General features: G+C 48.7%; 169 protein-coding genes and 1 non-coding gene across 193 annotated transcripts; 89 read left to right on the plus strand and 81 right to left on the minus strand.

The window, feature by feature from the left end:
• The first annotated feature begins 31022 nt into the window (after positions 1-31022).
• BEM3_1 (Rho GTPase activating protein) lies at positions 31023-37189 on the plus strand. The gene is made up of 3 exons (XM_066117729.1): positions 31023-31680; positions 32080-32304; positions 32461-37189. Exons 1-3 carry the CDS (start codon positions 31421-31423, stop codon positions 36509-36511), a joined length of 4536 nt encoding a protein of 1511 aa, XP_065977520.1. The 5' UTR covers positions 31023-31420; the 3' UTR covers positions 36512-37189.
• Positions 37190-37618: 429 nt separating this feature from the next.
• On the plus strand, positions 37619-40347 carry J3458_003399 (uncharacterized protein; the record flags this gene model as incomplete). The annotated part of the gene is made up of 2 exons (XM_066117730.1): positions 37619-39290; positions 39356-40347. The coding sequence occupies 2 exons, from the start codon at positions 37619-37621 to the stop codon at positions 40345-40347; spliced, it is 2664 nt and encodes an 887-aa protein (XP_065977521.1).
• Positions 40348-41500: 1153 nt separating this feature from the next.
• Positions 41501-42121, minus strand: J3458_003400 (uncharacterized protein; the record flags this gene model as incomplete). Its single annotated transcript, XM_007812394.2, has 2 exons — positions 41501-41757; positions 41947-42121. The coding sequence occupies 2 exons, from the start codon at positions 42119-42121 to the stop codon at positions 41501-41503; spliced, it is 432 nt and encodes a 143-aa protein (XP_007810585.2).
• Positions 42122-47645: 5524 nt separating this feature from the next.
• On the minus strand, positions 47646-49088 carry J3458_003401 (uncharacterized protein; the record flags this gene model as incomplete). Its single annotated transcript, XM_007812393.2, has 2 exons — positions 47646-48904; positions 48956-49088. The coding sequence occupies 2 exons, from the start codon at positions 49086-49088 to the stop codon at positions 47646-47648; spliced, it is 1392 nt and encodes a 463-aa protein (XP_007810584.2).
• A 607-nt stretch (positions 49089-49695) lies between these two features.
• J3458_003402 (uncharacterized protein) lies at positions 49696-52157 on the minus strand (the record flags this gene model as incomplete). Its single annotated transcript, XM_007812392.2, has 2 exons — positions 49696-51203; positions 51266-52157. The coding sequence occupies 2 exons, from the start codon at positions 52155-52157 to the stop codon at positions 49696-49698; spliced, it is 2400 nt and encodes a 799-aa protein (XP_007810583.2).
• Positions 52158-52338: 181 nt separating this feature from the next.
• J3458_003403 (uncharacterized protein) lies at positions 52339-52653 on the minus strand (the record flags this gene model as incomplete). Its single annotated transcript, XM_066117731.1, has 1 exon — positions 52339-52653. The coding sequence occupies one exon, from the start codon at positions 52651-52653 to the stop codon at positions 52339-52341; it is 315 nt and encodes a 104-aa protein (XP_065977522.1).
• A 2237-nt stretch (positions 52654-54890) lies between these two features.
• On the plus strand, positions 54891-56436 carry cdc16 (the record flags this gene model as incomplete). The annotated part of the gene is made up of 4 exons (XM_007812391.2): positions 54891-55355; positions 55439-55757; positions 55839-56256; positions 56313-56436. The coding sequence occupies 4 exons, from the start codon at positions 54891-54893 to the stop codon at positions 56434-56436; spliced, it is 1326 nt and encodes a 441-aa protein (XP_007810582.1).
• Positions 56437-57216: 780 nt separating this feature from the next.
• Positions 57217-58901, minus strand: IZH3 (inc metabolism membrane protein; the record flags this gene model as incomplete). The annotated part of the gene is made up of 1 exon (XM_007812390.2): positions 57217-58901. The coding sequence occupies exon 1, from the start codon at positions 58762-58764 to the stop codon at positions 57217-57219; it is 1548 nt and encodes a 515-aa protein (XP_007810581.1). The 5' UTR covers positions 58765-58901.
• A 1666-nt stretch (positions 58902-60567) lies between these two features.
• J3458_003406 (uncharacterized protein) lies at positions 60568-61337 on the plus strand (the record flags this gene model as incomplete). Its single annotated transcript, XM_066117732.1, has 3 exons — positions 60568-60914; positions 60986-61229; positions 61296-61337. 3 exons carry the CDS (start codon positions 60568-60570, stop codon positions 61335-61337), a joined length of 633 nt encoding a protein of 210 aa, XP_065977523.1.
• A 2542-nt stretch (positions 61338-63879) lies between these two features.
• On the plus strand, positions 63880-64182 carry J3458_003407 (uncharacterized protein; the record flags this gene model as incomplete). The annotated part of the gene is made up of 1 exon (XM_066117733.1): positions 63880-64182. One exon carries the CDS (start codon positions 63880-63882, stop codon positions 64180-64182), a length of 303 nt encoding a protein of 100 aa, XP_065977524.1.
• A 1262-nt stretch (positions 64183-65444) lies between these two features.
• On the plus strand, positions 65445-65895 carry J3458_003408 (uncharacterized protein; the record flags this gene model as incomplete). Its single annotated transcript, XM_066117734.1, has 2 exons — positions 65445-65771; positions 65824-65895. The coding sequence occupies 2 exons, from the start codon at positions 65445-65447 to the stop codon at positions 65893-65895; spliced, it is 399 nt and encodes a 132-aa protein (XP_065977525.1).
• Positions 65896-65971: 76 nt separating this feature from the next.
• On the plus strand, positions 65972-66488 carry J3458_003409 (uncharacterized protein; the record flags this gene model as incomplete). Its single annotated transcript, XM_066117735.1, has 2 exons — positions 65972-66185; positions 66244-66488. 2 exons carry the CDS (start codon positions 65972-65974, stop codon positions 66486-66488), a joined length of 459 nt encoding a protein of 152 aa, XP_065977526.1.
• Positions 66489-66540: 52 nt separating this feature from the next.
• On the plus strand, positions 66541-67386 carry J3458_003410 (uncharacterized protein; the record flags this gene model as incomplete). The annotated part of the gene is made up of 1 exon (XM_066117736.1): positions 66541-67386. The coding sequence occupies one exon, from the start codon at positions 66541-66543 to the stop codon at positions 67384-67386; it is 846 nt and encodes a 281-aa protein (XP_065977527.1).
• An 848-nt stretch (positions 67387-68234) lies between these two features.
• On the plus strand, positions 68235-69697 carry J3458_003411 (uncharacterized protein). Of its 2 annotated transcripts, XM_066117737.1 has the most exons (3): positions 68235-69009; positions 69071-69196; positions 69274-69697. In XM_066117737.1, exons 1-3 carry the CDS (start codon positions 68475-68477, stop codon positions 69309-69311), a joined length of 699 nt encoding a protein of 232 aa, XP_065977528.1. In that variant the 5' UTR covers positions 68235-68474; the 3' UTR covers positions 69312-69697. The 2 variants fall into 2 exon arrangements, with proteins under 2 accessions (XP_065977528.1, XP_065977529.1); XM_066117738.1 differs by having other exon boundaries at positions 68235-69697.
• A 264-nt stretch (positions 69698-69961) lies between these two features.
• Positions 69962-72267, plus strand: FPR3 (peptidylprolyl isomerase fpr3). Its single transcript, XM_007812386.2, has 4 exons — positions 69962-70193; positions 70318-70845; positions 70906-71543; positions 71604-72267. The coding sequence occupies exons 1-3, from the start codon at positions 70107-70109 to the stop codon at positions 71539-71541; spliced, it is 1251 nt and encodes a 416-aa protein (XP_007810577.2). The 5' UTR covers positions 69962-70106; the 3' UTR covers positions 71542-71543; positions 71604-72267.
• A 404-nt stretch (positions 72268-72671) lies between these two features.
• Positions 72672-74769, plus strand: J3458_003413 (uncharacterized protein; the record flags this gene model as incomplete). The annotated part of the gene is made up of 4 exons (XM_066117739.1): positions 72672-72879; positions 72937-73898; positions 73959-74649; positions 74713-74769. The coding sequence occupies 3 exons, from the start codon at positions 72672-72674 to the stop codon at positions 73986-73988; spliced, it is 1200 nt and encodes a 399-aa protein (XP_065977530.1). The 3' UTR covers positions 73989-74649; positions 74713-74769.
• An 855-nt stretch (positions 74770-75624) lies between these two features.
• ISC1 (phospholipase C type enzyme) lies at positions 75625-77134 on the minus strand (the record flags this gene model as incomplete). The annotated part of the gene is made up of 2 exons (XM_007812384.1): positions 75625-76590; positions 76658-77134. 2 exons carry the CDS (start codon positions 77132-77134, stop codon positions 75625-75627), a joined length of 1443 nt encoding a protein of 480 aa, XP_007810575.1.
• A 683-nt stretch (positions 77135-77817) lies between these two features.
• J3458_003415 (uncharacterized protein) lies at positions 77818-78165 on the minus strand (the record flags this gene model as incomplete). The annotated part of the gene is made up of 1 exon (XM_066117740.1): positions 77818-78165. The coding sequence occupies one exon, from the start codon at positions 78163-78165 to the stop codon at positions 77818-77820; it is 348 nt and encodes a 115-aa protein (XP_065977531.1).
• Positions 78166-78536: 371 nt separating this feature from the next.
• Positions 78537-80343, plus strand: J3458_003416 (uncharacterized protein). 2 transcript variants are annotated; one of them, XM_066117741.1, is made up of 3 exons: positions 78537-79350; positions 79468-79520; positions 79591-80343. In XM_066117741.1, exons 1-3 carry the CDS (start codon positions 78765-78767, stop codon positions 79615-79617), a joined length of 666 nt encoding a protein of 221 aa, XP_065977532.1. In that variant the 5' UTR covers positions 78537-78764; the 3' UTR covers positions 79618-80343. The 2 variants fall into 2 exon arrangements, with proteins under 2 accessions (XP_065977532.1, XP_065977533.1); XM_066117742.1 differs by having other exon boundaries at positions 78537-79520.
• On the minus strand, positions 78537-82635 carry PBP2 (PAB1 binding protein). The gene is made up of 3 exons (XM_066117743.1): positions 81254-82635; positions 80327-81194; positions 78537-80265 (listed from the first exon to the last, which is right to left on the minus strand). Exons 1-3 carry the CDS (start codon positions 81749-81751, stop codon positions 80243-80245), a joined length of 1389 nt encoding a protein of 462 aa, XP_065977534.1. The 5' UTR covers positions 81752-82635; the 3' UTR covers positions 78537-80242.
• A 566-nt stretch (positions 82636-83201) lies between these two features.
• Positions 83202-84254, plus strand: J3458_003418 (uncharacterized protein; the record flags this gene model as incomplete). The annotated part of the gene is made up of 2 exons (XM_007812381.2): positions 83202-83312; positions 83379-84254. The coding sequence occupies 2 exons, from the start codon at positions 83202-83204 to the stop codon at positions 84252-84254; spliced, it is 987 nt and encodes a 328-aa protein (XP_007810572.2).
• A 48-nt stretch (positions 84255-84302) lies between these two features.
• On the minus strand, positions 84303-86017 carry J3458_003419 (uncharacterized protein). Its single transcript, XM_007812380.2, has one exon. It carries the CDS (start codon positions 85917-85919, stop codon positions 84486-84488), a length of 1434 nt encoding a protein of 477 aa, XP_007810571.2. The 5' UTR covers positions 85920-86017; the 3' UTR covers positions 84303-84485.
• Positions 86018-86518: 501 nt separating this feature from the next.
• On the minus strand, positions 86519-89303 carry BUD16 (putative pyridoxal kinase). Of its 2 annotated transcripts, XM_066117745.1 has the most exons (5): positions 88820-89303; positions 88749-88759; positions 88579-88658; positions 88194-88524; positions 86519-88132 (listed from the first exon to the last, which is right to left on the minus strand). In XM_066117745.1, exons 1-5 carry the CDS (start codon positions 88871-88873, stop codon positions 87553-87555), a joined length of 1056 nt encoding a protein of 351 aa, XP_065977536.1. In that variant the 5' UTR covers positions 88874-89303; the 3' UTR covers positions 86519-87552. The 2 variants fall into 2 exon arrangements, with proteins under 2 accessions (XP_065977536.1, XP_065977535.1); XM_066117744.1 differs by lacking the exon at positions 88820-89303 and having other exon boundaries at positions 88579-88815.
• A 279-nt stretch (positions 89304-89582) lies between these two features.
• Positions 89583-92750, minus strand: PPN1 (Endopolyphosphatase). The gene has a single exon (XM_007812378.2). It carries the CDS (start codon positions 91772-91774, stop codon positions 89723-89725), a length of 2052 nt encoding a protein of 683 aa, XP_007810569.1. The 5' UTR covers positions 91775-92750; the 3' UTR covers positions 89583-89722.
• A 1051-nt stretch (positions 92751-93801) lies between these two features.
• Positions 93802-94101, minus strand: J3458_003422 (uncharacterized protein; the record flags this gene model as incomplete). Its single annotated transcript, XM_066117746.1, has 1 exon — positions 93802-94101. One exon carries the CDS (start codon positions 94099-94101, stop codon positions 93802-93804), a length of 300 nt encoding a protein of 99 aa, XP_065977537.1.
• Positions 94102-94517: 416 nt separating this feature from the next.
• On the minus strand, positions 94518-96287 carry J3458_003423 (uncharacterized protein). Its single transcript, XM_007812377.2, has one exon. It carries the CDS (start codon positions 95773-95775, stop codon positions 95068-95070), a length of 708 nt encoding a protein of 235 aa, XP_007810568.1. The 5' UTR covers positions 95776-96287; the 3' UTR covers positions 94518-95067.
• Positions 96288-96543: 256 nt separating this feature from the next.
• J3458_003424 (uncharacterized protein) lies at positions 96544-97254 on the plus strand (the record flags this gene model as incomplete). The annotated part of the gene is made up of 1 exon (XM_007812376.2): positions 96544-97254. One exon carries the CDS (start codon positions 96544-96546, stop codon positions 97252-97254), a length of 711 nt encoding a protein of 236 aa, XP_007810567.2.
• A 322-nt stretch (positions 97255-97576) lies between these two features.
• On the minus strand, positions 97577-98730 carry J3458_003425 (uncharacterized protein; the record flags this gene model as incomplete). Its single annotated transcript, XM_007812375.2, has 3 exons — positions 97577-97668; positions 97730-97825; positions 97878-98730. 3 exons carry the CDS (start codon positions 98728-98730, stop codon positions 97577-97579), a joined length of 1041 nt encoding a protein of 346 aa, XP_007810566.1.
• Positions 98731-104761: 6031 nt separating this feature from the next.
• J3458_003426 (uncharacterized protein) lies at positions 104762-105172 on the plus strand (the record flags this gene model as incomplete). The annotated part of the gene is made up of 1 exon (XM_007812374.2): positions 104762-105172. One exon carries the CDS (start codon positions 104762-104764, stop codon positions 105170-105172), a length of 411 nt encoding a protein of 136 aa, XP_007810565.2.
• A 491-nt stretch (positions 105173-105663) lies between these two features.
• On the minus strand, positions 105664-106998 carry GCV1 (Aminomethyltransferase, mitochondrial; the record flags this gene model as incomplete). Its single annotated transcript, XM_007812373.2, has 1 exon — positions 105664-106998. The coding sequence occupies one exon, from the start codon at positions 106996-106998 to the stop codon at positions 105664-105666; it is 1335 nt and encodes a 444-aa protein (XP_007810564.1).
• A 659-nt stretch (positions 106999-107657) lies between these two features.
• On the minus strand, positions 107658-109259 carry VMA13 (H(+)-transporting V1 sector ATPase subunit H; the record flags this gene model as incomplete). Its single annotated transcript, XM_007812372.1, has 3 exons — positions 107658-108273; positions 108335-108860; positions 108962-109259. 3 exons carry the CDS (start codon positions 109257-109259, stop codon positions 107658-107660), a joined length of 1440 nt encoding a protein of 479 aa, XP_007810563.1.
• A 1134-nt stretch (positions 109260-110393) lies between these two features.
• On the minus strand, positions 110394-114013 carry RPL9B (60S ribosomal protein L9B). The gene is made up of 2 exons (XM_066117747.1): positions 112914-114013; positions 110394-112756 (listed from the first exon to the last, which is right to left on the minus strand). The coding sequence occupies exons 1-2, from the start codon at positions 113355-113357 to the stop codon at positions 112706-112708; spliced, it is 495 nt and encodes a 164-aa protein (XP_065977538.1). The 5' UTR covers positions 113358-114013; the 3' UTR covers positions 110394-112705.
• Positions 110405-112362, plus strand: J3458_003429 (uncharacterized protein). The gene is made up of 2 exons (XM_007812371.2): positions 110405-111809; positions 111872-112362. Exons 1-2 carry the CDS (start codon positions 110702-110704, stop codon positions 111985-111987), a joined length of 1224 nt encoding a protein of 407 aa, XP_007810562.2. The 5' UTR covers positions 110405-110701; the 3' UTR covers positions 111988-112362.
• Positions 114014-114076: 63 nt separating the features above from the next.
• PEP8 (vacuolar protein sorting-associated protein 26) lies at positions 114077-115689 on the plus strand. Its single transcript, XM_007812369.2, has 2 exons — positions 114077-115258; positions 115325-115689. The coding sequence occupies exons 1-2, from the start codon at positions 114427-114429 to the stop codon at positions 115474-115476; spliced, it is 984 nt and encodes a 327-aa protein (XP_007810560.1). The 5' UTR covers positions 114077-114426; the 3' UTR covers positions 115477-115689.
• On the minus strand, positions 115666-119477 carry J3458_003432 (uncharacterized protein). The gene is made up of 3 exons (XM_007812368.2): positions 118773-119477; positions 116690-118723; positions 115666-116636 (listed from the first exon to the last, which is right to left on the minus strand). Exons 1-3 carry the CDS (start codon positions 119404-119406, stop codon positions 115807-115809), a joined length of 3498 nt encoding a protein of 1165 aa, XP_007810559.2. The 5' UTR covers positions 119407-119477; the 3' UTR covers positions 115666-115806.
• A 531-nt stretch (positions 119478-120008) lies between these two features.
• rhp51 (RecA recombinase Rhp51) lies at positions 120009-121171 on the minus strand (the record flags this gene model as incomplete). The annotated part of the gene is made up of 3 exons (XM_007812367.1): positions 120009-120820; positions 120874-121021; positions 121085-121171. The coding sequence occupies 3 exons, from the start codon at positions 121169-121171 to the stop codon at positions 120009-120011; spliced, it is 1047 nt and encodes a 348-aa protein (XP_007810558.1).
• Positions 121172-121628: 457 nt separating this feature from the next.
• J3458_003434 (uncharacterized protein) lies at positions 121629-122297 on the minus strand (the record flags this gene model as incomplete). The annotated part of the gene is made up of 1 exon (XM_007812366.1): positions 121629-122297. The coding sequence occupies one exon, from the start codon at positions 122295-122297 to the stop codon at positions 121629-121631; it is 669 nt and encodes a 222-aa protein (XP_007810557.1).
• Positions 122298-123746: 1449 nt separating this feature from the next.
• Positions 123747-125757, minus strand: J3458_003435 (uncharacterized protein; the record flags this gene model as incomplete). Its single annotated transcript, XM_066117748.1, has 3 exons — positions 123747-124322; positions 124391-124986; positions 125046-125757. 3 exons carry the CDS (start codon positions 125755-125757, stop codon positions 123747-123749), a joined length of 1884 nt encoding a protein of 627 aa, XP_065977539.1.
• Positions 125758-130645: 4888 nt separating this feature from the next.
• On the minus strand, positions 130646-132172 carry PRE7 (Proteasome subunit beta type-6). Its single transcript, XM_007812364.2, has 2 exons — positions 131929-132172; positions 130646-131860 (listed from the first exon to the last, which is right to left on the minus strand). The coding sequence occupies exons 1-2, from the start codon at positions 132030-132032 to the stop codon at positions 131173-131175; spliced, it is 792 nt and encodes a 263-aa protein (XP_007810555.1). The 5' UTR covers positions 132033-132172; the 3' UTR covers positions 130646-131172.
• Positions 132173-132355: 183 nt separating this feature from the next.
• Positions 132356-136705, plus strand: STT4_1 (phosphatidylinositol-4- kinase; the record flags this gene model as incomplete). The annotated part of the gene is made up of 2 exons (XM_007812363.2): positions 132356-132645; positions 132704-136705. The coding sequence occupies exons 1-2, from the start codon at positions 132457-132459 to the stop codon at positions 136703-136705; spliced, it is 4191 nt and encodes a 1396-aa protein (XP_007810554.2). The 5' UTR covers positions 132356-132456.
• A 251-nt stretch (positions 136706-136956) lies between these two features.
• STT4_2 (phosphatidylinositol-4- kinase) lies at positions 136957-138408 on the plus strand (the record flags this gene model as incomplete). Its single annotated transcript, XM_066117749.1, has 1 exon — positions 136957-138408. One exon carries the CDS (start codon positions 136957-136959, stop codon positions 138406-138408), a length of 1452 nt encoding a protein of 483 aa, XP_065977540.1.
• Positions 138409-138880: 472 nt separating this feature from the next.
• Positions 138881-140980, minus strand: J3458_003439 (uncharacterized protein). 2 transcript variants are annotated; one of them, XM_066117751.1, is made up of 4 exons: positions 140300-140980; positions 139513-140229; positions 139135-139457; positions 138881-139082 (listed from the first exon to the last, which is right to left on the minus strand). In XM_066117751.1, the coding sequence occupies exons 1-3, from the start codon at positions 140680-140682 to the stop codon at positions 139205-139207; spliced, it is 1353 nt and encodes a 450-aa protein (XP_065977542.1). In that variant the 5' UTR covers positions 140683-140980; the 3' UTR covers positions 138881-139082; positions 139135-139204. The 2 variants fall into 2 exon arrangements, with proteins under 2 accessions (XP_065977542.1, XP_065977541.1); XM_066117750.1 differs by having other exon boundaries at positions 139135-139193; positions 139245-140229.
• Positions 140981-141456: 476 nt separating this feature from the next.
• On the minus strand, positions 141457-142430 carry J3458_003440 (uncharacterized protein). The gene has a single exon (XM_066117752.1). It carries the CDS (start codon positions 142333-142335, stop codon positions 141943-141945), a length of 393 nt encoding a protein of 130 aa, XP_065977543.1. The 5' UTR covers positions 142336-142430; the 3' UTR covers positions 141457-141942.
• A 617-nt stretch (positions 142431-143047) lies between these two features.
• J3458_003441 (uncharacterized protein) lies at positions 143048-143801 on the plus strand. Its single transcript, XM_066117753.1, has one exon. The coding sequence runs from the start codon at positions 143121-143123 to the stop codon at positions 143445-143447; it is 327 nt and encodes a 108-aa protein (XP_065977544.1). The 5' UTR covers positions 143048-143120; the 3' UTR covers positions 143448-143801.
• A 1098-nt stretch (positions 143802-144899) lies between these two features.
• J3458_003442 (uncharacterized protein) lies at positions 144900-151179 on the plus strand. Its single transcript, XM_007812361.2, has 3 exons — positions 144900-146654; positions 146910-147428; positions 147560-151179. The coding sequence occupies exons 2-3, from the start codon at positions 147187-147189 to the stop codon at positions 150141-150143; spliced, it is 2826 nt and encodes a 941-aa protein (XP_007810552.2). The 5' UTR covers positions 144900-146654; positions 146910-147186; the 3' UTR covers positions 150144-151179.
• On the minus strand, positions 150785-151480 carry RIB4 (lumazine synthase; the record flags this gene model as incomplete). The annotated part of the gene is made up of 2 exons (XM_007812360.2): positions 150785-151178; positions 151275-151480. 2 exons carry the CDS (start codon positions 151478-151480, stop codon positions 150785-150787), a joined length of 600 nt encoding a protein of 199 aa, XP_007810551.1.
• A 667-nt stretch (positions 151481-152147) lies between these two features.
• Positions 152148-154949, plus strand: J3458_003444 (uncharacterized protein; the record flags this gene model as incomplete). Its single annotated transcript, XM_007812359.2, has 1 exon — positions 152148-154949. The coding sequence occupies one exon, from the start codon at positions 152148-152150 to the stop codon at positions 154947-154949; it is 2802 nt and encodes a 933-aa protein (XP_007810550.2).
• Positions 154950-156868: 1919 nt separating this feature from the next.
• J3458_003445 (uncharacterized protein) lies at positions 156869-163950 on the plus strand. The gene is made up of 2 exons (XM_007812358.2): positions 156869-157956; positions 158038-163950. Exons 1-2 carry the CDS (start codon positions 157208-157210, stop codon positions 160934-160936), a joined length of 3648 nt encoding a protein of 1215 aa, XP_007810549.2. The 5' UTR covers positions 156869-157207; the 3' UTR covers positions 160937-163950.
• Positions 161471-163910, minus strand: J3458_003446 (uncharacterized protein). Its single transcript, XM_007812357.2, has one exon. The coding sequence runs from the start codon at positions 163743-163745 to the stop codon at positions 161550-161552; it is 2196 nt and encodes a 731-aa protein (XP_007810548.1). The 5' UTR covers positions 163746-163910; the 3' UTR covers positions 161471-161549.
• Positions 163951-164632: 682 nt separating the features above from the next.
• J3458_003447 (uncharacterized protein) lies at positions 164633-165379 on the plus strand (the record flags this gene model as incomplete). Its single annotated transcript, XM_066117754.1, has 2 exons — positions 164633-164897; positions 164961-165379. The coding sequence occupies 2 exons, from the start codon at positions 164633-164635 to the stop codon at positions 165377-165379; spliced, it is 684 nt and encodes a 227-aa protein (XP_065977545.1).
• A 367-nt stretch (positions 165380-165746) lies between these two features.
• On the plus strand, positions 165747-166322 carry J3458_003448 (uncharacterized protein; the record flags this gene model as incomplete). The annotated part of the gene is made up of 1 exon (XM_066117755.1): positions 165747-166322. The coding sequence occupies one exon, from the start codon at positions 165747-165749 to the stop codon at positions 166320-166322; it is 576 nt and encodes a 191-aa protein (XP_065977546.1).
• A 766-nt stretch (positions 166323-167088) lies between these two features.
• CYS3 (cystathionine gamma-lyase cys3) lies at positions 167089-169304 on the minus strand. The gene is made up of 2 exons (XM_007812355.2): positions 168743-169304; positions 167089-168616 (listed from the first exon to the last, which is right to left on the minus strand). Exon 2 carries the CDS (start codon positions 168594-168596, stop codon positions 167340-167342), a length of 1257 nt encoding a protein of 418 aa, XP_007810546.1. The 5' UTR covers positions 168597-168616; positions 168743-169304; the 3' UTR covers positions 167089-167339.
• A 2205-nt stretch (positions 169305-171509) lies between these two features.
• On the plus strand, positions 171510-173579 carry J3458_003450 (uncharacterized protein). Of its 2 annotated transcripts, none has more exons than XM_066117756.1 (2): positions 171510-171849; positions 171936-173579. In XM_066117756.1, the coding sequence occupies exon 2, from the start codon at positions 172018-172020 to the stop codon at positions 173341-173343; it is 1326 nt and encodes a 441-aa protein (XP_065977547.1). In that variant the 5' UTR covers positions 171510-171849; positions 171936-172017; the 3' UTR covers positions 173344-173579. The 2 variants fall into 2 exon arrangements, with proteins under 2 accessions (XP_065977547.1, XP_007810545.2); XM_007812354.2 differs by having other exon boundaries at positions 171970-173579.
• Positions 173580-173791: 212 nt separating this feature from the next.
• On the minus strand, positions 173792-174815 carry RPF2 (rRNA-binding ribosome biosynthesis protein rpf2; the record flags this gene model as incomplete). Its single annotated transcript, XM_007812353.1, has 2 exons — positions 173792-174731; positions 174802-174815. The coding sequence occupies 2 exons, from the start codon at positions 174813-174815 to the stop codon at positions 173792-173794; spliced, it is 954 nt and encodes a 317-aa protein (XP_007810544.1).
• Positions 174816-175109: 294 nt separating this feature from the next.
• PEX5 (Peroxisomal membrane signal receptor PTS1) lies at positions 175110-178664 on the plus strand. Its single transcript, XM_007812352.2, has 2 exons — positions 175110-175540; positions 175618-178664. The coding sequence occupies exons 1-2, from the start codon at positions 175370-175372 to the stop codon at positions 177397-177399; spliced, it is 1953 nt and encodes a 650-aa protein (XP_007810543.1). The 5' UTR covers positions 175110-175369; the 3' UTR covers positions 177400-178664.
• On the minus strand, positions 178585-178929 carry J3458_003453 (uncharacterized protein; the record flags this gene model as incomplete). The annotated part of the gene is made up of 1 exon (XM_066117757.1): positions 178585-178929. The coding sequence occupies one exon, from the start codon at positions 178927-178929 to the stop codon at positions 178585-178587; it is 345 nt and encodes a 114-aa protein (XP_065977548.1).
• Positions 178930-180181: 1252 nt separating this feature from the next.
• On the minus strand, positions 180182-180679 carry J3458_003454 (uncharacterized protein; the record flags this gene model as incomplete). The annotated part of the gene is made up of 3 exons (XM_066117758.1): positions 180182-180433; positions 180488-180533; positions 180657-180679. 3 exons carry the CDS (start codon positions 180677-180679, stop codon positions 180182-180184), a joined length of 321 nt encoding a protein of 106 aa, XP_065977549.1.
• Positions 180680-189707: 9028 nt separating this feature from the next.
• On the plus strand, positions 189708-193582 carry J3458_003455 (uncharacterized protein). The gene is made up of 3 exons (XM_007812351.2): positions 189708-190639; positions 190768-191757; positions 191817-193582. Exons 1-3 carry the CDS (start codon positions 190480-190482, stop codon positions 192170-192172), a joined length of 1506 nt encoding a protein of 501 aa, XP_007810542.1. The 5' UTR covers positions 189708-190479; the 3' UTR covers positions 192173-193582.
• A 314-nt stretch (positions 193583-193896) lies between these two features.
• J3458_003456 (uncharacterized protein) lies at positions 193897-198159 on the plus strand. Of its 2 annotated transcripts, XM_066117759.1 has the most exons (4): positions 193897-195551; positions 195624-195711; positions 195774-195969; positions 196022-198159. In XM_066117759.1, exons 1-4 carry the CDS (start codon positions 194196-194198, stop codon positions 196098-196100), a joined length of 1719 nt encoding a protein of 572 aa, XP_065977550.1. In that variant the 5' UTR covers positions 193897-194195; the 3' UTR covers positions 196101-198159. The 2 variants fall into 2 exon arrangements, with proteins under 2 accessions (XP_065977550.1, XP_065977551.1); XM_066117760.1 differs by lacking the exon at positions 196022-198159 and having other exon boundaries at positions 193897-195711; positions 195774-195830.
• Positions 196454-197636, minus strand: J3458_003457 (uncharacterized protein; the record flags this gene model as incomplete). The annotated part of the gene is made up of 2 exons (XM_066117761.1): positions 196454-196651; positions 196746-197636. 2 exons carry the CDS (start codon positions 197634-197636, stop codon positions 196454-196456), a joined length of 1089 nt encoding a protein of 362 aa, XP_065977552.1.
• Positions 198160-198571: 412 nt separating the features above from the next.
• Positions 198572-201981, minus strand: FAA2_2 (medium-chain fatty acid-CoA ligase faa2). Of its 2 annotated transcripts, XM_066117762.1 has the most exons (4): positions 201835-201981; positions 201104-201776; positions 199447-201034; positions 198572-199379 (listed from the first exon to the last, which is right to left on the minus strand). In XM_066117762.1, the coding sequence occupies exons 2-4, from the start codon at positions 201525-201527 to the stop codon at positions 199277-199279; spliced, it is 2115 nt and encodes a 704-aa protein (XP_065977553.1). In that variant the 5' UTR covers positions 201528-201776; positions 201835-201981; the 3' UTR covers positions 198572-199276. The 2 variants fall into 2 exon arrangements, with proteins under 2 accessions (XP_065977553.1, XP_007810539.2); XM_007812348.2 differs by having other exon boundaries at positions 198572-201034; positions 201104-201981.
• Positions 201982-205223: 3242 nt separating this feature from the next.
• On the minus strand, positions 205224-206164 carry J3458_003459 (uncharacterized protein; the record flags this gene model as incomplete). The annotated part of the gene is made up of 2 exons (XM_007812347.2): positions 205224-205540; positions 205621-206164. The coding sequence occupies 2 exons, from the start codon at positions 206162-206164 to the stop codon at positions 205224-205226; spliced, it is 861 nt and encodes a 286-aa protein (XP_007810538.2).
• Positions 206165-208053: 1889 nt separating this feature from the next.
• On the plus strand, positions 208054-209672 carry SIL1_1 (nucleotide exchange factor sil1). Its single transcript, XM_007812346.2, has one exon. It carries the CDS (start codon positions 208336-208338, stop codon positions 209593-209595), a length of 1260 nt encoding a protein of 419 aa, XP_007810537.2. The 5' UTR covers positions 208054-208335; the 3' UTR covers positions 209596-209672.
• A 278-nt stretch (positions 209673-209950) lies between these two features.
• J3458_003461 (uncharacterized protein) lies at positions 209951-211634 on the plus strand (the record flags this gene model as incomplete). Its single annotated transcript, XM_007812345.2, has 3 exons — positions 209951-210454; positions 210535-210724; positions 210787-211634. The coding sequence occupies 3 exons, from the start codon at positions 209951-209953 to the stop codon at positions 211632-211634; spliced, it is 1542 nt and encodes a 513-aa protein (XP_007810536.2).
• Positions 211635-214947: 3313 nt separating this feature from the next.
• On the plus strand, positions 214948-216593 carry J3458_003462 (uncharacterized protein). Its single transcript, XM_066117763.1, has 3 exons — positions 214948-215395; positions 215517-215593; positions 215684-216593. Exons 1-3 carry the CDS (start codon positions 215263-215265, stop codon positions 216077-216079), a joined length of 606 nt encoding a protein of 201 aa, XP_065977554.1. The 5' UTR covers positions 214948-215262; the 3' UTR covers positions 216080-216593.
• Positions 216594-217033: 440 nt separating this feature from the next.
• On the plus strand, positions 217034-219546 carry NUG1_1 (nuclear GTP-binding protein nug1). The gene is made up of 2 exons (XM_007812343.2): positions 217034-217110; positions 217179-219546. The coding sequence occupies exons 1-2, from the start codon at positions 217083-217085 to the stop codon at positions 218807-218809; spliced, it is 1659 nt and encodes a 552-aa protein (XP_007810534.2). The 5' UTR covers positions 217034-217082; the 3' UTR covers positions 218810-219546.
• DIS3_1 (exosome catalytic subunit dis3) lies at positions 217034-223642 on the minus strand. The gene is made up of 2 exons (XM_066117764.1): positions 221860-223642; positions 217034-221805 (listed from the first exon to the last, which is right to left on the minus strand). The coding sequence occupies exons 1-2, from the start codon at positions 222053-222055 to the stop codon at positions 219047-219049; spliced, it is 2955 nt and encodes a 984-aa protein (XP_065977555.1). The 5' UTR covers positions 222056-223642; the 3' UTR covers positions 217034-219046.
• A 10435-nt stretch (positions 223643-234077) lies between these two features.
• On the plus strand, positions 234078-235824 carry J3458_003465 (uncharacterized protein; the record flags this gene model as incomplete). The annotated part of the gene is made up of 2 exons (XM_007812341.2): positions 234078-235341; positions 235439-235824. 2 exons carry the CDS (start codon positions 234078-234080, stop codon positions 235822-235824), a joined length of 1650 nt encoding a protein of 549 aa, XP_007810532.2.
• Positions 235825-237423: 1599 nt separating this feature from the next.
• Positions 237424-238755, minus strand: J3458_003466 (uncharacterized protein; the record flags this gene model as incomplete). Its single annotated transcript, XM_007812340.2, has 4 exons — positions 238329-238755; positions 238110-238243; positions 237894-238012; positions 237424-237818 (listed from the first exon to the last, which is right to left on the minus strand). Exons 1-4 carry the CDS (start codon positions 238599-238601, stop codon positions 237424-237426), a joined length of 921 nt encoding a protein of 306 aa, XP_007810531.2. The 5' UTR covers positions 238602-238755.
• A 163-nt stretch (positions 238756-238918) lies between these two features.
• Positions 238919-241572, minus strand: J3458_003467 (uncharacterized protein). The gene is made up of 3 exons (XM_066117765.1): positions 241479-241572; positions 241320-241421; positions 238919-241197 (listed from the first exon to the last, which is right to left on the minus strand). Exon 3 carries the CDS (start codon positions 240833-240835, stop codon positions 240035-240037), a length of 801 nt encoding a protein of 266 aa, XP_065977556.1. The 5' UTR covers positions 240836-241197; positions 241320-241421; positions 241479-241572; the 3' UTR covers positions 238919-240034.
• Positions 241573-247940: 6368 nt separating this feature from the next.
• On the minus strand, positions 247941-248282 carry J3458_003468 (uncharacterized protein; the record flags this gene model as incomplete). Its single annotated transcript, XM_066117766.1, has 1 exon — positions 247941-248282. The coding sequence occupies one exon, from the start codon at positions 248280-248282 to the stop codon at positions 247941-247943; it is 342 nt and encodes a 113-aa protein (XP_065977557.1).
• Positions 248283-249753: 1471 nt separating this feature from the next.
• Positions 249754-251645, minus strand: J3458_003469 (uncharacterized protein). Its single transcript, XM_007812338.2, has 3 exons — positions 251314-251645; positions 250718-251210; positions 249754-250627 (listed from the first exon to the last, which is right to left on the minus strand). Exons 1-3 carry the CDS (start codon positions 251517-251519, stop codon positions 250013-250015), a joined length of 1314 nt encoding a protein of 437 aa, XP_007810529.2. The 5' UTR covers positions 251520-251645; the 3' UTR covers positions 249754-250012.
• Positions 251646-251806: 161 nt separating this feature from the next.
• Positions 251807-252966, plus strand: sap62 (CWF complex protein sap62). The gene has a single exon (XM_007812337.2). It carries the CDS (start codon positions 251935-251937, stop codon positions 252655-252657), a length of 723 nt encoding a protein of 240 aa, XP_007810528.1. The 5' UTR covers positions 251807-251934; the 3' UTR covers positions 252658-252966.
• CBK1_1 (Serine/threonine-protein kinase) lies at positions 251815-255628 on the minus strand. The gene is made up of 4 exons (XM_007812336.2): positions 254800-255628; positions 254173-254673; positions 253634-254107; positions 251815-253580 (listed from the first exon to the last, which is right to left on the minus strand). Exons 1-4 carry the CDS (start codon positions 255429-255431, stop codon positions 253280-253282), a joined length of 1908 nt encoding a protein of 635 aa, XP_007810527.2. The 5' UTR covers positions 255432-255628; the 3' UTR covers positions 251815-253279.
• Positions 255629-256835: 1207 nt separating this feature from the next.
• Positions 256836-257439, plus strand: J3458_003472 (uncharacterized protein). The gene has a single exon (XM_066117767.1). The coding sequence runs from the start codon at positions 256934-256936 to the stop codon at positions 257279-257281; it is 348 nt and encodes a 115-aa protein (XP_065977558.1). The 5' UTR covers positions 256836-256933; the 3' UTR covers positions 257282-257439.
• A 46-nt stretch (positions 257440-257485) lies between these two features.
• TIM54 (mitochondrial import inner membrane translocase subunit tim54) lies at positions 257486-259169 on the plus strand. The gene has a single exon (XM_007812335.2). It carries the CDS (start codon positions 257692-257694, stop codon positions 259057-259059), a length of 1368 nt encoding a protein of 455 aa, XP_007810526.2. The 5' UTR covers positions 257486-257691; the 3' UTR covers positions 259060-259169.
• J3458_003474 (uncharacterized protein) lies at positions 259167-260228 on the minus strand. Its single transcript, XM_007812334.2, has 2 exons — positions 259803-260228; positions 259167-259717 (listed from the first exon to the last, which is right to left on the minus strand). Exons 1-2 carry the CDS (start codon positions 260014-260016, stop codon positions 259281-259283), a joined length of 651 nt encoding a protein of 216 aa, XP_007810525.2. The 5' UTR covers positions 260017-260228; the 3' UTR covers positions 259167-259280.
• A 1841-nt stretch (positions 260229-262069) lies between these two features.
• Positions 262070-263068, minus strand: CLG1 (cyclin-like protein; the record flags this gene model as incomplete). The annotated part of the gene is made up of 1 exon (XM_007812333.1): positions 262070-263068. One exon carries the CDS (start codon positions 263066-263068, stop codon positions 262070-262072), a length of 999 nt encoding a protein of 332 aa, XP_007810524.1.
• A 6907-nt stretch (positions 263069-269975) lies between these two features.
• Positions 269976-270410, minus strand: J3458_003476 (uncharacterized protein; the record flags this gene model as incomplete). The annotated part of the gene is made up of 1 exon (XM_066117768.1): positions 269976-270410. One exon carries the CDS (start codon positions 270408-270410, stop codon positions 269976-269978), a length of 435 nt encoding a protein of 144 aa, XP_065977559.1.
• A 513-nt stretch (positions 270411-270923) lies between these two features.
• Positions 270924-271817, minus strand: J3458_003477 (uncharacterized protein; the record flags this gene model as incomplete). Its single annotated transcript, XM_007812332.2, has 2 exons — positions 270924-271690; positions 271745-271817. 2 exons carry the CDS (start codon positions 271815-271817, stop codon positions 270924-270926), a joined length of 840 nt encoding a protein of 279 aa, XP_007810523.2.
• Positions 271818-272921: 1104 nt separating this feature from the next.
• On the minus strand, positions 272922-274007 carry J3458_003478 (uncharacterized protein; the record flags this gene model as incomplete). Its single annotated transcript, XM_007812331.2, has 1 exon — positions 272922-274007. One exon carries the CDS (start codon positions 274005-274007, stop codon positions 272922-272924), a length of 1086 nt encoding a protein of 361 aa, XP_007810522.2.
• A 1022-nt stretch (positions 274008-275029) lies between these two features.
• On the minus strand, positions 275030-276942 carry NPL6 (chromatin structure-remodeling complex subunit RSC7; the record flags this gene model as incomplete). Its single annotated transcript, XM_007812330.2, has 3 exons — positions 275030-275504; positions 275559-276579; positions 276891-276942. 3 exons carry the CDS (start codon positions 276940-276942, stop codon positions 275030-275032), a joined length of 1548 nt encoding a protein of 515 aa, XP_007810521.2.
• A 362-nt stretch (positions 276943-277304) lies between these two features.
• On the minus strand, positions 277305-284515 carry UBR1_1 (E3 ubiquitin-protein ligase ubr1). Its single transcript, XM_066117769.1, has 2 exons — positions 277968-284515; positions 277305-277901 (listed from the first exon to the last, which is right to left on the minus strand). The coding sequence occupies exons 1-2, from the start codon at positions 284174-284176 to the stop codon at positions 277634-277636; spliced, it is 6477 nt and encodes a 2158-aa protein (XP_065977560.1). The 5' UTR covers positions 284177-284515; the 3' UTR covers positions 277305-277633.
• A 320-nt stretch (positions 284516-284835) lies between these two features.
• Positions 284836-285609, minus strand: UBR1_2 (E3 ubiquitin-protein ligase ubr1; the record flags this gene model as incomplete). Its single annotated transcript, XM_066117770.1, has 3 exons — positions 284836-285130; positions 285190-285238; positions 285302-285609. 3 exons carry the CDS (start codon positions 285607-285609, stop codon positions 285071-285073), a joined length of 417 nt encoding a protein of 138 aa, XP_065977561.1. The 3' UTR covers positions 284836-285070.
• Positions 285610-286339: 730 nt separating this feature from the next.
• J3458_003482 (uncharacterized protein) lies at positions 286340-286951 on the plus strand (the record flags this gene model as incomplete). Its single annotated transcript, XM_007812328.1, has 1 exon — positions 286340-286951. The coding sequence occupies one exon, from the start codon at positions 286340-286342 to the stop codon at positions 286949-286951; it is 612 nt and encodes a 203-aa protein (XP_007810519.1).
• A 673-nt stretch (positions 286952-287624) lies between these two features.
• On the plus strand, positions 287625-289517 carry RPT4 (26S proteasome subunit rpt4). The gene is made up of 3 exons (XM_066117771.1): positions 287625-288486; positions 288575-289031; positions 289093-289517. The coding sequence occupies exons 1-3, from the start codon at positions 287796-287798 to the stop codon at positions 289211-289213; spliced, it is 1269 nt and encodes a 422-aa protein (XP_065977562.1). The 5' UTR covers positions 287625-287795; the 3' UTR covers positions 289214-289517.
• A 2243-nt stretch (positions 289518-291760) lies between these two features.
• J3458_003484 (uncharacterized protein) lies at positions 291761-292703 on the minus strand (the record flags this gene model as incomplete). The annotated part of the gene is made up of 2 exons (XM_066117772.1): positions 291761-292237; positions 292266-292703. 2 exons carry the CDS (start codon positions 292701-292703, stop codon positions 291761-291763), a joined length of 915 nt encoding a protein of 304 aa, XP_065977563.1.
• Positions 292704-293256: 553 nt separating this feature from the next.
• Positions 293257-293589, minus strand: J3458_003485 (uncharacterized protein; the record flags this gene model as incomplete). Its single annotated transcript, XM_066117773.1, has 1 exon — positions 293257-293589. One exon carries the CDS (start codon positions 293587-293589, stop codon positions 293257-293259), a length of 333 nt encoding a protein of 110 aa, XP_065977564.1.
• A 994-nt stretch (positions 293590-294583) lies between these two features.
• On the plus strand, positions 294584-296530 carry J3458_003486 (uncharacterized protein; the record flags this gene model as incomplete). Its single annotated transcript, XM_066117774.1, has 2 exons — positions 294584-294647; positions 294750-296530. Exon 2 carries the CDS (start codon positions 296219-296221, stop codon positions 296528-296530), a length of 312 nt encoding a protein of 103 aa, XP_065977565.1. The 5' UTR covers positions 294584-294647; positions 294750-296218.
• A 2189-nt stretch (positions 296531-298719) lies between these two features.
• On the minus strand, positions 298720-300718 carry J3458_003487 (uncharacterized protein). Its single transcript, XM_066117775.1, has 2 exons — positions 300312-300718; positions 298720-300262 (listed from the first exon to the last, which is right to left on the minus strand). The coding sequence occupies exon 2, from the start codon at positions 299762-299764 to the stop codon at positions 299327-299329; it is 438 nt and encodes a 145-aa protein (XP_065977566.1). The 5' UTR covers positions 299765-300262; positions 300312-300718; the 3' UTR covers positions 298720-299326.
• A 120-nt stretch (positions 300719-300838) lies between these two features.
• On the plus strand, positions 300839-303128 carry J3458_003488 (uncharacterized protein). 2 transcript variants are annotated; one of them, XM_066117777.1, is made up of 3 exons: positions 300839-301011; positions 301088-302884; positions 302986-303128. In XM_066117777.1, the coding sequence occupies exons 2-3, from the start codon at positions 302018-302020 to the stop codon at positions 302989-302991; spliced, it is 873 nt and encodes a 290-aa protein (XP_065977568.1). In that variant the 5' UTR covers positions 300839-301011; positions 301088-302017; the 3' UTR covers positions 302992-303128. The 2 variants fall into 2 exon arrangements, with proteins under 2 accessions (XP_065977568.1, XP_065977567.1); XM_066117776.1 differs by having other exon boundaries at positions 301088-301587; positions 301659-303013.
• A 1336-nt stretch (positions 303129-304464) lies between these two features.
• Positions 304465-304938, plus strand: NMNAT2 (Nicotinamide/nicotinic acid mononucleotide adenylyltransferase 2; the record flags this gene model as incomplete). The annotated part of the gene is made up of 2 exons (XM_066117778.1): positions 304465-304588; positions 304754-304938. 2 exons carry the CDS (start codon positions 304465-304467, stop codon positions 304936-304938), a joined length of 309 nt encoding a protein of 102 aa, XP_065977569.1.
• A 342-nt stretch (positions 304939-305280) lies between these two features.
• On the plus strand, positions 305281-305620 carry NMA1_2 (Nicotinamide/nicotinic acid mononucleotide adenylyltransferase 1; the record flags this gene model as incomplete). Its single annotated transcript, XM_066117779.1, has 3 exons — positions 305281-305319; positions 305384-305454; positions 305506-305620. The coding sequence occupies 3 exons, from the start codon at positions 305281-305283 to the stop codon at positions 305618-305620; spliced, it is 225 nt and encodes a 74-aa protein (XP_065977570.1).
• A 2129-nt stretch (positions 305621-307749) lies between these two features.
• Positions 307750-308304, minus strand: J3458_003491 (uncharacterized protein; the record flags this gene model as incomplete). Its single annotated transcript, XM_007812322.2, has 1 exon — positions 307750-308304. One exon carries the CDS (start codon positions 308302-308304, stop codon positions 307750-307752), a length of 555 nt encoding a protein of 184 aa, XP_007810513.2.
• A 1700-nt stretch (positions 308305-310004) lies between these two features.
• On the plus strand, positions 310005-310479 carry J3458_003492 (uncharacterized protein; the record flags this gene model as incomplete). The annotated part of the gene is made up of 2 exons (XM_066117780.1): positions 310005-310262; positions 310330-310479. 2 exons carry the CDS (start codon positions 310005-310007, stop codon positions 310477-310479), a joined length of 408 nt encoding a protein of 135 aa, XP_065977571.1.
• Positions 310480-310655: 176 nt separating this feature from the next.
• Positions 310656-311417, plus strand: J3458_003493 (uncharacterized protein; the record flags this gene model as incomplete). Its single annotated transcript, XM_007812321.2, has 3 exons — positions 310656-310758; positions 310811-311118; positions 311187-311417. The coding sequence occupies 3 exons, from the start codon at positions 310656-310658 to the stop codon at positions 311415-311417; spliced, it is 642 nt and encodes a 213-aa protein (XP_007810512.2).
• Positions 311418-311529: 112 nt separating this feature from the next.
• J3458_003494 (uncharacterized protein) lies at positions 311530-311914 on the plus strand (the record flags this gene model as incomplete). The annotated part of the gene is made up of 2 exons (XM_066117781.1): positions 311530-311781; positions 311804-311914. The coding sequence occupies 2 exons, from the start codon at positions 311530-311532 to the stop codon at positions 311912-311914; spliced, it is 363 nt and encodes a 120-aa protein (XP_065977572.1).
• Positions 311543-313712, minus strand: J3458_003495 (uncharacterized protein). The gene is made up of 2 exons (XM_066117782.1): positions 313182-313712; positions 311543-312971 (listed from the first exon to the last, which is right to left on the minus strand). Exon 2 carries the CDS (start codon positions 312827-312829, stop codon positions 312452-312454), a length of 378 nt encoding a protein of 125 aa, XP_065977573.1. The 5' UTR covers positions 312830-312971; positions 313182-313712; the 3' UTR covers positions 311543-312451.
• A 419-nt stretch (positions 313713-314131) lies between these two features.
• On the plus strand, positions 314132-317704 carry GFA1 (glutamine--fructose-6-phosphate transaminase (isomerizing)). Its single transcript, XM_007812320.2, has 5 exons — positions 314132-314732; positions 314899-314969; positions 315050-315281; positions 315418-316997; positions 317085-317704. The coding sequence occupies exons 1-5, from the start codon at positions 314728-314730 to the stop codon at positions 317303-317305; spliced, it is 2109 nt and encodes a 702-aa protein (XP_007810511.1). The 5' UTR covers positions 314132-314727; the 3' UTR covers positions 317306-317704.
• Positions 317705-317713: 9 nt separating this feature from the next.
• On the minus strand, positions 317714-319094 carry PRE4 (Proteasome subunit beta type-7). The gene is made up of 3 exons (XM_007812319.2): positions 318894-319094; positions 318687-318834; positions 317714-318579 (listed from the first exon to the last, which is right to left on the minus strand). The coding sequence occupies exons 1-3, from the start codon at positions 318921-318923 to the stop codon at positions 317972-317974; spliced, it is 786 nt and encodes a 261-aa protein (XP_007810510.1). The 5' UTR covers positions 318924-319094; the 3' UTR covers positions 317714-317971.
• Positions 319095-319580: 486 nt separating this feature from the next.
• Positions 319581-320651, plus strand: J3458_003498 (uncharacterized protein; the record flags this gene model as incomplete). Its single annotated transcript, XM_007812318.2, has 2 exons — positions 319581-320084; positions 320208-320651. The coding sequence occupies 2 exons, from the start codon at positions 319581-319583 to the stop codon at positions 320649-320651; spliced, it is 948 nt and encodes a 315-aa protein (XP_007810509.2).
• Positions 320652-321076: 425 nt separating this feature from the next.
• J3458_003499 (uncharacterized protein) lies at positions 321077-322415 on the minus strand (the record flags this gene model as incomplete). The annotated part of the gene is made up of 2 exons (XM_066117783.1): positions 321077-321572; positions 321664-322415. The coding sequence occupies 2 exons, from the start codon at positions 322413-322415 to the stop codon at positions 321077-321079; spliced, it is 1248 nt and encodes a 415-aa protein (XP_065977574.1).
• A 655-nt stretch (positions 322416-323070) lies between these two features.
• J3458_003500 (uncharacterized protein) lies at positions 323071-323978 on the plus strand. 3 transcript variants are annotated; one of them, XM_066117786.1, is made up of 2 exons: positions 323071-323421; positions 323484-323978. In XM_066117786.1, the coding sequence occupies exons 1-2, from the start codon at positions 323170-323172 to the stop codon at positions 323580-323582; spliced, it is 351 nt and encodes a 116-aa protein (XP_065977577.1). In that variant the 5' UTR covers positions 323071-323169; the 3' UTR covers positions 323583-323978. The 3 variants fall into 3 exon arrangements, with proteins under 3 accessions (XP_065977577.1, XP_065977576.1, XP_065977575.1); XM_066117785.1 differs by having other exon boundaries at positions 323501-323978; XM_066117784.1 differs by having other exon boundaries at positions 323071-323978.
• Positions 323979-324245: 267 nt separating this feature from the next.
• ERG26 (erg26, C-3 sterol dehydrogenase) lies at positions 324246-325840 on the plus strand. The gene is made up of 2 exons (XM_007812315.2): positions 324246-324925; positions 324995-325840. Exons 1-2 carry the CDS (start codon positions 324455-324457, stop codon positions 325619-325621), a joined length of 1098 nt encoding a protein of 365 aa, XP_007810506.1. The 5' UTR covers positions 324246-324454; the 3' UTR covers positions 325622-325840.
• On the minus strand, positions 325801-331154 carry rga1 (Rho-type GTPase activating protein Rga1). The gene is made up of 4 exons (XM_066117787.1): positions 330198-331154; positions 329366-330065; positions 327308-329289; positions 325801-327228 (listed from the first exon to the last, which is right to left on the minus strand). The coding sequence occupies exons 1-4, from the start codon at positions 330549-330551 to the stop codon at positions 326791-326793; spliced, it is 3474 nt and encodes a 1157-aa protein (XP_065977578.1). The 5' UTR covers positions 330552-331154; the 3' UTR covers positions 325801-326790.
• Positions 331155-333446: 2292 nt separating this feature from the next.
• On the minus strand, positions 333447-336353 carry J3458_003504 (uncharacterized protein). The gene is made up of 2 exons (XM_066117789.1): positions 335691-336353; positions 333447-335595 (listed from the first exon to the last, which is right to left on the minus strand). The coding sequence occupies exons 1-2, from the start codon at positions 336111-336113 to the stop codon at positions 334717-334719; spliced, it is 1302 nt and encodes a 433-aa protein (XP_065977579.1). The 5' UTR covers positions 336114-336353; the 3' UTR covers positions 333447-334716.
• On the plus strand, positions 334188-334604 carry J3458_003503 (uncharacterized protein; the record flags this gene model as incomplete). Its single annotated transcript, XM_066117788.1, has 1 exon — positions 334188-334604. The coding sequence occupies one exon, from the start codon at positions 334188-334190 to the stop codon at positions 334602-334604; it is 417 nt and encodes a 138-aa protein (XP_065977580.1).
• A 359-nt stretch (positions 336354-336712) lies between the features above and the next one.
• On the minus strand, positions 336713-337057 carry J3458_003505 (uncharacterized protein; the record flags this gene model as incomplete). Its single annotated transcript, XM_066117790.1, has 1 exon — positions 336713-337057. The coding sequence occupies one exon, from the start codon at positions 337055-337057 to the stop codon at positions 336713-336715; it is 345 nt and encodes a 114-aa protein (XP_065977581.1).
• Positions 337058-337732: 675 nt separating this feature from the next.
• J3458_003506 (uncharacterized protein) lies at positions 337733-338612 on the plus strand (the record flags this gene model as incomplete). Its single annotated transcript, XM_066117791.1, has 3 exons — positions 337733-337870; positions 338000-338222; positions 338290-338612. The coding sequence occupies 3 exons, from the start codon at positions 337733-337735 to the stop codon at positions 338610-338612; spliced, it is 684 nt and encodes a 227-aa protein (XP_065977582.1).
• A 2112-nt stretch (positions 338613-340724) lies between these two features.
• On the minus strand, positions 340725-343506 carry LYS21_2 (homocitrate synthase lys21; the record flags this gene model as incomplete). The annotated part of the gene is made up of 21 exons (XM_066117792.1): positions 340725-340738; positions 340787-340827; positions 340880-340920; positions 340976-340993; positions 341053-341057; positions 341151-341178; positions 341344-341481; positions 341537-341562; positions 341626-341670; positions 341918-342031; positions 342091-342112; positions 342164-342205; positions 342517-342559; positions 342609-342723; positions 342787-342814; positions 342877-342896; positions 342953-343013; positions 343071-343134; positions 343193-343208; positions 343271-343325; positions 343381-343506. 21 exons carry the CDS (start codon positions 343504-343506, stop codon positions 340725-340727), a joined length of 1062 nt encoding a protein of 353 aa, XP_065977583.1.
• Positions 343507-344065: 559 nt separating this feature from the next.
• On the plus strand, positions 344066-345462 carry J3458_003508 (uncharacterized protein; the record flags this gene model as incomplete). The annotated part of the gene is made up of 1 exon (XM_007812311.2): positions 344066-345462. Exon 1 carries the CDS (start codon positions 344695-344697, stop codon positions 345460-345462), a length of 768 nt encoding a protein of 255 aa, XP_007810502.1. The 5' UTR covers positions 344066-344694.
• A 710-nt stretch (positions 345463-346172) lies between these two features.
• Positions 346173-347380, minus strand: J3458_003509 (uncharacterized protein; the record flags this gene model as incomplete). Its single annotated transcript, XM_066117793.1, has 3 exons — positions 346173-346985; positions 347047-347288; positions 347365-347380. The coding sequence occupies 3 exons, from the start codon at positions 347378-347380 to the stop codon at positions 346173-346175; spliced, it is 1071 nt and encodes a 356-aa protein (XP_065977584.1).
• Positions 347381-349101: 1721 nt separating this feature from the next.
• On the plus strand, positions 349102-352339 carry RFC2 (Subunit of heteropentameric Replication factor C (RF-C)). Of its 2 annotated transcripts, XM_066117794.1 has the most exons (4): positions 349102-349388; positions 349468-349546; positions 349618-350406; positions 350468-352339. In XM_066117794.1, the coding sequence occupies exons 1-4, from the start codon at positions 349273-349275 to the stop codon at positions 350630-350632; spliced, it is 1149 nt and encodes a 382-aa protein (XP_065977585.1). In that variant the 5' UTR covers positions 349102-349272; the 3' UTR covers positions 350633-352339. The 2 variants fall into 2 exon arrangements, with proteins under 2 accessions (XP_065977585.1, XP_007810500.1); XM_007812309.2 differs by having other exon boundaries at positions 349468-350406; positions 350468-351077.
• On the minus strand, positions 350782-352633 carry J3458_003511 (uncharacterized protein; the record flags this gene model as incomplete). Its single annotated transcript, XM_007812308.2, has 2 exons — positions 352388-352633; positions 350782-352321 (listed from the first exon to the last, which is right to left on the minus strand). Exon 2 carries the CDS (start codon positions 352318-352320, stop codon positions 350782-350784), a length of 1539 nt encoding a protein of 512 aa, XP_007810499.2. The 5' UTR covers position 352321; positions 352388-352633.
• Positions 352634-353131: 498 nt separating this feature from the next.
• Positions 353132-360438, plus strand: brr2 (Pre-mRNA splicing). The gene is made up of 2 exons (XM_007812307.2): positions 353132-359435; positions 359505-360438. The coding sequence occupies exons 1-2, from the start codon at positions 353350-353352 to the stop codon at positions 360037-360039; spliced, it is 6621 nt and encodes a 2206-aa protein (XP_007810498.2). The 5' UTR covers positions 353132-353349; the 3' UTR covers positions 360040-360438.
• A 614-nt stretch (positions 360439-361052) lies between these two features.
• J3458_003513 (uncharacterized protein) lies at positions 361053-363101 on the plus strand (the record flags this gene model as incomplete). The annotated part of the gene is made up of 6 exons (XM_066117795.1): positions 361053-361221; positions 361384-361840; positions 361913-362234; positions 362307-362537; positions 362602-363042; positions 363099-363101. The coding sequence occupies 6 exons, from the start codon at positions 361053-361055 to the stop codon at positions 363099-363101; spliced, it is 1623 nt and encodes a 540-aa protein (XP_065977586.1).
• Positions 363102-363130: 29 nt separating this feature from the next.
• On the plus strand, positions 363131-363532 carry J3458_003514 (uncharacterized protein; the record flags this gene model as incomplete). Its single annotated transcript, XM_066117796.1, has 1 exon — positions 363131-363532. The coding sequence occupies one exon, from the start codon at positions 363131-363133 to the stop codon at positions 363530-363532; it is 402 nt and encodes a 133-aa protein (XP_065977587.1).
• A 681-nt stretch (positions 363533-364213) lies between these two features.
• Positions 364214-366915, plus strand: ORC3 (Origin recognition complex subunit 3). The gene is made up of 7 exons (XM_066117797.1): positions 364214-364309; positions 364387-364608; positions 364708-364781; positions 364848-365082; positions 365156-365295; positions 365346-365619; positions 365699-366915. Exons 1-7 carry the CDS (start codon positions 364259-364261, stop codon positions 366827-366829), a joined length of 2127 nt encoding a protein of 708 aa, XP_065977588.1. The 5' UTR covers positions 364214-364258; the 3' UTR covers positions 366830-366915.
• A 5473-nt stretch (positions 366916-372388) lies between these two features.
• On the minus strand, positions 372389-373228 carry sec66 (translocation protein Sec66; the record flags this gene model as incomplete). Its single annotated transcript, XM_007812303.1, has 3 exons — positions 372389-372658; positions 372753-373054; positions 373123-373228. 3 exons carry the CDS (start codon positions 373226-373228, stop codon positions 372389-372391), a joined length of 678 nt encoding a protein of 225 aa, XP_007810494.1.
• A 453-nt stretch (positions 373229-373681) lies between these two features.
• On the plus strand, positions 373682-376607 carry NPL4 (nuclear protein localization protein 4). Of its 4 annotated transcripts, XM_066117798.1 has the most exons (5): positions 373682-374134; positions 374188-374312; positions 374397-375855; positions 375937-376048; positions 376185-376607. In XM_066117798.1, the coding sequence occupies exons 1-5, from the start codon at positions 374051-374053 to the stop codon at positions 376187-376189; spliced, it is 1785 nt and encodes a 594-aa protein (XP_065977589.1). In that variant the 5' UTR covers positions 373682-374050; the 3' UTR covers positions 376190-376607. The 4 variants fall into 4 exon arrangements, with proteins under 4 accessions (XP_065977589.1, XP_007810493.2, XP_065977590.1 ...); XM_007812302.2 differs by having other exon boundaries at positions 375937-376607; XM_066117800.1 differs by having other exon boundaries at positions 373903-374134; positions 374188-375855.
• A 903-nt stretch (positions 376608-377510) lies between these two features.
• On the minus strand, positions 377511-380326 carry CPA2_1 (carbamoyl-phosphate synthase (glutamine-hydrolyzing) cpa2; the record flags this gene model as incomplete). The annotated part of the gene is made up of 3 exons (XM_007812301.2): positions 377511-377618; positions 377682-379058; positions 379127-380326. 3 exons carry the CDS (start codon positions 380324-380326, stop codon positions 377511-377513), a joined length of 2685 nt encoding a protein of 894 aa, XP_007810492.2.
• A 238-nt stretch (positions 380327-380564) lies between these two features.
• CPA2_2 (carbamoyl-phosphate synthase (glutamine-hydrolyzing) cpa2) lies at positions 380565-381312 on the minus strand (the record flags this gene model as incomplete). The annotated part of the gene is made up of 2 exons (XM_066117801.1): positions 380565-380809; positions 380967-381312. The coding sequence occupies 2 exons, from the start codon at positions 381310-381312 to the stop codon at positions 380565-380567; spliced, it is 591 nt and encodes a 196-aa protein (XP_065977592.1).
• A 3874-nt stretch (positions 381313-385186) lies between these two features.
• On the plus strand, positions 385187-386044 carry J3458_003520 (uncharacterized protein; the record flags this gene model as incomplete). Its single annotated transcript, XM_007812300.2, has 1 exon — positions 385187-386044. Exon 1 carries the CDS (start codon positions 385340-385342, stop codon positions 386042-386044), a length of 705 nt encoding a protein of 234 aa, XP_007810491.2. The 5' UTR covers positions 385187-385339.
• A 674-nt stretch (positions 386045-386718) lies between these two features.
• J3458_003521 (uncharacterized protein) lies at positions 386719-387519 on the minus strand (the record flags this gene model as incomplete). Its single annotated transcript, XM_066117802.1, has 3 exons — positions 386719-387174; positions 387248-387331; positions 387487-387519. The coding sequence occupies 3 exons, from the start codon at positions 387517-387519 to the stop codon at positions 386719-386721; spliced, it is 573 nt and encodes a 190-aa protein (XP_065977593.1).
• A 59-nt stretch (positions 387520-387578) lies between these two features.
• Positions 387579-387896, plus strand: J3458_003522 (uncharacterized protein; the record flags this gene model as incomplete). The annotated part of the gene is made up of 1 exon (XM_066117803.1): positions 387579-387896. The coding sequence occupies one exon, from the start codon at positions 387579-387581 to the stop codon at positions 387894-387896; it is 318 nt and encodes a 105-aa protein (XP_065977594.1).
• A 1852-nt stretch (positions 387897-389748) lies between these two features.
• On the plus strand, positions 389749-390446 carry RPB7 (DNA-directed RNA polymerase II subunit; the record flags this gene model as incomplete). Its single annotated transcript, XM_007812298.2, has 4 exons — positions 389749-389997; positions 390051-390131; positions 390195-390364; positions 390431-390446. The coding sequence occupies 4 exons, from the start codon at positions 389749-389751 to the stop codon at positions 390444-390446; spliced, it is 516 nt and encodes a 171-aa protein (XP_007810489.2).
• A 472-nt stretch (positions 390447-390918) lies between these two features.
• Positions 390919-393056, plus strand: J3458_003524 (uncharacterized protein). 2 transcript variants are annotated; one of them, XM_007812297.2, is made up of 5 exons: positions 390919-391482; positions 391538-391630; positions 391696-391721; positions 391790-392057; positions 392258-393056. In XM_007812297.2, the coding sequence occupies exons 1-5, from the start codon at positions 391224-391226 to the stop codon at positions 392521-392523; spliced, it is 912 nt and encodes a 303-aa protein (XP_007810488.2). In that variant the 5' UTR covers positions 390919-391223; the 3' UTR covers positions 392524-393056. The 2 variants fall into 2 exon arrangements, with proteins under 2 accessions (XP_007810488.2, XP_065977595.1); XM_066117804.1 differs by having other exon boundaries at positions 391790-393056.
• On the minus strand, positions 392584-392968 carry J3458_003525 (uncharacterized protein; the record flags this gene model as incomplete). Its single annotated transcript, XM_007812296.1, has 2 exons — positions 392584-392709; positions 392774-392968. The coding sequence occupies 2 exons, from the start codon at positions 392966-392968 to the stop codon at positions 392584-392586; spliced, it is 321 nt and encodes a 106-aa protein (XP_007810487.1).
• Positions 393057-393394: 338 nt separating the features above from the next.
• On the plus strand, positions 393395-394506 carry J3458_003526 (uncharacterized protein; the record flags this gene model as incomplete). The annotated part of the gene is made up of 3 exons (XM_007812295.2): positions 393395-393506; positions 393584-394121; positions 394185-394506. The coding sequence occupies 3 exons, from the start codon at positions 393395-393397 to the stop codon at positions 394504-394506; spliced, it is 972 nt and encodes a 323-aa protein (XP_007810486.2).
• An 840-nt stretch (positions 394507-395346) lies between these two features.
• On the plus strand, positions 395347-395944 carry J3458_003527 (uncharacterized protein; the record flags this gene model as incomplete). Its single annotated transcript, XM_007812294.1, has 2 exons — positions 395347-395485; positions 395694-395944. 2 exons carry the CDS (start codon positions 395347-395349, stop codon positions 395942-395944), a joined length of 390 nt encoding a protein of 129 aa, XP_007810485.1.
• A 268-nt stretch (positions 395945-396212) lies between these two features.
• Positions 396213-397767, minus strand: J3458_003528 (uncharacterized protein). The gene is made up of 2 exons (XM_066117805.1): positions 397054-397767; positions 396213-396887 (listed from the first exon to the last, which is right to left on the minus strand). The coding sequence occupies exons 1-2, from the start codon at positions 397068-397070 to the stop codon at positions 396629-396631; spliced, it is 276 nt and encodes a 91-aa protein (XP_065977596.1). The 5' UTR covers positions 397071-397767; the 3' UTR covers positions 396213-396628.
• On the plus strand, positions 397741-399773 carry ATG22_1 (Autophagy protein 22; the record flags this gene model as incomplete). Its single annotated transcript, XM_007812293.1, has 2 exons — positions 397741-398032; positions 398164-399773. The coding sequence occupies 2 exons, from the start codon at positions 397741-397743 to the stop codon at positions 399771-399773; spliced, it is 1902 nt and encodes a 633-aa protein (XP_007810484.1).
• A 1230-nt stretch (positions 399774-401003) lies between these two features.
• On the plus strand, positions 401004-402562 carry J3458_003530 (uncharacterized protein; the record flags this gene model as incomplete). The annotated part of the gene is made up of 4 exons (XM_066117806.1): positions 401004-401304; positions 401421-401714; positions 401778-401908; positions 401969-402562. The coding sequence occupies 4 exons, from the start codon at positions 401004-401006 to the stop codon at positions 402560-402562; spliced, it is 1320 nt and encodes a 439-aa protein (XP_065977597.1).
• A 700-nt stretch (positions 402563-403262) lies between these two features.
• CAP2_1 (F-actin-capping protein subunit beta) lies at positions 403263-405147 on the plus strand. Its single transcript, XM_007812291.2, has 3 exons — positions 403263-403432; positions 403501-403928; positions 404067-405147. Exons 1-3 carry the CDS (start codon positions 403401-403403, stop codon positions 404456-404458), a joined length of 852 nt encoding a protein of 283 aa, XP_007810482.1. The 5' UTR covers positions 403263-403400; the 3' UTR covers positions 404459-405147.
• A 3942-nt stretch (positions 405148-409089) lies between these two features.
• Positions 409090-412111, plus strand: J3458_003532 (uncharacterized protein). Its single transcript, XM_007812290.2, has 4 exons — positions 409090-409248; positions 409647-410342; positions 410463-410763; positions 410853-412111. Exons 2-4 carry the CDS (start codon positions 410135-410137, stop codon positions 411472-411474), a joined length of 1131 nt encoding a protein of 376 aa, XP_007810481.1. The 5' UTR covers positions 409090-409248; positions 409647-410134; the 3' UTR covers positions 411475-412111.
• Positions 412112-432833: 20722 nt separating this feature from the next.
• On the plus strand, positions 432834-433675 carry J3458_003533 (uncharacterized protein; the record flags this gene model as incomplete). The annotated part of the gene is made up of 2 exons (XM_007808722.2): positions 432834-432887; positions 433169-433675. The coding sequence occupies 2 exons, from the start codon at positions 432834-432836 to the stop codon at positions 433673-433675; spliced, it is 561 nt and encodes a 186-aa protein (XP_007806913.2).
• A 551-nt stretch (positions 433676-434226) lies between these two features.
• On the minus strand, positions 434227-435995 carry ECM39_1 (alpha-1,6- mannosyltransferase; the record flags this gene model as incomplete). The annotated part of the gene is made up of 3 exons (XM_066117807.1): positions 434227-435407; positions 435470-435919; positions 435983-435995. The coding sequence occupies 3 exons, from the start codon at positions 435993-435995 to the stop codon at positions 434227-434229; spliced, it is 1644 nt and encodes a 547-aa protein (XP_065977598.1).
• A 260-nt stretch (positions 435996-436255) lies between these two features.
• On the plus strand, positions 436256-437504 carry J3458_003535 (uncharacterized protein). Its single transcript, XM_066117808.1, has 3 exons — positions 436256-436426; positions 436528-436635; positions 436719-437504. The coding sequence occupies exons 1-3, from the start codon at positions 436339-436341 to the stop codon at positions 436772-436774; spliced, it is 252 nt and encodes an 83-aa protein (XP_065977599.1). The 5' UTR covers positions 436256-436338; the 3' UTR covers positions 436775-437504.
• J3458_003536 (uncharacterized protein) lies at positions 436256-441236 on the minus strand. 3 transcript variants are annotated; one of them, XM_066117810.1, is made up of 5 exons: positions 439927-441236; positions 439607-439750; positions 439515-439528; positions 438891-439450; positions 436256-438833 (listed from the first exon to the last, which is right to left on the minus strand). In XM_066117810.1, the coding sequence occupies exons 1-5, from the start codon at positions 439963-439965 to the stop codon at positions 437377-437379; spliced, it is 2214 nt and encodes a 737-aa protein (XP_065977601.1). In that variant the 5' UTR covers positions 439966-441236; the 3' UTR covers positions 436256-437376. The 3 variants fall into 3 exon arrangements, with proteins under 3 accessions (XP_065977601.1, XP_065977602.1, XP_065977600.1); XM_066117811.1 differs by having other exon boundaries at positions 439607-441236; XM_066117809.1 differs by lacking the exons at positions 439607-439750; positions 439927-441236 and having other exon boundaries at positions 439515-439606.
• A 3493-nt stretch (positions 441237-444729) lies between these two features.
• On the minus strand, positions 444730-446668 carry PIC2_1 (Cu/Pi carrier). The gene is made up of 2 exons (XM_066117812.1): positions 446519-446668; positions 444730-446315 (listed from the first exon to the last, which is right to left on the minus strand). Exon 2 carries the CDS (start codon positions 445709-445711, stop codon positions 444788-444790), a length of 924 nt encoding a protein of 307 aa, XP_065977603.1. The 5' UTR covers positions 445712-446315; positions 446519-446668; the 3' UTR covers positions 444730-444787.
• An 836-nt stretch (positions 446669-447504) lies between these two features.
• J3458_003538 (uncharacterized protein) lies at positions 447505-448161 on the plus strand (the record flags this gene model as incomplete). The annotated part of the gene is made up of 2 exons (XM_066117813.1): positions 447505-447591; positions 447736-448161. 2 exons carry the CDS (start codon positions 447505-447507, stop codon positions 448159-448161), a joined length of 513 nt encoding a protein of 170 aa, XP_065977604.1.
• An 882-nt stretch (positions 448162-449043) lies between these two features.
• Positions 449044-457120, minus strand: J3458_003539 (uncharacterized protein). Of its 3 annotated transcripts, XM_007808717.2 has the most exons (4): positions 456564-457120; positions 455578-456352; positions 449918-455242; positions 449044-449858 (listed from the first exon to the last, which is right to left on the minus strand). In XM_007808717.2, exons 1-4 carry the CDS (start codon positions 456740-456742, stop codon positions 449631-449633), a joined length of 6507 nt encoding a protein of 2168 aa, XP_007806908.2. In that variant the 5' UTR covers positions 456743-457120; the 3' UTR covers positions 449044-449630. The 3 variants fall into 3 exon arrangements, with proteins under 3 accessions (XP_007806908.2, XP_065977606.1, XP_065977605.1); XM_066117815.1 differs by having other exon boundaries at positions 449044-455242; XM_066117814.1 differs by having other exon boundaries at positions 449918-456352.
• A 3369-nt stretch (positions 457121-460489) lies between these two features.
• MAL1 (maltose permease) lies at positions 460490-461710 on the plus strand (the record flags this gene model as incomplete). The annotated part of the gene is made up of 4 exons (XM_066117816.1): positions 460490-460690; positions 460787-461054; positions 461150-461552; positions 461644-461710. 4 exons carry the CDS (start codon positions 460490-460492, stop codon positions 461708-461710), a joined length of 939 nt encoding a protein of 312 aa, XP_065977607.1.
• A 27-nt stretch (positions 461711-461737) lies between these two features.
• Positions 461738-462579, plus strand: J3458_003541 (uncharacterized protein; the record flags this gene model as incomplete). The annotated part of the gene is made up of 2 exons (XM_066117817.1): positions 461738-461982; positions 462078-462579. 2 exons carry the CDS (start codon positions 461738-461740, stop codon positions 462577-462579), a joined length of 747 nt encoding a protein of 248 aa, XP_065977608.1.
• Positions 462580-462774: 195 nt separating this feature from the next.
• Positions 462775-463494, minus strand: J3458_003542 (uncharacterized protein; the record flags this gene model as incomplete). The annotated part of the gene is made up of 1 exon (XM_007808715.2): positions 462775-463494. The coding sequence occupies one exon, from the start codon at positions 463492-463494 to the stop codon at positions 462775-462777; it is 720 nt and encodes a 239-aa protein (XP_007806906.2).
• Positions 463495-463624: 130 nt separating this feature from the next.
• On the minus strand, positions 463625-464362 carry J3458_003543 (uncharacterized protein; the record flags this gene model as incomplete). Its single annotated transcript, XM_066117818.1, has 1 exon — positions 463625-464362. One exon carries the CDS (start codon positions 464360-464362, stop codon positions 463625-463627), a length of 738 nt encoding a protein of 245 aa, XP_065977609.1.
• A 508-nt stretch (positions 464363-464870) lies between these two features.
• J3458_003544 (uncharacterized protein) lies at positions 464871-466648 on the plus strand. 2 transcript variants are annotated; one of them, XM_066117819.1, is made up of 3 exons: positions 464871-465106; positions 465167-465226; positions 465281-466648. In XM_066117819.1, the coding sequence occupies exons 1-3, from the start codon at positions 465065-465067 to the stop codon at positions 466463-466465; spliced, it is 1287 nt and encodes a 428-aa protein (XP_065977610.1). In that variant the 5' UTR covers positions 464871-465064; the 3' UTR covers positions 466466-466648. The 2 variants fall into 2 exon arrangements, with proteins under 2 accessions (XP_065977610.1, XP_007806905.2); XM_007808714.2 differs by having other exon boundaries at positions 464871-466648.
• A 26-nt stretch (positions 466649-466674) lies between these two features.
• J3458_003545 (uncharacterized protein) lies at positions 466675-468690 on the plus strand. The gene is made up of 3 exons (XM_066117820.1): positions 466675-466743; positions 466935-467954; positions 468005-468690. The coding sequence occupies exon 2, from the start codon at positions 466956-466958 to the stop codon at positions 467247-467249; it is 294 nt and encodes a 97-aa protein (XP_065977611.1). The 5' UTR covers positions 466675-466743; positions 466935-466955; the 3' UTR covers positions 467250-467954; positions 468005-468690.
• A 79-nt stretch (positions 468691-468769) lies between these two features.
• J3458_003546 lies at positions 468770-468870 on the plus strand. Its single transcript has one exon. It is a non-coding gene; the product is annotated as a tRNA-Leu (tRNA).
• Positions 468871-469373: 503 nt separating this feature from the next.
• Positions 469374-471941, plus strand: J3458_003547 (uncharacterized protein). Its single transcript, XM_066117821.1, has 2 exons — positions 469374-469730; positions 469974-471941. The coding sequence occupies exon 2, from the start codon at positions 471035-471037 to the stop codon at positions 471878-471880; it is 846 nt and encodes a 281-aa protein (XP_065977612.1). The 5' UTR covers positions 469374-469730; positions 469974-471034; the 3' UTR covers positions 471881-471941.
• A 617-nt stretch (positions 471942-472558) lies between these two features.
• On the plus strand, positions 472559-472858 carry J3458_003548 (uncharacterized protein; the record flags this gene model as incomplete). Its single annotated transcript, XM_066117822.1, has 1 exon — positions 472559-472858. One exon carries the CDS (start codon positions 472559-472561, stop codon positions 472856-472858), a length of 300 nt encoding a protein of 99 aa, XP_065977613.1.
• A 26-nt stretch (positions 472859-472884) lies between these two features.
• J3458_003549 (uncharacterized protein) lies at positions 472885-474426 on the minus strand (the record flags this gene model as incomplete). Its single annotated transcript, XM_007808711.2, has 1 exon — positions 472885-474426. One exon carries the CDS (start codon positions 474424-474426, stop codon positions 472885-472887), a length of 1542 nt encoding a protein of 513 aa, XP_007806902.2.
• Positions 474427-474750: 324 nt separating this feature from the next.
• J3458_003550 (uncharacterized protein) lies at positions 474751-475124 on the minus strand (the record flags this gene model as incomplete). The annotated part of the gene is made up of 3 exons (XM_066117823.1): positions 474751-474874; positions 474945-474976; positions 475047-475124. The coding sequence occupies 3 exons, from the start codon at positions 475122-475124 to the stop codon at positions 474751-474753; spliced, it is 234 nt and encodes a 77-aa protein (XP_065977614.1).
• A 233-nt stretch (positions 475125-475357) lies between these two features.
• On the plus strand, positions 475358-477106 carry J3458_003551 (uncharacterized protein). Of its 2 annotated transcripts, XM_066117824.1 has the most exons (5): positions 475358-475672; positions 475779-476399; positions 476454-476554; positions 476613-476702; positions 476767-477106. In XM_066117824.1, exons 1-5 carry the CDS (start codon positions 475658-475660, stop codon positions 476807-476809), a joined length of 870 nt encoding a protein of 289 aa, XP_065977615.1. In that variant the 5' UTR covers positions 475358-475657; the 3' UTR covers positions 476810-477106. The 2 variants fall into 2 exon arrangements, with proteins under 2 accessions (XP_065977615.1, XP_007806901.2); XM_007808710.2 differs by having other exon boundaries at positions 476613-477106.
• Positions 477107-477761: 655 nt separating this feature from the next.
• Positions 477762-480046, plus strand: J3458_003552 (uncharacterized protein; the record flags this gene model as incomplete). Its single annotated transcript, XM_066117825.1, has 2 exons — positions 477762-478510; positions 478576-480046. 2 exons carry the CDS (start codon positions 477762-477764, stop codon positions 480044-480046), a joined length of 2220 nt encoding a protein of 739 aa, XP_065977616.1.
• A 48-nt stretch (positions 480047-480094) lies between these two features.
• On the plus strand, positions 480095-481845 carry DUS4 (tRNA dihydrouridine synthase; the record flags this gene model as incomplete). The annotated part of the gene is made up of 4 exons (XM_066117826.1): positions 480095-480634; positions 480696-480798; positions 480862-481186; positions 481254-481845. Exons 1-4 carry the CDS (start codon positions 480617-480619, stop codon positions 481843-481845), a joined length of 1038 nt encoding a protein of 345 aa, XP_065977617.1. The 5' UTR covers positions 480095-480616.
• A 124-nt stretch (positions 481846-481969) lies between these two features.
• Positions 481970-485084, minus strand: SEC10 (Exocyst complex component 5). The gene is made up of 2 exons (XM_066117827.1): positions 484549-485084; positions 481970-484476 (listed from the first exon to the last, which is right to left on the minus strand). The coding sequence occupies exons 1-2, from the start codon at positions 484742-484744 to the stop codon at positions 482129-482131; spliced, it is 2544 nt and encodes an 847-aa protein (XP_065977618.1). The 5' UTR covers positions 484745-485084; the 3' UTR covers positions 481970-482128.
• Positions 485085-485096: 12 nt separating this feature from the next.
• J3458_003555 (uncharacterized protein) lies at positions 485097-486858 on the plus strand. Its single transcript, XM_007808706.2, has 3 exons — positions 485097-485480; positions 485538-485946; positions 486018-486858. The coding sequence occupies exons 1-3, from the start codon at positions 485385-485387 to the stop codon at positions 486494-486496; spliced, it is 984 nt and encodes a 327-aa protein (XP_007806897.2). The 5' UTR covers positions 485097-485384; the 3' UTR covers positions 486497-486858.
• A 356-nt stretch (positions 486859-487214) lies between these two features.
• On the plus strand, positions 487215-487968 carry J3458_003556 (uncharacterized protein; the record flags this gene model as incomplete). Its single annotated transcript, XM_007808705.2, has 2 exons — positions 487215-487409; positions 487471-487968. 2 exons carry the CDS (start codon positions 487215-487217, stop codon positions 487966-487968), a joined length of 693 nt encoding a protein of 230 aa, XP_007806896.2.
• A 2187-nt stretch (positions 487969-490155) lies between these two features.
• On the minus strand, positions 490156-492858 carry J3458_003558 (uncharacterized protein). Its single transcript, XM_066117829.1, has 3 exons — positions 492659-492858; positions 492341-492603; positions 490156-492190 (listed from the first exon to the last, which is right to left on the minus strand). The coding sequence occupies exons 1-3, from the start codon at positions 492851-492853 to the stop codon at positions 491578-491580; spliced, it is 1071 nt and encodes a 356-aa protein (XP_065977619.1). The 5' UTR covers positions 492854-492858; the 3' UTR covers positions 490156-491577.
• On the plus strand, positions 490740-491204 carry J3458_003557 (uncharacterized protein; the record flags this gene model as incomplete). Its single annotated transcript, XM_066117828.1, has 1 exon — positions 490740-491204. One exon carries the CDS (start codon positions 490740-490742, stop codon positions 491202-491204), a length of 465 nt encoding a protein of 154 aa, XP_065977620.1.
• Positions 492859-492954: 96 nt separating the features above from the next.
• On the plus strand, positions 492955-496669 carry TRM5 (tRNA(m(1)G37)methyltransferase). 2 transcript variants are annotated; one of them, XM_066117830.1, is made up of 6 exons: positions 492955-493018; positions 493152-493428; positions 493516-493617; positions 493675-493752; positions 493809-494227; positions 494313-496669. In XM_066117830.1, exons 1-6 carry the CDS (start codon positions 493013-493015, stop codon positions 494832-494834), a joined length of 1404 nt encoding a protein of 467 aa, XP_065977621.1. In that variant the 5' UTR covers positions 492955-493012; the 3' UTR covers positions 494835-496669. The 2 variants fall into 2 exon arrangements, with proteins under 2 accessions (XP_065977621.1, XP_065977622.1); XM_066117831.1 differs by having other exon boundaries at positions 492986-493617; positions 494313-495388.
• On the minus strand, positions 495762-496115 carry J3458_003560 (uncharacterized protein; the record flags this gene model as incomplete). Its single annotated transcript, XM_066117832.1, has 1 exon — positions 495762-496115. One exon carries the CDS (start codon positions 496113-496115, stop codon positions 495762-495764), a length of 354 nt encoding a protein of 117 aa, XP_065977623.1.
• A 1757-nt stretch (positions 496670-498426) lies between the features above and the next one.
• On the minus strand, positions 498427-499262 carry J3458_003561 (uncharacterized protein). Its single transcript, XM_066117833.1, has one exon. The coding sequence runs from the start codon at positions 499093-499095 to the stop codon at positions 498679-498681; it is 417 nt and encodes a 138-aa protein (XP_065977624.1). The 5' UTR covers positions 499096-499262; the 3' UTR covers positions 498427-498678.
• An 826-nt stretch (positions 499263-500088) lies between these two features.
• On the minus strand, positions 500089-500406 carry J3458_003562 (uncharacterized protein; the record flags this gene model as incomplete). The annotated part of the gene is made up of 1 exon (XM_066117834.1): positions 500089-500406. The coding sequence occupies one exon, from the start codon at positions 500404-500406 to the stop codon at positions 500089-500091; it is 318 nt and encodes a 105-aa protein (XP_065977625.1).
• Positions 500407-502869: 2463 nt separating this feature from the next.
• REG1 (protein phosphatase regulator) lies at positions 502870-506540 on the plus strand. The gene is made up of 2 exons (XM_007808701.2): positions 502870-504283; positions 504350-506540. Exons 1-2 carry the CDS (start codon positions 503580-503582, stop codon positions 505401-505403), a joined length of 1758 nt encoding a protein of 585 aa, XP_007806892.2. The 5' UTR covers positions 502870-503579; the 3' UTR covers positions 505404-506540.
• A 1141-nt stretch (positions 506541-507681) lies between these two features.
• MSU1 (3'-5' RNA exonuclease complex component) lies at positions 507682-511521 on the minus strand. 2 transcript variants are annotated; one of them, XM_066117835.1, is made up of 3 exons: positions 511323-511521; positions 510882-511252; positions 507682-510821 (listed from the first exon to the last, which is right to left on the minus strand). In XM_066117835.1, the coding sequence occupies exons 1-3, from the start codon at positions 511446-511448 to the stop codon at positions 508145-508147; spliced, it is 3174 nt and encodes a 1057-aa protein (XP_065977626.1). In that variant the 5' UTR covers positions 511449-511521; the 3' UTR covers positions 507682-508144. The 2 variants fall into 2 exon arrangements, with proteins under 2 accessions (XP_065977626.1, XP_007806891.2); XM_007808700.2 differs by having other exon boundaries at positions 510882-511521.
• Positions 511522-511702: 181 nt separating this feature from the next.
• On the plus strand, positions 511703-512417 carry J3458_003565 (uncharacterized protein; the record flags this gene model as incomplete). Its single annotated transcript, XM_066117836.1, has 1 exon — positions 511703-512417. The coding sequence occupies exon 1, from the start codon at positions 512103-512105 to the stop codon at positions 512415-512417; it is 315 nt and encodes a 104-aa protein (XP_065977627.1). The 5' UTR covers positions 511703-512102.
• A 3481-nt stretch (positions 512418-515898) lies between these two features.
• J3458_003566 (uncharacterized protein) lies at positions 515899-517803 on the plus strand (the record flags this gene model as incomplete). Its single annotated transcript, XM_007808699.1, has 2 exons — positions 515899-516070; positions 516155-517803. 2 exons carry the CDS (start codon positions 515899-515901, stop codon positions 517801-517803), a joined length of 1821 nt encoding a protein of 606 aa, XP_007806890.1.
• Positions 517804-520957: 3154 nt separating this feature from the next.
• Positions 520958-525396, minus strand: J3458_003567 (uncharacterized protein). The gene is made up of 2 exons (XM_007808698.2): positions 523199-525396; positions 520958-523129 (listed from the first exon to the last, which is right to left on the minus strand). The coding sequence occupies exons 1-2, from the start codon at positions 524603-524605 to the stop codon at positions 521996-521998; spliced, it is 2541 nt and encodes an 846-aa protein (XP_007806889.2). The 5' UTR covers positions 524606-525396; the 3' UTR covers positions 520958-521995.
• Positions 525397-528630: the final 3234 nt, after the last annotated feature.

Genomic DNA, 528630 nt, shown 5'->3' on the forward strand with positions numbered 1-528630 from the left:
TAATAACTTATTTCTTAAGTAAAAAAATAAAGCTATTAAAGAAACTAAAAAAAACGAGATTTCTAGTTATTATAAGCTTAATTTAAAAGATAATAAGGTATTTTTAACTTTTATTATAATAACCTTAACTTTATAAGCTTAATTATATTAAAAAAAATACTAACTTTTAATAGAAAGATATATTTATTTAGTAGGCTAATTCTATTAAAGCTTTTCTAATTCTTTTAATAATAACACGAAAATATTTAGCTATTCCAGCTACTTTAAGAGCTATAAAAGGGAATTTTAACTAAGAAGGTAACGTGATTAGTAAGCGAAGAACCTCTTTAATACATTCTAATATTTAAAAAATTTTATTATTAAAAAACTAGGCTAAAAATAAGGAAAAATAAGTTAAAATAAATAAATATTATAATTTATTCTCTTATTTTAGCTTAAATTCAAAAAAATTAAATTAGATGAAAATTTAGCTTTTTCTGGTAGTAATAAAGCTATTTTTAAAGTTAAATTTATAAATAGTACTAAAAATAGAGAAGAAGAGAAATGTTACAAATAACACTGCACAAGACACGGGACGGGACCGTACCGGCTAGGATAGGCATGACCTATAGGCACAAGAAGAAGATAAGGGCACGTGACTAGCTACGTGACCTAAGAGACGATTAAAGAGGTTAATATTTAAATACATTAATTAAAGAGAATTAAACTAATTAAACCTTAAGCTAATTAATTAAGGTTTAAAGGGATTAATAGTTAAGCTAATTAATTTAGAATTATAATAGAGAGATAAATAAGTACTTAAGAAAAAGGTATTCCTATAATTAAATAATTTAAATCTTTATTAATTAATTTAAGTAATAGTTTTATTATTAAGAGTTATACTCTTAATAGCCTTATTATAATACTACTTAAAAGCTACTTTATAGCATTTAACCTAACTTACTTTCTAAGAAATAAACCTATTATACCTTAAAACCTAAGCTATTATTATATTTTAATTAATTCTATTTAATAAGTTACCTTAAAACTTTAAGTAGTAATAACTTTTAAGATATTTACTTTAAGCGAAAAGACTATTAACCCTAAAAAGATAATAAAGTACCTTTATAATAAGATTATTAAGCTTAAGGAGTAAAATTAATAGCTTTTTAATTAATAGAATAATCTTTACGAAAAACTTAAGGTATAAGAAGAGAAACTTATAGTAGTTTAAAATCTTATACTTATATTCTTTATTAATAATAATAATATATTAAAATTCCTTAAGCCTAAATTATATAATAGTTATAAGGGTAATATAAGAAACTTTCTTATATAAGCCTAAGCTTACCTATAAGTTAACGAAAAAATTTATATAATACTTAAGTTATAAATTCTTTATATTAATAACCTTTTAACTAAAAAAGTAATAGAATAGTAAAAGCTAACTCTTCGCGTATATCTTAAGTATAATATTAAAGTTAAAGTAAAAGTTATTTATATTTTCTTTAATTATAAAACCTTTAAAGAATAACTTCTCGCTATATTTAAAAACCCTAATAAGTATAAAGAAGCTATATAATAACTTACTTAACTTAAGTAAACTAGATTTATAGCTTATTATACTAGGGAATTTAAACGTATTATAGTAAAACTTAACTAGAATACTAAATTTAAAAAAGAAGTCTTTTATTAAAAACTTAAAGAAGAAGTAAAGAATAATATTTATTAAGAAGATTATTTTAAGTTATCTAATAACTTTATTAAAATAGTTATTAAGGTAAATAATCGTTTATATAAGTAATATTATAAAAAAAGTTATAAGAAATTTAAATTATATACTAGGTTTAATAAATCTAATAATAGTAAGCTACGCTAAATATTAATAATATATAGGTATTATACTCAGAGCATTGGAAGTAGTGTAGTTTTGTAGTTTTTAGTGAATTTTAGTGTAGTGTAGTGTAGTGTAGTTTTACTACACTACATTACATTTTAAAAATTAGTGTAATGTGTAGTGTTAATTAATTTATAAGCTATTATTAGCTAATATAATTAGTAAGCTAAAAAAGAGCTAAATTTGCTTACTAATATTAGTATTAGTAAGCAGGGATTAGCTAGCTTAGATAAGCTAAAAACAGGGATTAAAAAACTAATAAAAATATAAAAATAAGAGAAAGTATAAGGGAAATTTAAGGGATTTATATTAGGTAAGTAAATATTATTTTATATTATAATTATAATTATAATTTACTTAATTTAATAAAGGAAAAAAATCCTATTATTTATATATAAATATTTTTTAAAAAAAGAGATTTAACTTATTACCCTATAACTTAAATATAAAAATATTAAATATAAATTTAAATAACTCTTTATATAGTTAACTTTAAATATTACTTTTTAAACTTTTATAAAGCTAAAATTTCACTCTTTTATATAAAATAAAAAATAATAATAAAAAAACCCTTTTAATATTAAATTAAGTATCAGAATCATAAATATTTTCCTCCTCTTCTTCTTCTTCCATATCCTCACTAATATCTATATAATTAGACTTAGAAATATCCTTATTTTTATTAGAATTAGTTAAAACTTTATTCTGATCTTCTTCTTCCTCTTCTTCTTCTTTTTCTTTTGAATTTCCACTAGAATATAAAAATAAATTATAATATCTCTTATTTTCCACTCTTTTATTCTTATTTTTAACCCAGTTTTTTAATAATAAAATAATTCAAATATTTTCATGTAATAAAGCAGTTCTTCGCTTAGTAATAATATTAGTTCCCTGGTTAAAATTCCCTTTTATAGCTCCTAAAGTAGCTGGAATAGCTAAATATTTTCGAGCTATTATAGAAAGAATTGGGAAAGATTCAGTGGAATTAGCCCACCAAATAAATATATCTTGCTATTAAAAGTTAGCTTATAATTATAAATGTATAAATAATATTATAAAGATAAAAAATACCGTATCTTCTTTAAAATCAAGCTTTAAATAACTAGAAATCTCATTTTTTCTAGTTTTTTCAATAGCTTTAGTTTTTTGCTTTGGAAATAAGTTATTAAATAAGCTAGGCTTTTTTTAAAGCCTAATATCATTATAAGAAGCTGAATTAGCTGGTTATTGTAAATTAACTTCGATTCGAGTATTATTTGTATTTTTAGTTGATTTTTTAGAATTAGAAGAAATTTCTTCTAATTCTATATAAGGAATTACTTTATTTTTAGGGTCTTTTATATATTCGTAATAGGTTCTATTATATAATTAGTTATTAAGAAATTTAAAATTTATATTATATATAATAAATTATAACTTACTCTTTATATTCGGCTTTTAAGTCTTTTAATAGTTGATTAATAGTATTAGAATTAATACTTAATTGATTTTTAATTGATTGTAAATTAAGTCTAGGGTCTAATATAGCAGTAAATAAATAAGGCTTCTAAAAATTATAATTACTATTAATATCCTTAGGAAAATAGTAATTTAATTTATGTAAGCCTTTTTCTAAAGCTGAAATAAAGACCTTAGCTAATGGATTATAAGTATTTAACTATAAAATAATTAGTAATTTAAAATAAAATTATAAAATTATAGAACTTACATTTTTAAGCCAACTTTTTTAATCTTTTAATATATCTTGAAGTAAAGTATGAATTCTTATTAGAAAAAAACATACTAAACTTATAGTATTATAAGATTAGCTTTGTAATTGTGTTATAGGCTAATTAAAAATCTCTAAAATACTTGTTAAAGTATTTAAATTAGCCCATTCTTGCGTAGTTAAGCTAGCATCTTTAAAAGCTGCTAAATTCGTTTTTTTTTGTAATATTTTAATAGGTTCTGCTAATAAAATAGCTGTGTGAAGCATTTTATAGGTTGAATTCCATCTTGTTGCGTTTGCTAATATAAGTAAAGTTAGTTATTAATACTTATTATAACTTATTAATGTTAATAATAATATTTATAAGCTTTAAAAGCTTGAAATAATATTTATAAGCTTTTAAAGCTTTAAATAATATTTATAATATAGAATTAATAACTTACCTAATAGTATTTTTGTAAGATTACTATTTCTAGTAATAAATCCTTTATCTTTAGCTTCTTTTAAAGCTTCTAACCATTGTAAATAAAGTTGTTGGTTATTTTTAATAAGAATAGCTATTCTTTTAACTTTTCCAATAATTCCTATTTTATAATTAGCTTAAATTATATAAAATAACTTAAAATAAGTAATATAAGTTATAATAAATACCTGGAATTAAATTATTAAATTTTGTTCTTTTTTCAGCAGATAAATCGTTAAATTCTTCGGTAAAATAATGTAAAAATTCGCTATTTATATAATCTTTGATATTTTTGGTATTTGTTGTTTCGTTAATAAATATAGATATTATATCTTTAGCCACTATATTTAAAATATGGGCTGTACATCGAATATCTAAAGGCTTTTTATGCCTTTTAGAATATAAGTTTAAAAAAGAAGATAAAAAGGTGTTATTATTAGAACCGTTATCTCTAGTAAAGCTATAATTAAAAAGTTAGTAAATTAATATTATTTTATATATAATTATAAACTACTAACCTTGTAATTTTTTTAGGGTTTATATTATATTCAGTTAATAATTCATTGAAAATTGAATTAATTAAATGGCCGGTATAGCTAGTAGGTAAATATTTAAATCCTTAATATATAATTAGCTTTTAAATTATAATAATAATAATAATAATAATAATAATAATAATAATAATAATAATAATATAAATATAAGAATACTTACCAATTAAATAATATTCTAAGTTAAATTGGGGGTTTAACCAATTAGCTATAACCCCTAAATATGATTTAGAATTAATAGAAGTCCAAATATCAAGTTGAATAGATATAAAACCCATTTTATTAACTTGATTTTGAATTTTATTTATTATATTCTTTTTCATATTAGAATGTAATATTTTCATGTGAGATATAAGGCCTTTATAATGAAAAAAGCTAATATTATAACTAAAATAACTTAATATTAGTATAATATATTATATTTAAGTTATATATTAATGTAATAATATAAACTTACTTATAATAATAACTTAAAAGCTTTTTAAAGCTTTCACTAGTTATAGTAGCAAAAGATAGGTTATTTTAAAGCATAAATTCAAGAGCTAATATAAGAGCAGTATCCTTAGAAAATCCATTACTACTACTAGTAATAGTATTATTTCTAGGTCTTTTATTGCTTCTTAAAAAGCTAGAAAAGCTAGATTCGGTTAAAAAGTCGGAAATTAAAGGTAATTCTGTAGTAGCAGGGACTATTTATAAGTATATTAGTAAATTATAAATTTATAATATTATAAATATATAAATTAATAATATAATAAGATATAAAATAATAAAAGAAGTAACTTACTAGTTATTTTATCGTTTTCTTCGGCTTTTAATACTACAATAGTAGGATGTTTTTTCCTATAATGTGCTAAACCATTAGAGGACTGAAAACGGCTAGCTAGGCAGGTAAAAGTAAAGTTACAGCTTGGCTAGCTGCAAAAAAAGGTGATTTCTCGTGGTTTTTCTAAATTAACTGCTGAAACCTCATAAGAAAAAAGGTTATGTTGAATAATATATGATTTTGTGCGAAATTGATAGCTTTCATCATTTGTATAGTCTTTTTTAGTTGAAGTTTGCTGAGAAAAGCTTGAATTATCCGTAATAATAAGAGGTGTAATTCCAAGAGGATTTTAATCCATTGTAAAGGTAGGTTTTAAATACTAAAAAGTTTTTATAAGATAGCCTAAATTTAAGGCTATCTAATAATAAGAAAAGTTTAGATAAAAGTTAAGTATTCGTAGAGTTATAAGGGTAAGAAGATTGATGTAGAAAAGAAAGGTTCTAAACTTTAAAGCGGGAGAACACAGTCAATATATAGAATAAATTTACAATACAAACGGTTTTAGAAACCTTAGAATTTAGGCATTTTTTTGATGCCTAACTTACCTCTTAAACATGCATATTCGTGTGGAAAACAATAGAATAGTTTTACGAGAAAATGCAATTATAGTGAAACAGTTGAAAAGGCCGGTGTGCTTACAATGCATTAAAGGCGTTATATTGTGTGATAATATGCTGTTTTATCACTTAAAACATGCATATGCAGCTTACAGGAAATCTTTGTATCTTAAAACCTTAACCGAATATAACTCCTAGAATATTAAACTTATAATTATGCAATTAGTATTAAATTAAAGGGCTTTTTAAGGGCTATCGATTAGTTATAAGTTTGTAAATTTTAGTTAAGTATTCGTAGAGATTTTAGGAAATAGAAATTGTGGCGTTTTTTATTAAAGTGGGGTAAAACGCTATGGCGTTTTACCCTAGTTAACTTACCCCATTAAATACCACGGCTATTATCTTTATAATTAATGGGTGAAATTAAGTGGGGTTAATATTTTTGGATAGCTAAGATTATGAGCTTTAAAATGATACTACTCTTGTTTTAAAGTCCTTTTTTTCATAAAGTTATAATAGTTTTAATATATAGAATAAAAAAAACTTAAGAATAAAGTTTTTAATATTTATATTAATCTTTATATATATAGAATTAATTATATTAAATATATATTTAAGCTTATAAAATACTTTATAATATATAAATTAATAATATATATAATTTTACTTTAATATAAATAATATATATTAATTAAATTAAAAAACATATATAATTATATATAAAATAATTTATATAAATTTTATTAAATATATATTAGATAAAGTTATACGTTTTATATTAATAAGCTATTAAGATAACTTATATAAAATATAAAAATACTTATTACTTATTTTTATAGATTTATTTTAATTAAATAAAATATAAATAAAAACTAAAAATATTTTAAAATATTATTTACATATAATTAAGGTAAAAAAAAATATATTTTAAATTTCTATATTAATTACATATACTATATATATATAAATAACATTTAAAAAGCATTTATTTCTTATTAAATACTTAAAATAAATCAAGTTAATATCTTTATTTTTAGAATTGTTTAAACTTTAATATCTTACTTATTAACTAACTTATAAAGGATATTTTTATAGCATTATAATGAGCTAAAATTATAGTATTTTTTGGTTTTTTTTATAAGCTTATAAGTCTACTTTTAAAGCCCTTATAATTACACATTACACTATAAATGTAGTTGTAGTGTAGTTAAACTACACTAAAACTATAAAAACTACACTACACTAAAAACTACACTAAAAAACTACATGTAGTGTAGTTTTTTTGTCAATGCTCTGATTATACTAAACCTATAAAACTTAACGCTATAAATAAGAAAAGGGGAAAGACTTATTATAATTATAATAAGACTAAATACTTTATAAATAAATATAAAGCTTTAAAAAAGCTATAAAAGCTAATTCTTAAAGGTAAAAAGCTTTATATTATAAACTAAGAAAACTTACCTACGCGAAATCTTAGTATAATAAGTAATAAAGAAAGCCTTATATTAATAAATAATATTAATTTAAATAAAGATTAGGAATTTAAAACCTAATTAATACCTAATAACTTTTAGGAATACTAAATACCCTTATTAAAAAGCGAATCTTTACTAGAATAAATCTAAGAAAAAGAGAATTATTTAATTAAGAAAAATAAACCTAAAATTAAATATAAACTTTTTAATTAAACCTTTTATTATAATAATAATTACTATACGTATTTTAATAGTAAGTAAGGTAATAAATAGTTTTTATAAGAATAAAAGGGAAGAAGAATAACCCTTATAATATAATTAAAATTATAATAAACCGATTTAAAGATATTAAATAAAAAGTTATATTATACTAAGAATAACGCATATACTACCTAAGCTATAACCCTATAATATAAGGAGAAAGAGAACTATATAACTATAAGTAACTTACTTAGCTTAAGTTTAATTAATATAAATAGTAGATTAAGTAATTACTAAGAAAGCTTTAATAATACGTTAAAGAATAATTGCTAATAATAGCGCTTAAAGATACGCGTTAAATAATAAGAGAAAAGAATTAATAAATTAGAAAATAATAGCTGTTATTATAATTAAAACTAATTCCTTAACGGAGATCTAATAGGTCTTTATATACTATAAATATTAATAGTATAATATACCTTATAATTAATATAATTATAATAGAATAAAAGATTTAGGTAATAATTAATAGTAAAGTATAAGGAAATTTTATCTTACTAAATCTCGTTAATAAATTATAATTACCTTAAACACCTAAAGATAAGCCCTATTAACTTATAATTATAAAAGGAACTATAATAAAGTATAGCTAAGAAGTAGTTAATATAAAAGTAGTATAACTTCTTATTAATATATAAGGCACGAAATACTAGGTTACGTTAAATATTATAGTAATTTTAAAATATAATATTATATTACGAATACCTTAATTATAAGCGAGTAATTTATAAGTAAATTAAAGAACTAGCTAACTTTAATAGAATTTACTAGAATATAGTTATAAAGCTAAGAGTAGCCTATAAAGGGCACCTTATTTAAACTATAATAGGCCTTTAAGAATATATATAATTACTAGAGAGCTAAAAGCTAAGATAATAAAGATTTCTAAGGAATACTTAAAGTATAATAAGCTATTTAATAAAGAGCTAAAAATAGAATTATTAGAGTATTTATACTAGAATTACAAGATTAAACTTTAACCTAATATTAAATTAACGTTTAATAAGATTTATTCTTAGAACTTTAAGTAAAATAAGGCGCTTAAGAAGTATTTAAAGAATATATTATAAAAGGGATATATAAGACTATTAAAGTTCTTAGTAGAATACTTAATCTTATAGGTATTAAAGAAGAATAAAAAACTATAATTATATATTAATTACTAATACTTAAATAAGATTATAATTAAGAATTAATACCTATTACCACTTATAATAGAAATTAAAGATAAGGTTAAAAAAGCTAAATAGTTTACTACACTTAACCTAAAAGAAGCTTATAACCTTATATAAATAAAAGAAGACTATAAGTAAATAATAGTATTCTAAACTAATAGAGAATATTATAAATATTTAGTAATACCTTTTAGGCTTACTAACGTACTAATAACCTTTTAAAGAATAATTAATATAATCTTACGAAAATAACTAAAAGTATTTATAGTTATATACCTTAATAATATTCTTATTTACTTAAATACCCTTAAGAGATATAAATAATATATATATAAGGTACTATAAACTCTATAGAATAATAAACTCTTAGTTAAAGCCTTAAAATACTAGTTCTATTAGAATACTATATACTTTTTAAGGTATATACTTATATATAAAGAAATATAAATAAGCTTAAATAAGATTAAAACTATTAAGAAATAGCTTATATTAAAGAATTTAAAGAAAGTTAAAGGATTTATAGTATTTATAAACTTTTATTATAAGTTCTTAAGCGAATATAAAGATATTTTATAACCTCTTATAAACCTAATAAAGAAAGAAGTTAGCTTTTAATAGAATAAATTAAAAGCTATAGTATTTTAAAAGATAAAAGATTTAGTTATATTAGAACTTATATTAAAAGCACTTAATTAAAATAAACCTTATAAGCTTAAAATAAACGCCTTAAACTTTATATTAGGTAAATAGCTTAAATAATAAGATAATTAAGGAAGATTATATTTAATTATATTTTCCTTAAAGAAACTCTATAAACCTAAACTTAATTATAAGATTTATAATAAAGAACTTATAGCTATTATTAAGTGCTTTAAAGAATAAAGATACTATTTTATAAAAGTAAAGTATTAAATTAAAGTTTATATTAATTATAAGAATCTTATATTATTTTTAACTATAAAGAATTTAAATAAATAATAGATTAAATAGTATAAAACTCTTATGAATTATAACTTTAAAATTATATACTATAAAGAATTTAAAAATAAAAGAGTAAACGCGCTTAATTAAAGAGAGAATTTAAAATTAAATAAGTAAGTAAGTAATACACCTTTATTACGCGCTATTAAGAATAAAAACCTTATACTAGATATTTAAGAAATTAATATAACCTAATAAGTTAAGCTAAATAAAATATAAATATATTAGATTATATTATATATTAATAATAATAGCTATTTAAATAATTAAAAAATAAAAACGCATTTATTTAAGAAAGGTAAAACCTTCTTATATAATAAACGGTAATATATTCCTAGTATACTTTAAGAATAGCTTATTAAGAAAATATACGAGCACCTATTATACGAATATTAGGGTGTAAGAAAAACAATTAATAGGCTAAAAAGATTATATAACTTTTTAGAAAGTAAAAAAATAATATAAGAAGTTATTAAGAAATATAACACGTATAATAAAGTAAAATTAGCGTGACACGTATTATATAAAGAATTATAACTAATATTATTACCTAAAAGAGTATAATAAACTATTATAATAGACTTTATTGTTAAACTATTAAAGTTAAAAGAACCTATAATAGGAGTAACTTATAATAATATTCTAGTTATTATAAATAAACTTATAAAATACGTCTACTATATTTTATATAAGAAATTAAGTAATATTAAGGACTTAACGTATATATTCTTTAAAATAGTTATTATATAATATAAATTACTAATAAAGCTTATATTAAATTATAATAAATTATTTACCTTAAACTTTTAAAAATACCTTATAAAAACTATAAAGATTAAATAAAGCTTATTAATAGTATTCTACTTATAATTAAATAAATAAATAGAAATCTTAAACTAAATACTTAAATAATATCTATAAAGCTATATTAACTACTAATAGAATAATTAGATAAAATAGCTACTACTAGTATAATAGGCTTATAATAGCTCTAAGATTAATAATATAAAGATATTACTATTTAGGGTAAATTATAAATTTAACCTTATTATTAAGATATATATAATATAAAATATAAACGCGTTAATAGCTATAACGTATATAGTAACTATAATAGAAATATAAAAACACTTATAATAGGAATAAATATTTTTATAGAATTAAATAAAATACTACGCGAATAAAAAGAGATTACTAGCGTTAATCTTAAAGAAAAGATATAAAGTATACTTTATTTATAAAAATATTAAAATTAAGTAACTTAATAATAAACTTAACTAAAAGAAGATTAAACTATTTCTTATTAAATAAAAAATCTTAAATATTAACTATAAACTATTATTATTAAATAAAATAAGAATTTACCCTATATTTTTGTAACGGTGGCTTAGGTTCTAAGGCATAGTAGGTCTGTTTCTTAGAAAGTAAGTTAGGTTAAATGCTATAAAGTAGCTTTTAAGTAGTATTATAATAAGGCTATTAAGAGTGTAACTCTTAATAGTAAGACTATTACTTAAATTAATTAATAGAGATCTAAACTATTTAACTTATAGGAATACCTTCTCCTTAAGTATTCGTTTATCTCTTTATTATAGTTCTAAATTAAATAAATCCCATTTAATTCCCCGTGCTAGATTAGGTTAATCCCCTTTAATCTATTAAGTTAAATTAGATTAATCCCATTTAATCCCCTCATGTAACCTGTGATCCCGTTAGGCTCTATTCTTGTTTGTATACTAGCGGCCTATAATACCAGCTAATTACTTTAGGTACCCTTAGTTTATAATATAATACTTCTCCCTTATTAGTCTTATTCTTAAGGCTATTTCGTTTCGTTTAGTAAGTATTCTCTTTCTTTCTCTCTTTTCCCTTTTTTCTTTCTTTATTATTCTTTTTATAATATCTTTTAATCGTATTTTAAAATAGCGATCTTGCCTTAACTAAAAGATTAATCGCAAACGTCTTTTTAAGTTTATATCTACCTTTAACTTTATTATATCTTCCTATAATTCGTGTTAAAAAAACAATTAAGAGTATATTATTGCTAAAGGGAAAGACAAGTGTAGCGAATACGCTTTACGTGGTTATATTAGCTGTAATTTAAGCGAAACGTCTTTAAATGCTTATAATTATATTCTTCGTAAAAAGAATCGTCTTAATAAAGAACGTGCTTTAGCTAAGGAGAATTTAAAGCGGGTAATAGCTCGTTTATAAAGGATTTATTATTAGGAGAAATTTTTATAATAAAAGGCTACGAAAATAATTACTTATAGTATAAAGAGTTTAAACGAGTTAAAGGCCTAAGAGCGTTTAAAGTTAGAGTCTAATATACTTAATTAAACACTTAAGTTTTTAGTAGACTTAGGTTTCCTTATTTTTAATAAGTTTTTATTCTTTAATAGAACTATTTAAGTAACGTTAAGTAGTTCATAAAATTTTTAGCTGGTTTCTAGGTGTTTTTAAAGTTTAAATATCCCTTTTATTTAACGAGATAATAATAATTCTTTATATCTTCTTATACTTTAAGTATTCGTTTAACTTCGTATTTATTAGTATCTTCTATTATAATATTTATAGCGATTATAGATTTATCTAATACTTTCTCTAGTAGTAATATATAAAATATAGGATAGATTCTTATTTTATTTAATAATAATAGTTTGTAGTTAGTATTTAAGATTTTTCATTTAATAAGAAATAATCTAATCTTCTTCTAGTTAAGTTTATTGCTAGGTTACTTAATTTTAATGTTTTTATAAATAAAGTATACTTTATATCCCTTCTTTAGGATTAGTACTAGTAATCTCTTTTTATTCGCATAGTATTTTATTTAGTTCTATAAAAATATTTATTTCTATTATAAGTATTTCTATATTTCTATTATAGTTACTATATACGTTATAGCTACTAACGCGTTTACATTCTATATTATATATATTTTAATAATAGGGTTAAATTCGTAATTTACCCTAAATAATAATATCTTTATATTATTAATCTTAGAGCTATTATAAGCCTATTATACTAATAGTAGCTATTTTACTTAATTATTCTATTAGTAGTTAATATAGCTTCGTAAATATTATTTAAGTATTTAGTTTAAGATTTCTATTTACTTATTTAATTATAGGTGGAATGCTATTAATAAGCTTTATTTAATCTTTATAGTTTTCTTAAGGTATTTTTAAAAGTTTAAGGTAAATAATTTATTACGATTTAATATAAGCTTTATTAGTAATTTATATTATATAATAACTATTTTAAAGAATATATATACTAAGTTCTTAGTATTACTTAGTTCCTTATATAGAATGTAATAGGTGTACTTTATAAGTTTATTTATAATAACTAGAATACTATTATAAGCTACTCTTATTATAGGTTCTTTTAACTTTAATAGTTTAATAATAAAGTCTATTATAATAGTTTACTATGCTCTTTTAGGTGGTAATATTAGTTATAATTCTTCGTATAATACGTGTTACGTTAATTTTACTTTATTATACGTGTCGTATTTCTTAATAACTTCTTATATTATTTTTTTACTTTCTAAGAAGTTATATAATCTTCTTAGCCTATTAATTGTTTTCCTTATACTCTAATATTCGTATAATAGGTGCTTATATATTTCCTTAATAAGTTACTCTTAAAGTGTACTAGAAATATACTACTATTTATTATATAAGAAGGTCTTACCTTTCTTAAATAAATGCGTTTTTATTTTCTAATTATTTAAGTAACTATTATTCTTAATATATAATATAATCTAATGCATTTATATTTTATTTAGCTTAACTTATTATATTATATTAATTTCTTAGGTATCTAGTATAAGGTTTCTATTCTTAATAGCGCGTAGTAAGGGTATATTACTTACTTACTTATTTAATTTTAAATTCTCTTTTTAGCTAAGCGCGTTTACTCTTTTATTTTTAAATTCTTTATAATATATAATTTTAAAGTTATAATTTGTAAGGGTTTTATATTATTTAATCTATTATTTATTTAAATTCTTTATAGTTAAGAATAATATAAGATTCTTATAATTAATATAAACCTTAATTTAATACTTTACTTTTATAAGATAGTATTTTTATTCTTTAAAGCACTTAATAATAGCTATAAGTTCTTTATTATAGATCCTATAATTAAGTTTAGGTTTATAGAGTTTCTTTAAGAAGAATATAATTAAGTGTAATCTTCCTTAATTATCTTATTATTTAAGCTATTTACCTAATATAAAGTTTAAGGTATTCGTTTTAAGCTTATAAGGTTTATTTTAATTAAATACTTTTAATATAGGTTTTAACGTAATTAAATCTTTTATCTTTTAAAATACTATAACTTTTAGTTTATTTTATTAAAAGCTAACTTCTTTCTTTATTAGGTTTATAAGAGATTATAAAATGTCTTTATATTCGCTTAAAAACTTACGGTAAAAGTTTATAAATACTATAAATCCTTTAACTTCTTTTAGATTCTTTAATGTAAACTATTTCTTAATAGTTTTAATTTTATTTAAGCTTATTTATATTTCTTTATATATAAGTATATACCCTAAAAAGTATATAATATTCTAATAAAACTAGTATTTTAAGGCTTTAATTAAGAGTTTATTATCTTATAAAGTTTATAATACTTTATATACGTGTTATTTATATTTCTTAAGGGTATTTAAATAAATAAGAATATTATTAAGGTATATAACTATAAACACTTTTAGTTGTTTCTATAAGATTATATTAATTATTCTTTAAAAGGTTACTAGTACGTTAGTAAGCCTAAAAGGTATTACTAGATATTCGTAGTATTCTCTACTAGTTTAAAATACTATTATTTACTTATAGCCTTCTTTTATTCGTATAAGATTATAGGCTTCTTTTAAGTTAAGTATAATAAACCATTTAGCTTTTTTAACTTTATCTTTAATTTCCGTTATAAGCGGTAATAGGTATTAATTCTTAATTATAATCTTATTTAAGTATTAATAATTAATATATAGTTATAGTTTCCTATTCTTCTTTAATACCTATAGGATTAAGTATCCTATTAAAGACTCTAATAATCTTATATATCCCTTTTATAATATATCCTTTAAATACTTTTTAAGTGCCTTATTTTACTTAAAGTTCTAAGAATAAATCTTATTAAATATTAATTTAATACTAGGCTAAAGTTTAATCTTATAGTCCTAGTATAAATACTCTAATAGTCCTATTTTTAGCTCTTTATTAAATAGCTTACTATACTTTAAGTATTTCTTAGGAATCTCTATTATCTTAGCTTTAGGCTCTTTAGTAATCACGTATATTTCTAAAGGCCTATTATAGTCTAAATAAGGTGCTTTTCGTAGGCTGCTCTTTACTTTATAATTATATTCTAGTAAATTCTATTAAAGTTAACTAGTTCTCTAATTAACTCGTAAATTACTTGCTTATAACTAGGGTATCCCTAATATAATATTATGTTTTAAGATTACTATAATATTTAGTGTAACTTAGTATTTTATACCTTATATATTAACTAAAAGCTACGTAACTTTTATATTAACTACTCCTTAACTATACTTTACCGCAGTTCCTTCTATAATTATAAGTTAATAGAGCTTATTTTTAGGTGTTTAAAGCAATTATAATTTATTAACGAGATTTAGTAAGATAAAATTTCCTTATACTCTACTATTAATTATTACTTAAATCTTTCGTCCTATTATAGTTATATTAATTATAAGGTGTACTATACTATTAATATTTATAGTATATAAAGACCTATTAGATCTCCGTTAAGGAATTAGTCTTAATTATAATAATAGCTATTATTTCCTAATTTATTAATCCTATTCTTATATTATTCTTTAACGCGTTATTTTAAGCGCTATTATTAGCGGTTATCTTTTAATATATTATTAGAGCTTCCTTAATAATCGCTTAATCTACTATTTATATTAATTAAACTTAAGCTAAGTAAGTTACTTATAGTTATATAATTCTCTTTCTTCTTATATTATAAGGTTATAGCTTAAATAGTGTATACGTTATTCTTAGTATAATATAACTTCCCGTTTAATATCTTTAAATTAGTTTATTATAATTTTAGTTATATTATAAGGGTTATTCTTCTTCCCTTTTATTCTCGTAAAAACTATCTACTACCTTACTTACTATTAAGGTGCGTATAGCAATTATTATTATAATAAAAGGTTTAATTAAGAAGTTTATATTTAATTTTAGGTTTATCTTTCTTAATTAAATAATTCTCTTCTTCTTAGATCTATTCTAGTAAAGGTTTACTTTTTAGTGAGAGTATCTAGTATTCCTAAAAGTTATTAAATACTAGTTAGGTTTTAAATTCCTAATCTTTATTTAAACTAATATTATTTATTAATGTAAAGCTTTCTTTATTACTTACTATACTAAGATTTCGCGTAGGTAAGTCTTTTTAGTTTATAGTATAAAGCTTTTTACCTTTAGAAATTAACTTTTATAGCTTTTTTAGGGCTTTACATTTATTTGTAAAGTGTCTAGTCTTACTATAATTATAATAAGTCTTCCCCTTTTTCTTATTTATAACATTAAGTTCTATAGATCTAGCGTAGTACCTATATACTATTAATATTTAGTATAGCTTACTACTATTAGATTTATTAAACCTAGTATATAATTTAAATTTCCTATAACTTTTTTTATAATATTACTTATATAAACGATTATTTACCTTAATAACTATTTTAATAAAGTTATTAAATAACTTAGAATAATCTTCTTAATAAATATTATTCTTTACTTCTTCTTTAAGTCCTTAATAAAAGACTTTTATTTTAGGTTTAATATTTTAGTTAAGTTTTACTATAATACGTTTAAACTCCCTAGCATAATAAGCTATAGATTCGGTTTACTTAAGTTAAGTAAGTTATCGTGTAACTTTCTTATACTTATTAGGATTTTTAAATATAGTAAGAAGTTATTCTTTAAAGGTTTTATAATTAAAGAAGATATAAATAACTTTTACTTTAGCTTTAGCGCTATACTTAAGATATACGTAAAGGGTTAGCTTCTACTATTCTATTACTTTCCTAGTTAAAAGGTTACTAATATAAAGAATCTATAACTTAAGTATTATATAGATTTTTTCGTTAACTTATAAGTAAGCTTAAGCTTATATAAGAAAGTTTCTTATATTACCCTTATAATTATCGTATAATTTAAGCTTAAGAAATTTTAGTATATTATTATTATTAATAGAGAATATAAGTGTAAGATTTTAAATTACTATAAGTTCCTCTTCTTATACCTTAAGTTTTTCGTAGAGATTATTCTATTAGTTAAAAAGCTATTAATTCTACTTCTTAAGCTTAATAATCTTATTATAAAGGTACTTTATTATCTCCTTAAAGTTAATAGTCTTTTCGCTTAAAGTAAATATCTTAAAAGTTATTATTACTTAAAGTTTTAAGGTAACTTATTAAATAGAATTAATTAAAATATAATAGTAGCTTAGATTCTAAGGTATAGTAGGTTTATTTCTTAGAAAGTAAGTTAGGTTAAATGCTATAAAGTAGCTTTTAAGTAATATTATAATAAGGCTATTAAGAGTGTAACTCTTAATAATAAGACTATTACTTAAATTAATTAATAAAGATTTAAACTATTTAACTTATAGAAATACCTTCTCCTTAAGTATTCGTTTATCTCTCTATTATAGTTCTAGATTAGATAGATCCTATTTAATCCCCTGTGTTAGATTAGGTTAATCCCCTCTAATCTATTAAGTTAGATTAAACTAATCCTATCTGATCCCCTCACGTGACCTGCGATCCCGTTAGGCCCTATTCTTATCTGTATGCTAGCGGCCTATGATGCCGGCCAACTGCTTTAGGTACCCTTGGTTCGTAACAATTTTATATATTACTATTAGAGAAAGTACTAGATAAATCTATAATTACTATAAATATTATAACGAAAAATACTAACGAATATAAAGTTAAACGAATACTTAAAGTATAAGAAGATATAAAAAATTATTATTACCTTATTAAATAAAAAGAATATTTAAACTCTAAAAACACTTAAAAACTAGCTAAAAATCTTACGAATTACTTAACGTTACTTAAATAGTTTTATTTCTAAGAAACGCATTTTAATTAATCTTTTAAGTATTATTTAATAACTTAATATTAAATTTAGTATTTAAGAAATAAACTAAAATAGAATCTAAATTCTTAAAAGAAGTAAGAAGAACCCCTATAGTCTTTTAAAGCTATTTCGCTTTCTTACGTTTCACACGCTTTAACTCTTTAATATTATTAATACTACGCGTAATTATACGTATTATTTTCTTAAACTATAATTTCTTTTATTTTCGTAAATATAAGACCTTTTAATTCTTAGCTAGAGCACGCTTCTTAGCTTCTTTAAGCTCCCTTTTAAGCTTATAATATTAATTCGTAATACTATAAAGCTATTAAGGGGTTACCCTTATAATATTATAATTCCCTTACTTATCTACTATACACTTTATATAATAACTTAAATTAAAAACAAAGGCTTTACATTAAGAAAGTCCTATATAAGCGTAATAAGCGTAAGCCTTTATAAAGAATAAAGACGAATTATTAATTATTATAAAAAGAAGGTTATCTTAGTAAAGGGAAGAAGTAAATAAAGCTTTAAACCATTATTTTAAGATACGATTAATTAATATAATAGCATATAATAATAGAAGAAAGAAAACGTATAATACTTAAGCTAGCCTATTTTAATAGCTTTAAGAATAAAACTAATAAAAAAGGGGTATAATATTATAAATAATACTATATAAGATACAAGATAGAACTATACCAGCTAGGATAGGCATAACTTATAGGTATAAGAAGAAGGTAAGGGCACGTAATTAGCCACGTAACCTAAGAGGCGATTAAAGAGGTTAATATTTAAATATATTAATTAAAAAGAATTAAACTAATTAAACCTTAAGCTAATTAATTAAGGTTTAAAGGGATTAATAGTTAAGCTAATTAATCTAAGACTATAATAAAAAGATAAATAAGTACTTAAGAAGAAGGTATTCTTATAGTTAAATAGTCTAGATCTTTATTAATTAATTTAAGTAATAGTCTTACTATTAAGAGTTATACTCTTAATAGCTTTATTATAATACTACTTAAAAGCTACTTCGTAGCATTTAACCTAACTTACTTTCTAAGAAACAGACCTACTATGCCTTAGAACCTAAGCCACCGTTACAAGAAAGATAGTAATATGTATAATGTATAATAGCTTTATATTAGTATAAAATAAAGCTTTTAATATTTTTTTTGAATTTTATAATAATAAGAAGAACTTTAGCTTTATAAAGATATTTATATTAATATTATAAGTTATATATTTAAAAAGTTACTTGCATTTATATTTTTTTAAATTTAACATTTACTCTTAAGTCTTTTTATAGTATATTTATAAATATATTATTAAGAATTAATTATATAAAAAATAGTATTATATTAATATAATTTTAAGGTTCATAATAATATATTATTTACTATTATATTTTTAATAATTATTAAGATATTAAATAATAAAGCTTAAAAATTTAAGTTTAATACTATATAAATTAAGAAAAAAGGACTTAAAAATAATAATAATTAAGTAATATAATTAATTAACGCTTTAATAGCTTTAAAGTATTTAATTTTATAAAATTTATATATTTAAAGTTTAAACTTTATATTTTAAATTTTTAATAATATATTTTAAATAATAAAAATATAAATAACTCTCTTATTATATAACTTATAATAATATAAATTAATGCATTTTAAGGGACTAAAATAGCTCTATTTAACTATATAAAAATATTTCTTATAAGCCTTATAATTAGCCTTATATATATAAGTAAAAAATTTACTAGCGTTTTTCTCTAATAATACATTTATAGGTATTTTAAGAATGTAATGTATTGTATTTAAATATAATATACGAAAATACAATATAATACAAAATACAATACACAATACACTTGTATTTACTATATCTGTAAGAGCTCTAAGTATATTTAAGTATTTAAGCGCCTTTTATAGCTTATATAAGTGTTATTATTATATTATTATTAGAATATTAGTGTTTAAGAAGTAGTCTTTTAATAATAATAGCTATTAGCTACTCTTATAACTATAAATTAATATAGAAAAATAGTCTATTAATACTTTAATTAATAAATAGTATTAATTATAGTAGTTAATATTATAATAAATACTTTAAGAGCGCTTTAATAGTATAATACTTAGCTAAATAATAAGGTAATCTTAGGCTATTTTTAAGATATTTTAATATAAAAGTTACTTTAAGATTTATTATTAAAAGCTATAAATATCTTTTAATATATTCTAATATTCATAAAAAAAAGCCTAATAAATAATATAAGAATACTTAAGGTTTACTACTCTTATTTATAAAATATAATATTATTAATAAAATAAATTATTAAAAATAATTCGTAAAATAGCTATACCTTTTAAAAGCTAAAGTTAAAGACCTTAATAAATAACTTACTTATAATATATGATTATTAATAAGTTTTATTATAGCTTTAATAGTATATTTTTATATACTCTTACGTAAATACCTTTTAATAATATAACTTAATTATATTACTTAATTATCTAAGAAATAATAAGCTTAAATACGCTTAATAGTATTAATTTATATACTTAATATTAACTAGGGTAAGTAAAGCTATAATAGTATATATATCTTTATCTTTATATAAAAGAGTGCTATACTTATTAGCCTTTTTCTTTATATTATTAATTACTTATTATAAAATTATACGTAAGGCTTTAAATAAGCTAGAATTTTATATATTAGCTTAACTTTATATAGCCTTTTAAGTAATATTAAGATATTAATATATAAATTATATTATATTTTAAGAGTTTAAAAGTATTAAGCTATTATTATCAGACCTCTAAATGTATTGTATTTTTTGTAGTCTTTACTATACTGTATTGTATTGTATTATATTATAATATATTACAATACATTACAAGATAAGAATACCTATAAATGTATTATAAGGGTATAAAATATTTAATATTATAAATAAATGCTTATATAAGCATATTATATATTAAAATAAAGCTAAAAATCACGTGATTTTGAATTTTTAAAAAATAACCTTAAAATATGGATATTAAGCGAGATATTAAGCTTTAAAGTTATGTCTTAAAATAAAAAGTAAGTAAAGTGGGGTGAATTTTCAATTGCTTATAACTTTTTAATGTAGTACCTTATAATAGTAAAATGTGAGGCATTTTAAAGAGCTAATTTAGCTCTTTTTAATGATATAAAATTTTCCCTTATAACCCTTATAATTAGCCTTATAATTCTAAGTTAAAAAAACAAGGGTCTTTTTTACTTATAATACATTTATAAGTATTTTAGTAATGTAATGTAATGTATTTAAATACAATACACGAAAATACAATACAATACAAAATACAATACACAATACACTTGTATTTACTATATCCGTAAGAGCTCTGATTATTATAACTTATAAAATTTATAAGCTATAAAAAAATCACGTTAATATTAATAAGATAATTAACTTATTTTTAGTTTTTATTATTAAATTTACCCTCTTAAAAAGTTATATTAATATTAAGAAAAGCGTTAATTAATTAATAAAGCTTATAAGCTTATAATAATATTAAAGTAATTAAATTCTATTAAGTAATAACATTACGTATTAGCTCTAATAAAGCGCGCCTTAAGTATAAGTTACCTTATATATTTATAAAGGTTACTTATACCCAGAGCATTAACTGTAGTGTAGTTTTATAGTTTTATAGTTTTTATAGTTTTAAATATAAAAAATTATATTAAATCTAATAAAATACTTATAGAATTATAAGTTTTACGGATAACTAGTATAAATCCTATATTATAAGCTAATATTAAAAAAGTGGGTCCTTATATAGCATTATAAGCTTAAAACTTAGAAAACTACATTTTATAGTTTTTATAGTGTAGTGTAGTGTGTTTTTAGAAAATTACATAATCTAGTTTTTAAGCTTATAATAAGCTAGTAGGACCCACTTTTCTATATAAGCTAATTGGTTATAATATTAGCTATTTTATGTATTTATTATTATAATTCAAGTATTTTATTAGATTTATTATTAATTATATAAGCTTTTTTAAAAATTGAAAATGTAGTTTTCTTGTTAATGCTCTGCTTATACCTTATTACTTTAAGAAAAATATAAGGTAAGATTTTAAATCTATAAAAGTATTAGTAAAAATAATTAATAAAAATATTAGATTTATAATAGTAAGATATATAAGAGTATAAATAAATATCTTATACCTTAAAAATAGTAATTAATATTAAATTTATATGTGTTTTACCCGTGCTTTTAATAATATCTTAAAGATAACTCTTAAGGTTATTATTAAGCTTAATAATTTCCTTTATTTTAAGCTTATAAGTATTATTTTAATAATTTATACTCTTTTTAATTACTATTATCTTAATAGTATAAATAACCTTTTTAATAATTAGATTTAAAATATACGTAATATAGTAAATAAAGTAAATCTTAGGTTATTATTATTTAAAAGAAATATATTATAAAATAGCTTTATAAAGACGCTTTAGCTTAAGGTAAGAGCTATTATTATTAATAATAAATTTAACTTTCTTTAATAGGTAATATAATTATGAATTATTCTATTAAAGATAATAAATAATCTCTTAGTTTTACCTTTCTTTAAATGTATTCTTAAATATATTAATTAAACTAAAAGTAATTATTTAAAAATTCTACTTTATATTAATAAAGTAGTATAATATATTAAGTATTATTTAGGTTTAAATATTTCTAGTTTAATTATTAATTATTAATAATATTTATAATTCTTTTATAATATATTATAAAAGGGATTATTATATTAATATAGTATAATTATAAATATATTTTATTATTAATAAAGTATTAAAAATTATAATACTTAAGTAAAGAAATTTAAGGATATTATTAAAAGTAAGATTTATAATAATATTTATAATTAAGTGCGTTTAAGTAATAAAAACTAATAACTTCTTTTATATTTATTAGCGCTATTCTAGTATTTTAACTTATAAATTAATTAATAAAATTAATGCATATAAATAATATACTACTTACCTTAAATTCTTATTTTATATCTTTAAAAGGGTTTAATAAGTAGTTAGTTTTATAGAACCTAGCTTTAATAAGATATTTTAATATAATAAATATACTATTATTAGTTTAAGAAGTAAATAAATAGGTAAGTATAATATAATAATAATTATATATAACTTTTAATATATTATTTAACTATTACACGCCTTATATAAAGAACTCTTATATATAAGACTAATAAGAGAATTAAAATATTCTTCTTATAGTTAAGCTTAATAATAAACTTATTAAATAAGTAATTATTTATTATTAATAGAATTTAATTATTAATTATTAAGTTATAAAGTTTAACTATTAGGTAGAGTCTCTTATATTATATAAAAGATAATTAATATTTATAATTCTCTTTAAATTAATATCTAATAAATGAATTATTAGTAATAAAAAAGAGGAGAGTAAATACTTTTAAATATTATTATTAGAATTAAAATTTATAATAAAAAGAAATAATAAAAAAGATTTAACCTTAAAGCTTTAATAAAAAGATAATAAGTAAAAATAATATATAAAATTGTTATTAAGTAAAAATAAACGCGTAACTTATAATAAGATAATTAATAAATAGTTTTATATAAAATTTTCTTATTATAAGATTACGTGTTTTTATTTTTTATCTCTTTTTACTTTTAAGTTCTTATTTATTAAATGTAAAATAATAATCTTACTTATATAAGTATTAGCTAGCTTAAGTAATATATAAGTAAGTATTATATATTATATTTCTTATTCTTTTAATTATTTAAGATAAGTTTAATTATAAAGTAAAAGATTAAAATATATTATTATATAATAAAATTTAAGTTAATATTAAATTGTAAAACCTATTAATAGCACTTAAAAGGTAAGTAAAATATTACATATAAGTTTACCTTATATATTTATTTAATAAATAAATATTAATGTTTCTCTTTCTAATAAAACCTATAATAAATCTTCTTAAAAAGGCGTATTAAAAGACTAATATTATAATTAAGTTTATTTTAATATATTATTAGAAGAATTATATACTTAATTAATTCTATAATAAAGTTTTCTATAATAATAATATATATAATTTATAATATACTAGAATTATATAATATAGTAATTATTACTTATATAATTAAGTTAAATCTTTAATAATAGATAGCTTAAAAAGGGGAAAGAGTTATTTATATTACGTATAATATTTTATATTACCTATAAGTTATAGCCTTATAAGATAATATAAGCTAAAAGTTATTAAATTTATATTACTAGAAAGCTAAGCTAATAATTAATTATTAAAATTAATTAATAAAAATATACTTATAATTTATTTATTATTTTTAATATTTTTATTTTATAATATTATTAAGAATTTTTTAGATTTTTAGCTTTAAATTAATATTTAAAATAACTTTTTTATTTTATTTTTTAAGTATTTAATACTTTATATTCTTTAATTCTTTTAAGAGCTACTTAAAGCTTTTAATTACTCTAGTAATTTAATTATTAGATATAATAAATTAAAAATAAGCTAAACTAGGTAAATTCTCTTACTTTAAGAACGTAAAGAGCTAAGTTACGTTAAGGTTACGTATATAACCTTAACTATAAATATTATAAATTATATTAATTTTACTTAGCTATTAATATAAATAATATAAGCGGTTAACTTATACGTATTATTTAATTAAGAACTTTTAATAAATTTTATAATATTACTTAAAAATAATTAATAAAAATAATTACGATAATTAATTACTAAAAGTAAGTATTTTATTATACTTAATACTATTAACTTAACTTATATAGTATTTTTTTATAATATAAGCGAGTAATAAAGTATTAAACTAATAACTTTATTAGATTAAATACCTTTAAAGTATTAAGCTATAAGAGGCGCGTAAAACTAATAATATTAAATATTTATTATAGTATTTAATATAAAGAAAAACTCATGTAATATTAAACTATTTATACTTTAAAATAATAATCTCTCTCTTATAATTAAGCGAGTATATATAAAATTACTAAATTTTAAACTAAATTATCTCTAGTTTTTTAATAGTTATATTACGTATAAGCTTAAATATAATATAATTATTATTTTAAATTAATATTAATAATATAAATAAAATAATATAAATAAAACTTACCTTAATTTTTTTAATTTAAATATCTTAAAAGCTTATTTTTATCTCTTAAATATTTACTTTTAAAATATCTTTATTAGAATTTCTTATTATATTTACGTGATTTATAATATTATTATTAATATTCTTTTAATTTAAATTCTTATTATCTTTATCTTACGTTAATTTAATAAGTATTATATTATAGCTCTAATTTAAATATAATTACTTCTTTATATTAAATTAATTAATATAAATAATTAATATAATTACATATATATTATTATAGAAAATACTAGAATTAACTATAATTATAACGCTAAATTAATATAATATTACGTTAAAATAAAACCCTGAAAAAAAGGATTTATATAATTATAAGTATAGCTATTAAAAATAATTAATAAAATTTATATTTTATAATAAAAATAGCATAAAAAATATATTAAAAGTAATAAGATAATATATAAAAAGTTAAAATATATAAAATCTAATAGTAAGGTAAATGTAAGGGTAAAGTAAATTATATATTTAAAGACTTTACTTTTAATATAGCTTTTATTAGCTATTAAAATTATATATTTATAAGCTTTATTTTCAATATAGCTTTTATTAGCTATTAAAATTTCTTTACTACTCTCTTTTTTTTACTTTATTACTCTTTACTATTAATTTTTCCCGCTTATAGCTACTTTAATAAGTGTTTTTATTAGTTATTTTTATTAGTTATTTTTAATAATAATATTATAAAGTATTTTAAGTAAAAATATAATAGTTACACGTAATTAATTTAAAAAGATAATAGGTAAAAGATTATTTAATTAAGTAATTTTAATTAAAAAACTATATTACTTTAAATTTAATAATAAGTGTATATAATTATTATAAATAATTATTATAACTTTAACTTTAAATTAATTATAATACTTTAAAAAATTTAACGCTATTAAAGGGATACCTTACTTATTATTTTAAGGGTATTATTCTAGCGCCTAATAAAAGAGATTATTAATAATACGAGTACCTTTATTTCTCGCTAAAATCTTAACGTAATTTAAGCTTTATAAGAGTTAATTAAAATAATATTAATTTTAAATATTAATTAATATATAAATTATATATATATTTAATTACTTATTTACTTATTATACTTAACTATAAATATTTTAAGTTAATATATAAAGCGTATTATAATTATATTTAAGAACTTTTATACTTTATATAATATATTAAATATCTTTTAAAAGTAAAATATTACCTTTTTATAAGGTTATATAAAAGGTTTATATAATTATATTTATTTATAATAATTATTTATATTAATTATCTTATAAGTAATTATAATAGTTTATAATAAAGTAAAGAATTTAAAAATAAAGCTTATATAAAACGTTTATTAATAAATAAAGAATAAAGATATAAAGAAAAATTAAATAATATTAAAAGAGAAAAAATACTTAAACTTATACGTGTAAGAGAAGATAAAAAGATAATAGCTAAGCGTAAGAAATACTAAGAATAAGGGAAAGAGAGAAAAAAAAGAAAAGAGAGAAAAGAAAAGAAAGTAATAATTAATTTTATTAACTCTTTAATTAACTCTTTAAAACCTAATAATTAAAGTTATATTAAATATTAAGAGATAATACTTTAAACTTAAAACTTATTATAAATATAATTAAATATTAAAGAGTTAATATTAATTATTATAATTAATTATTATAATTAATTTAAGGAAATTAATTTATATTCTTATATTATATTATTATATATTTTATAAGTATTTATAGGGTATTTATCTTTTTCTTAGGTTACTCGTAGTTAGACCTCTAAATGTATTATATTTTTTGTAGTTTTTACTATACTATATTATATTATATTATATTGTAATATATTATAATACATTATAGGATATAAATACCTATAAATGTATTATAAGGCTATAAAATATCTAATATTATAAATAAATGCTTATATAAGCATATTATATATTAAAATAAAGCTAAAAATCACGTGATTTTAGATCTTTAAAAATTAACCTTAAAATGTGGATATTAAGCGAGATATTAAGCTTTAAAGTTATGTCTTAAAATAAAAAGTAAGTAAAGCGGGGCGAATTTTTAATTGCTTATAACTTTTTAAGATAATAACTTATAGTAATAAAAAGTGGGGCATTTTAAAGAGCTAATTTAGCTCTTTTTAATGATATAAAATTCTCCCTTATAACCCTTATAATTAGCCTTATAATCTTTAGTTTAAGAAAACAGGGGTTTTTTTTACTTATAATATATTTATAGGTATTTTAGTTATGTAATGTAATGTATTTAAATACAATACACGAAAATACAATACAATACAAAATACAATACACAATACACTTGTATTTACTATATTCGTAAGAGCTTTGCTCGAGTCGTAGTATACCTAAACCACTTACATGATAAAATAGGTAGCCCACGAATAACCCAAGAAAAACTTGGATACCCACGGGTGCCCACGGGTACCCGTTTTTACACTCTAGTTCGCTAATTAAGTTGAGAAAGAAGAGATGTGATTCTTAAGTGGCAGTTATTTTAATGCACAATTGGCGGACTTTAGGCACACGCCGCCAGACTGCCAGCATTGAAGAATAACTAAATGAGGCAGCTGGACCGCGAGTCGAAAGCATTGAGAGTAATTGGAATTCCTTCTTAAACTCGGCCCGTGAAACAGCACCTTCTTTGTCCGATGGGAGGGAATTTCTTTCTTATTTTATTTCGAAAAAAGTCTGAGCATATCCTGAGGATGCAATAGGGGAGTCTGATTAGCGAGCGAGTCATTCCGGGGTACTTTCAACGATATGCCCTGATATTCGACTCACTTCACCGAGCAGCCTTGTTTCATGGAGATGATGTTAAGGTTTCCAACATGGTCTATCAAGAAAGGCGCTGTAGTTGCCAATGGGACTTGTAGGTCGGCAAAAATTTTCCGGCATAATGGCGCGAGAGTTTGGGCACACCAGGCGAGGATCTCTGTGATTCAATTTCCCGGCGGAAGTGCAATGTGGTAGTATGCGATGAAACCCTTCTCCTGGTCACTCCAAGATGTTCAGTTCGTGCCACTGAAGACAGCTGTCAGATTTGCGTTGTATCGCATTATGTGCAGTGAATTTTTGCTAAGCCTCTTACATCACTTTGATTGTATCCGTGTATAGCCAGACTGGACTATGGTAGCTAGTATGCGGTTTGATCTATCCCAATTCAACAGTAATGACAAATGGACTTGTTGACGGAATGCTATGCTAGCTTAATGGCTAGCTTTGATGCTCTCCATAATATGTCGTATCAAACTCAGCGGCCAGTTGGGTCAGATCTGTGTCCTTGCTTCTGTCGAGCGAGCATCAAGGGGCTGTGGATGGGAGGACCAAGTCACAGCCCGGCCAGTTGTGTTCTATGAATCCAAATGTGGCTCAGGCGTCTCTAGATTGGCCCGGAATGGCTAGTTACAGAGTTTTTGGTGGTGCCTACAGGATGTTGGCACTAAATATTCTTATTGCTTGGACGGACGACGGAGTAGTGTACTACCAATCATTAGAGTTGGAATGAGATCAGATGCGAGCGGCACCTACGTGGTCGGTACTACTCACCTTGGAATTGCCCCCAGTTAGAAATTTGACTGCATGTTTCCTTTTCTTCTCTCTCTCAACCTCCCCCCCCCCCCACCTTCGCGTGTTAAGAGGGAGTTGGCAATATTCATGAATTCGATATATATCAGACCTGCTGTCCTTGCGCTGGCTATGGAAGCTGAGTGGACGAGTGAACACGAATGGTCAAGCCATAGGTAGGATTGCCATCGGCAACTTAAAGGCCGGCCGCCGAATAGGGTAAACACAAAGCCCCGTCACTGGGACCCATGATAGCGTCATTGGAGAGCCGAGAGTCCGACAGGCCTGACCCCGTGCACATCCTGTTTCTGGATGTCGAAACTCCGGCCCCTGGCCCTTCCAATGTTGCCAATTTCATTTCAAGGCCACCTGCGGGGCTCGCGAGGGAGCCCCGGGCCAGGAGAGTGGCGGTTCAGGGACTTGGGGACTTGAGAGACAACTGGTTCGTGGGTTCGTGAATCTGTGAAGGGTGCGACTGGCGACACTGCCGCCTCTTGTTCATTTGGTAGTGTTGCGCACAGACCGAAGAGCCTGAAGAACGGCAGCGAGCACGCCCTGGCGAGGTGCAGTAGTGTGAGGTTAGACCCAGAGGGCTACGTGCTGATGATGATTAATGATAGTAGTATTCGCAAAAAGGGCTTGCTTTTAATTACGACGCTGCGAGATTGCTTTTATTTGGATGGGCGTCTTGGGAGCCACCATCTGCGCACATGGACTACTAGTAAACTTTGGCAAGTTTTTTTTTTTTTTTTTTTGCAAGCATTGAAGGCGGCAGGTGCGATTCATGGTCCGATGTACGGAGTGAGGAAGGAGTATGTACGTAGGTGCCCAGGCTGATGGTGTTCCACCAGACAGACCATCTGATTCCGAAACTGACATTACAATTACAATACATACCTCCCTAGTAGGTAGAAGCAAGGGAAGAAAGAACACGAGGGAGGCGGCTGGGAAAACCAGGTGACTCTCTATTTTTAAATTTTATACTTGGTGTCAGGCGCCTGAGGCCCTGTTCCTGCTGAGGCGCCTTCTGACGTGTGACACATGGGAGCAAATCGAAGAGCCTCGATCATGTGGAGCAAGACCATTCCATCGACTTGAAGCCGAACGAGCTTATGGAGTCGCACGGAGCAGCGCTCCAAGTCATTTATTTCATCGCGCTCCGTACTCCGTACTCCATACCTACTTAAGTAGTGTCACTTTGGCGTCTGGCCAGGGCCTTGGGATTTCTGTGAACTACCTTTCTGACGGGCGAGAACTTGGAATAATGTGACGGCACTGTCTCGCCCAGTTGCCAAGAGGGGGGGACTCTTTGTTTGTTTATTTGTTTGTTTGTTTGTATTTGTGGTTAGAAATCTCTTTGCTTCTATGCTGATTGCAGGGTTCTATCAAGAAATTCTTGTTACTTGTGATATTGTACTCCGTACACGAGGCCGACTGGAGCAGAACCATGTCGATTCTGTCACACATATATCAAGCACAGCAATAATAGCCCCGGTGCGCGGCATGCAATGTGCCTGCAATTCCTGGCCTCTTCCGGGGTAAGGATATTAGCATACCGGATCAGGACGTGAAGAGTGTTGAAGGAAGAACGGCCGCCATGAGGAACGGCCATGTCATACATGGGCTAGACATGGGATCAATCCAGGGGACCCCTCACACTCACAAGAGAGACACAACTTGACAACCTCCCGTCACCAACTGAAGAAGCGTAGCCGTCGGCCACTTATTTAGCAGATGCCAGTTCAAGGTTCAGAGGGGTCCTCCGTTCACGCATACAATGTATAGTAACTACACATAAGTTTATGGATTGCATCATATTTGAGCAGCCTTGGAATCCACATCCACATCCACTGCCCACTGTGAGGACTGCTCAAGCGAATATTCCAAGCACCGAGTTGTACCCTGTCATCTCGTTGCCTGCAGCCACCTCCCTCATAACCATTCCCCCGTCCAGCCAGGCCAATGTCTGACTGGTTGACTGGCAAACTGGGTCCATGACGGATGCAATTGAACTTTCAAATTATCATCGAACGGGTGTTGCAAGCCGTCGGCTGATCAACTGCCTCCGGCCATCCGTGCAAGTCAACTGCCACCACCGACCGCCCCTTTTCCCCCCGTCCGTATTATATTTGGAGAGTATTGTATTGTATTGTATTGCATTGCATTGCATTGATTGGTACAGATGCCATTGCACAATACCGAACTCTACATGCGACGTGGATCAGGGCCAAGGCTGGCGTCTCAAGTGTTCGAAACCTCGCCAAGGTCCCTGTCCACACCACACTCTCTCTCTCTCTCTCTCTCACGCCTCCCACGCCTCTCACACACCTCACGCCTCGCGACGCCCCCCCAGGCAGGCCACTTTTGTGTTCAGAGCCAAGGCCACCGGCTCAAACATCCACACGCCCTCCTCCGTCATCATTGATTGACGCCGTCCGTCAACGCCCGCCTTCCTGGCCCTTCTGTCACGGCTGAGGTCGTCCGTCTGCTCTGCTCCGTCTGCTCCAGAGGCCAGACGCCCTCTCCACCCGACATTTGCGGAGAGGTTCTCGGTATTGCAGCACACTTTGCATAAACGGGACTATGTCGCAGCATGCGCCGCGGCGTGGCCTGGCCTCATCTTCGGAAGCATACTCGAACCCAGACATTGATGGTGCTCATGCTGATACTGGACCTGAAGCCGGACAATGCTGGGATTCGCACACGCCTCATGCCTCTCAAATATCGTCTTCTCCTCGATCACAAACCCCCTTTGACGACAATCCCACGAGTCCATCGACTGGACGCTTAATCAACGTGCCGTCACTGTCAGCTCTTGGTTCCCTACCACATCCAGGTCAAAGGTGAGTTCGCTTACGAGATTCATGTCTCTGGCAATGGATTCCTCTACCTCCCTCTACCGCTGTCTCCGTCGGTTGTCGCTGGTCGCAAGACCATTCGTCATATAGCCAAATCGCATATTCAAACAAAAACCAAAACATCTCTTTGCTGGAAGAACCTTGACCTACGACGCTGTCAGCCTTGGACGCCTCCCCTTTCGTTCACAGGCACAAGGCACAAAAGAATTGGTCCCGAGTTCTTTGTGCTTTGCGTGACGGCTGTTCAACAGCCGCTCTTTTTTGGTGTGGCCCCAGCTTTGGCCTTTTGTTCACATAGACCCAATGCACTGCTCGCGCGGGATAAATCTGTCACAATTGGAAAATTTGAATTGCTAACGCCATATTCTTTTCTGTGTTCTTCAGATCTCCTCGACCGCCCGTACCTAGCCCGCTATCTACGGCAAGCAACGTGGCGACGTCTCCGTCAAGCACGAATCCTCCAGAACCCGCTGTTTCTGCGACACAGCAGGGATTCCAGCCTATTGGCAGCAGGTCGGCCGTCAAGGCGACATCTAGGGCATCTGTTGGGCAGACGACCTTTTATAGCGATTCGTCAAGCCCGTCTAGCCCAGAGGACGAGATACCAAGGTCTGTCCTTCCGATCCTGTGCCGCCTTGACATATATTACCGGGGCGTTGTCTCTGGTGTTCTTGGGCTTTGTTGTTTCGTCCAATTTATTTTGGGCTCCCAGGATGCCATCTGCCGTCCTTCCGTCCATACTTGCTGACCCCCCATGTTCCGCAGAGTAAGCTTTTCAAACCTCCCGAATGACCATCGAGGCGTCTCCGACTCCGTGACATCGAAGCCTGCTCCAGGCCCTGCAAAGGCTGGCAGACCAGTCATGGCTGCTACAATGGCCTCGACTCCAAACGACGTAACCAAAGGATTACCCCGAAATTCCTCGATTGACAGCGCAATATCCGCGATATCATCGAAACAAGCCTCGTCCGGCAAGGGTGGTCTCCAGGATGCACCGAGCTCGCCCGATATTGCAAGCCTGATCAAAACGGCGGGCAGCCCAGAAGCTGTCATACAATATTTACTCAAGGAAAAAAGCTCTCAGTCACAACAAAACAGCCAGTTATGGAGGCTAGTCGACAAGCAGCGAGGCATGATTTTGGGCTTGAACAAAGATCTTGAGGCAGCCCTGAAAGAAAAAGAAAAGTATAGGAGGAAACTCAAAGAAATCATGGCCAACCCAGCAGTAATGCAGGCCGCATCTGGGCAACAGGTTGAATCGCCTGGCCTCGATAAATATCAGGGTTCGATTTCGCCTCGTAGTCCAAGGCCGTATTCCAGGGTACAAACAAACGGACCACCAGATTCTCCATCGCTTGATTCAGACAGCCAAAAGGACTCTCCCATTGATGTTCCCATGGCACCTTATCCGATTACCCCACCAGCCGACAAGCCGCATATCTCACCAACTGCAGTAAGCGAAACGCTTGACCCCAACCCCGCCATGCCAAAACCGCAAGAGTATGCGACGGGCAAGTTTGATCATGAAGCAGAATACAAACTCGCCGATGGAATCTGGAAAGAGAAGAACGAGGAGCAACTAAGAGAGATTCCGTACAATGCTTCCCTACCGCCGTCCCGAAGTTATCCGAGTGAACCACCCAAGGTTCCACCACCCAAGATACCAACAGCTGCTCCATCTGTGACCGTTGCTGAGCCTCCATCATCACCACAACCGGACCAGGGGCTTAGCCAATTTCCTTCCCCTCCACGGAAGCCACCGCCGGCACCTCTGCAGCTGAAGCAACAAGTCCGACGAAATCTGGCGCCGGCCGTGGAGGATGATAGCGACTCTGACTATGATGATATCCTTAAAGTTGATGAGATGGTTGCTGAAACCCGAGGGAGACGCAAAACCAGAGAAGATGACGAGAAAGAACGTCAAGCCATTGCGTTGGGACATACTCAAGAGTCAAGCGCCTCCAGGCCCTGTCCAGAAAGTCCCATCAAATCCCCAGTCCAACCCGCAAGCCCTACATCTCAATCCAAATCCCACGAGCAAGAGAAGTCCCACTCCCTAAATGCTTTGCTGCTTGCTGAGAAGGACATCGTGGTGCCACTTCAGAGTCCCGGGTTGCCAGCTACCCCTCGTCCATTTGGCAACATTCCACATTCGGCTTCTGCGCCTGTGTCTGCAAGGCTTGCTGGTGCGTTGGGTCCGCTGTCCTCTCGACCACCGCGACAAACCATTATTATGCCTCCGAACACACCGTTAATGTCCCCTCCACCTATAAGCTCGGCGGGCTCCTCGTCTACTACGCCGCTCAACGCAGCCAAGTGTAATGATGAAGCGAGCCAACCTTCACCCACAGAACGTACAAAGATCTATAAAGGTCTTGTTACGGAGGAGTACCCAAATCTTTTGTTGCCTCCTAACGCACTACCATCCATCAAGGTCAAGGTAGCGTCTTCACGGATGAAACCGTCAAGAGCCAGTCTTATGTCCTTGACACAGCTGGAAGAAGACCCTGTCTTTACACTTGCTGTTATTTCAAGGGCCGATGGTAGTGAGCTCTGGCGAGTCGAAAAGGACATCGCCTCGCTTAGCAAATTGGACTCGAGGCTCAAGCAGTGCTCAGCGTGTACCGCCAAGACTCCAGACCGCGCACTGTTCACCGGCCACGCTCCGGCCAAGTTGGACGCCCGGCGGGCTGCCTTGGAGGAATACATGGTCGAGGTTCTTGACACGCCATTCGACACGGCCACGGCTGCTGAGATGTGCAAGTATTTGTCGACAAACACACTTTCACCAAACGCTGATGAGACAGGGTCGTCTTTCCGTCCAACCCCTGAAAGTAGCGGACTCAAGATTGGTGCAGATGGTCGGCCACTTCGAAGCGGATATTTGACCAAAAAGGGCAAGAACTTCGGCGGCTGGAAAGCCAGGTTCTTTGTCCTGGAAGGGCCGGAGCCAGAGTTCAAGTACTACGAGACCCCCGGAGGAGCGCATCTTGGTACCATTAGGCTTCGGAATGCCCAAATTGGCAAGCAATCTCATACGCAGACCAACGAAAATCAGTCGCCGGCACAGCCAACGACGGGGGAAGACCTTGACAACCAATTCAGGCACGCATTTTTAATCATGGAACCCAAGAAGAGAGACTCAAGCGCCTATGTCAAACACATATTGTGCGCTGAGAGCGACAAAGAGCGAGATCTTTGGGTAGATGTTCTTTTGCAGTGGATAGATTACCAAGATGTAAATGATGACAAACAACCGCTACGCCAGGGTGCGAAGACTCCTCATGATCAGCAGTCTTCTGGACCTGACCATCCCAGCACCGGTAATTCAAAGAAGAGCGCCCCTAGCAAGTCGCAACACAAACACGCAAATTCCGACACGTTGATCGGAGTAAGGTACGATTTAACGCACGCGGGTGAAGCACCCCAAAAGGGATCCACTGGTCTTCCCGAGCAGCACAGCTCACATAACCTCGCCGGGGAGACTATGTCCTCCCAGGCCAACAAGTTGATATCTGCGCCCAAGGATCCTCACGTCATTTCAGATTCATCCGTCTGGGGCAACCGGGCAGGCCTTGCCGCTCCGACGCACGACGAAAAAAAGCAGCGAAAGCGAAGCTTTTTCGGATTCGGAACCAAGACTCGGACCTCTTCTGACGGGCAGGACTCATTGTTTGGAGGCAGCGACGCTGGGTCTGCTTCGGTTGTCCATCCGTCTTACGGCCACCAAGGGCCCGTCCGTCAAGTCTTTGGAGCACCGTTGGCCGAGGCTGTTCGCTGCAACCCGCCGGTTGACGTCAACGTGCCACTGCCGTCTGTTGTCTATCGATGCATACAATATCTTGATCACCATAATGCCGTTGACGAAGAGGGCATCTTCCGACTAAGTGGATCGAATGCGGTTATCAAACAGCTTCGCGAGCGATTCAATGCGAATGGTGATGTGAATCTTGTTGCTGACGAGCAGTATCATGACATTCATGCGGTCGCATCTTTATTGAAGCTCTATCTGCGAGAACTCCCAACTGCTATTCTCACAGCGGATCTCCACGTCCCCTTCTTGCACACCACTGAAATTCCGGATCTGGATGAAAAGGTTGCAAAAATGAACGAGCTGGGTCAAAGACTACCCCAGGCAAACGCAACCCTGTTGAAGTACTTGATTGCGTTCTTGATCAGAGTTATAAAGAACTTCAAGGTTAATAAGATGACTGTACGCAATGTGGGCATTGTGTTCTCACCTACGCTCAATATCCCTGCACAGGTGTTCGCCATGTTCTTGCAGAACTACGAAGGCATTTTTGGAATCGACCCCGAAGAGTATGAGCTGCCATCTTCAACCACAGAGTCGGAATCCAACGGACAAGCGGGCGCACCTCCCCAACGATTAGAGCCAACACGCCCCTCTACTTCATCTGGAGGTAGCGCCTCGCCGCATCCCCAGCCGCGAATGGACCGCAGAAGAGAGCATTCCAGGTCGACTCCGACGCCACCTCTGATGTCTCATGTCCAGGGTGCTCGATCCACGCCTACACCACCTCTGGTACTGCACGGAGGAGTTTCAAGACCGGCATATGAGAGCGGCTATGGCTTGCCTAATGGGTTCGATGGCCATGGCTATCACCCTGCGCCTAGAACTGCACCCGGGTATGACCGGCCGATCTATCCGTCATCAAGCGAAGAACACGGCGTCAATGATCCGCAACAAAGTACCAAATCAAGAAGGCGAGAGAGTTTGGTTTACATGGGAGGAGTTTCGGGTTTACAGCATCATGGGTCAAAGAGCCGCCTTCGTGAAGAAGGTGCACTCTTTTGAATGGAGCCTATTTTTGATAAATTATCCGGACTGACATGACATGGCTTTGCTTTGCCTTCTTTATATCATGAACATACGTTGGAAACAGACATCAAGGCACGAATTCTTGCATTGGTTTCCTGATTTTTGTCACCGAGGAATTCAGCAACCACAACAGAGCGAGTTCAACGACATAATCAAAGACTTAAGACCTTTTTTATTTACACCGGTGTGATGGGCAAATGAAACATGTCAGTTGGCTAGGCTGTTTTTGTTTCGGCGCAACGGTATGACGTTGTTAGAACGAACCTGGCATATATACATGCGTGTAAGATATTACGGATGAGGGTGTCGGTTTCTTTTTTTCGGCTGCGTCATTTGGCAGTAACGGGTACGTTGGGCCGCAAAGATGCATTTTTTTTATATAAATTCCCCCCCCTTCGTTTACGGCTTAAGACTCTGGATTTGTTCGTGGTACGCAGAGCGAGGCGTTTCAACCGCATCTTACTACATGGACGTCATTCTACTATTCATTTATCGCATTTGATAATTTGGGTTGGGCGGAAAGTGTGTTTTTGTTGATTGTTGCGATGAATGAATGGGGCTGTGCCTTATAAATGGATATTTGCGATTGAACGAGAATGATACCATCTTAATGCTATGTACTCTGAATACACACCGTCTATTTCTCACTTTTCCTTCATATTAGCCTATCGCGCAGGAGGATTTGAAGAATGCAATTTCGCGTTGAACTCTTGATCAGTGTGTGACGGGAGAAGACTGACCTCTTGCCTTGACTTTGCCAAATGGTGAAATATTTCCTCTCGGCGATCGCCTCAACCGGCAGAAAGGCCTCAATACTCCGGATGTATTACCTCTGCGGCCCTCATACACGCCCCAGCTGGTCTCCACTCTCGTCAGGAAAGGAAAGAGCGAAGTGGCTGAGCTTGGCGCTCCTCCTTTCTGCGTCTCCGCCCTTGGCTCCGTTCTACTTTAAGCGTCGGCGCTTCGGCGACAACAATTCCCGCTCTTCGCAGCTCCAAAACTGCCGACAGAACGAGGAAGCTCAGTTCAATAGGCCGACGACGGCCAAGACAAATGAAGCTTTGAAACCGCCCTCCGATCCCCATGGACTTGGATCCTCGACTGCGATTAGACCATGGCGGGCAGCGTTCACCTTTGCTCTCTGGCGCAGTATCCCGCGGCAAGTCCACATCAACACCGTCGCCCTCGAGCCAGGTTGAACCGGCATCAACAGTAGCACAGCATCGCCCTGCCTCTTACCACGTGACTGAAGCCTCCGATAGTCCGCCTGCGGGTCTTGGCACGCTTAACCAGCAACAGAGTCAGTATGGAGATGGCGCGGATCATGACGGAGGTGCTGCTGGTGGTGCGGTTGGCAGCGATGCCAAAAAGTCGAGGGCCTGCGAGGCTTGTCGCGGACTCAAAGTGCGATGCGAACCCGGCCCCGACGATGAAGGTGCTCCCTGCAGGCGCTGTAAGAAGGCTGGGAGAAGTTGTGTTGTGACGATGCCAACGAGGAAGAGGCAGAAGAAGACGGACAGCAGGGTTTCTGAGCTCGAGAAGAAGATTGATGCTCTGACGGCCAGCTTGCAGGCCCGCGCCGCAGTTTCGGGAATCGGTGCCGGCGATGCGGCCGCTGCTGGACAGGGAATTTCCATTGCAGGGATCGCGGCATCATCTGCGACGGCGCCGCGGAGACAGTCCTCTGAGGGCATGTCTGGGCTTTGGATCAACAGTAATGCCGCGAGGACTTGGGCCGGATCCGAGACCAGCGCGGCCGCCCAGGGAATGGCGGCAAGCCCAGTACAGCAGAGCCATACTCCCAGATCTTATCGACCATCCGTGTTTGATCCGCCGGACATGGTTGCTGGCCATAAACGGAAAGCTACGGAGCACCGGGACGGCTCGGGAGAAGGTTCCCCTGCAGCAAGCTCGTCACAATGGCCGATGGCTCGCCGCGGAAACAGGACCGACATCATTGATCGAGGACTTGTAAGCTTGGAAACGGCTGCCGAGCTGTTTCAAAGGTACAAGGAACACATGTTGAAGCATTTGCCTGCCGTGGTGTTTCCACCGGCCATGTCAGTCATGGAACTTCGCAGGTTGAAGCCGTACCTATTCCTGGCTGTCATGGCGGCTGCCTCGTCTGAGACACACGGGCTCCAGCGAGTCTTGCAACGGGAGCTGATGGAGCTCTTTGCCGAGAAGATTGTCATTGTTGGTGAGAAGAATCTTGAGTTGATACAAGCCCTCCATGTTGCTGTCATTTGGTACTGGCCGCCAGAGCACTTTGAGGAGCTCAAATTCTATCAGCTCGTCCACATGTCTGCAGTCATGGCCCTTGATATTGGGCTAGGCAAGAAGTCAGCACCTAAGCGCGGCATGACAGGCTTCAGTTGGCGAGAACACCCATTCAGACGACATCCACAACCCGACCCGACCAGTCTCGAATGCCGTCGAACGTGGCTGACGTGCCACTTCCTGGCAGCTAACACGGCCATGTCTCTACATCGGCCAAATCTCATCCGTTGGTCGCCGTTCATGACGGAGAGTCTGGATATCTTGAGGACATCACCGGATGCCTATCCTACGGACAAGTATTTATGCCATTTGATTTGGACGCATCGCATGGCAGAAGACATTGGCGTTCAGCTGTCCATGGACGATCCTGATACAGCCGTGAACATCATGGATGCAAGGACGCAGTACACGCTTAAGGGCTTAGAGAGGGATCTTGACAAGTATATTGCCGCGGTCCCAAAAGAGATGATGCAGCGTGAGTTTCTCCCCCCTCCTGGTACCCGAGAGACGCACGTGGCACTAATCAACAAGACTCTCTAGCAACTCTCAAGATGAGTTTCAGCATCCTGAACCTCTACATGCACGAACTAGCCCTCCACTCCGACAACACCGCCGACGCAATCCGGCCCCCCTTCGCCACGGATATGCTCCAAGACGGCATGGTCAGCAGCGAACCCCTGAGCGCTGCACACATCAATGCCCTGTCAGCCTGTCTGTCCGCCATCGACAACATCTTTCAAACCTTTCTCGCCATGGACGTCTTCTCCATCCGCTGCCTACCGGTATTCACCTTTGTACGGGTCGCCTACGCCGTCGTCATCCTGATGAAGATGTACTTTTCCGCGTCCAGTCCGTCCTCGGAGCTCGGCAAGGTCATCAACCAGGACAACATGCGCGTAGCGTACTACCTCGAGGCGCTGTTGGAGAAGTTCAGCGCCACCGCCGCCGACGACAAGTGCCGACCTGCCTCGAAATTCCTCCTCGTCCTCGTCATGCTGCGCACCTGGTTCCTGAAGCACGGCAAGGCCGACTCGAGGCAGGACGCGCAGAACCCACCGCCCGCCGCGGGCTCGTCGTCAAACACTCCCATCGACGAGGGCACGCCTTCGATGCAACCATCGCAGCCGCCGCCGCCGCCGCCGCCAGAGCACGCCGCCAATACGCCCCTCCAGGTCCTCTCCGAGGTCGCCATGGGCCGCGAGTCCAACACCCCGCGGCCGTTTTTCAACTCCATTTCCGGCGGCCAGGCGCCTCCCCAAAACGCATATTACGCAGAGGGCACCAACACACCCCCGCAGGTGCGCGATCCGTCTGCCTTCCCGCAGCCGTGGATGGCCCAGCCTCCTCAGCAGTCTGTCGACATGGACATGGCGGTAGGCCTGCCGGCCAACTTTGACTTTGAAAGTCTAGGCGTACCGCTAGATCAGTCGGGCGAGACGTATGGCGGGGGGGCAAAGATGGCAGCTCTCAATGATCCCCTATTTAGTGACATGTTCCAGGGGTTGCCGGATCCCAATTTCTTTTCATTGTGACGACCATTTACGCACTCATCTTTGGTTCTCGCAGCTGCATGAATTTGTTGGGTGGGCAGGTTTTTTTCTCTCATATCCTTTCTCTTGTCATCCATCATGGTCTGGCGTAGGGATACCGTTGCATGTGTACGGGTTAGCGTGGTGCTTTGTTTTGTACATTACTTACTACTGTTAATCATTAATGATGCCACGAACCGCACGTTTCAATCTTGTCTCTCATGCACGACATGTCACATGTGTTGTGCTTGGCGCAAGGCTGCAGGACATTCGTTCAATCTGACTACTTAAGCAGGTAAACGCTGAGCTCGAGACTGCTATTCCTAGCTGTCCTTGGAGCAGCAAATACAAATAAATATAAAACGAAGTACATGCAAGCGAGCCAAACACATGCCTGTCGCCAACTTCATTTCACTGATACGCCGCTGCGCTCACGCAAAGAAAAACACTCACTCGTCAACGCCATTTGCCTAGCAAAATCGTGACTTTCCCACCACAAAAGTGAATCCGATATCACATCCTGATATTCAGCTCCATCCATGTGTTACCAATGTCTCCATGTCGCGACTCTGTATGGTCCTACATCACACACAAGCAAGATAGTACATGAACGTGAAGCCATGCGCGCCGTTTTGTCCTGACGGGAACTCAAGGCCCCCCTTTCGCTCTGTCGTTATAGTCGCTCTCAAATACAAATAAATAGAAAATTAACAAGCACTATTTTGCAGCTTATTTTTGTTTTGCCGCGCAGCCAATGAACAAATCATTTGCCATGCTCTGAATGTTTTTGGACCCATTTCTGATCCGACGCTACATATCAGCGGTAGCGTTTTAATAGAACCACTCGCAGAAACGATGATGAAAACTTCCTATGCCTTCCGTGATGCCTGAAAAAAGAAAATGATAAAATTCTCATCGATACGCGGTACTAACACACGGGTTGCTCACAAAGACAGAGGAAGCCAAACCCATTCATTTAGAATGAGAATTGGCAAGTATCTGATTGGATATCAAACCATCGAAAAATTGGCCCTTCTCGGTGTTAACCTTGGAACAGCCATCACAGCTGTGTTCATCGCCGGCAAGACTTTTGGGCATGGTCCTCAACTAATCAAAGCACATAAGAGCGCTGCCGTATGAGGAAGTAGTGAGCTACTCAATCCATGTAAAAGTCGCCCTTGAGGATTCTCTCCTGAAAGGCGTCTGGCTTGCGTGGTTCTTGCTTGGGCTGCTGGGCAGGCGGCGGTGTCTGAACGGGCGGTTGCATCATGTCGGAGACGGATTTGGCCCGATCATGGTGGGACGCTCCTCTTGGAGGGGAGGAGGCTAGCGAAAACGAAGCTCGTGGGCCGGCGGAGACGGAGCTCTCAGCTCGAGACCTAAGCTGCTCGGACCAGTTGAAGCCCTGCTGGTCTGCACGAGAATTGGCATTGTCAGAAGAGGCTCTTGAAGGCATGGTGTTGCTTGCCTGTGCAACTGCGGAAGAAGGCTTCGCAGTACTGGCTCGGTGGTTCGCTGCAGATAGAGCAGCGCCGATTACAGAGCCTTGGTTCTGTGAGGCTCTTCGTCCGAGAGACGACGGGGGTGAGGCTGGGTTATTACCGTTGCCAGGACTGTTGCCACCAGGGCGGTACCCTCTCATGGCTGAAGCGCCGAAGCTCATACGGCGGACAAAAGGTGTGTTCGGGGCGGTTCTAGCGGAGCCGGGCACGTCCTCATCCTCGATGGCATTTTCGTCAATAGAGTCGGAGCTGGTGGACATGCTGCCGCGGCGCATGTTAAAGGTCGGCGGGTTGGTGGGTGACGTGCCAGAGAGGCCGATTGTAGTAACTGACAACCGTCGCCGTTGAGGGTCGAAGCTATTCATCTGGCCACTGCCGCCACTCGAATTGTTGGGTGGACCGCGTTGAAAGAGGTTTGAGAGGGCGGCTTGTGTGATTGAGCTACGGCGGTTACCCGCGCCGTTGGGGGGGCCCGTCAGAAGACATATTGGGCTCAACGACAGCCTTGTGTAGGTAGGTAGAAGCTCTTTCTATGATCCGGACTTATTCAACCAGCTTTACCCCGGGAAAGAGAGGGGAAGAAGAAAAGAAGTAAAGGGAAACAGGGCCACACACGAGGCAGAGATACTATTAATGTGCCCTGAGCGGCGAACGTAATGTCTGGAATGGATGGGAGCTGGCGTGGCGATGGTCGAGATGGTCGAGACTAGAGGCGTGCTGACGGATGGACAGAATCGTAAGGGGACAGAGGGAAACGAGTTATCTGTTGCGCAAGAAGCAGTTGGGAAAGGTGTCAATAGGCTGTGTGTATGATGTATGATCTGGAAGGAACGACGATTAGATAAACAAGCAGCCAGACCAGAAGGGTGCGCAACTTTTTTAGGTTGGGAAAGTGAAAACGACGATAGGAAAGAGCGAGGTAGAAGTAGTGGAAGGAACGGCAGAGAGAGTCAAGGTGCAAAGCGCGGGGTGGCGTGAAGCGTGAAGCGTGCAAGCTTTTGTGGTATTATGTCTGAGGCAGGGGGGTGGATGCAGAGAGAAGTTGCCAACGGACTGTGCGGTGCCGAGAAGGGACGATAGTTGACGCCAGCAGAGAGTGAGAGGGGACTTGGTCAGAAAAACGTACTCCGTACACGTGGGTGCAGTTCCGCGAGTCAACGGACATAAACCCGACGAGAGAGGGACGGGCAGAAGTCGGAGGGGTTGCGAATGGGGAGGGCGTGCGAGTGATGGGTTGATGGACCGATGGACTGATGGACTGATGAATGAGTGACGGCACCCATCACCTCCGTGAAGACCGAGAGCGGAGGGCCTAGAATAAGTGACGGACGTAGCGGAGCGTGTGGGGGACGGCTGATGGATCATGGATAATGGGCTCACTTCAGCCCAGGGCACAGGCGAGATCAGGTCAGACGAGAGCCTTGAGGGGGCCATATCATGGCACATTATGCCGAAAAGAACAGGACAATACCACTGTCCTGAGGCAAACTGGTTTCAACAGCTGGCAGATTTACCCTTGGTAGCTCCCCCGTCATGCAATGGCATCCTCGTCCACCTTGGTTGGGGGTCACCATTCACACACAGTGTGTGTGCTCTTTTATGTAGCCAGCAACACACTAAAAGGGTGGCACCGATCCAGATGATACCTCAAACCACCGTCGGCTGTCAAACACGGTGAAGAGAGGGGTGCGACACGATGCATCCTTTTGGAGTAGGCGATCGACGCAAGCTCCCGAGGGACTCTGCCCAAGAAGACAAACGCAAGCACGGGATTGGGCGGTGGAGAGCTCGTCTCAAAGGTCGAGAATAGGACAATAACAAGCTTCGTCCTCGTATGCACCTAACAGATCTCAACACCAAGTTGACGCCTTCAAAAGCAGCCGGTGACGTTGACAGGCCCGCTGGCCGCGATCGGTGGAACCGGGGGAAGAGCCCTATCCAATGCGACTCAGATCTCCTGGGCCCGCTACCATCTCTGTCCTGAAGGATTGTGGGGATGAAGGGACTCGTAGGCTTGCCAGCGCTGCCAGTTACTGCGTTGGTATGCGGAGTACTCCGTAGCTTGGCAAGATTGGACAACTGCCGATTGGTGTTTCGTGAGAGTCTGGCACGAGCAAGGAACGGCGACAATTCCGCCAGCCCCCTAGACGGAGCTGTGGTTGGCCGGGCCTCAAAGACGTCGGATTGAGCCAGTTGCCTGGCAGTCTTTGCAAAGACCTTTCGAGAGTCTACGGCTAGCCGTTGCATCGTCATTCATTCGTGGACTTGTCCTTTCACCCTTTTCACCTTGGGGAACCAGTCAAGTGGTCCGTCGAGCGATGGCTAGAGGGGCTGATAAGGGCTGGCACGAGGAGGATACTCATTCGACCAAACAGATTTCGGCGGGACAGTTCTATTTACCGGATGGCATCAGTCATGGCTCTGGTGTGTGCAGGTCAAGTGGAGGTGCATCTGGAAACCATGTTGTTCCACGGCAGCAACCCTACTTGCCAGTCGATGGTGGGTGGCGTTCTCCCACCTTGGTTTGCACAGCTCGAGAGTTCGAATCATGCCTTCCCACTAGCTACGGAGCAGCACCCAGGACTATCAACGCCGTGGCTCGTCATGGCCACTCGAAATCTGGCACAGCGACCGTACGACATGTACTGGGCAGGCCACTTGGCCACCCACCCATCTTCACCCCCCGAGTCTGGGACCAGTCTCGGTACCCGGTAGAGTCCATGCTTGAGCGCTGCTGCTGGGAGTGAGGGGAATTAATGACGCTTGTAGCTGATGATTGTGTACTTGCAGGTGTTGGTTTTCCAAATGCTCCTGCAAATGTTCCTGATTGTTAGGGTTAAGCCCAAAGACTATGTACAGGCATGGAGTACCTAACTTTGTTAAAACTACTCCGCACAATGCAGGAGGGACAATCAATCCATCGCCAGAGACTGCAAGCCCAACTCGGTCAGTACTAGTTCTCCGTACCTGCACACTTTGAGGCGGCTTGGGACAAGGAGCGACGTCACCCAATGGAAGCACTTTGCGGGGTAATATCCCTGCAAGCACGGCTCAGGGTACGGAGTACTCCGTAACGTATCCCTTTGAGTGTGCGCAGGTGCCTGTCATGTATCCCTTTGGCTGTGCTAAGGTGCCAGTCAGGTATCGAATTCTGGTTTTAGCCAATTAAAAACCCTACATTTAAAGATACTTAACCCCGCTAGGAAATAATAAGATGATAGAAGTATTAGCAATGCTGTGAGTTACAAAGAGCTACATCGCACATATTACAGCCGAACCTAGCGTATGGGGCCTTTTTGACGCTAAAAAGGTACCCGTTAGGTATCGCAGAAAAAATGGGGCCGATACCTGACTGGCACCTTAGCACAGCCAAAGGGATACACTCCACTTTTCTTGGATACTTGCCAAGTATAATTTCACAGTCAGGATAGCCACTTATATAATTGTAACTTTCCGTATATAAGGTACTTTTTTTTATTATATAAATTCTTCAGTGGATTAAGTATCTCTAAATTTAATATCTTTAATTGCTAACATCCTTGGTCGTTACCAAAATGGCACCTGCGCACACTCAACGGGATGCACTTGCGTGCTCCGTACGCCCTTCGGTACCCCGCAACAAACCCTGGGAAGGCAGCAAGGGTCTCCCCTTTTTTTGGTGCCAGCTCCTGCCAACCACTGCCAGACCAGATCTGCATCTGCCCATTGCTGTACATGAGAGCACATGGCAGATTTGCCACATCGTGTGGTTTATTTGTGCCTCAGGTATGGATCACGATGTGTTGCGCGGTGCACACGAGCTGTTGAATGCCGAATAACCCTAACCCCCATTGTGCCAATATTTGACGCAGACAGCACGACATCCTTGCCTACCTACAATCATATGCAAGTATTTGTACATCAAAACAATCTGCCCGACTGAAACACTGCGCGGTATCTTCAAATACGTTGGTTATTTGAGGTCTTTATATCCTCCCCGGTCCTCATGGCCCCGTAGCCACACGCATGCTCCGGCTACTCACCTGGTCGCTCCCCGTGCTGATCCAGAACCTTGACAAACAAGTCTGGCTTGCGAAGAGGGCAACTGTCCAAAGGCTCTTACTACCTGCCCGTGGACCCTCTTGCAACCCTGTGCTTCTCGATCTGATCAGTACGAACCCCCTGCGGACGCCGTTCGCACGGTACCAAGTAGAAGAACTGATACATCACCGTCCACGAGAAAACAAGGGCCCAAAATCCACATGAACTAGTCAGTCATCTTCTTTGCTGACCCCAGACTCCCCCTCATGTGTCCACACACACCCGGGATGCGGACCCGGATGTCTCTTTAAATACACGGACGCCCTGGGACCAGCTATCGGGTCCAGTATCTGTTGTAAAGATGCAAAACCAAAGGCAGCGGAACGAATGGCGGCTTGCAGCATGTCCGACGTACCTTGGCTTTGGATTCTTCAGAATCAACATTTGGAAGCAAACACTCTCAAAGCAAGGAAGCTAGTATTCCCCTCTGCTGGAACTCATCCCAATGTGATACGTCACGCATTGTTTCAAGGCTAATTATAGACTATGAGAGCATTTCTCCAATCATTTTCCTATCAACTGCCTTGATGCTTACGGCTTGCTCAACGTAAATGCCACATTCCCCCCACTCGATGCCACTCCAGCACATACCGCTGATAGGCTTCCACGAGGACACGCCGACCTCGCGGCATGGACACACCGAAGCCACTGCCGCTTAGAAATGACAATGGTGCCATCTGTACCGACGGCAGACATGCTGAACAACGCCGTCCGGGTCTGTCCTTCTGTTGTCGCTAGAGCGCCTCGACACGCGTGTATTGGTCCGGGTACGCCGCCACAGATGCTTGACTGGGCCTCATTCTCCTCGTGCGCGCCCATCTCCCTGATTAGAACAAGTTGTCAGCACGTCATCGCTCGCAATTGTGATGGACCTGGTTTGCGACGAACTGGCTTGCGTCTACGCAAGTTGTAGATACCACGGCGCCGATATCTGGCGCCGGGAGGGCCGAGCGAGTTCGAAGCACCTTCATCTGCTTCGCTTCGCTTGGCTGGGGATTCGGGGCATTAATGGCAGTTTGAGGACTTGTCCGGCGGGAGGTTTCTCGGCGGCCGCTAATACGGCTAGGCTGACAAGGTAGATTGTAAGAACTTCACGGCGTTGATGTGATGATTGTAAAGTACTGGCGATTTGGTGTATGCGTGTTTCCAAAGTGTACGGTGGTATCCGCGCACGTACAAGGCAATGCCAAATGAATCTAGACAATTAAACCGTCGGAAAAGGAAAAGAATGAAAATGAGAAGCAGGGGAATGACAAAGAAGGAAATACATTCTATTCCGTCAACCACCACTCGTCATCTAATGTCCAACTGGCACCGTACAAACAAGTCTCATCTCCCTCGTGCCCAACACGGATAGTCAAACCGGTCTGCGACCCAGGGGTGCCCGCTACTCAAATGACACGACTCAAGATCCCTCTCTGTCTCTGAAGGGGTATCGCCGTGTCTAATGCGGCTACTCCGTGGTTCCATATGTGCATGAAACGATGGTTGCTGAAATATGCATGTGAGATCAATCGTACGACTTGCATGCATCGGCGGACCTCATGGCCCCCAAGAAGCCAGGGTTCATTGAAAATGCCATTAGAGTTGACGAAAAAAGGAAAAAAGAAACTGGGATATAACCATGACTTGCGTGGATGCCTTGGTGGACATGGCCATATATAGTTATGTATATTAAGATTTATCACTCATTACCCATTACTTTGGTCGTACGACAGGTTACATTCGTCTCCGTCCACAGAGACCACAGACGCCGCAGTCGCCAGAGTTGACATATTTGCCGCTTGCACACGTTGTGCTGGTGCAGCGCCAGGAATTCGGCGTGTGGGTTGGGTCGAGAACATGAGCACACATACTGCATGTTACTGCCCATGAGGGATTGGTGAAGGAGCATATTGAGCATGTTGAAGTGCTTTGTACCGGTGCTTGCTGCCAAGAGCCGCTGGTTTTCTGTTTGGGAGGCCCTTTGGAGATTTGTGCGGCAGCGGGTGCAACCGGTATGTCGTGAAGCCGTGGAGCGTCATGAACGGGTTCTGTCTTTGCGCCCGTCGACCACGAGGATGAGGAAGCCTCCATTTCCGGTTCCGCCTTCACCCGTACTGTCTGCGAGCTTGTGCCTCCAGCACGATCCCTCCTTGCCCGCTTGAACACCTCTGCCAGCTGGCCTAGTTCATTTCGGGCATCAGGATCACTGCAGTCCTCGTCCTGACATACCCTGACCATCCCTCTGCCCGTGCCATCCCTCAACGTTGAACCGTCTACATCAACAGCGGCCTCGCCGTCACCATCACTAGCATCGTCGTCGTACTCGCCCTCACTCTCAGACCCCGTCTCTTCCTTGGCCGTCTTTTCCTCCTCCACCTTGTTCTGTTCAAACCTCGCCAGCGCGGCGGCAGCTCGTAGCTCCCGTCCCCGAGCACTGCTCGCCACTCTCGGTTTCGCCTGCACCCTCTTCCCTTTCTCCAGCTTCGTCTTTGCCTCCTCATCCGCCCCCAGCGCCGTCCCATTCTTCCCAAACCTCTTCAAGATCCTCCGCTCTTTGCGCTCCTTGTACGACAAGGCAGGTTTGGTCCTCCTCTTCCTCCGTCTGGAACGATATGTCCCCCCGCATAAATGCTCCGGGAGAGCCTCGTCTGCCTGTACTTGATTCCGCTCCCACTCCCCGGTCATCAGACTCGCACCACGGCCCCAGATTCCATCTCCTGTGTATCCTTCCTTCCAGAGCTCGTACATCTGCGCGGCGTACTGGTTTCTTACTGCCCAGAAAGCGCGGGAGTGGTTCATTTGCTTGCAATGCGCTAGTTCGTGCATCATGACCATTTGGACGTATTCAAATGGGAGCCAGCGGCCCGTTGAGGGGGACCGGAGAACAAGTTGGATCACTTCACCGGCATTGAAGTTGCGGCCTACAAACTCGCGATTTGGTTCGTATTCTTCGAGGGTCATGACTGATATGTGGTGTTTCCGCATGACAGGGACTTGATGGTGTTAGTAGTCGTAAGAACAGAGACTTGTGGCGTGAGGCTCACGGCATTGTGCGGCAATTCTCTCAAGGAATCCCTGGGCCGTCTTCTCATTCAGACCGGGCAGTGGCTTGATAAAGACGATGTTGGGGTTCGGTTGCGACTTCTTGGCATTGAGTCGCTGGATGCCAATGGGCATTGTAACTGACGAGAAGGCTGTGATGACCAGTGTCCCGGTCTCAGCACAATGAAGAGACTGAAACCAGAGATGAGGTTTAGGATCCTTTTTACACGCAGTTCACCCAGATGCTGACGAGAGGTTTCGAATTAGTCCACAACGTCGGAGAGTTCGACGAGAACAACTTGGCGGGGCGTGAATTGCGTGGCGAAACGGACGCGAAATCAGGTGACTGCTTGCACTTGTTTAACGGTTCCATCATCACAGCTGTAGTTCCCACATTATCCAAAGTTTGAACAAATATTTTTAATGGCTCAAGAGGACGTTAATTTATATAGTTATTGAATCGGAAACAAATCTAACAAAATGGCAAACTTCAATTATGTCCTTCACGGTCACTGACTACCCATGAGGGGCACCGAACGTCACCTCCGCAAATAGACATGCCTACAAAAAGATACTCACATATGCCATGGAGATGCAGGACAGATCATAAACCATATTCTACAATATTATGGCCTAAATACGTGTATTTAGTGTAACAAAATTCTCGCTGATGCCATCGCTAAATCTATCATGCCCAAAACTCCAATATGTTTTGCTAAAGAACAAAATATGCCAATATAGATCAAGATGACGGCAAAGAAGCAGCCCTAAACTCTTCTCTAGCCTCCACATTCGCAATCGCACTCTGGACCGCGCTGGTCAAGTCCACATGGAACAAAGGTCTATTCAGCCCGTGAACAACCGCCCCACGTCTTTTCTGTTTTGCTGCACCTTCTGCCTTCTCATCGCCCGGTTTAGGCAAGCCTTCTTCCGAATCAGAGCTCTGGCCCATCTCCTCGTCTAGTTGACTCATTCGCGACTGGCTTGCCTGCAACTCCCTTTCGTTGGCAGCGTCCTCTGCCAAAGCTGCAGCAGAGTCCTTTCCGCCGATCTCAGCCACGCTGAAGATGGATCTCCATCTGTGATGCAGGCCATCATGAGCCTTTGTGGGGATACCGAAACCTCCGGCCATGAGGGCACGCTTGGTCCAGCGATTATTGATGCATGCAACGTGCCAGTCTACCACACCGGGGGAAGCGTACATATCCAGCTGATTACGAACGTCAATGAGTCGCTGGACAGAGGTGATGTCAACGTTGTTGACAGAACTAAAGTCCAAAATGATGGCCTTGAGTGTAGGCCGTCTGTCGGCTCCTGGATCTTGACGAGATTTGGCGGATTTTCCAGGCCCCGGGTTGCTCCAAGGCCTGTCGCCCGCGCGCTCAAAACTCTCGGGACTGGACCGCTTCGTTTGTGAGAAAATAACGTCGGTGAGATAGTCCAGTGAGAAATTAGCATTGGGATAGTTGAACCCCTCGGAGAAGCGGTAAATGAAGATTCCAGGGTAAGGACTCTCTAGTTCTACCTCAGGATTGGAGCCGTCTCCATGATCCAGGGGAAGGAATATATTGCGTGCAGAGACCTCAGCCGCTCCGTCGAATGTACCGTATTCTCCGTATACCTTTTTATGATTCTCGCCAATAATGTGATCACCAAGGACAGAGTGGACTCGTACTTTGCCGAGGAACCGTCCTCGGGCCTTTAAGATGCGGTATATGAGAATGGCGGCAGAAATGGCGACGGTGGCATACAGGCCGTCCTCGATTTGAGCAAAGACACTGACGAAAACACCAACAAAGAAGACAAATACTTCGATGGGGGAAACGCGCCAGAACTGATAGACTGTATCCGGAGGCGTGATGAGGTCACCGACGGCGTGGATGATGACGGCTGCAAGTGTGGCACTCGGAATGTAGAAGAAGACTGCTGTCAGAAGGTATGTGGCCAAGAGAACGACAATCCCAGTGACAATACCGGCAGCCGGGGTGCGAACGCCGGCCTTTGATTGAATTGCCGTTCGGCTAAAAGAGCCCGTAGATGGATATGCGCCGAGAAAGGGCCCTAGAATGTTGGTCATGCCAATGGCAACCATTTCCTGTGAAGGATCGATGGAATAGTTGTTGACTCTGCCAAAAGATTTGGAAATGGCAATGTGCTCAACGAGCATGACAATGACGGTCGCGGGTAGGTGGGAGCCAAAATGTGAAACAACGCTGCTTGACAGTTCTGGGACAGCGGCATTGCGGAAACCTGCTATTTGGTTAGCCAAGAGCGGTTCTAATGTCTGGTGGTGAGGTTTTGTCTCGTCCTACCCTTTGGAACAGTTCCAAGAACGTGGAATAGTGGGTGTTCCCTACGATGCATGTTGACCAGCCAGCTGATCATGGTGTACAGAAGGATGACAAAGACGGTTCGCATAGTATTCATAAAAAAGATGACTCTTTTGTGGGTTGGAAAACGCTCCGCAGCCGACGTGAGAGTGAATCGAATGAGGTAGAGAAAGAATAGTGCCGTCAGTCCCATGGCCGCGTCAAGTTTCGTCTCGGGTAGGTGTTTCAAGGTGTTGATGATGACCATATACGCAGGATCTCTATTCGAGAAGCCAGTCAAACCCATCAGTGCTGGCAGCTGACTAGATGCAATTGTGATGGCAGATCCAGTCATGAAAGCAGACAGGGAGGTGATGGAAATTAAATCCACGATCCACCCGCATCTCAAAAGGCCGATTCCCAAAACAATACACCCAGCAATGATGGACAGAGCCGAGGCAATGACATGCGGCGGTATGTCTTTGGTATCTGGGGATGAGGCAACATCTTCAACAACGCTTCCCACAACTGTAGATAAGACAGCCACAGGGCCAATAGATATATCTTTTGATGTTCCGAATATCCAATAGGTTATGACACCCATAAAGGAGGAATAGAGGCCGAACTGAGGCTCAAGGTTGGCCAACAGGGCATAAGCCATACCCTGAGGCACGACAACGGCACCAATAGTAATTCCGGCGACGACGTCGCCAGCGAACCATTGGAGGTTGTAGTGCCCTATCCAGGACAGGCAGGGAAACAAGGACTTGGCATAGTTCACCGACTTCTTGCCGTGTCGGTACTTGATCGTGAAGCCATTCAGATGTAGTTGGGGGCCCCTCGACAAAGCTGTCACTGGTTTGAATGGGGAGAATTGACTCTCCTCGGGTGGCATTTTCTGTGGCGTCTTGGTTGGGATCCTCGAGTGTGATGCCAAGAATCTTGGCCAAGGCATGGCCTGTTTTGGTTGCGAAAGAGGACATGGTTGGGTAGCGGTCGAGTCCCAGTCAAGATTGATACCACTGCAGGGTTGAATGGAGAAGATGTATGGCGTATTAGGGCCTCTCGTTACGAAATCATGGTGTTGCGATGACGTATGTTGCAGGTATCAAGGACTGTATCCAAAGGACCGGGAGAGGATAGGTAGGTCTCGGGTTCGATAAACAGGCCAGATGGAGCTCGAGAGCCAAGGGCAAGTAAGGAAGAGGAGAGGCCTTCCAAGGCAACTGATGTAACAAAAAGAGGAAGAAACGTGGAGAAATGTCGTAGCCTGTGGACTGGAGGAGAGGCGGCGAGTATAAGAAATCGTAAGCACCTTCACCCAGGACGATGCTGCTTAAATCCGTGCGTGAACATGCCGATCTCCCGGTCTTGTCACGGAAGTCGTACATGTAATTATAGAACCATTACCACTTGGTAGGCCGACAAGCCGGGGGTGCCGCGCGACCAGCCTGACCTCTCCAGGGTGGGGCTTGTATTGTATCATGCCTCGTCTGCGAACATTGTGGTGAGGTGACGAGTTAGACGAATTCCAAATCGCTCGGTTCAAGACAACAACAGTAAATAAAAACGCAGCCAAGTGCCAAATACGTCATCTGAGATGGTGGGGTGTAGGGCTTTCGTCACTTGGCCGTCAACGCTGAGGGTGGGAATACATCTGCCGGAGGTGTAGTGAATGGATTCATTAGCAGAAAAATCTCTTTCCTCAGAATTTTGGCGGCGTGCGTATATGGCTTCTTCGACCTCGGACTGTTGAGACGGTCGACATCTAAATGCGCTTGCGCGATGAGGTGCTCGACTCGCCCCACAACTTGGAGATGTCGCAATCGCTTCATGGCCGTGAACAGCATAGTGCAGCGGAGATGGCTGCTTCACGCTTCGAATCGAGCTACTAGTACTAGCCATTGCGCGGTAGTACCAGACATGAACCAGACATGACATGTAATCATAAGCCTGTTGGGGGGAGAGCCGCATCGAGCTCCCTCAAACGGCACTGGAGAGGTACTCCGACTTTGTCAGCGGCACGTCTATGTACAACACAAATCTTCAATATCCCGTGTATGTCCAATATTCAAATTGTACTCATATAAATAACATGGCATGTACGGGGCATACTTAGCTGTGCAGGACCTGCAACCATCACTCAACCCCATCTCAAAATGCCCGAGTGTGTGCTTCCTTAACTTTCTCAGACGGCGTATGTCTATAACTCGTCGCGACCCGGCGGCCATAGTTCGTCGTGGCCATTTAAGTTGCTTCATCAAAGACTCTTTGCCTCCCGCTATAATACATCGCCAGTGACTAGGCGAGCTCCATGTCGGCGTGTCATTCGAGCTGTCGCTGGTCAAAGTCCTTTTGGAAACAATCCAAACAACCAGCTGAAACCTTCCACAAATAGAAATAACCTTGCCCGCCAATCCCAAATCATGAAGACAACCATCACTGACCACAACTGTAAATTTCCAAGGACGAGACTATTCCATGTTACTTTGGTCCATTGTGCATTCCGTATCATGGAGTGCCCTTGATCTGATATCCCCGTTCAGTCAGACAGTTCTCTGGTCCAACAGCGGTCTAGAATGTGGTGTCAAAGTGACCTCTGCATTCACGATGTCGCATCATACAACCACTGTCTTGAAGTTGCGGAGGGTACTTTCGTTTTTTTGCAAGTGATAAATGTGGCTCCTTTCTTTGTCTCCTAGATCCGCAAAAAGCGCAGGCGGCATATATTCCACTGCCACAAATAAGCTGTCGTCACAAAGACATGCAGTATTGGGGGGCGCGGCATGTGGTGTTGAGCTCAAGTTGGTTGCCAAGGCCGCAAAGTGCACGACAGTCAGTGTCGGCACTTTGCGTTTGGTGCAACTTCCGGCCTCGGTGTCAATATCACTCCTTGACAAATCCGTCGCCCCAAAACGAAAGGGTTCTTGCTTCTCGGGCAATTGATGCAGAGTCTGGGTGAGAAAACGCCTGAGCCAACAACAGGTAGTGTCAATACAATGAGGCAGGGCTTGCGCTGGGCCTAGCTCATCTGGTTTGTTCACAAGGGCATTTCTGCGCACGCAGCTTCCCAGCCTTTGGTTACCCATCACGCGTTAAGCTCAAACGGTGCCCTTGGCCACAGCATCATCGTGCATTGCAAGTGGCGCCAATTGGTCTGATCGAGTCAGTCGGCCCTCCATCGGTCACGATGTTTCTTCGCAAGACAACAAGGCATGCAGGGAGGCTTCCGAGCCAGGGTCTGGAAGAGGACAGTGCTCATACCGATTACAAGGTCAAAAGATGCCAGGTGAAATGTGAAAGTCGAATCCGAGGTGTTTTGCCAAAATCGACACAAGCCTCTGGAGGAGAATAGACACTGCCATTCGGGGAAGGAGCAACTCGCAGTATTGAAACCGGACTTGTGTGACATTACGACGCGATCCCAGTCTTCCCCGCCTTCTTCCTAGTACTATGTAACCCTAGTATGTAAGTCTGGTTGTGCCTAGCCCACCACGCCTCCACCGGTCCATGCACCATCGCGTCTCGCGTCTGGCATCTCTGCTGACAACTTCTCGAGTTGGCCGTCGTCGTCGTCGAATTGCCATGTATCGTCGTGCCACGGTGTACCGTTGATCCATCTACAGCCATGCCTAGTCCCTCACGAGAGGCGAACCCTCCACCTACCTCGCTCCCCGCCCCGGGACACATCGACCTCCAAGTCCCTCCATCTCCACGAACGCATCGAGCTCTGCGACGGCTACAATCTGCTCACACTCTCGGGGCTGCAAGGTCTTCCAACCAGCCGTCTCTTATTTCACAACAGCGTCGGGACTTGCAGCGGAATGCCTCACCGACCCGGGACTCAAGAGCTACTCGCTCACCTCAGCGGGCTCGCGCCAACAGTGATGCTACTTCGCCATTGATGCACCATATGGGTGCTGTGGCCGGGTTGAAACGCTCCGGCATGAAGAAGCCCGTTTTTTCACACGGGCACCTGTCACTCCAGCAAATATTCCGCGATGGGCCGAGCGATGGTGACTTCTTGGGTGCTCTGGAAAGTGCCCGGTGGAAGGTTGTTGATGAGGGTATCAAAAGCGCAGAGGATGGAATGGTAAGGTGCCCCTCGGTTTCCTTGGCTTTGTCATGATGCTTGTCACCTTATCAATGACAAATTGTTAACTAATGTACTTGTAGTCGCCGCTGAGGATATACGTTTGGCTAGTTCTTTTGGAAGCTCCCATCATGCCCACGGATGAATACCTTGGCTTGATACATCGCGGTGCTTCGCCGGCATATTCAAAAATTCGCAACGACACCTTCAGAACCCTCACCACCGACCCTCTGTTCCGACGAAGGGTGAGCGAGGCAAGCTTGATTCGGCTCCTAAATGCCATCGCATGGCGGTTACATGATGCGAAGGAGGAGGAGCGGCAGAGCAGTCGACCGAGTAGCAGCCATTCGACACATCTCAGACAGAGTCTTGGAGGAAGCATTTCCGGACATTCCCAGGCCAGTATGTAAAACTGTTTACTAGTTGAGTTCTGTGGGCTCAACCTGCTACTCGATGTGCTGTTCACCTACTAATCCTGAGCAGAGTCTGGCACCGGCCCGGAACCCGGCACCTACGTACAAGGCATGAATGTCCTGGCCGCTCCGTTTTTATACGCAGCCCGCAGTGAGGCCGAAGCCTTTGTTGCGTTCCACTCGCTGCTGACCAAGGAGTGTCCTGCGTATATCCGTGGAGCCATGGACGGTGTGCATCGCGGCCTGGCGCTCGTCGATAAAGTGCTTGCCATTGTAGACCCGAAGCTCAGCATGTACCTTACCGCGAAGGGACTCTCGGCTGAGATTTATGCGTTTCCTTCCGTCTTGACACTCTGTGCTTGTACGCCACCACTGCCAGAAGTATTGCGGCTTTGGGACTTTTTATTTGCATACGGCCCGCACTTGAACATCCTATGTATCGTGGCACAACTGACCATAATGAGGTCGCAGATTCTCCAGTCTCCCAGGTGAGTTGCTTTGTATTAAACTAGTCGTCCCATCGTATATACTAACGTGTGATCAGTCCAAACAAAGTCCTCAGGTCATTTCCAGCCTTGAACTCCGACTTGATCAAGAGCGTCACCATTGGGATCATCAAGAAGATCCCCGATGATGTATACTCAGAAATTGCCTCGCACGCAATGTGAACGGCACGACTTGTACCAATACATGTCCAGATTCGTATTGACTCTGCTGCCGAGCCGTACGACTTCTACCGATAATAATATCACTGTAGCTTTTTCCTTTTTCTTGTCGACAACTTCCAGCGCATCGAGGATGCAGTTGTCTGGTTATTAGCTAGGTTAACCCTAGCTATGATTGATGATTGATGATGGGGCAATATGGACGGGGATATGAATGAATGGGTTAAGAAAGCGGGGTGGGAATCCATGGAATATGTGCTTATTTAGGTTCTTTTGGCTGAATTGTTTGGAAATATTGGGATTACTGAGGTAGAAGAAGGATGACAGAACTATGTCGGTACTTGTACAATAAGATGGGTAGCGAGCGTGTATATTAATGAACCACTGCAATGGAGCACGTCCAATTGTTCCTGTCTTTCTCATGATATGGTGAAGTCTGGACTTGGTAGAAAACAACGCTTGCATGTACTCTAGTCCTTACTTTTACTAGTTATATACCCTTCTAGTTTTACACAAATGCTCCGTAAATGCCCGAAACGCCCAATGTAAATGCTCCATGTTCAAGAATCGCTGGCGAAAGTGCAGCCAAGACATGGTAATGGCCCCGTCTGAAGAAGTGAAAAAGTCTAAGTCTAAGTCCTTCTAATTCCCACCTCATACCTCACTACGTCGTGCGATAACGTGCTTGCCTCATCCAGTTGTCTTCCGTCTCTCATGTCGTTTGTGATTGCTGGTTCCCTGGTCCCTGAAAACCTAATCAAGCCCCTGTTCGTTAAAAATATCTCAGTATGCAGGACAGCCGCCTTCCGCACGGTGGAAAGCATTCGAGAAAAAGGTCTGCATGGCCGTGTAGTGGAACAGGATGCCCCCCAGGACAGCAGCGTGCCACAAATTGTGGCTGCCCCCAACATAATCGAACATGCCTGGCCACCAGCGCTCAGGAATCTTGCTCGCGTAGACAATAGCGCCGACAAAGTAGACCAAGATCGACTTCAAGATTGGCGAGTAAAAAGTGACGACGAAGTCGGGGCCGTGGGTCAGCGACAACTGCAGCATCGGCATGAATCCCGTCAAGGCGAGTCCAATGAAGAAAGCCACTCTGGCCCAGGCCATATCCGTGCCGTTAAATTTTGGGTGCCATGGGAGAATGACGCCCCCGATGCCCAAGACGGCTGTCAGAGACATGTATACCCATCTGCTCAAGGGGTCACAATAAAACGCGGTGTACTCGGTGGTCATGATGGATGCCGCGATCAGGAGTGAGATTCCGGTGTAGTCGACACAGGCAAAGATGGAGATTGCGTCGACGTCGGCAACGGCGTTCATGGTATGCCAAATGGTGGAGCAGACCAGGGTGAGGCAGGCCATGACGAAGAAGACAGCGGCAACGAAGACGTCGCTCTTTGAGCTCAGGGAGAAGTTGGCGCTGGCTGGGTAAAAGTAGAGTGCTACGGCGAGAACAAGGACAAGGCCGATGGCGTGAGACCAGATGTTGATGAATTCGTTGGATATGTTGAAGGCTGACTGGACACATTCAATCTTGGTTTCGGTGAAGCGATAGCCCTTGGTGATGTGAGGATTGTTGCGCCAGGGTATGGGCAGGTCGTTGTAGTGAAGCAGGCGTGTTTCTCTCGCCTTTGCAATGGCTTGTTGAATGTGTTCCTCCAGGGACAGCGCGGCTCGTCTTGCCCTTTCGAGACCTTCATCCATAACACCCCTTGCTCTTTCGATGCTTTCGTGAGCAACACGACGGCCTTCATCCATGAAGGCTTCCGCAGCGGTCGTGGCACCGGCCAGACCTTGCTCCCGCAGCTTGTACGCCCGTGCTTCAAACTCGGAAAGCATCTCCTCAAGGAGATCAACGCCGACACGAGCCTTCTCGTGCATCGACTCGGCAGCAGTCAAAGTCTCCTGGTAGCGCATCTCCAGCGTCTCCACCATGATTTGCAGGCGCCGCCTGCCGGCACCGATGACCTCTTCGGAAGCCTGGGAACATCTTGTCCTGACGGCCTGCAAAGTCGCAAATGCGCGAGAGAAACTGTAGTCCCTGCCGAGGTCGCCATAGTAGCTTTCAATAAAGTCCAAGCGGCGCTCCAGCTCGGAAAGAAACAAGTCCACCTTGAGCAGCAGGCCCTCCTCGCCTTCCATGATGGTTTCTACTATTGACTTTCTTCGCGGTAGGAAAAAGGAGTGGCGTCGTCGCTGGTTCGCGGGGTTGTCGGTATTCTGCATCTCGGATCCAGAGGCTCTAACGGCGCATGTCCCCAATTGTTCATCATCGCGCGGCTTATAGCCACAGGCCGACGTGATGGCAGTGGTCACGTCGCTCATGATGAAGAATTCGAATTCAAAAATCCCATGGCCGGATGGGCGGAATGGCGGGTTATATGTGTACTTGGGCACGGAGTCGTCCGTATAGGCCGGGTAAATGTTGCCTCGGGCTGGGCACAAGATGATTTTTGCGGGAGTGTCAAAGAGAGAGTGAGAGGGAGAGTTGGAGGGAGGCCAGCAGAGGACCAGACACCACGAGTGACAGCGGCCGAGGACAATTGGCTGGGGCACAACGGCCACAGCGGACTCAGCAGGAGAAGCGGGGCCTTTCGGAGGAGCGAAGGCGCTGTTGAGGGTCGCCCGGTCCCTTGGCCCCAACCAAGTGTGCAAGAAGCGTCAAGCACGAGGCGGAGAAGAGGGGCCTAGATCTTGGGTCAAGCGGAAATTATAAGACTTAATAGGCTGAGGCTTCTCAAGACTCAAGCCAACCAGACATTGAACGACGAGGGCCCAATAGGTTCCCTAGAGGTGCCCAAGGATTCCCGCTAATGCATGTCTACAATGCGCCGCTACCAAGTCACGGCGCATCATGGCGCGAGGGTATTGAACGGAAGCGCGTAGAGAGCACTGCCCGAAGCCCTCAAATCCCTCATGCCGAATTGGTGACGGAGCCTTTGCCGTGCTTCTTTTGCTGTCAGAGTCGTCGCTGCTTGCTGAACTGCAACATGTCAACACGAGGCGGCACCATGTCGAGACCAGACTTATTACGGAGTACTCCGTATGTACAGTCTAAGGTATCCACCTAGTCGGAAATGAAAATGACGCTGACGGCGTCTTTTTGCTCCCACATTCGACGCCGGCCGAGTCTGGCTGGGTGTTAAGCTTTGGTTGGACAGCTCAAGTTTACGTCAATGCTGTCTCTTGTCATCTCGTTAGCGGGTTGGCGAGCAAGCGCGCCCTTCGAGGTCGCGGCCATGGCCGTCTAGAAACAATGAACCGTCGACTGCTTTGAAACTCTCTTTCTCTCTCGAAGTTCCCATACCACCCATGGTTCTACCCTCCGTGCCGGTTATTAATAAATGGCATCTTCCGAATTGCATCTCGCGACATACGGGGAATTTAATCCGTAAACCAAAGGCTCATTTGAGTCTGTCAGTCCCTTCCTTGGCAGAGTAAGCGTCTGACACACCCTTGCCTCGCAATGCGCGATTGACTGCTTTCTGTCAGCACTCAGCCAGCCATGTGCCAAAAAGGCGGTCCGCATGACAGCGACCAAACGCGAAGGGAATATCAATACCTGACTCCTCCGTATACCAAAAGAGATAGCATTCAACAAGCTTCTTGGAATAGCCCAAAGACTGATGGCTGCTCTGTTTCGGACAGCATAAAGCTGGCATTGTCGAATGCGTTCTTGAGGCTGTTGTCATCATGGTACCCTGGGGTAGCAGTTCGATGAACTTCTCCATCGCCCGTCAGTGTCAAGTATGTGTTCCGCATCCAGAAGGAACTTGCACTGTTTTACTCCGCACAATAGCATACATTCAAAACTGTGAACACTGCAACTCGCGAAAGCACTAGGATTGAACAATGAATGCATTGTGAAGTCTCCCAGCTAATAATTGGCACCTTCTTGGGTGTGCCCCACCACGGAGCTTTACCGCCTACATGTGCCTACCCGGGACACCGGTGTTTTGGACACTGAAACACAACACCACTCCGTCCTTTGAGGTCTTTGCTTTCTCCACGACCGCCATCAATAATCGACGCCACTTCGACTTTGGTGAACATCATTCATACCTGGGTTAATAGGGAACAGATACCTCTCCATTCTCTTGCCTAAGCAAACTTTGCCACAGCGTCAGGATGGCTGTCGACACGATTGTTTCCGAGCCAAGACTGGTGGCCGTGTTGCAAATATCCGACCAAGCACGCGACCAGGCTCACACACTTCTCCGCCTGGTAGACGAGGCTAGTGACTCTCATATGTCAGCCGAGTCACAAGCGGAGATTGCCAAGCAGCAGAAGCATTTGTTTACTAGCATATCGCACCTTCGCGGTCTACATCGGAACGCTTGCATCTCCGCCCGCGAAACCAAAGCCCAGACTGCTGAAGCTCGTCAAGAGGTCGACCGTCTGCATCTTCAGCTGCAGAACCTTTACTATGAGCAGCGACATCTCCAAGGCGAGATATCGGCTTGCGAGTCATACGAGTATGTAGTGTCTTGTTACGTGACCTTGGTCTGCATAACATTCCGAGGCCCCAGCTAATTTTCCTGCTTAGCCACAAATACCAGCAACTTCCCCTTATTCCCGTCGATGAATTCCTGGCCCAACACCCCGAACATGCCGCTGATGACGAGGATGAGCTCATGGTAGCGAGAATTGACCATGAGCGCACAGAACGTGAGGCTCTAGAACAGCAACGTCAAGAGTTGCTGAAACGAAAGCAAAAACTCATTGCAGAGAATAAGAGGCGGAAGGACGACTTGGCCAACTTGGACCAAGACCTTGAAAAGTTTATTGATGTAAGTGATGTTGCTATTCTCGTTACACTAGATCGTCTTTGGAATATTGCCAACACTTCACACCAGGCCGCCAAACCAATTTTGGAGCTTTTCGAGAAGGCACCCTGAGGGGAAAAGGAACAAAAAGACACAATAGGGGCCGTGTACTATACAAGAGCTTGCCACCCGGGACTGTGTGCCTATTCGGTCTAAATTTGGCACGCCATCGCGTTACGAATATCCCAGAGTCCGATCTCTGGAGCAACTGATAGCGTATGACAAAGAAAGAGCACCGTCACGTGGTAAATAGTTACGGAATCATTCGAATGTAATTCCCGTACTCAAGGATACATTCTACCAGAGGATAAACATGCTCTTTCCAGCTCCGACAAGGGACGGTCTTGACGGATCAGTCATATCTCTGGATGAAGTAAAGGTCTCGAGGATCGACAAAGATTGCTGCCTTTCCAACCGCCCCCTTTCCAGAACATCCTTGTCTCTGCGGTTCCCCCCAACAGCTCAGCTGCTTCCAGTTATTTATATTAAACACCGAGGTCGAACGCCAATATCTACTTTCACGGTGCGATGTTGAGAAATGACGATGAGATATCAAGCCGATATTGTCAATATTTTTGAGTCACAAACGATCGGATCAACCTACATATATTTCTTGAGAGACTAAACCAAACTATCTATCCCTCGCCGCTGGAATAAAGCTGTTGACGAGAAGAGCCACTATACGCGGACCAATACAATCAAAATCAGACAGAAATCCGACGTCGATTGACCACAGTACAATACATGGAGCCATGTGACTACTTTAATGTGCCGTGAATGTATTAAATACATCGTAAGTACATGGCCTTCAAACGTATGCCCCCTATTGAGATGATGGTAAATGGGACGGCATTCCTACATCTTCAGGGCTAGAGTTTCAAGGGGTAAAAGCCTGATGCTCGAAGCTCTGGGCGAGTCGCTGCACACACGTGGTTGAACAACCCATGTTCTGTGATTCGGCCAAACTCGAGTACTATTCTGAAGTCGTCTCCGTTTTAAATGGTTCGTCATCCGTTACTCTTTTCACCGCCAAGTTTCGCCAAATCACGACTCAGGTTACGCCGAAAATCATTGCGATTGACTTGAATTGTTCTTAACACAAACTAGTCGCGATGGCACCTCACCCTGCAACTTTTCTGCGTTGGCTGTAGAGAAAGAAAAACGGTCGGGCCAATAGCGGCACCGCAAACCACCATGCGGCCATCAACCAACGTGGGTCTACTCACCACTGAGGAAGCCTCGTGGGTCAGACTTAAGTTGCGATTGACGACTACGACGGACGGATGGGGAGGAAACCTGCTCAGGTGCGCGGTGATGGCTACGCTTTCAGCCACTAAAGAATGAAGCCAGACAACGTTGGCAAACAGGGATCGAGCTGGCGAGAGATAACCCCAGTCCTGACCACCGGCAGCAATACTACGACAAACTGATAAAATAAGATGAAGATCAGATTATACAGTCTGTGGCAGAATATGTTTGCCCGTGAAGACGCATACACTACTATCCCGTCTACTGTAGTGTACTATACCATGGAGCGCGAGAGCCACGTACCTGGGCTGGTCGAATACTTTCTTGCCTCTGACTGTATGCTTCCTTAAAACTGTCAGCTGTCATCTCCCGTGCAGAATCAAGAAAATCGAAACAAAAAGGAATTTGCGCTGTGAGCGGTTTCGGCGCGACCAACACGAATGACCTCCTGAAGATGGTGTCATGTAAGATGCCCGTACGAATGTGTTCTGGCGACGGATCTTCATTGCGATGGGCCTCCACCCAGTGTTTCACGGGAATTCCCGACGGCACTTGCCCCTGGCTACCAATTTCGTACACACCAAGGACAGAGAGGCGACGGTCCTCTTGTCACTAAGCAACGAGAAGCGCAACGACCACAGTCGCTGAACTAAGCACAGGAGAACAGTACAATAATTTCTGTGAATGGGAGGCACGAAATAGCAGACCTTTCACATAATGCCGCAGCTTCCCTCAGATGTTGCCTTCGTTTGTTGACGAGGATCTTCACGGCTTCAAAATATTGTGTTGTCACGGCTTATATGGATACGCCTTGTCAGGTCACGCAGAGTGGCAGAGCAAAAGCAAGCGGTGCTATGGCATGAAAGTTATGAGGCCTCTGGCAGCAATTTCCTGGGGTTGATAGGGAGGCAGCCAATTCAACACACCTCGAACGAGAGGCCAAGTTCACTCGGCCGTGTTAGTCCTCACACAGAGAAGGGCTGTCCACCCAGGGCTCAATGTCCCGAGTACATCAATGGGCCTATCACAAACATGGAGGACAGTGCATGGGCAAACGATGTATCCCATACTTGATTTCGTCGTGGGTTTTAGACCTCCCAGACAGGCGTACCAGAGCCGCCTCCAAGCCTCTAATAGAACTGATCAACGCCTCCGCCCAACCGCCAAGCCTCCAATTGGGTAGTTGGCGATCTTGGCAACATTGGAGCCACTGGGCGACGATGGAAAAGGGCTCCAGCTGGCGTCAGCCACGTTCAGCAGAGCCAAAGCCTCGACGGTGGGAGTTTGAGTTGTGAAGCCCGCTGCGCCAGGCAGTGAGAGGAAATCCGTCCTTTGTTCGAATGTTGAGTGAGAAAAATGGATCAAAATGGGGATCTGGCATAGAAATTCGGCACCGCAAAATCATTTACGCACCGTTTACTTCATAAACTTGGTTTGCTTCAACACACTTGTGTCACCCCGGGTTCGGAGGCGAGGCTGGACGTCCAACTTTGACCACCACGACCCGGCCGTTCAGTTTGGGACAGGGTTTGCATCAGACTTGAAGCTTCGGTCGACGGCTAGTCGGCACTTCCAGTTGTCTGCACAATGCATGACGGACAGATATTATCAGACTTTGTCAACTGCAGATTCAAGCGATCATGGCATTTCTAACCTAGCATGGTGGTAGCATTCCTTAAATGACACTTCAACAGTACATGGAAAGCTGGTCTTTACCTTACACGTACATTTCTCACACACTACTTCTTACCAAGCTACGAACTTCATATAATTTATGACAACTTATAGATGCCAGGCAAAGACGCCCTGTTAGCTTCCACGGGCCCTCGCTCCTGACTGCATATTGTCCTGCCACTTAACTTCAATCGCAACGGCTCGCGCTTTCTTACAAAACTCTCTTGGCAAAGTCCTTCGTTGAGGTGGTCCACAGCCCGCCTAATAATACTCTAGTGTATTGCGTGTGCTGTTGCGGCTTAGTTATAGGTGGGCTTGGATCTGGCATCAAAGGGACTGATAACGGAGCTAGAGTGTCCAGGCACCGCTCATATCAAGGGTTATTGATCTACACATCACATCCTTAAACTATCACCGTTCAATACGGACACGGACCATGCATATTCCCCAGGCAAGTGCCAACCCTTCATTCCAACCCAGTCACGCACATGGACCTTGTACCGCCTGTACTTAGGCTTGTTGGCGGTTGAATGGTGACATGTGGAACAGCCTTGCCTAGCCAGCCTCTTGATGTGGGAATATCATCCGTGGTCCTATCTTGTTCCGTACAATTTCGTCATGTTTCCGCCCATCAGTTTCCGGACAGGCCCCTGTGATGATGGGTCATGCGTCGACAAACTTGCCTGAGAGGGGAGCCAAGAGATCTCTGGTCAGTTTATCTGCCCCAGGTACTCCAACCCTCTGAGTGTGGCTGGTCTTTTTTTTTTTCATTCATCATCAATTTTTTGCCCTCTGCAGTCGAGTCGAAGCCCTTTTGACTTTTTCTGATTACCTTCTTTGTACCTTCATGGGACAAGACGTCTCGGTGGCTCATTTCAATATATTGTAGCTTCGGTCCCGAAGAGCAGCTGCCATTGGCCTCGCCGGACTGTTAGTTGCTTCTGGTCTGGGGCACGCCCCGAAGCTTCTCAACCTCCGAAACTGACAATGTCCGTATTTACGTGGTGCTCGAGACGGGCTGGCGCCCTGAGCATGTTTGTTCTAATAGCTTTATGCTACTGGGTTGTCTCTCGCGAGGCACAAGAAGAATGGCAAAGCGACAAATTTAGCAGAGAAAACGGGCAAGCGGCCTTCAAACCGACTATTGCCTCTCAACACGGGACGGGAATCTGGACCGTGGTATTATCGTACTACTGTCTCTTTATTCATGTGCTCGTGTTCGTCTTCCCCGTCCGGGCATGCTGGTCGATCTGGACCATGACCCAATCGCTCAAGAAGGCGGCTCAGAGCAAGGCAATTGAGGACTACAAAAGGACCATGGTGCGCCGTCGTGTATCTTTGACATCTGTTAGCAGCTCTGCGACACTTACCTCGGAGTCTCTGGCTACAGAGAGCAATGCTTGTTCGTCAATGTTCAGTGGGACCAGCGACTGTGAGATTGAGAACTACACAGATGCCACTGAATACGTGGAAGATTCTGTCATTCACGCAATCATCATTCCTAATTACAAGGAGGAGATGGACACTCTCAAAGAGACACTGGACGTCTTGGCCTCGCATTCCCAGGCTCAAAATTGCTACGATGTAAGTACCCAAAAAAAAAAAAAAAAAAAAAAAAAAAAAAAAAAAAAAAAAGGACCGGCGCATGGAAAACCAGCGTCCCACTGTTGCTAGCACCATCGAGAATACTATTCCGGCACTTGATTAAGCGCAACAATTGGGGTGGCAGATCTTCCAGTCGAGAGATAGGATGAGGCTAATACTGGCACCAGGTCTACCTCGGAATGGAACAGCGCGAGGTCGATTCTGAATCAAAGGCTCTCAAGCTCGTCCATGAATTCGTCAACAAGTTTCGCTCCATCGACTTCTCTATACATCCTGCAGATATTCCAGGGGAGGCCGCTGGAAAGGGCAGCAATCTGGCTTGGGCTGCACGCAAACTCAGTGTCAAGTATTCGATGGGGATGAGGCAAAATGTCATTGTGACTGGAATCGATGGTGCGTCCAGGTCTATTTGTCCATTTTGACGCAAAAGAAGCTTACAAAGATTCTACAGCGGACAGCCATCTTTCATCTAGCTACTTCACCAGCATCACCAGCATGCACCGTGCCCACCCTGACACAGCATCGACTACACTGTATGCCGCGCCGATCATCTTTGATCGCAACGCCCATACTGTAGCGGCCATTGTCCGCGTGGCTGACACTTCTTTGGTGTGCAGCCGGAATCTCTGGTCTCTACAGTGGCTCAGTTATAGCTCCCCCTACTTCAGTCTACTCTCTGCCTCTGATCTTGGTTGACCGAGTCGGTGGCTGGGACTGCGACGCCGAGGCCATTGGTGAAGATTTACACATGTACATTAAATGCTTCTTTGCGCTGAATGGCAACTTGACTTGTCGAACTGTGCTTAGCCCTGTAAGCCAGAGCAATGTCACTGGCGGCGGGAAAGGGGGCATTCGAGGAGCCGCGAAGGACATCAAAGCACGTTATAAGCAGGCTCTCCGCCACATGTGGGGAGCATTGGATACTGGGTTCGCCTTGCGCAAGGCAGCTGAGATGTGGAAGGAGCGCAAACGAACGACGAGAACCTTCAGGCCTCTTCACAGCCAGGGCATCGAATCGAGCCTGTATATTCCCGACATCGAGTTCACGAGCACCGCCGATGTGTCGGCTGCGAACGGCATCTTCTCGGACCTGACCCAGGACACCATCAAGGAACCACACTTGGAGAATATATTCTATCTGTTCCACAGACTATTCGAGGCGCACTTTTTACCTGTCCATATGACCATTCTTGTCTTCGCTTCCGCACTGTACATCTGGTTTGCAGATGGTAATGGTGACCCCCACAATGTCGCTTGGGTCTTTACCGTATCCAACATTTTGCGGACCATGGGATTCATGGGCGTAGGCTGCTACCTGTGTCTCTATGAAAGCTTCCACCGAATTTGTGTAACCGCACGTGAGAAGGAAATGACCCGCACGAAGCTCGCAGACGGCATGTGCTTCTCGCACCGCTCGATCAAGAAGAACTTCATCGACTACATTCTCGTGCCGGTGGTGGCCCCTTTGTACGGCGCCATCCCCTGCGCCCAGGCCGAGATATGTCATCTTTGGACGGTGAACCTCGTGTACGCGGTCAGCAAGAAAGTCACACGGCAGAGAGCCAGGTCCAAGGCTGCGATGGACATGGCATGAAACCCCATCACTCTCCCCTTTTGTTCAATGGAAATGTTCACTAGTGGTCCGTTTTGCTACCACGACCCATCTACGAGACGCGAAGACGTGGAACCGGTGATTTCAGGATGCCAGGTTCAGCGACTCTTGGTTTCGCATATATTTATTTATTTTACACGGTGGTAATTTTATGGCATAGCGTGCTGTACATGACCTAATCCGCACATACTTGCACGAGCTACCCGCTTCATAGCGTGGAAGTCAGTGTCAAAGAAACGTGCTTCGAAGGAGTTTTTTGTTCTTTTTCTTCCGACTTCAGTGACCGGCGTTTCTTTCGGTGTTGGGCATATGCGAAGTGTGCCCGGTCACTGGCTGGTCTTGTCACATTCGCTAGACATTTTTGCATAGAGGAATCAATGGGTATGGGGATTCGGGTGGTTGTGCAATGAGGGCCCGAACTAGATGATTAATATTTAATGATTTTTTGATGTAGCCCTGGCTCCGGGGCGTGAGACTGGGTTTTTTGCAAATTGTCTCTGTTGGGCCGTCGTGTAAGTGATGGTGCCACGTGCCGTGATCAAGATTGAACTGCCAATGCAGGGAAAGCTGCGCTTGGATGAAACACAAATCTCGCAAGCACAGCCCCCTATCCTGAGTAGTACGAATAAATGCGTCATTTGTCCACGTCAACTTTCATGGCAACGCGGACACTGAGGTTTAATCGGTTTCCTCGGCGGCAAGACGGAGTGGATCCCACGAGTTCCATACCCCCCCGGCCGCCGTCTCAACTCCGAGCACGTCCGGATGTACGTCCGCTTTGCGTCCGCCATACGGCATCGCAAATCCGATGTGTCGCGGCTTTATGGCTGCGAAAAGAGTACAAGTAGCGTTGGTCTTGGATTATATAATTTGTACCTGTCGCACACTTTTCCCCATCTTGCTTGTGCACTGCTCTATTTTGCCTACTGAATTGTCGACAACTTGAATTTAGTGGGTGGCCCATTAGAATTGCGTTGCGCATTATTCAACATTGCATTTCAACTTCCCCTCTTACCTTTCGTATCATCCATCAACTATCCAGCGAGGAAGGGCAAAAAAAGCGACTCAAAATGTCGTCACACATCAAGATAGGAGTGTTCATCCCCAATGGCGCCCAATTCCTGGACGTCGCATGCGTTGATACCTTCGGCGTCATGTGCAAGAAGTACCTCGGCCTTCTTCCCTTCATCCCCTCGCACGTTTCTTCTCTCGCACCAGACGTGTCAATTTACTACGTTAGCAGCCCGGAGCAAGGGTCCGAGATTCCATTGACTTCGGGGGCTGTCCTCAAAGCAACCCATGTGTACACGGACGAGGAGGTGGCTCCAGGCAAACTGGACATGGTGGTTGTTCCTGGTCCCGATCCGACAGAGAAGTTTGCACAAGAGGGACTCAAGTGGCTACGAGGGCATGCCGAGACAGAGGGCGTGGATGTGCTGAGTATCTGTACGGGCTTGTTCATATGTGCGTCTGCAGGCATTGCGGATGGCAAGAGGGTCGGTGGGCCGAGAGGATTGCAGAATTGGTTGAAGGAGTCATTCCCAAAGTTGAATCTAGTTGGGGACAAGTACCGATGGGTGCAGGATGGCAACTTTTGGTCAAGCGGTACGTCGCAAATCCGTGTTTTCCCTGACGCAAGGCTAATTAATGATGCCGGTGTTTTGAGGCGGCGTTACGAATGGTAATGAGCTGGTTGCTGCATATGCACGGGCTAGCAACCGCTGGGCTCAGCCAGTTGTCGAGGCAGGTCTGATGATGACCGAGATTGGCGACCGAGGCCAGTTCTATCAAGGTAATCAGTCTAGATTCTATCTGCGCTTTGCGTGGCAAATTGTCAAGGCATGGTTTTTGAATCTGACACGACGGCAGGAGACGGCCAAGGCAAAGACGCCGTGAGCCAGTCGTGACAGAGCAGAGGACGAAATGAGAAGTTTTTTTATCCGGGGCAATTAACCAGACATGATGGCGTGTTTGTGAGGATGCTGAGGGAACGAGGGGTAGAAATGTACGATATATCGTCGTTCTGGGGCCGGCATGGATACTGGATGGTATCGATTCTCGAAGAGCGGAAACATCTCCTACTCTGGGCAAGGGCGCAAGGCAAGAGCCATAAATACCTACCTAGGTAGGTACGTAGCGTGAAAACAAGCGATGAAACACTTGACTTGAGTTCCTCATCTCAACAGGCATGAGCGTGGACGATGGAATAATTCGCAGGAGTGTGGTCAAGAAGATGCTGCTGTTGCCTGGTTGATTGAGAGGCAGTACTTCGTATCAGTACGAACATTCAGACTGCATGTGCAAATGTCAACTGTTTGAGGTGCTAAGTAATAACGTGTGGTGACTTATTTAGGTACCTACAGTGGGTGTAGGTAGTTACTTGGGCGCTTAGGTGGGGGCCGTTGCTGAGACAGCGCTCCAGTCCTGGTCCCACTTTGCGATAACGACTTATCGCACTTTCTAATTGGCTAGCAGTTCAAAGCGGAGTCTCGACAGCCAAGGAAAAGAAAAATTTCCAAAGCTCGTCGCTCGCCTAGAGCCTTGACTTTTCGATCTTCGATTCTCACACCTCGCCAGTGCCAGAGAAGTATCACGATTTGCAACTGACGACTTCTTCTCTTTCCACTTCCACCTCATAATCTACTCGGCGTCCTTTACACATCGCACTTCTTGCTTCTCAATTTACAATTAGTGTAGCCAAAATGTCCGCCGTTCCCGGTCCTGTGTATGGCCTCGAGGTCCCGCCTGGCGAGATTTTGATCCCGGCCTCCATGGACTTCCCTGCTTCTGTGAGTACCATTTCTAGCCTTTTTATGTTGTCATCATGTCTCAAGATGCAGCCATGAAATATTCCACTCGAATTGGCATTTCTCTGCCTTGAATTGGCGGCAAACCAACTAACCGACAAACCAGTTCCGCATCACCATGGCTGCCTTGGACCCTACCGAGGAGCCAGAGGCTGATGAAGAGGGCAACGTGCCTGCTGTTCCTCGCGCTACTCTGCGACTTGTTAAGCGGGCTTTCCCTGGCCTTGACGACGAGGACGACGACGGGGAGATCGATGACGAATATATGAAGGCTCTGCTCGCTGCCTCCGACGACGATGAGGATGAGGATGAGGATGACGAGGAAGCCAATGGTGGCCCTAGCGATCCCAAAAAGGCTAAGAAGCAGAAGCAGGCTGCTGCTATCAAGAAGCTCCTCGAGGCTACCAAGGAGGATGAGGATGAGGATGACGAGGACGAGGACATGGAGGATGCCAAGCCCAACGGTGTGAAGGCCAAGGACAAGAAGGGCAAAGCTAAGGGCAAGGCCAAGGCCACTGAAGAAGACGAGGAAGCTGACGAAGATGAAGAAGAAGAAGAGGATGACGAAGATGATGATAGCGATGATGGTGCTGACCTCGAGAACTTCGTTGTCTGCACGCTTGATACCGAGCGGGTAAGTCCATTGCCTTGACATTGTCAGTTAAATGGGCGTGGGACTAATGGTAGCATGCAGAACTATCAGCAGCCCCTCGATATCACTGTCAACCACGGCGAGAAGGTATTCTTTGTCGTCACTGGCACACACACCGTCTACCTCACTGGAAACTACATTATGGATGATGATGAGGACGACTATGACAGTGAGGATGACGAGGAGGACTATGGCTTTGACCCTGAGGAGCTGGATTACGCTATGGGAGAGGATGCCAGTGACGATGAGAGCGACGAGCTCGATGATGTCGAGGATCCCCGTGTCACCGAGGTCGACTCTGACGAGGAGGAAGCTCCTAAGCTGGTAGAGACCAAGAAGGGCAAGAATAAGCGCGCCGCCGAGGAAGCTGACGGTCTCGATGAGAATGATTGCCAAGGCTGCCGACTCCAAGAAGCAACAGAAGAAGCTCAAGAACAACAAGGGCGAGGCCGTAGCTGCCGAAGAGAGCAAGAAGGACAAGAAGGTCCAGTTTGCCAAGAACCTCGAGCAGGGGCCCACTGGCTCTGGCAAGCAGTCCGGCAAGGCCACTACTGGCGTAAAGGTTGTTCAGGGAGTTACCATCGACGACCGAACCATTGGCAAGGGTCGCACTGTCAAGAGCGGCGACACCGTGGGTGTCCGATATATTGGCAAGCTTGCCAACGGCCAGCAGTTTGATGGTATGCGAACTCGATGCTACTGCTTCTCATCTGTTCTATGATGCTAACTCGCGGAAATAGCCAACAAAAAGGGTAAACCCTTTTCCTTTAAAGTCGGTAAGGGTCAGGTTATCAAGGGGTGGGACATTGGTATTACCGGCATGGCCATTGGTGGTGAACGTCGTTTGACCATCCCTGCACATCTTGGATATGGCTCTCGTGGCATGCCTGGCATCCCTGCCAACAGCCAATTGACATTTGACGTCAAGCTGCTCGAGATCAAATAAGTCAAACAGGCTCCCGACTTGATGTACCCATTCTTCCTTTGTTCTTGATTTGACGTGTAAAAGAATATCCCAGGCGCCCAACTCTGAGTTGATACTGGCACGAGCTGGGTAGCGGCGTTTGTCACGTTCCAGGTTTGGAATTTCCATCGTAAGACCCACTGCGAAGCTGAATAGTCTTGGACCTGTCTCCTCTGTTAGGATTTTGTGTTTGATGAATACTGAACGCAATAAGGCAGTTGGGCATAGAAGGGGGGATGAGGCGATGATGCGCATTTGCATGATTGGTGTAGCACTGAGCAGTGCGCTGTCTGTAGCATAGACCGCCGCTGATGCATGTCTTAAGGGCCTGCTTCAAGGATTCTGGCGTACTTATGCAATAAAAGCTGTGTTTTTATGGAAGTTGCGTGACATGACCGAGACACATGGCGAAGATTTTTGCGACTGTATACTTTACCTTGACATAAAACTACCTAGGTATGTATTACTTGATGATTGTGGCCAGGGAGTTGAGGAAGCCGTGTTAACACATGTTCTGGGGAGGGCCGGGGAGGCAAGAGCCATCCCGAGGCATGCGTACATTCGGTCAACAAGCGGAAAGTAACAACGAAGTCTGAATTCACGTGTAGAGCAAGTTCCGTCTATATAGGCCTAGAAACTGCAACCTCGCCTCCTCGCCACCCGTGCCAGTCGTGCGACTAATTGATCAGTAGCATTCACTCCATTTGCCCGACCCGTGGGCTATGGAAGTCAACTCACCTGCCTACATGCCTATCGACGCATTTCAGGAATAAATATTATAGAGGTGGGTTCGGCAAAGACAGTCAGCTGTTAACATTGAAGTCGTCTTCAAGTCCCAGGCAATATGCTGCCGAAGCTGTTGAACAAGCGCAGTAGTTGCCCAGCACTGGACCCAGCAACTAGACAGATAGCAGGACCACAGCCAAACGCGGACAACAGAAAAGATGGGGAGCAAACCGAGTTGAACCCAACCAAGAATCGGCCTGGGAGTATCAAAGTATTGTCTGAGATACGCAGTGCCATCCGTGCCATCAGACAAACCACATACAATTGTATGCGCCCGTCCCCTTCTCTTGACATTATTGCTGACACTCGCCAACAATAACTAGGCTCGGACAACTCCAACATCCTTGAATGGAATCAAAGGCGCTCTTCATCCCCAAATGCAGACAGGAAATACGTGAGCCATGGCGTGGGCGGCATGACAACACCAATTCCTTTGCACAAAAGCAGGGGTTTGTCACCAAAGGCTCTCGCAAAGCGGCTCAGATTTGAGAACTTTGGAACTTCAACCAATGCAACAGTTGTCCTTCGAGGTTCTTCTTTGCGACGACGAACGTCTCTGCAAGCCATGCCAAGCTCTCCCTCCTTGCCTCTTGGTGATGCTGTTAGCTCGATTTCATCGCTGGCTACCGACAAATCGTCCGTCGTTGGGAACAACTCAACTCGTAAAACATCTGTGGATTCTAGGGTTTCGCAATCAACTTCCAACAAAGCAAGTCCGAAACGACGTCGGAGCCGTAGGCATCCGTGGTCCAGATCTAGTCCGGATGCTGGCACGTTACAAACCATCGACGAGGGGCTATATCAACCGCAGCCCACAATCCTCACTGTTGAGAAAGCAGCAGGCGCCAAGGTGTATCTTGAAACCTACTTCAATAATCTTCTAAACAAACCGAACGCTCGGGCTACTCGCCAACAATATCTGGAATCCCAGCTCTACTACAGTCCGCATTTGGATCTAGATGAAAAGGATGTCATTAGACGATCGTTTTACTACCAGGAGACGTGCCACTCCAGAGAGACACGAGTAATGAGAACCAAATCTCTACTTTCTCTCGATCGTCAAGACCTTTCATACGCGGAAAATTACGATTGCCTTAAAGTGCTTGGCCGAGGCAGCTTTGGGGTTGTCAAATTAGTACGTGAAAAAGCTAGTGAGGCGCATGCGTTCCCTCGGCAAGTTTTTGCAATGAAGATCATACGAAAGTCGGCAGATGCTTCGGAGCTGCCAAGAAGGACATTTAAGAGCAGAGAGGGATTTTCTTGTCGCCTCAGAAGGTTCCAACTGGTTAGTGTCTCGAATTCCCCGCGATTTCTGAGGCGCTTCCATGCTCACTAACCACGACAGGATTGTACCATTGGTAGCCAGTTTCGATGACCTGACAAGTCTTTACTTGGTCATGGAATACATGCCAGGTGGAGACTTTCTTGGTCTACTGATTCGAGAAAACATACTTCCCGAGTCAGTGGCAAGGTTCTATATTGCTGAAATGATCCTGGCTGTTGAGGAGGCGCATCGACTCAAGTTCATTCATCGTGACATTAAGCCTGACAACTTTCTGATATCGGCATCTGGACATTTAAAGATATCGGACTTCGGGCTCGCATTTGACGGACACTGGTCTCATGACCTTTCATATTACAACTGCCAGCGTTACTCTTTGTTGGGCAGACTGGGTATCCGTGTGGATGGTGATGCAGAGGACCGAAAGAAGTCTGCCAATATTAGTTCGCAGATCCCCTGGCTGCAAGCAATGAAGGACATTTTGGACCGCCACGAACGGAAAAGTGTAGGAAACGAAGACGATTTGCCTAGCCTTCTGGGCTAGAGAAACAGATGCGGCAACCGTGTCTCAGCGAATTCTGTCGTCGGAACGAGCCAATACATGGCACCAGAGGTGATCAGAGCTTGTAAAGGTTCTGAGTATGATGGAAGGTGCGATTGGTAGAGCATTGGCATCATTCTGTATGAGTGCCTTTATGGGCATACCCCTTTCTTTGCCGACGATGGTCGAAAACAGACGAAGAGCAACATCTTGGTAGGTTTCGTCCGAGTTCTCCGACGTTCAGGTACCAAAGATTTCTGATGATCGTACTCCTAGGATCACAAAAAGATCTTCTCGTTCCCACATCGACCTTTAATCAGCGATAAATGCAAGGACTTGGTATATCGGCTGATTCAGGACAAGGAGCTCCGGCTATGCTCGAGGCGGTACCAAATGAAAGATCGCTGCCAGGTTGACAATAGACGATATATGGATGTCTTTGAAAGACATGTCTTTCCAGATGATGCGGAAGATATCAAGTCTCACCGCTGGTTAAGAATTTTCCCTGGGACCGTGTTCATGCCATCAACCCGCCGTTTGTGCCACACATAACTAGTCTTGATGACACACATTATTTCGACGAGTCGGATCCTTTTACAGAGCCCATGGCTTCCTCTGAGAACGAGACAGTGGACCCGACACCTGATCATATTCGCTGGGTGCTGCGAGAATGCCGGCCTGTGGTTCAGAATTTGGCGATCGAGCTGATTGCAACCCCATACGATTCGGCAAGACTGCGTAGTGCTGATCGCAGGATTGACCGAACTTTCAATATCACTCCTGAAGAGCGCAAGACTCTCAAAACATTCATTCGTATGTATGGAAGAAAAGAACGAAAGCGACCCAGAGACATATTATTGCGAGATCAAAATACCAAAACATTGGCCTTGGACGTGAGAAGAAAGACGGCATTCATGGGGTATTCGTGGCGTCGGATGCGTCCGGGGGGATACATAACGCCAAATTTGGGAAAGTACGAGATGGCAGAGCTCTAAACTCAGCGAAGCGTTAACAGTTGAAGGGGGGAAGCGCGAGCAACGCTTAGACGAGTATGAGATCCGAGCATGAAGAATGAGAAAATGAATTACTGGTCGCTGGACCATAGTATTATTAGTATTATAGAACATTATTCTTTTTTTTTCCCTCCTCCAGCGTACAATAGAACTTGGTGAGTAGTGTGATTGCACTTTAAGATGACCCGCGTGAAACGGCAGCGGCCCTTGCATTTTGAATCTCCCATTCAAATTCTTTGAGACCACGAATCTCGCCGGAGAAGAACAACAGTGCCAGGAGACCGTCTATGACACCAGTGGCCAAGCCTAGACTGGCTAACAGCATGAGGAGGAAGGAAACGAAGTTGCGCGGACTGAACCACACAGCTACTAAGCAGGCAATCCAAACAAGAACAGATGCGTAAAAGTGAACACCACGCCAATATCGCTGCTGCCTTTCTCGAGAAGTGTACTTTTTCGTCATGGCGAGAATCTCGTCATAGTCGGAGAGGGTTAGCCTGCAAGTATGTTCTTCATTATAGCGAAGCTGTAGGTCGTGCTCGGTGGGCCTGTGAACAGCACCGTCAGAAAGAGTGTGCCGTTGAAGAGTAGTCCGGACGCCAAAATGATCGGACAGGGAGCAATTCAACTCTGGGTGGCGACCTGTAATTTCTACAGCAGCAGATTTAACTATCCAGCCTGTTCCACCGGAGACGTCGCCTGTTGATGCGAAGACATAGTCTATGCGTTTGCCCTGGGGGTCTTTTGTATCGGGATCCACGGAGCAGGGATCGTGCTTGAGCTTCTTTTGATCTCGTTTGCTCCATCTCCATGTGTTATAGACTGTGTCACTGGCTGCTCCGTTGACACGGATGTTGTGCTCGGCTGTAGGGACGGGGAGACCGCGAGCCTTTTCTTCGGCTTGGTCCGATGCCCCGATGGAACTGTCAGGGTGGAGGATACGCCATGTATCCCGAATGGGGGCGCCGGATGTGATGATGCGGTAGGCGAGGGAGAGGGGGATCATGTTGAAGTCACCGAGGGCGACGACCAAGTGCCCACGGTCAGTGGCACCGCGGACGAGTTTAGCGATGTCCCATGCCTGGGCGGTTCGGTGACAGAGATACGAGTCATTAGGTCCGCTTTCATAGGGAGCATGAGTCTTTCGTACTGAAGTTTTAGCTATGAAGAAGTTGAAAAAGCCTGTAGACGATGGTTTCGCCACTTACATGAGTGTTGAAGACTTCAATGATGTCCTTTCTACCTGGTCCGTATCTCACCTTGGCTGTGGCAACACCCTTCCCGACGTACCAATCACCTCTCCAAAAGGCGGTGGGCCGTCCGTTCAGTTTGTAGGGGAACATGGAACTCTCCTCGATAGGCCAACGACTTAAGATGGCTAAACCACCCCCAAACGCACCACTATGATAGAACTTTCCATGAGGTAGGATGGCCCGCGTAGCATCTCGGATGCCATGGTAATCGTCCTGAACCCAGCATTCCTGGAGACATACAATGTGAGGAGTCGGCTCGAGTGTAGCTATTTGTCTGCCTATTTCGGCGAGGCGAGGAGTGCGAAGGGCCGATACATGGAGGAGGCCCCAGCAGTTGAGGGTCAGGAGGGTAAGTTCTGAGGGAAGGGTCGGATCCACGCCATTTGCAGTGCTGTGCTGCGCTTGGCTGGTCTCAATATTAGCCAGGGCCATTGTGAGCCTGTTTTATTCAACTACTGCTTCCGTGGGTTTGGCTTTGATTTGTATCGAGTGTTGGGTGGAGGCACGTATGAGGCTCTCTAGGTTGATTGGGTGGTGAGAAATGGTTGTTGACACGTGATGAAGTAAAATGAGCTTTGAACGGCAGTCACGATGGGAGCAATTGCTTGAGCTCGACTAAGCGGGTAATTTCTTGTACTTCTTCGCTCTTTTCTTTCCTTTTTTTTTCTTTGACCATACACACTTTCTCGCATCTGCAGTACTTTTCCTCATCTTCTCAGCTGAAATTGCCTTGCAGGTTCCAATGGATGCTAGACTAATGAAGCTCGATATGCTAAAGCATGACACACGAAATAAACATGGAAATACTGTACATATTTATGTACATATGTGATCTCGGCATCATCGGTGAAGATTCGACACGAGGTCCTCATATGAATGACAGTGGCACGGAAAGACACGGTGACAAGGGTAGTTAGAACCGAGCTCTATACACCGCAATGAAAACCAGGCCTCCCCGTCCTTCTTGATGGGGGACCTAGGACCGATGCAAGCGACGAATTGAGAGATTGCCTGCCGAGCCTTGGCACTAGCATCCGCCAAAAACCGACCGATATGGGAACATAGCCATTCCTGCTCCACGTACGGAGCTCGGTGGATGTTTTAGAAATTCTGGATCACGAAGCGAAGGCCTGGGCGCAGCAGGCGTTCGTTCTGCGTCCACGCAAGCTCTCCTCCGTTGCCGGACTACCTCGCGCCGTACACCGGGCTTGGAGGAACCACGGAAAAGCAGATCGACAAATGCGATACAGATCTGGCGTGACGCTATTCGCTCTACCGTGCTTGTCAGCGGCTGCCTCGGTTCCGTCTTCCTCTCTGCCCTGCTCCTCGATCTCCTGACATCTAGCTTGGGAATCACGCCAGACCTTTGCTCTGCGTCCTTTGTCCCACCACCCAGTCTTGATGGCCGACATCCTGGATTCCGGCCCTGCAGTGGTAGGGGCTTTCCTTTGTTGTGTTGACATTATGGCCCACGGCCCACGCCTATGTTCGGTCGAAATTTTTATAAAATTTTCATGACACACGTTACATCTTGACAGTATGCCACGGTTCTAGGGCATTCGGAGAAAACTGGATCGGACATCCTTCTGCCTTCGGGAGCCGCCCTGGACGTGTCGACGCCACCCACGACAACATACTGTGGGTAGGAAAAAGGCTCAGCTGGTTGGTCCAGCCGATGTCAATGTCCATGCCCACCCCCGTTATCGCGCCGGTGCCTCCAGCGTAATATCCGGTCGTGTGCCCACCGGATGTTGCCGCCGTGTAATCATCATAAAGCTCTCTGCTGCCTGCCCATCTTTTCCTCCGCACTGTCCCTTATTACTCTTACGAGGCCCTGTCCATCAACTACGTTGTTTCCTCCTGGAATAAATTCAAGCAACCTGACTTCATTTTCCATCTCGATACAACAGACACTGATATCATTATTGTTGTTGTCGCCAAAGACGCTCCAAATCGCGTCCCTTCTACTTGCGAACCAACAGTCCCCACTGTCGACGACCAGCCTTGTATAAGTCCATATCCCGAATCTGCCTCGCCGTGGTTCGCCACTTCTTTCTTCAAAATGAATCATATTATAAAACAGGAAACGACCTCCTCGGAGCTCATTCAAGTCGCTACTTTAAAATTCAAACCGTCCCTTCAGCAGGGAGATGAGCTGCCTCTTTCGTTTCGCGACGTCTGCCGACAGCTCCAGGCGGTTCCCGGCGTGTCATCCACATATTTTGGCCAGCAAATCGAGCGTCCCGGAACTTGGACTTGGATTATTCGCTGGGCTTCTCTAGCAGCACACGACGCATTTCTTGCCTCGCCCAGTTTTACGAACTGGATTGCCTCGTTCCGCGCCGTAGTGGAGACGTACATCTTCTGGAAAGCCTTGGTTCGGGGGAGTCTTAGTGCAACATTAAATGCCCCCTGCACAGAGGTCTTCACGGCCTACGGCGCATCCGACACCTGGCTCGAGATGCGAATGAAGCCCTTTGTGGACAATGTCGATGCTGCCAATATTCCGGTCCACCATGGCTCATTTTACGGCCAGTATGACGTCCTCATGCATGATTCGCAAAACGTCCCCGAGGGGACTACAGTTAGCATGATGCTCGGCTGGGACAGCAAAGAGGCGCATCTAGCCGAGCGTGGCGAGGACAAAGGTGAGTTGCTTGATTTCCTGCAGCATGTGTAACAACGCTTACCCCGACCTCGCCCTCGCCCCTTGACTGTCCCGCATAATGTGCGACTTGAGAACAAAATGCTTACTGAATATCTAGTAATCGACAAAAACATCCATTATCTGAGAGAAGAGAGAAAATCAGTCGACATGGTACGTTATTCTCTTGTATCCAATCGCTACGAAGCCAAGATCCCACTTCGGCTAACTGGTGTTTCTCAAGTACCACGTCAAACTAAACAGGCTTTGATTGGCGGGCGGTTACGTCTTATGATTCTCATTCTTTTCTATTCTCACCATTACCCAACCGCGTCACTCTGTTGGACATTATCCTGGACTTTAGCGTTGAACTTGAACAATGGGCTAGGTTCTCTGCCAGCCTCATGCCCTGTCTATGACTATGTTTGAAGATACTTCTATTGGCGACCACGGCCGTCGCGTCAAAACATCATCACCCTACACAACAAATCCTGCGGAGCGCGTGGCAATGCAGCTGTAGAACTTTTTCCAGTGAATTTCAAACCTCCCATACGTTAACGCGATTAATTCAATAGATTCGACTGCGCTATTAAACAAGTACTTGGCGCAGTCCACACATTCACAGCCCATAAACTCCCACGTTTTGATCACCCGATCAACACGCTCTCCTCTCCGTCCTAGGACCTTGCTCGTAAAATGAATATGCCATTACACACTACCACATTTCATGCAGCACGACCGGCTAACTAAGCCGCACCCCTAGTCCGTCACAGGGCGCAAATAGACTAAGCTGGTACATGCTAACAAGTTCCTTGCCTATGTTGTTCCAATGAACGTCAAAGGTTGCTGTATGACTAGGAACCTCAAATCAGTTTGCCATCACTATGATATGATGATCAAACTCGATGCTTCTCCGATTCTAGAGTCAAAAGTTAGAAATACAGAACACGAAGTAAATTGACGGCAAGTGACAGCCATACCGAGTCTTGAGTAGAGCATGTACAAAGCCATACGATTGCACTCCTCCGTACCCGTGATGGTGACCAGTCGCTCGTTGCTGTTGTCTTGAGGCTCGTTGATTTTGATCACACTACCACTCATTTGTCGAATTTCATTGATCTTCTGGCCACCCTTGCCAATGATAGCGCCCACCATGTCATTGGGAATGTAGATTTGCTGCGTAAGAGGACCACCAGGCATGCCGTGCTGCATGGGTGGGCCCTGAGGGCCTCCATGGGGCTGGGGACCAACATGAGGAGGCATATGCTGCGTGGCATGTGGAGCACCTCCATAGGCTGCTTGTTGACCTCCATACTGCATGGGCATAGCGGGATTGGGAGGAGCGGCGTTATGCGGGTAGTGTGGAGGGTAAGCAGCCGGAGGCATGTGGTGAGCCCGTCGATCCTGGTGGCGGCCGTAGTTCTCTGGTCGTCCATAGTGACCGGAGGCCGGCTGAGGCGAGTAAGGGACAACTTGCATGCCACCGGGGATAGAGCCTGCCGGGGCACCGCTACGTGTGGCATATGCCGAAGCGGCTGGGCCACCGAAGCGTTCGTTGAGCTGCTCTAGCAGCGTGCTTCCAACGTAGTATGTGGCGATGTGGACAGCATCCGCAACGCCCATGACAACGAGGGATCGCTCGCTCGACATGGGTAGGCAGGAGTCGGAGGCATTGAGCCGGGCACCGGAAGCTTCCTGGATCTCACGAATTCTGGCACCACCCTTACCAATGATGGAGCCAATGAGAATGTGGGGGATCAGGAGACGTAGGGGATAGGTCTTGGAAGAAGCGGTAGAGGCTTCACCAAGCGGCTCGTTGTTCAGCGTGCGAATGATCAAGCCAAATGCCTGGGACAAAGTTAGCTCGTTGCCATTGAGACGAGAACAAGCAGCTCAAGTGGACTTGCCTTGGCAACAGCGTCTACTATTCCGCTGACTGTCAGGATCCGCTCAACAGCACCCTTCTGGTAGTCGCTGACGGTGCATTTGGCATTCGACATTTTCCTAATGTTAGAAACGTTTTCGCCACCTTTACCAATGATTGTGGCGGCTTCCGGACTCGAGATGACAGCTCGAATATGAATCCAAGATGTCTCGTCATGAGCAGCAGCAGAGTTTGCCGCAGTGTCGCTCGATGCCGCGGCATTGGATGCATCGGCGGCCTTCGTATCGCTGCCTCCGTCTGTTACAGGAACATCCGGCTGATCAGACTTGCTGCCATCTTCGTCTCCGTTCTTGTCGGCGACGTCAATTGTGGATTCGCTAGCTTCCCTCTCTTCATCATTCTTGATGACTTTATCCAGTGCTGGGCGCTTCGCGTCGGGCTGGTCCGTGGCACGAGATGGCGAGGAAGCCTCCTCCAGAGGACGCTTCGTCGAGGTTGGCTGGGGCGGCGAGGCAGACATTGGTTCTCCCTCTTTTAATCGGTTGACGTAATATATCACAAGCACCCAGGAATTCTAGGTGGGACTGTTCTCTTTGAAATAGGCAAATGATGAGAGAATTTTCAAGATCTCTCTGCTATATTTAACGTCTTTTATCTACACTCAGGGGTTTTCGGAAGGAAAACGTGCTGGTGTAGTGACGAGAATCGCTGGGGTCGGAAATTTTTCTGTAATGCTCGTGATGTGACTGGATACTTTGGCTAGTGTCGCGAGGACGAGGGCGAGGACGTGGACGAGAACTGAGGGCGCGGGCCAAAGAAGTGAAAAAAGACGGGCTCAGGATGTGGTAGAAGTGTGTCTGTCTTCCTGCTGGTAACTGATCTGCAAATGTATAAAAGAAGGGTGCCGAAACGCCAGGGCTTTCCTCGGTGAAATACTCCTAGGTGACTGTGGAGGAGAAGGAGGAGGGAGGTGCGATGATGGAAGTTGCTTTGGCTGGTAGAAAACGGAGTGAGGAGATGAAGCGATCGACTACTGGGATGAAGGTTTTCTCGCAAGTAGAACAAGGAAGAGGCAAGCGTTGAGCTCGAACCAAACCTTTGTTGGTCACACTCCAAAGTTGACAACCAACGGACTGATATCGCCTGGTGGGTGGTCGTTGTGCGGAGGACGCCGCAATACAGCGGAATATGACCAGATAGTCGCAAAAGAAGGGCGCGAGTTGAGTCAGCAGGCGAACATGGAATATACCAGTGCGCGGGGTGAGAATGGGTCGCAACGAAAAGCGAAGCTGGAGGAGTGCGGTCGAAGCCGTCAAGACGGTTCTCAGATATGGGACTTTGGCACCCCGAGATGGGAAGACTCTCTGCCGAGTGAGAATTGATGGTCGCTCTGTCTGGAGGCGTGTCGCGAGAAGTTGGGAGAGCGAAGAGTCAGCCAGGGTGGAGAAGAAAGAGAAACCACCTGTGTGAGGCGTGTCACGTGGCCGCTGACCTGGTGGTGGGTTACACGAGCGGCAAGGTTCACCGCGTGATTGGCGAACAACGGAAGCCTGGCTGTTGATGAATGGATGAACAAGAAGATACTATTTTGAGCCATTTCATCTTACTGGAGGATCTTGAAAAAAAACTGCCTTGACGCGACTTGGAATGGTGTTGGCATGAATACCGTGGTGTCTGTTACGCCTCATCTGTGGCTTCGCATAAGCCCACCCACATAAGTGATATATGTTACGTTCTCATTTGACCTGCTTGTCGTCAAACTCACATTCCGTCGGACATGTGCCGCATTAAATGATCCCCTCCCAGTCATCTCACACGCTGCCTTTTTTATAAATGACGCAAAAATCTATGACCTATATAAGATCATTCGCAACATAGCTGCCAGAGACCAACGCGTGTGCGAGACGCTCGCCCGCTCGCCCGCTCACTCACTCACTCGTCAACTTTCCACCTGCACATCACACACAACAATGGATGACGGCTCGCGAGCCACCGAGGCCGACGTCTACGCGGCAAACCTGAGCTTCACCCTGAAAGAGCTACAACGCAAAGTCCGCGAACACCAATCCGAGCTCGAAAAAGTGAGTTTCAGACGCGCTATTCGCCCTCGCACCACGATGCTCTCACTGACTCTCAAAAACCATCAGATCCGCGCCGCGCAAACAGAAGTCCCCCTGTCACCACAAGACCAAGCTACTGTCATAAAAACCGCCCTAACGACCATCAACACCACCTCGGAGCCCTTCCTCCCCTTCGCCGGCTCCGTGCTGCCCGCGCTCCTCGCCCTCCGCCGCGCGCACCAAACCATCACCGAATCAAGGACGTACCTGGAATCCCACGCCGCCGAGGCAGACCGTGAACGCAAGCAGCTCGAGTCTGACCGCACCAACCTCAAGGACCAGCACCTCCTCACGGATGCGCTCACGTCGAGAATCGCAGCCCTGCGGCAGGAGCTCGCGGCCAAGGCTGAGATGAGACCCGAGGACAGCGCCCGCGAAAAGATGGATGAGTTGCGTGCCAAGACGAAGGCTTATGACAAGGAGAGGAAACAGCTCATGAGGGCGTTGCTGGATTTTATTGACAATCAACTTGCTCCCATGCTGGCGGCTGAGGAGCTGGGCGGTCCCGTGGTGGGGGATATTATGGAGGTTGATCCCGACGACTTGGCGGCCGGGTTCAACGCCCAGGGGAAGCTGAAGAAGCCCAAGGGCGGCGAGGAGGATAAGCGGCAGAGAAGAATAGATGAGATTTGGGGAGCGGCGGCCGGGAGGACCAGCGGCGGTGGCGGAAGAGTGGATGGGGAGGAGGAGATCCAGGCAGCGGGGAGGGAGATGCGCGAGTTGACCGAGGAGTTGTCAAATAGGTTGGTTCAGGCAAAGGGGGATAATTCGGCGTCGTATGTGGTGCTGGAACGGGAGTCGGCTGCGGTGAGGTTCTTGGTCCGGAGCAAGGTTGCGCAGTTTCACCCCAAGGATGCGAACAGGCTGCGGCTGATTGACTTTGGAAGAGACTTGGAAAACTGATTAGACTGGTATTTCTACAGGTAAATATTCACAACACAAACGCTTCTATCGCCATTACCGGAGCGCGTGCGTGCCCAGATGAATGCGGATGACATCGCAACAACAAAAACGATCAAGCTTCTTGTGCCCCCAAGTGTACGACCATGTACCCCAAAAACACAATACATCAGCTACATCACCTGTTCCTCTGCTATACCCTCTTTCGTTTCGTCTACATGTGACATCAACCGTTCACCACAGATTAAATTCGGCAGTCTCTGGCTCCTTTGCGCCATTCCCTCCAACCTTTTTCTCCGCCCATTCCCGTGCCCGCTTACGCTCATCAGGGAAATCCTCCAGTCGAGAGAAGGCCAAATCCAATTTCCTGTCGCTGACGGTGAAATGTTCCGGCACATTACCCAAATTCTCGAGTTCGTAGTACACGTAACAGCTCTCCCACCAGGCGTCGCCTCGGATAAGATGTCTCAACTGACAGCCTGGGCAGATTTGCATAGTCAGAGCGCCGTTCGATTGGTCCTTCTTCTTGGACTTGGAGTATTTCTCTGCAGGCGGGTGATCTGAACCACCGTTCTTGGACCTGGAGGGTTTCTCGTTGAACGTAGCTTCCCTATCGGCCATTTTGAATTTGGACTGTTGCTCGTCGGCGACAGCTGCGTCTTCCTTGGCCTTCGTTGCCTTCTTGGACGGTTTTGACGAGTCAAATCCATTCTGTTTGGCTGTTTGATTTTGAACAAGGGGGTTCCACGACTCGTCCTCCACGGAGATCGGTGGCTCCGGTTCCCCGAACGTTGTGCTACCGGAAACGGAGGCCGGAGTGGGTGTGGCACCAGACAGGTCCTTAAGATAGGGCTTGTCATCCGGTATGCGCATCTTGTACTTGAATTCTTCGACGATGTCAAGCAGCGTGCCGAAGGCCCGTCCAGGGGCCCCATCAAACTTGCGAGACCACGAATCTACAAACGGTTTATCAATCGTCTGTAAAGACCTGATCAGGTCCTTGACCGCAGTAGCCTCGTCAAACGTTGACGCTTTGAGGCGATGCAGTTGGACGGCGGCCAAGGCAATAGCCTCGATAAATTCTTGCTTGTCATCCGTAGGCTGAGCTTTCAATTTGATGTCAAATTGTCGTTGAGCAATCGGCGCCATTTCTTCATCCGAGGGAGGGTGGATTCTCGATCTCAGACACAGGATCATATCTCGGGGCTCCTCTGCTCCATCTAATCTCAGGTACGCACGGTATCTCTCAGGAATGCTTCTGTAAATGATTCCGTACAGCTTTTGAAGATCGTCCTTGGCAGCCGTGTAACCAGCAAGGTCGCTTAGGTATTTAGCAGTGTCCATGCGGTACTGTTCATACAAGACATCGTATTCTCGTATAGAGAGAGTGTGGGCATGCCTCTCCTGCTCAACACGCAAATCGTACACCTTGTCCGTCTCGTATTGCTCTCTTGCCGGTAGCTCTTTTAACTTGGGCCGTTTCGGGATGGTAGGCTTGATGGGTTTGCTCAGATGGTGGTCTTTGCCGTCGGGATCGACATATTTCCAGATATTCAAGGCCCTTGAGATGGCGGTGACATCGTCAAACCAGGCTGGCCAGTCCATACGATCTCCGAGGAATGCGATGGACTCGAAGGGTCCCTCTGATATCGGAATTGTGAGGGCCATTGCAGCGGGTACGCAAATCAATCGCACTTGTCTACTCACAAGCGAAGGTTGATGTGCCTTGACAATTTGAAAATCTGTATCGTCAAGCTGGACTGGGCCTGTGGATAACTTGGGAGACTTTTTTTAAAAAAAAAACATTGGGAGGCAAAAGGCACTAGTACCAGGCAGTTCACCAGGTCAGGTACCTCACTATTGCGTTTGGTGCTTTAAAACACTACGGTATGTTAGTGTATACCTAGAACTTAATGGGCAAAATATTCTGCCAAACTCTACACCTTGACCAGGGATGTTTTAGGGGCAGCGGACTATGGACCCACTTACTATGCATCTGGTGCTGCACAAGACTGTGTTCCTGGGACCCAGTCACCAGTGCCCATTGATACTAGCCACCGCCCGCGCTTCCCAGTTACAGCGCCGGACCGTAGCGGCTAGTGCTATCATTGGCCAATTCCCCTCACTGAAGCTGGCTGGGTTGGGTTTCGTCTGCCGGTTCAATGTTGACTCTGTCTGGTCAATTTGACCTGTCAGCGGGGCCGGCACTCGATGTCGCGCGTCGTCCTAACAAAGTCGCGTCTCCCTCGCTTCCCAAACCCCACGCCCTTGACCAGAGAGCCCAGCCAACATGCGCGACACACCTGAAAAGCCCATCAAATACCGACCATCCTCCTTCTCTTAGATATTTCACCCTACCAAGGCCCATCCCCCAACATCCGACTTCATCTTCCCCTTTGCACCTCTTCCACCCACAATGTCTGCCGCCCCCGAATCCGTCTCCGCCACAACCACCTCGCCGCCGGCCAAGCGCGTCAAGACCGATCTCACCACCATGGAGGCCCCTCCCGCATTGCAAGTCAAGAAGCTCTCCGACAAGGCTCGCCTGCCTACTCGCGGCAGTGCCTTTGCCGCCGGCTACGACATCTACGCTTCCAAGGATGCCGTCGTCCCTGCGAGGGGCAAGGTCCTCGTCGATACAGACATTAGCATCGCCGTGCCCGCTGGAACTTGTAAGCCCACCATTCATTCTGGACAAAGTGGCCCCAAAACATCCTTGAAAGCTAATTTGATCCTGGTGACAGATGGCCGTATCGCCCCCCGTTCAGGACTGGCATCCAAGCACTTCATTGACACCGGCGCCGGCGTCATCGACGCCGACTACAGGGGCCAAGTCAAGGTGCTGCTGTTCAACCACGCCGAGACCGACTTTGAGATCAAGGAGGGTGATCGTATTGCCCAGCTGGTCATTGAGCGGATTTATACCCCGGAGGTTGTGGAGGTGCAGGAGTTGGAAGAGAGTGTTCGTGGAACCGGTGGTTTCGGCAGCACTGGTGGATTCGCCAATGGCACTGCTGCTTGAAAATGGAAGACTTTCGAGGAAGCGATCGATGGCGCGCAGGAGACGAGGCTGAAAGCTGAAATGAAGAAGTGCCTCTGGCAGCCCATCTACCATGATAATGTATGATGATTATTTTCCTTGGTGTTTAAAACTAAGCTCATAGAGAGCTTCAACTAGAGTCAAGAATCTGCAATAAAACACTGAATCCTGACGGGATGAATGTGTAAATTATATCATGGCTGGATGCATACGCGAATCTATGTCTCTCCTTCCCTCTCTCACTTGACTTTACACCCAACTCTAAATTTGCTGTGCTTTAAACTCTACTCCAGGACTCCTCAAACAATCCAAGTTCTGCACCAACTGCAACTCCGAAGCCTTGGACTTAATTTGCTGCTCGCCCTTTCTACTGACCCTTTCCTCCGCTGTCAACCGCGCTCTCGTCCTTTCAATTACACCCGGCATAGCATCTCTCGTCTTGGTCAACACTTCATGCATGCTGGCTAATACCTTTTCTGCGGCTCGCGCCAGCGGCAAATGTGCAGCAGACACAGTATCGTCACTTAGCCAGTTTGCGCGATTGATGAGCCCCGGAACGGATTCAACGGCCTCGCGCATCCGAGCCGTTACGAGAGCACCAAACATATCGCCCGTGCCGCAGAAGTAGCAATCAATCGAAGGGAAGGTAATTTTGAACAGGCGTGCCTTTCCGACTGATGTCATACTGGAGCCGATGACGGATAAGTGCGAGGGCGGTTGATCTGGTGGTGAGAAGTTGACGGATGTGATGATGACGTGGGGGATGCGGTACTTGTCATGGAGGGCTTGGATAGCTGTGTTGAGAGATTCCATATCAACAATTTTGACTTCTGAAAGAAGTCTACGAGCACCATGTTAGCAAAGCGTTGATCATAGTCAATGATTTTGAAGTTAAAGCATACTCAGCCTCAAACTGGTTCGGTAGAATCAAGTCCGCATGCTCGATCAGCTCCTTGTAGGCGGGAACAACATCCTCGGCGACGTAAATTTTGCCATTATCGCCCATTACCGGGTCAAGAACCCAGAAGAAGTTCCCTGGCGCTCCCTTGTTCTTGTTCTTGAGCTCCTTGGCGATGTTCCCCACCGAGGCTACGGCCTCCGCTCCGGGTATGTATCCCGACAACATCATGTCGAAGTCGTCTAGATAAGACTGGCGCAAACCATCGTACAAGTCTGTGATTTCTTGGGCAGACACTTTTGTGCCCGTCCACTTCCGATACCCCGTGTGGTTGCCTGCACGACATTAGCAAACCGATGATGAAACGACGGGCGTGAGATGGTATGTACTGAATTGAACGGTGTTTAGGGCGGCAACGTCGTAGCCGAGCGACTGAAGAGTGAAGACGGCGATTTTGTTTCCGACATAGCTAAACGAGAATATCAGCAGACTTTCTCTTCCATTGCCGCCGTTGGTGATGCACGCGGCAAGAAAGTCAGCCAACTCTGCCATCACCTACCCAGATACCACCTAGTGACTAGTGAGCAGGTCATTTCCAAGCCAAAGTAAGATTCAGGGACGAAAACATACATGGCTCGCAACGGCGAGAACCCGCGGGGCCGGCGCAGGTGCTGAGGCCGTCATACTCCCAGATCCAAGTGTGAATTTGCAACTGCGAACTGCTGAGGCCCTGAGACGCAGTGTCTGGTTGCTCCGATGACGGTTATACAAGAGCGGCAGAGGCTGCTTACGCTGAGCGACCCGCCGGTAACCTGAGGTGCCCCACCAAATGAAAGACGCGAGAGGGGTTGAATTGAAGTTGTTCAGGAACCACAACCGTTTTTTTGTCCCGGCTTCTGAAGTGTTTACTAGTGCCTCTCGAAGCAAAAGGCGCACATCCGACAATGGACTTGCCCCAGATCCATTTTGTCATGTGCTGAAAAGTGGGCACTAGGAAGGAGCGCGCTAGACATGGGAGCCGCCGCGGGCGTCTGCCGTTGCCTTTAACTTGGGTAACCATGCTCAACAACGTGGCGTTTGTACATGAATAGTTAAAGGGACAGCAAAGAGAGAAATGTGCGCATGTCGTAGGGTATCCACGTTCGAGCCTGAACCACACCTCGTGACGCCCCTCAAAATACCTACCTACCTACCTAGGTACTTAAGTAGGTACCTAGATAACTTAGTTAGGTAATTGTACCAGACCTACACACGGTACCTGTGCCTGCTAGAGTGCTATGTAACTCGTACGCCGTGAGATCGATTCTCTTGACAGCGGAATGCTATTGTTGAGCTGCACATGTTACTTACTTGCTCAGGCACCTTAACACTTCCTGATCAGTCAAATCGTAATCGCCATTATAAGTCATCTATCATAACACTCGTACATATATGCAATGCTCAAGTCCAAAATGTGTGGCCAGGCGGCCTCTCCGAGTAATGCTACAAACGCCATGCATGCCATGAAATAAGCAAAATCTCAACCAAATAGCCCTACATCTTCTCCAAATCGTCTTCTGAAACAGTTGAAACAAAGGCAAAGTTGAGCCAGTGCAGCCAAGTCTTGTTCTTCTCCTTGTTCCTGTTCCTGTTCTTGTTTTTCTTCTTTTTCTTCTTATCTGCGTCTACGTCACCACCACCACCACCACCACCACCTTCTGCAATCTCTTTGGTTTTGCTGCGCTGGCCCATGCGGTATGCCAGATGCAGATAACTTCGGACGGTCAAGTCCTTGAGTTTGAACTGTTGATCATCAAATGTGCTGTACTCGACCTCGAATTGGAAGTTGCGTGGTTGGGCTGGCTTGTGCTTTGGTTTCTTGTCACCGTGGTTGCCATCATGCCATTTAAATCTTTCGACGCCGTCCAAACCAGGTTGATCATTGTTGATGTGAGTGAGGTTGGCAAAGTATTGAGTGTATCCTGTCAAGGTAAACTGCTGTGGGTAATAGGCTGGCCCAGGTAGCGCTGCTTTTGGAGGATCGTCTGGGATGATCAAGTTTGGATCCTTGGGCTTTTGTTTCCCCTTCTTTCCTTTCTTCCCCTTCTTCCCCTTCTTTTTCTTTTCAATGCTAATGGATCGCAGCTCCAAATTTTCAGTTGATTGCACTTTCTCCATTGCATTCTTTTCTTTCCAAACAGTGGCATTTTCCAGCCCAGTCACATTGTATTCGAATACTCGCATGGATGGAAAGTAATTGGGTACCACACTTGGACTGATAAAGGAAAGCTGATATCGTTCGGCATACTTTCCTCCAATCTTCTTGAAGCCCTTCTTTTTCTTTTTCTTTTTCTTCTCAGCATCGACCTCGGAGGGGTCATCCTCTTCATTAAGCATCTCAATGGCAGAACCAGGAATGTCGCCCCAAATTTCCCGCAGCTCTTGGAGGTAGTCCTCTTTACCTCGGGCGGAAAATTCGGACTCGTTGATCGACTTTCGCATGACGCTGCGTGCGGCAGGACTCTGACCCGCTGCCACATCCAAGTCGATTTCCTTGGTGTCGCTCAAAAGGAAATGATCAATATTCATGTGGCCAAATAGCGAGGCGACAACCACGTCACGGTACTTTTGAAGCCATAGGGTATATCGCTGCCAGCAAGTTTCATCCCAATTCTTCTTGCTGTCGGTTCTTGCGGGTGGGACGTGACCCATAAGAATGGCCTTCGCGCCTGTCTGTCGCATGAGATCCAATTGCACCCGAAGCCATTCCATATGCTTGTACCCGGGCTCGGACGGTAGCGCGCAACCATCCACAGCAGCATTACGGTCAAAAAAGTACATTGTGTTGAGACTAAAAACTGTAAGTTTTCCAGGGATGACGTCGACATGGAACCAGCCGCCGAATTGGAAAGAATGGCGCTGTTCCTCTGGGATGAATCGATCCCAAATCTCCCCATAAGCCGCGAACCAGTGATTAGGGCCGGGATACATAATGTTGTGAGGAAGAAAATCATTGTTTCCAAATGTCGGTATTATGGGAACCTCAAGCTTCCCCTCGGGTGAGCTGAAAGTCTTGATGATTTTATCAGTAACGGCTTTATTGCTATCGAGGACAGTCTTATCGGTTCGCGGATGCGCTTCATCGCTGTCGTGTCGCGCCGAGTCGCCTGTCCATATTACAAAATCAATGTCGTCCTTGACATTCTCTTCTATCCATTTCAAGGTAGCGTCCACGAGGGAAAATGGCGAGTCGCAATCCGTTTTTTCTGCTCCATACGTCCCAGCCATGCCATTGCCGCGATGGCACGCGATACCGTCTTCGGTTGACGTGTGAGGCTTGTAAAACTCATCAGGGTGGAAATCTGAATGGTTTTCTTGTGAGTACATGCTGGTCGCCAGGAAAGGCAAAAGAGTGGGATGGGACGGGAGCGAACCTGTGATATGCAGGAACCGACCATGTAGCTTGCGTGATTGTAACTCTTGATGCAGCTGCGACTCATATTGCAGGGCCTTTTGGGGCAAGTCGCCCAAAATTGGCGACGAGATGACGCCACAGCTCAGTGCCAGAAATGTCTGAGCTTGCAGCCAAAAGGCTGGACAAGGCATGGTGGCGCCTAGGTACGGGGTATCAAAACGAGGCTTACGAGGAAGAAGAAGAAAAAAAAGAGCGTCCTGAGATCTAGAGCCTAGTACAGCGCATAAGAATTTATGGGAGCGGTTCGAGAAGACTGCTATCGACTGAATTTATAACATTGACGGTTGCGAATAGTTGACTGTCCGGTAGCAATGTTAAGATGGCGTAGAGTGGTCATGCGAATGAACCGGGGAATCTTGGTAGAGACGGTTCAGTGTGAGTCGCCTCGGCCCTCCAAAACCGAGCGCCTGATCCTGTGGTTCGACGAGAGCCAAGGGGCGGGTGGTCGCGTCGGTTGTGGACAGAAAATTCATCCAGCCGGACGAGTCCGCCTTCTGACGTTGTATTCGTTCGGGTGACGTAAAAATGGGCTGCAGGTCCCAAAGATCAGTGGGTGCCCCAGCAGAATGCGGTTGCACAAATGAAGGGCAAAAGTCTGAGGGAGTACAGTAGAATGGTGAAGTTAAAGGGAAGACGAGAGTTGCAAGGTGTAGAGCGCAAAGAAAACTATCCGGTGTGAGATGAAAGAAGAGAATTGACAGGTTCACTCGGACTCATGAGTCGTTAGCAAGCCAGCAAGAGGATCTGGGGCAAGTGCATCCGGTGCACTTTCCACTTCCACCTTCGCCCTAGTAAATTTCAAAACTCCAAAGCCCAAAGCACCAATCTATCCCAAACCTGATCCCGGCAACACGATCAAGCCATTGTTAGAGCTCCTCATGCTCCTCATGCTCCTCACTCTGACTGCAACTACACTCTTCTCAGGACCCAATCCAAACAGTGATTGGTATATTCGGTACTTCCGCACAAATGGCGAGTGTCTATTCAGCTAGTCCATGTCACCATCACGGGCCGCCCGCCGATCTGGATTGGGCCAATGTTCATGCATCGCCGCCAACACGTGCGCCAGTGACACGGCGTCGAGTTGTCAACCGGTGCAACTGCCACCAGACAATGCCCACACCGACCGCCTCGGCGACTGCGACAGCGCCACCGCGAATAAGAGGGCATGGAGGGGCACGCGACCTCGTTTATGGCCCTCGGGGCTCACCAGACGTTTCCACACCATCACCGCAGGCATGGCATCCGCCTCGGACTTCAACGGATTTCGACACCTTGATGGACTACAATGTGTCATCCTTGGCCCCCTCTGTGGCAGTGAAATGCCGGTGGGTTGGCGGCTCGCCTGATCATGCGCGTCTGCTCAAGTGGCAGATGACAACACTATAATACGGTGTGTTTAAGCATATGATTTACTTGGCCAAGTTTCTACTAGCGTGTTGACAGCATCTATTTTGCAACATCAACAAAGGTACAAAGATGGGCCGCAGTCTTACGTTTCCCGCGGTAAAAGCGCTTGCTTCGATTCGAGTTTCGGACCCGTATTTCGGCCATCCCATTTCACACTCCGACGTCTAGTGGGTAGCTGTCTACCGCTCCTACGCCCCGCCATGGACAAGGCTCGGCGTTGAATAGTTTCGTAACGATATCCAAGTCGCCGTGAGGCTCGGGGCTCTTCCCGATGTTCCCGTACTTGAAGACCTGGCCCCGCATATCTTATAACACCCTGTGGCATGTCATCACTCACTCTTTGGATTGTCCGCCTTGCTGCGATTAAGGGTTCGTATTGTCTGCGGAGAGTGCAGAAACGTGGGTATTAAATCGTCTTGATGGTTGAGTATCAGTCCTGTCGTTCACTCGCGAGAGGGATTATACATTTTGCAGCTTGTAAAGTCCCAACGTGCCCTCGCGATCCTCTTCCGGACCCCGGTGCTGATATTGGGACTATGGGGCGGTACGCCTCCAAGTAGTCTGCCCCAATATTATCACAGAGGAGCATCCAGTAGCCAACTCGTCTATTGGAACTAAGCATATGACATTGGTATTCGATTTCAGTGAATGGCGTCTTACATTCATTGTGAGGAAAGAAACAGCAAGCACCCAACACAACCGAACTGGTCTATCATAGGCATTTTGTCACCCAGTTCAAGATGGTCTGCTATGAAGTGTACATCTGGCGTAGAGACCAGTGATCCGAAGCCACTTGGAGCAGGAACCAAAACGGGCAAATGAAGCGAATAGCCTGGGCAGATTTATACCGGCTCCTAACCATGCGTCTCCCTCGCTCTTGTATAAGGACTTTGCTGAAAAACGATCTTTCAGTCCCTCCCTTCAGCCAGGTCAACAACGATCCTGCTTGTAGTGCCCCAGAAGCCCACCCCATGAGGCTCGACAGAAACTTCTCGAAATCCCCGCAGCAGCCCTGAATGAGCCCTGAATGCGAGGCATTCATATTCATAAATTTCAATATCTTATTTCTCCGAGACAGGAGGGTCCATTCTTAGATCTATGACGTAGCATTGTTCGGCATGCGTGCGACAGATATCAGTACCCGTTTGTCCCGGAAGCTCATCGAATATCCCGTTGACGAATATGATTATTCTTAAAGGCAACCAGCACATCTCCGGCGCAAAACCGGGGTAGGCGCTGGCGGAGACTGCCAGTCTCAGTGCTGCTCCAAAGCATATTCCAATATTCAATTAGTCTTGATGATCAGGAGGCTCAATCATAGGATGAGTCAAAACCCAAATGAGCCACAACGTGTGACGGATAAAAGCTAGATTTCAGTTGTGCTCATAAATATGTAAAGTTGGGCAATACATGTGATGAGACAGCAAGATGGCAGGAATGAATGGTGAAGATGACAACAGGATTCGCTTTCTCGTCCCAACGTATCAAATGAATCTAACGGCACGCTTCATCTAAATATAAATCCTAAACATAAAATATGAAAATGAACTACTATGAGTTGATTTCGTTCCGCAACCGAGCCATTGCTCGGTGCGAGAAATCGAGTGGGATCTGTCGCGTGGCCCCCTCCGTTGCAGTTCTCCCGCCTTCTTGGTCTTTTTGTTTTATTTCTAGTCAGTTCTACAACTCTCCCTCTATTGCCTTTCAAAAAATCACATTCATTCCAGGTTCGATACACAAGAGACAAAGCATGCTGGCAAGACCTCAACCCTTCCCTCGCACACGACAGCTTGCTCCCTATGCCACAACCTAGTTGACCACTGCAACAAAACTCATCATCATGACCACGCTAAGAGATATTCCCAATCTTTCGGATGCGAGCTATGACGTAATTTACATCGAGTGTATCAATGACCGTGAGGCCATTAGTCGCGATGAGGCGTTGGATGTTTGCGGTCGACGACTTTCCTCGAAGACGTGGTGAAGGACACCATGAGGGCCAAGGACTGGCAGCTCAGTGTCCAGCCATTGAGACATTCAAAATATACTCCTTCATATCCTCTGTTATCCGTACCTCAATTCCAGCTTCCTGCAGCCGTTTCATTCCATCATTGCAGCGAACAAATGTACTAGGCTGGCGAATGCCTACGTACACGGAACGTATAACGCCCTTGAGCTTCAAGATTCGCTCGACACACGTGGTATTCCCGCTCAACCTATGACTGCAAGGCTCCATAGTCGTGTAGAGCACAGTTCTTGCAGGCAGGACGTGGCGGATATGGTCCTCGGCATGGGCCGGTGGCAGGTTGTGTGCTAGGGCAACTTTGATGAAGCAGCATTGCTCGGCGTGCGTATTGCCCTGGTCGCCTACTGGGCTAGGAAGCTCCATGGAATAGCCCGCCGAGAGAATTCGATTTACCTGGGAATCAACCAGTACGGCGCCAACGCAAAACTCGGCATGGGCCGCTGGGGATAGCCGGGCCTGCTTCAGAGCGTATTCCATGAAGCTGTGGTGGTCGTTTCTCTCAATCACAGGATGGACTGTAGCTGTGTTTGATGTTTGGGCCATTACGTCTTTGTGGAAATAAAAAGTGACAGCCTCAGCCGCGTGGATGCGTCCAAGACGGTGATGGCCACTGAAGCCGTGGAGGTTGCGTTGCGTCCAGATCAAGAGGATGGTGAAACGAATAGCCAGGACATTTTGATCATCATACATGGACATTTTACAAATCCGCAATTTCTTGGGAAAATCCCCTTGGCCCTTGCGTACAACACAGACCGTCAACAACGTCGTGAACGTTTGCTTGTTTGCCAGGCCTGTTGGTTGACCGTGCTTGGCCTTGCAAATGTGCTCATCAATTCAGTTCACAGTGTCCGAATAAAAACGCAAACCCATTTAGATTGTCACAATATAAAGGCAAACATGTCTGTGGTGTACGAAGCAGCGCTTTGAAATATCACAGTTGGTCAAGCCCCTGAAGCCGGCGTTATCCGTGAAATGGCTTTCAAAGATCCAACGTGGCCATGGAATTTATTTGAAAGCTCTCTTACACAAAGACGAAATTGTACCGGCCATCATGGTCATCAGATGCTCAATTTCACATCAGCTCACATCGCCGCCAACACGGCCCACAAACCGACAACCGTCAGTCAACCACCAGGTCTACGAGCTTAAAGCTCCCAGGACAGAGTAACGCAATATCTCACCTACTTACATCACAATATTCCGTTTTGACTTGCGAGCTCCGGCACCATGCTTTTTGCATGTGGAGGAGGGAGGTGGTGTGGCCACCGCCACCACGCTACGATGCAACCAGACGCATCGAGACCATGCCAGCCGTCTTGAGATGACACGATGCATCACGCCACTGCCATATGTTACTGCGTACGTACAGTGCCCGACGGTATTAAAAAGCAAACGGGCTTCCGCACGAGAAAGTTCTACACACACCCGCCGCCAAAAGATTCGCAGCTCTCGCAAGACTTGACAATGGATCCCACCAAACAGCCAGCGTCTTATCAAGTTCCCGAACTTTTGTTTCACACCATCCTCACAGTAATTGACTATAGTCACGACGCATCCGGAGCCAGCCGTACCACATTTGTGCTTGGAACACACGGGACTCTGGAGGCGGCGAAAGCCTTTGCCGTACAGTCCCTCGAGACGCTCAACTTCAAGCCTGACGACTTCCAAAAGTACCATGTGCGGACTCTGGATGAAGAGACTCCCGGCAAGACTTGGATCCACGGTGATGGTGTCCTAGCCTTTGCCCGCTCCCTTGACGGCCAAGAGTTTCGCGTGAGCATCGACACCACGCCGAACAATGAGTCCCTCTATGCAGACACGGAAGGTGGGAACATGAGGCTTCCTGAAGGGGCACAGTTTTTACATTACGTGGTCCAGACCATGGTTGACTACAACGTCGATCGGAGCGGCAGCCTGCAGAGGACAGAGATCCAGGGGGTGTATGTTCATCGTGCGGATGCCTGGACGGCCGCGCACAAGTGTCTCGACCGGTCGGAGTACGCCGAGTATGACTGCCGGGGAGACGCCGAGTTTGTTGAGCAGTGGCCGTTTGGCGAGAATGTTGCCGTTCATGCCGTTTCGGAGACGGGTCAGAATTACCTTGTTGCGGTGAATACGCCGCCTCAGCATAAGCACGACATCAAGAGGCACGGTCGCAAGAAATCTGTGTCGTGATGAAATGACTTCTCTGGTAAGTCTAGGTGGTTGTTTCGGCTGGAAAACTGCTCAGAGACCAAGCGTTGACCATGTTGGGCTCAAGAATCGTCCTCATGAGTCTTGGTTGAATCCGTTGCCGAGGAGCGAAGACGACATTTTTGAAACATGCACACAGCTTAGGGACCGAGTTTGAATCTGGTATACGCCAATAATATGGATGCAGGCAGTGTTTCAATCTGAATATTTCTTTCATCCGACAAGACAAACTCTCCAAGAATATTTCGGTGAATAAACCATGTGAACGAACGACTGTGAGGTCCGGATGAAAGGAGAGGGGAAATCACTCCATATCGATCAACACTTTCAGAGACCCAGTCTGGTTTGCCTGGCCGAAAGCCTTGTATGCTTCTTCCATCTGATCAAACTTGAAGCCTACTTAAACGTTAGCACGCAAATGCGCTGGTACGTGTCCAGACTTTGGGGAGAGACGCACGATGTGTAACCAAGCGCGCCGCTTTGAGCTTCCCCGACTCTACCATATTCAGCAGCATAGGCGTCGATGCTGTGTCGACTAGTCTTGTTGTGATGGCTTGAAACGATTAGCAAGTTTTCGCATTCCCCCAATACTTGGCCAGACTCACTGATATTCTTGTCCCACAGACGGTCCAAGCAAAGATCGACTTTGCTTCCGTGGACACCGACATTGGCAAGCACTCCTCCAGGGGCGAGTAGTTCCTGACATAGCGCAAACGTCGCCGGTATTCCAACCGCCTCGATCACAGCATCACACCCCTTGCCGTCTGTCAGCTGCTTTACACGCGCAACTGCATCCTCAGCCTTGCTGTTAACAGCGGCGGTCGCACCAAGTTCCCTTGCCGTCTCCAGTCTCTTGTCATCTACATCAAGGACAATAATCTTGGATGGTGAGTACATCTGCGCCGCCATCAGCGCCGCCAAGCCCACAGGTCCTGCTCCCACCACGGCGACGGTCGAGCCAGGCTGGACTCTGCCGTTCTGGACACCACATTCGAGACCTGTGGGGAGAACGTCACTAAGCATCACCAAGGCCGCATCGTCCACCCCGGCAGGGATCTTGTAAAGGCTAGAGTCTGCGTGGGGAATTCGCGCATATTGCGCCTGCGTGCCGTCAATAGTGTTGCCTAGGATCCAGCCGCCGGATGTGCAATGGCTATACATGCCCCTACGACAGTATTCGCAGGCGGCACAGCTTGAGATGCATGAAATAAGCACGCGGTCACCTGGAGAAAAGCGGGATACAGACGGTCCCGTCAAGGAAACTACTCCAATTCCTTCGTGACCGAGAATTCGTCCAGTTTGGCACGTTGCAACATCGCCCTTTAGGATGTGTAGATCCGTACCACAGATGGTCGTTTTGGTGAGCTTAATGATGGCATCGCTAGGTGATAGAATTGTAGGGTCTGGCTTTTGCTGGATAGACACGGAGTTGGCGGCGCTATACACGAGGGCCTTCATAATGGTCGAGTTGGCTATGCAGGCTGAGGGTTTCGCCGTCGTTGTTGTCGTTATTGTTATTGTGAAGCTCACTTAGGACAGCCGGTACAATTCAAGAACTATTCTGGCGAGAGAACGAGTCCGATTGTGAGAGGAAATTGAAGCTTCCTTTCCATCTGTTTCCGGTTCCAGCTCTGCGGCTGATGCTGCATGGGAATGGCGTCAGCGTCATACGACGAGGGGTCCAATGGTTTGGCCCGTTGCGGCGTTGACGTTCGGTGGCGCCGTCCACAAAAGTCAAAGACCTGTGATGCCACGATGCCGGACGGAAGTCGTGGAGCTATAGGACGGCATTGCAGGTGGGCGGTGACCTGCCGAGAGCTTAAAGGGGACGACGAAGCAAGCGTATCGGCCGGCATGTGGAAGGCGAATTGTGTCCCCATCGTCCGACAACGCGCTCATCTATCCGGGGTGCCCTGTAGGTGGACAAAGTTATGCGGGGGTGGCTTTGCCGTCCTCAGCGGAAGAGGGATAGCACGATGCAGAGTCGTCTCAATCGAAGTTAGTTGGGAGATGTGCATGGAGCTCTTTTAACGAATTGCAGGTTGTATATTCCTTATGGACGCGGTTCCGGTCTGCCAGTAGGCAAAAGACACTGTTGCCTTGGGGGTCTTCCTTCTCACATCTTAAATCAAAGGCCAAGGGATGCCAAATAGGCCTTAGTCTTGCGTACCTGGGTACGTACCTATAATAGTGGGTACCTTGACTCTCCACATTAATTCTCCTCCTAAACCCCTCGCTTAGGCACTGTTCTTCATCTTACATTTCACGATTTGATTGTTGAAACGCTGCTTTGACATGGTTAACAGTGATATACCTGTGTTATCCTGGCTGCATTCTACCACCAGTATAAAACCTGAATCTCCTTCTACTCGTTCTTACACCCGATCCTCTATAAGCCCCTCGCTATTTACGAAATACCAATCGCACGAAAAGAAATCTGAATTATCCTCGCGGCAAAACTACTAACACCAAAAGTCATATAATATGGCTCAAGACGAAGGCGAAGCACGAGTCAAAAAATGAAAGCGTAGCGATATCAATACGATAGTTAATAGCAGTAATGCGGAAATAGAGTCATTATAATCTAACGAGGAGGAGCTTATTAATGGTGGCTTTGCTGCTAATGACGGCAGAAAAGGAAACGGCCCATCCACGCCAGCTTTAAAATTTTGGCTTGCCAACGCATGCGGATCGCCTGGATCAGCTTCATCGATACGTTCAGCACGCTCTCGCGCAACGACCAATCGAACAGAACCACGAACGCCAGATGACATGCTACGAGATCTACAAGATGGACCTGATGGTCTCATAATAAACAATATACAGAGGCTTAATAACCCGCCAAATCCACTTTAGGAGCTTCTGTCAAGTATCAAAATTATTATTAGAGGGAAGGGTGTTATCTTTAAAGATATGCAAGCTGCCATTAAATCAGCAATAGAACAACACCCAGGTTACGCATGGCCTTTTGCGACTAATGAAGACTCTTCTTCATCTGTTTTCGCAGATGAGTCTGAATTCACTGAAAATTCACTTAGCCCATCACAGATAATATCATCTGTAGATGAGTCTATAAACATGAGTCTAAGATTCGGATACGAGAGTAATTGGAATACGAGCGTGCATGCCCCCATATTAGAAGAGGTATTTAAGACAACATGGTTAAACTACGAGTCATGGACTCATGGTATGTTATTATTATATAATACTTTTATTAATCACACGTATTAATAAATATTTAGTACACTAGCCAAACTTGAATCTTCATATCTCACAGGTATAATAACTTCACCAAACGACACTGGCCTTCAAATCGATTTTTGTATAATGTTCGAATGCAGAAACGATTCCGAAGAGTTCAATTCAGTCCCTTGGTCTCGATTTTTTACCAAGATCCAAAAACATTTCCCTGGCAACGTTCTTGGTATAACGAGCTTTCTATCAAAGAGTAAAAGATTTCTCGCAGTACCTATTAAGACAAAAGGAAGCTTAGGGGGTGAAGCGGAAGCACGCGTACAACTCTGCATCTGGCAAAGGGCACATTGGTCATTCCTTGATCAACTACAGGAATTACTAGAAAAGCTACAAGAAGAAAAATAATCAAGTAAGCAAGAGGAACCAACATCAACAGCTATAAAAACCCCTGTCTTACAGCCGCAATATCTCCTTGGTTTAGCTATTTTTGGGCCTAAATGGTATCTTTGTGTTTTCACACGAGATGAAGGTAAGAAACTAACGTGTTGGTTGGGTTCTGAGATCGGAGATACGAATAGCCCTATGACGTACTATCAACTTATTGATAACCTTAAATTCATTCGTCGGAGCATAATGGAGTATTGGGCGTGGCTTAACAAACGTTGATCCAGATTTATGATCTGTTGGGGGGGAATTAATATTTCTATGTTTCCTTCTTAATCCTCTTCTTAGCTCTATCAATAGAGGGTTCAAGTGCAAAATGTATATATACTTTATGAGTGACTGAGGTCAAAAGATATTTAGTTCGGTTCAATGTCTCCCAAAGAAATCAAGAACATGAGTGTTATGGCACGAGCCGTTCCCTTTCCTCGAAGGAAGCTTTTCTAGTCACATGACACACACCCCTGCCCACACTTGGGGAGACACACGCGAAGATAACACCTTTTCCTCCCCATAATATTCATCATTGACTTCCTCAGAAGAAGATCAATCGTCATCATCGTCTTGAGAAGAAGAAGACCAGCTATGGCCCTCCTTATCCCTAGAAGCTAAGGACCATCTCATTACCTTCCCTTTCACTACGTGGCAAGAATACGGCGATGTCACCTTAACAACCCACCGGGACTTCTTTTCAGACTCTTCAGAAGACCCTCTGAGGACCTTGAACGGATAATAGCGCCCCAGAACACATTAGGCTCTGCTGCCGCAGGAAAAGCCCTTATCTAAGCTGGACCATCTAGACTCTCTGCTAATAACTCCCAGGTGGTTCTCGTAGTGCATAACCCTAACCCTCGGTCTCGGAAGCTCGGACCGGAAAGTGGGGTGGCGCCTCAAACTCAAGTGGTGCAGATTTTGTAATCCTCATCCATTCTTTTGTTTGCCTCCTTCATCGCAACAGCAACCTCTCAGCGTCGTTTCCAACAGCGCCAGGCCTTCTTCCTGAGTAGAATCGTCATCAAACGAGGAATTCATCGTTGCTAGACCAACACAGCCGCTCGTTTGAGGGTCGTCGTACGCAAATCCCGTGACGGCTTCCCATGGTAATCGTGGCGACATTATTGATGCGGTTGCGAGATCGACCCTTGCAAACCTGTGTCGGACGGACGGCTTCTTCAATGTGATTCAGTTCAGCTTGATTTATTCTTGATTGCTATTATTCCGGCTTATCTGTATTTTGTGGGTTTTGTTCGCACTCTCGTACAAGCTTTTACAGCTCCATCGGTTTGGCCAGCTTCATATTCAGCAACGAACCCATCCTTCCAGCTGTTGACCACGGCTGTAATCTCCAGCGGGCTTTCCCTTGTGGCCTTGGCTCCAAGAAGCTTATTAGATTGGCTCTTCATCAGTGTTTCCCTTTGATGTCGATGACGGTTGATACAAACAGTGGTTCGCCTTTCTCCATCTTTATCCCACTAAGGTTCCGAATTAAGGCCTTGAGCATACATTTAGACGCCACATATGTTCTAGATTTACTTTGAGAAGGTCTTGTGTCCATATTCAGAACTTGCCCGCTCATGGTCGGCCGAGCTTAAACTCAGATAGAGAACTCCATACAACGACCAAAGCTTTCTCCAGCAGGTCCAGCCTTTCCAATGATATCCTGATATCTTTCATCACTCTCGACAGCAAGTTTCACCAAGGCATCTCCTAGACATATGGGCCGTTATTAGTCCACCATTTAACACTACTACTTTCGCGAAGCACGTACGGGTTCCTGTAAATCAACTAGTATCAGTACACTGTTCAGTCATCACGCGGAATGAACTTACACAGATGCGACCTCCGCAAGTCGTTTCACAGCAGATGTGACCGGCGGGACACGGGTTCTGCGGACACGCGATGATGCACTCGCTAGATGGCTAGTTGCCTTGTCAGGCGTTATTGTTACTCATTGCATATTGTAAACTCACCCTTCTACACGCTGGAAATCGGCCTGCCAACCCGACTCCTGCGAGGACAGTCACGATAATAGTAAAGGGTTTCATGATGGCCAAGATTAGATGATGTGTGCGGGAACTACTCACGCAAGACTTGAGAGAGTATCTTTCGGGTTAAAGGCGTCCTTTTATTTATAGCCCCCAGCGTTCGGTGAGATTCAGCTGCTTCCACCTGGAATGCTTACCCGACTCCTTACAGCTAGGTCATTGAACATAAGTCGAGACTGCAAGTACTTATCCATTGACTGACAGATGGCGCAGTACATCTCGCCAACAGCCACAGGTCGTAGACCCGATGGCCCGAAACCTTGTTTGGGATGACGCGGCAAATCTGATGGCGATTGTTGCCAATAGTTCTCGCCAACAGTAAGCATCACTATTACGGAGTATTCAAGACTGCGACCAGCTTGCGCCGTATCTGTCGTATTCCCAGCCTCGCGTTATCTTTTGCTACGGAGAAAAAAAAAGCCCTGTGTTCTCTGTAGGTTCCCATAGCTGAAGAGCTTGAAAACACTCCATGTTGTTTAGGGTCCAGGGCCGCATTGTTCCGTCGTAGCTTGCCATATGAGAGCAGTAGTAGGCTTAGAGATCACCTTGCACTCCCTGCTCTGTCAACTTGCAGCAACGGTGACTTGTCCAGTAAGTCTGGCGCCCTTCTGTGACCCTACCATCCAGGCGGTCCCTCAACAAGGCTGCTAGCATCACCGCCCACCGCTTTATGTCTTTGAGGTGGCATTGTCTCCAAGCGCCGTTTATAAAATGTAGTGTGCGCTCACTGCCTCAGAATTCTGATTTCTCTGGTTTAGAATGTTCCAACCGCGTGAGGTGGCTGCCTCAAGAAGAGCCCATGGCCATATATTCTTCCTCTAAAGTCCATATACTAAGCACACATCAAAATAGGAGCTTGCCCACTCAATTTTCATAAAGAAAGTAAGCCCAAGACCAAGGACTCATTTACATACTACCAGAGCGACCCTAAACTAGGTCTGGTCCTTGTAATTCACCGGCATTCCAAACGGTGTCGACTTCAGGAGGGCTATTCAAGTCTGATTCAGGTCAAGGAAGAGATTGCCCATACTCGCTCTGTGCGAGACAACCGCCGATGCGGTCGACCGGGCACCGGCACAAACTAGAACGAACGATATCTTGGCCCGAAACAAAAGAGAAAAGAGGCCGTCGCCAGAGCCCATTGCCAGAGCCCGTCCTCTGGGAAGCCTCACACATGGCATGATTCACCTTTGGTAAATCAACCACAGAGAAGAAATCGCATCATTTCATCATCTACATGTCAAAATGGGTTGTCGTGATGGACACATAGATGAGCAATAGGATACTAAATACCAGTCACTTGCACCTCGCAACCACCGCCCTCAACAACCCATCCCCTCACCAAGCCTACTACTCGTAGAATTTTCTCCCCCCCCATAGGCAGATGACGTTCGCTCGTGCTGACGCCGCCCAAGCGACTATTTGGCAGCGGACACGTCCCCGTCAGCCCAGCTGACGCCCCAACTATCCCGCTTTTCAGAACTCAAAGAGTCAACACCAAAGCCATCATCACCACTCGTCCAATCTCAGCTTCACCCCTCCCACTCCAAAAGAGGAAAAGGCACGGCATCCCCAAGCCCGCCATCAGAGTATTCTGCCGCTTTGACAGCCAATTACATCCGCCAGACAGGCAACAGCACCTCATCCGCCTTACTCTCCGCGTGCGATTACATCACCGCCGTCAAACCCATAGCACCCACATCTAGCATTCACGACCATGCCGCCGGCATAGAAGCAGCCGCCTCCATCATTCTCCGAAAGATGTCCCCAGTGTCCCCGGGATCTTCATCACAGGTAATAACGCCGCCATGGTAGCGCCCGCCGCCGAAGCATTCGCGACGTCCCCCAGCATCACCGCCAAGGAACTCGACTCGGCGCGACGTCCCATTCTGGCGATTGCTACACACACACACATCATTGCCAATTTCAGCATCTTTGTCTTTTCGGAACCCGTCGTTTCATTGAGATATGTTTTCCGGACGTTGAAGGACGGTGGGTTAGCGGCAAGCCTGACACGGAAAAGGGTCTGGCTTGGGGCTACAATACGCAAGGCGCAGAGGGCGGTTCGTCCCGGTACCCGTCGTCCCGCCTCCAAGGTCGCAATTGTTTTGCAGGAAAGCCTAGCAGCCAAGGCAATGGAGGATACGGTATTTGTAAGAGCCAAGATGACGATTCTGGTGAAGGGGTTTGTGAGAGGGGGTATGCCTTGGCCCGGTTGAGAGGGTTTATTTATGGTCAGGGATTCTGGCAAGATGTCGACAGAGGGCTGGAGCGCTTTCGATAGGGAGAAGTGGGAGGCGGCTGTTGATGGAGCGCTGAAAGAAGAGATTGATGCCTTTGGGGAGGGTGAAGTTTGAGGCATGGATAGTGTTGGCGAGGAAGTAGTCGGAAGCGACCCGACGATATATAGCTAGGTCAAATACAGTGGGAGGCAAAAAGTATTAACCAGATCGGGCACCTTACTATCGCGCTCTATATTATAGCATACTGCAGTATACTAGTGTATACTTCTCAGTGAGCAAGTATATTCTGCCACAAACTGCAGCTAGGCATGGATATCGATTTAAATCCTCGGAATAAACACCTGTATCGAAATTGGGCCCATACTCCCTTGACTGTAATACGCCTATTGAAATGCAACCCTTTTTTTAAAAAAAAAGAAAGAAAGAAAGAAAAAAAAAGAAAAAACATAAAAAAAGCATGTCTCGCCCTACTCGGGCTTGTGGTAACGTGAAGGCACGAAAGGCATCTTGGTAACAATGCCTCTTCTCTTGCGTCCACGGACCACAACATCCAGCTCAGTACCAGCCTTTTGCAGACCATCCTTGACATATCCCATGGCAATATTCTTGCCCAGAGTAGGGCTGGGGACACCGCTGGTAATCTTGCCAACCGTCTCGCCATTCTTCTGAACCTCGGCGCCGTCGCGAGCAGGAGCGCCCTGGACGACAAACCCGACACGACGGCGCTCAACGCCAGCACCGCCCTTGCTCTTTGGGGTCAATTGGGGAATGATGACCTCGGCGCCATGGAAGCCGCCAGTGGCCCGACGGTCCTTGGGAATGACCCAGGCGAGACCAGCCTCGACAGGGGTTGTGGTGTCGTCGAGGTCGTTGCCGTACAGACACATGCCAGCCTCCAGACGGAGAGAGTCGCGAGCACCCAGACCAGCGAGTTGCAGACGTTCAGGCCCGGCAATCTTCAGCAGAGACTCAACGGCGGGGGTCGTCGACTCCAGGGCGGGATACAGCTTGCCATTGAAGGAGATTTCGAACCCATCCTCGCCTGTGTAGCCACCGCGGCTGATCAAGACGGGATGCGTCTTGCCGCCGTCAGACAGCTTGAGATCAGCATACACAGCGTTGCCAAAGTACAACTTGTCCAGGTTGACCTCGCTGGCCAGGGCTTCCTTGAGAATCTCGGCGGCCTGCGGACCCTGAAGAGCAACGAGGCCGGAGCCGTCCAGTCTAGTCCACTCAACGCCGGCACCAAACTTGCCCAGCTCCTCATCGAGGTACTTGCAGTCCTTTTCGAAGCATGCGCCATTAGTCACGACATAGTACTCGTCCTCGCCAATACGGGTAATAACAGAGTCGTCGACGATGCCACCGGTTCCAGGCCACAGGAACGTGGTCAGCTTGCTCTGCATAACACCCTGGTTGCGCCATCCAGAGGGGGTCAGCTTCTCCAGGAAAGCAGCAGCATTAGGGCCCTTGAAGATGTGCTGGACCATGTGGCTGACGTCAAAGAGCGACGCATGGTTGCGAGTAAAGTGATGAGATTCGGCGAGTGAGGCGTTGGCATACTGGACGGGCATGCTATGGCCGGCAAAGGGCACCATTTTGCCCCCCTGAGCAATATGCAAGTCGTACAAAGGAGTCTTCTTGAGATCCGCGTTGGCAGTGTCGGAGGCATGTCGGACGTCGCCGCTCTGCTGGTTCACCTTGAACGCGGCTGTCGCCGCAAATGAGGTGTTGAGTCGGCTCTTGGTGAGAGAGGCCTGGAGCCGGGGCACAGCCCGCACAGCGTTTCCAAATCCCCTCATTTCGGTCAATGCTGGTTATCTATAAGACAAAAAAAATGCAATTGAGACAAGGCAGCGACAGAAAAAGAAGGGAGGAGAGGGAGGGGGAGTGGGAGGGGAAAGAATTGGAGTCAAAATGCAAGAGAAACATCCATCGACACAAGCCAAGGTGATGTGGAATTGATGACTGATGAAATGCTCAATTGAGTAGGAGCTGTGGTGGGGCTCGGGTAACCACGGACTCTCCGATATCGAGCCGCGCTGGTCCCCGGACAAAATGAGAGAGATGAGGCACCGCGGGCCCCCTCTAAGCACTCACTCTAGCGCCGCCGTCCGATGTACTCGGTAGACTAACGAGTATTTCCATTACCTGATTCAAACCACATCACCCATTCCATAACGTTATTGTTTCCGTTGCGAACGAGAAATTACAGCTGGTCTCGATTTACTGCCCGTCTCCATGGCCTCCGACGCCCGGCAGACCCCCAAACGAGTCCCCAGCCTTTGTTATGCCAATTGGCTACACTGTCAGATATACGCGGATCGCCCCAGTCAGCTGTGCCCGTGATCTAACTTACGTATGTACTGAGTACATTGTAGGGCGTCTACTAATAAACAACCGGATGTCTGCTGCGCATACAATAACGAAAATCTACAATGCAGGCCATCCCACCTGAAACCTACTGGTGCTCAAAACTGTACTTGAGCCAGCCGCCCAACGCCCGCAAACTCTCCCATCGCACATTCTCATCGTCACTCTGCATCAGCTCCATGACCCTAGTCTTGAGGCCAACCTTTTCCAATTGATAGCGCTTCTCGGGGACTTCCTTGACCAGACAGCCAATGTCATTGCAGGCAATGGCGAGGACTTGCTTGTCGTTATCCCACGGCTTCTGCATGATTTCGGCAAGCTTCCGGGGGATCTCGCCGTTCTCAAACTCGAGAATTTTCCTGGCATTCTCCGCCCAGAATACTTGGCTTCGGTGAGGAGGCGACCAGCGGAGGTGACCAGAGTGTACCTCGGCAACGTATTCGTCAAAGGTTGTCTTGGTCTTGGTGTACTCGTCCAGCAACTCCTTCAGGCTCTGCAAATCTTCCAGCAGATCGGGGTCCGTCATGTGGCGACTGCCAAGGTTGTCCAGAAGAGCCGGTAGTCGGGCGAGGACGGCGGTGGGAAGAAGCGAGGTTTGGTTCCTTTCGAGTAAGTTGTACAGCGTAGATAGGATGAGTCTTGTGGTCTTCTCCTTTTGTGACAGCCGTAAAAGATGAGTGTAAAGCAAAATGACGTCGTACTCGCTATTTTGGTTAGCAGATTCAGCACTCTCCGTAGTCCTCGCTGGGGACACTGGATACTTACTCGTTTAGGTCGTCGCCAATCTCATCAGCCTCAAAGCTCAGCTGCCAAATAACGAGCAAAACGTGGTACAGCAATTGAAGGCCCACACCACCACCCAGAGACCCCTCAAAGCCAGTGTTACGGACGTTGATGTTGCCACTCCATAAGTTGGCGGCAGAGTTTCCACCGTCCCCAATGCCGGCAGCAGTCTGCAGAATCTTGACGAGAGGCTCAACCGTCTCGCTTCTCTGGTTCCAAAACTTACGGCGTGAGGATCGGCCAAAGAGGAGTGCGGAATACTCCTGCACGGCAATGTCTTGCAGGCCGGCATCAGTGCTCTTGGCTAAGCCAGACAGATAGGTGAACACCACGGGCAAGGCCTGTTCGGTAGCTTTAGATTCGTCCCGCGACAGAGACATGAGGGTCGTCAACGCGTGAGATGTAAGCAACGGAATCGGGTCTTCGGTGGTGTTTGAATGCAGCAACGGTAGGAAATGCCTGTATGGGTCGGTGTCCTTGAATAATGCTTTCGCCAGAGACGGGACGGCTGTAGGTGAAGGCCAAATTGTCAGCCAAGAAGCAGAGTAGAAGGTTTGACAGATGCATCCAGCCGGGAGCTGCCTCCAACTAGATGCGAAGAGGGCGTACCATCAACCAGATCCCCCAGAAGAACCAAAATATATTGAATCACGTTGGCATGCTTGCCTGCAGTCTCCAGCACACTCGGCTTTCCTGGGCCGCCAACAAAGAGCAACCTGTATCCATCGAAATCGCCTTCAACAACTTCCTTTCTCTGCTCGAGCTTCTTTGCCTTGTCGACAGCACGAATCTTTGCGTACTGCTCTTCGGTAAGCGTACCTGCCCTCACGGCGCCGTCCCATGGAATTGGCCGTTGCCGAATGTTGCTCTGCAAGGAGGCTAGATATGTGGGCGGATCGAGCGACATGACGGCGGCGCAGTTGTCGTTGGAGCGTCGCACAGGCGACGACTGGTATTGACCGAATAGGAGACTAGGGGCTGCAACCAGAAAAGAGGAAATTCAGCGCTAGGAGCCGGCGGGCGTTGGCGATGGATGTGGATGTAGTGCCGCTCGACACTCTTAATTAGATGAGGTCGTTGATGATACAGCCAACCAGCATAGCGTCACACACTCAATCAGCCAGGGAAGCTCTGGAGCAGGACTGGAGCCCCACCCAATTACCAGGCTCCACGAGATGAAGGCAGGCAAGAGCAACGGCTCGACTTGCGGCGGCTGACTGTTATCCGAGGATGCGCCGCTGCAAGCTTCACAGAGCCCAGCCACCAGACCCGCATCTTTCTAGAAATAATTAAAGTTGGGCATTGCCTAATGAGTTGGCCTCACCAGCTGAATTGGACCATGAATACGGAGTAAGCTTTTACCGATCGAACGTTCGCCGTCCAGCCGTAATACATGGTCTCTCGTAGATGAGATCTGAATACGGAGTACATACGGAGGACAGTAGATGGTTGAACGGTCAAACGGTCGAACAATGCCTTGGCCCTTGGCAAGCAAGCCAGGTGTCACCGCCATGAAACCAGGTACCAGCAACATGCAGCCACGCACAGCACAGGAACTGGTCCAGCATCGATACGCGATCATCCAGTAACAAAAGGCAATGCGACCATCCTCACAGCACTGGTCAAACCATCGGTTCACGAGGCCGCGTTAGGTGTCGATGAGCTGGCATTGCGGGCCGTCGAGTCCAACATCCCCGCCTAAATTCATGCGTTTGCTTGGACACCAAGAGAGCTTGAGCTCGGGAAATGGTGTGGGTGGTTGGCAACCCCGGCAACCCTGACAGCTCAAGCCCTCAGACAAAGCAGCAGAAAGAGAGGCACAAAATATCCCCAGCTGCTGGACCAAAGTCAAGAATGAGTTACATCCATACCGGACCCCTGAAATTCATAAGGCATGGCTGAAAAAGAAAAAAAAATTAGTTCCTGGGAAGCCCCTGGTCCTTTGTTTCAAGCTGGGATTAGAAGGTGACGTCTTGGTGCCGGTCGAATTTGGAGGGGCTGGGCCACTTCCGTTGTATCCAAGCGGGAGGAGGTTGGGGATGCACGCCGAGACAGTCGCGGCCAAACCTGCAGCCTCTTAAAATCTCCATGATACGTGACGCGCCAAACATCTCTCTCTTCTTCATGCATTGTGCCGCAAAGATAGGCTATTCGAGTGAATTGTCACTTATTGTTGTTTACTTTGTTGGCCGCTGACTTTTGCCCAGCAATTCTTTGGCTTCGGGCCATTTATTCGCAAAGCTCGCGACTCCAAGACTCAGGCGTCATAATTCTCGAGAGTGTCACACCCACTCCCGCATTCCAGTGGACATACGCATACCTGGCCGCAAGTCATCTCGCTCGGCCGCCATGCAAAATCCCGTTCCAGTCTCGTCTTTGCCGGCGACGGGACGGTTGTTTTTCTTGCTCGGCGCCACAGCCGCCATTGTCTCCGCCTCACCTTTTCCTCGGAATACCGTCAACGACTTGGGCTTCTCATTTCTCTTGCGACGAGATGACTGCGCAACCTACTGCGGATCTGAAAAACAGTTTTGTTGTTCTTCCAACCAGGTCTGCACAACCCTAGCCGGCAATGTAGCCACCTGTGCGCCTGGCGGCGGCGGCTCCTACGGCGCATACACCACCACGTGGACCGAGACGAGGACCTACACGAGCACCATCATGACGAATTGGGCTCCGGCGCCGACTCCGATACCAGGAGTCGATTGCAAACCTCAGAGTCCAGAGCAAGAAGCTTGCGGGCCGATTTGCTGTGCGGGTTGGCAAACTTGTGCCTTCAAGGGCCAGTGCTCCGCCCGGCCGGGATATCAGGAGCCCAGCACCATCGTCATGACGTCCAATGGTGTAGTCACGACTCGATACTCTGCTCCTTACCGAGTCACCGGTACCACGACTGTTATCGGCAGCGGTACTCGAAGCGACCAATCTTTCTTCACAGCCACAGCAACCACCACCTCTGCGAGTTCAACTTCCACTAGCGACGGGGATACTATCGGAGCTGATGGAAGCAACAAGGGCGGAACTGGGGGCGGTTTGAGTGGCGGCGCCATTGCCGGTATTGTTATCGGCACGCTGGCTGGTGTCGCCCTGCTCATGCTTCTCTGCTTCTGCTGCATCGCCCGTGGTATCTGGAACGCCATCTTTGGCCGGAAAAGGGAAAGGTCTGAAAAGGTCATTGAGGAAGAAGTCCGCTATTCACGACATGGCAGCCAGGCACCGTCTGCCTATTCCCGCCGAGACCGCCATTCCGGATGGTTTGGTGGTCGTCCAACATCTGTCGCTGATCGCCGCCCGAGGAAGTCGGATGGGAAATGGTGGTTGGGTATTGCTGGCGCAGCAACGACTCTGTTGGCTTTACTCAACCTCAAAAAGGATAGGAAACCTGTTCGACGGCCGCAGTCTTCACGGTACACTGATTCGTCCTACACGTATTCCGACGTTACATACATGAGCCCAAGTAAGTTTATATCGAGACTTGTCTGTGTTCATTCCTCTGGTCAAACCCTAACCAATTTCTAGCCAGCTCTAGTTCAGGACGACGAACCCATCGTACCGGTCGAACAGGCCGGAGCCACCGCAGTGACAGCCGTGGCGGAGCCTCTTACTACTCCCGTGCCACCACACGCCGACCATAGAGTGGTTGCTCGATTGAACCACGTTCCCTGCTCAAACCCCCGTATATTTCGCATCCCATGGTGAAGTCCCGTATCTGTATTTCAAGGGGCACTTTTGTTTTTGTTACCTATAGTTGTTCTGCATGTAATGAGCTTTGGCGTTTCGGTATTATCTTGTTGCATTCCACAGTTGGCTGGTTTTGACGCGCTGCCCAAGGTCGGCTTTCATCAGTATAGAATGGACACGTTTGGGAATGAAGATATGAACTAGAAGACTGGATATGAGTAACATAGAAGATGATGGTTGATGGACTTGGACGAAATTCTTTGCACATAGATGGCGGATACAAATAGGTTGGCGACTTGACTCACGCCTGTAATGAACATATCACCGCATTTGGCTCCAGTTTTCGTAATGCTTGCTTCGTCTTCTAAACTTATGGGACTGGCCTCGTCATGGAACGCATCGGCACGATGGAGCGATTCGAAAGAGCCCCAATTTGGCCGGCGTGTTCACCACCACCTTCTCTCCAAGCTTGGATCAAGTTTCACCACATATGATACCGCCTCAAAGTTCCTACAACAAAAGGCACAGTCATGCACAAAATTTCGTTACTTTTTAATCAGTTTCTTTTGTAGCCCTTTTGCTACGTGACATGCAAATGGTTAAACCGTCGCCACTCCTGAGACCCAGAAACGCAAAAGAAACAAGAATTCCGTGTCCGTGTCCCTCCCAATCTTACTCCTCAACGACGTTGCCCTTTTCGGAAACGTACAGACCGTCCAAGAACTGCAACCCAAACGTTAGCGAATTAGTCCTCACATGTTAACGGGTGGTTGCAGACACAGATTTGTCATGATGGCTAGTCAACAATCTGAGCCCCTCCCTTCTTCTTCAACACCCGCCGATGACGTAGGAAAGCCAGTGAAGGAAAAAAAAAACCCACCTTTCGGATATCCTTGTTGCGGACCTTGCAGATCTGCTGAATATCGGCAGCGCTCTGCGACACACGCTCCAGAGAGTTGCCAGTCAGGACGAGCTCATCCTTCTGGTTCTTGGACAGCTCGACGTCGACACCCTCCTGCATGACGACCCGGCGGACAATCTTCTCTCCGATAAAGTTTCGGATTTCAACCTCCCATAGCCCGGTCTCGTTGCTCTTGTCCAGGTTTACGTTGATGGGAAAATGGGCGTATACGTATCGCATCTTGTATTTGAAGCCCTTGGTGACACCGATAACCATGTTCTGGATGATGGATCGGACGGTACGCAGCGTGGCAACATTCTTACGGTTGCCGTGGTGGATCTCGATCGAGATGGTGTTCTTCTTGGGGTGGCCGAAGTTGACGGCCAAGTGGCCGAGGTCCTTGACGAGCTTGCCTGTTCTCATATGTCAGAAAAGGTCCTTGGCTGACTGTGTGTGGCTTTTGGCTTTTCTGTTTTTCACAGAAAGGCATGTCGCTGTTGGTGCGTCGTACCTCGGGGACCCTCGACGGTCACGATTCTCGTCTTGATGGCAACCTTGACTATAGGTATGTTAGTGCCGTGTTGGGAAATAAATTTTCCATTCAGTCCAAATTGCGCCTTGAATTCGTCGTGGGAAATGTTCGGTGCCACTGTCAGTCGTTCGACGTCGGGTTCCCAAATGCCATTCCTCTCTTCATCTTTCAATTTGATCTCTTTCTTTCCATCGCCGGACTGGTGGGCATCAAAATTTCCAACTTCGAAAATATGGCGGACAATTTGGACCTTTTCTTTTTGAAATCGATTAAAGCAGGAAATTGGTACGTACCCCCCTCGGGGATTTCAAGGATCTCCTGAGAATGAATGTACTTCATCCTGCCGGTTGTGAGTTGGGGATGTCGGGAGGTGAGGAGGTTGTCGTAGGGCGTCGGCTGCGGTCACGACGAATTATTGGCGAAATCGTGTGGGCGGGAAAAGTTCTAGGGCTCGCTGCACGTGAGAATAGAAATTGCGGGTGGCCGAAATTGAACCGTGCGAGGCAGGTGGTGGGGGAGAAGCGAGCTGCGTGATATTGCACGTGATTCATCTGAATGCTCCAGGGCCCACCTTGGTTGATGTTGTATCTTGACTTGCAACCATTCCGTGTCAAGAGGTCAATTCAATCCAAGTTGAAAAAAATCATGGTGGCTTTTAGCTGTCCTGCTTTCAGATGTAGATGGTAGAATTGAAGCCGTTTCAGTCCACACATCACGTAAGTTTCAACTCTGGGCGAGACAGCTCGTCGATTGGTTCCGTCTCAAACATCCGAGCTTCGGTGGAGAGCTCCGGATCCTCCATCCGCCCCAAACAGTACGTCAGCGTCGTTGACACACCTTGACCACGACATCACCAGCTCACCTCAACCGGTGCCCATCTGCCCCTCGCGAACTCCTCGCGTACCATCCCGCCTCCTTTAAACACTCCCAAGGCGCCGTGGACGCGCTCCTCTCCTCATAATGTCGTACTTCTTCTCCACCCCCGTCGACATCGATGTCGTTCTCGAGGATGCCGACGACCGGTCCATGGTCGACGTCAAACTCGACAAGAACCGCCGCGAAAAGGCTCCCCTCTACATGGACGGCGAATCCGTCAAGGGTGCCGTCACCGTCCGCCCCAAGGACGGCAAGCGCCTCGAGCACACGGGCATCAAGGTGCAATTCATCGGCACCATTGAAATGTTCTTTGACCGTGGCAACCACTACGAATTCCTTTCCCTGAACCAAGAACTCGCCGCCCCCGGTGAGCTGCAACACCCGCAGACGTTCGACTTCAACTTCAAAAACGTCGAGAAGCAGTACGAGTCGTACAACGGCATCAACGTCAAGCTGCGGTACTTTGTGCGCGTCACCGTGTCCCGCCGCATGGCCGACGTCATTCGTGAAAAGGACATTTGGGTCTACAGCTACCGCATCCCGCCCGAGATGAATAGCAGCATAAAGATGGACGTCGGTATCGAGGACTGTCTTCACATCGAGTTCGAGTACAGCAAGAGCAAATACCACCTCAAGGATGTCATTGTCGGCCGCATCTACTTCTTGTTGGTCCGGCTAAAGATCAAGCACATGGAGTTGTCCATTATTCGAAGAGAAACGACGGGCGCCGCGCCGAATCAGTACAACGAGAGCGAGACGTTGGTGAGGTTTGAGATCATGGACGGTTCGCCATCGAGGGGGGAGACAATTCCTATCAGGCTATTCTTGGGGGGTTTCGACTTGACGCCTACGTTTCGAGATGTGAACAAGAAGTTCTCGACGAGATATTACCTCAGTTTGGTCCTGATTGATGAGGGTGAGTAACCCTTTTTTCTGTGGTGCGCATATCCCAGCACAATAATAGTGTTGCTGACATGTCTAGATGCCCGTCGGTACTTCAAGCAATCCGAAATCATTTTGTACCGCCAAGCTCCCGACGGCCTCGCCGAAAACACCGGCGGCGGTCTGCAGCCTCTCCCAGCTCCCAACGAAGCCAAATTAGCCGCCGCTCAAGCAGCTGCTGCTCAAGCATAGGGGGTCCAAGATCTAGGACCATGCAACAAGGGGCCCCCCTTGCTTTTGTCACATGTTTATAATTCCCAAGTGTTCTTCTAGCATAGGGCTCGGCGTTAGGGGTAGTTATTGAAGGAGGCGATATTCTCCCTGTCGGCTGGCAAGCCAATGGGTGGGCCACCACCCTGAAAATTACAGACAGATATTCGAACATGATTATTTTCTCTTTATTAACCTTCCTCGTAAAGCCTCACGTACCGTCTTGTCCCAAGGTATCGAGTTCGTGAAAATTTCTACTAAAAATAATCTACACATGCCTTTGCCGTCTCAATTCACACACTGCCATACCATTTATAACTCCATTACATCGCCCGCCTCGAAACCAAATTGGTTGTTCTGGATCGCCGCAATTCTATCGAGCTCATCCTGGTATTGTTTGCGAATATCTGCCAGCGACACCACCTTTCGTTTGCTGGCACCATCCCCATTCTGGTGGAGCGCTGGTGCTCCCTCGTCGAATATCCACGCTTGCTGTGGTTCAACACAGCTGAGGGCATTAATAAGAAGCAAGTATTGGCGTGTCACCGGAGTATCCAAAACATCGTCGCCCGTAATCTTATCCCCCTCGCCAGCCAGTTTTAGTTTCTGGATGTAGTCTAGGAGAACTGATGCAGCTCCGCGATAATTATTGCGCTTGATACGCCACGAGTACAGCACCTGATGATACGGGAATCCCTGCACTACATCGGTCGAATTTCGGCACCGGTCGGCTAGTATGTCATCTACTTCTTGTTGCAGGCCGGGAAAAGGCAACGATACGAGTTCCATGTTGTGACATGTTTCGCACATCTTGTCCACCAGCTTTCGCAGGCTCGAGTGCTTCAAGGCACCATCTTTGATGGAGAGCAGGCTTGTGTGAGCGAGCTCAAATTGTGATGTGACCAAAGCAGCATTGAACTGACGACTCAGCATCTCAACCTTCGCAGATGAACTATCCTTGACGGCATCCAGGAATTGTATCGCCAGCCTAGCAAAGTCGACCACGTATGAATAAGCCTTGTGTGCTTCGTATTGCGCAACTATGTGGGAATAGTACATTGACTGGCCGTGGTTGAGGAGATTCCACTCCGTATCTCCCAGGAGCCCGCAGCTGTGTCTGTCGCTAGGGACTGTTTTGGCGCCTAAAACTGTCAGTCAAAAATGACACTGTCATAACGCCAGTAGGTGAACTTACCCATTCCAATGGCTGCCCTTCTAAAACTGATCGCTGCCGACTCAAAATCGTTGAGAGCCAATTGAACTCGGCCCAGCACATAAACGGAGAATGGGTTTTGATCGCTAAACGGAACGAGCTCGAGAGCCAAATCGGCTCGTTCTTGTTTGATGAGTGCACACTGGATGAGTGCTGGAGAGATTTCAATGTCGCTGTCTGGTGCACAGAGGTTTGTTATGACATCCGTGAGGCTGCTATAGAGAGGTTCCTTTTTAAGATTATCAAAGCCGAGAAGGTGCCCGAGGTTGGCCTCGAGAGCAGTCACTGTTTGGGTGCTGTCGTCGCCAACCCTCTTGGACTGTGACGCTCGGTCGCCATGGGACAGAGGGATTGACAACTCGGTATGTGCCAGCCACTTCAAGAGTTCCAGCCTCTTAAGTGCGCTAATGAGTTTCCGATATACTGATCCAATATCGACACGGTTGTGCAAGGCGTCCTCTTCATTGTCAAATTCAAACTCCATGTGAACAAGAAGAATTACCTGGCTGAAGCAAACATTCCATTGCAACGCAATGGCATCTTGAACGCCCTTCATAATGAGTTTCTGCCCAAATTCTGTCAAGGGGTATCGTAAGTGCCGCCGTCTCGCTTCCAAGGGGGCGGCCATCAGGTCTAAAACATGAGCATACAAATTGTCGTCGACAATGGCGAAATTAGCGCCGAGCACATCGACAACTTGTGCACAGTCCTCATCAGTGATGCCTCTCCAGAAGCCAGCCTTGTCGGAAAAGTATTGAATGCGCTCCAAATCTGTTTTTGATGACTCGTCAAAGATTTCCTGTCTTAATGCAGCCTGAGCTAACTGGACAAGATTGTCTGAGAAACCATCCACAAAGGACAGCGCGGCGTTAACCAGGGCTGCCTTGCTAGCGTTCTCCTCATCAGGAGAGCCAAGATTGTGATAGAGCCGCTCCAAATCACTGCATAGTCGGATGGCAGAGACAAGGTCGGTGCAGACTACCCAAGCCATATCAGTCTCGGGATCAAGAGCCAGACCAATAGCCTCTCCACGCTGACGGTCCAGCTCGGCCAAGAGTCTGTAGAATCTGCGCCACTGTGTTTCACCAGATGCTCTGAACTGCTCGTAATCCATGGCCCCCGATGCGTCGCGCTCCAGTGAAGCTGTCGCACCCAAGACTGAGCAAATAGACTCAGCAAGACCACGACCCTTGCCGTTGCTGCCATCCTTTGATGTCCCCAGGCCGCGCTCGTATATCGATAAAGCCGTCTCGAGTGTTGCCTTTGTAAATCGTCCTGGTTGCAGAATACACTGTAACCATTTCTCCGTCACATCGGTCGAGTCGCACGGTCCAGACGTTTGAACTGGCATGGTCCCAGCGTCAGGGTAGACGCCATCCCAGTTGTCCTCCCACGACTGCACCATGTTCTTTCTATCCAACTCAAGCCGCTTGACTCTGTAAGACATGTTGTTCTTCCACAGGGTCCACAGATTAATAGATCCTTCTGCAGGTGACGCAAGAACGAAGTCAGCCAGCGTCCAGATATCAGAAGATGATGGCGTAGACGGTATTAGAGTGGCCTTTGGAAAGAGGTCTTCTACAATGACGGTGTGTGCGTCCTTGGCAATAATCTTCCAAAACTTAAATTCGCCCACGCCGATGGGGGAGTACGTGGCGCAAATTCGTTGTCCCTGGTTGTGTCCAACAAGCTGAACCAGATTTGACAGAGAGGGGTCGATGGACCATTTTCCAACCTGTTGAGGCGTACGTTCCACATTGAGCAAGTCGCCGGTGAAAAGAATCTGACCATCATTAACATTCCAAATACGAATTCGGTGGTCGAGACAAATTGTTATGGCAAAAAGACAGTCTTGAAGCCCAAAGTCCGTCACTTCAATGGACGTCGCAGCACTGTATTCCATATTGACTTTTCCGTACTTGATCGTATGGTTCCCGTGGAATGGCAATAAACTTCGTAGATTTTGAGCCCAACCTTGGACGTTGAAGAATGACTCCTTCCAAAGACCAGACGACGCTACATCTCGTTAGGAATGAAGAATGGCAAAGGTTCAGGACAAACTCACAGTCATCATGTTTTGTCTTGTCAAAGCGAATCATTCCACCATCGCTCACTGTAACGAGTAAAGTATTGGCCGTCACAGCCACCAACCTATGTGGGCTCTTGAAACCAAGTCCTGCCGGCGACTGAACCTTGCAAAGTTCTGAGAGAACCGCATCGATGGCTGTCCTCTTTCTGAAGAACTCGGGTCGCAGGGTAAAAGTGTACAGCTGCGAAGACTGGTCCAGCACATAAACGCAAAGCGCATCGTGTTCTTCCGGGTCAGAGAATGCCACACAACCGGACTGAATCGGCACGCCAAAGTTGAAGTTTAGCACAAGAGGCGCATCGGGAGTCTTGTCCCTTTTGCAAACGTCGGCAGCTCGAATGCTCAATACGGCTCCGTCCTCCAAAACTCGCCATAGGAAGCTGCGCGGCGTATCGTGCCACTTGCGATGATAGATTGATGAATTGATGGCTAGATTTTTCAATCGAAACGTTGTCTCGTCCTCGGATGACGACTCGTGGGTAATGCGTCGTTGGCTGCGCCCGTTGCCATTTTTCGAGGGCACCCGGATGCTCACAATCGACGCTGGCGCAGGAGGCTCGAGGTTCAAGCGGGTCTCTTTGAAGAGATACTGAATATCGCCTGAATCCATCTCGCCTCCATCAAGGAACCCCGATCCTTGGTTGATATGGGTGGAGGGAGAGAAGCAGATTCTTGTGAGTGTTGGGACAGTAGGTGGTGAGAGGTGATCGCGGTGGATGGCAGAAATTCAGATCGAAACTGGGACGTCGCGACCGCGCTAACCCAAAATAGAAACCAGCTCACCACCACCATACCCTATAGCACAACTAAGTGCAGGTATGCCGCCTGAATTCTGTTTACCGCAATAGCATTGAAACTGTTGAAATGTAACTATGAGAAAGATCACTTGAAAATATTATTCAGTTGATAAACCAATTAAAAAAAAAATGAGGCAGATAACCATGTAAGACATCCAGTAACACTATGTTGTAGCCGTACCTAGGCCAGGGAACCGTAACTAACTACGCAATACGCCATGAGTTGAAAATCTTGCATTTCAGTTTAAAAATCCACTGGTAAGTATTTCGTATATCGCAGACTACGTTAAAGCATCTTCAGATCTGTGACATCACGATTCATATTGTCTAGGAGTATAAAGATGTAAATACAGCAAGGACGACCAATATAACGCCTATATCATGCAAACCCAATCAGATTCGACCAACCTCATACCTAATCCTTCTCCATGTCCTTCGGAGCAGGGTCGCCAATGCCATCCTCATTGATAGCAAACAACGTATCGCTCTCAGGCAGACATGGACTATCATAGATTTTGGCAATTCGTGTCTCACCACGTCCCTTCTTCAGACTGATACGAGTCGTGCTAGCGTGGGCAATAATATTGCCACCGATGGGCTTCTTCGGATCGGGATTGAACATGGCACTTGGTCCACCGTCGACCTGAGCGACAACCTGGTTGGTGATCACCACAGCAATCCCGAACTCATCAGCCAATCTCTGTAGCGTACGCATAAACTTTGCCAAATGGGTCTGTCGATTGGATAGCTCCCCACGACCACAGAAATCCGTACGATACAGAGAAGTTGCACTGTCAACGACGAGCAAGGAGAACCGCGTCTCACACATCATGGCAGCAGCTTGATTCAGCAGCTGAAGCTGATGGTCAGAGTTGTAAGCACGAGCATAAGCCACATTGTCCAAAACCTCCTCTCCAGATAGTCCAAAGCGGTTGGCGACAGCAAGAAGTCGCACAGGTCGAAAGGTTCCCTCGGTGTCAATATACAGGCACTTGCCCTCACCACCACCCATGTCAAAAGGCAGCTGACACGTCACAGCCAATGTGTGGCAAATCTGACTCTTTCCGGTTCTGAATTCCCCAAACAATTCGGTGACTGAGCCGGTTTCAATCCCGCCCGCGAGAAGTGTGTCCAAGTTCTTGGATCCCGTTGTGATGGAAATGAGTTCGCTTCGTCGCTGATGCATCTCGGTGGCGGTTGTGAACCCCATGGGGACAAGTTTGGAGGCTAGGAAGGGAATGAGTTTCAGACTTCCGCAAGAAGCGATTAGAGAAACGAACCTTCTCCCAAAATCTTCTGTGCCTTTTGCTCCGAAATGCCTTTTATTTGTTCCAGCATTCGGCGAGGAGTATATGCCACAGACTCCACCGTATTAAATCCGCCATCCATGACGAGTTGAATGTCGCGTTTCGTTAACCCAGCAATTCCCTAGAGTTTGAAGGTCAATCAATAATACCTTAGCTCACTCGCGTATAAAATAAGACAAATTACCTCCAAGGCTGTGAGCGGCGTGGGAGCTCCGGGTCCTGTCATGCCACCATCGTCACCCGCTTGGGCTTCATCGTACTCGTCAGCCATTTTACGTGTATTAAGGCAGCAAGAAAGTGACCAATCCTCGATAAGAAGCTGCAATTCGAAGCCGTGAAGATTTGTAATGGTGTTGATATGACAACCGCGTTGGCACGCGTCGCAGGTAAGGCACCAACTCCACCTTTTGGACGCCAAGGCACGTGACCAATCAAAGTGGGAGGCAACGACTCTGCGCACCTCGAGGTCACTTACCCACTTTGGATTCTACCAAACTGAAATTTCATGCCACAAATATACACGGTCATCATATTCGAAAGGCAAGCGATTATTGTATGAATTTGTATCAAGTCTTAATGAATTTGTAGTAGTACTATAGTACAAGCAAGCTGTTTGTCATTCCTTCGTCCATCATGCGCAAAACCAAACCCATTTTACCAAACGCCACCATGTGAGAAAGCCGAAGTGCAGTTGCAAAGTCATTCATTTCTGATGTACATGCGTTGCCTTAGTTGATGGCGATGCGGCGGGATTCGTGCTTCTTAGCCTTTGGCACGACAATGGACAGAATTCCATCCTTGAAGTTGGCAGTCACTCCGTCCTGATCGACGCGGTTGGGGAAGTTGAAGCTGCGAGAAAACTCGCCAACGCTGCGCTCCTTGAGCCAGTACTTGGCCTTATCGGCGACCTTCTTCTCCTCGGGCTCAGGCTGCTTGTCAATTTCCGCTGTGGTGGTAGTTGGGGTTCCGGGGCGAGAGTGTGATGCGTTGGACCATTCTTCGTCCTCTTCATCTTCAACAGTAGCCCTTCGTGTAGTCTTGGGCTCCTCAGCGGCACTGGAGAGACCGCCGCTCATAGCACTGTCCTCGACCTGGCCGGCGGGGGGAGTGCCAGCGGTATAGGATCTCTCGACCTTGCCTCGAATAACCAAGGTCTGAGGCTCGGAGAACTCAATGTTGACATTGTCCTTGTTCACTCCAGGAAGTTCACCGTGAAGCTCATAGGCATCCGTGGTCTCGCGGACGTCAAACTTTGGCTGCCATTGTCGGACCAAGCAGTGACGATTGGCCTTCGGGTTCTGCTGACGAGAGTAGGTGTCAAAGTCGTCGAGCAGACGGAATAGGGGAGTGAAGGATTGATCCTGGTGATTGTGAATGGTTCGTGGGAAGAATGCCATTTTGTATGTTGATGTGGTTCAAGTGGGTTTGAAAGAGGAAGATCGCTTCACTTTTTGTGAGATTCTTCAAAGGGGTGTTCTACTGCAGGGTTGCATAAAACAGCTTGTTGTGTGTTCTGATGAGAATGAAACTCATTTTGTGCGGGTTCGGTGTTGTTGTTTTATACTTCTGCAGAAAGGTGTACTGACAAATGGTGCAACAGGCAACAAACAATTGCGAACATTGTTGAATATACTAGATGTATCTAGAATCAGTTAGGATGCAGCTGCATTGCGCATTCGGTGGCTTAGGCGCTGAATTACACGGTTCGACGGCACTAGATGATGACAGTTACGCCTGGAAGCTTCAAGAAGCCAGTAGAAGTAGTGCCTCTACTGAACTGGTCCTGTTCCCAACGCACAACAACGGCGAGCCATCGAATATCGAGGCGCTCGGTACTACCCGCTCACATCCCGCCAAAAAAACTTTTTCTCGACGATTCCAAGTACCTAGACATCTGCATAGGTATCTAGATCAACTTGAGCTCTTACTGAATTTTGTGTCATCGTGGCCGTGAACTGGGTGGAGGTGCCTTGTACCTGATCCGTGCACGCATTGCTGACTAACACAGTAACGACCCAGGTACAAACGTCCACGGTGAAATGACGTCACCGTCGCGGATTCGACCAGAGATCAACAGCAAGATAGAGAAAATGTAGCATATCGAGCTTAACGGTAATAACAGCCCCAAATGGGGACAAGAACGATCCTGTCACTTGATGTGCCGACATACTTCAATTGAGTCTGAAAGCAACATACGACCTCGTCGTTAGGGATGATCCACGATAGCTCTCTCTGTACGGAGTACGATCAGCCATGTCACACAGAGTTTACTCCGTGTGACACTTGCCCAGCCACATCTCGTTCATCAACGCATCGCCACTCACAAGCCACGGTTGGATTCAACTTCTTCTCTTGATGCAATTCTCGCGGTTCATCAATACTTAGCGAGAATATAGGAGTGTTTTCTCTCGTAAGAGCTCAAAACTCCCGATGATGTGTAAACCTTGGGGCTTGTATTGGATAACGTGGCATCTATTCAGTTTCCTCAAAGAGCAATTCTTCACTGCATTCATAATAGAGGACATGACCATGATTCCCCAAAGACACTCGAGGCGTCCAGATCCAAGCCAACCTGCCGGACATGCATCCACTGAACCCCCCATCACATGAAAGATAAGAAAAAAAAATAATCATCACCGTCGTTATCCGTAGGCAGACATAATGATTCACCTCTCTGATCTAGCCAAAACCGTCTTTGCCCCAGTCCCGACTCACACGCTGGTTTGACACCCTTCAAAGATTCCCTCCCAAGATTCGCCTCACCTCTTGCTTCCAGTGACTGCCCTGAGTGCGCATCAGAGAACGCCCGTCCTGGTTCAAAACCCAGCCAGGCGATTCATTTGCTATCAATATGGCCGCATCATCGGATATCCAGGCACAAAATTCATTTGTGCACGTGCAGGAGTTGCAGCAATGGTTGGATTCTGTACCCGGTTGAACAGGCCAATCAACCTTCGTCCAACAGAGGGCTCTAACTCAGTGCCGTCTCTAGCAATTTTGACTTCTCGGTTTGAATTCCAAGGGTTACGCAAACCCCTTGTTCGGAAAAAGGGAAGGCGACTGGTGGAGAGCCATTCTAACTTGAATGGCTTTCCCCATGCCTTTGTTTCATCCTCTGTGCCATTGGCATTGTCACTTGTGCTTTCGCTCTCCATATCAGATTCAGTTTCAGAATCGTCTCGTTCCGCCTCCCAGAATATTGTGCCTCGTGCGGAATCATCTATGATTTTGCCCCTGGGGGCGTATTCAGTAGCATCTGTAGGAATCGCTATCGGAAGATCGACATTGGCAGTAGATGCAACTTTCGGTGCGAATTTGATTGCAGCGGCAGGATCTTCGTTGATTTCGGAAATCATACGTGCGTATCCGAAATATTCGCCTGATTTATTAGCTGAGAATATTAAATAAACATTATCCGCGGCCTGTACGGAACCAGTTAGTACATTGACATATATGTATGAAGTCCTAGTTCACTTGGTGGCTGACTTGCCTGAAACGCATCATTGAGGTTGTTCTCATTGTGTGATTGCGTGGCCCAAATACCGGTTTGTACACTTAGATCCAAGTCTTCTGTTGTCAAGCTCTTTAAGATGAAGAATTTGTCCTCGTACTGGCGAGCTTTACTATCGCGCCTGGGCACTGGTAAAGCGGGTTTGGCAACAACTTCTCCCTCTATAGAAGGGGTCTTTGTCTCCGAGTCATCATTGACACTCTCTATATCACTGCCTCCTTGTGTTTTAGATGGCGTGGGATTAACAGCAGGACCAGTAGGCACGGTGCTACCTTTGGAACCCTCGATTGTACTCTTTCGTAATCGGCTGACGAGTCGGACAGACTGGAATTTGGAATCGTGTAGATTTTCCTGTGCCGTAGAGCAAGTAGGCTCATCTTTAAAATTGGCGAAGGCACAATTACTCTTAGAAATCAGAAATAAGGATTCCATTCCGGGTGTTACCTTGTACACGTGATGAACCAAAGACATTAGGTTGGTTTGAGGCGGTAGATTACCGATCCAAAGAGCGTGGCCGCTCTGTCGCGGTTTTCTTGGAGGACCCCGAACTGCATTCTGCGTTGCTGAAGGCGCGTCTGTTTTTTTTGGGTCAGTTTCCGATTGTCCAGTTGCTTTTGATTCACAGTTAGTCTACCTTGGTTGTGTGGCCTTCCAGCAACAGTATTACCATTCCCCTGGTGCGGAGGACTGCGAGATTGAGATTTCGAAACACCATCTACGAATAGTCCCGGTACCATTGCAGGCATTGCTGGTGGATGGCCCGAATACTGGCCATTGTGGGGGTAGTAGAAGCTCGTTTGAGCAGGACTCATCAACATCTGGTTCTGGTAGTAAACCATACTCTGACGTCCCTGTACCGGTATTGAGTGTTGGACCTGAGATAGGTGACTTGGAGGATAGTATTGAGGGATTTGCTGTTGTTGGACATAATATGCTTGACTTGGCATCGGAATGGCTGCACCAGCATACTGTGGCATGGGGGTCATTTGATGAGCCATGGGCGATGATGTGGTTGAGCTAAATGGTTGACTATGGCCTTGAAGATACTGATTTGAGTGCTGTGGTCGGTAATTAATCGCGAGCAACGTGTTGTTCATCGGCGCTAAATCGAAAGCCTCTTGGTGGCCCTGCGGTTGTTGGTATGCCATCGTAGCTTGCGCTAGAGTTTGCTGCAAGGGGACAGGTTGGTAGGGATGTTGGTGTTGGGCTTGTTCCACAGCAGCTGGCGATAATTCACTAGCTTCGTTGGGATTGGAGTTGGAGTTGGTGGACGAAGATGTTGGTGTTTGGCGAGGAGCGTCGAGCTGACCAGCATCCTGTGTCCGGTTTGCCGAATCGCTTTGCATTTGATATTCGCTAGCGATATCCAAGTGCCAAAACTGCGATTTTTGGCCTTCGGCCGTCTAGCCTTTAGCAAAGACTGATTGAATATGTCAAAGTAGACAGAGTTTTTGTTGATGACTAGGTCATACGAATACTCGAAGCCGTGCCCTAGGTCTATCGGTCTATCGGTCTAAACTGAAGTCGAATATTGCTTAGCGTAAAATGAACGGTGGTGCTACTGCAGAACCTCCGCGATTCTTGGTGAAGTGGGTTGGAATAATGGCTGCGTTTCCGATGCGGCTAGGCGATTTGTTTCAACAAAAAGCGGTGCGAAATGCTTGTTCCGTACAAGAAGCCGATGAAGAGCACAGTCGTCAGGTATGTCCTGCCCTTTGATGCGTTCGCGATCTTTGACACCAATGGGTAGAACTGGTATCAAATATCTAAATGCAGATACAATGTGGATTTCCGGAGAGAATGGTCCGAGGTGTGTGAAGAGCTGTTAGGCGATAACGAACATGTGCATAAGCGCCTTGGCCCTGGACTGTGGATGATCGAATTATCCTATCTCCTCAAGACTGAAAAGAAAGCAATGGTCAACTGGCTTACGGGACAACGTAGAATTTAGCAAAGCGCAGATTCAATAAGACAAGACTGCAGCAATGCGACGGACCAGCTGACAGCCAAGTAGGATGCTTGTTTGAAACGGTGGGAATTTGGGGGGCAGATGACGACTTGAAAGAAAAATCCTGAAAACTTTCTAGCCAAGTATTCAATTTTCTCCAAATGTGAGCCCCAGGTAGAGTGCCAGGTGGCGAATATCTCTTGAAAAGTACCCGGACTTGACCTATTTGGAGCTTTGAGCTGCGAAGCAATCAGACTTGCAACGTAGCGCCAGTTTTTTCGATCCTGGCTAGAAATTGAGTTGAATGAGCCACCCCTGTGACCAATTACTGACGACAGGGCTGAGTGAACAAGGAGATCTGGTGAATTAACAAGGTGGGATGCGCTAAGGAGGTGTGAGAGGAGTAGTAATGATGCTGGGGCTTGAGATGGATACAGGTATCTGACTGCAATAACCGGACCTGCCAACAGCCCAGAAAAAGACCCAGGATTCCTCGTTACTCGTTACGACGCCTGAAGCCTTTTGACCCTCACAGCCCCACGACGGGCGAGACAACGTCGAGGTTACAGGATAGTCCAGTGTGCGATATGTAATCCAAGAACGCCACTGCAGCTCAGGTATCTCCGACCAAGACTTTTCCAGGGTAGACGACAGAGGATAGTACAAAGAAAAAAATCAAGACGTGGAGTGAATTCCAAGACAACTCAAAGGAGCGTTTTTTTTTGGTCGGAACGCGATGGTTCTGTCTGGCCTCGATGCCCAAGCTGATTCCGATCTTTTGTCGAGTCTGTAGGGAGTAAGCGCGGCAAGTCTTCTTATCGGTACCCGGCTTATATCCCTTTGTCGGCCCTACGTATATTCAAGCGAAGATGTGTCCATGTATCGTAAAGGTTCTCAAAGTCAGACTGTGGTGTAGATAATTCCCTTTATATTCACTGGCGAGGGAACCATGGCAGAGGCTAACAAGTAGTTGACCAGTGGCTCAGCAACACAGAAATTCGTCGGCAGTGTGCGTCTCAGCAGCTTGGCGGTCCTGTAAGGAGTTCAAAAAACAAGAGAAAGAAGAGGAATTGGGTTCGAGACATTAGCCACCGGGGTGCTTGTGCAAGGGTGTGGCTAGTAAAAGCTGGTCGACGCCAATGACGCTTTGGTTTTGGGTACTGTCTCAAGTCTGCTGAAAGCGAGTAAGAGCAGTCAGTCGATGCCTCTTTCCAACATTGAAACTAGCACAGCAGTCGCTCAAGTGAGTACAAAGATGCATGTACCAAGGTGCCTGGTAATTTCCAAGTTGTCACTTGACTGCCCAAGCTAACAACTCCCAGAAGTAGAGCCACAAGTGCATCTTGGCCTGCATTGTCCATGCGCACACCACCTCTCTAGGTGCCTAGGTAGGTATACGAACCTTGACAGAATACGGCACTCAGCTCTGCAGTTGCGTAATATCTGGATGGCAAACCGACAGAGCTGTGGCGCCTGGACACCTTGTTTTGCCAAGCCTAATGCCCGCCGAACAAATACCTAGGGATTATAAGATGACGCCGACACCAATTGTCACAGAGGCGCCTTCGACAATGCTGAATGGGCACAAATGGCTCTGACCCATAATACAAGCGGACATGGCTTCACGGAGACCGGATGAGCTGGCATGTGTGGCCGGAGCAAGGGTGATGATGGATGGTACTATGCCCTAACAGTCTATCCACCAGACCCCAAAACGCGATTCGGGATGTGGCACTTGCTTTTGGAGCCAAAAAGAGGCATGCCGCGGCGATCAGGTTATCTCTCTCCACCTCCAAGGTCAATTTGACGAGAGGCGGCTACGAGCCAAACAGCAGATCTCTTGTCCACGATGCCAATTTTTGTCGCTGCTTCATTGACTTCCGAGCTGGACCTAGGCTTCGCTTAAACCGATTCACTCTAACCATTGTCTAGTCTCCATCGGAATCCAGGGGTTACATTGATGGATATCGCCCGGCTAAACCAAACAGGATGCTGGTGTGCCTGTATCACGAGTCCACTGGGCCCTCAGATAATTACCGGGAGCGTGGCGAGGACCCTGAAAATACTGGCAAGCCATCGTTGACGAGCTACAATGATATACTAAGCTAATTCATCCATTATTTTATTTTATTTTGCCTGCCGAATATCCCGACTCTTCAAAGGAAGCCGAATCAAACAACATCGACATCATGCTTTGTTCGTGAGGCCACCTGCGATGAGGCGGCCTCCTAGGTGCCATTGGGCAAGTGTGGCCAAATTCGGGCAGAATGATCTTGTACCAGCCTAAACCCCAGAAACTTCCCATGCTCTCTGGAACCTGAACCTCGTTGTGGTACATGGTCATTGACTAAGACTTGATGTGCATAGGACAAGCTTTCTCTAGCAAAACTCGGTACGAGGTAACTTACCCGTCATGTCTTGCTGTGGCCCACATGCCAATCAACTATCTGCAGGGTTTCCATCCATCCCGCGGGCCGAGACAAAAGATCTGCCGACGTTCTAATTGGGCACGGCCTCTAGTCTGTGGAGTTGGACTCACTTTGGGGAGTATGGGATTTCAACTTCACGATTATGCTCGTACATGGGAAATACCGGCCGCCATGACGTATGTCTACACACGGCAATCAGAGTAACCCACCGAGGGCACGTTCAATGCTACCGCTGGGACAAACTCTGCCAAATGCCTTTGATTCTCCTCTCTGCTTGGTTGGTGGCAGGCATTTGGACGGCACGCGCCCTCCAATGCAAGCCCCACGGCTCCAATGCCAAATTTCATATTGGACATATAAACCATATTTCGGGCCAACACGGCCGATAGTCCTCGGCAAGTTCTTCAAAGTAGCAGTGCGTGCCGCGCCAACCCGCATCGATACCTGTAAATGCAGGTTCGCTTCCACCAGCACAATGATATGATGTCATTCGCCCACACAACAAGGGTCCATCTCGTCCGAGTGTACGGAGTAATGAGAAGGAATTTCTCTGGTTTTGCCTGGGACGTAGTCAGTTGGTGCATCGATGCTTGCGCGTAAGTCGTCGGGTGCCAAATCGGTACTTAGTGGGCGTTTTGCCACCACCTTCACTTAGTCTATGGCCCATGCTCGGGGGGCATTCAGGTTATCTGCCGACTGACGGAATGACGTAGGTGCGGCTGTCTTCGCGTCGTTGCTACGACACGGCGCGACCCTGTCCCTGATTTCTGTCGTCATCATCCCAGCAAAATAGCGCCTAAAGGTCTCCAGGAGTTGGGTGTTCGTTAAAGCCAAACATTGCCACTTGCCATTCCACCACTCACATTACGGTGGCTTGTAGGAAGTAAGGAGATGTCTGGTTGCGACTCTTTACAAAAGCGTTCCGATTTGCGTTTGTGTCAATGTATCTTGGCGCGAACAGCAGGGTCTCCTGTCAGTACTACAAGGCACAAATGCGCAGAAATGGAGCACCTTCCCCATTCATCGTCGTCGACAAATGAGAGTCGCCGGGGAATGAGACTTTCTGCGGTTCCATGTCAACTGTGTGGAAACTGAGGGAACATTCTTTAGCTTCCACTTGGCTGACAATGACATCAGTTCGGCATTGATGACTTGCTGCTGGCAAGTCAAGAAAGTTCTTGGAATACGTCAGGAAAATGATCAGAGAACCGCCGAGGTGCGGGGCTACGTCCTAGACAGCCAAAGAAGCCGTCCGCTTCGGTGGAGCAATTCGAGAGGGTATCGAAACGCAAAATCCTACCGGGTAGGTTGAGAAGTTGGGAGAGTCTGGGCAACACGGCCTACCCCATCAATCAAGCAAGTAAACGGACTCTGGATGGCCCGGCCATTGTCTGTCAGACTAGGCTCGTAGCAATGATTCAGCATTTGGCTTTTATGAATAAGTTCATACTACCATGTTTGACTGTATTTGCGTCGTCAGTTACTTGTTCTATTGGCCCTGCGAAGAAAACGTCGAGGTACAGTTCGTGGCAAAATATAGTTGCCTATCAAGACGTATACACTTACATTATGTAGTATATTATCGTATAGGTTGGGTTAACCAGGTACGTGACCTGTCTAAATACCCGTCGCGTCACACTGTAACTAGTTATACGTTTCCAGATTGAAGCGTTGAACAAGTCGAATACACATAGGTCAATGGCTTTATACACTGAATGGAAAATTCGACGACTCGGAACCCGAATTGGCTGTTCACATGGGCCGTTGCAATATGTAAAATCTCCGTCCTGGGATCTGTGTCAGTCAGACAATAATTTTTAAAATTATCTTGGGTAAGTTGAACAATCGTCAGTGGTGCTTGACATGACCTCGCTCACGCAGGCGGCCCTGAGAGCGATTCCAACTGGGAACTCGTACAAATGTGGCCAAATCAAGCCACTGATTCGGGCTGCTATATTTTATATTTATCTGTGGAGAGAGCCTAACTCGAGTCGACGCATTTGCCCTTGTTGGGATGAGAGACGAGAATTCACCTTGTATGAAGTCGAGCAGGGTGGTCCTAGAGCTATGTGGCCATTCACGCTGAGTTCAATGCGTGTTATGTATGGCACCACCTGAACCCCTTTATTCCATGCTCAACTTATCGCTGGACCCGAGGGGAAAAACGAGCTGTTTCTCTCAGTACATGCGGCCGCAGAAACCTCGAAGAGCACGTATTTCCATGTTGTTGACTCATCCGAGGTCAGCCGTAACAAGGGGGTATAGCATAACATCTTCACACAAATATAGATAGAAAGTAGTCGCCTGTCAATATTCATAACCCTAGATCCATTCCAACCATGTCGAAAGCAAGGCTATTGTACAAAGAGCACCCTTCATCACGCCTAATCCTTCTTCATAGGAAGTATGGTCTCCTCGATACCATCCTTGGTGATAATGAGCATCTGAAGGGCATCGCCAACCTCAATATGACGCTCCACTGCGCCATCAAAGGCATCCTTGATGATGGTTTCGACTTGAGCTCTGGACAGGGGATGGCGCTCTCTCTCCTGCAGATCGTGGCCTTCACCACTTCCGGGGACGTACTGATTCTTAAAGTTGACCTGGTTATCAAGGAAAGGCATAATCAAGCTTCCCGCAGCACCACCGGCTCGGCACTGCTCTCGTTCGTAGCTACCGACAGGATCGTACGAATACACGGCACCCTTTCCCTCTTCATCCAGGCCGCCTAACATGGCTGTCACATAGTATGGGAAGAACCGCTTCTGGTATAAAATTGTGGACAACCGCTTGGCGCAGGCATTCAGCGTCATAGGCTTGCCATGCCGGTAGCGATAGATCTTGCAGATGGTGTCGAGCTGGTCTCTCAAGGCGGTGCCATCGGCGGCGAATCCACAAACAGAGAGTACAATGGTTGCGTCATCTTGCGATGCGGTTGAACCACCAATCTTGAAAACTTTGGGAGCCATTCGGGAGTTGATGCTGTAGCCGCTGGTGTGTCTGGTATCTCCAGCCATGATGGTGAAGTCGGCACCAGCGATGCCTAGCGTGGAACCGCCGTTGTCGGTGTAACTGCACTTTTGTTAGATGATGTCAGGCTCGACGAACGTATAAAAAAAGTCTTATTGCTAGATACTGACGGATTGAAGCGATGCTCGCGAGGCTCTCCATTCGTCTTGGGAGCATCCGAGAAGGAATAGTTGGGGCCATTCATGACCGGGTTTTGGCTAAACATGGCGGCCATATTGGCGAGCAGTGGGAGTCGCGACGATAAAAACGGCGGTATACGGTTTGATATGAGGACGGCTTGCGACGGGGAGAAGGCGGTTGTGTCGAGGATGATGCTTTCAAGCTGTTTGTCGATGGAATTTCAGATGGCCCGGGATGTATGCGCGCGTCGTCAGGCCAGCTGCAGCCTTGCCAGCTGCGTAGTGGTCGGAGCTTCACGTTTGGGAAGCTCGAATGACTAAGCCAATTCGGAACGGGCAGCCACGTTCCCCCGACCAGGAAGCCGGCGCCATTGCAGGGGGGAGTGTTCCTTAGATTGACTTTCACATCTGCTGGCCGAGGCAAACCATCAGGCGTATTTGCTCTCTTTGGTAGCTTTCTTTTCTTGAAATTGCATTAACTTTGATTCCTCTCTCATGCCATAGCGCTTTTCAACAAACATGACGCGAGACATTCGCGCCAAAGCGCTTGAGCGCATAGCAGCACTCTCTGCGGCGAGCTCCACCACTTCCTTCGACAAGTCTGATCTCGATAAGTTGTGCCGTGCCTGTCACTCAGCACGAGGCCGAGAATACAACCATGGGGGCTACAGCACCAAGCAAGCTGGCTCCTTGGGCCGGATTCCAATGGTTTGGAGATATTGAGCGTCGTAAAACTCGAAACCTTGGCGGCTAACGTAAAGCCTAGTCAATTCGCGAATTCGAGGTTCTCCTGGCTTTATGCAAAACTGCACCCAGCATTCAATCTAGCCAGAGCGCTCAAAAACTCTCGTACCGATTGATCCCCTACATTCTCGAAGCGCATACGCAAGTCTTTGCCTCGTCGCCCTTCTTCCGCAAAGTCGAGCCGTCACCGACCGAGTCCCTGGCCTTTCATCTTACTGCGGCGCTTCTTTCACTGGGCACCAATTATATCGACCTAAAGGAGACCGTTGCGGATGGAATATGGGCGTTTACCAATGCTTGTGGTAGAGCGACTGAGAGTGTACTCTCGCCACAATCTGGAGACCCGGGAAGCCTTCCTGTCGACGATGCAATTCGTACCGTAACAATTGCCCTGGCCCTCCTAGGTTTCCTAGACGCCGCTTGTGCCCAGGCCGACTTTTGGAAGTCCGGAGGCAGGCTAGGACTCATTCAAAAGATCAACCAGCTCTTGTCAGAACCATTTCTTGTTGCAGTGGAGACATCTTTATCGACCATTCGAAACTCTCATAGTCAGACCCACGAGGTTCGAGAATGGAAACGATTGCTTCGCCATTATGCATCTCATGGGCGGCCACTTGGTGCCTTGATCATCCAACGTAGCTTTATGTGGCTTGTACTCTCTAGCACATCGTTAATGGTCGCAGATGGACCCGTCCTTCGCAGGCAGCACGTTCTTGATCTGCTCATGTCCGAAGATAGATCTGCCTTGGATGAACAACGAGGGCTCCTAGACGGAGATTTGAGATCGATCGAGGTGTATGCTGGGATTGCTACCGAACAAATGGACTACCTTGATGCTGGTGCTGATTTTGTTCGCCTGGGCTCCCCGGATCAACAGAAGTTGGCATATGATGTCAAGTCTGCTGCCATGATTGCCCACTTGAACTGCTCATTCCTCAATGAGGATGCTGCCGATTCCGATGTTCTCATGGGTTGGCTGCAAGAGACGCTGGAAGATACCTTGCAAATGTCTGACCCTGGCCTTGCTGCCGTTGTTCTGCGATGCATGGCCCTCCTTTGCCGAATTTCACCATCTTATTCGTCATCTGTTAGCCGTGCTCTTCCTCGCTTTTTGGTCCAGACGACACCACATGGCGACTCTATCAGAGTGGCCTCCAAGAGTTTGGCTTTTGTATTAAAGTTGCTATCAAAGGACGCCATCATCAGCACTCTTTACACCCTCGGAAATGTCTTAAGCCCGGATGCTGACGCAGAAATTGCCAACGGTCTCGCTGATGGCATGGCCGGGGCCGATGAAGGCTCAGCTCCCGGAGGCTATAGCCGCCGTCATTCCACCGGTAGTTCAATATCACTTCTAATGAATGGCGAGCAAGAGACTGCTATTGTCTATGGCAATGTGGTGAAAGCCATTTGCATTATTGCCACCGAGTCTGGCGACGAGAAGATCATTGCCTTGGCACAGTCGATGCTCCTTCAAAAGCTTGACAAGGTCAATGCCAGTGTTGACACCAAGGTGATCTCTGGCGCAGCCAAGCTCTCTCTCCATGGTGGACAGCTAGAGTTTCGCTCATTGCTCAAAACGTACAGCAGGATTTGCCACATTGGTGTTGTGGACCACAAAGACTTTCTCTTGACCGCTGTCATGAAGGCCCGTACGTACATTTCGGCCAATTTGCGTCGTGACTCTTCCCTTTTCAATATTTACTGGGAACATCTGCTTGACGCCATCATCTCACTCGGTGATGCTGAATCTCCACACCACACAAAGGAGTCAGACGTGCAGCTGGCTGCACAAGAGATCGCCGAGCTTTTGCATCCCTTGGCAGTGTTCATGTCCAGCAATGATGTTGCATCAAACCCCGTTGATGACGATGAGACGTATCTGTTACTCAAGGATGCGTGGTTTAACATTGTTGTTCACGGCTTCACCACAACCACAGATCGTGGCAGGAAGTATATTAATGAGCTTCGTTCCATTGCTGTTCATTCGCCTCCCTTGGTAGCCGGAGAGCGAATGGAAGTCGTCGAGAGTGACATCGAACTCAACACGGTGCTCAGACGCGCAAACAGTGGGGAGCGAGAAGCCGCACAAAAGAAACTCCTGATTGAGTTGATTCCATCCAAGGCATCCGACATCAAGAGCCTCAGCTATCGCAAAGTAATCTTCCTGCAGGCCGCCTACCTTGTTGAGAGTCTACGAGCCGATACGGGCGACTGCACAAAGGTCCTGTCCTACTTTTTAGAACCCAGCATGCGCAAGGGCGAAGTAAGCAGCACAATGGAAGGCATTGCTGCTGCAGTTGTCGAAAAGTATCTCAAGAAGACGCTGGCTGGCTCAGAGCCCACCTTTTCAGCACAGTATGCAGCAACACAGCTGGCAAATATTTTCTGCATTTGTTGTCATCGCATTGAGCGTGTACAGCAAGCTGCGTTTACATGTGCGGACCGCATCATTCGGGATGTTCCTTCTGCTCTGTGCCAGAGAAAGTCACTCTTTGCTCTTCTTGAATTGCTCTCCCTCATGTGGTCGAGTTGCCTCGAGGCTGAAACTGATCTTTACACACCCGAATCCACCTTCAAATCGGACATTGGGAAAGTGACTGTGGAATTGTCCGACGACTATGATTTCCGCCGTTGGACCCTCGATCATCTACACCGTAAAGCAAAAGTCTGGGTTACCGCCGCTATTAACCTCGCACCCATGGACGTCAAGGGCTTATTACAGACGTACCTTTCTGAATTTGACAACGAGGGTGCTTATGGCAACATTTCTCTGGGCAGGTCGTTTGCGCTAGAGCTGGGCTCCATCATCCCATCGTCTGACAATCGACTTCAGTCTCTGGAAAGAGTTGGTACTTGTGAGATCAATACTGGCTCAGACCTCATTGCTCAGTATACGACGAGACAAGAGTATCGATATGGCGAGACATTACCAGATCGTGGAACAGAGCTGATTAGCTTCATGAGCGTCAATCGACGATTGTCCTTTTCTCAGTCACATGTGACCGAGAGCGCCAACGCCGCAACTGCCTTGGCTCATGTTGAGGCCCGCATTTTGAGCAAAAAGGCAACGTCCTTGAACGAAGTCCGCGACATCTTGAGACGAGCCGCAGCCTTGCTCTGTCGAAGTTACCGGGACGAGTCGGCAGTTGCAAAATACCTCGTTAGTATACCCTTCGCATTGTTTACCAAGCAGTCTATCAAGGTTGGTGTTTCACTGTGGCTCGGTGTGATGAATGAGAACCCGCGACTCGAGCCAAAACTTTTGAACTGCATTGCCCAACAGTGGGAGTTTACTGTTTCTCGAAAAGTTGGACTTTTTAGCTCGGCATTGGCACATCCCGATCCGTTTTTCCTGAAGGAAGAGTTTGCTCCGAGCGACCTTGAGCTCATGGCCAAGAAGCGACAGGCTGTCCATGACGTGCTGTCGCCGCACACACGACTTGTGCAATTCTTCACCAGTCACTTCAACGCTACTCTCCTGGGAAGCTGTGACATACAAAGAGTGTTCTTGCGCATGCTAGACCTCACGCTGACTGCTCTGAAAGAAGCTCCCTCGCACCCTATGGCACGAGAGCTGCGGTTTCAGCTAGTATTACTTGGCCTCAAGGTCCTTCGCTCCTCGAGCACGTCAATTGGGGAAATGGCACAGTTCAGGTTCCGGGATAAGATTTTGTCCGCAGGTCTTGGCTGGTTCAGAAACGCCCCCAAGTGGTCCTTTGGCAGTAATATACTTCAGTTGAAGACTGAGGTTCGATTAATTGCTGATGTTTTGGCCGCCATGAAGGCGAATTCCGTTACTGGAGCCCCTGTTGCAGCCAATGCCAAGTCTCTGCACGCCAAGGAGCAGCTGCTTCAATTGCTGCTGGAAAATGAGCAGTCAAGGCTTGCGGTCTGGATCAACCCTCTCAGCCAACAGGGACTGCAACTGTCGGCACACAATACGTCAAAGTCGTCTATTGAGAACGCCCTGATTCCTCTAGTCAAAACAGCCTGGCAGCAGGTTCCCCTCTATTGCTATTGAGCTTGCCACGAGGTTCAACTTTCCTCGTCTTCATAGGGACGTCAGGCATTTGCTCTTGTCCGCCCTCGAGAAGGCAATCTCTGACCCAGAAGCTTTACCTTTGATATTTGGAGGACATTTACCTGATGATGTAAATTCACAGCTCAAAGTAAGTTGACCGCATACTTCTGCCACAACGCTATACGCAGCATTCTAACGTATTTAAGTACCTCCTCATTTGGGAACCCGTCAACCCCCTTACAGCCGTCACCATGTTCTTGCCAGCCTACAAGAACCACCCGTTCATTATCCAGTATGCCATGAGGGCGCTAGAGAGTCATTCTGTAGACGTCACCTTCTTCTACGTTCCCCAAATTGTGCAGACGCTCAGATATGATGCTCTGGGCTACGTCGAGCGTTACATCTTGGAAACTGCACAGTTCTCCCAGTTGTTTGCACATCAAATTATTTGGAATATGAAAGCAAACTCGTACAAGGATGATGACGCTCAGGTTCCAGATGAGATCAAGCCCGCTCTTGATGGCGTCATGAGTAAGATGGTGCAAAGTTTTAATCCCCTGGACAGAGATTTTTACGAACGAGAATTTGCCTTCTTTGACGAAGTTACTGGCATTTCTGGCAAGCTTAAACCCCTCATTAAGAGGCCTAAGCCCGAGAAGAAACAAAAGATTGAGGAGGAACTCCGCAAGATCAAGGTTGAGGTCGGCGTCTATCTGCCCAGCAACCCTGATGGTGTTGTTATTGGCATCGACCGCAAGTCTGGCAAACCCCTCCAGAGTCACGCGAAAGCGCCCTACATGGCCACATTCCGTATTCGCAAGAACAAGAGTGGCGAAGATGAGGTCAACGGTATGGCCCTTGAACAAACACAGGAGGACAAGGGGCAAGACCAACATCAATTCCAGGACCGCACCATTGAGGTGTGGCAGTCAGCTATTTTCAAAGTCGGTGACGACTGCAGGCAGGACGTTTTAGCTCTTCAGATGATTTCCGCTTTCCGCGGCATCTTCCACAGCGTGGGCCTGGATGTCTACGTCTTCCCGTACCGCGTCACTGCCACGGCTCCGGGATGCGGTGTCATTGACGTGCTACCCAACTCCATCTCCCGTGATATGCTTGGCCGAGAAGCCGTCAACGGTCTCTACGACTACTTCGTCTCCAAGTACGGCAACGAAGACTCCCTCCGCTTCCAGCGAGCCCGCAGCAACTTTGTCAAATCCATGGCTGCCTATTCCGTCATTTCGTTCCTGCTTCAATTCAAGGACCGCCACAACGGCAACATTATGATTGACGATGCCGGCCACATCCTTCACATTGATTTTGGCTTCTGCTTCGATATTGCGCCTGGGGGGATCAAGTTCGAGCGCGCACCGTTCAAGTTGACCAGCGAAATGGTGGCTGTCATGGGCGGGTCAACCGACCACCAGAGCTTCAAGTGGTTCGAGGAGCTGTGTGTCAAGTCCTTCCTCGCTAGCAGACAGTACTGCGAGAAACTTAGCCAGATTGTGCTGCTCATGATGGACAGCGGCCTGCCATGTTTCAAGCCGGAGAGTGTCAAGCATTTCAAGGAACGATTTGTGCTGGAGAAGTCGGAGAGGGAGGCGGCCAATTTCATGAAGGGCTTAATCAAGACGAGTTATTCTAGTTATAGTACTGGCGTCTATGACCAGTTCCAGTTGCTTACGAACGGCATCCCTTACTAACGGTGCTGTTTTGATCCTATTGGGTTTTCTGTTCTGCTTTTCAAGTCAAAGTTTGTCTAGTTCTTTATATTTTCCCATGTTATTCAAGTAATAATAACTTTCAATCGCATAATGTACAAGCTTGTATGGTTCGCTGTGTAAATTGCATGGTATACTACTCTTGCCAGGATGGATGCCCTGTCCTGCCAAGAATATCCATCTACTCGGGTTCCCGTAACTTTTCATATCCCGTCACTCACCCCGTAGCCTCGGATCCCCAGACTAACGGGGTCATGCAGAACTTTGCTTGAGCATGTGCGTCGGAGCATTATAACTTGTGTAATCCACATGCACAAATGCCCTATCCACAATGGGCACCGACTCCAAGAAATACGTCAGCACTTCACTCAGGTCGTGGCTATCCTTGAGCGGCGTAACAGCCGACAAGACAATGTCCACTTCTACAAACAATTTGTCGCCGGCATGGTAGGCGCGCAGGTTCTGAATCTGTCGGATAGCGGTTGCAAAGCGCATGGTGAGATAGAGAAGGAGGTTACGCTCGTCGGGCTGGGCCGAGAAACCAGTGAGGTTACGGACGTGATGAGCGGATGTTTGACTCCATGTGAGGATGACGACGAGAGAGAGAAGGAGACCGCCAGCAGCGTCGAGCCACCATATTCGGCCATAGAAGCCGACTATAAAGAGTCAGAAATGGGTTTGTAGAGCAGAGGGGCCTATTATCCATACCGATGGGGAAGAAGATTGAGCCAACGTTGAAAATGACGTCGGTTTTGGCGTCATCGGCTCTGAAAATATGTTAGTGATTGCCATGTTTGAGGAAGAGTTCGCGAACGTACAAGGCTCGAACGCTAGAATTTTTAACTAGTCTGCACCAAACCCAGCATCCGCCCTTGACGACAATAGTGCTGAACATGATGATGATGGCGGGGAGACCGAGTTGGAGAATCTCATGTTCGGGTCTTGCAAGACGTTGGATACATTCTAGGCCAACTTGGACAAAGGATGTGACCATGATGACGGAGAAGACTAAAACTCCCACAGGTTCCAATCTGTGAATGGGTGAGCTGGAGTTCTATTGCTAGAGAGTGGCTGGGAGATACACACCGACGACGTCCCACGGGATAGTGATGCTGATCCTGTTGACCAGCCGAGATCAACCGCGTGGTAGTCCACACAATAGCGGTACTAAGAAAATCGAGAACTGCGTCGACCAAACTAGCCAGAACGGACATAGAGGGCACAGATACGATTACGGCGACTTTTCCAACGAGTAGAATAATGTTGGCAATCATGTTCACCCAGATGGCAAGGGTGACAATTGGATCATCGCTGTCGATTTCAGCATCTTCAAGCCAAGGTAGATTTGGCCGCGGGCCAGAGTCGCTCGAGCTGGATGGAAGAGCGGGGCGTGCCGTGTGATCCTCCTCCTCGCTATCGTCATGGGAATGTTTTAACAGAGGCAAGTTTTCCGAGGACCGGAAGATGTCCTTTGGTGTCCGTTTTTGTGGCAACGCAACCTGCTTGGAGAATTCATCGACAGGGGAGCTGTTGGCGTTACCGTTGACTGTGCCATACGAGCCAGTGGTTTGCGCGTGCTGCTCCATTGAAGCGGTAAGAGATGCTGATAGGGACGCGGAGAGGGACTGAGATGTGCCCGGCTCCTCGGTAATAGTGGCGGGGACATCAATGGGCTTGAAAGCAGAGGCTTCAAGTTCGGCGTTGTACTCATTGAGCAAATCGTGTGGAATTGAAGAATCCAGTAGACAGTCAATGTACATGTATTGTTCAATGAGCTCATTTGTCCGCTCATAATATTCTCGTCTTACACGAAAGTCAGTATTTAGTCACGCGAGTTCGTGATGGTGTTCGTGTTTGCACGTGTCTCACTCACATGGGTTTCTTCATGGCCTGCAACTCGTCGTCATGTTTCCAGTAGCGCTCCCATCGATATCGAGGGTTGCTTTTACCAATCAGGTTCATACTTCGAGCCAATGGACCCTTGAGAATCTGACTCAAGCGATTCTCATCCTTGAGGAGGCGCTCGATGGCATCGTCTTCGTCGTGACGCATCCACAGGCCAGCTTCCTCGTCGTCGGTGCCATGACGATGGAGTGGAGGAGGCCAAGAGCCGGCCAAGCTTTGTTGAGAGCGGCTGCGGATGAGTGAGGCGAGAGTACCGGTTCGAGTGGCCAGTGGATAGTGGTGATGGTTGTCGTCGAGAGAGAGCAGTGAGGGCCGGCGGACCGGGCTGGAGCGGTGATTTGGTGAACTCATTGCAGCGGCAGTTTGGCAAGGCTCTTGTACACTTTCATCAGACTCGCCTTTGCGAGGCTTGAGTCGATGAGAGGCGAGATTTGACGTGGGCTATGGTGACGTGATACTCTCAAGGGGATTGGGGCTTGAGATGAAAAGAACGGAGGGCGCTTGTGCGAGGAAACAAAGCCAATGGGCAGAGGGTTAAAGAGCCCAACCAAAGCAGAGACTGGGCATAGCTGTTTAAGAATGCACGATGCCGATTCAAGTCCCTGTACCTAAGTAGGAGGAAGGGTAGTAGTAGATACCTAGGTAGTTATATGGTTTTTTTTTTTTTCCCAAGATCGAAGAGTGAAGCACCCCGGCTGCATTTTTGAGCGCTGCTGGAAACGGTTGGTCGCGCTAGCCTCACGGATACTGCAGCTCTTTCCTGCAGATATTTCCGCACCAGCAGTAGTGTGGACTAAGTGGTTGAATCGTTGGTGCACTGGACATGTCGGGGGTCAAAGCTACAGCACATTGGGCCCACCGTAGCGAGCTGGCAACCTTCAGTGTTTGGTAGTTCAGTGTTACTGCTCAGTACTCACTGACTTCTTTACATTACACTGGGCTTGGCGCTGGAGACTTGGATCTTGACCGCAACCCGGCTGGACCCTCGCCAAGCCGCTCCCTTCTCTGGTTGGCTGGCGCCGCCGCAGGAGCCTCAACAGGGTAGCATTGAATCATTTTAGGTCTAAACGCCAGGCCAGAAGTGCGCGTCTCGAGCTTGTGCCGGCACGAAGGACCTTCATCAATCTCGACTGCCCTTACTCCAGAGTGCCGAAACCCTGGAGACAATGCCCCGTTCTTCAACCTCACATCTTCATGGCGCGATCCGCGATGCACCCACCATGCGGTGCCGAGTTGACGTAGCCAAACTTCTCCGACGCTACGAAAACGACATGCATGGACTAATTCGCCTCGCCATCATCACCATCAATCTGGTGCGGAGGATTACCAGTGCTCGCTGGTCTCTACATGGAAACAGGTTTGATAGGTTACACGGAAACAGCGCTTAGCATGATGTGTCGTGCATACACCCTCAGTCGACTGGCAACCGCGCCTCCACGCTACATGAGCTGAACTCTCCAAGTCGGCCATTTGCATCAAGTGGACTTTGATATCTGTATCGTGCATTGGTCCCGTGTCTTGAACCCACTGCTTCAACCACTACCCCAACCCTGCGACAAACCATTACAGATTCCTTGAAAGCTCCGCGTGCTCTCGGCCATGTGATGTAGCTCAAATCTCCGTTCGAATGCCGAGTCTCGACCTGTCTGCACGGGGAAAGTGTGTTGTGTCCCTCGGACACCAGTCATCCTGCCGTCCAACGGTGAGCTGGCCATTCGTTACACAGCAGAATGAAGAAGTCTCCAGCCAATGCCGAGGAGGGGTAGTGGTCAGCGTCGTCTTCAATTTGTCCTCCTTCTGGGAGGCCAAAAGAAAGAAAGTCTTTGGCCAGACAAGATGCCTGGCTATCAACATCCATATTGTAACATACCATGGTGTATTACGGAATGCTTGTTCATAAATATTCCATATTCTGCCGCAGACGGTAACTGAAACCAATGTGGAAAAAATCTCCCTACCCCATAGCACGCCGTAATTGATGATGTGGCGACGCATCGCCATCATTATGAACTGACTCGTGCCTTGGGGAGTCGCCAAGTGTCGTATTTCAACTTTTCAGCCGACCATCTATCTCTCTCGACCAAATCAGCGTATCAATCAGTTGATGTGCCATAATTCAAACAACCTAAACCTGCAAATGGACTACTTTTGACGGAAGGAGTGTCTGCCATATCACACTAAGACACAAAAATCACGGGATCCTCAATGAACTCGTCATTGGCACCGAGCTTTCTCACTGGAAACCCTGAGGAACATCCATGTCCGGCTTTGGCTGTTCGGCGCCATGGGTTCGCACAAGCAGGGAAGCGGGGCTATGCCTTGTTCCGAAGCACGGTTATCATCAGTACATCCATCGATCGTGAATGTACTTTACGAGTATTAATAACTCGTCAAAACCATGGTTTCTTGCGCATTTTTTCGACGATAGCCCTGATAGAAAGCTTGTACATACATTAGCCGAGTTCAGATGTTCCATACCACCAAACCACCTCCGCATTTGCTTGGCTCATGTCACATCGCGTTTAACGTGAAGGTATCGTATTATATTGCACGGTATGCGAATACTACGCTGGTCAATTGGATGGACTTCGACGGAGGCAGCCAAGACGTCAGCTGAGCAAGCTGCTGTTTTATCAGGCCATGCCCGGCTCTGGAAACGACTGTTGACTGCTTGTGCCTTGCGAAACTGGGCATGGAGTGCTCCGTAGTCCGCACTGAGTACATGGAAATAGAATTTACTGATAAGAGAAGATGCAGCGACAAAGAATGGTGGATCGACGCTTGGCCACATGTGTGAAGGGTCAAATGGCAGATTTGCCCGGTTGCGCCCTTCCAGTCTTGCGAAACCTTGGCAACCAGCTTTGCCTGGCACGAACCCCAAGACATGGCATGCCTCTCTTTCTTCTCTCGATGGCTTCTTTGTGCCTCACGTCGGTGCCCGTAACTTGGCAACGACTGCGATGGCATGGCCGAGGGGTGGCCAGCGGCAACTGTTCCAGATCATGTTGACACAAGCCCCTGCCCATGTTTATCTCCGACCAGGCAAAATGGAAACCTTTGTTAGGCCATTCCAAGTCAATTGTGGCAGGCGGAATTCCCAAGCCGCACCCCCCTAGCGACATGCCAGTAAGTCGGCAAGTCCATGGTTGGATGATGGGCTCTTTTGCTGAAGTCAAGATAGATACAGATCCGATCACAGCAGCACTCTGGAGTACGGAGTACGGGTGGACGAAATGCAACAGAAAATTTTCTTTCATCCCACAGCCATGATTAAGGTCGGCTCAAGTGGGACATTGAACCATTGGAGCGGAGCCTCCCCAGAAGGAACCCTATTACTTTGAGGGGGCCGGGACGCGCTCAGCGGCTCCAGGCATATCCTCTCGGTCCCTAATCACCAGACCTCTTTACTAGAACGGCCGCCAGCGATCGCAGTACATACAAAACCCGGCCTTGTGGATCGTCGACTGGGGGGGGGGGGGGGGGGGGGGGGCCAACTCATGTTGGGTTCCAGTCGGTGTCGCTGATGAAAGCTTGTTGTTGCCGATCCCATTGCCTAAATGCATGCAGCACACTAGAAACCGAAAACATAAGCCTGCGGTAATCACGTCCACACAAGGATAGACATGTCTCGTCCGTGGCCGTAACCTTCATTATGGCCACGATAACCCGTCAAACATTTGTGTCCGTCGTACGGAGCACGCCAGGTGCTGCTGCGAGTCACTGTTCGGGACAGTTGACGGTCTTAGGCTATCTATCCCCTTGCCCTCAAACATGAATGACGCTGTCAAAGTCAGCCAAGGTGCTATTGCATTGATGGGGAGAAAGGGGCAATTCTGTCTACGCGCTCCGCCTTTTTAGTGACGGAAATAGCAGCAGTCATACAAACGGATCGAGTAATGCAGGGCTACGACGGAGTACTGGATGTGGCCTTTCCTGCACAATACGGAGTACATTCCCCATAATACATTTCTGGAGCCAGCGACGAGGCACCGCCACCCGTCATCGTATTGGGCGGGTGGCCACAAGCTTTACGACGACCACGGTGCTATTAAGAGGCACCGGCTAGGGTGTGCATTAACGTCGAATACACATTGCCAGCTGCGTTCAGAGATCGGCACCGGTAGCTATGGCGTAGGATACACACGGGATGGATCTTGCCTATGGCTTCACCAGACTCTGGACGCTATGTAGCAACTTGCTCTTCTTCGTTTCGCCTTGCACCCAAGTTTGCTTGTGTCTACACCAGATGAAAATCAGGAGCCTCGGTTTGTCGGTTGGAGCGCCATGGACCAGGAGGCACTTGCGCCTTGCATATTTTATTATGGGCACTGTGGACGGAGCAACAGAGCAAAAGCAGACATGCAAGCAATCACTGACAGAATACGGGACAGCTGCCTCCACGTTTCCCCCTCGTAGGTTGCGTACATGGCGCGACGGATGAAGACGGGATGGCGAATGTTGTGCCCACAATTTCTCAGCTCAGCGTCATGAGCAGAAATATTGTATTAGACAGATGGGTCTCGCTCGGTAGCTCTACAAGACGCCTCCTCCGGCTAGCTCGAGAGTACCAGCACCAGCATCAAAATGTATTCGGCTCAAGGCCCGGCCGTGTTGAAAGCAACGCGCGTTGGCGGAAACATGTACTCCCTACGTTGAACACACCGCCCAGGGGCCACCAATTTACGTGCCTACCCAGGCAGCCACCAGTGAGGCAGCAAAGAGGATTGTACATTACTCCGTACAATGTGCGTCTGGATGGAACCTATCCACCAGGTGCCTGACCTTGTATGTAGGCTGCTTGCTGTTTCGGCTGTTACGCATGAATTATAACAAATTTGGCTCTGCGTCCCAAAGCAGACAAGGCTGCTGCCTCAGGATGGACGACGCCTTAATGGAAGGGGATCGATGGTGGCATACTCCGTACCATCAATCGCTTTGGCCTGTTTGACGAGTTTCTTCCTTCCTCGCCCCGTGTCTTTTGCTGTCTTTTGCTCTCTTTTCCTTATTGACCTGCCAGTATTCCACACATTGGAGGGCCATGCACACATACATGCTAAATACATGAACAAGGGAAGGTAGAGGAATATCCTGGCAAGGGTGTGGATGCGGCGTGGTTCCCATCTTGCCATTAAAAAAAAGGCATCCAGGGTGCCACCCACCAGGGACCAGAAAGAGTGTGCGTGCCTGTGAGTAGTCTAAAGGGGCCGGAGCATCCGGGGCTGGAGCTCGGTGTCTGGCGCCTCAATGGTTGATCATCGATACCTATTACCTACTAGGCTAGGTACTTAAGTAGGTACATAATTGGATGCGATACACGGACACCGCGCCCGTGTTCAGCCCGTCGGATGGGGGGTCGACATGCTGTGGTAAAGGAACCAGCGCCTTGTTCCAGGTACGCGGGCCGTATGGGAGAGGTGTACAATACGGACGGAGGCATGGAGTATGCAAATGCACATATTACCATCGACTGCACACGTGTTGCATGTGTCCAGATGTCGAATGTGGCCACTGGCCCGAACATTGTGCGTCGATTGGTGCTTTCAGATGTCGCCCATGTTCCCGAGTTCGCAAGATTGGTCCAGGTCCAGGTCGGCCGTGGACCATGGGCCAGGCTTGCAGGCCTCGTTGCCAGTGGCTGTTCCGTCGTCTGGGAGAAACCATCCCCTTTCTCGTAAACTTGGCAGCTTTGCCGAAACTTCTTTCTCCAATACCTCAAGTCTTGACCCCTTGACCCCTTGGTCTGTTGACGCTCATTCTTGTCCAAAACATTCATCAGCTGCTGCACGGGGTTGGCCTTTGTCTGTCGAGGCCTCGAGTCCTTTTGAGAATAATTGCAAGTTTGAACCGATTGCGACCGACGACACGACACCGACGTCGACAACGACAACGGGCAACGGGCAGCGGGCAACGGACCAGCATCTCCATTTTTTTCTGGGCCTTGTAAAGTTTGGTTGACCTTCCCCCCCAAAGCCGTTCGAACTGTCGCTCTCAGGCTAGGCCCACGTCGAATGTTGAACCAGACACATTGAACCGTCCGCAGCCCACCAAGCCAGTTGACCCGTTCTTCGAATTTGGCTTGGCCGTTTGGTCGTCTCCCCGTGCCTGTCGTTCGACCCTTCCTTCTGCACTTCTTCCAGAGGCCAACATTCTCTTTCTCAACGTTCGCTGGACCATCTAATCCTGCCCTCATTTTTCTGTTCTGTGTTTAGCCTACTCTTCTTTCTTTTTGTCTATTTGCCTCATGCTTTTGCACTATTGCCCTGCTGTCGTACTGGTATTTTTTTTTTCGGGCCTTTTGTTATCTTGCTCCCGACGAAGTTAATGTGAGTCTTGCACCATCCTTGGCGACCCCTTCTCCCCATCATCCGCCGTTTACGCGGCCAGGCCATAGTATCATCGACTTGGGGAAAGTCTCAGGTTTCGTAGCAGCCTATCGTGGCTAATGCAGAGCTGGCGGGCGGATATCTGGCTCTTTTGAGCAAAATCCCTCTTGAAATATATTGGACGGCGATTCCCGTCTTGCCCAAAAAAGTCCTCAACTCACCTTCTCAAACTGATGACTAACTCTTTTGACGCAGTTGTTCGCTCACCTTGCTTCTGAAGCAGCATACAGTCAAAATCTCCGTCGGAGCACCCTGTTCCGTACTGTTTTGCGCGACCGTGGTACCTCTTATCGCAAACCTACCCCTTTCGAATTCCCACCTGAGAATTTTCCCGGCCCGCTCTCGTCAAACGTGAGAACCAAAACGCTCGCCCGCGACCCGTGTTTGGCTGCCGAATTTCTTGGTGCGTGCATGCGTGTGTGCCGGAAGCCTGCAAAGGACAACAAGATAGCGCATTTGGCAGGCAGTCTACATGCCTAGATTCTCAGTTGCGTTTACCAAGCGGAAATCCGCTGCAGATGTCCACGAAAATGCTCCAATGGCCCCTCAAGAGGCGCCGTCATTCCGTGTGATTGAACGGTCGGAAGTTTCAGGTGGGCGGTCGTTCGATGGTGGTGCGAGAATGGCCAAACCATCAAAGTCATTCCCTGTCAAGACGAACCTCGTCGATTTGGGGGCAGAGGATAATATGTTTGCTGATCTGAAGATCAATCGGTAAGTAAATTAAATCGGGCCCCATCATTCGTAATAGGCATCTTTGCACCCTTCCTTTCAGGGCGTTTTTTTACTTTATTGTGGTACCCTGCTGTGGTGGAAGCGAGCTTGATGGCTAACGACTCCGAAAGCGGTAGCAACATCTCCAACACCACCAAAGGAACATCGACCGATAATTCCTCAAGACACAGCAATGCCTCTACTGCCCCGTCATCCGCTGACATGGGAGGCCCTAATGGTCACGATGAAGGCAGATTACCGCCACAGTCAGCACCACATGAAAGCTCGAGCCGGCCCGGATCTAAGTCTATTGGCGCTGGATTATTAGACCGAGCCACCCGAACCTTCTCATTCGGAGGACATAAGAAACACTCCATCCCCCCACCCAAGCAGGACCCCATTCCTGATCTGCCGCCCATTTTGAGTATTGGCGAAGATAATCCCGGTGCCGCAGTCTCTAGAGGTTTGACTGCATCCACAACAAGCACAGCAACCCCGAGCAACAACACTAGCGCTGGAGGCGGCAGCGAGGGACCTCTAGATTTGGGCGGCGATTTTGGCTCCATGTTCAAGACCTTCGACAAAAGAGCAAGCACCGCAACCCTAACAATGGCCAACCAAGACTCTGCGGCCCCGAGGTCTTTGACCGGCAACCGCTATGCCACGCCCGGTCCTCTCAGTCCAGACAACATTAAATCAACCGAGCCGCTCTTGAACCAGCGAGACAGCCCAACATATAGTGACGATTCGCCTACTTCACCTACACCTCCCGAAAAAGATCTGCCGCCGCCACCTGTTCCTCGACATGAGCATCTCAACTCCTTCAAATACTCGAGTCGGCCGGCTGATATCGTCGAGGATGAAGACGCAAAGCTTTTACGAGAGTCGTTTACAGCGATGAAGTTTTTGTCAACAGACCCTAACAATGACAAATCACAAAGCAGTTCCCCGCGCCCTCGACACGGCGAAGAATCGTTGGTGTCGACAGTCTCAAAGTCGAGGCCTCCGAATCTCGAAAAGGAAGAAAATATGTTTGAGGGCAGCTTATCCAGAGTTAACCGAGCTTCGCACCGATATGTGCCGCGATCGTCCAATCCTCCGCGCAATAAGGTTATGACTCCTGCTGAGTTTGAAAAGTACCGACAAGATAAAGAGGGTCTGGGTATTACTCAGGAGTCTAACAGCAATGTCCCCCCGGTGGTCAAGGTGGAAGACGACGATGACGATGAGATAAACTACGATGACGATGAAGACGAACAGGAGAAGTCAAAGCAGCAAACGAGACAAAGACGAAAGCAAGAGGCTCATATGGCGGTCTACAGACAGCAAATGATGAAGGTTACAGGAGAAACTAATACGACACCCCTGCCGACAAGACAACCAGTTCGACCCGGCATGTTGTCGTCTTCTAGTGCACCAGCCCTAAATCACTTGAATACTTTATCGCCGGACCCCGCGATCACGGGTGGTTCTTCTGAAGAGGATGATGAAGATGTCCCGCTGGCCATCCTTCAAGCTCATGGATTTCCGACCAAGAACCGCCCACCGACCCGACTTAGCATGTCCGGATCAAACCCCAACTTGCGTGCCTCTGTCGTGGGGCCACCTGCAGGCGGCCGTGCCCCATCAGTCATGGGTGATTCTGCATCTGTCAGTGGTCGCCGTCTTTCCCTCCTTCCAGCTTTTGCTCGAAATCTCCCCCAGGATCCGTTTGTTGGAGCTAGTATTGCTAGACCTGCCATAAGGGAGTCGTTGACCTTTGGTGCCGATCCCAGACAACCTTCACCCCAACTACCACAGGGAGGTCCTCTTCCTCCTGGCGGTCTCGTAGGCGTGATCGCTAACGAAGAGCGGTCGAGAGCCCTGCGTCGGGGCAGTCCTAGCATTGACCCGAACAAGCTAATTGGCGGTGCAATGAATGTTGGCGGGAATGCTGGATATGACCCATATACTGGCATCCCTTCTCATATCATGTATCAAGGAGGAGGGATGCAAGGCATGCAAGGCATGCCCCAAATGCCCCAAATGCATCAGATGCCACAACAGCAAATGTTGACTCCTGGTGACCAGGCGCAGATTCAAATGACACAACAAATGCAGCAGTTCATGCAGATGCAAATGCAGTTCATGCAGATGATGGCGGGAAGTCCAAACGGCGGAGGACCGCCACCGCAGCAACAGTCTCCGATGCAACCACCATATAGCGGTCATATGCCAGGTAACCAGTCTATGGGCGATCTGTCACGTCATTCCATGGTGGCTGACCCTATGATGGATCCCCGTCGAATGGATTACAGTATGCGTACAATGAGCATGGTACAACCCAGCTCGGCTTCTTTCATGGCACCCCGTCAACAGGGACCTCTGTCCATCCGTGGTTCTGGCGTTCGCGGCACTTACTCCCCTTCAATTGCTCCCTCTGAGCGAAGTAATGTTGGCTTGCCTGGACGATACAGGCCCGTATCGCAAGCGCCGGCATTGTCTCCTCTTCCTGGTCAACATGTGCGATCCAACACCATGTCTGGCGGCCTCTCCCTCTCCAACTGGAGCGATGATAAAAGCAAATCGACCGTAAAGCTCATGGGTAATTCCCACGAAGGCTCAGACGACGATGAAGAGCAAGGCTGGGAAGCCATGAAAGCCAAAAGAGACAAAAAGCGATCGATGTGGAGGAGTAAGAAGAGCACGGAAAACGGCATGAACATCGCCTTTTAAGGCTACATCCGTCAAACTAGATTCAGCCTCTTGGCGCTTCCTTTGCATTTCCATTTCCACTCTACCAAGCCCGCACCTGTGGCTACATACTCATTTTTGGACTAACAGACGAAAACAATCATGTTTTGTTGGATATTCCCACGGCCACGGCCCCGCAAACCTTTTTTTAACGCTAGATTTTGGCATTTTGTATAAAGCCAATGGGCGATTGGCTTGTTATATTTTTTGAGTAGTTGGCTACTATTCACACTCAGTAGGCGGTTACGCGTCGCATCACGTATGATAGATTATGGGTATTATGTGCTAATTCGAATAATCTAAAGTGGGTGGAGTGAATTTCTTGCAAGTTTGTCTCATGGGGAGCATTTCGTGTCAGGAGGTGAAAAGCTCTGGCTTTACCATTGGTTTCTCTTTGTTGGCTAAGCTAGCCTTTACTGCATCTTAATCTAATACACAATATGCATAGCTGGTTGAAAATCTGGGTTGTGAATATTATGGCCATTGGATCACATCTGTAAGCACGGTTAAGCGACCTGTATTCCACAATCAATGAAAGGAAGCTAAATTTTCCAAATTTTACTTGTTTTATTTTATTTTTGGAAATTCCTCATTCCCCTTTTGTCTGCCGGAAATCTTCGTTTCTATCCTTCAATCTTTCCTTGAGTCCACTCCCGTCTCTTAACGCCCATCTCAACAGCAGCCAGTCCCCAGTCCTCGCCATGGTTATGGCCCTTTCCATTGATCCCAGCGCGAGCCTGGGCTTGCTCATCGCTAAGGACAGTCAAGACGCCGAAAATAACGGGAATACCGGTATCTAGCTGTACGCGCATGAGGCCGTGGGATGCGGCGTCGGCAATGTATTCAAAGTGCATGGTTTCACCCTTGATAAGGACGCCAACAGCGATGATGGCGTCAAAGGCACCTGACGCGGCGCCGCTGGAGAGTGAAGTCAGGTCTATTGTTGAAGAGGCGAGTAGGTCTGTTGCTGAAGGGGCGCCGGCGGAGGTGGATTGGATCTGAGAGGCAGAGATGAGTCTGTGTTTTGTTAGCATGGTGTTGCGTTTTACTAAATTAGTCCGTAGATCTGGGAGAGGCTGAAAGAGCTCGCAACTAATTGCTACAAAAACCTACCGCTGAACAGCAAAGGGAAGTTCAAATGATCCCGGACACGACTGGACCACAATATTGGACTCCTTGACACCACAGGCGAGCAGCTTTTTTTTGGCTCCGGCGACGAGGGGAGCAATGACGGACTCGTTCCAGCGGGCGTGGACGATGCCGATGCGTAGGCCGGAGCCGTCGTGCTGCTGAGGGGTAGGGCCTTTGAGGGAAGACATGGTAAATTTCTGCTTGCACAGCTCGTCGGTAAGAAGATCGCTTGTTGACTTGGAACGACGATGCTGAGTGATGACAGAGGGAGAGCTGTCTGTGTGTGATGGTTCGTCGCGGGGGCTCTCGGTCCGAGTCGGTCGCACGCGGTTTGGTGGGGGATTCTTGAAGATGCCAAAGATGGTTTTGTTAAGGCTGACCAATCACATGTAGCAGAGGGCAAAGGCCACGAGATGGCTGGATGGAAAGCATCGCAATTTTGAACGTCTCGAAGAATTTTGTTTGGAGGTGAAGAGGTGACTCTAGGAATCTGAATTCATTTTCTTCTGTCTAGGATGAAATATGTTGGTTGTGAACAGGTTGCTGTTGCACTGCATCTCCTGTCTCCTGCCTTCCCAATTCATGGCAGCAGCTCCTTCCCAAGCGGTATTCAGCAGAGGTTCAACAGTGAACACAGAAAGCGATGGCAGTTGCATTTCCTGCTTCTCGAAATCTTTTGTTGTAGCGAATTTGCATGGCTTCTCCATTATCAAGAATGACTCGGATTCACCAAATTGACAAGTGACAAGTTTCTATTCCTTTAAGCATATCTTTTTTATCGAGACACAATCTATACATTTAATAATGGCGATCCATCCTCTTCCTCAGTCTACGGTTCGACTTTTGGGTTCCTCGATGAATATCACGGCGCCGTACGATTTAGTCAAGGAGCTGCTGGACAATGCGCTGGATTCTCGAGCAACCGCCGTCGAGATAACCGTTTCTTCGAATACCATTGACAGAATTTCAGTCAAAGACAATGGAAGTGGCATTGATATAGATGATTTCAGTGCCCTGGGAAGACGGGCACATACTAGCAAGCTCAGAGAGTACAGCGAATTGATCAAGCTTGGCGGGACGACGCTTGGATTTCGAGGTGAAGCGTTGGCAAGTGCCAATTCAATAGCCAACATTTCAATAATTACCAAGAGACCCGGGGATCCTATAGCCTGGCGAATCGAGTTGGTCCCCGGCACAGGTGGTGTCCAGGACAAACGGCCAGTTTCCTCTACCATTGGAACCACAGTGGCAGTTACGAGGCTCTTTGAGAATCTCCCCCCCAGAAGGCAGTATGCTCTGAAGCAGGCGAAGAATTGTATTGCCCAAATCCAACAACTTTTAAGGAAATATGTTTTTGCTCGTCCAAATATTAAAATGTCACTGAAAATAATAGGGGATAGCAAACCACTGTGGACTTATTCGCCAAAGCCCCCTGATCTTAAGCGAGAGGCAATCTTACAGATATTGGGTGCGAATGGCATGGTGAATTGCATCGAGGTATATGAAGAAGTAGATATCAACAGAGAGTCGACATCCCAAATGGAGGCAGAAGAGGCTGCCAGATGGGTGTTTAGCGGCTATATCCAGAAACCTTATATCATTCCCAAGGATTTCAAAGTTCAGGGAGCGCATCTATCTATTGATAATAGGCCAATGTCTGCTGCGTGGCATGTTGCCAAAAAAATGGCAAGTATTTTGAAATCTCACATATCCCGGTCCACAGCACCGAAATCTGCAGAAAGACACGGTGGCGTGTTTCTGCAAATCAACATACGATGTCCTCCATGCAGCTACGACCCCAACATCACGATGAAGAAGGATGAGCTCTTGATTTTTGAAGAGAAGGGCCTCCTTGATGGCTTTGAGCTTGTGTGTAAGCGAGCATACGAAAAGCACAGCCGGGCTCTTGCAGCTATACACCCACCGGCCACTCTCAGTACACAGCCTCATGATGCTCCGGAGTGTAAATGGCAGCTCATAACCGAGCTTGATGATGAAAATTTATCCTGTACCTCCACTGATAAGTTTAGCGGCAAACATGACAACCTTGACGATACTCAAGTCCTTAAAAACACCACAAGGGCTGCGAGACCGAAGATCCAAGCTACAATGAAGACGAATTTCACAGTCAATATGGGGAGGAAAGAGGATAGTGATTCGGATGAAGAGAACATGGATATGGCTATAGAAGTGGAAATCTCACCTGGACCATCCTCTGTTCGGGACAGTCAGACAAACAATCAGGAGCAACATCCCTGCCAGAAAAAAAACATTCGTCACTACTTTCAGTCCCTGCCAAAGAACGACTTCAAAATTGCAAATGATGGTACTGCAACTGTCGGAACCCTAGTAGCAAGCCCAGTAGGCCCTCAACTGGACGAGTCTAGTCCTTCCAATCGCACTGCCTTGCAGCCCCTGAACGACATCGCCTTGAACAGAATACGAGAAGAAGCGGAGTCTACTCCAGAGCCACCAGGATCAGATTCAATAGTCTCAAGGCATATCACAAATGAAAGCAGAAGGGATATAGTACCGTCATTGCGACGGGTTGCAAACACAACTCTTGATCTTGGGACACAGGGGCCGGAGAGGACAACTCCGTCTTTGTATCTCGCAGGGCCAAGTTCTCAGGAAACGCAGGATGACGAAGTAATTTCACCTTCGGATAGCATTTCTTTTCGGATGCTCACTCCCCCGCCTTCAGATCCTAGATATAGACATGAGCAAGTCAACACGCAGACTGGACCTCGCCCTCAGCTTGGCAATTCATTCGTCCCCGTAACAAACGTTGCTCAGCAAAGTCATAACGAGATTCTGAGGGATGTCTCACTGCAAAACGGTCCAAAAAAAGTGCCCTCTGGTACCAACCATATCTCTTACGGTAGTGCGGCTAGCGCGGCAGGTGTGTTCGGCCCATCCCAGGTCTATTCGCGGCGGGCTGCTGGGCCTGGTCTCACCAAGGAAGATCCATCTCTCGTTATTTTGAGTCAGCAGTGCAAAAATCGTGATGGGATTCCTAGGAATAGCATACAATCATTCTTGTCGGCTTTGTCGCATTCTCAAGTACCTAAGTTCACAGCGCCTTACACAAAACGGCCGGCTCCTTCTCTTTTTAACCCTCAGGGTTTACCAAACCAGCCTGTTCATACGCCAACCTTTCCTGATAACAATGATGGCCACAAGGGACGCCAAGAAAGTGAGGGCTCAATAAAGATAATGACCGAGCGGGAAACCCGGTCTGTCAACAGGCCGTCGCAATCCAACAATACGCTTGCATGGACCACAGAAGACTCTGGTGAATACCCCATTCGGGCACAGCGTTTTCATACCCATCACAGACAAGTAAGGCGAATGTCCACTGACCAGCTCCCACTTGAGCGCATTGATGCTGGTAAGCAAACGTTTGGTTTATGTACCATTGTTCATCAACAGATTCAACAAATTCAAGATCAGATAAATCACCATTCACCGTTGGAGGCGTACATAAACCATGGAAACCTGAAAATGTCCCTCCCGTTCCGAAATCTCTCAGATATCCACTGTGTTCAACGAGAGTTGCAGTCATCAGTAGGTTCATGGATGAAGAAATACAACATTCCGGGACACGTGGAATACACACTAGGGTCAAGAGCCAAGGGTAAATGTAGGGCTGACTAGCGGGAACAAGAAGCTGAGCAAGCCCAAGAGGACGTTCTGTCGGGGTTACCCGATCAGCAAGCTCGTATCTGCTGGGCTGTGGGGTGGTGGTCATGCTGTAAGCTGCCTACATGAATGAGTATTTGGCAGGTCAGCAACTGGCGACTCATGATGGACATCATGATGCAATGATTGGAGCCGGTCAAGGCATATAATACACAAAAAGCAAGGGAATGAAATTGCATTTGCAAACGCAGATAGGTGTGGGAGACGGATCTTTTCTGTCAATGATGTGTTTTATCAAACTGCTGGAATGGTTATGATTCTCATATTGACTTTATAATGGGCCCAGCTTGTGGTGCAGTTAAGCGCAGCCGGAGCGGGCCACAGGGGCTGCGAGGACCAAGGATGACTCGAGTGGGTCATGAACTCAAGGTGGTAGAGCGTTGAAGGTTGAAGCAAGTGTACGGAACGGACGTAATACATAGCTGAGTCCCTAGGTAATACTCCGTACTCGGTAACTAATATGTGTTGACAAGTTGCACGGAGTATTCGAAAGGCTCACAGGCCATAGTCACGAGAATTTTTGCCTGGAGCAGTTTGGGCCATACCAGTGAAGAGAGCCGCTCGATAAGACGCCTGAGGTAATATGAGGATGGCATGTCTTTGCTTGTTCAATTTTTGCATGGATTTAGAGTATACAGTCTGTTGTCGGGGGTGCGGCGCGTTTTATGCACATACGCGACGTCAGATGATTACTATGATGGCGCTCTTATTTAGTTAAGTCTGTGACGATGGCGCGGGTAATGGGGGCATGTGGAGACGGGCAGAGCAGGGTCATACACGAGCTTGACGAGCTTGACGAGCAGCCACGGCAAACACGGGCAGCCCACGGGCAGAGACAAAGAGCACGGCAGGGAGCGAGAGGTTTCAGGAAGGCTGCGCTAGCGCGATGCACCGCCTCCCATCCCTACCCAGTTGGTCCCAAGGTCTTGAAGTCTCACCGTCCACGATACTTGGGAGACGACGGAAGACGACAGACGCTCCAGCTGGTCTATGGGATGAGCGGCGAAGGCTCCGAGTCACTTCGTCCCATCTCGCCGGAGACTGTTGCACGCAGAAGGAAATACAGGGGAGGCAGGTGCTGTAGAGCCTAGTTTTGATGATTACTGGAGTGTGTGTGTTGTCTCGTAAAGAAATCATTACTATTCATCTCCTGTTTGCGGCGTGAATCGTAAATTATTCCCGGCCACGAGCCACGACCCTGCTGCGCGAGTACATTCCAGCCCGGGCTATTTTTGCTCTCTTTTTCGTCGCATGGCCCGGGAAAAAGAAAAAAATATGTAGCTCATTGGTTGGTGAGGAGCGGCGGCGTGTGGTGAAGCATTGGGCTCTAGGGATCTGGCAAGCCATCTTTTTTTTTTCCTTTTGCATTGTTGCGTGTGTTTGGCGATGCTCCGGACAAGTTGCTGGATACAGCACGCTGGTACTCCGTAGTAGTGGCTTGTTGGCGAGGAGCCGCAACTACGGTTGGACGGTAGGTAGTGCGAAGTGATCAGCCAGCTGCCAACAGCCAACCGCCACATTGAACCCGCCGCTTCCCTGCCCCCCACTCGAGCATTGTCGCCTCCGCCACCTCTGCACCTCTGCACCTCTGCACCTCTGCACCTCTGCACCTCTGCATCTCTGCACCCGAGGACCGGCCGATCCCAGCAAAGCAACCCAGCTGCCCAGCCAGCCCAGCCAGCCAGCTCTTCCGCTGCTCCTGCTTTCTGCCTGTGCTGGTGCTGGTGCCTGCGTTGCCTGCCTTTGGTAGTCGTATCCCAGGCTGGCCTGATCCCATCCACCCCCCCCGGTCCCCGGTGCCCATCGCCCGTGACTCCATCCGTAGTCAACTGCTCTCTGCTTCTTCTCTCTTTTCTTCCACCGTATGTTCCATACAATACTGAGCTTGTCTCCATTGTTAGTGCCGACACCTTCACTTGGAGAGCAAAGCGTTTATTTTTATTTTTATTTTTATTCTTATTTATTTTTCTGGCACATTGGGTGGCACAAGGCGTTGCACTTCTCTCTACGCAGAATCCTGGAGGCGCAGACAATTGGCTGTCGACGGCCTGTTTCACCTTTTTCTCTTGAGGCTTGTGCTCTCCTGTCCGCAGCCTGTCCCGCCTCAACGAAACACACACGCAACAACAAGCTCTCGTCGCTCGCTTTTTTTTTTTCCTTGACTTGCCACAGCTTCAACTACGAAACATTCCCCCAAGATGCGCTGCCTTTGAATGCGGCGAGCATCGAAATACATGCGCCCCAGCATGGCTGGCGAGCGCTACTGGGAGCAGCGCCTTGACGGCTGGTTCTGCAGACGTCTCACTTCGCCATCGTCGACCGCAGAGCATCGAAGCTCCCACCCAAGGCGAAAATCTCTAGCCCGAATGGACTCATCATCGACATGTTCATTTGTTCCTGCCGATTCTTGCCGTGGCTCAGCCTCGGCCTGCCTTTGGCAGACTCCCGGTTGCACCAGTCGACCGGGCCGAAGGAAATGGATACGGCCCATGTCTCGATTCCTAACAAGTCTCACTACTCCTTCTGGATTCCTCGCCATTATAATTTTCCTATCTCTCGCCTGCCGTCCCGCTTCGGCCGTCCAAATCAAGTACACCAATTGTCTTCCCGATTCGGTACAATCTCAACAACCGCCGTTTTTGCAATGGGTTCCAGTTGAAGCCCACGCCAAGTTTGACACCCAAAATGACACCCACAACTTTCAGTTCATTGTTTGGGGAAATGTCACGGGCTCAGTGAACAAGCAGATGCTGCCGCCGCCAACTAGTCCTGATTGGGCCAACGATAATAAGACCGACGGCAAGATTGTCAACTCGGAAAACGATCAAAACGGCACCACGGTCAAGAGCTCTATTGGCATGCTCACCTACACGCCATGGAGTCATAGAAACTTCTTTTGTGAAGAGGCTCTGGTTGGCGGGCATTGTCCGTTGGCTCCGGTATTTAATACCACGGGCAAAGTGTAAGTGCGGATACGCAACAGACAGGCGGCGAGGCGGCGCGCGAGAGACGATGCTACTGAGCAGCAAACTAACTTCGATAGGGACCTGGCTGATCTGCCATCGATGAACATCACAAATGACATGCGCTCGTCATATCAGTTTGCTTCCTTTGCGGCCACCATGTTGATCATCTTTGGTAACCAACGAGGTGACAACATTGGTTGCATTTCCGCCACCATCACTCCGGATCTCGGGAATCTCTCATGGGTGCTTAAGATAGTGCCTTTGATCGTCCTTATATTTTGTGGCTTCGCTGTCGTGTTTGCTGCCATCTTCAGCCCATGGGGAAGCTCCAACATCTTCCATTGGACGTCCAACTATGGCCGGGACGCCGACCTGCTCCGACTCGTCACACCCGGTTTCGGGGATTGTTTGCAATATATTCAATTTATAGCCCTGTCTGGCGCACTGTCTCTTGGCTATCCTGGCTACTTTCAACCCGTCGTGAGCCAGGTTGGTTGGTCTGCACTCATGTTCAACGAAAGCTTTGTTACGCACGCTCCTGGCTGGCAGAGCGTCCGCGATGGCATCTACATCACTGACCCTCAGGATGGCTACGGCCTACATGCCCTTGGCCAGTTGGTTGGCATGTCCGAGAGCGCCGACATCTGGGCGGGCATGATGGTCTGGCTCTGCGTCATTATTGCAGCAGTCTTCGTCCTCACCCAAGCCGGATTCTTTGTTCAGTGGCTGTACCGAAAGATCCAAAACATTCCAGAGGAGGATCTCCGTGCAAAAAACATTCCCTTCAGCATCGGAAATGTAATTCGAATTGTCTTCAACTTTTTGCTGATGCCGGTTGTTGCCCTGTCGTGTTTCCAACTGGTTGTTGCGCACGAATCACCCGCATTTACCGTTGTCTTAGCTGCCGCCACCATAGCTGTGCTTTTGGCCTTTGCTTGCTATATCCTCCTACTCATTATTCGAACAAAACCAAAATCAGTCCTATTCGACGACTTGCCTACCGTCTTGCGATATGGACCATTGTATAATACATACTCTGACGAAGCTGCCGCTTTTGCCCTGATCCCGGTTCTACTCAACTTTGTTCGGGGCGTGGCTATAGGAGCCGTGCAACCTAGTGGCATTTCCCAAGTCGTCCTGCTGGCCATTTGCGAAGTCATTCAGATATTCACCATTCACGCGTTCCGGCCTTTCCAGTCATCTACGTCAATGAACGCCTATCATACGTTGTTTGCCATCCTCCGGCTCGCCTGTCTTCTTTTGATGGTCGCTTTTGCCCCCAGTCTTGGTGTTACAGAGGGACCCAAAGGGTGGATTGGATATGCCATCCTACTTATACACGGCAGTGTTCTTTTCCTTGGGTTCTTCTTGAGTGCGTTGCAAACAATTGTCGAAGTTGTAGCACGTTTGTTAGGCGCTGGAGGAGACGACATCACTGGTCTGACTAGGGGGGGGCTGTCCAAGATTTTCGGTATGCGTCAACTGTCACGACGTGAAACGCATCGAACCGCCCCCTCGAGAGCCAGCCAGCTGTCGTCCATGGCAATGCTGCATGCTGAAGAAGGTGCCAGCAGGACTGGCTACTCCGTACCAAGTGGCCGCCTTCGAAGTGCTTCGGGGGCTAGCTACGGCGGTATCGCCGCACAGAACCAGCGGAGTAGTTCGGTTCTTGATAGCGCTGACATGTGGTCGGCCGGTCACCGCCATGTCGATACAAACAGCTCCTACATTCCCGGAACCCCGGGAGAGACGAGCACCTTTTCCTTTGTCGCATCGCCCACAGTTGGTCGTCCGATACTAGCTAGCGGTCATATGGAGCCATCCGATCCCTACTATCGGCCGCCACGCCGAACAGCAAACAACAACGCAAACCTGCGAGATTCGACACACTCGGATACGGCGCCCCCCAATGCTTTGGGACTAGACCCCAAACAAGCTGCTCTCACTGCGGCCACCGCAGGGGAGAGTGGAGAAGTCTCTGGCGAAGATACCGCCCGCGCAGCAACACCTGCTCCTCCTGGTGGTATCATGAACTTGCCTGCGAACCGCCCCGACTACGCCACACGTGAAGTTGACTTTTACTACGGTGTGCGTGGCCCGGCATTGAACTCGGATAACCCCGGGCGACGACTTGGAACTGGACCAGCTGATCCCACTGGTCCAGTGGCTACTGCAACTGGCTGGTTCAGAACACTGTTTGGAGGCAAGAGCAAGGAAAAGGGGAAAGGATTCGAAGTTGTTCGAAGTTCTAGAATGCCTCCAGACATGGTACGGAATGGAGGTTTTGGAGACGAGACTCCCCCCGAAGGTATCCCTGTTGCCATGGGTGTGTTGAGAAACGGACCGATCGATTCAGACGATGAAGGCGATGCTCCTGTAAAGCGTCCTCCCAGGTCTCCCCAGCGAAGGCCAGGAGACCTGCTCACGGATGATGGCACTCCGCGTGGTTCCGATTCCGATTCCGATAATGATGAGGAAGAGGAAGACATCGATCATTCGAAATTGCCGAGGGGTTCCAAACAAGGTGAACTGCTTGGACTGAGCCTGCCAGAAATTCCACGCAAAAGTTCTAAGAGAATCTCAGGCTTAGTGGATGACCGGCACGTACCGGGACTATCTGCAACAAGTTCAGGATCTCCAGCGCCGTCCGACCGTGCGTCTCATGATGGAGGAGCGTCTACCAGGGGCCATAGGCAGACCTTGTCAGCGTCATCAGCCCTGCCATTCGAACGAACCTCCTCTCGGAAGCAACGCCTCTCTTCTAAATCCTCCTTGGAGTTTCCCGGCGAGCTGTCAGATATCGACCTGCAAGGTGGCACGCAAGACGAAAAGCACGCTAGTTATGGCAGGGTTCAGCAACACGAGATCAATCGTGTCGACCCCCCTCAACTGCCGCCGCTGGACCTCTTGGGTAGTTCTGCGGAGGTCGTAGACGATTTTGACAGCCTTGGGCGCAAAAAATCACGTCACTCGTGAACCAGGCTGCGCGCAGATTTGAACAAATTGAACCACAACACCAGATTTTTCTCTTTGTCTGAAATTTATAATAATGCAACAGCTGACGATTAACGGCCTCTTTACTATCTCGGGCTCTTTGTCAAATACGACACTTATAGACTTTTCCTTTATAACCGCACGCGAAATACAAATTTTACTCAGTGTTACAGGGTGAGACGGTGGATTATCTACCCCTTTTACCGCACGACAGTTTGACTTTGCCTAGTCAGTGCGCCGAGAGTGTGCAAGACGGGCTCTTGATTCTTCATGGCGATGGGATGAGCGTTTTGTCTTCTTCTTTTTCATTTGTTTTTTTGCTTCGCACCCTTGGAGGGGTTGAGCGTAACTGAATAGGGAGGGAGGGTAATTCTAAAAGTGCACTTGATTGGGGTATCGTTTGCATAAAAATGGATAGGTTGGGAATCTGATCAGTCAGATGGAGTGCATGTACGTATAGTACAGGTAGGATAGGGTGGATTCGTGAGAAATGAGCGGCAGCATCTTTTGATTTAGCTGGCGGTCCATAATGAAGTACATTTTACTCTTTCTTTGTTCTACTCATCTAAATTGGCATTGATGTTTTGCAATTGGTCTACTTGACCGAGACGAATGCAATTCCCGACCTTGCCTTTTGAGCGGCCCTCCTAAGAGCTTGGTCCTCTACATCTGTCCACCTGACGCTTAATTGATCCCACTTTTTGCCCGGAGTATTGTATTCCTTCCTCCACTGGGCGTGCATCTGCTGCAGTTGCGCCATCTTTCGAGGGTCTCCCGATCCACTATACACGATGATGGCCGTGCAGGGCGGCAGGGCGGCGTGAATCCGGACGAGACGCTCTGTTAGTCTTGTCAAGGCCTGCTCAAGCGGCGATGTGGCGGTAGTGGTGTCGGCCGCCGCGGGAACACCAACATCGCCATTTGTAGTACCTTGGGGTGGTCCGCCGTCGCTGTTGGTGTTTTCAACACGGTTCTTGTTCCACCAGCCCTGGAGGGCCTCGAGCTCCCGCATCCGGGCCCATGTGAAGTCCACGCCGCCGCCTTTGATTTCCAGCCCGTCGGGGTCGCCGTTGACGGCGCGGATGACGTTTCGCGTCACGTCCTCGTCGGACCTGCAGCCAAGCTGGTAGGTTGCGCCTGCGCCGAGGCCCTTGGAAGGATCGCCCCAGTCGATTGCGGCGCTCGTCTTGCCGACCTCGATGCCACCAAGGGCCGCGTCGCCCCCCTGAGCCTTATACGCGGTGCCTGCGCGGGCGAGGCGGCGGAAGAGGTTCTCCCCCTGGGCGTCCGAGGTGCCCCAGAGCTTGCCCTTTTCGCACTTTTGCTTGACGAGATCGAGGCAGGTCTTGGCGTCCTCGATGCTGTTGTGGCCGCCGGCGCCGCCCTTTTGGATCTCCCGCGAGAGATACTTCTGGGCGAGGTACTTGAGGGACGATTTGAGCGGGGGGCCTCGCGGGTGCGGATACAGCATGGATGTGTCGACGATGAAGGGGTGTGCGATCTGGATGGCTTTGGTGTCGGACTCGAGCGAGTGGCCAAGGAGGATGGTGCGTGGGTGAAGGAGGTCGAGGAGCTTTGCCTGGATGTCGCGCAGGGTGGTGGTTACCGGGGCCAGCATCTCCTCTGTGATGCCGGAGAAGCGTGTGACGTAGTCGGTAATGGGCTTGTCGGGCTTGACGAGCTCGTCGAGGACGACGCTGCCGTCCCAGCTGACGATGCTGATGCGCGTGAGGGCGAACTCGTTCTCGCCCGTCATGCACATCTCGCAGTCTAGGGCGAGGACCTCCCGCCCAGCTGTTATGCTGCCCTTTTGGATTTCGGCGTCGGGCACCTCGCCATCTTCGAGCCTGTCGACCTTGGTGACTACCCAGCCCTCTGGTGCGACGAAGTTGTCCCGGCGTTCGCCTTCTGGTAGCAGGGCCGGGTGGAGGAGGTATCCGTTGTCAGCGAGCTCTTCGGCCGTAGCCAAGAATTGGGTGATGGGCGTCCTGTCGTTCCTCCATCCATGAGGCTCCGAGGCTGGCTTCACACCCCCTTGCTTGGACGTCTTCTCCTTGGGGGCTGGGGCGGTGAGGAAGGCAGCCATGGGCGAGTGCATCTTGCCATGTTTGTCGTCTCCAGGGGTTTTCACCGGCCACAGGTGAGGAAACATGTCTGCAAAGGGGGCCAGCGACACAGGAAGCGTCTCCTTCTTCAGAGCGCGCGGGTAGTAATCGTCGGGCGACGTAAGAACTTGCTGCCGCTCGTCGGGGTCGTCTCTCGCCTCGTTGTAGGTTGCCAAGTCGACATTTTTCTTGAACATGGCCTCTTCCAGCCCGGGAATCATGATGGCGACAATCTTGCGGAAGTGCGGCCGGTGAGAGACGGCGATCCATTGCGGGCCTGTGCCGTCTGCAAAGATATATGTCACCAAGTCTCGAAGGTTGTTCAAGTTAATCTTGGACTGCAGCCGGGCATTGGTGGAGAATTTGAGAGCCGGGTAGCTTTTCCCTGGCCGCGGGGTTTTTTTGGCCTTTTTGCTTGGCCGCGTGACAACTTGCCACTCGCCGGCGTCCTTTTCATCGTGAGGACTCGTGCGCTTCAGGCTGTGTTGAGAAGACGTCTCGGTGGCATCCTGGGCCGACTCGGTCATGATTCTGGTTGGCGCTGCGCCCGAGGGACTGACATTCGTGTTGTTGGAGGATGTAGGGTCGTCCTTCTCGATCGATTCTCGGACAGAGGTGCTGCGACCTAGAATTGATTGAGCAAAGTCCTTTACGCGCAAGAGTTTCTTTTTGAAGCCCGAGACCATGCTCGAGCGTGGACAGAGAGCGGCCGAAAAGGAGGGTGCTTGTTTGTCGTCTATATGAATAATAGAGCCACTATAAAGGTGAAGGAGCGGACAGTGCAACTTGTGACCCTGAATGGTGCTGTGCAGGTGTTGCAGTGCTGTTGGCGGTTTGCGACTCTGCAAACATTGAATGCAGAGTGGGAGAGAAAAAAAGGTGACACGGGAGTTGAGATTACCTAAAGTGGTGATATGTAGTTAGTTACCAGTCTCTGGCGGAATATATTTACCCACTAAGAAGTATACGCTAACATATTAGCCATGGTAAAATACATGTATTTGCTCACTACATGTATTATAATATAAAGCGTAACGGCCAGGTACTTGACCTGATCAAATATTTTTTTACCTCTTGTTATACCATAATATATAATCATATAAAGCGCGACAGCCCGGTACGTGATCCGGTTAAATAGTTCTTGCCTCCCACTACATCCGTGGATGCTCTCAGCTGGTGTGCAGGCTGGGGTTCAACATGAAATGTCAACCGGTACCCCGTAGGGCTGGTCCCTGTAGTCCAGGGGCTTCAGCACTTGGCTTTGGAGGCTACGGTGTCCCAGGACATGCCAGGCGACCCTGCCTACAAGTACATGTCAATCGCCCACGCGCCACTGACCTTGAGCCAGCAGGCCAGTTGACCCCTGTGCCCTTCCTTGATCCTGCCTGCACGTCATCTTTTCGCATTTCATCAATTGATCCGTCACCCAGCTTCAGTAGTTCTCTCCAACAGCATCATGCTTCCCTTCCTCACTCTGTGCCTACCCAGCTTCTTCCACTTTGGCTACACACAGCATCACTCACCCGAATGAAGCTTGCAGCTTGGCTTGCCCGCTTTCTCCTCGCTAGATGACATGGACCGTCTCCCGAGAGAGCTGATAGATGCCATTCTGCAGCAATGCATCGCCCAGGGACAAAAGAACTCCGTCCTCAATCTCCGCCTCGTTTGCCGCTTATTCGATAGGATCTTGAAGCCGTCTGTTTGCTGCACTCTTGGACTGGACTTTTCCCGAATGAGCCGAGCCAGTCACCTGCGCCGACCTGATGTAGATGCCCTTCAGACCATCGGATATCACTGCAAGAGCCTGTACATTGACCTGATGGTTCTTCGAGATGAGAGTATGTCTCCCCTTACCCCCTACCCGCCTCCTCTCATTAGCATGCTAGCTAACTCTCCTGTAGTGGAAGTTGAATTTCTCGAGACAGTCTTTGCCCGCATCCCTTCCATGACAGACTTCTGCCAAACCATGCACAAAAAGTACTGCATGAACAAAACCTCCTTTACCGAAATCGAATACTTGAGCATGGTCGAGACGATGCTCTTCTATTGCCGTGGCGTCGACAGCCTCCGCCTCAACCTTCCATTCCAGCTAGTTGGGCGGCACTGCAATGTGGCGACCATGATCCTTGCCAACACACTCAAAGCCCTTGCATCGCGTCCAGAGGAGGACTCGGCCAATCTCAGAGTTCTTGTGCTCGAAAACGTCACCGATGTTGCCATATGCCACCTCTGGATGAACCCGAGCGATGTCATGAACATCAGTGGCTGTGGTGGCAGTATTAGAACACTTGGTCATGACCCTGCGACGACACGACATTGAGCCTCACCGAGCAGCTTTGTTTGGCTCTTGCCTGTGGGACCTGATTGAGCATGCCGACTCTCTTAAGTCGCTCTGCCTCGTAGGAACGGACCACGATGATCGTCCCCCGCGGGGGTTGAAGCAAACCAAGTTTTGGCAACTACCAGTTGAGGATTGGAGGGCTCGTTCCCTGCCGGCACCGCGAGTCTATCTTTCCAATCTGACCAGCCTCGAGCTGAAGCGAATAGAAATTTTGCCAGAATGTTTTCTGAAGGCAGCGGAGATATTTAGTGAAACTCTAGAAGAACTCTACCTCAACGAAGTGTATTTGAAGACGGAGCAATCGAAAACGTGGAACCAGGACTCAAGAAAAGTCCTCTGGATTGGCATGCCCAACCAACGGCCGGCCGAGGACTGCAAGTGGATGGCCATGGCACTGCGGGCCACCGTTTCTCGACTCCGAATTTGTCGAGCGTCCTTCCTCGCCTACGACCACTACCTTCGAGAAGACGTGTCCACTCAGCCGCAGCCCGAATTTGATCTCATCGACCCGTGCGGCCTGGGTCGCAGCGTATCCCAGCGATTTGTCGAAGTCGTCATGGGCATTCGCCAACCCAACATGCCTTCGGGAAATCCAGTCGACTTCTTCCCCCACGACGCCAAGGACGACGAGCTCGTACACGTACTCAAGCCCAGAACCCGGCCATTGCGTGTTGATGAATACGATACGAATGCTCACCAAACTGCCGTGGATAATACCACTTCGGAATGGCAAAAGAGCATTGACGGCATATTTCATAATTGCAATCCTGGGACTCTCGATGAACTACATTACATTGCCGAAAAGGCTTGTCAAGGCATGAATGAGATTCATCGAAGACGAAGTGAGTGGACAGCTGGAAATAGCATGGCCAACGAGTACGCAGACAACTTGTTCAACATGCCTACATTGGAGGATTCATAGGATCCAATATAATATCCACCACGAGAACTATTAATATAGTGGAAGGCAAAAAGTTTTTAGCCAGATCAAGCATTTAGCCATTACGCGTTATACTATAATATTAAATTATGAAAAAAAAAAAAAAACAAGCCGGACGAAGTGCATCTAGTAACATTGTATTTTGGTTATACTATCATATGTTAATATCCATTCGCGTATATTCGTATATATTTATATGTATTTATTATTATAAGACTCGAGCCTAGAGCTCAGGTCTATAAGGCCCCTGTACGGGTCCGTACCGGATACACTTCGGATAGGAAAGGGGTTTTGACCAAGTTTAGGGGGGAATTTGTTCCTCTTTCCCCTTTAAGCTTACTATTATCTTCCGCGACGCTTACGTGCAGGAGCAGGTAAGGCCAGTCCATGAGATGTTTATATATATTCGCGTATCGATATCGTTTATGGTGTCTTGCGTGGTTACTTACGGTTCCCTGGCCTAGGTACGGCTAAAATACAGTGTTACTAGATGCCCTTGAGCTAGCCCTCATTTTATTTATTTTCATAATTTAATTCATATATTCACGTTTATTTTTTAATAGGTAAATATATTTTATTACAAGTTGTAGAAAGGGGGAAAGAAAGGAGGAAGGGGGATCAGAGTACAGAGTGCAACAGGGACTTTCACAACGGCAACCTGCTCTATTGTTACTATTTTATATCAAGCTCTGATCACGGCTTGACCCAATTTGTCGCCTACTGCAAAAGGAAATACCCGAGCGCTGTTGCGACGCCATGTCCATATATATATATATATAATATGTGTCAATCGTTACTAATTCAATGGAAAATAAAAACTATGCTCGTTTCTGCCAACAAACTGTGCGATACGTTTGAGTATCGACTTGACTTTTGCGACCATGCATTGCAGATTGTGCCCTTGGCTCTGTCTGTCTCTAACTCTAATTCATAAACCCATTATGTTTTGTCTTCCGCCAAAGCGAGAAGAGAGAATCACGCTTAAGGAAAATTCACTTTTTATTGTCCGTTAACACCATTGGAGAGTCCGTTCTTGGCAGACTCCCTGACGGCAAGCTCGAGAGCCTGAAGCACGTCGTTCTTGAGATCCTCGGCATCTTCAACACCGCAGCTCAATCGGACAAGGTCGTCAAAGACCCCAACGGCCTCTCTTTGGTCACGGGGAATACCAGCATGGGTCATGCTGCTGGGCAATTCAACGAGGGACTCGACTCCGCCCAAAGACTCAGCAAGGGTGAAGATCTTGGTGACGCGGCAGAATCGTTCGGCAGCAGCATGGCCGCCGCGGATACGGAACGACAACATGCCGCCGCCCATGCCATCACGGTGCTGTCTGACAGCAATAGCTCTGTGGGGGTGAGAGTCCAGTCCGGGGTAGTTCACGGCAATGACGTGGGGAGAGCCCTCGAGGGCGTGGCCGACAGCAGTAGCGTTGCGGGTAGCCTCGCGAGCACGGAGGTGCAGGGTCTTGAGGCCGCGGTGGGCGAGCCACGAGTCGAACGCCGAGGGGACGGCACCAATGGCGTTCTGGAGGAAAGAAAGACGGGTCTTGAGCTCATCGCTGTTGAAGGCGGCTACGCCCATGACCACATCGCTGTGGCCGTTGATGTACTTGGTGACACTGTGGACGACAATATCCGCACCGAGGTCAAGAGGGTTCTGTACATAGGGGGACAAGAAGGTGTTGTCGACAACGACGAGGATACCGTGCTTGTGGGCCTCAGTGACGACAGCGCGGATATCGACGAGGCGAAGAGTAGGGTTAGAAGGACTCTCGATCCAGACAAGGCGGGTCTGGTCATTGATGTGCTCGCTGATATCAACTTCAATCTCGGGCGTAAAGGTCACCTTGACGCCGTGGGCCTTGGCCACCTGGGTAAAGTAGCGATGGGTGCCGCCATAGACGTCAGAGACGGAGATGACATGGCTGCCGGCAGCCAAGCTCTGCAGGATGGTAGCGGTGGTTGCGCTGCCAGAGGAGAAGGCCAGGGCATAGCGGGCATGCTCAAGGGCAGCGACAGCCGTTTCGAAGTTGGTTCGGTTGGGGTTTGAGGAGCGCGAGTATTCGTATTCGCCGACAGGCTTGCCGACGGCCGTCTGGGCGAAAGTCGTGGAGAGGGAGATGGACTCAATGACAGCGCCGGTGTGAGGGTCGTGGGGCGAGCCGGCATGTACGGCGAGCGTGCCGAAGGCGTGCACGGGTGTCGGGGGACGCGGGGGCGTCGAGACGGGGTCAGAGATGACAGGAGGAGACATTTTGATTGAGTGACGGTGATCTGTATTTGTCTCCCTCGGTTAGAGTATGGTGATTGAAGGGAGGGAAGCTGGTCTGCCCGGTGGTAGATGGCTGCTGAAGTCCCGTCTCTCCACGGAGTATTTCTTCTTCTGTTCCTCGCTCTTGCCTTGTTTTTTTTTTCCTTTGGTCTGGCGGCGCCAGAGCTGATATGATAAGCGGAGGGGCAACAAACAGCAATGGAGGGGCCGTTTCCGTCGTCGGCCTAGCTTGTAGCAATGCGGTGTTGATCGAGTGAGACAGCAGGTTGCTAAAAGCGACAGCCAGGTTTTCTCGGACAGGAACAGCTCGTACTCTCAATGAGTACACAGGAAGTGAGGACAGCAGGAAAGATGTACCGTCAGAGGACAGATAGAATTTTCCAACTGGAACTAGAGGGGCTCGAGGGGCTGCTCGTGGTGGAGTCCGGCCGTTGGTATATATATGGGATTGAGTAATACAGTAACGCCTGGCTGGCAGGGGCAGGCATACCAGGTGAGACGGCGTATGCTGAGAAAATTGGATTCCGGATTTTGAGTTCCACTCGGGCTGCGATCCACCGAGTCAAGCTCTGCCGTCACCAAGCTTAAAATTGTGTCATCGAGCCCGAGACGCCCAGAGAACAGTTGACTTCGAAGCTAAACGTAGCGCTTCCGGCGTGGTTGCCGCCTGACGTTAGCTAGTAGGGCCGGTATGCCCCTTGTTTGCGCAGATCGACAGGCCGACTGTTGACGCTGATTTCCGCGCTGAGTTTAAACGTCCGTCAGCCCATGGAACCTTCCATTGTAGCCGATCTGGCATGCAAGAGCGACCAAATGACAAAGCAATATTGAACAACCCCATCACTGGCACACCGCATTCTGCACCTGGTTGGCAACTCGGCATGCACCTTTGCCGGTCCCTGTCTGGATGGATGCCATGCCTCGCACCCACGGCTGGCGGATTAGGTCATAAGGGTAGCATCGCTCCGCCACCCCTCAAGTGTGCCTTTTCGGACTGGGTGCTGTCAACTGGTCTAACTTGGCTGAGCAATCACTTGGCTTTCTCCACGCCTTTTCCTTGACCTGAAAGAGCACAAGAGAGAGGGGGATGCATGTAATAATACATACTCCGTACGTCCAGTGGTGTCACAGTACCGCACCACTGTCCAACTCCTCATTGGGTACGCGGGGTGCTCGAGAAGATCCCTGAGCAACTCTGGCCAGTTTGCTTGTACGCCTTCCTTCTCCGGACCTCTGAAGCCTTTACTCCGTATTCCGTGACTTCTCCGCCGACTGCCTCGCACCCGGCACAAGCAATCACCATCCAGGCTGATGAGGCACGGGCAGCAACGGCTTATGGTTGGAACTGAATGCGTCTTCTCTTGCATTATTACCGAGTACATTAGTTCAGGGAAGGGTACGATGAAGCAGCACGCGTGCGCATCACGTGGCACCCCTTACAGTCTATGGCAGAATATTTGCCTATGAACAAGTGCACATTAATATACTGAAGTATATTATTGTATAGAGCTCGATATCAGGGACCCTGTCTTATCTGGTTTTAAATGCTCTTTGTCTCTCCTTGTGGCCAACATATGCTGAATGGTAAGGCAATGCTGACGCTGCTCCGATATCTTTAAAAACGCAGGGCGTGAAATGTGAAATGTGAGAACAAGTTTGTAATCCCGACTTTTCGTACTGCGAGGTACCACAGGGCATGTCGGGAAACATGATGCATCGAGGTCAAAAGCGTTTGATCCAACGAATAGGAGGGATGCGAACCTTGTATCACACTAGTAGTTATATCCTGAAATATTTCAGCACATCATATATTTGGTCATAGGCAACTATACCTTACCGGTACCTTGCCAAGACGCATGCTGCCGTAGCAATGTTGAAGACCCGTGGCCAATCTGCGTAGGCTCTGGAAGCTGTCAAGTCTGTCGGACATCTAAGGGTGCCGATTTATAAGGCAGTGGAGACTATGCGGAGTAGGTAGGTATTTGCCAGTCCGGCGGAGGAAGCCCGTCGGGCTGTTTGCCCATCTCCGAATTGAGGCAAACTTGACGCCTGCAGCAATAAAGGTATGGTGGCTATTGGTTGATTTCTGGATGAAGTGTCGGGCTGGGGTTTGGAATCATCTCGTCAATTTTTCGACCGTGGAACTGCAGAGTGCCAGATGAAAGCAGCAGGAACGAGAAAGCTTTCACGACGGAAGGCACGCAGGACGAAGAGAAGACGTCAGGGAGCACTTATACCCAGTGCCTCCCCTCCCACTGTGGTACCTACTACTAGGTAGATGCCTAGTAGTTATCACTCTACAATATGTCCGCAGCAGTCAGCAGCCAGAACCTAATATTCCCAGCCCTCTTCTCGATTTGTTGCTCGAGTCTTTACATGTTTTCACCCCGTGTTAAGACATGCCAATTGACTAATTTCCAACGTGCTGCCATGGTCGAGAATCGTTGGTGTACACAATGCGCGGTATTCGGTGTCAAGGCACCCCGGCGCACTGGTCCCATTCTGGGCCCATATTGGAGCTTTGCTGAATTCACGTACCATCATAGTACCTGCTAGGTACGGAGTCCTAATAGCTTAAGTGGAAGGCGCAAAGCAGTTGAGCAGGCTACGTATATGGCTATCGTGCCCTGTCCTACAACACTAATTGGTAAAGTAAGCAAACTATGCTCTGCTATTCCTCCGTAGACTGTATGTATTTTGCATTTTCCTTGCGTGGTCCTCAGAGCAGTGATGCAAGGAACAGGGCCACTGGTACGCAGTAAGTGCGTGGATTCCGTGGCTACCGATAGGCTAACATTGAGAGCACATGCACCAATGGCCGCCGCAGTACGTGGCTGTGCTCCGCAAGCACATGCTATCGTCTCAAAACCTCAAAGAGCTCAAGTGAAGGCGTGTCGATTTCTTTGCTGCTTCTTTTGATTTTTGACTCCTTCGACAGCGCAAGCTCTTGCAAAGCTACGGATGAAATCCCTTTTGAAAGAGAGTCGCCGCCGCTCGCTCCAGCATTCATTCTCGCGCGTCTGTTCCGGCACCGACGCGAGGCACGGTGGTTGTCCACCCAGGCACCTCACCCAGCTTCCCACGCAACTCTCATGGCCATGCTGCCAGCACGCTCTGTCGTCAAGCTTGCAGCTCAATCATTTAGCTAGCGAGACGTGATTTCGATATGCCACCCCGGCGTTCACACAAGAAATCTCGCGCTGGGTGTCGCAGATGTAAAAACCGGAAGATCAAGGTGAGACTGGCCTCCATCCCTGAGAAGCGTGCAGTTTTACGCCCTCGGAGTTGCCCTCCACCCGTCGCTCATGTATGCATTGATAGTCCCAGATTCTAACATGCGGAATCCTTCTTGCAGTGTGATGAGGTGCACCCAAGATGTGGCAACTGTTCCAAGCACGGCGTCATGTGTGACTTTGAAAGCCCAGTTGTTCTCGACGAGCTTGCTACTGCGGCATCACCTTCGGCAACCACTCCTCCTCCAGCCTCTGCGCAAGCTGCCAGTCTGAGTGTCCCACAGCCTTCACCGTCCGTATCGTCGCCCTCTCAGAGGCAGGCGACACCCATGGTCTCTCAGCCTCAGCCCAATGGCGCCTCTCCTGAGCCGGATACGTCGAGGCCTGTGGACAGGCTACTGGAATTGCGGCTTCTTCATCAATACACCACCAGCACATGCAAAACGCTGCTCATCAACTCGCCCGCCACGCATGATATCTGGCAAAAGGCTGTGCCTGATATGGCTTTCCGAGGCAAGACTTACTTGGCCGACGCCATGCTCTCTGTAGCAGCTCTGCATCTGCGATCACAGGAGCCCACCGACAAGGCCCTAGTTCAGGCATCACATGCGTATTCTGCGTCGGCGCTAGCGGCATATGTTGAAACATTGAATAATGGCATTACGGCCGACAATGCAGAGGCTCTCTTTCTGACTGCCTCGCTCATTGCTTTTCAGGCTACCGCACAGCGAATTTTCGTCAAGGATGACACGGAAACGACTGGTAACGATGGAGCCAGTCGATACACCACACCTATGGCTTGGTTCCATGCATTCCAAGGCGTCAAGACCGTTGTTGCAACATCTTGGCATTGGATACGCAATAGCAGCATCGTTCAGGCTGTCATTGACTCGCAGCCAAGCTTTCAGCTAGATTTGAACCCGCTCGGTCCTGATTCCTTTTTTGGTCATCTTCTGGATGGTCTTGACGACGAGCTTGCGAATGAAAGCAAAGAAAAGGTTAACGCCACCAGTCAGGGCTACTTCCACGCCGTCAGTGTTCTGAATTGGGCTCACAAGAATCCCTTTCCCCCAGCTGCGCTGGCCTTTCCCGCTAGTGTATCCCGAAGATTCGTCGAGGTCGTTGACGAGAAACGGCCCCGGTCTCTCGCCATCCTGGCTTGCTTCTTTGCGCTTCTCAAGCGCATGGATAGAGTGTGGTGGCTCGAGGACGTTACGCGCCGTGAGGTCATGGGCTTAGTGAGCCTATTTGAATCGGGCTCTCCATGGTGGAGGCATCTGGAGTGGCCAGTGCGCATTGCTCTCTGGGATGGAGGGACGATAACATCCGACGTTTGGGGCGTGGATTATGAAAAGGAAGCCGAGTCGAACACGGGAAACGGTGATACCATGGTTAGCCATATTGAATTATTCTCCAGACTGACGAATAATTCGCAAGCAACTGCGTCCATGTCGGCACAGGCCGAACTGGAACTTATGGCTGTGCCTCTTGATTAGGACTCACAGATGGCACGGTTTTGTAGGAGTATCGCCGTCACTAGGCAAGCGGGATGGACAATGTGGGATAATATTAATACCAACGGCCCGGCGTTTGGGTTTTCTATGGGATATGAGTTCGGATGACGTCTGGCGTGGCCTGGGGGGGGATATTTTGTTTCTGGCGTGACGTTTATTTATTTACCTATGCATGGAGGGTGGTGCAAGGAACTTGTATAGACTAGCGAGTATAGCCGCACGGTGAATCAATCCAATCATATTACAGTGCCAGTTACGCTGGCGAGACACAGACTGTACAGGGGAAAAACAGTTCTTCAACAACCAAACTTGTCAATGCATACCCAGCCGCAGGTTCCGGATCCTGCCAGGGCAGCTAGATACGTGTTAAGACGCCGAAACTCCAGACCCCCAATGCAAGAGAACTTTTTTTCCGCCTTCAAGCCCACACCTACTGCTTTATCCTCTTAGTATCGTCATCAGCAATAACATCTTCTACCAACTCCTCATCATTTCTCGATCTCTTCAAGCCCTTCATCTTCCTCAACTGCAGCTGGCTGAGGTCTTGTTTGCCCAAATGCACTCTACCAATCTTATCACCCATCGAATTCGTCGTGATGTTCTTCTTGGTCCGCTCCTCCAGACCGCGAGCCTTCTTCATGGCCTCCTTGAGCATAGACTCATCCGCCTCCTTGACACGACCAACCCTCAAGTCCATTCTCGGCCCAATCTCCTCGACCTCCACACGGGGCAGCTTCTGTCCGCTACGCTTCGTCTGAATCATGTAGGAGCGCAGATGAATAGCAGGCTTGGCGTCCCCGTCGCCCGTAGCATCCTCCGCCGTGACGGAAACAATGTACTGCAGGCCCTCCACGTCAATCTTATCCGAAGGGTCGCCCTTGAAGAAATCAAGAAGCAGGCTTTTTGCCAGAGTATACTCGTTGCTGACGGGGCTCTCAAATGCCGTGCCCGCAAAGAGGAGCATCGGCCGCAGACCAACGGCAAACTTCTTATTCTTGAATTGCGCCATGGTTCGGAAGGTCTCCGGGTCGAGGTATAGCTCCAACATGTCGAGGACTTTGTAGCCAAATGTGCGGATAAGCGTCAGGGTGTGAGGCCGCTTCTTCTGACTGCTCCCAAAGACGAGGAGGGAGGCATCGTTCTTCTCGGAGAAAAATTCGAGGGAGGAGGCGTCTTCAAAGGGGTGGATGGGGTTCTTCTTGGTGAATTTCTTGGCAAGAGGGAGGCGGAGTGAATGGAGGTCGGTGAGAGCGTCTTGGGTGATTTGAGAGCAAGACGTGCCGCGGAGGAAGAGGCATTGCTTGGGGTTTTCGACGGCTTTGGGTTCGCGCTTTTCAAGGGCTCGCTTTGAGCGGGCGTTGCGAGGTTTTCTGGCGACGGTCAGTTTATTTGGATGTCGTTTCAGCTAAGTATCTAGTCAGATGAGCAGCATTGACATACACTTGACGGAGCATTTTGACTATTTGGTCTTTGTTTGTGTTGCAGACCGCGGTATCGGATGTTACTTGGTCACGACTCGCTGTCATGGGAAAAAAAAGCCTGGAGGGAAAAAAAAGGCTCTCTATGCTTATCGATAAGGCCGCCCCCTTCATTTTTTTGACCAACCGCCTTGTTAGCGTCAACTGTCCCCAATGCCCGCCCCGCAGTCACGTGTCTACCACTGTTGGGCTTTACAGGAGTGGCGGCCGGCGGAGAAACTACAGTGCGCCGTGGGACGCTTCTGTATCCTTCTGAACCGGAGCCGGACTGCCTCGGTACTTTTTTCCCCACAGGCCGAGCTGCAGGTGACGTCCTGACAAACCATGTCGACCAAGCCCAAATCTGTGCTTGCACTCATCTCCAGCCGGGACATTCGTCTCTCTCTTCCTCTTTCATCTTGCGCACACTTCTGAATTCTTCTCTCATCTTGCTGCTGAGGCTGACCTACTCATCCCCAGCGAGAAACGCTGCCGCTTCATCCGTCACCCTCGACCGCATACCCCGCCTATACTAGCAAATTCCGGACATCATGTCGTTTATGGGAGGAGCCGAATGCTCCACGGCAGCGAATCCTTTGAGCCAGTTTCAAAAACACGTCCAAGATGACAAGACTCTGCAGCGAGACCGACTCGTTGGGAGAGGACCCGGTGGTCAGATGGGTGGCTTTCGAAGCCAGGCTGCCAATGCTCCCCAGGACGAGGTACGGATTCCTCCGCCCCTTCGTATTTGGTGTCGATCCGCCACGGACTAATGATGAACCCTTTTACGTCCTTATAGATGATGAATGGCTTCCTCAATGGCGCCCCGAACCTCCAGCAAGAATTTCCCATGCAAGCAGGACCTGCTCTGAACCCAGCACAACATGCCCCGATGCGCGCCGGCTCAGCGTCGCCGTCGTGGGCTCAAGACTTCAACGGTCAGCCAGGCATCGAGTCGGCTTTTAAGCCTCCGCCTGGCGCTCACTTCTCCTCGGATGAATTTGCGAGATTCCAACAGCTGAATGGTCAAGCATCATCAGCGAGGTCCAGTCCAATGCAGAATGCCAACTTGTCCAGCCAAATGCCCCAACGGCCAATGATGGGAGTTGGCATGATGAATATGGGAATGGGCTATGGCCAGTTCCAACCCATGTATCAGAACCAACCTTTCCAGCAGCACCAACAGCAACAGCAAACCGAGGGCAAAGGTAAAGGCAAGTTGATAGAGTTGGACGATAGCAAATGGGAGGAGCAGTTTGCTCAACTCGAGCTCCAGGACCAGGAGGCCGAAGAGCTCAAGGAGAAGGAGAAGGAGCACGACGAAGCCAACGCGGCTGAGCGAGAACTTGATGAGATTGACAAAGCAATGCAATCTGAAACTAATGAGTTTGGTGACTTCGAATCCCTCTGGAAAGGAATCCAAGCTGAGACGGCTGCTGCTAGATCCATGGTCAACGACGATACCTTTTTCGACCAGTTCGATACCGAATGGAGCAACGACAACATCCCCGCCGACTTCTCCATGGGAGACTGGGGTCGATTCGGTGATCCTGTCGTCGAGAGCTACCTGTTCGAACAAGAAAATTTCTTCCGCGACGAAAAGAACGCGTTCGACGAAGGTGTACGGGTTATGAAGGAGGGCGGGAACCTATCTCTTGCGGCCTTGGCATTCGAAGCCGCCGTACAGCAAAACCCTAACCACACCGAGGCATGGGTGTACTTGGGGAAAGCCCAGGCTCAGAACGAAAAAGAGACGGCTGCAATTCGTGCCATGGAACAGGCATTAAAGTTGGATCCCGACAATTTGGAAGCGTTGATGGGCTTGGCGGTATCGTACACCAACGAGGGGTATGACAGCACTGCCTATAGAACACTGGAGCGCTGGCTCTCGGTCAAGTACCCTAGCATCTTGGATCCCAAGAATCTACACCCAGCCTCCGAGATGGGCTTCACTGACCGCCAAATCCTTCACGAAAAGGTGACGAATCTGTTCATTGAGGCTGCTCGTCTCAGTCCTGATGGAGAGCACATGGATCCCGATGTCCAAGTTGGTCTGGGCGTATTGTTCTATGGTGCGGAGGAATACGACAAGGCGGTGGACTGCTTCCAGTCGGCACTACATTCATCAGAGCTGGGTACATCAAACCAACAAGAACAGGTTCATCTGCTTTGGAACCGACTTGGTGCCACGCTGGCGAATAGCGGACGGTCAGAAGAAGCCATTGCTGCTTACGAGCATGCGCTTTCCCTATCTCCCAACTTTGTTCGGGCTCGTTACAACCTCGGCGTAAGCTGCATCAACATCAACTGCCATCAGGAGGCTGCTTCTCACTTCTTGGCTGCCCTGGAGATGCACAAGTCCATTGAGAAGTCTGGGCGAAGCAAGGCCCACGAAATCCTCGGTGACAATGCCGGCAGCAACGTGGACGAGGTCATTGACAGAATGTCTGCACAGAACCGCAGCAGCACGCTGTATGACACTCTCAGGAGAGTGTTTACTCAGATGGGACGCAGAGACTTGGCGGAGAAGACGGTCGCTGGCGTTGACCCTGACATTTTCCGACCAGAGTTTGACTTTTAGATTCTGGGGACATGTCAAGTGGGTTAGGGGTTTTTAAAAATGGGCGGGTAGATTTTGGATATGGGGAACATGACGCTCTTTCATTTACTTGGCATTATCATGTGTATAAACAGCAGAACTATGGCGCAACGTCCCGTGTAGGGTAAGAGTTGCAATTGATGATCAGGATAATGGGGCGTAAACTGGCTGCTTGTCGTTTTGTGAGGCAATGGCCTTGTATTGTGTTTTTCAGCCATTTCTACATGTAACCCAAATACTCATTCACTTCTCAGAGCCCAAGCCTGGTCCTAGCGCCCATCACACTGAATTTCGACGATGGGGAATAACGTAAACAACTCTCTTCAAGTCCCAAGATTTTCAAGTTCTCCCAACCTACCCTACAATATGGACTTCAAAGCCTCAATGGTCGTCAACAACCGTCCAAGCTGCCGTAGCTTCGCACGCAGAGACACGGACCTTTACAGCTTAGACACCCGTGCCTGTTTCACAGTTCCTTGCAAGGTCTGATCGCTGTCGTGCAGATGACTTTCCTTGGCTTCATGTTTCCCCCCCCTCTCTTGCTCGAAAAGAAGAAAAATAAACAAAAAGAAAAGCAAAAAGGCGCCAAACCGACAGCCAATAGTCGCAAGCGGGACCCGCGCTCTCTCAACGCTATATTGGCAATAACCGCTAGGGCGGCTGGGAAATTGACGCTGTCAACCCACCACAAGAATACGTGCCCCATTCTCCATAACGGGATGCACATCAGAGACAAAGAAATAATAAGGGACTCACTACGCGCTGGGTTGGGAAAACGCGGGATTGGCCGTTATTTAGGTGTCATTGGATCAAATGCGGTAGGGGGGTGTTTTTGATGTATGTTGGAATTGTTTCTTTTTCCCCCAGCGGCTTGGCTGTTTTTCCTTCCTTTTTCCAGGGTCACGTCGAGGGAAAAAAAAAAAAAAAAACACAGAGAGAGAGAGAGAACCAGATGCAAAAGAAAAGAAACGTTGCTATAATTATCGAGGGTACTCGTGACTACCTACTGCATTGAAAATTGGGGAAGCGAGATGGATACGTCGGCTGGGATTAGTATTTGCTTCCCGACTGTACGAAGTAGGACAAAGCATATGGCAAGATAACTAACTAATCTTGGCATCAAACAAGCGAGCTAGCAATACGGTACCCGGCACAAATCGAGAGATCCTAGGCATGTATTACCCCATACTGCTCTTTATATTCGTAGCACAAGCCCGGCCTAGCGAAGCCGGACACGGCCTTTTTTTGCCGGGATTTGCATACGCTGGCATTGTATTTCACGCGGGCGGAAACGAAAACTTGAATAGTTTGAATGGTCTTGTATGGTTGGGACGGGAACAATAACATCGTAGTTTTGAGAAGTGAGACCCTATCGGATGTCTGTCTGGTCTTTATGCCGGGGTAGTTGTTACTAGACGATAACATCTGCAGGTGACGGGTACCGTCCTTCGTTGGGGTTTTTGCTCGGCTGGTTTCCAAGGCTGCTGGTAAGGCGGCGTGTGATTGCAACATTTGATGGAGTCTGAATGCAGAATCGTTACATGACAGCAGTCATGAGAAACACTACCAACAAAGATCGTGGGGAAAACTTCCGGAGCGGTGTGGGCTTGTGGGTTGTCATCTGGTTAAGTTTAGACGTTCTACCGCCCTCCTCCTCGTCGTCTATCTCTGAAAAAGCAACAAGAGTTGCTCCTTTGTCTGTATGTATATGCAAGTAGGACGTACTTTTGCTGTACGCAGCGCTTTGTACTCTGCATGAATTGACCAGAGCAGTCCCAGGAACAAGGGGTACTTCCGCCAAGGTCTTTAAACACTTATTGGATGGCAGTACTGTCTCTTTCGCGGCGACAGAACGATAGAATTTATGGTGATAGCCAGTTTTTAAGTTCGTCAAGGGTGGTTCACCGCCGCTATGGAAAAAAAAAAAAAAAAAAAAAAAAAAACCCATGACACAAATGGTTGCAGTCACCCCCATACCACGGAAAACGAAACGACCTGCGCAGGCTACATGTATATGGGGTGCTGGCCCTTGTGCGTGTCTCTACCTTTGACGTCGGAATTTGTGGCGGCAAAACTGTTGGGATGGTATAACCGACCGACCGATGCCCGTAGTGTACATCATTCTTGCAAGACAGACTTGTGGTTTGTTCCTCACCTTTGTTCCAATGGCCTGAGACAAGTTGAGGGGCAGATGGCATCATTGAACGTTGCAAACTTTCCCGTGTTTCGGTACTTTGCTTTTCCCTTCTTCATGGCGAACTATGTGTATGTACGTAGTCACAGTATAGCATTACATGTCCACCTGTCATGTTCCTCTGGCAATTGGCCGACAAACCCGTCGTACCAGTCTCAGGACACAACTCAGCATTGATCCGAACTATTGGACGAATCCAGATTGTACAGATGGAACAACAGCACCGTGGGGTCGGTAACATTTCCGAAAAAGGGGAGACTGTCGTTCGCGAGGTATGCTGGGTGTTGTGTGTAACGTAAACAAGTATGGCGGGAAGAGCATTGAGAATTCTCGGCTCAAACGCATAACCTGTCTCTAAAAGTGCTGGCAGACTGATTGTAATTACAAATACTTCAAGGACCCTGAGATGGAGTCCACGTCTCTCAGGACATTTGAACCACCTCGGAAGCATGTCTGTATCACAAAGTGACACAAACAACAGTTCCCTATGCCGCTAGACAGAACCCTTTGTAGGGGTCCTGAGAGGGAACAAAAGGCAAGGGAGGCTGTTGCAAGGCAATGCTCTAGGCATCAAATAAAATGAAGGTTGGGAATGTGTTTGGTGGCACCTGACTTTTCTGAACAGTCTACCCCGTTACATCTAGATAGGTCTTGCATGTTGAGGGCAAACTCCCAGAAGTCGTGGGGGATGAAAAAAAATGTGATGCGTGCTGTGGACGAGGAATAATTCGCACTTTGGTCGCCAGTTTTGTCACTTTGCTGCACAATGCCCACAGTAATATCTTCGAGCAGAGTACCGATTTGTGAACGATCTGCCAACATCTGTTTGAGACAACCGATCAGTCTAGATCAGATCGTGGGAATGTCTTCGCGTACCGCTTGCAGTAATACGAGGCAAAGGGCAGATGGCTGGTGATTTGCCCTAGTCAGGGTCGAATTTGCATATATCGTCAGCTTTCTTGTACAGGAACCTCGAGATCTAGACAGCACGATAGCCTCATGAGGCTCAGAAAGCCAGGGTTCCTATTGGGTGTCATAAACATACCTAGAAACAGTTCCATGCAACATTAGACCAAAGAAACGACTGACACGGGAAGGAGGGTTTCGTGATGTGCGTGAGGCTTCTTGTCACCGCCAAGGTAAAAGTCGAGTAGAGTAGAGGCGAGGGTTGTAATTTCAGAGGATGTTTCTGCCCTGTTAAACGCCTTGTGCTTGCATTCCAGGCAAAGGTCTCAAGGAGAGGTCCGGGTCTCATGTGCAAGTTCAACAGCATAATGTGATACGTCCAGTTACGGCGGCTGTCTCTTTGCAGGATGAAGTTGTGGCCCGTGACATTTGAGACGAAGACCGTCTGAACCGGCAGACGCGGAAACGGCTTCTCGACGCAAGCCAAGTATTTTTCTGACCTGCCGCCCTGTAGTCCGAGTGAAGAGCAACTCTGCGGCTAGCACTCCCTGGGCAAAGTAGGGAGTACTCGGTACCGTGTACAGAGCGTTCTTGCATGCTGCGGAACTACCAAGTACCTATACGTCCATGCTGCTCCCGAAGAGATAATCCTGGTCGCTCCAAGTGAATAATGATAGTGATGTTGCATTCGGTATACAGGCGTACTCTGTACATGGTGCTAGAACGTGGCTCCTCCATCCAGAGGCGGCCAACAAACCCATCGTTTACCCAGTTACTCCGTAGGAGGCCAGGATGTTGGTCTGGATGAAGGGTTACAACATAAGAGCCGCCATGTGTGGACGCGAGTGTTGGCTGGGGACCAATTATCAAATACAAAGCTAAATTTGGACATGGCTGCCGTTTCTGTAAAACTGCCCGAGCAGCTTGCTGTGACGTCGTGTTGCCTCTACTGTGCTTATTCTGACGCGACAGCAATGCGGTTGGGCATTTTCCGAACGAATGCAACGAGGTTGCAGTCCCTGGTGGCGACTCGGCGGAATGTCGTAATCGGCCGAGTGTAGGCCCATCGTCTTCCTCGTTCTCAACTTTCCGCGTTTCCCTATCGAATAGAGCTAGAGTGTTGTAACAACAGCATAATAGTTGCGCATTGGCCCGTCTTCGCAACTCTATTAGCGCGTAATGCTTTTCTTCTTCCTTCTATATTGCGCCACAATGCTGAAGGGTTCAGTCATGGTACAGCGTAGATCATAATCACCGCCGAGCCTGACAAGGTTTTGGTAGATTATGCCATACCAAAACAACCGTCAAATCGGCACTGACGCAGCCCATATCAAGCTGACATGGTTGCCCATGGAAAATGTTTGCTGAAGGCACTTTCAAGTACGACTCGAACGGTGGTTGCCGCATTCACGGATCTGGTCACTTACCGTTGTTTACCAATCCAAACTGTGCAAGTTGGAATTCTGTCCTGGCGGCATTTGAGGAACCTGCAGGACGATAAGTATACAATCATCCCATATGAGGCAAGGCCGACAATATTGACATACTTGGCTCCATACAATACATACTTGCGCGAACGGGGGAATGGTCAGATAGGCACTCTGTCGTCAGGCCTTCCCATAGCAGCTATTGAGTAGAAGACCACTGTTGAGGCAACCGTTTGTCCCATCCCGAAGTCGAATTTGGCAGTCCCAATGCCATGTCCCCCCGGGTGCTAGGGTATTATGTTGGTAGCATTTTAAGGATAGACAGTCTCAAAACTCACCCTATTTTGAGTGACGGGAAATAATCTAGCAGATGAGTGGAAAACCCTGTTCGCTGCTGAGGCATGTGCTGCTAGCCCCAGACAGTGTCCCTCGCTACGATCTGATTTCTCCGAAGTAAAACCCTCCCAGTTCAGACAAGCATAAGGATGAGGAAGGTCTAGTTTGTAAATGTGTCTGTGGCGAGGCACAGTGCAGATGTCTGAATACATAGCTTCAATTCGCAGTCACTCTCCCCTCTTGCGCAAGTGGCTTTACGCCTGCTCAGACGTAGGGAGCCGCTCCAGAAATTAACTGATAACTCTAGCCTTGTTTTGGGGAGTGGCTAGTCATTTCACTGCGCGTAGGCACCATGAAATGGTAAATCCTGGCTGTGGGGATAATAGTTATGAAAATAAAGACAAATCATTTCCTCGAAGCTTGCGTTAGTCTTGTGCACTACTGGCAAGCTCTCCTGCCAAGCCACGGTGGAAGCTCTGCAAAAGTAAAACTGGGCAGAAGCTGGGGATCAATTGCCCAATTGTTGGCTGTTATTATTGTACTCCGTCCAGAGCACATAGAGTGCTTTGTATTGGGGGCCTACTAAAACGTTAGAAAGCCCAAATCCTGGCCAATATGCATTAGGATGTTGAGCTTATGTTGTTTCATCCAAGGTTTTGTGGGCGAATCATTGAGTCCATGGCGTAATACCGCTCCCGAGTTTTAAAGAGCTCGAAAATACTCTCACTCGACCTCGACGGTTGAACTCTCCACCGGTGACATTGAAATTGGCACCATCAGCGCTGACATGGGCCAGGGAGCCCTAAACCGATTCAAGTGACGGGATGAGATCGTGGACGTGGGCGTCAAGACGAGCGCTAGCCCAGCCAGGTGAGACACACATACTATATCTGTACAAAGTACTAGTAAATGCAATCACCATTCGTTTGCTGCGTTGAATGATGTGCCATATTCTGTATGTAAATCCTCGCCGAATTCTCGGTCTGTGCGCGCTGTTTGTGTGGGTGCTGGATTACCATGAGTCCATGACCCTCCCGGCCCCAACCCTCTCGCTCTTGAGATGAGCTGGCTATTGCCATAAGCGACAGGGTTGCACACGGTGTGCATGAAGAGATCTCCTAGTCGTGGCCTTGCGCGTCGCATCAAGTGGGACATCTAGTTAGTACTAGTCCTCGTTGAAGATGAAGTTGACAGTGGGAATGAGAATTGGATGCTGATGGAGATACTGCTAGGCTTCTGCCGCATCAAGCGGGGCAGAAGAATCAAGTGCCGATCGTTGCACAAGGCTATTCATTGTCGGATGATTTCGACTCGTCCCTTTGCGTCGTTTGACTATCTGTGGTTGTGGACGAACATGTTGCAATTGTACCCAGTCAAGCGGGTTGCAAAAAAGGCCGCACACCTGTGTGTGTGGTTGTAGGTGCGGGGTGTGCGGCCTTTTTTGCAACCCGCGTGCCAGTATGGAGTACATATATAACTGTTGCAGGTTGGTGCTCCGCAAAATGGTGTAGCATGGATGCACATGCCCAGTCTCGAGGAGGTGGCGGCGGGGACGAGCTTCACGTGGCTGCGAGGCGGATCGGCCGTAAACGCGTGGTGGGAAGGAGCGTTGGGATGAAGACTAGTGGCTATGGCTAACACACAGACGCGGGCTTAAGGCCGACATGAATCTCCGACCTGCGGCTATTATACTAATATAGCCGCAGGGTTTTATTGCGCCATACCCTTTTGCTCGGAGTAATCTGGTGGCGTCCCTACCTCCGTACCAGCTTCAATGTTGCTCATGTTGTGTGCCATGTCAGCCTGGCTAACTGGTTTTTAGTAGTTACCCTGCGACTTCCCGCGCACGTGGGTCCCTGTCATGTCGACCTTGGCCAGAGAGAAGGGGCTTGGGGGCTTCAAAGGACATATCTCCACGATGACGGTACGGACTGCAGCAGATCCAATCCCTGCTTTCCTCGACGTGAAGATTTTGACAATCGTCGGCTTTCTATCAATCTTGCAGCATCGACCCTTGACCGACGGTGACTGACAAGTGACTGAACCGGATCTGGAAGTGAGCACAGAGGACGACGTACCGGGTGCAGGGCTGCGTTGCTTGAGTAGGGACACCCCAAGCACGACAAGATTTTGGCCTTCCCTTCGTGTCGAAGATGGCGCAGATTATCGCTGATACGGTTACGACTTCTCTTGCAAGATGAAGCCCCGTCTCCGTTAAAGGTTATTCTGGGTTCCGATATTTGATGTATGACACCAGAACTGATATGCCAAATCTCAGCCACGACCTAGAACGAATAGCTGCTGGGTGATGCCTGTTTGCTCCGCTCTAGTTTCGTTCCAAGCATGGTGGAAGATAATAGGGTACATACACGTCGGTTGTTGATTCTGATACTCGAGAACTCTTACGGAGTATTATAAGAATTATTCTGCCAAGTTGTCAATACTTGTGTGTTTGCTATGTGGGCCAGAAGGAGATCGGTGTGGGTCACAAACAACGCAAGCTCAAGCAAGTACTCCGTACATACGGAGATACGCCTTGTGTTGGTCATGCCCTGGCTTGCCTCGGAATAAACAGTCTGTGATCTGCTCACAGAAACTTGATGACAAAAACAGCATTCTCTCGTCTTTCTACTGGTTGAATGCTGCAAATCCTTCCCGACATTAATCTACGTGGAATCAAACCTGTTCTAAGTGCTGACGGTAAGCCAACCTTAAAAGACCTCTTCCCATTATAATAACATATCCCAGGCCTGACTCGTATCTACTTCAACTTATATAGAGACAGTACTTTCGACTGGCTACTGGAGTGGATATTTGGGGAAAATTCATTCTTCAACACCCAGTACTCGCATTTCTCGGGGCCGAAGACCACGGAGTTGCCTTTGCTGGCTTTGGATAATGGCCAAATTGCAGGTTGGCATGGACTGGGATGGATGGATGACTGACATTAGGCCTGTAAGCCCGGCCGCCCAGTTAGCCCTTAACGCAATTGTGCCACATCTCTGACCAAGCCCCAGGGAGCAAAATGGGAAAGACAAGACAACCAGTCTCCTCCCCCTGCGAGTCTGAGGTCATTGCTTACCGCATAATGACCTCCCGGCTGTCACCAGTGTTAGGGCAATCGCTTCTGACTCAGATGCAAATATCAAACTACAACCCTCCTGGGGCAAGAGAAAACTTGATCGGGTGGCCATGATCCTCATGGAGCTCCGTACCCATCCTCCCTCGTTTTGACGGATATGGTAACTAACATGCTCATCCGAAATAATTACATGCAATGGAGAACAGCGGCGAATCACGTCTCTCTCGGAAAGGCCCCGAGAAGATGGAAGCAATGAGATTGATAGCACAAGAAGCGGCTGAAATGGTAGGCAAGTCCGTCTAGTGACAACAGTCCAATTAGAGCTGTATTGTCCGGCAGTGTATGCAAACGCGGCATAAGTTGGGCCTTGGAGTGAAATGGGCACCCCACAATACCCAACCTCTTCGATGCTGGCTGGTTGCACATTTGGTCGAGAAAACCTGTTGTGCATGATGACCAACACAGCAGGAACTATTATCTGCCATGCCCGTTCACAGAAGGATGTTTCCACTCTCTTGCACCCGTGTATCCATGTTCGGCCCCCAAGCACAATCGGAGAATCGGCTCGTCGTCAATAATACCAACAGTCGATATGTTGCCCGGCTGTGCATCCAACACGTTTGCTTCGTCACGGAGGGCGAAGCTGCGAGGTGTACTTTCATGCGCGCAACAATATGGAGCGTGCGCCCCAGTATACACAGCATGCGAGATGAATATGTAGTTGCCGACGGGCGGTCGACATATTATACTGCAACAAGATGCACCATCGGACTTCCCTCTGGTTCATCACAAGTTAATTGTTGATGTGAGCCGACCGGCTCATCCCTGTTTCTGGCGAATCCTCGATTTAGGCCCCACCAAACTATAACACCTTTGGGTATCCCTTGAGAAAGGCGCAAAGTTGTATTACCTTTGGGAGTGGCAGCTTGGATTTGGGGAAAGTCTTTCGGATCGTCCTGCGAAACGACTCGTGGTTGCAGCCCCGTCCATTTGCGTTTAATTGTCCAAGATTGCAGCTATGGACCAGCCAGCACTGAGCAGACGCCCTCTGGAGCATCAGTCAGCCATTTGGCCCTTTTTGCCCCCAACATGTCGCTGGTACCACGTCGGCGACCTTTGGCGGTTGCCGGAAACAGCGCCATCTCGGGAGCACTGCGGCCCAGTCAGCCAAAGGCTTGTCGACCATCCCTGTCTTCCTGGCCCTGTTCGTTGCCATGCTTCAAGACCCACGCCGGAGCTTCGTCTGCATATTCTTGGCGACAACCCACGGGCCCCATACTGGCGAATAGTAGTACTGCTACCAGGAAGGGCTAAGCCTGGCGTCAGATCTCCATCCGAATCGCGGCTGCCTGTTCTTTCGTACGAGACGACTGGACCGTCTAAGTGGGAGGGAGGTAGAGGGGAGGGCGCCGGCGCCCAGCTTCTGGGACGTGTGCCCTCTTGTGCTCTCGCTGGCAGGGGGTCCCCAAGAGGCACGACTTTGCCCAGTAGGACAAGCATTTTTCTGGTTTTTAGCATTTCCACAGGGAACATGTTTTCTCGTCTTAATGTGTTTTCAAAACGCATCTCTGGGTCGTTGGCTCTGGTACGGACTATGTATTTCTCCGCGCACCCATCCGGTACGAGCCTGCGGAGTGGTACTTGCTTCTACGGCTATTGCACAGACCAGCCAGCTAAACTTGGAAAGACTGATGAAGACTGATCTGTGATGTGAGCCTTGGCTTTCGCCATCGCCGTGTCCGTCATCTACCTCGACAGCCTTCTTCAGTAAGGTCATTGGGAACGGAATACTCATACTTGGAAGTCGCCGTCGCCTCGGCCGTCTCCGCCAGATATCCTCCCGAGATGATGAGCACTGGGAGATGAGCTTTACAAGGGGCATGTCGTCTCGCGTGTGTGGTCGCCGCTGGCGCCGTTTCCGATTCTGCTGGCTTGTCATCGGTACTCTATTCCTGCCCACGTTCGCCTTGGCGCCGCCATGTCACGCTTCTTGTACATAAATACTCCGTGCCAGTTGCCATGTAGTACTCCGTATGCCGGACTGAAATGACACGCCACTACCAGCAAGATCCACGCCTCGAGCAGGGCCCTCCAGCCCTTCACCCCCCCTCTGGAAAACATGGTGGCAACCCTCAAGGACCTTTTTTGGTAGGGCACTGATCATTAGTTTTAACGTGGTTCAGAAGCGCCATCAAGAAGCTGCGCTGGTGCGTCAATCACAACCAGAAAGGGCGTCTGCGTACTCAATGCCATGGCCTGCAACATGGTCAGCAACCAGAGGCAATATTAACACGCTCAGTCGCTCAGTCGGCATATACGTGTTGCTCTGTACGGAGTACTTGGAAGTTGCTCAGGCTTCATCGTTCAGTACTCCCTGCTCCCTGCTGCCTTTTCCCCTGTTCCCTGTTCCCTGCTCCCTGCTCCCTGCTCCCTGCAGGCACAGGATTGGTAACTGAGGGATCGGTTCGGTAGCCGCGACAGGCAGGCGGCAAGAAACATGTGCATTACTCGAGTATCTGGCCGATTTGTGCTTACTGCGCACGGCTGGGATAACTGAACAGGGTGCCTGTATGGAGTAGGGAGTACAAAATGCTGTCTGACATACATAATATTCCTCGGCATGCTGGGTTATGTACATAATTTGCGTACTTGCTGATTATGGCGACCCCGGTTGACGGCCAACAACAGGTCCAAGAAGCTATGAGTGGTAGCCATGGGGGCCGGAGGAGCTACATCGATACAGACGCAGACGTTAAGGTATTCACCTTGTACGGCGGGACTTCCCAAGACCTTTCCTGGCTAGTTCAGCTGCGATACGTGGAGGAAGTAGACGACGGTGGTGATGGTTGTTGATCTGGGGACCAAGTATCAGGAAGTTCCACGTCCAGAGTTAAGTAAGGCGCAAGAGAAGGTACGGAGTACGTAGTAGTACTCTGTAAACTATTACTGAGCACACTACAGTCATGTTAGTACCGGACTCGGGTCTGGCAGAGAAATAAGCTGCCTGGCACGGCATGCCCATGCGCATGCCAACGCCCAGCCAAGGCCACGAGGGATCAGGCGTCAGGTAACGCTAGCAGCCCGGTCCCAAGCCATCTCTGGCCGACGGAGCGTGGAGCGTGGAGCATGCAGCGTGGAGCATGCAGCACGCAGCACTTGACGCAACATGAAGCGCGCAGCGCTCAACTGCAGCTAGCACTGGCTCTAGCGCAACGCGGCGCTGGGTCCGGCGTTGGATGGTCCGGTCATGGCACTCGTGGCGTGGCGCTCCCGCTAATCCACACCCATCCATGGATGCCCGCTCCCCGTGGTGCCCGTGTTGCCCGTGGCCCCCATTCCCAAGTTGTGGCAGGCTTCACAAAGGTGGACGAGTGGGAGAGTGGCAGGGTAGGAGAGGAGAAGTTCTGGAGGTCTGGTGCTGCGTTTCTCCAATGCCTGCACGTGTGGCCATGTCCCCGGCGCCTTGGACCTGCAGTGGTACCCAGGCCCTGCTGTGGACTGCTGTGGGCTGCCGTACGACATGTGCCCAGGTGGTGTAAGCGAGTACTCGGTGCTTGGGGGGATTTGAACTGTACTTGGCCGTCTTGAGGAGGGTCAACAGCGGTACGACAGTACACAGCGCAAGGTGCAGAAGATTTGGGACTCCAGACTCTAGGACTTCAATAGTCCGAGAACTTCTAAGACGCCAGACTCGGAAAAAAGCCTGCCGGGCGCCCATGTACCGAGGATTGGCAATTTCAACGGACCAGCTTGTTTGACCAAGTCGACGGTTGCCCGCCACTACCAAGTACTTAAGTACGGAGTACCCAGAGGGGGTACATATCGAGGTAACTGTACGGTACTTACATAGAACGTGCACACGAAAGCTGTTGGCCATTTGGTAGCCCAGCCTGGCTTAGCCCAGCTTCAGGGATCTTACCAAAGGGTCCTAGTGCCTCGGAACTTCGATCGACCAGGCTCAACACCCAGTCGCTCTGCATACAATACTTTTCTGCTTACCAGGTACCTCGCGCCAAATATATACCGGGGTACTCCGTGCTCTAGAGCTGAGCACTAGGTACGTACCAAATCACACCAGTATGTACGGAGTACTTTGCAGCAATTCGTACCACGCGATACCCTCCTCTTCCCGTCCACTGGCCTCGTATGCGTACTCGGTACGGAGTACACCAGACGACTACCAAGACGGCCACCAGGACAGCTCCCAGGTTAGGCCTAGCCCCTCTACTCTCAAGTGAGTTGCTATTAGCCCACCAGTAGCCAGTAGCCTGTGGCCCGTGGGCCGTGGCCCATAACCCAGTGCTAGTGCCCACTGCCCATATGCCCATTGCCCACCCCCAGTCTACACACTCCTCCACTTCGACTGCCATTCTCGTCGACTCGACTTCCACTTCCTCACTTTCGTCCCAATTCTTCACGCACTCTCTTTTTCCTCACCTCTCCCTTTCTTCTGTTTCCGCCTCGACCTTGACAGTATCTCGCTGAGGCACCCTCGTGCGCTCGTTTGGATTTCCACGAACTCGCAACTACGATCGGAAACCCACCCTGGTGGGTGATGCACTGTTGTGTATCCCGATTCTGTCATTCAACTTCAAAAGTTGCTGCGAAGCTGAGGTTCCTTTGCGCGTACAGCTTTCCCGACAGCGCACACCCATCGACACTCACAAACGCCGAGCCAATACCTCTACATCCTGATTAAGGGCCCGGCTCTTCTCCGGACCTGTCGCCTCGATACACACAGTCTGCCTGACCGACGGCTCCAGCGTTTCCTTATGCATTACTCCTACTAGTGTTCCTTGCAGTCACACACCCCAGCTTGTGCCAATTCAGCGCTCAGCAAACCTGTTGCACCCACCGTTTCTACCCACGGGCTATGAACATATTCGGAAGCGTTAGTTGAAAGTGGCAGTTCCTCGACATATTTTGTGCTCAACATCCTCACTCAGTGGCATCTCGACCTCGTCGCTCACGCCAGCTGTCCGAATCATCACTCCACAGCCCTTCGAGCGCTTCTCTACGCGCGAGAGACAGGGACCTTCCCATTTTGTGAATTGGCACAAGGAAAAAGCGAACAATAAGTGATTTGAAACCACCACTAGGCGTGCACAATCGACGTCATGTCAGCGATGGAAACGCAAAGTCATCAGCCCGTTGCGCCTCACAAAGCCGCAGGGCTGAACAATATTCTCAACAACGATGACCGGCCTTCGACCAACGGCCCTCCACTGCAGCTACGGGACTCTGGCTTCTATTCAACAGCCGAGGCTTCCAGCAAGCGTGAGTTGTTCCCGCTGCAATGCTCATTAAACTTTTTTTCTCTTTTGGTTTCGGTTTCGGTTCGGCAGAATCTATGCGTCACCAATCCCCTTCCTCTCTTGGTAGGCTAACACCATTTGACTTTCTAGACACGTCCGCTGCCTCCTTCAGCGTGAACGGCCTGAGCCCGGCAGGGTCTGGATACCAATCGTCGCTTGCAGACAAGACCCCTTCTCCGGTGGCCACCAACTTGGTACCCCAAGCGCTCGTCTCGCCTTCTGCAAGCAACATGAGTGTTGCTTCCATGGTTTCGCCCACATCACCGACCAGTGACCGGAGGTTCGACCGACCGACCTCGATTGAATCCCAAGGACAGAATGGGGCCACCCTTGGTGAGAACCTTGCAGTTAGTGGCGGTCCCAGGCGCGAGAGTGTCGACAGCAGAATCAACCAGGGCATCAGTGACATGCGCCTCGGGTCTTCCCCTTACGCTAGTAATAACCAGTCCACGAGCTCCATTCAAAACACTCTTCACACTCAACGAAATCCTCGACCGGGCCTGGAATCCTTGTCAGTACACAGAATCTCCAATGGCTACCAGCCAAGCGCCGACCGAAACCCTGGTGAGCCCAAAGTCATCAAGACTGCACCAGCGATTACTGGTCCTGCGACTAGTCACATTGCCCGAGCTGCCGAACCGACCAAAGGTCAGGCCTGGGCTTTCCCTGAAGAAGAGATCCAGCGTGTGGGACCACCTGCCCACTACGATGACTCTCGACGCAGCAGCATCACAGAGTCTATCGCTAGCAGCCAATTCACTACCGAGTCACGATTGCCTCCCGGTCAGCGAAGGCTAGAGGATGGGGCCGATTATGCTCGCATGTCGACCGCGTCCAACGAGTTCCCTCCTGTGCATCATCATACTATGCAACACAAGCAGCTGAGCGATCTGCAGGCCGAAGAAGGAAGCGGTCCTCCCGGGTCCCAACCTTATAGTCGGACTCCCGAGTTGAGAGTCAGTCACAAGCTGGCTGAGCGCAAGCGACGAACAGAAATGAAGGAACTCTTCGATCAATTGAGAGATCTGATGCCCCAAGAACGGGGATCAAAGGCATCAAAATGGGAAATCTTGACAAAGGGTAGGCCAACCGCCCTTTTAGTTGTGCCCTGTTATGACTAATCTTACCCTTTACTTTAGCGATTGCCGAACACCAGCGTCAAGCTGACGCCATTCGGCTTCTCCAATCCCACTGCAATAACGCCACCTCAGAGAATGAGATGCTGCGCCGTGAGCTGCAAGCTATGCGCATGGAAACTGCTCAGTTACGAGGGGAGATTGGCTCCTCTGGGAACCCTCCCCAGCAGGCACCACCTCCACCGCCCTCACGGGGCTCACAGCCGCCGCCGCCAGCCTCGTACGGCAGCGACATTTACGCCAATACCAGTAGAACCGAACTGCCACCTCTACGCTCCATCCACAACGGACCCGACTCCATGACTGGGGTCCAGTACGATGCGCCTCGAGTCAACGGCTACCGACAGGAAAGATACTAGCAAGGTCAAAACCTGATGCTTTGGCCGGAGAATCTACGCTATCACACAATGACGAGGTCGATACAGAACGGCTTCCCCTGACAATTTCATATGTTACTATCCACCTTTTGCCATTGGGCAAATGACATGATTTCACGACAGGCGGGATGGATACGGCCTATACAACATCCGCCACCAGCTACCACCGGGCGACAAGCAGTAAATCCGGTGTACTGCTTCATCATCGAACTTCTCTGAGACGTCTCAGAAGGTTTAGGCTTCGGCTTGTGTTATTAGATGCTTTGTTTTCGCACCTGTTGGCTGTTGAGAAATTTTTTTTTTTTTTTTCGTTTAGTTTTGGCCTGGCGGGCACTTGTACAACTATTTCCGGTGGGTGACGACCGACTTGGGCTGGTCGGAAGTTTGCGGGTTTTCTTGTAAAGGGATTTTCTCGTTCCTTACATTTCTTTTCGCACAGCTTTCATCTTCCTTGAATTTTCGGCTGCTGTCATTGTGTCGACATGAAACGACCAACATGTCCCAATTCACTGGGCAGCATCGGAGTTGCATGCAACGTCAGTGCATACGCAAAAAGCCTTGCCGGGGTTGCTGACATGCACGAAAGGTGGCGAAAGAAGACATGCATGCGAATGTGCATAAACGACTTACACAATATCGGCGCCGCAGCCCACCACGGAATTGGAATTGTTATTCTCGTTTTTCGAGTGTATGTGGCTGACGAGTTAAGACCTTGGGGTGGGAGGACAGGTCTTGATATTTCATAGTCCAGGGGTGACTGTATATACCCAATTGCTAGAGGAAACTAGATTCGGGAGGGGATGAAAGGCAGGAGGAAAAGGGCCAATCTTAGAAAGCCCATTTTGCGAAATGTTTTTTTTTGGATTTGGTCAAGGCACAAGGATTCGGATGAGGTCAAAAATTCAGGAGCAGGCGTCGGTTGGGATGGCCCACTGGATGTGAGATAGCACGGGCCATATTCAAGGGTTAATTGACTGATTTGATACGTTACCATAAGGTATGTGCACATTGCGCTTTGCGTTTTGCCATTCTGCATTCAAGAGTGGCCGACAGAACGCAATGTATATGGTTGATGGGCTGACGAGTGGGTGATGGATTTATTGTAATGATGGCGGTGGGGAAGAGTGACGGTGGACTCAAACCCCAGCCAATATCTTCTACTTGAGTGAGTGCCTTGAGGAGGGAGAGGGCGACAAGCGACATTCTTGTACTTGGCGGCATTTGCGGTATTTCCGGCTTTCGATTGGATGCCTGTGCAAACATTGAACGGGATTGCGGCAGTATCTCCCGGCGCCATTTTGCCCCATGGGGGAGGGGCCGGGGGGCATTATCGGCAGGCTGACTCCGTGGCCGACTAGTATTCACTAATTAATTCAATAGTAACCAGCAGAGACGCAATCAATCTTTATTAATTACCCGGTACTCTGCGGTGTGGGCGGACGGCGGACTTGGGTGCGGAGTTTCGGCCCCGATTCGGACCCCGTCACTCCTCGTGGTGGCCATGTGGCCGAGGGCCCTCGGTGCGGACTTTGTGGGTTCCCGCCTGCGGACTTTGGCTGGTGGGTGACTGGGACCAAACGTCGCCAGTAGCCAGATCAGCTTGCTGCTGACAATTGCTCATCAGTCAGAGTCTGACGTTTGGAGGCGGCACGCACTAACAAAGTCTGGGCAGGGCAGTTTTAGCTTTACAGCTGGGAAGAAGTGTCCTTAAGACCGTCGGCATTGGGAACAGGGTTTTTGTCCTGGGGGGGCATGGGAGGCTGCTTTTTGCATCATTTTATCCTTCATCTTCATCTTTTTGTCCCCATTGCCCCTCTGGTGAATTTGCGTGCAAATCGCGGCGAGTTAATGGCCGTTTGCTCAAGTCTGTTTGTAAGCTAGAGGGAAAGTACAGTGCACGACGCTTTCCGAGTTGGGATACTCGACCTGATAGGTGGGACCAGTGCCTCTGTTCACTTCATTCCCAACTTCCGACCACTTCATCTTCATCCTCATCCTCATCATCATGAACGGCACCAAACGATCATGGGATGACATGGACGACGCTGCTACTGCTGCCGCCGCCGCCGTCACCATGGACTCCTTTACAGCGACGTTTGGGAACCACAGTCATGATCACAGCACCGTCACTATCACCACAGACGGCACGCGACTCGACGACAAGGCATCCGCTGCATCACGCCAAAAGAGCTGCAATGCCTGCGTAAGAGGCAAGAGACGCTGCGACAAGCGCACGCCCCAGTGCAGCCGCTGCTCTGCCAAGGGTTTGGATTGCATCTACCAGAAACTACCCCCAGGCGCATCAACAGCCGAGACGTGCTCACCCGCCGGAGCCTCCGCGGCCAACCTCACCACTTCCTCCGCCACAGAGTCCGCAAGGCCGCTGGGCTCCGTCACCAGCTCGTGCCCCGTCTCCGCGGCTGCTGCTGGAGGAGGTACAGCAGGCCCAGTTTCTGCCCCTTCTTGTGCTGGCCTTCATACCGTCTCCTCATCCTCTGCCGCCAGCTCCGCCTCCTGCGTCTCAGACGTGCCAGAGTTTGATATGGGCTTTGACATGGACAGTTTGGGCACCGATACTAGTCCTGAGAGCCTCCAAGCTGATATTGGCGTGCCACTCAGCAATTCGACCCACGGCTCTGGCGGACTTGACTTTTCTATTGTGGACTTGATGGCCCAGACTGCCGGGGAGGAACATGACATTTGGAACCTGCACTCCTTTGCCGAGACTACAACCGATAAGTTGCAAGTTCCGGCTGTGCCTACCGGCCACTGTACCATGACACCGCCCTCTATGCTTCACCAGAACTTGCAACAGCTCCAGCCCATTCGTGACCTGTCTCTCATCAAGGACGCTGACGCTGCCTGCATGGAGATTGATCCGTTGTCCGTCCATGACCCCAACACACGAATCGGTTACACAGTGAGCTTCTTGACAAGTATGCACAGCACTTTTACGCAGACGAGAGCCTTGCCCTTTATGCACCCGCGTCTGTGGGTCGGTCAACTACCCAAAGTTATCCTTGCTGCTTTTTCAGCCTCGTCGGCATATACCGCGTGCGGTCCGGCGAACAAGGGATGGACTGTTCGTCTACTGGTAGATGCGGGACGAGAGATTCATCGCGAAGGCGAGCGTGCTGTCTCCAATGAGGACAAGCTGTCGCGCGTACAAGCGTTGTTGATTCTGAACTCGATAAGAATCTTTGATGGTGATCTGGGATTGAGGGCCGCGGCGGAGAGAGAAGTTCCCGTCCTGATGTCGTGGCTCAAGGAGTTGAACAGTATTAGGGAGAATCTCGAGATGGAGGAGACTCTTGGTGGAGTAAACGCGGCTGTGCGAGAGAAGCCACCAAAGTCGTGGGAGGTATGTTTTTGTCTGATCAGATGCCGTGCCCATTACTATACTATGTCCTCTTTTACTGACTAGGCCTCTCAGAGCTGGGTATTTCTGGAGAGTTGCCGCCGCACATTGATAACCTCATACGCCATTACATGCATTTCGTGCATGCTCAAATCAGAAACTCGTGAGTGTTTCCATGTTATGCCAAATCGTCTTGGCTATTCAAAACACTGACAGCTCCTGTAGCCAACGATGACATGTGGCGTGATGATATTAGTTTCACCGCATCGCGCCACCTCTGGGATGCGCCAAACTCGGTCGAATTTTACCGTGCGTGGCGTGAAAAGCCGCAGTTTTTAATCGAGAACATGGTGTTTAAGGATTTCTGGATGTACGCTCGACCGGATGATTGTGATGATTTTACGAAGCTTATGCTTACAGCGTGAGTATATGATTCCACCTTGAGCATGACGTGTGGGCTAACGGCTTGTCAGGCAAGTCGGTATTGATGCCATGGCGCATTTTATGAATGGGGATGCTGCCATACCAGTAAATCCGGGGCGTGCGCCTTGAAATGGTTAGCAGACAAGAATCATTATCTACGTATTGCGAAGAGCAGTCCGAAAAAAGAAAAACTAAGAACGGGATTACCAATCGCAGGATCATCATGGCCGCAACAGGGGCAGCCGGAAAATGTAGCAAGACAGTCTGGGCATCGATAACTGTCGATTCGAGATCTCGTTATTGCAATGAAATTTACACGACGTACGAATCATGAAGGCGGAGAACCTAGACAGACAGGGTGGCAACGAATGATGTTGGGTACAGAACGGAGTCATACAGAAAGGCCAGGCTATGTCTATGCCTAGACCATGTAACAATATCACAATACGATACTCACTTACACTGACTCACTCACTCAATACCTACGTCGTGTCATCAGATACCCTCCAGACCAACCTCTCACCACTAACGCTCCTATTGCGCAACTCATCCAACGCCTTCTGCGCCCTTTCCACCATGTCCTTGCCCTCAATTTCCCTGTATCTATTTGGCTGAACGATGCCATGCGCAAGTAGCGTCGGTACAATCTCCGGCTGGAGATACTCCTTGAAGAATTCATTCTATCCTGCCTAGTCAGCAAAAACATCCCAACACCGAAGTATCTCCCCTCGAAAAGACGGACGAAGAGGAAGAAAAGGAAAAACATCAACGAACCTCTAGATAGAAATGCGTCCTCACCCCCCTGACCTCAACGCCCCCCTCCCACCCGCCAACCTTGGCAATATCCATCTCATACACGGGCTCCTCGGAAACACTGGCATCCCTCACAATGACGGGAAGCATGACCGCAACACGATCGCCACGCCTCGCAATCCTCTTCAGAGGCGCCAGGCTTCCCTCCCAGCTCCCTATACAATCCAGGATGAATGGCGTCCTGCCTTCGGCCAAGATCTGGTCCACCACCGCCGCCACGCCGCGCCTATAATCAAAACACTTCCGTGCCCCTAGGTCTTCCAGGTGGGCGTGATGTGATGCGCCGCTCACGGCCAGGACGTTCGCGTACCCCCAGTGGCGGAGCACCTGCACGGCGTACAAGCCCACGCTGCTGCTCGCGCCCCAGACCAGTACCGCTTCGTTGCGTCGCGGCTGTTGTTCAGCGGGCCAGGGAAGCGCGAGCCCCAGGTCCCTCGTGAGGCTGTGGAAGACGGTGCAGAGATTGACATTGACTGTGGCCGCCTGCTGCTCCGAGATGCCGATAGGGATCTTGGACGCCAGGTATGCCGCGCAGGTGATGTATTCCTGGTGGTTGGCCTCTTTGCCGCCGTGGAAGGCGAAGACGGAGACTTTGTCACCGACTTGGAGGGCGTGGACGTCTGTGCCTACGGCGACGATGGTGCCGGATGCGCCGCCCGACCCGGACTGACTGGGATACGTGGTGATGAGGAGACCGCCGTCCGCGCGATGCAGGTCCAGTGGCGTTGAGGCCGTGTAGGATACCTTGAGGGTGATTTCGGATGGCGACGGCGCGTGCACAGGTACCGTGATTTCGATGAGTGGGCTGCGGGGGGAGGCGATTGCTACTGCTTTTTGGGTGGTGGGAAGCATGTTGGTGGTGATAATGAACTCGGTGGCCTGGAAACTTTGGAAAGGCCGCCGGTGATGATGATGATGATGATGATGATGATGTGTGTTTTGCGAATAGGAAATGGGTATGACAAGTCAAACGATGTGGATTGTGCAATTTGCTTGTTTTAACAGGGCGCTGAGGCTATGAGCCACGGACTTGTCTGACTTTGATATACTTGCCACTTGTTCATCCATCCTTATTCTTCCATGCGCCCACTTCCGCAGCGTCCATCATGACAATTTGTAAGCTCAGCCCTGTAGGCGGCCGTGGAGTCGGATGCCGCCGATGGCTGCACCGCTCACGGCGTCGGATAAGCCGAGCCTCTCTATGATTTACATGTTGATTGATTTATAATGACAGTATTTCCCGTACCTTGTTCATCACATGCGCTATGCATCAAGGCTACGGAGGATAAAGAAGTAACAAGCAAACCGTTAGGCTCCACGAGTCAACGGGGTTCTACCACTAGCTATTGATAGCGCTTTCTGGTGAGCAGACGGGACGGAACTAATAATAACAAAAATGGAAGAAACTAGGAGTAAATTGAGGTTAAAAATAATTAATTGTTTATTTTACAAGGTAGGAATAGAAGTTACAGGGAGGGGGGAAGGTCTTATGAAGTAATCAACCCCAATTGCATACCAGGTATATAGGGCATAATAATCAGCCCTGCTGATAACAATAGCCCTCGTAGCACAGTGGTAGTGGTAAGTTTCTGATCATCTTCAAGTCTCTGAATTCCTCAGCTAACATGGCATAGCGCGTCACTCGTAATGACGAGGTCGTCTGTTCGATCCAGGCCGCGGGCAAACATCCTTCTTTTTTTGCGTTTTCTTTTTTGCTTGTTCGCTAGTTTATCGACCGCAGAATGCATTTTTCATTCACCAAGAATGATAATGGTCCCCATTGATGCTAGAAAATAATATTCAAATTGTTTAACTGACAACTTTTCGCCTGCTACTCGTCGACTCCTTTTGGCAAAGCTAGCCCTTCTTTTCTTCACATTACCCCTCCTTACGACGGAAAGTACAGGTCCGGGGTTCTCATATATCCTGCACAAATCAAATGCGCTATGATACAAGAGATTTCCATTTTCGCGATAGCTTCGGTTGTCTACCCAGGTATTTCCGTCTCGAGGAGTCCAATTTGTATATACCGGAGCGCATTGCTTGCATTTGGGACGTCGTAGAACATATCTGGGGTTTGCCTGTTGTTGTCCATGTCTCTGTACCACATTTTCGACTACGCAGGGTTATCTCTTTGGGGAGATGCTGTAGTTCTGAATCAGGGCGGATAAAGGAGTCTTGCCAGGTTGGCTGCTTTGAATACATCTGCAGCGGCCTTCTCCCAGCCAGGACCGCATTTTCGCATCGATGACAACCACGCGGTTCAGCATCGGATGGTCATGTAGGAAATGGCGGATGGATCAAGTGGAAAGCTGAACAAGGGAAAAGGATTTCTCCCAAGACGGCAGGAATCATTCAAATACGTAAAGTAGTAGAGAGGAAGGAGCGCTTCAGATGTAGATGCAACGGAAAGAGCCCGTTTTGCGTGTCGATGCATGACATTTTCGGCTCCATTGTAAATCTAAACTACACGGCAAACTGGACAACTTTCTTTACAGCTTGCCCTTTGTTGGCTGCGTGCTATTAATTTCAGCATACATACGGTCAATTTCTCCTCGGAATGCCCGGACCGCTTGCGCTCTCTTCAGTTTCAACCTGTATGGTATCGTCAGCGAATCGAGCACTTGGCGCAAGCAGACTTCGACAGCAATATGCTACTCACGTCGGAGTCAAAAGTTCATTGTCAACTGTAAATGGCTCAACATCAAGAAAAATGTTTGCAACATGCTCATACTTGTTGAACTTATTCTTCCTCCCAATCGTCTGCAGAATATCAAAAAGCTCTCCCTGGACCTTTGGATTTCGGGCTACTCGCTTCAAAGCGGCCACATCGTCGTTGCTAACAGGCTGACCAAGAACTTTGGCCGCAAACGGTGCAAACGTCTCTGGGTTTATACCAAAGATGCCGACCAAAGTAGACTCTTGGCTATCGCCATGTACAAATGCATTCGCAATAAGGCTGCAGTTCGCAGTGTACACATTTTCAAGACGTTCGGGTGCCACGTATTCACCTTGTGAGAGCTTCAATACGTTCTTCTTCCGATCAATAATAGTAAAACGGCCTAGTTCATCAACCATTGCGACATCGCCAGTGTGAAACCACCCGTCTGCCTCTATTGTCTTCTTGTTCTCTTCCTCGTTCTTGTAGTAGCCCTTAAACAAGATTGGGCCACGTACCAAGATCTCCCCGCGCGGATATGGCTTGTCGTCAACACTGTACTGTAATTCAGGGATAGACTCCAAACAGATCTCAGCAACCGGGCTAGGAGGACCGACATGACCAGTGTCAAAGTCTCCAGCCAGTGGCACTGTCACGGCTCCTGCGGTTTCCGTCATACCGTAGGCCTGGGCGAGCCTCACTCCGAACATGGCCGAGAGGAACTCTTGAACCTTGGGGTCGAGTGGCGCGCTGCCGCTGGCAAGCTGAATTGCCCGGCCAAGACCAACCTTTTCCCTAATTTTTGGTGTGAAAATGCGGTCCCACAGCCAATGCTGAACAGTGGCTTGACCGATAGGGAGCTTCATGGAAGCCACTTTTGTCTCTAGGATTCGTTTGGACAAAGTTCCTCTGAATCCTTCAGCTTCAACCGTACCAGCTCTAATGGCACTGTTAAAGCGGTTGAACAGACGAGGCACAGACACAAAGCCTGTGGGCTGGAGAATGAGCATATCGTCTACTAGTCCCAAGATATCTCCTCGGAAGAAGCCACAACTCGCACCTTCAGCAAACCCGGCATGCTCAACCAATCTTTCCATGATATGAGCCAATGGTAGGTACGAAATCCCGACATCGTCGCTTGAGGTTTTTGCTCCAATGCGAGTTGCGGTGTTACCTGCAAGTGTTGCAGCGTGGGTAAGGAGGACGCCCTTTGGATGACCGGTTGTGCCAGAAGTATAGTTGATGGTGTAGAGGTCCTCGGGACCAACAGGGCGCATGGGACGACCGGACTCGAGACCGATTTTCTCCACCTCGCTCATTGAGAAAATCTGAATACCAAAGTCTGACGCAACAACGTTCAGAGCATCTCGCTTCGAGTAACCCTCCATTTCTCCATTTTCAAGTTGATCAAGAGATATGATTAGTTTGAGACGAGGAATTCGAGGTGCAAGCTTCAGAAGTGTTGGTATATGCGGGAGGGAGCAGACCACACAAGCGAGCTCGGCATGATTGATAATGTATTCGGTGGCATTTGGACCCAAGGTTTCGTAAACAGAGACGGCAAAGAGGCCTTGCGACATGCAGGCAAGGTCTGCAACCATGCAACTGTCAGTAATACATCGACCTTGGCAAAATTCCCCTTAGATATGTATGGGCTTACCGGTTATCTGCCATTCCGGTCTATTTTGGCACCAAAGTCCAATCCCATACTTGTCCTGAGGGTGATTGATCCGATGGTGAAGTTCCACAAGGCCAGCTCCAAAGTTTTTGCGACGTTCAGCAACTTTGCTGTAAGAAATCCACGAATACCTATTATCCCATGATTGCGTCTCTGGAAGCCATTTACGAACACCCATACAGTTATTGTCGGGAACCCGTCGAGCTGACTCGTCAAATAGGGCGTGCATGGTTCTTATTTCAGGATCTAGCGTGCTAATCAAAGGCTTGTCTTTTACTTGCCAATGTCTGTAAACAGGAGTCCTTCCCAGTCTTTCGGTCCCCGGGATTGCAACTCCATGAGGTTTTCCAGGAGGGGGGGGCTGGTTAAGCCTCTGCCCCAAAAGACCAGCAGCAGATACAACCATGTTGGAAAGACCAGGGGCTTATCAGTGTATGGCATGTATGTTTTGTATAAATCGCGGGTTATTCTTAGTCGTCAAAGTCAGGACAAGCAAGTAGCGCGTTGCTTAGGTGTGTCATTCGTTGCAGAAACTCCCCTTAGTGCAAAGACGCATTACCGAGGGTGTCTATCCGAAAGAAGCTTGTTCAATTGAAGAAAATAGAATGGCGAGGGTTAATCAGACTAGCAGAACAGAGCTCTAGTTCCCCAATATCTGAATGCACCTCGATCATTATGTCGGTGCAGGCAGTTATGTAGGGAGTTTGCCTTACCCACTAATGCCAGGAACCGGGCGTCGGCGAAACACTCCCGCCAGTATTTCTGGCCCAAATGATGGCTTTCCATGCTTGTGATATGCGGGGATTCGGCCGAGCAGTGAGTGAGGTGTCGTGTATGTATGGAGCTGAGTTCAGGCTGTGTTTTTTGTATGGAGTAGTTAGTGCAGAAGTGCTTTGTTAAAAGGTGGAGCTGTACATAATAATATGGCTTGTGGTCGGGGTAGCAAACGGGCCGCCACTCCGCAACATACATAGCTCCTGCCGTCCACTACTCCTCGGCCCCTCACCCGACCCCGCGTTTAGCCAAGTCAAGGCGCCGTAGCCGAGGCAGGTGCTACCGAGGCAGCCCGCCGTGCCTCGTAAGCCAGGCCGTTTCTGCAGCTTACTGCGACTGGCCAGGACCAGTTGACATCCCAAGTTACGTACAACATTGAAGGTTCAATGTACCAACATGGAAGCTCATCCCTGAGCGTAGCAGCCTACAGCCTCCAATCGTCGTAATGCCCGTATTAGTGGCTATAGAGCGTCTCACTTTGTGTTTCATGTTTCATACTCGGCTGCTTGTCTTTGCTCCCGCCCCGATTTGGACGTCTTCAGGCAAGAGGGACCAATCGCCTCTCGCCTGGATCTCGTTGTCTCATAGCCAGGTGGCGTCGTTCTCGATTAGCAGCGCAGGTATTGTCAACCAGTTCCCGGACACACCATGATGACGGCCGCCGATCTAACTCTAGCTATTAAGTTACCTAGATAAGTGCCTAAGTAGTTGGTAGAGCACATGATACTTCCCGGACTCTGCCGCCATCGATTTTCACGACTACCAACGTTTATCTCGACCGCACATCTCGCAGGCACGTTTGTCGACAGCTTGCCTGGGGACGCAGCAGAAACATGCCAGGTCGGGTGATTTCGAAAGCCGGTTTTCATAACAGAATAGCATTGCGTTTCCTGTGCTACAACGTATCACCAACACAAAAATTTCACCAAAGGTGTCATGTCTAAGCAGTCAAGGCTGATTGTCCTGTATTCGACAGATGTAGGCATCATATAACAGCATACCACACACCTCAAACGGGGAACTCCAAGGCATGTAAACTGTCACTCTTTTGCCGAAGAATATGTGCTTGCATCATGGACGCAAACACATTGCTTCGGCTCCTTGCTCGGACATCCAGTCCCCAACATACGATTGGTACCTTGGGAACAACATCATACAGAGAAACAGAGAACTCAAGCGCATACCATAAATGGTAACTAAAACACCTACACCGGCAAACACTGATTGGAAATATATACCCATCCAGAACGCATCTCATTTACTAAAGCCAGGAAGTTCTGTTGTCCTATCATCTATCCCGCCAAGGTCAACGCCCAACTCGAACCCATCCAGTTGGAACAATGTCATTTCTTAGCTACCAGTCAGTCATATAGCAAGGGGACATGCCAGCAAGGGACCCCGCCGGCGAGTTAATCTGAGATTGTCCAGCTGCAAACGAGCCGAACCAAATCTCGCATCAGTCGCAAATCCAAACAATGCACCATTAGTTTTCCCCATCCACTCTACACCTTGGCAACTGCAAAGGTCGTTTCCAATCCCCGTCAGTCGACATGCTCAAAACTTGGGCGGCTTAATGACCTCTGTCAAGAACCCCGGATCCCCAAAATTCGACGTATGCTTCCCTTCCCTCGCATCCTGCCGCGAAGTGGGCGGCTTGCCCAAGTCGGACACTACATCCCTCGCCTTCTGGCGCAGACCGCGGCGAGGCTCGACGCCACTGTCCAGAAGGGGTTCTTTGGTGTAGGAGGCCGTAGTCGAGACAGTGTAGGTGGACGATGCGTCCGAATCGGCGGAGCTGGTGGATTGCCGCCGCATCGTCCTGTAGGGTGTGGGCATGGAGTAGGGTTCCGCAGTTAGCAAGGGTTATTTATTAACAGGGCGATGAGTGGGCAGATCTCGCGCTGCTAACAAGAAGTAAAAAAGACAGCACTTGAATTGACAGGGTTGGGGCTCGTCCTTGGCATGTGCCGTCAATCGTCTCCCACGGCGCGCAGAATAATTTGTGCCGCGTAGAAAAGGCGAGGATGCGAGTGAGACGAGGGGGGGAAAGGACAACAACAACAAAAGAAAGCAAGGTGCCCATAGAGTGAGCGACATCCTGATTACCCGGTTTTGACTCGTGATCCCAACTAGCGAGCCAACATGATGAGCATCGCGGCGCACCTTCTAACGCCATTCCCAATGGGCGCTGGATTAGAACGCCACATGCTGCCGCGTTCGATAGGTGCACGGCCAGATTGCCAGGGTCCCTGTCTGTTGTATCATTTTCACTTGGAATACGCTGGCTTGTTTGGCCGAAAAAGCCTCTGAGAGTGAGCAGACTGCGTTGCAATTATACTGTCCGTGACTGACTGTGCTGTCGGTGAGTTGCAGAATGTCCCGTGGGGACTGTTTCGACATCGTGATGATGATGCCTCCATGCCTTTTCTTGGCCCCGGAATCTTACATCCACCCGTTTCTATGGAGTAGGTCGCGAACGACGTCGCAATTTGCCTTGACAAATGGAGTGGGACGAGACATTGAGTCTCGCAATACTAAGTCCCGGCAAAACGGCCATACACCTTCGTCCATATACTTTCATACCATCGCATTTGTACAACTGCTGCGGAGTGCTCATAAGCACCATTTGACAACGACGAGCGATCCCATCAAGAGCCGTGTGTTGTGGCCGTCACACATAGACCGGAGACTACGCAAGACCCCGTCCAAGAAAAAGCAGCCTGTGGCGCGCCTCGCTGCTAGGATATGCCCGGCAACACGTCCGTATCAGGAAGGCTGATAACAAAGATGCATAGGTGCAAGTGACGTCGTGCCTTGTGCGATGCGATACGGAGTAGCGTGCTTGAAATCGTATGGTAACTTATGGCGTCCAGGAGACTTTTTTTCTCTCTTGAAACGCGTGCCCGGCGTGACTGGGCGTCGGTAATTGTGTGGAAATTGCGACATGGCGACGACCATATTTCGAAACAATCCTCTAGGAGTAAGGATACTGTTGATCTTTTTATAAGCCATCTTGAAACTGGTATTTACGGCGTTGTCCATACTAGACCTCCCTCTCATCCCCCTTACCCTGCCCCCCCAACAAGGTAAAACAAAAATATGAAATGAAATGAAAAGGAAAAAAAAAAGAAGCCCTTGTCATTTGATATTTGTGCAGGCGCCAAAAACTCCGCGTACCCAATGCAGCCATCACCGGGGAAGTGTTACACTAGAACGTGGGACAATTGGAGCCCCTTTGAAACGTGCCACGTCTCCCGACCACTTTAATACTAATAATACTAGAACAAGCATGAAGCGAAGAGGTAGCGTTGTGCAAAATGGGGGTTTACTACTTGATCTCGTCTGGTGCGAATCGTTCAGACACCTTGACGCGCTTGTTGCCAAGAATCTTGATCTTGTCGGCCAGCTTGTTCTGCTTGTCGAGTTCAACAATGTCGTCGCCGCCGCCGATGCTGACGCCATTGACGAGAACGTTGGGCACCGTCTTGCGACCAGTCTTGTCGAGCAGGACGTCTTGCAGGGACGCGCCTTGGTCGTGTATGTCGAGTTCGACTACGTATGGCACGGGGGTGATGTTGTATTTGTCGAGGAGGATGCCCTTGGCTGTCTGGGAGAAGCGGCAGTACGACTTGGAGAAGATGACGACTAGTAGCTTGGTTAGAAGCGATTTCCCTCATCTTTTGCTTTCCCCTCTTCAGCGTAAACATTGTAAAGTATCTTCTTACCTGGTGCCATTTTCAAAATACTACTCAACTTGTCTTCCGCATCACTCTCCTTCTTTGTGTCCTTGGGCTTCGGCTTCGGCTTGGTCTTGTCTGTCGTCTTGTCTGCATCGCCTGCCACGCCCTTGTCGGCGGCCGCACTCTTGTCCTTCTTGGGCTGGCCCTCCGCTGAATTGCCCTTGCCCACAATCTCACTCGGGATGTCGGGCTTCAGCCCCCCCTTTATATTGGCCTTGTCTTTGGCGTCCTGCTCAGCCTGTTTTAGGCGCAGCTGCATTTCGGCGGTGATTTTTCTGTCGTCTTCGTCAACGTCGCCGTCGGCGTCCTTGTCTGCGGGAATATGGCCCGCCTTCTCCCCCGTTTTGGTGTTTATTATAGCTTGCCCCGGCGGGGATCCCTTCTTCATTCCGTCCATGGTTTTGTGGTAAAAGTCTTGGATCGTGCGCGAGTCCTGACTGGGGTCGACGCGGGACGAATAGAATAGAAAAAATACGACGGTAGCGATGGCCGCCAAGGCGAGCAGACGTACCCGTCGTGGGGAAGGCATATTGTGATTATGGAGAGGATATCTATGGGGGTTTGCGGACGAGTAAACAACAAGACTTTTATTAAATGCTCGATCAGCAAGAGAGCCCCGCTGGTCAGAACTTCGTTATAACTGCGGTGGCGTGCAGGTTGCCTTGGCAGCTAGTGGTGTCCCCGCGTCGCGGCTCTGTCGAGTCGTTGTTTGGGAAATGTTTGACGTCGACGACTTCTGGATGAGCAACTTGGAGTTGTGTTGCGTCAATGATCAGAGTCGCGTGGGTGAATTCGTGGAAAATGGTCATGTATGTACCTTGGCGGAGGGTCTCAGGAGACATGCGAGCATGCGAACATGGCTCTACTCTCTGGTCTGTACGGAGGAGTATGGAGTACCAGGCATGGACGGAATAAGCTTGCTGGAGCTGTGGCAGGTGGGCATTATCCCAGGTGGTGAGAGTGGTCAAGGCTCTCCGGACTGCGTGATTGGTCACTGCCACTGCATGTGGGGTCAGGTATGCCGTTCCCACCGTCGCACCTCGGGATGTCCCAGCGCCAGCTCATGCGCACGTGGCATCTTCTCTCGGGCATCACAATCACCCAGCCATCACGCAGCTCACTTCAATAGTATCTCATTTCATCAGAACCGCTGGAGCCAAAGTTTAAAGACACTTCAAACTGAATACTATTATCATTATACAAAACATCCGACTTTCCACCGCATACCTCGCACCTGGAGTGCAGTCAGCCGTTCGTTCACTTCCACAGTCATGACTCATGTCGACCCTTGATAATCATCAGCGCCTAATAATTCTAGCATCCCTTTTCGACTGCGAGTTAATATGTTCATCGACCTGTTGCCTTGCCTCTTTGTGCTATGCCCGGGAGAAAGTCCGTGTCGTAAGGAAGACACACAAAAAAAAAGAAGACGACAAAAGGAAACAAAAGGTGGTGCAGCTAAAAGTCCTAAAATCGCTTCCTCACCCATTCTGGCCGAGACTCGTTATGCAAATGCGTCAGAGTAGACACTCTGGGCACTTCTCCTTTCTCCCTTATGCGTCGATTTCGGCGGATTCATATGTGCTGATGCGGCGTGACCGTGACCTTTGTGTCTGTCTAGCCGCTTCAAATGAAAATCTTGATGTGAATATGAGTAGCGTTCGGTGGTTGGCGCTGCATTTATGCCAAAGGCCAGAGCGATTAGAATGATGATGGACAGCATCTTGTGCGACCCCGGTGGTAAATACGCAGAGCGCCGTAGCATCTGGGGGAAGTCAATTATTAGTCCGGGTCAAGGGATTTTGAGGGCCAAAGTTATATTAATGCAGATGGTTTGAAGTATGAATGCCGCCCTGATCCACGAGCTTGGTGAAGGCAACCAACGATTTATATCCATCTCTCAACGTCACCCAACCCCTTCTCCGAATGGAAGTGACGACATGGAAACCACTAGTCAGGCCTAACTTGACATCTTCCAATTTCACGATACTGTTCTTCACCAGGGATGAAAACTAGCTTCTGGCTAGTTGAACTTCGCGAACCCCGTGTAAAGAGATTCATCGCAATTGTGCCCCCCATTGGTATGCAACTGGCCACGATGACCCCGCCACCGTGGAATGGAGGGGAGGGCTAGCACCAAGAAAATCTGCAAAGCTCTCCGTATCTCGGATTTTGGCGTTCAGATAGTCAAGAGGCGTCGTTGTTGATTTCTTTGGACCTGGCATGACTAGTGTTCTGAGATGCATTGTCGGCTGTGGTTGTTATAGTTGGGAGCCGGGCCAGAGAGCGTGCAGGTGACGGCCTGACTATGACTAAGCAGCTTAGCTGGCTGTCAGCCAATGAAAAGTGGACAGCCTGGTGCCTGTAGTAGCCACTCTGGCGAGTTTCGCGATGGCGCTTTCTACCAAGTTCGATGTCCGACTATGATGTCCGAATATCCACATTTACAAATGCAGTTCGTTGTATGTGTCCTTTTCTATATTTGACTCATCCGTTATGTACAACGGGTGCCTGTTCATTGCCGCTGTCGTGTATTTATTCCTTGGATTGTTTCAACAGAGTCGGCTGGCCGATGCATCATTCTCCGTCGATATACCACATCGACGACAACCTTAGAGTAGGTCGGAGCAGATCATTGTCTATGAGCACACCTACAACACACTCTGGGAGACCTAGCCACACATTTTCCTCGGGACCGAAATGCCTGGGTCACGCTCAAAGCCCAATCATCTGCCCATGATGCTAGCCATGGTGGTCGGCCTCATCCTCTGCATTTTCTCAGCGCCCTCAATAGCTCACGACTCAAATTCTTCCAATGCTCCCAAGCCAGATCTCATTTGTCACACATCCAACCCCGACGAATGTTACCCACGGGTATTCCAACCTACAGAGGAATTCCAAATTGTCCACGACGATCAAGAACTGCCCAATGGGCTCCACGTCCGCTTAAACATCTGGACAGGTCAAAAAGAGGCCAAGATCAATGTCCCTGGCGAGGCCGATCCTTCTCTAGAAGGGTTGCCTGTTGACCAAGCCGTGGTCATGGTCGACCCTGAGGAACAGCGAGACGGTCCTAAAATCCCAAAAGGCGCTCCAGAATATGAGCCTGTTGGAAAAGTCATGGGACCGGAGCATGAATCCGCCGCACTTGCCGAGGGACTGAACATGCTCAAGAGCGGAATCAGCAAAAGCGGCCAAGCATTTGATGATGCCCTAGAGACGCTGGAGGATCTTTCCCACGACATGTACTATGGTTTGAAAATTGCCCAGGATACAGAGGCCATTGAAGCGCTGCTGTGCCTGATGTGTGGTCAGAGTGCTCCAACTACCGATGGAGCTGATCCTCACGACCAGCAAGCTGCCTCCATTTTGGCTGGAGTGTTTCAGAACAATCCAGCCGCCCTCAAGGAAGTGACCGCTTTCTGGCCGCAGCTACTCGTCGAATCCAGGTGCCCCAACACTGGTAAATCTCTGCACCTGAGGCTCTATTCCAGTGTTGAACCATCACGGAATGGAGACGGCGCAAATGCCCAGCAGGCAGCTGCCCGGGTCAAGTCCAAAGTTGCTGTGATCAATGGACTTATCAAAGACGGTTCTATTCGAAAACACTTCCTCAGAGAAGGAGGCATGGAATCGTTATTGAAGGTGCTCATTCCCGAGGATAAGGCATGGGCTCGTGCTCAACGAAAAGTCGGGCAGCTTGTGTTAGATAACTTCTTGGATGAAAACATGGGTGCGGCCTTGGGGGAGTGGCCCTATCTACCCAAGCTAGGTGATGAAATATGCCAGACGGAAGATTCTGGGACGGCCGAGGGATGCTGGGACTATCATGTCGCGAGGATCATGAAGTCATCAAGCGAGGCCAGTGAGGAGGAGGAGGACTGGAGTCGGCAGTTGAATGACCGATTGGTGGCGGCGAGGAAAGAGAAAAATAATGAGAGAAAGCATGAGGAGCTGTAGAAGCGTAAATGTACAATTACATAGCTACCTAGGTGCTCGGTAGTCATATGGCATCTGAACTAATAATATATATACCCATCGCTGGCCAGCCCACACAACCATTTCGTCGCAGCTGTCATCCATCCATCTCTACTTTGGAGCTTTTCCCCCAAAACTTTATACAGCTGAAATCACTTCACGCCACATTTACTATCATGCCGAGAGAATAAGGCGGCATCCGTGTTGTGGTCAGAATTCCCCCACGGCCATCCTCCATCAACCCTGCACAAACAACCCCAAAATTTTCCGTGGCCAAATCCACCACCATCAAACCACAGCCCGATACCATCTCCAACACACATCACGAAAAACAAAGATGCCGCCTATTGAAACCCGCCCCCATCCTTCCAAACACCGCGCCCTCCACGCCACGCAGCCCTTCAGACCCTCCCAGACAATCCACACCTTCCACCCACTCATCTTACACCCATCGCTCTCGCATCTCGCATCCGTATGCACGCATTGCCTCCGTCCCGGCTCGCCGCGCGCGTGTTCCCGCTGTCACGCCGCATACTACTGCAACACCAGCTGCCAGCAAGCCGCCTGGACGGCCGTCCACTCCAAAGAATGCAAGGCCCTCCAACAACGCAAGCTGGGTTCCCGAACAGGCGCCGACCTGCCCACCCCCGTCAGAGCACTTCTCCAAACCCTTCTCATCAAGGAAATTGAAGACGGGGTCGCCGCGCTGGATGGACACACCGAGGAGAGGAGGAAGACCAAGAGCTGGCCCGACTTGGAGATGATGGCATTGGCGGCGTGTGCCTTTGCCGGGAGACAAGGGGAGAGCAACGTCCGCAAGGCAGTCGAGCTGCTTTGCAAGGTACAGCATACATGTTCCCACGCCTTTCGACAGTAGTTTTTTTTTTTTTTTCCATTTCAAACGTACCTGACAATCCGCAGATCCAGACGAATGCGTTTCACAGATGGGACGTGGACCTAGGCCAGGTAGGCGTGTTTCTGGAACCGACGCTCGCAATGGCCAACCACTCGTGCGTGCCCAACGCCGTGGTGCAGTTTGTAGGCCGCAAGGCGATACTGAGGGCTGAGAGGCCGATCCAGGCCGGCGACGAGATTGAAATATCCTACACGGGTGCGCTCCGAACCTCTCCCCCCTTCCCAGGGGCAAACAGGGCCCGTTAACACGCCGCGTAGATTACACGATGCCCCTGTCCGCACGCAGGGAGGCGCTCGAGCAGTATAGCTTCCAATGCACATGCGCCAGGTGCAAGGGCGACTTGAACGTGTACCAGGTCCGCACAGCCTGCCCAAACACGTACAGCGTGGCGGACGTATCCGGCGACGGGCATCCCGCCCTCACAGACAAGGCCGCGCAGGACGCGGCGGCGAGATACACCACGGAACCAGCCCGGCTGCCGGACTCGCTGCCCGCCCGCTACGCGGCTCTCAGGGCACAATACCGCCTTTGTCGGAAGCTCGTCGACGCCAATCTGTGGGCCGTGTCGCCCGTGCCGCAACTCCTCGCCGAAACGGCAATCTACTTTTCCGAGAAGGACAACTTCCCGTACGCGGTGGCCGTGACGGCATTGATGGCGACGTCTTGCGACCCGTTCCGCTACCCTGCGCCGTTTCACCCTGTCCGCTTAAAGAATCTCTTCATGATGGCCAAGTTGCTAGCTAATACTGCCGAGAGCACGGGGAATGCCGTGGCGGCGTCGGCAGGTGGACTGGACCAGAAACTCCAGGACACGCTGTCGAATATAGATCAGGTTTCTCTGTGTCAGATGCTACTCATTATGGTTATCAAGATGTGTCCCGGGGAGCTGGCGGATTGGGAGCTGAGCGTTTCGGCGAGGGAGATGCTTGCTGATATTGTAAAGTTGCCGGGACGAGAGAAGGAGTCATCGCTGATAAATGGGTGGGCAGCAGACGCGGACGCCGAGGAGTCGAGATTATTTTTTGAGTATGCGGTGGTCAGGCAGGTTGATGTCTTGGCCGGGATCGGGAGGGAGGTGGTGAGGTTTATGAGCGAGTCTGAGTAGGTAACAACTGCCTCCTGATTAGGCTGATTTACAAGCGATAAGTCACCAGATTTGCATTCAAGTGATTCAGTCTGTAAGGGTGATGGAATCTATCTCTGGTGTCTGTTACATCAAAACCCCAAGGTGGCATTGTTATCAGTCTTAAGAGTAAGGCTCGAGCCCATCACGGACCTTCCTATCCATCCCTCCAGATTTCTGGACATAGGGTTCTTCGTTGTTTTACGTTATTGCCAAGCGTATTCAACAGGAAACATGGGCGTCTCAATGACTGTGATAATCTTTCGCACTGTCGGGGGTGTCCGCACATCCAAAGGGTAGGTACCAGCAGTGTACAAGCTGCGCAGCACCTTTGCGTCTGGTACATGGCCTTTCATAAAGTCCAAGTTGTAGTAATCTAATTGGACAATGTACCGAAGATTTTGTATCGTAAAATTTCGACGTCGGACTTGGGATGTCGTCAGTCGCGTCAGTCAAACCGTCAGAGCCAAAGCACGACAATCATCAGATCACCGTGCAGCAATTTTTCGGGTTGAATTTTTCAAATCATTATCGACAGGTAAAACGACGTCGAGTTCCCCTTGCAGTGTACATAGATAACATGTATCAACTTCAACAAGCCCAGCTCAATGCCTACGCCACAGGAACTAGTGGCCCATGCCACCCATCACCGACGGATGCTCTATTGCGGAGAGAGCACAGCTGGTCCTGTCATTGCAGCACCGATGCTGTGGGGACTGCTTACCTCGCCAGATACGAGGCTGGAAAACTGCCATCAAGCCAACATATCATGCAAAGTGCGATCCTGTATTCACCATGTCGTGTGGCTGCCGCATATTTGTCTCACCCTGCAGACCGGCCATGCGATGGGAAGCCCATGGTCATGGCCAACCCCTCTATGTGTCTTGGCATTACTCCAGACGATTATCGTAGAACCCAATGCCTGGAAAGCGACAAGTTTGCACAGCAAACAAGAAACGGAAGGTAAAAAGTCTCCAACTTTTGATGGCTGCCGAGTCCAGGCCGCTGCAGACCTAAGGCGTCGTTTGTCACACACGGAGCTGTCCGCGTCATTCTGAAGGCAGGGCAGGTTGTGCGCTGCTCGGGTGTTGGCGACTCTAATTCGACAACAAAACATACTCAGGGCCAGCCCAGTTAGTCGCTGACGGGTGGTTTATGGGGTTTTCCCATCACCCCATCCGTGACAATGTAATGTGTAAGCGATCTGCACTGTACGGCTGGTTGATCGTGGCGGCCTCCAGGGCCACTCGCCACTCAGGCTCGCTTTCCTCTCTCCACTCAGGCATCGTACATACATGGAGGTTCCCGTGGTCAATTGGCGTTCCTTATTGGCCTGTCTAGCTCCAGATGCCCCAGGCCAGGAACCTGACCTTGCTCTGGAGCCGACATTGCCGAATTGAGTCCTTGGCGTCATCAGTCGATATCTACTAGGTTCCAGGTAGATGCGCTCCCCACTGACATGCAAACGCTTTGTAGGCGAAGCAGTTTCAAAAGTGTCGCCAGACGTCACCATCGAGTTCTCTGCGATAGATCCAGTTGTGAGGCACTGTTCGCGAGCCGCCGCCTCAAGCGAAAGCATTATTCCGCTCACGAATATCCTCGAGCCCCAGGGCCAAGACGACACAGCTTAAAAACATGCCAATCCGGACGGGGCAACAAAGATTTTGTGGTGCTGCCGACCCATTGGACTGTGTGCAACCAGGCGAAAGGCATTAGAGAGCATGGGATGCTGCGTTCCCTCCGCCCTTGCGTCACGTCGGCGATATTAGCCGCTTGCGTGCGATTGTTTGAGCATCCAGCTTGCGGTTCGCAGGATGCCACACAGACGTTTACACAATAACAATGCGTCGGGCCTGCTTGGTTTGCCCCCTCAGCATTGGCCATTGTGCATGCCAGTGAGGCGGACCACCGATATCACGGGCGCGCCTGTATCAATCCGGCAGTAAGCTTGGATACCAGCCTCATCGTCGGTCTCTCGGAGGTCAATTACGGCACTTGTGGTCGACATTGGAGAGTCAGTCATCAGTTGAGCACAGATTGCGGTACAAATAGATGACACCAACGACGAAAGTGAGCCTTGTCACATGAATTGCGAAGAGATGGGGTGGCCGGATTGAAACCTCGCTGACCAGCCCCCAGCAACACAGCGGGGCCGTATTAATATTTGAATGGCATGCACGCTCATCGTCATCCCTCACGACAACTGGCCCAAAGGCATGGGTGTCACGATGCCTAGCGAGTGACGAGACATCCCGGCATAATGTCCCTGAACCAGAATCTGATTCATCAGGCCTAGTCGATGAATCGGTCACTCCCAGTATCTGCTTCACCATGACGGCTAAACCTGGGCCGTTCCAGCCGGAGCCGTGCCCACAAGCCTGCCACGATGCATGTCTGTGGTAAACAAGCCTGGCGGCGGGTACGGGTACCCTGGCAACTGGCAACCACCTGACGTCGGGCTGCTCGTAGCCAAGTTTCTCTGCTTGTTGAGAGCAGGCAATTGTCGCATTTGACCAATTTTGTTGCCCGTGGATGTAGTCGGAACGGAGTAGAAAGATAGAGGAGCCGCTACGGTACGACAGCATCAGGAGGCAATAATATAATATAATAAATAATTCAACAGGTGGCCGCTGCCCTTGTTCATGCCGGCCGTTCGCTGCCCGTGTCGTCGTCTTATTGAGTCTCAGTGCGTCTCGTTACGTCTTGCCAGGGCATGGGTGTGGCTCTCTCCAGAGACTTAGCGCCACGCCGAGACTTACTCGCCACCAACCCAGGCGGGCCGAGTGCAGGTCTTTTGTTGGGTGGTCGTAACCATCAAATTTTGTAGGCGAAAAGGCGTGGGTGATGTGGTTGACCATGATGTTGGAGGAAGCTGGCAAGCTGCGCGCGAATGGCTGGGCAGGAAGGGGGAGTAGGAGGAGGGATGGAAGGATGGAAGGAAGCAGGGGAGAAAGTTGACATAATACGAAGTACAGAGTACCTTAAGAGTAGGAAAGGGTGGTTGAGTGCCTCGTGGTGACGCCAATGCCGATGCCGATAACAATGCTTCATGTTGATGGCGACGCTGGCACTGCTTGCTAATGTCTGCCAAGCCGTGCATGGAGCTGGCCAGACCGATGGCGGACCATCAAGGCATGCCCCATTTCTGTTGGTTGAAATTGCAATGGTCCGGCCAAGGCCTGTTGCCCTTGCTGTTATCGGCCGGTGCTCTGTTAGAGCACCTGCCGGCTTTGCTTTTTTTTTTTTTTTTTTTTTTTTTTTTTTTTTTTTTTTTTTTATATTTCTCGTTGCCCCCATCTCAGGCTGCCTTTCTCGGCCTCTCTCCTCTTTTATTCTTCTTCTCGCCACCACTCAATAATTGCATCCCAGCATCTTCAAGCTATACGCTAACCCAAGTGAAACTGCATTGCCGCCTCTGAAGCTCTACTCGCATTTGTAGAACTGCTTGTCCTTGACAGCACGCCTGTTTTGTTTTCCTACACGCCAGCTCCCAGCTGCCAACTCCCAACCCCAGCTCCCAGCTTTCTCGGCTTCTCGGCTCTCGACAAGCTCGAATAGCCCAAAACTTCAACCGCCACTACACACCTCACACATCGCGTCTCCGATTGCAATGCGCTTCTCTACAGCCTTCGCCGCCTTGGCTATTGCCTCGGCCCAGGCCCAGACCCCAACCACCAACTACAACTACACCAGCGAGCTAGATATGACAATTGATCCCAACACTGTCATCCCGACTCTACGAGGCAAGTATTCTTCTCGCCCTTCCTACCTAGGTATTTGGGCTGTGTTAGGTGGTCAAACGCCTGCAGCTTTAAATTGCGCATGCCTGCTCACGACGCATCGCTAACACCATGACTCCTGCAGCCACTTGGTGCCAGGGCCAGATAAACACTTGCCGCCTCCTCTGCAATGACGACGCTTCAGTGAACGACTGCACAGTGGTATGTCTATTTTCTTGCGAGTACTCACAAAATTGGATCGCTGGCGGCTTTGCCATCCTTGGAATTGACTTTTGCTGATGACTGCCACAGTCGACCCTGAAGTGGAACTGCACTTGCACCTCGAACAGCTCGACCCCCGGTATTCAGTACTACCAGCAGACCATGCCATTCTACATTTGCCAGGAGCTGTTCTCGCAGTGTATCACCACCAATGCTGGTAACGCCCAGGGTCAGGACAATTGCAACAACAAGATTAAGCCTCTCTGCGCCAAACTCGACCCCCCTAAGAGCCCTGTTGCAGACAGTGGCAGCGGCGATGGCTCCTCTTCCACCGCCACCACAGGTGCTTCCCAGCCCTCTAAGACGAGTGGTAGCAGCACCCAGGTGACTTCTACCAGCTCCAAGGGTCTTGCTGGACCTACCTTGGCCCCTGTGGGCAACGGTGCCTTTGTTGCTGCCATGGGTTTGATGGCTTATCTGCTCTAGATGGGCTGAGAGTAATCTGAACACTGTCTGCAGCTGTACTAGATGCCCATTTCATGCTTCGCGACTTACTCAGACAGACTGCTTTCGATTCTCTGTACCCACTTTATTACCCAGCACTATCTTTTTGTTTGTATGTCTTTTTTTTTTCTTATCATGAGCTCACTCACGACCTTTACACCCGCCTAATGAACAAACGACGGAATGATCGAGGAGTAATTGAGCTTATTTTTTTTTTTCAAAACTATGACCGGTCGAGGGATGATGTGGTTCGAAAGTCAAGTTGTAGCCTCGCAAACATGGTTCGTTGGCTGAGACCGAGTCGAGAGATGAGAAATTGAGCAATCACGCTGTGTTGCCGGAGGGGCCAGTGAGAGACACTGTTTTGGTGTTGGGTTTTAATTCGAGATTCATCATAGCAAGGCGCGAACTGGAGTAGTAGGAAAAGATTATATTTGAGGCGAAGAATTAGTTATCACTTTTGCTCCCCATGCGACGCGGACGCTATTGAAAGAACGCGCATAAACCTTGTGTGATGCCTTAGTCAAAATACAGCAGGTGACTGTGCCAAGCGATGACGATTTTCGCCGATTCGCGTTGTTGGAACCAGGATGCACGAGGCGTCCGAAGGCTTAGACAAATCCACTGCGAGGAGTACAACAGTATTGTGTTAAACGACTGCTCATATACTGGTTGACTGGGAATCCTGTCTTACCATGTGCGCCGACCCATATTATCGGAGATAGTACTGAGTCTTCAAGGGTCCCGGAGACAGTGGCGCCAATCACGCTTTGGTTCTGATCTAGTTGGGTGTGGCTTTCCACAAAGGTCGATGGTGGCTGTTATCCTGGTTTGTGGGAGAAAGGCGGTGAAGAGAAAAAGAGCCGGCAGAATCTGCATCCCACCTAATCTTTTTTTTAATTTGCAGTCTGACTTTGGCCTACTGACACGGGGTATTGAGAGTCCAGCCTTCCTCATTCCATGGTCTTGGCTTGTCTTGCACAAGATGGCGGGCACGATTAACAAACCAAAGAGTGAGTCGTCAAATTAACGTTGATCCTAATGCCCAGTACCATTGTAGCAATCTAACTGCGAACCATAGAACCCAAGTCCAAGAGGGGCACAACCCGTCTCCGAAACAAGATTGAAAAAGCTTCCGCAGCCAAGCAGAGGAAGCAGCGCAAGCTCGCCAAGAAGAACCCAGAATGGCGCTCCAAGTTAAAAAAGGACCCTGGCATTCCCAACCTGTTCCCGTACAAGGAGAAGCTCCTGCAGGAAATTGAAGAGAAGCGCTTGAGAAAGGCCGCCGAGGCCGAAAAGAAGCGGGAAATGGCAAAGGCTGCGAAGACTGGTGCCGCCCAGCAGGAAGACGAGGAAGTCATGGACGATGCTGACGATGCTGAGGGCTCTGTTGGGGACATGGACGATGAATTCATGGACGAGGATGTGGATGAGTCGAATCCCATGGCTGCTTTGCTCGCCAGCGCGAAGGCTGCGGCGGCGCAGTACGATAAGGAGCTGGCGGAGAGTGATGGCATGGACGATGACGATAATGGCAGTGACGGTTCTGATAGTGGGGGCGTGAATGAGGTTTCGGTCGGCCAGGCTTCGTCACGCAAGACGTACGACAAGGTTTTCAAGCAGGTTGTTGAGCAGGCTGATGTGGTTCTGTACGTCTTGGATGCACGAGATCCCGAGGGCACTCGATCGCGAGAGGTTGAGCGCAGCATCATGGCCGCTGCCGCTGGCGGCAAGCGCCTCATCTTGATTCTCAACAAGGTCGATTTGATCCCCCCAAAAGTTTTGCGAGACTGGCTCGTCCATCTCCGACGATACTTCCCCACGCTCCCTCTTCGTGCCTCTGGTGCCGCTCCCAATGCCCACGTCTTCAACCACCGCGACCTGACGGTCCAAAGCACATCCGCAACACTCTTCAAAGCTCTCAAGAGCTACGCCGCCAGCCGGCAACTCAAGCGCGCCGTGTCCGTAGGAGTCATCGGCTACCCCAATGTCGGCAAGTCATCAGTCATCAACGCCCTCCTCAGCAGGATGAGCGGCAAGGGCGGCAGCTCTTCCAAGGCTTGCCCGGCGGGCGCCGAAGCCGGCGTCACCACCAGCATCCGCAGCGTCAAAATCGACAGCAAGCTGACGCTCCTCGACTCTCCCGGCGTCGTGTTCCCGTCCTCGTCATCCGTCCAGTCCGGTGGCCTCGTCAGCCTCAAAAACGCAACTGAGGCACATGCCCATCTTATTCTCCTCAACGCCGTTCCTCCCAAGCAGATTGATGATCCCGTCCCCGCAGTCAGCCTGCTCATCCGCCGTCTCTCATCCTCCCCGGACCTGATGCAGAAACTGACCAGTGTGTATGATATTCCGGCCCTTCTACCCAACAGGCTCGACGGCGATGTCACGACCGACTTTTTGGTGCAGGTTGCTAGGAAGCGAGGTCGACTGGGGCGAGGCGGCGTCCCCAACATCCACGCTGCTGCCATGGCTGTTGTTACAGACTGGCGAGACGGCCGTATTCAGGGGTGGGTTGAGCCGCCTGCCTTGGCTGTCGGGTCGGCTGACGCCTCTGCCGGGCCTGCCAAGAAGGTCCAGAATGTGGGTGAGGACGAGGTCATGCCGGACCAGAAGGAGATTGTCACGGAGTGGGCTGCCGAGTTCAAACTGGATGGTTTGTGGGGGGACGATGAAGGTGCCGCGGCTGCGGAGGATGTTATGGAAGAGTAAAGCTGGCATAAAATGGGTATGGTTTAATTTTCATGTATGGCGTTTTGGGAACAGGGACAAGATGCAAAATAAAATACTCTCATTTACGACCACCGTACACATTGGTATGCTGGTTATTGAATCACCATGTATCTCTGGGGGCCGCAGATACTTTCCAGGCGCAAAATGTACTGTTGTATGAAATTCGGCGGGATATGCGGACCCGTATTATTTACTTTACTTGGTGCTACTCTGCATTTACGCAGTAACCAACACCATCTTGACGCCCCTCTTGCCCGTCCTCTCGTCCTTCTCGTCCATGACCTTCACCTTGACCCTCTGGAACAGCTCAACCTTCAGGTCCCTGCTGCCCCTCGTCACGAGCGTATACGTCTCGGCGTCAAACTCGCTCTCGGGCTCGGGCTCGGCCAGATCCCGCAACCTGATCAAACCCTCGATTCCAAACCTCGGCACCAGCACCACGAAGCCGTTGCTGAAAATCTTCATGACAAAGGCATCTTCCTCTGCGACGTTGCCCTTGAGCGCCTGCCCCACGTAGTATGCTGTGCTTGCACGCCCGGCCATTTGGGCGTTTCTATGGCGGACATTGATGTTCTTGCAGACGGCCTCCAGGCGGCCCCTGCTGCGGACGGACGGGTGCACAGCCTCGTAGCCGATGGCGGCGGCGAGCTGTCTGTGGGCGAGGAGGTCCGCGTATCGGCGGATGGGGGATGTGAAGTGCGTGTAGATCTCCGAGGCGAGTCCGTAGTGCCGGAATTCGGGATATGCTTGGGTGCCGGAGCAGAAGTACTCGGCGGACATCATGCAGCGGGTGGCCATGATGCGGACCAGCGTGTTGAAGAAGGGATCCGACTTGTCGACGCAGGCGTCGAGGGAGTCGGCGAGGGCTTTGGATGTATCTGTGCGGAGTTCGAAACCTCGCTTGACGCGTAGCTGGTCGGCGAGCTCGTCAAAGTTGGTCTTGGGGGGTGGTGCGTGGCGACGAAGGATGGCGGTTTGCGGGAATGCGTCGTAAATTTTTGCGGCGACGCTAACGTTGGCGAACAGCATGAACTCCTCGACGAGGGAGTTGGTGTCGAGGAGCTCCTTGGTCTTGACGTCGATGGGGTCAGAGGTTTCTGACTCCATCTGGACCTTGACCTCTGGCGAGGAGAGACTTAGGGCGCCGGCGTCCATGCGCTTCTTCTTGAGCTTTTTGGAGAGCGCGAGGAGCATGCGCATCCCGTTGGTGAGTTCGTCTTGCTGGGAGGTGTCGTCGATGCGGAGCTGGGCTTGTTCGTAGCTGAATGCTTCGCGAGACTTGATGACGGATTTGGTGAAGCGCACGTTGACAATGTCGGCGTTGTCGTTGAGTTCCCAGAGGACGGAGAAGGCGTACCGCTCGACGTAGGGTTTCAGCGAGCAGAGATCCGTACCAAGCAAGGGTGGGAGCATGTCGATACGCTTGTCGACAAGGTATACCGTTGTCCCACGGATGCTGGCTTCTGTGTCCATGGCGTTGGCAGGCTTGACAAAGTGTGACACGTCGGCAATGTGGACACCAACTTCAAAGTTTCCGTTGGGCAATTTGCGAGCGTGCAAGGCGTCATCGATATCCTGGCAGCCTACAGGGTCGATGCTGCAAATGAGAAGTCCACGGAGGTCTTCTCTATCCTTCCAGCCCGGGTCCTCCACACTCGCAGGTACTTTCCAGTCATGGCCTTCTTTGGGGAGACAATCCAGGACAGTCTTGGGAAACGGGCGATACTGAACATCCCATTCCAGAAGTAGAGCCTCTGTCTCGGCGGCCTTGGTTTCGAGTTCGCCGAGTGAGCGGACAAAATGACCAACTGGGTGCCTAGAGTCGCGCTCCCACGCGTCGATAGTTACAAGGAGTCGCTTACCCAGGAGTTCAGATACTTGTCGAGTTCGCAAACGAATCTTGGGTATCTTCTTATCCATGGGAATGAGAAAAACGCTGTCTTGTTTGCGGCCCTGGGATGAAGCGGACTTGCTGGCTGAAGATGGGTCGATATGTCCCACATATTGACGCCAGTTTCGTTTGATTACACCGACCACCTTGGCAGTAGGCTGCAACTGGCTTTCTGACGAAGACTTGTGTGTCCGTTTTGCTTCCTCCTGCAGTGCTTTTCGTTCTTTGTCTGAAACAAAGTCATTTCGGTCTTCGGTGTCAGCATTCTCATTCTTGGTGATATTGTCTTCTTCGATAATCTTGGTAGACGGTGCTTTCCACTTGTCTTGGGGAAGCATCTCTACGACGACGACATCTCCGTCAACAGCACGGTTGATACTCTCACGTCCTAGAATAAGTAGGGGTTTGGAGAATGCTGGAACTTTGATGGAGCCCTCGAGGTAATTGTACGGCGAGACGTTGAAAATGCCTTGATGCATCAAGCCTGCCTTCACGCCGGTCATCATCCTTGAGAGGCTGAAATACTCAGGGTAAAGCATTTGCGACTGCTTCTTAAAGCCGCCCAGACTCTGGGTCTCAGCCACCATATCAAGAAGCTTGTCTCCATCTTCAAGACTACCCACGTAATCCCGTAATGAAAGTGCATTGAGGCCTTGGCTGCGCGCCTTCTTGAGGTTCTCTTGGTCATCGCTCAGCATGACAATGGCAGGAACCTTGCCTGCTTTAGTCTGGGATAGGTGTTCGCCGTACCATTTGACAGCCAGACGAACCGCCCGGTCATTTCTATCGTTGACGCTCTCATTCAGCTCCCGATTGACGTACGTCTCTAGCCGGAAATCGTTGAAAAACACGTAAAATCGCTTGTCTTCGCTTTTGGTAAGCCCAATTAAACGGTTATACAAGGGCAGAGATCTGTTTCTAAGCTCCTCCAGGACCGTCTGCAAGATGATCACATCGTAGAATGCTGAACTTTGCTCAAAGAGATCCATAGCATTGAGAAGTGCGTTTGTATCCGGCACTAGGTAGTGTCCTTGCCGGAAGGCCTTGGTAGCCGCAGGCTTCTCCGACAGGACAAACGGTTGAGCTATCCCGACATGAGCAAGTGTTTTCAATGAAAAAAGAAAGGTCCCTAGCGTACCTTGTTGAGATGCATTTCTGGGAGCTCCCTCTAGGCAAGCTTTACATAACTTGGATGAACAGGGAATGTCGGTTCTAAGATAGACTTCCCGCACGATTTTTTGGACCTTACCACTGCGTGTTGAGCGAACGTAGACTTTGCTTGAAATGCTGGAAGCCAAAGGGTCCCCCTCGTGGGATCTCTTCAAGCTCGTCATGGCGATGTTGCTTTGCTACTGTTGATGTCGAAAATTACCGATATGCAAAGAAGTTTCTTGGAGCGTTTACTAAGCGAATCAAAGGTGAGGTTACGCTTCCTTATCGATAGGGTGTGGCGATAAGAATGCTTTCCAAAGCTCAGAGGATGCACAACTCTAAGTTCAACAGCGCATTTGACGCCTTGATTGTATTCCCCCCCTGTTTGTTTATATATATAGTTTCAACTAAATGCATATCACAGAACGTCCACGTAAAACCATGTCGTGAAAAGTCGAGCGACCACGTGATATCAAGTCACGTGGCCATACAGTCAAAATGAAGCTGCAACCGAAATCCACACCATGATTTTATCAGGCAACAAATAACTGGCGATATACCAGGACTCTTAACAAGGCCAGTGTTGCGGAGTACATCGATGTATAATGGTTGGTTCATTCAAAGTTGTGAAATACCATTACGGAATATGCTATTCGATCAGACACATGTCGATCTCAGCGCAAAGACATCAACTCCTGGTAATGTAACGTTGATGTGATGATGCTCAGCATCAGCATCATCTAATGTAGTTACCTTCACCTTTCGGATGCTACCAAGCACGAGTCGTGACCCAAATCATATCACCACACTCGAAAGGCAGCTATTGCTCATGAATCCTATCCTCGCAACGATAAAGCACAACCCCTACAAACTCGTTTCAATACCTGGGCCATGAAACAACAGCCAAGACACGCAACGGACACACCTAAAATGCACTTAGCGGAGCGTTGCTCATTATCAAAAATCCATGACCACTTGGTCAACCGGTAGCACGTAACAAGATCGTCATTCTGGAGTCCGGGACTTGGGAATTAGTCACCATCACGACGGTCAAGTTTTCTCAACTGACACGCTGCCAATATGCCCCGAGTGCATGTCTTAGCTGCACGATCGGGGGTGTCAGGGAATCGAAAGAGGGAATCCAAAAGGGAAAAAAAGACAAGGGTCATTGGTAATGCGATGGAGGCCTTCGTGCTCTTCGAAACCGGGGCTTGGGTTTAGCAGGCAACCAGGCGGCTGGGCATCCATGGATGTTGGAGGCCAGATGACCTCTTTGCCGGAACCACCTACATTGGTTCATGTTGTACATGATACGGCCCAACTGCCTTTCCAATCTTCTCCAGATACGGTGCATCAGATGGTACGCGGCCTACTTAATACTCGGCCGGGCCGCATCAAGGAGATGCTTGTACGATGAAGCTGCAGCAAGGCCGCGGATTCCATCACGATGTATCCCCACCTTATGGCAGACACGACGGGCCAAAAGACGTTGGGGGCAAAGACAGTATGATGTTGCGACGGGATTAAACTGGACAAAGGGAGCTGAACCGCTGAGCTGGTCATCATGTTGTCCGTGCGCGGCGTGGGCTGCACCACGAAGCTGGAGTCTGGCGAGTCAGCTATATCGGCGGCCCAAAGGATTTTTAGATGATGAGCAAAGGGTTCAAGCCTTCTCAGATCGTTGTAAGTCTGCCGTCTCGGCGACACGACCCTGTCTGTCAACCTGTTCTACCCCCTCTCATAGGACGGTGAGCCAAGATGCGGACTTTGAATCTGCGGCCATGCATCCTCGTCGTGGTGGTGGGGTGCCTATTCTGTCTACGCACGATCCATGATTTGCCGGTCTGTAGGCCGCAAGGTCACGTCTCCCCGACGGATGCAACGCTATGCAAACCAATGGTGGCGGCATGAGGATCCCTTGTTCTTTTTATTTTCTCATGGAAGTCCATCCTGGGGGAACGAATCCATCGCGGTTTCCTGTGTAACTTCTCACGGATGGATCACTCCGATCAAGTCTCCATGAACTTTGGCACCTTTTTTGGGTGACTGTTTCAAAGATCTAAAAAAAAACACACACACATGCCTGCGTGCATGTCCACGATCTTTACCTTGTACTGTTGAAATACGACAACCTTGTCCTCACCCCTTGCCGTGAGCGTAGCTTGTCCAGGTGAAAAATTATGCCATATACATGCGGAATGTCCCACGGCCGCAGGAGCTGATGATAGGGTTGCCGACGGGGGCAAGGTACCGTATAAGATGTATTCAACCAATAGCTTCAATGCCCATTCGGGAAAGAAGTAATCGATATCTCGTGCCGGGTTTTAGCTCCATCCTAAGGCCTGCACTGCCCCAAGAATAGTTACATGGCCTAGCTCGATCACGGGGCTTCTATCCATTTCCTGAGCTAGCAGTCATTTCTCAGCTTAAGTTGTCACGATGACGCCATTCCATTCAAGGCGGGAAACGTAATGAAAGCCGTTTCCCGTACCGGCTTTCCGAAAGATCCGCGGTGTGCCGGATCAAGAACTTCTGGATGTCTGTCTCATGGCCGAATGTCTTGTCTTGAACCAAATCCGGCGGCACTTGTTTTAAGACACTGAAGAACAGATCCATCGCCATCTGTCTGACTTGAGGTATTCACGGCTCATAACTCCGAGATTGCTTCTCCCGTGTTAACTGAGCGTCCTGTCAGAACTTTGCTAGTAGAGGTTTTAAAACAAAGACTTTATGGATGGTCTTAGCCCGGCATGTTGCAGTTGTTGAAGTGATGGCAAATTATTCCCCCCAGTCATGTATCAGCAAGCCGTTTTGTAATATGTGCACCCAAGCAGATGATTGCAAAGCGTCACCTAGCGAGCGTTAACCGGAAGCTGAATGGAATACTCATAACTTCAGAATGTCTGATACTTTGAAGCATGACAACGTGTTGAGGTTTGTTTGGTATGCCGACGAAGTCATGGCCAGCATATATATATATGTATATATATATATACTATGAAGACAATGATGTGGTCCTTGAAATCGCATCCCGTAGATATGATGACTCGCCATCAGTTGAGGCGGCAAATGTGCACCTTCGGACCAAGGGTCAAATAAAACAGATGTCTCAGACAGGCTCCTGGTGGGAGAGTCGACTGAGATGAACATCACGGCGACTTCGACTTCTCATGAGAAGCAGTCGCAAATTGCGGATAACTTGCAACTTCATTTTACAATAGAGAAGCTCTCGTCAAGAAGGCCGCTCATATTGAGGGCTATGAACGCAATGATATTTCGACACAGACCACGTCAGCACATTCGTCCTGTTTAGGAATACTATACTATTGATTTGTGTCAGCCATATAGAGATGATCACCATTAGACAATGCGTAATAATGGGGTCGGTCTACATCGTGATGCAGCGAGGCATCTAGTCAGCATTAAAAATCATGAACTGGCTCCTCCATACCTGGCACAAGTAGCCAGGGTAGAATGGATGCAAGGATATTTTACCATGGCGATTAGTTGAATCAAAGCGCCGAAGGCGTAATTTTGAGTAGTTTGCGTATGCCTCGTGTACCCCCAGCAATATCAGCCACTACCGCATTGTGTCATCTATCGCAAATGCTAACCCGCGTCTTGTGTTGCCAAATACTGCATTACTGCAGAGTCTAATTCTGTTCCCTATCCTCAGATGTTCAGCGAGACACCGTGCATACGGTTACACCGCAGCTTCTCAATGTGGTGACGAGAGACGGACAAAAACGGAATCCTCGAGGTTGGCATCATTGCAGGCGCTGTGAAAAGTCAAACATACCTTCTCTTTACAGCGCGTTGTGGTTAAGTCAAGTAGCTGGATGAAGTAATCTCTTTGCTTTGTCACCATAGAATCACTGTTCCATATGCCTCGTGCCATGGCTTCGGCCCAGGTTGGGTTTGTTAGGTGACGGCAGTCTCCGCCAGTAGATGAATCAGGTCTAACATGCGACGGGTATGAGAAATGTGAAGTTCTCCCTTCCAGAGGCTCGGCAGTCGTTTGGGGACATCCATCTGGAGTACGACTTTGCGCTCTGTATGGCCTACGAATGTGCATAAGGCCGATCCAGGTTACCCTGTCACCTCGGCCACCCTGACTGCTCAGACTTGACCCGGTCGCCGGTCAAACTAATGCAATGCAGGTCGATGAAGAGGTTGGGATCCTGGGGATATCGTTAGAGATGGCGGCGTGCGTGTGCCAGCAAGAGCCGCGGAGCAAACTTCAGCTTGATAGTGAGAAATGTAGCAAACTATGCCATATGCTACTCCGCACATGGTGATTGTCCGTTGGCGAGGCGATGATCTCTGACCTGAATTGCAAGAGTCAACTTTGGTAGGAGCCACAGCGGTCGGCTAGCTACATCATATGTATGTACGGAGTATGTACATGAATATGCGGATCATCCCAAGTAAAGGCAGGGATAGGGATTGCAAGGGTCCCTGATAGAAACCGATTAGGTGTAGCCAGGTTCCGAGTACGGAGTACGGAGAACATTTAAACAAAATCATGCCAAGCCGGTTGCGCATCCAGCGGCTGTACTTCGTAATGTTCGATTCATTAGCTTTCTTGACAGGGCTGCATGGCGTCAAAAAGTGCCCGTCTCTAGGATAATATACGGGTACGATAACTGGTCGCCCGCATGACCATCCTGCATACACAGGACAATGCCTTGGAACGGTGTTGAGAACAAGAGTATTCCTCAACTGCCGGGTGTTTGGGTTTTGAGCTTTTTCTTTCCCTTAGAATCCGACTTCAGGCCCAGTTGGAATGTCATTCCGTTGAGATACAGCAAGAGGCCGAGTTAGCCGCATCAGGCGTGTCGTCGCAAGAATACGGCCTTGTTTGACTGTTATGATGATATATGGAGCCTTTTGTGGCGTCTGATTCGGTTATCATCTCCTGTTACAATGACACTACTTGCCTCATGCCTGGACGACTTGTAGGCCATGCCACGGTGCCTTGGCAGTCGGGCTTCATATCCTGCAAGAGTTGCAATGTACTTCCACAAGGCATGGTGCGGTCCAAATCTCTCATCAACTAAACGAACAAGAACCGTCCTGAAGCGGTCAGGAAAATCCGACATTGATGAGCCTTGATGAAACTTCACTATTTTAAGCGCTGAACTGGTGAATTACGAAGAGCACGGTGCCGGACTGTTTCAATAGGTATTGTCGTCGGGAGTCTCCAGCTTCTATCTTCGAGTTGCCTTAGTCTTGTGGACTTGGTCTCATGAGAAGCAGAGTGTAATACCAAATAGCAAGAATAGGATCTGGCGCTATTGTTGGAGCATCATTTGGCGTTGGTGGAGTCCTATGACGAAGTAGTGAGAAACGGCTTCGTTTCTTCTCGGCCGTAACTGGAAGAGAGAAGAGTTAAGGCGTCAAGAATGAGGACACAAACCCTTGTGGCTGAAGTGATAACGTGAGAGGACAGGGTCAATCGAATGAAAACCTACACCGGACTGGGCACTTGTAACAGGGTGGCGAACGCCCAGGCTTTTTGACCATCCAAGTCTCGTCATAGCCGCCACAATGGCAAGGCAGGTCTTCACCCCGTGGCCACCATGGCAGTCATGGCTATCTCGCATCTCAAAGGATTTTTTTTTTCTTTTGTCAGGTGGCTGGCTTGCGAGTAGTGAAGGGATGGACAGAACGTCTCCAAGCCAACGACAAGACGCAGCTACAAGCCTCGTGGTGCGGGGTGCTTCTTTGCATGCTGTATGATTGTGATTGACTCCCTGACCTGACATAGAATCCATCACGTATCTCACGGCATCATGCGTGGTCAGTGTGGCTGGATAGAACCTGGTCTGGCGTGGCTTTGGTGCAGTTTGGGGTTGAGCGATCGCATCGCTCCCGCACCTCCCTCCTCAACCTCTGTGCGTCTGTGCATCCCTGAGGAGGAAATTGTACACAAGAATGACGGGCGACTCCCCATGGGCACTCGACTCGACATGGGGTGACGGCTTGGTCACTCCACTCGGCTGGGGTGATTGAGACCACTTTCAAGCCACGGCTGGGAGTTTAGCGCATGTTGGCGTCACTCGTCTTCTTCTTCTGCTCCTGTACATTTGCATGGTCGCGTTCCTCTCGAGAGTTGTGAGGACTTATTCAACGACCTTCGTCGTAGGGTGTGCGAGTCTTCGCCGCGAAGAGAAGGGCCTTCTTGACCCAACACGACGGACAGGGTAGCTATCGGGTAGTGAAATGCGAGACATGTTTCCAGGCATTGCCCACGAGACATTGATTACTGCGCGCAGTGTTGAGCTTTGGGCACTGCGGCCCGGTTGATAACGCCCATCATCAGCCTTGACCAGAAAGGACTGGTTGCTAGGTCTTTGGGATCGACTTCTGGTAAAGTTGCAATAGCTCAGGTGAAATTTCTGGCTACCTACATGGGTAGGTAGCAAGATAAGAATAGCATCGTTACGGAGTACGCATGCCGTCTAATCTACCGGTTGTCGGTCAATGTTTAGTCTAGTCGGGCAATTCTTATTCAAGTCTCTAGCATCCACTTCTCACACTCGTGAACTGGTATTGCCCAGGACCCCGAAATACCGCGCCATGGTCGTACCAGGATTTCGGAAGCCGTCTCTATTGAAGGATGGCGGGACACCTTGGCGTGTACTCTACGCGGGAAATATTATCTTTCTTCCAATCTTACCCGCTTCCTTTGGCACACATAATAGCGCTGGATGATTGGGGGAGTGCATCCTTCTTCCAGACTACAATGTCTGGCGCAGCGGAAACGTCGGCTTTGTGCTTGTTAGCTTTGATAGATAGACCAGGGTGGAGGTCTTGGGTTTTGGTACTTGTGCTCAGAATAAATGTCGCCGCAGAGTTGAATGGCATGTATTATCCGACGTCTGGAATGATGGGCTGTGAGATCATTTCCTTCAACAATCCGAGTCTCGGTCAACTTACCTAGTTACGCAGCAGGTCGCATCTCGGTCACAAACCAGGTGAACCCACCCCCGGGGGCACGACCAAATCGCACAAGGAGGTCAAAGCCTCTCAGGTGATTTTGAATAGACTTTTGATCGATAGGGAGTGCGTTCATTGCACATACTACTGTCCGGCGAAGAGCATGAGTTCGGCGATTATGACTGGTCTGATTCTAGCTACCTAGGTACCTAGGTAGGTAGGTTTACGACGAGCGGAGAATCCGCACGTTTGTGCACCTGATCCAATCAGCCGGCCTTGGCTGGACCTTCCGGCCTTTGTGCCTTGAGAGCGGCGACCCGTCCTTGCCTGAGCCGGCTGTTCATTAGATGGCAAAAGATACCTGGGTGTTTTTTTTTTTCTTTTTTTTTTTTTTTGACAGTGATACTGCTATGATCTTTTTCGAAGGGACCCTAATCCGGCGCGGACTGGTTAATGCTCAATATTACCCCAAACTTTCTTTGATACTACATGCATGACAACTAACAGTAAGACCGGGGTGAGAAGTCCCGGGCCCCCTTGAGTTACGCACGTCCTGTTCATTCATCTAACCATGTCTCTGAGTTGCGCGATTCGCCCTTGATTCTGCACGTCAGCGAGTCTCGGAAGACGTCCAAGTTGACTTCGCAAGAGGCAAACCCAGATCGTCTTTTGTATGAACAGTTATAACGGCTATCCTTAGGTATGCAACGACCGAGGCCTCTAGCAGTGCCGCGGTTGAAAGTCGCAATTGAGATTACCTGGCTACCAAATGCTGCGACTCTTGCTGGGTCGGAGACGTGATGTACCGAAGACCGATAAGAACTGCATTGTCAGCGGCAAACATATTCTTCCATTATTATTCAGGCAGCGCAAGCCCTTCATAAGACCAGCGTCACATCTCCACCTCAATCCGGTCCGCTAGCCGACTAGCATTGCAGTTACAGGCGGGCGAGAGCTGTTGACAATTCCGCAGCTGTTAAAATTTCGTTTATTGACGAGGGGACCTTTTCTAGCTGTACCTCCAAACAATGCACGGGTTGTTAGGCTCTCTCTTTTTTTCCCCTGTCAATTCAGCCGTTTGTATTTTGCCTGTCCTCTTTCGAGGCGGGCTATGCCTTGCAACTTGGTGATGCGACGTTTCATGCTGACCGCAATCAGTGGATAACCCCTCTATTACCCAACCAAGACTCTCAGCCCCGGAGCTGCACGAGCTGACCAGGAAAGGAACAGCAGACTTCAGGAAGCAGGATTACATCCAATATATCCAATGTCAACCAGCTAGAAACCACCCAGTCAAGCCAAACATCGAAGAGTCACTGTCGCATTGTCTCAAGAAGATGAGTTTGCTTGTGGATAACATGGCCGAGGTGTAGTTCGACTCGAGAGACAATGGGTTGACGGCATCTTGTAAAGCTATCCTCCATTTCAGCCCCCCAGCTCGGCTCGCTTTCTTTCCCCTCTCTTTGTTCAACCAAACAAGAACTGACTCTTCTCCTCCTCGTTGGGCACGTAAGTAGACGGCGAAGTCTATCCAGTCATTGGCCGAGAGATGCTTGATTCTTGTAAGCTATTCTTGTCCCCCTCCTTTCAAGTCCCAAACTAGGCCACGAGACAACGGTGTATGTACGTTTGTATCATAATGCTCCCCTCCAAACGTCCAGGGGTTCCGTATCCCCCATGTCGCAAGTCCGACATGCAGCCTGGCTGCAGCTGTTCTCGCGTGAGAATGAGAAGAGTGTCGTACTCTTGGTATCCTTTTACATGGTCCGTCCGATCTGCTTGACCAGTTGGTTGATGGGCGCAGCCCCACCCCAACATTTGAAGTTTCGTTTTTACTTCTTCCTGAGCCTGAGCCAGAGAGCCAGATAGTTACTAGCGTGCGACTCACTCGCCACGATGTTTGATGAATGAGAACGGGAGGGGGCATGGATTGCGGACAATATAGACGGACAGGAGACGACGGCGGCGACTACGACTACGACTACGACTACGACAGCGTTTGGGGTACATATATAGATGGACGCTGACTGAAGCACGAGTTTCTCTGGCATCGCCCACACGCGCACTCTGTGGTCGCCAGATGGCCCGAACTCACGGTACATGCAAGTACTCGGTATGCACAGTAGTAGTAGACGTACAATATGTTGTACTTGCCCGCCAGGCCTAGGTACCAAGGTATGCATCCAAGGATGGCGTCGTTCTCCAACCCTTGCGCATGCCTTGTCTGACTTGCGGACTGACTTACATTTCGGCTACCTTGCTACATATGGCATTAGCCAAAATCCACATGGAAAACTAGCAGCCGCTTCACCGTTTAACGCAACATCTGGACATCTGGACATTTGGGGACAAATTGTGCTCCGTACGGAGTACTCTTTGGACATCTGGACACCCACTTTTCCAGTTGGCCGCACGTCCATCGGAAGATATTGCCAGCTGGAGGAGGCGCGGCGACAGTGTGGACAGTCCAAGGTGGACGAGGAACCTGACCCTAGTTTGGTGAGTACTTCAAGTACATGGACACTGCGGCGTAGGCACCGAGGTACATGCTTGGAGTACCTAGATACAACCTTATGATCCAGGGCAGGACGCTCTAGCTGCTCTGGGACAAGCATGCCACCAGGTGGGCGCCTCCCTGGCAAACCTGACAGAATAATTTAAGTGCTTCAACCAAGTGCGCTCGAGTCTGGTGCTGCTCAATCTCCCATCTCCCTGCTCCTTGCTCCCTCCTCCTGCACCCTGCGCCCTGCTCCCTGGCGCCATCGCCGACGTCGTTGGCCACGCCAAGGCTCTTCTTTTAGCTCCCCCAGACCGCGCCATCTCAGCCAACCACCCGTCGTCATCTGCCTCCCTTGCACGTTTGGACGATATCCGCCCATCCTTTATCCTTTCCGTGCGCGGTGCTCTAACTCATTGTGCAATATCTCGGTACATGTGTGCGAAGGTGCAAAGACTGATATTGAGAGACGTTGCGGGAAGCACGGAAAAAAAGTGGCAGCTTGCACACACAAGAAGCAAGTTCTAATAGATGTTGGTAAGCACCACGCACCGGGCACGACGGCCGCCAAGGCCACGTCCAAGGACCAAGGGAGGCCACATGGGCAGGCCAAAGGGGCCAAGGAAACACCAGGCCCAGTGCCCATATTTGTCCGCAGGCCCGGTATTGGCATAAAGTACGGGAGTACTCCGTATTCCATCCAGGCTTCCGCTTCGGCTTCGCCTGCGTCTGCGTCTGCGTCCAGTCCTGGTTCTGCCTCTCTGCCTCTGTCTTCTGCCTCTGCCTCTCTGCCCGGCTTCTGTCTGGCCCGGGGTCTTTTTCTGTCCGCCTTGCAGCCGTTCCCCCTCCTCCTGCAACTCCCCCATCTGTCACCTCCACTGCTACCCGTCGACTTGCTTAATACTACACCACTCCAGCCCGCTGCCGCTATTCTGTACCCTCGTTCGCATCCCTCCTCCTCCACCTCCACCACCACCCACTTGCAACACCACCACCACCACCACCACCTTCACGGTCGCGCGCCCACTCCCGGCCACGGCCCCAGCGATCACTTGTTTCTCGTACGCAGTGCCGAGCGCTCACGTCTATCGAGGATTCCATCAATCAGTTCGTCAGTCGCGCGCGCATCTGGAAACCGCCTGCGTTTCCGGTCCACACGCCGCTTGCTCGAGTCGCGGTCATCTCATCGCCGTCATCTTTTGCGACTGCAACTCGCAAGTCGTCGCAAGCCTGTGGTCGCAGTGCCAGTTGCAAGCGAGGACGAGGAGCTTGGAGTTTGGCACTTATTGCTCGTCAACCCGTCCGTCTGCCTTGCGCACCCGCGGCCGTCGCCACCGCTGTCGCACACGCGCCGTCTCGCGCCTGCGCCTTATTCCAAGGTAAAACCATCCCAAGCTGTTTACTATTTTTTTTTTTTTTTTTTTTTCGCCGCCGTTGCAAAACTCTTGTTTCTTGCCGTGTTTCTCGTCCTTTGCACCTCGTGTTTTTGCGGGGCGCGTGAGCCTCTGGGCCTCTGGAAGGGGCCCTCTGTCGTCTGGCAAAGCGCTCCACTGGGTTCAGGTTTAGGTCGCGCGCCTCGTGCAAGGCCGCCGGTCTGTGCCGTCAAACTGGTCTGGTACGTATCCCTCCGTGCGTGCGGTACCAGACATTGTACATGCGGTACATGGCCTGGCGGTCGACGCTATATCCGGTTCCCTCCGTCGCTGCAACGGCCTATGGGCGTTCGAAGCTGCTGCCGTCACTTTTGCTCCGGGGGCCCTGCGTCCAAGTACCTCGCTGCGCTGGGTACCTGCTAGGTACCTCTCCTGCTGCCGACGCTGCTGGGGGTACAGCCCGAGTCTCCTTGCTCGAGTTCACGTTCCCGCGCCCACTCCCCGCCGGCCACCTGCACGGTTAACGCTGTTCTGCCGCACCCTCTCCACGCTTGAGCTCCTCCCAGCCCAACTGCTTCACGACACGTCGCCGTCATCGTCATCGTCGCCGTCGTTGCCGCTGTCGTTGATGCTATTGCTGGCTTGGCCTGTCTGTCATGTACTCTGCGCAGCCAAACAGCGCTGATAGTGCCACCATCAATCCTGCCGCTCTGAGTTCTCCCGGTGAGTTTTGTTCTTTTTACTCCTTGTCAACACCTCAGCCATGGCCGTGTGTCGCGACGCCATTTTGAGCTTCGTTGGAGCTTGCCAGCTCGTACCACTCGGACTGACCACGGCCCAAGCCGTCGCTGTGCGCCTCTCTGTGTGCCTCTCCCGAGACTCCTGAGCTTGCGCGTGCGCGACACGAACTGCTTATTTTTTGACGTTGGCGCAACTTGGCCCGGGGGGGCCCTTCGGCTCTGTGTCGCAATGCTGACTATTGTTGCTTAACAGCCCTATCTAACCCGCCGCTTCGCGGCCTCAAGCGGAGCCGGTCCTCAGATTCTCACAACATCCTGCAGCCCGGCGATGACGGTATGTCGTGGCAGGGTTTCACCCAACTTGACGTTTGCCTTGTCCTGCCTGGGGTACGGTGCGCGCGCAGGGCCGCAGTGCGCCACAATCCATTCTCCGAAGCTCAATACGGCCGTGTTACGATACGCAAAAGACCCAGAAGTGGCCGTAGACGGAGCGATGACGAGAAGACTGGCATTTTGTGTTCTCGTTTTGCTCATTTTTATTTCTTCATAATTTGGCGCTTTGCAGCACGCTACAGACGACGCGTAAGAGGCTAACCACTCATGTTTTTGCATTACAGCCAGTTCCCCGCCTCATCCGAAGCGAATCAAGCAAATGAAGCCATCCGACGCTCCTGGGCAGCCGCCCGCCCCCGGGGTTGCGCAGGCTGGTGCGCCGCCGCAGACTCCCCAGTCTCAAAGCTCTGCCTTGCCGAGCCAGACGACTCCCGCCTATGCCACGACTCCGGCCGGGGCGCCCCCCAAGACGACGCCGACCAAGTCCACAGTCAAGGCCCTGCCAACCGTGAGAGACCATACTACCGACCAATTGAACCCAGCTGGCGATGAGTATCTGCCAAGAGAAATCGATGAGTTTGGTGAGAAGAAGGTTATGCCCAACGGCCAGCTTCTTGGCAACCGAACCTACCGGTGTCGGACCTTTCTGGTGCCCAACCGAGGCGACAAACTCTTCATGCTTGCGACCGAGTGTGCCAGGGTGCTTGGATACCGTGATTCCTACCTGTTATTCAACAAGAACAGGTCTCTCTTCAAAATCATTGCCAGCCAGGCCGAAAAGGATGACCTTGTCCAGCAGGAGATATTGCCCTTTTCGTACCGCTCCAGACAGATTGCCATTGTGACTGCTCGGTCCATGTTTAGACAATTTGGGAGTCGCGTTATTGAAAATGGCCGCCGCGTCCGGGATGACTACTGGGAAACCAAGGCCCGCAAACAGGGATTCACCGAGGCAGATCTGGCTGGGGAGAAGAGACCAGGTGCCGCCAAGGCCCGAGAGGCGGCCGAAGCCCAAAATAACCTCCTTATGAGCGGTCCTCACACCGAGATCGTCTATAACAATACCCCCGGACCCTATCCTGGTGCTCCACCGACACATCTGGTCCAAACAGGTATGATGGGAGCGCCACCTGGAAACATTGGAAGAATGCCTGGATTAACAGTCGGGCCAGAGTTAGGCGACACTCGCCCTAGGGACTTCAGTAATATTATCAAAGGCGGCCCTCGCCAGGAGATTACCGGCCCAGCCTATCAGGACCAGACCAGGCCATCGCCACTGGGAGAGATCCATTCACAGGCGCATCATGCCGCCGAATTCAACCGATCCGTTAACCAGCAACGTGATATGCGCGGCGATTATTTACAGGGCATCTGGCGCCGTCCTCATGAGCAACCGGTTACGTCTTCCCTGAATCCGACTGTCGGCGCTACCGATGCCGGGGCCGCAACCACACGACCATCGAGCTCACCGCATACTGTTGCTGCTGCTGGCGTTACGCAACCCGTTGTGTCATCCCAGAGCCCTCAGATGCTGATGACTGCGGCTCCATACTCGCAGTCGATTCACGCCCAAAACCAACTTGGTCAGAACCCCTTTGCCCCGAGTCTCCCTGAGGAGGCGTTGATTGATTGACAAGCCCCTTTGAGGGAGCAGTGAACGGCTAACATGAGTATATTCAGGATCTACAGGCGGCGGTAGCATGAGCCAAGGCGCGCCCGGTGGCTACAATTATCAGCCTAACCAGGCCATGTGGTCGCAGAACACACAAACTCCGCATCATGGCGGCTATGGCAGCTATACCACGCAATCCCAGGCGCCTCACCCATCCCAGTCCCCAGCCTCGCATCTACGCCAGCCGAGTGCAGGGCAACTGCAGCCAAACATGCCATTCCCAGGCATGGGTAGTATGCAATACGGTGCAAGCCAAGGCATGTATCCTACGGACCAAACACCACGACAGTACATGGCTCAAAGCACACCCGGAGCGCCACAAGTCTCTCAATCTTGGTCTGGCCAGCACTCACCACCCCCCCAGTGGTGGACGCCGCAGCAGCAGCCCCAGTAGAGCAAGCTTTTCTAGTCTGATTCCCTTTCGGGATTGTTCATTTGCCAGCGGCCGGTTGATACCTGACGACCTTAACGCCTGCTCCTGGTCTCTCTTTGTCGGTTGTGAAGCATGTTTGTGCCGGCTCATGCTTTTTGCTTTTTGTTTTGTCTAGTCTGTTGGCTTTATATATTGGACTGTACTCCCGCAGCATTCCTGGATACCCAAGCATACAGACCAGTTAGGGAGGCTATGTGCTTTGGGGCTTGTAGCCCTTCGAAATTGTGTATAGCATTTGGCCGGGATTGGATAGAGGAGTCGGGCGGCTGGAACACTTTCTTCTCCTCATCTTGTTCTTTTCTTCTCCTTTCTCACTCTTCATATATGTCTTTATTTTCACAATTGGTTCGACTTAGCTTCGATATCTCACGACAATATCTCAGCGCGACGTTCATTCATGGCCACCACGCCCTGCCCCCCCCTTTTCCCTTTTTTTTTCTTCTGGTTTTGCTTCAACGACCTTGACCTTTTGCTGGGACAAAGGATGTTAGCCGGCTGTGTTGCATAACCATTTCACATCTGAATGGTCCGCATCGTTGCTCTGATGCAAGTCGACGTGACTGGTATCTCTACACCCTTTGCGTGCAATCTGGCTAGCCGCTTCTCAGAATATAAGTATCGTTGTTTCTGTGGACAAGTCAACGCTACTAAACTCGAAGATCCGCAAACGACCGATAGAGACGGTCTATGGTCATGCTAACTATTTTTTTCTTTCTTTTTTTTATATCTTTTTTGAGATGATTGTTTGACTATATGAAACCATGTCACAACCAGATTTTTGTGATCTGGCTTCAGAACTCTCGCGCTATTGTCGAATTTGATGTTTTTGTTGATGGAGCAAACGTTCACCACTTGGAGGAGAGTTGATTTCGAGCGAATGCCACTCTCGTCATCATGGAGTTATTCCCGTGCGGAACGAGCAAAATGGCTTTTATTTGCAGATGAATGGATGACGTCCGACGATGTTATCACGCAGAGGCGCCAAAGTTTCCCGTGTTATTTTGCCACTTCCCCCTTTGTTTTTTTCCCGTTGCCATCTTCTGTCTTTTTTCTTTACCCTTTTTAGCAACTGTCTTACTGAATTTTCCCGGTTGGTTTTTGGATTATGGTTTGGTGGGGACGTGTAATACCCGAGAAGGATGGGCTTTGGATTTACTGCTGGTTTCGTCTTGTGTTGATTGATTTTGATTTCTTTCTTTTTTTTTTTCTTTCTCGTTTTTCGTTGTACGGCTCTGTGTCCTTCGTCTTGTCCGTACTATTACGTGCATCAGATGGAGCGTGGGGTTGCCTGGTTAGGCGAATGGGTATCGATTGTTTATGTACTTGCTCCGCTATGTATATGGAGTTGTAGGGAAGTTTGCTTTCCAAATTTCATGCTCACACGTCCACATGCCGTCAAGTGTCTTGAGGCGTTATGTCCGTATTACCATTGCACAAGGTGGAAACTTGACCCACGATGCCAAAGTAATTATTGTGAATGAGCTTCACCCGATGCCATGTAAATTTCCAAAATTCAAGTCAGATGTGTGTATTCGCCGTACATCCATGCCATCATTCAATCTAATCACTCTCGTCTCCGTCCAACGCCTCGTCCCTGTCATCACTTGCAGTTCTCTCTTCCAACGCATCCTGCGTTTCTTCGCTGCTCCCGTTCCCCTCTTCCGCTCCCTCCTCCTCCTCCTCATCTGCCTGCTCATCGTCGTCATCCTCCTCCTCATGAACCTCCGCCTCCTCCTCCGTCTCAGCATCCTCCTCCTCCTCCTCCTCATCCACCTCCCCAGGATCAACACGCGCCTTCTTCGCGCGCGGCGCACCACCCACCTTGTCCGAAGCCACCGTCGTATCCGCGGCCGTCGTGTCCGCCATTTCCGTGTCGTCGCCCCCGGCGCCGTCGTGCTTGGCACGTGCTTTCTGGCGGTAACTTGTGCGTTTCTCCGTCTGGATCTGGCTGAACCCTGCGACCAGTCAGCCACACGAGACATTCGCAACGGAACAGGTAGTTTTGCGAATTTCGGTCCACGGCAACGCACTGGCAAATTCGGCCTCGAGGGGCCCCTTCAAAAACGAAAACTCGACCTCGTCCAGCGCCTTGAAGACGTCTGCCGGCGCGACCGTCTTTTTGCCCGCATTCACCGTGTTTTCGTTGGCACTGCTTCCATGTTAGCAAACCCCTTTTCCAAACCAACCACCTGTCCCCGTCCACCCTTCTTTTTTGTTTGGGCATTGGGGAAATGCGCAGGCCGTACTGTGAAGCGAGGTAGTTTATGAATACGGTGGCGCTCTTGCTCATGGCTAGGATGGCATTGGCCTGGATCTGCGTGTTGGGGGGCAATACGCCCTTTGCGAGTCTGGTGATTATTGACTTGGGCAGCGTGAGGTCCTGTATTACTTTAGCGGTTTGGACGGTAATTTTCCTCGCTTTGCGCCCCCTTTTGCTTCCCCTTGGTGGAGGAGAGTGAGCGTACTTCAATTGTGGTGGTGTCTTTCTCTTTGTCCTTGTCCTTGGTGGTCTTTTCTGGTGCGGAAGCGGCTGCTTGTGATTCATCTGCCGGGGCGGTGGGTAGGGTGCTGTCGTCGGGGATGAGGGCATCGCTTTTGCGAGGCTGGTCTGATTTTCGAGCCGGCATGGCCGCGTGTGTGTGTGTGGCTTGTGAGTGACGCGGGAGAAGTGCGGTGTGACGGTTCACTTTTCTTCTATCTTGAGTGTTGAGTGGGCGGCGGATACACAATGAGACCATGTGTGTTCTGACGCGGGGCTATCTCTGGTTTGGCGTCGGTGTCGTCCCCCGTGAGGCGCGTATATATGTCTACGCGGTACCGGTGATTTTCTGGCCGTCCTTGCGGCTCTGCGATGGGCGGAGGAGGAGGTGAAGCAATTCGTCTTGTCGCAATGGGTTGGTTGAAAGCCTGAGGGACTGAGTGATGAAGGTCGTGGCGACCCGCGACATGAACGCGTGCCCCACTAGATGATGCGCGTAGAGTGGCTTTCCACTTTGATGGAGTCGGTTGCTTGCTCTGTTGAGACGGACGTTTTTTTCTTCTTCTCCTTTTTTATTGGACTTGGAAATCTTCATCTCCATGATGCTACATTCATTCATTCTACTCTGCGTGTTACTTGAAATCGCTCTGCAGACAAAGCTCGCTGGAATCGAACAGTTCCATCTTCCATGAAACGCAGCAGGAATGCCGGCCGGTTCGCGCTTCAAGCAGCGTCCGAGGGCCAGGAAGAGATGCAGAGAAGATTCTTTGGTCCTTCTGCAACGCCTGTCAGAAGTGATGGATGGCCCCGTCGTCACAATTGCAACAAACTTGCTACATAGTCTCACGGCGAAAACCCATGTCAATTCTTGTACCAGGGTCCTTCGCCACAGACCAAACTTCCAGTCCTTTCGCACAGAACAACAACCTTGGTTGACAACTCCCCCGGTTCAAGGGCCAACAAGGTCCATATTGGCCATATTCGGTACCAAGGCGAGGTACCCCTTCGTCATGGCGTGTAATTTCATCATCTATTGGCATCCACATGTATATTCATAAACCACTGGTTCCGTAATTTCAAGGCAATTTCGTCATGTACTCATATTCATCTTTACTAATGAGCCAGCTCGCTGGCTTGGGCTCCAGAAACACCGTATCAGGGCATATCCAATCACTGCCCATCCTTCTGTCTGATGTATGTACATGTCCCCATGGTTGCTGTTACACAAGAACGCATTTGGGTATATCCATCCTAATCCTTACAATATCTATAAGATGGTTGTAATAACAAGTCCATGTATGCCATGGAATGAAAGAGTGGAATGTAGAAGCTTGGAAACTATCATGTCATACCAAACTATCCCCGGCTGCCTGTCATAAATGACTTGGGCGGATTCAGACACGGCATCTCGACTTCCACCGACAATGATATTTCAACGACTTGGGCAAGCGAGATAGCCGAATAACTTCATATCATTTGCCGTCATTGTATCCTTGTCAGGCGTGAAACGGCCATTGGTCCCTTTCCACTCGACTCAGCCCACACTCCCGATCCAGCAGGTAGTTGGAAGGTGGGACAATGGTTTCAAGTTGGATCAGCAGTCATGCCATGCTGTTTCCCAGTGTTTTCTGACAAGACAAGAAAGAAAAGTAGAGATTTTGTGGGCTGCCGTAGGCTCTCATATTGTTTCGTTCAGCCAATAGCCCGCCCAATTTCTGATTTGTGAATCACAGGACGAGGCGAGAGGCCGCCAAGGAAGATGTCATCCTCACCCGGTGTTTGCGGAGGAGTTGAACGAGACGAATACACGCCATCAGTCTCTCCGTGAGCTGAATGCAGGGTACGGACGAATGCATCGGCAGATCGTCGTGGAGGTAGTTGATCATCTTGGCCTTGGCTATACCAGGGCTCACGGGGAGATACAGTAGCCCGTGTGCTTTTGGATCGGCCGTGTCGAGGAGATATAAGCGGTGGTGCCTTCGCTAGCCTTGATGGGTAACGTTTTGGGTAGGAAATGAATGCATCTTCTCCTTGAACTGTATCATCTGTGAGGCCGGGTCTAGAATTCGGCGCTCTAGCCAGAACAGGAATTTGAGGCAACTCAAGGCTGCCTTTGCCCGACGAATACATTGCCATCGGCCGGTCTTCCGACATGCGTGAAATTTTTTGTGAAGAATTCTGATAAACAATCACGCTGGTCGCCTTTTGAGCGGACCCGACCGACGTGCTTGGTCGATGGGTGCCGTGACTGCTTGGACTTGATTGGTTTTTCTGAGATTCCTCTTGCATACACGGTTTTTCACTACCGCCTCTGTCCACCCTCCACGACTCTATCTCTTCATCGTCGATAGGTGTGATGCCTCGGTTAAACAGTCGAGCCTTGCGTCGACGGGTTCGATAGCACAGAAGAGCAGCAAGGGCCATGAGCATAATTGAGGGTATTATTGTCGCTAGGATAATAATGAGGTTTTGAGTTGAGAGTCCGTCCTCCATCTTGTCTGTTGGGGGTCCGGTCGTACTTGGTTAGTTGATAGGGACGACCTATTCGTAGCGAGTTGCCGTTTTGCTGTACTCTAAGCCCGATTTAAGCCCGTCCGACTACAGGGTCACGGAGTGCGCCCTCCTTGAGCTAACAAAAAAGTAAAAGAAGAAAAGAAAGAATGAAATCCTCGTAACGAGAGGTCCCTGGGTGAGAAGCAGGCAGCTGACTGTGTTTGATGAAAAAGTAGCGATCGGCATCTACGGGTGAATATACACGTAGTTTAGTCGGTGCCAGCGACGGAAGCGGTAAGACGAGACAGCTCCTGGTAACTTTATATATATATATCACAAAATATAAGTATCGAGACCTATAACTGTGAGGCGGTTAGAACCCATGGCCAACACAAAAAAAGACCTCCAAACCCTCAAAATGGCTGAGACGATCTACATGATCAGGGCACTCATTGTCACGGTTCAGCCGCAAGGAATAACTTACCACATGTGGTCGATGAAAAGCTAAGAACTGCTCCTCGCTCGAAACAGCCCACCAGATGAACTGATAAGAGACTACTGAGCAATATGACCAGGCACAGATGCCCTGCGGCAGCAGGTTAGTGTAGCAACTTGGAAAGAGCAAGAGGGGAGATCGAGATACTATATACAGATGCACTCAACCATGCATGCACCACCACCGCTCACTCTTGATAACCGTGTGGGCTACGGGACGAGGATGTTCACGGTGGGGAGAGTGGACAGAGGTGGGTGGTTCCAAGACAGGGGCGTGTGCGAGCTATTAGACGGAGGCACTCTGAACAGGGGTGTAGGAAGCATCATGAGCCACCTCTCACACAGCCAGGCCAAGTAGCACGGCATTGGCGGACGGAACAGCAGGCAAAAGCTCCGTGCCGCTTGGTGCCGTAAGATGTCCGTACACCGGCGAGGACAACCATAATGGGGAGGAGTGGGCGATGGGCGGCCTATGCAATCCTCTGAGCATACAAAGAACAGCTCCGGCGTAGTTGTGGTAGGTAGGCTACCGCACGATAGCCACAAACGACTCGTTTTAAGACTGATGAAAGTGCTTTTGTTTCTTTGTCTTGGTCGTGTTTGTTGCCTTTGCTTCAAAAGCAAACAAGCTCCTCACCTCGGTGTAACAGACGAACCAAGGCCATTATTCTTCCTGTGGAGAAGGAGCGGTGGTAGCATTTGTGGAGAGCTCAGCATCAAAGATATTGGCAAGAGAAGATGCGCCGTAGTCTGGCTGCATTTTTGCGCTGCATCATCTTCCATGGCCCATACATTTTACGGAGGAATGGCGGCTCGCTCATGTATGATAGTCAGTGACATCGTAGCACTCAGCGGATATTCAGTTCCAGCCCTGCGTCAGATGCCGGTACTCCTGTACAGAGTATAGGTTCGAGGAGGAAAACGTGGCGTGGCAACAAGGCAGCTCAGTGGCCCAATCGTTCTTGGTCCAACCAAACGAGTCGTTCACATGGTCCCGATGTGATGTTGAGGCTAGGGGGTCGAGGAGAGATATCGGGGCGGTAAGCTGGCAAGCAGGTGAGCTGGGTATGTCGCAGGTTTGGTCCGAGTTGCTGAGAGCTGCAATCTTGAAGACTCCAGCATTGGCGTAGAGCTTGACAGCACATCACTGTATATTATTGCATGGCATGCAAGTTAGGTGTCTGCCGCATGAATTTGGGCAGTGCTTCCTCCGTACCTGACAGGCCCGCCATTCAGCTGCCGCGAAGGAGACTTGAAACGTCGACATTAACGCAATAGCCCATTTGTGCTGTCTCTTTGGCCGGAATGCTCTGGGCGGAGGACTCATTAGTCAGGCCATGATTCGAAGAAATGCATGAGGCTGGAGAACAATGAACAATGCGGAGACTACGAGTCGCAGGCTGATTGACCACCTGCACGAAAGCGCGGAAGGCGCCAAGCGCTACACGACGATCAATGTGCAGGAGTGATGCTCAAACCTGCCCACACTTGTCCACACATGTCCAGAGCATCAAGTCTCGTGCCTCCTCCCCTCACCCTCCTATGTATGCTTGCATTCATCGCGTATGCATCACAGATGGGCGGGAAGAAAGCGGTGCGTATTTCTCCGTCGTCTGCGTGCTACAAGACTTCCAGCAACCGTTGAGTCTCTTTTTCCGGGTCAGCTGAAGCCAACCCACCCACACCTGCAAAAACCAGACACCCTCTCTTTGTCGGTCTTTCCCACCAAAGTCCACCATCACACCTTCAAGCTAACCACCTAGGACCGGCCGTTCCCAAGTTAACCTCACCAGGAACCAGGCACGCGGCCGCAAACGCCAAGAATAGCCTGGTGTCCAGCTCACCATCTGAAATGTGTGGAGCCCGAAAACCACCAAACGACATGTACGGAGTACGGAGTATCCACCAGACAATTGGCGCCCGTTTCCAGGCTAGTTCAGGTGCACTTGTATTAGGTGTGATACATTGTCTCTCCTTTTCCTATTCTTAGGTCAGCTTCTCCGTCTCTACCTTATCCGTGTTGTACTGAGCGTATGTATGTACGTCTCCGTCAAGAATTGTGTTACAGCTGCTTGGAGAAACACATGTACGTTCACGGTGCTTGCTGCAACGTGCGTCACCTGTCAGATCCGATGCTGGGCCTGTGCCTGGCCATTGTCTTCCAGGCTGACCTAGCGCCCGATTATGTTGGTGCAATTCAGCCAACAATCCCTCAACACAAGTGGGCGAAGTTAGTATTACATGTCAGCTTGAAATTGACGGTCTTGATCGAGGATGAACATGCAGGTAACAGGGGATTTTTGAGGATCTATCAAACGCACGAACGCAGACATGCCATCATAAAAACACGCGCTCCTAGTCAACGCGTCGTAAACCCGCGGTGTGCTATGCCCTCTTTGGCTCGGGGGCTATGTGCATTAGCAATAACCGACTTAAATTCTATCCTTACACGCCGAAGATGTATTGTACCGAAACTACCTCCAGCACGATAAGTGAGAAAAAAGAGACAGCAGCAGTCACCAAAAAGCAATGAACCCTGAGCTAATCTCCAATACCACTGTACTAGCGATCCAACTCAAGTTAGCCGGTGGAATAGACAACAATTCAAGGCGAAACAATAAAGTCCTTGCACACCGAGATGCCGTTGGACAAAAGAAATGAAACGGCGTCGTCCTGCCCCGGTGAGCAACATCTCCCAAAATCCAAGGAACCATGCTATTAGCCAATCACTAATATTTCATCTGAAGCCCCCAGGGCCAATACAATACGCCTCTGCTACTGCCAATACTAGTGGTCGCAATGGTCGCAAACAGGCGCAAGCATTATGGCAAGTGTATCAAAGCACCATCATCTCAGCATCAGTCAGTCTGGCTTGAGAACTTTCCTATGGCAGATCTTGGACACTGCAGTCTCGTCGGTGGTTGGCTAACTCAAACCCGGGTCAAGTTGTTCTAGTTTGCCCAGATCGGCGTGGCTGTTTCGCAATGTAGTTTGCCTTGGAAATAAGCCAGTCGGTTCCCAGTCAGTCTGTCGAGCAATCCAACTCTTTGGACTGTGCATGATCAACAGCGTCTTAATTAAAGGAGCCCATTACTCCGTACATTCCTATTGAATGCTCCTTGCGCAAGATGAATTCAGCGCCACAAGAAGGCACAGCCAAGCACCCACGCAACACGGCACCAACTAATTAATCCATACACACCGGGTGGCCTGCAACAAGCCGGCGGCCGGTAACCATGAACTACAACACGTTATTCAGTGAACCACATCCATCACCATCAGCCTTGCGTGCCTGACCCTAGGAATAATCGCGAAGTAGGACATTTTCGACGCGGAAAGTTCTTATTTCCGGGCTTCTGGCTCAACATGAAACAGTCCATCATTCTGCTCACCGACCTGCCTGCATATCCGTTCAGATGAAGACAGCCATCGTTGTTTGCAAATCGATGGCAACTGTCGTAATTCGGAAAAAGTAACCGACGGAGACTCATACGAAGCCTCGGCTCTCGGATTGGCGATAATACAACACTTTTCTGTTCGCAACAATGGGGAATGCGCCAAAAACTGGGCAATGATCGGACATGTATTAATTTATCAGAAACCCTTCATCTTGTAAATGTAATACCGATATGGCATGGTCCATGTTGAACCGTTAATTATTCGACCCCATGGGTTTCCGGCTACCAGGACCCCTTCGGTTGCCAAGCCGAGGCCGGGGAGTGTGATACAGTACGGAGTACTCCGTAGCATTCTACAATACTTCTCTCTCCTACTCGACAAAGGCTGAGCAGCCTGGTTCAGCAAGGATGTTCGTGACGACAGCATTATCGCAATTGCTCTATTGGGATGTCGGCAAGGGTAACAACATTTTTCTTTACGAGTGGAATCAGGTTTCTGTGGTCATATCATACCATCGCTGTGCTGTGCGCCCTGGCAGTGGCTTGAAGAGCGAATTCACCCCGTACTGAGAGTTGATGTTGCGGGGCCAGGCCAGGGGCAGCGGCGGCTTTAACCGTCCTAACCCGTTACATGTGGCGCTGCCAGAACTGGGCTCCTCCTGCCAGACCACGACACCAGCAGCAGGCCTGGCACTGGAGCGGAGCACACGACGAGGTGGTGTGGAGTGTGGAGGGACATAGAGCAAATGAAAGTGGACGGGGTTTGGCGGTGCGTTCGTTACTTGAGTCGTTGCGGTTTGAAACGGAGCTACAGAGCCAATGTTTTGCAACTTCACCGCTTCTTTGCACAAAAAGCACGCAAACTTGCTTTCCTCATAGGACCGCTCCAACCAGTCTGCAAGGAACCAGGAACAGACACGTGTAGAGGCAAGTACAGGGGCATGGTGTGGATGCTTCATAAGCATAATGTATTGTGTTGAGCGTCATACTGATCACATGAAGCAGTCTGGGTCGATGCTTTCTGCAATGCCTGCCTGTATTCAGGACGGTGATGGCATACATGGACGTTTCAGTAAAGGGCCAGTAGGTCTTGGTACATCATCCAGTATTTCGCCGGGACTCACCGAGCCGCCTTCTTGCTAGCGACGCGGCATTGTATGTTCGTTTCAGAAACCAGCATTTAACAAGACTGTTCTTGTGAATTTGTGTCGACAGGCCAGTTCTTGGACAAGTAGTCTCGCGCTATCGACATGTTACAAACATGGAGTTCTGCAGATCGTCCAATGTACAGAACTACTACAACTAGTCATGGACAGCTGAGCATCACGATTACAACGATTTCACCTGATCATCGGTTCTTCCCCGCTCTTGTCTCGGTTAGTCTCTAGATTGATGCACAGACTTCCGGCTGTACCGTACGGGGCTAGAGCGGCGTCGATAAAGCTGAGAAAGTCATTCTCATTTTATCTGCGAATATCTCTATCGCAAAAGACTCTCATTTCAAGTCCTGATTAGACGTGTGCAAAAAGACGAGGGGGGAAGGAGATGGAATACTTGGTGGTGCTGGGACGTGACACGTTGGAAAAGGCTCCAACAGGACGACGCCCTGACTCGTGCGTCCACCTGAGCCAAGTCCATCCAAGACATTTTTTGCTCCGCGTGTTACGATTACTATTGCGGAGGATGTACTAGTAATTGATCGCAGGCTGTCGAGGTTTGCTTTTCCCAACAGCAATCAGAGAGCAACTGACAGAATACAATGATCCGGCAAGTTGTGTTTGCTCTCGCAGCTACCAGGTTTTCTACCGAAGCCTTGAGGATAGGAGCTGGCATTTGAGCCCGAGACTACAGAGCAACAATCCGCCAAGGGAGCATCCGTGCCAACCTCCCGCGCGGCCCGTCTTGGAAGGGATTGCCATGGCCAACCTGTGGATGGCGATACGCTTGCGACTATTTAATCCATTTAAAAGCAGCTTGGCAATTTTTCCTGCTCGTCCAATATCTTGAAACAACCCGTCTGCTGTGGCTGCTGACCGTCCCCAGCCTTGGTCGCTCCACTGCACATCTCTCTACGCGCAAGCAAAGGTGCGTCATGACAAGTGCGCTCAGTTGAGCGGACTTCAATGGCCGTTTTGCTTCAATCCTGGGAAGAGAAAATTCTCAAGGTAACCAAGTGATCCGGAAGTCTGTCACAGAGGGAAGTACATACTTTGCCTGCCGTCCGCGCTCATGACAGACATGACTAATACATTACATTTTTGCAGCACACCAAGCCCATCAGAGACCAGACGTTTAGCTCGGTCTGTGGGTGCACTAGTTGCGATGTCATGCTATGGGCAGTGTGGTCAGAGAGTGTCCTCCTCGTCACCGTGCAAATATGGGAATGGCCGGTCATCCATTTGGCATTAGCCAGAGAGGTAGCACAAATGAGTTCCTGGAGTCCTCTCCGTCCGGACAACGTGGAGGCTAAACTCTATCATAACCAGCTACATGTGCTACGCGTCCTGTATTCAGCTCAGTATTGTTGTCGTCAATCCGTCTATGCCTCCATCAGCCGGTATTTGGTAGTCAAGAAGTGCCTGTCAGACCGTTCAAACCAATGTCACCGAGCAGAACTAAGCATAGCGTGTGACCATGGTTTCTTTTGTGAGAAGCGACGGCGCTTGGCGGTTGATAACCTCACCGCTATCGCAGCTGCTAGCACTCTAGTTTCTAGCTCCGACTCGCATTTAGCGTCGACACCAAAAAGAGAAATTTGACGACTTGTATCACTTCTGAAATAGACTGAAGTAGTCTCTACCAACACGTTTGGTGCAAACTATCTCAGCGGCCATACGGTGTACACCTCGCGAACGCACCACCAGTCACCTACAAGTCTCCAGTTCCCAAAATGGCCTCAATAACTCAACAGAATAGATGCTACGATAGCTTGGCTCATCCAATCAATTGCTTGACGATATTATGATAAACACACAACTATCGTATTCCGATACATTCACGGGAAGTACGGCCAAACCATAGGGGCGCTTGTGCTTCCTGGTACAATTCACGAGGTCACATCTTATCTAATTTTCAATAGGCCGGGATACCCGAAAGTGAAGTCAATAGTCCAGAATGATTCGATGCGTGAGTGTTTCATCTCGAGTGGTCCCCATAGCGTACCTGCGTACAAAACTGGAATGTTGGAGAGGGTATCCGGACCAGCACATGCATCATTGAGCTTGAATGAGTGAAGGAACTTGACTTGGGCAGAGCTTATTGGCACCTGGCACAGCTGAGCTTGTGACAGCATTGTTAGCCCGGTTTGATAAGGTGTGATGGTTGTCACGACCCTGGTAGCCATGGTCAATGCTGATGTATGTATGTGCTTCAACGTCGCAATTGTCTCTGGCACGGAGCATCAGCCTCTCCGTGAGCAAGGCGCGAATTCCGAATATCGACGGCCGCCGAGCCGTCAGCACAGCAGAGTCTAACGAGTAATGCGATGAAAGAATTACTACAATCGCAGTCAACTGCCGGCACACATCCGGGAGCGACCCAGGCTTTCGGGTCATCCTGGTCGATTTCGATTCACACGTACGGCTACATACGACGGACGTGGCGGATCAGCGCCGCCAACAGCCCGAAGTAAAGGGAAAACTTGGAATTCAAGACGTTGCAAAATGAGCCTCGCACACCTTCATCTCGTTGCTCCTCGGGGGTCAGTGTCGTCTTGAAACGGTGGTTGGTCAGAACACAGAGGACCACGAGCGAATGAGTGTGGTCAACCATGTCAACATGGCCTCGTGTTGGAACAGCTAGCAAAGATGTCCCGTCTTCCACATTGCATTGGCAACACCATTTGGGCACAGGTTCGATTCAACTTGGGGGCGACTTTGGGCCCTCAGAGCTTTGGCTCATTCAAACCATTCACCATCCGTTTGGTTCGTCCCAACCATTTGGTGTGGAGTGTACATGAAGGCTCACCAACTACAACTTGTAGCTTGGCCACGATGAGCGCAGAAGTGAGTCGGCACGACAAGGATCCCAATCACAGGGCTGAATGAGCATCTGCATCTCGTTGGTCAAGCTTTCTTACGAGGCATCCAGATGGTTTGCCACGTAGTAGTAGTTGGCCTGGGCGCCGGCGCCGGCGTTGCTTCTGGTTTCCTGGTCGAATGTGATCCAGGCGATACAAAACGAAGCTACATTTCGCATGTGCTATTTGCTTGCCCTACGAAAATGGTTGACACCCACCCGCGGCTCGAAATCGGCCCTGTTGCCGCAGGCAGAACAAGGCTGTTAAACCCCATCATCACGGAGATGAACATGTTACATGGCGTCCAGCAGTGCAACAGGTGTCGGCGTAGCAACGTTGGACCCATTCCCGGTGTCTCTCCATAAACGTCCTTACAACATCCGGGTATTACTCCATCTGGACGCATTAACCAGTCGGTGGTTTGCCACGACGGTGCTATTTGGGCATTGGGTTTGCCAGAAAGTGCGCAGGTACGTTGAATGTCTTATGCAGGTAAAAGTTAAATTGCGACACCTTATGCTCGAATATGCACGACCGTTTGACCGGCCATGATTTTTTTTTTCTTATATCCTGGGGGTGGGCAGCAAAATCAAAACAAGATCTACTGTTTCGAGAAAGTATAGATTTGTAATGTTATGAAAAGATACCAGATCATGATAGGGGATTCATCTACCAAGGTAGACGGCCGGAGTTTATGCCGACTGGGGATAAAATGCCGCCATATAGTGGCAGATTTCCTTTAATATGCGATTTCTGAATGCATTTGTCTGTTTGAGGGGTTTTGGGCATGGTCCCAGTCAATACATTGAATGCACGTCAGAAGTATGTATTTGCCTGCAAAGCTTGGACGGGAGCGATGATGTGTCGCGTGCACGAGCCTTGAGCACCGTGACAAGACAGACGGGGGGAAAGAAACTGCGAAACGCATTTTACCCTCACAACTATACGCCTAGCAAGTGCGGCGTCTACTTCAATGAACTTGTAATGAAAACAAGGGATCATAAGGGCGCAGACCGCAAGTGGCTGTTGATAGTCTCACGAATATATACCTGCGAGGCGCCGTAGGAAAAAGTATCTAATATTGCAATTTCCATCATTCCTCACGATGCTTATATAAGTCCTCCTCGACACCGCAAAATGGACCTGTATTTTTACCTTGCCCCGTCCAGAAAGTCTCCTCCACACTACATGAAATCCTCAACACGTCATCGCGATACCAGCATCCTCACATCCAATCAACACATAGCCTAGTATCAAAACTCACTACTAGCCCACCGTCGGCTTCAAAAAAGCCTCATATCGCTGAATGAAAGCCTCCACAGCATCCACAAACCTATCCAGCTCACGCCTCGGCGTGCCCAATATCAACGCAATAAGCCCCCGTCTCGCCACCCAAAACCCATTCTCCAGCATTTCCAACCAAAACAACTCCTTCAGCTCGCTCCTCTCTTCTACATCAGCTCCATCTCGGATATCCTTCTCCCCGTTAACGGGAAAGTGAGCCGTCATGACCGTTCCCAATCCCGTGAAGCACAGTATACTGTACCTGCTCACCCCATTCAGACGACGCAGAAACTCGGTCCCCAGTGCTGTAAACTCATCCGCCACTGAGGGCGTGTAAACCTCCGTGAGACCAGCGTAGCCCGCATGCATAGCAAGCGTGTTGTTGTTGAAGGTGCCCGAGTGAGGCAGGGGGTCCGGCTGCGAGGGATCATACGCAGCCATGATGTCCTCCCGACCGCCAAACGCACCAAACGTAATGCCGCCGCCGAGCCACTTGCCAAACGTCTTGAGGTCCGGCGTGATGCTGCGAATAGAAGCGAGGCCGTGCGCGCAAAGACGCGAAGTCATGACCTCGTCGAGGATGAATACGACACCTGCCTGTAAGCCACAGCAAATCAGCAATCCAAAATCGGCGATCCCAACAGTCGAGGCGTATCAAGTCCCAAAAGAAAAAAAAGGGCATCCAACCTTCCTAGCAGCGTCTTCGACAGCTTTCAGAAACTCTTCTGTCGCGACAACACAACCCCCCGCCCCTTGCATCGCCTCTAAAAGAACCGCCGCCACACCTTCGTCCTGAATCGCCCTCGTCGCACCGTCCACATCGTTGTACTTGGCGACAATCCAGTCGTCCAGATCAACATTATTGGCAGCTGGTTTCCCACCCGCAAAGCCTAGCACGCCCCCGTGGTAGGCGCCACCAAAGACCACGACCTTGCGCTTCTTGGTGAAGCGTCTCGCGGCAGCGAGGGCTTGGAGATTAGCCTCGGTGCCGGAGTTTGTGAAGCGTACTTTGGACACGTTGAAGCGGGCGCATATAGCTCTTGCGAGGGACTGCTCGGCGCGTATGGTGCCGCTGAGGTTGAGGCCGATGGTAGTCAGGACAGTAGTAATGGTGTTTTGGATGACGGGGGGGGAGTGGCCGTAGAGGGCGGCGGTGAACTCGCCCGTGAAGTCGGTGTATCTGGCACTTCTTAGAAGCAATGGACGACATTCACCTCTTGCTCAACGTGGCCTTTGCGGTCGGGGGTGGAGACGAAGGTGTGGCAGTTGGGGATGGAACGCACGTCGCGTTGTCTTCGGAAGTGACCTGATATCCACGCCCAGACTTTATATACAGCGGGAACGGATCCGCGTGTAAAACGGCCCGTGTATTGCCCCCGGGGAGAGAGTTTGCTGCCTCCGCGTGCAGCGCTTTGGATTTGGGGTTCTGCTGGATGTACCTGGCCCTTGCTTGCCCCAATGTTGTCGCGAGCTCCTGCAAAGCAGGCATGGTTGACGGAGTGAATGACGCCGTTCGACAAACAAGGAAAACAAAAGAGACAAAGGCCTAGCCAATATATGGCATGATGTATCCAGATCAAACACACCTTGGTCTGCAAAAAAAGAAGAAGAAAAGGCGAAGCTGTCGGCACCCCTCAATAAACACAAGAACTTATTACGAGAAGTCGCAACTACTCCGTGCAGAGTAGCGTAACATCCAATTGGTCCACTGCCTAATCAAGACCCACCTCCGGCCCGGGGAAGCAAGCCGAAACCCATAACTTTTCAATCATCAACCTCCAACATCCACATCCACCACAACCACGCCCATCTCAACACCGCAACCCCAGCCCAGTCGACTCTTCACCCAAGGGCCTACACAGCGACAAAGAGACAAGGGAGAAAAACGAGGAAAAGAAAAAGAAATGGACTACCAAAACCGCGCGGGCTCAAAATTCGGCGGCGGCGGCGTGGCCTCCCACTCCGCCACCAACGCCGACCGCCGCGAACGCCTGCGCAAGCTGGCCCTCGAAACAATCGACCTCGACAAGGACCCGTACTTCTTCAAGAACCACGTCGGCTCGTTTGAGTGCCGGCTCTGCCTGACGGTGCACCAGAACGACGGGTCGTACCTCGCGCACACCCAGGGCAAGAAGCACCAGACCAACCTCGCGCGCCGCGCCGCCCGCGAGCAGAGGGAGGGCAAGGCCAACATCGACCCGGCGACGGGCCTCCCCTCGAGCGTCGCCGCCTCCTTCGCGGGCGGCCCGAGACGCAACGCCGTCAAGATTGGCCGCCCCGGCTACAAGATCACCAAGATCCGGGACCCCGTGACGAGGCAGCAGGGCCTACTGTTCCAGCTGCAGTACCCCGAGGCCGCGCCCGACATGAGCCCCAAGTGGCAGGTGATGAATGCCTTTACGCAGCGTGTCGAGGAGCCGGATAAGAACTTTCAGTATCTGCTGGTCGCCGCCGAGCCGTACGAGACGGTCGGGTTCAAGATCCCTGCGAGGGAACTGGATAAGAGAGAAGGCAGGGGCTTCTGCTTCTGGGACCCGGACGCCAAGGAGTTTTGGATACAGGTCATGTTCATGACGGAGCGGGAGGAGAGGTTTAATGCTGCACCGGGGTTGGCTGCTAGGAGGTGAGCAAGTTGGAAAGAAGGGGGGAACGGTGGTTTTGGGGGAACAAGGAGTCTTGGGCAATTGTTAAAAGAGGGCGTTGCGAGACATAAGAATGGCGCCATATCAGGGCACCAAGGCGCGTGGCGTCGGCAGCAATGAAGGACTGTCCAGGAAGAATCATGGCCGCAGAATGCACACAGCTGCGGAGAATAAAATAGGCCTAGAGTGGCCACAGGTAATTCTAGTCAATTCATGAAACAAGGACCAGGAAAAAGGAAACATCGCATATACCCATCCATATATAGACTAATGCTCATCACCGTGTTCAAGGCTACATAAATCTCACCCATACAGCGCTGAACTAGTTTCGTGCAAAAGATTTCGCCAAGTGGCACACGTCCCTCATCTCATGTACCTCGCCTTCACCGTGTTGTCTCTGACAAGCACTCATACATGACAGACAACGCTCAGCATTTATTCTGTGTGATACATGCATGCCTTACCATTGAACATATTGCGCCAACTCTCAAAGCCAGGCACTTTTACCGCAACAATACATCCATGCATCCCTCGAGCCTTATTTATTCTAATTTAAAATCCCCAAGCAACAACGCGCCGCCTCGATGCAAAAAGCCTGGCCTTTCACCTATCGAAAGTTGTTATCGAATCGTTTGAAGGTGTATCCAATAAACGGCAGGCTCATCTCCGGCGACTCTTCGATCTGGCGGCCCTGCTGCAATGCCTGGGCTTTTAGAACGGTAGCATTATCAGTCTGGTCAATCTCGTCGGTAGGGAAGTAAGTGGTGTCAATGTTAGATGTCAGGCGAGGCTCGAATGGAGCTCGGATACGACGAAGACTGTCGAATTCGACACCACGGAAGAAGGCATGGTTCTTGATTTCGTGGGCTCCCCCCCGTCCAAGACGGTTCTCAGTGTTGCAAACCATGCTAGATGACATATTAGTTGGATTATTGGTAGGAATTGAAAGAGGTTGGCTAACCTTCGGATCAAGTTTTCAGCCTCTACGCCTAGTGTGATGTCGTCTGGAAAGTACAGAGTCTGTCTCCAATTGACAATTTTGCGGTAGGTATCGTGACTGTCCTCGGCACAGAACGGAGGCCATCCAACCAAGCACTCAAACATGATAGTCCCCAGTGACCACCAGTCACAATCAAACGAGTATCCATGGCCGGTGAAAATCTCGGGGGCGATGTAATCAGGCGTACCAACAGTGGAGTAGGCCATAAGTCTTCGTGACCGTCGCCAGTCGTTGATTTGAGAACGGTTGCTGACGGTGAGGTTGATCTGATCGATGGCAACGGAGCTTCTGTCACGGGGTCTGTTGGATCGCCCTTGCAAAAGCTGCTGGTAGTAGTTGTTATCGTGTAGGCGGTGGAAGCCTGTGGAAAGACCGAAATCAGTCAGCTTGACATGACCGCCTCGATCTAGCAGTATGTTGTCAGGCTTGATATCTCTGTAAGTGGGTTAGGTTAGAATGATTGTGATTTGAACAGGCAAACAGGGGGAGAGCGAGCTGACCGGTGAATAAAACCGAGCTTGTGAACCGCCTCAATAGCAAGAACAATTTCGGCAATGTAGAATCGAGTAATGTCTTCAGAGAAAATCTCATACTTGATGAGCATCGTCATCAAGTCACCACCCGGCAGAAACTCCATGAGCATGTATAGGAAGTATGCGTCCTGGAACGTGGTGTAGAGCTTAACGACCCAGGGACTGTCAGACTCGGCCAAAATATCACGCTCAGATCGCACATGAGCAAGCTGGTCCTTTTTAAACATTTCCGTCTTGATTAAGGACTTCATGGCATAAACTTTGCCATCTCCTTTCTTTTGCACCAGCTTGACCTCACCAAAGGCACCCTTGCCAATGATTTTAACCGTGTTGTAGTTTTCGGGCTTGTCTTTGGTTCGCAGGAAACGCAGATACTGTCCCTCCTTGCGGCCCGCGGTCGACCACAGCTGCTCTTTCCTAGTGGCACTCTGTGAAGGATCTTGAAGCTTTTGCTCCAGCTCGCTTTGTCTAGATTGGGGTGTATCAGCAAACAGCTTGGACAGTCGCAACCACATTGAAAAATAGATACATAAAGGGAAGCGGGATTTGAGGGGGATGTATATATGTATGTGTGTGTGTGTATATAATATGTACCTTTGGTTGCGCTCACGGGCTCGCTTTACACTGTCCTTGAAGAAATCCGCAGCCAGCTGTGAGCATTTCTTCTGATTACTGTTGGCGTTGGTGCCATAACGGTCTGGGTTCCTCTCGGGAGCGGCCTGGAACTCGCTGCCGGTGGGCGCCGTTTGAGAAGGCAGAGGCGGCGCATTCGCATTGGAATAGTTGGTGTAGCCGCCAGGGTGGCTACCAGCGGTTCGTGGACGCTGTGAGGGAGAAGGCCCCCGGGGAGCAACTCTTGCGGCACCACCCAGATTCTGATGAGAGAACTGGTGGGCTAGACCGGTGTTTGGGTCATTAGTACCAGGGGTATTGGACCTCGCCTGATAGTAGCCATTCTGGGCGTGGGCATAGTCGTTGTTGACGGCTTGTGCAGGATAGGCGGCAGGATAGGCTGCACCAGGCTGCGCAAAGTAGCCCTGGGGAGCATAACCGCCAGCATAGGCCTGCTGTTGTGGTTGAAGGCCTCCTTGGGCCTGCTGTGGGTTAGGCGGTGGGAAGACGGGCTGGGGGAACGTCGATGGTGTCGTGGGGTAGGCTCGGTCGTTTACCGGAAGGCGGTCATTATTGCCAAAGTTGAGGTGCAAGCGGTTGCCGTTGGGGTCCATGATTGGGATTGACGATTGTGCTGGCAATGGCCCGCGACGATCCGAGCTGTCTGGGGGGGAATTGGACTTGGACGGACGACGGCGGCGGCGTGGTGGTGAAGGACCAAGGTCGAGAATCGCAGGTCGAGGGGTCGTTGGTTAAGGGGACGATGCACTGCTTAGTGTTCAGTGCCCAGTGCCAGGTTGAGGAAGGCGCGGTGGAACCTCGTGTTGCTGCTTCTTTCTAGTTCGGACCTGGGAATGCGGCGGTGGCGCCAGGAACTCGGGGCATTCAGCCATTCAATCTTCAGCCATCCGCTCATTGATTCATTTCATTCAGGCCACAGGAAAACAGCGGGACCCGACACGATTGGATCTTCTAGGTAATGTTTGTTCCATTTGCTTTTTTTCTAAGATGGTTGGCTAACGTTGTCACTTGTTGTTGATGGATTCGGACTGACTGTCACGAAAGCAACGAAGACAGTCAGTCTGCGGCAGAAGATGTTTACCCATCGCGAAGCATACACCAATATACTATGGTATACTTTAGTGGTTCACCCTTTTTACCTCCCACTTGCTTCATTCATCCATCGATCCATCTATGATCTATCAGTTCGACAACGGATGGTTGTTCCGTGCTCTGTAAAGTCGAGGATGAGGGGCGGTCAACCCGCAACTGTCCAACAACTAAACTCGAGCACGAGTCCCACGACGCCACTTCCCATCTACGCCCAGGGGCTCGCCCGTGGTGGGGACCAGGGGAAGCACTTTGACACTCAGCGTCTTGCAACCCGGTGTGCCAGTCGATTTGATTGCTCGCCCAAGTTAGTTGAGTACTCCGTGCAAGTCACTCAATTTGCCGTGTCATGGCAACAAGTCATTCGTGGGAGTAGCCGCTCGAGGCCAGAGCAGCGTCATAGCGCGTGTCATGCTGCATGTCTCGCCCCGTCACGGCATGGTCCATCACTCATCACCGACGGCATCGCAACCTGGCTCGTCAACATCAGGCCTGTGTAGCTTGACCGTCTGTCCGGCCGAGAAATGAACGAACCCTGTCCTGAGCTGGGCAGTTTGCTCCAAAGCTTTTGTAATTATGGAGTAGCCTTTCATAAATCTGAGTGCGGAAGCGGGCCGTCTGCTCAAGTGGACATCTTCATGCAGTCTGCGCAGTAGTTGCTCCGGAGCAGACATCACGGGCTTTTTATCGCGCCTCTTGTCTTCACCGTTTGTCTTGCACACCGACAATTTTCCACAATACTTGACTGCTCCGAGAAAGTACGTATGTCTGCCACGGTGCAAAAGCTCCCATCTCATCCCCCCGTGCCGAGAGTAAATTTTACACCCCAAGTTCATCACCTTCAGATCCCCAACAAGATGACATTGCCATTGCGCTTCCGTCTGCCGCTTCCACGCCCTATATGCATGCCTTATTTGAGTTTTGCTATATGCCATCTGTGTGGCTGCCGGCGGGGTTTTCATGCACATAGGGACCAGGAAATGAACAACGTAATGCAAGGTGCTCTATGGGTACCGTACATGAAATATATCCCAACTCAGACCCCTGGGATCCCAGGTGGACGCAAGTAAATGCTCGATCCCGCAAACGGGGAACCACTCACTTGTTTGACTCTACCGCAAGTTATGTCAAACCTGAATGCTGCCAGTTTGCCGCCCAAAACACCAAACGCCCAGCCCAAATGACATTCCAACTATATCCCCCCTTCTCGAAGGCTCAGACCCGGTCAAAACCATCATCTCCTGTGCGCCACGAACCTCCACTCCCCACTATGCCCGTATTCAAATCACTCTTCAATGTCATAGGCGCCAAAGGGCCAGTCCCGGTAGTCGCTGTCTCTTCCCATGCATTGTGATCGCGGGGGTGATGGTGATGGCAAGACGGGCCATGGTACTGTACGTGACGAGGTGGTAAGACGGCACGGTTGATCACATGGTCGACTGAGCAGCCTCGTTTAAAATACAAGAACTATTGTACAAATTTTACATTTGCTATCGCAGCGATGCTTACAAGGCGCGCCGTAGTTCCGGAACGTAGTGAGCTCAACCCCGAGCTTGTTCGTTTTTCCATTCCGAGCCTTATCAGACGCCATCTCCTTATCGCACCCAATTGTTTTGCCCAGCATCGAAGAGTCGAAGACGACAACCCCAACCAGCACTCTGCTGCTCTACATCTCGGCGCGGCGTCACAAGCGCCAACGACCATTTTGTACACATCTTTTTTTTTTTCCTCATTAGGTCGAGTGATTCACATATAGCCATTTACATGAAGACTGTCCAAATGGACGAGCAGCAAAAAGCCGAAAAGGCCCGTGCCGGGGCAGGTCTTCCCCCGAAACCTCGCAACCCGGCTCTCAAAATGCTCGGCCTCCCTGCGCTCCCCAAGAAGCTCCCCTCACGGAACTGGATGATTTTCTGGGCCATCACAGGCGCCTTCACGACGGCCATCATCTACGACAAGCGCGAGAAGAACCGCGCGACTGCGAAATGGCGCCGCGCCGTCGAGCCCTTGTCCCGCGAGCTGATCGGCCCTGCCAACGCCCTGCCCCGAAAACTCACCGTCTATCTGGAGGCACCGCCCGGCGACGGGCTGCGCGTCGCTCAGGACCATTTCATCGAGTATGTGAAGCCGGTGCTGTCGGCGTCTGGGCTGGACTGGGAGTTTGTCCAGGGGAGGCAGCAGGGCGACGTGCGGGCGGCAGTGGCAGAGAGGATTCGGCGGTCGAGAATGGTGGATGAGCGTCCGGGCGCGGAGATCCCCAAGACGGATGATTCGATCGTGGAGGAGATGCGAAGGAAGATGGGCCTCAAGGAGTATGAGGGCGTCAAGGGTGATATTGTCATCGGGCGCCATGCCTGGAAGGAGTACATACGCGGTCTGCACGAGGGCTGGCTCGGTCCTCTGGATGCGCCGCCTCTGCCGGAACCAGAGCCCAATGTAGACACAAAGCCCGACTCCGAAAGTCCTCCAGCCGGCGACAAGGCCGCCGAGAGCAAACCCGAGGAGAAAAAGGAGGAGCAAAAGAAGGAAGACAAGCCGTCCCGGCCGCCGCAGCCCCGCCCGCACAACACCACAGACGACTACGAGTCCGCCTCTCTCCCCGTCCACATGCCGTCCGAATTCTCCCCCTCGGCTGCCATCCCTTTTCCCCATCGTCTCGGCTTCAGCCAGACATTCGTCCGCCTCGGCCGCTTCCTCAACCGCCGCAAGCTCGCCGACGATATTGGCCGCCAGGTGGCGGCCGTCTGTTTCGCCACCGCCCGCGACTACCGCGAGGCCGACGGCCGGTACGAGCAGCAGCTCCTCCTGGAACAAGAAGAGCGGGACTGGCCCAAGAGCACGTGGAAGGAAGAGGAGCCCGCCACGGAAGAGGACAAGAAAAAGGCTGCTTCCGAACCTAAAAAGGAGAGAAGCTGGGCGAGCCCCATGGTCATTGATGCGCGAATTGCGCAGCGCATGAGGCGCTTCGAGATTCGGCCCCAAGACGAGGAGCGCGCGGCCAAAATTATCGTGCCGGAGGAGGAGGTCGAGGGCTGGATCAAGGGTAGCCTGAGGAGTCTCTGGAGATGGGGGGCTCGTTCATGGAGCGAAAAGCCCAAGGGTCCCAATGTCGGCAACTTGGACGATGACTAGGCTGTCCTCGAAGAGAGGGAATTGAGCATTAAAGCCATGCGGCGACTTGTACTATTATATGTATGCTATTGCACACAACAACTCATAGGCTAGAAAGGGCCCGGGGGGGGGGGGGGGGGCGCGCAGACAAAGCAGCCAGACGGGCCATGGCATCACCTACTCAATACCATTGAATAACTTCACTTGCTGTCCCCATCACTGCGAGTAGCTCCAACGTACTACTATTCATCGCTGTCTGAGCCGTAGTCCACCAGTGCGCCCTTCTTCGCCGGCCCCTCAACCGGCGTCTTCTTGTCCGTCTCTACATTCCCACCAGCAGGCTTCACGTCCCGACTCGGACTCTCGGCCGGCCTCTGTCCCCCGTCCGCCTTCCTCTTCACCACCGCCTTCTCCCTGTCCCTCCTCTTCCTCTTCCTCTTCCTCCCAACACCCCAATCGTCCCCCTCGTCGTGCCCCTCGCCCACCGCCTCCCCGCCGCTACTCCGCCTCTGCAGTTCCCGAAACGCCCTCACCCCGTCCTCCGTCTCCCGCCTCACCCTCTCCTCCTCCTTCCTCTTCGCGGCGACAACCTCGTCCAGAAACTCAATCTCGTCGTCATCCAGAGCCCGAAACTGGTTCCGAATCTTGTTCTGTTCCTCGAAAGCAGCCTGTTTGGCAGCTGGGGCCAGGGTGCAACATTAGCCCGCCCAATGCTCCCCAGGCAGAGACGGCGACGAAAAGGAGCAAAATACAAGGATACCCACCTTTGTTGGCTTGCAACACGTCGTATAGGCTTCTCTCTTCCCCCGCTGCAGCCTTCAGCCTCTGCTCCTCTCTGCTCTTTCGGTCGTTCTCCAGTTCCTGCTGCACGGCTTCCCATTCTGTGCTCTTGGCTAACTGTGCACGGGGCACGGCTTCCTTTGCTTCAGGGTCGGAACAAGTGTTTATTGTCCCGCCTGATACGAACCGGTTTGACATAATGGTCGATGATACGGAGTTAAAGATTGGCCCGGGGGGGGCAGGTAAGAGAGGTGGATGAGGGTGGATGAGGTTAGTTGTGAGGCCAGGTGACCACAGGTAGATAGATGAACGTCATCAAACTGGTATGGGAAGAGCTCTTGTTATACTTAATCAATTCCTTCACAATTTGAGATTGTTGGTTGCTTTTATAGGAGTGTCTTGTGCAATTGAGAGTTGGAATATATTCTATCAAGAAGCATTGGGGCTCCCCCGTTGTCAAGTTTACATACAATTCCGAGAATCAGCCGACAACTTCTCGACAAACAACACCAGTCTCGCTCTGCTCGGTTCACATGCACCAAATGATACGGATCGAGATTCGCAGCCATTTCAATGTTTTTTTAAAGCTATTCATCAGGTTGGCGTCTAATGGTACCGGCAGGTGCGGCTCTCGCATGACGCCTCTCTCAGGTACCCAGTGGTCAGAATACCGCAATTGTTGCCAGGCCCATCACCAGGTCCTAGTCTGCCAACCACCATTTGTAAACTCCTATAAAGACATGCCTGAGCAGCTCCCAGCTCATGTTCCGCAAAGCGAATGACTCTATGTGGCAAAAGCCGCCCAAGTACCAGGGCAACACTGCCTCGCCCACAGAAAAACGAGAACGCTCTTCAAGTCATGAATCAAAATCCAACTGATGAGGGTACATGAGTACATGTCCCTGCACCGAGCAAATTCGTCATTAAAACTGGACGCACAAAACTCCTAATCCGAGAAATATAATCCAGTGCGTCTCTACTGAAATGCCAGCCCATGACAGGACAGGTAAAAAAAAAATTCTAATATCGTTTGAAAAAGAGAACCACCGAAGCTGTGTTATGCCAATTTAGCCAGGCCAAGAGGCATATGGCGGGCTATTCACCAAGCTTGGCGGAAGAATCGAATGAGATAGAGGGAAAAGAGGTCAAAAAGAAAAAAAGAGCCCCAAAAGCGCAACGATATGGACTAAACAACCTGCCCAAAGCCCGTTTTACCCGCTGAAAGCAATGCATAACCGTCTCATGAGCGAAAAAAAAAATCCCAAAATAATCTTGTCCGTCTTGTCATCCCAGTTGGCCCCCATAGTCGAAAGGCATAATGCAATGAGATACTATTCCCAAACTTTTATTGTCTCTATACTGCATCATGACAGCGTCCATCGGCTGGTAAAAGTGTAACAACACCGTCACGGTTGCGTTGTAATTTGACGCCAGCGCAGAGGCAAAATCGTGTCGTCGACTTCAGAAGCCAGTTTTCTGGGGACAAGCATGTCCTGAGGTGTCGTTAAAAAAAGAATAGAAAAAAACCCTGCCAGCGACCGCTATCCCAACAATGACAATCCCATGCCACTTGGATGCCGTCTAAACCACCCAAATTATCATCTGGTTTAAACATAGAATATCAGACGATGATGCTGCTGAAAACAAAGCAACTGACGAATGTCAATCGCATTGCTCTGAGCTGTCGTGGCCAAGTATGGTACCATGGGGAAGTAAAAGACTTCCCGCAACCAAAATCGCAAGTCGCAAAACACCTATGATGGCCGTGTAAATGTAGATTCTATAGGGGATCGAAGCCCTGTTCCGTAGTGTCAAAGCCAAAACGCCGCAACGTGCCGATTAATAACGTGACCAAGGAATAATAATTTGAATCGCCGCATACAACTCGATTAAATTCCACTTCGAGGCCCAAGCGCATACGTCCAATTTGATACAGTTCGTAGCGAAGGTCGTCATACATGGGTCGAGTTTCGATAGCCAGCAATTCATCCCAATAAAAGACAAGCCATAGAAGAAAAAAAATACCACAAGCTGATCGCGTGAAACCTTTTTGCGTTTTTTGTCATGCCGGGGTATCTGGAGAAAAAAGTCGTTTTTAAGAAACGCATAGAAAATTCGTAGCCATTACAAAAACTTCTTCGACATCTGAAGCCCCTCTAGCAATTCTTGGTTGCGAGGAAAATGGAAGCATTACTGCCTCTTCAGAGGATCCAGTAAATAAAAACCGAAATTGTTGTTTGTTGTTTTCGCATCAGCCTACCACCTGTTGGCCATATCCGTGGGACATAAAGTAAGGAGTTTGCTTCATTGGACCAACACATCCAGGGCAGCTGCATTCGCCAATCTCATGGTCCCACCCGCCGTGATTATAGGAGTAGTGAGAGTTAAAGGGGGTCTGGCGATGCTGGTACAACGAGCTGTGGGTAGGTGGTTGAGGATACCGACTGCTGTACTGTGCAGCGGCCTGAGCGAACCACTCGTTATAGCGAGCATTGCTAGACGTAGCGGACAGGACATACTCAGGAGTGCCGTATCCAGAGTCTGGTGGCGTCAAAGGGGCATTCCATGGGTTATGAGCCCAAGGAGCATCGCGGGAGCGGTACGTCTGCTGTTGGGCCTTGATGGCCTGATAACGATCGAACTCAGCAACCTGCTCTTGCACATAGCGCGAATGCGGCGATTGGCGGTTGCTGTTATATCTTACAAGCTCCGTGTCGATAGCAGGTACGAGAGAGGCAAGTCGTTCACGGTTTGCCTGGACTGCCTGTCGCTTCTTCATCTGTTGCCACTCGCGCCAGTTGTCAAGCCAAGCCTGATAATCCTTGCTGAGGTCAAGATTGACATATAGTCTCCAGCCCATGGCCTGAACCCACTCAAACTCCAAACTATTCAGTTCTGTCACTGAAATACCACTGACTTCGGACCAGGATCGATTCTGGAACGTGTTATCGTCAAGAAACTTGCTGCCCAAGAGGAGCGAGACAGTCAAGTATCGCCACACTTGGCCTTCGGACACCTTGTTGTAAGGACCCTGCCCTTTAATGGCGTTGATCCGCTTGGCAAGATAGTTCATGCCCAGCAGAATCGTGGTGCTAGGAAGTCGTGTTGAAGTGAGAATTTGGGTGACAAACTTGCGAAAACCCGGAGTGACTGTAGCATCAGGAGTGACAACACGCACAGCCATTTCACTAACGTATTCTGCCATCATGTCGACCTCGTAATCGAGGACGGCACATACGCCACCTGGCATGATGAAGGTGTTGAGATGAGAATCCGACTAAGATCAGCAGTGACCTTGGTCGGAAGATTGAGCTTGTCGACAAGAGACGCGACAAAGGATGATGACGTCTCCCAAATGACAAGTCGTCGGGAACAAAATAACGTTGAAAAAAGAAAGGGGAGGAAAAGGGAGGAAAGAAACCAGATGATTCTGTTTCAGGACCGGTAAGCCATTTAATGCCTATTCTCTATTGCCGTATTATGTGACAATGTAGCCTAGACGTTTATGCTGGAAAGATGGTCGAGAAAAGACGCGTTGAAAATGATGTTTGCTGGCGGAACTCGGATCAAACGACTAAGGGAATCGCAATGTTCGAGTGGTGCAAAGGAGATCGAACTCTTGTCCACCGTAGCACCCAACACGACTCAAAGCGAGGGAAGCGAGGAGCAGAGTGGGAAGCAACCTGGGTAAATGGTCAGTAAGAAACGTGTTCGTGCTCAATGTTTTTTTAACATTGACCTGAGAAGGTTCGGGATGTGCGCTTTGAAGTTGGTTGAAGTTTGGACATGAGGCGCGAGAGCCGTTGATCCGGGTTCCCAACAACCCGTCTATTTGATCAATACAGCACACAGTAGATGCTTAGCTCTTCGACCCGTATGAGCTAGAAACGAAAGTGGTCACGCAGGTCACTCTCGTTCCAAGTCCATAATTCAATACCCAAACCAAGCAACACCAACACAACACACAGCGTAGAGGCTGACCGACACCAATGCAGCAGCGTCTTTTTTTGCATCGAAACTCACCTCAAACCGAGCAAGGCTTCGAATAGGTAGAGAGAGTAATGCTGCGGAACCCTGGGGGGTTGTCGGATTGTCGGGGGCGGCCGAGAGCAAACTGGCCACAACACACACCGTAGAGTTCCCAACAGAGCAGCCAACACAAGAAGCCTGAGCAGGTTGAAGAAGGCGGCGGGAGAGACTCGCGCGAAAGACCTGAATCCGAGAGTCAACGAACGGTGACGGGGTTCGTGACGAGGTTGTCGAAGAATCGGCGGATTCGGTGTGTCGTGGAGGAGTGAGAACGGAAGTAGAGGAAAGGGAGAAGGATAGAGAGAGAAAGAGAGGTCGAAAAGAAGAAGAAGAAAGGATAATGGATGGGGCGTGAAAAAGTGTGGACGGCTGGTGTGGTGGCGCATAATAGATAGAACATAGATTGAATGGCCAGGCTGCTCATGCTCCAGTTTGGCACCTGGGAGGCAGGAGCTTGTAGGTGCAAGGTGGTGGGTGGTGGGTGGTGGTGTGTGGTTGGTGTGTGTGGTGTGGGCGTTGTGTTTTGTTGTGTTGTAGCGTGTGGGCGTCCCGTAATGAACACTGGGGCTGTGGCACCCTACTGCCTCCATACATTCGATGTACATGCAATGCACAGCATGTCAAATTATCAGACCAGGGCCAATCCAGACACATCACTTGAGCCAGCGGGCTGGGTTCACGGATACGTGCCAGTCCCAGAAAAAAAAAAAAGATTCAAAGGAGCCACAGAGGCCACCCTGCTCTGCAGCCTGCGTGAATGGCGGCTAGTACCAAGGGCGGCAGGGCCGGGTGTCTGGGCCATGATGTTCAACATTCAAAGAGTCAGGATGAGGGGAAAAAAAAATCCTCGGATGGGGCATGGCACTCAGCGGGTACAAAGCCGGATCAGCGTGGCGTTGCAGAAGTAACATGTACCACCAAAGTTACGCTTTTTTTTTCTCGTCCCTCACTCTTTCCGTTGCCCCTATTGCACGTACTAGTAGTCCGGAGAGCCTTCCCTCTTTTTTTTCCACTTGGTCACATTGTGCCTTCCTGCTTTCCTCTTCTCCTTGGTCAGTGGCTAGGCGGATGAATGTATTTGGCGCAAATGGGGAGACTAGGGAGGAGCGCGTGCTCCACCAAACATGTACCTCTGCAGGTGCTGATTCGCCCAAGGGGAGTGGAATGCTTGTCTGAAAAGGCCAGGCAGGTCATGGTGCTTGAGAACTTGGCTGCTTGGCTTGGCGACCACCCAGCCTGTGGCCTGCAGGCTGCAAGCGGCACACTCACCACCTGGCTAGAGCCGCAGCACCTGAGGAAGGAACGCTGGAGGGTGTTGGGGTTGGGTGTCTTGGGTGTGCGTGTTGCTGGGTGGGCTGCAGACTTGGGGGCTTGTGGACTTGTGGATGCATCAGCGGGCATGTTGCGGTGATTCAAAGACTCAGGGGGCCAGGGTCAACGTGGAGTCGCCACTGACTGGCGTTCGACCAGACATGGCATTCTACCTTGAATGTTACAGGTATTCGGACGGTTCTCATGCCGGCCACCTCCATTGACCCCAGGACCCCGAGTCGAGTTCAACTGGTCTGTCTTTCTGCGTCTGCGTCTGCGTCTTCGTCTTCGTCTGCTACTGCTGATCCCGAGTACGGTGCACGGGATACGGGGCATGGAGTGCGGAACACTGTAAGCAACAATCTACATATCGCACCGACCATCTCCGTACGGGAGCATATAAAGTACGACCACAGGGAACGCGAACTGGGTACTGGGTACTGGAGAATTGGGGGGCGTTGACTAACGTTCGGTATATCTTCTGTATACTCCGTAAGTACTCCGTACCTTGTTGTCGATTTTTCTCTTGTCGTCCCGCAGGGGCCACTATCAGACTTTTCATCGTCTGGATTCTCAAGTTTTTCAGGCTCCGCCGGGACTCAGCCCAGAGACAGAAAGAGAACTCTCCGTAGACACTGGCTCCTTCCCATGACAGCCACCGTATTTTTGTCTGTCCGCGCTTGCGTAGTCCGTAGGTGCACAAAATTAATCCGCCGCCACCCTTGCCTCTTTACCCCATCCCTTGGTCTGTTTGGCACAACATTGAAGTCACCCCAGCCAAAGAATGGGTAGCGAAGACGCTTTGACACCCGGCTGGCGAGAGTGTCGATTTTATTTTTATTTTTTACTTTTTGTTTTCGCTTTTTATATTACTGTGCCAACTACGGAGTACTGAAGACGTCCGAGACGCCTCGCCACAGCATGCAGCACCACCGGAGTACCAGTGACGAAGTCAAAGGGGTCATGGCGAGGGCCGCATATTCTTTCTCATGTCCTGGGACGACTTTGCCACCTTTTGATTTGCCTCTGCAAGAGTTTAATATTCCATGTCCTCCGGGCGGCCGGACGGACTCGGGTACGCACTACGCACATGCAATTACGCTATTTGCGTGTATTTTATGAAGGTCGGCTGCCACGTTCAAAGACCCCGGGGTCGCCTGATGTGATGCAGGCGAACGGAGCTATGGAGCGGTACGAGATGACCTTGCCAAAGAACGACCAGAACGACCAAGGTTGCCAGGCAAAGGCCAGGCAGGCATCGAGTGTGTGGTGCATGCTGTTCACCACGTTCCCCGTAGTGTTGCATATTCCTGTCTGATCTCTTGGCCTCGTTGCCTGGCAGTTTCCTCCTTTGTGCTAGGCATTGCTGGATTGCTGGTGTCTAGCGTCTACGGAGGTGCTCCAAAAGAAGCACTCGAACCCACACCAAATACCACACTTTCAGACACAAGGCACACAAATCCGCGGGAAACGATGCCATGCCCCCACGCCATTTGTTCTGATGGGCTCGTCGCTGCACTTCCTTGCCGGCCAGGCCATATTTATTGTTCGAGAACGAGCCGTCTGAGGCAAAGTTTATAAAAAATTCTTCGAGTCCATCATTAGCGTGGGAACCGCGGAGCTAAGTGCAGAGCTTCACATTAATTCTTTTTTTTTCGGGCTAACCCTTTCTTTAGTCAGCTCATGCCAGAATCATGTTCACTACTAGATCATGCCCAAGCGGTAACCTTTTTTATTTTTTTGAACGGGACAGATGGGTGTAGTAGCCGATGAGTCGAATTCCTCTTTCCAGCAGCCAGTGTTTCGTGGGTGTCGGACGTCTGGCGGGCGATGTACCGATGACTCGACCCTATTATTACTCCATACATCTGAAATTGTAGGAGTCCTCCAAGCTAGCTCATCGCGTGTGGCAGTGTTGGATAACACCAGCACGAATGTAGGGCCACCCCCAATGATCCCTAAATGGACTTGGTGGTGACGTATGCCCAGCAATAAACGGCATGGGACATAGTGAATCACTCTTGTACTCCGTACTCGGTATGGAGAACCACACCCATGGACCATCAGACTCCTGCAGCGTGTTCTTCCTGGCCGCCGTGAGGGACAAGAGCAAAAGGCCACAACTGCGGATTTCATGCCAGAGCTACGGGGTAGATAGATGGGTACGCCTCCCACGCCTAATGCAACTCACAGCACTTGATACTGTACCGTGCTCTCTTGTAATGAGAAGTCACTGGGCCGGCGACAGAGGCCTTTACTACGTAACTTGCTATTTACCCTCGGATAAACGATGCGGCCTGCACGTTCCACCACATGATGGTGCCAAAGATGGCAGCGCGGTAGAAGAGGGGAGACAAGGTTGGAGCCAGGCAATGTGCACCGCCATCAATCTTGAAGCACGGGAAACGGGGAGAGAAATGCCTCAGATCCACCAGACGATATCCTGGAGAAGATATTGGCTCCCGACGGACCCTTGGCGGCTCCAAGGACGAATGTCGGGGTTCAAGGGCATGGCTGTAGGAGTGATTTGGTGCCTTTGCCAGACACTGGTTGAATGCTGTCTGTAGACCCAGTTGCCCCCGAGGATGACGGCTCGACGAATTGAAGACTGTAAGAAGGACGCGTATCGAATATGCCTACTAGTTACCAAGGTGGTAGACGACAATGTGAAATTGTGGAATGCGGTGCCTTGGCCTGGGCACGATTATTTACTCGGTACTGCTTAGGTCTGGTCCATGCCTGCACAAGAATGAATTCGTGGCACTAGCGGGCCCGAATCTCAATCTGTCCAGGGTTCAGCAACGCCGACTCTTCAACCAAGCAAGGATGATGTTAAATTAGAGATTCGCGGAGGGCAACAACCCCTTTCCCATCCATGGCAGACGTGCCCGTGTCAAGAGGGCGTTTACGCAGGCTTGTGGAAACCAGCCAGGATGTAAGCCGAGGCCCTTTTCTTCACAGGAGTTAATTACCGTACGGAGTACAGTATATATGTACGTGAGTGGCAGAAGAGCATGATCCATGGCAGTCACTTGACACATGAAAATAGGTTTGACGCTTTCCTTTATTGGGGACAATGAATAAATGAATGGATGAATGAATGCTCCGGTAATTCGTTGTCCCAATCCCCTGCGCCGTTTGTAGGTAGGTGCAGGCAGTGTCAGCACGCCGCTAAAGGAGCAGAAGAGGTCAGGTGGCTTCGTTTACGGAACACGGAGCACGCAGACGGCAGAAACGGCGAGGAATGCCAAAGCCGCATTCTCCGACGCAAAAACATTGACGATTGTGCCCTATTGCACATTGTATTGTCGAGTGCATTTTTGGCTCAAACCCGACAACTTGGGCATTTTGCAATTGTCCATGTGCTCATTGTCGTCAATCCCCGTCCAGACGTTGACACTGACGGCGTGTGCACAACAAATCCGTCACGGATTTATCCAGGAGGCAGCCAATCAGCGCTGCGTACATGGACCGGGGGTGGGGGGTGGGTGTTTACGAAGCACCCACGGCACTGGGACCGTGAACCCATTCTTGACGACGAGACACGCGAGCGTCACATTGGCGACTGCGATGGTCCTTGCAGGGCGGCAGGGTTCGGCCACGCGTCTCAATATTTCTCAATTAAAAATAATGATTCCTGGCATCATTAATCACCCATCATGTTGCGGACGCGGAGGACGAGATGATGACCTACGGGGGACCTACGGGGGCGTGTGTGTTGGCACAAGATTGCCATTCTGGAAATCAGGGTCACGATCCACACTTGATGAAGATCAGTCGTCGACCTTTTTACGGCGCGTTCCAGTCTCCGAACTTCAGGGTCTTTCTGCCCGCTCGACCCGTTGCCTCGCTTTTGATTGTTTGTTTGTGCGTGTGGGTTGCGTGTGCATTGGTTGGCCAGCTCCGAGGACAAGGAGGCCAAAAATACCCCGAGAAGAAGCTGCACGCGGTGGCCAACGACGGGCAAGCCAGCCAGACTCGGCCTGTCGTGTCGCCCTGGGTCCCGGGTGGGCCAAGGGTTGAAAGGTCACGGGCAGTCAAGCTAGCAGCAAACCGCTAGCAAGACGTTGGCAATGCGCCGTCTCGAAGCCGCCGTGGTTCTGCAGGTCCTCTTCGGGATGCCATGTTTGTGCGGGGGAAAATTGGGAAACGGCGACGCCCTTCTTCTCTGCTCGAGTGCTCACCGCAAGATTTCTCAGATTCTCCTGGTTGCCGGTCATGGGCGATTGCCGAGGATAACATTTTTATATTTGGTAACGCTAGAGATCTCCAACGGGGGCAAAGGGGACAGAATCACCGGCTGGTCATGGAGCTTGACCGAGGCTGACTAACGGGTCCACTCTGCAAGAACCAACAAGCCTGTGCCGTCTGGCTGACGATTTGACGACTCGATTGGCGGCGCCTCGACTCGCAGCGACACCTGCGTCGTGCTGCCTCGAGGGGGGCGAGCATGCCCTCACGGCCGAGTTCATCGTGAGGGGCGGCGGCGGCGTGCAACCTGACACGCACAGATTGTGAGGGAACAAGCTGTCCCGGCCTTGCCCAGCCGACAGCTTCACTGTCACGGAGCACCGACAACGGGGGGTGCATTGTGACGGTAAAGAGGCGGGGAGCTCTTTGCCGTGACGAAAGAAACAAGTTTGGCGGCTGGAGGGGCGTACACACGGCACAAGAGGCCTCTCTGTTGCAAGCCGTGTACTATTCCGTGCCCTGTGTCGGTAGTTGCCACAGCGTACATGCTCGCATCAACCTCCACGGCGGATATGTTTCCCTCGATGCAGAGTACATGATGCGTAGATGACTGGGTTTCTGCATCATCAGTAGCAGGGTGGCGTCGACACTCTCACCTCTCCACCGGTTGTTGCACCGTCCCACGAGCTCTTCCCAGAGCTCTCCAAGGGCACCAACTCGGCTGTCGTCTCCGTTCTTTTGTGCAACGAGATTGACCCTTTCTGGCCATGCCCGTGCTGCCCCCATGAACGATTCTCCCCCCTCCACACACGAAAAGAAAAATCGAAGCCAAAAAACAAACGCCCGTTTTGTCTTCGTTTTTGTTCTGCAGGGTAGCAGGCGGTAAAGTCCGTCTTTAGCCTTTCCAAGAAGGGAACCACAAGGGACAAAAGATGCATGGAGCCTTGGCTGTATTGTGCCGGATGCTCCTCGGCGGTGCGGGGGTTGCATGACGATGATGAAGAAGGGCGTGGGGGGAAACGACGGTCTTTTTTTTTTTTTTTTTTTTTTTTTCCCGCCATTCTAATTCACATATTTCTTTCCCTCTTTTGAGCCGGTCCGGAAGACCGCGGGGACATGGCATGGGAGAGCGTGGGGGGATGTTGGAAAATGGCTCGTTGGGTTGTGCATGACCGACTGACTGCATGAGTGGGGAGGATTGGGCTGCTTTTCTGGGTTTGACAGTCGTTGAAAAGGGCCCCGGGGGAATCTTGGTCGATGAGCCGATTGTAGGTGGGATTGTGGCGTGGTGAGTCTTTTTTTCCCCCTTGGGATTGATAGAGCCATGGCGGCGATGGGTGTAGGTTATGTGTTGGGCGAGCAAGACGATGATGGTCTGAAGTCTTTTTACATCTTCACATCTTCTTGTCCACAGCCGTAAATACTCCAAGCACTTGCACAAATTACTACGAGACTAGACTACAATCAACCGCAGAGTTGAAACCTGACTTGTACACCTCTCCCCAGATGGCGTCTGTGGATAAAGATTGGCTGCAAAACTAGAGGCTCTGCTTTTGCTCACTCCTTCACTTCACCTAGTCGTCTTCGTTGACGCACTCCTCCTGCTCGGGTTCAGCACGAGCGTTGAGCCCAGCGGCCGCTTCCTCTGCCTCTTCTTCCTTTTCAAAGTCCTCGAGGCCATTGGTCTTGGGGGCCTGCTCGGCCTTTGTCCTTGCCTCTTCTTCCTCCTCCTCCTTTTCAAAGTCCTCGAGGCCATTGGTCTTGGTGGCCCGCTTGGCGTTTGTCCTTTCTTCCTCCTCCTCCTCTTCCTTTTCAAAGTCTTGAAGCTCGCGCGTGCTGATACCAGCTGCGGCATCCTCCTCCTCCTCTTCCTTTTCAAAGTCCTGAAGCTCGCGCGTACTGATACCAGCTGCAGCATCCTCCTCCTCCTCTTCCTTTTCAAAGTCCTGAAGCTCGCGCGTACTGATACCAGCTGCAGCATCCTCCTCCTCCTCCTCCTTTTCAAAGTCTTGAAGCTCACGGGTGCCGAGTCCGGCGGCGGCATCCTCTGCCTCTTCCTCCTTTTCGAAATCCTGGAGCGCCCGGAGCCTAACAGCTCTCTTGGCAGCAGTCCGAGCAGCCTCCTCCTCCTCCTCCTCCTCCTTCCTCTCAAAGTCCTGAAGGGGCTCATCAGCGGCCCGGGCACCGAGCGGCTTACCCGCGCCCGCCATGTCAAGAGGAACGTTGATGGCATCACCAGCCATGGTGCTTGCCGTGTCGACGGCTCCCTGGGCGGCGCCGGCAAAGGCGTCTGTGATGCTCGCCCGGGCAGCCACGCCACCAATGCTGGATTTGCCTGCATCTTGGAGGTTGTGAGTTGTTTGCCCTGACAATGCAGCAGGTAGGTTCAACGTACCGCGGCGAAGAGTGCCGGCTGGGGCGGCTGAGACCGAGGTCACGGCCAGGAGAATAACAGAAAGGGACTTCATGGTGACTGCGTGTAAAAGAAGTAATATATAGGGAAAAGGGAGACGTGGTAGGTGGTATAAAAGAGTTGTTACAGAGGACCGGCCCAAGGAAGAAAGAGTTGGATCAAGCAGAGCCCATCGATGCAGCGGAATAACAGTGTCTTATATGCCTGAGCTGCTCGGTGTTCCAACGACGTCTTTGAATCTGAGACGACTCGTCGGGGCCAGGAAACAGCTTGCCCGTGATGACATGTCGCGAGGCCTGAAGCCTAGCATACTCGGGTTTTCCAGCTCGGAGCGTTCCATAGTCGGGCCCTTGAAACGCTGACGTGACCATGGCGATTGGTGCGGCCGTAGAGAGGGTTCGCTGCAGCAGCCATTCTCAAACCGCGGATTTCTGCTCCATGTTTTGAAATGCAGTTGGACAGCCATGCTCGGGAGGGTCTTCCGTGGTGGCTTTGCACAAAGATGAAGACGGATGGTCCGGCGGGAGATGCATGTTTCGCTGCGGGAGGCGGGCTGAGCGTGCGCTCAAACGGATCGTGTGAGAGAAGTGGTTCGTCAAAGATCCGGGGTTGCTGTGGATAGTCGGCGATTTGCCGTGCATGAAGATGACGACGATGACGTGAAGGTTGATTGAGGTGGGAGCTTGCTCAACCTGCGGCTTCTGATTTACACAGCGCGGTAAGCTATTAATGCGAGATATAAAAAAAAAAGAAGGAAAAAGAAGGAAAAAGAAGGAAAAAGAAGGAAAAAGGATAATTCATGTGTAAACATTCACTCATCATCATCATCCCGGCAGAGCCACAAGAGGAGAGTCTGGATCGTCGCGGGGGTCAGTGCGCAAGGGCGTTTCGGACATTATTCGACGACGCCGCTCTCTCTGCCCTCCTCCGCAACAGCCTCCTCACAAGCCAAGAAGAGCGAGGCCAAGTTTCCCGCCGTGAGCGTAATGTTGAGCATGGGCATGGACGTCTCGTGTCACTTGGCTTCACCACCATGGCAGAATATCGCTGCATCGATCCAACCTGTTTGCCCACTACCAAGGTATACGCTACTTTACAATCGCCGTAGTATCTCATAGTACATCATGTAAAATGGCCCCGTGCCGCCCACAAGTTGCCTTCAACTCTTCTCCCTGCGCGCAAGGATACCAATGTACGCCTCCGTGTCAAAGCTCCAATTCAAGTCGAATGAGTCGCCGACATGGGGTATCTCCTCTCCCAGAAACTGGTACCAGTCCCCCAGACTTTGGTTGATGTGATCGATGAAGTAGGACGACTCCCTGACACACCACTGGGGCGTCTCGACGTACTCGGCGTCCATGTCGTAAAAGACCTGGCCGTGTGCGTGCTCGAGCGGCTTGTTCGGCGCGGGGACGTCGCCGTCAATCAGCCAGATAAAGAAGCCGACCTCCGCAAGCACGGCCCGTAATATCAGGCGAGCGACGAAGCCGCGGGGGCTAGCCTCGCCCAAAAGCTCATCGGGGCCCTTGGGCCAGTCGGTGTTCCAGCTCGAGTCGAATTCCAGGGCAAAGTGCTGGACGGAGGTGGGCTGCGTGTGCTCATCGCGGTCGAGCCTCCAACGCCCGCAGACTGGGCTCTGCAAGACCTGGAGGACCGAGGGATGCGGCAGAAGAAAGTCCATGCCCCAGCCCTGGACGTGGAAGCAAAAGAGGTCTCGCTGCGGCTGGACCACGAGGTTCCACGCCTGGTTGCCTTGTCGTACCTTTGCGAACGAGGGATGGCGGCACCCAATCCTTTCCCGGCGGAGGAGTGAGTAGTGTTCCGTCCTGTGCTGGTAGTCTGACTCGGAGCGCCTCGTTATGACGTCTCTTGATTCTCGGCAAGCTGTCCAGAGGCCGGCATCCCAGTAGTACACTGAGCCTTTGCCGGGCGTGGCTGACGAGTTGCTCTGTAGGCGGCCTATGTTCAAGGCAATATCCCTTTTGGCCGGGTCGATGCCCCCAGCCCAGTCGTCCACGCCGACAAACAGTTTCGGGTCAATGCCGTCTTTGTTTCCCTCCAGGTCGATGAAGAAATGATGCAGACCGCCGGCATGCTGGGGTCGAAGCGCAAGCTCCCAGATCCGAAGCCGCAGCTCGCATGGAAGTCGAGGGAAGGCGTGGAAAGTTGATGAAGCCATTTTGTTAGCAGCTCTCGAATGAGACTTGTGATGACAACCAAAGACAGAATGGAAAGATAAAATCATCAGGACAGGACAGAGCAGGACAGGCTGTGTATAAGAAGTAAATCTTTGTCCAAATCTTACTTGTTCAATGTTGCTACTTTTTAGTTTCGACTCTTTGTAAATAGAGCCAAAGACAACCTCGAGCAACTAACAAACTTATCCATCTAGTTATCGCAGTAATTGCGTTTAGGGGCGCAGCCCTAGTGTCGACCATCGAGACATGATGTACGGCGCATCTGTTTTTGTCTTTGACGGTGTGGTGTATGCATGTACTTGCAAAGATGAGCCGTCTCAGTTCTAATGACCTTAGCCGCGCCACAGGGAGCCCATCTGTTGGTTCTTGAGCAAAATAGCCTTGGCCTTTTGCTGACTGTGCAACCTAAATATGCACAAGTTCTCAAGACCAAACGGACTTGTAAAGAAAGAAAAAACTCAAAAAGGGGTTTGGGTTACGTAGCACATGGCCCATCACTTCCCGAGGCGGGTGCTAATGAACCACCACATAATATAAGCTTAGTATAACCTTGGCCCCTATCAGAAAGTCCATGTTGCGCCTGAGCTTCTCAAATTCCACTCTCACAAGTGACCCCCCGCACAAGGAGCGTATTTCCTAGAGGTCAAGGTGAGCGAGTTGATGAGCGTCGGAAGAGAAAAAAATGAGCGTCGGAAGAGAAAAAACAGGACCAAAGTAGTGAGTAAAGGAGGTGAGGGACGGGAGTTGGAGTTTCGGCTCGTCAATTGTGATGCTGGCGATGAGCTGCCAGGTTGGACCACACAAGACCATCATGTTGGTGTTTGCCATGTATAAACCATTGCAGCAGTTGAGCCATCGACTGGACAAGGACACATTGACGGATGTTTAGACTCAGACGAGAACAGTTCCTATTGCAGGCTACTATTAGACTTGGTCTGCAGCTTCCATACGCCCAACGCCCCCCTCCTTGACTCAAAACTCCTATTATACAATGCAAACACAGTCATTTCCATTCCATACCATCCATGCGCTCATCACATCAAAAGACTCCCCTAAAGTGCACGCCGCCCTACGACATGCTGTACGGTACTATCGCTTTATCAATGATGGGGTCCCGGCGCGACATCTTCTCCTTCTCCGTGCCCCAGCGCGACTGGAACTCGACCTCTGCCTCCAGCGCCTCATCAAACGCCTTTCGACACTCAGCCGGCAACAGATCCTTGATCTCGTCTGACACTGACACCAGCCCGTTGAACGAGGCGACAAATTCCGCCGGCGTCTCGTTGCTTGGTCGGACAGAAGCGCCGTTTCGCGGCGCACCCTCGCAGTATGTGTCCATGACGAGGAAATTCCTGGCCATTCTGAGCGGCACCGGTGGGAACTTGGCGCTCCCTTTGCTGGCTGCCTCTTCGTCGGGACTCACTTGCTCGATTCGCACACGGGTGGGCTGCATCGTGGCTGGGTATTGTATCATGTTGGTGTGAATGTCGTAGACGCCGGCATTGTTGAACTTGCGAATCGCATTGATTCCAGCGTTGAATATGCTGCATCATGTCAGCAGTCTTTTCAAAGTCACAAGGGCAGTCAGCTTCACATACCTAGCTTCTCGTGCATGTTCCAGCATCCAATTCTGGTCATTGACGTTGACCTTGCGTTTTCTGTATTCCGGCTTCCCATTCGGTACAGGCACAGACGGCACATTGGTATGATAGACAGCACTGGCCCCGTGCCAGGCAACGTACTGATTCTTGTTGTACTCGCCGGGGACAAAGTGGTCATCGGGGTCAGCAAGCTGGCCCTCAACAGCACCTTCTTCCCGCAGCTGAGCAACATTGTAATCGTCAATGATGCGCTTGCCGCCAATAATGATTCTGGCGCCAAACTCCCTAAAGACTGACCGGGCCGTAACAACACCTATGGATCGGCCCTTGTAAGAATGTGGGATAATGTCTCGCTCAATCATGTCTCGCTTCTCGTCGTCGTCGACAATGATCTTGTGTAGCTTTCGGTGCTTCGTGAAGAACAGGTAGCTGTCTCGGAAACCAACACAACGAGCAGGCTCCGTGGACAACATGTAAAGTCGATTTCCACGTCCCAGGACGGTAAAGGTACGACAGCGATAGTCGCGACCGCCTTCTAGGTTTCCCAGCTTGTCGACCTTGGTCTCGCCCTCAGGATCCTCGGGTAGCACACACTCGTCATTGACAATCTCGGCCACGGTACCTTCGGCGTCAATAACCTGTTCGGCCTTTGGCGCTGCTGGTCCTCCCTTGCGACCACCTCGACCTCTCCACCCCCCGCGACCACGACGTCGCGGCGTATCCTCCGTCACGGTGATCATGGGATCCCAATCCGGGGGCTTGTTCTTCGGCGGTCGACCCAGCCGCTTTCTTCGAATCACAGGCTGAGGCGGCGGACTGGGTTCCTTGGCCTCGTCGCCCTCCTCCTCTCCTTCTCTAGCAGCTGCTTCTTGGTGATCAGACGCGACCTTGGTTTCCTCCTGGTCGTCGTCGTCGTCGTCCTGCGCAGGCGGCTCCTCGTGCTCAGAGCCTTCGTCAGCCGCAGCCGCATCAACCATGGGCTCGTCCTCGGTCTCGGCAAAACCCTTGGGCGTGCTCTCTGCAGTGTTTGAACTACGCGTTAGTCTTAAGCGGATCCTGGTTCTGGGTGCCATGATTATGTTGGCGAGTCTCTGTGCCAGTCAAGGACACGAGATGAGAGGCCAACGGTGGGAGGGGAAGGCAAAGGGAAACGAAGTCGGGTAGGCATTAAACAAAAAAAAGCGCACAGAGCACAAGGCAAGTATAAAGCGCGCGATCAGTGCGCTTCCCTGGCACAAAGACAATGCTGTGCGCGCTCGTGGGTGATGTTGCTTGCGCTCAATGTAGGGAAAAAAGATGGAGAAAAGGCCGAGAGAGAAAAGTGCATACCCAGCGCCGCCGATGCTTTCCTAGCTGCAGCGCGACTAGACCGTCGCCCCATCTTGCCAGTTCACAGCCCGATATCTCGTAGTCTTGGTCCGCTCGTAGGTGTAGAACGGGATACGCGCGCCAAAAGAGGGTCCCTCCAGCAGAGTCAACTGTAGAAGTTGATGATGAGACCTGGTTTGGATACAAAGACGGGTTGACGCTCTGCCCATGATCCAAGAGTCGATTTGGGACACACGGCACGGTTGGGACTTGGAACGCGCCTTGTCGGATCGCGTGCTTTTGATTGGCCTCTTGACGAGCCTCACCGGAGTGTGTGGATGAAGGCGCACTGTACCAATAGCACCGTGTCCCCTTCCCGTTTTGGCGCCTTTCTCGTTTCTTACAAGTTATCCTCTCAATAATAACAGCCTCACATTACCATGTCGCCATGGTTCAAGCAGCGGGAAATCATACACACTCGTAGCGCATGCACACATACATTCATACAGCCCACCCAGTGCAGCTGCCATATTAACTTGCCTAGCGACTCAAAACATTGCACCTAGTAGTACAGAGGCAGGCACCCAAGCACTCTAGACCCATGCTCTGTGTTCTAACAAGTCACAGACAAAAGCTCTCATCACCCCCCCTGTCCAATAAACTGTCGTACAGCTATATAGAAAAAAAAAACACAACTCGAAACTCCGATCGACTTTCCAGAATCCCATCATTCATCTATGAAGCAGTGCATCCCTTCTCCCTCGTTACAAAGTATCCCAACCTCCATTATTGATCTCGGCCTCCAGTTTGCGGCTAATCAGGCTTGGCACGCCGTGGTTCAGTACTGTATTCCGTATCATGGAGTCATATCTCTTTTGGTTCAAGAAGAGCTGTCGGCCGTGACGAAGCTGAGGATCCGTCTCGCCGTATTTATCGATATAAGGTGCCGGGGCGTAAGACCCAGACTGTCGAAAAAGGTATACGATTGAGCATTTTCGTACATTCAAGTATACTCCGATATTCTTTTGGCACCTCCATTTTCAACTGTTAGCCTACCGCACGTATCACGGCTGTCAAATAGGTAGGTCGTAAGCTTACTTGCGCATATGCTGTTGAGCACCCCCAATTCTCGTGAACTCCCGACCGACAGTCTCCGGCTTCTGGCAGCAGTTGCTCTGACTGCAAAAGATTTCACCACAGAACAGGCAAATAACTGGATCTGTGAGGTCTTTACCGGTAGATGGACACCTTCTCCTGATTGACTCTTCAATTAGTGTGTCGTAAGTCTTCGGGAGACCAATCAGTTCGAAAATGCCTGGATGGCTGACCAGGGCGGATTCGCTCATGTCTCCATAACCATTTGGCCAAACAACCTGGTGCTTGATCCAGCCCGAAACCAGGTCGTACGTTGTCATCGGCCAACCACATGCAAAAGCGTTTTCCGTCATAGAGGCACACATCTCATCAAAACTGGGTAGACGAAGAGCAACTGTGAGGCGATCAAGCTCGTCCGAATCTGCATCCTGGCTTGACGAAACATGGCTGTTGAAGTCGACACCGTACTTGACGCACAAGAACACCACGCTTTTCCGCAAAAAGGTCAACGCATACTTCTTCGCAAAAGTGTACCAGCTTTCCAATGTATCCACGCCTGGCTGTTGGAAACCCTTATTCTCCCTCTCCTCCTCATTGTCGCTGGTCTTGCCAAAGTTGGCCACCTCAAGTTCCATTCCGCATTTGGTGATTGCAAGCGCAAAGCTGGCAAAGTTGACCATGGCCGGATCCTGTGATTGCTTGCCAGCAAGACCCTCTATCCACATGCTGAATGGAATGTTGCGCCCCATGTGAAACACAACCTTGACAAGTTCAGCCAGATAACATAGCCTGAGTATATGGGAAATTTCGGCGTTGTAGGCCGGTACAAGGCCATATGCGCATTCAACCAGGAAGGTGAATGGATCAAGGCTCAGCAAAGGTGGATAAGCGTCCAAAGGTCGAAGCACAGAACTAGCCGCTGGCAAGTCCTGGGTTCCAACATATCGACACATGAATAGCTGGCAGTGTTGTCTCTCACTGTCATTGGTGAATTCATCTTCAATACGATTGGGAACCCCGTCCGTGTGGCCTGCTCCAACAGCTATGTAGGACGAAGCAGTCTCCGAAAGAACTCGTAAGTGGACGAGTACTTGTTCCGGGATTTTATCCAATAACGTCAAGCCTGGTTGGACTTCGACGCCACGTTGCTGGATTTCCACAGATGATATGGTGAAGCCGACGACTTGAACAAGAGTGTCGCTCGAGTAAAGCTCATCTCCTCCGGTAGCCTTGGCATCGATAGGGTGCCGAGTGTGCAGCCCATTCACTCGTAGAGTATCTCGAAGGCGCCGATATGCTGCCTTCAAGTCTCCCAAAATTTGACTGTTGGAGCCAGCAGCCGCTAGAGAGTTACCTGGCTCTGGTATGCCAGCAGTAGAGAATGAGGAGCTTGCCGGTGTTCCAAGCACAGAGGACTGCGAGTCGGGGTCATCCCTCCCCCAAGAAATCTCTGCATCCGGGTGCTGGTTCGTCAGAGTTTCAACCAGACTGCCTGGTACACTTGGCGTGTACATGTTCGGTGGGCTAGCTGAGTCGACTTCGGGGGCCTTACCCCCTTGCAGCCAATATGCCGAACCCATCTTCAGGTCAAGGAATTCTCCAAAGGATTTTGAAGGTTGCAAGTAGCTCGGGTACGATTCTTCCAACCCTTTCCATATGATAGGAAGAAATGCGTTGCCAAGAGCTTTACATAACGGGCACACAAATTCATTGCGCCTCGTGTCCTCGGGATGATGTCTTGCAATTTGATGCGTATGTCGGCGATTCGTTGCCTCGTAATACATTTCAAAGCACCGGTAATGCATCATATGCCCACATCCGCTGGCAACCGGGCCCGGTCTGGACAGATTGGCCTTGAATCCCTTGCCAATGGTTTGGCGTTCAGCCAAAAACGTCTCCCCATTTATATCGAGCTTCTCAACCATTTTTCGATTCTCATGCGCGATTCCAAACGGCCGAATGTCTTCAGCAGATCGATCGAGGTTGCAAGGTGTTTGTGAAGCTTCTCTTACCAACTCAGGGTCCTGAAAGTCGGTTTGGCGGAGCACGCGGCTTTCATTGAGAAGGGCAAACGTGCCATAAAGCCTTCTATCATCTGCATCCTCCTGGCACAAGATACAAGTCCCTGTTGGATACTTCCAGTTATGCTTTCGGTCCTCGGATTGTCCCATTTCGTCCTCGTCTTCATCCAAATCAGAGCCCCAATCAATGCCACCTTGGTTCTCTAGAAAGCTTTTCTGCTGTTGCTGGAACTGTGCCATGACCTTGGCCTGACGGCTCAAGGCAGCCTTTTTCCGCCTTTCCCGCTCCTCTTCAACAGAGTTGTTGGCTGGAGAGGCGGTGTCAACACGGTCAACCGAGATGCCAAGATTCACAAACGAAATCTCGAATGCCTGCGGCCGCTTTTGCCTCAGTCGCCTCAAGACTAGAGCAATTTTGGGATGAACTGCTTTGAATTCGTCCTTGTTTGACATCAGAGTCAATAATGAAACAATGGTTCGGGAATTGTTCGCTTCTGGCATGAAATTACTGCGAGCCATGGTGGTGAGAGCAATTTGGACAAATGAATTTGGCGGCTGTCCAACTGATTCCGATTCATTGGACTTGTCCTCGAGAATGGCAATGAGAATCAGATGGAGAACGACTTGCAAGAACGTCTCTAACCGAGTAAACGGCACAGAAGGCGTAAACTTTTGGGCAACAAGAGGATACAAGAGCGAGTAGTAAATAATTTGGGCAAACATGCCAGTGCTGGTGAATTGCCCCAGGTTTTCAAACAAGCCCGATGGCACAGGCCGGTGCTTGGGTTCATAAACAATCTCTTCAATTGTCTTGCCAGTCTTCTTGGCCATCTTCTTTCGATATGCCATCTCTGACTCCTCCCGCTGATTCTTGTTGTAGTGTGCAATATAGGGATCAATATCTTCGATGAATTCCTGGCGTAATTCGAAAGTGCCTACGTCAGAGATGCCTTCGGGGGGTTTGAAAGTCGCCATTTCGTCCAAGACGCGATGGAAGTCCTCTTGTTCTTGATACTTCTCGGGCAATTTGCTACATATCTCGTTGAAGGATAACGGTTTGAAGCACAAAACATGCGTGATATCTCGTCGCATGGCAAGAATTCTTGAGTTTGGCTCGTCATCAGGAGCAACAAGGGAAGTCCGGTCGCTCAAGAGGACAATGAGAAGATGAATCATGTCCTCAACAATGTCAAGATGTTGCGCATCATCCTGAGCTTCAGACTTGAGCTCAAACAAGCCCTTCACCCAGCTATCCATACCAAATCGATCAATGATGGATGCAAGTACGCGGCTTGGATTGCACACAACCATTGCCGTCTGAAGGAGAAAAATGTCTCGATGGTGCGTTACATCCCTCTGCCCTACACCTCGGTATGTGCTAGCTTGGTGCCTCAAACTTATGCCATTTCGAACCCACATATTGGCTTTAATCTGCGCCAGCCAAGCACAAACTCGCAGAGGAAAATCAAAGGCAGCCATAAGGTAGTCCTCGGGGTCATAGTCCTTTCTTGGGATCTGTGGACGTCCCATCAATCTTGGCTTTGATCTCAGCTCTTGGCCAGTGAAGCTCATCAATGCTCGAATGCTGGATGCAGGAAGTGAGCGACCGCATTCAATGAGCCAGGACAAGGTGTAGTGCAAGGCATGGTGGAAGCTGATGGAATCCTTCTCAACAACAAACTTGACAACTTCGTAAGAGGTATTCTCTGTGTCAAACTCAAAGTCGGTTAGGGTCTTGAATTTCACCTCATCCTTGATCTCTCCTTGCTTAAACCTGTGACGTTCTGCGCCTATAGAGTTCAAAATTACAGTCTTTGCGGTAAAGCGAATGGCTCTCTGGAGACAGTGAATTTCATCGGGCGGACAGTCTCGGAATGCTTCGGCTAGGATTCTTGCTTGGAGATTGATTTGCCGTGTGACTAACGAGGCCGTTATCCAAGAGTCTGCTTCATACTCGACATGCTCAACCACTGCTCGCACGTTTGGCCCAATGCACTGATGAAGCTTGACCAAGTCCAAGAACTGCATCAAATATCGCGGCTCGGATCTGACTCGCTCTTGGACGTGAGGGGATCCGAACAGGTATTTCAAGTCTTGGTAGAAATGGTACATTCGGCGATTGGTCACTGACCCGCTTTCAAACGCAAGGACGGCGTCAGGAGAAACATCCCAGGGATGGCCAACTTGTCGAGTAGTCAAAAAAGTGTAAAGAATAGCCAGCAGGCTGCTCATGAAGTTTCCTCGCTCTACAACTTCAGCGGTTATGGATGGAGTTGTCAACATCTGCAGCGACAAGTTGATAATAGAGTGATCTGGTTCCCTATCACCAACCAGGTACAGTTGCGCCAATATTGTGTAAAGACTGGAGAATCTCAAAGCCAAAACACGCTTGAATTCCGGCACTGACACCACTGTTGAGATGTAAAGCGAGCGAAGGTCGATCCTGACCTTCTTCCACATCCGCAAGTCAAAAAGAAGCAGCCAGTCGAGGCGTACACGTTGAAATACGTCTTCAGCTGGGGGCACGTTGTCGCGCTGTGTATAGATTTGCGGGGTCTCAATCCAGTACCTCCCAGGTCGAGGGGTGGGCTTTTCTGTTTTCCCGGGGGTCTTGGGAATATCAACGTTTGCTTTGGCACAGACTGCTGGTGCAATCAAAGGATCAGCCGTATCAGAATCCGAGGGAGTGCCATCCCGTTCTCGCCGTGCTGCCCTTGCTTGAACCGGCGGCGGCGGTGGAGGTGGAGGATAGCCGGCCATTGTGGCCTCGTCTTCTTCCAGAGCCTGATCCGATTGTGACCAGTTCATACCCAGGTCGCCAACGTCTCCTCTGGCATCTACCATCATGACATCGTCGTCCTCGTCCTCGTCACCGCCCGCTACTGAGCTAGTGGGCGACTGGCCATCATCATCATTGTCACCCATGTCTGCATCGTCATCCTGGTCCACGTCTTCATCTCCTCCATCGACATTAATTTCAAGATTGCCACCAGGAGCAACTGCAGCCTGTAGCGCCCTAATAAAGCGCACGTTTATGCCGTGTATCCTGGTTTGTGACATTATGTTCTGCTCGTCTTCGTCTTCGTCGTCAATGACGCCTGATGTGTGCGAAGCGTGGCTTCCCTGACGCCACGTTTTCATCATCTCGTCGCAGACTGTTCGCCTAAGGATATTGCTATCGTGCCCAATGGAACAGCCGGAAATATCGCTTAGCCATTCAACAAGCGTGCCACACATTTGTTCACGGAATGTGTCTCGCGCCGACCTAATTGTAACTGTGACTCTGATAGCCTCCATGATCTTGGCCATTTGAAGCAGCCTATCAATGTCGGATAGATAGGTCAAGATACTTCTGCCAACAGCATCAGTTTCCCAGGCGTTCTGGGCAGCCTCCCGTCTGGTCTTCCTACATGCCCTAGCAATCTGATCCTGGACTTCTTGGACTGTGTGTTTCTCGTCATTCCACAGGATGAGGGCAAAGTCGTTGCAGAATGTGGCTTCAGGACCGTAGTAGACGGATGTCAGTCGCGACTCCTCCTCATCTTTCAAGATTGATTCTTTGGTTTTCGCCTGCCTCAGCTGTTCCGGGGAGCAGGAGATAACGTCACAGATGTAGTCGAACACGCGGCCGATGGTCATACGAAGGCTGTTCAGAAGGTCGTCTGGTAGCCCGACAGCTTCTTTGCCTTTACCCTTGGCCTGCCCGGATTTCATGTCCGAATGGATAGTGCAAAACAATGGCGTCTTCCAAGCTTCGTCATCACCACAGTCGCAGCACCCACTGTTTCCAACAGACATTGATATTCGAACCATGTGACCGGTATGATCTGTTGAGTCGTAGCAGCGGACGCAGAGACAACACGTTTCGTCGGTTCCGCACGTCCGGCACATGTAGGTCGCCTCGCCAGGTTTGAAGATGTGTCCGCATCGCTTGCCGCGGGCTGCCTCGGTGTATTCGGCGCCTTCGACGGCACCCTGAGCATCGCCAAGCTTCAGGCTGTCGGAGGGCTTACCCTCGGGGAAAAGAAGTCGCATGTAGTCTTGATTGCCACCCGCCAGAGACCAAAACAAGCTTGTTAGAAGCTCCCGTGCTGCATCTTCACCGTAACGGTTGTGAAACCGGGCAGGCAGGTCCGCCAAAAGCTGGCAGAGCTGCTGCTCCTGCGTAGACATTTCGGGTTCCATGCTCATGAGCTCATGATTTCCGCCGATCCGATCCAGACTGTACGCCCATAGACGTTGTGGGAGAGACGGTCCGGCGCCGAGGTGGGAGAGGCGGATGTTGGCAGCTCGCCAAGGTGCTTGCTGACAATTATCAAAGATAACGGGTACTGATGCCCCATCAATAACAGTGCCGGGCAGGATGGAGACGGCAAGTTCTATGCGAGAAGAATGGTGGCAACAAAGCACTGTCGAGCTATCGGAGGGCGGTCCGCGTGGAGTTGATGTTCAACCGTTGTGTGGTGTGAAGAGTCCGGTGGCACTGGATTCAATCTTCAATTGATAATTTTACCCCTCTGCGTGCTCAAGTAACGGCCGGCGGTCTACGTTATGGCGTTGACGGCATTGGGAGTGCTGGGTCAACTGGTGCGCGATGCAGGCACCTGGCACAGCCATCTGGGGCCCCAACGGCGGCAATTACAGGGGGGCCAACAGCTGTCGTACGACTTGGGCGCCACCTGGGCCAGTGTCCGGTGAAGTACCTGGCAACCTGGGTACCACCAGGCACTTCAGACTGTACATGGCAATGTCAACTGGTACGACTAAGAGATATCGCCGACCAACGCCACGCAACACGGATGAGAGCAGTGCATGCTTCCCCAAACTAACAAGATGGCCTTACATGGTATTTGGAAGACTTTTGACCACGTCTAACCTGCTCACATCACGGCGGTGGCACTGTCGTACGGCTTTGCAAAGCCTGATATCCTCCTATTCGCACGTGGCAAAACGTATCGCGCGAGCAAATGATGATGCGTGAGATGTCAACTCTATTGGTTTGTGAATTGTACAAGTCTAGAGACAGAGAGGCCCATGACTGCCTACCCATTTTCGCGGCCTTCAATTGTATATCGTGAACGTACTTTACTCGTCGTCCTCACCACCCTCCTCAACATACTTGCTTCGAATATCCTTCCATTGTCGCTGCCATTCCCACATTAGTCCAGTAACACACCTAATCCCATTCGCATATGAAAACTTACGCCGCGGTTGTGGTTGTCCCACCACTTGTTAATACCGTTATTGAAACCGCTACAGCGAGAGGTTAGTAATTGCCGAATCCCGGTAGGCCATTTACCAGGGTGAGGTCCGTACACTTCGAATGCGAAACCGGCAGTGAAGACAGCCGCCAACATGGCGTAGTTCTTTCGGAAAAGAGCGCTGCAGCAAGTCGTGTTAGCTTGTCGGGGTCGTGGGGGTGGTCGTTCGGTTTCGATCGAGGGACTTGCCTGTAGAAGGAGTTGACGAGAGACTGTCGGATGAGCGATTAGCTGCGAGTGTCGGCGGAAGGATGCGCGGTCAATTCGGAAGCTTACCATTGTGACGTCTTCGTGTGATTGAGCACTGGAGAATACGGTATCGAGAGGTGATGGGCCGCAAAGCTGTCGGAGGATGGATTTCATTCGAGGTTTGGAGGGACTGCTTCGAAAAGGTGCCGGGGAAATTCGCGATGGACTGAGGCAGCCTTTGTCTGTTCTCTGATTGGCCAGCCCTCTCCGGTGCGGATCCTCCAAACCCGAGGTACAGCCAAGCAGCAAGTGATGCAGGAACAAGCTGTGCAAGCTGTTATGTCGTTTGGGGTGCAAGATGGTTGGCTATGTTCTGAGGACCAACCTTCCCAATTGCTTATCTACATAGTAGCTGTTATATATTTCAAAGAAAAGTGAAAAAATTAAGCAACGCGTAAATCCCTACTCCAAATCCTGGTTGCGAACGAGCAACTCTGATAATATTTCAGACGTCTCAAAAGGAATAAGATTTTATTAATATTACTTCTAGTACGTACTCTTACTCTATATTGGAATCTTTTCTCGACTCGACTGTGTCTACTATTCTATTCCGTATAAAGCACATTATGTACTCAATCGACCAAGCATAAAATTATGTGGGGTCACTTTTCAGGAATGTGACGGCTTTCGCCCCGCGCCCAATCGACACAACGGCTCATGCTCGAGTTCGTCTGTCACAGCAGCAAACACACTTTTCGAGGCGGACAGCTGGGTGTCGTCCGTTCATATGTTACGACCAGTTCATCCCGTAGATTTCTGACAACGTTTTTCTACCCGACCCACCTGCCCAGGCCTTCTGAATCCCACCACCTTTGTCACGAGCCCTGCGGCCGAGCTGTTTGCGATGCCTTCACAGGCCACCACTACCAACGCAGGAATCGTCACGGACGAGAGCAGCGGAGAGCGCCACATCCCCGAATCCGTCCGTGCTGATGGAACTACCCGAAAAGCCATCAAGATCCGACCTGGCTATCGTCCACCAGAGGATGTCGAGGTATACAAAAACCGGACCGCTGAAGCCTTTCGGGAGCGAGGTCGAAAAATGGGCATTCCTGGAGCCGCGGGCATAGAGGAGGAGCAGTCGGAGAAGAATTCTTCAACAGCCAGCAACAAAAACGCAAAGCGGAGGGAAGCTCGCAAACGGGCCAAAGCAGTTGCGGATGGCGACGTCGCAACCGAGACCAAGCCCGCGACCGTGGAGACACCAAAGGCTGAAGAGGTCGATCCGGAGGTAGAGCGAGAGAAAAAGGCCCGTAACCTTAAGAAGAAGTTGAAACAGGCCAAGGAGCTCAGGAACAAGAAGGAAGGTGGAGAGGCGCTGCTTCCTGAGCAGATTGCCAAGGTGATCAAGATCAATGAGCTTATTCGCGAATTGGATGCGCTCGGTTTTGATGCGGAGGGTGAGCCCAAGTCGAACAATGTGGTCGAGACGACAGAGAAGGAAGGGGAGGATTGAGTTGGTAGGGTCTGGGAAACGGCCAAACGGCTTTATTTGACATGACGATTGGTTCATGATTCGAGAAGCAATGGATGGGACGACCATGTTGAACAGACATGCTTGTGGACTTCATACAAGAGGAGTTACGGCAACCTTGAGAGCCCCAACCACTACAGCGTTGTCTGTCCACATTCAGCTGTTTGAGAGTTGGGCCAAAAGCGATGGTAGTATCTTTCCCATACCCTTTTAAGCTACAGGGTGGTCGGTGTCGCTATATTGCATGTGGGTTTGTTAGGGATGGAGAAAGACGCTGCGAATAACAGAACACCCTGAGGACTCTGGGGAGGTAGAAGATAGACCCATGCTCGTTCAGTAATCGTGGAATGTTGCTACGATTGAATACGAGTCGTGACTATATCTTGCCAAGACAAGAAGACTCATATCGATAAAAATTTCCTTGTGGTGATTTTCAACTCAACCTGACGATATGCGACCAAATCCCATCGCATTTTGAGGTACTTGGCGGTAGATGGATGAAGAAAGAAAGAAAGACTGGTGATTATGGTGCACGCCGTAGGGTAGGTTGCATCGAGAGACGTGGTCTTGAGCTCCGACCTTCTGCCGGCTGTGGCAATTGGTGGCTCCGCCGAAGGCTCCAGCGCGTGAGGTAAGCTTCCCATTGACCACAGACGGTCAAGCAGCTACCACATCACCCGCGATACCTGTTTGTTGTCCTCACCGTTTAGTAGGTGCTGAAAAAAACCAGTACCTCCACGCGCGTGACAATTTCGACGTCGGCTATCGAATCCACCAATACCCCAATTCCTTGGACGACTATACGACCCCGTGGGCCGCCGTTATCATGACACCCGAGGAAGAGCGCCAGGCCGCCCTGGACTCGTACCGACAGAAACTTATCGAGTCACGGAAATGGGAGGCAAAGCTAAAGAATCTCCGACTAGAGATCAAGGATCTGCAGAAGGAGTTTGACCGCACCGAAGACAACATCAAGGCCCTACAAAGTGTGGGCCAAATCATCGGCGAAGTCTTGAAGCAGCTTGATGATGAGAGATGTATGGACAGCCCTGCCCAGACGCTTTGCCACCCTCTGCCCGCGAACGCAATCAATCCGAAACATGGATACACTAACGTCTTGGGGAATATAGTTATCGTCAAGGCTTCATCAGGGCCTCGATACGTCGTTGGCTGCAGATCCAAGGTGGACAAGGAGAAGCTGAAGCAAGGCACACGTGTTGCCCTCGATATGACAACCCTCACCATCATGCGCATGCTCCCCCGCGAAGTTGATCCTCTCGTTTATAACATGTCGTTGGAGGACCCGGGGCAAGTCAGCTTTGCTGGTATTGGAGGATTGAATGACCAGATCAGAGAGCTAAGAGAAGTAATTGAGCTGCCACTCAAGAACCCCGAGCTCTTTCTTCGAGTTGGCATCAAGCCCCCCAAGGGTGTGCTGCTTTACGGGCCACCTGGAACTGGAAAGACCCTCCTGGCCAGAGCAGTGGCCAGCAGCCTGGAAACAAACTTCCTCAAAGGTATGTTGAATTTTTCCTTTTCAAAAGGGAGGCGGATAGCAGTTGTTCCTCTACATGTTACTCATTGGAAACTGACCGTGCCCTGCAGTCGTTTCATCAGCCATTGTTGACAAGTATATCGGCGAATCTGCACGTCTTATTCGCGAAATGTTTGGCTACGCTAAAGAACACGAACCTTGCATCATCTTCATGGACGAAATTGATGCTATAGGCGGTCGTCGTTTTTCCGAAGGAACTAGTGCTGATCGTGAAATTCAGCGAACACTGATGGAGCTGCTCAACCAACTGGATGGTTTCGACTACCTCGGCAAGACGAAAATCATCATGGCAACCAACAGACCTGATACCCTCGACCCTGCATTGTTACGTGCCGGCCGTCTGGACCGCAAGATTGAGATTCCCTTGCCGAACGAGGTGGGACGGTTGGAGATTCTCAAGATTCACGCGCAAAGCGTTGTCTTGGATGGAGACATCGATTTCGAGAGTGTGGTCAAGATGAGCGACGGATTGAACGGCGCTGATTTGAGAAACGTGGTGACGGAAGCGTAAGTTTATTGCTTCCGCAGAGAGGCCCTCACAGATGACGCGAAGCTAACTATGTTGCAGAGGTCTATTTGCTATCAAGGACTACAGAGATTCCATCAACCAGGATGACTTCAACAAGGCAGTCCGCAAGATGGCCGAGGCGAAGAAGTTGGAAGGCAAGCTAGAGTACCAGAAGCTGTAAGATGAGCATGAAACTTGAAACAAGAGGCCACGCTTTAGACGAGGTTGGGCAGGGCAAGGGCATTAGGTAGAGAGAGAGCGGCGTCCAGTGTCAATCTTGTAAGACTGTACAATAAAGATGGGTCGGCAACGTTTGACGTGCTCTGCTAGAACCTCTATAGGAATAAGAGATATTTTAAATTGAAGCTTTTCAGTTACTTGGGCGTAAAATGGCTGTTTTCCTCATGACATGGGGCATTTCACATGGCGAGACGGATATCCTGTTCCTTTTTGCCCTGGAGCTGAAGGAAGATTCGGCATCTGCATAGCAGGAAAGAAGACGTAAAGTTGGGCCGTTCGACTAAGCTATGCCTGAGTAGGGCATTGCTTGTATTGTATTTCTTGTAGCGTTTAGGGGGGTCATGTATGTATTGTATTACATAATTATATTGCGTAATACGTCGCAAAAATGTAGAACTCTGTAGCCAGATCAGCTTCTAATTGGTTTGATATCATGGTGCATAGTAATGTAATAGCTACCGAGCTATATTGGGCAACGCTCCGTGTTGCATCGCGCACAAAACAACAACTTTGTCGAATCCTGCGCATCACGGTCCTCTTCAAAAGCCCTTGGCATCGCTCCAATCGCCTCATAGTTTGTGATGGCTAGGTGCTCCGTACATGGTTCGAATCATATTCAGAGTGTCACTCGCCTTGTTCCGTCCCGTCACAAGTCCATGTCCTGTCACTCTCGCCCACTTTTCCGCTTCGCCAAGTGAAGGATTTCGGGCTTTAATAATAATAATAATAATAAATTATTATATACAAAGAAAAAAAGCAGAGGATACTAGTATTCAAAGGACCTAGAGTCATATTCAAACTCTTCTTGGGCAAGTTGAGTGCATGTTCTTGCGAAACGTGTTCATATTTCTTCTCAAGCAACTACCTAGGGATAGTTAGGGTTAAAGACTAGGCTTAGGGTTAAGGTAAGGGCTAGGGCTAGCCGTAGGACATGGGAAATCTGATTAGGCAAGAGCAGTGGTCGGGTCAGGTCAGGTCGGATGGCATGCATTCTCGGGGAGATTGTGAGTATCGGCACAACCCCGACCGGTGTGCCACTGCGGCAGAAATGTGAAAATGTTGCCAGGAAGAGACTGCTTCCGTCGTGTATTGAATGCAAGTTATTGCCAGCCTGAGCGCACCGGGACCCCTGTAGATAAGTCGGAGGAATGAGTCTATCATATCATCTGCCTGGCTCGAAATGCGGACTGAAGGTTGCCAAGGGCCCGGCGAAAGACTAATCTTGGCAGCAGCGCGTGGGGTCGACAGTTCACACTCGTGTTTATGAACCAGACTGCTTCGAAAGAATGGAATGGCCGAGGAAAATCAGACACCCCCAACGGCACTGCCTATTGGTGCAAGCAAGCCTTGTTAAGTGGAGGCATTTTTTGGCCACGGCCCGGCCCGAGTGTTCCCCAAGTTCAATTCTGTGGGGTCAAGAAAATACCTGCATGTCTACCGGAGTACTCTGTACGAATAGCGATTTGGGGCTCCAACACGGTGAGAGCAATGTGATAGAATTCGAAAAGTGGAGTTAAAGTGGTACTCAAATCCCTCCATCTATAAAAGACTGAATGATGCCCGCGTTACTCTCCCCGTATACCGTCAACTCAACCCTACCATCCTCTCTCAGCACTGTGTTTGGCTGAACAAATTTCCACCTCGGCTCAGGCTAAGATGCGACGATATGCCTCCAAGTCTTGTGCGCACCATCCGCCGCGCTAAGCGGCTGGTAGAAACTTCTGCAGGACTCGACATCCGCAATACATCGCCAGATTTGGATGCAGCACAGCATCCTGCCCAGAGATGGCTTTCCGTGGGAAGGAATTTTGGAGCGGTCAACAGACACATGGACCGTCTCGGCTTGTGCGTCATGTGAGACTGCTAGGACGCCGCCGCCGTCAAGTAAAGAGTGTTTCAAAATGGCGAAATTCGCCTTGGCTCAAACTGTCAGATAGATGCAAGAAAACTACTTGGAGTAAACGACAACCCACCCGTGCATGTGGCTGGCCCCAGATATTATCGCGCACATTGAATGTACGGAGGGCTGGCATACCCTCCACCCCGATGTGCAGATATGTGTAGTAGATGACTGTTGTGGTGTCAACAAACGCATGACGGCTATTATTTCACAGCGACAGCTTACTTACGGTCATCTGCCGTGATTGGAGTTGTGTCATTGTATCTGAAAATGTCCAAGACTTGCTTATTGTCAGCGAGGTAGTATGAGACAGCATTGCCCTGCACTCTTCCACTGATGTGGCTAGTTTCTCAAAGACACTCGTCCATGTCTGTCTTGGTCGATACCAAGTCTCAATTGGTTTCCTCGTCAGTGGGTGAATAGTGAATTGCTTCTAGGCAGCTGTTCCGGGTCAAAGTTGAATTTTCCCGAGGCGTCCTCCGTCAGCAGCTTCCCAGTGCCATGGCCCAATATGGTTGTATTCCCGGAATTTGTCAACTTCTGCAGGATGCACAAAGTGGCAAGGGCGACTGCGATTATTATTCAGACTCATGCGATTGGCGAAGACGACATTCTTGGAGCCGCAGGTTTCCCGAATATCGCTATACTGCGGATAAACATTGTAGACTTCTCGACAAGTGCTTTCAGCTTATAGGTTTCGTCCGGATCGGGAATGCAAACCACACCCTCCCATTCGGCTCGCACGCCGTAAGGATCTCCATATGGTTCCACGAATCCCAAGATAGTCTCTACTCGGGGGAATATGTCAGCGACCCACGACTTCTGTGGATTGCGGTAAGCCTCTAAGCTTCCGGTGCTAAAGCACTCAATGTATTCAGCCAAAATGTCGGCTTGTCTTGCATTTGAGACGTATTTGGCGGCTTCATCAAGGTGGAAGCATATCTTGGACATTCCGGCGGCATGATGCCCGGTTTCGAGACGAACCATTGCCTCAAAAGAAGGTCCGGACAGCTCTTTGGGTTTGCTGGCCATCTCTGACGAGGCTTGAAGAACAGTAAATGAAACCTTTTTCTCCGGTATGGCGTTTGCTAACACGGGTATTTTCAGGTTCAGTTAAATTCTTCTCCATCACCTGGGCGACCGCGGCGACCTCTTCCCCAGTAATTTGTTCTTTCTCGGGAAAGTAATTTGACTGATTATTCCCATAAGGGAATCCGAGGCTTGATGGAGGCATTGACAGTATTGGACCAATGATCTTGTCCAATAGACCAGCCCTCTGAGGAGAGCTGTTTGCCATCTTGCGAAGAGCATCGGCGGAAACTTGTGGAATCACTTTTGGTCCCCGTCGCCCTGAATGAGAAGACCGCCTGAGTATCTTGTCCTGGTTTTCTTTGACACAGGTTCTTACAAAATAACTGCCCGAGCCAGAGAGAAACGAGGCCGCAAACTCTAGGAATGCCTCCATTTCGTCTAGAGTAAGCCCTTGCTGCTCGGCGAGCCTGTCCCAGTCCCCTCCACAAGCTCGATGCATCTCGAGAATGAAATCAAGGATACCCGGACCCTCAGGAGAAGTTTGACGTAGAATGATTCTGCTCCCACTCCAGGCGGCACATGGAAAGTCTTGTTGGTAAGGCTTGCAAAGCAGTTGAACGCTGACTTGACAAAAGCGCGTACAAAAATTGACTCGAGGACCAGCCCATGAAACTACACGTCGAATAAGCTTGGCTACTGCTATAATAGTGCATGGTGTCCAAGTCTTCAGGCAATGTATAATAGAGGCGGCAATTTCGTCAACCTTGATGGAATTATCGCTGGCTTCATGGCATTTCCAGAGGTTGCCCAGTCAAATTAAACGTTTTGCAGGCGGGTTACAAGATGCAACTAAATTCCTGGACCCGACCAATTTGCCTACGTTGAAACTCAGCCGTTGCACAAAGGAGACGCCACAAAATGGGCCCAAGAGGGTCGGACATATGTTAGATATCCCATCGATCCGCGACCTGCTAATTAGCAACGGCAAGTCAATGGATCTTGTAGGACCAGGGAGACATGGCTAAAGGGCTGCTGCACAATACATGAATCGCCTACTCTCCAACTAGTTCCACGGAACATTTGAGACCAGAATGATCGCTCCAAGGCACAATCTGATCACTTGGCTTCACGAGCCCTGTCTCATTGCATACACTCACGGTATCTTTGACACTGGTATTTCTGTTTCCGTCATTCGATCCTAGATCAATGACGCCTGGATGCATCACCTCTATGTGATATGGCCGCAGCCCAACCAAGCCCACTTTGTCTAGTCGACCAGGTGGAAAGGGCTGCTGTCCATCCACCACCCCATGTAAACCCAGGCTCATCTGGGTGTAGTTCATGCCATGCGTCGACAAGATGATTTTCTGATATAAGCGTAGCATCCTCTGCTAGCACAGGGTTGAAGTCACCGGCCACAAGGCCACGGCTTGCACTTCGAAGCACAGAGGTAACGATTGAGAGCTGTCGTGGTCGCTGGGACGGCTGTATAGGCAGCGAACAAGGTGGACGTTCACAAGTCGAGCGCGCACGACATCCGCTTCACCGTTAGGGGATTGTGCGGGTGAAGGTAGAAAAATATCGCAACAAAGAGCGTCTCTGCCAAATCTGCTTGGGTATTTATACCTCCACACTGGACCTTGCGATCCATTGGCGTGATTGAAGCGTCGTTTTGATAAGAGTGTCATGCTGGCAAAAGATTGTCCGTGCCAGTTGGTCTCATCAGCCTCGCTAGAATACCAGTACTGACGAACTTGTGTATCGCATAGCAGAGAGCGCAAAGCCTGCCTAGAAACTTCTTGGGAAAAAATGACATCCACTGCAGGGGCCGACCTTGCGATGTGTGAAATAATGGCCGAGATGCGCGTCGCTGGCAAGGTAGAGGAAGAATCCACGTTCCATGTCACAAGGACAAACTTTGAACCCTGAATGGACCCCTGTCGTTGTTTTATTTCCTGTTTAGAACGACAGCTGGTGACGGGCACAAATGTCCATTGATCGACGGAAGCGTTGAACTCGTGCCACGACTGGAAGGTGGCAGAGGCATCATGCAGATTTGCTGGAAGAGGAGTACTCTGCGACCACGACAAAAAATGAGTGCGAATATGGGAAAAAACTCCATGATCGCGAATGTGCCAGCGCCTACATCATTGGCTGCCTTTTATTCGGTCTTGTTGTTGATGACATTTCGGTCCACGATCAAAATCTAAGTGTGTTGACAGGACTAAACTCTCATCCACGCGCTGAAACCAAAATGCAATGAAGTTCTCTGACAGGTACGTGACCAGCATGTTTAGTCATCCGTTGCGTCGTCCTGCAACTGCGGTTGAATATCGGATTTGGTCGAGCTTCTAGAAGTCTCGCCTCGCCCACCCCTAACTTTAACGAAGCCATAAAGTTTGTCCACACACTTCCTTTTCATTAGCTGATGATGGCATCGTTTGTAAGTCAGAACATTGACCGAAAAGAAGTCGATGCAAACTCTTCGCGCTTTGGACCGAGGCTTAGAGGCTAACCAAAGAGCCGGAATCATGGATGTGTCAAGACTACGACTAGAAAATTAAGCTGGAACGAGTGACAAGAACCGTTCTTACTGCTCTAGCGTCCTCACGGATTTGCCCACCGTGCAAGGAGTTTGACGTTGGCAGGTGATGACGGGACACAGTCAATTGCTAATCATCCACTTGACAAAGGCGCCGTGACATTGTAAGCCCAGAATTCATCCCCAGCGTCAAAGCATGCCCGCCCAAACTCCCCAACAACGTCCGCAGTCTGCCTCACACAGGGAAGCCATTTACCCATCTAGTCTCGCAGCCGCCAAGAGGATCACCTTACGACAGAATGGATAAAATACGGTTTCGCCGACGAGTTCCCTGTTATTGACACATGCTCGGCGGAAATACATCGGCGAGGGAAGACTTCAACTCGGCTTGGAACTATATTCAGACTGGGCCTCCGTACCGGCGGCATTCGGTCCCCCTTTATACTTTGTCAGCAGCTTATTCGGCCGGTATTAACCACACTCTTGACGCGGCTGGCCAGAAAAAGCCCGGATGTGTATCGAGGGACAGAAAGAAGTGTACGAACCCAGCGTTTGCCTAGAGAAGCGTCGAGTTGGAGCGCGCTGATGGGATGCAAAATCTCGGCCCTAGAGCTGGACGGCGCGAGAAAGATGTGTCCCGTAAAAAGATGCAATTGAAGTTAGTCTACACGACTTAGGAACTCGAGTATTTCGGCGTGGCAACTAGGCTGCGGCTTACATCACTGCACCATTGCGCTAACAAACTCCATCCTTGACACTATGACCTTGTGCTAACATCACGTGGCTTTAACCTTGAAGCGTTGATGTCAACCCCTTTTCGCTGACTGACGTAGACAACCTTGCATTGACGTGCTCGAATGAAGGATAGTACAAGGACGGAGAAGAGACGGACTCGGTGGCGCGGTGGAAGAGGGGGGAGGTGAAGTGTGGAAAGAAGCTTCAATGTTGGGCTACGAGAATTGGGCGAGCGCTAGATTAGTATTTGGGTCGGTGACGGAACCAGACGTGCCCAGTACTTGATTTTCCTACATGGTAAGATGCGCAGCTGCAGGTAGCAGGTGGCGGACAGCTGGCGTACGCCGAACTTGACTGTCGCCATTTTGCCTTTGCCTCAACTTCTTTCCAAGCAAACCTTCTCAGCGCCACGCTTCGCCCGATTGCTAATATATATATATATATATAAATATGTCAACATCTTACGCAGCCAAGAAGGGCAGAAAATATATCGCAAAGCAGCACTGTTTTACCGCCCATGCTTTATATTGGTTCACAAAGTCGTGGGGCAATATGACCATGTTTCCTCATTATTTACACCGGCTTTGCGACTGAAGTTTCATCTAGGCTCAGCTTATGCAGGGTCCAGACCAACAGCCACCCCTAGGGACAACGATGACCATTAATTATCGGGAGGTTTTCCTTTCGGAGGGCTTGTGGCATATAACCATGTTCTCACAACGCACAAAGACAAACACATGCGGGGAACAAGTATTGGAAATGGGTTTGGCTTGCATCGGGACTTGTGGGCATGGACGACTTCACCGTTGGCATCTCACAATCTACATACAAGGGGCAATGATGCATTACAACTGAGCTCACTGGGCATTGCGGAAAAAACATATCGATCACATTGGGCAGACAAATGTATCGCAAAGCACAACCCGAGATCGGGCCGTTTACTGGCTGACAAAGTCGTGGGGGCATATGACGATGTTCCCTCGTTATCAATACCAGCTTCGCGACTGAAATTTTATCTAGGCTCTATTTTGGAACAGCACAAGCACTGACCAGCTTGCGTGCAGACCAAGAGCCACCTATAGGGACAATGATGACCATCATTTACCGGGAGGTTTTCCTCTCGGAGGGCCTAGGAAAGGCCCCATTGACTGCTGAGTCCCTGGCAATGGCATTCCCCCCAGAACGGACCAGGACTGGAAACCAATGAATGAACGGGTAGTAGCCAAAGATGGATTAGTTGACTGCCATTGCCTGTCGACTGCGATATGATGAAGAGAAGAAAAGAGAAAGGGGTTGATCACTGTGGGAGAAAAATCTCTTATGCCTGGAACAGAGGAAGGTAGTGCCTTCCTTGCCTGTCACGGCTCCAGTTCCTTCTTCCAGTGCCGTCTGGTGCCTCGGGAAAACTTGGCGAGAGAAGGACAGCAGCGGCTCAGTTGCCATTCTCGTTGCATCGTTTCTACAGCGTTTTGTCATTCACCCCAATTTGAGGCTGCTGTTGCAGTGGTGCTCCCAGTTCCAAGTGGCCACTCGACCGTATCTGAATGGGTGCATTTATCATATCATCATGTCAAACTACATGCTCATTTATTCCTCGATATCACTCGAGCAAAATTGCGACACAACGAATTTTAAGTACTACATAGAATCTGCCATATCACAGACTTGCACAGTAACAGCCGTGCTGCTGCTACGCTCAGTCAAGAGATCGACCATCAACCATCTGCAATGTCTTTGTCGATGCCGCACTTACTGACTCTCTGGATAGGAGCTGCCGTTTTCCTGCCGTCGTTTGCATTGCCAGCTTCTGCAATACTTCCGTGAAGGAAAAGCACTTGTTTGAGAAAGACCAGTACGTTGTTGGCTCTTCTCAAAACTCAAAACTTTATAGAATATCTGACTGGCTTCGTGACCCGGGTGGTGTACAAGGGGCCAGCGCCTTACAGATCTTTTCGAGTAGATGCCTGCGAATAAATAACGACCCTTGCTAGTTTTAATTTGTAAAGTTGTTAGCCTCACGGTTTTCTCTGAACAAACATCAGAAATTAGTTCTACTCTTAGTCTTCTACATACGAACACAACTCTGAATCCCGCCCAATCTCCTAAGAGAACCTGGCGAACGCTATATTAATAATTAAATCCATGAAGACCAGCGAATACCTAATATTGTACAATATTTTTTGTTCTTTTACTAAGCTCGGCAAATCCTCCATGCATACGGGCCATGTTGAAACTCCGTGTCTTGTATAATAATGCCACATCTTAATTGGCGTTAGTAAGACCGCATATACATCGCTGCCAAGCACCTCAATATTTTCAAATTTCACGGCGTTCAAGTGACCCCGTTCCTTGAGGGCGAATGGCGCACATTCGATAGAGGGCAGCTTAATTGTTCGCGTCTTCCGTTCGTCCCCGGATATATTTGCCGGAAAGTTCCCAACTCCAGTTTTTAGCCAAGATCTTCACCCCAAAAGCTTCTTCTTGTTCCCTCAAGCTCGCTCTGCCTCTTTATTATTATTCGTACCCCAAGAATACATGCCATCTGCCTCGGCCTTTGCTCGCGTCAACGCTTCCTCTGTGCCGAAGAAACGACGTTGTAGCTTGTCGCATAGAAAGGCCTGTAAGCGAAGGTCACGGACTCACGGTGTTCCGCTGCGGTCAAGGGATTGGCAATGAGTGGATCAAAGAATTCATCCTCGTCATTCCAAAAATTCCCGCCGCAGCTCATTGTTTCAAAGTCGCGCCTGCAAGAAAAAAATAGATGGGATTTTGTCGTCTGAGCCCGTCGTCTTGTAGAATGGTGATTGAGTTGGCAAAAGTGCACGGCATATTTGAACCCAAGAGCTGGAGGAAGTGTCAGGTTGTCAAGGACAATTCTGAGGACAAGGGGCCTCCTTCTGTGCCGTCTGGTGTTTCTAGGACACACAACCGAATGCCGCAGGACAGCAGCCTTATTTAATTTGAATTGACAAGTGTCAATACCTCTCGCCTATCCACTAGGGCCTAGTGAAGTGGTACAGTGTGCCTGGCCGTACCCAAGCTAGAGAACCGTAGTTTACCGCGTCATACACCATGAACTACGCGCATCTGCGTCAAAGGCTAGCAGACTGGTGACATATATATGGATGCACTATAACATGAATCTTACCCATGACTCATGAGTACCCATACAAACGAATATAATGCATTACGAGGCCTCAAACATTCACATACGACCATAGCCGCTAGCAAAGTTCACGACCCCGTCAAGCTCTTCTCCGCGGTTTCAATGCCTCCAGATATAGTAGTTAATGTGACGAGGTATATTGATGAATGACATAAACGTCAAGTTTTCATTTGCGTGGAGTAGCATAAGGACTACATCATGATTCATGTTACATGTACGACGCTTTTACTGAGTCGGTTCGTGACATAAATTGCAGACCAGCAGATGATGGGAAACTCCCAAGCAGTAAACAATTGACAACCTCTTAGAACGAGTAGCAGGTCCTAAATCTATATTTTTATGTGATTAATTTTCTTAAAACGCTGCTATAGAAACCCGTGATACACTAGCTACCTACTGCTTCTTCCGTGGCGACCGTAATCGCGACTTATTCCGTTTAGCCACAGGCCAGTCACCTATATCCAAGGACAGTTCATCAGCAGATGTGTTGGAGTTATAGGAGCGTGATTTGTGTGAATGTGAATGAGGTCTTAAAACCGTTTCCTGGCTAGTGGTAATAGTGTCCTCGCCAGACCCTTCATCCGTTAAATTAAGGCCTAAACCGCTGGCCGTGAACGACGCCACTCGTTTTGCCCTTTCATTTGCTTGCTGAATGGCATTATCTCTTTGTTCTTTTGCCCTAGTCCCTGGCGTTGCGGAATGCAGAAGTGCCTTGGCGAAATGTATCAGCATTGCTAGTAAGGCCCCACGTTTTGATCTGTGTCGTTACGAAACCAGGCTTTCCTTCTGGTGTACGTGGCGGTATCGGATGGCTGGTATACATCTTAAGCGTGCCTCCATGATATATTGATGAGATTGTATATGCCTTGTTATCATACTTGGGCTCCGGCTGGCCATATGACTGCAAACTGAGCATACCCCTTGCTCCCAAGGCGCCATTATAACACGACTGTCGGGAAGCAACTGACAGAGTTCCATTGGGGCCTTTAGCCTTAAGGAAAAAATTTGCTAGGATTGGAAGATCGCTCTGAGACGAGGGGTTGATCTTACGGCTTTGCTCTCTGCGGACTCTAATATCGAGCTGTTTGGGCCGTGCGCCGTGGTACAGGTCAGGCATGCCTGAAACGATCGTGCCGTCGGTTAAGTCGTCTAGGTTTGTGAATGGAACGTCTCCAGCAACACACTTGCTATCTGTGATTGTTCCTTGAATTAAAGGTATAACGTTTATTGTAATTTCACGCTCTTTAAAGGCATGGGTGTCTGCTCTTTTAAACCTTCTGAAATCATCATTGGAGAATCGAGATGGGGATAAAGACGGTCGAGGCTGGGCCTATCACGTGCAGTATATCGTTCATGTTCTCAGGCTCTAGTGGCAATGCGCCTATCTGGATATTCATAACCATCTGGGAATATATTATGATCGATGAGATTTTGCTGAAATGCACGATCATATGGACCAGTACTTCTCGTACTAGTAGTATTAAGAGTCGCGTTAGGTCTTTAACGGGGATTAGGCTGGTTCTCTTCACGGGCGACTGCGAACCTCTCTTTAGACGCCCGAGGCTCGAATTGAACTGGAGCTCATATTGCTGCCCAAGCCTATTGGGGCTTGACACTATATTACTATTAGCATTAAATTGCAAATAATATTAAGCTGTACTAACGCCTCTTATCGCGGAAAGGTCTGGGCCGCCTTGTCTTGCAAAACGCTGAAGGGTTGACGGCTGTTGAGGCGTATGAAGTGTTTGTATGCGACTAGGAGAATGACTGCTTAGCTGATTTCGCCGATTTAGTTCCCTTATTGCGTTACGAGTAAGGGGAATCGTTGATAGACCGTCCCAGAATTTGGGAGGTGGGAAATATAAATGGCCGCGTTTCTGCTTCTTTAAAGGGCGGGTGGACTGGCGGCCCACGGTAATTTCGTCTGAAGATGAAGCGACGCCGCGTTTCTGCCCTTTTATGTGCTGCTGGCTTCGTAACGTTGGCATCATTGAACGCTCACCACGTGAGCTTGAAGACGGAGGGACTCTCCTTTTTATGCAGGTTGTAAGGTCGAGCGGTTCTGGTGACGTCGCTGCACCGCCTACTGATTGGCAGGGATCGCGCGGCGCTTAGTGAGACGCGTCCCACCATTGCAAGGGAAGCTCACAGCCTGTAGAAAACACATCATGCTTGACCTTTGACACGACCAGTCGCTCTTGGCTTGCATAAGGCCAAAATTAGACCAGTTTTCCGCCCTCGTAACCTACACGCGCCTTGGCTTGTAGGGCCTCCTAGACTAACAGTGCGAGGAGTAAGCGACAAGCTGATCATACGGAGTACACGATACGGAAGCATTGGTAGCTGGCGAAGGTCGGTCCTTAAGTATTCTCTACTCTAGCTCTTCTTTGATGCCTGCTATATTATGATCTTGCCCACTAATAAAATTCATTTCATTTAGCTGAACTCTCGGTTAAATTCCTATGTCCATATAACTGGTATATATCTCCGACTCCCCTCCTGGCAAATGATCACTCGAAGCACTCGGCCAATCCCAGACCCAATAGAGGGTGTTACCAACTGAAGGGAATATCGATAGGAAGCCGGATGTCGTTTAGGCGCCAAAGATCGGCACCTTGTGGGTTCATTGCAATTTTATTTTATGGAACTTGGCCGTCGTTGCATTGAGAGTGGACTAGTATTAATCTGATAGCACTGTCCATCATTGAGTCTGCCTCGACCATCGCCGCCGGTGCCGTCCGTATTCCAAATATTATGGACGGAAGAAAGCAATTCATCGTCGCGAGGGCTACGGTCGCCTCCTGGCTATGGTCGCCTACTAGCTATGGCCAGCCCTCTTGGCTATAAGGCGTGTCTCTTAGGTGTAGGCAAAACGCTTTGCGATATTACTATATAAAGGGTATAGATATACGCGTGTTAAATTATTTTCTAGTTAAAAAGGTATAGCTTTATTTTCGCCATAATATAACTAGTAAATTTATAGCTAACTAGAGATCCAAAATCTAATATAGTCTCGGTAAATTTGGTTAGTATTGCAACGGTCGTGTCTGGGTAAGACTGTCTCGAGTTGCCAAACGCCATCAGTGGGTCTGGGCGTCGAAGGCTGGGACAGATTTGTTCAATCTGGTCCAGGTGACTCCGTAACTACTTGGTACCTTACCCAGGCACCCAGCCAGCATGTGACGGCCTATTTCGAATAAAGTGGCAGACCACTCTTCTCTTCGGTCTGAATACAAACAATATTTATTACACCGCCAGCCGCAAATGAATTCCACCAACAGCACGAAAAGCGCTTGATCAACTCCCCAGACGACACTCAGAGATTTCCTCTCATCACACCGTTAGTATCCGCATCCTTTCGTGTCTAAATATGTCGAGTGCCCAAGTACCATGTGCTGCATGCAGCTGGACCATTGAGCGTCAAGATTCTTGTGGCTATCAAAGCAATGTCAAAATTTTCTATGCCGTCGGTGATCGGGCAACTTGGGAAGTTGGTTCGCAGAGAATTGTTAAAGACAGGTCTAGCCATCCTCCGAATTCAGAAGCCGAGAATCTTCGATTCGTCCGCGTAAATACAACCATACCTGTTCCCGTTGTGGTCGATGACTGGAACGACCGGGGTCGTCACTTCTTGATCACGGAACGCATACCCGGCACACCACTCAGTGAGGTTTGGCTAAACTTGTCTGAAAGTGATAAGGATGGTTACGCCAAGCAGACAGTTGAATATCTCCATCAACTTCGGACTCTCTGCTCAACGAGAATACAAAGTATTAACGAACAGCCCGTATACTCGGCATTTCTGTTCCGGGACGGCTATGGAATCCCCCATGGCCCTTTAACCTCTGACGAACACCTCTGGTATGAAATGGCCAAGGGTTTGAAGAACGCGCCGCAGGACCTTCAAGACCTTTTAAGACGACGCATGCCATCGGCCCAGCCGTACACCTTTACCCATGGCGACCTGACTTTAAAGAATATTATTGTTCAAAACGGCAGCGTTACGGGAATTATTGATTGGGAAAGTAGTGGGTACTTTCCGGCTTGGTGGGAATTCGTCTCTACTACGATTGTCGATAGTGAAGATGACCGTTCGTGGAAGGAACGATTGCGTGAGCATATGGAGGATTGGGATGAGGGATTACAGTTTTGGCGGTGTTATTATAATCTCTCGAGATGGCCAAGTGTCGATGAGAAGCTGCTGCAGTGGCTTCAACGACCAGACGAGAGAGAGCAGGTATGAACCTTCTGATGTGACACATGTCCCGACGACGTTGAGAGTTTTTGGTGTTATACACTGGGGGAATAATAACAGATATTAATGTGATATAAGCTCAGTTCTGAAACAGAATTGCACCGTTTCTAAGACCGCAAGATTCTTCCACAATTTCAACCCACGGTACATAGACCTTCCAGTTGCTTTGGGACAAAAGCTAAACGAGTTTCAATTCAACACATCCCTGTCCCATATAAGAATTTCAGTCATAATAAGATGGATTGTTTTAAACTGTTCAATTCAAAGACTCAAAAGACACCACTAATTGTTGCTACTCAGAGTTGTGTTGAACAACCGCAAACTTCTAGCCCTACTTGGCCAATGGTTGGTATTGTTTTAATTTCGCAGATCGAAACTCCGCTCTTTGCCCTTACGAATTGCCATCCAACTCTACTTTAGCTGGCGCATCGATTTCGGCAAATCAGCTCCACAAAATTCGCACGTATCTCTTCCTGTAATATTGCCTTTACCGCACTTTGGGCAGTTCATCGTAACGTTGACGTCGCTGACCTCTGATTCTGCTAAGCTGAATAGATTATAATTAGCATGCTGTGTTTTGGACTGTTCAACTGCTGAATGAGAGATGGGAACGTACGAGTTGTGCCAGCCGAGAGACTATTGAGAGTGTCTTAATATCCGTCGTTGGGTGAAAGCTTGATAAAGAGCTTCCGGACAGGACTATAAAAGGACATGAAGGCCGACTTTTATGCTTCTGGGCCACGTAAGCAATCTTGTATTGTTTTGTGACCATGTGCGTGCCCCTATTAGCAGCATACCTCGCGTTTTCGTATTCAGCACGACACGACAATCTTACCTTGCCAGAGCGAGCAACGCGCAAGGCCGACAAGGGCGATGTAAGCATCTTCGACGCGCCAAGCAATCAAGCCGTTTCGGTAATGATTGTCTATTACAAGCTTTCCTCGGCGAGACGTGAGGTGTGATCTCCCCCCCTTCTTTTGGCAGTGAAAAGTTAGCTATTACACTCCTGTCCCAAGAAGCCGCCGAGGGGTGTCGTTATCCTTGTATCTGGAAGTATGGTATGCGAACTGAAGACTTGTTGAAGGGTTGCATTGCATCTCTTACTTGGCCAACTAAAATCTGACCTGCCTTGCAGGCAGCTAGCAAGTCAAAATGGCCGATTTACCTTGACTCCTCCAAGCTGTTACAGTAAACCAGGTCTATAACGATATCCTTCGTGAGGCTTTTTTCATCGTTATAAGGCGACTATCGTTAAGGTGCGTATGTTCTTGTCACCTCTCATCCAAACTAAGCTCATTTGGGATTAGACAAGTCACAGCGGCTCGCCATCTTACTACATTTGCCATGCAGAGCTAACCCTAGCGGCTACCGTCGTAATGTTTGACCGGCCTGCTTCTGCTTGGCTGCATTTGCACCATAATCACTCGCAGCTTGCCCTGCCTGGCCTGACGAGTGCAACTCACGCCAGCGGTTGACATTGCCTGTAATCTCTCATGGCAAGCTCGCTCCCAACCTCGGTATTCGTCTATTCGTCTTCGCTTCGTCGGCCACCGGTGCCCGCAATGGCTTCCGACTTTCCCTACGTGAAGAAGATGACCCCCGAGGGCCATGTTTTTCCGTCTCAAAGGCTGCGCCGAATTTGCGACCCCGATAGAACTCCCTTGGTTCTAGTTGCTTGTGGTTCATGTGAGTATCTACGCGTCGTCAAGCAACTAGCCGTGGCGGACACGACAACAATAATCCCCGTATTCGAGTATGAGTCTTTTGCTAACACTTGTCAATAGTCTCTCCTATCACATTTCTCCATCTGCGCATGTTTCCCTATGGCGCGCGACCATGCTCGCGGTGAAGGTGTGTCCCACACCGGATCTGTTCGAAACCTCTGGAAATCCTCGCCGGACTATGTAACTTACCAAGATGGTTGCGCAACGTCAACGGGATTCCATGTCATTGGAGGATATCTCTCACCAGTGTCAGACGCCTATAAGAAAAAGGGTCTTGTTCCCGCGCACCACCGTATCCAGCTGTGCGACTAAGTGGTTAATGGTGGACCCGTGGGAGGCTGAAAGCCCAATATATACATCCCTACCGCCCGGGTTTAGACCATTTTGACTACGAGATTAACCACGTCATGGGAGGCGTCGAATGTACCGGTGGCACTCGCAAACCGGCCAAGATAGTCTTGCTCGCTGGGGCGGACCTAGTCCAGAGTTTCGGATCCCCTATCTGGTAGTCATGCTCCCAATCGGAGAATCTAGCGTTATTGTATCAGCCAATCGATTCCATAGGGATTCAAAAGACATAGACCACATCTTAGGCAATTTTAGAGCCTTTGTCCTCGAACGGACCGGAACCGAGCTTGACTTGGCGCTGGCAGCATGAAAGCAATGGGAGAAAACATCCAGGTTATTCGACAGGTCCGTTTTCCTCGCTGCGTTGCGTCATTTGTATTGATTTGCCATGGCTAATACTTGATTGCAGGTTGTATCAAACGACATTAGCTCCACCAAAGTTCGATTACTTTTGCGTCGGTCAATGTCCATTGATTACTTGTTAGTCGCCAACGCAGAAGCCAGACCAGAATCTGTACTGATTGTTCCCAGAATTCCTGACGACGTCGTCAATTACATGCACGAGCATAATTTATACCGCGAGTTGGATCTCGCCAAACCCAGTAAAGGGAAGGAACAGGCCACCGCGGGAACTTCTACTAGCTAACGGAAGATATTATCAGAGGGCTTCTCGTGAGACATGATGGCGATTAAAACTATACGACAGTCCGATCGAATGAGTCATGAAATGCTGTATCTTCAACAACAATTGCGTATAGCTTTACACGTGTGTTTGAGGCGTTTTGGAAGCATTGATCAGCGAGGTATCAGTTTCTCGGGACAGGGCGGGAATGTTTGTTTCACGTCATCCTTTCTTATTTCGTCTCTTTTTCGATCTATGCAGACACAGCGAAGCAGTGGTTAGGTGATTGGGAGAGGCCGGCATACGCGGTGGCGTAGTTCAAGCGCGTCAACAAGAGGGTTTAACCAGAGAAGCACGAAAAGAAGAATCTTGTCCAAGATTCAAGAGGTAAATATGCAGTCATCTGCAGGCGTTTGTCATGAACGAAGTCGAATCGGTTTAAAGCTTAGAGATGGCAGGTCTTTTGGGACTGATGACATGATAAAGACTACACTATGCAGACGACGCCATTGTTGCGATCGATATGTGTTCTAAACACTCGCAATGGAGAATAGTGCAAATGCGTTCAGGGAGTCATTATACTGCCAGGCACGATTAATAAGGTTTGCCTCGATATCTCGCGGAAGCATCCGTTGCGACCCGAGGCAGGGATGGCATTGTCACACCATGCTGCGTTGCACAGGATTTTGCGTAATATGCGATATGAATCTGGGTTTACGGGCTAGTGGGTGAAATCAGCCGTCATGAAGAACGAACAAAATATGTAAGCTTCTTGATGTAGCCTTGGGGTATGTTTCTCGGCCACGGTATGCAAGAGCCGTGCCGCTGTGGATTTCGTACATTGATAATCTGATGCCCATTCTTTATCACGAGTTGCTTGGGGTTAGGATTCCGGCTATTCTCAATCGTTACTTTATCGCTTGGCACTCGACTCACAGAAACAAGAACATACTTCACACTAGCATTAAATTCGTTTAAAGGGGTATATACCACTTGTCTTGTGATGTTCCAACGTCAAATTGCACAACCGTGAATTCTCAGCCCTACTTAATAACGGAGGTACTAGGCGTGGCAGAGATTTATCGGTTCTATAATTCCCGTGCATAACATCCCGTTAATCTCGCAAGATAATCTAACGAGTGTTGAATTAATAAATAATATAATATATTTTTTACTCTTTATTTTATATTTATATTATTAACTTTATCTATATTAAACTTAAAGTTTATTAATATATATAAATTAAAAGTTAATATTTAATAAACTGAATTATAAGATTTAACTTTACGTATAATAAATTTAATAAGCTTTTATAATTTAACTTTTCATCTTAAAATTATAAATTTCAATAAATTTTAATTTATTACTTTATTTCATTAATAACTTATTACTCAATAATATACTTAACGTACTTGTCAAAATAACACGCGTGATATGGCTCTCTCAACTTTAGGGTTAACCAAGGGCATCAAGATCAAAACGGGTACGTATTCATCTCCCGACACTGTCGAACCAGTCACACGCCGCCTCAGCACACTACTCTTGAATACTCGCCAGCATCACCACGTACGTAACAGATATTTTCCTGGACGTATGAAATGTCCTCGATCCAAGGGTTGAAAGGGTCGGCAAGTGTGTATCAACTACGTTGGTAGACGCCCGAGACGGTAGGCGGACAAGACAGCACCGGCGTCTCTTTGTCTCCCGAGCAATCACAAAACGAGAATCTGCATGAGTTGTCTCGATAGAGTGATCTTGGTAAGAGCAAACATGTTACTATCTAAACAATCTAAATAACAATAAACTGACTTTTTTTAGGGGGTCTCAAGGGCAGCTAGTCCGGGTGGGCAAAGGCTCGATAGAAAAACAAAAAAACAGACGCAAACAAAAAACAATAACAAGACTCTATATAGATCCGTCTTCGGCCCATCCGCGAAGCAGTTGCTTGAGCCATTCCGCACATCTGGCAGTAGGTGCCCGTTCGGCTACCCATAACCCGTAGATATGTTACGGTGTGAGTGTGACTACGCCTAGCAGTCCCCCGACGAGTCATCTTGTTTCTCTTCGGGAGAAGAGCAGTAGTCAAGCCGGTGGCCAGGCTCTTTCGATTACCAGCAAATTTCCTGACAATGTGAAATGCGTAGCCACCAAAGTCAGGGCTTAAGGCCTCTCCTGGTATTGCCCCATGTGATGTTCGGACTCACTTCGAATTCAACTTGAGATGGGTCAGCCGCTTGCAACACGGGCGGGGGCTCTTTTTTCTCTTTGCATTGTCGGATAAAGTCGTCGACGTATTCGTCCAATGCCATTCTCCTTGTCGGCTCAGGGGGAGTGTACCCTGCAACGTGCTTGGCCTTGAGCAAATTGGCGCATAATTTCTTGGCCTGGGTACTGTCAGTGTCATAATTTTCCCCAGAAAAGGCTTTGCCGTCGATAACTTTGGCCTCATATAGCTCCCTCCAGGCTTTCTTCGCATCTTGTTCGTTTTCAAAGAACGCAGAGACGAGATCCCAGTTGGGCCTCAGGTGAACTGCTTGTAGCCCTCGTTCTTTCTCTGATTCCAAGAACAAGCGGCGAAAAGCCGTGATCTGAATGTGGTTCACAACGTCCTCAGGAGTGGCTCTCGTGCCGGCAAACTTGACATATGTGCCAATGCATTTGTCAAATAATATCGTCTTGTCACGCAGACCCAAGAGTCTCTTCTCCATGGCAGACTTTGACGCCAGCGTGTCTATTGCAAGCCATTTAGTATGAGACTTTTCGTCGGAAGAATATGCCACCTACATTCTTGAGACATTGCGTGAGATTTATACCTGACAAAAGAGAAGGGATTTCGAGATGAGACGCGTTTATTCTGTTGATTCGTATTATGTTGGCTTTATGCACAAGCCTGGCTGGAATAGGACTTTGGGCGGGCTTTTTTCAAGGGCGAAGCGGTATGGAGATCTTTGACTTTGGATGGGATGATGGAGCTCTCTCTCGTCTACAAGCTGCGGGTGAGAGACGCTCTTTATATACTACTGGCTCTGGTTCTCCGTGCACAAAACACTCGTCACTTCTACTACACGGAAGGTGAACAAGAGGACCCGACGCAAATATACATCCATAACACATGACGGACTGACCCCCCTGTAATCTACACTGACACAGAGCACTCCTGCTTACTCGAGCATGGAGTCACAGGAACAGGAGTCCAATAACAAGAAAGATGTTTACTGCAAATGACAGGCGAGGCTGTAGAGGTGGTAGTCTGGCAAGAGTCCAATATGGAATATCTCGAGGCTGACAGGGCATGAACCAGTTCGACGTTGGACCCTAAATGCCAAGACATTAAATAGCCCTTGAATCTTCACTGAGCTACTGTTGCATGGAACACGCGTGACTAGATTCGACACTCACAGGTAAATACCGAAGTGTTTGTGCCCCAAGGTCGCGTCAGATCTCAAAGCCGTCTTTGTGCGGGTGGAGGGGGCCGAGCCATATTCCCAGCTCTTTGTAATATATGTAATCGACCCCCGCAACCAGACTCTTTTCTCGTCTTGTCCCTTTGTGAGCAGTCTTGAATAGTCGATACCTGCGAGAACTTTTGGTCTCCGGTTAGAATGTTATGAATACTGGTCCATGTCGGCTGAAAGCAGCCTGGACAAATACATTCCCGCCTCCGCTGATTTGGCTTCACTGAGCAGGGCATTGATTACGGCCCCAAGCCTGCCTCAACTGAGCTCAAAGAAGGCGACCATGTTTTTAACACTAAAAACAGACTGTAAGCTGTGACATGCTCATGTCAAAAAAAAAAAAAAGTACCAATAGGATCCAGAAACAACTTACAACAATACCTAAACCAGCAATCAGATAAAGGCACCAAGACAGAAACAGGAACAGGTCGGGCGCCAAACAGACGGCGCCTTTGCGATACTCCTTTAGGTCATTGATAAGCGCAATATGGCTTTCTCCACGTTCACGCCTAGCGCCCTCCGACTTCCATGTTTTCGTGAATGCCTTTACTATTGCGGGGTTATCACCAATAGAAACGTCTCTTGTGGTTTGAAGCCCCCAGCCGAACCAGTTTACGGGTTGTGATAAGTCGGACGCCAAGCTGCTAGAACTAGCTCGTTCACAAGCAGCATATGAATAAAATCAGTACCATCGCAGCGGTCCGGAAGGGCGGATGAGCGGACCATGTCCATGGCGATGGCGATGGCGTAGATGCGGTAGTTATGAAACTAGTGTCAAGGACTTGCTGGGTTCGCTCGCGCTGCATGTCCATAAACCGTCATTAGCCCAAAGAATGAAATCACCAGGACTACAAGAAGCACCCCTTCGCCTACTCTCGCGGTTTGCCTGATCGTGTACAACATCACTTACATGCCACAATCTCTCCGCAATCAACTCGTAGACTAAAGCCAACATGACCTGGCAAGACCTCGCCGCCAAGCAAAAAGCCCATGTCTCAGATGCCATTCCCCCAGAATGGCGGCTGAAGACAATCCCTTCGACCGACTCGGTCATGTCTGTCCCCAAAGAAAGCGGCATCCTCACTGAACAAGAGCTGGCAATCACGGAGTCGTCCGCTGCAGATCTAGTGAAGAACTTGGCGTCTGGGAAATTGTCCTCTGTGGCCGTCACAACGGCCTTTTGCAAGCGGGCTGCCTTGGCCCATCAGCTAGTAAGTACAAATTGCAGTTACCATTTTTTCTTCTTTTCATTGATTTCAGTGTCCTTACCATATTTAGGTCAACTGTCTCCACGCCTTCCTCCCTGACTTCGCGCTGGCCAGAGCGAGGTACTGCGATGATTACTTCGCCAAACACAAGAAACCCATTGGTTCACCTGCACGGGGTGCCCATCTCTTTGAAAGACCAAGCTCGGATCAAAGTAGGTAGCTTCGAAATCTGCCCTTGAGTCGGGTTTAACTTACTACGAAATGCCAGGGATCTGAAACAACCATGGGATATGCCGGATGGATCGGCAAAATCGACCAACACAACTCTGTTCTGATAGACCTACTTGACAAGGCTGGAGCCTCTTCTATGTCAAAACGAGTGTGCCGCAGAGCTTGATGGTCTGTGAAAGAATAAACAACGTCTTTGGCCGCACTCTAAATCCAAGGAATAAGAACTGGTCGTCTGGAGGGAGCTCCGGTGGCGAGGGCACCATCATTGGTAAGTTTGATTTGTGATTGTCCCCCCCAAGAACTCTCTGACTCTTTATTAGGAGGTTCCATCAGGACTCCAGCAGCCTTCAACTTCCTATATGGCCTTCGCCCCAGCCACGGGCGGCTGCCATATGCCAAGTTGGCGAACAGCATGGAGGGCCAAGAGACGATCCATAGCGTATGCGGGCCTCTTGCGCACTCGGTTGCAGATTTGAGGCTATTCACAACAGCTGTTCTTGAGCATCAGCCGTGGAACTTTGACTCCAAGGTTGTCCCTATGCCGTTGCGACAGGGTGAAGCAGATGCTGTCAAGGCAAAGGTTTCCGCCAGTGGCCTGACGTTGGGATATTATTCCTGCGATGGGAATGTGTGTCTTGACTGAGATTCAGCAACATATGACTGGTACTGCCATCAAGACTGACTCGGCATCACTAGGTGCTTCCACATCCTCCTGTTCTCCGGGTCGTGCAAACAGTTGTGGACAAACTCAAAGGCGCAGGCCACGTCGTCCTCCCTTGGGAGCCATACAAGCATCCTTATGCGGTAGACCTGGCAAACCGTGTCTATGCATCAGACGGTGGCGCCGCAAGACAGTTGATCCGATTCTCATCTATCCAAGCCGTCAATACATTGACTGCTTGCCTAGGATATCCATTCCGCACTTAAACTCTTAGGCGAGCCAGCAATCCCCACCACCAACGACTTCGTAAACCCCAACTTGGAGAAGCTAAATATCAACCAAGTCTGGCAATGCCAATTAGACAAGTGGAACTACCAAATGGAATATCTCGCCGCGATTCGCCGTTTTGAAGCCAAGACAGGACGGGAGCTAGATGCCATCATTGCGCCTGTCACGGCAGCTGCAGCAATTCTTCACAATCAATTCAAATACAACGCCTACCCCACAGTAATCAATGTACTCGACTTCACGAGTGTGGTGGTTCCGGTAACATTTGCTGACCAGAACATCGATGTCAAAACGGCCGGCTTTGCCCCCTTGACCGATTTGGATCAACTGTTCAGGAAGGATGTGATTTTTTTTTTCCCCCAAGATGATCCAGAAGCCTACCATGGCGCGCCGGCCGCTGTGCAGATTATTGGGCAACGTTTTACTGAGGAGAGAGTCGTGGCTATTTATTGCGGAGGAGATTGGCCCGCTGTGACACTCATAGATCATGATGTGCCGAAATTGGATCGATGGCTCATAGCTTGGCAACGCAGAGGATGAAAGCCAGCATCGTCCTATGAGTAACTCAAAATAGTAGTGTCAACTTACTTGGTAAGAGTATCATTATACTTGAGGGTCAGCGTCTTACATGCCTGGCTACGGTGTGCGCCAACAACCCAAGTTGTAGATCACTCAGAGGCCTCACTGGCTTTAAAAGATGCTGACATCAGATCTTGTGCACAACATGACCGAACTGACATCAGCGCCGTTGGATGGCGCATACAGCACCAGAGCCGAAAAATGGACACAAAATGGTGGGAATTCAATTTCTCTCAAGAGGCTTAGCCCAGCGTACCCCCAAGCTAGGGGTTGCTAGTGTCGACTGGCCCTGGCGATCTGCAAAAAGTTGGTGTCGAAATAGGTAGTTTGAGGCTTGAGGCAAAGCTCAAGAAGAGCTCTCGCCCACGAAGTGTGTCGGCCCTACTAGAAGGTGTGTGCTATTCTTGGAACAACAAACGGGGCCACGTTGAGGCTATGGCAGTAGCGCAGGCGAGATCTGGGTTGTGGGGACTGAGACCTGGACCAGGCTCGGCCCACGAACTGATAGGATTGACAGGAATGACAGTACAATGCGTGCAAGAAGCAGCAGAGCGGGTTGCTGTACTTGAGCCGTGTTCTCAATATTGCCGAGGAACAATGCTGTAGCCAGGGGCCAATGTTGCAAGGGAAACGGGTGATGTGCATTGGCACCCGAAGGTGAATACGAAGAATGACGTTGTGCGTGAAACAAGGCTGAGTGAACCTGTCCTGGATTTCGGAGACGGCAGTCAGTGTAGCACATTAACCATGACAATCGCAGGGTATCGAATCGGAATAACACCGTGGCTGTTTTCTCTGGGTCGTACGGCATTTCTGCTTGCAGAATCGTGTTTTGGGTGCCGGACGGACATTGTCATTGCGTGATCTGTCCTCCGTACAAGAGTATCGGGAAGATAAAGGTTGAGAATTTTCTCGGCAATGACGAGATATTTAGTCGGCCCAGCTTTCTATAACTACACCAGTTAGCTTCTCTGGTCCTGGCGGTCTGTGTTGAACTTTGATGCGGCGTTTACTATGGAGAAATTGCAGTAGAGGCGACATTGACACCGCGACGGCGGTGAGATTGGAGCGGCAAACGCAGGATGGTTGCCACGAGGCGACCAAACTAGCTTTCTCGTGTTGCTGCTGCTGCAGTCAGGGTCTTGAAAAGAGGGTCCACATACGGAAGAAACTGGAGAGATCGTTGTGCGGTGCTGCTGGTATGGCTACAGAGGCTCGACGTTGCGGTTGCCATGACAGGGCAACGGGCAATGATGGATTAAAGGCGTGAACTAGACCGTCCATGGACCCCAACAAGGGCCATCCCAAACGGGTCCCTGGGCATGGGTCAATGATAGCCTGGCCTGGTCTGTCTCTCCAGTCTTGCAACCTTTGTCGAGAGCGAAGGGTCTTGAGGGGTGTCACTCCGGAATTGGTGGCAGTTGGACAACGCGTGCGCTATGATGTAGCTGGGAGGTTTAGCGGCAAGTTTGAAGTTCGTGCTCAAGTTGGGATGAGATGAGTTGCGTGTTGCGAGATGCGTCAATGAGCTTCGCTCTCGTCTCAGGTAGGCCGCAGACCAGAAAGAAGCATTGGAAATATACAAAGAGGGATGATTGTTAGGTGATGACAGCACAAGCATTTGGCGGCCAGGGCAATGGCAATAGTCTCTTGTTTTTGCAAGCATTTCGGTTTCGTCTGGTGCAGCAGTGAGGGAAAGTGCGGTGGTTGTTGGGCCAGCGAGGGCGGATGGGGGCGGATCATTGGGCCAATGGAGCCAGATGTGCTACGATCAGCCTTCAGGGGTCTGGTTGGCTTTGGGAGGACCAAACAAGGCCAGCATAATGATCTACGAAACAAAGCAGCAATGCAGCATACAACTTACTATAACATGCACACATGCAGTTACTGCAAGTACTTGAATACAATTAAGCTGCAGGCGTATGAGTATTTCTAAAGTTGCCTGGCTGACGTCGTGGTTACTGGGCTCCAAAACATTCAGGGCAGAGTGGGCTGAGGTAATAAGTACAGTAGTCAGTCAACCGACTGCTTAAGGTTCTTAGTGCCAACTTTAGAGTGCTACATACCATATACGTGCTGACTGCCGCGCTTTGCCGCCGGAGAGCATCAATCCCAAACGCAAAACTACCAAGTGTCAACATCAGCTGGCATCGCCCTCAAACAATGTCCTCCTTGTTGGATGGAGTAACTCCTCCGTGCCAACCCCCGTTTGTGACGTCGTGACGCCCCCAAGACCCCTACGACAACAGGCCTTGCTCGTCATGCTCGTCCACTCGTATTAAATCCGTCGTCGCTACTCTGTGTCTTCTTTAGCCTCGCCCTCTGGACCCTCCTGCCTCCGAATTTCCCCACTTGCTGAAGCTGAGCCCCAAGCCTCAAACCAGTGGGTCTTCTTGGGCCTCTCTCTCTTGGGCCCAAGCTGCTCCTTTTCCTTGGCTCGTTGGCTCGTTGGCTGGCATTGATTGATTTGAGAGTTGAGTGTTGCTCCCCCCTGGCGACGCCATACATCATCCGTCTCCCCACCCTTCACCCTTCACCTTTCACCCGTACTTAAGCCAAACAGCTCCCTCCTGGGCCATTTTCAAAACATCCATTCATCTCTCGCTATTCCTCATTTGCCGTCTAGAACCTCCTGATCTGCTTGCCTTCATCTCGTATTCTCATCTACCACAGCATTATAATATCATCCGAGGGCAAGGCATCTTCATCATGTGGTAAGCTTTCGCCGCTGTTGCTGTGCCCCGCCTTGGCTCTGGCCGCCAGCAACTCTACCCAGAGTCTGCAGTTATTCCCAGTTGCGGCTTGCCTGCACCCCATTGCTGCCGAAGAAACCGGCAATCGGGCGCAATTCGAATGCTAACAGCTTCTCCCCCAAAACAGTGGCATCTTTGGATACATCAACTATCTGGTGGAGAAGGACCGCAAGTTCATTCTCGATACCTTGATCAACGGTAAGTGGCTGACGCGCGGCTCCGGATCAAAACACAGTGCCAGAAAGGCTGACTCCAACCTTCCGTTGCCCGAATAACAGGTCTCTCCCGTCTCGAGTACCGAGGATATGACTCTGCTGGTTTAGCAGTCGACGGGGACAAGAAGAACGAGGTCTACGCTTTCAAAGAGGTTGGCAAGGTTGCTAAGCTCAAGGCTCTTATTGACGAGTCCAATGTCGACCTCACCAAGATCTTCGATTCACATGCCGGTATCGCGCATACTCGATGGGCTACCCACGGTCCTCCGTCGACAGTCAATTGCCATCCTCACCGGTAAGCCTTTGTTCGACCCAGCCCATTCCTCTGGGCATGTCCTTGTCATCGCATTCTGCCTGCCTCTGGTAGCACAGCTTCCCCACCTCACCTGCAAGACAACCCATTGGCTGACCTCACCGCTTCTTCACCATAGTTCGGACCCTACCTGGGAATTCAGCATCGTTCACAATGGCATCATTACCAACTACAAGGAGCTTAAGACGCTTCTGATTGCTAAGGGCTTCAAGTTCGAAACCGAGACCGACACTGAATGCATTGCCAAGCTCACCAAGTATATTTACGACCAACACCCTCAGATTGGCTTCACAGACTTGGCCAAGGCTGTCATCTCAGAGCTTGAGGGAGCGTATGGCTTGTTGATCAAGTCCGTACACTACCCACATGAGGTCATTGCCGCCCGTAAGGGTTCGCCGCTTGTCATTGGCGTCAAGACTCAGCGACGCATGAAGGTCGACTTTGTTGACGTCGAGTACGCTGATGACAACACTCCTCTCCCCGCTGAGGCCGCGTCTCAGAACGTTGCCCTGAAGAAGAATGCCACCGACTTCCTCTCTCCCTCCAACAGCTTGCTTGGAGCTCCCGACAAGTCTCTTCTGCACCGCTCACAGTCCCGTGCCTTTATGACCGACGATGGCATGCCCATGCCCACCGAGTTCTTCCTCTCGTCCGATCCTTCGGCCATTGTGGAACATACTAAGAAGGTCTTGTATCTTGAGGACGATGACATTGCTCACATTCATGAAGGTTCCCTGAACATTCACCGTCTGAAGAAGGCCGACGGTAGCTCCAACGTCCGTGCCATTCAGACTCTTGAGCTTGAGCTCCAGGAGATCATGAAGGGCAAGTTTGACCACTACATGCAGAAGGAAATCTTCGAGCAGCCCGAGTCCGTCGTCAACACCATGCGTGGCCGTCTCGACATTAATGCCAAGACTGTCACTTTGGGCGGATTGAGGTCATACATTTCAACCATTCGCCGCTCCCGAAGAATTATATTCATTGCCTGTGGCACCAGCTACCACTCCTGCATGGCCGTCCGCGGTATTTTTGAAGAGCTTGCTGAGATCCCCATCTCTGTGGAGTTGGCTTCCGACTTCCTCGACAGAGAGGCCCCTGTATTCCGTGACGACACTTGCGTGTTTGTTTCACAGTCTGGTGAAACCGCCGATTCGCTGATGGCTTTGCGCTACTGCTTGGAGCGTGGCGCTTTGACCGTTGGTATTGTCAATGTTGTCGGTTCCTCCATTTCTCTTCTCACCCACTGCGGTGTCCACGTCAACGCCGGTCCCGAGATCGGTGTTGCCTCCACCAAGGCCTACACCTCTCAGTTCATTGCCATGGTCATGTTCGCTTTGTCCCTGAGCGAGGACCGGGCTTCCAAGAAGGAGCGTCGCGAGGAAATCATGCAAGGTCTCGCCAATGTGTCCAGCCAGATCAAGACCATTTTGGAATTGGACAAACCCATCAAGGAGATGTGTGAGAAGGTTTTCAAGAACCAAAAGTCCCTTCTCCTTCTTGGTCGCGGTAGCCAGTTCTCCACTGCACTCGAAGGTGCGCTCAAGATCAAGGAAATTTCCTACCTCCACTGCGAGGCTGTCATGTCTGGTGAACTAAAGCACGGTGTGTTGGCCTTGGTCGATGCCAATATGCCCATCATTATGATCCTCACTCGTGATGAGATTTTCAAGAAGTCTCTCAATGCATATCAGCAAGGTAAGACACGGCCCCCTTCTTCGCCTCCACTCGAGCGGGCGCCGTTCAATCGTTACTGTTTTGAATCACGCTAACTGTAAATTACAGTCATTGCACGTGAAGGCAAACCCATCATTCTTTGCAACCCTGACGATCCTGAGTTTAAGAACTCGGAAGCTCAGAAGATTGAGATCCCCAAGACTGTTGATTGCCTTCAAGGACTTCTCAACGTCATTCCCTTGCAGCTGATTGCTTACTGGCTGGCTGTTCTTGAGGGTCTTAATGTCGACTTCCCTCGCAACCTGGCCAAGTCTGTTACTGTCGAGTAAACAACAAACAATGGACGTCATTCGTGTATTGGCCATACTAATGTGTCTCGCTGGCGTGTCACCATAGTTCAGGCTGGGTGTTTGAGGCGCGCTTGGCATACGGTACTTGTTTATTCCTGCTCTTGGAGCGACTTTGACAAGAAGTTGCAGCTGCATGGTCTCCGCAGCGATGTTGGATGGATTATGGGAGTTATGTCTTTCTTTTGTTGTCATGGACGACTAGCGATTTGGCTGCAAAAATGTACACTGCACATTTGATAATGAAAGCGTCTGGTATGGAAAATAAACCAGGCACTGTGTGTTAGACGGGTGATGAATGCGCACTTGCAAGGTTTCAATACTGGAAACCTGGTTTTATGAACACTTAGCAAATAAAAAATAAAAGCGAATTTTTGTACCACGAAAGAGTTCTGGAGACTTGTTTATTAGTACACGGTTCTATGCTCTACTTTAGCTCCATCGAAGGTATTGGTAAGGGCCGTAATGCACAAGCTGGGTTGTCTCGGAGACTATAGAAGGAAGATCCCGGATTCCTTAACAACCCTAGCCATTATAAAGAGCCAGAACGAGGATTTCTCAACTGATAACATATAACGACGACGGGGTTCGTCCCTCAAGACGGCTTGCCTGCATCGAACCTGACAATGCACTCCTCGAATGTTGCACTCAAACGGTCTGTGTTCCATATCCCCTGATTCTCTCAGCAAACGCCCAGCTCTGATCCTCCAGCTTCTGATTCTCCCTGAGCTCCACACCGTCCTTGGTAACAATAGCCAGTGAGTAACTGTCAAGACTTCTGGCATCTCTGTAGAATAGAACCTTCATGCACTCCTTGATGATATCCACAGCTTCCTCGCGAGTCAGCTTTGCCGCGGACTCCTCATCGGGAGCGTAACGTCGCATCACTGGCTGAGCGAGCATGGCACCGAAACCTGTAGCAAGGCTGGGTGCGGAATACGTTGTTCCGAGCAAATCTGCCGCAGCGAGGAATGGAGTGCCCTTGTCGTCGAGGCCTGCTACGAGGAGGTGGTTCCACAGAGGGTCGAACTTGGAGCGTCGGCGGTAGAGGAGCTTGGAGAGGTAGCGGTGCAAATTGGAGGCGTTGAGGCGCGCCGAGTCAGGGGAATCGTAGGCCTCCGTGAGGGCGAGGTCGGTTAGATGGCGGTCGAGGTACTGCATGTCCGAGATGTCGCCGCTGAAGCCAACGACTGAGGCATCGGCAAAGGGGCGGAGACGTTTGACGTCAGTGAAGCGGGCGAGAGAGCCGTACGACGCTGGAGATTGTTAGTTTGCATTTTCACTCTGAAGAAGGGCGTTTCTGCATGGGAGGTTCAAAAGAAGGGAGAGGATGGGGGCCGCGCTTCGAGAGGGCAAAACTCACCCAGATTGTCGGCTGCCATGACGACACCGTCTTTGAACTTGATGGCAATGACGGACGTTCCTGTGACGATAGGCTGCTGGGTGTGTGTCGTAGGGCCGTTTCTATTCATGAATGAGGCGTCGTATGCACCGTAAATGTCATCTCTGGGCTGTATGAGGGTCAGTTGGCCGCTTGGGTGTTGAGAAATGAGTATAGGGAACTACGTACCCTGCCCCATGCTTGCGGTCGGTGATCCATGGCTGGTGAAGTGGGAAGGTAGAAGATAAAGCTGAGATAAAAGAGAACAGTTTGAGTGTGTGGGAGGAGGTGCTCGATTGATGTACGAGCGACGCAGGCTGGCGGTTGAGATGTGGGATATGTTGTCGATGGATGGAGTTCGATGATGTGAGCCGTGGTTGACTGCTGCTCAATGGGACTGATGCTGTCGCGCGTCCTGCGGGAGCCTACCGGCCTTGAGGCACTGCTGGAGCTAAGCCTATTACGTAATCCGGTGAGAGCATTTGATTGGCTCTTGAGCAGATTAGAGCTTAATCAGTACCTTATACTAGACAGCAGGAGCGTGTCCTCGCCTTATTGCAAGTACTGGGTACTACCGTGGCTTACGTACCTAGGTAGCTGCTGCTTGCATTTGCATGGCTGAGCTGCAGGAGCTCCTCATCCCTGGAACAAGGGAGGCGGACAGCTAGAGCGACCCCAGCCCTCTTCCATTTCATTTAAAACGCCCGTCTTCCAACGCTCCTCTGCTCTCTGTTTGTCTCGTGCCCAAACGCACACGCCGCGAGTTGCCCCATCTCCGGATTGACAGCAATCTGCAATTCATCGCAAACTCGTCAATTCACAACCCACACAGGCTACCGACTTACACGCCATCTCAACCAAATCAAATTAACAACAATGCTGACAGCGATCGGCAGGGCTGCCGCCCGCAGAGTCCTGCTCCCTAGCAAAACAGCCGCATCAAAACTTACGACACAACTACCTCATGGATCCGTGGCTTACCGCCTCCCCAAGGCCTTGACTCTCCTTGTCGCCGCCCGGCCCTTGACCGTGTCGGCGTGGATGCGCTCGCCGGCCAAGACCTCTGGCAGCAAGACCAAGAGAACCGGCACAGCCACGAAGAAGAAGACGACGAAGAAGGCCTCTGCAACCAAGAAAAAGACTAAGAAGGCCGCTGCACCAAAACGACAAACCAAGAAGGTATTGACTCCTGAGGAGAAAGAAAAGGCGGATCTGAGGCACCTGAAGAAGATGGCCTTGTTGAAGGGACCGACCCTGTTACCCGAGTCGGCTTGGGCCGTCTATGTGACGAACAATATTGGTGCTGGGGAGGGTAAATTGACAGAGAGGATCAAGGGGATTTCTAGCAGGTTTGCTGGGCTGTCGGAGTCGGAGAAGGAGGTATGTTGCGCCCTTGCTCATTGACGCGTCTATATTTGGTTGAACGCGTCAGCTGGAAAATCAGTCGCGGCACTCTGTGGGAGACAAGACATACACAGTCATTAGAGATGCTAACAGATGCAGGGCCTTAAATCTACCGCTCAATCCAACCACGATGCCAACAAAAACACCCGCCAGCAGTGGGTCGAGGCACACCCCGTGGAGGCTATCTACATGGCAAACATTGCTAGACGCCGCATTGCCCGCAAGACCAACAAGTCGCGCATCTACCTAATTCATGATGAGCGCCTGCCCAAGCGTGCTCGCAGTGCCTATGCGCTGTTCATCAAGTCTCGCTTCTCCAAGGTCAACAGCCAATCTGGCAGTAGCACGGTACAGGATACGTTCCGTGCTATGAGTGAGGAGTGGCGATCCATGTCGGAGTCGGAGAAGCAGCCGTTCAAGGAGGCGGCGGCCTCGGAGATGGAGAAGTCAGCGGCGCTGTTGAAGGAGTTGAAGGAGAAGGCTAGGGCGTATTGGAAGGCCCAGGGAGGTGTTGCTAGGCAAGTGCCTTCTGTGAGAGGATGAAATGCTGAAACAAAGAAACAATTTGGCCATGCTTGAGTGCGGCTGTCCAATCAGACCATCTGCGATGTCTATTTGCGGCATAACGGAGAATAGAAGCAGAAGAATGTAGTAGATGCTTGGTTCAGCTCCCGGCCAAGACGAGGCTGTGTCTAGCCTCGTAGAGCCGTTGCCGATTTTCTTTTTCTCACCTGGGGTTTCCTGAGTTATTGTCTATTTACTGTACGTTGGCAAGGAATAATGCCATGTTTACTCGTTCCAACCCGTGCAATGTACTCGTCATTTCTAACATTGTTAAACTCCCGTGTATACGTGTGCGTAAATCAACGCTATTGAATGGTCCCCCGATGCTCGGCGGCAACCCAACGCAGACCAATCCAACCAACACCATGCTATGCACCCAGTAACAAGGCTCCCGAAAAAAGAAACTACTTTTTGCCAACCCCTTCCACTTCCAAAACAACTTCCCCCTCCGCATCAAACCACCGCGCCCCCGTGGCCTTGATCTCCCTCCCACTAGCAAGATACATCAACAGATAAACATGTTTCGCCACGTATCCCCAACAATAAAACCGCATCCAATCATGCATTTTGTCCCGTTTACACCAGACTCCCCACCCAGCCAGTCCGCTCCTCAGATAATTCGTCAGAAACACCCACGTATCAAGACGAGTCTGGTCGGACCACGACGTGCAGTCTACCAGCCAGTAGCCCCTTTCAAAGGGGTCGATTTGGCGGGCTGATATCGGCTTATAGCGAGTGGATAGGTCGCGGGAGAGTTTGTCGAGCTTGGGCGACACGAGCGACGTGGGGTCCAGGTTGTCTGTTGACGTTTCTGGAGAAGGGGGCCTGATGTCTAGTGTGTGGGAGATGAGTTCTATAGCGGACGGGTCCGAGGAGCGGATTGGGCCGGTGTCGGATGTGCTGCGGGTGAGGGGGATGTCTGTTTGGGGCGCGGTGGTAGCGGTGATGATGGCCTTGGTGCTTTTGGTTGGGGGTGGTGCGGATTCAGCACGGGGAGAGGACACAAAGCTGCTGGAGATGTGGGTGATGTCGAGAGTCCTCGTCTTCTTGGAGGGGACGTTTGTGAAGACCGGCTGGGAGATGGGGTGTGACGGGAATAATATCGGGTTGCTGGAGATGGGTTGGGGCCTCGTTGTCGGAAGGGATGGGTATCGACGAGGGGATGTTGATGAGGTCAAAACTGCTTCTTGGTGAAGCGGCTCTGACGTGGTCCCTGGGGGACGGAGGACTTGACGAGGGCGTTTTTTGGAGATAGCGCTGCAGGACTCGAGTTGGCGTGACGTTGATGATGCCGGCGTCGGGAAGCGGGTATGAGTCGCTTATTTGGCTGGGCGGCGGATTCCACGACGACGGAGAAGGAGTTGCGATTTGGGGCCGTCTTTGTGAGGAAGAGCGCGTATTTGCGCGTAGATGCGGCGAAGCCCGGTTATCTATTGCGCTCTGGAAGCTGAGGTCTTGGGATTCTGGACAGAAGGCTTTTTCCACGGTCGGCGTCACGTAGTCCTGGCTGGGCTCCGGGGGCGGCCCTGGCAACGTGTGTAAAACACGATGGCGCTGATTCAGTGATGGTGTTTGTGATGTGCTTGCTGGACAAGGCAGAAGTGTTGCGGGCGCGATGATGTCGACTCTGCTTCCGGGTTGGAAAGCGAGATATGCCCGCGCGAGGCGTCTGTACGTGTCGTCATCGGAGACTTTGCTCGGCGAGGTTACGTGCACGAGGATCTCGACGTCGTGAGGTTCCATGGTGTGGCGGTCAAGGTTGCAGGTTGTGTTGAAACGGTGGTCATGGCGAACATGGGCAATTACGTAGTGAATGAGCCGGTGTTGAAAGTGAGGCTGAAGCTGGGGTGAATACAGTATATATGTGTAACTATAGATATTCACGAGCTGGTAGAACAAAAGAGCGCGGGGCAGGAGGAGGTTCGTGGCTCGAGGGGAAGCTGAGGGCTGCCTGGAGGCGGTGATGGTGGCAAGTGGACCTGTTTCTCAGGATTTGAAGTCTTGACGAAGCGGTTTATATCTCCCATGTTGGAGGGCGTTGTCGAGTTGACGTGTTGATGCCGGTTTACAGGCAGCTGTACGGCTTGAGTGATTTGGCGTCGTGAGTCGTGACGGATCTGAGACTTGAATGTGGTGGAGGGGCACGCTAGCCGTCTGGCAAGGCGCGAACGTGTACGGAGTACTTGAGCATGTTTTCGAGCATGTACTCGAACTTGTTCTTGTACTTTCTCAGCATTCCAAAACCATGCCATTGCATTCCGCATTTGGTGACAACTTGTGCAAAAACGCAACAAGTTGTGCACGGCAGCCCTGCTAGTTCAAACACCCTCATGCCCAGTTTAGAAGTGCGACCTGCCCAACATGCAAGTGTTCGCTAATCTAGGCACGGATTCCCCACCTCTGCTTACTTGGTGCAGAGCCTCAACATCGAAGCCAACTCAAATCACAACCACCAAACAACCGAGCAGCTTCTGCGTTGCGCACAACTGTCGTTGAAATGGTTCCCGAAATGTCACCGACGTCCGCCTCTCCAACCGACGAGCCATCCGCCGTCGACCACTACACGCTTCACATGTTCCCTTTCAGTTTATACTCCATCATGTCACGCTTCACATACATACTTGGCAAATCACACCTGCCCACAGATGCCCCATTGATCCATCAATCCCGCCTGGACCTCAAGCTCGTCAACCTCCACCGCTACGGAAACATCTCAGAAGAATACCCCAAGATCAACCCCAAGGGCCAAGTATACACATACACATACTCCACCACAACCGACACTCAAAACTACAGCTAAAATACTAACAGGTCACATCGCACGCAAGGTTCCTGCTCTGTGTGCATTTGCGTTTGTCCACTTTGCATCATCTGCCGAGCCTAGTTAACAACATCAAAAACGAAAAATAAGCCACCGGAAGTACACAGAGGATGCCATTTCACTAGAAAAGCTGCACGTGGCCGAACAAAAAAACCCGCGAGTTGTGCAGCACGTTGTTGGGGTTGTGGGAGATGCATGACGAGTCTAGTCCATGGCTGTTTGGCTCGACGCCCACAGTGTTGGACGCCCACGTTGTGGCTTTTTTTGCGCGACTTCTGGACACGAAGAGGCATGACTTGATTCCTGAACCTCTGCAAGTGTATACGGAGAGGGCAAAGGGCGGCCCGGAATGGTACCAGGTCATGCATGGACGAGCTACCGTCTGGAGCGTGGCGGTTGGACATATTCATTTATTGCATCCAATGTAACTGATGTTCGTTGGCCATGTGTCTGGCACCCGCAAGGTAACATGTCGAAAGAATTGCAAAAAAAAAAGAAAGAAAAGCACCAATCGACTGCCTGGTAGTCAGGCTCAGATGCGAGTGTAGATGGCCCGGCCATTGCTTGACCCGACCTAACCATTGTAGTTCACCTAACCCGACCACTACTAGCTACTAAATCTAAATATCTAGAGCAAGTGTTGGGGTTAGGGTTAGCCGTAGGCTGGGATGACTTGGTTAGGCAAGCGCAATGGGCAAGCGCAATGGGCAAGCGCAATGGTCAGGTGAGGTCAGTCACTCACAACGGGTCGGGTCAGGTCAGGTCGGCGACCAATCGTCGTCGGGTGGTATGCATTTCTCGGCCGAGATGCATGCGCAAACGCACCAATGAGACAAGCCGCTGCGACCCGCCCACTTGAATCTCCAACCTCAATTGGCGCCTTCAACAACACCATCCAATCCTTCTCCGAACCCCCCTTTACAACCACGTAGGTACCACCCAACCCAAACCAACAACTGGCATGTCGAAGCGTGGCGATCTCGGCCGCGTCGTCGTCATCGGCGGCAACGGCTTCCTTGGCCACCACATCGTCAACCTCGCCCTCTCCCAATGGACAACCCAATCTGTCACGTCCATCGACCTCAGGTGCCAGCACAACCGCAACTCCTCCGCCTCCTATCATGAATGCGACATTACCAACAGCGAGCGCCTACTTTTCCTCCTCGAGGATCTCAAGCCCGACGTGGTGATCCACACCGCCAGCCCAACCCTTAGCAGCGAGACAAAAATCGCCAAAGAGCTATACAAAAAGGTCAACGTCGACGGGACGCAATCCGTCGTCGAGGCCTGCCAAAAGGCTGGCGTCAAGGCCCTAGTTTACACTTGTTCCGCAAGCGTCATTAGCGACAACCAAAGCGACCTCAGAAACGCTGACGAGCGGTGGCCCGTGATCCGCGGCGACCAGCAGACCGAGTACTACTCCGAGACCAAGGTATCACGAAACTTCACCATCCAACTCCTCGCATCAAAACAGAAAAGCTAATACCAACACAACAACCAGGCGGCGGCCGAGCAGCTCGTCCTCGCGGCCAACCGCTCCCCGCCGTCCAAGCTCCTCACCACGTCCCTCCGCCCGGCGGGCATATTCGGCGAGGGCGACGTCCAGACCCTGCATGGCTTTGTAAAAGCCTACCAGATCAACAAGTCGCACATCCAGCTCGGCGACAACACCAACATCTTCGACTTCACCTACGTCGGCAACGTCGCGCATGCGCACCTCCTCGCCGCGCACGCGCTCCTCGTCACCGCCTCATCAGCCACCAAGCCCCTGGACCACGAAAAGGTCGACGGGGAGGTCTTCTTCATCACCAACGACGCGCCCTGTTACTTCTGGGACTTTGCCCGCGCCGTGTGGCGGGCCTGTGGCAGCGACGCCGGCATCAGCGGCGTGTGGGCGTTCAGCAGAGGGACCAGCCTGGCGCTAGGCATGCTGAGCGAGATCTTTTTCAGCATCATCGGGAAACCGGCCACGTTTACGAGGACGCGGGCGAATATGGCGAGCATGACGCGGTACTACAACATTACAAAGGCGAAGAGTGTCTTGCGGTATGAGCCGTTGTGGACGTTGCAGGAGGGTGTGGCGAGGGGCGTGGCTTGGTTTTTGAAGCAGAGCGAGAACAAGGCCTAGTTGGACGAAGCGGCCCAAGTGAATGAGCACGTATTGACGGGAGAGGGAACGGGGGTGGGTAGTGGTCAAGAGGGTGTAAAAGGGGAGGAATACTGCATGGACGTCTTTAAACAAGAGATAATGCCCTACGGCGCTTAATAGCTTCCACCAATTCCAAGTACACACTTGTCCACCAACACAGCACACTTCACGAGTAACCGTGATGCACAAAGTCGCGGAGCGCATTCATCTCCTCTATTGCTTGCTGCCAACAGGCCGCCTAATACTACCTATCACCAATGTCTCGCTATGAAAGTTCCCACATCCCAGGCGTTCACTCCACAATCCTTTCGCCACTAAGTGACTCAAACGCCCATCCTTTATACAAAAGGATAAACATTGAAGAATGGTTTTTTTTTTTAAAAAAAAAGAGGGGGAAAAGAAGGAAAAGAATTTCTTTAAAAGACAAAAAGGGGGTCAAGGCGTAGCATTTGGTGTAACAACGCCCCCTTTTTTGTTCTCCTCCTCTCCTCGCATTAAGAAATGGAAAAAAAAGTTGGTCCACGACACGCCATGCTGAACTGAAGTGAGGTGTAACTACCACAATCGCCGACTACAGGGAACGGCTTCACCCAAAGAAAGAACAGTTCGCCAGAACAAGAAAAAGGACAAAGGGCCTCCTTGGCACGCTCGAGTATGCATTTACTGAGAACGCCTTCCGAAGACTGGTAAAGAATTTGAGAACGTCGCCAGCTCCAAGGGAGATATCTGCCTCATTTGATATGAAGACAAGCCCGACAAAAATCTCGAGAAAAAAACACAGGAGAAAAATGGCAATTCTGTCGTCACAAGCTCCTTCAATAAAATGCCCGATGAGCAAGAGCAAAGTCGATTAATGAAAGGATGTGCAAACAACCACGAAGATAGTCATGTCCGCGTTATCGATGATGGATGGTATGATGATGACTAAGAAGGCCGGAGGGGGACAAGTACTGGCGAAGAGAAAGCAAAAAATATGGGGGACCTTTTGTGATTTATCGAATGACCAAAGTGAGAATGTAACGCCGTTGATAATGCATATGGCTACACCCCAAACCATGCTTTTTTGAATGAACAAAAGCGCCAAGGCTAAATTCAGCTGCACGTGGGGGGCGCGAGATTGTAAAAAACCCCGAAAGCGTTAACGCTGATCATGAATTCCCACCAACACCAAGGCCACCGCCCCGACGACCCCAGGCTGAGTTGCGCCAGTCACCACGCTGGACGTCCGTGTCATCCAGATGGCTGTCAGAGTGGTTGAGCCTAGGATTGTATGGTCCTCGAGCATGCTCCCCTGGGCCCGGCCATCTTTGCGGTGGTGTCGCCTGGCCAGAGTTGACTGGTGGTGCCGAAGTATCTTGGACTCGGCGTACTGTTCTTTCACCTTGCCAAATGGACGGATCGGTTTCCACCCGCTTAGGAGGAGATCGGGTTGACACATCCTGTCTATTGTAAACTTCACCGATGTCAACAGCTGGTAGTTGATCCCTCCGATCCTGGAATCGCTTGAGAATCTCCTTTGTCGTGATTTCCCCGCTGTTGCTGAAGATATAAGGGTCGTTGAGCAATGTTAATAAATCGTCAGGGACCTAAACATAATCAGTTACGAGGTTCCTGTCGTTGTACTGCTGCGGCCTGGATCTACTCCATGATGGGATAGCAACTTACCTGACACATCTCCTCAATATTGTTGATAAGCATTTCCACAGCGTCAATGACATATATAGCCTCACCATCCAAAGCGGGCGCTTTGTTTGGGTTTGTCAAGATATTCGGTGCGATGACCGTGGCAAGGTTTCTGATGTCCATCTTGGATCCGACATCATCGTCAAGTTGGTGAAAAGATCCAGCCCACTTCAAAAAGGAAAATAAAATCTCAAGACTATCCCGATGACTCTTTGGCAAGAGGCAGCAAGTCAGGTGAAGGCACTGCTTTCTCCTCTCCAGATCTGGGAGCTTTGCCGCAGCAATCCAAAGGCTGTACAACTTGTGCGTCATGAGAGGATCGGGGAGATCTCGAAGGTACCGCTTTAGCAGCGCTGCCAGTTGAACAACAGGCTGCTCCATGAAATTAACAACGTCACAGCCCTCCTGGTTAATCTTTTCGACCAATGCCTGTTGCTTCTTGATATTGCCGTTCTTTCGGAACACACCTTCAACCGACAAGTCCATCTTGCGCATTGAAGCAATAATGTCATCCACAATTGCAGGAATCCGAAGTGTTCCAGGACCAACACCATCAGTCGAGTCGGCGCCGTCTCGTTCGATGATGATTTCTAGGGGTACTCCAAAAACACCCTTCTTTTTTATGTTCTTGTTTTTGTCGTTCTTAAATGCCTTGCCGAGGTTCTTCCAGAATGTTGGTTGTTTGCGTGATTCAATAAAATTCAGTAACTCGTCGAGCGTAAACTCTTGCTCAACCAAGGGATGCATTGTTAACACGGCCAAGTGCCGGACGTTAAAGTATTCGAGGCCGGATAGCTCAGGAAAGAACTTGCGAACCACGCGCGTGGGGATGGCTTCGGCAGCACGCATATCAGGGTCTCTACCGGCAGACTGAGTTCTCTGATGACCGAGGGGTCGCATACCGTCGACTCCGGGACCGCGGAACATATCTTGACGAGCGTCTCGGTCACGCTGTTGTTGCTCCCGAGATTGCTCCACAGCAACGATACGGGGAATATCGTCCAGAGTGATGGCATCATTCTGCCCAAACATCAAGTCTGTCGAGCCTTGCAAGTCGTTCCTCAGTTCATCGGCTCCAGCCGAACTTGGTCGAGGGCCTTTCCCATCAGCATCCATAACGCGAGAGGATCGTGCCTGGCGAACACTCGTGGATAAATGGCGATCAAGACGGGTACTGCGCAAGCGCCGCACTTCGTTGAGAGTGTTTTCGTATGTCGATTCGCGGTGATTATTTTCTTTCTCACCAGTCCCAGCATATGACTTTGATCTGCCGTCCGACGCAAGGAACGGCGGCGCGCCTAGTTTGTTGTTGGCGGCAGCGGCTTGGACGTCTCCTGTCGTATACGGTAGTGTGCCGTTGCTTCGAAGAATGTCTAATAGTCGAGCCAGGGCCACCTTTAACAGAAAAATGTATTGTCCGAGTTTTGTAACGTGCTCGAATGGTACTTCACCATCCGTATTGACCGCGACGCAATTATTGCAGTACACCTTCCCGTCAAATGCGTTGTGTCGTGCTTCTCCGAGAGACCTCCCTACCTCTTTTCCACATCGACCGCACTTGACGCACGCAAGATGCCATCGTAATTCGCTCTTCTTGGCACATTCATCCTCGATCGAACGTTTACAAAAGGCACAATGATCGGAGTCTTTGGCGGAGAGATTTGCACCTCCCATTGTTAGTTGCATTAGACTTTCATCGGTCTTGTACGTCTCGAAGTCGTTGAGGTCATTTAGAAGCTGTTCAAGCCCGCCATGCACCCCGTTGTCTCGTTCTAGGCGCAACGCTCCCTGGAGACAGATTCTGATCAAAAGTTTGAGGTAATGAGCTAAGCCAGTAACGAGAGACAGAAGTTCCTGCGTAACACCAAGTTTTCGTACGCTTGTGTCTTGGGTTTTTGACAGCAAGGAAAAGAACGAGACAATCTTTTTACAGAGTAATTTGGCTTCGCGTCCATATGACAGGCCTGTATTGGGCAGTGTCAGCCTAAAACATCTCTGTTACGCCCACTGGAACGACATTTTCATTGCGCTGAAGCTTACCCTTTTTGCTGTGTGATAGTACCATCCGGTCAAGTCTATCAGCTGACTGGAAGAGGACTTCGACATGCCATATGAAACGCTTCGCTACGAGGACGCCGTCAACATAAGCTCCGTTGCTGACGTGGAGGAGCATATCCGAAATGCACGCCGCAGAGGACTCTTCGAACGTTGAAAGAACGCTCCAAATGCGGTAAACCTTTTCTTCCATTCGCTCTTCTTCTGCACGAATTCGTTCCCTGGCGGCATCGTCCTTTGGTTCTGGCGGGGGGGCTTCTGGCGTATCGCTCGGTTGACCCAGGCGGACATTCCAAAATTTATGGATCATGTAACATTCCGGATGCCAGTGCTGGTTTTGGCCATTACGGAATATTTCCACGAATTGCTTCAGGATGGCTGTTTGACAACCATTGCACCGTTGAGCAAACTGAGTTGAGTAATGGTAATGGCAGTAGACGTGGCCATCATGTTCATAATAGCTGTCTTGGGCTCCAAAGACTGTTGAGCAGAGCGAGCAAGTGAAATGATCGACATGGTACTTTCTATCCAGAGCAGTGATGTAGGACCCTCTCAGGGCCCCTCCACACTGATAACAGAGTAAACCTAGTCTTCGAAAATAGTCCGTTTCACAAAGGGGATATGGCCCATGGCCATTCTCGTCATCTGCGGGGAAGAACTTTGATGCCACAATCTCACCGCAATCCTGTGTTTGGTCGATTAGTGAAATGACCCAGGGGGTTATGGTGCACGTTCGTGTAAGGACTAGAGTATGGACAGGAGAGAGAGGAGAAGGTGGTGGGTGGCCAAGGCTCAATGCCTTATCCAGCCTACTTACGCGGCACTTGAAGCAATCCAAATGAAAGGTGCCATCCAGAGCTCGAACAAATTGGCCAGTCAATGGCTCTCCGCACTTCTTGCAGATCCTCAACTGGCCACTGGCAGTACGCCCGTTCCTTTGTCGCGATCGATTCCTCTCTCCGCTCTTGCGGGGCTGAGGTTCGTCAGTCCAGGTTCCTGGGAAAGCTCCAGGCATGCTGGAGCCAGAAGTGGTGGGCTTGAGGTGATAGGTACTATCTGGCGTTCTTGAACCACCATTCTGCCAGTTCCTGTCGTTCGCATAGCCCGAGTCGGATCCTGGGTAGTCACTACGAGAGCGATCGGTTGAAGGCCGGCCGTGGTCCGACGCCATCGTGGCCAATGATGCAGCGACGGCCTAGCTGGTCAAAGACGACACTTGCTTCTCCTCGGGGCAAAAGGAAGCCACCTAGCCGTCGAGCCGTTGGTATATATTATGCTGGAAACCACACAGACACGCGATGTTGCGTCCGAGTGTGGTCTCGTCTCAGCGCCAGGTGTACAACAAGAAAGGACGAAGGGGGAGTCTCTCGGTCGGCATCAGCTATGTTGGACCCCAAAAGCAATACTGGTGCCAATTGAAGATATCAGGCGTAGAAGACAACGATGCGCACAAGGGCCAGGCACACTGGCGGCACAGAGTCGAGGGCGTATGATTGTTCGCGTGACTGCCCAACGGCTTCGAGTCTCGAGATCGGGGCTAAGCTTCGGGAAATGGGGCGAGCTGGGCAGCGGCAGCGGCAGCGGCAGCGGCGTGATGACACTCGGAGAGCACAAGTCAAACGGATGTGAATAGCATGTAAGGCTGAACATGTAGAAACAGTGAAAGATGCAGGAGGCGGGGTTCGGTCGTGGCGGCGACGTGGACGATACGACGGCACAAACGATGGGTAAGTAGTGATGTCGGTCTGGCGTTTGTGTTTGGCCACAAGAGTCGGGTCGAGTTGAGGAACGGAGAGGGACCTGAGGGACCTGAGGGACTGAGGGACTAGGGATCACCCTCGAGACATGGGGCTGAGAGCACATGTGCAGTGAGTGGTTGGGGACTAAGGAGCCGCGCCAGGCAGGCATTGACGGTACAGTGGTAATACTCGTGAAGTGCTCTGTACTAGCACTGGGCCAGAAAGTCGGGACCAGTTTGGGGAGATAGCCTGCTGCTGATTGGAGGAGCTGGATGACTGCACATGTGGATTGGCGACTGGAAGCTGATGTGGTGGACAGCGGTTAAATGGCGCCAACGGACGTGCCAGCAGTGTGGCGGCAGCAAACCAGACAGCAACAGGCGGCTGCCATTCATCACTGCAGGCGACGGTGAGAGGAGAGTCTGGTGGCCGCCTGGCGCTGGCACCTCAACTGTGGAGTCTTCCGAGGGCCCTGCAGTTCCAGGAAAACAACCACCGTACATATGACTGAAGCCCTTCAAATGTTGAGCCTCTAAAGCACTACGGTATTATTAGAGCCGACTGGACATGCAGTACCGCCGCTAGTGGGACTTCGGGTCGATTATTGCACATGTGCAGTCTGGTCTGGCAAATGCAATACCACCTACTAGGTACTTAAGTAGCTACCTAGTAGTTACTCCAGAGTCCATGCTGCGCTGCAACACTGTACACCAATTGCACCAACAAAGGGAAGTCCTGACTCCCGCTCTTTCCAGATGTCCTTTCAAAACGTGTAGCAAGTGCATCCGCACACTGCACATAGCAGCCACTCCTCCCGTACTCCGTACGTACCGAGAACGACGAACAACCGTCGAAATCTGCATGTGCCCTCAATACTCTCCATGTCCGGGTTCGATGTGAATTCATTGTACACTGCCTTTCCACATTGGAGAGATGCATCGGGGGCGACCTCTACGAGAGGGGCTGCGCTGTCTGAGCAGACTGGAGAAAGGGGGTCGATTTTTCTCTACTATTACCACGACCCTCCGTAAGTGGCTTGCCTAATATCGGATTGGCTTTCTCCTTGTTGGCATTGGAAAGTTGGGCGGAGACTAAATTGGTGTAGCCGCTCTAAGATCAACACATCCCAGGAACGCCCTCAAAGCGCACAAAGGATGTCCCGTCAGAAACGACCCTCGGATCCACAGTACGTAGGAGGCGGCCCGTTAACCCAGAGGGAAGAAACGTCGATGGAACTTGAAATGGGGACATGAGCATGACGGACCCGTACCGTAATTTCCCCAGCACGGCGAAGGATGGCCAAGAATGAGGACTCCATGCTCGGTTGGCACACCCCTTCATCTCCCAGGCAGCCAGCCTACCCAACTGAGTCGAGGGTAGCATCAAGTCGAAGTCTGGCACTTGAAACAGAAAACTACTGGGCAACTGAACCGATTTCACAGCGTTGTACCCGAGATCCCTCGTGAGGTCTGTACAACGGCATGCAGGAAAAGGGTTGATTCCCAGTCCCCGTCCCGTCCCGTACCACCAGACGTGTTGCGCACGCCAGGTCTTGGGTTGGGGAGCGCATTTCTCGCTTCACAGTACGAGGTCCTCGGAACCTCGGTGTGGTCGCTTGCTTACCTTGGTAGTAGTTATTATGCATCCTACCGAGGAACCACGCACATCAGCATATCCAACACGCATATCCGTGATGGGGTTGTATACGAGAAAATAGGATAGGCAGCCGTGGGCAGGCCTTTGGCGGTATTTCAGCCACAAGAGCCACAGTCAGGGCTGGTTTTCCAGGGAGTGGATGGATATTCTTAACCACGCATCGCGAGGCGGACATTGTTTACCTCATTCGGGTTAACGTGCCACTCCCGCCTCCTCGCGAGGTAACTTATTTTCTATTCGTCGGTCAGAGCTATGCTTGGATGCTCTTCGGTCACGGTGCTTCTTGGTAAATAAGGACGCCAAATTGGCCATGAATGACTGAGACTAACGGACGGTCCCGTTGCCCACTTTCGTCTAGGTCTGGGAGACGACTTATACGGCTGAAAACGGTGTTGAAACCAAAAAGGCACGATGGGGCGAATGAAGTTTTGCGCAAGCGACGTGTGCAAATAGCTCTTCGTCGCCGCTAATATTGTAGATGCCACTGCCGCTTCATTAGTTGAAGGCTAAATTCTCCGGAACACCTTTTGTGGGCCACCTGATGGAGAAGCCGAGGGCGGCAATAATGTACTTCTATTAAGCAGCATGTCTGGTTGATGGTGAGATTCCGGGCGACAAGGATGCGCATGTTCTGAGACTACACATGTGCCTCATTCCTCATTCCTCATCAACACAGGACCTGCCTTCCAGACTGGAACGGTCGAATGAACCAAACCGGACTGAAGGGTCTCTCGTCCTGTTGTTCCAGGGAGGCAAGCGGCCCCCTTTTGGCGGCCCCCGAGCAGCAGGCCAACGATCAAGCACATAATTTGACATGAGGGGGGGAGCAACATAAAAGCGGAGGCCATTTGCATGCCAAGACTTGGGAGCAACCAAAGTTTACTTGGATGTGTTGTTTTCGCCTCAGGCTTGCCAGCAATACCACCAACAAAGAAGAACCTTGTTTTCTTTGGTCCTGTTTCTTGAAAGAAAATAAATGGGATTTTCCGTGTTGTGTAACCAACCATCTGCCTAGGTCGGATCGGATGATGGGGCGACGCAACATGGAAGTAGTGGCCGTTTCATCCCCTTACGATGCGTGCTGTCGTTGCCACGGAAGAAGCATTTCGTTCTTTGGCAATGTTTATGTGGTGGTCAACATGACACTGCAGAGGGTATGGATGGGGGTAGACGGAAGGGAGACAGGCTTGTCAGCAAAGCATGCGTGGTGCTGAATTTCTCAACTCTGAAGCGTCCTTTATTGTATTTATTTACCTTTTTTTTCCCTTTGCTGACAGGATTTGCACGTGTATCTAGGTATTATATTCGACCAAGTTCTGTGCGACTCGTCAACACTCGCAGATACAAGTACAACATGGCGTCACAAAGTGTATCGGGCAAAACAGACTGCTTATATAACAAGGCAAGTTATTATGGCCTCTGCCTCGGAGTCAAAAGAAAAAAAAACTTCTCAGAAAATAAATAATCCGAGATTTATCATAGTCCTCATGGTTTTGATTACGCCGTCATTGGAAATCAAATACAACGAACGAGCTGGGTCGGTCTGTATATTACCCCTCAAACAAAAATACTGGTTATGGCTCCCATGGCACCAAATCAAAATCTTCCCGTCCGAAATTTCGAGAAATAGCAATCTGGCCATGGCTGAATCATTTCCCCCTCACAAGTTGCCTCAGTCTCTTTTCAATCACCTCCCTCCCTTCCAGCGTGCCCCAAACCTCATGCCCGGCCCCGTTCACTATATCCCACACCTTCAAATTATCCGTCACCGTCGTCAAATCTCTCTGCTTCGCTTCCCAGTTCTTACTCCGCTTCACTTCGACCCCTGAGCTAATTACCACCAAGGGAGTGTCATTGTCTTGAATCTGGCGACTGCTCCTGACATCGCGCTTCGTGAACGAGTCCAGCACCAGACTTTCCTGGAGCTTGGCAAATATGAATTTACTCCCTTGCTGGACGGATCTTCCATACACACGATCCTGGGACGTACGGCCCCTGAAAATGGCGCCCGGAAGACGGTCTAGTCCCAAGGGGGGAGATGACGCCACGGAGCCAGAGGAGGAATCCCCGGGTCGGAGAAGCCCATGGACCAAGCAAGTCCTCGTGGAGAGGATCGATGAACACGAGACCCTTCACGTCATGTCCATGGCGGGAGGAGAATACCCGGGAGTAGAGAGAGCCGATGCCTGCACTGGCAAGAACCCAGGGCCCCTGCTCGCCGGCTTTGGCGAGAGCTTCACTGACAACATCGACTGTGAAGCCGGCTGATAGAGGGGACGGTGCGGTGTCTGACCATGCTATTCCCGGGCGGTCGACGAAGCAGTATCGTGAGATGGAGCCATTCTTGACGGCGTTGTCTGCAAAGAGCCATAGGCCTTGTTCAACGGGTCGTTCTCCTCCCTCGAAGAGCACAGTAGGAACTTCCTCCCCACGTGACTTGGTCCTGTTTCCGTGGCAGAATACGTGAATGCGGTACTTGTTCCCGTCAACACTGTACATTTTCCCGGGACCAGAAAAGCGAGCATCCAACGCTCGCAGAATAATCGTAAGCGTGATGAGAGCGACGGCAACAACCATGACGACAAAGGCAATGGTTGACACGACGACCGCCGACCATTCAGTCAGGGTTCGCCTCGTCTCGGCGCGGCCCGTAAGCCTCTGTTCTTCCTCTTGCTTGCCCCATTTGACCATGCGGTCTGTAAGGATGCTCCAGAGACTCATGAGCAAAGCCCAAACAGCGCTCACAATGCCTACCCATCCTTCTTCGTATCGCGTCTGCTGCACCGCAAGGAGGAGAATCATATCAAGAAGTAAGAGGAACTGTGAGCTCGGTCAGTCCTGGCAGATGAATAAATACGTACATACATATATGTATGTATGTACATCATGGCTGGTCCTCAAAATGCACGACTCACCGCCATTACAAAGGCCAGGATCCTCTCCGATTTGCTCGGCACGCCAAAGAAGATCAGAACAAAGCCCAGATTCGCCATGGTCAAGGTCGTAAATCCAAAGGCAAAGAAGCTGCTGCCTCGCGTGTGCAACCCCGGTGGTGTCGCAAAGGCAGAGACCAGCAGGAGAACCCACCAGACGAATGTAATGGCCGTGAAGACCAGGGTCAAGTAGCGCAGGACACGAATACTCCATAAATTATACGGGGATACGGCGGGGTCGTCTGGCGTGAGCAAGTTTCGATTCGAGTCTCTGCTTGCGTCGACGCGATTAGGGAGCAGGCGGGTATGCTCATCGGGCGGTGCAGTTTCGGACGACTCGTCGGTAGCATCGCGTGGTTCTCGATCCTGTTGGCCACCGTCTTTTGTTTTACTGAAGAGAGGCATCGTGTCGAAGCTCTTCAGCGGCTGGGGAAAAGAGGTAAAATATGTTCTTAGACAGGCAGAAAGTCCAAATATGGCCCAATATGGCTTTCTATGGTATAAATTAATCGGGTAACCTGCGAGTCGACCTGAAGCGGACAATGGAGCCTCTTTGCTCTCGGGGGCCAAAGAAAAGAGAAGAGTACGCGCATGGATGGATGTAGGGGGGAATGGGCCTTGACCACCTTTTTGTTAACATTTAGCAATCCCCCTCCGCCCGGAGATCAAGAAACATCTGCCGTGATCTGAGGCAACGTCGACGTCATAGCCAGATTTGCCGCAACCAGGAAAGAGCTCTGACCAATCAACAGCACTGGCGGCGACGGCTAAGACTTTCTGAGTTTCTGTTGGTTCGCTCGATTGGCTAGAGTCATGCCCCACTTATCCGGCAAGAAGAATCCGCAGAGGGAACGGGTTGATGATTAAAGATTTGTGCCGGACCCACCTCTGCCGTGAAGGAGTTTATAGTTCAAGTTTTGTGCGTCCCCCGCATGTATAAGTTACGTACTTAAGTACCCAAGGTAAGCAACTATATTTTGTACATCAACTCAGCCTTGGATCACTTAACAGTCCAACATGTCAGCGGCGGAAGCAGTATTTTGCCATGCTTGAGAAGATGGCCTGCGGCGCAATGGCTCCGACACACATTCCTCGCAGATGGCCCTCTTTACATTTGTGGAAATCGCACCTGACTTTCCGCTGGCTTTGGGGGGACGTACTGTCAGGTCGTGCCAAAAACGGCGTGTGTGTGTGTGTCGAGTCGTCAACAAGTTGGTGATCTGGTTAATGAATGGAAGTGGTGATGACAATGCCAGATGAAAGGTCTGACTGTAGCGGTGGAAAAGAATTTGAGCGTGAATGACAAGGTGAGCTGGCACTGCGGTTGTCTTTGCCGATGCCAAAACCATTCGACTCAGCCAGACTCCCTTTCTTCCTCTTTTCCTTTCATTCAACAAACGACCACTGCACAAGGAGTCTTACTCGAAACAAACTGCCCATGTAGGTTGCGTGTCTGTTTCGACGTCTTAATAATAGTGTTGAAAAGGGAAACTATTGCGCAAGAGTAAAAAAGGACGTGGGCCCAGACAAGCAACAATTTGAACAAGACATGGCAGCTTTTCATTCAGGACAACCTAGAATACGAGTAGCAAGGAATCCAGGCCTTGCAAGACCTCGTCATGGCAGAATAACATGGAACATCAGTTTTAGGGAACAACGAAATGAATAATAGCAAAGCGGCAACAGCGAAAGAAATCACACCAGGGACCGCCGAAGGCAATACAAGAATCGTAGTCTAATAAACTACTCCGATTCAATGCCCTTTTGCGAAAAACCTGGGCACATGAGACGACTGCCATGGATGATCCAGCTGCCGCCGCTGACGTCCAATTCCCAATGATTTGGCGAACGCTGTTCTCTCCAAATGAACCTGGTAGCAAGATCTTGCACTACATCAACACATCTCTAGGGCCCATATATGAACGACGAGACCACGAGACATTTTAACGCGAGGGCGGCTCCTTACAAGTAGCTCAAGTTTGCCAAGACAGCGGTGCAGCCATCTAACCACGCAATGACGAAACATGTTCACTCGGCAAGGGGCAACAAAGACGAAGACACAGGTGAATCCAGACGAGCCCCAGGCACTTGTGTTGGCAATCACGGCTCCGGCAACATGGGGAGACGCCATGATGAGGGAACGCAACACCACGTACATGCTGGTATGTAGACATTGGCCTGCTGAATTATCCGCATTGGTCAAAGGTCCAGCACCGAGTATTCATTTCCTTTCAACCCGATCCGACAACAGAAGAAGCTGGACCAAGAGCAGGGATAACAGCATCAGATAGAGCACAAATCAGACTGAAAACCAGGTATATTCACCGCAGAACAACAGACTACCGGGCAACGAGATACAGATCAACCAACTACAGGTCCACACATCACCGAGCCGGCAACAAACCGCGGCAGATGATGCCCAAGAGCAGCAAATTGCCCGTTGTGCCTGTGATGAAGACGAAGCCGAGGCACACCAGCGGGCAATAGAGGACTTCAAGCAGGAAATCAAGAATTGTGATGATGAGCAACAAGCGCAGATAACCGACTGTCTGAAAAAGGGGGTGCAGAATCTGAATAACAGTGTCTGCGCCGCAGTACCCTGCGGAAGCTTTGGTGCGAATCGAACAAAAGATTGACAGGCAGGACGAGGCGATTATCCGCCAAAATGAGGAGATGGCCCAGCAGGGCATACAGCTGGAAAAGAATACGCGACAACATGATGTTTTATGCTGCAATGTCATGGGTCTCTACGATATTTTGAGGTTGTCATTGGGGTTTGAGGCAAGATACCTCTCTGCGCTTCCACTTGAAAAGAAGAGCGACTATAGCATGGACTATGAGCAAGAACAAGTGACAATAATAGAATACGAGTGTAGAGACCAACGGGAACAACGGCGATACTAAGGGTGGTGAGGACAACGAGGATAGTAAGAACGAGGACGACTGGAATGACCAGAGTAAAAAGAAAAAAAATAGATGACGAATAGTCAGGCCAACAGGCTGATGGTCAGCAATCTGCTTTGATCTTCCAAACACCGCGGATCACTGCGCCGTGATGCTAGGAGTGAAATTTCATTGTATATTCACGTCCATATCATGTACGCTTATTCTCTACAAGTATTCCGTCAACTTGACAAACTCAATTCCATGAGTTATTGCATGTATGCTTTGTCACCGCACCCTTTTGACGGCAGAAGATGCTCCATGTTGTGCAGTCGCTTTTCTTGCCCCAACGCCATGTGTTGACATACAAGTCTCCCAGACTATTGACACGATTCCATCACGCGCAGTACGTATAGTGCGTTTTATTACTCAATTACATATTAATTCCGACACCAGGAGTGCTCGATCAGGGCAAGCTTTGCGTCAAGTTGGGGGCTGTGATCGCTGCGGAACTTTAATCAACCTTTTGCTACGAGCGTCTGTTTTCATTACAAAATAAATTTGGTACTCTCCTATTTATACTAGCACCTATTATAGGCCGAGGCAGCCAAGACTGGTACGTTTATTATGCTACTGCGCCAGCGTTTTACTACTCTATTAGCACTAATACTTTTTAGAAGCTGAGACGTCCAAGACTTGTACATGAGACGCATTGCTTTACTAAGTTTTTCACCATTTTATCCACCTAGATGCCAATACTAGATAGTGTTAGAGGTCAGCGAGCGCAAAGCATCGGCGGCGGCGGCGGCCAAAAAAAGCGGCAGAAAGAGACGCCGAGGTTACGTGAGCTCAACGACACGGTCTCTAGTCTCCAGGAGGACACCGCGCGTCTCAGGCAGCTAGTACAAGATCACATAGAGGAAACTAGGACGCGTCTTTGAGGCACCACAACAGTTTATGCCCCTGTATACATTAATATATTATAGTATAGACCGCGATAAGCCGTGTACCTATGTGGTCTACCTCCCCCGACGAGCACCTCTACCCACTTGTTAAAGAGGGACTTGAATCATATTCAAATGATGCCCGGGTTAAAGATAAATCACGGTAAAACTATAGAGGCTTGCAAGACTAGGGTTTGGCGATCCGTCCGTGCGCTTTCTCGGAGGGACCCTAGCTACGTGGGATTGTCATCATCGACGTGTGTGCTTCGGAAGTTCCCGACTCACAGTTTGCAGAATCTTGTTGATACCCAGATCTAGTCAGGCGTAACGAGGGCATTCAAATCCACCTCTCGCTGACCGGGTTTCACTAAGCACCAGATAAGAATCTTACATGTCACCAATGTCAACACGTTGAATACGTTGCAATAGAACGGACGCCTTGCCGTTGAAAACTGGAAGTCGATATTGGGCCCTGCGCTGCGTCATACTTCATCCCGGGCTGAGCTTATACTGTGGGACATTTCGCAATGCTAGTGATTTGCTACCTTAAGCTATCCATGATCTGTCGCACCAATGTATGTATAGCAAACAAATACACTTCTCTAATCCCCACATCTGGACAAAGAACAACCCTGAATACCATCGTTTTCTCAGCTCGAGCAGGTATTTTAAAAAACACTTTTGGCATGCATCCGTGGCATGTATGCTTTCCAACGAACAAATATCCAACCCCTCCGTTGGTCTTACTGCTGTTGCAGCTCCAAGTGGTATGAGCGGATAATGGAGTCCGTATCGTCAATGGCGAGGGGGCGAATATCTGCCATCTGCTTAATCTTGGCAGTGCTGTTGCGTTGCGTCTGTCAGTATCATCATCCAAGTGAGGGCGTTGATGCACGTACACTTCCTTGACTTGTTCGTCACTCATGGATAGACCAAGTTGCTCGACTCGGCTCTTGATAGCGTTCCAACCAGTCAACCGGCTAGCGAAACTGCGGAGCTGTTAGCAACGTCTGATTACGAAGGATGAGCGACGTGGGAACAAAAGGTGAGAGTAAGATCAGCTGCTTCCCCACATCCAAGTGAGGAACGCTACCGACTTCCATGAACATCAATGGCATAGGGGCCAAGGCAACGCTCATGTCAATCCACTACTGGTGCCATGCAATCGACTTTGCATTTAGGTGCACACTTACTGGACATCTGCTACTAGTTAGTGTGATATTCTCTTTTTCTGGGAACAAAAGTTCTTACATCTGCTAAGACCGTAGTCTTCCGGTGAAAGGATTTCGTAGCTTTAACAAAGTTAGCTTCCTGACACGTAACTCGTGGTCAATCACCACTCACGTCGAGGGGTTGGCCAGGATGGCCTTGGCGTGGATTCCGGCCTGTGACGAGTTAGTGATGTCTCTTGTCTCCAAGTTCAACAAGACATGGAAGTACCTTGTGAGTGAATGCGCACTATAGGGGCCTAGAGTTAGCATCTTATTGAACAGTTCGGAAAATCAGGTGGTGCTTACGAAACCTAACATCGCGAGCATTGTTAGCACCTCTTTTAATGGGGAGACTGAGAACTTCGTTTTGGGCAGAGTGAGATATGGAAGCATGTATGACGTACCAGTAATAGGATTGTTGAAAGGGACGTTCTGGCATCACGTCAGCATGAGACTGTTCCGTAACGACACTGAAAAGTACATGGCGACGTCATGTGGCAGTCGTCCACCTCTTCAGGGGCTGTGGTTGCGACTGAAACCAATGTGGGCGCAAGAGCTCTAACAATTGTCTGGCAGTTTCGCAGGATATTCACTCACAATTTGGACGGCGTCCGCCACCATGTCCTCGATCTCCTTAATCTTATGGAGCTTATACCGGCTCATCACATACTCGCGACTTCCAACCATCATGCGAGCCATAAGTCCACCGAGGGATGTGATACCGTTTCTCTCGCCCTAATTCATCTCAGCAATTCGCTCATGTCCGGGTCTTGTAGTGATCCCGACTTACAATGCCAAGCACACTGGTGTCAATGTCTGCGTGAGACATGTGAGTAAAATTATCCAATGCCCTCTAAAAGTAACAAGAACAAGACTTACGCGTCGCGCCGGCTTCGAGTGCAGCATGACTGTTCGCGATAGCGCCTGGTCTAGTTAGCAAAAGCCACAAGCTCTCAGATGGCATGCAAAGAGACGATCTCATGGTTGTAGAAAAAACGAGAGTAAGCTGGCGAAACAGGATGGATACCGTGGTCCATGTAGAACGAATAGTATGTTATATGACAGCAGATGGCTTGTTCTACAGCCATTGAGGGTTTGGAGTGGATGAAAAGGTGTGAAGAAAAATACGGCAATAGTGTGAAAGAAGCGTTTGTTGAAGGCCTCAACTTACAGCCCGTATCGTTGTGCAGATGCACTTCAATGTCACATGAAACAACGCCTCGAAGCGTGCGGACAAGATCGTAGACTTGACGGGGGGTAGCACATCCGACAGTGTCGGCCACGCCTGGAGCATATATGTGAGTAACCAGCGGAGAGTACACTCCATGAGCATTCAAAACTCACCGACGCGGTTGACACCAATACGCTGCATCTCAATGTTAGTTTCTCTTTTCCAGTTTTAGGGAGGAAAACTTACATCAACGGCGCGATACAGTTGGAGGAGATCGACAAGGTCGGACTATTCAGATGATAATATTAGTTCCACTCTTTGTGCTGCACCGTATGCAAATAAAACTTCCGATAGAGAAGGACAAATGCAAGGTTGGCAATGTTGGATGGCAGGCCAACTACAACCGACGACTAGTGCAAAGGCATATATGTCTATAGACTGCCGTGGTATTCTCAAGGCACGGTTGCATCCAACAGAAGCACCTCGCTTTAACCCGAAAAGGGCAAAAAAAGGGGCCAGAGAACACAGGTATGGTCATGAAATTAAGCGAACGTAGCCTTGTGACAAAGGTAAATGGAGAATTTGCATTTCTGACTTACTCTGAAGCTGTCCTCCGATGAGAAGCGAACCTCAACTCCTCGGCTGCAACAGTCAGCGGTGGACCGCGGTAATGTGAGCATCTAGTGCCTACCTCTTGACGTAGTTGATAACCTCAATGGCAGCCTTCTCGATTGCTACCATGTCCTTTCCGTGAGAGTGTTCTCTCAAAAAGCTCGATGTGCCGATAACAAGATCAACTCCATCAACTGGAGAGGGGTTACTAGGAGTGCTACAATATAATATTAAAGATAAAGCCAGGGTCGACTCACCACCGGTGTCGCAGGCAATTCTGGCATCCTATCGATTGTTTAGGCAACACGTCTTTGATTTTCAAGATGTACAAAAAGAAAGCAACGTACCTCCATCGTACAGCGGACATCTGGGCATGGTTAGCACAAGATGGGTACAGAGATTGACAGTCACAGGAAAACGTACGTGTCAGAATCTTGGCCTTGAGGCCGAGCTTGCAGATAGCCTCACAGTCCTCTCGTGATTGCTAACAAAATTCAGTTCCCGCTTGTTTTCAATGGCGGGTTTTGGGATGACTATTTACTTGTGAGGCGACCGGGCTAGTCAGTTCGATATATTCGACGCCAAAGTCGGACAATGCGGTTGCACTACGAAGCCACAGTTAGATCATGAAGCGTATATATGGCGTGTTCTTTGGGATCGTACATCTTGATCTTAGTCTCTGTTGCGACGGGGCGTTTAGTAGGTGTGGCACAATGACAGAACTGTCGGATGAATCCATACCAGTGTCAAAAAAGGCATTGGCAAATTGCTCGCCCTCTCTCAGGGTACTCTCGATCTACCGCTCGTTAGACCGCGTCCATTGAATATGATAACTGGTCCATTGGCATTACAATTTTGAAGTTTTGCAGGTTGGAGAGGAAATCGCCCACAGACTCGTAAGGTGTGCGATTGCGGATGGTGTTGGCGGTACCATTGGTACCGTTGGTGCCGTTAACTGCTGATCTATCGCCGCACATGATGGCGGTATTTCTAAATAAATGTGGCCGGTGTTATCTTTAGCGTTCGAAGTCGAAGTCGACGAGTCAAAGGGATTTAAAGTATGGGAGAGAGAAGAAGGGGAAAAAAAAGTGCTGTGAATCTTTAAGTTGCACGAATCGATCTAGTTGACGCACCAACTGTTGTTGGTGGGGTCCCCTGGGGAGGGTGGGGTAGCAGTGGAAGTGGCAGATAGTACAGAGCCAATTACGTGGTGCCGATGTCGCAGCAAGGAAAAGTTTTGCTGCCATGACGCACCCGGCGCCGCTATCTGCAGCACTGTGCACACGTGCTTTCACGGGCAGTCACATCCTTAGTAGCCTGCGACACAATTCACCCCATGTACAGTGTCAAATTGATATTTGTGTACTGTAACTCTGATAAGCATCGGCACCCCGCAGTTCTCCTTGCCTGCGAGACAGAACATGCATACAAGGAGTCATACAACAGTGGGGCTGGACAGGGCATTGTTGCTGCGGCAGACGTCGCGCATTGCGCCCAATCTTGTTTGCCCGTGCCTCCTCATCCGCCTCCGAGGATGCGACGACCTGGCGGACGCTACTGACCACTTTTGCAACGGCGTTTGATCCAAGGTCAAAGACCGGCGGACCGGCGACTGACCTGGCCAAGACTTGCATGGTCGACTGGTTCTCTACGACCTCGTTGATGGTTCCAGATATCGCGACTTCGCCGCCACCCACTGTGCATTACCACATCACCACATGCAGGCCAGTTGATGCCTCAACTTGAACTTACTTCTCAACCCCAGCGCCGAGTGTCCAGTACCTAGCCGGCCACGACGCACAAATTGATGTTAACCAGGATCGCGTAATCTCAGCGAGAGCGTCGCCGTACCTGAGACAAAGCCCGCGGGTCAACCAGTGTTGGAAACGTGTTTGTCACCTCCAGCATTGGCATAATACGATTCCGCCAGTGGCCATTCTGATACATCACCTCACGCAAAATAAAAGAAAGAAAGAAGACAAAAAATCCCGCCTATCAAAGAGGATACATTGGTTTTTTTCGCTTGCTCGCACACAAGACCCCCCCCAATCCAGCCGGATCAAACTTGCGTTGTGCACCCCCAGCCCACCGCCATTTCCAAACCCGCACCCAAACCCAGCGCTTGGTCGCGCAAACTCGAGGAGCCAGAGATCCCGTTCCTCGCCATGCCGGCCCTCACCATCTCGACCGACAAACCCACCAGGTCCCGGTCAACATCCCCCCTTCGTCCTCCCATGTCCCCAATCACGCCTCCCTTGGCTCCGGCAAGACCTTCCGATGCCCCTCCGGCTGCAGCAAATCTCCCTCCAGCAAGACAGACCTATACCCATTCCTCGCAGCCGTCTCAGCAGATAGGCATCCCGCCGCCTCCTCCCGAGCCCATAGATTTCGAGCTCAACCCTGATGTTATTGCTCTCAAGTCTGCTATTTCCGTTCTCCAAGTCCAGAAGAGACGGGCCACGGGGGACATTCAGACGCTGAGCAGAGTCAGAGACGAGGCACTGGACGACCCGGAGTCGTTTATGAAGGATCTTGCCGCCGGGAAGGTGAAGCCACGGGATGACTATGTCTTTGAAACTGCCGACAGCGACGAGGATGACGAGAATGCTGGCCAGGAGAGCTCGGATGGCAAGCGCTCGTCTCGGCCAGACGGAGAATCAAAGCCAAGAGAGTGGTCGTCATTACCAAAGCCTCAGGATGTCGTTCGTTGCCCTCCCATAAACTGGGCGCAATATGCCGTCGTCAGTGATTCACTAGACAAGCTCCACGCCGAACAGGTGGCACGCCCTTCTCAAGGATCGCCCGCTGTCTTTGGATCCAACGGGACGTATGATATAAAGAATGAAGGGAAACAGGAAAAATACAGTGGCGTGGCCGCACCTTACGCCCCCGGCAAAGACCGGATTGACCGGAAATCAAAGGGCAAGAAGTAAATGGGGGTTGGAAAAGGGGGAATAATAGGTATCGCAGAGCGAGTACATCCCAAGGAAACGATGATATGAATAGTTCGGGACTTTTTACGACTGTGATGATATAGGATCTATGAACGGCGTTTTGTGTTAGACAGGTCTATGGTAAGCTACCAGCAGTGGGCACAATGTATGTCATATGAACCGTCACTTTTCATGGTGATCGATAGCCACCTTGGAATATGCCGTTAGGGTCGCTGAGTATTTCAACTTCTGTTAAACGTTTTGAGAGTTCATATGGAACCTATATCACAAGGCCAGCTCAGCGCTGCTTTATTTCACGGCTTGTCCGCCGCTCACCTCCCCAGAAACGTATTCATCTGAGTCGCCTGTTCCCTATAACGCCACCTAGGTAGTTGAGTAGCTGTAGCACTCGGATCGGTATACCCATGAATCCAGCCCATCATGGGCTTTGACACTTGCCATCTTCCAAAAGGGGGGAAACAGTAAAGGGTACCTCTCGGCAGTCCTGTACAGGATACGCCGAAATGATGCAAGTCACGATTCGTTGTATTTCTCTCCACCGTAAATGACCAATATTGTTACTCAGGGAAGTCTCTATAGGGCGGTTAGGAGTGCAATGATGACTTGAGAAATGAAAACGAGAGGAGCAAAAGTCTTACTCCATGCTTTGCTGCACTGATCGTCGAAGACGACGGTTGTACTGTTTCTTGTCATCCTTTCCGCCGCCCCAGAACAACTTCGTGGCTTCGGGGTTGACAATCAATTCTAGGGTCATAGGCCGGTTCGTCCTCTTCCAATGTCGATATAATTGCCTCAATATGGGACTTGACATCCTCGCGCTTTAGTGGATTCGGTACGTAGCACGCCGTGCCATCCGGGGCAACATGATGGTGGAAAATCTTTGTTTCAAACTTGACGCGAGGCTGTTCGTCTGGAAATCGGATGCTGAAGTTCATTCTGATCCGGAACAAGCCGCCGTCCAGATTGGTCATGGGCCGACCGAAATAAGTGATGATCCACACGAAGGGATTTTCGTTTTCGAGAGTTACATCATGAGGCATGTCGCTTCTTTTGAAGTAGGCCGTGACTTGCTCGTACTGATGGTACAGATTGACCGCGACAGTAGACTCCTTGGCAACAGCTGAGAGACCCTCGGCTGCCCAAGCCGCTGGTTCCGCGTCAAGCGCGGTTTTAATATTGTTTAGCCTTCGCTCCAAATCTGGGTAATTAAATTTGCCCTCCATGCAATTATTGCCCGGCATTTCAAACGGCATTCGCACAAAGCTATCCTGTAGCTTTACTTCCGACTTTCCCTTTTCAACAGCGTCCAGGTATGATTGATAGTACCATAGAAATCGGCGTTTGCAGATATCCTTGAAAGGCTCAAAAGGTATGTTGACTTCCTCGTCTTCATCATCGCCATCTTCTTTGGTGAGCAGCTGTGTGCTACCGCCAAGGGGACTAAGACCAAGATAGTTTTCTAAGCGCTGAATAACAGAAATTCTTAGCGATTCGTGACGGATCTATTTTTTGCAAGGTTAGCTAGAATATCGCACAAAATTTGAAATTGTTCGCACTGTGAACCTTTTGTATATAATCTTTTTGGTACACCTTGTCTGATTCCTCGTTTGCATCCTCGAATCCGGGTTCATTTTCGTAGGGGTTTGCCGACAGAAGGCTCTGAATGGATAAGAGAATGGATTCCAGACCCTGAGCAGATGACCACTCCTCCCCTCGTTCGCCACGCCATGTTCTGTGATGATGTGAAGGATTGTTGTCAACTACAGAGTACACAAGGCACAGGTTGAGTGGTCGAGCAGGTGATACTTACCCCAATATTGACCTGCGAAGTTAATACAAAAAATCAATTTAGCATGGACAGAAGGGCGTGCAGGTACTCACAGGCACACTTTGCCATTGGCGTATATATTTGGATTCAGTCGGCATCTGCCTCCGTTGGTGGTGACACACTGTACGTTAGGGCGATTTGGACGGATAGTCTAGGGATCGTTAGGCACTGGGAAGTGGAACAGGGTAACAGGAAGTTTGGTGCGTGGCATTACCTCTACTGAATCGAATGGCAAACTATTTGAAGACTGTTAGCAGAAGCATTGCTCATGGTTTGTTGGCTTCCTGGACGTCTTACTTCGAAGAAACCAAATTCGTAGGGGGTCTCGTGAGGACCCATGACCAGAGCTTTCACATTGCGAACATCGATATCGCGGCAAGCGACAGTGATAGCTGTTGGTAGAAGCCAAGAAAGAAATGTCAGCAACAAGCAAGAAGAGCAAGATACGCATGAGGCGGCTGATGATGGCTCGTCTGGTAGTTTAGATGAAAATACGCACCGAGATCAGTGCCTCTTTGAATGTCGCTCAGCTCCTGTCAATAAAACAGCCTGGTTAGCCTCAAAAGAACCCCGCGATGAAAGAAACAGCCGCATAGTTTCCAAGCCCAGATGCTCAGGTTGCAGATTGCGGGGCTTTTAACGCAAACAGACCTTAGGAGATCCGAATTATGGACTGGTCCATGGCGACTGACCGTACAAACTGTAGGCATGTAAGGGTGAAGAGCGTCCGGTCGAGCTGCGAAACTACGAAGCATGAAAAGATGGAAGGCAGGTCAAGTGCAGTTTGGTGCTGGCACGAAGAATGGAAGTCGCTGGACCCAGGCGTAAAGACGACGATTCGAAGTCTGTAAGTGGTAAAGTGGGATGGATTCTCGGCAACCAGACGTCAGGTAACTACAGAGAGCAACTTAGGTAGTAACGGACCTCGACTAGGCCGGACTAGTTCCCAGGTGCTGCTGCTGTCTGGTGCTTGGCACTTGCAACTCGTGGGAGTCGTGGCGCTGCCGTGGGCGCCTGCAGATCGACTGGGCTTCAAAGTCGGGGGCTGGTGCCGACTGCTGCAGTGCCGGTGCGGCAGCCAGGTGCTGGCATTGGGGCATTTGGAGGATATGGAGGGAGGGGCTAGGCAGCAGCCCCCAGTTCGATGGCGCCGGCTGGCCGCTGTTAGCCCAACACCTGGTTCGCCTGGGCTGCGTTGCGTCCTGTTGGGCAAAGCATGAGATGGCGAGGGCGACACATTCCTCTTGCTTTCTATTGCAGCACAGAAGTTCGCGACGATGTCAAGTGTTACTCCCCAGACACTCCGCGTTTTGGTAGATCATCGAAAGCCGAGACCATTTTTTAATCGAGCAGTTGTGCCATTCTTTCGACGCTGTCTACCGTTTGTGGCAGAATATATTTGCCCATCAACAAGTATACCGTAGTATGCTATATATAGTACATACATGGCTCGCTGGCCAGGTATACGATCTACTAGGTACCTAGGTAGGTAGTTAAATACTTTTGTCTCCCACTGCAGATAAATGTACCTGGCAAGCTGGGCGTCCATCCTGAATGAGAAATGCATATGCAAACATGCCCAATAAAGGCCCATCAATGATCAAGGCAGTGGAAAGTAACAAGGCTGGGCAGCGGGCAGCGGGCAGCGAGCACCTACGCGGGGCAATAGATCAATTGATAGATGGTGCATCCACAACAGTGAATATGCCAGTTGAATGTCGTGGGGAGCTTGAGACCCATAGCTGCTCTGGGGTCCGGTCACGCGTCCGAGTTGACGTGACGCGTTAATAGATTTTCTTCGCGCTTCACCATCAGACGACGATTGTATCAAACAGGACATCCATGTCGTACCTTGGAATCTGCCGCGCCGCCGCTGCTGTTCCTTTCACATCATATTCTCCATTTTGATTACCACATTGACCAAGTCTAGCAGCGCAACTTTTCAGAGAGAGGACACAGACATGGCCAGCTTCTTCGATCTCAAAGCCCGGAAAGCTGCCGCCGCAGCGAATGGTACCGCGGACCAGAAAAATCAGAAGCCAGCAGAAGCCAGAAACCAGCCCTGGGTCGAAAAATAGTATGCCGCTTCCCTATCTTCAGAAGGATATCGGTTCTCAAAGAGCAAAAGGAGCCCTTCGCTTACTGCTGTCTTCTAGCCGACCCAAGAGCCTCGACGATGTTACAGCCCAAGATCACACCGTGACCGTCTTGCAAAGAACCCTCCAAGCTTCCAATGTACAATTGAAATCCCGATAACGAGCAACAAACCATACACCACACCACATGTACTGATACCATCGTCACAGTTGCCACACATGCTATTCTACGGACCCCCAGGCACAGGCAAGACGTCAACAATCCTCGCATTGGCGAAGGAGCTCTTCGGTCCCGAGATGATGAAATCGCGAGTCCTCGAGTTGAACGCCTCCGACGAGCGCGGCATCTCAATCGTCCGAGAAAAAGTCAAAAACTTTGCGCGCATGCAATTGACCAATCCAACCCCCGGGTATAGCAAAAGATACCCCTGTCCCCCTTTCAAAATCATCATCCTCGACGAAGCCGATTCAATGACACAAGATGCTCAGAGCGCCCTGCGGCGAACCATGGAGACGTACAGCAAGATTACTCGCTTCTGCTTAATCTGCAACTACGTCACCCGAATCATCGACCCGTTGGCCAGTCGTTGCAGCAAGTTTCGTTTCAAGAGTCTCGACCAGGGCAATGCTAGGAAGAGACTAGAGGAGATTGCATCCGCCGAGGGCGTGCCACTTGAGGATGGCGCCATCGACGCGCTCATTCGCTGCAGCGAGGGTGATTTGCGCAAAGCCATTACTTTCCTGCAGAGTGCGGCGAGATTAGTTGGCGCGAGTGCCCCGGGAAAGGACGGCGATGGTGATGAACAAATGGACGTGGACAGTAAGCCCGTGACAGCCAAGATTGTGGAGGACATTGCCGGTGTCATCCCAGGACAGACGATTGATGGGCTGGTTGATGCTCTACGTCCGCGGGACGCGGGCCAAACGTATCGCTCTGTGTCCAAGATTGTGGAAGATATGGTCGCGGATGGGTGGAGTGCGACTCAGGTAGTCTCGCAGGTATGTGCCCTTGTTTACTACTTTGCGCCTGGTATTCCAAGGAAGCTGACGTATCCTGTAGCTGTATCAAGCTCTGACAACAGATGAGACGATAGCAGATGCTCACAAGAACAAGATCGTTATGGTCTTTTCAGAGGTCGATAAGAGACTAGTGGACGGAGCAGACGAGCACCTATCAATTCTGGATCTTGCAATGAGGATATCGGCCATTTTAGCTGGCAAGTAAAATTATGTACAGTCTAGAGCATATCAGTTGGCGTTTGGGGTTTGGGGTTTATAAGGGGTGGTGTGGCGTTGACGCTCAAATAGGCCAGTCGCCGTGGCGGAACATATAAAAGCAGTTTCTGACAAGCACATCCATATTAAGACCTCTCTTCATACGTTGTCGTGGCCGATCAGGCCAAGATTGCCGTGGATTCGTGCCCAAGGATCGCCCTTATTCGGTGCCGGAACCTTCTTCCTGGGCTGCCTTTTGATAGATCCCTGCAACCACATGTCCTCCTCCATATCATCCATCTCGTCTGTTTCGTCTTCCTCATCCAGTCCCAGCAACACGGCCATCTCGTGAATGGCCTCCATCGAGTTCTCCAGCGCCACCTGCCCAACCTCCACCTTTTCCGCTACCGCCTCCAACGTGCTAATCTTGGCGGCGTCGGAGGCAAATATCCACGGTTTGACACGGCTAGCCATGTCAGGCCGCTCATTAGGCTTGGCCGCTATGATCTCCGGGATGCCCGATCGTCTTCGTGTAGAGTCCTTCATTGGATATGCTGACAGCAGCTGGCTTTCTTCGGCTAGACGGCCGAGGAGCTGACATGACTCCTTGTTCTGCCTGCTTAATGACGCGGCGATGTGCGATTTATGGGTAATGAGGGCCTTTTGGAGTTGGGCCTGGGTGAGGAGGGCTTGGATATACGGGGTGATGAGGAAGTCCGTGGATGGAGATTCTGTCTCTGCGGATTTAAGCAATGATGTGGCGGTTGTTGTCTCTGGGGGTGGTAGTGACGGCTGGGGTGTTTGGGATATGAGTTTCAGCAGCTCTTTTCTTGCGGTGACGTATTCTTTGTATTCGTCTTGGATTTGCTGCAGTTGCCTTGTAATCGTAGCTTGGTCGTCTGCTGATTGTGTCTGTGCCTGCGCGGTCGCCGTTTCGTCATCTTCCGTCGACGCCTTGCTCAACTCCGTTTCAACCCACCGGATTAGCTCATTACGCGTGCTGTCAAGGGCTTGTAATTTTGCGCCGTTGCTGATGAGCTCTGGCTTTGTTTTGCATCTTGCCTTTGCCTCGGCCAGGAGCTGTTCTTCCCGTTTCAGAAGCAGCTTTGTTCGAAGCACAATTTTGTCTAGTAGATTGACGCGGGTTTGAAGGTCGGGCTGACCTGCGCTCTGCTCGACCACGAAGCTGTTGATTACCGAGCTGGGAACGCTGGGCAGAGCCATGCCGCCTCTGAGAACTTTCTCAACGTCTAGCGCATCTTGTCCAGCGGCAGGGGCCTCGGATAGATGGTTTAGATAAGTTTGGATTGTGATGAGACTTTCGTGCTTTTTGCGGAGCTTCAGGAGAGCCAGGTGTTCTTCGAGAGAGGATGGGGTGCTGCCTGTGGCCGACTTTGCAGGGGCAGTGGGTTTTGACGTGGTTTCGTTGGCTATCTTCTCGAACTCCTGACGAGCTATACTGTTTGCGTGAAGAGCCGCGATGTATTCTTTGTGTAGGCCTTTGAGTTCTGAGCCAATATGTCTGTCGATTGGTCCGTCATTGAGTGACAGGGGGTGCCGGATTGGTCCATCGCCGGTGTAGGAACCTAGTTCAAGAGCTAGGATACGTCTGATATAGTTGACTTGTTCGCGAGGTTTTATGTATGGCTCAAGAGTGTCCTGAAATTTTGATATAGTCGCTTCGGGGGAAGAATCCATGCTGACATGCCGTAATGCTTTTAGTTTGGTTGTAAGATGAAGACGATGTGTTAGTCAAGGGTCTTACGGTGCACAGTGGGCAATCTAATCATGACACACCCCACCTAGTTCATTTCGCGTATTGCGATAATATTTCTTCCTTTAAACCTTAACATCACGAAAAGTATATTGATCTACACCGTGAGTTAAGTTTAGCCCCTATAAACACATCGAAAGGCAGTTTTTCGCGACGACGACGACGAATGCCGTTGAGAGGGAGTATAGGTTAGTTCTATCTAGGCTATGACGTATAATAAACAAGACTTGCAACCGCTCTCGCCCTGGATAGCTTACCAGAAAGTTGTTATTCACCTTTATCACGAGAATGCATTGTTGGAAACCAAGTCTTGAGATTATTAATCAAATACGATGCTGCAGCTTCTTATGAAATATGTTTTAAGTGACGTAGACTCTCGAATCAAAAAGCTCCACTGGCGGCCAAAATCTACAGTGGTCAACGGTGTCTGGTATCATTGCCGCCTGCGGGTAGTGCACGAAGGACCAAATGCCTGGTGAATATTTTATTTCATCATTTTCATTTTTCCGTTGGGCTTTAGAACTCTAGTGAATTTGACATGCTAGAAGAGTGTGTGTAATTGGCTTGAGAAATTGGCTTCTGCAATTGCGGGCTGTTTATTAGGTCATTAGTCACAACAGATCTCTCACAGGTTGGGAGGGAGCCTGTAGTTGAGAGTGCCCCACACCGGCCCGATTTTGGACTAGTGCTGTAGCCTGCAAGGCCCAGATTGAAATTTATCAAACACCAGCATTCGACGTCGTAAACAGATCACGGTGGCGAGTCGAAGCCAACCCAATTACAACCCTCAGCCACGTCACCTGGACATCTGACTTTGCGAAACTATTTCTGGATACCCGAATAACCCATCCGTCAGACTTATGGTGATATAGAGGCCAAGCGCCCTCCGAGCCTTCGTCGAGCCCGTCGGCCTACTCCCTCGCGAGACCTTGTACAAACTGCCAACAGTAAAGATGTCGGACCCTCATCGCGATGTCTCGCAATACAAGTACTCGGCCATGTCCAACCTGGTTCTCCAGGCGGACCGTCGGTTTGTCACGCGACGAACTGACGAGGCCACGGGCGACCCTGAATCCCTTGCTGGACGATTAAGCATCAAGGACATGGGTGCCAGAGTTGCACGGGACGAAGCACCAAAGCAGAAGAAGCAGTCTGGAATGCCCGACATAGAAAGAGGTAGTCTCCAAGAGGGTGAGGATGTTCTACTTAGAGAACAACGAAGACGGAAAGCAGAGGCACAACAACAGAGAGGGACTGGCGTCCTCGGCGCAAACGATGCTTTGATCGAGGGTATTACATATCGGCCACGAACGCAAGCAACACGCGCCACTTTCGATTTAATACTGACTTTGGTTGCCAAAAATCTGGGCGACGTACCTCAGGAAGTTGTCCGCAGTGCCGCCGATGCTGTGCTGGAATACCTCAAAGATGATGACTTGAAGGACTTGGACAAGAAGAAGGAAATCGACGATATTTTAGGCTCAACTATGAACCCCAAGCAGTTCAACGAGCTTGTCAACCTGGGAAAGAAGATCACCGACTACGATGCGCAAGACGATGATGAAGATGTTAATACAGGCGACGCTAATGGTGATGATGCCGAGATTGATGAGCGTCAAGGTGTTGCCGTAGCCTTTGACGAGGACGAGGACGAAGATGAGATTATAAACGAAGTTCGAGACGAATCTTCCGAAGACGAAGAGGGTGAAGATGAAGATGACGAAAATGGCGAGACATCTGGACCAAAGCCAGTTGAGGACCTGGATGACGACGAAATGGTTCTGGATTCAGGCCCAGGAGGTTCCAAAAGAGAAGGCGAAGAGAAGAGCTCGATACCTGCCAGAGATATTGACGCGTTTTGGCTGCAGCGCCAGATTGGTACTCTGTATCCCGACGCTCATGAACAATCGAACAAGACCAAAGATGCTCTTCGTATCCTGTCTGGTGAACCAGACGAGCCCGAGGGCGAAGAGAAATCCCTTCGAGAGATAGAAAATGATCTCATGGAGCTGTTCGACTTTGAGCACCACGAACTTGTGCAGAAGCTCGTCGAAAATAGAGAAAAAGTGTTCTGGCTGACGAAGCTGGCACGTGCGGATTCTGCCGAAGACCGGGAAAATGTCGAACGCGAGATGGGTTCTGAAGGCCTTCAATCGATTCTGGACGAGTTGCGAGGCAAATCCGCCGCTGGAGATGACAAGAAACGAAAGGTAGACATCAAAATGGACATTGATGTCCCTGCCTCGTTCAATGCTGAAGCGCCAAAGCAAGAACGACCAGAGGGTCAGTTAGTTGGAGGTCTACAACCCAAGAAAGTTGTCAATCTTGACAACTTGGTGTTCGACCAAGGTAATCATCTCATGACGAATGCCAAGGTCCGATTGCCAGAAGGCTCTACGAAGAGATCATTTAAGGGCTACGAGGAGATACATGTTCCACCGCCCAAGAAGAGAAACGAGCCTGGAGATGTCCTGATTCCCATTACCGATATGCCCGAGTGGTCGCGTCTGCCATTCAGCACCGCGAAATCTCTGAACAAAATTCAGTCGAAGTGCTATCCTTCGGCCTTCCAGGACGATGGCAACATGCTTGTGTGTGCCCCTACCGGTAGTGGTAAGACAAACGTCGCGATGTTGACCATTTTGCGAGAAATTGGCAAGAATAGAAACGCAGAGACCGGTGACATTGATCTGGATGCCTTTAAAATCGTGTACATTGCTCCCTTGAAGGCCCTGGTCCAGGAACAAGTCGGCAACTTTGGCAAGAGACTTGAGCCATATGGTATTCGTGTTTCTGAGTTGACCGGCGATCGACAACTCACCAAGCAGCAAATCGCCGAGACTCAGATTATTGTCACTACACCTGAGAAGTGGGATGTTATTACCAGAAAGTCCAATGACCTCACCTACACAAACCTCGTTCGTCTTGTTATTATTGATGAAATTCATTTACTCCACGACGACCGCGGACCTGTTCTGGAGAGTATTGTTGCCCGAATCATCCGGAAGACAGAACAAACAGGCGAGCCTGTTCGAATTGTCGGTTTGTCTGCTACGCTACCCAACTACAAGGATGTGGCGAGCTTCTTGCGTTGTGATATCAAGAAGGATCTCTTCCACTTTGACAGTACCTTCAGACCTTGCCCGCTGCGTCAGGAGTTCATTGGCGTCACGGACCGCAAGGCTATCAAACAATTGAAGACGATGAATGATGTCACTTACAACAAGGTTATGGAGCATGTTGGTTCAAACAGAAACCAAATGATTATATTTGTTCATTCAAGGAAGGAGACTGCAAAAACCGCGAAATATATCCGAGACAAGGCGCTTGAGCTGGACACCATTAATCAGATACTTCGACATGACGCGGGAAGCCGCGAGGTTCTCAATGAAGCTGCCAGCCAGGCAACCGATGCAGATCTCAAGGACATATTGCCATATGGATTTGGTATCCATCACGCCGGTATGAACAGAGTTGACAGAGCCGATGTCGAAGACCTCTTTGCCAGTGGCGCTATCCAAGTTTTGGTGTCAACGGCCACCTTGGCCTGGGGTGTCAACCTGCCTGCTCATACAGTCGTTATTAAAGGCACACAAGTCTACTCGCCGGAAAAGGGTAGCTGGGTTGAATTGAGCCCTCAAGACGTGCTCCAGATGCTTGGGCGCGCGGGTCGGCCGCAGTTCGACACGTATGGTGAAGGTATTATCATCACAACCCAGACCGAAATTCAATATTATCTCTCCCTGCTCAATCAGCAGCTGCCTATTGAAAGTCAGTTTGTTAGCAAGTTGGTGGACAATCTAAACGCCGAAATTGTGCTAGGAAATGTCAGGACCCGCGATGAGGGCGTTGAGTGGCTTGGATACACCTATCTTTTTGTTCGAATGCTTCGATCCCCGGGACTGTATCAAGTTGGAGTTGAGTACGAAGACGATGATGCCTTGGAGCAGAAACGTGTCGATCTTATACACTCTGCTGCGTTGATGCTGCGAAAGTCAAATCTCATCAAGTATGATGAAAAATCGGGCAAGTTGCAATCCACCGAACTAGGCCGTATTGCCTCGCATTACTACATTACTTCTACGTCCATGGATACCTATAACAATCTGATCCAGCCATCAATTACCACCATCGAGCTTTTCCGTGTCTTTGCTCTGAGCGCTGAGTTCAAATACATTCCCGTGCGACAAGATGAGAAGCTTGAGTTGGCAAAGCTTATGGGCAGGGTACCCGTTCCCGTAAAGGAGAGCATAGAAGAACCGCATGCAAAGATCAATGTTCTTTTGCAAGCATACATCTCTCGACTTAAGCTTGAAGGACTTGCTCTTATGGCCGACATGGTTTATGTCACTCAGAGCGCTGGGCGTATCCTGCGTGCCGTGTTTGAAATTGCTCTCAGGAAAGGCTGGGCATCTGTCGCCAAGACTGCGCTGGACTTGTGCAAGATGGCTGAGAAACGCATGTGGCCGACTATGTCACCTTTACGCCAGTTTCCTACTTGCTCCAAAGATATTATTCAGAAGGCAGAGCGAATCGATGTTTCGTGGAGCAGTTATTTTGACCTCGACCCTCCTCGTATGGGCGAGTTGCTCGGCATGCCCAAGGCTGGAAGAGCTGTTTGTGGCTTCGTCGCCAAATTCCCGAGAGTTGATGTTCAAGCCCAAGTTCAGCCAATGACACGGTCCATGCTCAGAGTAGAACTCAGCATCACTCCTAATTTCGAGTGGGACGACAGTCTGCACGGTGCTGCTGAGAGTTTCTGGATTATTGTTGAAGACTGCGATGGTGAAGACATCTTGTTCCATGATACCTTCCTTCTGCGCAAAGATTACGCCCAGTCCGAGTCAAATGAGCACATCGTTGATTTCACCGTTCCCATCACTGACCCAATGCCTCCCAACTACTTCGTGTCTGTAATTTCAGACAGATGGATGCATTCGGAGACGAGATTGGCTGTTCCCTTCCACAAGCTCATTCTGCCAGAGAAGTTCCCGCCTCACACTGAACTCTTGGAATTGCAGCCTCTTCCTGTTTCTGCCTTGAAGGTTTCTAATTATGTTGATTTGTACCCTGACTGGAAACAATTCAATAGGATTCAGACCCAAACCTTCAATTCCTTGTACAAGACTGATCAGAACGTCTTCATTGGTGCCCCGACTGGCAGTGGTAAAACGGTGTGCGCCGAGTTTGCCATTCTTCGCCACTGGAACCAGGGTAGTGCTGGTCGAGCGGTCTACGTTGCCCCCTTTCAGGAGGTTGTTGACGCTAGGCTACATGACTGGCAGAAGAGGTTGGCTCACTTGAACGGCGGAAAGGAAATTGTCAAGTTGACTGGGGAGACTGCTACTGACTTGAAGATTCTGGAGAAGGGAGACCTCATCCTGGCCACACCAACACAGTGGGATGTCTTGTCTAGGCAGTGGAAGAGACGCAAGAATGTGCAAACTATTGAGCTGTTTATCGCTGACGATATTCATCTCCTCGGGGGTTATATGGGCTATGTCTACGAAATCATTGTCTCGCGCATGCATTATATTCGAACACAAACAGAACTGCCAATGCGCATTATTGCATTGAGTGTTTCCTTGGCAAATGCGCGAGACATGGGCGAGTGGATTGACGCAAAGAAACATGACATTTACAACTTCAGTCCGCATGTTAGACCAGTGCCTCTGGAGCTCCATGTTCAATCCTACTCAAACTCTCATTTCCCGTCCCTTATGCTGGCTATGGCGAAGCCTGCATACCTTGCTATCACTCAGATGTCGCCAGATAAGCCAGCCATGATTTTCGTCTCTAGTCGAAAGCAAACAAGGCAAACCGCCAGAGACTTGCTTGCCGCTTGCGTTGCGGATGATGACGAGGACCGCTTCCTGCACGCTGAAGTAGACCAGATGCGGCCGCTTCTCGACCGTGTCCATGAAGAAGCTTTGGCTGAGGCGCTCTCGCATGGTATTGGATACTATCACGAAGCCCTTAGCCAGAGTGATAAGCGCATTGTAAAGCATCTATATGACAATGGTGCTATTCAGGTCCTCGTTACTTCAAGAGACACATGCTGGGAGTTGACTAGCACGGCACACCTTGTGATTGTCATGGGCACTCAGTATTTTGAGGGAAGGGAACACCGATATGTGGACTACCCACTTAGCGAAGTATTGCAGATGTTTGGCAAGTCATTGAAGCCCTCTAAGGACGGAAGAGGGCGCGGTGTTCTCATGGTCCCCTCAGTGAAGCGCGAGTATTACAAGAAGTTTTTGAACGAAGCTCTACCTGTCGAGTCACACCTGCACAACTATCTTCACGATGCGTTTGTGACGGAAATCAGCACAAAGATGATCGAATCCGGTGATGATGCCATCAACTGGACCACGTTCACTTACTTTTATCGCCGATTGCTGGCCAATCCTAGCTACTATAGCTTGACCAGTACCACCCATGATGGCCTCAGCAATTACATGTCCGACCTCGTGGAGACAACATTGCGTGAGCTGAGCGAGTCAAAGATTATCGACTTTGACGACGAGGACGGAAGTGTGTCACCTCAGAATGCGGCCATGATTGGCGCATACTACAACATCTCATACATTACAATGCAGACTTTCCTCCTCTCGCTGAGCGCGCGAACCAAGTTGAAGGGAATTCTTGAAATTGTCACCTCGGCCACCGAGTTTGAATCAATCCAAGTGCGACGCCACGAAGAGAGTCTTCTCCGCCGGATTTACGACAGAGTCCCCGTCAAGATGTCGCAGCCCGTGTATGACTCGCCTCATTTCAAGGCCTTTGTCCTTCTTCAAGCACACTTCTCCAGGATGCAGCTTCCTATTGATTTGGCGAAGGACCAAGAAATCCTGCTGTCAAGAGTACTCAGTCTCTTAAGCGCCATGGTTGATATTTTGTCGTCTGACGGCCATCTCAATGCCATGAACGCCATGGAGATGTCACAAATGGTTGTCCAAGCCATGTGGGACCGAGATAGTCCGCTGAAGCAGATTCCTCACTTCGCACAAGATGTGGTCAAGGTTGCGAATGACTTTGGGTAAGTTTTCATGCTCATTTAAAGTAAAGGTTTCATTGCAGGAGTTGTGTGTACTAACAGAGCCCATAGTATCAAGGACATCTTTGACTTCATGGAAGCCATGAACCCCGACGAGAACCCCGAGTATAATAACCTGGTTAAGCGTCTCGGCCTATCACAGAAGCAGCTTGCAGAGGCCGCTGGCTTTACAAATGACAAGTACCCAGACCTTGAGCTTGAGCATGAGGTTCTTGACGAAGATGAAATCCAAGCAGGCGAGCCCTCGTATCTCAGCATCAAGATAACACGTAATGTGGAAGAGGACGATGAGGTTGACTCGACTGTGCACGCACCATTCTACCCGACAAAGAAGATGGAGAATTGGTGGCTGGTCGTTGGAGATGACAAGACTCGCAACCTCTTGGCTATCAAGCGAGTGACAATTGGTCGCGAGCTCACTGTCAAACTCGAGTATACTGTACCAGCAGCAGGGGAGCACAACTTGAAACTGTTCCTAATGAGTGACAGTTATGTTGGGGTGGACCAGGAGCGCGAGTTTACGGTTACAGCGGCTGAAGGAATGGACGTGGATGATGACGAAGACGATGAAGACGAGGAGGAATAGGTACTCGGTGTCTTGGGCTGTGGTGTTGGGGGAATAATGGGTTGTGTCGTGAGAGCGAAAATGTACAATACCTGACACTGCGGGCTGAGATTTATAAAGGTCAATACATGGGTGTCATTTTTGTTTTCTTGGTTCACACAATTTCCCACCGGCCGCTTTGACTGCAGTGATGACTGCGGTTGTTCTGTGGCAGAATATGTTTGGCTACTCAGAATGTTCACCCTCATATATTATAGCATAGAGGACTGTGAAGGCTTCAATTGAGAAGGGGTCAGATGCCCGATGAGACAAACCAGCAACAACATTGGATAGTGGCGTCAGAAACACAGAAACACGACTGGTTGACGGATGCTGCATTTGGGGGCTTTCAGCGCGGGGACTGAGACTGGGCGAAAAAAGAAGACCTGTTGGGTCTGGTGTTTGTTATTGTGCGAGTGTGCAGACGTGTAAACCTGTGAACGGGCGAGGCGGTTTGAGCACAGCAGCCCGGCCATTCTGCGTTCTGCTTGGCGCGGGATTTACGAGCGTCCAACAGAGGCCAACACAAGTTCAATGGCTGGTCCGGCCGGTCTGTGAGGCCTGTGAGGCCTGTCGGCTCTGTCCACGGCCTCTGGAGTCGTGGCATCTGCTGGGATCATCTCGATGAGCGACACACGGGTCACGTGATAGCTTCTTACTGGTGACGTTTGAGGTGCTTGCTTTGGCCGTTGTGCCCAGCCTACACGTATTTTCCCTTCATCAACCCCCATCCAAGGCAAAACGCGGGAGTGGCTAGGATCCTCTGCAATTGCGCAATCCAACTCTACAATTTCGGCCGTTTTTGCGCCAGCACGCCTTTTGCGACTTCATCTCAATACGACATACGTCCTACGCGACCCGGTACGCGTTCAGCCACCTGCCTGAGCTTTGCCGTTGTTCGTGTAGCTACACAACATTCCCCGTGAAGCACGACGCCAACTCTTCCACTCCCACCGAACAATCGCGCGTCGTCGCCATCTCACTCTTGCGCCGCAATGGCTGAAAAGGCATCCGAGAACGCTGAGATCACGGCGCCAGTTGCTGGTGCAGGTGCAGTTGCAGGTGCTGAGGCTGACGCTCCTCCTGCTGCTGCTCCCGAAACCAAGGCTGACGAGACTAAGCCTGAGGGCGGAGCTGCTGAGGACGGCGCGAAGGGCTCAGATGGTAAGTTTTGCACTTGACAAGGAAGCCGAGCATTAGCATGCGACCAAGACGTCTTGTTGCCAAGAACCGTTACTTGGGCCAAAATTCTCTTCCGTCGCGTCGCAGCCCAAGGTGGATTTGCTTCACCTGGCGGACCGTGCTGACAAGATTGTGCGATACTAGAGCCTAAGCCTGCCGAAGCTACTGACATGACGACCGAGAAGGCCGAACCTGAGAAAGACACCCCCGCCGGTGATGCGGATGTCGAAATGAAGGACGCGGCGGACACGACGGCGGTCGAGGCGGACACTACCACTGTTACCATTGCAGAGACCCCGACGGCAAAAGCCAAGGGCGGTCGCCGCAAGTCTACTGGAGGCGGTCTTAGCAGGAAGGGATCAAAGGCCCGCCTGACTCACACTGATGCCAAGCCTGGTGATCATTTCCTGGTGAAGCTCAAAGGTTTCCCCGCCTGGCCTGCCATCATTTGCGATGAGGACATGCTGCCTCACGCCCTCGTTACCAGCCGACCTGTTTCTGCAGCCAGACCAGACGGCACATATGCTGAAGCTTTTGCTGATGGCGGCAAGCGTGTCAATGACCGAACCTTTCCCGTCATGTACCTGCACACCAACGAGTTGTGAGTCTCCGGTGCTCATGCCGCAAATTTTAGGATTGTGTTTTTTTTTCCCTTGCTAACGTGCATTTACAGTGGATGGGAGAAGAACACCAACCTTTCGGAGCTCAGTGCTGAGAAGGCCAAGGAAACAATCAACGACAAGATGCGCAAAGACCTAAAAGCCGCATATGAATTGGCCATTGAGCACCACCCCGTCGAGTACTACAAAGACATCCTCAAGAGCTTCCAGGAAGAGCTGATTGCTCAAGAGGAGGCGCGGAGAGAAGCCGCTGCCACTCCCAAGAAAGGAAAGAAGGGCAAGAGCAAGGCTGCAGAGGAAGAAGACGCCGAGGTGGTTGAGCCTGATGCATCCGCCAAGAAGTCCAAGAAGAGAAAGGCAGAAGACGAGGTTGCTGTAAGTGCTATTCCACATACACATGGCGAATCCAAGGGCGACGATGGGCTGACTGATGTTTGTATAATTAAGACTCCTCAACGCCCCGATTCTGTCAAGAAGCCCAAGATTAAACTTAACACGTCGTCTACGCCAAAGACAGCAAACGGAGCTAGTGCACCAAAGTCCACTGCTGGGTCTGCTGCCAAGATAACCAAAGTCAAGACCAAGAAGCCCAAGGAGGCTAAGGAAGCGGGCGAGAAGAAGGCTGAGAGCTCCAAGGAAAGTAAGATTGATCCCGAAGAGCGTCACAAGCGCAAGGTTGTAAGTCTTCAACATGTGTTTTAATGCCCCACCGTCGAAGTTATGTTACTGATTCAGCATATAGAAGGAAGTATTATTCCTTCGCCACAAGCTCCAAAAGGGTCTCTTGACACGAGAACAGCAACCCAAGGAAGAGGAGATGCAGAGCATGTCAGACTTCATCACTCTGCTCGAGAAGTTTGGTGACCTTGAAGTATCCATCATTCGGGCTACCAAAATCAACAAGGTCCTGAAGGCCATACTCAAGCTTGATGCTATTCCTCGCGAAGAGGAGTTCCAGTTCAAGAAGCGATCACAGTCTCTTCTTGATAAGTGGAACAAGTTGCTGGCTAGTGATACCGCCACAAATGGAGTTAATGGTGCCTCAGAGTCACATGCTGAAGCCAAGAAATCTGACGCCAACGGCGTGAAGGTAGACGGCGAGTCCAAGACTGAGGCTACCGCAGAGCCAAAAGCCGAGAAGGCTGATGCTGGCGACCCAACCAGTGTCAAGGGTGCCGACGAGGTTAGTCGACGAGATGCGTGTGGTGGTTCACAAAACGAGTTCTAATTTTGTCACAGTAAACATGGCCTAGTTTTCCCGAATACCCTTGATGCGCACTTATGCCGCCGCTCGCTTCAGGAGCGAAACGGCTAATCTAGCACGTCACTTATTTCATACTGTGTTTACAGAATCAATCGAGGAGTTATATCAATTTTTTTGTTTTCAAAGTTTGTCTTCCTTTTTGATTTCCTTGAGGCGCAGGGGCAAGATACATTGCCGTATGTTTCAAATCAGACAATCTGGTTGGGCTGGGACAGGGTGGTTGATGTATGAATATTTCTTTGCCCAGGAGAAGGTCATAACATTGATGACAGTCTTTAATGGCGTCTTTGAGCCCAGTTATTTGCAGCCTCGCCGAGCAGAGTCGTTGTACACGAGCATGTCATGGTTATGGCCTTTCAGCCAGGCATGTGTGCGAATACACAGAGAAGGAGGGGAGAGATACAAGTGAAGTGGCGACAACGGACACACAAAAAGAAAGAACAAAAACAAAAAAAAGGGGGGGACACTTCAACATACAAAAGGTGTGACGTGGCTGGGATGGTGGGATGCAGGGTGAGCCAGGACAGGCCTGGGGCTTATTTTTGCAGAAAGAATGGGAGCGGCGAACATATTTTGTTGTCACTGGTCGGGTAATCAGAGAGGCGAGGTGTCTCTTGACCTGACTAAAAGTTCCAGGTATTTATTTAGCTTATGAATTTCACGATGGGATATTTCTGAGACAAATCTGTACAGCTCATGACACAAAAACAAGCGTTGCCAATGTGGTAACGTCGCGTCTTGAGTTGTACTTTGAGGAAGTGTGGTGGCGACGTGAAAACGAGGAGGTTGAAGTCGGGGCTGGCGATTGTGGTGAAGAGGGTTGCGTAGATTGGTCCACGATTGCTTTCGAGGCACAAAGTAAAACATGGTTTCTGAACGAGTGCAGTTTCTGAATCAGTTGGCTCATGACGAAATACTTCCTAATGCCTTTTTCGAGCCCTTTGGCAAGTCACAGCGTCTTCCGTTCGCTGCAGGTTGCCAAGCCAGTACAGTGTCTAATACAGTGCGGAATGTCAAAACGAAAACGCGCTGGAACCTCGAATCGGCGCGTCTCCCCCAGGGACAGCTCAATTAAAAGCCCATACTTTGAGGAGAAAAAAGTGACATCACACACACCTCCGAGACTCCCCCAGAGATGGATCAAGAAGGCGAGTCTCGGGATACCTTTGCCCAAGAAGACCACCAGGTATGCCAGTCCGCCAGTCCGCCAGTCCACGCTCACTTCACCCATGAGTTGGTGTTAACCGACCCCGTGACATCTAGGTCGCTTACATCTTTGACCCGGACCAAGACGACAATGCTCGTCGGGAACCGAGGGCGCCGAAAAGACGGCGAGTATCCAAGGGCGCTACCAAGAAGAGCGGACAAGCCGACGAGGCGCCGCTTTTTGTGCCGTTGCTCAACGGTGCTGAGCAGGAGGCGTTTGTGAGATTGAGGCAGACGAGGTTCGAGGAGGCGTGGGCGATGATTGATCTTAGAATCCAGGTACACACACACATACACACACACACACAAAAAAAAAGAATCTTTATTCAAAAAGGTGATCTTTTCGCACAAAGAAAGGTGGTAGCTAACGCTGCGTAGGCGATTTTGAGAGAGTCCAACTCGGCGACTTTGGACCAAGTCTCGGCGTTTGTGAATGATGCTGCGGCCGCAGGGTATGCATGCGCCTATTTCAAAACGTGACTATGGCACGGCAGGAGCTAATTTGATTCCGGGACAAGAATTGACCAGATACCCTCTGCGTTTGTCGTGACGGGGCCGAATATCGCCTCGCAGGGCTTGTTGTTTGAACAGCTCTCCGAGACGTTGGGCCAGCAGCCCGCGAGTCGGTTTGTGCGGTTGAAGTCCTCGGAGGCGCTGACGCTCAAGGCTGCGCTGAAGAAGACGATTAGAGATGCCATGGCGATAACGGGAGACGGCGAGGACGAGGAGATGCAAATTGATGAGGTGCCGAACGTAAGTCCTCCCCCCTTCCCAAAGCAATACGTTGGCTTTGTTTGCGTTGCTCAGTCGGAAGAGGGGAATTTAGGGCCGGCGATATTTAGAGTATGATCTGGAGGCGTTGGAGGCTTTCATCAGGCCGCTTGGGTGTGAGCACGTCTTCGTGGCGTTTCAGGACAGCGAGGGCTTTGACAGCGGCTTGCTGTCCGACTTGATTGCTCTGTTCCAGTACGTGCTGTGCATGTTTGTCCTTGCTCTGCGGCTAACTCTATGCCCAGCTCTTGGCGTCCTCGGATTCCATTCTCTCTGCTGTTTGGCATCGCCACCTCGGTGGAGTTACTGCAAGCGCGCCTGCTCAAGTCCGCCTGCCGACTGGTATACGGCGCGCAGTTCGATGCCGCCCAGGCCGGCAACATCCTCGAAACCGTCTTCAAGGGAGCCGTTGCCGCCGCCGATGTCCCCTTGATACTGGGTGGCCCTCTTCTCCAGAGCATGCTGGATCGACAGCATGAGCAAGTAGCTGGCATCCAATCATTTATTAGCTCCCTAAAGGTATTTCGCGACCTTCCCCCCCTTTTTTCTTCCGGTTCTGGCGTCACGGTTTCTGACATGGATGTCTGACTTGGTCAAGTACGCATACATGTGTCACTTTTACGCAAACCCACTCAGCATCCTTTGCTCGTCCGATGGAGACGACGCTCCCCAGGCAGAGCATCTCGAAGCTGCTCGTAATCTACCTTCATTTCGGCACGCTGTCGAGCGGGAAGTAGAGAAAAACACGAGTGAATCACTCCAGCACGCCAAGTCTCTGCTTGACAGCAACGAATATCTTCTCAAGCAAATTAGACGGGGGCACAGTAACAAGCAAACCTGGGCTGGGAGATACCTTCGCGCCCTACTGATAGTACGAGCTGCGGGTGCGCAACGGGGCGCTTTCTCAAGAGCATATGTCGACGGTATGGGAGGAAGCGATTCGATGCCGCCTGGACAGTCTACCCTGGTAGCGCTCATCCGCAGGATGAACCCAGATGAATTATCCAGAGTACTTGATGATATCATTGGGATTTTCAAAGAGGGAGACGCAATGCTGCGTTTGGGCCCATCTACAGACGAGCAGGATCAACACGTGCAAACGACACTGGAGACCAAGCTTGAGGAGCTGGAGCGGCTCAGAGCCAAGGCAGACAAACAAGGAACGTCGCTACGAAGTAAATATAGTGGACAAAGCAAAATCATGCGCACAACCGTCATCGCGCAAAAGGTGCAGCTGAGTCAAGACTCTGCTGCTCTTCGCGATGAAGATAAGATATTTACTGAGATTGTCGACCAAGTGACGGCTGCACTGTCTGCTTATCATCCGGATACCAACGCCACCGAGGTTTTGTTTGCTGAGTGCTGGCTCTACGATTCCAAGTCACCTTCGCGACAAGTATTTGTTCCTCGACCACGCGCTGTGTTTGAGCGTAGTCTCGCTCGTCCGCACGACTATCTCGGGTGCTCATGCTGCAAAACTGATGGCGGGGGCCTGCAAGCAACACTCCCTGCTACATCTATCCTGTACCAATTGTATCTTGAAACGGGGAACTTGATCAACGTGGCAGACTTGTGGTCGGCCTTTCATACCCTAGTTAATGAGCAGGAAGATGATGATCGGAAAGTGTTGGTGATGTTTTATCGGGGTCTTGCGGAGCTGCGGGCTCTAGGATTCGTAAAGAGTAGTAAGAAAAAGCTCGATCACATTGCCAAGGTGAAGTGGCTGTAGGAAACAACCTGCATAGTCTGCTTGTAAACATGCTCATTTGGAAATGAGCTTTCTAAAAATAATACAATTTCAAGCTGAAAAATGACCATGCAGAAGGCTCCGGCTGAAATAGAGGCAAGGTGAACCCAGACGGTGACACGGACAAAGTGATGTGTGCGTTCAATAACCTGCAGGTTTTTTTGCTTGAAAAAAATTCACTTTCTAATATGTCCCCGACCCAATAATCACCAAGAGAAGAGCGTTCGCAATGTGACGAGAATCGTCTGCCAAGGATCAAATTTACGAATTAGCATGTGCTCTCTTTTATGAGGGCTTCACCGAGCCAATGCCCGAAGCCCCGCGTAATTAAACGTCTTTTATTGCAAGACACATGACACATTTGGTTAGTTTTCAACCAACATTTCTACAGCGCCCGAAACAACAAGAACAACAACAACAACGGGAACCAACCAAGAGAGAGGTCTCACAAGGACAAGCACAGGCCTCTACTGAGAGTCGGGTTGGCTGATAATCAAGGCAAGGTTCGCTAGCCCATCCGCGATTAACGGTTGAATTCGTGAAACCGATAAGGATTCCGGGGCGAACAGACAAAATGGCGTCCGGAGCGAAATTACACAAACACATAAATAGAAAATGCGGCGTATTGGTACTGGGGAACTTCACGGGTAAACTAGAACACTCCCACGCAGAGAAGAAGAAGAAGAAGAAGAAGTACTCCGTACTCCGTACTCCGTAGTTGAGCAGCGGACGAGGGTAATGCCGGGGAGTAAATGAGACATCTGACGGAGCGCTGAAATTGAGGGATGCTAAAAAAAGAAGCCAGAGTTGTGGTTGAGATTGGTGTGTGAGGGAGAGACATTTTGACCCGCTTTGGGCACTGGGCTTTTGCCAGGAGATGAGCGAGGCTTTTGATTTTCGAGTCAGCAGAGACGAGACAAACATGCTGATGAGTCTCGTGCGTTTAGTGGGTTGTGTGTCTGTTTGCTCGACTACGAAGTACATTACGCGGAGACACAGTCAGAGTGAGATTTGTGCGAGTCGTGCGTCGTGGTTTTTGTGCGAACTGGGTGCGGGCGACGATGGTTGATGCCTTGACCTGGTCGAATGTCTCGGACGAGAGGCGTTGGGCTAGCGGAGTGAGTGCTCACGGGCTGGGTCATGAGCAACCCTTGTCGTCGTGGTGTTTGCGTTTTCAGAGAGACTATGACCATGTGGCCAAGTGACGACCGGGTAGAGCGGGACAATGGACGGATTTTGCCGTTTTTGCCTGACGCTCGTCATGTTGATGATGCCTTCATGATGCCCTTTGTGGTTCCCCTATGATGCCGACAGACGAATGCTCTTAAAGTAGTGCCGCTGAGTCAACATGGAATGCCGCGAATGCACTATTCCGTGCTCGGCGCTCAATAACCAATGCACACATCTAAGCGGATGCAAGTATGGCGTCTTCGATACCACTGCAACTGTAGTCTGTAGGCCAGTCCGGACGCCAATTCTTAGCCAGCAGTCAACGGAATCAGCACATTGAACGGTGTATTGCTTTGCTTCCTCCGCCGTGCAGTTGGGGCTGGGTTAGGTGTCGCGGAGCAATATCCCATTTCGTCTGGCAATACGGAGTAGTCAGGTAATGTAATAGTAGTACTCCGTATGTTGTGTTGGATTTCACAGGCCATGTCTTGCACGTGCAACAACTAGCAGACGGGAGGATTCTTCTTGCGGAGACGAGGGCGCGAATCGCTTGTAATAGTATGGCAGGATATCTTGGCCATGGGCAGGGAAGAGAGGCACTCGGTACAAGCTGATTCGCTCATCTGCATCGGATAACTGGATAGGGCTAGTGTTTCGATGGCAATAGTTGCTATTTGTGGAAGTAATTGGTTGTGCCAGTACGGAGTGATGGTACTACTTCTTTGGTTGGTTGTCGATGGGCTTGTCTCTCTTTGCTTTGTTTTGCTTTGCTTGGGTTCGCTTCGTCTTGCTTTATTGCTGGTTACATTCCAGACGTCGATGACCTGGGCCTGTTAGCTTGGGCACTGGAGCAGCTTGAGTCGCCTTGGCTTCGGTGCTGTCTCTGATTAGGGACCAGTCGCACGTCGTCGTTATGGTGGTCCAATGGTCCAACCTGTTCCATCTGTGTCTGTGAGTTTGGTGCCATGTTGGCCTCTTGCCCTGGTGGGCTCAGGCTCCACGTTCACTTCTGTCCGGGGGAGAAGGAGCCCTCGAGGCAGGACGTCCATCCAGATGTCTACGGAGTACGGAGTACCCGGTACTGCCAGCCAAGTGTTCGCCAGGTGCAAAAGATGCTCCATCTTGAGACTCGACATCCGGACCCCGCCCAGCCTCAGCATTGTTGCTTCTCTGTACCCCGTAACCCAACCACTGGCCTGCAGCTGGTGACGTGCAAGGCACGTTGGCCGGCGGGCTGACAGGGACAATTTAATATTGCAACATCGAACCGTCCCTCATCTCTACTCCTCTTAACTACTCATATGCCCTCATTGCTCATTCCCCTTTGGCATTGGGAGCCAGTAAAGGTCCATCGCATACAACCCAGCATGGACCTCGTCTCTAATCCTCCAGCTCCCACAACCGCAGCCCGACCCCCATGTCCGGCTTATGTCTCACTTCTAGACTGCGTCCGTCGCATAAACCACGAGATGGCTGATTTTTCTTTTCCTCTTTAGCATTTACTCGCTTGACGGAATACTTGCCTCATGGTCGACAGATCCCTGCCCACTTAGTTTACTAGTACAATCATACCTTTTGTTACAGAATAGACAAGGCTGGGGCTCGCCGACGGGCATCACAACAAGGTGCCCATTCTGCAAGGGAAGATCGAGCCAAGACTGGCCACTCGCGTGGCTCTTGCTGCCAACAATGCATCGGGGAACCATGACGATGATGAAGGCCGTCCGGGTTCCGGGGTCGATGTTGGTGGACGCACGAAGATGCTAGTATTGCGTCTCCACCAACAACACGATCCTCTACTCCGAATGCTGCACCCGCCACCCTGGCAAGCGAGACAAAGGTTCACGCTTTGCCTATACCAGCAGTTCTCTCCTCGCCTTGCTTCATTGTTCGTACCCTCCAGCTAGGGGCCACCTTAGGAACAGCACCAGCGTCCCCATCTCGGGCCCGGTCATGTACGCAGTGCTCCATGCGATAAGCCCTGACGCAGGTCTGCTTCGTATGTGTGCGTTGGCCGATTGTGCCGCGCCCACTGGCTAGAGCCTGCGCCCTGCCTGCCGCCTCCATTTCGCTCCAGCACTTACAACCCAGCAACCAGCCAGTCAGTCGCTCATAATCTCCTTGGCTGGCACCACACGCAACACGATTGTCATGTACTAACCAACACAGAAAAACTTATTAGACCCGGCACCAGCGAGACCATGATGGACTGTAGGAGCAGGTGGAGACCAAGGCACGCCCCCCCCCCCCCCCCCCCCGCCATCCCATGCCACGGCCATCCATGGGTGGTGGTTCATGGTTCATACAAGATGGAGAACAGCTGAAATCCAGGACTTTTGAGTGTCAGTCTGCTTTATTGGCGCCGCCGGGCGCGGTCAAAGGGGACCATATAACGATTTACTGGGTCGGTGAGGGAACATACAAGAGGGCTGGGACGCTTTTACACTGCATGTAACAATAAAACCCTTGAATGTCGAGTTCATCTCACTTCATTGATAATCAGCCTGGTCCCCCTCCTCGTCATCTTGCCTTATACCACCATTTTGGTTTCGTCTACTTCCACTTCTTCCTTTCATTATCCCATACGTACCACCGTTGTTGCGTATTGGTCCAAATTAAAGTCAGGAAATTTAAAATTTTGGATATATTGGCTGTTTTCTGAAGGGAGCACTTCGACGGCGGATAGAGCCTCATAAGGTTTCTCGAAGGAGCGAAAACGGATAGTCAAACGTGGTGCCGCATACCAGCCAGAGCACGGATCCGGCAAACCGCTTCACATTCCAGCCCAGCCCATCACCACCCAAAGCATCAGAGGACACTGTATTTGATCTTTAGTATCGCCGTCTTCGACATAGTCAGAGTTACAAGCTTGCTCAAGTCTGTTATCAGGGCCCTCTTTGCAGATTGGTTGCTTCGATATAACAATTTCGAGCATAGGGCAAAAGCGGAACAGAACTACATATACTTGATTCCAGCCACTTCTGTGCAGCATACCAATTATTCAGCTTGCCGAAAGCCAGAAAAATAGGCGTTTTCCTGTGCTTCAGAGACGCCATTGCCTTTGGGATCAATCCCAGTATATGTTCGCACAACTCGTCAAAATGATGCATCGAGAGACGATCCCTTCACAACAGCCCCAATGCGAGACGTTTATTCAGCGTCGTCTAGCACGCAACCCAGGTTTAGCATACAAGTTGCACCAGATGGCACTTCCACTATCTCCTCTTGTTCAGCTCACCACTGGCGCTGTTCATCCAGATTTCCCTCGAACGGTCCTTCAGTTTTGGCTGTTGACAGATACGCAACTGGAAAGCCTGGCTCATTTCTACCACCAGAAATCACCCTCACCTTGGACTTCCCAATACCCTTGTCCCATCGTCTGGCGTTCTGACGTTTCTCTGGAGGAGAAGCGTCGTAGAATGGGCAAGTTCATCGGCCTAAGGGGCTGCGATTCACCGGCATGGCTCAAATCAGAAGACGAGATTGCCGCGGAGGCACGGCTAGCCAGTATGGTTGCCCAACAACAAGAGACTTGGAGAAGAAAGGTTCACCCTTGGTGAAAGAATACCAACCAATGAACCGAAACGAGAACGAAATAACAATCGCGATGACAGAGGGGAATGGCAGCGGGCAGCAATGCGCCTTATTACGCTGAGTGTCTTCGCCTCAGCTGTGCGAATCTCATGTCTATGAGACTGGAGTTGGCATATTTTCAACTTTACGACTTCAAGTACATATTATCTACACCATCAGCGGTGCGCATTTGTCTATGGGGTACCTTTTTTTATACTGGAGGCGCGGTTCTCTTTCAACGCACAGCATCGGAGTTATTACATCTGGGGAGGCGATCTGTATATAGATCTTAGTAGACGTTTGACAACTTGAGATCAGCCAATTGAGCTGTTTATTACCATCGGTCTTCTGCTTTTGTTTTGTAAACACGAGTGCTTGAAAATGCCGCTTCCCCGTTGTGTACATGAGATAACTGCCAATGACTTGAAGTCGTGCCTCGATTCGCGCACTACCAGGCTACGTTGGAGGGTACAACACAATCAACAAATAAATCGTAGAAGGCAAATCGCACATTCACACAAGACAAGACGCAGCCTCAGCCAGATGGCGCTATCAAGCACCGAATCATCAATTCCTATGCGCCATAAACGCCAGCTCCTTGATATCTCATATGCCCCCATATGGCATACACTCAGCTCCAGGCTTCATGATGTGGTCAATAATATTACAAATGCCCATCATTCTTTTCTTGAGATAAGTCCCGTGTACAAAGGGTACTGGGACGTGTACCAACGTTCAATTGGGTTCATTCGTCGCGCGACCGCAGGTTTGCTCGGTTCACAGTTTTCTATTTTCAGTTTATTTCTTCCCTTTCTTCCCCTTGGACGGTGTATCCACGAGTACAGCATCATCCTCGCTGGCTCCATCCCTGGTCGAGCTCTTCTCCGACTCGTCTAGTTCTTTCATGAATTCGGACTGGATCTGGCCACGACGTTTCTCCCACCACGCCGTTTCAGCGGCCTTTTGGGCCTCGATTTCGGCTAGGGATGCGCGGAGACGGGTGTTGGCGGCGATTTCGTGGGCGGATTGGAAGATTGTTGGACCCCAGTTTGGTGCGAGGGCATTGGCCTGCAAACCCTATTAGTATTCTGCTCCGGCCTCACAAGAGATGTTGACTGAAGAAAACAGTCGGACAACGAAAAAAAAAAAAAAAAAAACATACCTCGGTGACTACGTCTCGCAACTCTTCCTCCATCTCCTTCTCGGCACGCTGGAACCTCTGCCACAGATCATCGCCCACGCTGCCGCGCAGGAGCAGAGAGCTACACGCCTGTTTCGCCGACTTGATCTGGATCAAACGATCGATATCCTCGACCGCGCGTCGTAGGAGGGCGGCCTTGAGCACGCTATCGGGGACGCGGGGGGATTTCTGATTGCCGTCTTCGGGGTCCATGTGTAGGAGGGAGAGGTACACATTGCGCTGGAGATTGGGTCCGAACCAGGGAGCCAGGTTGGCGCTTTCGGCTGCCCTTTTGTTAGCAATTGCTGCCGTTTGGAATACTTGTAGATTCAGACATGAACATTTGACATACCGGCCTTTCTCTTACGGTAAATGGTCGAAAAAGTCATGAGGGCGCCTCCGAGGACCATCAGGTAGGCAAAGGGGAGGGCGAGGCCCACCCAGTCGATATCGAACATTGCGGCTGTTTATTACGAAATTTCAGGATTGGGTACGAAAAATCACAACTTAACGACAGGTTGTGGGTGGGCAGTTTTATAAAAATCGTCGCAAAAATGCCCTGGTGAGAAAAGAACGTGGGAGAGATGGGACCATGTGGGAGCTTCTCACGATGACACCTGGCAACCAGAAGCTAAATTCGTGGTTGCGGCTAAGTGCCTGAGCAGCGCCGTTTTAAGGTTTGCAAGACTCCTCTGCGGTCAGCCTGCTTGAGGCCGGCGAATCGTAGTCGTGTCCGCAAGAGCGGCAAGGACACTAAGCCTAATATGTCCATTGCTCTGCACATGTGGCCAGTTGGCGGACAGCAGTGCGATGCTGCGCTTCTGACTTTGAGGACGTGTGGCGCCGGCCCGACATTTCTCCACGCGGCACCGAGAGTCTATCAGTTACCAGGCACCTTTGGCAATGACGATTGACGTAGATGTGGGCGGGTCAAGCGCTAGGTATATCTTGCCGAGGTCACCGGCGAAGAGTACTTCTGCCATCCATCACAGAGCTTGGTTCCACTTCAGTCATCAACGTCGATGAGCTTCCACGCCGCCATCCTTCGTCTCGACATCAAACCCGATACCTGGCCAACCCTGTTCGTTCCCTTCGCTGTCACCTTCTCTCTGTCCATCGGAGGCTAGAGAAGTGGAAATTCTGTCGACTCGTTCTTATGCCACCTTTTTATCTGCGCACGAGCTTACTTGACTGAAGCACGAGCCCCACCGCTTCACCTACCTGGCCAGTCTTCGGCGAGTTTGACAGTAGCAGAATCAGCATCGGGAAGGAAGCCCGTCATGCTCTTGCGACTACGAGGGCCGGATGGCATGATCCGGTTGGCGGTGGAGCAGACCACGACGTTTGGAGAACTGGGAGACCAGGTCGGTGTTGTGATTTTGTCTGTTGATGCAAGTTGCTAATGTGGTGATTGTAGCTGTTGCCACACCTTCCGAGCACCGTTGATCCCAAGACCATTACCCTGTCAAATGCGCCAAACGGAGGCGATGCCAAGGTCCTGGTCGAGATAGCAAAATTCAAGGTCGGACAAATCGGACTCAAGTAAGCATATTGATACTCGTCAGCCAACAACTGGACGGACCGGGCTAGACGAAAATGTGGATGGAGATCTGACCTTTTGCCTAGACATGGCGATTTAATTTTCATCAACTACAAACACGCGAACGTAACCAACGGGACTACCAATGGCGATGACTCGGCCAAGACAACCTCCGGGAGACTGAACGGCAAGCCCGTCTTACCGACAGAGGATATGCCAATCAACCCACGAGTAGAGAGAATATCCAAGCCCTGGGAAGTAGTCAAACAATCCGCGCTCGACAACCGGCTAGACAAATTGGATGGAAAGATCCCCAGAGGCCGCGACAAGATGTGCCGACACGGACCCAAAGGCATGTGTGACTATTGTCAACCGCTGGATCCGTTTGATCCTGGATATCTTGCCGAAAAGAAGATTAAATATCAGTCCTTCCACTCACATCTCAGAAAGATCAACTCCTCAACCAATAAGCCGGAGCTCGGTAGCTCTTATATTCCTCCACTTGTGGAACCCTTTTACCGAGTGCGACGGGATTGTCCTACTGGCCATCCTCCGTGGCCAGAAGGCGTCTGCACAAAGTGCCAACCAAGCGCCATTACCTTGAATCCACAGCAGTTTCGGATGGTCGACCATGTTGAATTCGCGTCGCCGTCGATCGTTGATTCCTTCATTGATGCATGGCGCAAGACCGGTTCCCAGAGAATTGGTTTCCTCTATGGCCGGTACGCAGAATATACTGAAGTCCCGCTTGGTGTCAAGGCTGTCGTGGAGGCCATCTACGAGCCGCCACAAGTAGATGAACTAGACGGCATAACGCTAAACGCCTGGGGGAACCAGAAAGAAGTTGAGCACATAGCCCAGCTCTGTGGACTAGAACCTGTCGGCGTTATTTGGACAGATTTGCTGGACGCAGGCCGGGGTGATGGCTCAGTGATCTGCAAGCGCCATGCTGATTCATACTTCCTATCGTCTTTGGAAATATGCTTCTCATCGAGATTACAAGCACAACACCCCAAGCCTTCAAAATGGAGCGACACCGGCAGATATGGCTCCAACTTTGTGACTTGCATTATTACGGGGAATGAACAAGGCGAAATCGGCATCTCTTCATACCAGATGTCAAATGAAGCAGTTGAGATGGTGCGGGCTGACATTGTGGAACCATCTGCCGACCCGACGGTTATGCTGGTTCGAGACGAGGAGGAAGACGATGGATCGGTCAGCCGGACACGGTACATTCCCGAAGTATTCTATCGCAAGGTGAACGAATATGGAGCCAATGTTCAAGAGAACGCTAAACCTTCATTCCCTGTCGAGTATCTCTTTGTCACTCTTACCCATGGCTTCCCGGCAGAGCCCAAGCCAACCTTCACCCAGACAGGGTTTCCTATCGAAAATCGTGAATACATTGGGGAGTCCCAAGAACATTCTGCCCTTTCCAAAGCTCTCAACCTATCTTCAGCTCAAAAGTCAAGCGACACTGGCCAAGAGGTTTCCAACTTCCATCTACTATGCTTCCTCCACAAAATGGGCATTCTATCCAAGGTTTGTTTCCATTTTTTTCTAATCTCTTCTGCATATTTGCCGCTGTCCCTAGTTCACTGACACACTTGACCCTATTTTCAGGATGAGGAGGCGCTGTTGTGTCGAGTCGCGAGTCAACACGATCTCGCCGAATCTTTCCAACTACGTTCAACAGAAGGCTGGCAAACCCTCCAGGCCATCCTGCAATCGACTGGTGAGCGACTCCCCAAGCGTCCGCGAGATGGCCATGACACCACCTCGGCATACTCCTCTGCATATGATTTTTCGACGCGTCATCTTGGTGCGCGTGACTCGGGTGAGCCACTTACTAAACGCTTTGCTGCCTTCAGGCTGAACGAACGCCGGACGCCCAATCGAGACGCTTGATTTTATTCTGGATCGGGATGATCCATGGGGTTGATATCTGATTGACTGCTGGGATGATGAATCGCCTATATAGGTAGTAGTCAAATATACTACGTACACATTGCAGGTTTCTAAATAATGTTTGGCATATTGTATGTTGTATTTAGATCTAATTTTAGCCTGTAATTTCCAAGATATTGGTAACATTTCAATTTGGGGTACGCTTTCATAGCGGAGCTACCGCAGAGGATAGCCTATTAACCAGTATATACAGCCCAGGCGATGGCTTGGAAGGGTTCTTCAGACGTCTGAGTCAACAGAATAACATTCCAGTTGACCGTGGGATCCTTGGCTGACGATGGATCTTGGGAGGCTAGCGATATACATCAACCTGTCCAGCAAGGTGGCAGCCTTGCTGTTCCGGGGACAATTTGTCCATATCCCGACCCTCGACCCATTCTCTACGACGTATCAACGAATCTGAGTATGACCGAGCTTCTAGTGAAGGACGTGGCAGTCAGAATGGTAATAGTTAAGCGGGTGGTGGCTCCCAATGACCAAGGTCAATGACAGTCGCATGTCCGCTCTCATGATGACACTGTAACCGCGACGCGTCTGGCTCCAATGGGCCCTAGTAAACAACTCCCACAGCGACAGACAGTCTAGGACGAGTGACCAAATGGCTTTCGTCTGTCTCCCGTGCCGCCGGCGGCGTACACCCGCGGAGGACACCTCTCCTTGGACTATGCTGGGCTCAGCACAACATAATTAAGTAAAGCTGCGCCAAAGGCGTAGCGATGCGCAGACCAAAGACAAGGTGCTGAGGCAGAGCCTCCCAGCGTTGCTTGCTCTTGGAGCTGGTCAAGCTGCTTCGCCGCCATATCACAAGCCACTGGCCTTGTATGGCTTTCCTGCGATTAGTTAGTTTACGAGGCAAAGTCCTTTCAATATATAATGCGTACTATTGGTAGCCACCTAGTAGCTTATAAAAGCCGTTTCTAATATCCTTTTAGCCGTATTACAATACACTCTAATATAATTGTGTACGAGGAAATATACTGTAGGATATTTGTAATACAGAAATAGATTTTACGACGTATTACATAATGTTATTCTGTACTGTAAACTACATTAAGAGACTTGCAATAAGAGTAGTTTCAAGAGAAACTTTTTTATTTTTAAAACCTATCCTGGACTCCAAGTATCTTAACGAGCAAAAGTAGCAAAGAAACTAGACAACAACACATTTAGTGTCTACCCTTATTTTTATTTTCAACCCATGTATTTCTGAATCGCCATCTTGTATTTGTTTACAGGGGCTTGCCGCCGATAAATTCAGACCAGCGGCGGACTTCAGAGGGAATACCCTCCTTGCGGGGAAGTTCTTCACGCATGCACCGGGCGAAGAGGATAGCCGTCTACGCATGTTAGTAACCGGTTGAAACTTGGGGGAAAGAAAGCACGGGGAATAACTCATTTACCTGGGGTTCCATGAAAAGAGGGACGCCAAAGTCAACGGCGTTTCGGCGCATAACATAGTCAACGTCAAGAGTGGTCTTGCCACGGGCGACGGCCAAGTTGAAGCAGCCACGGATATCGTACTTTTGGAAGACTTCACGGAGGGCACGCTTATCCTCCTTGGGGAACTCGATGACTTCGACATTGATCTTGTCCTTGGCGGTGGACTCGAGGAATTTCTTGACGTCATTGCTGGCTGCGTACAGCTTGTATCCCAGAGGGGAGACAAAGTCGACAACCTGGGTCAACCAGGTCTTGCTGATATCGCCGCCGAAGAGGAGACCCTCACCAGGTTCGGGCATGCGGAAGTTCATGGTGGACTGGAGAGACGCCCAGTAGGCTTCGACGAGATCTTTGCCGAAGCAGGCAATCTCGCCAGTCGAAGACATTTCAACGCCGAGGAAAGGGTCGGCACCGGCGAGACGGGTCCATGAGAACTGAGGTACCTTGGTGGCGACGTAGTCGCGCTTGACAGCCATAAGGTCAGTGGGTTTGGGGACGTCCTTGCCGACGAGGGCTTTAGTAGCGACATCGATGAAGTTCAGGCCGAGGACCTTGCTGACAAAGGGGAACGATCGAGAAGCACGGAGGTTGCACTCAATGACCTTGAGGGCTGGCTCGCCACCCTCGGGGTCGTCAGCCTTGATGATTTGCATGTTGAAGGGACCAGTGATGTTCCAGGCCTTGGCGACCTTCTTGGCAATGTCCTTGACGCGCTCCATGACGGCGCCGTCCAGGTTGGCAGGTGGGAGGACGAGAGTGGCATCACCAGAGTGGACACCAGCCTGTTCAACGTGCTCAGAGACTGCGTGGATGATGAGTTCGCCCTTGGAGGCGACGGCATCGACGTCGATTTCCTGGGCACCCTCGATGAACTTGCTGATGACGACGGGGTGATCGGGGGAGACATTGCTGGCGGCCTCGAGCTTCTCCTTGAGATCTTCCTGGCTGCGGATCACAGTCATGGCAGCTCCAGAGAGGACGTAACTGGGACGGACAAGTACGGGATAACCAACTTCCTCGGCGAACTTCTCAGCGGCCTGGACGGAGGTGAGCTCTTTCCATGCAGGCTGATCAACGCCAATACTGTCGAGAATCTCGGAGAACTTTTGACGATCCTCGGCCTTGTCGATATCTTTGGGATCCGTTCCAAGAACCTTGGCACCACCCGTTTCCTGTAGACGCAGGGCAATATTCTGGGGCAATTGACCACCGACAGACACAACCACACCAGAGGCATTCTCCAGTTCATAAATATCCATAACACGCTCGTAACTGAGCTCTTCGAAGTAAAGTTTGTCCGCCGTATCGAAATCAGTGCTGTAGGTTTCCGGATTATACTGTTTGGTGTATTAATATACATGAAATGCATGTTTCAAACCTTGGGGGCGGTGTTATCTCAACTTACATTGATCATGACGGTCTTCTCGCCCATCTGGCGGAGGGCTTGGGTGGCGCCGACGGCGCACCAATCAAACTCCACAGACGACCCAATGCGGTAAACCCCACTTCCCAAAATAACCGTACCATTATCCTTGAACGTCACATCGTGGGAAGAACCATTGTAGGTAGTGTACAGGTAGTTTGTGTCAGCAGGGAACTCGGCAGCGAGAGTGTCAATCTTCTTGACCCAAGGGCGGATGTTGAAGCCCAATCGGCAAGCGCGCACCTCGTCCTCCGTGGCGTTGACGGCCATACCAATTTGGCGATCAGAGAAACCAAGTTTCTTCGCCTTGAGAATCTGGTCCTTCTTCAGAGCCTGCAGGCTACCAGCGGCCTGGAGCTCGCGGGTGCAGTCAACAATGTTCTGGAGCTTGTACAAGAACCACTTGTCAATTTTGGTCAGCTCATGAACCTTCTCAACAGAGTAGTTCTCGTGAAGCATGGCCTGGCCGACAGCGAGCCATCGGCGGTCAGTGGGGTTCTGCAGCTCGTAGTCCAGGTCTTCAAACTTGTCGCCCTGGAAGCCAACAAATCGGGGATCCACCTGACGGATAGCCTTCTGGAAAGATTCTTCAAACGTTCGGCCAATTGCCATGACTTCACCGACTGACTTCATGGCGCTGCCGATATCACGCTTGACGTGCTGAAACTTGGACAAATCCCACCGGGGCATTTTTGTGACAATGTAATCCAGAGAGGGTTCAAAGTTGGCGGTGGTGGTCTTGGTAACGGCGTTGGGAAGCTCAGGTAGACTGTGGCCAAGACCAATCTTGGCAGCAGTGTAAGCCAGAGGGTAGCCAGTGGCTTTTGAGGCCAGGGCAGAAGATCGGGAGAGACGGGCGTTGACCTCAATGACACGGTAGTCGAGGCCATCAGGCTGCAAGGCATATTGAACGTTGCATTCACCAACAACACCAAGATGTCGCACAATTTTGATAGCCGCAGATCGAAGCATGTGGTATTCCTCATCGCTTAGGGTTTGCGAAGGAGCAACGACAATCGAGTCACCAGTGTGGATACCCAGAGGATCAAAGTTCTCCATGTTGCAAACCGTGATACAGTTGTTGTTGGCATCGCGAACGACTTCGTATTCGAGCTCCTTCCAGCCCTTGAGAGACTTCTCAACCAGAATTTGAGGCGAAAGGGTCAGGGACCGCGCAGCCATGTTGCGAAGCTCCTCCTCGTTGTTGGCGAAACCAGAGCCCAGACCACCCAAGGCGTAGGCGGCTCGGACGATAATGGGATAGCCGACCTTTTCAGCAGCATCCAAGGCCTCGTCAACAGTGCTAACGGCAATAGACTTTGCAATTGGGATGTTGATCTCTTCCAGGGCCTTGGCGAAGAGGTCTCGATCCTCTGAAACTTCCAGAGTGCGAACACTAGTGCCGAGGACTTTGACGCCGCTACTTCTCGAACAGACCTTGGCGCTGCATCTGGACACCCAAGTTCAGGGCAGTCTGTCCGCCAAAGGACAAGAAAATGCCATCGGGCTTCTCTTTTTCGATGACATAGCTGACATACTCGGGGGTGACTGGCAGATAGTAGACCTCATCGGCGAGGGAGTGGTTGGTCTGGATAGTAGCAATGTTAGGATTGATCAGAACAGAAGCGACGCCAGCTTCCTTGAGAGCCTTGAGGGCTTGTGAGCCTGTACATAGAAAGAGCCGTGTTAGCATGTGAAGCTTTTGATTTGCGCAAGATTTTGTCATGTTTGCAGTGGCACGTGAGTCACGACTGTGAGAGCGCGTCCTCGGTGTGCCTGCGCTCCGCCCAATCTTGGAAGATGTCGGTATGAGGGAACGAACCCGAATAATCGAATTCACCAGCCTGGCCAATGGCAAGACCACCACTGCCAATGACAAGAACCTTCTTCACATCGACATTCTGGACATGCTTGATGACCCCACTGTCGATGTAAGCCTTGGTGTTGGGCGCGGACTCGGCTGGCGAGGCGCTATAATTTCGGACAATTGAAATTGTGCCAAGTCTCTTGGGCTGCTGTTTAGCCTGCAGTAGAGAGCGGGCAGACGACCTCAACGAGGCTGTGGTGAGAGACCTGGCGGGAGAAGGCAGAGTTCGAGGAATGCGACGACCAGCTCGGAGCATGACCGGAGCGCGGCCAGCCAGCATAGAAGGCATCGCGGGAGGCATTGCAATTGCGAACGACAGACAGCTCCCCGGGCATTCAATGCTTCAATGACACCGTCCCTCGAGCAGCCTAGACGTTCGGGGGGCCAATTGAACAGGTGTCGATGGCCAGCGGAGCGAAAGGGTGACGGAATTGTAGAGGGAACTGGAAGTCGGTGACCAAGAGATGGATGTGTGGTGTGTGGGACGTGGGACAAAAAGTCGGGATTGGAACCACTTGACAATTGAAAGCTCGGGCCAGCAAAAAAAAAAAAATTGGGCGACTCCAGGTTCCGGTCCGGGGGTCGGACGAGTCACAGTCACCAGCCGATAAGATAAGGCAGTTCGAGTTGCCTGGAGCAGCGTGAGCACTGTAGTCAAGTATTGTTCAAGCGTCAGTGGTAACAGCAAATAGCGGTTATGGGTGATGTCGCCCCTCCAGCGCCTAACGGTGGGTTTCGTGGCCCCGCAGTCAACAGCTTCAAGTATCCTAGTACGACTGGGCTCAGGGGCCATCAATGGGTGTCAAGTCTGGTGTTAGCGCTTGCGGCTGCTGGGGTTGCGGCAAATTGTTGGCGAGATTTCTTGTTGAGGGTCCGGGATGAAAAAGAAGAAAAACCTGCCTGGGTTGTTGTGTCGAATCTGTGAACCCTGACGACGCAGCACAGTCATAAAGTGGGAGGTGCGCTGCGAGTTCGGCACCCAGGATAAAGCCGATGCCATCCTTCTTGATGGGAATGTCCAGTCTTCAATTGACGCCCGCCTGCTCGTAGAAACTTGCCCGAATCGTCCCTGCAGTGGGAGGCAACGATGCATCATCAACTGATGCATGTGCAACGCCCGACGCCATCTCACTCGCCATCCAAGTGCGGAGGAGGTATGCCTGCTGCACGGCGCATGCATGCATTTCCGGACAAGTACCCCGTAAGAGGCCAGTACAACATGTCGACCCGTGCTATGTCTGTATGTCGGCCCATGAACACTGAACACCAAAAGCGGGTTACTGCTGCGTCAGTCGGCTCCTTGCTTCATGGCTGAAGCCTTCACATCAACCAACCTGGAAGCTGCACCGTTGACATCGTCTGTCCGTTGTAACCTTGTTTGTCACCTTGGCCGATCTGCCATATCAACTTTCCAAAATGCCCTTTTGCATCCTCCGAGTCTCCACCTGATATGCACATTATTCTGGGGTGGGCCAATTTTTTTTCCCAAATGTAAAGTCCCATCTCTTCTAATTGGATCAGCTGCTGAGGAGCCTCTCGGTAGTCACTTGGCTAGCCAGCTGCCAACTTTGCCATCCTCGAACCTTATTAGAAGCTGCTGGTTCAGCGGGATGCTTTGCAGAGACAAACATTATGCCAAAATTGATAGAGTATGAAATCCTTTTGCACCCTGCTGCATCTTGTCCATCATGCAGTCACGGAACCGCCCATGCCGTCGTCTGCGACGCGGTGGACATCGTAGTACTGGTGCAACCCAGCTAGGATCGTGTGTGGTTATGTAAGCAATGACTTCACCTGGCAGCAACCGCCACTCGAAAACTACCACCTTCTCTCACGAGTATCAACCGTTTCTTCGCCAGACAAGACGTTTGCCAATCCCAGCTCCAACTTGGCAATCTTTCCGAAAGCCTGAGAAACACCGTACCGTGCCTGGGCGGTATGCCTGCCCCACCCCCCCAAGACCAAAGTATACAAATCCCATCTGTAAAGGGGTCACCTCTCGGTCGACATAACGGCAGGAGAGGCGCGCTAAAAGGAAACCTGTCATGGTCTACAGCATCAAAACGTAGCCCACAGGGCAACACTCGGGCAAACAGCAATCTAGAGACTACCCTAAGCTAGACATGAATACGACAGGGACCTTCGCTATTTTATTTGGACTTTGGTCCTTTCACGCATGGCCTGTGTTCAAAAACATGTTTCTTCGGCTTCTCCATAGCTGGGACATGGCACAGGACACAAGGCAGTTGACCAAGACACCGAAGTAACTATATGCCGACGGAGTTGACAGCAACATACCTGTTGAGCGGAGCGCGAGTGACGCAGTTTCATCATTGTCCAATGATTGTCCAAGCGTCTTTAAGAACGGATAGACGTGAAGAGACTTCCCCAAGCTTATCAGTTGTACATACATACTAACGGAAATGCCACGCACCAGAGAAACACTAAAGCCAACCATGACGCATTGTAACTGCGATCATTTCCTCACCTACGCTTCCGGGGGGCTGAGAATAACTGCAACCTATGGTAAAGTCATAACTAACCCTACGCCAAGCATCAGCAACCAAAAATGACAAAACCGAATACCACGAAACAGAGACACACCTCTTTCTACTCGTAGCCAGAACACTGTTTCTCATAATCTGGTTTCCATCTTCGTCATACCCATATATTTCAGCCAACGTGCCCGCCTCCGCCTCCACCTTATCCGCAACACCCAGCTGGTCTAGGATACGCAGGGCATTCGCCTGTAAGCCAATCCCCGCGCCTTTATCGCCCTCGAGCCAGTCTCGCTTTTCAAAAAGAATGTACTTGAAACCCAGCCTCCTACACAGCAAAGCCAGAGTGAGGCCTGCCAAGTGAGGCCTGCCATGCCGCCGCCTATGATGGCGATTTCATAGCGTTTGTGAGCCAGTCGGCGTGGAGGCGTTTGGCTGTTGATCAGACTTGGAGTGCCCTGCCGTGCGATCCTTCTCCAGAATCAGAATGACGATGCCGAGGGACAGATGTGGGAGTGTGTGCGTTGGGGGCTGTGTGCGCGACCTGCCTCATTTTATGCCTTGGCCGCATCACAAAGTCCCGCGGCCTAGTTTGAGTCACTGCACCCTCATGTCGTACCAAGTGGCTGAGCGGCACGGCACGGGATGTACAGCAAATGGGAGCAGTTGGTAGTTATTCCTCTTGCTTTTTCCGGCATTAGAAGATGTGATGTCGTAGTGACGTCTTCCCCGATCAGGCCGAGAATGTTGCCATCGCGGCGCTCATCAACGTGCGAATAGAACAGTATTCCCCCCAAATAATCAAAAGCAGACAGCCTACGGAGTAAAAATGTTACATAAACTCGATTGACTACGTAGTGAATGGTAACAAGGAACTTGATGGCACTGTCCGTCGTCGCGGGTGTTATTCCATCCCCCGGCGCCAGTTGTATATCAAACTAGCCCGCTCGCATTACGGTTTGGCGCAAAGAGCATTTGGCCTGACGTGGCATGTATCGTTCTATGTAATGAAATCCTGACATGTAAGGCGTATACCGGTATACACGAACACGGTATACACGAACATCGATTCAGCTAGATGAGTGCACTTTGGAACATATGTGCTTCAGTCCTCAATGATAGACAGGTGCATACCTACCCAGAACAGACGAAATACAAGACGCGCCGCATATTCACAGAAGGTCACAAATGCTCAACACCAGAGAAAAGCATGTCTTTGAGTGAGTGATGTCGTAAAGGCCGTTTTGTTCTCTACTCGGCTCTTTGACAACGGTGCCACGCACCGACAACCAGTTTTCAACCAAAGGGCGCCCAACTCAACCGACCAGTGATTCCGGGACTCGCCATCATGGACAAAGACGGAAAAAAAAAAATTTCTCCAACTAATCTGAACATGACTAACACACTGGCACTTAACGGCTTCAAATCGACTTTTTTCTCCTAAGCCCTTTGACACTATCTTAACAAGCGCCGCTGAATAACCGTAATAAAACTGCCTGTAAAAGATATCTGCATAGGCCATGCTATGCATACCCATATCGTGCTCAAAATCACATCTTATAACAGTTATATCAAAAGTTTTCATGGTATTCACGTCATGTTCACCTCTCGGCAATATGGTATAATATACCATGTCACCACGATTTTTTAAAACACAAACCTCGAATCATCACGAACCGTTTATATTCTTTCGCAGCACCTCATATCTCCGTCTAACTTGCTTCAATTGGATAATTTTCTCTACCATCATCGTCCCTGACATCTTCCAAATACATCATTATTCATCCGAGAAAATATAAGAAAACAGAAGAAAAAAAGCCCATCGCAATAATGGGGGGCCCTATTTGCCAAGAGATCCGCAAGTTCGGATGTGGACACACAGCGGATTATCATCATCCATGCAACAAATTTCCTGAGCACGGGAAAGAGGGCCGTAGCTCCAGGCTATCACAACGGTTGCAAGGCTTCTTTTCGCGTCGTCCAAAGGTTTGTAAGGATCGCCGTTTTTCTCAGGACTGCGTCAAGTGCGAGGAATCCAGTGACAGTGATGCATCTTCGGCATCTGGTCCGGCAGACGCAGCAGCCGACGTGAAGGACCATCACGTTTCGAACGCAAACCATGACAACTGTTCACCGCAGGACACACGAGAAGACGAAAAACAGCAGCCTCTTACCGTTAGAGTCAGCGCTGGATTGGACAAGACTCTCGCGGAATTAAACCCAACCATTCGTGCCGTTCGGGACAGTTCTGCATCGGATGAGTCCCTCTTGCCAGTGGATTCCATAACGAGCAGCGGGACACAATTTGCATCAGAGTCTCTCGATGATCGAGACATCGTACAACCCGGCTTATCCTCGAAATGCGAAAACCATCCGATACCCAAAGGCAAGCTCAAGCCGCCTCCCGTTCAATTCAAGTTCCTGGGAGAGGAGTCACGCAAATGGGAGTTGTTCTGGAAGAAAAGAACTCCGTCTTCGGAATCAATGGTTTGCGAAACAGCACTTCGGAGAGAAGAGATAGGGGCCATGTTTTGAGTCCATCTTGTGCACATACGCGAACAGCCACAAGTCAATGCCTTCAGACATGGCTGAAGTTGATGATTTGATTTTTCTTTCCAATTTGATCATAGGGTTGATTTTTACCGCACATCGGACTGTACCATCCTATGCTCCTCCCGCGCCCCCCGATTTCGATCTACAACCTTCTTCCTTCATATAATACACTTCGGTCTTCTTCAACACTAGGCTGAGGACATCAGTGCATCGACATCGAGGCACTAATCATTTAAAAACAATTCGCTAATACAGGGTTGATATAAACAAGACATCGGGTCGGTTGGAGCAATTTGCTTCGTTTCTAGACAGAATAGTAAGAGCCGTCACCATACCTAGCCTAGCTTTTTCAAAATAAATCAATTATTTGGTAAAATTTGACTTTTGAGACACGTCGATATACAAAGAGTAACCGATCAACAGCAGTTACTCCTTGCAATAAAACCCCGGGTTTGGCATGTATATTCCGTGGCAGTATGCTTGGGTATATTGGCCGTTGGCCAAGTATGCGTTGATATGTCCCAGTATCCAGTAGTGTAGCGCGCGATGCATGGTTACTTGGTTAGGTCAAGTGCGTCTTGCCTCCCACTGTAGCTTCCTGCTTCATTGGGTAATTGACCACTCAGCAACACACGATCCGTGGCGTGTTTTTCCATCTACTTGGCTTTCCCATTCTTAGAAGCGGCCTTGAACTTGGCGATTTCTTGCTGTACTCTCTTGTCGACACGAGCCTGGAGCTCAGGGCGGTATCCTAGCTTGAAGAGGACCTCAAGCCAGACGAACAACGGGGCTAAGAAGATGGCCTGGAGTAGGTTATCCAGCAAGGCAGGAGCGCGGCCTTCGTAAGCTCCGTGTCCAACGAATTGGACAATCCAGGCAACAAGATGGCAGCCGAGTGCAATCTGGAAAGTGGTAGCTGGGTTCTCTGCTTTTAGGTAGTTGGAATAAGCGGTGCCGGCCAAGCAGAATCCAGCCAACACAAAGCCAGCCACTGGTTCGAGTAGTAAGTAGAGTGCCGTATACATAAGAGCCGCAATGGTGCCCAGATTGAGGTCAAGATACGGCACGGAGAGCCAGCTAGGGGTCTGGATGAGGGTGCCCGAGTACGTGGCCTAGAAAAGAATTAGGACCAGTGCCGAATACGGTTGATGCTGGACGCCGGAGGCAGTAATTCCATGAGCATACCATGCAAAAGGCCGAGATCAGAATAATCGGGACGCATATTATGTGAATAACCTTGTTGACTGAATTATGGTGGTAAGCGCCATACTGTGTACAGGAAAAACAGGAAGGAAAAAAATTAGTATCGAGTTGCAACAAGTCCAGTATGGGATTGAGGCTGAGATTTGACGTGAAATTGCTGGGAACGAGGGAGGGGTTGGACGTCGATGGACATCCGAGGTTCCATAGGTGGTGATGCTCACAAAGGTAAGGTGGTGCTCCAAATCCAGCGACATGGTGGGCACGCGACACACCAGCAAAAAAAAAACAAAAAAAGAGAGCGAGCCGCGGGACGATGGCGGAACGAGGAGCCGAGACACAAACGCGGGTAAACCGAGGAGATGAAGTCGAGCTGGAAAGGTTGGCCGAAGCGCCTCCTCAAAAGCCCGCCTGTACGAGAAGAATAGAAGTGGATGGCGGAAGAAGACGAAAAGAGAGGGAGCGAACTCGATTGTTGAATGATGAGATGGTAGGTTTGGCTCATCCAGGCCAGTTCATGTGCCAGCTCTGCCTGTCGGGGGCCCGGTTGGCCCTTCTCTTCCGTGGCCACTTTGAGCCACGACAAAAGCGCAGCGCCCAAGTCGACTCCATCCCAACTTCATTTACTCCGTAACCATGTACCCCGTGCTGTAATGAATTTGAAGTGCTGTGCTCAAGGGGGGGTGTCGTACTAGCAAACGGGCTGCGGGCACACAGAGAGTGTCTGCCGGTTCTCGGCTGCAACCATCAGTCCCATCTGCCAAAGTCTGCGAGGAACGACGTCGAGACAAGGGGCGTGGGTCTAAAACCAACGAACCCGGAGCTCTTCGTACTGGGCAGGGCGAGCTGTGCGAGCGTAGGAGCTTGCAAGGCTGGAACCACCAGGCGACCCCGCCTGGACGGTTGACAGAGGTCCTGTCGGCCCTGTTCGTGTTCCCGTCGTGGTCTTCCAGTGGTCCTGTCTCGATAACCCACACAGAGCATGTCTCCAACCAGTGACAGATGCTGCCTCGGCCATCAGCTGTCAAGTAGCATTGTAAGTGGTACATTGTATCATGTCTAGGGGTGCAATGTCCTTGAAGACCAGCATACATGACCTAGGCCGTGTGCTCGAGCAAACTCTGCAGAGAACAATGTCTCATGAAGCCCGCCGGGAAGTGCAGGGTTGAGCTGTTGCGGCTTGGATGGGTGGGCAGAGAGACTTTGACCTGCCAAGGTACAAGTGTATCGCGCCAATACTGCGGATTCCGAGGTATATACCATGCTTCGCTATGGACAATGATATATTCTTGCCAGAGGCTGTGTTGTTATTGCAGAGTACAGTCGAGCACAATCGGGCCTTCGGTCATACTCCGAGAAAACAGTTCCGTATCCTGGGGCGACAATGTGCATATAGAGCTGTTGAAGACGGGTAATATTACTCGGTACACCAAGCTTAGTGGCGTAGGGAGGGTCCATTCTGGCACGCAACCTAATAAGCGTCTCCTGAGCTCAAGGGCTGCTCTGGTAAATCCTCCATGGCGATAGGAGTACGAAAGGTGAAGTAGCCGACCCACTGCGTGACACTTTGCCTGTATTTTTGCATCAGTCAAATGCATGGCATGGCCTTGCGATGAGAGTTTTCTATGTTGTTAGGCAGGATTGGTTCTGCTGCAGGGTTTCTCTCCCTCCAATTGCACCATAGTCGACAAGCCGGTCTTGGAAGAAACCCTTGTTTTCAAAGTTCGGATCAGGTCCCGGCTCACCAAACTCGGGCCCCTTTCCACAGCATTGAACCCAGCCGCCCTAGGTACCGGGTAGATCTCGGCAGCAGTGAGTTTGTTCCGTAGCGTCGCGCCTTGGCTGGTGGCCCACTGGCCTCTTGGCTTCCGATGAGCCCGAGGTCGAAGGGCTCTGTATAATGATTAGAGAGCATGGATAATTTAAATAGTTGGGAGATGTAGTTAGTTCCCTTGGTGGTGATTCTTAAGGGACTAAAGGCTACAGTTTTTGCATCACAGTAAGAAAATGTATCCGAACCTGCTCGTCGTTGCTTCGTTTGCACATTTAAGCACCTCCAGGAAACACCAGGCAACTGCGACCAGGCTGTGCACGGACCACCTGCCTGTCATCTGGTAGACAAGATTTCAACCACCAATGTTGGCGTCGCATTTGCTTCCCCAGCCTTGCGTCGTTAACCTCTCAGATCTCAGATCCTCAACCACATCGCCAACTCCCACTCGGGGGCTAGCCGTGCACTTCCCGGGGCGTGGAGAGTGTCCTTCAAACATATTCCTCCAGATTTCCGGCTCGTCTACATCCTTCGTCGCTCCGTCCTCAGCGGCGCATCCTCGCGATCCATCCCCAACTGGAACTGCGAGCCGAACCTTCATCCCCCCGATTTGAGCCCTGCGAAGCCTCCATCTCGCCCATACGCCTACCCAACTTAACATACACCAACTAATTGGCTACTGCTTCTGTTTCCCGCAGTAGGGCAAGAGTCCACAATGTTCTTCCTGTACAACATGGAGCGCAGGGTGACCTTGCACCCCTCGTACTTTGGACGCAACATGCACGAACTTGTCACCAGCAAGCTGCTGAAAGATGTGGAGGGTACTTGCGCTGGAAGCTACTATATCATCTCTATCATGGACACGTTCGATATCTCTGAAGGGCGCATTCTTCCAGGCAACGGTCTTGCAGAATTCACAGTCGGTTACCGCGCCGTCGTCTGGCGGCCGTTCAAAGGCGAGACGGTATGACAGCGAGACCATCGCATTGAAATTAGGGAGAGTCCTAACTTGCGCAGGTTGATGCCGTTGTATATTCTATCAACCCTCAAGGTTTCTTCGCGCAGGCCGGCCCACTGCGACTTTTCGTTTCCGCACATGTATGGCAGACGACGCTTGCGAAGGCTTTTCAAAAGAATGACTGTAGCTAACCACAAGAGAAGTTGATACCAAGCGATATAAAGTGGGATCCAAACGCGACGCCACCGCAGTTTACCAATAACGAGGACACCGTTATCGAACCCGGGACACACGTGCGCGTCAAAATTATCGGAACGAGAACAGAAGTCGGGGAGATGTGGGCCATTGGAAGTATCAAGGAGGATTACCTAGGGTACGCTGAGGACTTGGTACTATAAAAACAATTGCGCCTGAGTACGCCGCTAATACGATGTTACAGATGTCTTCAGGACTGATGAGCTACGAATCTAAGAGCCGTCTATTTATAACGCGCCCGCATTCGAGGTGAAGACGACCAAAAAAATTTCTCCCAAGTATTTTTGAGAGAATATAATAAGACTGGGTGCTCTCGTGTGGTACAGGCCTGAAAAGCTGTTCCTCTGGGCATACGACACGACTCCCTAACAGGGCCTAACAGAATATATAACGACTAGAACTTGATATGGCGCGAGCGCCAGGAGGGATTGATTGGGCAAAGCAAAATGTCATATTGGAGATTAAATACAAAATGAGGAGAACCAAAAGGCCCCAAACGAATAGAAAAAGTCAAAGTCACCAGCCTCTCTTCCCACATGCACTGAGCTTGACGTAGTTTGTAGCACAAGTTGGGTGGATTTTGATGCATAGCAGCACGTCAGGCCTACTTGGCATCGATTGTCAGCCTCTTGTTGGCACAGAGAGGCGAGATATTATTCAAAAGCAAAATAAGCGTGTTTAACTGACACCAATTGGCATTTCGACGTCGCAAACCTCTGCCTCGGGGTAAACAAATCCCGAACCAGACATCAACTCATCCTGCAACCCCCCACCGATGACTCTTCCCAAGCTCATCGTCACCCCCACTACTGGATCCCCACCAAGCCATGTATCTCCCGAAGCAAAAGCATAACCACTTCCAAAGCCCAATTACGCCGATGCCGCTGAAGTAGAACCACGCGTCCCCGCAATAACACTGTGATACAAAACCGTCTCTCGAGTCCTTGACCATATCTCACACCCTTTTCATTCTCGACATGCACGCCTTGTTGAGGGCGTCCGTTGGCTCACTGCTTAGACGTGATATACTTTCGAAGAAAGCTCCGTTTAAAGTTGTGACATTGTTACAGAGGACATACACCATGGAGGCACGCAATCGGCTCAAGACGGCGTTTGCTCAGGGCAAGCAGTCCATGGGGATGTGGCAGATGATTCCGGGGGCGAATATATCAAGGTTGTTGGCGAGGTCGGGCGTAGATTGGGTCATGGTTGATTGTGAGCATGGGAACATTGACGGTAAGCAAACACGCTTTGGAATGTCTGGTTTATGCGGCTTGCTGACGGTAGCCAGATGGGGCTATGCATGATGCGGTGCCGGCGATTGCGGCGTTGGGCGTGACGCCTCTTGTTAGACTGCCGGATGTGCAGTCGTGGATGGTCAAACGTGGGTGTTTTCTTTTTATTTTCCTGCAGGGGTTACATGATGGCGTGCTGACCGACACTGGATAGGGGCATTGGATGCTGGTGCTCATGGTGTAAGTTCGGCATGGCTGACATATCTCAACCACTGAGGGATCAGAGCCCGATCTTTTAACTATTCTAGATTCTCGTACCGCTGCTCCGTTCTGCAGATCAAGCAAGAGAGGTGGTACAAGCTGCCAAATTCCCACCCTGGGGCAAGCGAGGATTCGGATCCCCCATCGCGCCGGAGAGGTTCAATCCCGTACCCTCACTCACGGAGTACCTGCAACAGGCAAACGACGCTCTCTTGACAATGGTCCAGATTGAGACGCAAGAGGCGTTGAACGAGGTGGAAGAAATTGCTGCCGTGAAGGGCATTGACGTGCTCTTCATCGGACCCTTTGACCTTGGTATGGTTAAAAAGCAACCCTCCCTTTCCCATATTTCAGCTCCCAACATATACGGTGGGAGGCAAGGAGTATTTAGCCAGACCAAATACCTGGCCGTCGCGCTCCACACGATACGTCACTACAGTATAGTCCGTATCAGTGCATACTCATGAACGGGCAGAATATATCTATAAGGCGCTAGACTAACCAACACGATACAGGCAATAATATCGGCCACCCCATCCTAGACGGTGTCATGGCCCCCGAGCTGAATGAAGCCATTGCTCGAATCCACGCAGCATGCCGGAAAGCCGGCAAGAAGTGCGGCATGTATGCCACGAGTGGCGAGCAGGCCAAGCTGTATGCCGACCAGGGCTTCGATATGATCAGTGTATCAGCTGACTACACTGCACTGGATTATGTGCTAAAGCAGCAATTCAACGCCTCCCAGGGCGCTCCCATCGCTGAGAAGAAGGGCTCATATTAGAAATTCTGGCAAGAGAAGGTGGCGACTTGTGTGGAACTATGGTAATGGCAACAAGCCAAGCTAATTCTTCTCGACCTGGTCCATTTTCGCTTCTACCTGTTCAATGGTGAAGCGGTGCATCAACTTGACTGCTTTGGCAGCTGCGTCGACATGTTCTTCGGCAGCATTGACCTTGCTGATGTGTATCTTGTCGTGGAGTTAGTAATGATCAGGTCTTTGAGCAGGTGCCAAATGTGACCACTTGTCTCACCACTGGAATATCAAAGTCGTAAAGCTCCCTCCAAGATTTGGACTCGGGCAAAGCCAGATTTACCTCCTTGTATGCGAACGGCCGCTTATCCCACACGTCGGATAGCACGCCTTTTGCTTGTGTGCAAAGGCCGCAGTTGTCGCGGGTGAAAAAGGTGATTCTGCAGGCCTGCAAAAGGCGATTGGTGAGAAACATTGTCCTATGAATTGCACTTTGGTGTTCCTTCAACGATATAAGCTAGCGACAGTGCGAAATAGTTCACGCCGGATAATCTGGCTACAAGTAAAAGAGACGAAGACGACGGCCTCCATGGTGCTGTCACGTACATCCCTTTTGGCGCACCGTCGGCCCACCCCTGTACCGAGCTAACCTTGACTAGGGGCCCGAGCTGCATCGACCCCGCATCTAATTGGGAAGGCGGTGATGCTGCCAGAGCTGAGCTTGATGTGTGCGCCACCGACTCGGTATTTCTAGAACATCCCACCCCACCAGGGCCAAGGTCAACGGAATTTCTCCAAGCCAACTCTTTCGTTCCTGTATTTAATTGACAAATCGAGGAACTTAGCCTTCCGGACAGAGGCTTCCTTATGAGGCCAATTCTGTAGAGAGACAAGAACAAACATGGCCACGACGCAGAAATGTGTCCACCAAGGCTGTGGCAAGACCTACACCGATCCTACGGAGAAATGTGAATATCACCCCGGTCCACCAATCTTCCACGAAGGTCAAAAAGGTGCGATGGTCTCCTCTTCATGGAGCAACCTCTGCTCCATGCTTCAATGGCACCGCCAAGCTGACAGCCGTATTTAGGATGGAAATGCTGCAAGCCCCGTGTCCTCACGTTTGACGAATTCATGTCCATCCCACCATGCACGACCGGCACCCATTCCACCACCGACATCCCTCCCCCCGTCGAGGAAAAGCCCAAAGAGGACGATGCCTCGCTAGCCAAAAAGATTGATGCGCTCACAACGTCCACGCCGCCGCGGTTGCCAATCCAGCCGGCCCAATCGATACCCACGCCTCCTCCGCCTGCCCCAGAAACGGATGATGACGATGCGAGCCTGGAGATCCCCGATGGAAGCACGTGCCGCCGACGAACTTGCGGGCAGAGATACAAGAAGGGCAGTTCACGAGAGGGCGAGGCATGCGTCTACCACCCCGGTGTGCCCATCTTCCACGAGGGCAGCAAGGGGTACTCGTGCTGCAAGAGACGAGTCTTGGAGTTTGACCAGTTCATGAAGATTGAAGGGTGCAAGACCAAGGATAGACACCTATTCATTGGCAGTGGCAAGAAGGAGGACGAGAAGACGGGCTCAGCTGGGGAGGAGGTCTTGAGCACAGTTAGGTATGTCAGCCATGCGTCCTCTGCCTGTTTGCTAACGTATGTGCTGACACGCCTGAATCAAAGGCACGACTTTTACCAAACTGCAACAACCGTCATCGCCGCATTTTTCCTCAAGAAAATCAACAAGGAAAGCGCAAAGGTTCGGTTTCAGGACAGGCAACTTGCTCTCGACTTGGTGACGAGCGATTCCCCGCCAAAGCGATATTCTGCCGACGTGCCCCTCTATGGACTGATTGATACGACCAAGTCGTCGTATAAGATCTTGGGGACGAAGCTGGAGGTGACGCTCGTCAAGGCAGATGGGGCGTCGTGGCCGGTCCTCAGGGGGGATGAGGCGTTGACGGGTGAAATTTACCAAGTCGGACGTGCGGGGATGGCGCAGTAGATTAGAGGCATGGGATTTTTAGATCTGGAGTTTGGCGGTTGAATGGTTGTAAAGGTGTACTCGTAGGCAGGGGGGGTTTGAGGTGTACTACAAAGAGCATCATTGTCTGTGCAAAACAATTAATTACTAGTTACTACATCAAGTTCCGAGCAAGGGGGGGGGGGGTAGGCAGCGATGCGATTCCTCCCTCCATGGTGACCCAATTCTTGCGCCACGTGAAAGCAAACCGCTGTCTGCCTCAGTCAAGACGACATGGTGATAACGGGGAACCATCTCACCACAAAGGTCAAAAGATAAGCCTCTCGGCAAGCCAGAGCCACGCCAATTTCAGCTACGTAAACGGGGCCGCATCGGCACACTCTCACTGGCCCAGCGCGCTCCTGGTCCTCCAGCGCCTTGGCAGTCTCCGGCCCTTGCCGATAAACATCGAGAGGCTTGCCACTCAGCGACCATCTGATGATTGATGGCGCTCGACAGATAACTACCCGGCCACTTGTTGGCACTTGTTGGCACAGCCTTTTAAGCTTGTGTGCTTCAGGCCATGGCTGGAGCCAAACAAGGCTGCAGGCCCACCCATGACAACAGTATCACGTATTTGCACCTGTTGATGCTTCCATCTTATCGGCACCGCTGAATACCCAGAGGATAAGGAGATATAAAGGCTTCTAGGTTTCCGACTGTCCTTTTTTTTGCCCCCCTTCCCGGGCGTTAGAGCATCTGGTCCCTACAGGATATTTCACCGCTTTCCACGATTTCGGCCTCTACAGGTGTCACGCCACGTCGTTGCCTTGCCGGCACAAGATTATTCCAGAGAGCAACTTGGTCCAAGGGCTAATAGTCATGGCTGTCGAGGTGTCCCACGGCCGAGGAGGAGCCGGCAACATCAATCCCGACAAGACGGAGTATGTCGACGGGGAAGTCGTCCGCGCCGGAGTCGAGGGGAGCCATGGCGACGGAGCGTACAGCGCCGGCAGAGGAGGTGAGACGATGATGCAGCCATTCTTTTTAATTCCTGAGAGGAGCACTTTGCAATGGGGGCGAGGAATTGACGGGAACTGCGATATGCAATGATGCCCGGATCTACTTCTCTCGCATTGATGCCTTGCGGTGGGCCTCTTTTTTTTTTTGGAAAAAAAAAAAAAATTCTCTATCCACGATGCTAACGCGAGGGGCTACTTTGCAAACAGGTGCTGGTAACATTGGCGACGTCGGCTCCGCCCCTGCGGCTCGTAAAGACAAAGACGTCGTGCCCGAGTCGGCGTACCGCGCTAGCCAGGACAACCAGGACTACCACACTGGTCGCGGCGGCGCAGGGAACGAACATGTTGCGGATGGGCACGGCAAGAAGGCGGCGGACAAGACGGGGGAGAGCGCGGCGGCGCCCGTTAGCTTGGCGGACAAGTTGAAGCAGAAGCTGTTTGGTGTGTTGAAGAGGTAGAGCGGAGGAGGAGGAGGAGGAGGAAGGTATACTGGGATATTCGGGCTTTTTTTTGTCTACTTTTATTTGCGTAGTATGAATTCGCATTGATATCCAAGTGGCACGCGTACTTTTTATCACTTTTGCAACTTTGTTACTTTTATCCGAGCTTTTCAAAGATTGGTCATGGAGTTGAAAAGCGTCCCCTTTCATATCAACCTTTCGTGATAGCCTTCACCGCGATGGGTATATTGCATGGTTTGAGCAGAACCAATCTATTATAAAGATTTGCTTTTATTCAACACATGTCTATCATCTCCGGTCCTATTCAAGTTGGAAGGCGAGCCAAACGCCAAGGGGAATATAGTATACACGTAGCCGAGGCTTTGTTGTATAAAAAAACATCGACAAGGTTCCTCACTATACCCCTGTGTCCCAAGCTCTATGGCTTGTTGCAAGTAGCAATTTGACTTAACAAAGAATCAAGGGAGCAATCCGATGGCTGAGCCAGCCTAATAATGACTCTGCTTAGCAAATCTGGAGCAACTCAAGACTTAACCGACGTTACATCCTACGGCGGCCAGGCTATATGTTTCCCTCCTAGATATTCAAGTATAGGTTAACGTGTCAGAGCTGATGCGGTGAGATACCTCGGGTGGATACGACCAAGGAGGGATCAACAAGCCAGTGTTCGCTCTTGTAAACTTAGAACGTTGCGTTTGTCCCACCATCTCCTCGAACTGAACCCTGCCTGGCATGGTTTCCTCCACGGTCAAAATCTCCAAGTTTGGGCGGAGCAGACATGGATATGAGAAACCAAACCCACCTGACTTCAGCCGATCCCTCTCTGGCAACCTGGCCAAAGGAGGAGGGTTCATGTTTTTTTTTTTTTTTTTTTTTTTTTTTGGCACGAACAACTCTTGAAAAACGCGAGTTGAGATACACCGTTTCTGCCGAGTGACATCTAAGAAAAAGTGTAAGCTTGGGCCCAGTTTCTGCTGCAACACAGAGAACAGAAATGCCATTCACGAATCCCATGATCCCTGCCCCAGCAAAGGTCATGCGGGAATGCGGGAATGTAACCCATTATTTCGTGAGTGAAGGAGGGTACGCTAGGAGATGGGACCAACACCGAACGAATAGGCATCTAGATGCAGCGCGTCAGAGTGCCTAGGTAAGTTGATTTAGCCAGCTGAGTTTGCTCATTATGCATCAACCGTCGAACCATGAGACATGCCGGATTCCCATTCGAGATGCGAATGCGCGAATCCTCGAAAAGAGTCGCTAAAGAGGGAATGATGTCGGTGGGACCGCCAACTCTCTGGCGTTAACTAATTGACGAAGGATATCATATATATGTGCTCATCTGCGCAGGCTGTGGTTGTTCTTTATTTGGCTTCTGTGTCTGTGGCAATCGACAACCGTCTGCCATCGTCGAGATGCAAGGGATGCACTTAGGATTTCAAAGAGACGTGTGAGAGAGAGTAGGTGAACGCAGCAGCTGATAAAGGGTCCAGTCTAACAAGCCTCCGCAGTGCGTTGTGGGGATTGTGCCGAAGCCATATCGTTGTTACACTCAGTCCATCTCCAGCTCCTTTGATTGTGAGGAGCCTCACCACCTAGCACTACAGCAGCAGCCATTTGAATCTCACGAGGCAGATTGTTGTGACATTGGAAAAGTGTCGAGCCATCTCAAACAGTCCTGGCTCAGCCGTACCAATCACGTGTGGGGAAAGCCAGCACGGGGTGCCAGCAGGCAGGAGCGACCTTGATTTAGGTGCCAGCCACGAGGAGCTAAAGCTTCCTCTCCTTCCGGAATGCCTTCACAAGCTCATGTCGGCCGCCCAAAACTTCAAGGCCGTCGACATTGGTCGGGAATTTCAATTCTCTCGAAGCGATCGTTTCGCTCCTTTACATCTGATTTCGAAGCTGATGACGAACGATCCTCGACCGACGGTAGCATGAGTTCACAGAGCGGCGACAGCGATTTGCTCCCAATCGGGGCGCCATACTACTCCGGCCATGATACGCGACCAACCAGCCGGAAGGAATTGCTTGGCTGGTACATGTACGGCTTTGCAGCCGAGGTTTATGTGGTTTGTGGAATCGGTAAGTTTGGTATTTCTCTTTGCAATGGTGTTGCTTGTTCAAAATCTCCCCTGGAACAGCGCCTCGAGCTTGCTGGATGCGATGACCGTGAATGACAAACCCCTCTAATGCTGACTCGCCCTGCTCGACAGGTTCATTCATTCCTATTCTCCTGGAAACTTTGGCCCGAGAAAACGGCGTACTGGTTTCGGACCATACGAAGCCATGCGGATCGAGTGACAGCAAAGGCGGAGACGACGGGCAATGCGTCGTCTACGTTTTGGGTCTCGAAATCAACACCGCCAGTTTTGCAATGTACACCTTTTCAGTCAGTGTCCTGCTGCAAGCGCTCCTGGTCGTGAGCATCAGTTGTGCGGCCGATCATGGACATTACAGAAAGAAGCTCCTCTTAGCATTTGCATGGCTTGGTGCCTTCTCCGTCATGTGCTACATCTTCATCAGCAGGGAGACCTACGTCCTAGGTGCTATTCTCACTATCCTCTCCAATACGTCTTTTGGGGCATCCTTTGTGCTCTTGAATTCGTTTTTGCCGCTGCTGGTACGAAATCATCCCGAGGTGCTGAGTGCTCAGCGTGGAACGACGCCGGATTTGGCGGGTTCCGTGTCAGAGTCCAGACCTCTAGACGAGTCAGTTGGCACACTGGAGAATGAAGCTGCTAATGCAGCGTCGCCACTTCTGCCCAGTGACAATGCTGCGTCGCATCTACGACTTCGTAGAGCCGCAACCCACGAGGAACTTACTTCGACTGAACTTCAGCTCTCCTCCCGCATGTCTGCCAAGGGCATGGGCATCGGCTACATCGCTGCCCTCTTCGTTCAATGCTTGTCCATTGGCATTCTGCTCAGCATGAAGAACTCTACGTGGTCTCAAAGAGTAGTCCTTTTCGTCATCGGGACTTGGTGGGCAGTGTTTACTGTCCCGTCAGCCCTGTGGTTACGACCAAGACCCGGACCGCCACTGGTAAACACGGGAAGGAAGGGCGCATTTGGATGGATACCGTACCTGACTTATGCCTGGAAATCTCTTTTCCGTACTATCCAACAAGCAAGAAGGTTAGCAGACATCATGTTATTCCTTGCGGGATGGTTCTTGCTGTCGGATGCCATTGCCACGACCTCTAGCACCGCCATCTTATTCGCCAAGACACAATTACACATGCGTCCCTGGGCGTTGGGTATGATCAATGTCATTACAACCATGTCTGGAATACTCGGCGCATTTGGGTGGCCGATGGTATCTCGAGGCTTGGGCTTGAAAGCCCATCAGACCATTTTGGTTTGCATCGCCCTCTTTGAACTTATTCCCCTTTATGGGCTTACGGGCTACCTCCCATTTGTGAAGAGTTGGGGTGTCCTTGGCCTCCAACAGCCGTGGGAAATGTACCCCTTGGCAGCGATATATGGCCTTGTCATGGGCGGCCTAAGTAGTTACTGCCGGTCTCTGTACGGAGAGTTGATCCCCCCCGGCTCCGAGGCCGCATTCTACGCTCTATATGCCATTACGGACAAGGGATCCAGTGTCTTTGGCCCAAGTATAGTTGGCGCGATTATCGACCGGACAGGCAGCATTCGTCCAGCGTTCTGGTTTTTGGGGGCGTTGGTTGGCCTTCCAGCACCGTTGATATGGTTAATTAATGTTGAGAGGGGAAAGAAGGAAGGCGAGCGCCTAGTGGCCAAGATTGAGGGCTCAGAAGTGTGCTTATCGCAAGAAGCTTTGACGGAAGATGAAGAAGATGGCTAACTGGATATCCGGTTCGGAGTGCGGAATTGTGGATATGATGTTTGTATTTGGGTTTTATTCTTGCAAGTTGCATAGCGATGGCGTTGGCGTTGGCGTTGGCGTGGTACTGAGTTTATTATAACAGAGACGAGTAAAGCCATTTTTGTATCGAGGCTGATGAATGCTGCCGTGGTGGCAGGAAGCTGCAAGACGAATTTTCTTCATTGTGCAGCAGCCAGAGTCACATTTGGCAACCCTTTTTGCTGACGGTCGACTTGGAGGCTACGTGTACAGTATAAAATGACGACATTGGCTCTCATGGTGATTTAGGTTTTTTTCTGTCGCGGCATCATCCCTTGATATGCCCACAGGTATATGAAGATGTTATTTTAATAAAAGGCCAAAGTGTGACCGCTATGGAGTGCCCAGGTCGAAACGGGTTTGTGTCGAGGCGATTGGGCAAGCGGCGGCTGTTGTCCGATTTAGCCGCGCCAGCCTTCCTCACCAGCCACCCAAATGAATATTATTGGCAAACAGACAGCCAATGTCGCCTCTCTCCTTCCTTTTGTCTTCTCGACATCCTTGAACAGAACTTGCGAACGTTGCAGTTTTTCCCCTTGTTTTTCTTTTTTTCGGCCCTCGATCATCATCGTTCGACTCGGAGCTATTGTAGCGTCTGGAATCTTCTACCGCGCGCCAGTCACATTATTTCCGTAGGCAAAGTACAGAGGACGCACATTGATGCAGTTTGACCCTCCCCCCCGTCTGTCAGCCGTTGAGGTCAGTCTGCCTCAGTGCCTGGCGCCTGGGTTGCTCTGGCGGCCGGGGTCTACCAGCAAACTGCCTAGGTAGTTACTCTGCCCAGCCATTTGGAGTTAGTGCGACACGGTGGCCCGGCTGATGCTGCCTCCTCGAGCTAGTAGTACCCAGTCCCAGTAGTTAACTTACCTAGTACTACTCCGTACGCCGTACGGCACCAGACGCTCCTGCCTCGTCGGCAACCCGGCGCTCCTCTTGCCCACTCGCCCTCCTTCTTGGCCACTTGAGCACCTCGTGTCCTTGCCAGCCAGGTCTGGCCCGCCTTATAGCTTGGCCCAACCGGCGTCGCGAATAACCTCCCACTTGCCCACCTCCACACCTGTGTTTTTTTCCGACGCGCAGCCTTTTGATCAACTCGGGCGCGCAGACGCCGCGCTTGTCCTCATTCTGTTTCGATATCCTAGTCTTTTCCATCTCCTGTGCCCGCCCGTCATGAGCTCCAAATCCCGAAAGCGCTCCCGTGCCATCACGGACGAGAACCGCGCCGATTGTCCCTTTACCATATCCATGGTCACCGCCCCGAGCTCCGAGGAGCGCGATCACATAGTCAAGAAGAGGAAGCGCGACGCCGACGAAGATGGCGCAGCTTCCAATAACCACAAGAAGGAGCTGGTCCAGCTGTCGCCCTTTGAACCACGGGGCAAGTTCAAATCCAACCAGTCCATGAATCTCGCCTATGCAGTCGAGCCACGGAAGCGATGGCAGGACATGACGCGATACAATAGCTTCGTCTGTGAGTCAAGATCCCGCGACGCCACCCCCCTTCGTCTCCGTTCCCAGCCTTGACCCGACGCCGCTTTGCGCAATGCAATGGGCTTGTCTGCTCACCAGCTTGGCTTTCTCCCACAGTGAATGGTTACAAGTATTGCAATGACGATTTTATCTACGTCGCAAACGAGGCCACTATTGAGCGCCAAAAATCGACCGGCAAAAACGCCGATGCCGGAAATTTGTTGCAGTCAACCGACTACTGGGTTGCTCGAATTCTTGAGGTCCGAGCAGCAGATGAGCATCACGTATACGCGCGGATTTACTGGATGTATTCGCCCGACGAGCTGCCGCCCGGAACTCAGGATGGCAAGAAGTCTATTAGTGGCCGCCAGCCTTATCACGGCCAGAATGAACTGATCGCATCGAACCATAGTAAGGCGCGATTCGTACCCACACGCCTCCAAATGTATTTGCAGTGCTGACATGGCTCAACAGTGGACGTGATCAACGTCGTCAGTGTGGCAATGAAGGCCACCGTTCATCAATGGATTGAGTCGGATGACGAAGAAGTGCAGGATGCACTTTACTGGAGACAGGCGTTCAATTGCCGGACCTCGCAGTTATCTGTACGAATCCCACTCTGTCTGGCCACGCATCAAGGATTGATTCTAACTCTACCCGGACAGTCGGTTGATTTAACCTGCAAATGCCAGACCCCAGCGAACCCCGACAAGACTTTGATCGGCTGTACCAACGCAGATTGCGGCAATTGGCTTCATTACGAGTGTCTCTTACACGACATTCTAATGCGAATCTACGAGCGGTTTGGAACTGACAAACCACACATTTCCGAAAAGACGGAACAAACCCTTGTGAAGACGGAGACGGATGAGCTTGTACACCGTCCGCTGACGCCGACTGAGAACAAGGTAGAGCGCACTCCCTCAGCTATCGACGTCAAAGGACCAAGCGAAAACGGAGACCACGCAGCTGGCGGCCGAACTAGCGAGAGCACACCCAAGGGCCCGACACAGACGCCCACTCCAGGGCCACCCAACTCGGTTGGCCCCAAGAGCGCAAAGTCGGCATCTGGGAAGAAGGGCCGAGGAAAGAAGGCCGTCGAAGACAAACCATACGAGGGCCTGTTTGAAGCGAGCTTAAAGATGAATGACGGGCCAATGGTTTGGGTCATAACCGATCTGAGATCCAACGTTCAAGGCGGGGATCGAACCTGGACGGAACGTGCCGAGTGTCTTATTTGCAATAAGATGATTGATTGAACCTGGCTTTCGAAGGAGAAAGCCACCCTCTTTTCCAGTCGTCACCGTGGCCTACAGCAATGTCAGCCCGAGCATCTAGCACCAATAGGACAGTGTTGCCATGGTTCTCGACTCTTTTCTGCAGAAGTACATATTCCATTCGCCAAGTCGGACTGCGGTACATTTTGGGAAGACAACAAAAGGTGTGAGTTTGAAGCAGCAGTAGGGACGTGATAAGCAGGGGAACAAAATTGCACTAGTATCTTATCCTTTCTTTTGTCTTGGTCTTTTTTTTTTTTCTCCATCGTTTTGTCATCTTTTTTTGTTTTCGAGAAGGGCTATTCGAATGTGACAGTTCCGAGCTTTGGGCGTTGGCTGCTTGATGCTGGATGCATACAGGGGCAGGCATGGCGTTGGGTAATGTTTTATACGGTTTACCATTTACGGCGAGGAGTATTGCTTGGATTCTAGAGCTGTGTGCCTGGGGTCAATGTTTGGGATACTGGATGTACGTGTCTTGAGTAGTTCTGAGTACAATAGAACTGTCTGCGCTGCAATTGATTATGCTGCATCCCTGAATTCATGGCGCCAATTTGCATCCCAGCCCATGGCACTCATACCGGCCGGACTTGGGACCCAAGCCCAGGGTGCCTGGACAGTCACGTAGTTCGTTGTTTACTAGGTACCTAAGGTACGTAGTAGTTGGCCATGGCTGTGACGTGCAAACCTCAAGCTCAAGTGGGGGCGGGCATTCCAACCCCGCCGTGTCAGGTCAGACCCGGACCAGCGACGAGCTCACCTCCAAGCTGCAACCTACATCACCACCACGGCACCTCCTCGCGACACCCCATCTTTCACCATGGCTGAGATCGACCCCTTCGACTCGGCGCTGTACGTATCCGCTTCCCCTCGCCCTTCCCTCCCCAGCCAACTCCATTCGCTCACAGTGTATTCAATAGCGACCTCCTGCGGCGCCTCAACCCCAAGCACACAGCCTCGCACCTCAACGCCATCATCTCCCTGGCGCCCGACCTCACAGAAGACCTGCTCTCCTCGGTCGACCAGCCGCTCACGGTGCGGCGGTGCAAGCAGTCGGGCCGCGAGTACCTCCTCTGCGACTACAACCGCGACGGCGACAGCTACCGCTCGCCGTGGTCGAACCAGTTCGACCCGCCGCTCGACGAGGCCGGGGCGGGGGGTGTCGGGGCCGACGGCAACGAGGGCGCCGGCGAAGGCGCCATCCCCAGCGAGAGGGTGCGCAAGATGGAGATGAAGGCCAACGAGGCCTTCGACATCTACCGGGACCTGTACTACGAGGGCGGAGTGAGCAGTGTGTATTTCTGGAATCTGGACGATGGGTTCGCCGGCGTCGTGTTGTTGAAGAAGTGTGAGTTTCTTTTTCCCCTTCCCCCTGTCTTTCTTTCTTTTTTTTCCCATCACCAGAGATTGTTGGGGACTTGGGGAAAAACTAAGGGAGAAGTGAGGGACGTTGCTGACCCTTTTTTTTTTTTTTGGTGTGGTGCAGCTGCTACGCCGGGCGGAACGACAGAAGGGGTATGGGACTCGATCCATGTGTTTGAGGCGATTGAGCGAGGGCGCACGACACACTACAAGCTCACGTCTACGGTGATTTTGTCGCTCGCGACGGCGGACGGGAGCCTCGGCGACATGGACCTCAGCGGCAACATGACACGCCAGGTGGAGCAGGACCTGCCGGTAGATAGTGACGACAGCCACATCGCAAACGTGGGCCGTCTCGTGGAGGACATGGAGCTCAAGATGCGCAACCTGCTGCAGGAAGTCTACTTTGGCAAGGCCAAGGATGTGGTCGGCGACTTGCGGAGCGTGGGCAGCTTGAGCGACGGGGCGCGAGATCGCGAGGCACAGAAGGAACTCATTGGGAGCATGCGGAGATGATGGACCGTTTTGAGGAGCGTCTGCCACTCTAGAAAGGCGAGGAAGGTGAGCAGGGACGGGACGGTTGGTGGACGAGACATGGGAAGTGCCGAGCGTGTACGGAGTAGAGGGTGGTAATGAAATATACGACAAGTAATTGGTTCGCAGACGCTGGTGATTCTTTAAGACCATTGCTGCCGACTATCCCGGCTCCTTGGAGGTCATGTTTGCCGTCATGTGGTTGCTGTTGTGGTGGTCATAAGATGGCCTCCACCCCCCCCCCCCCCCCCTCCCCTTTTTTTTTTGCTTTTTTTTTGCCCTCCGCTGAAACTGACGGAGAAAAAAAAAGATTGTTCAACGTTCGTGGCTCAGAATCTAAAAATACTCGAGGATGGGAATCGGATCGTTCGCTTCTCCACGCCGTGGGGGGCCCGGCCCTTATCCCAGGGTCTGAGAAGATGAGATGTGACCAGGGCAGTGTCGTGGCAAGACAAATTGTTCAGTTCTCCTATATGTATAATATAATATCTTTCGCTCCGTACCAACACCAACAGCAAGTCGGGGGCCCCAGTTCATCACCAGCCTCAAGATCCCGAATCCGCCTGAGCGGGCGCGGTTGTCAGGGCTGGCGTGCATGTTGGAGTCGTGGGTCAGCTGCATGTGCAGTCCAATACAGCTCCGTACAATATATACTCAGACGCAAAGGGCACTTTAATGGTGCATTTTAAGGGCCAGAAAAGGTGATCCGGCTGGGTTGGCATGGGGCACATGGACATGGCATTGTGCCTCGTCACATTTCTGGGGATGCGGCATCCTGGAAACGGGAAGCGGTAAATTAATATAGCTCACATCGTGTCGGCATGATAAGCCTCTGTAACCAACATGTTGTACTGACATGGACGCGTTTATTGGGGCAAAGGGGGAGGGGGGAGGATATCATAATACTCCGTACAATACTCCGTATTGCGCATTTGACCAGTTGAGTCGAGGGACCTGGCCATTATCTTCCGCTATACTCCAAATACTGTAGATATTAGTGTACGTATGCTTGCCAATGGGCTATCTTGTCAGAAGCTGCACGTACCCAGTAGCATACAGGCATTCTCAACTTGAAAGTTCCGTGGTATGCAGGTGCGCCTTGCGTCGAGGTAGGGATAACTGCAGCAGACGACACCTTATGCAGGAAGCAATAACTTGGCTTGCATATTCCGACCTGCAGACTTCATATGCGTACTGGTGTCAGGGACCAGACATACATGCTGAACAGCCCAGTCGAGAATGTGCAGCCGGGTTACTGCGTGTGGTTGGTTAGTCGAGCAACCATACATCCATCCATCCCTCACCACCAAAAACAACCAAGCAGTTTTGAAACAGATTTTTCCCTGCCGTCGCTGCTTCCATTGGTCCCATGGTAAGCCGATGTGATGCCATCAACGTTCCGACACACCCTTCCCTCATTGCCGCTTTTCATCCTTCACCCCGTGATGGTGAGAAGAGTTCGGTTGATCGTCTCCCTATCTAGGCCATGCTGGACAAAAGCAACAGTCACCGAAATGCCAACTGTAGCTTCTATACCCACATCTAGACCTAATGACCCTTGTAAATACGAGATTCCATCCATGTGGTGAACCTGAAATCCTGCACGGGGCAGATCGTTCCCCAAACACTACTAAGATGGTGTGCCCTTTTTCGATTTTCGCGTCAACAACAATCTCCGCTGGCAAAAGCGTACGCCGCAGACTCAGGGTATAGCTTGTCTGGGCTTACACATCATATGATGTCTAACAGAGAATTCCTTCGATACGCTGCCTTGTCGGGAGTCGCCAGAGTGGATGGAGAGCAAATATCGGGAGATGTAGAGAGCCTGGATAACCATGTACCTGATGTTGGTCTGGACATTCACCTGAATGCTTGATGCTCACACAGGGAAGCAATGGCGGTCAGTCAAAATGTGTGTCTCGCTGTCGTCATCTTCCTCAGTTAAAGCAGCTCGGGGACGAACGGGCTGGTACTGGCAATTCCAATTCAGAGGCACACCATGTAAACGATGCACCAGCCATCGACTAGGACCGGGCACCACAGTGGATATGAACTGACTCGGGTCCCCGGTGGGTTTGTGTGTTGACCGGAACTGTCGCCGAGAAGGAAAAAGACAAACGACAAGGCCGACGGCATGGCTTCTGAATCACTTTGACAGCTCGTCAAGCACGGCATCCAACAAAGAAACATGCGCCAATGCTACTCGTGCAGCGGGCATTGACTGTACCAGTGGCTTGATACTGTGGCTGACTTCTTGTTGACCCAAGCGCTATGTAAAGTAGTGGAGAGTCCGCGACGCTGTTTATGAGAATCTCGTCACTGGCGCCATGCCGGTAGGTATTCGATGCTAACGTAGCAGCGGCCCCGCGAGAGCTATGTATGGGAGGGACGCAAGCTTTACTCTCTAAGCAAATCACGAGCAGTATGTATGCCGAGACCTCTGTTTTTATCTTTGTTAGCTCATTAATACAATCATGCTGTTGGACTAGTGAAGGGTATTTCAGAGCGAGAGCGATTTTTTTTTTCTGGGCTTCAAACGACGGTGAGTCGATCGTCACGGGGCTAGCGGCTTGCCCCTGGCCCCCAGGTTATCATGCCAAAGACTATTGCTGACGTTTCAATGTTGCCATGTTTCCATTCTTTCCGCTCAACCCGGCGTTGCTAACAAACAGAGGCTTTCCTTTTTCCCATGTCTTGCAGACAGCGAAAATGCCTGACGCAATGCAATCCGTTTGAATCTATTGGTCTTGTGAGCCTTTGACAGTGGGGAAGCTGCTCCCAGGGTCTGACCCTGAGTTGCGAATGCCTTACGGAGTATAATAGCTTGAAACATTCCAAAGGCCTTGTTGCATTAGATCCGAGACCTGTGTACGAATGGCTTCGCTGTTGTGTTTTATCAGTTTTCCTTTTTTCCCCTGCCACGAACCAGATTGTCGCAGGCAAAACGTTCCAGAAGAAAGAGACCTCCTCAGCCGTTCCATAACGGCCCCGCACATGTTCCCTCGTTGACCCAAAGAAATACGGAGTACATGTACGATGATGAAAGCCACCGTGACGAAGTACCTGCAGTGGGGGGAAGGGGGCACAAAAGATGTGATCAGGCAAAATACGTGGTTATCGCGCGTTACGCATTGTAGGATAATATTCTGTAATACTCTGTATGTTCGTGTATACTTCGAGAAAGGCAAGTAGTAGTATCTTGCCAAGCCGAGAACGTACAAGGCATCCCTGCACTACAGATGCTTCGGGTTGCTCTCAGAACAATATGTATTCTTCGAAGCTGTTTTCATGGGCTGGCGCGAGGACGGACTAGCAGTTAAACGGCGGGCACATGCGCTGATTTGTGGACAAGGCCGGCGGCCTGCTGGGTCTGGTATGGCATCAGCGCACGGGACCAAGATATGACTGCTGTATGTACACTGGGCATACGGAGTAGAGTTGAGGGGGTTTCGGGCGGCCACCATGGATGGCTTCCAAAAGCTGGCAGGATGGATTCCACAAGGTTGACTGGTGTCTCCAATGCCAATCTCGGTGCAGTTCGTCCCACACAAAGCCACACAAGGATATGGCCGGGCCCACCAGATGTCAGAGAGTGATCAGGATCAAGCTGATGAACAGGCCAGGCACGGGAGTGGTGTCTCAAACCGTTGGAGTTTCGTTTATGGAATAGAACTGACATGCCACTCTTTGGACTAAAGCAGACTCCAAATGGAACCTTGCCGTGCCTTTGGAGAGCAGCTCGTTCAGGGGCGATGGATCCTCAAGAGCACGCCCTACCATTTCTGGCTGCAGCGGCGGCGGACGGCTCGGGTCGTTCACAGCGGGAGGGCAGAATCGGGCCCTTCTGGCTGCATCGTCTAAATTAGCCGTGGAGGAGAGGGGTCTGTGCCGAAAACTAGTAGTACTAATCACGCGAAAGCCTGCTCCAAGGGCAGAGGCGGCCATCAGCCCCAGGCCCCAGGCCCCAGGTCCCCGTATACCGAGCAATTGAAATGAATGCATGCATGTATGATCCTGGCAATAAGAAAGACACCCAGATAGGCGATGTGGAGAGGGACAAGAGACAAGACGACATGACGAAGCTGGTACCTATCGACGCTTCGTCCTCGGTGCCTGGCAAACTCGACCGGTCGTCTTAGACATGTACGGCCAAGGCTCCAGTGTGGTGTGGTGGTGTGCACTCGACTCTCGACTCAAGTGACTCGATATCGTACCTCGCAACCCAGTTCGTGACCTTCCTATTCGAGCACCTAATTTAGCAGGTAGACAGCGGCGAAATGAGCAAGCAGAACGAGTGATACGGAGCATTAGACGGCCAATACTACTCCAATAGCCGTGCATCTTATGCTTGTTGCGCCGCACACCGTTGGAGTGGCGAGTGCTAAAAGCTGAACCAAGGAAGATAGCGGTTGATTGGGAAGACGCCCGCTCGACCGCCATCTGGCGGTGGCTAGTGGGGCTGGCCTGCCGAAGCCTGACATGGGCGGGCAAGGGTCCTGGGCCAGGATGGTGATGGGACCTGGTGGAGCTCGAACCGTGGTGGGATGAGGGATGAAATGCTGATTGCGTCGGATTGATTTTTCTTCTTTGCGTTTTAGTCCTTGACTTTAGATGGGAAAATGCCCTTTTCCCAATGCTGTGCGTCGCCTGTAAAGGTTGCCTCGTGCCTGCCACAACTGGTCGCTCGTTATGCTCGTCAGGCAATAAGACACGAGAAACAAGACAAGGGAAGAGAGGTCGTGCCTGCCTGTGATGGCGGCCATATATATCTGGTATGTACATGGGCGGCCATGGTTGTGGTGGTTCAGACGGCCATCAAAAGGCGTTATGATGAAAATCAACTTCACGCTGCCACAATGCCCTAACCAGTAGCCCACCAAGACGCTGCCCGAAGCAGCAATTAAACAGGCACGGGGGTTCAACGTGGTTCAACACAGCTGCACAGCTGCGGCTCTGCAGACCACTGACGAGATTGACGTAGCGGCTTAGACGAGGGTTGTCCTGCAGGGTGGACCGTGGCTCTGTGGCCCAGCGTGCCTGCCTCTTTGTTACATGGAGGTGCATCTGCGTGGCTCTGCGTCGAGCTGCATAAAGGCCGAGCCCCTCCATCCCGTCGTCCTGGCTCACGTCTTGTTTTGCTCGTCTTGTCTACGTTCTAAACTTGTTGCAGGACACCTCATCTTCAACGGATCCAATTCACTTGACTATTCACCCTCCTCAGCCAAAAGTCGCCGTTGCGTTTCTCATAGTCTGCGTCTCCACGTTGCCCCAAAGCTTCATTCGCTGCAAGTCCTCCCCTTTATCTTCTCCCCTCGTACCGAGGACGTTGCAGCCAAAACTTGAACTCGCTCAATCCAAAGGAAAACCGACGTCAGGTTGTCCTTGTCACGCCCCCTTTAACTTTGGACAAATCCTGCATTTGTGTTGCCGTCATCGACCTGAATAATCTGCCTCTGTTGAGTGGTTTTTTGGACCGCATACTGCTGTGTCCCTCCCCCTCAATACTGCATCGAAGCGTCGGTCCGACACAAACAAGGGGCGCACGAGTAGCTATCGCTATCCCGCTTCATCCAGGCGCTGTGAATCGTTTCCGTTCTCGACAAGCTCTCCGCCATACCTCCTGCTCCTTGGGCCATTCCGTGGTGCTAAATTGTCTCAATGATGGCGGACGAAAAGCCGTCAGTTTTAATCATCGGTGGTCTGGGCTACCTTGGTCGCTTCTTGGCACTTCACATCCATAAGAACATGTTGGCTTCAGAGGTGCGACTAGTGGACAAGGTATTGCCTCAATTAGCCTGGTTGGGGCCCGAGTTTGCCGAAGCTTGCTCCCCGGACAAGTTTATGCAGGCAGACGCTAGCAGACCCGGTAAGTCGGATGGATTTGACCTATCTATTATTTTCATTTTTTTGTTGTTTGCGGTAGCCGAAGCCGATACCAATAGAAGGACCCGTGACTGACATTTCATGATCGACTTTCCTGAAATAGAAGGGTTGGCAAGGATATTTGACCGTGCAAATGGCAAAGAGTGGGACTATGTCTTCAATTGCGGCGGTGAAACAAGATATTCTCAGGAAGCCGAAGTGTACAAACTGAGATCACTCAATCTTTCATTGGCAGTGGGCAAGGAGGCCGCCAAGCGGAAAGTGAAGGCATTTGTGGAGTTGAGCACCGGCATGGTGTACAAGTCAGACTCCTCGCCTAGCAAAGAGACGGACAAGTTGAAACCGTGGAGCAAGATTGCAATCTTCAAACTGCAAGCTGAGGAGGAATTGGCCAAGATCGACGGGTAAGTTGAAACCACTGCACCAATACGACAAGACGGCTGGAGCAGAACACCACCTTGCTAACTATGGAACCTTCTGTCTCATTCAACAGACTCAATTTGATAATTGTTCGCTTGCCACATGTCTACGGTCCATATGCATGTCAGTTGGTGGCTACGGTTTTGTGCGTGGCCCGTGTCTATCAGCACCTCGACGGTGAGATGAAGTGGCTGTGGACCAAGGACCTCCGAACCAACACAGTACATGTCGATGATGCGTCGCGAGCGTTATGGGAAGTTGCCGCATGGTGTGCTGCCGGAAAACCCCAATGGACTGCTGAAATGGGAAAAGTCCCGACTTTCAACGTCGTGGATAAGGGTGAAACTAACCAAGGAATGATGGCGGCTATTATTGGCGACATTTTCAACATTGAAACGGGATTTCAGGGCCAGTTAATCAGCACATTTGCACGCCTGAATTTGGACAGGGTGGTGGACGACGTCAACGACGAGGTTCTTGGTCCCTGGGCCGAACTGCTGGCAGATGCAGGAATTACTCGACCCGGACCTCTTACGCCCTTCATGGAGAAGGAGCTCCTTAAGGATTCGGATCTCAGTATGGACGGCAGCCGATTGGAGACGCTCATCAACTTCACATACGAAAAGCCAGTCATCACTAAAGAACTGGTGGAGGAAGTGATTGAAAGCTACAAGAGAATGAAGTGGTGGCCATGAGAGGCAAAGCATATTGTCTGTTACAAAAGAGCATTCCTTCTTTCCTTTTCTTCTTTTATTTTTGTTTTTCTCCTTCTTTTGCAGGGACAGCGCATCATAATGGGGAACATGGAAGGTAATAAGCATCTTGTTTTTGCTTTCCCGGTTTTTGAGGACGAAATGAATGACGGCGGATATTGTGTAGAGACATGCCAAAGCGAAGACCAACTTTTCAAACCGCGCATGAGATGGGGGAAAGCAGCATGGCTCGAGCCTCAGGCTTGTTTATACGTTCATCCCATGTTTTTTTTCTTCCTTTCTCACTTCATCATTTGTTGTTTTGAACCAGAGTTTCAAGCCAAGCGAGCATGGAGTCTGGCATTGTACAATTAGGACATTTGTGTAAGGGCGCATACATTCCTAGACCACCCGGTATCTGGCGAGATACATACATTTCCCCACCTCAAAGCATATTGACCTTACTATCACCACAGTATGGTACAGTATAGCGGGTGATGGCTAGGTACCTGGTGTGGTCAACAACTTTTCGCCCGCCCCGCTGTATATACAATAATAGGCGATTGACGCGTACCGCAATGCGTTAACGAATACAAGTGATAGCGGATAATGTCAAACGAGATCATGACTTTGGTGTTCCTGGCACGCTCTTGTCTCTAACAGTGACGCAAGTAACAGCCATGAAGAGTATGGACCCCAAGGGGTACAGAAATCGATCGTGCTAGATATGGATCCCGGATTACTGCAGCAAGCCAGACCATGGAACAGGATGGGAGGGGTGGTAATATTTGGAGAACAACCCTGGTCGGCAAAAGGAAAAAGGTTGGAGAAATAGTAACACAAGGGCCTGGTGGCAGGCAAGGAACATATTGTGCAGGGCCACTATCCCGTTCCCCTACGCCGTACAATAAAATATCACAGCGGGTGCGGGCTTGTGTACGTGTGAGATTTGAAGATATCCACGCGATTGTAACAGTTCCCGACCCATACCGTTTTGACTTTGAGAGTGATGATGCTGATGTTACTCCAGGACGGGGGCTCAACCGCCTTTCTGTGCAGGCATTGTCTTTGGGCGTCGTATATCAAGCCAATGGAAAGGGGCGATGTGATATTGCCATTGATATCTGGTTCCGGCATACCTGGCACAACAGTGTAATTTCGGATCCCTATATGTGCCTTTTGGGTAACTTTGGTGGCAGAAAGCCTTTATCGGTACATACGTTATAAGATGTTTTAATTTGGATGTCCCCGGGGGGGGGGGGGGGGGGGGGGGGGGCGCAGGTTGACAGATGCGACATGCCGCGTTGTGCCGCTTTAAGGCAGATATCCTTGTCTCATGGGAGAGAAATCCCCGTAAGGGGTTGCTGAGCAGGAGGATCCCACGCTATCGACACCTGACGGGGAGAGAAGATGTCGTGGACCAGGCGGCTTCACCATTGTTGCTTGGGAAGGACAACTCAAACGGTCAATGGTCCGTGTTGCATGTTGCCCAGGGCAGGTATGTAGCTTGCGGCCTGGCGGTTCAGTTCACCATCCCCTCAGAGCAGTTAAGGCTCCAACGAGGTCACGGACAAGGATTATAGCCAATTAAAAGTCCACATTTTAGTGGTACATGGATCTCCTAATAATTTACACTATGAAAAAAGTACTAACATTCCTTTAAGTTACAAAGGGCTACCCGTCAGCGACTAAGTGGACGATCCACTTAGTCAGCCACAAAAATATGGGACAGCCATAAAATACCGGGATAACTGTCACTTACTTTTATTCTTTTTACTATTAATTCACCTATTAAATATAATTATTAATTAGTGTATAACCGTTTAAAATCGCTCTTTTTTATTATACTTAACCTATTTAAAGGCGGCTTTTTACCTTTAATAATAAAGGCTATTAATTTAATAATATAATTAAAAGCGCTTAGGTAATCTTATATAATAATAATAATATTATAATAATAACCTTAAATATTTATATAAGAAGTTATTAAACGCTTTAAAGTTAATAAATTATTTATTTAATAAGTTATTAATACTTTTTTTATATCTTTTTAAGCGATTCTTAATTATTTATAAGCTATTAATAATAATAAAGATAAAGCTTTTATTATATACGTTATTTAAATATAAAAAGATAGTTTTTTAGCTATAAAATAATAAATTAAAGATATTATAAATGCTTTATAAAGATAATAAGACTCTTTAAGCCTTTTATTATTTAAGATATAATATTTTAAATAAATTATAACCTATTTAAAGCTCTTAAAGACTTTAATTAAAGCTATTAATAAGACTAAAAGGTTATTTAAAATAATTAATATTAAAATTATTAATAGCTTCTTTTATTACCTTTATAATATAATAAATAAATATAATATTAATTTATTAGAGATTTAAAATAAGAATAAAAGTAGCCTTTAAATTAATTACCTTTATAAGTAGGTTTATATTATTATAATTACTAAAATTAAAAGATATTATAAGAAAGTTTTAAATGTAAGGTGCTTAGGGAACCCCGCTTACCTGTAACGCGATTAATAACGTTATATAAAACGAGAGCTTTAAGACTATATCCCTTATATCTTATATAACTAGAAAATAAGATAAGCTTTAATTATTATAATATAATTACCTTTACTTTAACTACTTAACTTTTAATCTCTCTTATAATCTTATAATTTTTAAAGCTTCTTAAAAAGTTACCTAGTTAAAATAATAGAGATAAGCACTTAAAGAACCCTTATTTTATAGGCGCTTTTACCTTTAATAGTAAAGAATTTAATAGAATTATTAAGCGATTAAGAGAATATAATAGCTTTAAGTAAAGGGAAAACACTTAAATAATTAAATAAAGCTATTATAGCTCTTTAAAATTAAATCGCTTAATTAAAGAAGCTATAAGAGCTTTAAGAAAAGAAAAAAAAGCTATAAAGATTAATTCTTAAAACCGCTTACTTAATAGTAAAAAAGAGGTATAACTCTTATAATTTAAAGGGGAGTAATAATTAAAAAGTATAGGTTAAGAATATTAACTCTCTTTATTATTTAATAAACCCTTAAAAGTATAAGATTTAAATGAATAACTTAAATTATACTTTTAATAAGGTAAAATATAAGTATTATAGAAATTACTAGAAAATTCTCTTTACCTTAAATTATATAAACTTAAAATATAAGGTAAGATAAAATTAATACCTTAATAAATAGCTAGTAAATTAAAAGAAAGACCTTAAGAATAATTAAAATACGTTTTAGAATTAAACCCTTATACTTTTAAAGAACGTGAAAAATTATAAGGCTTAAATAGCTATATAATTAAAATAAGTAAAGTAACGTGAAAATTAAAGCCTTATAAACTTTAATATTTACTTAAATTTATTAAAGAAACACTTAAAAAAAGCTAGTAAAAAGTTATAAGTACTTACCCTTTTTATTAAGCTATAACTTAAACTCTAAGATTATATAAACTTATATACTTTAATCTTTAGGAAAACTTAAGAAGAAGTAGTTTAAATTACTTAATAATTTTAAGATATTATATTAAGAAGAAATAAGCGAAAGGTTAACTTATTTTAATTAAGAAGTTCTTTAAAGATACTTTAATAAGAAAGAAGTAACTTATTAAGAGCTTACTTTAATAATAAAAGATTCTTATAATTAAATTATTACAATTAAAACCTAAATTTAATTAGGTAAGAAAGGCTATATTATTATAATTATAATAATAAGAATTACCTTTAACTTACTTATAATAAACCACCTAAAAATAACTTAAATAATTAAGAAAACCTTAAAAGGTTAAAGTAATTACTCTTACTTTAACTTTAAGCTAAGAAGTATTAATAGGTTAATACTTTATTATAAAGGTTATTATATATAAGTGTAACGCTATAAAAACCTACGCTAATCTTAATAATTATATAATACTTAACCTTATTAGTATTAACTTTATAAGGTAATAAGAATTACGTTAAGTAAAGGTAATAGCTTTTATTTTATAGTTAATTAAAACTCTTATAATTCCCTAATATGATATATATAAAGTACCCGTTTAAGCTATTAACTTTTATAAGTGTAAATATACCCTAAAACTACTATATATTACTATTAAAAGAAACTTAAACTTAAAGGGAAACCTTATCTTAATAAAGATATATATACTAGTTAAATAAAAGATATATATAATTATATATAGCTAAAAATAGTAATATAAGTCTTAAAAAGAGGGTTTCTCGTTAAAAAATCCCTATAAATTCGCTAAGAAGTACTAGAATATAGCTTAAATTTACGCTATTACTAGTATACTTAAGAAAGACTTTCTTACTTTAAAAGGTAAAGAGCTAGTAAAAGGGTATAATTTTATAAATAATATTCTAATAAAGCTTTATAGCTTTAAAGATATCTTTATAAATAGTTATTTTAAGACTCTATTATTATATAAGAATACTAACTATAATATTAACCTTTTACTTAACGTTATATTACCTTATAAACCTATTTACCTGCTATTTTAAGCTAAGTTAAAGAAACTTTATTAGTATATTAATAAGAACCTAGTAAATAAACGAATAAGACTCTTAAAAAGCCTAGCTAAAACACTAATTTTATTTATACCTAAGAAAAATAAAACTTTAAGGCTACATATAAATTATAGGAAATTAAATAAGATAACTTAAAAGAATTATTACGTATTACCCTTAATTTTAAAGTTACTTAATAAATATTAAGAGGTTAAGTTCTTCTTAAAGATTAATATTAAAAATACCTATTATAAAATATAAATAAAAGAGAGGGATAAGTGAAAGATAGCCTTTTAAACCTATTATAAGCACTATAAATACTTAATTATACCCTTTAATCTTATAAACGCGCCTATTATTTTTTAAAACTATATCTATTAAGCCTTATAAAAGCTAATTAATACTATTTATATAATATATTTAAATAATATTTTAATCTTCTTAAAAATAAGAGAGAAATATATCTCTTATATTACCTAAATATTAGAATAAATAAGAGTAGCTAAGCTATTTATAAAGCTATTTAAGTGTATTTTCTATTAAATCTTTATAAAATTTCTAAGGTTTATTCTATTAATTAATAGCCTTTTAATAGATTTAAAATAAGTATAAATTATTTAAGAATAAAAAGAACTAATAATATATTATAAGGTATAAGTATTCTTAGAATTTTATAACTTTTACTAATAATTTATATAAGATTATTCTAGGATAATAGCACCCTTAAACGCCTTTTTAAAGGAAAGCTAAAATAATAAAAAGCCTAATTACTTAACCTTTATAAGTAAAGAATAATTAACGTTTAACCGTTTAAAGAATACCTTTATAAGGGCCTCTCTTCTCTAATATTATAACTTAAGTAAAGTAGTTTAAATTAAGATAAACGCGTTTAACTTTATAATAATTAGAATTCTCTTATAATTAAATAATAAAAGGTAATATTACTTTATTATATTTTAGTCTTAAAAGTTTACTAATATAAAAAGAAATTATAGAATATTAAATTAAGAACTATTTATTATAGTAGAATTATTTAGATATTAATAATATTATATAAAAGAGGTAATAAATCTAATTAAGGTTCTATTAGACTATTATAACCTTTAAATATTTATAAGGTAGCTTAAGCTAAATAATATTTAGCTTACTAGTATATATTCTTATTACCCTTTAACTTTATTATTAAGTATTAATTTAATAAGAGTAACCTAATAAATAAGCTATTAAAGTAACTTAATTATAAAGGTAAAGCTATATCTAATAAGAAGCTATTATTAAACTTATAAAAGAAGCTAATAATTACTTAAGAAAAAGTAAAGAATACTCTAAGAAACTATAAAAATAATAGTAAAAAGTTAACGTTTAATTAAATATATAAAGCTTTAAGGCCTTTAAGAGAGAGGTATTTAACTTATATAAGCTAAGTAACTACTATTAGTTTAATAATTATTACCTATTTTACTAATAAATTTAAGGAGAAAGTAAGTGTAATAAGTATAATTACGTAAAGCTAAGTAAAGTATACTATAAGATAATAGTTAATTTATAAGAATAAATTAATTATATTACTTAAAGAACTCTTACTTTAAGCTTAAAGCTATAACTTAAATATATAAAAGTAATTTATTAATAAGCTAATAGTAAAATAAGAAGAAAAGAAGAATTAAATAAGAGATAAAAGTAATCTTTTATTATATAAGAATAAAGTAGCTATATCTTAAAATTTAAAGATATATTAAGAGTTACTTAAGTTATATTATAATAATTTATTAGTAGATTACTTTAAAATAAAAAGAACCTTAAAACTATTATAACGTAACTTTTATTAGCTATATATATAAGGTAAAGTAAAAGATTATATTATAAGCTATATAATTTACTAAGAGATAATAACCTAATAATATTACCTATATAGCGCGCTTAAATTACTATTAATTTCGCGGTAATTTTAGGTTAAAATATTAATAGACTTTATAATAAAGCTACTTAAGATAAAGAATCTTAAGTAAAGCGTTAACGTAATACTAGTAATAGTAGATTAATTTATTAAGTATTTTCTTTTTCTAATAACTAATACTACTATTAATACTATAAAACTAGTAAAACTCTTCTACTATAAGGTTAAACTTAAATTTAATGTACTAGAAGGTATTATCTTTGATAAAAAGCTAATATTTACTAGCTAATTCTAATTGAACCTTTATTACTTATTTAAGATAAAAAGAAGGCTTTTAATAGCTTTTTACTTATAAATAAACGGGTAAATAAAAAGAATAAACTAAACTATAAAGTATTATTTACACTATTTTATTATAGGTAATTAATTAATATAAGTATAATTATTATTATAAGCCTAATTCGCTTATAATAACGTAAAGAGTAGTATAATAAGCTACTTACTTAATTATAATTTAATAAAGTATAACTTAAAGTTTCGCTTTTACCTTAAGGTTAAAGCTTATTAAAAGAAAGTGCTTATTATAAAAACCCGTATAATTAAGCTTAAAAAAGTATAAGAATAACTTTAAATTAACTAATAAAAAGCTATAGAATCTTAAGTAAAGTACTATAATTAATAGTATACACCTCTTACCCTATATAAAAGGGACTTAATAGGCCTAATTATAAAGAATATTAAATTTAAGGTAAGAAAATAAAAGCTTATTCCCTCCTATATTAAACCCTTTTAAATTCTAGAAACTATTAAAAAATAGGTATATTACTTAATACTATTAAAATAATATAGCTACCTTTATAATATCTTTTATATTAGTCTATTAAAGCTATAAAAAAGGTAAGAAATACTAGTAAAAACTTACTTTTAATACTAAACCTTAAAGAGAATAATAAGGAGTATAAAGTTAAAGAAGTTAAGAATTAAAGAGAGTTTTAAAAAGGTATTTATTACCTAGTAAAGTAAAAGGGATAGCTTTTTAAGTATAATTAATAAATAACTATTAAAGATATAATTAATGTATTTAAGACGATTATTACGTTTTAATAAAATAAGAATAAATAAAAAGCTAATAAAACGTTATAAGAAAACTATAAGTAAGAGACTATTACGCGAAAATTAAACGATTATACTTTTAATATTATTAATTTTATTTATCTTAATTTTTAAGCTAATAAACTATTAAATAAAAAATAAATAAAATAGCGCTTAAAGCGTAAGAAGAACTAATAAAAAAGCACTTAAAGCGTCTTCTTTAAGTAAGTTATTATTAAATTTATTAGTAATAATTACCTTCTTTATACTATTATAAAGATAATAAATTATTATTACTTAAGTAATATAACTTAAGTTAAATAAGCGTAAATATAAGACTTAAGTTACTTTTTATTCGCTAAAAACTTAATTATAATTCGCTTAATAATAATTAATAAGTAAAATAATAAGAAGTTACTAGTAAAGAAGTTTACTTATACTATTAAATTATAAAGGAAAAATTTAAGTAATTAAAAGCTACTCTTAAACTATTATATACTAATAATAAATACTTTAAGTAAATTAAAAGAAGAGAATTAACTAGCGAATATATTATAATAAATTAAGGAAAAACGCACCTATAAGCTCTTTATTATACTAGTTAACTTATAGGTAATATAATAAGCGATTTTAATGTAGTTAAAGCTATAAATAATTCCTAGTAAAAGTTAAATAAAGCGCACGTAAGTTACGCGCGAAAAAATATAACTAATATTATTATTATTATTATTGTTTTTATTCTCTAAGACTAAGGTAATTATAAGCTATTAAAGGTAGCTTAAAAGGTGTAAAAGATTAATTATATCTTTAATTATAATAGGGATAAGCTATATAAACGTTAATAAAGATATAATAAAACTATAAAAAAACCCTTTAAAGTTATAAATTAATTAAATTACACGTGTTAACGCGTGTAATATACTATTAATAGCGCTTAAAGAGGCTAGTATTTAAACTTAAGTTACTATTAAAAGTATAAGGAATTTAAAGGAGTTTAAGCTCCTTTAAAAAGCTATAATAATAGGCGTTTACTATTATACGCAAGTAATATATATAAAAATAACGCTTAATACTAATATTTATTATTTTAATAGTAAATAATAGGTAATTAGCTTAATAAAATAAGGTTTCTTAGGTAAAAAAAGGGGATTAAATAAATAAGGTAAGAAAGAATAAGGTAAGTAGTAATATTTAAGGAAGAAATAACTAGTAAAAGTATAAAGAGGCTATATTAATTTATATATATAGCTAATTACGTAATAATACGATTAACCTTAATTAAACGTTTAAATTATTTATATATTAATTAGTAATATACTATTATATAGCTAATAAATAACTATTAAGGCTATTTAATACCTAATTAAAGTAGGGGGAAATAGTTATAAGGTAGTTAGAGAACTTTACTTACTTATAACGCGATTAATAATATTATATAAAACGAGGGCTTTAAGACTATATCCCTTATATCTCGTATAATTAAAAAATAGAATAAGCTTTAGTTATTATAATATAGCTACCCCTACTTTAGCTACCTAACTTCTAGTCCCTCTTACAATCTTACATTAAATCTAGTAAATAAAGAGTTAATTACCCTTATAAGCTTTATTAATACTATTAGTAATTAAATTTCTTTTTAGCTAATATTTAAGACCTTTTTAATTAAGTTTTAGGCTAAAATTAAAGGGAATAATAATATTCGCTTTATAAAATTTAAATTAAGCTTTAATAATAATAATATTATATACGATTAAATATACGAATCTAATAGAAGCTTATAAAAGCGTTTAATAAAGGCCTAATAAAGCGAAATAACTCTATTATAATAGTTTAATTATAATAAGTAGCTTTATAACCTTATAAGGCCTTAGATTTATTATAAAAAGCCTTCTTAAGCTTATAAATAAAGAATATATTAACTATTAATTATTAATAGCTTTATAAGGTATACTTAGCTTAATTTTATTAAATATTATATCTTATTTAATATTATTCTTATTATATTCCTATTACATTTAATATATATTATTCAACCATTAAATATAAGCGTTTTTTAGCCTATAAAAGATACCTATTAAAAAGTAATTTAATTATTATTATTATAAGAAAATCTAGCCTTTTCTGTAACGGTGGCTTAGGTTCTAAGGCATAGTAGGTCTGTTTCTTAGGAAGTAAGTTAGGTTGAATGCTATAGAGTAGCTTTTTAAGCAGTATTATAATAAGGCCGTTAAGAGTATAACTCTTAATAGTAAAACTATTACTTAAATTAATTAATAAAGAACTAGACTATTTAACTATAGAAATACTTTCTCCTTAAGTATTCGTTTATCTCTTTATTATAGTCCTAAATTAATTAGCTTAACTATTAATCCCTTTAAACCTTAATTAACTAGCTTAAGGTTTAGTCGGTTTAATCCTCTCTAATTAATGTGTTTAAACATTAACCTCTTTAATCGCCTCTTAGGTCACGTGGCTAGTCACGTGCCCTTACCTTCTTCTTATGCCTACGAGTTATACTTATCCTAGCTAGTGCGGTCCTATCCCGTGTCTTATATAGTGTTATTCGTAATATTATACCCCTCCTTTATTAGTCTTATCCTTAAGGCTATTAAAATAGGCTGGCTTAAGTGTTATACGTTTTCTTTCTTCTATTATTATATGCTATTATATCGATTAACTATATCTTAAAATAGCGGTTTAAAGCTTCGTTTACTTCTTCCCTTTACTAGAATAACCTTCTTTCTATAATAATTAATAATTCGTCTTTATCCTTTATAAAGGCTTACGCTCGCTATGCTTATATAGGACTTCCCTAATATAAAGCCTCTATTTCTAATTCAAGTTATTGTGTGAAGTGTATAGTAGATAAGCAAGGGAATTATAATATTACGGGGGTAACCCCTTAATAGCTTTATAGTATCGCAAATTAATATTATAAGCTTAAGAGAGAGCTTAAAGAAGCTAAGGAGCGTGCCTTAGCCGAGAATTAAAAGGTCTTACGTTTACGAAAACAAAAGAAATTATAGTTTAAGAAAATAATACGTGCGGTTACACGTGGTATTAATAACGTTAAAGAGTTAAAACGTGTGAAACGTAAGGAAGTAAAATAGCTTTAAAAGACTATAGGGGTCCTTCCTACTCCTTCTAAGAATCTAGATCCTATTTTAGTTCGTTCCTTAGATACTAAATTTAGTATTAAGTTATTAAACGGTGCTTAGGAGATTAATTAAGATGCGTTTCTTAGAAATGAAACTATTTAAGTAACGTTAAGTAGTTTATAAGATTTTTAGCTGGTTCCCAGGTATTTTTAAAGTTTAAATATCCTTTTTATTTAATAAGATAATAACGATTCTTTATATCTTCCCGTGCTTTAAGTATTCGTTTAACTTTATATTTATTAGTATCTTCTATTATAATATTTATAGCGATTATAAATTTATCTAGTGCTTTCTCTAGTAGTAATATATAAAATATGGGATAGATTCTTATTCCATTTAGTAATAATAGTTTATAGTTGGTATTCAAGATTTTTCGTTTAATAAGAAATAGTCCGATCTTCTTTTAGTTAAGTTTATTGCTAGGTCGCTTAGTTTTAATGTTTTTACGAATAAGGTATACTTTATATCCCTTCTCTAGAATTAACGCTAGTAATCTCTTTTTATTCGCGTAATATTTTATTCGGTTCTGTAAAAATATCCATTCCTATTATAAGTGTTTCTGTATTTCTATTATAGTTACTATATGCGTTATAACTACTAGCGCGTTCACATTCTATGTCGCATATATTTTAATAATAGGGTTAAATCCGTAATTTACCCTAAATAATAACATCTTTATATTATTAATCTTAGAGCTATTATAAGCCTATTATGCTAGTAGTAGCTATTCTACCTAATTATTCTATTAGTAGTTAATATAGCTTCGTAGATATTATTCGAGTATTTAGTTTAAGATTTCTATCTGTCTATCTAATTATAGGTGAAATACTGTTAATAAGCTTTATTTAATCTTTATAGTTTCTATAAGGCATTTCCAAAAGTTTAAGGTAAATAATTTATCGCGATCTAATATAAGCTTTATTAGTAATCTATATTATATAATAACTATTTTAAAGAATATATACGCTAAGTTCTTAGTATTACTTGATTTCTTATATAGAATGTAGTAGGCGTATTTTATAAGTTTATTTATAATAACTAAAATGCTATTATAAGCTACTCCTATTATAGGTTCTTTTAACTTTAGTAGTTTAATAATAAAGTCTATTATAACAGTTTACTATACTCTTTTAGGTGGTAATATTAGTTATAATTCTCCGTATAATGCGTGTCGCGTTAATTTTACTTTATTACACGTGTTGTATTTCTTAATAACTTCTTATATTATTTTTTTGCTTTCTAGAAAGTTATACGATCTTCTTAGCCTACTAATCGTTTTCCCTACACCCTAATATTCGTATAATAGGTACTCGTGTATTTCCTTAATAAGCTATTCTTAAAGTGTACTAAAAATATACTACCGTTTATTATACAAGAAGGTCTTACCTTCCTTAAACAGATACGTTTTCGTTTCCTAATTATCTAAATAGCTGTTATTATTAATGTATAATACGATCTAATATATCCATATTTTATCTAGCTTAACTTACTAGGTTATATTAATTTCTTAGGTGCCTAGTATAAGGTTCCTATTCTTAATAGCGCGTAGTAAGGGTGTATTACTTACTTGCTTATTTAATTTTAAGTTCTCTCTTTAGCTAAGCGCGTTTACTCTTTCGTTTTTAGATCCTTTATAATATATAATTTTAAAGTTATAATCCGTAAGGGTTTTATACCATTTAATCTATTATTTATTTAGATCCTTTATAGTTAAGAACGATATAAGATTCTTATAGTTAGTATAAACCTTAATTTAATGCTTTACTCCTATAAGATAGTGTTTTTATTCTTTAAAGCACTTAATAATAGCTATAAGTTCTTTATTATAAATCCTATAATTAAGTTTAGGTTCGTAGAGTTTCTTTAAGAAGAATGCAACTAGGTATAATCTTCCTTAATTATCTTATTATCCAAGCTATCTGCCTAGTATAAAGTCTAAGGCGTCTATTTTAAGCTTATAAGGTTTATTCTAATCAGGTGCTTTTAACATAGGTTTTAACGTAACTAAATCTTTTATCTTTTAGAATACTGTAGCTTTTAGTTTATTCTATTAAAAGCTAACTTCTTTCTTTATTAGGTTTATAAGAGGTTATAAAATATCTTTATATTCGCTTAAGAACTTACGGTAAAAGTTTATAAATGCTATGAATCCTTTAACTTCCTTTAGATTCTTTAGTATAAGCTATTCCTTAATAGTTTTAATCTTATCTAGGCTTATTTGTATTTCTTTGTATATAAGCACGTACCCTAAAAAGTGCATAGTATTCTAGTAGAACTAGCATTTTAAGGCTTTAATTAAGAGTTTATTGTCCTATAAAGTTTATAGTACCTTATATACATATCGTTTATATTCCTTAAGGGTATCTAAATAAATGAGAATATTATTAAGGTATATAACTATAAACACTTTTAATTATTTCCGTAAGATTATATTAATTATTCTTTAAAAGGTTACTAGTGCGTTAATAAGCCTAAAAGGCATTACTAAATATTTATAGTATTCTCTACTAGTTTAAAATGCTATTATTTACTCGTAGCCTTCTTTTATTTGTATAAGGTTATAGGCTCCTTTTAAGTTAAGTGTAGTAAACCATTTAGCTTTTTTAACTTTATCTTTAATTTTCGTTATAAGCGGTAATGGGTATTAATTCTTAATTATAATCTTATTCAAGTATTAGTAATTAATATATAGTTATAGTTTCCTATTCTTCTTTAATACCTATAGAATTAAGTATTCTACTAGGGACTCTAATAGTCTTATATATCCCTTTTATAATATATCCTTTAAATACTTCTTAAGCGCCTTATCTTACTTAGGGTTCTAAGAATAAATCTTATTAAACGTTAGTTTAATATTAAGCTAAAGTCTAATCTTATAATCCTAGCGTAAATACTCTGGTAGTTTTATTTCTAGCTCTTTACTAAATAGCTTACTATACTTTAAGTATTCCTTAAAAATCTCTGTTATCTTAGCTTTTAGCTCTTTAGCAATTATATATATTCCTAAAGGCCTATTATAGTCTAAATAAGGTACTCTTTATAGGCCGCTCTTAGCTTTATAACCGTATTCTAGTAAATTCTATTAAAGTTAGCCGGTTCTCTAATTAACTCGTGGATTACTCGCTTATAACTAGGGTATCCCTAATATAACATTATATTTTAAGATTACTATAATATTTAGTGTAACTTGGTGTTTTATGCCTTATATATTAACTAAAAGCTACGTAACTTCCATATTAACTACTTCTTAGCTATACTTTACTATAGTTTCTTCTATAGTTGTAAGTTGGTAAGGCTTATCTTTAGGTGTCTAAGGTAATTATAATCTATTAACGAGATTTAGCGAGATAAAATTTCCTTATACTCTGCTATTAATTATTACTTAAATCCTTTATTCTATTATAGTTATATTAATTATAAGGTATACTATACTACTAATATTTATAGTATATAGAGACCTATTAGATCTCCGTTAAGGAATTGGTTTTAATTACGATAATAGCTATTATTTCCCGATTTATTAATCCTATTCTTATATTATTCTCTAGCGCGTTATTCTAGGCGCTATTATTAGCGGTTATCTTTTAACGCATTATTAAAGCTTTCTTAGTAATCGCTTAATCTACTATTTATATTAATTAAACTTAGGCTAAGCGAGTTACTTACAGTTATATAGTTCCCTTTCTCCTTATATTATAAGGTTATAGCTTAGGTAGTGTGTGCGTTATTCTTAGTATAGTATAACTTTTCGTTTAATATCTTTAAATCGGTTTATTATAATTTTAGTTATATTATAAGGGTTATTCTCCTTCCCTTTTATTCTCGTAGAAACTATTCGCTACCTTACTTACTACTAAGGTACGTGTAGCAATTATTATTATAATAGAAGGTTTAATTAAGGAGTTTATATTTAATTTTAGGTTCGTCTTTCTTAGTTAAATAATTCTCTTCTTCTTAGATTCGTTCTAGTAAAGGTTTACTTTTTAGTAAGGGTGTTTAGTATTCCTAAAAGTTATTAGGTACTAGTTAGGTTTTAAATTCCTAATCTTTATCCGAATTAATATTATTTACTAACGTAGGGCTTTCTTTATTACTTGCTACACTAAGATTTCGCGTGGGTAAGTTTTCTTAGTTTACGGTATAAAGCTTTCTGCCTTTAGGGATTAGCTTTTATAGCTTCTTTAAGGCTTTACATTTATTTATAAAGTGTTTAGTCTTACTATAATTATAATAAGTCTTCCCCTTTTCCTTATTCGTAGCATTAAGTTCTATAGGTCTAGCGTAGTACCCGTATACTATTAATGTTTAGCGTAGCTTACTACTATTAGGTTTATTAAACCTAGTATATAATTTAAATTTCCTATAACTTTTTTCGTAACGTTACTTATATAAACGATTATTTACCTTAATAATTATTTTAATAAAGTCGTTAAATAACTTAAGATAATCTTCTTAATAAATGTTATCCTTTACTTCTTCTTTAAGTCCTTAATAAAAGACTTTTATTTTAGGTTTAGTATTCTAGTTAAGTTTTACTATAATACGTTTAAACTCCCTAGCGTAATAAGCTATAGATTCGGTCTACTTAAGTTAAGTAAGTTATTGTATAGCTTCTTTATACTTATTAGGGTTTTTAAATGTAATAAGAAGTTATTTTTTAAAGGTTTTATAATTAAAGAAAATGTAAATAACTTTTACTTTAGCTTTAACGCTATACTTAAGATATACGCGAAGGGTTAGCTTCTACTATTCTATTACTTTCCCAATTAAGAGGTTACTAATATAAAGAATCTATAACTTAGGTATTATATAGATTTTTTCGTTAACTTATAGGTAAGCTTAGGCTTATATAAGAAAGTTTCTTACATTACCCTTATAACCATCGTATAATTTAAGCTTAGAGAATTTTAGTATGTTATTATTATTAATAGAGAATGTAAGTATAAGATTTTAAACTGCTATAAGTTTCTCTTCTTGTGCCTTAAGTTTCTCGTAGAGATTATTCTATTAATTAAAAAGCTATTAATTCTACTTCTTAAGCTTAATAATCTTATTATAAAGGTACTTTATTATCTCCCTAGGGTTAGTAGTCTTTCCGCTTAAAGTAAATATCTTAGAAGTTATTACTACTTAAAGTTTTAAGGTAACTTATTAAATAGGATTAATTAAAATGTAACGGTAGCTTAGGTTCTAAGGCATAGTAGGTTTATTTCTTAGGAAGTAAGTTAGGTTAAATACTATAGAGTAGCTTTTTAAGTAGTATTATAATAAGGCTATTAAGAGTATAACTCTTAATAATAAGACTATTACTTAAATTAATTAATAGAGAACTAGACTATTTAACTATAAGAATACTTTCTCCTTAAGTATTCGTTTATCTCTCTATTATAGTCCTAGATTAATTAGCTTAACTATTAATCCCTTTAAACCTTAATTGACTAGCTTAAGGTTCGGTTGGTTTAATTCTCCCTAGTTAATGTGTTTAAACATTAACCTCTTTAATCGCCTCTTAGGTCACGTGGCTAGTTACATGCCCCTACCTTCTTCTTGTGCCTACGGGTCGTGCCTGTCCTAGCCGGTGCGGTCCCGTCCCGTGTCTTGTGCAGTGTCGTTCGTAACATTTTCTTACTAGGTATTTATTATAGCTTTTAATAAGATATTTATAAAAGGCTTTTTAAAGTATAATATTATATTAAGCTTTATAAAAAGTAATATTTTTCCCTTAAACCTTAAGCTTATTATTATTAAAATCCTTTAAAAGTAATAGAAACTTTAAGACTTAATAAATTTTACTCTATTAAGCCTACTATTAAACGAATAATAATTTTAAATAGCTATTAATATTATATAATTAATTTAAAACTATTATATTAATATTTTATTATTCTTAACCTATAAGAGGCTTTAATAAGCTAATTAGGTTATAATTGAAGCTTATATACTAGAATTATAAGTGAAAAGCTTTATTTGTAATAGAAATAAACGTATTAAACGCCTTATAAATCGTTACTATTATGGAAAACAAGTTAAACCTTTAGCAGAGCATTAACAAAAAAACTACACTACATGTAGTTTTTTAGTGTAGTTTTTAGTGTAGTGTAGTTTTTTTAGTTTTAGTGTAGTTTAACTACACTATAACTATATTTATAGTGTAATGTGTAATTATAAAGGGAAATTTTAATTATAAATATAACGTTAATTATAAGACTTATAAGGTTATAATTATTATACTTAAATAAAGCTAATTTAGCTCTTTATAATGCATTAGTTTTTATACGTATAGCTTATAAATTAAGCGAGTTATAATAGGTGAAATCTTAGCTAAAAATTAAGATTTACTTTTTTAAAATAAGAGATTAAAAGCTTAATATCTCGCTTAATATCCACATTTTAAGGTTAATTTTTAAAGATTTAAAATCACGTGATTCTTAGCTTTATTTTAATATATAATATGCTTATATAAGCTTTTTTTTAGTAAAACTTTTTTTATAATAAAATTTAAAAATAAAAAAGTTAAGTAAGAAATATAAAATCTATTATAATATAGGAAATAATATATATATTTATTTATTTATTTATTTAAGTACCCTAGAGCTATTATAAGCTATTCTAATAATATATATAAAAAGAAAGTATAAAATATTATTTTATATGAAAAATTTTAAGGTATTTAAATATATTATTTATAACTTTAATATATTTCTTATAACTTTAATATTTAATATTTTATATTTAAGTTATAGGGTAATACTATAAATATTATTATTTTATAAGATATTTATATGTAAATAATAGAAATTTTTAAATTTATTATATTTAAAATATTTTACTTATAATAATAATATAAAATAATACTTACTTACTTAATATAATTCTCTTATAATTCCCTTTTATTTTATTTTATTTTTATTTTATTTTTATTAGTTTTTTAATCCCTATTTTTAGCTTATTTAAGCTAGCTAATCCCTACTTACTAATACTAATATTAGTAAGTAAATTTAGCTCTATTTTAGCTTATTAATTATATTAGCTAATAATAGCTTATAAATTTATTAATACTATATATTACACTAATTTTTAAAATGTAATATAGTGTAATAAAACTACACTATATTACACTACACTAAAATTCACTAAAAACTATAAAACTATACTACTTTTAATGCTCTAACCTTTAGGTTAATTTATTACGAGCGTTAGCCTTAAAGATATTTGAAAATAATAAGCTGAAATTATTATAATAAAAATAAAGAAGAAAAGCTAGCGTTAATTATAGCTTACCTAGTTAATATTAAGGTAAGAGATAAAAAAGGTTAAAAATAAATAATAGCTTAATAAAAAACACATTATTAACGGGCGCGAGAAGACCTTAACCTTTAAGTAATAGCTTTAATATACTAACTATTAGCCTAAATACTTGTCTTTAAAGGCTTAAAATAAAACCTTCCTTAAATTACTAAATTATAAGAAAGATAACTTTATAATTAATACATAACACCTTCCCAAAGCATTAACTGTAGTGTAGTTTTATAGTTTTATAGTTTTTATAGTTTTAAATATAAAAAATTATATTAAATCTAATAAAATACTTATAAGATTATAAGTTTTACGAATAAATAGTATAAATCTTCTACTATAAGCCAACATAAAAAGGGGGTCCTTATAAGCTCTTATAAGCCTAGAACTGTAAAAACTATAAAATGTAGTTTTTATAGTATAGTGTAGTATAGTGTATTTTTAGAAAATTACATAATCTAGTTTTTAAGCTTATAATAAGCTAGAAGGACCCACTTTTTTATGTGAGCTAATTGGTTATAATATTAGCTAATTTATGTATTTATTATTATAATTCAAGTATTTTATTAGATTTATTATTCATTATTTAAGCTTTTTTGAAAATTGAAAATGTAGTTTTCTTGTTAATCCTCTGCTTACAATTAAATTCGGCAGTATATTAAAGAGTATTAAGCTAATAAAGCAGCTATAAATAGACAGGATCTCTAGTTATTTCTATGGAAGCTTATTAAATATCGCGGGCGCCCGTAGGCAGCTTCTACAGCCGACAGACCTCTAAATGTATTGTATTTTTTGTAGTTTTTACTATACTGTATTGTATTGTATTGTAATGTAATATATTACAATACATTACAAGATAAGAATACCTATAAATGTATTATAAGGCTAAAAAATATCTAATATTATAAATAAATGCTTACATAAGCATATTATATATTAAATCTTTAAAAATTAACTTTAAAATGTGGATATTAAGCGAGATATTAAGCTTTAAAGTTATATCTTAAAATAAAAAGTAAGTAAAGTGGGGCGAATTTTTAATTGCTTATAACTTTTTAATATAATAACTTATAATAGTAAAAAGTAGGCTATTTTAAAGAGCTAATTTAGCTCTTTTTAATGATATAAAACTTTCCCTTATAACCCTTATAATTAGCCTTATAATTCTAAGTTAAAAAAACAAGGGTCTTTTTTACTTAAAATACATTTATAAGTATTTTCGTAATGTAATGTAATGTATTTAAATATAATACACGAAAATACAATATAATACAAAATACAATACATAATACACTTGTATTTACTATATTCGTAAGAGCTCTGGTAGCTGAGCCTAACCCGACTAACCTCTTTGTAGCCTAAAAGGGCTTAAATCCACTGTTTTTTACATTTTCATTGAATGTGTACACACTTAAAGGCCTTCTAATAGCTAGAATTAAATATATTTGCCTTTATAAAGCCGTGTAACATGAAAAAAATCATGCTTTTATGCCCGTATAAGCAATTTACATGTAAAGGTCTGGGTGGGGACTGTCCCGGTGTTTTGTGGCTGTCCCGGAATTTTGTGGCCTACTAAGTGGCTAGCCCACTTAGTTGCCAACGGGTACATTAGAAGTCTCGCAGCCTCAACGCGATTAACGAGCTGCCCGGCGGCGATTAAGGGCATCGCGATATAAAGGTTAAAAAGGTTAAAATCTCGGCCTACGAGCCTCAACAGGTGGGTTATTAGGCCGGCAGGTGTTATCAGCTACCTGCTCACGTGTGCTAATTCGTCATCTATTAAAAATTCGCCGTTAAAGACCTCTAATACGGCTTCTTGTGAGGCTGCTAGAATGTTATCACCAAAGTCACTTGAGGTAACCAGGTATTGTGGGTCCCGTGACCTCGTTGGAGCCTTAACTGCTCTGAGGGGATGGAGAGACGGGCGGAAAGCGTGGGGGTTTAGGCAAATCAAGCTTCTAGGTAGGCGATGGTGGCGGTGGCGTGATGTTCCCCTTTGGTGCGTCCCCTACCCCCCTGCCCAGATCTCGATTGATTGGGCGCGAAATGAGGCATTATGAGTTCAAGGCTGTTGTTTGCGGCTTTGTTCGAAGAGAGGAGTAAGCTGGGTGCTTCAATGGTCTCAACTTTCTTGTCCTCACGTGCTCATTGTCTTAGTACTTGGTGGCACTGGGCACATTTGCAAGCGTGGGGACCCCCGCCCACGCGCCAGCTTTTGAAAGAGCTTCCATGGGGTAATCCGTGTGCTCTGGGAGTACCTTCTGCATTACCTGGGCGGTGGGACATCAATAATTGATGGAGTCTGGTACGGAGTACATAACTACTTCGTACCTGGTAAGGAAAGGGCTAGCGTGTCGGAGCAATTGGAGGTCCGGCCGAGTCGATGATCCCATCAACCTATTCACCCAAGTCCAAGTCCAAGGTGAGTGGTGAGTTGCGAGTGGCTAGTCGTGTTCCTCTGTCAGCGGCGGGCGCAGGGGCTCTTAGCTCAACAATCAACCACCTCCAACATACGTATCTAAAGCTACTTGGGCTTCCATTCATCCATCTACTCGAGTGCCTCGCACAGAGAGTGCTGCCGCGCTCCAGCCATCTGAGTAGTATCCCGCTCCGGCGCAAGCTTTGACGCCGTGATACCGTACCACGCGTTGCGCCCTCCCCGCACGGGGTCAACTGTCTCAAGCAACTTGCCCCGTATACATACCTAGGTCCATGAGAGGGAAAACGTGCTTATTACCCGCCTCGCAAGGCAGACCATTAGCAACGTAGTATCCAGCGAAGCCCAGCCTCCACAAAGCCGCCTTGATCACAGATATGACCAGGCACGCAGAATGGCGGAAGCCCCCCTCATCCCAATTCGCACGGAGCACTTTGCGAGGCCTGTCCAGCAAGGTAGCCACCCATCAGACGAGTCATCACAACTGGCTCGAATCACTGCCCCGGTCTGGCAAGGCAGATGTGCCCCGTCAATCGGCTGCCAGCCAGCCTCGTCGCCTCGGTTCCCGGAGACACATGATGAAATCGCACATTCGGACGACGTCGCACATAACATCTTGACCTGCGACCTGGGATACCCAATTGAACTAGTTCATGGACAAGCCTGTCCTCGGCTCGGTCCATTTGTAGATCAGTCGACCATATAAAGGGATCCACCGTCTCTCCTTTTTGTTGCAATGTCTTTTGCCTTAATCCTGCCTGCTCCTTCTTTCCCCAACTTGGCTCCTTCCTCGTCAACATACACAACCCACCACTTGTCCTCGTGCTAGTTCCTTCCTATTCTTTTTATATACCCCCTCCATCTCCTGCGCCCCTCATCCTCTTCCATCCCATCAACCCCAGATTCCAACCCCCTCCCCAAAACTCAATCCTCAGTCAACCCGCTTTCCGATCGTTGTGGAAAATGGCTGCCCCTGCGGACAAGACTTTGAAGAACCTCAACGGCCAGTGGACCGTGGTAAGTGGTGATGACCTCTCCAACTCCCAAAAGGACAGCGTAAAAATCCTTTGCATGTGGCTGGAGGGGGGGGGGGGGGGGGGGGGGGGGCTCAAGGGAATCGAAAATCATGCGGTAGGGACGAGCGGGGTAATTCACATGGGATGATGCTCGTGTCTCATCACCAAAATTAACAGCTGGGACATGTTTCTGCACGCGCGAGTCCGCGTGGGCAATAAATAGCTTTTGGGGAACAAATTGCTAACTGCGGGCGGCGGCGGGCCGGGGGGAACAAATTCTAGAACAAGGAGTTGTCTGAGTCTGCCGATCCGGCCCTGACCATCCAGGGCATCGGCTACCTTATCCGCACGGGGATTAGCTATGCCACCATCAGCCTCAGCGTGAACCAGTACGAGGCTCCTCCCAAGCCCCCGAACGAGTCTACCGACACCGTCGTCCACATCGACATCGACCAGTCCGCCTCTGGCCTCACCAACACCCAGGAGAACCGGTGCCTGGACAACACCTACCGCGACCACACTGACTGGCTGTTTGGCCACGTCAAGGGCCGCAGCACATGGGTCGGCCGGGACGAGATCGAGGACGCCTACCTGAAGAACGGCTGGGAGGCCGAGGCTGACGGCAAGCTCATCTTCAGCCACGTCGAGAGCTTGGATGCCGGCTGGACGGCCACCCAGGTCTGGGGTTTCCAGCTGGTCAATGGCGAGCGCCGGTACTGCCGCAACATTGTCGTCGCCAAGGGCAGCGAGCGGGCCGAGTTCCGCCTCGTCTACGACTACAACGTCTAGGTCTTGCAAGGCCGGTCGGAATCATGAGCGCATTGATGAAATTGTTGGGAAGGTGGAATGCGGCAAGGGAAGCAAGATGAGGAGCTCATCGTCCATTATGAAGCAGGACTAATACGTATTTCATGACGCTATGCGCGTTGGGCAATTACCGAGGCCTATCTTGTTTGTAATCCTCGGCATATATGCATCGTGTACCGGCAGCTGATGGGTCTCAGCGAGCCGGCTGATGCACTAATATTCCCACATTAGTCGGGTTTCTGTAGTCACGCCAAGCAAGCACGTAAACTTGTACATGTTTACTCATAAATATAATCCTGGACATTCGAGGCCGCCGTTGCGCCAGCGCCACGGCATTGGAAGCCGATATGAATGCCTAACTAGTACTGCTGCATCGTTGCACATTTGTTAATACGTGGCATGCTACAGTCTGGCAAGGTCAATTTGCCCTTCGTCTGATCCAATACGTACTGCCTCCCTTGCTGTATCGGCACTCGTTCTATATTGTTACAACCTACCAGCACCCCATAACGGGTGATATCCCACGGCTCCTGTTATGGTACAATCCTCCTCTGCTTCATGATATGAATCCTCGGGGCCATCCTCGGCCCAACCCACCAACCTCCCGTATACTTCCTCACCACGCCCCTCAACCACCTCATGTCCGCCCCCAGCCCAAGAGCTCGGTACTTGTCCTCGCCTTCCCTCTGTCCCGGCCTCAACACCTCGATTCCGCTATATCCATACACGACCCCGACCACATCCCACTCTCCCAACGCGAGCGCCGCATCCTCAAGCAGCACGTAGTCGAACTGCTGCCAGAAAGTCGGCCACCCGAGCTTCTCACTCTTCTCCGTCTTATCAAACAAGTAAACTGTTTTCCCTGTAGCTTCTATATCCCAGGAATCATTCAGTGCTAGCGGCAGACCGTGCTTATTCTGGTTGAAGAGTGTCAGGCCCGTCATGCAGGTCAAGACGTCGGCGTGGACGGTTATTGGTGTTGCGGTCTTGTCCGTCAGGCTGTATAGCTGAGTGAGGGCTTCGCCGCCAGGGTAGTTTAGGCTTGAGAGGAGAAGCATGCCTGTGCTTGCGGATAGCGTAGCCAGGATGGAGAGGACGAGCGTGAAGGTTGCGAGCTTGTACATGAGGGACTTGGAGACGTGTGTCGAGATGTAGTTGGCGGATAGGGAGGCGGACAGAACGAGCGGGGGAACGGCGTAGAATATGAAGCGCGTTTCTTTGTGCGGCTGCAGCGAGTAGATTGCTATGTAGGACAGGCTGGGAAGGAGGAGGGCCTTGGTCTGGCGGCACAGAGCCGGATGGAAGGCAGAGAAGAGTATCAGTGGGAAGGCCAGCGGGTTAAGGAGGAGCCGTGGCAAGGCCGACGTCAAATAATAGTGCCAGGGGGACGTGCCCCAGTCCGAGGACGAGCCTTGCACGGCGTTGAAGTAGAAGCCCCAGAGTTCGGGCCACAGGGGCTTCTGCCAGAAGTAGCTGTCTATGGGCACGGAGACGAGAAGCGAGGCCGCGGCGGAGATGGCGCCCACGAGAATGACGGTCCGCAGAGGCAGCTGTTTTGCGAGCAGGAGGTAGACCGTGGTCGTCGCTAGGAGGATGGCGATTTCGGAGCGGAATACGACTCCCGCGAAGGTGAGAATACTGAGAGCCTGTTTGGCACGGACGGTGGCTTGTCGAGGCGTGGCTTTCGGCAGGAGGAATGCAAAGGCAAGCGTTGCTACGAACAAAACGAGTCAGCATCATGTATAAATCCGGGGCCCGTCAAAGCTGGTGCCGTACTTAGTCCAAAGGCAAACATATTCGGCAGGGTTCTTCCCAAATAATACACCAGATGGAATTGGCTCATCATCAGTGCCGTCCACCACCTCCCCGTCCCCTTACCATATGCCTGTTGAACGGCATTCTTAAACACGACCAAACAAGAAGCGTTGAACAAGCACAGCACCCATCTCACTACGAGCTGGGCATGTTGAAACCCTACGAGCGCAATGACAGGCTGGCCCAGGCCCGCGAGGAGGACCGAGCCAATAAAGGTCCGCGGCACCGCTCCAGGGAAGCTGAAGTGGTCATATGTCTGGAGGAAGCGTTCATGGACGTTGGACGTCGGCGTGCCGTAGATGAGAATGTCATGTGCTGCCTGCAGATTAAACGACTCTTCGACCTTTGTGTGCGGAGCGACAAGGATATGCAGCGTGGGAAGGATGAATATGAAGGACGTGAGCAAGGCGTCTGCATCTCACCAGTTGGCGTTTTTATGAGTTGAAGCAAGCTGGGTGAGTGAGTGACACGTACCGACGAGCACCATTGTGATGCAGCACACAGATACAGATGAAAACGAAACCGACACTAGACCATTTCCTTGGATTTTTTTCTAAGGGAAATATGAGGAGATCCTTCTAGGTACTAAATAGTCAGTCAACCTTGGATGAATGAATGAATGAAGGGCAAGTGAAGAAAGTACGAGGTATAAGACATGATAGGCAGGGGCACTTGCCCACATTAGCTACAATACGTAGGTAGCTCCAGGATCCCTCTCACCGGATCGGCGCAACCATCCCCCGCCACGTATTCACAACCACCCCCATCCATCAGACAAGCCCGTCGCAACAGCCTGTCCTCGCCAGAACTACACAACAAGGACTAGCACAATGTTGTTCTTCGGCAGCTTCCTCTACATCACGGTGCTTCTGATCAACGCCGTGGCCATCCTATCCGAAGACCGCTTCTTAGCGCGCAGTACGTTCATTCCCCTTCCGCCGGTAGCTACAGACGAAAGACATACGTGGAAGCCCAGACGATGGTCACCGGCGTACTGGTAGCTAAAACTCATTCTCCAGTTAACCTCTCTCCGGCCTCGTACGATCCTGCCTTTGGCACTGGCGCCGATGCGAGCATCAAGGCAAAGATCATCCATTTAATCGCTAGCATTCGGACAATTATGAGGAGTACGGTTTTACCTTTTCTTTCTCTTCTTTCCTTCCTGCCTTGTGGGCATTGGCTAGGCGAACAACGCTGACGAGGGGCACAGTGCCGTTAATATTTGTGAACTCGGTCATTATTCTGTACGAGTTGATACTGGGATGAGCGACACGGACGACAAAAGAGGTGCGACCATAGTCCAAAAAGGAAGAATCACAGGCGTTGAGGGTGTAATTTACGGGGCCAATGATAGGCATCATGGCATGGCTGGGCAATTTATGAAACGCAGGAAATGGCCATGTAAACGGTTGGTGTATCTGGCATGACCTGCACCACCATGTACACATACACGATTAAAAAAACAGTCGACGTAATTCAAGATCAGAAAAAGGGATGTGTTAATCTCCAAAGAGAGAACAATTGCAGATACCCACCTTGATTGGGCATCAAGTGCTCGTCCTATCGCGCTAGCCAACTAAAAGGACTATTTCTCTTCCAAATCAACGCCTTTCCGCGGTGCTATATGCTTCAAGTTACACTGCCCTCATATCGAGGAAGAACGTCGCTCCTAATGCTATTTTGCTTCCCACTAATGAAACCTCTAGGCCTGTGAGCTCCTGAACAGACATAAAACGTGTACAAGTCCCAGCCAGGCAATGACCCATCATCAATCGTACAAGGCTGAAATCCATTCCGAAACATTTGCGCAGGGTTTTTCTGCCCTGCCTGTACATTATAAACCTGCAGTCATATTGAGCCACTCGCTATCATGGAGACAGTAAATTGGCGCTCTTCTTTCGACCTAATCCCACGCTGAGCCGGCTCTTGCCAGCTTTTTCTGGCTTCTCCGGCGTATCGCTGTTCTCATTGTCCATCGCAGTGCTGTCGCTGTTTGCCTTGTCCTTGTGGAAAAAGCTAAAGCTCTTCCTCGACATGGACTTGCTACCTCTCTTGGATCGGTCGAGAAATCCCATCGAGCCTGATGCAGAGCCATTCTCCTTCTTCCTGGCACCCTCTTCCTGAGCTGCCGTCTTCTTGCTGGCATCTAATGCCTTTTGGAACTCTTCCTGTTCAATTCTGCGGGTCTGAATCCTGTGTACTTGCTCTTCACGCCGTCGTCTTTCGTCTTCTTTAGCTTGCCTCTCTCTAGCCTTCTCTTCCTCCTTTGCTGCTGCTTTGGCCTGCTTCTCTCTATCCTTCTCTGCCTGCTTGGCGGCCTTTTCCGCGGCCTCGCGCTCCTTCTTCTCTCTCTTCTTGTCTTCTCTGCTCTGCCCATCCTGTTTCGCCGTTGATGTCCGGGTAGAACCTGCAGCTGCCAATCCCACTGGGAGGCTGGGTATTTCGCCCGCCTGGGGAGTCGAAGTGGACATATCCGGCGCGGTCTGAGCGTGAGCGAGACTTGACAATGAATCTTGTTCTGGGATAGGCGGCGCCGGTTGCGTTGCCTGTCTCTTCAATGGGGTAGAGTCTCCTTTGTCACTGTCTTCGTGGGCTACGTTCGCCGCCTGTGTTGCCAGTTTGACCTCTTCCATTCCCTCCTTTTCTTGCTCTTCTCTTACCTTTTCGAACGTAGTCTCCTGATAAAACAAAACGTATGCCGTGGCCATGCCCGGCTTGTCTCCAAAAAAGTTACGTACAAAGTGCTTATCGACAGGCTCGACCATTTCATCATCAAAGAGAAGCCACCCCCTGTCCTTGGTTTTAATGATCGAAACATAGTGGCCATGGTATGCATTGCCACCGATGTGTACGACGACAGCATACAGCTCATAAAGCCGATCGGGGTCCTCTGCATCATCTGTAGTGTTGAACATGCGGAGGTGATATGGATAAACCACTCGATGGAAAAGCTTTTGTAGTCGGCTATAGTCCTCCGTGTATTTAAATCTCTTCAAGTGTAGAGTCAAAATCTTGGGCAGACGCTTGACCTTCATGCGCTTTTCGGCTTCTTGCAAACCGCCGCAATGGTCACAGTGAAACTTGTTTCGCTCGCACAGCATTTCCTCGGCTGAAAACTTCCGCAGGCACGATGTAACGGAAGCGTGTTCTTCGAGATCAATGGACAGGTCGAGGAATGTCTCATCTCGTTGTGATGCCGTTTCACATGTTAGACACCTCGTCTCGGATGTTAACACGCCTTCAAAGATATCGTGCACCCATCCAATTCCAGGGGATTGATAGCCTGCTGCTCCATGATTCAGAGCGGCAGCACCAATAATATTTTCTACCGACTGGGTCAGACCATCCTGTCTTCTGGCTTTCCCCAGTTCTTGACACTTACGGGCGGTCTTTTCCACGTTGGCAATGACATCGTTCAACACCAAACCGTAAAACTCGTGTGCGTCCTGATGCATGGAATTTCGAAACATTTCGTTGTCGCGCTTGAATATCTCTAAAAATCGTTGTGGGCTCAGCACTCCGGTTCTAGTATTGCTTTCGAGAAGAGCCAGGAAGATGTCCTTCAGTCCAGTAAATGTACATTCATCCATGCCGTACGCAGCTCCATTCTGACTCGCCAGCTCCAATATGGGGCCTTTTAGCATGGCTTGTTTTTTCTTATACTCAGGTGTATCGGGTTTGTCTTCGGGCTTAACGGCCTGCCCAGCGGGAGTCTGACCGACGTTCATCGCCTGTCGTTGCTTGAGAGCCTGCGAAGCAGTCTGATTCTTCTTGTTTGGCTGCAGGGTCGGCGGATTCGGGCTCATGGGAGGTCGAATTGTCACACTGACTTTGGGTCGTGTTCCGTTTGGCGTGTTTGACGGGGAGTACGGAGGATAGTTTATAACGCTCTCTCTAAATAAATCAGAGTAGAATAAGGCTTGGACAATAGAGTTGCAGTAACTGGGATGCTGTTGTTAGTGAACTGGTCTAAAGAGGAAAGGGCCATCTAATGCTGATTTCCTACCACGTATTTCCAAACTTTAGTTTGCATTTGTTAGCTGACAATTTCCTCAATTATCCTGGTGGAGGTCTCATGGGCATGTGTGCGACACTTACATTCTCAAAACCAAAGAATTTGTCGCTTCCATCTTCACGCAACGGACCTGCGTTTTGCAACATCTTTTCAAGAGGGGTAACTTCGAAAATAACATCATCTTTCTTTTTCGCTTGAGCATCTTTGGATGGTTGGTTCGGTAGGGCCTTGTAAGAGGCATTTTGTCAGCACAGCAACCGTCATACCCGGCTTGGCGACAAGTGAGTGGACCGGAAACAGACAATTGATGGGGAGCGCTGTTGCCGAGCCAAATGGGCTGAGCGGGAAAGACAGAACTGAATCAAAAAATTGAAGAGGGAAACATTCAACAGGAAAAACATACCGAACTGGCACTCTTAATTTTGGTCAAGAACCCAGCCATGTTGCGTCGCTGGCAGATGTCTAGATGCGGAGACGGTAACAGGGCACGTCGAGACCTCGCAGCAACGACGTCAGTTCAGCTGCTGGGCGGGATCAGCAGCCACAGCTGCGCAGCGCCCGCAATGCGATATCGGTGACAATTGATGCAAGGTGTCATTCGCATGAGAGCCGTTCTGATTTTATTGTCGAAGCGAATTGCGAGAGACAGGTGGTGAAGAGTGCAGGCTGGAACAGAAGAGGGGAGTTTGCACTTTTGCTCAGCCGAGTCAGGGCGTCGAGTCGAGTTGGAGCGGCGAGTGACCCTGGGGCAGAGACAGAAGCGGAGGGATGGTGTGGCTTCGAGCGCAAAACGTGGTTGCGTGGGATGGCAGGATGGGGATGGATGGTCTCCTTGTCTAGTCTCCGTACTCCGTACGGGGTAGAAAGTGGATGACGGTGGGATGGGATGGGATAGGTACGGAGTACTTCGGGCAAAAGTCGATAAAAGCGCCCAGGCCGGAAACAGGCTGCGAGACTGACTTGTTTTAATTGTCCAAGGCAGATGGCTGAGATGTCAAGTCGATGTGTTCCGTTCTCTCTGCAGAAGAAAGGGTACTCGTACAGGTACAATATCCGGCTGTCGCCCGGTATGTTCCAATATCTTCGGTATTGTAGGGGTAAAGTCTTATCTTCGCAGAGTCTGTGCTTCCAGCACGCTGCGGACCATCGCACGTGGTGACAGAGCCAAGGAGGATAAATCTGAAGGCGTTCTGGACGATGCAAGGAGAAAGGATGGCACGGAAATAAAAGACGGAGTGACGCACTTTCTCTCTTTCAGTCAACCAAAAAAAAAAAAAAAAAAAAAAAAAAAAAAAAAAAAAAAAAACCAGGGGAATAGTAATAGGGTGGCTGCCCAGTGTGTGGAGGCGAAAACAAGTGGGAGACCAGGGAGAAGAAGATGAGGTGTGAGATGTTGAGGTGTGTGTTAAGGTGAGTAGTTGGTGAGGTGGTGGTGACTGGTACAAAGGGCACAAGAGCCAGGAGAGGCAGGAGCGCACCCGCCAACTTAAAAGTACTAGTAATACGGAGTTCAACGAGCGCTTGTTGGCAAAAGCCCATCCTTCGACACCACCAGACCTTGGAGGCACCCTAAACATTGCACAACACCACCATCATCCAAAAGCCTCGTGCAATCGTCGCTAGTTAGGACCAAGTCCAGGACGCATTGAATTCAAGCCATCAGCCAGTCCGCTCCTAGGCGGCTCTGCATCCAGGGCCAGGCCAGCCACACGCACCGGGACCCTCGAGACTTGAGAGCCTAACCTCGAATCGTTGGCGGAGTGGGGAGACGACTTGGAGATGACGAGCCTTGATAATGATAGGAAGAGTCTTTGACAAGCCCGGTGGGGGGGAGATGGTTCGGCCTTGGTTCGTCAACTTGTGTTTCGATGTGCATCGACCGAGGGTCCAATTGCCGTTGACCCCCTGTGCAGTACTGACGGAGCACAACCAACCAACTACTCCGTGCTCTGTGTCTTGTGTCCTTTGTTTCTATCCAGGGCCCCAACTGGACAGGTTGTCTGGGGACGCAAGGATCCCTGGTCGTTGGCCTGTAGGTTGGCACCGTGGAGGGTTGCAGCCCGCCCGTCGTGCAATACGGCACCGCCGACTGGTAAATCGTCCTTTAATTGTCCAATTATGCTGCCCGTCAAATCTATCAAGTCCCTAGCTGGCCCCCAGCTCTGCCTCTAGTTCAGAAATGCTTCTTTTTACAAGACCGGGGTTTGGGGGCGCCATGTTGGCCTCGCCTCCTAATATGGGGCTTTCGCTTCATGGTACACCAGACCATGGCGCCAACAGTTCTACAAACGACGGAAATGGGATTTACACGGCGTCCATCCGTTGAATTCTCCTACTGGTGTACACATTTACATCCCTTCCATGGGTATTTTTGGCATAGTTGACGATGAGCTTTGGACCTTGGATGGGCTGTGCTGATCCATAAGCAACTATCGAGGCTGGATTCGACCCCTTCGAGGCTGCATCACGCCACTGAATGCAAGCAGTCCTGCAACATGCGAGAACCACAGCCTAGCACAGGCACAGAGAGCAGTACTCGGGTACTTTAGTGTCTGGTTACGTCTGCTGACACTGGTGGATGGACATGTCCAGTTTCGTCAAGACTCGCTGCCTGCTAAAAGGGGCTGCCAAGCAAAGAACGAGAGCCGTCATGCATGCTTGTCAATACCCGCACTTCTTGAGCAATATCAAAGGAAATTTGCTGTGGGTAAGCACATCCATCGAGAGAGCGCATATTCGGGAAATTGGCACAGATGTCCAAAGCCCGAGGGCGCTAGAACTTAGCAGCAGATTTGAGCTTTGTCGATCAGACGGGATCATCCATCCGCTTTGCCCGGTTTGTCGCATCCTCGCGACAACTTGTCCCCGTACCATGGCTAAATTGATGCCTGCACCTACCCCTCACACACATCTTCCTTGCCCGGACTCAAGAGAGTTTTCTGCGGCAAATTCAAGAAACTCTGTGGGTTCTGGCGCAATTTGAAACAGCATGACAAACTTCCGTCAAGCCTGCGGGCTCTTCGTCTGACACGGTAACGCTCACGACAACTTCGACCTTCCATCGCATCAGCCATGTCGAAACCTGGTGTGGATTGAAGACGCTGGTGACGCACATGCAGCGTAATAAACATATCGTCTGAGGTGGTGTTGCGTCCGGTCAGCGCCAGTGGCCGGTCCGGTTGGGTGCCAAATCATGTTTGTTCTCCCATATGAACTCAACAAGCCTCCATCTGCAACTACCACATCATTGAGGCTAAAATGCGCTTTCTCAAGCCGGGTCCGAACAAACCAGTCAACAGAGGACTATGGTGGCAGAGTTTCAACGCCACAGCATGACGGTCGGGTATTTGCGCGTGCTGAGTTGATTCGGCAACAAGGACGCCCTGTTCTATTGCCTACAGCCCAAGTAGCACCGAGCACAAATACAGCTGAGAAATGATGGGCGCCCACGCAAGGGCCTGGCCAACACTTCCTGTGGTCCATGTCTGGTTTTCTGGCCATGGTGGCTGTTCGTACCTCAAAGAGGTGCCGTCGCACGTGTAGATGGAGACATCATCTGCAAGGCAGAGGTGCCAGATTCTATAAATGTGCACACATGAGCGGCATGGATCAGAACTCAGGTGCAGACGCATATGCAGAAGTAATCTATAGCCCTGTTACAGCATGCAGTGATTGGAGAGCAGCGGTACTGTCACGAGATGCAGTGTCATAACACCGTCACTTTTAGACCTGAAGCACAGCAGCGTAACAGGTATGTGTAAGGGACAAGACCCTCTTTTTCTCATATAACTGAATAGCAAGTCCTTGTATAGCAGAGTGAGGGCTTTACCAAGACATGGCTGCTGCTATTCAAACGTTCCACGCCTGGGAAATGGCCAACTCGGTTCGATTTCCAGGTCCTGACAGTGGGCACGCAAAGGCCAGAATTTGCACAACTCTAGAAATCTGAGCACTGTGTATTTGTGTTGGACCCTTCAAGTCTTGCTTGGACTTGCGGTACATACAAAAGCTCCGCGCAGCGTCATGTCAACCAACATCTTGCTTGGCAACCCACCAGTGACCACAACATCACACCGCAACCTGTCCGTGGCTTCGGTATCCTATCGGCTTGAATTTACTAGAGTCGAGTCGGTCCGTCCATGTTGCCATGCATCCTCGCGCTGCCCGCCTCCTGCACCTGGTCTGGCCAGCACCTGATGGGTCGCCGCCTGCTGGATGGGAGGATGTCCCATTCCACCCTGGCATTCCCGTCCTCGACTTGCGTTGTTGTCAGCCAAGACGCCAATGGCGCATCCGTTTCGGGAGACTCTTGCCGACTTGGCCTTGTTTTTGGCGGCTATGTACGGAGTAGTATTACGGAGCGCACTGACTGCTTCTGGCTGTTGTCCGTGTGGTTGTGGGTGCGGGGTGTGCGGCCTTTTTTGCAACCCGCGTGCCTGTCTGCCTGTGGCCCAAACTCCGCCCGCCGGGATCACAACAGATCCTACATGCCAAAGATTCCGAGCTTGTGGATGACATGTTCCGCAAACTGGATGGTTGCACCCGACCAAGCACTTCATCTAAAAAGAGACAAAAAGAAGTAGCCAGACCAAGAACCCGGCTATGGTGTGAAATTGTTTACCAATGCCAAAGTATATTAGCGCGTCCTTGACAATAGGCAGACACTGGACCATTTTGACTTTTGACTTGATGCTGCAAGTAGGTACCTAGGTATGCTCCCGGTGTACGTACAATGTCTAGTAATAAATACCTATTGCGTCCCGACTCTATGCTTTCATGTACGGAGGTAATGCCAGCAACCAGCAGACTCGGGGCGATTTATTCAGTCCGTCCAAGTGGCATTCGACGCTTTACATGTTGCCAGATGGAACCAATCCCATCTCAACGACGTCTGAGCGCGTGTATGCGGCGCTGGGGAACCAAACTACTCACGAGTTGGTGTTGCCCCGCTGCTACATTGCCGGGCACTGAAGCTGCCACTGAAGGGAACGAACGAACTGGCCTTGCGGACGCATTCGGCATCCGATACCGACCCAAACTATCCAAATGCAAATTCCACACTCGATATCGAATGCCTTAATCTTGGACTTTACTCTCCGGGCTCTGTTAGCTTCTTGGATTGGCAACCATGATGCGTCAATCAAGTCTACTTCCAATGGATCTCGCCTCACGGCTTACACGGCAGATACAAACATATTCCGAATCAGCGCAATGCATGTCATTTCAAATACTCGGTATTGACTGACGGAAAGTAAAAGACAAAACTAAAAGCACAAACTTTGAAATGCAACAAGTCCAGCGACCCAGCGATTCCAGTCCACTTCCCATTTCCAGACGGTGGATTTCCTTCTCCCATTACGGGAATCCATGTGAGTGAACTTTTGTTTATTTCTTCTCGTCAGGTCGAGGAGGGCCACCGGTGGTCGGTAGGCCCATGAAAATCTTGAAGTAATCCTACAAAGAAATACCATTAGTGACGACATGGCAAAAAAGGGAGGTGGGGTTCGTGACATGGGCTGAAAGCTTACATAAATCATCCACTGGAGACCAGTCAAAGTACCAATCATGACAATACGGACGGGGAGGCCGTTCCAGAGTCCTCCGAATCCAATTTCCCCGTAAATCCGGCTTATGACGGTTCCAAATGCCTCGCCAGGTTTTCTATACGCGTTCAATTTACTAACCATGACATCGGCTGGGTGGGAGACAACGGCACAGAGAATACCAGCGAGATATCCACCGGTGAAGGAAACACCGGTTTGCGCAGCCTTGCCATAGTCGCTCTTTTGTCCGGGGAGACGGTCGTAAATCTTTTCAACAATAGTCTCAAACGAAGCAAATTTCATCATGGTATAGGGAATCTGACGTCCCCACAATGGATACAGTCCCTTGTAAAGCCCGGCCCAGCCTTCTTTGGCGACAATGGTGTTGATGCCATGCAGGGTGCCAGTATAAGGGTTGGGAATGGTGCCCTGCATGCGCACCTTGACAGCTTCAAAAGGACAGAGAGCAATGTCGGCAAGGAACTCGGCGGATGCAGAAGCGGCCAGGTAAAGACCAGTTTTGTACTTGTACGCAGCTTCTGGGCCAGCAATGTCGCTGTACGTCTTCTTGAAGTATTCATACCAACCGTACTTGAAGGATCCCTGGGCACTGTACCCAAAAAATGTAGGGCTCCAGCCGGTCATGATGCCGCGGATCCCTTGGGCGCGGTAAATCTTGCCCCAAGCCTGAAAGTTGCTGGTGTAGAGTTTCGAGTCGACTTGACGACGGGTTTTTACGAAATCGAGGGGTGTTACAGCCGTGTGTGTAAGACCCTATGCAATCAAACATTGCCATGAGCGAAAAGTACACACAGATATACATATACACATGTTGCTCAAAAGCAGCAAGAAAGAGGGAAAGACTCACACACGCCATGAGACCGCCAAAGGTGCAAGCAGCGTAATACTTGCCGGAATACAGCTCAATCTTGCCGGCCTTGGCCTGGGCAGCGGAACTGGCCTTTTCGAATTCCTTTGTAGCTTCGGCGCCAAGCTTGTGTGCCTTATCCTTTGCGTCTTCGACAACGGAATACACGCCGAAGCGGTCGGGCCGAGCTTGGTATGGCGTCGGCTTGGACATGCTGGTCTCTATTGGAGTGTACATGGTTCCCTTGAGGGCTTCAGGTCGCGGGAAGAGGTGTGACATGATGACTCGGGGTTGGTGAAACGAGTCAAAGCTCTGACGCCAATTCTTTTTGTTGCGCTTATGGTCTCCCGGAGTTCGACGATGGTCAATTGAGGGATGGATCTGAAAGTGTGTAACAAAAGTTAGAGTAATTACATTTCCTTCCAATTGCGGCTCCGTAGGTCAGCAACAGCACCCGGGCACAATGGCTGATATGGCACTCGGCAAACCATGAGGCTAGGGCAGATCCCTTCTTTTGCCTGAGAGGTGAGGCAATCGGTAGAGCACAATATCTCTCTAGCTTGGGTTGTGTTGATGCGACTCACCGAAATATGCGTAAGCGGGATCCAGGTCCCGACAGTCTCCGAAGATGAGAGGCTTAGGCGAGCTACGGCCAGGATAGATGAGTCCCACGAAGATGTTTGAAGGGGAAAAAAGTCGAGACAGGAACCAGAGGTTTGTTGACGCAGCAAGAATGGCAAGAATGGCCGGGTTGCAGCCACCCACTGGTGAGTGAGACTCACGGAGTTAACGGGCTGCCAGGAGCTCTGGTTGGAGCTTCGAGATGTGACTGGTTGTTGGCTGCAACGGTGACATCACTCTGCCGTCTGATTCAAGGCAGGAGCCCCCTCTTCGAGCGGTGAGGCTTGGGAGACGTACAGGGTACGAGCGTCGTGTTTGTAACCTATTTTTTTCTTTTTCCTTGAGGTGTTCTCTGGCTTGGGGACCCTTTGTGCTTCACCAGCATCCTGTGTACAATTCCTTCCCTTTGCGATGCTATCGCGGTGCCATGGACCGAAGTTCAGTCGATTGTGGAGTCACCCTGCTCCGTACTTGGCGGCCCCGCCTGAGCTTGTGGGGGATGTGATGTGCAGGGCGGCAGGGCCAGGATTCCGACCTGGTCCGTGAGTTCAAATAAATGTACTATCAGAAGCGAAAGTTCCAAGTAGCTGACAATTTGCCTGCACAGAATCACAATGCAATCTAGAATTGCATTTAATGAAGGCCAGAACCAAGGCTATTGGGATCCTCGCCGTGGCAATTACATACTAAGAAAGTACCTACCTAGGTAGTACTAGGAAGGAGAGATGGAGCGTTCCAATATTGGGAAGCGGCACCCCACATGAACTCACGCCATTCTGTGCCAGACCGTCGGACCTTGTCTTTTTTCCTTTCATATGATACGCCTGCAAACCTCATATGCCACTGCGTGCCGACGTCTTCCCAGTTCAACGAACCGTACTTTCGTCGCCAAAGAAAACTATTACTTCAGAGTAGCCGAATCCTCTGGCCCAACACCTATTCCTGAAGCATGGCTGCGCAGACCGCAACCACCCCCGTTGTCGTGAATGGCACACCCAAATCCTTCCAGTCCAAATGGTCCTCTCGGTATCGCGGGGTATGTCCGAGTGGCATCTTTTTTTTTTTTTTTTTTTTTTTTTTTTTTTTTTTTTGCCTTACCAAGAAACCGCCCTCCCCCAGCTGTCTCTCTGGACAAAAAGCAATCATTAAACTGCAAATAATATATCTGACACATCACCAGGCCACCGTCCAGGACCTCGAGCCCCCCGCCGCCCTGTCCCTAAACCCCTCCGATGCCATCTCACTCGCCCTCCTGTCGGCCTTCGAGCGCGAGTACACCCACCTCACCATCGTCGACTCCGAAACCCGCGCTCTCCTCGGATACATCTCCATTCCCCACCTCCAGGCACAACTAGAAAGTGGCAAGGTAAAGCCTGAAGACCCCCTCTCCTCCGCCATGACGCACTTCCAGCGCCGAAACAGACGCTACAAGGTCATCACCATGGAGACGCCCCTCGAGCAGCTGGAGGAGTTCTTCCGTGGCGGCCAGACCGACGGCCCCTGGAAGGAGGAGTTTGCCGTCATCACCGACGAGAATAGAAGATTTGTCCTTGGCGTTGCCACCGCACAGGACTTGGAAGAGTTTGTCAAAAGAAGGCCGGCTTGAGAAGAGGGGGAGGGAATCGCGAAAAGGGAGGATATGGGACTGAAAGAAGTAACATACATCTATCAAAGAAGGAGGTGACGTCAGTGAGGAGCGAGATATACCCGATGTGAGGAAATGTTCTCTTGGTCAGGGATCTTAGCATTTGTTAAGAACAATAGCATCCACCGAAACATGTATACATCCCACAAGACCAGGACCACACGTGCGCTACGTCGCATGTACATGTCCTAAGCTGAATATAACTTGAGCAGCAACGTTGACAAACCATTGTCTTTGAAACAAGACATTTGCCGCAGTAGGAACTGGACTGATATCTTCTCGTCAAGGCCTTCGAGTCACAAGTAAGCGGCTTCCACAAGCCAAGTTGCCTACGTCAAGTATCAAGCAGCAACGTATCCGACCAAAAGCGTCCTTGTATTGTAACTACAGTCTCTAGCGAGATGCATTCATCCAGTGTCGAGTATGCCCCAATATCCGGCCGTACAGTTGGGGCTAAAAAGGATAGGACTTGACAAGATCAGGTCCCTGGCGTGTTTCACTCTATACTGTAATATACCATAGCATACGAGTGTATGCGTAATGGGGAGAATATGTCCTGCCAGACTGTATACGTCATGGAGTAACGTGCAGTGCCCAGGTGCTCTTCTTTACCTAGGTAGTCCCTGCATCAGCCAAGCTTCGCGAGCAAAGCACAGCAAAGCACTGGGTGTAAAAAACAGTCACAAGCCGCCATGTGCGTTCGTGATAGTCCCAAGCCCAAGTCGACACGGCGCGAAAACTGCAAATTCCAACACGCAGTCGTCGCTGCTGCATGGAGCCCAACGGCTATACCGGCCATGCTCTCATTCGTTCAACAAACCAGACATGGACGTAATTCAGACTCTGTGATGTATTCACGTGCCCCGGAGCTGTCACTAGCACATAACCATGACTCATAACATACTGTGTGCAAGACCAGTGCCGTATTTGGCCAAATACTTTTTGCTCCTCGCTGAATAAATTACTCCCCACGAGTACATCTTCTTGAGCAACTCTACTCGATAGCATTATGTTTTCCTCATCACACAGCTGCTCAGCTATTCATCTAGCCATAAACACCAAAACGCCCACTCATGGTCACCCACCATGATACCACCCCCAAACCCCCATCCCCAAGGAAACAAATGTGCTCCATGGCGCTCCCAAACATATAAATATTCAAAATTTCATGCCCAATTTCCAAGATCCGGGCCTTCCCCTGTATATCGATGTATATCCTGTTGGAACCCCCGTAAAAAAATACGCGCGCACTCAGAAATTAGCCACCCGCAACCAAAGCCAAGTTGTTTCGGTACAGGCGGCCGCTGACGTTAAGGGAAGTGAGAGAGAGAGAGAGAGATAAAGAATATAGGCAAATCAAACAGCTCCAAGTAGCTTCCTCTCAAGACATATAATAAAATAGAAGAACGGACTGATATCAGCGCTGCTGTCTAGTAATCGATCTCTTCAGCACTGGCTATAGCCCTTTGCGTCTTGCCACCCGCGGCATCACCTTCAGGGGGCAAGTCTCCGTAAGATTGTTTGTATCGCGCTAGCTCCTGCTGTTGCTTCACGAAGTAATCAAGTACCAGAGACATAGGTCCACGAAGGTCATTGAGTTCTTTTATAATCGGTTGTCCAAGAGCCAGATGTCGCATTACAAGAGTGGAGACACATGTCTATCAAATTCGTCAGCACGGTAGCAAAGAAGAGGGACCTGGCAGGCGGTTTTACTTACCTCTATTCTGGTCACTTGATGTTCCATAAAGTTGAGTAAGAACTTTTCGGTGACTTCGCCACCTCTGGATTTTATCCGTTCCAAGAGTTCGGTCTCGGGTGGTTGAAGGCCGGATCCCCTAACTTCTTCGAGTGTACTGCACAGCATTTCCAGACGAAGGCTGACTCTCCACAGTGCCCAAATGCTTTCTGGGTCGAAAGATAACTCACTACCAGGGGCAAGAATGGCAGGTCTGTCAAGTCCTTCGTCCCGTCGCTCATGCTGCTGGTGCTGATCTATCCGCCCAGCCAAAGCGTGGGGATACAAAGAGTATACAACTTCAGGATTTTCCAGTCCCTTGAGCTTCTTCTCTCCCATCTCCTTGACTTCGAACCCCTGCGAGGTAAGAGATCTTAGGTCCTTTCGGATAGTGGCTGCAAACGACTCGTCTTCGAATGTCTCCTCGGATCCACCGGAGCTATTACGCTCGGTGTCTTGATAATTTTCCAGACACCGCTGAATCTCCGAAATGAAATCAGAGGAGACGGTGATCTGACCACCATCTGCCACCGCCGAGATTCTGGATGCTTTGTTGACCATGGGGCCGAAGTAATCCATGCGGCGTGTCACAGGATCTGTCTCACTTACGCAATCTCCGAAATGGATACCCATTCTCACAGACAACCCCTTGAAAATCAAGGCACCGTCCTTATCATAGATGGGCTGGCACGACATGGAATTCAAAACTTCTGACGGCCAACTGACATCCAGAAGTTCCATTTGGACCGCAAAGCACCAGAGAAGTGCAGAGGTTGCTGTGGGAAACGAGACCATAAAGGCATCACCTTCAGTCTTGACTTCGTATCCTCCTATTCTGCGTAATTGACGCCGCATAACCTCATTGTGCAGCTTGATGGCGGATCTCATTGCGCTTGAATACATCTCCCAGAGTGTTGTCGAGTTCTTGATATCGGTGAACACAATAGAGACATTGCCAGTTGGCGCAGGAATCTCAGCTTCGAGTCTGTTGAGTGACGAGTCCAGCACGTCTCCTTTTGCTTTTCCTCGTCGTCTGGTAGACAATACCTGAGTATCGTCGGGGATACCTGAAGGATACAGAGACATGCTAGTGCCGCGATGCAAGCGAGATCGTTCAACTCTCCTCTTGAGGTCGGCAACGCTAATCATCATGACCATAATTTTACCAGACGCGCCGTATGCCATGGCCAAATCACGCAATTTCTGGGCTGCTCTCATGAGGTCCTGCCGCTCAGATCGGGCGATATCTGTAATGAGTCCTGGAGCAAGATGCTCCCAGAGCTCACTGGTGGCCAGTAAGATGATTTCATCATGTTCCTTGATTGTCATCCTGTTGACATGGGGAGCCGCCTGTACTGCCGGCATCAAATCAACGTAGCCGAAAGCTCGGGAGACCTGAAGCAAATCATTCAGTCTGCCGTTGCGGGATACCCAACCCCCGGCTTCTCTGATTCTCGAGCGTTCTGATGGCTCAGCCGGATCGTGTTTACGTGTGAGAATCTCGTGTTTGCCATCTGTCTTGATGACCATAGCTTGGACATCACCGACGTTGGCAACATAAAGCTCAGTGCCACGCAGGTACAGAACTGTAGCTACGCCGCCAGAGTTCAAATCCTCTTTGCTGAGTACGACCGGTTGCGCTGATCCCCTATGAGCCGCCTTGGATCTTTCCTCAGTATGTTGGACGGCCACTGTGACCAGGTCTTTGTTCAAGCCCAAAAACGCTCTTCGCAATGCGTCGGTTGGAGTATCATCCGGTCTATTCTTTATAGCCTTCAGTTCCATGGCAAATATGTGACCAAAATTCTCATGCAGGTACTTTGCAATCTTGGAACCACCACTTGACAGGGCTTGACCGTCGAATAGACCCAGGAGCATCTCTGTTTCGGACGAATTGAATCGGGGTACCACAAGATCTACCGTGGACAAGTGCTCGTTCTTGCCCAGTGTGTCCGCCATGCCGTAGGGGAGGTGGCCTGCCAATGAGCCAGACGTTCGAACTCGTCTGTCCTCGCTTTGGTCGGGGATGCTGGGCTGCGTCAAGGTGACATCCATGAGGCCCAGAATTCTCAGGTTCAGCAACCTGCTGAAGTCGGTGTACTGCTCTCGGTTCACTGCACCAGGTCCATCTGGGCCTCCCCATGCCGTCTGCTTGATTTCTAGTCGCTTGTTGCCGGAAAGGTTGAGGTACCGCAGATTAGGATTCAGATTCCAATTCCAATCGTAGGGGACGTTTGAAATATTGTACTTGAGATAGTTATTGCCACAGTCCAAGACAGCTAATTTTTTGGCCCTCGAAATGTCTGCCGGCAAATTGGTGAATTTGTTTCCGTTGATGTACAAGGTCTGCAAAAGACTCGACTCCTCCAAATCGTCGGCGGGCAGCGACGTCAGGCCGTTGCCAGACAGGTACAACTCCACAAGCTGGGGCCAGTTCTTGATCGATCTTTGAGGCATATCGCTAATTTCATCATTATACGAGAGGTTAAGAACACGCAATTCGGAAAGCAGAATGATCTGGTCAAAAACATCGTCATCCAACCGGTTGTCAGCAATATACAAGTTTCGAAGTGATCCTGCAAAAGTATTGGTGAGCCTCGAAGAAAGTCCAGAATCCTTCCTAGTGGTGGTTGGCGGAGGAGTAGTAGAGTTGGTGGCCTGAGAGGCTGCTCGAGAAACAACAGACGTCTTACGCCCACCCTTTCCGTAGACAGACACCACAGAGCTCTTCCTGTCCGCCGTAGCCAAGACTGGTGATGGGCCAACACTGAGGAGAGTACTGGAGGCTTGGCTTGGGCGTCGTTCGTCAGAGAGGTCCTCGGAGCTGGGAGTTGACGGTATTGGATTGGGGGGTAAAGGTTTGCCATTTTGTACAGTAGGAGGCCCTGTTGGTTCTTCTCCAGGGACTCGCGGAGGTCTCGACGCGGGTTTGGGGAATGCGTCAAGCACGTTTGATGACGCGTTGAAGGTCTCGAGCTTGTTGGCCCACCAAATTTCCATGGGCAGTTTTGAAATGTTGTTCCCTCGCACATCCAGGACCCGCAGTTCAGTGAGACAGCCAATTTGGGGAGGCAGTTCACCCACAGAATTGTTGGCAATGCTGAAGTGCTCTAAGCGACTAAGTGTTCCAATCTGCTGGGGCAAGGAAACAAAGTAGTTCCTATCCAAAACTAGCGTCTCGAGATTAACCATGTTAGAGAAGGCAGAATCAATGCTGGCAAGTTGAGCGTGTGACAGGTTGAGGGTCTTTAAAGTAGGAACAGGCTCGACAATCTCAAACTTGTTGAGGGGGTTTGAATTAAGCTTGAGTTGTCGAATAGTTTCAAACTTTCCGACAAAGGAGGATATGTGGTTGTGAGCAGCGGTCAGAATCTCCAGCTTAGGAAGTTCTGAAATGATGTCAATACTCGTAATCGAATTATACTTGATGTCCAACTCTCGCAGACTCAGTAGCTGGCGAAACCCTTCGGGAACTTCATCAGCCAATCTGTTGTTGGTAATCAGCAGCTTCTCCAGATTCTTCAAATTGCCGAGTTCGTCCGGAAGGCTTGCAATAGCATTGAAACTCAGATCCAGATCAACCAAGCTGTGTAACTGACACAAGAATGGTGGAAACTTGTCGAGAAAATTGGACGAGATATTCAAGCTGCGAAGGGCCTGGTAAGCTCCAAAATATGGCGGAAGATGGGTCAGCCTATTGTTCGCTAGGTTCATCTTGAGTAACCCAATGAGCGAGTTCAATTCTGCATGCTCCAACTGTTCCAGCCTATTGTTGGATACGTCCAAGTAAGTGAGCCTGCTAGCTCGGCCCAGGCTCAGCGGTAGCTTCCTCGACTCATTATTGGTATACTTGATATCTCGAAGTAGTTTGCAGGATTGAATGAAATCTCGAGGTACATCAAGAGACAGGTTTCTAGACAAGTTTAATGACATGATATCGGCCGCCTTTTTGTACAGAGAAATAGGAATGGTGACGAGGTTACGACCGGAAAGATCGACATAGCTGAGCTTCTGCGAACGGGATATGCCCAAATCCATGGTCTTGGCATGGAAATCGCTTTCCCGGGCGGACAAGAACATGAAACGGCAGAGGTAACCGTTGTCCTCTCGACCTAGATCCTCAATTCTATCCTTTTCCTCATACCCAACCTGTTGCAGTAGTCGCTTTTGCATAAGCAACGGTCGTTCAGCCGGTGCTAACACTCGAATGAGGTCATGCTTCTTCATGATGATGTGATAATTCTCCAGGCCGTCAACCACATAGGTCTTCTTAATAACCTGCGATATGACGTCGGTAACTGTGGAGTCCAAGGCCATCGAATGCGTTGAAAAGGTGCCATCGGACCGGAAAATTCGGATGAAATACGAAGTCAACTTCTCGTCAGGCCGTGGTGGACTACCAATCTCATCCACCTCGGGTACGTCCTCGGTGTTGTCCTCGGTGTTCCTGCGAACAGCCCAGCTGTCTGGGGCATCCCATCGACCCTTTGGCCCTTCAAGCGAGGATTCCCTTCGATCACCATCAATGCTGTTAATGAAAGAGGAATCCATGGGCGTCAAGGGCGGCGGCTTTGTCAAGATGCCCTCCATATCGTTCAGGTTGGTATCAAGGTGATATACGTGTCCCGGATCGTTATAATCTGTGGGACCGATAGCCTCGTCAGTATAGTCGGAAGGCCTTTGAGGTCGGGTCTTCTTGGAAAACGGGAATTTGTTGTTGAAGGTTGCGGCACGGTGAGCCCCAGTTCGGGGATCCAAAGTGTCGCCCGGTTCGGGAGTGCCCGGATAGTATCCAGGAAAGATGTCAGGTCGCTGCATGTCTGCCCTGGAAGATTTAACCTGCAACGACCTGGTTGATGGGGGCAAATCTCGTAGTCTGGATGCACCATCGTCTTTGTCCTTGTGGCGTCGCAGGCGCCCCAAAATACCGCGCTTTCCATGATGACCCGGAGAGGTTGAGCCGTCCGCATGAAGACCAGATCTTGAACCTGGTGGTCCGCTGTTGGTGCTAGGGGTTGGACTGTGTGCTCTTGATCGTTGATTTAGCATACCGACGGACGGACCTCGGTCCCTTCCGTGTTGTGCGGAGCCAAGCGAGTCCTCTCTACTAGCAATCGGTCTCAAGGTCCTAGGGTCATCATTACTCTTGTTATGTCGATGGTGGTGGCCATGCAGATGATGGACGGGTCCGGATCGGGCGGAAGACGAAGATTTGGGCGGATTCTGGCCGGCAGAGCTTTCGTAACGCTCCCGATCAGGTCCAGTCAAGATATCACGAACAGGCGCTTCTCCGTAACGGGCAATGTCCTAATAGAAAGTTCAAAGTGTTAGCTATCAGCCACGGCAGCTCGGGCAGGTGTAATATACAAAACGGACGCCGGCAGAACAAATCCAAGACATTTAGATTTCCAACACAAAAGAGGGGAGAGCTGACCAGGTAAGTGTTCACTAACAAATACCCAGATGGCGCCGAAATACACTAAAATGAATAGATTGATAATGAACAAGGGGGTGAAGGGGGTAGGAGCGGAATGAGTCGTTTAGTGGCGGGGACCCTTTTTTTTGGAGATGAAGATCGGTCACTGTGGGCTGGAGAACTAGAGACACAACAGACTAAAACGAGACAAAAAACGAGGGCTCACCGTGTTATCCTGGTAGAGGAAAGGAACGACTTCTGGATTTGGCACAGGGGTTCTTGGCCTTGATGAGGAAGGCGACGGTTCACGGTCTGTGGCATTGGAGTAGTTGCGATCGCGTTGGGTTGGACGGCCGTGGCTATAAGATCGTGAACGTTGATCCTTGCCTGGGACTGAAATGGGGAGGCTACTCTCGGAACTGTCATGACCAGGAAACTCCTCGCCGAAAAAACCCTGAAGCTTGCGGAATCCACCGCGATTAACGCTGGTTTTCGAGCCCTGACTACTGGCGGTTGTAATAATACTGGCAGCTGAAGGCCGCCTGCCGTCCATGTTATCATACAGTGCATCGGCATAGTCCTGGCTGATGGAACCGGAGCCAGTTCCCGGACGACCTGTTGCCGACGGCAGGCCGGGGGACAACTGCGACGCAAGGGACAAGTTGTCGCTGGAATCATTATAGAAGCTCGTGGATAGTCCCTTGGGAGATGAGGCGGCGGGCAAAGCTGACGACATCCACGGCGCGATCTGAGTGGTTGCCGCCAAGCTGCCCACTGAATGACTGTGTTGCGGCTGCAGTAGTTGCGACGATGATGACGAGGCCGGCGGATGGGAACGAGTTGGCTCGAGAACGGCAAGATCACGGCGGTAGTTTGTGAGGTCGCTCAATCGACGATCTTTGGCTGGAATATTGGAGGCGGAGTTTGACGATGGCGGTGACAGAGTGCCTCGAGTAGCGGTAGTAGATGTGGGAGATACTTGGACATCGTCCTTGGAGGTTCTAATGCAAGGGTTGGTTAGCTTTTTGATGTAGCATTAAAACGGCAATTGAAGGTGACCATCAGGTCGGCAGAATGGGGGCGTCGCAGGTGTAGCAATGATGGCAGTGTCCAAAATAACGATCCTTTCCTCTCCCGCCGGCAGACACGATGCAACAGACGCGCATGCCGTTCCAAACCAAAGCGTGGCCAAGGGAATTCAGAATCACTAACCTCCGGCGATAGCCGCCACCATCTGTAGCAATGCGCATGCTAGATGCTCGCCGCGCGCTCATAGAAGCCAGGGGCGGCGTCGAGGGCATTGCCGTCAGGGAAGATCGAGTGCTGCTATCGGTGCTCGCGCTCGCGCTCGTATACGAGCTGATGCGGGAGACAGCCTCATTGTCCGTCATTGTCGGCAGGCCGTGCTTGCGCAAGCGTCGGCCATGTCCTCAGGAAGGTGTATTCAGGTCTGGGCGCATTCATGTCCTGAGCGACATCCGGGGCACGAACTGCGGTTGGGGTTGGCGGTTTGTCAAGGGTATCGGGGTTGTTGGTTTGGTGGTTCTGAGCTCACACACGCAGCGGCAAAGACGGGCAAAGGTCTCGTGGATGGGTTAGAGCTCGATTGTCGAACACCGTGCCAAGGGAGTCGCGGCAGCTCCAGCAAAGAGGGGGCGGTATGATGTGACGCGGAGAAAAAGGCTGTGGTGCGCGGGTTGAGGTTTGGCGTGGAAAGCTCAAGTGCCCGTGAAGTAACGAGACGATCAAATGGAGCGGAGCTGGATGAAGACGACCAGTTGACTGACGCTTGAGTGGGCTGGAGGCGAAAGCTCACACACCAAGGAAGTGGTGAGGCTGCGGACGCGGCACTAACTGCGACCCGACGGGAGACTCAGTTGCCCACCAGACAGTTGACATGGAGCTATAGATGGAGCCATGGAACCACAGAGCCATAGAGCCATCAAGGCATGGAATCATGGAGCATGGCAGCTGGTGGCGCCCGGCGCGATGGAGCCTTTTGGCGACAAGTACAGAGTACGGATTAGGTATTCAGATACCTGCTCAGGTACGGCAGCAGTCACCTTGGGTATACCGAGTACGGAGTCCTGGAGTACTGAGGTACGGTGCATAGTACACAGTACGAGCGACCAAACTTCGAAGTTTGATGACGCCCAGGCTGCCAGATTTGCCAGGTGCTCCCTCGAGCAAAGTGCCAGTCTGTTCTCTCTAGTACTTGGGAGCCGCCTCTCCTCAGGGTCTTTTTTCCTTTCTTCTTTTTTTTTTATAATGACTTTGCAATATTACTAGTCCCTCGTCTCCAGCCTGGCAAGCATCTCGCCGCAAGGGCTGGCTGGGTCGCGGCTCGCTGGCTCCTCGGACTGCCAGCATTCAAATGGACCATCGACAGGCCAGCAGATGGAGCACTGCACCCATCACTTGGTCCAAATCCGCACAACGAATAACTACCCAGCACCGCCAACTAGACTTGCGCCTTCTTGGGCGCCCGAGTTGTATCATTGGATGTCGGCCACGTACGTCGGATGCCGAATGCCTGATGCCGTCATGTATAGTTGACTTGCTGCAATTTGGCCTGCTGCGTGCTGCGGAGGACTCTGGATGGTCTCGTCTGGCCATCTAATATCCATCCATCCATCCAAACGTCCCTGGCCGAGATGTCGCATTCTCCATCAAGACTCTGATATGTCGAGACACCGTGTTTCAAAATAAGCCTTGGGCTTTGAACTTTGACAAGGCGCTAAAAGTCACGACTCCCCGAGCACCAGCCTTCAACCCAACTCATCGCGAAGCTGCCCACCATGTATTCTTTCCTGCCATTATTAAGGTTTTTTTGAACAAAGCAACAAAGCACAAAGGACATTGTGTTTCTTATCCGAGTCTCGTTCCATAACCCCATGGCGATCAACGACACCACTCGTGTCCGAGTCCGCTGTGAAACAACTCGAGCAAAGTCCAAACCTCTGGGTGTTGGACACGGAGCTCAGACAAGATTGTGTTGTTGACGCGTCTTGCGAGTATCAGTTGAACCAAAAAGCACGGGGGTGTGTCTTCCGACGAGCCACGTCTCGGCCAGGCATGGATGGGCTAATACCCGGCAGTCGCGCAACCGTGGCATGTTACGCCATGGTTGTACAATATGTTATCCACAGATTTTCTTCATGGCACGCCGCGACTCCCGGTAATGATTGAACATGTGTATCTTTTTTTTTTGTTATGTATTATCATCATGGATCTCCCATCGGTCGTGCGCAGGCCTTGAAGATTTGCCGTAGTTGCAACGACTAGACATCAAAAAGGTAATTAAATGCTAGCGTGAGCGACATGGGGCAGGAACTGCCTAGAGGTCGGCTCGGATGGCAAGATGGTTGGATCATTGGCCACACGTCAACGGGCCAATGGGTCAACTGGGCCTATGAGGGGCCTCTGGGTCCGTGGAGCGTGGGTCACGTTACGCCGTGGCCGCGAGGTGACCTGTGCATTTGTCTCCCGCAGCCGCTGGCCTGGCTCCGCTTCTCGGACCGCAAACAATTTGCCCCATAAATGTACTCCGCACCGCGTACCGTTGCACATTTTAAATTGGCTTTCTGCTCACAGCCAAATGGCTGCCAATATAACAATATCGCCGATGCATTTCAAGACTTCTGCGGAAGTTGCCGTCAATCCAGGCACGGCCGAGCTGATACAATATTAAATCACATCATTCCAAATTTCTGCCGCTTTTTTTTCATCGCTCGCAAACACCAGCTATTCTTGGCATTGACCCAAATGTCTCTCTCAACGCTAGCCGTCCGCCAAACTGTCGGACTGTCTGGGGCAAAATAAACATGTCTCTCTAGTTGGCCGACACATCATAATTCATAATGCATGTCGCCAATCTCGCCGGTGGTTACCATCATTTTGATGCAAGCTTATTACCCGCGGGTCTTTGTCTACTCCGTACAAAGTACGTACCACAACGCACGCCACGCCACGCCCAAACCCGCAAGCATCTATGTATTGGCACACGGCACTCTGCCCAATGCCATTACACTGCAGCACCGCGGTGTAGACGTGACTGTTGGCAAATATGCCTTTGCGAGGGTTTGTGGGCATTATTGTATCCCACGCAACTTGACGCCGCCAACAAACCGTCCATCACATCTCTCCACAAAGCCGTGACCCAACATGCGTTGCCAAGAGGCTTGAGCTTCCTTCATTCACTGACGCCAGCTAGTAGTTACCTTGAGTTGCCCGAAGCACCGTGGCCTTTGGGCACCGATGCTGCTTTGCTTGAGACATTCCATGTATGGATCCTGCGTACGGTTGCCGATTGTATTTCAAATACCCCGAGAGGGAGGACGTTGGTTGCTTTTTGTGAGGGTTGACTGAGAGGCTTGGGGGCATGTGACGGCGTGGGATGCTTCCTTTTTATGGGTGATGGTACGGGGTACAACTGTTCTTGTTGATATTCCTACCTACTGAGCACCTAGGTAGTAGTCATATATATTTTAGATGAATAAGCGACTGCATCCGTGTACTATGCGAGGTCGTGAAGCTACAAATACGTACGTAGTCGCATTGCATGTTCTCATGTACCCCCGTATCTTGCGCCTCAATCCACGCATGGGACTTTGGGCTTGGCTGATCTGCCCGGATTGGATTAATTGACATGAAAGCGAAACAAGTATCCAAAGAATGGTAAACAGGCCTTTGTCGAGCCAGTTTTTCTCCGCTGCCTACTCTCCGTCGCTTAGGACATCGAGGTGATGAGAAACCCCCGTATCTTTGTTCAGCCGCGTCTCCACACCACATCGTGTTGCACCCTCTCTCTCACTGTACACTTCTGCACCTCACCGTTCCCAGATCTTCGGAACTATCCAATGAAGGATGATAGTACCAGGTCTACGGTTACACATAATCCATCCAAAACCCGATTTAATGACATAGCGCCTCCACAAAGCCAAACGATCCCTCAAACATGACCTTCCCCCGCCATCAAGTGCCCCGCATGTCGGACCGGCATTCGTGAACGACATACGGAGTATATCTCTCCCCAAATTCATGGTCCCCATACCGGCTGGAAAATAACAACAACGCCGTCTACAAATACAGGCTATCCTCAGTCTCCTTGTCTCTTGTGGAAACAATTGAACAGAAAAATGGGCAGTATATCCGAACCGCAGAGGGCGTGGTGGAAAGAGGGCTCCGTATACCAAGTGTACCCAGCGTCGTTCCAAGATTCTACCGGCTCGGGAGTCGGTGACCTGAAGGGCATCATATCACGGGTTGATTATTTGAAGGAACTGGGAGTGGACATTGTCTGGCTGTCGCCGATTTTCAAGAGTCCCCAGCATGACATGGTTCGACTTTGCCATCGCCACTACGGCTCCGCCCACGCAGCATGAGGAGAGCAAAAGTGCAATTTATAACTGACAATCCATTACAAAAAACAAAAGGGCTATGATATCAGCGACTATAGAGTAATCGACCCTCCCTACGGCGACATCACCGACGTAGATGTCCTCCGCGACGCCCTCCACGAGCGAGGCATGAAACTCGTCCTCGACCTCGTCATGAACCACACCAGCGACGAACACGAGTGGTTCAAGGAGTCGAGAAAGTCCAAGGATAACCCGTACAGAAACTGGTACATCTGGAAGCCACCCAGGTACGATGAGCAGGGCAATCGATGCCCCCCTAATAACTGGCAGAGTCACTTCCAAGGTATCTTCTCTCCCTCTTCGAACCCAGCCCGGGAAAAAAAACAAGAGAGAGAGGTCTCAAAAAACTAAAATATTTTCGTGTTAAAAAAACAAAAGGAAGCGCCTGGGAATACGACGAAACAACAGATGAATACTACCTCCGACTCTTCTGCAAACAACAGCCAGATCTTAACTGGGAAAACCCAGCTGTCCGCCGAGCCGCCCACGACGTGATGCGCTTCTGGCTCGATCGCGGCGCAGACGGCTTCCGCATCGACGTCATCAACTTCATCAGCAAAGACCAGTCGTTCCCTGATTCGAATAAAACGGTCCTCGGCGGGACGGAGCACTACGCCTGCGGGCCACGGCTCCACGAGTACCTAAAGGAACTGGGTGCCATTCTCAAAGAATACGACGCCTTCAGTGTCGGTGAAATGCCATGTGTGCACGACGAGAAGGAGCTGGTTAGAGCCGTGGCTGCTGATCGAGGGGAACTGAGCATGATTTTCCACTTTGAACTGTACGTCTATGCGGAACCATGAAATCCCCCCTTCCGCCTCCCAAATACATCTTTTGAATGCCTACCTTGGAACCGTATTGACCAAGCATAGAATGGACATCGACCACGGTGTAAACGGCAAGTTCTCTCCGGCAACATGGACCCTCTCAACACTCTAATCCAAGGTCAACAAATGGCAGCGCTTCATGTACGACAACAATGGTTGGAACGCCCTCTACCTGGAGAACCACGACCAACCCCGCGCCGTGAGCCGCTTCGTCCACGACGCGCCAGAACATAGAGTAGCCAGCGCCAAGCTGATTGCTATATTCCTAGCGTTTCAGGCTGGCACGCCGTTCATCTATCAGGGGCAGGAAATTGGCATGACGAATGTCCCCAAGGAGTGGGGGATGGATGAGTACAAGGATATAGATTGCTTGAATCACTGGAAGTAGGTTATATCCCTTCAAGCCCTTTCCCCACCACCGGCACAAAAAAAAGGGGGGAGAAGGGGGGAAGGAGGAAGAAATTGCTAACAGTGTACAGGTTATTCAAAGACACGGTGGACGACAGCACCAAGACACTGCTCAGGGAGGAGTATCAAAAGAAGTCGAGGGACAATGCCCGCACGCCAATGCAGTGGGATGACTCTGCGCAGGCCGGTTTTACGACCTCGTCTTCTCCATGGATGCGCGTGAATGATAATTACAAGGACATCAACGCCGCGTCTCAGGTGAAGGACCCTCAGTCGGTGTATCATACTTATCGACGGGTGCTGGAGAAGCGCAAGGAGCACGTGGATATTTTTGTCTATGGAGACTTTGAGCTTGTTGACGAGCAAAACGACAAGATATTTGCGTACAAGAGGGTTGCTGGCAATGGGGACGCTGCACTTGTTGTGTGCAACTTCTCCACGGACAAAGTAGTGTGGTCGAGTGGTTTTGAAGCTCGCGAGGTGCTAGTGAGCCCAACTGGAAAACAGATTGGTGACGTGCGTGCTGGAGAGATTCAGATGGGTCCTTGTGAGGCCATTGCTTTACTTCTTTGAATGTACAGAATGCCATTTATTTATATAGACGCCGCGACTAGACATGAATTCCACTTCTCGGGCATGACCAAAGACGGCGATGAGCTTGGTAGACAGCCCGTTTTGTTTAGCCAACACAAATATAGCGCTGTCCTTGAAGTTTTTACACGTAAAGTGTAGGCACACAAGTCGCCCTCGCTCAGTTATACATCAAAATCATGTCTCTCCATGAATCATTTCACCCAAAGCCTTGCTCTCGTCCAGGATAACCCTGGCTTCCTCTTCAGCAACCTCCATGTCTTCCATAATCAAGCGCACTGCCAACTCGGCCACGAGCACGGTCTGAATGAAGGCTGCGGATCCACGGCCAGCAATGACCCGGTCATCCACTGCTCTCTCCTTCAGCAACTCGCTAAATTCGTTAACCAAATAGTCACACATCAGGTTGAACCCGCGTGGTCCGTAGTATCCTGGAACCATGTTGTCTTCTTTCTTCATGGACCTCGCTTTGCCATATAAAATGTTCTTTTCATGAATGGAACGGAAGTGCGAGGCTCCTCCGTTTATGACACCAAGCAACAATTTATGATATTTTTCGAATCGGTCTTCCAGCCCATCCCACTGGACTGCTGGATAGCTCTTCTGCTGCCAGAGTTCCTCAGCTGTTTCTTTCTTGTGTTTCTGGCAAAATTTGCTCTGTAGCCGCACATTTAAACGTCTACCGTTGGCAAAATCGTCAAGCAACTTCTTATCGACAGGTTCTCCGCACCAAGGACACACCGTTGCTGCTTCCACACTTTTGATTCCATCGTCCGCTCTTGGTTTTTCAGCCTGTCCATCTTGGTTCTCCATGTCCGAAGAGTCGTCTGTTAATGGATCTTCCATTTTGCCTTTCCTCGGCGATCGAAGTTGTAAGTCTGATATTGATACGGGCATTTTGAAAACTGCAGGAGGCGGAGATGGAGACCTTTTTATTACTTTTAACTTCTCCGATTTTTTCTGCCGCCTGCTACCAGTAGACTCTTGTGATGATTTAGTTGAGTTCGACAGCTTGAATGTAGGCTTGCTAGGAGGCGATGAAGGTATAGAGCCTGAAGGCAACCGAAGTCTGTCCATTTTTGGTCTTTCGGGGCTCTGCAACAAAGAGGGCACCTGTAACTTGGCCGGCTCTTTCTTTTCCTGTTTCGGCGGAAGTAATCGACCGAGAAATTACTCGGCTTTCTGCTGAAGCTTTCCTAACTGGCTGTTCCTGTGAGCTCTGCCCTTTTTTCTTGTATGTGGCTTTGGGTTTCCTCGTTTTTGTAAATCCTAGTTTGTCTTTCAAATGTTCTCCTGAGCTGGTCGGCGGCGTGTTCCCAGGTTCTTTGCGTTGAGTACGCTGAGGAGCTACACCCGTTTTGCGTCTTTTGCTGTCTAAATCTTCCGAGTTCTCTGCTTGTTCGATGGGGGAATCCTTTCTCTTGCTTCGGGTTTGTCGCGGCGTACCAAAGCTGGTGCTTTTGATGCTCGCGCGCACTGCTCGTTCATCTCCCTCCCCAGAACTATCCGAGCTGTCAACAAAAGAGAGCAAGGTTTTCGTATTTCGCGCCCTGCTGGTTTGACTGCCTTTGACGGGCGATTTGCTTTGACTCATTGCGTTCGTAGGAATGTCAGTTCCAAGAGTACTATCTTCGTCCTCGTCATCGCTAGAAACCGGAGGATCGTCAACATTCTTGGCCACCTTTTGTTTTGGTCCGTCCCTGAAATTGGACAGGAGAGGAGTAGTTGCATCACGCTTGCTCAGACCAACTATCCTTCCAGGCATTTTGGATCCTCGTCGATTGTTGAGAACTGGCATCATGTCTGCCTAGAAGCTAGATGTCGGGAAATGAAACTAATCGGCCTGTCACTGACGCAGAGGGTCAGAGTGCCTTTACAATACGTTCAGCACCTTACTTTAGCATGCTGGCAGTGTTGTCAGCCACGATGGCAGGCAACTCCAAAGACGGAGGCAAGAGAGCTTGAATGCGAGCTATCCAGCCTAATACCGGGGGCGAGGTCGTTGGATATGGAGTGATGTCGTTGGTTAGAAACGAAACGTTCAGCTCGGACAAGGTACAAATTAATTGCAAGTATTCTGGCATGCTCCGTAGGGGTCAAGATGCTGCAATCCAAACATCTTTTCATCTGCCGGTCTGGCATTGGATGAGGTTGGCGCGTGCCTGAAACTGGGGGACGCGACCAAACATTTAGCCACCCAGGCCATTTGAATGACTGCACATGGACAGCTGCCATTGGCGGTGGAGCCCCTGGACTCACTAGTACTCACTCACCTCTGTGTCACAAACCACGGCCGTACCGACGGAAGACAACAACAGGTCGCCAGATACCCACCTAGATACGTAGTCGATATTCGACTGGAGTTTTTCAGCTCTGCAGAACAAAGCTTTCCGCTCCGTGGTAAGGCGGCCCTATAACGCGTCACATCAGCCGAATCTCCAATCGTCAATCCAGACAAGCCACCTCGATGGCGACACTCAATCGCAAATATGCGGCTCTGCCTGATCTGGTAAACCGCCCTTGAAATCAACCAGCAACTCGGTGTTTGACAATGCTCATTGAATGATAGGATTCGGCCCCAGACGTTTACGAGACACCTGAATTAACTGATGACAACTCCACCGTGCCCGTGTGTTGCCCCCTGATGATCCTTTGTAGTATTCCGCTGCTTATCTACGTGCAGACTACTGCGAATAGGGCACAGTCCGATGACGAATTCTACGATGTTGACGAAGACGAAGACAGCCACGGTATTTCGAGAACCAGATTGCGCATCGACGAGGCCCGCTCACGTTTCTTGCCCGCCAACGTCGACGCCAACGGGGTAGACTTCTCAGATTGGGTGGATGGGAAACGAAAATCATACAAGGCATCCAGTCGACGCCAGCGCATACTAGAAGATGGCACATATGAACTTGGCGACCTGTCCGACGATGACGATGACGAGGGCTTGGAAAGGAGGATTGCACGGCTTAAGAGAGAGGTCGAGGAGGCGAAGGAGGAATATGCAAGGCGTAAAGCCGCCACTGCAGCAGCTGCAGCAGAAGCTGAAGGCAAAGTCCTTTCAAACGAAAGACTGGATACTTTAAGTCAAGTCCTTGATGATATAGCCAAACCTCCCGGTCTCGAGACCTCCCGTGGCATGGCAAAGGCACATTTCCCATCGTCGACCAGCAAGCCCGAAGTCCCTGCAGGTGATGGCCCTACATATACCGTCACCTACGCACCAACTTACGAACAGAGCCATGCTCTTGCCAAGGCTGCAGATTTTGACCGACGGCTGCTCATGTTGGAGAAAACCCTTGGAATCAGCGCGTCATCACTATCTGAAGCCGGTGCAAATGGACTGCCAAGGGCTATATTGCCCACTCTAGATAATATGGAAAAGCAAATTTCAACTCTGGCCCAGGCGTCGACCTCGAACCTAGATGCTATTACACGGCGCGTGCGAACCTTGGCGTCTGAGCAAGATAAGCTCAACGAGTCCCGGGAAAAGGCCAAGGCACTGAGGGAAGAACTCGGCAAGCAAGGTCAATCATCGACTGATGCGTCGGAACAAGAATCCAAGATCAATGCACTGTATGGGATTCTGCCCACAATTGAGAACCTCACGCCTATGCTGCCTCCGTTGCTGGACCGTCTGCGATCACTTCGTGCGATCCACGCTGATGCCGCAACCGCAAGCCAAACTCTCGAGCGGATTGAAACACAGCAAGCTGAAATGACGGAGGAGTTGAAGCAGTGGAAGGAAGGCCTTGAGAAGATGGAAAACGCCATGACAGACGGTGATGTTACAGTGAAGAGCAACATGAAAGTCATGGAAGGTTGGCTGAAAGACCTGCAAGAACGAATGGCTAAATTGTCCTAAATTTTCTACTCATTCATCTTGCACAATGATACCCAATAATCACAAAGTCGCATTTTTGCTTTGTTCATGTCGTTGCCATGGACTCCACCGCTCAACTCGGCGGGCGGTGCCGCTAGCTGCTAGTAGAATAATAGTCACGTGGCGGGTCTTTTCGGGCTGCATTTAATTCCGCTTTTGAGCTTCTCCTCCGCCAACTTTTATTTTTCTCACGCAAATTCGCTGGACGAACTGCCATTGCGTTTGTATATAAATACAAAGTATGCTGTATTATTTTTTTGGTAAGTCACGTCTGCATGTACTATTGTTTTTTTTAGGGTGCCTGAAATGATGCTTCAATAGCATGTATTACCTGAATACTCTTTGATGTACTTTTTATCACCAAGATCTCTGACTCAGGCCATTACCTTTCTCTTTCTCAAATGATTAATTTTTGACCGAGCTGGTTACTAACGCCGTAATTGCAATATAGGACGCACATACTCTACATACAATGATGACTTCGATACCCAAGCCTCCCCAGGGCCAATTTCGGGTGCTTTATTTCGCTGGTGCCAGCTCATTTACTGGCAAAGACGAGGAGGCTTGGCCCGCACCCTTGCACCTGAGCAAACTCTTTGCCGAGCTCGAGTCTAAGTATCCTGGCATCCAGGCCAAGATTTTGGACTCTTGCCTCGTTACTCTCAACCTCGACTACGTAGATGTTCCCGATGCCGGCGATGCGAATGGGCCCGTGATTCAAGAGGCTGATGAGGTTGCCATCATACCTCCGGTCAGCTCTGGTTGATAATCAGAATTTGTTGATGGACATTAAATCTGTGTGTCGTGTTATTGGGTCCGCGTGCACTGCCTTGGAGCCGAGCGTCGCTCTGGAATATGGGCTGATGATTCCTGCAGGGCGACGCCTAGGCGCCTTCTGCCTGGCTTGCCCCTTGCCAGAAAAGCAGAGGATCCCGCTCCTGTGGTAAATTGTCGGGTTGCTCATGTGTACGCTGGTGTTGCGTCCAATGCTGCATCCAGGAGGGATGTTGCTTGGAGTATTGCCGGACTCGCCGGATCAAAACCATGGCCGAGGAGCACTATGATGACGAGTATTAAAGTTGCCACTACGGAAAAAATGGCCGTCAAGCTCGTTATAGTCGACACATGGCACCCAAATGGGTGGGTGCGCACCTCCCATCGCTCTATCTGATGAGGGCAGATTCGCTCATTGTACACTGGTGCCAAGAGCGGGACTCTGTATGAGTTGGGGATGCATGCCCAAGTCTACATTTTATAAGCTTATGGTTGTGAATGATGCAGAGGAGAAATGACCGCCGCACTCACATATGGACACCAACTGCATTGGTACGAATTTAAACACCCGCCACATGTTTTGTGTGCCCAACACCGAAGTAGGTGATCTTGGCCACTCTCTGCAGTAGTGAAATTGCTGCGGAAAGCAGTGATATCGGATGCTTGAAACGGCGATGTCATGGTCAGGATCAGTGAAGTAAGGTTTTGGCCAATATGATATAATGATATTAATTAATCAGGCCCCAGAATCTCGCGTCTAGCTTTGATTAAGACATTAACATTGGAAGTGACAAAGAACGTGGGAGCTCCGGAAGTGCTGCTTCAGTGCTGCTGACACATTCGGGCTGTGCGGGGAAGGCAAAGTGCAAAAAACTATATCTGCCAACTCCCGGTCTGGTCATCATTGCTCGAGGCCGTTCGCTATGCTTGACAGCACCAAAGGAATAAGGTTCGGTCGGAAAAGTCAGTGTTTAAGATCATGCTACAACATAACTTGGAACTAGTCGAATGCGAAGCGTCTTGACAGCATTATTTTCAAGACAGCTTTTACAGAGTAAATGGGCACTGGAGAGCAGTTACCTACCCTAAAGCGGGAGGCCACGATATCCCCCCGACGAGTCGCAGCCTGTTGGCATGCGAGAATCATCTCTATGCTATCGCAGGCGGTGATGCATATTAGTAGATGCTCCGGCGATTCATCGAGCAGGAACTCTGGTGTATCGTGTGCATCAACCCCGGCAGATGCTATTCTTGCCGGCGGCCCTTGATGCTTGGTATTCAGCCACTTTGAACGTCAACCCAGTGCTTGTGAATGCAAACGCTCTGCTACCATTGCAGTTCCATTTATTCAGCCAACTCTGATCATTAGTATCATCAATAAAAGTGAAGGGAGCGGACGAAACTACGTGAATACAAACACATATCTACAGACAACAGTAAGTAGTAGAACCAGTCAATCGCCGACACTACGTGTATATACCAATATTATAGCACGTGATTCAACAAGCAATTGGTGAGATGGCCGAGTTGGTTATGGCGTCAGGTTAAGGTTACCTTGAACACCCTGTTTCCTGATGGAGCAATCCTCCTGGGTTCGAGTCCCAGTCTCATCAGACAATATTTTTTGCTCACTTCCTCAAATAACAAAGTTCTGCGTAGTTGCACTAGTTGGCAACTGTGCTGCGCATTGTTGGTTGTTTTTTTTCGTGTTGTCGGACTCGGGGCGTTTTTCCCTTTGTGCTTTGTGAAACCGTTTTGGTTTAGCCACGGACATGATGCACCATGACTATCATGAACAATGAGGCGGGAAAGACTGACACCATTGCTGGATTGCATAGCAGCTGCTGTTGAGTACGATATGTCAGTACGCCAGTGTAATAGTGATATTAGCCTCCGAGAATAAGGGCTGCGGATAACTGTCATCCAGAAGCCTCCGGGGATGCCTGTGATGACCGCGTGCGTGTCATTAGTGGACTGTGACGAGCTCTATTTTACCCGAATAGACAGACAATTCACCATCCCTGGCGGTGACAGCCATCCGTCAAAGCGCTATAAGCTGCCCGCGACGGCTTGCAACAAAGTACGAGTGTGTCACCATGGCCTTGAACGGCGCCGTGAATCGACAAAGAGGACCTCTCTGTATGGGGGTTTCGACTCCTAAGAATACCACGACAAAATCAAATCAAATGGCCATGTATCTGATCCAACCCTGGCACTCAAAATCCTCTCCCGTCTCTCAACAGAATGGTATCGTCATGACCTACCTGCCTACTCCGTACGTTTATTCGGTTCTGCGAAATTCATGTCTCACAAAAAATTTCTGACAAGCACCGCTGTTTTTTTTGACATGACCTTCCCTTCTTTTTTCCTTTTTGCATTTGCCAATGGCAACCACGCAGTGAATACTCTTCGTACGCAAGACGCGTAGCAGCAGCTAAATTGCCGATGGGAGACGGGCCAAGGCTACGGAGCGGTGAGTTGCCAAAGCACAAAGGAAGCGAGTCACCTCCACGCCGAGCTTTTCAAGCTCAGAGCAAGTTCGTACCTTTGCACTCACAATTTTGAAAATCCCATGCCGACTGTATTTGCCAAACATCTGAGACCTCAGCCAGCCCAGTTGACCTGCTGTCTCGACGGCCGGCGAAACGGGTTCATGGAGAGCATTGCACTTGTGACTGAAAATAACAAGTCACTTCCAATACTGATGCCGTGTCAGAACAACAACGCACCCTGCCCAGAGAACCGGGGCAACTAAACACGCATCAGTCGCTAGTCCTGCTGTTACACAATTCAACGTCGTTACACAAAGCCTCTTGTTTTCTCAATTAAAGTGGGGCGCCAGCTGCAAGGTAATAGTTGCACCAAATTACAATACAAATTTGACCGAGATGATGGCTGACCCCTTTTTTGAACTTTCCTTTTCGAAAACCCTCGATTTTGCAGCTCGATTTTGAAGGCCCTTTCAAGCCCGACTTTGCAGCCTTTTTTTGCAGCTTGATTCTGAAGCTTTCAAATGGCCCAAATCTCTCTAGGAGTAAAAGCAGCTATCTTGGCTCTTCATTTTGAAACCGAATATTCGATATTACGAATAACCGAATTATTTCAAGTCTCTGAGAGGTCTATTCGACGAATTATTCGGGAAGCGATTGAAAGAGGCTTTAACCCGACCCTTCGGCCTTTCAAGATTGAAGATAGGATACCTACAACCAAAGTCTCGCAGCGGCCGCCCTAATAAGGTCAAAAACCGGGAAATTCAAGAGCAAATTATCAAGAAGGCTAGCACCGATAGATACGGAAGGGAAAAGTCAACTGCTGATATCGCCGGTGACCTTAGCGGCCAGGGCATTCCAATCTCCGCCTCAACGGTATCCCGGACCTTGAAGTCTTTGGGACATCGGAAAACTAAGCCTACGAGGAAACCTGGATTGACGAAGGCCATGAAAGCAGCTCGTCTCCAATAGTGTATTGATCATCGTCATTGGACCCTAGATGACTGGAAAAGGGTCATTTGGACCGACGAGACCTAATTCTCAGCTACGTACGCAGTAGTGCTGTTTAGCAGCATTCAGTATGAACGAGCCGAGGTGCTCCGAATATCCTGTTCCTTGTCGCATTGCCGTGTCCAACGTGATGATGGCGCGTGAGTTGAAAGGGGGTATATCTTTGTACATCTCTCCGTCTTTCCTCCCCTTCCCGAGGATAGTATAATATCACACCTGGTTGGCTTCCTAAATAGCAGTTAGAAGGGTTATTTTCTTCTAGTAACTTACTAGTGTCATGATGCGCTTCACACTCGCCGCCTTGGCCATGGCGGCCACAGCCGGCGCCATCCCGACAACCTCAACTTCACCCTCAGCCGCCTCCCACAACGACTTCTCCTGCAAATCCAGCCACAACGCCGTCGTGCTCCTCCACGGCCTCGGCGCCACCTACTACGAAGACCTCAACCTGCTCGAGGCCTGGCTTCGCACAAAAGGCCTCTGCACCTTCTCCCTCACCTACGGCGCCTACGACGGCTTCCCCCTCGTCGGCGGCCTCAAGCCCGTCGAGGAGTCGTCGTCGCAAATCGCCCCCTTCATCCGCGACGTCCACCAGGCCACGGGCTCTCGCAAGGTCGATCTCGTCGGCCACTCCGAGGGCGCATTCCAAGCCCTCTACACCACCAAGTTCGGCGGCGTCGAGCACATTGTCGACGCCCTTGTCGCCATTGCCCCCCCAACGCACGGCACCTCCTTCGCTGCCCTGTACAGACTCGCCGAGCTGCTGGGCGCCGAGAGGGGCGTCAAGGACGTTCTCGGGACCTTTGGGTGCAAGGCCTGCGCGGGCCTGGTCACTGGTGGTGCCGCCGTCCAGAGACTCAACGACGGATCGCCCTTTGTGCAGCCGGGCACCGTCGTGACCGTCATCACGTCAAGGAGTGATGAGCTGGTGACGCCCACCGAGACTTCCTTCGTCCGTGAGCCGGGCGTGAATAATATTTACGTGCAGGATTATTGTCCCCTTGATCCCGTCGGTCATATCGGCGAGGCGTATGATTTGAATGTGTGGAATCTGGTGCTGAATTCCTTGGAGAAGAAGGTTGGGCGCAAGTTCCCCTGCGTATTCGGATCTCCTGGTAGATAGGAGGTTGTACATGACTAATTAAATTGATGGTTGTTGACAAGTAGTTATATCATGTGTCATGGATTTGAAATAAAAAAGTATTAGTGTTTAATATATGAAGTTAAAGACTTGCTTATACCTGGTGTTGTTCTTGATCAACCACTAGTCAAAGTTGCAAATGAGAAACAGGTGAAACAGGAGGCTGCAAATATATGAAGCATAGTTATTAAGCAACTTGCTCTATACTCTGTTGCTTTGTTTTGAAACGAGTATTTTAGCCTTGTTGCACTAGCATACACTAAACAGTGTTAATCATACAAAATTACCCCTCTTCAAGAGCCTCTGGCAAGCAACCTCATTGACCATTGCAAATCCAATACACACTCAAATAAGCCCACCAGCCATGACTATCTCTCGGGATCGTCGAACTTGTTGCTTGAGCTTTCTCATCTCCATTCGCCTTCGTCTGGCGTGTTGTTCATTATCTTCCCCAGGTCGGGAAGCAGTAAGAGTTTCCAGTACCATCAGGTCAGCGAGAAAACGACGAATCCCGAAGACCAGTTTTGTTCCGTACAAAGGCATCAATCTCTTCATTACACGCAGCAGAAGCCGCAACATGCAGACCCCGAAGAACGTCGCGGTCTGATATCTCTCGGTCGTCGTAGTCAACTTCGATAGAGTCTGCGCTGACTTGAATCGATGAAGACCTTCTGGGAATGTTGGGCCGAGCGGTTAGCTTGGCTGGGACACCCCGGCTTGAAGGGCAGCATATGCCAATATGACGAGGATCATATTGAGAAACGGGCTGCTTTTTTTTACTGCGCCTGGTCTGGGGCGGTCTTTGGCGAGGCGGGCGTGGATCTACATCCGTGCCTCTCCTTTGCTGCCCGTCAATCTGTGTTTCGACTTGCTGATTGTGTTGGGGTTGAGAGGGCTTTGCCGACAAGGTTGGCTGTGGCTCAATCTTTGGAACGCGACCAACCTGACGTGAATTTCTGATACTATTTCCTGTATATAGCCTGTTATTATTGTTCAGAACCGCCGTAGAATCCTTTCCAACTCGATGTTGCGAGTCTCTTCCATGCATAGTGCCGATGCCCAACACAACATTCCTCGTTACGGACTTTGGGTTTTGGCATAGTCATGGAATGTCTCCGCCCTGTGGTGATGAAATTTGGCCTGTCCCATTGGTATGTCGTCTCGTCCACAGCCGTGCTTCCTGCCTCTTGTGCAGTTGGTTTTTGATAAGGGCTGTGAGAATCGGAGCCAACGTGCTCCTGGGCCAAGTATCCAGGCGGGTGCACCTTGGCAGGTCGATTTTGTCTCAATTCTTTGACTGGTTTCTTTTCGAGTACCCTGGGTTTCGCTGAAGGAACCCTAAAGTGAGTCCAATCAGGATCCGTTGTCAGGTCGTCTTCAACCGGGAAGCAAGGAAGACAGCGCCGAGTTGGCCGCTTCTTCCGCAGTCGATGTTTCTTCTTCCGAGGTGGGACTTCGTCAATAAGTGCGTATCTGAACTCATCTATATCCTGTGACTGTGCAAAAGATATTTCCGTACCAGGGCTTTGGGATGGACCAGAACCATTATATCCGTCCAGTTGTGCAGGTGGACGACCATGGCCACGCTGTCGACGTAACGGAGGTGGCGGTAGACCTGGCTGCAGCTGCTGCAAATAATGAGGCACGCCTCGGGCTTGCTCTTTTGACGTCACAGCGAGCCCTGCCGCCCGAAGCTGGGGACGAAACGGGAGGAGTTCTGAGACTGTATGAAGCGTTGCGGCGTCTATCGGCGGGGTGATTGTAGTATTTATCACAGTCTTTCCCTTTGCACCTGTCTGATTTGCGTAAGCCTCGAGATCTCTAGTGAAACCATTCAAGGCATAGCGTTGGCTGGATGTGCGTGATGTGTTGTCGTTGTGGGGTGAGTTTCTGCCTGAATATTTTGAGATCAGCTGAAGCTGCTGAGCAATGCTTCGAGATACTGCCGCTACAAGTGCGGAATCAACAGACTGGCGCCTTGAAGGGTTGGCAAAATCCGAGGCAGCATCCATCAGACTGTGGCGAATGTTGGCCGGTCCTCGCTGGCCTGGAACCAGAAGTTTGCGCTGTGACAACTCCAATGGAGGCTTTGGCGCTGCATGTTGAATTACAGGATGCGTGGAAGGATGAGGATTAGGTTTGTCAGGTCCCACAACTTTGCTGGTAGAGGGTGGCTCAGGAAAAGAATTCAGGTCGAATGGAGATTCGGATTTGTGTAGCTGTTGTCGAATGTCTGGGCTTATGTCGTATGACGTCTTTATCCATGTGGGTGATGCTCCTTTTTTGCCCAACGAGCTAGGAGATGCGTCTTTGTGCCCTTGTCGATCCTTGTCTCGGAGATAATCTTGCTTCCCGACATGCTTTGGTGGCCCGAGGTTGAAGAGCTTTGCAAATGGTGATTTGCGAACAGAGCAGCGAGGCCGGCCAGGGCGTCTAGAGAGGAATACAACACGAGAGCGGGGACGGTGAGTATCAAATGTACTTTGTAATGAATTGTTTGCCTCAGGGATAGATGCTAGAGGAACCATCTCGGCCAGCGAGCACGATGATGGCAAGACTGGTGGAAGCAACGTTTCCAACAGAGGCTATCCAAGAAAGTTAGACCAAGTAATGGTTATGAGGTACTGCGATGAACGAGATGTGCTGCTCGATAGCTACTAAGGCATGATGAGAACACCTCGTCCACGACGCGGCCTTGGTGGATGCTGGAGCGCGAAACATGGCGACGGCCAGGAAACGTCGAGAACGAGAGAGGCGGAGTAGCAGGGTCAAGTTGTGGGCTCTTTCTTCAGGAAGAAACAGGCAAGTGGTAGTGTAATTAACCATGTGTTTGGCATCTGCATGTTCTGCTTTCACCTGATATCCTTGATGCCAGGATTGGAGTAGACGTCAAGCTGCCTCCGACCCTTGCGAAGTAGAAACTCAATGGCGGCAAAATCGCGCTTTTCTATCCTTAAATTGCGATCAAACTCGGCCCTAATCACGGACAGTGTGTCAGGAATATTTTTGCAACCATGTATGCAATGTTTCTTTGCTGTGCGCCTACCTTGCGAATTGCTCAAAATGAGCTCGAGTGCTCTTTCATGCGTCAGTAGCAAAGCTTGGGCGACAGCGTTCAATGTCGGGAGATGGCAAATGGATAACCTACCGCGGGTTTCTTGCGGCTCTGACGCAGGCAACTGCGGTACAGAGCTAGAACCTCTTTCTGGAGACCGGAGAGGCGCATTGTGGTGACGGTTGGAGTTTATAATGATGCGTTTGATTTGGCAGCTCGCCGAATCCGGGAGAGGGATTCATAAAGCCGAGCTGCTTGGAGCTTCTGCAGGCAATGAGCATCTGGCCAATGGGAAGCTAGCAATTTAGAGGTACGTACCGTTCTTCGGATACGGATTAGTGACTCCCGAAGCCTTCATGCTCGACGCCATTTCCCGGCGGATCCCGACGGCAGCTACAAAAACACGACGACGTGTGGCTGGCGATGTAAACGGCTCCGGTCTTTCGGTGGGAAGATTGCAGTTCAAAGCCGACGAGATATTCAACTGAAAGTGTATTGACTTTGTAAATATTGGTGGTTGGAGTTCCGCGGCCGGTTGTGCCATTTCGCACGCACTGCTTTCCCGATGTGGTTCTGAACCAAGCCATCATCATTTATAATCCATTTACCCCCCGAACACCGTTGCTTTTAAATATCAACCAATTGCCTACCAAACATCAACACCAAACATTCCGGCCTTGTAGTTGCATTTTCGAAACTTGAACATGCCTGCCTTTTCAGTGAGTGTAGACCACCCTCCTCCCGTTGCAAGCTGCACATGGTCGCTGCTGACTGCGCCGACATCGCTTCCCGAGATCCTGATTCCTGACACTCGTTGCTCAATAGCGTCTTATTCGCTTCCTCGCCAGAGATGGCCGCACGTACTATGGTGATGCCATCCTACCAAAAGGGGTTGTGGACATCGCAAAAACCAAGCGAGCTCGAATTGTTACCGGTGATATATTCGGACAGCATCAAGTTACAGACCAAGTGGCTGACATTCGTCTTTTGCTACCACCCTTGGATCCCGCCCACGTCAAGACAGTCCGATGTCTTGGCTTAAACTATGCCGACCACGCAAAAGAGACAAACATGCCCCAGCCCCAATACCCAATTCTTTTCTACAAGCCTGCTACATCGCTCTCAGGCCCGTCTGACCCGATTCCCGTTCCGCATGTGGCCCAGGAGGGCAGTGGCTTGGATTACGAGTGCGAGCTGGTCATAGTAATCGGAAAGAGAGCTACCGACGTTTCCGAATCAGAGGCTCTTGATCATGTTCTTGGGTATTCCGTAGGCAACGACGTATCACATCGAGATTGGCAGATCAAGCGAGGAGGAGGCCAGTGGTCGCACGGCAAGGGATTCGACGGCTGGGCTCCTTATGGCCCAGGTATTGTTACCACTGAAGTGATAAAGGACCCTCACCAGTTGAGGATTTGGACCAAGGTCAATGGCGAAATCCTCCAGGTGTGTACATCCTAAGTGACTTGACGTGATGGGGGAGCTGCTAATTGCTTTAAGAATGGAACAACTGCGGATTTGATTTTTGGAGTAAGGAAGACTGTCTCCTTGCTGAGTCGTGGCGTGACACTTCTGCCGGGGGACATCATTTTCACAGGAACGTGAGTAACTCTGGATCGATCTCAGATGATATTGAAACCCTTATCTGACTCGGAACAGGCCTGCGGGTGTCGGGATGGGCAGGAATCCTCAGGTTTGGCTCAAAGATGGGGATGTCGTTGAAGTTGGTATGGAACAAGTTGGAACCTGGTAAGTGCTCTCCGACCAACAACGGCACCCAAAACGCATTCGCTAAACAGGGCATCATGCAAAGCACAAACACGGTTGAGTTTGCAAAGTTGGAGGCAAAGCTGTAGATTCAGTTATAGACATAAATGCCTACATTTCCGGATTCCATCACATAACCAGCTGCACACTTTGTACAATTTGCCCACGTGGATACTGTTGCCTCACTCCGTTACTCTACATATTCCTGACAGGTTCCTGTATTTCCAGATGCGCTCCCGCCATGCAATGCATGCGGCTAGACGCTTAAACATCAAGACAGGCATAGCTTGGCCTGTCGCATGAGGCGCCTCTGGTTCTATTTTCGAGGCCCAGGCACGCAGCACAACCCCCGATCCACGCTGGAAGCATGATGTGTGGGAAACAGCTCGAGGGCCTGAGAGATAGCAACCAGACAGCCAACAAGACTCACCAAGAGATGCCTAAACCTGCGGCATCGGTGGTGGCTCAGGTGGGCGCTAGGTGTTCAGCCCTGGCGTTCAGCTCTCAAGCTGCCATGTCGAGACTCCACCTCCTTCTGCACGTTGCACAAATCCGCACACCAGGACGTCCATTTCAACCAGGTGGCAGCCTCCACGTGCATCCAACCGTCCATACGGATTTCCAGACCTGGGTGGGCGATGTACATAGGCTGATTACGGTACCTAGGAGGCCTTGCTGAGACGAGTTTCGAGGGGAGCACCAGCGCGATGGCGGGCCAGGGATGGACTGCGGCTCTCGACATGCAGCCTCACCCAGCTGCTAGGGCAGGCACCGGGTGGTAGGATGGAGGGATGCCAGACAAGTTAAGAGCCTCGGGGGCGGTACATCGCCGCGTCAAGGGTCAACATGCACGAGACACGTTCTGAACTCGCTGCCAGTACCTCATTATTGAATGGCGATAACTGTTCACTGTCAAGAAAGGGGAAGGGGCCGACCTATTTAAACGTTTGACACTGCTCGTTTCTGTTTATAAGTTGTGCTGTGTGCGTACAGTATCCTAGCACAAAGGACCTGTCTGTGCAGCTTAAGCACTCTGACATCATGGACATCACTCAACGCCCCATGCCAGGGTCCTTTATAGACGAGGATCTCGCAGGATTATACCACAATCCCTTCGAAACCCTTCAAGTACTACAAGATGAATGGCGCGACAAAGACCACGCCTCGCCATGGTCAGCAGACAACATGTCGGACATTGACCTCGGCGACATTGACTGGCACAAATACGAACCACCTGGTGTGCTTCGCAAGGCACCAAACTTCACTTCCCTCATCCTTCAAGACATCATAACGGCCTCCATAGACAATGTCAAAGCCCGGGTTGTCCAAGAAGATCACCAAAAGCAGCTTGAAGATGAACGCCATCAAGCCGCTGAGGAAGAGGCTCGCAAGAACGGCAAATCCCCCGAACCTTATTTGCCCATCATCATACCACCAGAGAAACCGATAGAACCCGATGCCTCGCCTACGACGATTCTAAACGGTGCAAATTTGGCTTGTTTTAGCACCGTGTCGGTCACGTCGGCCGGGAAAGCGACCGAGGTGACTGTTGTCAAGGATGCGGGTCGAAGGAGGTTTGCTATCCGGAGGCTGTTTCACAGAACGCTGGAGATGGGTGAGAGTAGTGCGATGGGTGGTGCAAGGGAGGCGCTAAGGCAGAAGTTGGAGGCGAGACTGAGTAAAGTTGATATCGCCAACACGGATTCCAAGACGCAGGAGGCGCTCATGGCACTGAGGAAGTCCGGGTTTATTCAGGATGCTGAGCTTCCCAAGCCACCAGAGCCAGAGGTGTCAGTAAAGCTTTTCTGCTATGTATCTGCCAAGGGGAGGAGGTAAGCGTGCTAACTGGGATCAGAGAATGCGTATCTTGCCTCGATGATATACCTGTTAAGGATGCGATCAGGGTCCAATGCCACAGCTACTGCAAAGACTGCTTCGTCCGACTCGTCACAGCAGCCACGCAAAATGAGCAACAGTGGCCGCCGAAATGCTGCTTGAACCAGATACCCTTCCGACTAGTCCTCAAACACGTACCCGACAACTTGAAGAAGACATTTCAAGAACGGGCGTCAGAGTGGGAATTACCCATGGGCGAGCGTGTGTATTGCAGCCAGCCCGAGTGCGGTGTCTGGATCCGACCCAAGAACATCAAACTCAACAAACGCCAGGGGAAATGCGAACGCGGCCATTTAACCTGCACCATCTGCCGTGGCCCATCACACGGCAACGAAGACTGCCCTCAAGACTACGACATGAACCTCACAAACACGCTAGCTGAAGAGGAAGGCTGGAAACGCTGCTTCAACTGCCACGCGCTCGTCGAGCACAGAGAAGCATGCCAACACATGACGTGCCGATGCGGCACTGAATTCTGCTATGTCTGTGGCCTACGCTGGAAAACATGTCGCTGCACAATGCAGCAGCTCCGTGATCTCAAAGAGGCAGCCGACGCTCGGCGCGAGAAAAGACGCCTCAAGGAACAGGCTGAAGCAGAAGAACTCCGCGCCATCCTGGCGCAAATTGAAGAATTGGAGCGCGAAGAAGCCGCTCGCGCTGAGCTCGAACGCCTCGAACAGGCGCGGCTAGAAGAAGAACGGTGGCAGCAGCAAATAAAAGAACGGATCCGCCTGGAAAGCATTCGCCGCAAAGAAGTCGAATCGAAATTCCGACAACTGCGCCTGCGACTCAACGATCTACACGAACTACAACAAGCCATGCTGGAGTCGTATCAAGAAGACTGTGCCGCGATGCTCCTCCACGAAGCAGATGCCATGAAACTCAACCTCTCGGCGCATCACGAAATGCAGCGAATTGAACTTTTGCAAAAGATTTCGCAAAAGATGTCAACGCGAGAGAATAACTTCAAGAGCGAGTACGCCGCGCGCCTCGCGCACGAACGGAAACTTGAGCAAACGTATCTTGAGCAACTGCAGGATTTCTGGAGCGGCAAAGCCAATGCTGAGGCGGAGATTGAACAGTCTATGATCCCGCTTAGGAGGAAGATGGACAAGGGACATGAGGCGTGGCAGAGGTGGAGGGACCAGCAGATTGGGGTGTACAAGGCGAAACTAGAGGATGAACAGATCATGAAGGAGGAGGTCATGTATAGCCAGTCAGAGAGGATGAAGGATATGTGTGACGAGCGGGAGATGCAATTGACGAGGAAGATGGTGGCGGAGAAGAAATGGTTTCGCGAGGTGGTCTTCGAGAGAGAGAGGTTATTAGGCGACTGGGAGGTTTCGGAGATGGAGGGGGACGCGGACAGTCTGTTTATGAGGGAAGGAGAGCGGGAGAAAGAGCCCGAGCCAGAGAATTTGATATCATGAGGACATGATTTGAGCTTGTGTCATGAGTTGCGTATAGTGAACTATGGTGGTGTTTTCATCCATTGCAGGGCGGCGCGTTGGTGCGGCATTTTTGCATTTTGCCATGTATAAAGACCCGAATTCAAGGATAGACGAAAAAAGCATCAAGACGCAACCCTTAAAAACGACATTGCATCCCGTCTATGTTGACTCAATGGGTGGCGCGGGCCATATTATAAGTCATGCACCGGCCGGTCCCGCTTTGGCGCATCCCAAAAACCCGACGTTACAGAGAAGACTTCAACTCATGACACAACCACGTCTCTCACCATGAATACATAGACTCGGCCCCAACACTCATCTTTCCTCATTTCCTCTCAACCCGCGATAAAATCCAGACAGAAAACATAGACCAGAAACGCCGCCATGGCCGTCACGGGGGACTCACTGTCCCCTGGCCCAACGCCGCAGTGAGTTCAACTTCAACCAAAGCCCTTCTCCAGAAAACCGACAACTAACCCACCTCGTAGTCCTCTCAAAATATTCGACGCAGCAAGGAAACAAGACAGATTCATCTATGCCTGTGCACCAATGGTGCGCTACAGCAAGGTACAGTTCACACTCGCCACTTGTGAGCAAAACCGGCACGAATATGCTGACCCCAGCGCAGCTCGCCTTCAGACAAACGGTTCACCAGTACGGCACGGATCTCTGCTGGACGCCCATGATTCTAGCCAAGGAATTCAACCGCAGTGAATTTGCCCGCGACAGCGGTACGGTCTCTTTACATCTCCCTCACATCACGTATAACTAACCCCCCCTTTGCCCTGGGATAGACCTCACCATATCAACTACGGCGGCGCAACCGCCCACGATTCTCCAATTCGGCGCCAACAACCCCCTCGAGCTGGCACGCGCATCGTCGCTCGCCGCACCGTTCGTGTCAGGCGTCGACCTCAACTGCGGATGCCCGCAGTCGTGGGCGTGCGCGGAAACCCTCGGCGCCGCGCTCATGGACCAGAGAGCCCTTGTGCGCGACATGGTGACGGAGACGAGGCAGCGCCTGCGCCAGGACGGATGGGCCGTCGCCGCGGAGAGCGACATGGAGAGCGCGAGCGGCCGCAGCGTCAGCGTCAAGATCCGCGTCCACGACGATCTGAGGTACTGCCCTTCTCCCCCCAGAATCTGACAGGCTGCAAAGGCCTGCTAACGCGGCAGAAACACAAAGGAAAACGATTGATTTTCTCGAAACCGTCATCGGGCACCCGCAGTTCCGCAACGTCGACTGGGTCACCATCCACCCGCGGACGCGGCACACGCCGTCCACGACGCCCATCTTCACCGAGGCCCTTGAGATTCTGACGCAGAGGTACGCGGCTACGCTGCCGCTCCTCCTGTCGGGCGACGTGTTCGACCTCTCTGCCCTTCCTATCCGCAGCACGAAGCCCCTGGATCTGTCGACGCTCACCGTCAAGGACGAGGCCACGCCCCGGCCGAGCACGACTCACCTGTCGGGCTTCATGTCGGCGCGGGGCTTGCTCGCCAACCCGGCCCTGTTTGCCGGCCACGCGGCATGTCCGTGGGAGGCCGTGGAAACGCTCATGTGCAAGATGGCAAGGGCGCCGCTGCCGTTCAAGCTGGCGCTGCATCATGTGCAGGAGATGACGGGCCCGGGCATGGGCCCCGACAAGAGGGCCCTGCTGAACAAGAGGGAGAGGGCCGAGCTGAACGCCTGCGAGAGTATGCTTGATTTGGTGGACTTTTTGGACACAAAGGTGGAGGAGCACACGGGCAGAAAGGGAATGCGCAGGGATTTATGAATTGGGGCATGAATCGACGTTGATGATGAGCGCCGTACACGGTGATGGATGACTAATGCGACTTTTTTATTTGGGAGACATGGGAATAGACCATAGCACACGACTGGATGACATAGACCAAACATGGATGTAACCTTGAATATCGTGACACATTCCTCATAACTACCGCCATGTGACTACTGCAGTGGGAGGCAGCAAGTGTCTTTTTGCCCACCCTCACTCAGGTCGTGCAACGCCGAATACTCATCGCCTAGAAAATGCATTCCTACTTAGGCGGCCCCCCTCATAGACCTGCCAATACACTCTGTATCCCAACCGACCCCGAGTCGTCCCTCCTCTGCACAAATGCCCTGAAATCGCCCTTGCACAGCTTCCCCCTCCCGCCGCTCTGGCCCGGCGCCAACGCCTTTGCCTTCTCCCTCAGTGCCTCCGGACCTACGATGAACAGTGACCCAATCTCCGTAAGAAGCTCAACCATGACCGAAACATCCTTGGCAAGGGGCCAGTCCCGCATCACAGAGACATACTTTGCAATGTCCTGCGTGACCATCAGCCCTCCCGTTGCATTGACCTGGAACTTCTTGAAATGGTCAAAGAGGAGCTCGTGAATCGAGAGTGCGAGTTCGCTAAAGTACGTTTCGGCGTTGAGCCCGTCAATAGCGAGGCTGGCTTCTTTGGAGGAGCGGCCGAGGAATCTGCAGATGTTGAGACACGTGGGCGTTTGGAGAAATTCGAGCTCGCCGCCTCTGGGGCGGAAGTCTTGCTTCTTCTGGGAGCTGAGTGATTTGGAGACATAGTTGGTGATGACGTCGATGGAGGTTTTCATGACGGCGTTGGTTTTCTTCTCGATGGCGTCGATGGCCATGTTGCGTTGGGCTTCCATGCTCTTCCTTACCGTGGTGTTGGACTCGGCCAGGCGAATGAGGACGACGGTGATGAACCTATCCATGATGGCGGAGATGGTAACTGCCGGACGGATCGTGGGCAGGAAGGTCAGGTCGGGCTCCGTCTTGGAGTTTTCCACCAAGGTACCTTGTCCGTCAGCGGCCTCCAGTGCCGTCTGGACATAGAGCTGACCCATATTGGTGAGCAATAGCTGCAGGAGGGTGTTGACATCCTTTGGCGTTTCGGCTTGGGATCCGAGCTCCAAGGTTCGCTGGACACTTTCCGCGAGCCACTTGAGCATACGCTTCGCATTGCCGACGCTCAGCGCACCGTCTTCCTCCGAGACCTCGATCTCGTTCTTGTTCTCTTTATCCTTAATACCAGCGACTCGCAGCATGATTTGCTTATGTGTCGGTGTGAGATCTGAAGAATCTAATCGTTCCAGATAGGCGTCCTTGGCCGTGGCCATGAACTGGGTGCCTTGCTGGGCTAATGATGCCATGAAGCCCTGCGGTGCTCTCTTTCTTCGCGAATGGTACATTGTGAATTTGAACAGCAACGAGCCGTACATTTCCTCGAGGCTCTTTCGCTCTCGTTCGATGTAAGAGCTTCCCACCAAATATGGAACGAATAGCTCATCCATCTGTTGATCTAGCGTCTGCGCAATCTGCCCCGAGCATGCGTCGGGGTGCTCTGTGAGACCATGCGTTTTCAAGTCCTCCACCAACGAGCTTATGTAGCTTCTTGAGGAATGTAATGATCTCAAAAAGGCCAAAGTGGACACGGTCTCTGCCTTGCCGAGGACCTTTTCAAGTCTCTGCTGAATAGACTGCTGAAATACTCGCTGGATGAACTTGATGAGGACTGTTTCATAGTACGGAAATGCTCTCTTAATGATGAATGATTCTTCCTGCATGACAATTTTGACCTCGTCGACGAGAGACTGCAGCCCCGGATCGACGCCTGGAGGGTCTGAGTCAGGGTCCGCCAGAACTTCCCACGTCTCTCCGTCAGCAATAGCCTCATCATTCAGCTGGTCTCGATCAATAAAGAACTGATGCTGATTGACGAATATGGCAATCACACTAGCGCCACCATTAAAGTCATACAAGACCTTGGAGCATTCCATCATGTCATCAAAGTTCTGGTGTCTGTAGCTGTTATTGAATTGTTCTAGAAGGTCCTGTTCCAAGGTCTCGCAGAACTTTTCCAGAATCTCGCGCGTATTATGTGATTTGGCTTCGCCAGTCTGGCCACTTGGCGTCGAGCTGTTTCGCTGGCTGTTGGAAGAACTCCACGACAACGGGTCTAGCTGCTGGCTCATTCTCATCAACTGTCGCGCGATGACTGCGCACCTGATTTTATTCTCAGACCCGCCCTGAAGTCGAATATCTTCCAAGGAGGATAGCAGCCCGGACTCGCTGAGCTCGGTCCAGCACTGAATCAAGAACATGGTGTCTTGTGCTCGGCGTCGTTTGCGATCAAGCTCCTCTAGCTTCTCTCCTATTTGAACAGCCACATTACCTCCACCGTCGGTCCGGCCCCCGGCTTCCGGAGTATCGCTGGCGCTGTTCTGGCCCAACGATCCATCGAGTGCCTCGAACGAGGTCATGGTTTGGTCGAGCGTGCGACCGAGGGTATCGAGAGTCTGATCATGCTGGATCTCTGCGCGACGCACTTGAGACAGGATTTCGGACTCCTTCTCTTGGAGCTCGTCACCGAGTAATGCCAGTTGCGATAGGGCATCTGTTGAGAAAGTAATGGTTAGTAGTGCTTGGGGAGAAGCATCGAGGCGGATTTGGGGCTGGCTGGCTATACTTTCGAAGGTCCGAATTAACGGCTTAGGGTCGAATGCTGCCGCTGCAGGTCCCGAGCGGCGATTGGCAGGAGCAGCACTATCCGCTAGACTGTCGATAAAGTCGCGAACGATAAAGTCCTTGTTGGAGAAATTGTCCAAGGTGAAGCTCGGGCCTTTTGGAAAGAGGCTCTTTGGGCCCGAACTGGTCCGCTCCATTGTTGGAGAGCGGGATTGCAAAGGTCAGCGGACAGGCTACATGTGTGTAGTGGCTGTGGAATATCAAGGCATCTGCGTACAGACGCGGGTTTTCGTCGGGGGTCTGCGCAGGCTGGGAGGATGTCGTCGATGCATCGAGGTCCGCCGTTGAGAGCTTCGCCTTGTCGAGTTCAACGTTGCGACGTGCCTTGGACGACCCCTGGCCCATGTGTGACACTAGTACGTAGGACTCAGGAATCCTGAGCCACTCTTAGCCCGCCCGCAACCTGGAATGCGACTGCGCCACAGCCGAACTACGAAGCACATGCGCATTGCCAAGTCTAGCGACGTAATTAAGACACGGAGGAAACACCAACATTTCTCGCCGCCGTCTCGCTCCATCTCTTTCCCACTGCCGTCATCACCATGCTGCCTCGTCTTCGCCACTTCGTTTATTAGCCAGCCCACCTGTTCCAATCGACCTGTGGCTTTTTTCTTCTTTCGTTTCTTTTCTTTTCTTTTCTTTTTCTGTTGTGTGCTTCTGATTTGGAGTGCTCATTCATAGCGACAACCTATCCGACGCTTCTTCTTTCTTCGAATCGATACCTTTCTTCTTTGACTAATACTTCATTTCCGGCTGACGAGCCACAATAACTTCGCAATGCCCATATCTGCCCGCGACCGCGCGGCCTACAGAGCTGATGACGCGTCGGATCACAAGTTTCTTAGTGACAAGGAGAGGGAGAGGATCATGAGGGTAGAATTTCCAGCCCTCGAGATTGATGTCTTCTGCAGTTGCTAATAGCATATTCAGGCAAATCTTCCCAACCCAAACGAGATTCCCACCGTTGCAGCTTCGAAAGCCCAATCACAGCGTCGATCACGGCTTGGCGTTCGGCGATTTCTAAAAACCCAGCTCTTTGTGCTTGTGTTTGCCATCATGCACGGCCTCTTTTCCCTATACATTCGCATGCGCCAGGCCATCCATATTGTCAGCTACCAAGTCTCTTCCGTATTGTACTACCATCACGGCACCCCGGAATACATTCGACGGGATATAATCGGTCTAGGCCGAAAGCCTACCCATCTGAGCGCCATTCTAAAAGCCGAGGAAAACCAAAGACCTAAAGCTGACCTTGATCGTCTAATTGAGGAGACTGCTGAGCTGGCAGCTTGGTGTGCTAGCGCCGAGATCCCCATGCTTTCCATTTACGAGAAGACGGGTGTGTATTGCCTTCTAAATTGGCTCTATCAATATTTGAGTAGATTACTGTGTCTAATGCGTCTAAAACAGGCATCCTGAAGAAGCACATGCCCCGAGTTTACGAAGCCGTCATGCAAAAATTCACCTTCTACTTCGCTGGCCAACAGCCAAGCCTCTTGCTCACCTCTCCACACAAGGACGCCTACTCATCTCCAGCACTAGCTGGTGACAAACACGGACACTTGAAGCTGCACCTCATCTCTGCACAAGATGGTAGGGAGTCCATTGTCGACCTTACGCGGACCTTGGCGGAAATGTCGCAGAGAGGCAAGATTTCACCACGAGACATCTCTATGGAACTGGTGGATGCAGAACTCTCCGAGGGAATCATGCCGGAGCCAGATCTTCTCATTCTGTTTAGCCCAAACGTGGAGTTGTCTGGTTACCCACCCTGGCAGATTCGTCTGACGGAAATTTTTTGCCTCCAGGATAACGAGGGATTTGGATATCAGGTGTTTCTGAAGGCTCTCCGGAAGTTTGCCAAAGCCCAAATGCGCAACGGCAAATGAGAAAAACACGGTACATAAAATCAAACGTTTGGGCACATACGTACCACAAGGGATATTTCGTTTGCTGTGAGAGAACCATGTGGCCTCTCTCTATTTGGTAAATATCTCAATCTATTAATAAATAGCTTTTAAAGAGTCAGAGTTCTCCTTGGGAGTTCTCCCTTTCTCATGAATAGTTGCTTCGTTCCCGTTATATATTGCTCGTGTCGTCATGGTGGGTTATGTGTACTTGGCCAAAGGTAGGAATCACTTCAAAGATGTAAGGGGTAGAATCAAAATTGAGAAGCGCTGAGTTGGTCGGATGATAGAACCAAACTTGGCGGGCACCATTTGACAGAACGGGAGTCTGGTGCAAGAGTTACTTTGCTCGAGATTTCTTGCTCCTGTTGGTTCCAAACTCGCACGGTTGCCTCGACGTCGAGCCGGGCTCATTTGATAATGTCTGAGGCCCCAACCCCGGCTTCTTTCTCTCTTGTTGGCTCAAAATTCTTCACCCCTACGCATACATTTTACCAACACAGCGAGTTTTATCATGAATCCGTACATATCAGACCCGATTCACATTCCCAAGACTGATCCGTATGCGGATATACCCTTCTATGGCAGATACTTTCCAAGGCCAGTTGACTTCCGGATCGATATCCAGCACGTCAATTCTAGCTCTGAAGAGTCTCTCCAATATTGGGCTACAGTCATTGGACTTTGCACAGAATCAAACATGATTTACCCGGCCGACGAAAATGAAGGTCGCGATGTTTTCGCCGTTGGTAGCATCATCGTCAAATCAAGCCACCGACACCAACATGCCAGGATCGACTACTCGTACGCCGATGCTAACGAAGTCGAGGCAATTGCTATTGCCAGGAGTGTCCTAGAGGGAGTCAGAGTGCCAGATATCTATTTTGCCGGCAAGGTATATATTTGCTCTTGAGATTGACTGCCCAAAGGGAATTATTTACTTACACTCATTTTAGATTAACGGTCGCCCAGTATTAGCCCAGGAGAGACTTCCCGGCGTATGTCTGAATGTTGCATGGCCATATCTATCCGAGGACCAAAAGAAATCTTTTAAATCACAGGCTCGGGAGATACTTGGACAATTGCACGCTATCAAGGCCCCAAGCAACCGTCAGACCCGTGACCATGTTGTTACGGATCCTAACATCCTGACAAATGGTCGTTTAAACCCCAGGGAGGCACATATCCTCTTCTCAGCCAACATTGACCAAGATATGAGCTTTATGCATAACGATTTTACGCCATCTAACTGCATCGTTAGTAATGATGGGATTGTGGGATTAATTGACTGGGAGATGGCTGGTTATTTTGGCTGGAGTACAGCTAGGGAAGTTCATGAAAGGATTAGATATCCTCAAAGAGAACATTATATCAGGGCCAAATTGAGTGAGGAGGAGCTTCAAAGTATAATGTGGTGGAATGACCTTTACGACAACTCATTGCTTCAAGCTTAAGAGATACGTATCCAACGTGTTTTGATGCAAGCCGATGCATCTAAAGGCCACAAGCTGCAGACTTTATGAGAGCAGGCCGCCCAAGTGAAGGAGACGTCTTGCAAGGACGGGGTGCGCTGGTAAAACTTTTCGACACTCGTACAGTCATAGCGAGTCACCATGTTGCGAGGGTCTCACGTCAAATCATCATCTTCATCATCAGCACCAGACAGACAGCAACGCTCTGCCATGGACCTCGCTACGAAACAGTCCTTTGTATCAGCGCTTGGCGGGGCTAGAAATGGCACAATGCGTCGGTCATCCTGGGCAGCTAGGTACCTTGACTCTGAGAGTTGCACATGTGTGCAGAAGCAATGTTCAGGAGAATGACTCGGGTCAAGCCCACTCGTGACTCGAGTACGTACGTGGCTATGTGTAAAGCCGAGGAACGGTAAATCTACATTACCCCGGTTATAAAAGAGTCTTGCCTGGCAGTCATCATACGACTTTTACAAAACTGGGCCACCCCGTTCCTGCCAAGATAAATAGATATAGTATTACGGCATATTATGCGGGAATTCATTTCCGACGCGCACGTTTATCCAAGCCACGCAACAGGAGCATACATATGTATCCCGCGGCAATGTTGAGCAGCCTCTCTGCGGCCAGCAGACTTGGCACGACCGGGGCAACAGGCTGAGCAGAATATTTTGGGGTGGAACCGGCATGGTAGAAATTTAGACTTTGTGAGTTGCCTGAGAGGCTTAGCATCGCCATCCGTACATCGAGTGCATTGGGCCAAGCGAGTGAGTGTTCCGTGGTTGCGGTCAAGAGGTGCGGCGAGCTAACATGACCAGTACAAAAGTGGCCAGACTTGAGCAAGAGCGCCAAGGACGGGACAACGAGGCTGAATTGTACAAGAGGCTGGCATTCATGCCCTTGCCATGATCCAATCACTAGTAAACCGAGTTCTGAATCCGAGATGCGCCAAAGTCTCGCCAGCCCTATTGCACCCTTGCCTAGACGTCATCGAGCCGCCAGGGTGTTGGACGCCTAGTTACGGCTTGTTTGGATGATGATGATCCGTCTCAGCCTTTACTCGAATCTGTCTTTTTCTAGGCCGACAACACCTATTTTGATGATTGATTTTGAAGCTCCTCGCTCCTATTGCCGTCCAAGCATGCGGAGCCTTGAACGAAAACATCACACACCTCTTCAATATTCGTCATTTGGCTGGGGTTAATCAATCAACCAATCAATACCGAGCAACACGCATTTCCGGGGTCCTCACGAGATTATCCTCTGCCAAGGCAACGTACACGTACCTAGCCGTAGGCATATACACCCCCCCCCGGGGAAGTAACAGTAGTCCATGGGACGGAAGAGTTAGACGCTGACAGCATCCTGTATTTTGGTACTTTTCTGGTCTGTCATGACTGAGGCTCAAGTGGCCCGACCTTCCGGGCATAACTCTGGCCTCAACGCCTCGTAAGTGACCAATAAGGACATCATTAATGCCCGTTAAGCCATGGCTGCTATCACGCCATTCGGTCTATTAATTACCTGTGATAGCATAGAATAACATTCTCATGACACTAAGCATGAAGTAGCATGGCTGAGCCGACTTGTACGCAAGCCCGGGCCCTTGGACGCATGGAGAGACTATGCGAATCCCCGTACAATGAGCGGCTGCGTCAGGAGAAATGATTGCTTGATTAAGAGCAGAGGAATGGTGGCATTATCATCACCCTGTTATTTTATCACTCGGAAAGGTTCGTTCTATTCCCACTATCAAGCACTCTCGTAGTCAGCACGTACAAAAGTCTTTCATTACCCTCTTCACTCACCAGACCTCCTCTCCTTTTACACTCACAGAGTCATAGCCCAAGGATTTTTTCTCTTATTTTTTTTTTTTAGAATGAGGTTTAAAAAAATACAATAGAACCTCCTAGGTATAGTCAAACCAAGTATGAGAGCCTACCAGCTACTTGCTTTATTAGCAGTGTCAGCGTCTGCTATTTCCCCAGACACCAAACGAGCTCTGGTTGAAGCAAGACTCGACCTCCCAGCTGGTATCACTGATGGCCTTGAAATTGGCCGACGTCATCGGCAAGACTGTCTTTGATATTATTCTCGATGCTTCTCAGCCAGTGGGCAAGCGCGGCCTAGACTCAACTCGAGATATTTTCACCGCCAGGCGCCTGCAAACCCCCCCAAGATTATATCAGCGGAGGAGGGTTCCAAGCTAAAGTCAACCGGGACCGGTAAAACGGGGGTGTTTTACCGCGGCGACTCCCGACCTCCTTCAGAAATATTTGCCTCGGGCTTCCAGCCGCAGAGCGGAAATACCAACCTGCAGCATCATCTCGAGTTTAAAGGCGACTCGGCCTTCGTGTCGCTCTCCAGATCACCCGAGTCAGCGCAAAATTACGCCTCTGGTCGTAGCGCGAACAACAGCCAAAAAGGCTATATTCATGTCATTGCGCCCAAGGACGTGCCCGAGGGTCATTGGATTCCCGGAATCTACTCCCCAGACAAGAACCCTGAAGTGAAGCGTAATCAGGAATTCGCCGTCAAGGGCTCCGTTCCAGGCTCCAGCGTCTCTCACGCGTACGAGGTGACCCGGGACAACCCGTCCGCCAGGTCTAGCAAGATCAGGAACGAAGGATACTCGCTGAGGTCGGCTGGACGGTGCGTTTTGCAGAGGAAGCGGGCCGTCGTCTGCGATCCAGCTGGGTGGGCCGAGGAACCCAAAAAGACGCCGCCGAAGCAGACAGGTCCTGGAGAGGACGATGGCAAGGGCAAGGGCAAGGGAGAGGGAGAGGGAAAGAGCGGGATCACGGGGCAAAAGACCACGGAGAGGCAAGTTCCTGCATTTCCTCACCGAGCTGGACCCCGGATTTATTCGCCCCCTTGTCGAGGCCATCCAGTCTGGCGAAATCACCGTCTCAGATATTCAACTAGCTTTCAAGCGCGCGCTCTCGGAAACCATGGAAAAGCGCTGGACAGACTTTGAAAGTGGCGAAAAAGCAGCTGAGATCCTCAAGAACATCGTCGTCGACATCTTCGCCACGGTCCGCTACGCAACGCCTCCTGGATTCTGGCAAGACGTTGCCAGGAACCTGCCTGATATTGCGAGGGAAGTCAGCAAGGCACAGACCCCGAGGAAAAGCTGGCAACTGCCAATAAGAATGTTAATGAGGTTGTTAATGTGTGGTCGTACACGCCAGTTGGCGCGCTCAACGAGAATATTATGAAGGCGGCGGCTAATGGAGCGCCCCCGGTCCAGGCTGTCGCCGTGTCCATTAACAAGCTGTGGTCATGCACCCCTCTTGGCTGGTTGATCAATCTGATTGCTCCTGTTGATTCTTGGCTAAGAAATATTAGCGTTCGCGAGGAGCTACTAACCTTGGGGCAGTAGAATATAGTGAGAGATCCGGGGCAAGTAGGCTGATGTACGGATCTGATTGATCTGACTTTGTTAGTTGAGCTATAGACTTCTAGACTTGTACATTCGCTATAGAGTGTTTTCCATTGCTTCACAGTGTTTTAGATGTAGGGTCAGCAAGGTGCCAGGTGAGAATCATTAGGCCGTCACGTTTGCCGCCGCGGCAACAAAGCGGCACTTGTCTAGCCATGTTCCCACAAGACCATCTGCCGCCTCGTCTTGTCCCATCGATACACAGGACCACTCCCGACATTGTAGTTGTAATAATTTTCCGTTCCGTCTTTGACCATGGCCCTCCGAAACGTAATGTTTATACGTCCCCCGTCGTCCTGGTTTTTGCCCTTGCGCTTGGGAACAGAGTGAAGCCAACTTGATTGCGTCCTCCCCCGCATGAGAACCATGTCGCCGCTGCCCAGCGCCAACTTGACCCCCCTGGCCTCCCCTGCGGCCGCCGACTCACCGGACCGAGGAGGCTTGTGCTTCATTAAGAAATCCCGCCGGGCACCGAGTGAAAACGACGCAATCGCCGGCTCTGCGCCGAGAAATCTCTCATCATCGCTGTGGAAGGATATACTGTCTGCCCCGGAAGCGTAGTAGTTCACGAGGCAAAAGTTGAATTTGCAATTCGTCGCCGCCTCGGTTGATTTGCGGAGGGCATCCAGACACTGCGGGATAGGACGCGGGGGGTAGCGGTCGTACCGTTTGTCGTTGGCTTTCATGGCGGACAATTTGTCCACGACGGTGCCGCCGGCATCAAAGTACGATGTGTCGTCCAGCCCGAATACCGTTGTCCATCTATCCAGGCATTTAGAGCGATATTTCCACGACGTAGTTTGTGTGTACGTTTGACACGGCCCAGCATCTACCGTAGTGTTTCAACGCCGGGGTGGGTGAAATAACTACCCGCACTGCTTGTTGGCTGCCTTTCGTACATGGGATACGTACCGGGGTGTGACGATGTGCGTTTGAAGTCCGCCGCGCTTAATGTCATACTCCACCCTGTAAAAAGGCAGCTCTGACCGCAGGAAGTCGAACATCTCCTTGCCCATGTATGCTGGGATGTATGGCTCAAAATAGAGCAAGTCCAAGTCTGGCTGGTCGTTGACGCGTTTTCCCGGGCGAGCTGGGAGGGATGCCACGTCCCGTACTATTGGGGCCGGCAGGTTGGCTATCGGGAACGGGTACGCCGAGTGCGCTGAGTGACCAGTCTGAGCCTATTTAGACATCTGTGATGATTCGTGTCGTGCGTCGTGGCAGACTTACATCCTGATCTGGCTCATTCTCCCTACGCCGTTTCGGCGCCGCCGTAAAGAACGCGTCCAGTGTCCGCTTCTGAGCCATCTCCAATAGACCTACAGAAGCACACAAGTTGAAATAACGGAAACGGCAGAGAGAAACGCGATACAGGATGTAGTGGATATAGTTTCGAATTGAAGCGTTGGATGCAAGTGGTGACATCACGCAGCCTCGCCTGAAGTGGCCCCACACTTACCCGAGACCGCGATTTTCATCAGCCTCGCTGCCTTAACCCATGTCGCTCACGACTGAGTGAGTCGTCGGAAAAAAAAAACATCATTTCGTCTGATCTCGGTCCGCCTTCTCACCACGGGGTATACCATGGAGGTACGTCAAAAGGGGGGGAAATCTCACTTTTATCTAGCTCCACGCCATATCCTCATCTCATCGCAACTTTTTTTTCGCCTTTTTTTTTACGCATGGCGCAACCATGGGACAAGATTTCTAAGTAGATGAACAGACCAAACGCTCGGAACTAGAAATGAACCTTTTCAACCCCCCTGCCGCGGCTCGAGCTGCCAAAACCCTCGACAGGGCCCTGTTCTCACGCACGCTGCCCACTGTTGCGGCGAGCGTGCGCGAGAACAAGCTCATCTCCAAGTACAGGAAGGAGTTGGGGAAGACGAGGGAGGTGCTGATGCTGGAGAAGTTTGACCCGATTGCCGCGGATCCGGACGAGGCGTTGGCGGGCCAGGGGAAGAAGTGTCTTATTCTGAGGCCGGATTTGAAAATATCAGGTATACTGTCGTTTTTTTTTTCTTGTTTGTTATTTGGTTTGTTTATGCGTTCTGGCTTGCATAGGAATGCTAACATGCTTGCGGTAGCCCCCGAAACGTGGAGTCCCGTGTTGCAGGAAGCGACCAAGATTGGGGATTTGAAGATTGTCCCGTTTGATGTGACGATTGATTATAAGCTGTGGTCGTATGGTGAGCTGCCACTTTTCTCACGTGTCAAACATGGGATGTGCAACTAATCCTGTGTAGTTGACATTATGAGGTCGATAATACCGGAGGAGCTTCAGGACGAGATCCCCGCGAGTTTTAACACCGCAGGGCACGTGGGTACGCACTACCACACTTCTGAAGTTTACTTGATCTCCATCTGACGTCTTGAACAGCGCACCTGAATTTGAGAGACCGATATCAGCCGTATAAATACGTCATTGGCCAGGTCATTCTCGACAAGAATCCTGTTATCCGGACAGTTATCAACAAGACGGACGATGTTGGCACCCAGAATGAATTCCGAACATTCAGCTACGAGGTACTGGCTGGTCCCGATGACATGCTGGTGGAGGTTAGTGAGGCCGGATGCGTCTTCAACTTTGACTACTCCAAGGTGTACTGGAACTCGAAGCTGAGTGGGGAACATGAACGGATCTGTGCCATGTTCAAGCCTGGCGAGGTAGTTGCCGATGTGATGGCTGGGATCGGACCTTTTGCCGCGCCCGCGGGGAAGAAGGGTGTTTTCGTCTGGGCAAATGATAAGAACCCGGAGAGTTACAAGTATCTCACTGAAATTGTCAAGAGGAACAAGGTGAGGGAGTTTCTCTGCCGGGCTTCGGGAGAATTCAGGAGGGGGCAAGACGCGCAAAGTCAACATGTCAACTGACACGTTATAGGTGACCGAGTTTGTCAAACCCTTCAACGAAGACGGCCACGACTTCATCAAACGAGCCGCAGACCTCGTGTTGGAAGCCTCTCAGCGCCGAGACTGCGCCGTCCTCAAACCCGTCAAGGTGTCTCGTAGCGTACCACCAGAGAAGCGGCCCGAGCCAGTTCGCGTTCCTGTGCCCCCTACCATTTCCCACTATGTCATGAACTTGCCTGCTTCTGCTCTCGAGTTCCTACATAACTTCAAAGGCTTGTACCACGGCCATGAAATGCTCTTCACGCCACACACGGACACAAAGTTGCCCTTGATCCACGCGCATTGCTTTGCCGTCAAGGCGGACGATGCGACCCCTCTTGATGATATATGCCAACGCATCTACAGCGAAATTGGTGTCCAGCTGAAGCCGGGTAGCGCGGAAGTGGAAGGAGAAGTGGCTATCCACGAGGTTCGGGATGTCGCTCCCGCAAAGAGGATGTTTTGCGCAAGTTTCCGTCTGCCTCCTGAGGTGGCTTTCTCCCCGCGGGCTTGACAAGGCAACTGAACTTTGCATGAACGTCTCCTGCGACGCTGTATCCTGTTAGTAGACCCTTCGGATAATCATAACGGGAGACAACAAAGGTGGTTCGGCAAGACCCGCCGCTCCCGAAGCAACATCCGGCGAATGGGTTGCATTCTCTTGCTCATATCGACAACCTCCTATACATCCTTGCGCGGAGGGTGGCAGCTCCCGCCACTAAGAACTGTCTCATTTGACAGCACGCCTGCCAAACCCGCCTACCCTGAATCGACAGCTTACAGTTTCCAAAGATTAGTTCCATTGATTATTCTTGCTTGTCTATGACTATATCCCGTCCTGATAAGAAGAGACGACTCTGTCGGGAAAGTGCAATATGAGAATAAACGACGACAATGTTATGCAATTCAGTCGGCGTGAGGCTTGGAGGCTTGCTGAACAGTCATAGCAACGACAAAAAGAAGGGATAATGCGGGGTATGTGTATGCATATGTGACTCGGATAACATCCAAGTCTCAATCGAGCGTGCCGAGGGTACTCTAACTAGCCATCTCTCTTTCATCCCCCCATGTTTTTTGATGCAGCTTCTGCCATTCAATGGAGAATGCCGGGAGCAGAATCGGTGTGCGTAAACGTGGCAGCAAAAGGGTGTGGTCGCGAAGCAAAATGGCTAAGCAGGGATATACACGGCCGGCCTGGCCAGAAGAGTTTATATCAACCCAATCAGACCCCGAATGGAAGCTTGACCGGTTGTGAATGCATGCGGCCAGGCCCACGGCTGCTGTGCAACACCTATCCCTTAAGTGAAAGAGCATTCGCAACTGCTTCGACAAGTGTCTCGGAAACCGTTCGTGGCTGGCAGCCATCATGTATGTTGAAGTTGAAGCATGTGGAATGAGGCGACAAAACAAACAGCATCATCATCAACCAGGCGAAATTATGCTATCGGGAACCTTTGTGAGCTGGCTCGTCGTTTGGTGCCTGCACAGAGGCGCCCCCAACCAGGCCATTCTTGCAACAACCAGGGTAGCCGTCATAAACGAGTTTGCTGCACATGGAGTGTTTCTGAGATCTAAAATGCTCTGTTCCTGATGCCAGGATTAGAACGGAACGCGGGCCTCTATTTGATTTGACGTGATGAAGCTCCTCTGGTTCCCCAGCATGGTGCTTGACGTGCAGTAAAAGGGTGATTGGCCCATCAAGGTTTTCAGAGAGGTTGCATCGTGGATTTTGCTGCTCACTGTGCTGTCGACATTCTAGCACCGGTACCGATGTGCAACAGAGACCCGGTGCCATATGCCTTTCCCTAGCTTCTATGCTGTGCCTGGTGCAATTGCATTTTCGGATTGAGCTTCTGCTGTCTTTGCACGATAGCTAGTCCAGTCCCAAGAGTAATAGACCGGTCCACGAGTCCTCAGCGTGTAATTGATCCCCGAAGGACTGGCCCACTGCGGATCTCGATGAGGCTGGACTGGATACTGGCGGAATCAAAGGGGGTGTTTTGGCAACACACGTCCCGTCAGGCGTTGAAGTAAACTCTGAATGGACTGTCGGGGTATTAATTACTAACCTTGATTTGGCTCATGAGTGGAGAAATAGTTGCCGTCCCGTTTTAATTTAGAAACAAATAAAGGCTCCGTTCTGAACCGCTAAGTGAGCATTAGAAATCGCTCTGTTGACTGTATCTTTTGTCGTAGAGTAACTAGCTGCCCGGGAAACTTCTAGCCCAGGCCAGCAATACGGCCCATCTCTCACCACCGACACCGCCTCTTGGAGTGTCGCCCAAACTTACGTTATATTACGATTCTTTATGAGTTAGCAACTTGGTGGGTTTCCTCACAGTGAACCAGTATGATTATTCAGTCTTGAGATCTCGGAGGAACCCTGTAGTTCAGTCATAATGGCATGTACGCCATTTATATGATTCAAAGACACACGAAAGTCAGCCCCCCCATCCAATAGAGCCATTGGACTGGGCTCAAGGCAGCCCAGTAAACAAGCTCCTTGGCTCTCTCTAGCTTTTTCGGTTCCGCGCCACCTTGGCCGGGAGGTGACACAATGAGGAGATACCTGTTGGCTGTTTGGTTTTGCGGCTGGCCAGTTGTGGTGCTTCATGCATTATTGCAAGGGTAATATGCATGGGTGTTGCAGAACTAGTAGATCCAAACCGACAAAATGCCACAACTTAGTGGTACAGAGTACAATCGCAGTGGTTGAGTGGGTGTACATCGGGATGATCATCTGGATGGTTGGTTACACCGTGTGCGAGGAAGTGGGGTTAAGCCTAGTTGATATCTGTTTTGTTATCAATTTATCATGTTGATAATGTTGTGAAGACGTTTTGTGCCATGAGCGAAATTTATGACGGCCAAACACCAAGATGTGACTCTTTGCTCCTCGGAGACAGACTTGACTTGATGACACACTGTCCTTCATGAGCTTTGACTTCATAATGTCAGCCGATTGCAGCGGGCATCCAGTTGCGCTCAGTACCAAAACGATATCAACAGAGACAACAGGTTTTCCCCGAGGATATCCGGGTTTGTAGTCGCCTTGTGATTAATGGAGTAAAAATAATTTGATATACAACCCCAAATTGCAGTAACTTTTGTACAGAATATTCATGCGGAAAGGCGCTTGCTAAGTTGTCCCGGGGGGTTGGCGCAGAAGTTTTTCTTGAGGGAGGCTGGCCAGCAAATCCATTGGCAAGATACTCCGTAGAAACGCAAGATCCCGCAACAGAAGTGAACAAGCCACAGGATGTAAGCCATTTCGAGGATCGACAACGGGGGCGACGCCCCATCTTCAAGCTGATTAGTTCTTATCTCAAGCGCATGCGCCGTACTCCCCAGATTCTTTTCCCCATGCTGCATGCAAGGACCTCCGAAGGCGTTTTCGAATCGCATCGAGCTAACATGATTGAGTCAATGAAGAGCTTCAGCTACCCTGTTCCTCGTATCATCTGTTGTATCCATGAATTTGGAAACTACCACCAATCATCGCCCTTGGGCCTAGCTAGACTCCAGTCGCTACGGACGGTGGCTGCAGGTCGCCCGCATCGCGTTGACAATGCCTGATGTTCCGCCGCTATGTCAACCAGTACATCTATTTCTTGATAATTGAAGCGTTGTAAACCAAATGTAAAGCAATAATAAAGCTGCACCGGTCGGAAACGTGGGCCCATAGTTGCCATAGTAGAACTATGTGTGGCCTAGCCCTCGACTTGGAGGATGAAATGACTACAGAGGGCAGTACACTGTGTGTTTAATAAAACTTGGGCTAGAACTTGCCGTGTTCTGGTACGTATTGTTTAGCTGCGCACCTTGCTTCATGTGTTGCTGACTTTGTACCGGAAGCCCTCGGGCAGATGGTGCATCAATCGAGAGACAGATATCCGGGTCGCCAAATTGGTGTATGGGAAATTGTCCTGAGCAGAAACCGTATCCTTTACCACAATGGGATTCCCGTGCATCCTAGATGCTTTTTGTTCCGAACATACGGCCATGCTGTCGAACCATGACTACGCGCAGAATGGCCATGATCAAAAAGCATGGGCGGGATAAACCGGAGCTGTGACCAGTTCATGTTTGAAGATCGACAGTCGATAGACAGCTCACCCGCGCGAGTCTGCACGATAAAGCGAGGTTAGAGACACCTACGTGCCAACTTGCCGTGCTAACAAACGAAGCTCATGATCTCGACTGCATACCCCCGACCGAGGTCGTCTGTGGCGATGCAGGGCGTTTGGTATCAGTGACAGTGATAGCTCAGACGGCCATTACAGAGGCTTGTGGTACGGTGCATACGACTCCATCGTATTCTCTGAAGGATAAGGGCTGGATTGAAGTGAAATACGCACCTACGTTGGTGGGTGAAGTTCAAGGGGCAACCATAGAGATCTCTCACCCTGTTTCTGCCAGCAAGGAAACGAGCTGTCTTCTTTGTAGCACCCAAAGGCAACTGGAAAGCCCATTACACGTTTGTGACGTTGGCCTGGCTTGGAAGTCGAGCAGCGACAACCGGAGGGGAAACAATGGCCCAGAAGATTCATCCACAAAACGTCGGACCACACAGCCACGCAAGGTCGACTATCGTAATTGATTATCCTAGGTTTGACTTGGTGGCTTCTCAAGGGCCGATACTGGGAGTTTGCTGTGCTAGTAACAGCCGTCGAAGACACGGACAAAGCCAGGTCTCCATAAAATAACCCGCACAAAACAACCACGGCCTGATACTGCGCCGGCGATGGCTCATCGCTCATCCGTACTTGCATCATTCAGGGCTTGTCGGTCCGGTAAGATCAGCGTAGTGTTCGCTTGCACGGCATTACCAACATGAAAACGTGCCTAGAGGCGATCAATTTGAGGCATCGGTTTTCGATTGCTTGACACAACAAGGGCAGGCTCCGCCTCTAGGAATGCCGAGCGACGGGAAATTGTTGGCTGGATGGCTTTTTTGCGTCGAAAGATACCGAGTACACCCCACGACACAGGCCACACAATTGTCGAGAGTTTCGGGTCGGCGGACCACCCTCTCCTCCCGGCCGGTGATATCGCGACTGGACCGTGAATTGACGAATCGGAATGTGGTCAGGTCACTCCACACTACGATCAGAATTTGACTCTGATTGACAGCGGCCCAGCCAGGTTTTTGGCCACTTGAAGGTCCTGTTTCTGCAGTTCCGTCGGTCGAAGCGTCTCAAAGAAATTTCTTTCACTGTGAAGCTCCACACCCTTCGCCGTGAGCCGCGAGGTCCACAAGCTCATTCTGGCTCACTGGGCGACCAACGAACGGTTCGAGATTCCAATTGTGGATTCCCTTTGAAGGGCTGAGCAGTTGGGGTTTTGAATTTCGCCGAGAACGCGAGTAAGCAATGCATTGATGAATTCTGAATCTGTGTCTAACGTGCGATACGGTAGAGAAGAATGGAGTGTAGCGAGAGACGACCATTGAAGCGGTTCCAAACGAAAGGAGAAGTAAATTTGGGGAAAGAATGCCCAAGCTTTGCGCTTCATAGACTAACTACTAGGTACCAAGTACCTAGTGCCAGTCATAACCCCGCAAACCATTACTCCAGAGGCAGGGCCTGCCCCTCCAGAGGAGTTTCCACTTTCAACCCGACAGGTCTGCGGAGTACGAAGCCATCGCACAAAATACAACTTTAACTGTTCTGGTGTCATTCATCCGCTAGATAACGTTACTTGGGCTTTTGAAAGCGCCTGTATGAAAGGTGACCTTCAACATCCGGCTAACAGCGTTGCTGCAGGCCTCACATTATTCCCTCTACCCGAATTATCTTCCTCGCAGATTCAATGCCCCGAGTCTTTGCCACCTCACCGTACCCTCCCGGTACATTTTCTTCCCTTTCGGTCATGGAATATGCCTCAATGCGCCAAGCTGTTATGAGATGGGCGCAAAATTTTCTAGGCCCCTTTCTATGTTTTTTCTTTTTTTTCTGGGCCACTCCGTCTCGACCTTGGGGTGTTTCTAGTTCGTCGAGAGGATAGCTGTGGTTGATTATGCCCGTCAAACCTCGACCTGTCAAACGGCCAGAAAGGGTCCAGCCACCAGGTAATCTCAGTTTCATTGGATCGCTTCATTCTGCTCATGTATGTATAGGATACAGCCATCGAAGGTAGAGTCTCTGTAGGGCATGGTGCTCCGTGATTGGCAGATTTTGGCAGCCGGCGGAGTGTTTCGTGTTATCAAAAGCGACAGAGAACCGCAGGTGACTGAACACTCCTGCACAACTTAGTTGCTAGTACTCCGTACGGAGTACTGTGGCTAATAAGTGCTAGGCGTCGCACAATCGCATCGGTGTCCACAGCCAACTTCGAGGCGGGTGTAGAACTACGCGGAGTTATGGAATTGTTGCATCGAGGACACCTTGCTATCCAGATTCGGGCCTCTAGGGAGACGCCAAAGACATGCTAAAGTTATTGCATGGAGAAGAACTCAGATAACAAGATTCCATCATCAAGCACACCATCAACCCAACGTATGCACTGTCGCCACCACCAGAGATAAGCTAGTCTCATACCAGCCACTGGGCAACCCCGTGGCTCACCCATCCCGTCCATCCTGAATTGATCCCCTGTGGTCCCCAGTGCACCCCTGTGCACCCCTGTCGAGTCTCACTACTCCGTACCAGTGGCCGACAACCTCGTGGTACCCCTCGCTTGGCCCCTGTTAGTCCCACGATGTTTGTATTGGCCAACATTAGTTGATGGTGTTATACAAGGTGCTAGAAGCACCACGTCAAGACAAGACAGCAAGGCACCGTACGACAAGGAACCCGTGATCTGACAGCATCGGCAGGACTGCATTGTGGGGATTTAGGAAGCTCATCTTGCAGACACAGTACAGAGTAGCCTGTGTACAAAGGAAGCATCCAAGCAGAACGTGTGTATCTTGCGGACGCTGTACCCAACAACATGGCTTGGACTGGGTTGGGCTTGGGGAAAGGAGTGAAATGTGTCTGGAAGCTGAAAGTCAAGCTACTCCTGTTTCCCTCCAAGAATTACGCCTCGAATTAGCTTATCAAGGCTAGTTTGTTGTTCCGATACCTTTGCTCCCGGCCAAGTCGAGGACAATCTGGGTGGTAGAGATGGTATAGGATACTCCATTGCGCGTGATGGAGAAGATCCATTGATGGCTTGATGACGGGCGTAAGCTCACCCCGCTGCGCAGAATCAAGTTAAGAAGACTGGGTATTTTGTATTTTTTTTCTCCGAATCTGGATGGAGACATTTTGGCGTCTTCCTCTCTCCACAGATGGCTGAGATTTGGTCGCCGGAGCCTGCCCTTGAGAGGTGCCAAGTGCAATCGCGGATGAGATGATCCTCGCCGAAGAGGGCAGGTTTAAGAGAGGTTAGAAGAAACCCTGCAACGCGGGGGCATACCCGGGCATTATTTGTACGACAAATTCCGTACATGGGATGGAAGGCAGGGCTCGCTGGAAGTTTGGCAGTTTGGGTCGGTGCGATGACAAGATGACTGCAATCGTGATGCCGGGTCTCGACTGGCCTGCGCGGCTGCATGCCGAACCCGGAAACCCATGTCTCGATGCCTCCTCCATGGTGTAGTTACATGTATGGAGTACTCCGTAGTGGTAGCGGTATTGGTAAAATTAGTGTCGAGGTGCAGTCCAAGCGGCGATCTGCTGCTGAACTGGCTACCCGCTTTTGAGTTGAAAGGCAACTACCTAGGTACCTAGGTACCTAGTAGTTGGCCAAGCGCAGGGAGTCGGACGGATGAGGGACCAGAGACTGTCTGAAATGTGTCATGGAGGAGCGTGTGCGTGGGCGCGTGGTTCGGTGTGTGTGGGAGTCTGGCTATCTAAGATGTTGTTGCTTTGTCGTCTCGATGGACTGACTGGCTTGCTTTGGACTGCATGCAATCGGCAGCCTCGATGTCGAATTCGAGTTTTGGGGTAGTTGGGCCAAGTACCCGGGCACTTGTGTACAGGAACTTTAGAACCTAGGGAGCCGCGGGCGTGGAACTGGGTACTGGCACTTTGAACACCAGCGTTCTCGTCTTCGAGGGTCACTATGAGTAGAAGGTGGGAACTGGCATATTTAATCTGGCTGGGAGCATCTGGACGCGCAAAGGGGCAAACCCCAAAACTCCATTGCCCCCTGGGCCTAGACCAACGCGCTGAGACCAGACCCCGTAGTACTTTGCGACGGAGTGCTGAGAGTGACGGGGAGTAAGTACTCGGCCGTCATGTACCCTGTACGGCGGTCGCTCCGAGTCCGTGGGGATGCAAGCGTGTCACTGGTTCGAGGCGGCATTGCAATGCCCATTCAAGCCATGGCAAGCCATTCTTGCCAATCCAATGCCCTGAAGTCGGCGTCGTTTTCGTCCCACTTGGATCGATGACAAGCCCCTCGAGAAATAACACTGCGAACCTTGGGAACTCGACCCCAGGCTTGTCTCATAAGTCACCAACTCCCCATCCTCATGTTCCTTTGACTCTTTTGCCTTGAACGCTCTGCTTTTCCTCTCGACCTATTTACCTTCGGCCACTCGGGCACACTCTCTCACTCACATCCTCATCCTCATTCACTCACCCACTCACTCACCCACTCTCACCTCACCCCGACGTCGTCTTGGCTGTTTGGCCCAACTAGGCTGGCCCTTTGCCGGCGCGTCCCCACGGATACGGGCCAAGACAGGGTACCGGGCTTTCAGCCTTTTGCTCCCGGTGCTGCGCAGGCTCGCGCCATCGGCCATTCCATTCAGACCATCGATGGTCGACTTCAAACTCTGCACTCTGCACCCTCGCACCCTCCTCCTCGTCCGCCATTGGGTCACTCGCTCACCGCATCACCACTCGCACACTGGCGCACACGATTGAATCCGCCTTCTGCGCGCCAGCCGGCCGCTCCATATCCCCCGCCCGTTTTCGCCGTTGCCTGCTCCCGTAGCAGCAGCTGTTGCATTGTGGGCGTGCGCCGCCATCTGCCGTCTCTTATCAGCAAGGATTGTGTTCTGCATTCGACGTTGGACCGCTTCTGCAGCCCACCCCCAACGTTATCTCCAGACAACGCTGACTGCAGCAAACGCCTTCGCTTTGCCGTCCAACTACATACGAACACTTCCAGATTGGGACCTGCACCGTCGAACCACATTCGGGATCTGGACTATTTCACTCGTCGTCGGCGGCATCCATGACTTGCTGATCTCTCCGCAAACCAAGTCCTGTGCGGCGTCTCTCTTGCGTCTGCAGCCCGCCAGACACAGCTGCCTCTTATCACAATGGCCGCTGTCCTCTCCTCCGAGGAGAGCAGCTACTTCTCGTCGTCGTCGCTGCGTCGCTCACAATCGCAGACGAATTTAGGGCACACCTCGTCGTCGTTTCGGTCAACGCCCACGCCGCAAATATCCGCTCCCTTCAACCCGCCATCCAAAGGCTATACCGATTCCGACCTTTCCTCAGCGCCCTCTTCTCCCCCCGCCATCCAAGCCGAATCCACAGACGTCTCTTTCTCCTCAACTCCTGCGAGCAACCTGTCAATATCTTCCGACTTTGACGAGACCTTGGGGATCGACGAGAGCCCGGAAGACCAATTCAGCCTACCTCTGCTATCGCAAGAAAAGTTCTTTCTGCAGCCCCATTTCCAGCACGATGACAATCTGGAACCGCCCCCGAGCCCAAGAACGGGTGATTCATACACAGTCTCTCCCACCGAGCCCGAGGTTTCCGTTGCCACATCGGGTCCGGACACACCGGACGTGACCGAACATGCTGAAGATGACACGGCAGTGTCAAACAGGCCGTCCCGGCAAGTGGACTACCTGTCCCATGATTGGAAAGAGGAAGACATCTGGTCATCTTGGAGGTACATCATCTCCAAAAGAGGCGAATTCGCCAACAGTGCCAGATTGGAAAACGCTTCTTGGAGGACTTGGATGAAGGCTAGGAACAATCTCAAGACAATCTCACCCGAGGAGCTGAATTGGTGTGTTTTAATTCCCCCTCACCTTCCCCAGGTTGTTTCTGCGCGCTAAACAGCGGCGTACTACAGGCTCAAAGATTGTGATGTTACTTGGCTTTATGGGCCTCTGCAGTGCGGTCCCAAGAATGTGAACCCAACGGGCACAGAACCGTCAAGCGTGACTCTATCAAAAACGGACTCACTTGTCAACCTGAACAAGAAGCCTATCCTCAAGAAGAGGAGCATGTCTGAAGTCATGCTGCAAAGGTCTCTTGTATCTGCATCTTTGTTGAAACAGGCTACAGCGGCAGTCCAAGCTCAGGAAACCCGAGGTGTGTTGAAGTATGGCACAGACAAGTCCAACGCGGAGTACTACGTTGCCTACCCTCTTTCTGTCCGAAGAGGAAGTCAATGTACCAGCAGCTCCATTGCAGCCTCCACAGACTCGTCAAATATGTCCTCTCCTTTCCCCGAGCGAAAACACATTCATTTTAATGAACAGGTAGAGCAGTGTATCGCTATCGATGTCAAGGACGATGAGGAGGAGGACTATGCCCATGGTGTTTGCGAAGACAGCGACTCCGACGATGGTGGCGTCATGATGAAGCGAGTCAAACCTAAGAAGCGTGCCGCTTTATCCAAGAAGCGGAATAAGAAGCCTACCAATGCCGAAGGCAAGATCATTGCCAAACTGCCATCGACTACGCTCAAATATCGAGCCGACACTCCAGAACCGCGAGAAACCGCCATGAAGCATAGCACCGGCGTCTACCGGAGCCCGTTGATGTCACCCTCGTCTTCTCAGGAAACCCTTCGACCCGCGAAGCAGTCATCAAGGTTCTTCTTTGGAGAGGAAGACGATGATGATGACGATGATGGCTTTAGTGACGCAACCTTGGCTGCTAGCTCGGGCTGGCGATCTCCACCTGGGGGTGCAGTCGGCTGTAGCATTCACCAGTCGTCGTCTTCGGGGAGTCTGACTGACGAGCCAGCTGGCATGCGTCGCACGGCCTCGGGTATGTTCATGCCTTGTGAGGAAGGAGAGGCCTCGAACGGCGATGGCCTCTTAGGCCGGGTTATCGACACTGTCAACACGGCGCGGGACATTGCGCATGTGATTTGGAATGTTGGGTGGAGGAAATGAGGAAAAAGAACATTTTGCAGTCTGACGATGTCTACCGGAACCGATGGCATCTGAGAAACGGGCAAATCAAGCACGACTAGCTATCCTTGTTGGTCCAAGACCACTGATCCCTAAACAAACGAACTTTAAACCGATACCCCTTGAAAGCCTCTGCGATGGTTCCAACTATTTTTTTAATTACTCGAAAAAGCCATGTCTGGTGGCCAGGCCTGCTCCCACCACTCATCAAGTTATCTCCGTCGCCTTCCTTCCCTGCAGATGCTACTGGCTGACTCCTTAAGTTGGACTGTGGTCAGCGCAGGGAATATGAAGCTTATGGCGTCTGGCACGAGGGGACGGGCATTAACACTCTATGGATGACCACTAGACACGTTCCCGCTTTGCCGAGGCGACTCGGCCTCACGTTACGCTGATAATGACGACTAATACGTTTCTGCTTATTTTCTGGCTACAAGAACATTTTTACACGATTCTTTGTTGATACGACTTGTTTTCATTAGACATTATTCTTCTGTCCCTTCTCAACACAGCTTCATTCTGGATTTCTATTTCTTTATTGCACCGCTACTATTCGTCTCTCCTTGGATCCACTAGATGAATCATATGGGCTAGCAAACAAACATGTGCAAAAAAGGGGGGAAAAGACAAAACTCGGGTTCATGGATCAAGACCGGGTTCAACAGCACTGGCCGGCGTATTCTTTTGTTATTTGGTTTTTTGGTGCTTTTCGTGTATCTGGCAAGAGACGAGAGGCTTTGTCTTTTTTTTGGACATGGCCATCATTCCTTTTTTTTTCCTTCTTCCTTTTCTCGTTCTTTCTTTTCCCCTACTGCGTGGATCGGGGGTCATGGCGAGGGCATGTATGAAAAGGACGCATTGTTTTGGTGATTTGTTTGGGGGCGTGAGGCATCATGGACGGCGAAAAATATAGGATGAGGTGTAAATTAGTGCATCTACGTTTGAAGCGAATTCAATGCGTGCCATGAAGAACAGGCCGGTGCGTTGGAAGATGACGTAGTGTCGGCACATCGCCGCGAGTGATGATTGGAGTCTGCTTCCACCAGGCAGACGCTTGTTGCAAGAATGTGCCGAATGAATGGACTGGCTTGTTCTCAAGGGTGTGAATCACAGTGTGTGTGTATCCCGAGACCATTGTACCTAGAAGTAGGTTCAAGGTTGGGTTTTGCTTGCTGTGTCTCAAGATTTGTAGCTGGCCTCCATCAGGTCCAGTGAGAAGACACGCACGGTAGGCGTAACCACGTCTCAGCACCCAATACGACAAGGCATCAATGAGGGGTTCAAGCAAGCAAGCAAAAGACCAAACAAAGCCCCCTTGTGACGTTTTGTGGCACCGCACACAACCCAACAATATTCATCGGGGGTACGGAGTAGTGGTCTCGTGAACAACCCTTTTAGTCTCGGCAGGGCGGTGCAGCGTGCTCATTGGGTGCGCGGGCTGTTTGCGTTGGGGACCAAGTGGGAAAAAAAGGGAAACCTGGGGTACGCAGTAGATGTACAAAGGGTCGGCCGCTGGTGTAACCCTTTGGTGGCGGTGGGTGGACATGGACGACTTGGAAGGCATCGTGAGCCGACGAGCATCGCAGCCATTTGTCTGGGGTATTGTGGAGAATGCATACCACCCGACCATTGCTCGCCTACCTGACCTGACCCCGACCATTGTAATTGACCTGACCTGACCACTGGTCTTACCTAATTCGTCATTCATATCCCTTGGCTAACCCTGATACTTAACCCTAACCCTAATACCTAACTTAACTAACCCTAACCGCTAAACTCCTGGGGGGATATCCACTATAAGCTCCACTATAACCCCACTATATTTTACCCAAAATAGTAATAGCAATGGTCAGGTCAGGTCAGTTACAATGGTCGGGTCAGGTCAGGTAGGCGAGCAATGGTCGGGTCATCTACACTCTCGGTCTACCTGTGGGGTTCTGCTGGGGCCGGACTGTGCGGGGAGGAAGGGGGGGTGGGAAAGTGCCGGCCGAGGTGGTGCTTTGCAGGGAGGCAGGCGAGGTTCAGACATGGCGCAGGCCGAGGTGGGAGGCGTGAGCCTTCTTCCCTTGGAGCTGCCCTTCTTGGCTTGTCCCTCGTCGAGGGCTCGTTCATGGAGGACGAAGCGCCCTGCTGCAACCCTGGCCAGGGCATTGGCACGTCAAGACTGGACTTGGGTGATGCAGCAGGCGGGCCTGGTCGAGAGAAACAGCCGCGTACACCATGGCCACATGGCGGGTTACAAAGGACACAAGATCACGCATTTTTTGACGTAGAATACAGTTGGATTTTACGACAGCTACCATGGGCCAGTTTTAGTGCCCACCGCATGTTATACAATGTATCATGACTGTCATTAGTGTACAGTGAGGACAGAATGCCCGATAATCCAAAGTCTGTGAATAATAATAAAACTACAAGGCTCTTTGTCTAGTCCCGGACAGTTGCGTTGGGAATATCCCTATAAAGACAACAAGGGCAGCGACGGTAGAGAGAGGCGATATAGGGCTGTGAAGTAAGATGAGTGCGGTACGTGTACATTCGCCTTGGTGGTAACGTTGCCTGGGTATCAGTACCCTGAGCAATAGGTTTTTCCGTTACCATTTCTAAACGGAGTGAATCTTGTTTGGCATTGGCAGTCAGACCAGTACTGCCATGAGGACATGACATCGAGAGATGCCAACGTGGCACATCAGGCTGTATGTATAGCCTCAGTTGATGCTGATTTATACGGAGCTAATGCGAGCGTTGGTTTCCCTTACAATCCCAGCTACTGAAGTACTGCTAGAGTCAAGAGGATGCTGGCTGCCGAGGTATCTCAGTGCTTTAACCAAAATTTGTCTCGAGTGCACATTTACGTCTGCCAGCTCGACTTCAAACTCATCGCCAACGCGAACGTCTTTGACGAGGCGGCAGCCGTTCAACCCAGAAACGTCCATGGTGGCGCTCAGGTCGAACATATCCAAGTGGCCTAGTACCCCCTGACGCCAGCGTGAGCTAACTGTGAAGCGAAGCGTGCGTGGCGCCTTGTCTTCGAAGCGCCACGCTCGGACGAGCGCAATAAGAATCCAGTCTAATGTGCCGCGTGACACTGTCTTGGCCATTTTTTCGCGCATTTGCAGAAGTGGGAGTGTGTTGCTTAGCGACGTAGTCGTGAATGGGAGAATGCCATCCAACACGTCAGTTGTTGCATCAATTCGTCGCTGCATCTTCCTTTCGAATGCTAGCGCTGCGTGTATTTGCCAGTGCACAAGAAGATCTGAGAATCGGCGTAGCGGTGACGTTGCCTTGGTGTACATGTCTAGTCCTAGAAGGAAATATGGTCCAGGTTCCGATGAAAGTTGGATTCCTCCCGTCAACCTTGATAGCTCTTGCCGATGAGTGGCTGATGGCTCGATGCCTTGGTAGATCAAAGGATAAATCTCTTTTGTCGCAAAGTTGAATGCTCCCTCGAAATTTTCTGCTGACTTGGCATCCTTACGATATGGAATCGGGATGCCGCGGTCGGAACACCATCGTGCCGCAACTTCTCCTGCGAGAACCATCGTGTTGGACACAACAGAACAACCCGTAGAGCTTTCGGTGCCGACTTTAATGTACGGGTCTGGCGGGAATAAAGTAGCCCCCTGGATAGCCCCAACTTCCGGTATTGCATCGTGAAAAGACACTTGAACCGATGGTCGTGGGAAAAAGTATGGCCATGCCCCTTTGGATAACCTTTTTTGTTTCATTGATTCGGCAAGGCGATAAAGAGTCAGGATGTCCTCCTTGCTTTTTGCGTCCAAGTCTTGCACAGCTGTCATATTGCGCTCAGGGGTTGCTGTTGTAGCGTCCGGGGGTGTTCCGACTTCAAAGCTGTAGCCTGTAACGGCCGGTGGTGTCTGCTCTCCGCAGAACTCGGCTACATCTTCAGGATCCAGATATGTGACTTCTTCTAATGTGCTGGGTTCAACTTGATAGTCAAGAACATCACCGGCTTCATTGACTTTTGCGCTAAAGGTCAATGCGGGACAGCCAGTTTGAAGTGAATACTGTTTGACCAAGCTCTCTGACTTGTAGTCCTTGGCATCATCCTCTCCCAGCTCTGATGGCAGCATTGCCTGGAAGTGGCCCGGGAGGTAGATGTTCTCCGGAATCAGTTCCATGAACCTCCCCAATTCCGAGTTGGGTTGAATGCCCGAGGCAGGGTCTGCCGCGTGCACGTGAATCCAGAATTCGCCAGGCTGATCAGTATGCTCCAGTGAAACACCATCATCGATGATCATTGTGGATGGTGCATCGATGCAAAATATTGGCGACCCGGCTCGCAGCTTTCTGCTACCTTCTGCAATATCAGGTCGTGTAGACTTGAGCAGGTCTTTGGGTTTGGGACGACTAATCCCACCGCCTCTGGCAATGGTGGTTCCTGGAAAACGAACCCTGTACCGGGAGGGGATTTCCCATGGCGCTATAACCCCAATTTCCTGAAGAAAGGTCCAAGCAGTACTCTGATCGAGGGTGGCATCATCATAGAGCCTTAGTGACCGAAGAATGAGTGCACCATATGAATGAAATCGGGATCCGGCGCCGAACAGATCGTAGCTTGCCCACCACTCCAGGAATAAAATGACGTCTTTACTAACAGAGAACCAGTCCACCTTGGGTAACGTCACGCTGGGTGATGTTTTTAATATACCATGGGGAGTCCATTCCCGGGTCTGACGGCTGTATGAAACAGCCTCTCTTGCTTGGATGATGAATCTTCCCAGAGCGACCTCCTCCAATTCACTGTCTTTGAGTGGCCGCATTTTCTTCGCACTCGAGTCTGTGTATTCGCGTACCCAAGCTGCAATTTTCGTGATGACTTGTGCGTGGTTTTGGGGAAACACCTCGAATAAGTGGTCGCGCCGGTGACAGTCTGCCGAAGGGCTCAATGGACTGAATGCAATATCATTGCGAGACAATGCCGTATGTACAGCGTACAAGGCCGGAGGGGGGAAGCCATCTTCCCCTTTCAAATTTCCCGGGAGCAGCATGTCTGCGATTTCGAACAGGCTGAGATACCTGACATCTCGCGCGCTAGAAAGCAGCTCACGAGCACCGTCGAGCTTGGTCATATTCCCTTGATAAATCATCTCGGAAGACGCCCTAAATTCTGTCATTTTACTAATGAGGCCAACTCCGTCTTCTCTCGATGGCCCCTTCTCATTGTTGCGTAACTCATCAAAGTCCTCAGGAGTACCGTCCTTGGGAATCTTGGCCAATACGGATTCCAATTCTTGAGGCGTGACGAAATTGGAAACACTAAAGAGTGACGAAAACCCCATACTTGTAACCCATTTCCCATTGGCCGCATAAAAGTGATTCCTATCACCATAGTAGCCAAGGTATATAGCGAACACGGGAACTCGAGAACCCTGTTGTCTAACAAACTCATGAGACCAAAAAATTTTGGAACAGGAAGAGGGTCAACTCAAAACTTACCTCAGCTCTACCAAATCCCCTGGACTCCTCGCGTCAGAAGCTACAATAGATGCCTCTGCGTCATCGTTTGTAGGTTCGTCTTTGCCTGTATCAGTGATGTTTCGAGTGGTCGATCGCAACCGGTCAAGTTCGGACGACCCCGTTGACTGTGTTCGGCTGACATTGTTGGCGATGCTTCCATGAATGAAGGCCTCCGGCGGCATAGCTCTCGTGCCTATATGTTCATTTTCTACCGTCCATCGTCGAAGGCGTTCGCGTATCGGTAGGTTGTCTATAGCTTCAGTATCTGCAGCCCTGCAGAATCCATCATTCAGCGGGTCGGGAATATGGGATTTCCCATGGGGGGTTGAGCTCTGCGTTGTAGCCCATTTCTACAGATGCGAGAGATGCGTAAGTGCTGTGCGGGAAACATGTTCATTTGAATATCCGTTGAGTACTAACTCTATGTGACGCTTGATAATGGGCATTTGCGTGTCCCGTCAGAACAGAAAGCGTTCCCCTCGTAGAAAGGGCACGGCGAGCCAGACAGTTCCAACACACGTATGACCGTCTCGAGTGCCGTAGCATGGCGCCAGCTGGTTGAGTTGGATGTTGGGAAAAAAAGTATCGTGTCGCGTCCAAACAGGAACACAAATTTGTCTGGTTGGTGGTTTTGGATTGACTTAGTGTCTGACCCCACATTGAGGACTTAGGGCAGGAGGCATGGGACAACAAAGCACGCAGCTAGTGCTAATCGAGTCAGGTACTTTGTCATATAAATTTTGTGGTAGCAGTACTTACCGCCACACTTGGTCACGCAGGGCCGTTGATTATAAACACAACACACAACGCATCGCAGCATCAAAACGCATCATTTCTTATTATGTCAACGGATACGTAATCTGGATCCTTGAAAAAGTCACCTAGAAGGTTCAAACTGTGTTGGAATGTTCGAAATAGGCTGTAAGCTTCAAATTAGAAGCTAGCTAGCTGAACCTACGGAAAGGTGGCCCTTTGGATGCTTGCTGGATTTCAACCACAGAGAAGTCCTCAATTCAATCAATCAAGAACCAGGTCCACATTCAATGCGATCCATATCTTGTTGTATTAATAACTATAACTCGTCTTGCTTCTCCTCTGATTCCCAAGTCTACAGCCATTTTTTGCGACCGCAAAAGAGGCCACCGACGGCGTAAACGCGCAACAAGCCGACGCTGGAATTTGAACCATGGTTGAAATAGGATGGGTTATTCGTCCCGCCGAGAACTATTTGGCCACGATTTTTGTGGATGGGAGGTTCAAGCTGCCTGGCCGGTGTCAAAATTTACTGCATATGTAGAGATCAGGAAGGCAACTACTTCAACAGCGCCCGCAGCTATTGAAGTATTACGAACAACTTTGACAGCTCCGGCCTTGAAGCTATTGATTGAGATGATTCATACAAGCCGGAGACCGAGGGCCGTCAAGCTTACATGCGTATCGCGGCCGCGAATTAAAGACTGCGATATTAACGAAACTGACGGAATTACGACCTTGACACCACAGGAACCATCGTAAAAGGCCCACGGCGTCTCTCTATAGAGTCGCAATGGGGCAGTCAGGATGCTTCATTTATTCGGGATGATGATATTGCTACTGAATTTGTTGGTAAAATGGATCAGGCCTTTAATCAACGAATAAAGCAGGCAGCTGCGATGGATGATGTCATGCGACAGCCGTTACGAACAATATATATCTCGGGATAGCTTCATTTGAATTGACCGATTTCCCGCTAAGGCGCGACCGTGCAGAGAGCTTATCGTTCAATCGGCCCTCGAAATATGCTGAAGCGAAGGACAACACTAGGCTGATGACCAGACGTCCACTACCCTTTTATTTTTCATTAGGCCGGAGATAGGAGCTGCATTTTCGAGTCCGTCGAAGGCTACAATAAATGCTATGGCGCGGATTCTCCATTGTATGCTTGTACATATACCTGTAGCTCCCACAAGTGTACTTGGGCTGCTTCCTCACAAGAAAAGCTCCAGTCTGCAGGTAACAAGAAGGTTTAGGTACCAACCAAACTTTGCACTCAAATATCATTGATGCTTTGTCACGGGATTGTATATAAGTACTACCAGCTTTGCCCAGTCTTGCCATTTTTCTTCCTCTTTCCTCTCCATAGGCGCCCACTGGGGGATGCTCATGTAGTACTCTCCTTCTCCATAATGATATGTGATGAGAACTGGCAAGGGGAGCTCAGATGTTGCAGCCAAAGCTAAAAACCTCCTGCTGCAAGAATGGTTTTGAATGATGCCAATAAGTACGCCCGAGGTCAAAATCTTTTCGTGGAACTTGCATTATCGTGTCTCGCGATGGGTAGACTGTTTTGACTGGGCCAGTCTGGAGATAAATAGGGTGAAGGAAGTAGAAAGATCTGTGGATTGCTTTTTGCATGGCGAGATGCCGACTGACCCGAGCTTAGCGCCAAGATTGAATGCCGCCTCGGCTGCTCCTCGTTGAAAACCACAATTCAGCACCTCCAAGACGTCAGCTGTTTATGAGCCAACGCTTCTCAATTAGACCCGTTGACATTTTCGATAGCTTCTTCCAGTTCGTAATTGCTTCGTACGGAGTACATCCATCACAATTACCCTGTGTTACATGGTGCTGAGTTGGCTTGGTTGTCAATAACTTGTCACGCCAAGAGCGATCACAAAAACTGGTAACTGCGTTTTGGGAGGCCCCCAATATGAATGAGCCAGGCGAAATCTGAGAGCGCCGAAATAACTCAACAGCTGGGCCAAACAGTGGGTGTTAGTACTGAGGTACTTGTCTCACCGTTTTGTTACCGCCTCGCCACATTCCATCAACGGCAATAAGATCTTGGAACACCAGATTGCCCTTATCCGCATTCCGATCCCCCCGTAGACCACCCACAGTGCCAAGCCACCCCGGGCGACATGCAGACCGAGGAAGAACTACTCCGTAAAACAGCGCAGCAGTAGTGTACAATACAGCACTAGTACTACAGTATGTATGCTTGCGGGCGAGTATTGATCGTTGGCTACTTTTGTTTATTTTGAGCCAACAGGAACAGGCATGCAAGCTACTCGATACCTGGCCCCATCAGACCATCCCAGCGGATGGAGAGTTGGCCCCCTACGAGAATCGGTGTTGTCCCAATGAGCCACTGGCTAATGTTGTGTTGTGTTCGGAATACGGGGCCATTTTCAGATAATAATAGCCAACGCCTGCCAGGAACAAATGACATGGCACGACCAAGAGCAATTACCCGGTTCACAGGGTAGCATCTCCGATCCTGGCACTGCGCTTAGCCATCTTTTGACCGACAGTCCAACGTGGTAAGAATGAGTGAGGCGTAACCCCCCCTTGAGCAAAAAGGAGAGACCCGTGGGGTTCTAGAAATTAGGCCAGAGACCAGGCCGCGTTGTACAGAGAATGCTCGGCACGAAATATCATTTTGCCAAGGCTGCGCATAAGTGTAACCCGTACTAAGGACGGCAATGCTACCAATGCCATTGCCCATGTGCGGCAAGGTCTCGGAAGCGAGAAACTCAGGGAGCCGGTATGGAGTATTCACCGAGAAATCTCCCCGGATAAGAAAAGAAAGAGCGGTATGGAGTCTGCGCATGTCGTCAGGGGTCATTAACTCATGAACTGGCCAAGGAAGGCATCAAAACCCATCGGGAGAAGTGATTCTAGATTTCGGCAACGAGAGTGAATGCTCCGTACTGGAGAATGAATGGCCAAGCCACGAACCACGTTGGACTTTAGAGGTTAATGTTGGTTAACGCGGATGGCTGTGGTACCTGGTTCGTCTGGTCGAATGTTGGTTGGATGCAGGAACAATCTCTCAATCAATCGACACGGGTCGAAGCCAAAAGAGGCAAGACATCCCTGGGCAGACAATGAGGCTTAGTAAAAACGCCGACAGGGAACAGGGAATGAGTTGTTTTTTTATTTTTTATTTTTATTTTTTTTTGTGATGTTCATCAATGCGCAACAACACCAGCACAAGGCAATTTCCCAGACTATGCTGAGAGACAACCACTTTCAAGTGCGAAATACAAAAGGCCAACGAAAAACTAATGAAGAGAAAGGAACTCATCTCCGGCGATGGGCAAGATTGGCCATTCGTACAGCAGTGTTATCTATGCCCCTATCCATTGGGGGTTGACGCCAAGTTGCAAGGCGATATTGCGCTCCATCTCATTTCACTAAAAAAGAAGTCGACTAGCTAAATGGCTGCTCATTTCCCGTGGCTGAAGAAATCCCGAGAGGGACTCGTCGCTGACGATAACCCGGCCTCCACGCGCAAGTGGCCCAACGGCTGGTGACTGACTGGTGACGGCTCCTTCAGACTAACGAGCCAAGTGGACGGTGGAAATTAACAACAGTATCGAGGACCCACACGGGCGCTGGCAATGGCCAGCTGGCAGGGTGTGTGCGTGCAGTCGTGTGCAGAACGGTGAGCACCAGACCATCCGCTAGGCCTTGTTGGTCGCACCCCCCTGTCTCTAAGTGCGCAGGCACACGTCTGGTGCCTGGCAGTTGCCTGCGGTACCTGACTAGTCGCCGTTCCGTCGCGGCGAGTTTGTGTACCCGTGGCCCAGTCGGCTCTCGTAGCTCGTCTTGTGGATCCAGGAACAGGAGCAAGACTGGACTAACAAGACCAGACAGGACGACGAGCCCAGAAATCCATGTCGTCGAGTCCGCATCGAGCCCATCTCACCCATGTCATCAGAGACACCTAGCCAAACCGGCCCACGAAGCCTGTCTGATGGTCGGCACCACCCATCTCCGCAATCAATAATAATAGCTATGTCCCCGGCTGCATCTAGACTTCTCTTTCCTTCCCTCTCCCTCCTCATGCACCCGCCGCCCATGTTGAGGTCGTAACAGAAAGTCGTGCACTTCAGCTTTCGTCCTTTCGTTTACTTCCATTCACCAATCTACCGCTTCACTCATTCAGCGGGCATTCTTTTCCTTGCTTCAACGAATCGAATCCTTCGATAGACATCGCTTTACATTCACCATGAAGGGAGAGTTTGTTGCTGCCGCCCTGGCGGCGCTGGCCAGCGGCGTCTCGGCCGCTCACCACCGGCATGCTCACGAGCACCTTTTCAAGAAGGGTCTGAACGATACCGCCGCCGTTTGCACTCCCGGCTGTACCACCATCTGGAAGACCATCACTGGCGAACCTACACGTACGTGGCATCTCCAATTGAGCGCCGCCGCCTCGTACAAAGGAAAGATGGAATAGCCCAATATCACTAACACGCTGTAAATAGTCGTCCCCTCCACCAAGACCCAGACTCAGATCCTCACAGTCACGCCCTCTCCAGAGACTTCTACCCAGGCTCCGCCTCCTCCCCCTCCGACGACCCAGGCTCCTCCGCCACCGCCTGCCACCACCGAGATTGTTGTGGTGCCTACTCCCGTGGTTCGTACGTGCCCGACACCCGGTACATACACCTTCCCGGCAACGACCGTCACTATTCAGAAGACCACCACCGTCTGCGATGCCACATCTACCAAGGTTCCCTCTGGTACGCACACCATCGGTGGTGTCACCACTGTTGTCGTGACGGCCACTACGGTCACCTGCCCCGTCGCTACTATTCACACCAGCGGCAGCGTCACCACCAGCACCATTGTCCAAACTACATACGTCTGCCCTAGCGCCGGTACCTACACCATTGCTCCCATCACCACCACCGTGAGCGAGGCGACCGTCATCGTCTATCCCACTCCTGCCACCTACAAGCCGGGAACCTACACTGCTCCCCAGCAGGTTGTCACTGTTACCAAGACCGGCTACGTTACCATCTGTCCGCTTACCAGCCAGGGCCTATCAACCTCAACCTCAGCCCCGACTTCAACTTCAACTCCCGCCCCGGCCCTCACTTCTGTCAAGACCCAGGCTCCTTCCCCTCCTCTCGTCAAGACTACGGAAGCTCCCAAGAAGTCTCAGACTCCTCCCCCTCCCCCTCCTCCCGTCACGACCTCGGAGGCTCCCAAGAAGTCTCAGACTCCTCCCCCTTCCCTTCCCGTCACGACCTCGGAGGCTCCCAAGAGCTCCCAGGCTCCTCCCCCGAGCAACAACGGTGGTGATCTGATTAGCAATAATGACCATCTAGGGATGACCTACACTCCCTATGTGGGCTCCACTGGCCAGTGCAAGACGGCCGAACAGGTCGACTCTGATATTTCAGCCATCAAGCAAGCTGGTTTCTCTGTGGTTCGTGTCTACTCGACTGACTGCAACACACTGGAGAATGTCGGCAATGCCTGCTCCAAGCATGGTGTTAAGATGATTGTCGGTGTCTTCGTCAAGTCCTCTGGTTGCAGCATCAATACTCCCGACATCAAGGAGCAGGTTGATAAGCTCGTTGCCTGGGGCAAGTGGGATCTTGTCGTGCTCCTCGTTGTCGGTAACGAGGCCATCATGAACAACTATTGCTCCCCCCAGGAACTCAAGCAATTGATTACCGACGTCAAGGGCAAGTGCTCTAGCAAATTCAGTGGCAAGGTCACCATCTCTGAGACTCTGAACATCTGGCAGCGCGAGGACGTGTCCTCCATGATGTGCCCCTGCGTTGACATTATGGGTGCCAACATTCACCCCTACTTCAACGACGCAGTCGCTCCTAGTGAGGCCGGTCAATTTGTCCAGGGCCAGATTAATCTTCTTAAGAATATTTGCAACAAGGACGTCATCACTCTAGAGGTCGGTTGGCCCTCTAGCGGTTCGAACAACGGCCTCGCCGTGGTTGGATTCGATGCGCAGTCCATCGCTGTCAAGTCGATCCGGGAGCAGTGCGGTAACAAGGTCATCTTTTTCTCGTTGGAGAACGACCTATGGAAGCAGAAGGGCAGCTGCGGTTGCGAGGACAGCTGGGGTCTCGGTGCCGCTTTCAACATCAAGGTTTCATCGTAGGGAAAGACTATGATGGTTGGTGCTGCAGTTGCCTCACTCAGCAGGCGCATGCCTCAATGTCCCGCAACGAGGCTCCTCCAGGCGACCCTCCGCCGAATGTATATGAGCCAAGCAGTGAAAAGATCCCAGTGCGAACCGATCCGGATCATACAAGAGCTACATGATCAGAGGCGAGACATGAGCCACTTTTGTCATCCATAGACGCACAATGGGTGGGATGGAAGGCAAAAGGTCTTGATGATGGCGGTTGAGGCTTTTTCCCATCTTTCCATTTACAAACTTTTCCCCCTACGTTGATGGAGTCTCTGGTGTTTATTCTTGTGACAAGCAACATATTTGGATCTTTCTTTGTACATTTAGCATCTGCTTCATAATGTCATAATTCAATAGCCTCTTTGGGTTGAGCTGTATTTTGAAGCTGGAGACTTGAATATATCGCTTATTGATGGTAGCATGGTGCCATGTGGTTGGCTTTGTGATGTGGGTTAATCTATACAGCCCCCCCCTGGATGTTAAATCATGCGTGACCGGGTAAGTGAGCTAATAAATAACTACGTAGTAACTAAAAAAGGCCCTACAAGAGGAAAATGGGTCTTGAGGGTACCTAAAATTTCCCGAGATTTCTCAAATAACTTTGGGAGTCGAGGTCTTGATCGAAGAGCATTGCAGGCTTCTTACCACCTTGACACTCAAAATATATACGTGCCTGGCGCGGGAGCACCGGCATCCCTTTGAGGTAGGGTAAGGTGCAGGTAAAGTCTTCTACGGGGACAATACGGTATTCAATGGGGATTAAGAAATAAGCAGGCACAAAGGTATTTTTAATAGTACTTGGTACATTAATTAATGGCGTTTTTGGCCAAGATACAGGTAGAGATACTTGATAAGGGTGCTCTATGGCAGATACAAAAGCTGCACCTTACCGCACTCAAAGGGATGGAGATTAGGCCTTGCGCGAAAAAGTCAAGGTTTGCCATTTCAGCTGGGTGGCTGTGAGCACTACATGATCGTGTCTTTTGGGGGGGGGTGCGAGACATGCATCCCATGACTTGACGCGACCTTTGGGGGGTGCGGCAGTGAGCCAGAAACAAGGTTTAGTTTTTTTTCTTCAAGTGGCCCCGTGAAACGCCTTTGTGTTGGGTGTGCGCTATTTCCTGGTCCCACTGAGATTTTGGGGAATCTGCGCGCGCGATAATTTGGATAGTGTTGTGAAACGTGCAAGTGGAGGGGCGGGCGCGCAGGCTGGCTTATGGGTTCGAGCGGGAAGTTTTTTTTTTTTTTTTCCAACATGTTTCTGCGTGTTGGCAGCAGAAGCGGGCTGGTGGAGTCTCGTGTTTATTGTCTTTGCTTCCCGAGGTATCGAGAGCTGGAGCGTGGATCGGCGGTTGGGTGTTTATGCGTGGCGGTCTGTGGGGAGTTTGCTGGCAAGGCGGCATTGATTGTTTGCCCCCCGGGAGATTGGGCTACGTGGACCTGTGACTTGTGTCTTTTCTCTCTTTGTTTGTGGCCTTTGCGCCGTGTTTGGTTGTTTTGGAAGGGGATTGTAGTGCGTTTCTATTCTGGGCCGTCTGGGCGCCATTTACACTGGCGTTCGGGATCGCAAGACCTGAGACGGCTGGCAGGCATAAAAAGTACTCATTAGAAGCAGGAGCAGCACTAAGATGAGAGTGTATACTTGGTTGGCGGCAAATATTGATGATACTGCTGCTCCTCTGTAGACTTGTAGTCGGAACCTGCCCACCATTAGGCGAGGGCCTTGACCGTCGATGGGGTTTCCAGAATCTTCTCATGGGTGGTACCAAGACGGTTTGCGTCGTATTCCTGCCGCGAGCCATGTGTGCTTGTGTGTTGTCGTCTGAAAGCACAAGATTGGCCCCGACTTGCACAATCCGGATGCCACCACATCGGCTACATATATATAAGCAATCTTCAGACCGCACTGTCCCGTCGAAACAGCAGGGCGGGTTGAAGAAGACGTCTAGGTTCGAAACGACGACCCAACAAGCAAGCTGAAAACATGGCCAGACACGTCCCTGTCAAATCCCCAAAAGTCGGATAACCCTGCCCTAATTCGCCCGCAAGTCGCGGCAACCCAACCAACAAACCTAAACGCCTCGCGGCAATAAAACGCCTTTCCCGAAATATCGCCCACTGGTACTCCGTATTTTTGCCATCCTCCATTCTCCATGAAAATAAAAATAAAAATAAAAGCCCAGGCTGCCAACTGACCCAAAAGACGGTCCCGCCCAGCCACCCGCAGGCCGAAAAAACCAAGAAATTGCAAATAAAAGGGTGAAAATCTACACGACTGAGACACTTGCCACCACAGGCAAACATGTCAAGTATCACACCCTTTTTCTCCCTGCGGAGCACAAAACCTTCTCGCGAGTTGCACACCCACGACGTGGCGCGACGTCATACGGAAGCACCTCCGTACAAAGGACGCAGAGCTACGGGGAACATTTAAAACCTGTCAGGATTGATAGGCGTAATACTCCGTATAAAAAATAATATACTTGAAAGAAGAAACTGACAAAATAAATGACAAATAAATCAACATATGCGAAAACTCAGCACGGTACAGCCTCCGCCACACAGCATCTTCAACCACCCAACCCTGAGTTCAGTCACCATCACGTGAGTGAGGCCAGGCATGTTTCGATCAAGATGCCTTTGAGTGTGTTAAGGCCCAAGTGAGGTATCTGACCCACTTTCTGCGATACCTAACAGGTACGTCTTTAGTAATAGTATTATTCACGATAGGAAGATGTAGCTCTTTATAAATTTAATTATTACTGGTACTTATACTATTATATTACTTCTCAAGTGGGAATTTATACCATTTAACACGGGTTTTCTCATTGGCTAGAACCCCTGCCCGGTACGAAAAATGGACCTTAAGACATTCAAAGGGATATGCATTGCGCAAAAATCACGCTCCGGCATGTCTCACCCCTATTGTTTTTTTTTTTTTTTCCCGCTTGGGCCAAATGGCCGATGAGGCAATATGTGTGCACCCCAAGACCTCGTCCTCGGGTATCCATTCTTGTTTGCGACTTTAGTACTCCGTACTGCCCACGTTATCGACTGCCAGGTCCCCGTTTCAGGGATCAAGTGTTCATCATGGGCTCGTCAACTCGTCCTGGCAATGAAACTCTATACCTTTTACTCCGTAGTGTGTTTAGCTATAAATACAACTTTATCTTTCTACTTTGGTATGCCAAACGACCACCCTATATCCAATATCTGCAGGGTAATAGCCAACATAATGGTTCGCCATTGACCATACGCACACGACATACTCGTGTAGTCATGCATGTTCAAAACCAGGTAGGGCAAACTGCCACCAAGCAAATAATGCAATTAATCACCCAAGATGTCTGTATATGTGGATATCCCTAACCCTCCAGATATAAGTGCTCCCAACCTAGCTGCCAAGTGCTTTCTCTGTCCATATCGAACCAATTCAGTCATCCAAAAAAAAGGTCCAAAAAAAAGGACAAGCCCCCTCAACGTTGCACTCATTCCCATCGAATTCGACTAATGTGATGAAGAAAAGCCGGCAATGATGAAAGCCAGGGAATATGCAATCTAACTGCAAACAACGCAACAAACAGGCCAAACCGGAAAAGTAAATAGACGCGTGAAGCCCGATATATATAGAAACATAGGTCTTTGTTCCTAACATCAAACAACATTGCAAAGACATACCGTTATTTTGCCATGATTTGACTTGGTAATCATGTAGCTCTGCGTCAACACAAAACCGAGCCAGACGAGAGGCAGCTTCCCCCCTTTTGACTGCGAAAGCCATGTGTATTGCAAACGTGTGCAAGGGCCCAAGACCATAGTGGGAACATCCAACGCCTAGACACCTACGGTGTCGTGTAGAGTAATTGATAATATAATGAAACCAAAACATGCAATAAGCTAGTATTGCTGAGGGAAAATGCCTAGAAATTATTCAGGGGTATAAGGCAAAAAAGCAAAGGGCATCAAACGTGTAAGGCCTGTCAGTATGATATGCTGACAGCGTGGACGACAATTGTGTTAAACGTATAAATGAGGAGGATACCATGTATCGAGTCTGTGTGGTCTTGATCGGCTTTGCCATGGCGTCATTAAATATATAAATAAAGGGGCATGAAATAAGACAGTGTCATGATGGCATTAGAACGGGTCAAGGTTCTGCTCATAAAAAGCCGATCTGCGTCTGAGAGTCCATTTGTCCCTGGAACAGTTGATGGTCATCTTCTGTAAAATATCGGTAGCGTGTCGCCCGGCGCTGTTCTAGATTTTCAAGCAGTGGCTCTGGTCGGCGTCCACATCGCTCCAACTGCAACAGACCGCCACGGTGTTTGTCACAACAGAGGATATTGACGTTTTGCCCGTCATTGGCAAATGCAATGCCGCCAATTTCACCAAACACGTCAATGGTCTGCTTGGACGCAAACGTTTGCGCGTCGATAAAGTTGATGTAGTCTGCTTCCTCAGCTGCCACCAGCACTGGCTTGCCACTTCCAAGGGGCGAGAAACAAAGGCCGCGGACACTGGCCATCTCCGATCGAATAGTGTACAATGGAGTGCTAATGCCGCTAGAGTTGCACCATCTACGCGCATCCCATATCTTCACGCCACGATCCTGGAAACCGGTTGCTACCGTCCGCCCGTCTTCAGACCAATCGCAGGCAAAACCGTAGTCGCGATGTCCCGCAAGCTTTTGTAGGACTTCACCCGTGTCTGCGTTTGTGATAAGAGCCTCGGAGCTATCACCAACAAGTACACGAAGGCGGTGATCCGGAGATAGTGCTGAGCAGTTGAGAGCGAAGGGGTATGTCGTCTCCGAAACAAAGTGCTCTGTCCCAATATCCATGACTCGGAACCCGCAGTCATTGCTGGCAATTGCTGCTACTGGGCCACAGGAGCGGCGAGGTCGGTATATCTTGATGTGATTCGTGATTCCGCTGAAGTCTGACGTTATCTGACCTTCGCTGGACCTTGACTTGTCGTCACACTCTAGGGACTTGAGGTAATAATCACCACCAAATGTTCCACCCATCAAGACTCCACAAGCCGCATCCAGGCTTGAAAGTGCGGCGCCCATGGCTGGGAAGTCACGCGTACTCATGACGACATCGGTAGTACGAGAAACTGTATTAACCCTATTCACACCTGTCGGACTGGGATAGTAGGCGTGTGTCCGTGAAGGGCAAGCTAGAACATTTCGGAGCTGAAAGTGAGCAAGATGAACGTCTTGTCGAACATTCATCCTTCCAAATCGGAAGAAACTTTCGCAAGAAGGAATGCCCTCGTCATCCATGTGAGGCTACATTGAAATGTTAGCAAATATGTAGTGTGGAATGCGTGACAGTGTCATTGCGGCTTTTGCACATACGGCTACTATATCAGACCCGGGCTGGTTGACGTAATTTTTGTACGTGCGAATGCGCCTCGCCCTCGCATTGCCCCGGGTTGTTTCCATCATTTTCCAGTTTAAGCCCTGAAAATCACATTCGTCGCCATGGAGATCTGAATGTCTAATCTCCTTGATGGGGGCACCAGCCTGTTTTATTACTTGACCAAGATGTGGTGGGCGAGATCGAGGGCTGTCAGTGAAACTGCCTTGATACGCCCAGCTTCGGAGAAAGTCAATGAGACCAAGGTTTTCGGCTCCAGGAATGGCTGGATTTGGATTGCTAAGTTGGACAGGTGGAAGAGTATCATTCGAATCATGGAACGCAGTCATGTCCACTTCTGGTGCCAGCAGAGACCCAGGGCCATTTGCGCCAGCCCATGTCTGAGGGGGAAATTCCGTGCCCATCATGAACGCAGAGCCGTAAAGGCTATGCAAATGCAAAGGGAAGTTTGGAGGGCCGTTAAAGTTGAGGTATGGGTCGAAAGCCTGGGCGGGGAGAGGCCCATCGTTGTCTGAATCCTGATCAATGTCAAGTTCCCCGTCGTTGTCGTCGCTGCTATCGATGTAGTCGTAGTCAACACCAGCCGCAGCAAGATGTGAGCCAGAATAACCTTCAATGCGGGCAACGGACGAAACTTGGTCAAGGGACACACCACCATCAATATCGCTCATACCCTCATCATCATCGCTATCATGATATTCTGGTAATGGCGAATGGTGTGACTGATCAGTGGGGTAGACAGCAGGAATGCAATGGGAAAATTGGTTCTCATCAGAGTTGTGTGCTGTGGTGGTGTTTTGGGCGTCGTGTTGGGTATCCGTCGCAAGCAGGCCCGAGCTAGGACATTGGCGACCAGTGTGTGTTACTTCGCTGTAAGTGTCAATGCCGTCGTGGTCGTGGTCGTGGTCGGTATTGGGAGAGACAACTTCGACGCAATGCCCCGAGACGCGAGAGCCGCCTTCATCCTGCTGCGACCAGTCTGAGTCGCTATGAGACTGTTCCGTCGACGAATATGACGAGCGCATGGCGGTGCCAACGACAGGGGCTCTCGAAGTGTATTTGAATGCCTGCCAGCCGGAAGTACGCGAGAGCCTGCTTCCTGCGTTCCAGAGCTTCACTGGCTCAAACCAGTTGGCGTTATCCCTAGGCTCGGCCCAGTCTGATGTATCACAACCAGGGCCTGCTTTTGGGACACTAAAAACTCTTTTAAGCTTTCGATCAGATTTGTCACTACTCAGTACAGAGTAGTTACGGCTGCGTCTTTGATTGTTCACTGATTGGGACGCCTCCCCTGGTTCGTCTTGTTGTTGGGTAGGCCAGTTAGGCGATGTAATATGTCCCTTTTTTGCTTTTGCGGGGGACGGCGCTGATGTGGTGCCAAGCATGGGCGTATTGCTTTTTTTCTTCTTTCTTTCTGAGCGGTGCGTGTTAGGACGACGATCCGGCCCAAGGGTAGTAAGGACGCTAGGACGGTCAATACGTACGGATAAGACGATGGTCAAGGCAAAGTGATCAAGTTGCAGCTCCCAAGCACGAAATCAGAACCAGAATAGTTGGCCTAAGGCTATCGAGTCTCGGGGGCGAAGATGTGTAACGTGAGATCAAAGCAAGGAACAAGATTTCAAAAGAGTCTAGTGCAGCGTTTGGATCTTATTTGTCGACGTAGGACAACCTTACTTTGCTCGGTCCCAGAGAGAAGGCTCTATCTTCTGGAAATTATGAGGGCAAATGGTACTGGATGTTTGCGCCAGTACGATCCAAGACAGTTGGCTGATGGAGAAGGCCAGCCATGAGGAGAGGATGTCAATGCTGGAAAAGTCGAGAGGAGAAAATTGTGTCACGGTTGAACGTCTTGAGGCTTGAGGAAGCGGACATGTAGTACAGGAAGCTGTCGCTTTCATGCACCTGGTACGACTGATGATCCCCTGGTTCCGATACCAACTCCGTCTACACCTGTTGCAATTCGCAAACCAGTGCGGCAAGATGGCCCCCGGAGTCGAAGTAGTCGCGTTCAACGAGGCGGATATTGATATGCCAACTGCCAGAACCAGCTCCGTCTCAAGGTCGAAGAGTGACTGACACTGGGCTGGTGTCACTGTAAGGCTCCGAGATGCAGGGTTGAAGTCCTAAGACGAGCCAGGACCCGATTGAAGGGACACCTGTGTCCGGACTTTTTGGCCGAGGCTGTGGTAGGTGACTTGAGCAAGAAGGCAAGCAGGGGAATGACAGCAAGGCGATTGCCAGTGGCGGTTTTTTATAAGTCCTCCTGTACGGAGTACCCACGGTTGGAGCGATTGTCAACAACGTGGGCTTGATAATACACCAGCTGTCGAAGTGGGTAACAAATAACTAGTGCGATGGACCGACCAGGATACTGAATCTATCGTTGATTCTGATGCTGATGCAGGCCAGCTTGCCAGGCTGGTTGGACTGGTGTGACATTCTCCCTCGCGCATATGTAGGTAGTATCAACAGTTCCTACCACAAAGTCGATATTTTGCTGGAGGCTGGTGATAGCTCAAATCTTGTACGCCTTCGGTGACTGTTTTGGCTGGTTTGGCAAACGGGCGTGTGTGTGGTCCATCTTGGGGCACCGAGTCCGGAGTACGACGTCCTGGAGACTGATGCGCATCCCACCATCGAGCCGAGTTGGCCGTAAGGTGGACCAAGGCTCTGTCTGGGACGTCCGAGTCGATCCCTGAACCGCGATTCGCATTGCATTCTCAACTCTGAACTCTGAACTCGAGTTTTTTTGAAATACATGGACGTTTCCTGCTCACATCTGGGATATGGAAAGCGCGCCGGTACGTACCTACGTGGTAGGTTCGGCAGGAACGGCAGTGCTCCTGCGCTACTCCGCACTCCATAGGAATAAGGCACACATCTGCCATGAAATGGCACATACGAAGTAATTGGCTTCGCCGCCTGCCTTCTGGCTGCGTGTACCTCAGCATGCAATCTGCAATCTAGATGGCTTTCTGCAACATTGACCAATTCCAAGCACCTGGTCCGTTGAAAAACATCCACGACGCCGCAACATTTGCTCCTCGACTTGATGCAACCATTGCCTCAGCTTCCCACTCGGCTCTCAAATCTTATGTTATTGTATTATTATTATTTGGCTTGATTTATTTACCTCGCTCTCTCCATTCAGGTACGTGTATGGAGTAATCGTCAGCCGGTTCAACTCGATGCCTAAAAATCACTCACGGCCTTCTCAAATGATGGCATGACTTTCTTTCAGATGCATCAGTTTTTTACCCCTACAGTATGCCGGGCAGGGGTGCGAAGTGCAACATGAGGAGAGTCAAGCCTGAAGCATTTACTCCATACTCCAGGTACCTGTCAACCTGTGTACTCCGTATTAGTATCAGGTACCTAGGTAGGTATCGTCCATGCTCCGTATTACATGGCTGACAGTGCAAGCCATCATCAGCTCACCTTGCACCGTTCCAACGAGCCCCAGGCAGCAAAGAGGTCAACTGGCAATTAATTATTGGTGCAAAATTTTCGAAGCTCGGTACTCCGTAAGGCGCATTTCGTCCAGGGTTTTGTCTCAAGTCAAATTTCCACTGATTGTTGTCCACATTGGTACTAGCGCGGCCAGCACAGAATTGCAAAATCTGGATTGTCACCTCCACACTCATTGGCTCCCCTCAGGACAAAACCACCGCAGTGGCCTGCGCTGAAAGTGCGGCGAGTTGCATACTCGGCACGGAGGGCAATAATACGATATAATACAATCAATACACGGAGAAGCCGACACAGCCTATCGACGAGTGCACTCCAAGACGTCCAAAGTCCTTCTCGACCCTGATGCCTCGATCGCCAAGATGATCACTGCGAGTGAAATCCATGAGCCCAACTCGGCTCGTTGAACTATTAGGTAGCCCCCGGTACTACTGCTTGAACTTCGGACTTTTGTAGATACTGCATCTTGAGGATACAACTGACATCTGAAATTAAATTAGGGACCGTAGAGCCGAGGACAGTTCCTGTTTCCAGTCAAAACCCGGGGGCCAATCTTGGAGAGAGTTCAGACAGTCCTGGAGCCTGTATTCAGTACGACTTCTTGGTGAATCTGTCCCACTGGTCTGTGCTCCCGTCTTTTATGATAAATGATGTATTGCTTCAAGCCCCGGCCCTATAAGCCCCATGGTACGGAGTACACCCACCTCTTCTCACGCCTCACGGGCCGCTTGCTAGGGTATGTTTTGATGCTCCACACCTTGTTCTGCCGGCTCTGGTCGACTAGTCACCACTCTTGTTTCGTCGTGTAGATGACGCTGTGAGCATCATTCGAGGAAGCCCCGAGACACGCAGTCGTGAATGTTCCATGGCATCGTTCTAGGAAAGCCCTTGGACACGGCTTGGCTGATGCGTGGCCATGCCAGCGTCTGGCTACATCGCACCCATCACGCTACTATGTACATTTGCTTTATAAGACGGCCTTTTGTGGTTGCAATTCCTTTTCGACTTTGCAATCTTCCTGATTTGGTGATTGGCATCAATGCGTCCCCGTTGGAACTGTTGGAGGGTTGGGGTCCACACCGGTGAGGAACCCCCTGTCCAAACACCAAGACTCCAACGCCTACTAATCCCTGACTTTTGCTACCAGACTGCTCCAGGGACCTCTAATTCTGCATGTGCTAGACAGCTGATGCTGCTGGCTTCAAGGAGATGAGCATGTCTGAAGCGAACCGACCATTTGGCTTACCCCGCGGTCTCATCCTCGGCTATTCAAAAGCTCATGAGTGGCCAGAGCGGTCCCAGGTTTATGCTGAATTGCTTCATCAGGGGTCCTTTTCGCCCAATTGTACTCCGTACTCCCTATGGCGTATACTAGTCATTCCACTTCGGCCCCATCTGTCACCTGGCTTTCATCAGTTGTCTCGCTTTCCAGACGCATCTCGCTTCTATTATTAAGTATCATACTACCGAGTACTCTGTACAGCGTCTGGAATAAACGCCGTGGCAGGGTTACTATTTGTTCTACTCCAGCCTATTCTGGAATCCAACCTCGTGGACAGACAGCACTGTCCAGCCCCGCCCTTGAAGAGTCTGGTGTCCACATGTGACATATCACGCTGCATGTCGTGCAAGTGTCACCGCTAAGCTGGATTTTCATGCCTCTGGTTTCGCCCTGCCTTGTATCTGCGGTGGATGGTTTGAGGCCTCTGAGCCGGACGAGACTGCTCCGTACGCTACACCTCCGTTGGCCTTTTGAGCCGTATGCAATCTGCATGGTGTGTCGGGCTGTTGTTTTTCTCTCGCTGCTATTTGCGACGCACATTCCGGAGTCGAGGACTACTAGTAGTCTCGTTGATGCTTTCACGGCTCGTTGAAACATCGAACTTGGCACGTGGACTCGGAAAGCGCTGCATGTTGTTTGTTCTCGCTCTCCGGACTT

Source organism: Metarhizium acridum (assembly GCF_019434415.1).
Source record: "Metarhizium acridum strain ARSEF 324 chromosome Unknown scaffold_13, whole genome shotgun sequence".
In the NCBI taxonomy this organism is placed as follows: domain Eukaryota; kingdom Fungi; phylum Ascomycota; class Sordariomycetes; order Hypocreales; family Clavicipitaceae; genus Metarhizium; species Metarhizium acridum.

Excerpts from the sequence above, each read along its gene's own strand:
- BEM3_1 (XM_066117729.1), top strand. The coding sequence starts at position 31,421 with ATGTCGCAGCATGCGCCGCGGCGTGGCCTGGCCTCATCTTCGGAAGCA. Across the intron at positions 31,681-32,079 it reads CTACCACATCCAGGTCAAAG|ATCTCCTCGACCGCCCGTAC; the intron begins GTGAGTTCGCTT and ends TGTGTTCTTCAG. Across the intron at positions 32,305-32,460 it reads CCAGAGGACGAGATACCAAG|AGTAAGCTTTTCAAACCTCC; the intron begins GTCTGTCCTTCC and ends CATGTTCCGCAG.
- J3458_003411 (XM_066117737.1), top strand. The coding sequence starts at position 68,475 with ATGTCGTCACACATCAAGATAGGAGTGTTCATCCCCAATGGCGCCCAA. Across the intron at positions 69,010-69,070 it reads TGGCAACTTTTGGTCAAGCG|GCGGCGTTACGAATGGTAAT; the intron begins GTACGTCGCAAA and ends CGGTGTTTTGAG. Across the intron at positions 69,197-69,273 it reads CCGAGGCCAGTTCTATCAAG|GAGACGGCCAAGGCAAAGAC; the intron begins GTAATCAGTCTA and ends ACACGACGGCAG.
- FPR3 (XM_007812386.2), top strand. The coding sequence starts at position 70,107 with ATGTCCGCCGTTCCCGGTCCTGTGTATGGCCTCGAGGTCCCGCCTGGC. Across the intron at positions 70,194-70,317 it reads CCATGGACTTCCCTGCTTCT|TTCCGCATCACCATGGCTGC; the intron begins GTGAGTACCATT and ends CCGACAAACCAG. Across the intron at positions 70,846-70,905 it reads GCACGCTTGATACCGAGCGG|AACTATCAGCAGCCCCTCGA; the intron begins GTAAGTCCATTG and ends GGTAGCATGCAG.
- J3458_003416 (XM_066117741.1), top strand. The coding sequence starts at position 78,765 with ATGAATCATATTATAAAACAGGAAACGACCTCCTCGGAGCTCATTCAA. Across the intron at positions 79,351-79,467 it reads CGAGCGTGGCGAGGACAAAG|TAATCGACAAAAACATCCAT; the intron begins GTGAGTTGCTTG and ends CTGAATATCTAG. Across the intron at positions 79,521-79,590 it reads AGAGAAAATCAGTCGACATG|TACCACGTCAAACTAAACAG; the intron begins GTACGTTATTCT and ends GTGTTTCTCAAG.
- PBP2 (XM_066117743.1), bottom strand. The coding sequence starts at position 81,751 with ATGTCTGCCTCGCCGCCCCAGCCAACCTCGACGAAGCGTCCTCTGGAG. Across the intron at positions 81,195-81,253 it reads TAGTAGACGCTGTTGCCAAG|GCATTTGGCTTGATCATTCG; the intron begins GCAAGTCCACTT and ends ACTTTGTCCCAG. Across the intron at positions 80,266-80,326 it reads CATGCTCTACTCAAGACTCG|AATCGGAGAAGCATCGAGTT; the intron begins GTATGGCTGTCA and ends TTTTGACTCTAG.
- J3458_003419 (XM_007812380.2), bottom strand. The coding sequence starts at position 85,919 with ATGGCCCTCACAATTCCGATATCAGAGGGACCCTTCGAGTCCATCGCA.
- BUD16 (XM_066117744.1), bottom strand. The coding sequence starts at position 88,741 with ATGGCAGAGTTGGCTGACTTTCTTGCCGCGTGCATCACCAACGGCGGC. Across the intron at positions 88,525-88,578 it reads CCTAAACACCGTTCAATTCA|GCAACCACACGGGGTATCGG; the intron begins GTACATACCATC and ends AATGTCGTGCAG. Across the intron at positions 88,133-88,193 it reads CCGAACCAGTTTGAGGCTGA|ACTTCTTTCAGAAGTCAAAA; the intron begins GTATGCTTTAAC and ends TGGTGCTCGTAG.
- PPN1 (XM_007812378.2), bottom strand. The coding sequence starts at position 91,774 with ATGCCTTGTCCAGCCTTTTGGCTGCAAGCTCAGACATTTCTGGCACTG.
- J3458_003423 (XM_007812377.2), bottom strand. The coding sequence starts at position 95,775 with ATGTCCATGTATGATGATCAAAATGTCCTGGCTATTCGTTTCACCATC.
- J3458_003429 (XM_007812371.2), top strand. The coding sequence starts at position 110,702 with ATGCAAAATCCCGTTCCAGTCTCGTCTTTGCCGGCGACGGGACGGTTG. Across the intron at positions 111,810-111,871 it reads CGTTACATACATGAGCCCAA|CCAGCTCTAGTTCAGGACGA; the intron begins GTAAGTTTATAT and ends ACCAATTTCTAG.
- RPL9B (XM_066117747.1), bottom strand. The coding sequence starts at position 113,357 with ATGAGAACAGGCAAGCTCGTCAAGGACCTCGGCCACTTGGCCGTCAAC. Across the intron at positions 112,757-112,913 it reads GCAACAAGGATATCCGAAAG|TTCTTGGACGGTCTGTACGT; the intron begins GTGGGTTTTTTT and ends TTTGGGTTGCAG.
- PEP8 (XM_007812369.2), top strand. The coding sequence starts at position 114,427 with ATGTCGTACTTCTTCTCCACCCCCGTCGACATCGATGTCGTTCTCGAG. Across the intron at positions 115,259-115,324 it reads TTTGGTCCTGATTGATGAGG|ATGCCCGTCGGTACTTCAAG; the intron begins GTGAGTAACCCT and ends TGACATGTCTAG.
- J3458_003432 (XM_007812368.2), bottom strand. The coding sequence starts at position 119,406 with ATGGATTCAGGCGATATTCAGTATCTCTTCAAAGAGACCCGCTTGAAC. Across the intron at positions 118,724-118,772 it reads CAAGACAAAACATGATGACT|CGTCGTCTGGTCTTTGGAAG; the intron begins GTGAGTTTGTCC and ends AACGAGATGTAG. Across the intron at positions 116,637-116,689 it reads AAGGGCAGCCATTGGAATGG|GCGCCAAAACAGTCCCTAGC; the intron begins GTAAGTTCACCT and ends TGACAGTTTTAG.
- PRE7 (XM_007812364.2), bottom strand. The coding sequence starts at position 132,032 with ATGGCCGCCATGTTTAGCCAAAACCCGGTCATGAATGGCCCCAACTAT. Across the intron at positions 131,861-131,928 it reads CGCGAGCATCGCTTCAATCC|TTACACCGACAACGGCGGTT; the intron begins GTCAGTATCTAG and ends ACAAAAGTGCAG.
- J3458_003439 (XM_066117751.1), bottom strand. The coding sequence starts at position 140,682 with ATGAGTTCACCAAATCACCGCTCCAGCCCGGTCCGCCGGCCCTCACTG. Across the intron at positions 140,230-140,299 it reads CAGGCCATGAAGAAACCCAT|ACGAGAATATTATGAGCGGA; the intron begins GTGAGTGAGACA and ends CTTTCGTGTAAG. Across the intron at positions 139,458-139,512 it reads TATCCCGTGGGACGTCGTCG|ATTGGAACCTGTGGGAGTTT; the intron begins GTGTGTATCTCC and ends ACCCATTCACAG.
- J3458_003440 (XM_066117752.1), bottom strand. The coding sequence starts at position 142,335 with ATGATGGCGATGCGTCGCCACATCATCAATTACGGCGTGCTATGGGGT.
- J3458_003441 (XM_066117753.1), top strand. The coding sequence starts at position 143,121 with ATGTGTGAAGGGTCAAATGGCAGATTTGCCCGGTTGCGCCCTTCCAGT.
- J3458_003442 (XM_007812361.2), top strand. The coding sequence starts at position 147,187 with ATGCCTAGATTCTCAGTTGCGTTTACCAAGCGGAAATCCGCTGCAGAT. Across the intron at positions 147,429-147,559 it reads GCTGATCTGAAGATCAATCG|CGGTAGCAACATCTCCAACA; the intron begins GTAAGTAAATTA and ends CGACTCCGAAAG.
- J3458_003445 (XM_007812358.2), top strand. The coding sequence starts at position 157,208 with ATGCGGCGAGCATCGAAATACATGCGCCCCAGCATGGCTGGCGAGCGC. Across the intron at positions 157,957-158,037 it reads TTTAATACCACGGGCAAAGT|GGACCTGGCTGATCTGCCAT; the intron begins GTAAGTGCGGAT and ends TAACTTCGATAG.
- J3458_003446 (XM_007812357.2), bottom strand. The coding sequence starts at position 163,745 with ATGGTCTCGGGCTTCAAAAAGAAACTCTTGCGCGTAAAGGACTTTGCT.
- CYS3 (XM_007812355.2), bottom strand. The coding sequence starts at position 168,596 with ATGTCTCCTCCTGTCATCTCTGACCCCGTCTCGACGCCCCCGCGTCCC.
- J3458_003450 (XM_007812354.2), top strand. The coding sequence starts at position 171,781 with ATGCCACCCCGGCGTTCACACAAGAAATCTCGCGCTGGGTGTCGCAGA. Across the intron at positions 171,850-171,969 it reads GTAAAAACCGGAAGATCAAG|TGTGATGAGGTGCACCCAAG; the intron begins GTGAGACTGGCC and ends TCCTTCTTGCAG.
- PEX5 (XM_007812352.2), top strand. The coding sequence starts at position 175,370 with ATGTCGTTTATGGGAGGAGCCGAATGCTCCACGGCAGCGAATCCTTTG. Across the intron at positions 175,541-175,617 it reads CCAATGCTCCCCAGGACGAG|ATGATGAATGGCTTCCTCAA; the intron begins GTACGGATTCCT and ends ACGTCCTTATAG.
- J3458_003455 (XM_007812351.2), top strand. The coding sequence starts at position 190,480 with ATGTCAGCGATGGAAACGCAAAGTCATCAGCCCGTTGCGCCTCACAAA. Across the intron at positions 190,640-190,767 it reads AGCCGAGGCTTCCAGCAAGC|ACACGTCCGCTGCCTCCTTC; the intron begins GTGAGTTGTTCC and ends TTGACTTTCTAG. Across the intron at positions 191,758-191,816 it reads ATGGGAAATCTTGACAAAGG|CGATTGCCGAACACCAGCGT; the intron begins GTAGGCCAACCG and ends CCTTTACTTTAG.
- J3458_003456 (XM_066117759.1), top strand. The coding sequence starts at position 194,196 with ATGAACGGCACCAAACGATCATGGGATGACATGGACGACGCTGCTACT. Across the intron at positions 195,552-195,623 it reads AGCCACCAAAGTCGTGGGAG|AGCTGGGTATTTCTGGAGAG; the intron begins GTATGTTTTTGT and ends TAGGCCTCTCAG. Across the intron at positions 195,712-195,773 it reads CATGCTCAAATCAGAAACTC|CCAACGATGACATGTGGCGT; the intron begins GTGAGTGTTTCC and ends CAGCTCCTGTAG.
- FAA2_2 (XM_066117762.1), bottom strand. The coding sequence starts at position 201,527 with ATGGTTGTATCTGCTGCTGGTCTTTTGGGGCAGAGGCTTAACCAGCCC. Across the intron at positions 201,035-201,103 it reads ACCGGAATGGCAGATAACCG|ACCTTGCCTGCATGTCGCAA; the intron begins GTAAGCCCATAC and ends GCATGGTTGCAG. Across the intron at positions 199,380-199,446 it reads AATGAACTTTTGACTCCGAC|GTTGAAACTGAAGAGAGCGC; the intron begins GTGAGTAGCATA and ends GATACCATACAG.
- SIL1_1 (XM_007812346.2), top strand. The coding sequence starts at position 208,336 with ATGCCTGGGTCACGCTCAAAGCCCAATCATCTGCCCATGATGCTAGCC.
- J3458_003462 (XM_066117763.1), top strand. The coding sequence starts at position 215,263 with ATGCGCTTCTCTACAGCCTTCGCCGCCTTGGCTATTGCCTCGGCCCAG. Across the intron at positions 215,396-215,516 it reads TGTCATCCCGACTCTACGAG|CCACTTGGTGCCAGGGCCAG; the intron begins GCAAGTATTCTT and ends TGACTCCTGCAG. Across the intron at positions 215,594-215,683 it reads CAGTGAACGACTGCACAGTG|TCGACCCTGAAGTGGAACTG; the intron begins GTATGTCTATTT and ends TGACTGCCACAG.
- NUG1_1 (XM_007812343.2), top strand. The coding sequence starts at position 217,083 with ATGGCGGGCACGATTAACAAACCAAAGA. Across the intron at positions 217,111-217,178 it reads CACGATTAACAAACCAAAGA|AACCCAAGTCCAAGAGGGGC; the intron begins GTGAGTCGTCAA and ends TGCGAACCATAG.
- DIS3_1 (XM_066117764.1), bottom strand. The coding sequence starts at position 222,055 with ATGACGAGCTTGAAGAGATCCCACGAGGGGGACCCTTTGGCTTCCAGC. Across the intron at positions 221,806-221,859 it reads CAGAAATGCATCTCAACAAG|CTCAACCGTTTGTCCTGTCG; the intron begins GTACGCTAGGGA and ends ATGTCGGGATAG.
- J3458_003467 (XM_066117765.1), bottom strand. The coding sequence starts at position 240,835 with ATGGAGGACGGACTCTCAACTCAAAACCTCATTATTATCCTAGCGACA.
- J3458_003469 (XM_007812338.2), bottom strand. The coding sequence starts at position 251,519 with ATGCCTGCTTTGCAGGAGCTCGCGACAACATTGGGGCAAGCAAGGGCC. Across the intron at positions 251,211-251,313 it reads ACTTCCGAAGACAACGCGAC|ATACACCGACTTCACGGGCG; the intron begins GTGCGTTCCATC and ends AAGAAGTGCCAG. Across the intron at positions 250,628-250,717 it reads TCGAAGACGCTGCTAGGAAG|GCAGGTGTCGTATTCATCCT; the intron begins GTTGGATGCCCT and ends TGTGGCTTACAG.
- sap62 (XM_007812337.2), top strand. The coding sequence starts at position 251,935 with ATGGACTACCAAAACCGCGCGGGCTCAAAATTCGGCGGCGGCGGCGTG.
- CBK1_1 (XM_007812336.2), bottom strand. The coding sequence starts at position 255,431 with ATGGACCCCAACGGCAACCGCTTGCACCTCAACTTTGGCAATAATGAC. Across the intron at positions 254,674-254,799 it reads GCCCGTGAGCGCAACCAAAG|ACAAAGCGAGCTGGAGCAAA; the intron begins GTACATATTATA and ends ACCCCAATCTAG. Across the intron at positions 253,581-253,633 it reads GCTGAAAACTTGATCCGAAG|CATGGTTTGCAACACTGAGA; the intron begins GTTAGCCAACCT and ends TATGTCATCTAG.
- J3458_003472 (XM_066117767.1), top strand. The coding sequence starts at position 256,934 with ATGGGTACCGTACATGAAATATATCCCAACTCAGACCCCTGGGATCCC.
- TIM54 (XM_007812335.2), top strand. The coding sequence starts at position 257,692 with ATGAAGACTGTCCAAATGGACGAGCAGCAAAAAGCCGAAAAGGCCCGT.
- J3458_003474 (XM_007812334.2), bottom strand. The coding sequence starts at position 260,016 with ATGTCAAACCGGTTCGTATCAGGCGGGACAATAAACACTTGTTCCGAC. Across the intron at positions 259,718-259,802 it reads CGTGTTGCAAGCCAACAAAG|CTGCCAAACAGGCTGCTTTC; the intron begins GTGGGTATCCTT and ends CCCTGGCCCCAG.
- UBR1_1 (XM_066117769.1), bottom strand. The coding sequence starts at position 284,176 with ATGAGCATGGAACCCGAAATGTCTACGCAGGAGCAGCAGCTCTGCCAG. Across the intron at positions 277,902-277,967 it reads GCTCAACAGCATATGCGCAA|GTGCCAAAAGAATATCGGAG; the intron begins GTAAGCTTACGA and ends TTGAAAATGGAG.
- RPT4 (XM_066117771.1), top strand. The coding sequence starts at position 287,796 with ATGACACCCGAGGAAGAGCGCCAGGCCGCCCTGGACTCGTACCGACAG. Across the intron at positions 288,487-288,574 it reads GGAAACAAACTTCCTCAAAG|TCGTTTCATCAGCCATTGTT; the intron begins GTATGTTGAATT and ends CGTGCCCTGCAG. Across the intron at positions 289,032-289,092 it reads AGAAACGTGGTGACGGAAGC|AGGTCTATTTGCTATCAAGG; the intron begins GTAAGTTTATTG and ends ACTATGTTGCAG.
- J3458_003487 (XM_066117775.1), bottom strand. The coding sequence starts at position 299,764 with ATGCCTGACCTGTACCACGGCGCACGGCCCAAACAGCTCGATATTAGA.
- J3458_003488 (XM_066117777.1), top strand. The coding sequence starts at position 302,018 with ATGTCGAGTGCCCAAGTACCATGTGCTGCATGCAGCTGGACCATTGAG.
- J3458_003495 (XM_066117782.1), bottom strand. The coding sequence starts at position 312,829 with ATGCCGTACGACCCAGAGAAAACAGCCACGGTGTTATTCCGATTCGAT.
- GFA1 (XM_007812320.2), top strand. Across the intron at positions 314,970-315,049 it reads TCTCGATACCTTGATCAACG|GTCTCTCCCGTCTCGAGTAC; the intron begins GTAAGTGGCTGA and ends CCCGAATAACAG. Across the intron at positions 315,282-315,417 it reads GTCAATTGCCATCCTCACCG|TTCGGACCCTACCTGGGAAT; the intron begins GTAAGCCTTTGT and ends TCTTCACCATAG.
- PRE4 (XM_007812319.2), bottom strand. The coding sequence starts at position 318,923 with ATGGATCACCGACCGCAAGCATGGGGCAGG. Across the intron at positions 318,835-318,893 it reads GACCGCAAGCATGGGGCAGG|CCCAGAGATGACATTTACGG; the intron begins GTACGTAGTTCC and ends ACCCTCATACAG. Across the intron at positions 318,580-318,686 it reads CATGGCAGCCGACAATCTGG|CGTCGTACGGCTCTCTCGCC; the intron begins GTGAGTTTTGCC and ends AACAATCTCCAG.
- J3458_003500 (XM_066117786.1), top strand. The coding sequence starts at position 323,170 with ATGGTTCCCGAAATGTCACCGACGTCCGCCTCTCCAACCGACGAGCCA. Across the intron at positions 323,422-323,483 it reads AGATCAACCCCAAGGGCCAA|GTCACATCGCACGCAAGGTT; the intron begins GTATACACATAC and ends AAATACTAACAG.
- ERG26 (XM_007812315.2), top strand. The coding sequence starts at position 324,455 with ATGTCGAAGCGTGGCGATCTCGGCCGCGTCGTCGTCATCGGCGGCAAC. Across the intron at positions 324,926-324,994 it reads AGTACTACTCCGAGACCAAG|GCGGCGGCCGAGCAGCTCGT; the intron begins GTATCACGAAAC and ends CACAACAACCAG.
- rga1 (XM_066117787.1), bottom strand. The coding sequence starts at position 330,551 with ATGGCGTCGGACCACGGCCGGCCTTCAACCGATCGCTCTCGTAGTGAC. Across the intron at positions 329,290-329,365 it reads ACTATCACACAGCAAAAAGG|GCCTGTCATATGGACGCGAA; the intron begins GTAAGCTTCAGC and ends TGCCCAATACAG. Across the intron at positions 327,229-327,307 it reads ATATTGAGGAGATGTGTCAG|GTCCCTGACGATTTATTAAC; the intron begins GTAAGTTGCTAT and ends GATTATGTTTAG.
- J3458_003504 (XM_066117789.1), bottom strand. The coding sequence starts at position 336,113 with ATGCCTCTCTTCAGTAAAACAAAAGACGGTGGCCAACAGGATCGAGAA. Across the intron at positions 335,596-335,690 it reads TCCTGGCCTTTGTAATGGCG|TTCCTCTTACTTCTTGATAT; the intron begins GTGAGTCGTGCA and ends CCGAGCTCACAG.
- RFC2 (XM_066117794.1), top strand. The coding sequence starts at position 349,273 with ATGGCCAGCTTCTTCGATCTCAAAGCCCGGAAAGCTGCCGCCGCAGCG. Across the intron at positions 349,389-349,467 it reads CAGCCCTGGGTCGAAAAATA|CCGACCCAAGAGCCTCGACG; the intron begins GTATGCCGCTTC and ends GCTGTCTTCTAG. Across the intron at positions 350,407-350,467 it reads CGACTCAGGTAGTCTCGCAG|CTGTATCAAGCTCTGACAAC; the intron begins GTATGTGCCCTT and ends CGTATCCTGTAG.
- brr2 (XM_007812307.2), top strand. The coding sequence starts at position 353,350 with ATGTCGGACCCTCATCGCGATGTCTCGCAATACAAGTACTCGGCCATG. Across the intron at positions 359,436-359,504 it reads AAGGTTGCGAATGACTTTGG|TATCAAGGACATCTTTGACT; the intron begins GTAAGTTTTCAT and ends CAGAGCCCATAG.
- ORC3 (XM_066117797.1), top strand. The coding sequence starts at position 364,259 with ATGGATCAAGAAGGCGAGTCTCGGGATACCTTTGCCCAAGAAGACCAC. Across the intron at positions 364,782-364,847 it reads AATGATGCTGCGGCCGCAGG|AATTGACCAGATACCCTCTG; the intron begins GTATGCATGCGC and ends TTCCGGGACAAG. Across the intron at positions 365,083-365,155 it reads AAATTGATGAGGTGCCGAAC|GGCCGGCGATATTTAGAGTA; the intron begins GTAAGTCCTCCC and ends AGGGGAATTTAG.
- NPL4 (XM_007812302.2), top strand. The coding sequence starts at position 374,051 with ATGCTCTTGCGACTACGAGGGCCGGATGGCATGATCCGGTTGGCGGTG. Across the intron at positions 374,313-374,396 it reads GTCGGACAAATCGGACTCAA|ACATGGCGATTTAATTTTCA; the intron begins GTAAGCATATTG and ends CCTTTTGCCTAG. Across the intron at positions 375,856-375,936 it reads AAATGGGCATTCTATCCAAG|GATGAGGAGGCGCTGTTGTG; the intron begins GTTTGTTTCCAT and ends CCCTATTTTCAG.
- J3458_003524 (XM_007812297.2), top strand. The coding sequence starts at position 391,224 with ATGCACGCCTTGTTGAGGGCGTCCGTTGGCTCACTGCTTAGACGTGAT. Across the intron at positions 391,483-391,537 it reads TGAGCATGGGAACATTGACG|ATGGGGCTATGCATGATGCG; the intron begins GTAAGCAAACAC and ends GACGGTAGCCAG. Across the intron at positions 391,631-391,695 it reads GCAGTCGTGGATGGTCAAAC|GGGCATTGGATGCTGGTGCT; the intron begins GTGGGTGTTTTC and ends GACACTGGATAG.
- CAP2_1 (XM_007812291.2), top strand. The coding sequence starts at position 403,401 with ATGGCTGAGATCGACCCCTTCGACTCGGCGCT. Across the intron at positions 403,433-403,500 it reads GACCCCTTCGACTCGGCGCT|CGACCTCCTGCGGCGCCTCA; the intron begins GTACGTATCCGC and ends TGTATTCAATAG. Across the intron at positions 403,929-404,066 it reads CGTCGTGTTGTTGAAGAAGT|CTGCTACGCCGGGCGGAACG; the intron begins GTGAGTTTCTTT and ends GGTGTGGTGCAG.
- J3458_003532 (XM_007812290.2), top strand. The coding sequence starts at position 410,135 with ATGATGGCGGACGAAAAGCCGTCAGTTTTAATCATCGGTGGTCTGGGC. Across the intron at positions 410,343-410,462 it reads GGCAGACGCTAGCAGACCCG|AAGGGTTGGCAAGGATATTT; the intron begins GTAAGTCGGATG and ends TTCCTGAAATAG. Across the intron at positions 410,764-410,852 it reads GAATTGGCCAAGATCGACGG|ACTCAATTTGATAATTGTTC; the intron begins GTAAGTTGAAAC and ends CTCATTCAACAG.
- J3458_003535 (XM_066117808.1), top strand. The coding sequence starts at position 436,339 with ATGTTGTTCTTCGGCAGCTTCCTCTACATCACGGTGCTTCTGATCAAC. Across the intron at positions 436,427-436,527 it reads AGACCGCTTCTTAGCGCGCA|TTAACCTCTCTCCGGCCTCG; the intron begins GTACGTTCATTC and ends CTCATTCTCCAG. Across the intron at positions 436,636-436,718 it reads CATTCGGACAATTATGAGGA|TGCCGTTAATATTTGTGAAC; the intron begins GTACGGTTTTAC and ends CGAGGGGCACAG.
- J3458_003536 (XM_066117810.1), bottom strand. The coding sequence starts at position 439,965 with ATGGCTGGGTTCTTGACCAAAATTAAGAGTGCCAGTTCG. Across the intron at positions 439,751-439,926 it reads AAATTAAGAGTGCCAGTTCG|GCCCTACCGAACCAACCATC; the intron begins GTATGTTTTTCC and ends GCCTCTTACAAG. Across the intron at positions 438,834-438,890 it reads CAACGTGGAAAAGACCGCCC|AAAATATTATTGGTGCTGCC; the intron begins GTAAGTGTCAAG and ends CCCAGTCGGTAG.
- PIC2_1 (XM_066117812.1), bottom strand. The coding sequence starts at position 445,711 with ATGACCGGCTGGAGCCCTACATTTTTTGGGTACAGTGCCCAGGGATCC.
- J3458_003539 (XM_007808717.2), bottom strand. The coding sequence starts at position 456,742 with ATGACGGACAATGAGGCTGTCTCCCGCATCAGCTCGTATACGAGCGCG. Across the intron at positions 456,353-456,563 it reads GGTGGCGGCTATCGCCGGAG|AACCTCCAAGGACGATGTCC; the intron begins GTTAGTGATTCT and ends CCCTTGCATTAG. Across the intron at positions 455,243-455,577 it reads TCCTCTACCAGGATAACACG|GACATTGCCCGTTACGGAGA; the intron begins GTGAGCCCTCGT and ends ACTTTCTATTAG.
- J3458_003544 (XM_066117819.1), top strand. The coding sequence starts at position 465,065 with ATGGCGACACTCAATCGCAAATATGCGGCTCTGCCTGATCTG. Across the intron at positions 465,107-465,166 it reads ATGCGGCTCTGCCTGATCTG|GATTCGGCCCCAGACGTTTA; the intron begins GTAAACCGCCCT and ends ATTGAATGATAG. Across the intron at positions 465,227-465,280 it reads ATGACAACTCCACCGTGCCC|ACTACTGCGAATAGGGCACA; the intron begins GTGTGTTGCCCC and ends ATCTACGTGCAG.
- J3458_003545 (XM_066117820.1), top strand. The coding sequence starts at position 466,956 with ATGATGACTTCGATACCCAAGCCTCCCCAGGGCCAATTTCGGGTGCTT.
- J3458_003547 (XM_066117821.1), top strand. The coding sequence starts at position 471,035 with ATGATGCGCTTCACACTCGCCGCCTTGGCCATGGCGGCCACAGCCGGC.
- J3458_003551 (XM_066117824.1), top strand. Across the intron at positions 476,400-476,453 it reads TCAATGGCGAAATCCTCCAG|AATGGAACAACTGCGGATTT; the intron begins GTGTGTACATCC and ends AATTGCTTTAAG. Across the intron at positions 476,555-476,612 it reads GACATCATTTTCACAGGAAC|GCCTGCGGGTGTCGGGATGG; the intron begins GTGAGTAACTCT and ends GACTCGGAACAG.
- SEC10 (XM_066117827.1), bottom strand. The coding sequence starts at position 484,744 with ATGGAGCGGACCAGTTCGGGCCCAAAGAGCCTCTTTCCAAAAGGCCCG. Across the intron at positions 484,477-484,548 it reads GTTAATTCGGACCTTCGAAA|ATGCCCTATCGCAACTGGCA; the intron begins GTATAGCCAGCC and ends CTTTCTCAACAG.
- J3458_003555 (XM_007808706.2), top strand. The coding sequence starts at position 485,385 with ATGCCCATATCTGCCCGCGACCGCGCGGCCTACAGAGCTGATGACGCG. Across the intron at positions 485,481-485,537 it reads AGAGGGAGAGGATCATGAGG|GCAAATCTTCCCAACCCAAA; the intron begins GTAGAATTTCCA and ends TAGCATATTCAG. Across the intron at positions 485,947-486,017 it reads TTCCATTTACGAGAAGACGG|GCATCCTGAAGAAGCACATG; the intron begins GTGTGTATTGCC and ends CGTCTAAAACAG.
- J3458_003558 (XM_066117829.1), bottom strand. The coding sequence starts at position 492,853 with ATGTCACCACTTGCATCCAACGCTTCAATTCGAAACTATATCCACTAC. Across the intron at positions 492,604-492,658 it reads AGAATGAGCCAGATCAGGAT|ACTGGTCACTCAGCGCACTC; the intron begins GTAAGTCTGCCA and ends AAATAGGCTCAG. Across the intron at positions 492,191-492,340 it reads ACGCACATCGTCACACCCCG|ATGGACAACGGTATTCGGGC; the intron begins GTACGTATCCCA and ends ATGCCTGGATAG.
- TRM5 (XM_066117831.1), top strand. The coding sequence starts at position 493,173 with ATGAACCTTTTCAACCCCCCTGCCGCGGCTCGAGCTGCCAAAACCCTC. Across the intron at positions 493,753-493,808 it reads TAACACCGCAGGGCACGTGG|CGCACCTGAATTTGAGAGAC; the intron begins GTACGCACTACC and ends CGTCTTGAACAG. Across the intron at positions 494,228-494,312 it reads AAATTGTCAAGAGGAACAAG|GTGACCGAGTTTGTCAAACC; the intron begins GTGAGGGAGTTT and ends GACACGTTATAG.
- J3458_003561 (XM_066117833.1), bottom strand. The coding sequence starts at position 499,095 with ATGATGCAAGTACGGATGAGCGATGAGCCATCGCCGGCGCAGTATCAG.
- REG1 (XM_007808701.2), top strand. The coding sequence starts at position 503,580 with ATGGCCGCTGTCCTCTCCTCCGAGGAGAGCAGCTACTTCTCGTCGTCG. Across the intron at positions 504,284-504,349 it reads TCACCCGAGGAGCTGAATTG|GCTCAAAGATTGTGATGTTA; the intron begins GTGTGTTTTAAT and ends GGCGTACTACAG.
- MSU1 (XM_066117835.1), bottom strand. The coding sequence starts at position 511,448 with ATGCTACGGCACTCGAGACGGTCATACGTGTGTTGGAACTGTCTGGCT. Across the intron at positions 511,253-511,322 it reads ATTATCAAGCGTCACATAGA|AAATGGGCTACAACGCAGAG; the intron begins GTTAGTACTCAA and ends TCGCATCTGTAG. Across the intron at positions 510,822-510,881 it reads GGGGATTTGGTAGAGCTGAG|ACAACAGGGTTCTCGAGTTC; the intron begins GTAAGTTTTGAG and ends TGAGTTTGTTAG.
- J3458_003567 (XM_007808698.2), bottom strand. The coding sequence starts at position 524,605 with ATGCTTGGCACCACATCAGCGCCGTCCCCCGCAAAAGCAAAAAAGGGA. Across the intron at positions 523,130-523,198 it reads CCGGGTCTGATATAGTAGCC|CCTCACATGGATGACGAGGG; the intron begins GTATGTGCAAAA and ends ATTTCAATGTAG.